Source organism: Fusarium poae, chromosome 4 (assembly GCF_019609905.1).
Source record: "Fusarium poae strain DAOMC 252244 chromosome 4, whole genome shotgun sequence".
Classification (NCBI taxonomy): Eukaryota; Fungi; Ascomycota; class Sordariomycetes; order Hypocreales; family Nectriaceae; genus Fusarium; species Fusarium poae.
This window is the reverse complement of record NC_058402.1, coordinates 3,317,852-3,857,515: the sequence shown is the minus strand read 5'-3', so window position 1 is coordinate 3,857,515 and position 539,664 is coordinate 3,317,852. Positions and strand designations below refer to the sequence as shown.

The 539,664-nt window shown below is 47.1% G+C and overlaps 181 protein-coding genes and 4 non-coding genes across 185 annotated transcripts in view; 95 read left to right on the top strand and 90 right to left on the bottom strand.

Annotated features, from left to right (window-relative positions):
- The window catches only part of FPOAC1_011307 (uncharacterized protein), a gene marked incomplete at both ends in the record, with an annotated part of 4,182 nt that extends 1,455 nt beyond the window's left edge, over positions 1-2,727 (bottom strand). Inside the window, 3 exons of the mRNA XM_044855689.1 lie at positions 1-1,563; positions 1,609-2,272; positions 2,318-2,727. The exon at positions 1-1,563 is cut by the window's left edge and continues 1,455 nt beyond it. Of these exons, the coding sequence (XP_044703002.1) occupies positions 1-1,563; positions 1,609-2,272; positions 2,318-2,727 (2,637 nt within the window). The remainder of the gene's footprint in view (positions 1,564-1,608; positions 2,273-2,317) is intronic.
- A 1,371-nt stretch (positions 2,728-4,098) lies between these two features.
- On the bottom strand, positions 4,099-4,361 carry FPOAC1_011306 (uncharacterized protein; the record flags this gene model as incomplete). The annotated part of the gene is made up of 2 exons (XM_044855688.1): positions 4,099-4,304; positions 4,352-4,361. The coding sequence occupies 2 exons, from the start codon at positions 4,359-4,361 to the stop codon at positions 4,099-4,101; spliced, it is 216 nt and encodes a 71-aa protein (XP_044703001.1).
- Positions 4,362-5,233: 872 nt separating this feature from the next.
- FPOAC1_011305 lies at positions 5,234-5,323 on the top strand. Its single transcript has one exon. It is a non-coding gene; the product is annotated as a tRNA-Glu (tRNA).
- A 520-nt stretch (positions 5,324-5,843) lies between these two features.
- Positions 5,844-6,456, top strand: FPOAC1_011304 (uncharacterized protein; the record flags this gene model as incomplete). The annotated part of the gene is made up of 3 exons (XM_044855687.1): positions 5,844-5,921; positions 5,983-6,329; positions 6,390-6,456. 3 exons carry the CDS (start codon positions 5,844-5,846, stop codon positions 6,454-6,456), a joined length of 492 nt encoding a protein of 163 aa, XP_044703000.1.
- Positions 6,457-6,884: 428 nt separating this feature from the next.
- On the bottom strand, positions 6,885-8,455 carry FPOAC1_011303 (uncharacterized protein; the record flags this gene model as incomplete). The annotated part of the gene is made up of 2 exons (XM_044855686.1): positions 6,885-7,006; positions 7,057-8,455. 2 exons carry the CDS (start codon positions 8,453-8,455, stop codon positions 6,885-6,887), a joined length of 1,521 nt encoding a protein of 506 aa, XP_044702999.1.
- Positions 8,456-9,551: 1,096 nt separating this feature from the next.
- Positions 9,552-10,126, top strand: FPOAC1_011302 (uncharacterized protein; the record flags this gene model as incomplete). The annotated part of the gene is made up of 3 exons (XM_044855685.1): positions 9,552-9,720; positions 9,777-9,830; positions 9,885-10,126. 3 exons carry the CDS (start codon positions 9,552-9,554, stop codon positions 10,124-10,126), a joined length of 465 nt encoding a protein of 154 aa, XP_044702998.1.
- A 78-nt stretch (positions 10,127-10,204) lies between these two features.
- FPOAC1_011301 (uncharacterized protein) lies at positions 10,205-11,716 on the bottom strand (the record flags this gene model as incomplete). The annotated part of the gene is made up of 1 exon (XM_044855684.1): positions 10,205-11,716. The coding sequence occupies one exon, from the start codon at positions 11,714-11,716 to the stop codon at positions 10,205-10,207; it is 1,512 nt and encodes a 503-aa protein (XP_044702997.1).
- A 1,820-nt stretch (positions 11,717-13,536) lies between these two features.
- FPOAC1_011300 (uncharacterized protein) lies at positions 13,537-14,333 on the top strand (the record flags this gene model as incomplete). The annotated part of the gene is made up of 2 exons (XM_044855683.1): positions 13,537-14,218; positions 14,275-14,333. 2 exons carry the CDS (start codon positions 13,537-13,539, stop codon positions 14,331-14,333), a joined length of 741 nt encoding a protein of 246 aa, XP_044702996.1.
- Positions 14,334-15,397: 1,064 nt separating this feature from the next.
- Positions 15,398-16,555, top strand: FPOAC1_011299 (uncharacterized protein; the record flags this gene model as incomplete). Its single annotated transcript, XM_044855682.1, has 2 exons — positions 15,398-16,155; positions 16,300-16,555. 2 exons carry the CDS (start codon positions 15,398-15,400, stop codon positions 16,553-16,555), a joined length of 1,014 nt encoding a protein of 337 aa, XP_044702995.1.
- Positions 16,556-18,018: 1,463 nt separating this feature from the next.
- On the top strand, positions 18,019-19,885 carry FPOAC1_011298 (uncharacterized protein; the record flags this gene model as incomplete). Its single annotated transcript, XM_044855681.1, has 2 exons — positions 18,019-19,800; positions 19,871-19,885. 2 exons carry the CDS (start codon positions 18,019-18,021, stop codon positions 19,883-19,885), a joined length of 1,797 nt encoding a protein of 598 aa, XP_044702994.1.
- A 221-nt stretch (positions 19,886-20,106) lies between these two features.
- Positions 20,107-21,663, bottom strand: FPOAC1_011297 (uncharacterized protein; the record flags this gene model as incomplete). Its single annotated transcript, XM_044855680.1, has 1 exon — positions 20,107-21,663. The coding sequence occupies one exon, from the start codon at positions 21,661-21,663 to the stop codon at positions 20,107-20,109; it is 1,557 nt and encodes a 518-aa protein (XP_044702993.1).
- A 1,150-nt stretch (positions 21,664-22,813) lies between these two features.
- FPOAC1_011296 (uncharacterized protein) lies at positions 22,814-23,689 on the top strand (the record flags this gene model as incomplete). The annotated part of the gene is made up of 1 exon (XM_044855679.1): positions 22,814-23,689. The coding sequence occupies one exon, from the start codon at positions 22,814-22,816 to the stop codon at positions 23,687-23,689; it is 876 nt and encodes a 291-aa protein (XP_044702992.1).
- Positions 23,690-25,480: 1,791 nt separating this feature from the next.
- On the top strand, positions 25,481-27,277 carry FPOAC1_011295 (uncharacterized protein; the record flags this gene model as incomplete). The annotated part of the gene is made up of 1 exon (XM_044855678.1): positions 25,481-27,277. One exon carries the CDS (start codon positions 25,481-25,483, stop codon positions 27,275-27,277), a length of 1,797 nt encoding a protein of 598 aa, XP_044702991.1.
- A 378-nt stretch (positions 27,278-27,655) lies between these two features.
- Positions 27,656-31,237, bottom strand: FPOAC1_011294 (uncharacterized protein; the record flags this gene model as incomplete). The annotated part of the gene is made up of 3 exons (XM_044855677.1): positions 27,656-28,069; positions 28,124-31,034; positions 31,098-31,237. The coding sequence occupies 3 exons, from the start codon at positions 31,235-31,237 to the stop codon at positions 27,656-27,658; spliced, it is 3,465 nt and encodes a 1,154-aa protein (XP_044702990.1).
- A 1,519-nt stretch (positions 31,238-32,756) lies between these two features.
- On the top strand, positions 32,757-35,470 carry FPOAC1_011293 (uncharacterized protein; the record flags this gene model as incomplete). Its single annotated transcript, XM_044855676.1, has 3 exons — positions 32,757-34,706; positions 34,768-35,238; positions 35,297-35,470. The coding sequence occupies 3 exons, from the start codon at positions 32,757-32,759 to the stop codon at positions 35,468-35,470; spliced, it is 2,595 nt and encodes an 864-aa protein (XP_044702989.1).
- Positions 35,471-35,755: 285 nt separating this feature from the next.
- On the bottom strand, positions 35,756-38,293 carry FPOAC1_011292 (uncharacterized protein; the record flags this gene model as incomplete). The annotated part of the gene is made up of 3 exons (XM_044855675.1): positions 35,756-36,871; positions 36,928-37,706; positions 38,098-38,293. The coding sequence occupies 3 exons, from the start codon at positions 38,291-38,293 to the stop codon at positions 35,756-35,758; spliced, it is 2,091 nt and encodes a 696-aa protein (XP_044702988.1).
- A 1,521-nt stretch (positions 38,294-39,814) lies between these two features.
- FPOAC1_011291 (uncharacterized protein) lies at positions 39,815-42,832 on the top strand (the record flags this gene model as incomplete). The annotated part of the gene is made up of 6 exons (XM_044855674.1): positions 39,815-39,908; positions 40,082-40,433; positions 40,490-40,955; positions 41,001-41,164; positions 41,211-41,344; positions 41,394-42,832. The coding sequence occupies 6 exons, from the start codon at positions 39,815-39,817 to the stop codon at positions 42,830-42,832; spliced, it is 2,649 nt and encodes an 882-aa protein (XP_044702987.1).
- Positions 42,833-43,189: 357 nt separating this feature from the next.
- On the bottom strand, positions 43,190-45,016 carry FPOAC1_011290 (uncharacterized protein; the record flags this gene model as incomplete). Its single annotated transcript, XM_044855673.1, has 2 exons — positions 43,190-44,552; positions 44,610-45,016. The coding sequence occupies 2 exons, from the start codon at positions 45,014-45,016 to the stop codon at positions 43,190-43,192; spliced, it is 1,770 nt and encodes a 589-aa protein (XP_044702986.1).
- A 3,601-nt stretch (positions 45,017-48,617) lies between these two features.
- On the top strand, positions 48,618-49,433 carry FPOAC1_011289 (uncharacterized protein; the record flags this gene model as incomplete). The annotated part of the gene is made up of 1 exon (XM_044855672.1): positions 48,618-49,433. One exon carries the CDS (start codon positions 48,618-48,620, stop codon positions 49,431-49,433), a length of 816 nt encoding a protein of 271 aa, XP_044702985.1.
- A 1,003-nt stretch (positions 49,434-50,436) lies between these two features.
- On the bottom strand, positions 50,437-51,765 carry JIP5 (WD repeat-containing protein jip5; the record flags this gene model as incomplete). The annotated part of the gene is made up of 2 exons (XM_044855671.1): positions 50,437-51,446; positions 51,504-51,765. 2 exons carry the CDS (start codon positions 51,763-51,765, stop codon positions 50,437-50,439), a joined length of 1,272 nt encoding a protein of 423 aa, XP_044702984.1.
- A 1,126-nt stretch (positions 51,766-52,891) lies between these two features.
- On the top strand, positions 52,892-56,724 carry FPOAC1_011287 (uncharacterized protein; the record flags this gene model as incomplete). Its single annotated transcript, XM_044855670.1, has 3 exons — positions 52,892-52,941; positions 53,011-55,998; positions 56,055-56,724. The coding sequence occupies 3 exons, from the start codon at positions 52,892-52,894 to the stop codon at positions 56,722-56,724; spliced, it is 3,708 nt and encodes a 1,235-aa protein (XP_044702983.1).
- Positions 56,725-57,137: 413 nt separating this feature from the next.
- Positions 57,138-58,423, top strand: FPOAC1_011286 (uncharacterized protein; the record flags this gene model as incomplete). Its single annotated transcript, XM_044855669.1, has 3 exons — positions 57,138-57,241; positions 57,305-57,619; positions 57,667-58,423. The coding sequence occupies 3 exons, from the start codon at positions 57,138-57,140 to the stop codon at positions 58,421-58,423; spliced, it is 1,176 nt and encodes a 391-aa protein (XP_044702982.1).
- A 740-nt stretch (positions 58,424-59,163) lies between these two features.
- On the top strand, positions 59,164-60,429 carry FPOAC1_011285 (uncharacterized protein; the record flags this gene model as incomplete). The annotated part of the gene is made up of 1 exon (XM_044855668.1): positions 59,164-60,429. One exon carries the CDS (start codon positions 59,164-59,166, stop codon positions 60,427-60,429), a length of 1,266 nt encoding a protein of 421 aa, XP_044702981.1.
- A 2,013-nt stretch (positions 60,430-62,442) lies between these two features.
- On the top strand, positions 62,443-63,985 carry FPOAC1_011284 (uncharacterized protein; the record flags this gene model as incomplete). The annotated part of the gene is made up of 6 exons (XM_044855667.1): positions 62,443-62,638; positions 62,690-62,743; positions 62,795-62,868; positions 62,921-63,297; positions 63,351-63,446; positions 63,496-63,985. The coding sequence occupies 6 exons, from the start codon at positions 62,443-62,445 to the stop codon at positions 63,983-63,985; spliced, it is 1,287 nt and encodes a 428-aa protein (XP_044702980.1).
- A 1,233-nt stretch (positions 63,986-65,218) lies between these two features.
- Positions 65,219-65,739, top strand: FPOAC1_011283 (uncharacterized protein; the record flags this gene model as incomplete). Its single annotated transcript, XM_044855666.1, has 2 exons — positions 65,219-65,297; positions 65,348-65,739. The coding sequence occupies 2 exons, from the start codon at positions 65,219-65,221 to the stop codon at positions 65,737-65,739; spliced, it is 471 nt and encodes a 156-aa protein (XP_044702979.1).
- Positions 65,740-67,508: 1,769 nt separating this feature from the next.
- Positions 67,509-70,121, top strand: FPOAC1_011282 (uncharacterized protein; the record flags this gene model as incomplete). Its single annotated transcript, XM_044855665.1, has 1 exon — positions 67,509-70,121. One exon carries the CDS (start codon positions 67,509-67,511, stop codon positions 70,119-70,121), a length of 2,613 nt encoding a protein of 870 aa, XP_044702978.1.
- Positions 70,122-71,882: 1,761 nt separating this feature from the next.
- On the top strand, positions 71,883-72,548 carry FPOAC1_011281 (uncharacterized protein; the record flags this gene model as incomplete). The annotated part of the gene is made up of 2 exons (XM_044855664.1): positions 71,883-71,936; positions 71,988-72,548. The coding sequence occupies 2 exons, from the start codon at positions 71,883-71,885 to the stop codon at positions 72,546-72,548; spliced, it is 615 nt and encodes a 204-aa protein (XP_044702977.1).
- A 676-nt stretch (positions 72,549-73,224) lies between these two features.
- Positions 73,225-74,835, bottom strand: DPH2 (Diphthamide biosynthesis protein 2; the record flags this gene model as incomplete). The annotated part of the gene is made up of 1 exon (XM_044855663.1): positions 73,225-74,835. The coding sequence occupies one exon, from the start codon at positions 74,833-74,835 to the stop codon at positions 73,225-73,227; it is 1,611 nt and encodes a 536-aa protein (XP_044702976.1).
- A 914-nt stretch (positions 74,836-75,749) lies between these two features.
- FPOAC1_011279 (uncharacterized protein) lies at positions 75,750-76,982 on the top strand (the record flags this gene model as incomplete). The annotated part of the gene is made up of 1 exon (XM_044855662.1): positions 75,750-76,982. The coding sequence occupies one exon, from the start codon at positions 75,750-75,752 to the stop codon at positions 76,980-76,982; it is 1,233 nt and encodes a 410-aa protein (XP_044702975.1).
- Positions 76,983-77,374: 392 nt separating this feature from the next.
- On the top strand, positions 77,375-79,942 carry FPOAC1_011278 (uncharacterized protein; the record flags this gene model as incomplete). Its single annotated transcript, XM_044855661.1, has 2 exons — positions 77,375-77,489; positions 77,544-79,942. 2 exons carry the CDS (start codon positions 77,375-77,377, stop codon positions 79,940-79,942), a joined length of 2,514 nt encoding a protein of 837 aa, XP_044702974.1.
- Positions 79,943-84,048: 4,106 nt separating this feature from the next.
- On the top strand, positions 84,049-87,307 carry FPOAC1_011277 (uncharacterized protein; the record flags this gene model as incomplete). Its single annotated transcript, XM_044855660.1, has 7 exons — positions 84,049-84,604; positions 84,660-84,794; positions 84,841-84,923; positions 84,975-85,078; positions 85,127-85,411; positions 85,462-85,555; positions 85,607-87,307. 7 exons carry the CDS (start codon positions 84,049-84,051, stop codon positions 87,305-87,307), a joined length of 2,958 nt encoding a protein of 985 aa, XP_044702973.1.
- A 363-nt stretch (positions 87,308-87,670) lies between these two features.
- Positions 87,671-88,803, top strand: FPOAC1_011276 (uncharacterized protein; the record flags this gene model as incomplete). The annotated part of the gene is made up of 5 exons (XM_044855659.1): positions 87,671-87,891; positions 87,945-87,984; positions 88,037-88,161; positions 88,213-88,712; positions 88,772-88,803. 5 exons carry the CDS (start codon positions 87,671-87,673, stop codon positions 88,801-88,803), a joined length of 918 nt encoding a protein of 305 aa, XP_044702972.1.
- A 473-nt stretch (positions 88,804-89,276) lies between these two features.
- RPS1 (ribosomal 40S subunit protein S1B) lies at positions 89,277-90,301 on the bottom strand (the record flags this gene model as incomplete). Its single annotated transcript, XM_044855658.1, has 5 exons — positions 89,277-89,420; positions 89,479-89,980; positions 90,056-90,081; positions 90,142-90,226; positions 90,288-90,301. The coding sequence occupies 5 exons, from the start codon at positions 90,299-90,301 to the stop codon at positions 89,277-89,279; spliced, it is 771 nt and encodes a 256-aa protein (XP_044702971.1).
- A 776-nt stretch (positions 90,302-91,077) lies between these two features.
- Positions 91,078-92,265, top strand: FPOAC1_011274 (uncharacterized protein; the record flags this gene model as incomplete). The annotated part of the gene is made up of 1 exon (XM_044855657.1): positions 91,078-92,265. One exon carries the CDS (start codon positions 91,078-91,080, stop codon positions 92,263-92,265), a length of 1,188 nt encoding a protein of 395 aa, XP_044702970.1.
- A 1,055-nt stretch (positions 92,266-93,320) lies between these two features.
- On the bottom strand, positions 93,321-93,737 carry FPOAC1_011273 (uncharacterized protein; the record flags this gene model as incomplete). Its single annotated transcript, XM_044855656.1, has 2 exons — positions 93,321-93,400; positions 93,452-93,737. The coding sequence occupies 2 exons, from the start codon at positions 93,735-93,737 to the stop codon at positions 93,321-93,323; spliced, it is 366 nt and encodes a 121-aa protein (XP_044702969.1).
- Positions 93,738-96,474: 2,737 nt separating this feature from the next.
- Positions 96,475-99,057, bottom strand: URG1 (Uracil-regulated protein 1; the record flags this gene model as incomplete). The annotated part of the gene is made up of 18 exons (XM_044855655.1): positions 96,475-96,487; positions 96,548-96,617; positions 96,678-96,763; positions 96,823-96,852; positions 96,908-97,070; positions 97,100-97,127; positions 97,186-97,341; positions 97,398-97,480; positions 97,531-97,573; positions 97,622-97,677; positions 97,733-97,772; positions 97,823-97,892; positions 97,951-97,988; positions 98,048-98,091; positions 98,142-98,281; positions 98,337-98,402; positions 98,588-98,710; positions 98,768-99,057. 18 exons carry the CDS (start codon positions 99,055-99,057, stop codon positions 96,475-96,477), a joined length of 1,539 nt encoding a protein of 512 aa, XP_044702968.1.
- Positions 99,058-100,662: 1,605 nt separating this feature from the next.
- On the top strand, positions 100,663-101,215 carry FPOAC1_011271 (uncharacterized protein; the record flags this gene model as incomplete). Its single annotated transcript, XM_044855654.1, has 4 exons — positions 100,663-100,707; positions 100,781-100,919; positions 100,984-101,031; positions 101,088-101,215. The coding sequence occupies 4 exons, from the start codon at positions 100,663-100,665 to the stop codon at positions 101,213-101,215; spliced, it is 360 nt and encodes a 119-aa protein (XP_044702967.1).
- A 117-nt stretch (positions 101,216-101,332) lies between these two features.
- FUR1 (Uracil phosphoribosyltransferase, synthesizes UMP from uracil) lies at positions 101,333-102,307 on the bottom strand (the record flags this gene model as incomplete). Its single annotated transcript, XM_044855653.1, has 5 exons — positions 101,333-101,384; positions 101,431-101,447; positions 101,506-101,660; positions 101,732-102,090; positions 102,156-102,307. The coding sequence occupies 5 exons, from the start codon at positions 102,305-102,307 to the stop codon at positions 101,333-101,335; spliced, it is 735 nt and encodes a 244-aa protein (XP_044702966.1).
- Positions 102,308-103,348: 1,041 nt separating this feature from the next.
- FPOAC1_011269 (uncharacterized protein) lies at positions 103,349-105,793 on the top strand (the record flags this gene model as incomplete). The annotated part of the gene is made up of 2 exons (XM_044855652.1): positions 103,349-105,478; positions 105,536-105,793. The coding sequence occupies 2 exons, from the start codon at positions 103,349-103,351 to the stop codon at positions 105,791-105,793; spliced, it is 2,388 nt and encodes a 795-aa protein (XP_044702965.1).
- Positions 105,794-105,954: 161 nt separating this feature from the next.
- FPOAC1_011268 (uncharacterized protein) lies at positions 105,955-106,531 on the top strand (the record flags this gene model as incomplete). Its single annotated transcript, XM_044855651.1, has 3 exons — positions 105,955-106,018; positions 106,259-106,348; positions 106,410-106,531. The coding sequence occupies 3 exons, from the start codon at positions 105,955-105,957 to the stop codon at positions 106,529-106,531; spliced, it is 276 nt and encodes a 91-aa protein (XP_044702964.1).
- Positions 106,532-106,675: 144 nt separating this feature from the next.
- RHB1 (GTP-binding protein) lies at positions 106,676-107,381 on the top strand (the record flags this gene model as incomplete). Its single annotated transcript, XM_044855650.1, has 3 exons — positions 106,676-106,727; positions 106,809-107,077; positions 107,142-107,381. The coding sequence occupies 3 exons, from the start codon at positions 106,676-106,678 to the stop codon at positions 107,379-107,381; spliced, it is 561 nt and encodes a 186-aa protein (XP_044702963.1).
- A 1,436-nt stretch (positions 107,382-108,817) lies between these two features.
- FPOAC1_011266 (uncharacterized protein) lies at positions 108,818-110,556 on the top strand (the record flags this gene model as incomplete). The annotated part of the gene is made up of 8 exons (XM_044855649.1): positions 108,818-108,886; positions 108,958-109,425; positions 109,479-109,569; positions 109,620-109,724; positions 109,789-110,000; positions 110,054-110,085; positions 110,139-110,290; positions 110,345-110,556. 8 exons carry the CDS (start codon positions 108,818-108,820, stop codon positions 110,554-110,556), a joined length of 1,341 nt encoding a protein of 446 aa, XP_044702962.1.
- A 97-nt stretch (positions 110,557-110,653) lies between these two features.
- Positions 110,654-111,417, bottom strand: FPOAC1_011265 (uncharacterized protein; the record flags this gene model as incomplete). The annotated part of the gene is made up of 5 exons (XM_044855648.1): positions 110,654-110,747; positions 110,793-110,863; positions 110,915-111,059; positions 111,111-111,184; positions 111,247-111,417. 5 exons carry the CDS (start codon positions 111,415-111,417, stop codon positions 110,654-110,656), a joined length of 555 nt encoding a protein of 184 aa, XP_044702961.1.
- Positions 111,418-111,790: 373 nt separating this feature from the next.
- FPOAC1_011264 (uncharacterized protein) lies at positions 111,791-112,487 on the bottom strand (the record flags this gene model as incomplete). Its single annotated transcript, XM_044855647.1, has 3 exons — positions 111,791-111,980; positions 112,069-112,214; positions 112,314-112,487. The coding sequence occupies 3 exons, from the start codon at positions 112,485-112,487 to the stop codon at positions 111,791-111,793; spliced, it is 510 nt and encodes a 169-aa protein (XP_044702960.1).
- Positions 112,488-112,978: 491 nt separating this feature from the next.
- On the bottom strand, positions 112,979-118,073 carry FPOAC1_011263 (uncharacterized protein; the record flags this gene model as incomplete). Its single annotated transcript, XM_044855646.1, has 7 exons — positions 112,979-113,133; positions 113,192-113,406; positions 113,455-113,528; positions 113,578-117,427; positions 117,476-117,665; positions 117,729-117,861; positions 117,939-118,073. 7 exons carry the CDS (start codon positions 118,071-118,073, stop codon positions 112,979-112,981), a joined length of 4,752 nt encoding a protein of 1,583 aa, XP_044702959.1.
- A 2,584-nt stretch (positions 118,074-120,657) lies between these two features.
- Positions 120,658-122,373, bottom strand: SER33 (D-3-phosphoglycerate dehydrogenase 2; the record flags this gene model as incomplete). The annotated part of the gene is made up of 5 exons (XM_044855645.1): positions 120,658-120,686; positions 120,742-120,925; positions 120,977-121,086; positions 121,139-121,926; positions 122,066-122,373. The coding sequence occupies 5 exons, from the start codon at positions 122,371-122,373 to the stop codon at positions 120,658-120,660; spliced, it is 1,419 nt and encodes a 472-aa protein (XP_044702958.1).
- Positions 122,374-124,399: 2,026 nt separating this feature from the next.
- FPOAC1_011261 (uncharacterized protein) lies at positions 124,400-125,941 on the bottom strand (the record flags this gene model as incomplete). Its single annotated transcript, XM_044855644.1, has 5 exons — positions 124,400-124,450; positions 124,504-124,835; positions 124,910-125,620; positions 125,717-125,796; positions 125,895-125,941. 5 exons carry the CDS (start codon positions 125,939-125,941, stop codon positions 124,400-124,402), a joined length of 1,221 nt encoding a protein of 406 aa, XP_044702957.1.
- A 2,017-nt stretch (positions 125,942-127,958) lies between these two features.
- FPOAC1_011260 (uncharacterized protein) lies at positions 127,959-132,420 on the top strand (the record flags this gene model as incomplete). The annotated part of the gene is made up of 9 exons (XM_044855643.1): positions 127,959-128,144; positions 128,219-130,369; positions 130,422-130,575; positions 130,628-130,960; positions 131,011-131,093; positions 131,149-131,283; positions 131,334-131,566; positions 131,615-132,084; positions 132,137-132,420. The coding sequence occupies 9 exons, from the start codon at positions 127,959-127,961 to the stop codon at positions 132,418-132,420; spliced, it is 4,029 nt and encodes a 1,342-aa protein (XP_044702956.1).
- A 721-nt stretch (positions 132,421-133,141) lies between these two features.
- Positions 133,142-133,488, bottom strand: FPOAC1_011259 (uncharacterized protein; the record flags this gene model as incomplete). Its single annotated transcript, XM_044855642.1, has 3 exons — positions 133,142-133,182; positions 133,250-133,274; positions 133,375-133,488. The coding sequence occupies 3 exons, from the start codon at positions 133,486-133,488 to the stop codon at positions 133,142-133,144; spliced, it is 180 nt and encodes a 59-aa protein (XP_044702955.1).
- A 719-nt stretch (positions 133,489-134,207) lies between these two features.
- On the top strand, positions 134,208-135,278 carry FPOAC1_011258 (uncharacterized protein; the record flags this gene model as incomplete). The annotated part of the gene is made up of 3 exons (XM_044855641.1): positions 134,208-134,256; positions 134,334-134,631; positions 134,690-135,278. The coding sequence occupies 3 exons, from the start codon at positions 134,208-134,210 to the stop codon at positions 135,276-135,278; spliced, it is 936 nt and encodes a 311-aa protein (XP_044702954.1).
- A 2,214-nt stretch (positions 135,279-137,492) lies between these two features.
- On the top strand, positions 137,493-139,658 carry FPOAC1_011257 (uncharacterized protein; the record flags this gene model as incomplete). Its single annotated transcript, XM_044855640.1, has 4 exons — positions 137,493-137,514; positions 137,570-138,337; positions 138,397-138,416; positions 138,609-139,658. 4 exons carry the CDS (start codon positions 137,493-137,495, stop codon positions 139,656-139,658), a joined length of 1,860 nt encoding a protein of 619 aa, XP_044702953.1.
- A 917-nt stretch (positions 139,659-140,575) lies between these two features.
- FPOAC1_011256 (uncharacterized protein) lies at positions 140,576-141,109 on the top strand (the record flags this gene model as incomplete). Its single annotated transcript, XM_044855639.1, has 1 exon — positions 140,576-141,109. The coding sequence occupies one exon, from the start codon at positions 140,576-140,578 to the stop codon at positions 141,107-141,109; it is 534 nt and encodes a 177-aa protein (XP_044702952.1).
- A 1,895-nt stretch (positions 141,110-143,004) lies between these two features.
- On the bottom strand, positions 143,005-148,928 carry FPOAC1_011255 (uncharacterized protein; the record flags this gene model as incomplete). The annotated part of the gene is made up of 2 exons (XM_044855638.1): positions 143,005-148,790; positions 148,862-148,928. 2 exons carry the CDS (start codon positions 148,926-148,928, stop codon positions 143,005-143,007), a joined length of 5,853 nt encoding a protein of 1,950 aa, XP_044702951.1.
- Positions 148,929-149,480: 552 nt separating this feature from the next.
- FPOAC1_011254 (uncharacterized protein) lies at positions 149,481-150,444 on the bottom strand (the record flags this gene model as incomplete). Its single annotated transcript, XM_044855637.1, has 2 exons — positions 149,481-150,345; positions 150,401-150,444. 2 exons carry the CDS (start codon positions 150,442-150,444, stop codon positions 149,481-149,483), a joined length of 909 nt encoding a protein of 302 aa, XP_044702950.1.
- Positions 150,445-151,026: 582 nt separating this feature from the next.
- Positions 151,027-152,102, top strand: FPOAC1_011253 (uncharacterized protein; the record flags this gene model as incomplete). The annotated part of the gene is made up of 2 exons (XM_044855636.1): positions 151,027-151,139; positions 151,190-152,102. 2 exons carry the CDS (start codon positions 151,027-151,029, stop codon positions 152,100-152,102), a joined length of 1,026 nt encoding a protein of 341 aa, XP_044702949.1.
- Positions 152,103-152,434: 332 nt separating this feature from the next.
- On the top strand, positions 152,435-153,033 carry CYN1 (Cyanate hydratase; the record flags this gene model as incomplete). The annotated part of the gene is made up of 3 exons (XM_044855635.1): positions 152,435-152,467; positions 152,520-152,959; positions 153,012-153,033. 3 exons carry the CDS (start codon positions 152,435-152,437, stop codon positions 153,031-153,033), a joined length of 495 nt encoding a protein of 164 aa, XP_044702948.1.
- Positions 153,034-153,732: 699 nt separating this feature from the next.
- On the top strand, positions 153,733-155,998 carry FPOAC1_011251 (uncharacterized protein; the record flags this gene model as incomplete). The annotated part of the gene is made up of 4 exons (XM_044855634.1): positions 153,733-153,899; positions 154,567-154,873; positions 154,927-155,632; positions 155,688-155,998. 4 exons carry the CDS (start codon positions 153,733-153,735, stop codon positions 155,996-155,998), a joined length of 1,491 nt encoding a protein of 496 aa, XP_044702947.1.
- Positions 155,999-157,084: 1,086 nt separating this feature from the next.
- FPOAC1_011250 (uncharacterized protein) lies at positions 157,085-159,058 on the bottom strand (the record flags this gene model as incomplete). The annotated part of the gene is made up of 1 exon (XM_044855633.1): positions 157,085-159,058. The coding sequence occupies one exon, from the start codon at positions 159,056-159,058 to the stop codon at positions 157,085-157,087; it is 1,974 nt and encodes a 657-aa protein (XP_044702946.1).
- A 3,638-nt stretch (positions 159,059-162,696) lies between these two features.
- On the bottom strand, positions 162,697-163,722 carry FPOAC1_011249 (uncharacterized protein; the record flags this gene model as incomplete). Its single annotated transcript, XM_044855632.1, has 1 exon — positions 162,697-163,722. One exon carries the CDS (start codon positions 163,720-163,722, stop codon positions 162,697-162,699), a length of 1,026 nt encoding a protein of 341 aa, XP_044702945.1.
- Positions 163,723-164,542: 820 nt separating this feature from the next.
- FPOAC1_011248 (uncharacterized protein) lies at positions 164,543-166,053 on the top strand (the record flags this gene model as incomplete). The annotated part of the gene is made up of 2 exons (XM_044855631.1): positions 164,543-164,896; positions 164,953-166,053. The coding sequence occupies 2 exons, from the start codon at positions 164,543-164,545 to the stop codon at positions 166,051-166,053; spliced, it is 1,455 nt and encodes a 484-aa protein (XP_044702944.1).
- Positions 166,054-166,572: 519 nt separating this feature from the next.
- FPOAC1_011247 (uncharacterized protein) lies at positions 166,573-169,441 on the bottom strand (the record flags this gene model as incomplete). Its single annotated transcript, XM_044855630.1, has 3 exons — positions 166,573-167,003; positions 167,057-169,078; positions 169,138-169,441. The coding sequence occupies 3 exons, from the start codon at positions 169,439-169,441 to the stop codon at positions 166,573-166,575; spliced, it is 2,757 nt and encodes a 918-aa protein (XP_044702943.1).
- A 962-nt stretch (positions 169,442-170,403) lies between these two features.
- Positions 170,404-173,017, top strand: SPB1 (AdoMet-dependent rRNA methyltransferase spb1; the record flags this gene model as incomplete). The annotated part of the gene is made up of 3 exons (XM_044855629.1): positions 170,404-170,421; positions 170,472-170,857; positions 170,911-173,017. The coding sequence occupies 3 exons, from the start codon at positions 170,404-170,406 to the stop codon at positions 173,015-173,017; spliced, it is 2,511 nt and encodes an 836-aa protein (XP_044702942.1).
- Positions 173,018-173,230: 213 nt separating this feature from the next.
- On the bottom strand, positions 173,231-174,342 carry FPOAC1_011245 (uncharacterized protein; the record flags this gene model as incomplete). The annotated part of the gene is made up of 4 exons (XM_044855628.1): positions 173,231-173,300; positions 173,353-173,782; positions 173,834-173,994; positions 174,059-174,342. 4 exons carry the CDS (start codon positions 174,340-174,342, stop codon positions 173,231-173,233), a joined length of 945 nt encoding a protein of 314 aa, XP_044702941.1.
- A 2,424-nt stretch (positions 174,343-176,766) lies between these two features.
- On the top strand, positions 176,767-180,291 carry FPOAC1_011244 (uncharacterized protein; the record flags this gene model as incomplete). The annotated part of the gene is made up of 3 exons (XM_044855627.1): positions 176,767-176,798; positions 176,907-179,299; positions 179,357-180,291. The coding sequence occupies 3 exons, from the start codon at positions 176,767-176,769 to the stop codon at positions 180,289-180,291; spliced, it is 3,360 nt and encodes a 1,119-aa protein (XP_044702940.1).
- Positions 180,292-183,759: 3,468 nt separating this feature from the next.
- On the top strand, positions 183,760-184,674 carry FPOAC1_011243 (uncharacterized protein; the record flags this gene model as incomplete). Its single annotated transcript, XM_044855626.1, has 1 exon — positions 183,760-184,674. The coding sequence occupies one exon, from the start codon at positions 183,760-183,762 to the stop codon at positions 184,672-184,674; it is 915 nt and encodes a 304-aa protein (XP_044702939.1).
- A 1,106-nt stretch (positions 184,675-185,780) lies between these two features.
- Positions 185,781-187,094, bottom strand: FPOAC1_011242 (uncharacterized protein; the record flags this gene model as incomplete). Its single annotated transcript, XM_044855625.1, has 1 exon — positions 185,781-187,094. The coding sequence occupies one exon, from the start codon at positions 187,092-187,094 to the stop codon at positions 185,781-185,783; it is 1,314 nt and encodes a 437-aa protein (XP_044702938.1).
- A 1,152-nt stretch (positions 187,095-188,246) lies between these two features.
- Positions 188,247-188,932, top strand: FPOAC1_011241 (uncharacterized protein; the record flags this gene model as incomplete). The annotated part of the gene is made up of 2 exons (XM_044855624.1): positions 188,247-188,467; positions 188,527-188,932. The coding sequence occupies 2 exons, from the start codon at positions 188,247-188,249 to the stop codon at positions 188,930-188,932; spliced, it is 627 nt and encodes a 208-aa protein (XP_044702937.1).
- Positions 188,933-194,165: 5,233 nt separating this feature from the next.
- Positions 194,166-194,906, top strand: FPOAC1_011240 (uncharacterized protein; the record flags this gene model as incomplete). The annotated part of the gene is made up of 2 exons (XM_044855623.1): positions 194,166-194,186; positions 194,289-194,906. 2 exons carry the CDS (start codon positions 194,166-194,168, stop codon positions 194,904-194,906), a joined length of 639 nt encoding a protein of 212 aa, XP_044702936.1.
- An 831-nt stretch (positions 194,907-195,737) lies between these two features.
- SET1 (histone methyltransferase set1) lies at positions 195,738-199,639 on the bottom strand (the record flags this gene model as incomplete). Its single annotated transcript, XM_044855622.1, has 3 exons — positions 195,738-195,841; positions 195,904-198,907; positions 198,980-199,639. 3 exons carry the CDS (start codon positions 199,637-199,639, stop codon positions 195,738-195,740), a joined length of 3,768 nt encoding a protein of 1,255 aa, XP_044702935.1.
- A 1,342-nt stretch (positions 199,640-200,981) lies between these two features.
- FPOAC1_011238 (uncharacterized protein) lies at positions 200,982-202,331 on the bottom strand (the record flags this gene model as incomplete). Its single annotated transcript, XM_044855621.1, has 2 exons — positions 200,982-202,069; positions 202,127-202,331. 2 exons carry the CDS (start codon positions 202,329-202,331, stop codon positions 200,982-200,984), a joined length of 1,293 nt encoding a protein of 430 aa, XP_044702934.1.
- Positions 202,332-202,796: 465 nt separating this feature from the next.
- FPOAC1_011237 (uncharacterized protein) lies at positions 202,797-203,502 on the top strand (the record flags this gene model as incomplete). Its single annotated transcript, XM_044855620.1, has 3 exons — positions 202,797-202,814; positions 202,935-203,239; positions 203,340-203,502. The coding sequence occupies 3 exons, from the start codon at positions 202,797-202,799 to the stop codon at positions 203,500-203,502; spliced, it is 486 nt and encodes a 161-aa protein (XP_044702933.1).
- Positions 203,503-203,774: 272 nt separating this feature from the next.
- FPOAC1_011236 (uncharacterized protein) lies at positions 203,775-204,483 on the bottom strand (the record flags this gene model as incomplete). Its single annotated transcript, XM_044855619.1, has 2 exons — positions 203,775-204,203; positions 204,271-204,483. The coding sequence occupies 2 exons, from the start codon at positions 204,481-204,483 to the stop codon at positions 203,775-203,777; spliced, it is 642 nt and encodes a 213-aa protein (XP_044702932.1).
- A 312-nt stretch (positions 204,484-204,795) lies between these two features.
- Positions 204,796-205,786, top strand: FPOAC1_011235 (uncharacterized protein; the record flags this gene model as incomplete). Its single annotated transcript, XM_044855618.1, has 4 exons — positions 204,796-204,890; positions 204,952-205,283; positions 205,335-205,595; positions 205,647-205,786. The coding sequence occupies 4 exons, from the start codon at positions 204,796-204,798 to the stop codon at positions 205,784-205,786; spliced, it is 828 nt and encodes a 275-aa protein (XP_044702931.1).
- Positions 205,787-206,133: 347 nt separating this feature from the next.
- Positions 206,134-206,591, bottom strand: RMT1_2 (type I protein arginine N-methyltransferase Rmt1; the record flags this gene model as incomplete). Its single annotated transcript, XM_044855617.1, has 2 exons — positions 206,134-206,331; positions 206,406-206,591. The coding sequence occupies 2 exons, from the start codon at positions 206,589-206,591 to the stop codon at positions 206,134-206,136; spliced, it is 384 nt and encodes a 127-aa protein (XP_044702930.1).
- Positions 206,592-206,914: 323 nt separating this feature from the next.
- CPR2 (Peptidyl-prolyl cis-trans isomerase B) lies at positions 206,915-207,895 on the bottom strand (the record flags this gene model as incomplete). The annotated part of the gene is made up of 4 exons (XM_044855616.1): positions 206,915-207,072; positions 207,179-207,330; positions 207,390-207,516; positions 207,571-207,895. 4 exons carry the CDS (start codon positions 207,893-207,895, stop codon positions 206,915-206,917), a joined length of 762 nt encoding a protein of 253 aa, XP_044702929.1.
- A 573-nt stretch (positions 207,896-208,468) lies between these two features.
- FPOAC1_011232 (uncharacterized protein) lies at positions 208,469-208,942 on the top strand (the record flags this gene model as incomplete). The annotated part of the gene is made up of 3 exons (XM_044855615.1): positions 208,469-208,471; positions 208,527-208,571; positions 208,631-208,942. 3 exons carry the CDS (start codon positions 208,469-208,471, stop codon positions 208,940-208,942), a joined length of 360 nt encoding a protein of 119 aa, XP_044702928.1.
- A 210-nt stretch (positions 208,943-209,152) lies between these two features.
- FPOAC1_011231 (uncharacterized protein) lies at positions 209,153-210,784 on the bottom strand (the record flags this gene model as incomplete). The annotated part of the gene is made up of 4 exons (XM_044855614.1): positions 209,153-209,729; positions 209,786-210,158; positions 210,210-210,422; positions 210,481-210,784. 4 exons carry the CDS (start codon positions 210,782-210,784, stop codon positions 209,153-209,155), a joined length of 1,467 nt encoding a protein of 488 aa, XP_044702927.1.
- A 1,034-nt stretch (positions 210,785-211,818) lies between these two features.
- FPOAC1_011230 (uncharacterized protein) lies at positions 211,819-213,165 on the top strand (the record flags this gene model as incomplete). Its single annotated transcript, XM_044855613.1, has 4 exons — positions 211,819-211,936; positions 211,990-212,486; positions 212,534-212,600; positions 212,657-213,165. The coding sequence occupies 4 exons, from the start codon at positions 211,819-211,821 to the stop codon at positions 213,163-213,165; spliced, it is 1,191 nt and encodes a 396-aa protein (XP_044702926.1).
- A 387-nt stretch (positions 213,166-213,552) lies between these two features.
- Positions 213,553-214,464, bottom strand: FPOAC1_011229 (uncharacterized protein; the record flags this gene model as incomplete). The annotated part of the gene is made up of 1 exon (XM_044855612.1): positions 213,553-214,464. The coding sequence occupies one exon, from the start codon at positions 214,462-214,464 to the stop codon at positions 213,553-213,555; it is 912 nt and encodes a 303-aa protein (XP_044702925.1).
- Positions 214,465-215,693: 1,229 nt separating this feature from the next.
- FPOAC1_011228 (uncharacterized protein) lies at positions 215,694-217,226 on the top strand (the record flags this gene model as incomplete). Its single annotated transcript, XM_044855611.1, has 1 exon — positions 215,694-217,226. The coding sequence occupies one exon, from the start codon at positions 215,694-215,696 to the stop codon at positions 217,224-217,226; it is 1,533 nt and encodes a 510-aa protein (XP_044702924.1).
- A 1,825-nt stretch (positions 217,227-219,051) lies between these two features.
- On the top strand, positions 219,052-221,741 carry FPOAC1_011227 (uncharacterized protein; the record flags this gene model as incomplete). Its single annotated transcript, XM_044855610.1, has 3 exons — positions 219,052-219,279; positions 219,387-220,827; positions 220,882-221,741. 3 exons carry the CDS (start codon positions 219,052-219,054, stop codon positions 221,739-221,741), a joined length of 2,529 nt encoding a protein of 842 aa, XP_044702923.1.
- Positions 221,742-222,275: 534 nt separating this feature from the next.
- FPOAC1_011226 (uncharacterized protein) lies at positions 222,276-225,587 on the bottom strand (the record flags this gene model as incomplete). The annotated part of the gene is made up of 5 exons (XM_044855609.1): positions 222,276-224,404; positions 224,452-224,677; positions 224,728-225,111; positions 225,169-225,365; positions 225,428-225,587. 5 exons carry the CDS (start codon positions 225,585-225,587, stop codon positions 222,276-222,278), a joined length of 3,096 nt encoding a protein of 1,031 aa, XP_044702922.1.
- A 610-nt stretch (positions 225,588-226,197) lies between these two features.
- FPOAC1_011225 (uncharacterized protein) lies at positions 226,198-226,839 on the top strand (the record flags this gene model as incomplete). The annotated part of the gene is made up of 1 exon (XM_044855608.1): positions 226,198-226,839. The coding sequence occupies one exon, from the start codon at positions 226,198-226,200 to the stop codon at positions 226,837-226,839; it is 642 nt and encodes a 213-aa protein (XP_044702921.1).
- Positions 226,840-227,489: 650 nt separating this feature from the next.
- On the bottom strand, positions 227,490-232,590 carry FPOAC1_011224 (uncharacterized protein; the record flags this gene model as incomplete). The annotated part of the gene is made up of 8 exons (XM_044855607.1): positions 227,490-227,505; positions 227,565-228,058; positions 228,123-230,184; positions 230,396-230,422; positions 231,064-231,096; positions 231,283-231,308; positions 231,363-231,398; positions 232,582-232,590. The coding sequence occupies 8 exons, from the start codon at positions 232,588-232,590 to the stop codon at positions 227,490-227,492; spliced, it is 2,703 nt and encodes a 900-aa protein (XP_044702920.1).
- Positions 232,591-235,148: 2,558 nt separating this feature from the next.
- On the bottom strand, positions 235,149-236,228 carry FPOAC1_011223 (uncharacterized protein; the record flags this gene model as incomplete). Its single annotated transcript, XM_044855606.1, has 3 exons — positions 235,149-235,541; positions 235,594-235,800; positions 235,851-236,228. 3 exons carry the CDS (start codon positions 236,226-236,228, stop codon positions 235,149-235,151), a joined length of 978 nt encoding a protein of 325 aa, XP_044702919.1.
- A 434-nt stretch (positions 236,229-236,662) lies between these two features.
- FPOAC1_011222 (uncharacterized protein) lies at positions 236,663-238,047 on the top strand (the record flags this gene model as incomplete). Its single annotated transcript, XM_044855605.1, has 2 exons — positions 236,663-237,020; positions 237,224-238,047. The coding sequence occupies 2 exons, from the start codon at positions 236,663-236,665 to the stop codon at positions 238,045-238,047; spliced, it is 1,182 nt and encodes a 393-aa protein (XP_044702918.1).
- Positions 238,048-238,116: 69 nt separating this feature from the next.
- On the bottom strand, positions 238,117-239,251 carry FPOAC1_011221 (uncharacterized protein; the record flags this gene model as incomplete). Its single annotated transcript, XM_044855604.1, has 6 exons — positions 238,117-238,400; positions 238,451-238,659; positions 238,717-238,899; positions 238,949-239,024; positions 239,075-239,115; positions 239,172-239,251. 6 exons carry the CDS (start codon positions 239,249-239,251, stop codon positions 238,117-238,119), a joined length of 873 nt encoding a protein of 290 aa, XP_044702917.1.
- A 1,530-nt stretch (positions 239,252-240,781) lies between these two features.
- On the top strand, positions 240,782-243,182 carry FPOAC1_011220 (uncharacterized protein; the record flags this gene model as incomplete). The annotated part of the gene is made up of 3 exons (XM_044855603.1): positions 240,782-240,812; positions 240,898-242,457; positions 242,506-243,182. 3 exons carry the CDS (start codon positions 240,782-240,784, stop codon positions 243,180-243,182), a joined length of 2,268 nt encoding a protein of 755 aa, XP_044702916.1.
- Positions 243,183-243,983: 801 nt separating this feature from the next.
- Positions 243,984-244,877, bottom strand: FPOAC1_011219 (uncharacterized protein; the record flags this gene model as incomplete). Its single annotated transcript, XM_044855602.1, has 2 exons — positions 243,984-244,336; positions 244,400-244,877. The coding sequence occupies 2 exons, from the start codon at positions 244,875-244,877 to the stop codon at positions 243,984-243,986; spliced, it is 831 nt and encodes a 276-aa protein (XP_044702915.1).
- Positions 244,878-245,987: 1,110 nt separating this feature from the next.
- On the bottom strand, positions 245,988-247,489 carry FPOAC1_011218 (uncharacterized protein; the record flags this gene model as incomplete). The annotated part of the gene is made up of 4 exons (XM_044855601.1): positions 245,988-246,734; positions 246,788-246,904; positions 246,955-247,083; positions 247,142-247,489. The coding sequence occupies 4 exons, from the start codon at positions 247,487-247,489 to the stop codon at positions 245,988-245,990; spliced, it is 1,341 nt and encodes a 446-aa protein (XP_044702914.1).
- A 1,076-nt stretch (positions 247,490-248,565) lies between these two features.
- FPOAC1_011217 (uncharacterized protein) lies at positions 248,566-249,856 on the top strand (the record flags this gene model as incomplete). The annotated part of the gene is made up of 2 exons (XM_044855600.1): positions 248,566-248,788; positions 248,838-249,856. The coding sequence occupies 2 exons, from the start codon at positions 248,566-248,568 to the stop codon at positions 249,854-249,856; spliced, it is 1,242 nt and encodes a 413-aa protein (XP_044702913.1).
- Positions 249,857-250,163: 307 nt separating this feature from the next.
- On the bottom strand, positions 250,164-252,991 carry FPOAC1_011216 (uncharacterized protein; the record flags this gene model as incomplete). Its single annotated transcript, XM_044855599.1, has 2 exons — positions 250,164-252,838; positions 252,895-252,991. 2 exons carry the CDS (start codon positions 252,989-252,991, stop codon positions 250,164-250,166), a joined length of 2,772 nt encoding a protein of 923 aa, XP_044702912.1.
- An 872-nt stretch (positions 252,992-253,863) lies between these two features.
- Positions 253,864-255,896, bottom strand: FPOAC1_011215 (uncharacterized protein; the record flags this gene model as incomplete). Its single annotated transcript, XM_044855598.1, has 6 exons — positions 253,864-253,961; positions 254,020-254,944; positions 255,146-255,473; positions 255,543-255,623; positions 255,720-255,739; positions 255,807-255,896. The coding sequence occupies 6 exons, from the start codon at positions 255,894-255,896 to the stop codon at positions 253,864-253,866; spliced, it is 1,542 nt and encodes a 513-aa protein (XP_044702911.1).
- Positions 255,897-257,676: 1,780 nt separating this feature from the next.
- On the bottom strand, positions 257,677-260,448 carry FPOAC1_011214 (uncharacterized protein; the record flags this gene model as incomplete). The annotated part of the gene is made up of 4 exons (XM_044855597.1): positions 257,677-259,186; positions 259,238-259,531; positions 259,587-260,229; positions 260,439-260,448. The coding sequence occupies 4 exons, from the start codon at positions 260,446-260,448 to the stop codon at positions 257,677-257,679; spliced, it is 2,457 nt and encodes an 818-aa protein (XP_044702910.1).
- Positions 260,449-262,393: 1,945 nt separating this feature from the next.
- On the top strand, positions 262,394-263,158 carry YOP1 (ER membrane protein DP1/Yop1; the record flags this gene model as incomplete). The annotated part of the gene is made up of 4 exons (XM_044855596.1): positions 262,394-262,444; positions 262,542-262,757; positions 262,847-262,968; positions 263,038-263,158. 4 exons carry the CDS (start codon positions 262,394-262,396, stop codon positions 263,156-263,158), a joined length of 510 nt encoding a protein of 169 aa, XP_044702909.1.
- Positions 263,159-264,218: 1,060 nt separating this feature from the next.
- On the top strand, positions 264,219-266,125 carry FPOAC1_011212 (uncharacterized protein; the record flags this gene model as incomplete). The annotated part of the gene is made up of 2 exons (XM_044855595.1): positions 264,219-265,392; positions 265,443-266,125. 2 exons carry the CDS (start codon positions 264,219-264,221, stop codon positions 266,123-266,125), a joined length of 1,857 nt encoding a protein of 618 aa, XP_044702908.1.
- Positions 266,126-266,409: 284 nt separating this feature from the next.
- On the bottom strand, positions 266,410-266,828 carry FPOAC1_011211 (uncharacterized protein; the record flags this gene model as incomplete). Its single annotated transcript, XM_044855594.1, has 3 exons — positions 266,410-266,477; positions 266,533-266,659; positions 266,709-266,828. The coding sequence occupies 3 exons, from the start codon at positions 266,826-266,828 to the stop codon at positions 266,410-266,412; spliced, it is 315 nt and encodes a 104-aa protein (XP_044702907.1).
- A 421-nt stretch (positions 266,829-267,249) lies between these two features.
- FPOAC1_011210 (uncharacterized protein) lies at positions 267,250-267,600 on the top strand (the record flags this gene model as incomplete). Its single annotated transcript, XM_044855593.1, has 3 exons — positions 267,250-267,252; positions 267,336-267,471; positions 267,536-267,600. The coding sequence occupies 3 exons, from the start codon at positions 267,250-267,252 to the stop codon at positions 267,598-267,600; spliced, it is 204 nt and encodes a 67-aa protein (XP_044702906.1).
- A 475-nt stretch (positions 267,601-268,075) lies between these two features.
- On the bottom strand, positions 268,076-269,256 carry FPOAC1_011209 (uncharacterized protein; the record flags this gene model as incomplete). Its single annotated transcript, XM_044855592.1, has 3 exons — positions 268,076-268,780; positions 268,833-269,137; positions 269,223-269,256. The coding sequence occupies 3 exons, from the start codon at positions 269,254-269,256 to the stop codon at positions 268,076-268,078; spliced, it is 1,044 nt and encodes a 347-aa protein (XP_044702905.1).
- Positions 269,257-270,368: 1,112 nt separating this feature from the next.
- Positions 270,369-271,194, bottom strand: FPOAC1_011208 (uncharacterized protein; the record flags this gene model as incomplete). The annotated part of the gene is made up of 2 exons (XM_044855591.1): positions 270,369-270,730; positions 270,783-271,194. The coding sequence occupies 2 exons, from the start codon at positions 271,192-271,194 to the stop codon at positions 270,369-270,371; spliced, it is 774 nt and encodes a 257-aa protein (XP_044702904.1).
- A 3,292-nt stretch (positions 271,195-274,486) lies between these two features.
- Positions 274,487-275,227, bottom strand: FPOAC1_011207 (uncharacterized protein; the record flags this gene model as incomplete). The annotated part of the gene is made up of 1 exon (XM_044855590.1): positions 274,487-275,227. One exon carries the CDS (start codon positions 275,225-275,227, stop codon positions 274,487-274,489), a length of 741 nt encoding a protein of 246 aa, XP_044702903.1.
- A 1,089-nt stretch (positions 275,228-276,316) lies between these two features.
- On the top strand, positions 276,317-280,258 carry FPOAC1_011206 (uncharacterized protein; the record flags this gene model as incomplete). Its single annotated transcript, XM_044855589.1, has 2 exons — positions 276,317-279,113; positions 279,168-280,258. The coding sequence occupies 2 exons, from the start codon at positions 276,317-276,319 to the stop codon at positions 280,256-280,258; spliced, it is 3,888 nt and encodes a 1,295-aa protein (XP_044702902.1).
- Positions 280,259-280,733: 475 nt separating this feature from the next.
- On the bottom strand, positions 280,734-281,651 carry FPOAC1_011205 (uncharacterized protein; the record flags this gene model as incomplete). Its single annotated transcript, XM_044855588.1, has 3 exons — positions 280,734-281,022; positions 281,075-281,520; positions 281,589-281,651. 3 exons carry the CDS (start codon positions 281,649-281,651, stop codon positions 280,734-280,736), a joined length of 798 nt encoding a protein of 265 aa, XP_044702901.1.
- A 638-nt stretch (positions 281,652-282,289) lies between these two features.
- FPOAC1_011204 (uncharacterized protein) lies at positions 282,290-283,033 on the bottom strand (the record flags this gene model as incomplete). The annotated part of the gene is made up of 1 exon (XM_044855587.1): positions 282,290-283,033. The coding sequence occupies one exon, from the start codon at positions 283,031-283,033 to the stop codon at positions 282,290-282,292; it is 744 nt and encodes a 247-aa protein (XP_044702900.1).
- Positions 283,034-284,274: 1,241 nt separating this feature from the next.
- FPOAC1_011203 (uncharacterized protein) lies at positions 284,275-285,925 on the bottom strand (the record flags this gene model as incomplete). The annotated part of the gene is made up of 2 exons (XM_044855586.1): positions 284,275-285,677; positions 285,730-285,925. 2 exons carry the CDS (start codon positions 285,923-285,925, stop codon positions 284,275-284,277), a joined length of 1,599 nt encoding a protein of 532 aa, XP_044702899.1.
- A 16,945-nt stretch (positions 285,926-302,870) lies between these two features.
- Positions 302,871-304,769, top strand: BUR1 (serine/threonine protein kinase, CMGC, CDC2/CDK sub; the record flags this gene model as incomplete). Its single annotated transcript, XM_044855585.1, has 6 exons — positions 302,871-303,016; positions 303,096-303,177; positions 303,227-303,329; positions 303,380-303,776; positions 303,830-304,021; positions 304,073-304,769. 6 exons carry the CDS (start codon positions 302,871-302,873, stop codon positions 304,767-304,769), a joined length of 1,617 nt encoding a protein of 538 aa, XP_044702898.1.
- A 378-nt stretch (positions 304,770-305,147) lies between these two features.
- FPOAC1_011201 (uncharacterized protein) lies at positions 305,148-305,857 on the bottom strand (the record flags this gene model as incomplete). The annotated part of the gene is made up of 3 exons (XM_044855584.1): positions 305,148-305,426; positions 305,479-305,493; positions 305,546-305,857. 3 exons carry the CDS (start codon positions 305,855-305,857, stop codon positions 305,148-305,150), a joined length of 606 nt encoding a protein of 201 aa, XP_044702897.1.
- Positions 305,858-306,914: 1,057 nt separating this feature from the next.
- FPOAC1_011200 (uncharacterized protein) lies at positions 306,915-308,562 on the top strand (the record flags this gene model as incomplete). Its single annotated transcript, XM_044855583.1, has 3 exons — positions 306,915-307,699; positions 307,876-308,464; positions 308,515-308,562. The coding sequence occupies 3 exons, from the start codon at positions 306,915-306,917 to the stop codon at positions 308,560-308,562; spliced, it is 1,422 nt and encodes a 473-aa protein (XP_044702896.1).
- Positions 308,563-308,895: 333 nt separating this feature from the next.
- Positions 308,896-309,936, bottom strand: KAE1 (putative tRNA threonylcarbamoyladenosine biosynthesis protein kae1; the record flags this gene model as incomplete). Its single annotated transcript, XM_044855582.1, has 1 exon — positions 308,896-309,936. The coding sequence occupies one exon, from the start codon at positions 309,934-309,936 to the stop codon at positions 308,896-308,898; it is 1,041 nt and encodes a 346-aa protein (XP_044702895.1).
- Positions 309,937-311,576: 1,640 nt separating this feature from the next.
- EPL1 (Enhancer of polycomb-like protein 1) lies at positions 311,577-313,536 on the bottom strand (the record flags this gene model as incomplete). The annotated part of the gene is made up of 3 exons (XM_044855581.1): positions 311,577-312,401; positions 312,452-313,231; positions 313,390-313,536. 3 exons carry the CDS (start codon positions 313,534-313,536, stop codon positions 311,577-311,579), a joined length of 1,752 nt encoding a protein of 583 aa, XP_044702894.1.
- A 1,115-nt stretch (positions 313,537-314,651) lies between these two features.
- Positions 314,652-315,548, top strand: CNB1 (Calcineurin subunit B; the record flags this gene model as incomplete). Its single annotated transcript, XM_044855580.1, has 5 exons — positions 314,652-314,703; positions 314,796-314,848; positions 314,965-315,038; positions 315,097-315,431; positions 315,538-315,548. 5 exons carry the CDS (start codon positions 314,652-314,654, stop codon positions 315,546-315,548), a joined length of 525 nt encoding a protein of 174 aa, XP_044702893.1.
- Positions 315,549-315,892: 344 nt separating this feature from the next.
- FPOAC1_011196 (uncharacterized protein) lies at positions 315,893-316,412 on the bottom strand (the record flags this gene model as incomplete). The annotated part of the gene is made up of 4 exons (XM_044855579.1): positions 315,893-315,994; positions 316,047-316,073; positions 316,165-316,245; positions 316,299-316,412. The coding sequence occupies 4 exons, from the start codon at positions 316,410-316,412 to the stop codon at positions 315,893-315,895; spliced, it is 324 nt and encodes a 107-aa protein (XP_044702892.1).
- Positions 316,413-323,697: 7,285 nt separating this feature from the next.
- On the bottom strand, positions 323,698-324,702 carry FPOAC1_011195 (uncharacterized protein; the record flags this gene model as incomplete). The annotated part of the gene is made up of 3 exons (XM_044855578.1): positions 323,698-323,762; positions 323,827-324,084; positions 324,159-324,702. The coding sequence occupies 3 exons, from the start codon at positions 324,700-324,702 to the stop codon at positions 323,698-323,700; spliced, it is 867 nt and encodes a 288-aa protein (XP_044702891.1).
- A 6,543-nt stretch (positions 324,703-331,245) lies between these two features.
- On the bottom strand, positions 331,246-332,256 carry FPOAC1_011194 (uncharacterized protein; the record flags this gene model as incomplete). The annotated part of the gene is made up of 2 exons (XM_044855577.1): positions 331,246-331,337; positions 331,401-332,256. 2 exons carry the CDS (start codon positions 332,254-332,256, stop codon positions 331,246-331,248), a joined length of 948 nt encoding a protein of 315 aa, XP_044702890.1.
- Positions 332,257-332,631: 375 nt separating this feature from the next.
- FPOAC1_011193 (uncharacterized protein) lies at positions 332,632-334,214 on the top strand (the record flags this gene model as incomplete). The annotated part of the gene is made up of 3 exons (XM_044855576.1): positions 332,632-332,661; positions 332,766-332,952; positions 333,166-334,214. 3 exons carry the CDS (start codon positions 332,632-332,634, stop codon positions 334,212-334,214), a joined length of 1,266 nt encoding a protein of 421 aa, XP_044702889.1.
- Positions 334,215-334,855: 641 nt separating this feature from the next.
- Positions 334,856-335,807, bottom strand: FPOAC1_011192 (uncharacterized protein; the record flags this gene model as incomplete). The annotated part of the gene is made up of 2 exons (XM_044855575.1): positions 334,856-335,609; positions 335,668-335,807. The coding sequence occupies 2 exons, from the start codon at positions 335,805-335,807 to the stop codon at positions 334,856-334,858; spliced, it is 894 nt and encodes a 297-aa protein (XP_044702888.1).
- Positions 335,808-336,246: 439 nt separating this feature from the next.
- FPOAC1_011191 (uncharacterized protein) lies at positions 336,247-337,266 on the top strand (the record flags this gene model as incomplete). Its single annotated transcript, XM_044855574.1, has 2 exons — positions 336,247-336,501; positions 336,550-337,266. 2 exons carry the CDS (start codon positions 336,247-336,249, stop codon positions 337,264-337,266), a joined length of 972 nt encoding a protein of 323 aa, XP_044702887.1.
- Positions 337,267-338,859: 1,593 nt separating this feature from the next.
- Positions 338,860-341,713, bottom strand: QNS1 (glutamine-dependent NAD(+) synthetase; the record flags this gene model as incomplete). Its single annotated transcript, XM_044855573.1, has 13 exons — positions 338,860-339,060; positions 339,114-339,242; positions 339,296-339,336; positions 339,386-339,436; positions 339,486-339,623; positions 339,682-339,825; positions 339,893-340,300; positions 340,353-340,386; positions 340,478-340,773; positions 340,826-340,962; positions 341,049-341,249; positions 341,299-341,502; positions 341,556-341,713. 13 exons carry the CDS (start codon positions 341,711-341,713, stop codon positions 338,860-338,862), a joined length of 2,142 nt encoding a protein of 713 aa, XP_044702886.1.
- Positions 341,714-342,259: 546 nt separating this feature from the next.
- FPOAC1_011189 (uncharacterized protein) lies at positions 342,260-344,416 on the bottom strand (the record flags this gene model as incomplete). The annotated part of the gene is made up of 1 exon (XM_044855572.1): positions 342,260-344,416. One exon carries the CDS (start codon positions 344,414-344,416, stop codon positions 342,260-342,262), a length of 2,157 nt encoding a protein of 718 aa, XP_044702885.1.
- A 694-nt stretch (positions 344,417-345,110) lies between these two features.
- FPOAC1_011188 (uncharacterized protein) lies at positions 345,111-346,469 on the bottom strand (the record flags this gene model as incomplete). The annotated part of the gene is made up of 1 exon (XM_044855571.1): positions 345,111-346,469. The coding sequence occupies one exon, from the start codon at positions 346,467-346,469 to the stop codon at positions 345,111-345,113; it is 1,359 nt and encodes a 452-aa protein (XP_044702884.1).
- An 851-nt stretch (positions 346,470-347,320) lies between these two features.
- On the top strand, positions 347,321-349,011 carry FPOAC1_011187 (uncharacterized protein; the record flags this gene model as incomplete). The annotated part of the gene is made up of 6 exons (XM_044855570.1): positions 347,321-347,459; positions 347,510-347,595; positions 347,656-348,091; positions 348,141-348,746; positions 348,798-348,922; positions 348,973-349,011. 6 exons carry the CDS (start codon positions 347,321-347,323, stop codon positions 349,009-349,011), a joined length of 1,431 nt encoding a protein of 476 aa, XP_044702883.1.
- A 187-nt stretch (positions 349,012-349,198) lies between these two features.
- On the bottom strand, positions 349,199-349,639 carry FPOAC1_011186 (uncharacterized protein; the record flags this gene model as incomplete). Its single annotated transcript, XM_044855569.1, has 1 exon — positions 349,199-349,639. The coding sequence occupies one exon, from the start codon at positions 349,637-349,639 to the stop codon at positions 349,199-349,201; it is 441 nt and encodes a 146-aa protein (XP_044702882.1).
- Positions 349,640-349,877: 238 nt separating this feature from the next.
- On the top strand, positions 349,878-350,369 carry SPT4 (transcription elongation factor spt4; the record flags this gene model as incomplete). Its single annotated transcript, XM_044855568.1, has 3 exons — positions 349,878-349,961; positions 350,028-350,281; positions 350,336-350,369. The coding sequence occupies 3 exons, from the start codon at positions 349,878-349,880 to the stop codon at positions 350,367-350,369; spliced, it is 372 nt and encodes a 123-aa protein (XP_044702881.1).
- Positions 350,370-350,613: 244 nt separating this feature from the next.
- On the bottom strand, positions 350,614-351,682 carry FPOAC1_011184 (uncharacterized protein; the record flags this gene model as incomplete). Its single annotated transcript, XM_044855567.1, has 2 exons — positions 350,614-351,324; positions 351,377-351,682. 2 exons carry the CDS (start codon positions 351,680-351,682, stop codon positions 350,614-350,616), a joined length of 1,017 nt encoding a protein of 338 aa, XP_044702880.1.
- Positions 351,683-352,129: 447 nt separating this feature from the next.
- FPOAC1_011183 (uncharacterized protein) lies at positions 352,130-353,033 on the top strand (the record flags this gene model as incomplete). The annotated part of the gene is made up of 3 exons (XM_044855566.1): positions 352,130-352,244; positions 352,291-352,362; positions 352,411-353,033. The coding sequence occupies 3 exons, from the start codon at positions 352,130-352,132 to the stop codon at positions 353,031-353,033; spliced, it is 810 nt and encodes a 269-aa protein (XP_044702879.1).
- Positions 353,034-353,718: 685 nt separating this feature from the next.
- Positions 353,719-353,925, bottom strand: FPOAC1_011182 (uncharacterized protein; the record flags this gene model as incomplete). Its single annotated transcript, XM_044855565.1, has 1 exon — positions 353,719-353,925. The coding sequence occupies one exon, from the start codon at positions 353,923-353,925 to the stop codon at positions 353,719-353,721; it is 207 nt and encodes a 68-aa protein (XP_044702878.1).
- Positions 353,926-359,804: 5,879 nt separating this feature from the next.
- On the top strand, positions 359,805-360,983 carry FPOAC1_011181 (uncharacterized protein; the record flags this gene model as incomplete). Its single annotated transcript, XM_044855564.1, has 1 exon — positions 359,805-360,983. The coding sequence occupies one exon, from the start codon at positions 359,805-359,807 to the stop codon at positions 360,981-360,983; it is 1,179 nt and encodes a 392-aa protein (XP_044702877.1).
- Positions 360,984-361,519: 536 nt separating this feature from the next.
- On the top strand, positions 361,520-362,592 carry FPOAC1_011180 (uncharacterized protein; the record flags this gene model as incomplete). Its single annotated transcript, XM_044855563.1, has 3 exons — positions 361,520-361,622; positions 361,678-362,084; positions 362,134-362,592. 3 exons carry the CDS (start codon positions 361,520-361,522, stop codon positions 362,590-362,592), a joined length of 969 nt encoding a protein of 322 aa, XP_044702876.1.
- Positions 362,593-363,161: 569 nt separating this feature from the next.
- On the top strand, positions 363,162-366,544 carry FPOAC1_011179 (uncharacterized protein; the record flags this gene model as incomplete). The annotated part of the gene is made up of 5 exons (XM_044855562.1): positions 363,162-363,915; positions 363,969-364,225; positions 364,273-364,848; positions 364,896-365,433; positions 365,481-366,544. 5 exons carry the CDS (start codon positions 363,162-363,164, stop codon positions 366,542-366,544), a joined length of 3,189 nt encoding a protein of 1,062 aa, XP_044702875.1.
- Positions 366,545-366,781: 237 nt separating this feature from the next.
- On the top strand, positions 366,782-366,855 carry FPOAC1_011178. Its single transcript has one exon. It is a non-coding gene; the product is annotated as a tRNA-Val (tRNA).
- Positions 366,856-367,240: 385 nt separating this feature from the next.
- Positions 367,241-367,330, bottom strand: FPOAC1_011177. The gene has a single exon. It is a non-coding gene; the product is annotated as a tRNA-Arg (tRNA).
- An 858-nt stretch (positions 367,331-368,188) lies between these two features.
- On the top strand, positions 368,189-368,548 carry FPOAC1_011176 (uncharacterized protein; the record flags this gene model as incomplete). Its single annotated transcript, XM_044855561.1, has 1 exon — positions 368,189-368,548. The coding sequence occupies one exon, from the start codon at positions 368,189-368,191 to the stop codon at positions 368,546-368,548; it is 360 nt and encodes a 119-aa protein (XP_044702874.1).
- Positions 368,549-368,675: 127 nt separating this feature from the next.
- FPOAC1_011175 (uncharacterized protein) lies at positions 368,676-369,374 on the bottom strand (the record flags this gene model as incomplete). The annotated part of the gene is made up of 1 exon (XM_044855560.1): positions 368,676-369,374. One exon carries the CDS (start codon positions 369,372-369,374, stop codon positions 368,676-368,678), a length of 699 nt encoding a protein of 232 aa, XP_044702873.1.
- Positions 369,375-369,938: 564 nt separating this feature from the next.
- FPOAC1_011174 (uncharacterized protein) lies at positions 369,939-373,139 on the bottom strand (the record flags this gene model as incomplete). Its single annotated transcript, XM_044855559.1, has 6 exons — positions 369,939-370,944; positions 371,010-371,183; positions 371,306-371,693; positions 371,757-371,789; positions 371,863-372,572; positions 372,628-373,139. The coding sequence occupies 6 exons, from the start codon at positions 373,137-373,139 to the stop codon at positions 369,939-369,941; spliced, it is 2,823 nt and encodes a 940-aa protein (XP_044702872.1).
- Positions 373,140-374,220: 1,081 nt separating this feature from the next.
- FPOAC1_011173 (uncharacterized protein) lies at positions 374,221-375,036 on the bottom strand (the record flags this gene model as incomplete). The annotated part of the gene is made up of 1 exon (XM_044855558.1): positions 374,221-375,036. The coding sequence occupies one exon, from the start codon at positions 375,034-375,036 to the stop codon at positions 374,221-374,223; it is 816 nt and encodes a 271-aa protein (XP_044702871.1).
- A 2,768-nt stretch (positions 375,037-377,804) lies between these two features.
- Positions 377,805-382,566, top strand: FPOAC1_011172 (uncharacterized protein; the record flags this gene model as incomplete). Its single annotated transcript, XM_044855557.1, has 3 exons — positions 377,805-381,932; positions 381,988-382,345; positions 382,397-382,566. The coding sequence occupies 3 exons, from the start codon at positions 377,805-377,807 to the stop codon at positions 382,564-382,566; spliced, it is 4,656 nt and encodes a 1,551-aa protein (XP_044702870.1).
- A 502-nt stretch (positions 382,567-383,068) lies between these two features.
- FPOAC1_011171 (uncharacterized protein) lies at positions 383,069-387,154 on the bottom strand (the record flags this gene model as incomplete). The annotated part of the gene is made up of 11 exons (XM_044855556.1): positions 383,069-383,178; positions 383,231-383,360; positions 383,412-383,726; positions 383,774-384,203; positions 384,253-384,395; positions 384,446-385,095; positions 385,145-386,087; positions 386,136-386,601; positions 386,667-386,814; positions 386,932-387,085; positions 387,143-387,154. 11 exons carry the CDS (start codon positions 387,152-387,154, stop codon positions 383,069-383,071), a joined length of 3,501 nt encoding a protein of 1,166 aa, XP_044702869.1.
- A 1,950-nt stretch (positions 387,155-389,104) lies between these two features.
- On the top strand, positions 389,105-390,646 carry FPOAC1_011170 (uncharacterized protein; the record flags this gene model as incomplete). Its single annotated transcript, XM_044855555.1, has 4 exons — positions 389,105-389,253; positions 389,338-389,457; positions 389,510-389,792; positions 389,843-390,646. The coding sequence occupies 4 exons, from the start codon at positions 389,105-389,107 to the stop codon at positions 390,644-390,646; spliced, it is 1,356 nt and encodes a 451-aa protein (XP_044702868.1).
- A 735-nt stretch (positions 390,647-391,381) lies between these two features.
- FPOAC1_011169 (uncharacterized protein) lies at positions 391,382-392,743 on the bottom strand (the record flags this gene model as incomplete). The annotated part of the gene is made up of 4 exons (XM_044855554.1): positions 391,382-391,960; positions 392,010-392,320; positions 392,375-392,537; positions 392,639-392,743. 4 exons carry the CDS (start codon positions 392,741-392,743, stop codon positions 391,382-391,384), a joined length of 1,158 nt encoding a protein of 385 aa, XP_044702867.1.
- Positions 392,744-393,330: 587 nt separating this feature from the next.
- On the top strand, positions 393,331-396,133 carry FPOAC1_011168 (uncharacterized protein; the record flags this gene model as incomplete). The annotated part of the gene is made up of 3 exons (XM_044855553.1): positions 393,331-393,348; positions 393,407-393,519; positions 393,580-396,133. The coding sequence occupies 3 exons, from the start codon at positions 393,331-393,333 to the stop codon at positions 396,131-396,133; spliced, it is 2,685 nt and encodes an 894-aa protein (XP_044702866.1).
- Positions 396,134-396,203: 70 nt separating this feature from the next.
- On the bottom strand, positions 396,204-397,684 carry FPOAC1_011167 (uncharacterized protein; the record flags this gene model as incomplete). Its single annotated transcript, XM_044855552.1, has 4 exons — positions 396,204-396,663; positions 396,709-397,430; positions 397,480-397,521; positions 397,571-397,684. The coding sequence occupies 4 exons, from the start codon at positions 397,682-397,684 to the stop codon at positions 396,204-396,206; spliced, it is 1,338 nt and encodes a 445-aa protein (XP_044702865.1).
- Positions 397,685-398,378: 694 nt separating this feature from the next.
- FPOAC1_011166 (uncharacterized protein) lies at positions 398,379-399,476 on the bottom strand (the record flags this gene model as incomplete). The annotated part of the gene is made up of 4 exons (XM_044855551.1): positions 398,379-398,383; positions 398,439-398,534; positions 398,587-399,312; positions 399,371-399,476. 4 exons carry the CDS (start codon positions 399,474-399,476, stop codon positions 398,379-398,381), a joined length of 933 nt encoding a protein of 310 aa, XP_044702864.1.
- Positions 399,477-400,851: 1,375 nt separating this feature from the next.
- On the top strand, positions 400,852-401,709 carry FPOAC1_011165 (uncharacterized protein; the record flags this gene model as incomplete). Its single annotated transcript, XM_044855550.1, has 1 exon — positions 400,852-401,709. The coding sequence occupies one exon, from the start codon at positions 400,852-400,854 to the stop codon at positions 401,707-401,709; it is 858 nt and encodes a 285-aa protein (XP_044702863.1).
- Positions 401,710-402,369: 660 nt separating this feature from the next.
- Positions 402,370-404,531, bottom strand: FPOAC1_011164 (uncharacterized protein; the record flags this gene model as incomplete). Its single annotated transcript, XM_044855549.1, has 5 exons — positions 402,370-402,856; positions 402,909-403,582; positions 403,632-403,710; positions 403,756-403,940; positions 403,992-404,531. 5 exons carry the CDS (start codon positions 404,529-404,531, stop codon positions 402,370-402,372), a joined length of 1,965 nt encoding a protein of 654 aa, XP_044702862.1.
- A 1,618-nt stretch (positions 404,532-406,149) lies between these two features.
- On the bottom strand, positions 406,150-407,562 carry FPOAC1_011163 (uncharacterized protein; the record flags this gene model as incomplete). The annotated part of the gene is made up of 2 exons (XM_044855548.1): positions 406,150-407,315; positions 407,364-407,562. 2 exons carry the CDS (start codon positions 407,560-407,562, stop codon positions 406,150-406,152), a joined length of 1,365 nt encoding a protein of 454 aa, XP_044702861.1.
- A 497-nt stretch (positions 407,563-408,059) lies between these two features.
- On the bottom strand, positions 408,060-408,639 carry FPOAC1_011162 (uncharacterized protein; the record flags this gene model as incomplete). Its single annotated transcript, XM_044855547.1, has 2 exons — positions 408,060-408,421; positions 408,474-408,639. 2 exons carry the CDS (start codon positions 408,637-408,639, stop codon positions 408,060-408,062), a joined length of 528 nt encoding a protein of 175 aa, XP_044702860.1.
- A 686-nt stretch (positions 408,640-409,325) lies between these two features.
- Positions 409,326-409,779, top strand: FPOAC1_011161 (uncharacterized protein; the record flags this gene model as incomplete). Its single annotated transcript, XM_044855546.1, has 2 exons — positions 409,326-409,545; positions 409,598-409,779. The coding sequence occupies 2 exons, from the start codon at positions 409,326-409,328 to the stop codon at positions 409,777-409,779; spliced, it is 402 nt and encodes a 133-aa protein (XP_044702859.1).
- Positions 409,780-410,717: 938 nt separating this feature from the next.
- FPOAC1_011160 (uncharacterized protein) lies at positions 410,718-412,697 on the top strand (the record flags this gene model as incomplete). The annotated part of the gene is made up of 1 exon (XM_044855545.1): positions 410,718-412,697. The coding sequence occupies one exon, from the start codon at positions 410,718-410,720 to the stop codon at positions 412,695-412,697; it is 1,980 nt and encodes a 659-aa protein (XP_044702858.1).
- A 411-nt stretch (positions 412,698-413,108) lies between these two features.
- On the top strand, positions 413,109-413,876 carry FPOAC1_011159 (uncharacterized protein; the record flags this gene model as incomplete). The annotated part of the gene is made up of 1 exon (XM_044855544.1): positions 413,109-413,876. The coding sequence occupies one exon, from the start codon at positions 413,109-413,111 to the stop codon at positions 413,874-413,876; it is 768 nt and encodes a 255-aa protein (XP_044702857.1).
- Positions 413,877-413,993: 117 nt separating this feature from the next.
- On the bottom strand, positions 413,994-416,722 carry FPOAC1_011158 (uncharacterized protein; the record flags this gene model as incomplete). The annotated part of the gene is made up of 2 exons (XM_044855543.1): positions 413,994-416,594; positions 416,651-416,722. The coding sequence occupies 2 exons, from the start codon at positions 416,720-416,722 to the stop codon at positions 413,994-413,996; spliced, it is 2,673 nt and encodes an 890-aa protein (XP_044702856.1).
- Positions 416,723-417,095: 373 nt separating this feature from the next.
- On the top strand, positions 417,096-418,446 carry FPOAC1_011157 (uncharacterized protein; the record flags this gene model as incomplete). Its single annotated transcript, XM_044855542.1, has 4 exons — positions 417,096-417,243; positions 417,307-417,567; positions 417,626-418,244; positions 418,290-418,446. 4 exons carry the CDS (start codon positions 417,096-417,098, stop codon positions 418,444-418,446), a joined length of 1,185 nt encoding a protein of 394 aa, XP_044702855.1.
- A 260-nt stretch (positions 418,447-418,706) lies between these two features.
- FPOAC1_011156 (uncharacterized protein) lies at positions 418,707-424,461 on the bottom strand (the record flags this gene model as incomplete). The annotated part of the gene is made up of 4 exons (XM_044855541.1): positions 418,707-419,719; positions 419,853-419,943; positions 421,748-423,470; positions 423,521-424,461. 4 exons carry the CDS (start codon positions 424,459-424,461, stop codon positions 418,707-418,709), a joined length of 3,768 nt encoding a protein of 1,255 aa, XP_044702854.1.
- A 2,368-nt stretch (positions 424,462-426,829) lies between these two features.
- Positions 426,830-427,141, top strand: FPOAC1_011155 (uncharacterized protein; the record flags this gene model as incomplete). The annotated part of the gene is made up of 1 exon (XM_044855540.1): positions 426,830-427,141. The coding sequence occupies one exon, from the start codon at positions 426,830-426,832 to the stop codon at positions 427,139-427,141; it is 312 nt and encodes a 103-aa protein (XP_044702853.1).
- Positions 427,142-436,924: 9,783 nt separating this feature from the next.
- Positions 436,925-437,741, top strand: FPOAC1_011154 (uncharacterized protein; the record flags this gene model as incomplete). The annotated part of the gene is made up of 2 exons (XM_044855539.1): positions 436,925-437,320; positions 437,370-437,741. 2 exons carry the CDS (start codon positions 436,925-436,927, stop codon positions 437,739-437,741), a joined length of 768 nt encoding a protein of 255 aa, XP_044702852.1.
- A 326-nt stretch (positions 437,742-438,067) lies between these two features.
- FPOAC1_011153 (uncharacterized protein) lies at positions 438,068-438,511 on the top strand (the record flags this gene model as incomplete). Its single annotated transcript, XM_044855538.1, has 4 exons — positions 438,068-438,094; positions 438,145-438,182; positions 438,237-438,412; positions 438,471-438,511. The coding sequence occupies 4 exons, from the start codon at positions 438,068-438,070 to the stop codon at positions 438,509-438,511; spliced, it is 282 nt and encodes a 93-aa protein (XP_044702851.1).
- Positions 438,512-440,382: 1,871 nt separating this feature from the next.
- On the top strand, positions 440,383-441,084 carry FPOAC1_011152 (uncharacterized protein; the record flags this gene model as incomplete). The annotated part of the gene is made up of 2 exons (XM_044855537.1): positions 440,383-440,623; positions 440,681-441,084. 2 exons carry the CDS (start codon positions 440,383-440,385, stop codon positions 441,082-441,084), a joined length of 645 nt encoding a protein of 214 aa, XP_044702850.1.
- A 964-nt stretch (positions 441,085-442,048) lies between these two features.
- On the bottom strand, positions 442,049-444,871 carry FPOAC1_011151 (uncharacterized protein; the record flags this gene model as incomplete). The annotated part of the gene is made up of 1 exon (XM_044855536.1): positions 442,049-444,871. The coding sequence occupies one exon, from the start codon at positions 444,869-444,871 to the stop codon at positions 442,049-442,051; it is 2,823 nt and encodes a 940-aa protein (XP_044702849.1).
- A 52-nt stretch (positions 444,872-444,923) lies between these two features.
- FPOAC1_011150 (uncharacterized protein) lies at positions 444,924-446,980 on the bottom strand (the record flags this gene model as incomplete). Its single annotated transcript, XM_044855535.1, has 4 exons — positions 444,924-445,041; positions 445,162-445,520; positions 446,861-446,922; positions 446,968-446,980. 4 exons carry the CDS (start codon positions 446,978-446,980, stop codon positions 444,924-444,926), a joined length of 552 nt encoding a protein of 183 aa, XP_044702848.1.
- Positions 446,981-451,227: 4,247 nt separating this feature from the next.
- FPOAC1_011149 (uncharacterized protein) lies at positions 451,228-451,633 on the top strand (the record flags this gene model as incomplete). Its single annotated transcript, XM_044855534.1, has 2 exons — positions 451,228-451,434; positions 451,493-451,633. The coding sequence occupies 2 exons, from the start codon at positions 451,228-451,230 to the stop codon at positions 451,631-451,633; spliced, it is 348 nt and encodes a 115-aa protein (XP_044702847.1).
- Positions 451,634-452,516: 883 nt separating this feature from the next.
- On the top strand, positions 452,517-453,649 carry FPOAC1_011148 (uncharacterized protein; the record flags this gene model as incomplete). The annotated part of the gene is made up of 2 exons (XM_044855533.1): positions 452,517-452,938; positions 452,992-453,649. The coding sequence occupies 2 exons, from the start codon at positions 452,517-452,519 to the stop codon at positions 453,647-453,649; spliced, it is 1,080 nt and encodes a 359-aa protein (XP_044702846.1).
- A 2,410-nt stretch (positions 453,650-456,059) lies between these two features.
- Positions 456,060-459,223, top strand: FPOAC1_011147 (uncharacterized protein; the record flags this gene model as incomplete). The annotated part of the gene is made up of 7 exons (XM_044855532.1): positions 456,060-456,201; positions 456,273-456,502; positions 456,554-457,124; positions 457,175-457,326; positions 457,376-457,632; positions 457,681-458,524; positions 458,576-459,223. The coding sequence occupies 7 exons, from the start codon at positions 456,060-456,062 to the stop codon at positions 459,221-459,223; spliced, it is 2,844 nt and encodes a 947-aa protein (XP_044702845.1).
- Positions 459,224-460,432: 1,209 nt separating this feature from the next.
- SDH1 (succinate dehydrogenase flavoprotein subunit) lies at positions 460,433-462,582 on the top strand (the record flags this gene model as incomplete). Its single annotated transcript, XM_044855531.1, has 5 exons — positions 460,433-460,511; positions 460,572-460,648; positions 460,708-461,036; positions 461,088-462,311; positions 462,363-462,582. The coding sequence occupies 5 exons, from the start codon at positions 460,433-460,435 to the stop codon at positions 462,580-462,582; spliced, it is 1,929 nt and encodes a 642-aa protein (XP_044702844.1).
- Positions 462,583-463,733: 1,151 nt separating this feature from the next.
- Positions 463,734-465,411, bottom strand: FPOAC1_011145 (uncharacterized protein; the record flags this gene model as incomplete). The annotated part of the gene is made up of 4 exons (XM_044855530.1): positions 463,734-463,906; positions 463,973-464,831; positions 464,886-465,098; positions 465,148-465,411. The coding sequence occupies 4 exons, from the start codon at positions 465,409-465,411 to the stop codon at positions 463,734-463,736; spliced, it is 1,509 nt and encodes a 502-aa protein (XP_044702843.1).
- Positions 465,412-466,152: 741 nt separating this feature from the next.
- FPOAC1_011144 (uncharacterized protein) lies at positions 466,153-467,511 on the bottom strand (the record flags this gene model as incomplete). Its single annotated transcript, XM_044855529.1, has 3 exons — positions 466,153-466,440; positions 466,490-467,364; positions 467,439-467,511. 3 exons carry the CDS (start codon positions 467,509-467,511, stop codon positions 466,153-466,155), a joined length of 1,236 nt encoding a protein of 411 aa, XP_044702842.1.
- A 569-nt stretch (positions 467,512-468,080) lies between these two features.
- Positions 468,081-470,522, bottom strand: FPOAC1_011143 (uncharacterized protein; the record flags this gene model as incomplete). Its single annotated transcript, XM_044855528.1, has 1 exon — positions 468,081-470,522. One exon carries the CDS (start codon positions 470,520-470,522, stop codon positions 468,081-468,083), a length of 2,442 nt encoding a protein of 813 aa, XP_044702841.1.
- A 355-nt stretch (positions 470,523-470,877) lies between these two features.
- Positions 470,878-471,000, top strand: FPOAC1_011142. Its single transcript has one exon. It is a non-coding gene; the product is annotated as a tRNA-Met (tRNA).
- Positions 471,001-471,390: 390 nt separating this feature from the next.
- FPOAC1_011141 (uncharacterized protein) lies at positions 471,391-471,843 on the top strand (the record flags this gene model as incomplete). The annotated part of the gene is made up of 1 exon (XM_044855527.1): positions 471,391-471,843. One exon carries the CDS (start codon positions 471,391-471,393, stop codon positions 471,841-471,843), a length of 453 nt encoding a protein of 150 aa, XP_044702840.1.
- Positions 471,844-472,223: 380 nt separating this feature from the next.
- FPOAC1_011140 (uncharacterized protein) lies at positions 472,224-474,679 on the bottom strand (the record flags this gene model as incomplete). The annotated part of the gene is made up of 9 exons (XM_044855526.1): positions 472,224-472,784; positions 472,837-473,062; positions 473,119-473,225; positions 473,274-473,379; positions 473,441-473,678; positions 473,730-473,796; positions 473,883-473,927; positions 473,980-474,562; positions 474,621-474,679. The coding sequence occupies 9 exons, from the start codon at positions 474,677-474,679 to the stop codon at positions 472,224-472,226; spliced, it is 1,992 nt and encodes a 663-aa protein (XP_044702839.1).
- A 4,970-nt stretch (positions 474,680-479,649) lies between these two features.
- On the bottom strand, positions 479,650-480,813 carry FPOAC1_011139 (uncharacterized protein; the record flags this gene model as incomplete). Its single annotated transcript, XM_044855525.1, has 1 exon — positions 479,650-480,813. One exon carries the CDS (start codon positions 480,811-480,813, stop codon positions 479,650-479,652), a length of 1,164 nt encoding a protein of 387 aa, XP_044702838.1.
- Positions 480,814-486,419: 5,606 nt separating this feature from the next.
- On the top strand, positions 486,420-487,226 carry FPOAC1_011138 (uncharacterized protein; the record flags this gene model as incomplete). The annotated part of the gene is made up of 1 exon (XM_044855524.1): positions 486,420-487,226. One exon carries the CDS (start codon positions 486,420-486,422, stop codon positions 487,224-487,226), a length of 807 nt encoding a protein of 268 aa, XP_044702837.1.
- A 700-nt stretch (positions 487,227-487,926) lies between these two features.
- Positions 487,927-488,267, top strand: FPOAC1_011137 (uncharacterized protein; the record flags this gene model as incomplete). The annotated part of the gene is made up of 2 exons (XM_044855523.1): positions 487,927-488,029; positions 488,080-488,267. 2 exons carry the CDS (start codon positions 487,927-487,929, stop codon positions 488,265-488,267), a joined length of 291 nt encoding a protein of 96 aa, XP_044702836.1.
- Positions 488,268-489,539: 1,272 nt separating this feature from the next.
- Positions 489,540-491,463, bottom strand: FPOAC1_011136 (uncharacterized protein; the record flags this gene model as incomplete). Its single annotated transcript, XM_044855522.1, has 2 exons — positions 489,540-491,067; positions 491,123-491,463. The coding sequence occupies 2 exons, from the start codon at positions 491,461-491,463 to the stop codon at positions 489,540-489,542; spliced, it is 1,869 nt and encodes a 622-aa protein (XP_044702835.1).
- Positions 491,464-494,704: 3,241 nt separating this feature from the next.
- Positions 494,705-495,072, top strand: FPOAC1_011135 (uncharacterized protein; the record flags this gene model as incomplete). The annotated part of the gene is made up of 2 exons (XM_044855521.1): positions 494,705-494,799; positions 494,865-495,072. The coding sequence occupies 2 exons, from the start codon at positions 494,705-494,707 to the stop codon at positions 495,070-495,072; spliced, it is 303 nt and encodes a 100-aa protein (XP_044702834.1).
- A 618-nt stretch (positions 495,073-495,690) lies between these two features.
- FPOAC1_011134 (uncharacterized protein) lies at positions 495,691-496,820 on the bottom strand (the record flags this gene model as incomplete). Its single annotated transcript, XM_044855520.1, has 3 exons — positions 495,691-496,232; positions 496,282-496,351; positions 496,401-496,820. 3 exons carry the CDS (start codon positions 496,818-496,820, stop codon positions 495,691-495,693), a joined length of 1,032 nt encoding a protein of 343 aa, XP_044702833.1.
- A 2,149-nt stretch (positions 496,821-498,969) lies between these two features.
- Positions 498,970-499,910, top strand: COX6 (Cytochrome c oxidase subunit 6; the record flags this gene model as incomplete). Its single annotated transcript, XM_044855519.1, has 4 exons — positions 498,970-499,127; positions 499,363-499,408; positions 499,498-499,615; positions 499,792-499,910. The coding sequence occupies 4 exons, from the start codon at positions 498,970-498,972 to the stop codon at positions 499,908-499,910; spliced, it is 441 nt and encodes a 146-aa protein (XP_044702832.1).
- A 566-nt stretch (positions 499,911-500,476) lies between these two features.
- Positions 500,477-505,548, bottom strand: FPOAC1_011132 (uncharacterized protein; the record flags this gene model as incomplete). The annotated part of the gene is made up of 4 exons (XM_044855518.1): positions 500,477-501,283; positions 501,331-501,525; positions 501,586-505,104; positions 505,159-505,548. 4 exons carry the CDS (start codon positions 505,546-505,548, stop codon positions 500,477-500,479), a joined length of 4,911 nt encoding a protein of 1,636 aa, XP_044702831.1.
- A 1,344-nt stretch (positions 505,549-506,892) lies between these two features.
- RAI1 (decapping endonuclease targeting mRNA) lies at positions 506,893-508,552 on the top strand (the record flags this gene model as incomplete). Its single annotated transcript, XM_044855517.1, has 10 exons — positions 506,893-506,898; positions 506,947-507,042; positions 507,121-507,363; positions 507,415-507,446; positions 507,497-507,524; positions 507,589-507,596; positions 507,647-507,747; positions 507,804-507,974; positions 508,023-508,322; positions 508,383-508,552. 10 exons carry the CDS (start codon positions 506,893-506,895, stop codon positions 508,550-508,552), a joined length of 1,155 nt encoding a protein of 384 aa, XP_044702830.1.
- A 542-nt stretch (positions 508,553-509,094) lies between these two features.
- FPOAC1_011130 (uncharacterized protein) lies at positions 509,095-511,139 on the bottom strand (the record flags this gene model as incomplete). The annotated part of the gene is made up of 4 exons (XM_044855516.1): positions 509,095-510,681; positions 510,745-510,912; positions 510,964-511,031; positions 511,088-511,139. 4 exons carry the CDS (start codon positions 511,137-511,139, stop codon positions 509,095-509,097), a joined length of 1,875 nt encoding a protein of 624 aa, XP_044702829.1.
- Positions 511,140-513,807: 2,668 nt separating this feature from the next.
- FPOAC1_011129 (uncharacterized protein) lies at positions 513,808-517,714 on the top strand (the record flags this gene model as incomplete). The annotated part of the gene is made up of 2 exons (XM_044855515.1): positions 513,808-513,882; positions 513,935-517,714. The coding sequence occupies 2 exons, from the start codon at positions 513,808-513,810 to the stop codon at positions 517,712-517,714; spliced, it is 3,855 nt and encodes a 1,284-aa protein (XP_044702828.1).
- A 782-nt stretch (positions 517,715-518,496) lies between these two features.
- On the top strand, positions 518,497-521,868 carry FPOAC1_011128 (uncharacterized protein; the record flags this gene model as incomplete). The annotated part of the gene is made up of 5 exons (XM_044855514.1): positions 518,497-520,065; positions 520,116-520,231; positions 520,281-520,835; positions 520,888-520,985; positions 521,036-521,868. The coding sequence occupies 5 exons, from the start codon at positions 518,497-518,499 to the stop codon at positions 521,866-521,868; spliced, it is 3,171 nt and encodes a 1,056-aa protein (XP_044702827.1).
- Positions 521,869-522,195: 327 nt separating this feature from the next.
- On the bottom strand, positions 522,196-523,327 carry FPOAC1_011127 (uncharacterized protein; the record flags this gene model as incomplete). The annotated part of the gene is made up of 2 exons (XM_044855513.1): positions 522,196-523,249; positions 523,308-523,327. 2 exons carry the CDS (start codon positions 523,325-523,327, stop codon positions 522,196-522,198), a joined length of 1,074 nt encoding a protein of 357 aa, XP_044702826.1.
- Positions 523,328-523,793: 466 nt separating this feature from the next.
- FPOAC1_011126 (uncharacterized protein) lies at positions 523,794-524,191 on the top strand (the record flags this gene model as incomplete). Its single annotated transcript, XM_044855512.1, has 5 exons — positions 523,794-523,820; positions 523,883-523,929; positions 523,982-524,010; positions 524,074-524,110; positions 524,170-524,191. 5 exons carry the CDS (start codon positions 523,794-523,796, stop codon positions 524,189-524,191), a joined length of 162 nt encoding a protein of 53 aa, XP_044702825.1.
- A 567-nt stretch (positions 524,192-524,758) lies between these two features.
- Positions 524,759-525,740, top strand: FPOAC1_011125 (uncharacterized protein; the record flags this gene model as incomplete). The annotated part of the gene is made up of 2 exons (XM_044855511.1): positions 524,759-524,882; positions 524,941-525,740. 2 exons carry the CDS (start codon positions 524,759-524,761, stop codon positions 525,738-525,740), a joined length of 924 nt encoding a protein of 307 aa, XP_044702824.1.
- Positions 525,741-528,899: 3,159 nt separating this feature from the next.
- On the bottom strand, positions 528,900-529,349 carry FPOAC1_011124 (uncharacterized protein; the record flags this gene model as incomplete). Its single annotated transcript, XM_044855510.1, has 1 exon — positions 528,900-529,349. The coding sequence occupies one exon, from the start codon at positions 529,347-529,349 to the stop codon at positions 528,900-528,902; it is 450 nt and encodes a 149-aa protein (XP_044702823.1).
- Positions 529,350-538,119: 8,770 nt separating this feature from the next.
- Positions 538,120-538,464, bottom strand: FPOAC1_011123 (uncharacterized protein; the record flags this gene model as incomplete). The annotated part of the gene is made up of 1 exon (XM_044855509.1): positions 538,120-538,464. One exon carries the CDS (start codon positions 538,462-538,464, stop codon positions 538,120-538,122), a length of 345 nt encoding a protein of 114 aa, XP_044702822.1.
- Between the last annotated feature and the right edge of the window lie 1,200 nt (positions 538,465-539,664).

Here is a 539,664-nt window from a genome sequence, read left to right as displayed (position 1 = left end):
AGAGTTGCGTGACCGGTCGAACCAAGACCTTGGTTGTCGAAGAATTCGTTTTAGGGCTTCCACGCGGATAGTATTGATCCATGCTTGGCCAACCATCTCGAGCAAGTAACGACCACCGCCTGTACAAACTCCATCGACCACAGCGATGACACTGAGGAAAATGGCCCATTTCTTGCCTTCTGCCAATTTGTCGCCTTGCGACCACATGGCGCCCAACAGCTGTGCAAAGCAATATGCGAATGCAGGGATAGAACCAGCACCAATCAAGCAGGTAAGTACTCCAATAATAAGGAGAAACCGATGTCCCCGGCCGATAGCTGGCCAGACAGTCTTCAAGATTGCAACCAATGACATAGGTGGAGGAAGTTCCTTAGTCTCATCATCCTTATCCTCTGCCTTGTCGGTCAACTTTGCCCTTCGAAGTCTTGTGATGCTCTTTGGGCGTTCTGCTCCACCAAAGAGATACTCTGGTTCATCGAGAGGTCCTAGGGTACACGATGTTTCAAAACCATCTAAGCTACTTCGACTTCTGAGAGCGCTATTGTGCTTTTCGTCATAAAAGTCACCCATAGGTAAGTGGGCAAGAGCGGTTGCTGGACGCTCTTCTTCAAAAAAGGTTTCCATATCCCATGCCCGAGCCGTCCGGATGCGAAAAGCCGCTGCTGCATTGGTGCCAAGAGTCATGCGTTGCGATGCACTCGCAGGGGCTGGGCTGAATGACTCCAGCTCTCCCACGAGCATTTTCGAAAGTCGAGATGCTCTCAAGGGTGGAGGGAATAATGGAGAAAGGGGCGAGATGGGGGAGACTGGAGAGTCGATGGTGATTTCAACAGGCGTTTCGGGGGTGTTCTGTGCTGTATATGCAAGCGTGGCAAATGTTTTACCACTTTGCTTGGCAAGGTCCTTCCTGAAGCCTTCTTGCACAAGAGCTGCGTTGTCCATAACGTAGACAAAGTCATTATCATCAATTTGAGCGACGTCGTGTGTTATAATGATGGTTGTCTTGCCTCGTCGCCATGCACGGATTGCGTCCATGATGAGGGTTCTGCTGACCTGATCGAGACCGCTTGTGATTTCATCAAGGATGAGTACAGGGGGATCTCGGAGTCTAGCTCTAGCAAGCGCCAGTCTCTGTTTCTGACCACCACTCAAGTTGTATCCGTCAGCGCCAACATTGGTCTCAAGTCCATCGGGAAGTGCTGCGAGCGTTGACTGGAGTAATGCTGCGTCGCAGGCACCCATAACTTCGGATCGTGTTGCTCCGTCAGGGTATTGGTGACCAAATGCTACGTTCTTGAAGAACGATTCGTTGAATAAAACACTCGACTGTTGGATCAGAGTAATGTTTTCGCGGACCCATTGTCTGTCGAGTACCTGTAAAGGTCGGCTGTCGACATGAACCTGTCCGCTCAGGGGCTCGTAGAAGCCGACGATGAGGTTACCGAGTGTACTCTTTCCAGAGCCGCTTCTTCCGACAATAAAGGTTATCTCGCCAGAAGGAAAGAAGAAGTTGGATCGTTTGAGTACTTTGACCGTCGGATTGGAAGGGTATGCAAAGCTCACCTATCGATGTCAGTACTGATCTTTGTTAGCAGGGGTATAACTCACATTCTTCAGTTCGATGTCGCCACTGCAGAACTGGGGTCGTAAAGCACCAGCCATGGGCGTAACCGGGCCACCGTTTCTCATGTTGCGAGTGATACTGGATAGAAACCCACCAGCCGACATGCCCTTTGCGAGAACCAGCCACTGCGGCATGAGAGCTTCAATGCCCTGAAAAGCTGCAAGGGTAGAATAGAAAGTTGTGAGGACACTTCCAGCAGCAAGACCATCGTTGTTGACAAGTACCACGCCGTACCAGAATCCCAGGACAAACATGGCCACAACCCAGAAAGCGACATAGCCCATCTGGAGAGCATTACACTGGGCTTGGACAAGGTACTGCTTTGCTGCGGCTTTTACGGATGGATAGTACTGCCAAACTTCCTGGTCGTATCCGTTAAAGACCTTGACGAGATCAATGGCGGTTATAGATGCGACGGCGAACTTTGAGGCCACGGCCAGTTCACGTTTCTGGGTTTGGATTGCAGGCTCCAAGCGCTTTGTGGCAAGTGATAGAACGATGGCTGAAATTGGAAGAGTAGCGAGAAGGACGAGTGTGAGTTTCCAGGAGTAATAGAGCGCGATGCCCAGAGATGCGAAGGAAGTGATGATGTCGCCAACGAGAAGGCCGAGAACCTGAGAAGATGCGAGCTGTAGTTCACGAGTTTGCCTGTGAAGAGTTAGTAAGGGATTGAACAATGGATGAGGTACTCACGTCTGTATTCTGATAAGAAGACTTGATATACCTTCGGATTGGGCATCGAACCAGGCCATGTCTTTGGAGAGAAGACTTGTAAATATTTCCCGTCTGACGCTGCACGCCTGCAATTCTCCAAATATGACCCAAAGACATAGAAAGGCTGTACTGGCAATCCAATTTCCAATTCCCATTCCTAGAAGGACAAAAGCCCAGTCAGAAACCAGGCTCAGTGCTTCATCCCCGTCGTATGTGCCATTGCCAAAGCCGGCGATGATATCAAAGATTTTCCCAAGGATGACTGCGAGGATGGTTTTGAAAGCTGCTGAGAAGGCTGCGGCTATCAAAGCAGCTATCAGAGCTCCCGTGTGTGATTTTTTTGTAAAGGCGAAGAGTTGCCTCCACGATGATTTTGCGTCTTGTTCCATTGCGAATGAAGTTGAAGATTAACGAAAGTGGCGATTCAATCTGGATTAAGGAAGAAGAAACACATAAAAAGGCAAACGATTTGGAGATATTGAGGAGAATACATGGTTTTTGATGGCGACAAGGTAAAAACGAGGCAGAGCGTTTGTGGTGACAAAGAACAATATGAAAGGCGAGTGGTGATGGTGCACAGACGAGGCTGAGTGAGGCCAGGGGCCTTAGTATTGTTCTCACTGATATTGTCCATTAACTTGGTAAACTAACTGCAACCCCGCACGCAAATTATTGGCAAAAATGCAAGATAAATTGATTGCATCTAACCGACCTTTTTGATAGCCTTTTCAGTCGGGATTCTAAAGGCGACCGAGATGCCGATAGTGTTGCCACTGCCAAATGCCGCCCAACTTGACGACATGGTATTCCATGAGTGGTGCATTAAACGAGAAGATTCTTTCCAACTGTTGGTTAATCTGAGTTGTTCTTCATCTCGATGAATCATTTCCCGCTTTCTTTTACTGCCCAAGTCACCTGCCTAGTCCCGTCTTCCGCTTTGAAGCCATCGGTGGGCTGGCTTTGTCTTGGGATTTGAACAGTGGGCAAGTAAATCAGCATCTCTGACACCAAGGCCTTTAAAACAGCCTAGATGATGTCCTCTTAGTGCCGCTGGTTCCGAACTCTTGTCATGATGTTGCTTTTTTATTCCCCCCTGTCTAATCTCGAGGCATGCGTCCCATTTGATGGGTTATTCAAAGCAGTGCGTGCAAGTGGTTGCCGGTGGTGGTCATGATGGTGGTGGTCATTATATTTGGCTCAAATTAAACTCGCCACTGGTTTCCAAAGATAGACTGAGCAGTAACATGTAGAAGTATCATTCAATTCTTGGCTTGCCAGTTGTACACATGTATCATATCACTGTGCTGTTTCGGGGTCAGATTCCCCTCATACACTCATAAACATTGACTAATGCACTCCACCGGATATTCTTATTTTAATGTTGATTTTATTTTGCTATAATACATATAGATAGTATTGATCCCATTAGGACATGTTCCATATGCGTTTTGTGACAGACCAACACACATTTAAATTATATCATGAGGCTAATCACTACTAGAGTTTAAATAACTGACCTCAATGAAGCACTCTAATGGAAGTCTTGTCGTATTATCCCCGGATACATGCTCAGAGCCCTTAATTCAAGCTGGTACCATCTGATTTTCCCTCGTGGGATATGCGTCCAAATACATGACCCAAGCCTTGCAACTTCAGCTATGCTTTGGTCATCGCTAAGTAACATTTAAGCAGAGTATACAATCAAAGCCTTTATCCAACGTACCTATCAGTCGAGTCTGTCTGGATCTGACGGGCAAGACCTATTCCGAAGCACCTCTTTGTGCAGGCTGATGACTGACGACTTCCTGCACTAGAAGACGACGCTGATGGAGAAGAACAAGCAACAAAGGGCCGCAAGACCAAATTATTTGGCAGTCATTTATAGGGACCATAGTGTCGACAGTGTTAGGCTCTGCGGGAGTAACACTACTGTTGCGAGCCACTCCGGCCAGAATGTCAAGTGCATCTGCAGAGGTTAGCTGTGGAGAATACCAGTTTATGGTGGACATGTACATACTGACATATTGAGATTCGATGTCGAAGTTGCTTCTTTCGGATTCATCATGTCTCTGAGATGAAGAATTTGTTGACCAAGTGTGCTGGCGGCAGGGCTGTGTGGCTGTGGGGGCTTCTTTTATATACTTTAGGCATGACTGTTTTTCGAAGACCAGACAAAGGGGGTGACAGATGGCTACTAGATCACGGTTGTGAAACCAGGCGATCGGCCGTTACAATATACGTAGCGACAGAAGTGAACTTGGAATGAATGATCCGCTGTATGGCGGTTGACATCCTCGAGGTAATGCTCAAAGGTTCCTATCGTTAGGTCACTGCATACGAGCCAACCAAGAGTCTAAAGGCTTGATGATATCTGCCTTGTCTTTAACTTATATACAGTCCAAAACTGAAAATGGTGAGGAACTGAAAATGTGTCTCAGGGGAGAGTATGGTCATTTATACTTGTCTGGCAGCAGTTTCGGTCTTGAGAGTTGCGTGGAGCTATGCCCACGAAATTGTTTGCAATATCAGGCATCAATCTTCTCTTAGGCTCTATATAAATGTGAGTGAAAGGCATACAAGTCTGCTTGATCAGATGTCCGTTAAGCAAACGGCTGCTAGAGTTTAACAGAGATAAGTAACAAATCAACGAACAATTCAGATGCAAGGTTTGCCCTTTAGATTCTGCTTACAAGGTTTATACCCCAACCTGGTGCTTGCGCCATGAGAATTCGGCCGGTACATCTCAAGAGTCGCAAACAACAACGACAAATAGGGGTACCTCTAGGCACAAACAGACTCTAGTGATAGCAGACAGCTTATATGTTGTACGCTTTATGTTGTACGCTCTATGTTGATTAATAGAGAATCTCCCGTTAACAATCACCAATCTCATCATCCGGTATGGTGTAGTGGCTAACATTTCGCGCTCTCATAACCTGAGAGATCAGAACCGCGGAGCCCAGGGTTCGATTCCCTGTACCGGAGTTAGCAATTATATTCTTTTGCCAGTCGTGGTGAATCATTTTTATCATTTGTATAACGAGAAATGATGTTTATTTGCCACAATGTGTACGATGTGACGGATATACCGATTAGAGTTGTCACACTGTGCAACTTGTAAAGAATATCTTTAATATTCTAGCAAGCGCTAGAAGCATCTTTAACACAAATAGATAGGTAGGTTTTAAACTTTGTCTCTTTTCTGACGGAAACGGTATATAGAGAATAAAACTAAGGACCAGGTGGTCGATATGATATGACTATTCTAAGTATATAAAGTCAGCTTCTATCCATACAACAAGCATATCCATCCACCAAGATCTAAATTTACAGTGCTAATAAGCGCAAACACTATACGCTGATATCATTTGTGGCTCTGTGCCCCTCCATCATCATTGCCCCACGTTCAAGGTTTTTGCCCAACGACAACCTCAAACACAGCTTCAGTACACCAAACACCACCAAAATCCCCTACATCAACATCGCAACCAATTAATCATTCATTATGGATCCCCTCGATAACATGGCCGGGGCCCCCGTGCCCAAGAACTTTGACGCCGAGAATGCCCAGAACAACGAGGACGTGCGTCAACCTTAACCCCCGGATACAGTCTAAGACCCAGTCACTAACCAACAGCCCACAGATCGAGAAGCAATTCGCCGTCAAGGTCGTCCAGCACATGCAGACCTACTGGTCCATCCTCGAGCGCGTCAAGGGCTCTTCTCTTCGCCTCACCAAGATCGACGACGAGATCATGGAGCACCTTAAGGAGGCCTTCCCCGAGTTCGACCCCGCCGCCAAGGTTAACGAGGACGAGATGAAGAGCAAGGACGGAAAGAACAGGTGGCGCGACTTCATGATGAAGTACGAGAAGAAGGTCGACGACTACAATTTTGGTACCATGGTTCGCGACAGCCCCAAGGTCGAGTACGAGGAGAACACCACCATCTTTGTTCCCCGCATGCAGTTTTACGCTTTCGAGATTGCACGGTAAGTGAATGACTGTATCTCTGAAAGTGCGAACTACAGGAAGCTGACCAGTGATTATAGAAACCGTGCGGGTCTCAACGACTGGATTTACGAGCAGGCTCAGGCTGAGAAGGCCAAGTCCAAATAAACGGAAACTGCGATTAAAACCAAAAAATAACACAAAAGCGAATTTACCATATCGAGCCCTGTGCACACAGCGTCGGGCCTTGAGCCCACGCGAGTCCAGTTGCCAGTTGTGTCCTCAACGGAGGATACTGAATGCAACTTCGATGACCTCATGAGATGAATGTTATGTTTTTTTTTGCCAGGCAGGTGGAATTTGGGAATTATTTTCACATGGGTTTTATGTACTGGATCATTCCGTGATACCCTTAGAAATATATGGCATTGACATCTGGCTGCATCATGATATTCTCTTTACTCGTTTACAGGACCCTAAACCAAGGATATCAACCTACTAAAGATATTGACCCAAACCAGAAGTATTATTAATCACTTCATGATGGGCGAAGTGGTATACTCAATATAATTACACAATCTCCCAAGCCTCTCCCCTTATACCTTGAGAAACTCATCGATGTTTACCCTCTGGAAATAGCTCACATGGCCAAATTCAACCCAGTGCTGCGCTATGCGATCATGACTGACAAGAATAAGATTGCTTTTAACAAACCTGTCTGTTACCTTGTTAGCTTAAGCCTCTTTGCCAATTTCTGTTCGTACTTACCCGATATGAAGCCTGTATCTGCAATATGGCCTTGGCTGTGAACCGTTTTCATACCTTGGAAGCGAGGGTCTGCCGGAGGGCCATCAACAAGGTCGCTCAAGTCTTTAGCTAAAAAGGTAATCTCTCCTCGCGGAACGTTGGGATCACCCGTCAGCTTAATAGCCTCGAGCCGCCCTTGATATGTGCGCCCTTCATCGCGTCTCGCTACCCAAGCATCTTCGGTTTCCGCTTCTCCGCGTATAAGCCCGAGTTCTTCGTCCGTCGCCGGCGGTTCGTCATCGGGCTGGTGAACAAGTAGGAATTCGCACCCGTGGGTGCTGTAATCGCCAACCCAGATGCCTCTCCAGGGCTTCGACGGTGTTGGAGTGTACAATTTTGGATCGAGAGTTGAGTAGGTGATTAGTTCCTCGCCGACGTGGACGCCAGGAAGGCCACCGGCCGCTGCGGGACGAGACAATCTTAGCATGTTAAATATCCCAGTCATACCGGCAGCCATACCAATACGAGCTAAACCACCCGCCATTTCCATCCATTGACGAACTCGGAAGAACTTCTCCGAGACATCCCTGCGTCGTCGGGGCCGCGTCGCCGGCGTGTTGACAAAGATACCCTCCTCTGTGATCTGCGTGCTACCGCCCGAGACATGGTGATCCGAAGGCACAGAAGGCGGTGGCCATATGTTGCCATACGGGAACGAACCCTTGAGGTTATCCTGGGCTTCCTCTTGGTCGAGCTCACATGTTAACATGAAGTTGCTGAAAAGAGCATCGATCCGATCATCAAGCGTGACAGGCATCTCATCGGCAAACCGATTGGCACCAGGCCGCGTTGTGAATTCAACAGGAGGTTCCTCCCCAACCCGGAACTGCAGAATAGGCTTATCGAGATGGAGCCTGACTTTTGGATCAAACTCTTGGATCAAGACATCGCCTTGGCCAAGCCAACTCTGATGAAGTGGTCGACCTCTGCTTGCAAGAAGTTGGTAGCCTTCGATACAACCTCGACGTGGGTCGTAACGGACAAGTATGAGTCTGCCGGTTAGATCTCGATCGCAGAACCAGATCTTTTGCCGGGGCAGGAACCAGAGGCGGTCATGCGAGGCGTAAAGTTCATGGTAGCTACCGCAAGGGTGAGGACTGGTGAGAGTCATGCCGGGAACATTCTCTTGGACGAGAGGTTGCCAGAGAATGTCGGAGAGGGCATGCTTGCGTAGATCTCGGCATGTAGCGGATATAGCTGACAGATCATAGGGTGAGAGATGAGAAAGAATGTTATCGATGAGCTCAGGAGGGAGGTCTAGAAGTAATGAGGTATCTGATGGTATCTGTAACTGATAGTCTGTTGATGACGACAATGGCCCCGATAGCGGTGACTCGGGCTCTTGACTCGAGATGGACATTGTTTCTGTAATAGAAGGAGAAAATATTGAGTGAGACCCTATATAATGAAGATGAGGACAGTTAAAAAGCTCATAGACTGGCCGAGTACCTTGAATTAGTTTATATCATTTGCTTTGGGCAGGGGTGGCGAGCTAGATATTGATCCAGACGGTCTCGACTGGGGAGCTGAGATGGGAGCTTCAGTTACCAAGTTAGCCATGACCCCCAAATGATGCAGCTAAGCGGAGTTCAGCCGTTATGAGATGCCGACCCTGGAGAGGGCGTAAAGACAGGAATGTACGGATACTGACTTGAATTACTGCTTTCAATCGAGGTACTCAAATTATCTGATTTGTGTAGTAGATCAATTGGGTTTCATTTGTTTTAGACATGAAAGCATTATTTATTTATCTGTCACATTTTGGAGGATCCATTGCCGATAACTGCCGGGGGAAAGTGGAGAGAGGATCGTCGTCGTCACCACTAAGTGCTGGCATCTCTATCTTAGATGATTGATACATACCTATGATAAACGTGTACACAGACTACTAAGGCAGAGGAGAATACTGTATTGGAGAATTTGAGAGCAGACCCTGCCTGCCTGCATCAGTCGTACACAGTTGTTCAACCCCAGTCCCCATCGACCTTGCATTATCAATCTAATCAAATGTACTTTATCAGCCGTGATCCCTTTAGGCCTATTAAGGGTACTGTAGCGAAGCTGTGCCGCCGCTAAGACTAACAACGGTGGTTGGTAGGAATCTAGTCTAGGCCCCCGGTCTGGGTAAGTCCAGGTTCTTTTGAGGCCTGATGCTTCATCTCTCAACACCAAATCACAAAGTCACGCGCTTGTTTCCGTCACCGAAACTGCATATCTGTACTACTGTGGCTACCTCTTTATCTTTTTTTCCCATTTGCTTCGTTGGCGGATCGTACACCACCCGTTTATTAGCGTAGCGACGTCATCTAACTAATCCTTGGGAATACCTTCACATTTTGCCTCTCACGTCACGCACCGACATTTGCTTTATTATACTTAAACAACTATATTCTGTCTTTATTCCATACCACCCCAACCATTTTATCGCATTTCATTCTTATCAACTTTAATTTGCAATGATGAGCACCTTTTTACCCATCCTCTCGGAGATTCTTCCGATGATAATGCCTGCATCTGCCAACATCACCAAAGCTGAACAGCTCGAGCCGACTCATCCAACTGTCGAGGGTCCCGTCATCGAACGTCCCGCCGTCGTGGGCAAGTGTGACAATATGTGTGTCTCTGGTGAGTAAATTGTCTCAGATACAAACCCCCGGCTCTGCGTTACTGACACAATCAAGTCATCACAACCCGACCACACTGCAAATCTACGATTAGACACAACAGCGAGCAAGGTTAGTTACGACCCTCTGCAACATCATAAAAACCAATCTCACATTCATGTCTAGATACCATAATCTATGCCGTCTCTGGAAACGGTACTCTCATTGTCAGCGAGGCCGTCAATTCTGAACTCAAGCATCACGAACTGGCTCCTGGAGACTTTGCCTTTGTGCCTGCATGGATCGAACATCAAATCAAAAATGACTCGGACGAGGACTTCCAGTTACTCATGATCCAGAACGGACCGGCTCCTATTAAAGCAGACTTGACTGAATGGGGTGGCGATGTCGTCAAAACAAAGAATTAAAGCGAACAAGGACCTTTCTTTTGTCACTGTCTACCTCGACCTTTGTCTATTTTTGGATTACCCTCCAGATGCTACCCACTAGCTTTCGCATCTTGATCTAATCATCTGAATCACCGAATCTCTACTTGACCGGTCGTCAAATACTTGCGCATGGTCCAACTTGGGAAACATGACCACCTCCACACCGTTGTGTGATTCCGCTACCAGTCTACGGGTTGGCGACTCCAGATCAACCCCCAGATATTCGGCAACGGCCGCAGTATCGACTATGAGGTCACAACCGGCCAGCGTCACTGCGGCATGTCTCGTATGTCTACCGTCATCCTGGGTCCCCAGCAGATCCTCCTTCCAAAGAATATTCTCGCGCCAGAAGAAATACCTGCCTAGACAAAGCGCAACACCTGGATCAGTGCTGGCAAAATACCATAGCTGCCATTCGTTAGCTCGCTTGGGCTTCCGGCGTGTAAAGTTGTACGCCACGTTGGGAAGATGGAGCATGATGGTAACAGGATCGATGAGGACAACTGATGGTACACGATGTTTGAGACTGGAGTCATGGAGCATGTGTGTTGTCAAGACAGAGCCGTAAGAGTGTGACACCAGCGCAAATTTGTCCCAATGATGGTGTTCCAGGATGGCTGTCATTTGAGTCAAGAACTCTCTCTTATCGGGAATGGCTGGGGTGAGGCGGAATGAGATGGGCAGAATTTCGACGGCAATTACACCGATGCTCCCCCTCCCCTCGCCAGTTTCACCGAGCTTAGCCAAGAAAGGAATGTATGTCGACAATCCAACTCCAATACCATGGAAGAAAACCACGGGAAGCTTGTCTTGGGCTGTATGTGGGCGGTGCCAGTAACTTAATTGTGAAGAGGGGGATTGTCGGCCTGGAAACAGCTCCTGTGGACGCGGGGGGAATACACGAAGCGCAGAGGAGCGAGGTCGTCGATAAAACTCAAATCCGTGCCAGAGGAAAGCCAAGTGGGTGAACTGGTCGACAAAGAAGACGATAATGTACCAGAGAAAACTGCGATATGTCGTTGTGATACCATCGAGGGTTAGACGAAGGCTCTTCACATTTCCCCGGCCATTTTCAAACGGTCGTCCGAGTCGTCTCTCAAGAAGAGCCATATAGTGTTCAACCTCACTCTCCACTGTTTCTTCATCTTCTACCGACAGATCTTTCCCATCGGGCTTTTCAAAGAAAGCCCACAAGAGAAACTCTCTCACGTTGTCCCGCCGAATTTCATTCGGATCCGCATCCAGAAACCACCACCTCAGGTAAATCTCTGGCGACGAGACATTGCCGAAACATCGCTCAAACAGCGCTTCTCTATCTTGTCGCGTGAGTGCCGGTGGGTAAACAGCATCTCGTTTGAGCCGTCCAAGAAACGGTCTGTAAATGAACAGGTAGAAGACACATTCTGCCAGCAACGCTGCTAGGAATACACACACAGCTGGGAACACCACAGAAACGGGCTGCACAAGAGGCAAGGCAAAGATGAGGAATATGTAAATTAATGGCGTGTAGCGAAAGAAGGCGATGGATAGGCGGATAAAGACCCATTCACCGAAAGATGTACCGATCATGCGATGATGTTGCGCCCGTGAACCGGACTTGGTATTTTGATTCTTTGCACAGATGAAAGGGTGAAGATGATTAAATGAGGATTTTTTTTTTCTTGTTGGTAAAGAAAACCTTTGGTGACGTGTTTGTTGAACGGACCCTTCTGTCGTTTCGTTGGGGCGTACCACTTGGAATCATCGTCAGCAGGCCTGGATGATAGGCATTGATCGACTTGGGTTTACAAGGGTCTCAGGCACTGATGGATTGTGGCTTGTGGCTGATCGACCGTGGGTAGCCACATCTTATCTGACTGATGCGGAAACAGTCACATCTCAGTTCAGTAGGTACTCCACGAATAGTTCTGGGTTTTGTCAACCTGTCATGTAACGTCCCTCAACCGTTACATGTCGTTAACAGTGTATGACAAGTTCCTCCAGAATTTCAACTCGTGTTCGAGTTTTGGTTTTATAAAGAAGTGATTCGATCCCAAGGTATGACACATCTATAATTGGTAGATAGGAAACTGTCGCGGAAGAGTAGATATGCGAGCCGAGCCAAAGATGCCGCTCAGGGACTCCAGATCTACTGAAATACGCTCATGCAGTACAGAAACCAATTTGACCAAGATACTGTGAAACTCCACATAGGGAAGTTTTTACATAGAGTGTCGTTGAGCGCCACATGCATAGATGAATCAGATGCACAATGCGACACTGTTTATTCACCAAATCCGGAACCTCGATCTATTAATTTGACCAAGGACATGTGGCTAGCCAAGATATGTAGATTAAGTGCCACACTCCGTATTCGTAAAATACATCTGCCTTGAAAATGTTTATACCGGTCGCCATCACCTATGTCAGATAGGGGGGAGGAGATAAGTATCTCTACTTTATTTTATACGCATTTATCAACGTCAAGTCATGTTAGTCTTACATAGGTACATGTCGACTCCAACACTCCCGATATTTTCCCACGCAACTTCTTATTGGTCCATTGAGACTACTAATAAGTCCCGAACTACAAATGACTTCAATTCTAGGACACAAGAGAATTTGTTCGTTTCAACCGTCCCCCATAGCCCCAAGCCAGTGTATAATTAGGAACACAAGATCTCGGGTAATGCAGTAGATGTACGTGGCCCGGGATGTATATTTCATTACGAATCGGTCGACCAGCATAGGTCCAGTAACCAAAACGACAGGACACAGCGGCCCTGTGTATCAGGGCCACCTTCCACAGAACAGTATTTACCTGAGCGTTGCACAATATCCCGAGACTTGCACGGAATCAACAACGACGGTATCGGCACACTTGTCATACGGCATAAATGACAGGCACATCAACAACCCAAGGTTCAGAAGAGTAGACAAACAGACAAGTACACAACACCAAGAGGACTCTCGTGAGTTACCCAATGTGTATGTAGGATCAAGCAATAGAAGGAATAAGTTGGTAGTGCTTGTAATAAAGTGTGTGTGATGAGGAGTGCTGGGATGAGGTTGTGTGAGGTTGAGATGCTGTCTTCTGATTGGTTTGTGCGGGGGTCTGTCGTCCTTGGGCCTCCCGACTTAAAGTCCTCCTCCCCCCCTCGATTCTTTTCTCTTACACTCTCTCTTCTTTATACCTTTTCTTCATATCCATCAAAAATCATCCTCAAACCACTTCAAACCCACCATTGCTTCAGAATTTCATCACTTGATAACTCTCAAGAGTTCGATGAGTCTCAGTAGGACTGCTTTCATACTCCTATCTACACTGCCTTGCTGTCGCCGTCACTTGAGGCCCATATATTGCATCACACCTCTGTACAAGCAAGACATAATTTCCTTTTCACAATAAGATGACTTCCCATCGTGCTTTCCCCATGTCTGCCCCTTCTACACCAACGTACGAACTCAGGCGAGTCAACGGCCAAGCCTCTGTGCCAAATCACTACAAGACCAGTGAGAGGCAACGGCTGTCAGCAAGTCCCAGAGATCTGGCTCATCCTCTCCACTTGGACGAGGTATCTAGTTATGGGCAGCGAGTCAGAGATGCTGATGCTCGAATGCGAAGGCAGGTGCCACGATCACGTGGCTTGCATCAGCTGTCAAACCAGGACTTGTGCGCATACACCAGTCCTCCATCTCCCTCCAAACTAGAACCAGAATATGAGCTGTATCCGACTTCACCTCGAAAGCGTCTTCGGGTCTCACTTGAGAATACTCTGGTTCCCTCAGACAGACATGGCCAATCTTCACACCTCGTATATGACAGAAGTCTTGCCCACACTGGATCCTGGTGTCACGCGACTCCTATTGATCCCAGCGAAGGGCAGCTGGAGATAAATGGCTCCGATCAGGACGTTTTGAGTGAAGATTGGTATCCAAGAACACCAATCGATACCCGACTGTCCACGCCAGACCTCCCTCCGCTGTCCACAGACTATGAGTTCTGCCCATGTCATCGCCCAGGCGAGCACAGGCAGGACAGGATTAACGAAGACTTTTACTTGGCCACAAGATCCAAAATGGACATGCAGAGTATGTTGAACCACTCCTCGCCAAGAGTAGTATTGCACAATTGCTAATGAAGGCAGTGATTGATGCGCTGGCGCACATCGTCCAGAACAGATCAAGTCCTGGGCCAGGCCGATAACTGTCGTTGAGGTAGCATACTGCAACAATGGGATTCGTACATAGTAGATTTAAAAAGAACTGGCGTTCATGGCAGGCGCTTGACGATTGGATATGGATATGCTGATAACAGTTGCTTCAGCGGCGTTTCCGATAGAGCAGAGAATTGTCGAAGTCCAATGGCTTTTTGCGTTGATGCGGGTAGGTAGGTGTAATCATTACAACGGATGTATCTCATCTCACCACCTCCTGTTGAATTACCATTTCGAACCAGTTGGACTGGTGCATATCTTGATAGTAGTGAAGATTGCTTATCCGTAGAAAGATATATATATAAAAGAGGTCTGCAAGAATATGCGAGTATATATTTTGCTTTATTTTCAATAAAACCGTACTGCGAATATTTCTTAGTGTTCGATGAGTGAGTGACTCGATTGAAACGACTTGAAGTTGAAGGATGTGGGGAATTGGGGAGGGAAAGAGGGAAGGATGGAAGACGCAGGCAGCAACGTTATTTGTGCCTCAGGCATTACTCAGGCATTCCATCTCCAAGGTACTTGCTTACCTGACTCCATAGCACGTCAACAGCATGATATGCACTTGTTGTTCGATAAGGATAGATTTCATTACTTTAAACTTATTCTTGATGTCTCAAATGTATATCTTAGCTTGGTGGCCAGATGATACCGCAGCGGTTTTGCGGTGGAAAAGTAGGTAATAATGTCCATGTACTAAGATCAACTACTATCTAGGTACGCGGGATGTTACCAATCTAGTGACGGAAACTTGAACGGGCATTTAAGTAGAGATTAAAAAACACTCACGTCATAATGGCAAGGCTACTTGCTATCAACGCCACTATCAAAGATGTTGTCAATAAATAGACGACCGCGTTGCTTTGCTTCAACTTCTTCATCATTTGTTTCTTGTAACGACTGTAGGTTAGGTTTTTTGTTAATTGCAGGAAGAGCTTAGCGACACACTCAGTTACGTCATTCAACTTCCCTTCTAAACTACGTAATAGAGCAAACGTTCTAGACACAAACAAAAACCTCAAAAAGAGAAAGGCCTGAATAGAAAGACGAAATGGCCGAGAATTATATCCTGCGCATCACAGCTGGTCCTGATTATGACCCAAGTCAACAGGTCGAGGTTCCAGTCAATACTGCCAAGCCCATCACCATCAAGAGCGACCGCGCCGATATTGAACTCAACGTCCGCATCAATGACTACAAGGGTCTGCCAAGAAACTCACCTTCAACATCTCCCTACTTTTCAACAGAGCCTCACGCCTATAACCGAGATCAATACAGCATTTCATTCCGTTTCACACCAAAGAAACCCTCCGCCAGTGACAGTGATGACGCCTCCGGAATCAAGGCCACCGATCTACAATTCGGCAATGACTTCGACCACCCTATTCGAGACCGCCTACCACCGGGTTTCAACACTGCCATGGGCATAGTTCGATGGTGGATTGATCCTGGTCTGGATGGTGATGCTTACGCCGACAAACCCTACTTGTATGGCCCAGCATTGAGCTCCTTCAACACTATCCACGTTGGCAAGGGTGATTTCGATGAAGAAAAGGGTGGACTTTGGTTTGAGGAAGGTGGTGACGAGGATGGTCTCGAGGCCCGTGAAGAAGTTGGCGCCCCTCTCACCAACAAGGCTCGAATGAAGTGGGCTCTCAGAGCGGATAGCAAAGAGAAATGGGTATTTGAGTATGGCCAAACATACGGTTTCGATTTTTTCAACCCCTATCTGAACTTTTCGGATCTTGCTCTGAATCTACCCGGCTTTCAGTTACCCATAATGAAGTACTGGGATGGTCAGGGTCTCCGGTAAGCATCCCCCCTTTCTTGTCGGACGAAGACCCCCTTGTTGTTATACCGCGTTACCTCAATGATGGACAAGCGATCTCTTCATCAAGCCCTCTTCGTTTACACTTGTTACAGGCCCGGCCCAAAACGCTCACATCAGCTCAGATATGTCCTGCGCAACAAAGAAACGGAAGAGCCATATCTCGTCATCTTGTTTTCGCTGTACCATAAGGATTACGTGAACGAGGATGGTTCGTTGAAAGAAGGGGCTCACGATTCGTTTAACCTGCCTGATAAAGTTGACACACAGCAAGACGACGCATTTGACGGAGAAGGAGCACTAAAGGAGGCGACGGAACAGTTGGGCCCCAAGATTGATGAGAAAGGGAATGGACAGACTAGCGCGGATGATATTGACTGAGTCAGGAGGGTTGCATTGGAGGTTGAGGCCCGACTCATATTACACCACGACGTCTCAAGTTACGAAGCAGATGCCCCGACTCTTTCAATGTTGGTTATTCCCGAACCCTTTTCTCGACCATGTTCCAAGACTGTGTTCTCGATGCGCCTAGCGCTGTACTAATTATGCCAAGTAGTACTAAGCCTTTCTGTACAAGTCAACTGCCACGGGGATGTTTGCCGGCAATTTGACGAGAACATGGGAGGATGAATTCTACAGAGTACAAAGGTAGAGATGAGAAATAGGCCGCTTTTATGGATTTTGCTGGTCCCGACTGGCAAATGGATCTTGAATTATTACGAATTGGCCCAGATACCCTTTGAGAGGAGCAACAGAACACTAGTGACCAGTGATGTGTTTGGTTACATTTACCGACTTTTGGGTGAGGGTCATTTAGACGCCGCAGAAATGGGTCCGCCAATATACGTACATACTGCGAGCTCATGCATCATCGATTTTGACAAAGGCCAGATGGCGGAGATATCGGATCTGCAAACGAGATAGCCGGGTATACAGTAATAGCAAGATATATCCTGCTATTACCGGACCCCTCCATTGTATAGGAGTGCTTGGCTCTGAGTGCCGAATAGACTCTTCGGAATTGGGGCCAATCACAGAACCAACCGGTCATTGTCGGCGGTCCGAAAGGAGCCTTTGCCGAACGGCATCTTCGAGATGGCTTTAGGCGACGTGGAGTTTCTAGACTTGGCTAAATGTTTAGCGTTCAGCTAAGATCAAACCCATGTTATTCCCGAGGCCCTGCCCGGTTTTTATACTACTAAGGCAATGTGCCCCGGCGAGAAACCCGCTTGTCACCACAAGGCGGATTGAGGGAATACAAAACAACTCCAGTATTTCTTTTCTGCAAATTCGAGTTGGCCAATGGTCAGGTAGCTCGGATCAGACTTCAAAGACCAGTTACCCAAAGGCGATGGGCATATCAAGTCGCATTCATCGAGCTGACCTCTGCTCTGGCCTCTCTCTCCAACTGTAACACCCATGACCGTGCCGCAAATGCAATCCTCCCTCTCGCCGTTGTGACCCTTCGGTCAGAATGTACTATCCCTTAGCGTTTCCTCATGGCCGAGTCACACGCAAGAACAAAGGTCCCGCAACGTTAAACAAGCGGATACCTTGCCAAGACACCATTATTCCCGTCGAGATCCCGCTTGTTGGCCCTCATCTCATCTCCTGCCCTGCAACCCCAGCCTCAATAACCCCCGGGTTTGTGCCCCGGGTATTACATTTCCTGTGGATTACTGCTTTATTGTTCTTCTTCTCGCCCTTATTGACTCCGTGTCCCCGAAAGTTCTGTCCTCGTTCTTTCACTTCTTCCTCAGACATTAATTCAAAGCGAATGTCGTTCACCCACCCAACACAGAATACCATTGCACTGATTATCAATATCTTTATATATTATTGACATGACAGAACCTGGGTTGCGTCAGACTGCAGGTACTTCCGCTCAAGACCCTGGTGATCTCGAGATAAGGCTAGAGAACACTCTCCCATCATCGACGACACAATCGAAACTTGGCAGCCAAGATCCTATATCATATTTGTATCTGACTCTTGACACTCCATTGCCAACAGTTCCTTCATACCATGGACAAAGCTCTGCTGCCAACACTGATCTGCCACAATGTCCAGATCTACGACCGTACGCATCCCCCTTTACCATGCCGCGGGCACGGAAGAACATCATGCTTGCGCTGTCGTGTATTGCCACCATGCTCACGGCATACACAGCTGGAACTTATTCACCCCCCTCCCGAGCAATGGCTAGGGATATAGGAGCAAGTCATACCGCAACACTTGTTGGAATCACAACCTTCTGCGCGGGCTTTGCCTTTGCGCCCATGGCCCTCGCCCCCATTTCCGAGATCTGGGGTCGACGACCAGTTTTTATCCTGGCTGGTTTTGTCTTTGTCATCTTCCAAGCCGTCTGCTCTGTCATGCCAAACTTGGTTGGCATGCTGATCGCTCGCTTCTTCGTTGGTGTCGGTGGTTCTGTCTTTAGTTCAGTCGTCGGCGGAGTCATCGCTGACCTCTGGGAAAAGGAAGAGAGAAACACACCCATGGCCCTGTTCAGTGGTTTTGTGCTCTTCGGTACTGGACTTGGACCCTTGGTGGCAGCTGCTTTCGTCAACGACCTGGAAGACGATACCCTGGCTTGGAAATGGTCGTTCTGGCATCAAGTCATCTTGGATGCGCTACTGTTGGTTGCTATCGTGGTGCTCTTCAAAGAGACTCGGGGCTCAGTGTTGCTGTCACGGAAGGCTAAGAAGCTAAACGAGTGGTACCAGAAACTGGAGGACGCAGGCGTTTACGGAGTCTGGGTTACTGATGCCCAGGAACACTCCAGCAACAGCTCATCTGCGTCAAGCGTCGAGACATTGGCGGAACACGATACGAAAATCGAGTACGAACAGCGAAGCAGCCTACGAAGGATTCGGTGGCTTGTGGAAGCTGACGAACAGCGACCTCCTCTTCTGCAGATGATGGCCACTTCAGTCAAGAGGCCTTTCTATCTCCTCTTCACCGAGCCCGTCGTCTTTTCCTTCTCTCTTTGGGCCGCATTCTCGTGGGCCGTCCTCTACCTGTCTTTCTCTGTCGTGCCATATTTGTACGCGGACAACTATAACATGTCTATGCGTATCTACGTGGCAATGATGATTTCGGCCATCGTTGCAACAACAGTGGGTATCCTTCAGGAGAATCTCATGAAGCACCCTCTCTGGTCTGGCCCTTATCACGAGAAAGAAGTATCTAAATTCTGGCGGTTCATGAGAAAGCACTTTCCTGCAGACTCTCCCGAGGCTCGACTGTACTTTTCGTGTATGACATCGCTTCTTCTACCCGCGGGCTTGTTCGTTGCGTTCCTGAGTCCCGCCAGTACGAGTCACTACACGCAGGCCATCGGAATTGGTTTTGCGAACTGGGGTATTTACTCTGTGTATCTTGCCACATTCAATTATCTTGCCGATACATACCACATGTATGCCTCGTCAGCACTCGCTGCACAGAGCTTCAGCCGCAATGTGCTGGGCGGGATATTCCCGGTCTTGACTGGAATAATGTTTGACAATCTTGGACTGAGAACTGCAGGATGTGTGTTGGGAGGCATTGCATCTGTTTTGACGCTTGTTCCATGGGTCCTCATGATTTTCGGAAGCAAAATTCGAGCGAGAAGCAAGTTCGCAATTGTAAGTTTGGCCCTGCACTTTTAACATTTCACGCACGAAACTTGGAGCAAATCATACTAACTCTTTATAGTCTTTGCAAAAGTAATGAGAGTTTGTGTGATGCGATAGACGAAAGGCTATAGAGTAGAGTTTAGTAAGTTATTTAGACATTTTTAGCACTAGGAAGCACAAGAACGAGTTGTGTGTGCATTGGTTATTATGACCTGATGAATCTATATACCCGGTCCATTACGTTGGGGCCCAATGAGAACATACATGAGCCATCTTTCTATCATAGCCCCTGCCCTTGGCGGTGGTGCATGTCTTTTAATACGTCGTAGCGACATCTCTCGACAATTCTCTCTTCTTCTTCCTGTGTTTTCCTTTACCGAAAGGTTCTTTGAGCCAAGCAAGTCCTTTCTTCTCTGATAGAAACCTCTTCTTCTTGACTTCATTCCGCAATTCCTCGCATGTACGCTCTGACAGGCTTGTCTCACTCCGTGGGACACTGTCCCTCAGTCTCTGCAAATCGGCTACTAGGGTAGGGAGACGAAGGTTTCCGTTTCCGTCGATATGGGGTGGCGGGAGCTGAACACAACCTTCCCACTTGCGTAAAGCATTGGGTATGTTGTCCGAGGCAGCAACCTCGTGTTCGTCCAGCGCAATGATACCTTGGCCCATGTCGAGGTAAGACTTTTGGCCGTCGAGTTTAGGCCATATCGTCGATGGCGTAACACGGTAGGCGAGACTGTTTTGATGGGAGAACATGCTTCCCATCAGTCGTGCCGTGTAGTCCTCGCTGAAGCCGCACATTCGCATAGATGAGATGCGGCCCTTGAGATGAAGTACGTTATTACAGAACACGAGGTTCGAGTCGGGACAGTATTCATCTCGAGTACGGACAACTGTTGGTCTTGGTACACCTGGGCGGTCGGTATCATGGGAGGTGGCGGGGCTCAACAATAGCTCATCTCTTGGCAGGGATTCCCACCGTTGAAGAGGCTTGCCCCTTGGACTGTATGGTTCGGGTGTTTTGACGCCTCGTGAAGGTGGCCGGCTGCTTGCGGCGCTGATTGAGGCACTGGTTGTCTCAGGCTCTATTTTCGGCGGTCGCTTCCCGTAGAACCTTCGACACAAAAGGATCAAACTTTCCATGGGGCAGGAAGAGTTGCGCTTGAGTTGCGACATGATGAAGTATTTGAAATTCAGCCCGGTTTTCTCGGAGTTGGCCAGTAGGTTTTCAGCGTCGGGGGTAGGGCCGCCGCCCAGATGCGACATTTCTAACTCTATAACGATATTACTTGCGTATGGCCCATATGTGTTGAGCCATTTCGTTGCAAGTGGGCTCACTCTAGGCCCTATGAATGGAGAGAGGACGGCGTGCAGTCTCGTTTTCTGAAGAAAGGTGACGAGAACATCTGCGCGAAAGGCAAAGGAAACCTCCAAGTATGGCGAGAGTGGACCTAGGGTAGAATAAGGCGACGTGAAGTCTTGTGAGCGCCAGACATCTCGGTTGAATGGATACTTGTTTAAGCGCAAAGGCTTATCGTTGTCAGGAAGTAGGTACAGGCAGATTTGAAACCGCACCGAGTCGGGAAGACGGAAGTATCCAAATGACGACTTTCTTCGGCCATGATCCTTGAAGAAGGCCAGAAGCACATTCTCAAAGCTTGCTTTTTCGTCGACTGTGCTATGACAGACAGCATCATAAGCGCGATCCCATGCAGGAAGGTTTTGACGGGGAAGATTCGCTGGAGGACGCAACTTGGGAAAATTGGGCGATATTGGCGTGTTGGGTGTAACAGGCGTCACAGGCTGAGAGCGGTTCTTGAAAGGATTAGAAGTGCTTCTGTCGCGCCCTCTGGCATTGGCTTGAAAAGGCATTTTAAAGTCAGCCTTGGAGTGTTGATGTGACGAGAGCAAGCATAAGCATAAGCAGAAGCAGAAGCAGGAGTGAAGGTACAGGGGACGCACTCATCCTCAGAGATCCCAAACGCTCGGAAAGGTCATTTTTGGTCCTGAAGGAGCTGACGCGACGGAGAAGGGAGGAGGTTGAGGCCGAAGGCGATGGGATGTTGATATTGGAGTGGTCATTTTGCTGGTGTCACTTGCGTGGCACTGTTACAGTGACAGGCACCTTTTCGGCGGTAACCATTTCTTCACACACAAAAGAGAAAGAAAAAAAAAGAGTATCAAATGATAGGCACCAACGTAAATAAGAAACAGGCACCCAATTAAACAGATATTCACAATGCTTTGAGGGATTATTAAACACAGTTTATTCGAGTGTTGTTAGATCGGGAAGCTACAACCCAAATGTCCTGATTCAGCGACACCTAGTTTTTTAGGTCCTTCCTATTTATACTTTGACAGACAAAAGTGACGTGGAAGTCTAAAATGGAAATGGTCTCACTAAACATGGAACTTCAAAGTCACAGACCTTGCACTTTCATAACCGACTTACACAAGGTACCTACTATGAACGAGGGCCTTTTGATCGACTTCGGGAGTATGTTCTATTGTACTTCATCATCACAGGGCGCCCAACACCTCATCAAAAGTTGCCGAGAGAGCTTAAAACACACAATGGCTCTTGACCTCCAATAAGGACAAATATAGTTATCGTGCTGGCCCTCTCTTATTCGAGGTTGCCCAGGTGTGGCCTTGATGGCTGAGATATCAAAACGAAGGCATGTCCGATTCGTTGGACATGTACGGAACGTCTGTTCAGGGCCCGATTCCCCTGAGCAATGATGACCTTGAGTCGCGTCAACGTCTTCGGCCCTGGCGGTAGTCTGGACCCAAGATTGCTGAAGTTTCACAGTCGATAAAGTCCCTCGAAGTACTGATGCTTCTTTAATTTCTCTCACTTTTAAGTTTGTAAATCTTTAAAGGAACGTCCTCTTCCCCTCTCAATTGTTCTCCTTCCCTTACCTTCTATTACTTCCCACCCAATGCTCAACTCCAACTTTCAGACGACTATCACACTGTCTCTGTGGAAGCTCATCCATTTTCATCCTTCTACTGCAATCATATGAATACAATGACACCGCCACTGATACCTCCCACTCAGTCTACAATGGCCAACAAGACTCACCTTGAGTTTACAGACCCTTGGTCTCTGCACGAGGATCGCCAAGCTGGCATCTTCGCCTGGGTCATTTTGGGTCTGATGTTTGGCTTCTTTATCGGCATTGTTGTGCGGGACATGGTGAAAAAGTCACGCACCAGAGAGCTCCAAGATGAGTGGTCAACCTTTACCAAACTCCTCAACCACTTGGTCCACCTGCCTTGTATTCTCTGCACCAAGGACAACTACATACCCGTGTGGTACTCCTTCACCAACATCTTCCGGTCCCCAGAGAACCAACGCCACTGGAAGACAAAGGAAGAAGAAGAAAAGGAGGTAGCCAGAGGTCCGTTCGACAGCCGAGCTGTTATCGCACGGCTAGGCGGCGGCTGGCCCCCCAAGAAGTCCAGTTCAGACCTTGAAAGCGGCAGCCAGGACACAGAGATTGAGTTGCTGTATCTCCCTAAGGTCACCGATCTCCCCGCGGCAGGTACTGGACTTCCCAAGATCGAAAAGCTTTCTGTCGTCTTTGAGGTTCCTGAGATCTTGCCATCAAACACGGACCAAAAAGACGACGGTTTTCAACCTGATTCTATCCACGGTTCTGGTTCGGGTCCGGATAGTCTCTCTAAGCTGACGGCAACCTTCAACTTCCAACCCACAAAGGACCAGAACAAGAGTCCAACTGTCGCCGAAAAGGGCAAGGAGAGGTTGACTGAGGGTCAGAAGGACATGGATGAGACTGGCAAGAAGGGGACCGACGGAGAGGACGAAACAAGTCACAAGGATCACGGAGACTCGAGCACCAGGAAGTCTGGTGAATCTAGTCGCCAAACATGATGTATTGGATTCCCTTCTGCTGAGCATAATTATCCCGAGTGAAGTCTTTGAAAGCCGGGTTGGGAGCATGGGACTATAGGTTTCTCAGTTGATTATATACATGAACATGTTGGACATATTTGTATTTGAGTTAGACTCTAGAGGTTTCATGTCGGTCTAGTATCTCAAGATTGGACTGGAAGAGATAGATCACGTTGATAGAACGAATCAAAATCCATCAGGGACAAGCCATATCCGGATTTTACGAATCATGGATCCCTCTTAATGTGTGCTTACACCCAAGGTGGTGGTTTCCTCACGTCGACACAATCGAGCTCAGATGTTGCATATCACGACTATGATGGTATATAAGATGAATATGTGACTTATTCTCGTACATACGACCATACCTACCAGAAAATACGGGATCCCGTCCGCTCTCCCATAGTCAAGCTGGTAAGGGGCGGATTAGTAGTTGGGTCGGTGACGACCAGCGAATCCCCGCTGTTGTATGTTTTTGTCTTTTTTGTTCTTTGGGTCTTTCTTCCTTTTCTGTTTTCTTCATAGTCAATTCAAGAGATTGAAGGAGTACAAGATACTGGACTTTGGATGCTTTTGTTGAATTGCTCTCCCAAAGTGGCCAAGTTGTTCTGCAGTTCCGAGATTCTATTCACACCGAGAACTCAAGCTGTTAACCTATACATTGTGCATGAAGGAATATCGCCTTCGTATAGTAGCATAATTCGCGGAGTATTTTTCGGGGTCTGGTTTCAGTTTTGCTTTCTTTCAGTGATACACCGAAATCAAATGGCACGGGCTTGATGCATACATGTGTTATAAACATTGCATTGTTAGTGTTAGATAAAGGTACTGTCAGTATGTATCTACCCGCCTACAGTCAATGCATACCTAGATTATTGTTTAACATAAACGTGGGGCTTTGGAAATATGACAAGTGCTACGGTCTCCCCAGAAGAGACCGGTGAGTGAGATACGTGGTGGTTCTATCTGGGGAAGTAATCGTAGAATTTGTTGTCGTCGGCAGTTGAATCCAAGTGACTAACATTTAAACGACCAACGTGGCGGCACATCCATCCATGCCACCGTATCAATCAATAAACAGTGGCTGCAGATGCATACAGGGGCTTCTTCACTGGGTTCTCAGTGCATCCATGGCTCTTCCAGGGGGTGACACCTCCCATTCGGGGTTCATACCGGTGAGCCAGCCAATGGTGTTCAAGTCTATATGTGGAGTGACGTAAAATAAATAGAAGCAGTGCATGAATCGGCGAATGTTCAGTACCTGGTCGCCGATCCAATCTTGCCAAACATGGCCCAATATCAAACTGTACGACTACCAAAGGTCACGATGTGTCTCTGGAATTGTCTCGGCATCGCCAACTCTGCGCTCTGACTCGTTCCTAGCTTCCGAATTGATTCACGTGTTCATCCCCTGAGCTCACCGCTGGCTGGCTTATCAGTACAAACTCAGTCATGATGAATTATATATAAAGTGAGGTGAGATTCTTCATCTCAGGGTCTTTGTACCGTACCTAACCTCCGAAAGATTCCCCGACGTCATCTTTGTTTGAGAAGGGATCCATCAACTTTTTAAGGGTACCTACCTACTAGTCCACAGTGGCGCCTGTCTACTCCAGTTTTACCTACTGATATCACGAAATCAATTACAACAGCACGCATATCGCCCCAAGAGGCAGTTTATTGGCGATGCATTATTTCCTATCATTGTCGCAGTAATCTCTCTTCTTAACCTGGAATCTCCGAGCCATGTTATCGCGATCAACACAACGTATGGTCAGCCGACTACGGCCCCTACGATCATTACCTACTGTCTCACAAGCTCCTGCGAGAGTACAATCTCGTTGTTTTATTGCAACTCGATTAAGGCCATCACCCGCAAAGCCTTCTACTTCTGTTAAAGCAGCGCCTGCACCGAGATACCCAAGTGCTTCCATCGCAGTGCTCCTCGCTGGAGCAGCTTCCTTTTGTGTCGCATACCAGTTGTCGCAGCAATCTCCTACAAGATGCGATTTCCACTCTGAAGCCGAAAGTGTTTCTGACCTACAAGGAGCCTCTCTGCCTTGTTATCGCATTGATGAAGTGCGCAAACACGACGCTCGCTCCGATCATCCTTGGGTCATCCACCGTGATAAAGTGTACGACATCACAGAATGGATAGGCGCGCATCCTGGCGGCGATGTTATCCTTCGCGCTGCGGGAGGTTCTATTGATCGGTACTGGGATATCTTTTCCATTCACAAGAACGACTACGTCTACGATATTCTAAATCAGTACTTGATCGGTTATGTCGACCCAGAAGATCTGGTTAACGGACGTCCGTCCCAAGATGAGATTGAAGACCCCTTCTCCGATGATCCAGCTCGACATCCAGCTCTGGTAACCATGACAGAAAAGCCCAGGAACGCAGAGACTCCCGCAAATGCTATGACGAACGAATTTCTTACCCCCAACGACCTATTCTACGTACGCAACCACATGTGGGTGCCAAAAATCGCCGAGGACGGCAAAAATCACAATCTCACGATAGAGCTTCCTGATGGCACCATAAAAGAATATACCCTTGGTGATCTCAAATCGCGTTTCAAACCCCACAAAGTTACTGCTGCCCTTCAATGTTCTGGCAACCGTCGCCGACACATGAATGAAGGATCGGGAAGAAAGACCAACGGCCTCCCATGGACTACTGGAGCCATCTCTAACGCTTGCTGGGAAGGCGTACTACTTTCCGACGTGCTGGCAGATGCAGGTTTTGACTTGCAGTCTGGATTGGCAGGAGAATCAGAAGCCAAGCACGTTCAATTCTCTGGCTTGGAAGCCTACGGTGCATCAATCCCTATCAAAAAAGCCATTGACCCCCAAGGCGATGTGATACTCGCCTATGGAATGAACGGCCAGGCACTTCCGCGCGATCACGGATTCCCACTACGCGCGATTGTTCCAGGACATGTTGCTGCGCGGTCTGTGAAATGGCTGAACCATGTCACGCTCAGCGATGAAGAGAGCACATCCCAATGGCAGCGACGCGATTATAAATGCTTTGGACCAAACCAGACACAAGTAGACTGGGATACCGCACCATCTATCCAGGAAATGCCTGTCCAAAGTGCTATAACGACTTGCAAACTTGGTGACTGGACGAAGAGCAATGATACTTATACCAAACCCGCTTCATTGACCGGCTATGCATATTCGGGCGGCGGCCGTGCCATTGTCCGCGTTGATGTCTCTGCAGACAACGGCAAGACTTGGTCACAGGCTTCCATCGTTCCCGACTGCTCGACGAAAGAAGGTGAACAATCTCCCTGTTTTGGTCACGCCGCCTGGGCTTGGCGAAGATGGAAGTTCGACGGACCTGTACCGCTGAGTGCTTTCGAGACATCAGAGTCAGGGAAGCGATACGCTACCTTTGTTGTGAAAGCCACCGATGAAGCATATAATACGCAGCCAGAGAGTTATGCTGCAACATGGAATATTCGTGGAAACCTTGCCACGGCGTGGCATCGCGTCAAGGTTTGTGATGAAAGCTCTATCGAGGATGGTCGCGGACAGATTGATTCTCGAGAGTAAATGGCATGGGTAATTAATCAGGTTTTGGGCAGGCGAATGGGGTCATTGATATTGAGCGAGCGATGAATGGCACGGATTCACATAGGCCAACGACAAAGTACGATTAATTTATAGATTTATTGTTGTAGCACTTGAAGTTTGAGTTGGAACCCAAACACGGTATCACGTATATCAATATGTTGACTTCTATTCTCCATTATACAGGTATGCCTTAGGATGTGACACATCCTAAGCTTCGCCCAACGCTGCTCTATCTTGATTGGTCAAAATCTCTAAGTATACATGCAATCCAGCCGGAAGGACCCCCTTTGTTCAACGATCCTCCCGACGTGCATCTATAAAAGGCTATCTTAGCTTAGCCGTCCGCCGAAACTTAATTTACTCGTCGTCGTCTTCGTCATCCTCGGCATCTGTGAAGTACTCGAACTCGCCAGGTGTCTTAGCCTCTTCGTCGTCAGAGTCCTCGTCAACAGCGGTCAAAATACCAGCTGCTGCTGCAGCACCTGATGCATTACCACCAGGAGTTTGGGGGTCGGCATCAAGAAGACCGAATGGCGACCGGCCTGAGTTGCGCAACAGCTGTCCGAGCATAGCACTGTTGGCTCCTCCCCGCTGGGATTCGGCGATACCATCAAGCAAAGATCGTCCTTGGCCGCCGGGTCGCCCACCCCTGGCGTTTTGCTGACCTGCGACAGGAGCTCGCTCTGTTGTAACCTTCTTCAGCTTTTCCTCCAACAACGTCTTTCGCGACTCAGGGTCGTTATCAATGAGCAGCAGGGGACCACCAGTTGGCTTTAACAAGTTAGCGTCCACATTCTTGAATTTTCTGTCAGTAGAATTACTTACCTTCTTCACAGGCCTGTAGCGGTCAGCAGAGAAGCTGATGTACTTGAGTTGGCCGGGGAGGACTCGGGTCATGTTCTCAATCTCGTAGCCAACCTTCTCCTTCTCAGGCTTCTTCTTCGTCTCTGTAGAAGTAGCAGAATCCTTCTCTTGCTCCTCCTTCTTGTCATTGGTTTCATCGGCCTTCTTGTCCTCGTCGACGTCCATTTTGTCACCACTAGGCTTGGTGGGGGCACTGTCGATATCCATACTCTCTCGTCGTTGGGCGCGCTCCTTCTTTTGAGCTCGTCGCTTTGCCTGCGCCGTCGTCGACAAGATGGCAGTAGCGATCAGCGCGGGTCCCTCCTCAGTCTTGACTTCTTGTTCGGGAGGATAGTCAAAGAGGCTTGGTCGGGTGGCACAGTGGAACTTTATATCAGGAATCTCAAGGTCGTGGTCCAGTCCAATAATGGAGGTGGGAGAGAAGCTGAGCGACAGGAAGTGGGTGAAGGGGAACCAGTACCAATATTGAGTAAAGACAGCCATGCCAACAATACCGGCCATGTTCAGGTTGCCGGTTTGGGTCTGAAGACCAATGGTGCAGTTGCGACCACCGGCATCAATGATGCCCAGCGCTAAGGCAGCACCAAACTTGGTCATGGCATCTTCATGGCGGTCACCGACTACTTTCTTGAGAGTCTTGCGGATTGATGTGACCTTGGGGTTCATGACTTCATTCTGCTGAACGAGGATCATAGCAAGTGAGATCAAAGCACCCTGTCGCACAAAGTCTGTAGGGTCCTTCATCATAGGCTCGAGCAAATCGATAGCCTCATCAAGGCCAGTACCGGCACACGAGATACCAAGGGCCATGGCGGAACCATATCGAACATGAGGGTTGTAAGACTCAGATAGAAGCTCAACCATTCGAGGTACACTGCCAGGCTTACGGAAAAGGATGAAACCGAGACTCATCACGGCAATGCGACGAACATCATCGTTGACGTCGCTAACTGCAGTGTGAAGGAGCTTTCGGATGGCCTTGTTGCTGCCAGTACCGCAGTAGGCAAGAGCAACAGTCATAATACCACCGTATCGGAGAGTAGGATCAGGGTCGTTGAGGAGACCCTCAATCAGAACATCGGCTCCTTCTTGGCGACCAAACATGATGAGAGCCATACCAATCGAGAGACCACGGAGGATCTTCTCGTGGGTAGTCTCGTGTGCGTATGTGATCATGTCCTCCAGGGCCCTAGCGTTACCCGTACCAAGCATGACGAGACCCATGGCTAAGCCGACAGCTTCACCATTAAGGGCAGAATCCTGGAAGAGAACCTCCCGAAGCTTTTCATAGATACCGGCATCACCAGTGGCCATTCCTGCGATACCGAGGCCAAGAGCGCCACCATGTTGAACAACTTCCTCCTCAGCTTGACTGAATTGCTCCTTCAAGTAGTCCAAGGCCTCTGTTCCATGGTTGGCATGGATTAGTCCATAGGCGTAGAGGGCACCGCCCTGGCTGAAGATAGAGCCACTGCTAAGGCCACCTTGCCTAGGGAGATAAGGCTCGAGAAGCTTCCTGGACTGTGAAAGGTTTCCACGATGAATGACACCAAGCGCGGCAGTAGCAGTAAATTTGGACCAGTTGACCGCCTTGCCTAACCATTCCAAATTATCGCGGAAGAATTTATCGTTTGTGGTTCCCTGGTTCATGAAAGCGTTACAGAATGTAACAGCAGTGTGGAAAATGGAATTGCGACCTTCAAGACTATCGCGGACCTTGTTGAGAATGCTCAAGTCGGTTCGGTTGTTGCGGTAGAGGAACTCGAGGTTCAAGCGGATAGTCTTACTACCGTCAAGGATAGCTCGAATATTTTTATAAGCCTTGAGTACAGGCCCAGGGAGCTCATCCTCAGCGGAATCTTGCTGATTCTGGAGGAGAGGCTCGTTCTCGTTGGGCTGTCCAACATTTTCGTCGAGTCTGCCCTTGGTAGGCTCACCGGTAGGTAGCGAATCCAAAACCTTGGCCAGGAACTCTTGTGTACCGTTGTCGTAAAGGTCGAAAGCGATTTGGTACGCAATGGCGATGGAAGATCGGTCAGCCTTCCTAACGAGCTCTTGAAGCATGCGAGAGGCATCTTCATCGAGGTTAAGATAGACTACACATTTGGCGATAGCAAAATAGTCAGGGTTGGGAATTTGACTTAGGAGCCCAAGGATGAGCTTCAGGATCTCGGTTCGGAAACCTCTCTCCTGAACAATATCCATGCAAATACCTAGCGTATATTCAATCAAGTCCTCAGCCGGGCCAGGGGAGCTTTCGAGGGGGTTTGATACGGCCTTCTTCTCATCATCGCTCGCTCGCTTAATGACGCTTCGAAGAACATCTAGATTTTTAGCCTCGACGGCAATACCAACTACCTGTCGATACTGGCCTTCCTCCAAGCAGCTCTCAAAGAGCCTGTCGATGACCCTCTGTAAAGAGTCGGTGGCCTGTTCAGGAAGTTCAGCAATGGAGCCAGACCGGAACTGCTTGAACGAGGGCTGGAAGGTAGCCTCAAGCATAGTGTTGTCGATCGAATCACGAGAGAGCAAAGATTTGGGAGGCAAAGTCGTTCGCGAAAAGGGAGTGGTAGGAGACATGACAGCTCCCTCAGCGCCACTGGCGAAAGTGGTAGCTAGCTCCGGAAGATCGTTATTCTCGGAAGCCGGAGGGGGCGCCTTCTTTGCAGCAGTGACGGCAATGTACTGATCTACACATTTGGAGATGATGGTCTCCTCAAACTCTCCGGGGGAGTCGAGCTTGAAGAGATCACCAGCGGCGAGTGCAAACACCATACTGTCGTTGTAGGCCTGAAGGTGGTAGTAGACCTTTGCGAGAACAAGCGCGGCAAGCTGGCGTTCGGGGAAAGATTCATCTTCGTAAAGCGCTTCGCTTGAGTAGACTGTTAGTAAACACAACTCAATTCATCGGAATAGCAACGCGAGCATGACGTACATCTGGGTCAGCACAGCAGCAACTTCGGTCCAGACAGTATCTATGTCGTCGTTGAGAGTCTGCAAAGCAAAAACCTTCAGCTCAGGCTCCTCATCGGTGAGGAAGGCGAGAACGCCGGTCGCCGAGACGATACCAGGCATCTTGAGGGGCTGCGAAAGATCGGGGGCGAAGAACGTTAACAGCGAGCGGTACGGAGGTAGCAATGGTCGAATTGTTTGGTAGAAACTATCTCGGGACAAGTCTAAGGGCGTATGTAGAGCCCTGAGACAGATTAAGCCGTGAATATACGGAAAGAAAGAAGTCAACAAGATAATGGAGAGAGATGGATGCGATGTAGCGGTTGGTGTTTTGCTCCAGAAGGGTAACTCGAAGATAGTCCACGTCAGGCACAGCTCTGCCTTGCAGCGAGTGCACGGACCAACCAAGCTCCAGGCAGGTTGCATAAGCCATGTATGTGCACGTGACTGGCTACAAGCTGTTTGCATCAGAGAACGTATTGAGTTTGTGAAGTTTTACTATCATTTATTAGCTGTCGACTTGGCTACAATAGACAAGTTTTTACAATGTTGCAATAGGACAACATTCTAGACTACCTAGTATCCAAACCACTCTGGTCGGAAACTTGCACTCTACAAAAGTAGACAGATGCACGATTGATTAGTAGCTAAAGCACAGGAACTTGGGAGTCCAATTGACCATTGAACGATGACGTCGCATAGAAGTTAATGCTAGATATCCTTGTACATGTAACTCGTTGAAAAGATGGATATTGAATTGTCTGCAAATGCACAATTCATAAGGCTGATGTGCAAAGTTGCGCCCCTGGTTGCGAAATGCTTGACCTATTATCTAGGTATGTATCCCTGATCTTTTGATATTTCAGGCATATGAAGTTGACAAGTAGCGTGTACAATCTGAAACAGCTTGTCTGATTTGAGATTAGGCACTGCTAAGCCTCATGAGGATTCCAGGGTCGGTACTTGAACAGCCATAACTTTCAGGGCACAAGACATGTACCGACTGGCGACTGGACTTGGCTGCCAAAAAAAGGACAGGGAAGGGTTTGCAAACAAAATTTTGTCCCGCGTCATGTACATCGGTACATGTACGTACATAGCAATCCCACATCCCTGGAAAATGACCTCTAGCGTCAGGCTGTCGCCTATCCCATCTTTGTTTGTCGCCAGAAAACGATGACAGGACACCATCACCAAATGATCAAATCGACTGTAATCTTTTGGTATCGCGAATAACGCTCAGCGCAAACCATCTATCGACTACGCCGTACGTCCGAGAAACATATCGCCCCGTCGACCAAGACCCCAACGCGAAGTTAATTCGCCAATCGATAATCGTCAATTCGACAGCGTGGCAGCCTCGCCATGGCGGCGTAGAAACATCCAACCCAGTCATCCATGTCCACTTGCGCTTTCCCCCTCGCGCGACGACGACCGTCCTCCATCGCTTCAACGGCATTCAATATCCAGTTCCATTGAGGACGACGCTCGTCACCATTTGTCCGCGCTTTATTCGCGTTTGTAATTTGGTTTCAAACGAGTGATTGGCGTCTAAATTGATTTGTGTCTCTTCTCGCGCCGGATTCCCAGGGTATCGTCTTGTCGCAAAATCTTCATCCTCTGTCACTTTAATATCATCACCATGGATCTTCGATCCGTTCTAAACACGTCGGAAGGTGGCGACCGCGCTCCTGTCAAATCCGCGCCGAAGCCGCAACCGCCGCCGCATGTTCAGCAGCAGCAGCCTCACCCACAGCAGCAGATACAACGACCATCGCAGAGTCCGGCCCAAGCACCCGCTTCACGCCCCTATTATCACGAATACAACCGCCAACAACCACCTCCCCATCCCTCGCCCGGAAAGCCTATACCACAGGAATACATTCCGCATGTTAATCATCCCCATCATCCTCAGTCGCGGCCACCGTCGCATCATCAGCCATCTCCCCATCAACCGCCGCCTGGTGCGTACCCACCACAATCTCCGTACCAGGCACCCGGGCCCTATCCAGGACGTCCAGTGCCGCCTCCGCTACAACCAGCAGGTTCTTTTCACGATGCGCGGTCCCCAAGCGGCCCAACTCCAGGTCAATCCCCTTATCGAGCTTCAACAACACCTTCTGCTGCATCTGCATCTGCTGGTTATCCCTTTCCCCATACCCAGTCCCCTGCGGAAGTAGCGAGCCCCGTCCAACGACACCAACATTCACCTGCTCAATACCCTCCTCGGGAAAGCTTCTCACAGGGTCCACAAGTCGTACCCCCCGGTCATGTACACGGCCACTACCCTCCAACTCAGCAACAGCAACAACACCATCAAAGCTCTATTCCGCAGACACCTCCTGTCGGCGCTGTAGTTAATCAGCAATACCTGAACCAACGCCCTCCCTCTGCTTCACGCTCCACACATTCTACTCCAACTCCAACATCTGCTCATCCTCAACACCCCTACGGATTCGTTCAAAATAGTAGTCCTGTTGTCGCTTCGCGCCCACCTCCTGGGGAATACGGTCATAGTCGCCAACCATCTCAACCCGCTACGCCCGTCGCTCCGCCTTTGTCTTCTGGGTCAAGACAAACATCTGGCCCTGGAGTGTTCGCACAGCCTTCGAGTCCATACCAACAAAGACTTTCATACACAGCAGCTACTCCAGTAGCGCAAGCACAGACACAGGCACAAGCACAAGTAAAAAGTTCACCACCTCCACCTCCTCCGCCTGCCAAACGTATATCTAGCAGTTACGGCTCGCCGGCCCCAGACATACATCGACGATCTCAATCGCACAGTGAACGCGCTCCAAGCCCATCCGTCAGTCCCAAGTCTCGAGTCCCTTCGCTTCACAGCAATCCCGATCCGCTTGCTGCGCTAGCGGCAGCAGACGCCAAAAATAAACAGTCGCAACCGCTTTCTCTTCCACAACCGATGGCTATAGATACTGAGCGCGCGACAACCCCTGCTAAGCGCAAGCTGGAGGACCGCGTCGACAGCAGTCCTAAGCAAGAGCCGGAGGAGAAGCGAATAAAGTCAAGCCAGACAAATGGTGACCAGATGCCTATCAAGCGGGAATCGGAGCCAGGTATGCCCTCCGCACATTTGAACAAAAAGCGAAGACGCTATCCGCAACCACCCATATGGGCACAAGACTCCCGAAGAATGGGCGCGATGCCATCGAACGCCAACTTCGTTCTGCAAAAGAGACTTCATTCACACATCAATGGGAAACCAGAACAAAACACTCGTCCCAGTCGCCATGCCTCGCCCGAGACCAACAGAGCAGTTCCTGCTGCTCATGCTGCGCCACCTGCCGAACCAGGTCCACAAGAGATTCTCGGTCCATGGGAACCCAGCATCACAGGAGTCAAACCCTTCGAGGACATCAGTAGAAAGGTGGCGGATTTCTTGTTCCTCAACGTGCTCAACGCACCTGATTTGATGGAAATCTCCAGTAAAGGTATTCAGTTTGAAGTGGAAGCAAAACTCGGCACTTTGATCGACAAGGACACTGGTCATCGTCGAGTTGAGCGGGGTGTAGCCTCTGAATGCATTCTGATGGATAGCAGTCGCGTCGCTTTTGAAAGCAGCATGACCGAGGTAAGCATTCTCTGCTATTTGTGCCTCTCGCTGGTCCATGATCAATTGCTAACAAGTTTAGGCCGCCCACAAGAAGAATAATGACTTTCTCAACGAAATAGTCAAGTCTACACATCCTCGTGGTCCCGGAGGTGCCAGTCATCGCGTTCCTGTTGTTTATAAGCATCGAAGAGAAACAGACAGTTTCTTCGATTTACCCGCAGACCTACAGGACAGAATCCCTGGCTGCGTGAGAAACCGTCTAGGAAAAGGAAAACGCATCCGCGTACGAGTGACCCACGATCAGAAAACACAGGAGGTTCTGGGCAAAATAATCAAAGCTCGTGTCGCCGATCTCGACATTCATTTTCCACTACTGCCTATGGACTGCCGCATTAGTATCAACCTTGAGATGGATTGGGATGGCACATTGGAAGAGCTGGAGCAGATACCAAATCCCGGAGATAATCCTGATCGCAAAAAGGACAGACTGAGCTATACGCAAGGCCCATATCAGATTGACCTCACGCAGGTCACTCACGATGGCCTAGGGGTACGTTCCCATTCATTGCTATCCATCCATCCATCCTTGCTAATTAATTGTGCCATAGGGTCGCCAAGAAAGGAAGCATGAACTCGAAATCGAAATCGATCCGAAATTACTCATCGACCAAGGCCGGAAAGCTGCCAATGGTGAGGCGCATCGTTATCCAGAACTGGTGGAAGGTCTCGTCGATAATATACGGGTTCTCACTCGTAAGGCACGGGACTTTGAACAGCAATAATAAAGGATTAGTTTGTGAATTGGCGTTGTGAAAAGGGCTATTATGAATACCATTGGTTTATCGAGTCGTGCTGTGGAAAATTCCTAGCAGAGTATGAATTGAGTCATACAGTAGACGTTTTTTTATGTCATCCTCAACAGACAAAGTTGGTTGTTGGACAAAACTTGAAACAACCTACCAATATTTGCCACAGAGTGAATGTGTCCCGTCCCGTTCAGCAGACATTGAAGAGAATTAATGTTCGGTGTTTTGGTTAACTATATTTACTGGATTCGGCATTTCTGCTCATGGCCGATATTCTGAGTAGTACGCTTTTGCTGGTGCAGCAACACGCTCTTCCTGATAGAAGGCTTCAAAATCAGTCCCGGCATACCGATTTACTGGAGCAGAAGACATTGCATCTGGACGATCCTGAAACCCAGTCGTTCCCGATCCTTTTGAATCATGAATCTCTCCCGCAATCCAACTCAAATAGACTGTCTCATGCACAAGCACATATCCGCCTGTCCTCCCATCTGAGTCGTCAGGCCCATCAGCGCTCTCAAACTCGGGCTTCTTCTCAGCCACAAAGATCTCGTTTCTCTTGTGCTTCCTGCGCATTGCAAAAGCAATAAAACCGAGAAACCAGAATACGCTGCCACCGATAACAGACCATGTGATAGTGGGTACAAGCCACCATGTGAGTCTTTGTTCTTCGGCTTTTCCGGGTCTTTGTTCGGGTTCATTGGGTTTGATCCAAATGGTAACGATGGGCCACAAACCACCAATGATATAAATAACAGCGCATATAACGCTTAGTGTGGGGTTTATGTGCTTTCCTGTCATTTGGCGCCAAGTCTGAGGAGGCGCTGCTGGGCTTTGTATTTCATCTTTGTCAGTCTTGGGAGGTCCTTTGAAGCGCAGGATAAGGATTCCCAATCCTAGGAAGGTGCCGAAAAAAGCGTTGATGACATATGCACTCAAGCTCGTGAGCAATGTGTAAGAGCTTTTCGGGTCCATAGTCCAAGTCGCAAAGATCAGAACAAAACAAGAAACGAGGTGCAGAACAAAGGCTCCCACAGGGGTTCTCTCCATATGGTCCTCAGGCGAGAGCCAACGTGTACTCAGAAGTGAACTGAACATCCCTCTCTTCTTGAACCAATTCAGAAGGCGTCCCAATGAGATATCGCCATCCTGTGCAAAGAACTTGGCATAAGGAATGATACCCTCCTTTGCAATTTCTTGCTTGACACGAGCAGCAGTGTAAGTCATAACAATAATGTTTCCCATACTAGATATAGCCAAAAAGGCATGAAATATGCGCTTTCCAGTCCCGCTGTTATTCAGACTGCCGAGGGTGAGCTCAAAGAACCTCTGTGCTACGTTGTCGTATATTTGGTCGTCGCTAGGAACCACCACCATCTATATAGGTATCAGGAAAAGGATCCTCAAACCAGATTGGAAGCATTGGGACTTACATAGGAAATATTCACAGCCATATAAAGCAAGATAGCAGTACCGACACCAAGAAGCATAGCGACCGGATGCTTCCGTTTTGGTCGGCTGATCTCACCCATGACATAGTTTGGCTGCTCAAAGCCCGAGAAACTGAAGATGATGGCAAGAAAGGCATGTGCATATCCATTGGCATCGCCAGACTCGGCGAAAGCACTGGATGGTCGAGTGTTGTTTTCAATCTCCTTTTGCACTGGGTTGCCATCAGCATCTTTTAGGCCTCCAGCTCCGACAACAATAGCTGTCACGATGATGAGGAGAAGCATCATAACTTTGATCATAGCCAGCATGTTGTTGAGAAGAATGCCCCCTCTTCGAGAGAATGTGTGAATGAAGCAAGTGAGGATCGCGATACCAATGGCGATACCCCTAACGGCACCAGAAGACGGGTTATCATCTCCCGCCGCCGAAAGCACCATAGTAGCGAAGTTGATGCAGTTGCCTGCCATGTTGCCGAGTGCTATAAAGCAGAAGCCGAACATGCAGGTACTCAAGAGTACGGTTCCTTTCCTATATGCAGGCTTTCGGTAGACATATTGAAGGTAATTGAGATCTCCGCCACTGCGCGGGACACTCTGCTCAACTCCGTTAATAGTGTAACGAGGAACATTTAGGCCGTACTCGATGTAGACGTGAACACCTGATAGACAGTAAACTACTCCAGCAAGCCAGAGAAGAAGTGTTGCACCGGTTGAACGAGTCCCTTGCATTACTCTTTGGGGCGAGTTGAAGATGCCAGTTCCTATTCAACAGGATCAGCAACTGGACAGTTGAATATATTTGTTTGTATCAAGCTGTGAGCCATTCATCTCGTCTTGATTGAGATGGGACAAGATGAAATGAGGTCGTAAATTCGAACCTCAAAGTTGGATGAAAGAGCACCTTCCAAAATGGAAATTCAGGGTTCTTCTGACACATAAAAATCCAACCAAGCTTGGGTCAGGGAAGGAGCGATCCATCGATCTTGATCCTGACGAGGAGATACCCGTCTACTTCCCCACTTCGAGGGGGCCGTCCCATCTCTTGCAACTCAACTTAAATCCAACCTCAACACAACATCATGATAATAAAGCAGGAAAACTATTCTCTCAAAACGAAATATAAAACAACTTTGTGAAAAGTTAAAGGCTTACCAATCATTCGATTAAGTACCAGACACATGACATCGAAATATCCAAGCTTGAACGCCTCTTTAGGCGCTGATGTGTACACCCGGCCTGGGTTATCGTCCTCAAAAATGGAATCAAGGTCGCTATCAGCAGCTCGAATATCGTGCTGTGGCGGTTCGGCTTGACGATTTTGGTTCCGGTATGCTGCAAAGTCGTCCATGATTGCGTTTTCAGAGCTCAGTAGCCCTTCGAGATGGACTTACAAGGCTTGACTTGGTTAACCTGGAGGCAGCTTGAGCGATAAGATAATCCTGAGCCAGTCCTGACATCTAGATGTAGTCAAGTCGAAGGAGTCTTGTACTCTATGTGCGCAAAGGCAAATAGCCAGATCCAGCTGGGTTACTTAACATGGCTGTCTGGGATCCATGGGTGTTAAGTAACGTCCTCAACACTCTATGCACAATGCATGGCGATCACACCAAAGCCGGGCGTTCAGCTCTTGGTCCAGGATGGCTGACCGACCAAGCAGACAACGCGTTCCAAGCCTCATCACCATCGTGTGACCTTTTCAATTCCCTTGTCACTTTAGGCAGACTTTCCCCTCATTTTGGAAACACGACAGCCTTGTTATCTACCATCTACCAAAAACGCCTTGCACATATCTTTCAAGAGAACCATGAACGCTAGCCGTTGCGATTCTAGCGTCTTAATGACACGCAGGTAGATAACTCAAACAACCAATCCATCGCCCTTGCATCACACAGCCCCAATGATCTCAAACATAGGCTAATGGGATACTTACAGAAATGCCAAGATGAGCTGAAAAGACGCCCAGTTTTTAATCTCATTCTTGAGAAATCATGTCTGGATTGTAGCTTACAAATGGTGTACACGGCCTGGAAACAAGAAATCTGTCGTGCCATATTTTTGATCCCTGTCTCGGGTGCCAACAAGAGGCAGGGGAGAAACCATTTATCTCAACGACCAGAGTCTCGGAAACCCCATGCAAGTGCTTTTTGATAAGAAGTTTCCAAGCTATTACCCCCAGTCCTTCTTCTCTTTACCCCGCTGCCAGGCTAGTGGGTAGCAGAAAAGTTGGCCTCCTTGGTCTTTAGGTACAGAAATAAGGAGCCTAAGAGCCATGGTCTAAGTAACACAAACTGGCCTACTAATTTCGTCTCTTATACTTTTAGCGGCCAACTTTCCTGACACCCTGAGGCCAGGTACGGATAGTTCTCGCGCAGGTCACCCGCCTGGGTAACCAACATTACATAGTATGATTTGAATCGGCCGCTCATCCGTGTAAATCTGCCTAGCTGCCTGTGGAAGCTGCTCGCTCTACTTTGTCACAGAGTCAGACCCTTCACTTTGAGTCACTTGCTGCCAGCCACGCTGAATATGTACGTGCCTTGCGGATGCAGGACTTACGCATCCGCCTCTTATCTTGTTTTGCTAGGCCTCATTTAGCCCTTGCATCTTTCACCCTCAGGTCGATTTGGGGGTGTCATTCATGCCAATCAAACTGGTCAGATTCGGATTTTGTTTCGCCTTTCTTCCTTCACATTTCAAGGAACAACCCCGTTGAGAAGACTTCTTTATGGTGCTGCTGCCCCTAACGTATCTTCAACACTAGAGGCTCCATCGACGGTTGCATTTACCCAAGTGATCGTCTTCCGCTTCCTGTTACAGAATCGTATTGTTTAAATTTATTTCGCGTGTGAAATAGTTAAAGCAGCGTCCGATGGCAGGCCCTTTACAGGTTGGAGACATCCTCAACCTGGGGCGCCTAGCCTGGGATATTTATCGTTATGGCTGGAAAGAAGATTACAATGCGAGTAAGTGCAGAGCCCAGTGCCTGAGCTTTCCATACATATGTTATGCCTTGCAAGGCTTTCCCTATCCGCGCCGAACGATCAGCGGCAAATCACGCAAATGAGACAAGCATATGCGTCTTTTGATCGTCCGTGAATTCGTCCCGTGTGGTTCTCATTATCTGACTGTCTCCTAGCACGTCAATACTCGGAGTTTGGAAGAGATGTCAGAGGCTTGGCCGAAAACCTCGATATTCTTAGCAGAGTGATTACATGGGCAGATGACTCCCTTCAAAGCCAACGGAGACCAGGAGTGCCAGCAAGGTTACGATGGGACCGAAATTCACTCATCGAAATTATAGGAGACTATGAGATCACACTACGAGAATGTCATCAACTTCTCGTATCCAACGATCGGTATGGGAAGGGGAGCAAACCTCTACGCAACATCGAATGGAACGTACTCGTCCAGCCTTTGGCCGATCAACTACGCCAGAGAATTATGCTGCACAACTCCAAAATTCTTCATGTTCTGAAACCGTTAGAGGTGTAAGTGCAAGCTATCAAAGTTGTTGTTTTATAATCCAGCAAACTAACCAGGAAAGTGACCTTCTTCTTCGTGTGCGACAAGACATTGAGCTCATGCATCGAGATCTCGCAGAACGGATCACTGTCGTACACCATGATATTCGCCGTCTGATGGGAGTTCTTATTCCAGACCTCGACGAAGCACTGGACCAACGGACTCAGCGAAGCGTCGTTCTCTTGGAAGTCCCCATTGACTTGGACGATCAGTTTCGCTTTGCCGCTCTTACTGGCCACCCGAGATACCGTGTTGAGGACGATTTTGAGCTGGGTGAACTGTCGGATGCATTCATACTCAACTTTCACAGGAGTACTATCAATTTCCAATCAGGAATTTTGGTCGAGGATCGCGTCCCAGCTGTCGACCAGTATCTCAACCTCTTAAAGTGCGTGTGGATTTTCAAACGAATGCAGGCGTCGCCCACCCTCAAAGCAGCAAACAAAGATACATCACACTGGCCTTCGTATACTCGGCAACTAGAAGATGTAAGAGCATGGCTGCATATAAACACATAATGCTAACTGTGTTAGGATCTTTCTTCGCAATGTTCTCGTTTTGGCCCAGAGCTGGTGACGCCCAGAATCGTCACTTCAACGCTCAAGAGAGACATGTTTACTATCTGGCCCGAGAAGGATCCTGCTCCTCTTGTCGACGTGGTAACCAGAGACGAGATGATGGAGCAGCTCCTTGAGGTGTAAGTCGTCTGTGTTCCTCCTTTTCACTGCCGCTAATTTCTTCAGGCCATTACGAAGCTATAGCGCAGGTATTGAAAAGAAAGCCCAGCTGCTTCGTAGGCTAGATACCGATGGGCGACGCTTCAGAGTCATCATGTCAGGCTCAGAACAAGCGGCGAGTGGAAGACCGAGACAAGAAGGTAATCGATTTGTGACCTTTACATGATATACAAGTTCTGACTCCGATAGCTGAAACTATTGATTTCGACATCACCTCCATGGTGTTTAACCCCCAATACGCCTTGCCTATCGGTACTCACATGACGCAAGAAATCATCATGCGACAGAACGAGAGAATAGCAAGGCTAGACTTCCTCGATGGGGGTGATATACTAAAATTTCAGCAAGCAGTGACAGGCTTTAAACCGTGGGACTCTTACACGCAATACGACTGTCAAGTCATCTTTGTCCTTGATGGGGTCGAGAATATTATGGAGAACGCCTCACTTCAACTCTGGATACCTAAACAAACCGCAGGTTCGCTTATCACAAATAGCGACGCCGCTGCCAATACGACCAACGACCCAGTGGCTAGCCGACAGAATTCCATATCGACACTTGCTTCAGCTACCACTCGGGACTCGTCAATTAGAGTGGGTGAAAGCTTTCCTGCGTCGAGTCCAATGCTTCAACTCAACACGTCACTTGCTTCAGCTTCGATTCGGAGCTCGCCCCCTGGAGTGAGCAGTGGGAACAACAGGGACAGATTCCCAACAAGTCCTTCCGGGCGTCATCCAAGTCTCGCGACAATCCCACAAAGACAACCTGTTGGCTTTGATCCCTATGAGTCTTGGCCAACAAGAAGCTCCCCGGAGCCTATCGGATCGCCACTTATTCAAAGGCAGAACTTCTTTCCACCACAAGGACCACCGCGCGAGTCGCCCCCTCGAAAACCTGTCGGGTCATCTGCATCGCCCGCTCGATCCGCGTCTCTTACTGCGGCTCGGTCCAACAGTACAACTACAACTACGGTTAGGAATGGGCGCTCTTTCAGTATTTTTAGTGGCACGTCAAACAACAGCAATTCCTCCAGCAGCGACGTTGGTAGTGTGAGCATTTCAACCGGAACCAACTCCACGGGCCTCCTCCACAAGCGTCCAGTAAAGCCAATGCTTGTTCTTTTTACGCAAAGTCGTCAAGGTGACAAGTTCTCGTTCGTAACGGTTCAAGTCGATGACGAAACGAGTATGAATCCTGAACGCTGCGATTGCCGTAAATCGGGAAGAGATGGTGCATCTTGCGAAATCGCGGCCATCGAGAAGAAGAAAGGGCACTCGACTGTTGCAGCCCGGAGGTATGAGCAGTCGAGTTCGGATGGCGAGATGGACTGGAATTTAGCCCGGTTGGCACTCAACAATCCAGCTTCGACGAGCAGCAGTGCCAATTGGTCAAATCTCAAACGACTCAGTATCAAGTTCCCTAATCCTCGTGCCAGAGCTTACTTTTGTGGCACGCCCAATGTCTGTCACTGCAAGGTCAAAACGGAGGCCGATGCGCGTGAATGTATACGAAAAGGACATCGTGGTCTATGGGGCGAGGTGCAACAGAGCTACAGGAAGCAGATGAACAACTTCCACAAGCAGCGTTATGAGGGTAGATCACAAGTTGTGTATGGAGTGACGAATTAACTCAGCACGGGTGGTTGTCAATCGACAAAATTCAAACTTAACTTGAATGAGCGTATGGGTTAATGTTATATGATGAATGAATGGTCTGGATGGGCGTGGAGTTTTGGGGGGGGTCGTTTTTTGACAACCTCTTGATAGTTACGGTGTTGAATGATTGTTATTTCAAGCAGGTGTTCATCTCGGTAAGGGAGTCATTGAAGAATGGAAACGCCTCAGTTTTTCTAAATAGAACTCGTTTAATCCAATTTTGAGCAATACATGTGTTTCATGGCATCCGTCTTTTCATAATCATTTATATAAATACAAGAACCGTGTTAATTTTTGTATGCAGAGCATAATTGCTTTTCATTCCCACCATCAACCCTCCTTTTTCGGATCAATGCTGTGGTCTCGGCTTGATCCCGCAATGGCCTTGTTCTGCTCTGTCTCCTCGTGCATCGTAATGTTGGTCGTCGATCGTGCAGCATCAATATCATCTCCCAGCTCTTCAGGGAGTGTGAGATTCAATACCACGCAAACTATGGCGGCAATCGCAAATCCGGTCTCCATAATAAGGGTTATGGCGTCCAAGAAGCCCTGCAAGGAGCGATTGTCTCCCTTGTATATAAAGACGTTGTCAAAGTAGTTTGGAACCAGTGTAGCGCCGTATCCCAAAGCAAAGCCAGCAGTAAGAATGAAGCGGTTGCGCCGAGTAAATGGCACACCACGGACGATGATTGACATTCCAGAGACAGCAACAGCGCTGAAGAGGAAGGTAGTCATGCCGCCAAGAACAGCTGACGGGATGGCGATAAGAGCTGCAGCAAATTTTGCGAAAATGCCCATAATAACCAAGAACATTGCACAGGCAAGACCAGCTTTACGGTTAGCACAGCGGGTGAGAACGATGACGCCGTTGTTCTGAGCAAAAACGGACATGGGGGTCATTGTCATTAGAGCGCCAATGCAACCTGCAATACCATCAGACAAGATGCCACCCTGAATACGAGACTCATAAGTCTTTCCAGTAACCTCGAGTTTCGAAACATCGCAAGTAGCTGTGACATCGCCGATGGCTTCAGTGGCGCAAACAAGGTAAACTGCGATGAGAGGAAGGACGAGCGGTCCATAAACTGAGAGTGGGAAGGTGTGCACCCACGCGAATGATGCAACAGGGGCTGCGTCGATGCCGGATCGGTCAAAGTAACCACATCCAGCAGCAATCGTGCACCCAACCAGCAATCCAATGACGACTGACGTGGATTTCATAATAGGTGAACCAAATCGTTCACACAAGATGATGGCAGCAAATACTGAGAATCCCAAGCCCAAGAATTCTGCAGATCCCCAGGGCAGAGGATGGGGAGCGTTGATATTAGGGCACAGAGCAAACAATCCATCAGTGGCTGTCATGCAGCCTCCGCTGCCTCCCATCCAGTTGGAAAACCCTGACTTGATGAGCTTAATGCCAATAAGCATTACTGTAGGGCCGGTAACGATGGGTGGTAGTACTCGCAACAGGAACTTGGCAGGGATAAAAGAAACTAGAATGTTGACAAGAGCACATACGGCCGAGGTGCCCAGAATGGCTCCATATCCCTCAGGGCAAGGCAAAGGGTTTCCGTCAGAGTCGAAGGGACAAAAGCCATTCGCGTACATCTGGGCAAGGCTCCCTTGCGCCACTGGAATAACGCTGAAGCTGACACCCACGACTGATAGTACTCCAGTACCGAGGTAATATCTGTAACATAATTATTAGCATGGTATTCAATAAGGCTGTCTGAACTACCAGACTTACTGTGTGCCAAAAAGCCTGAATCGAGTAATCTGAACAGCGGAAAAGATGCCTGAGACAATGAGGGCAGTTGAGACGAGGTATTGTTGTTGTTCAGGTAATAGATTGGCGCTACCGCTGATGATAATGGGTGGTGTAATGACTCCTGCTAACATGGCTAGTGCATGTTGGAACCCCAGGAGTAAACCAAGAAGAACTGGCATCTTGTCGTTGAGTCCAAAGAAAGGGCTTGGGTTAACGCTCTTCTTCATGAAAGGCAGGTTTGGTCGAAAGAGGAAGCCATAGTCGTAATCGCCGATCAGACCATGTCTAGTTGTGAACGCTTTAACGAGGCCATTACAACGCTGAGCAATTGTCTTGGACGGCGCATGCTCAGGTGCAATGGATTGCGGTCCTTGATCCTCATCCATTGTTGAAGTGGTGAATTGAAGTTGTGTGAAGAATTCCGAAACGGGCAGCCGTTGGAGCGGTTTTGACTTGTTAACGGTTGTCTGGGATGTCGATCATTGACAACCGAAGCTAATAAGGTATATTGATGCCGATCAATTTCAAGTCAGATGGCCTTGTGCTGAAGTATCAGACAAAGATAAACAGGGAGTTTGAGTGTGGTCAATTGTTGGTTATAAATTCCGAATTGATCTGTCTCTAAAGACAAAGCTCGACTGGCAACCAGACGAGGCCGTTGTCGGTTGCGGTTAGAGGTATTTTTCGTGTTAGTGATTCAAGATGTGTAATTGATAACTCGTGGATCCCAGAGATAGCTTAGATAGCTTATCAGCACTTCCTGTTCCCCGGATGCTTGCTGAATGGTTGGAGAGGAACAAAGTGGGCAGTTGCGGGCCCAAGCTTATAGATTAAAGAAACCCAAGTGAGGCGAGACGGATATCAACCGACGGGATCAGTTAACAAAACATGTGATGATAATCTGAGAGTGCTTCTCTGGATTTTGAGGGTGCACCATTGCTTCCTTTTAATGGTTGAGAAAAGTCCCATGATGGACAAGCTAGAACTGTTATCAACACAGGCAAGTATCACTGGACATTGTACCAAGCGTGGGGGAGAGACGAAGGCATGCAGCCTGTCACAAATAGTTAGACTATCGGGCTGGGGTCGGATCGAGGGGAGGAGATAGCGCATCGGCGCTTCGTCTGGGGTCATCGCATCGCCCGTCGCCGCGGATTCGGATCGGGTTGCAGTATTGTAATTTGAACCCATTGTCATACTTCAATTGAACAGGTATCGTCTCCAAACAGTGTCTTAAACACCGCATTCCAGACCCTTTAGCCCACGAACTCAGTGCAGCCAGTCGAAGAAATCAAAATACTTTCAGAAGGACACAAGGCTGGCTTGGTCTTGACGAAACGGGAAAGTTGTTGTCGTCCATTTTGATTCTGTCTATCTCCAGCACACACTATGCAGGCATGTGAACGCCACACTGGTTGAGGGAGCACACCTTTTCCTTGTACCCAGTTTGGGCCGTCGGCCAGCTCAGAGCTTATCAGATATGATAAATGCCAGGGGTTCCCGGCTGTCGGCAGCGTCCGGCAGTGATATATTCCTTTATTTGCTTGGGAACGGGATCGGGCGACTGCGCTGCTTTTGATGATGAAGTTGATTGACAGAGAGAGATGCTCAGGATCGCACGGTGTCGTCCGTAAATGTTATTGTTATCGGAGCTACAAGATAGAAGAAACCGACGGGAAGAAAAGCAAAGTCATCAATTGTAGTAAGAACAACCAAGTGCTTTGAATGACTGAAACATAATACGATGGGAAGATGATGAGGAAGGAAAAGACAAAGATAGCAAGGGAAAGGACTGTGAGAGGCAGGAGCTAAGGGCTGGAGGCACTGGGAACTGCCGCAGCTATGTAATCCACGTCTACAAAGGTGTTAGGTACTTGATGGAAATACAACTAAATCCGCTGCTGAGTACTATTTTGAAGAGTTGGTATATAATCAGAACGAATAGTTATAGTATATCGTGTTGACATGAATTGAACTATCACTAGTTACAAAGAACGCAAACACTCTGCGACCTGTCGCAATCAGCATACCCTAGACACTAAAATGGCTAGCAGAGCGAACAACTCAGAGCTCACTTACAACACAGACGGTCTTAACAGATAATATAAAAGATACATGGAATTGCTACAAATGTAGCTGTTCTGGTTAGGATGTGTATGATCCTTGTTTTTTATTACACGTTGCATCCAACACCAATGCCTTGAAGGTATGAAGTTTACATGCAAATCACAAACAAAAGTCTTAGGTCATAGAACATCGACTTATATAGGACACTACATGTCGTCCAATGTCTAACAAACAATTACAAGTAAATCATTGATGTGGTTGTTCCTGGAAGTTTAATACAAATAAATCATAATATTAAAGCTCGGGGAAAAAAGACGCCACAGAATTGACTGCTGACATGTGTCTGGCAACAAAAGGCGTTGAGTTTTAACTATACCTCAGGGTATCAGAAAAATTAACCACTGGAAACACAAGAAACGAAATTAGTAGATAACTTTATACTACGTAGAGTATAGTTCTTAGACTAATTGTTTTTATAATCTAAGATTTCAGAGGCCATGTCCTCTGCTACTCCGAAGCAATGCGCCTAGGACTGATTCACGATGGTTCCGCAATAGTATGAATGGTGGAGATGCATGGGCATCACATCACGGACCACAATCTCTGGGGTAAAATCATTTTTAGTCTGTTCCCCAGTTGTTTGTGCTTGGCGGACCCAGCCATGCAGAATCAGTTGCTTTATTACAGCAAATATGCTCAAGCAGTCAAGGCATGAAGAAGTGCTGTTTCGAAACACATTTTCAAACCTGCATGTCTTCTGACCACTAGTATTAACTGTCGGATGAATTTCAGTACTAACTCATGGGCCTTGTGTGTAAGAGGAGTGAGCGTGTTTATGCCTACCTACTAATACCTATTAGAATGAAAAGCTTAGCTCCTGGTCCTCGCAGCTCAGTTAACCCAACCTGGCTGGTGGCGTGGAGAAAGTGACCAATAGTAAATTCATGGACATTCAATAACTGAACATCTCATTAGAGATCAACTCTTACAATCAAGAATTCACGTCGAAAAGGGAGAAGATTTTTGATATTCTCTATGAATCTCCTTGCCACAGAAACAGAGGGATGATCAAACTTGGATCTCTCATTGGCGGACCGACTCCGAGCCCGATGAGATCATGTCCCGATCGTGCTCCACATTCGGAAGTCATGCTCCGCTTCGGCGGCGGAAAAACCACCTCCAATGTTAGTTTCTAAGAATTTGAGGGTGAACTCCATCCCCGTCCGTTGCACATTTGATGTCTTTGTTACAGCATTATATCGTCGCCCCCCCCCCTTGAAGTATCATTTTCCCAGGGTCTCCCTCTCACGCAGGGTCCAGCGACAAAGCAAAGAAACACACAAAATCCCATCTCGTCGATAGTTGCCACTGTAACTGCCATTACCGCACCGACACCCGTTATTTTCTGGTCATTGGACACATTTTTTTTTGCGCTGTTACTACTGTATTAGGAGAAAGCAAAGCAAATTTCCCTGCGTCTGTGTCCTCTGCAGTACCAGGCAAGCGAGCAGACGAAGTGACCAAGCGTGGCGTCTTTTTACGTGGCGAAAAAAATCACAGCAAAGGGTCGCTTCCAACAGGTGCTGCTACTGCTACTGCTACCGTGTCTGTGTCGTTGTTTGGTACAACGGAAAAGGGATTTTCACTCAAAAGGTCTTGTCTCCAGGTAGCCCAGCCAGGTCACGCCAATCTTGCTTGCCCATAATTAATGGATGTGCCCTAGCTTACCTCGCCGTGCTATGTTTCTGACTTGTGAATCTTTGATCTTTCATCAAATCTCTTTGCGATTTTTTCTCTTTTTTTGCAACAAACGTCTTCAACCATTTCCTGTCATTTTGGGCACTTGATTGATGTTGCACACGTTGGACTCTGCTCTTCCTCCCTCGACTATCCGGACTGGACTGCCGGCGTCGGCCCTTCATGCAACGCTCCACCAGCGCCATACATCGTCTCTCGCCGCGAAAAGTCACAGACCCAGATCTTATCGCCATACGTGCGAAGTTATTTGATGCTTTAACTGTCAAGGCGTCCGCTCTTGTGACGCCGCCAGCTACCAACTTGTCTCCTCCGTACTCTCACGCCGGTCCGCATCCGGGTCCGAATCAGGGTCCGGGTCCGTCCGGCACTACACAGCGCTCTCGCTCTCGCTCACGATCATCTCGACATCGACGAACACACCGTCATTCTAAACCGCGAATAGTTGTTGGTCCCGATACCATTCACCGACTGCCATCGGAGCTGGCTCGATTGCATTTGTCGTCGCCCCTCATAATCACAAGCCCTTCACGATCAAATCTCGCCCTCAAAATACAGGCCATCATCCCGAACCTCGATAGTCAGATTCTAAGCTCAGCTGTCACTGCCGTGCCCTCCCGTGTCCCCAGAAAAGACTGCGTCGTCAGTGTTGGAGGTGGCTCTGCTGTTACTCTGGCTCGAGTCATTAGCCTACGAAAAGGCATTCCTCACATTTGCATCCCCACGACGTACGGCGGAAGTGAACTACACGCCGGTGCCAGGCCCGGTGATTCTCTAATCGAAGAGGAAGCTAGGGAACTTACAAGCGGAGCCAAGACACTTCCTGCCGTTATTATTTATGACGACAACCTCACCATGAGCTCTCCCACCCGATTCTCCGCACCCAGCGATGAGAAAGTCATGGAGGACTTTGCTCGAGCCGATGAATCGCCCAAGTCTGAAGATGCCTGCTGGAGCTATCTCCACATTCCCGGAGTTTAAACCACCACCAGTTTGTCATATATGACAATTTCATACTCACCATTCTCTCCACCAAACCGTCATAATCTTAGAGGAGTCTTTAACCTCCTTTTCTCATTCCACATCCCATTTTCCGCCTACCGATTTCTCGGTTTCAGAGGCATGATGATTTATGCGATATTCACACAGACGCACGCCGCCGATCGCCTCAGCGTTCCCTTAAGCGTTGAGGGATCACAGGGAACGAACGACACCCACCCTCAGCCCACAGAGCTCTGTCTACCAAGGCCACAGGACGTTGGGCACTTCTCTGCAAGACGCCGACCAACGGCTGAATCTTCTAGGATTCTCTGTTGTAGAGTAATCCCGGGGAGGATGCTGCTTCAAGTCCTTTATCTAGTCACCGGTTCAGATGCGAACCTTGTCGCCATGCCGTGGCTGGCGAGGTATCTGTTTCCTCATTGTGACAGAAAAAGTGCACTTGCATTCCGAAGCCACTGGGCTTCGAGAAGACTCATTATAAGGGGCTACTGGGTCCCGAGTCAACATGAGGCCACTGGGCCCCAATGAAGTGTCGTTCTTGGTCGTGTAGCATCGACCGAGGACGTTGCTTACTCCCGACTCAAACACGAATGGGTTCTTGTTGGTTATTTCACAATGTGATCATGCTTCGTTTCGGAAGACTACCAACTGTACATGAGTCGTTGGATGTCCACCTCCTAGGGTGGACTTCTTCAAAAGAAAAAGACATAGATAGCCAGATTTTTAAACATGAAAGGTTGTCAACATTAAACCCGTTCCTTGAAGGCACATTTGTAGTTTTCGTCCAAAGACATACACCCTTAGTCTTGCTCCTAATGTGGTTCAGCCAAAGACCAAAGGTATCAGAAAGGTTGGCCGATTGAAGCATGAGGGACAAACTAAGTTTAGTAGTTGACTTGGGCCATTTAGTCTATAGGGATATTTATTTTGTACCGTGTTGCTTGGTTATCCTTTCTGCCACTCATTATCTAAATAGTTGGGTTCAGTCCAAGCCCTCAAGCCCTATCACACCATGGTGTCCCCATTGTCCAAGCTTGGACTTCTTCTGGGTCTCCTTGCGTCTCTTGGCCCGTTGTTTCATCTCTGCGATATGGTCTACCTCGCTGTCTTCGTCACTGTCGCTCTCTGCAGGCCGTTTCCCATTGCCGTCCTCCTCTTCGTCATCGTCGTCGTCGTCGTCATCATCATCGCTACCATCGCCTTGAAGAGCAGAAAGCTCTTCCCAAAGCTTGACGGTCTTTCCACCGGCACTGATAAGTCGGTTCGTAGAATCGAAGCCTAGTGATACGACGCTCTCCATATGATCGTGACGCAGATTGGCCGCAAAGTCAACCTCCCTACGGACGACATCGACAACACGTAGGTTTCCGTCACCAAGACCGCAAATGACCTTCTTTCCAAGTCCCATTTCTTGTGGGATCAAGACCGTGGCATCAATACTCTCACCACCCCTCCTGTCGCCATCGACGATGATTCGTTCCTGCTGATCATCCCAGGCTCCCTTGTCCCACAGAGTCAGCACTCCAGAACTTGAACCGCACGCGAGAACACCATTTTCGCGGTGTCCCTTGGGGCCCATGCCCGTGATATAACACGAAGATAACAACTCGTCCTCCTGATCATCGCTACGGACCATCACTCCTCTCCTGAAATCAGTCACAGCTAGGGTAGTACCACCAGTACTGATAAACTGCTTAGGAAATCCACTAGTGCTCATCTGCGTCGGCGGCAGAGGTGTAACCGAAGAGATATAATCGGAATGAGGACGGTGCGATGAGACAGGCTTCTTGTTTGGGGTACCATCTCGAATGTCAAAGATATGAAGGGCGCCAGAGTCGGTCGCTAGAAGAAGGCACTGGGGATTCAGAACGTGAAGCAGAGTTGGTGCATCATCCACATCTCTTCGTTTCGGGACGGCAAACTTGGAAACAACTTGTCCAGTCGTAGGCTCGAAGTGCTTAACCAGGCAATCGGTTCCGGCAGAGTAGACAGCTATAGCGCGTTAGTAAACATCTGTAGCAGGTATGAATAAAGGTCGATAAACCTTACCTGAGCCGTCCATAGCGTAGACCAAAGATCTGCAGCTCCCCTTGTGACGTCGAGTGCGCCAAACCGAATCTATCATGCCTTTTCCATCGCTCAATACACTGGTGTCTCCATCGGCGCTTTCGTCTGAGGAAGAGCCAGGCGGCAACCGGAAAGTTTCGACATGACCGCTTGAGAGGCCAACCGTGAGAAGGGGTTCAGAAGGGTGTAGAGCGGTCGTAAATACATCCGCCGAAAGAGGTAAGGTACAGGTATTCTCGAACATGATGAAGTCTTATTGTATGCAGTTGGTTGATGAGAGGTAGTGTAGACGATGTCTAGCAAGTAACAGAAAAGTTAGCCTCTAAGCTTTCAGGTACAAAAATAAATAACACAAGGATTTAGTGCAGATATCATAAACTGTCTTACTAACTTTGTTTCTTGTGTCTAACTTTTTTTATGCCTTGAGGCCGGGTATCGTTTATATGCGAATAGTTTGTTTAACAGAATGGATAAAAGCCAACAATTAGAAGTAAGTTAACCAGAAGGTTGATTGAAGAAAGGCTGGGAAAGAAATGGCAATCTGTACGTGCAGGAGAATGCAAGTGCTCAGATTCCTGTTTTTTCGCAAGCACCTGCTATTGAAGAAAAAAAGAAGTCGCGACAAGACACCATCCGTGCGCGTCTTATCGATAACACTGTAATGTACTGTGCCGACCCAAACCTGTGCCTTTGCTCGTGGAGGTTTTATGCAAAACATCGTGCTGGAAGGTCCGCAGCGGTCTCGACCCTAATTTTTAATCACATATCATACCTACCTAGGAAGGTACCTTAGTACCTACGTACTGAGATATAGTGGTTAGTAGCTGTCACAAAACTCTGGTTCCATCAGAATTGGTCGCTGTCAAATGTTGCAAACATTGGTAGCCGATACGTGCAATGTGTAGATTAGAAAGAATACTTTTTTTTTTTCACAAACTAATAATTCTCTACAGCCATACAAATCCACTGCCTGACTCAGTAAAAAGCCCATGCAGCGAGAATGGAGTTTTAGATAAAGTCCATCGATCGATCTCCCGTCCTTTACGTGGTAGATCCCCTTGCTAGGCACGGAAAGCTCCACTATAACATGCTTTTTAGTCTCTCACAGGCTGAGCAGGGCGGGGTGGCAACAGGTAGCTCCGGAACATATCCATACGGGTGGGAGCCTGTAGGTAGACTCGATCTAATCCGTCCATCCTTAAGTAGCCCAGCCTGGCCCAGACCAGTCCTTCTGATCCAAGGTTGGTCTGGTCTGGTTGAGGAATTCTACCAGGCCACTGTTTCCAACGGCCTTGTTCCTGAACACAACTAAACTAAACGTTGACAAGACATTCGTGCATGCATGCGCACGTACAAGCTCAGTGTCCATCATGACCGGTAGCAAGGTGTCCGAGGCGACTCGAGAGCGGGAGACATTCAAGTACGTACGCATCACTGACTTTGTCGAGCTCTCTCTTCTCGTGGCCTGTAACGTCTGACCAGCTTTCAGATACGACTCGGTCCTTGTCGCTAACTCGGTGCGCAATGATGTAACTAACCTCATTCCTCCCTCTTCATTGCGGCCATGCTCGGATCCTGCCATGACAGCTTTAGCACAAGTCGCACTTTTGAGGCTTGGTGCCACTCGTGCCATGATATCCTTGTTCGATTGCCAGAATCAGCATGTCATCGCAGAGGCTACTCCGGCAATGCCCATATCAGCTCACAGCACCCTCCCGGTTTCAGGTCCCGATAGTCTTTGGCTTTGTGGAACCTCAATACCTCGTGGTTACGGTGTTTGTGATGTTGTGTTGGGTCCCTTTGAGCTTGACGACATATCACATTCAGAATATCCCATCAGATTTGTAAGCGACCTTGCTACAAGTGAAGAGTTCCGACACACATGGTATTATCAATCACGACCTGAACACCGTTTCTATGCAGGTGTTCCTATCACAACACCTCGAGGGATCAATATCGGTGTATTCTGCATTTTAGACAACAAACCACGAGAGTCATTCGATGAAGCATCAATTCAGATCATGCGAGACATCTCAGCATCCATCCTGGGCCAGCTGGAACTAACTCGGTCTGGAGACGGGCGGCGGCCTGGGGAGCGTATGGTACGTGGCCTGGGAAGTTACGTCGAAGGAAAGGCCACCATGACTGGTTGGCGGTCTAGTTTCACTCACGCGTTTGACACAGATGCCGGCACAGAAGAAGGGGCACTCAATCAGACTCAACAAAACTTACAGAATCGACGTGAGCATGCTTCATCTGTTGGAAGCTCAGAACAAATGGCGACACCAGACACTTTTATTCTTGAAAGTCCGATGGAAAAGAGGTCCTCAAGCCCCCCTCGTCCTACAGAAGGGCAACCCCACTCAGACGCTTCGGGAGAGGAATCGCAGCAGAGCCAGTTAAAACACATATTCTCAAAAGCTGCCAACATCATCAGAGAGTCGATAGAGGTCGAAGGGGTTCTGTTTTTGGATGCAAGTGTAGGTACTTTCGCTGGCAGGGTTCGGTCCGGCTCGGTCCGCCACGAACCCCAGACTCATGAACGCTCTTCGTCTTCGTCATCCTCTTCATCTACAAGTCGAGGTCATATTTCTGTCTCATCACCCAGAGGTTCCGGCGACCCCCAAACAAAGGGAGCCACGTGCCTTATTCTAGGCTTCTCGACTTCTATGTCATCAAGCATCAATGGAGAAGTGCCAGCAGGGCGCAGTCAACAAGTCCCCGAACGACAGCTTCAGAGACTACTCCGCAGATATCCAAAGGGTAAGATATTCAATTTTGATAGTCAAGGTGTGATGGCCTCAAGCGATCCAACCAGCGAGGATTCTGTAATGGCAGCTTTCAAAGAGTACAAAGTTCGAGATCTGCAAGAAGACCCAACCGGAGAGAACAAAAAGACTCGAAACGTAAGAGATCCATTTTCGCGAAGGAATGAAGGCAAGGCTATTCGTGATCTTTTTCCCGGGGCACGAAGCGTCGCCTTTGTACCTCTCTGGGACTCGAACCGTCAGCGATGGTTTTCAGGGTGCTTTGTTTACACCAAGACACCGACTCGCATTTTCACAGTTCAAGGGGAGCTGAGCTATCTCACAGCATTCAACACGGTCATCATGGCTGATGTTATCATGATGGAGAGCGCGTTTGTATCGATCGCCACCACCTCTTTGCTCAGTTCATTATCTCACGAGCTTCGTTCCCCACTGCACGGAATTGTGCTGTGCGCGGAGCTTTTGCGTGATACTTCGCTGGATGTTTTCCAAGGAGATGTCCTACGCTCGCTTGAGGTTTGCGGACGGACTCTATTGGACACGATTAATCACTTGCTCGATTGGACGAGGATCAACAACTTTGTCAGGATGCCTAACGAGCAACCGCTTAGTCTCGGTATGACTCCAAGGCGTGGAACGCAGTCTAACAAGACGAGTTCACCGACGGATGGTATGATGCGAATTTCCTCGAATCTTGACGTTGATATGCTGGTGGAAGAAGTTGTGGAATGTATCCACGCAGGCCACACCTATCAGCAACAATCTGTCTCACTACTGGGTGATCATAGCTCCGACGAAGAGCTCCGCGGCGGTCCTTATGCCCGCCTCGATGGCATGGACTTGGTAGAAAGCAGCGAGGCAGAGACCCAAAGGTCCAGCAATGGAGTCGGCTTCAACAAGGTGCTCGTGATCTTGGACATTGATCCGACTGTAGACTGGGCCTTTCACGTTGAATCCGGTGCTATGCGGCGAATAATACTTAACCTTTGCGGCAACGCTCTCAAGTACACCGCTCATGGTTTCGTTAAAGTCAAGGCATATCAAGACCCCCCAGGCCAGGGCAGACCGAGAGACAGAGTTGTTCACATCGAAATCATGGATACGGGGAGTGGCATCGGAAAAGATTACCTCAAGCACCGCATATTCTCTCCATTTTCCCAAGAAAACATCCACTCTTCGGGTGCCGGACTTGGGCTCAGTCTTGTGCGAAAGTTTGTGAGATCGCTTGGCGGCTCGATACACGTTCAAAGCAAAGTAGGCTTCGGAACCCGTGTCGCCGTGAAGCTTCCGCTACAAATTGCTAGCCCTGAATCTACTGAGACAGCTGCTGAGCGCGATGAATTCAAATCCCAGATCATCGAACTGTCCCGCCTACGCGTCTCTATTAATGGCTTTTCGTCGCCTCGCGGGGGTCCGGAGAGTCAACAATGGGGCTTTGGGGAGTTTGACGAGTACAACTTGTTGGAGAAGCTGTGTCAAAACTGGCTGCAGATGGATGTTGTTGGGTCCCTAGGAAACGAAAGCTTTTATCCCGACCTGATCTTATGCGACGAGTCTCACCTGGAGCTGATAGCGAACCAGCCCCGAGGCGAACTTTCGTCCCCAGTAGTCGTGGTGTGTCGAAGCGCCGCAATTGCTCGCCAGCTCGACCATTTCCACAGGTCACATCGCAGGTTAAATTGGGGGCTATTCAGTTTCATATCTCGCCCGTAAGTCTATATGTTACCATTTCTCTGGCTTATCACTGACATGGCGGTTGCTATAGTGTAGGACCAAGGAAACTGGCAAAGGCCTTTGTGCTTTGCTTCAGGCGGTGGACTAAGCTGCAATCAACAGCCGCTGACCGTGCCAGCGTTTCGACAGTACTTGATGAGCCGCCAACTGTACCGGCAGAACTAGGCTCATCTGAAGATGGAGCTGATAACAAGAACGCTGGGTACTTTGACTTTGCTCCCAAGCTTTCACCGCAGAAGAAACGGGCACGGACGGATGACGACGAGTCCCAGACCCCGCTACCATCGACGCCAGCCATACGACCGGCCCCTGCACAACCAGAACTCCGATTCCTGCTAGTGGAAGACAACGCCATTAACATGAAGATACTTCAGACGTATATGAAAAAGTTGGGCGTAGTGTATGACTGTGCATCAAACGGGCAGCAAGCAGTGGAGTCATACAAAGCCAAGGGGGGGACGTACAAATGTGTCCTAATGGACATTTCGATGCCAGTAATGGACGGCTTCGAGGCAACACGACTAATTCGATTGTTTGAGAAAGAGGGAAGTCTACCACGCAGGCAGGTAGTGGCCATCTCTGGTCTCGCCTCGAAGGATGCGCAGGAGGACGCATATGCTAACGGACTGGACTTGTTTCTTGCCAAGCCAGTGCAGTTAAAGGAACTCAGTCAAATTCTTAAGAGCCGGGAGCTTATTTGATTCGAAAACTTGGATGATGAACATGAGGCGAACACGATACCACGAAGACATTGTTACTTGTTTAAACAATTGGGAGGCCTAGCGTTTGATGCAGTTTTAGCTGCTGTAGAGTGTAGATTACCTATGAATGGGGGCGTCTTTCGGTATATGTTATTAGACAGGATGGATACAAAGACGGCGCAATGGCTTGGTAAGTCATCCAAGAGATGACAATCAAATATACATTAATTCGCGAGCAATTGAATCCAACAAGGTTTGCAGTGCCTTGGTTAGTACCTACCTGTTGTTTTGGAAGGCGGCGGCGGGCCGTTGCAGTTATCGACCCGCAGATGCAGGTGCGAGGTAACTTAAAATCACTGCTCCATCCAACAACTGTCAACGTCAACTTTTCAACATCATCCAAGTAACCCAAAATGCATTTCTTGAAGAATTCTATCGCTTGGCTTCTTGCTCTTTTGGTAATGGCAACTGCGGCGTCCAGCGCGGAGCCATTTCGTTGTATCATGTACCTTACTGGGTATGTCTATGCTTATATCAAGACTTGAAGATCACCACCACTGACCATATGGCGACACTCTAGTCAACACGATGTCCTTCCAACCAAACAAAATTTCGAAGATGCTTCTCACGTCGTCATTGCTTTTATGCGTTCCGAATTTTTCAACGTTGACGAGCAGCCTGGTGACTACCCAATGTTTACCTCAGTCTCAGATGTCCGCGCCCGCGTTCCCCAGCACGCCAAAGTAATGATAGCTATTGGAGGATGGGGTGATACCAAAGGCTTTGAAGAAGCTGCCAGGACCGATTTTTCCAGAAAGCGTTGGGCAGGTCAAGTCGCAGCTATGTTAGCAGTGACAGAGGCTGATGGAATCGACATTGATTGGGAATACCCAGGGTGAGCAAATCTGATAATACTACTGAAGATGTACTGAATGAGAACAGCGGAAATCGTGACGATTACAAAGAGATCCCTAATTCTGAGCGCGAATGGGAGATCGAGGCTTTTGTTTCCCTCCTACAAGAGCTTCGTGCTGCCCTTGGCCCTGAGAAGATCCTATCTGCTGCTGTCCCGGGCAAGGAGCCCGATTTGATCGCCTTTACGTCCGATACTGTCCCTAGAATCATGAAAGAGGTCAACTTTCTCAACATCATGTCGTACGAGATGATGAACCGCCGAGACAACGCCACAATGCACCACAGTGGTGTTGAAAACTCTCAGGAAGCCCTTCAACGATATATAGACCGCGGTGCGTCGCCTAGCCGCGTTAATTTAGGCCTCGGGTACTATGTCAAATGGTACATGACGGAGAAGTGTGATCCAGCGAAGCCTGTTGGCTGCCCGACTCCCATCCTCGAGGATCCGGAGACTGGGGCTGACTTGGGCAAAACCGGTGGCTTCAGCTGGCACGACGAGGTTCCTGAGGATGTAGCGCAATCGTTCAGTCGAGCGCGGTCTGATGGCAAGTACGACGTTGATGGAAGTTACTATTACTGGGATGAGCAGGAGCTTCGATGGTGGTCGTTTGATACGAAGAGAAGCATTCAGACCAAGTTCGAGCATATCGTGCCACAGCTCAAACTTGGAGGTGTCTTTGCTTGGGGCATTGGAGAAGATGCGCCTGATTTTGAGCACTTTCTGGCTACAGCCGAGGAAGTCCGCAAGATTCGGGAAGGTGATGGAGTCAAGGACGAGCTTTGATTGCAACGTTTACGGGTCACAAAGCAACTATTATGGTGCACTGGGTTATCCATGCAAACACATGCATAGAATGCAGTCTTTCAATTGAACCATTGATTTCAATACCGTCACCAAGTTCTTGAGTTCGTTAAGGAATCCCTCATACATGGATGTGGACAAGGGTTCGATTAAGCTTGGTTCGGCAAATCATAAGCTGTGGACTAAACACGCTTTGAACTAGCTGAACCCTCGAGTGCAACGCTACCAAGCCATATCCTTAGCTTACACCTCCAACGACACCCACATCTCCTCCACACGTGCTTGTCAAGACGGTTGTATTGCATGGGTTATCCATTCACCGACGCCTAAACCCCCGTGCTAATGCAGAGGCTGGTCTGCAAGTGCTGTGATCGACGATGTGATTTCTCAATTTGGGATTCGTAGTCCGATGAACAACACCAACGAGTTGACAAACGACTGCATTTTGGAGCTGCACCTACTAGAATGAGTTTGTTCCTGGGGATCCCAGACGTCATGCTGGTAGCTCGCCCAGATAGGCTTATCGAGTCGGGGATCGCTGTGAAGCCGTCCATTCATAAAGCCTGCTAAGTCCCCAGGTGTCGTCGTGAAGTCTCTCGTCCCTGGTCCAGCCTTGAAGTCAATTGCGGTCGTTATTCCTTGATTCTTGCCAAGTCTCGTGGCGTCTCTCTCGCTTTACGCTTGCTTCCATCGTGTCAATTGATCAACTTGTCCTGCCCACGATGCGTTTCTCAACTCCTCTCGTTGCAGGCCTTGCGGTTGTGAACCCTGTCGCAGCCGCACCCAAGCCCAGCTATGGCGATAAGGAATTGTTCAAGACTGTGAAGCCCATCAAACAGATTGAGCTCGGTCCTCGACCTTACTACCTCGTCAACGACATGGACGAAGGTTCTCTAAAGAAGAAGCTCCAGTCGTGCTCCGAGAAGCCCCAGAAGTCTTCAGAATGGTCAATTGCTCACCGTGGTGGTGCTACTCTTCAGATCCCCGAACACTCTCTCGAATCCAACCTAGCTGGAGCTCGTATGGGTGCCGGAATCCTAGAGTGCGACGTTGCTTTCACCAAGGACCGCGAGTTAGTCTGCCGACACTCTCAGTGCGATCTTCACTACACGACCAACATCGTCACGATCCCCGAGCTCAACAAGAAGTGCACTCAGCCCTTCAAGCCTGCCAAGGATGGCAAGCCTGCGTCCGCAAAGTGCTGCACTAGCGACATTACCTTGAAAGAGTACAAGACCCTGTGCGCCAAGATGGAGGGCTTCAATGCCACTGCCACCAACGCAGCCGACTTCCTCAAGGGCACACCTGGCTGGCGAACTGACCTTTACTCTACCTGTGGCACTGTCCTGAGCCACAAGGAGCATCTTCAACTTGTTAAGCGACTCGGCTTGAAGCATACTCCCGAGCTCAAGACACCCGAGGTCAAAATGCCATTTGATGGTGACTACACGCAGAAGAAGTACGCACAGCAGCTCATCGACGAGCACAAAGAGGCCGGGGTCAAACCAAGCGACGTCTACCTCCAGAGCTTCTTGTACGATGACCTCCTGTACTGGCTCGAGGCTGAGCCAGAATTTGCTCGGCAGGCCATGTACCTTGACGAGACGGGCGACACACCCGAGACTTTCAAGACAGCTGTTGCCAACCTCACTCGCTATGCCAATGATGGAGTGCGCTACATCGCACCTCCTCTGCCTTATCTTGTCCAGCCTGGAAAGGGAGGCAAGATTGTGCCCAGCGCGTATGCGAAGAAGGCCAAGGAGCTGGGGCTCAAGATTGTCACCTGGAGTCTGGAGCGATCCCCTCCCTTAAAGAACGCTGCTACCAACGGTGACTACTACTACTCGACCATTGCCAAGATCGTGAACAACGACGGTGACATTTTCAAGTTGCTGGATGTATTTCGTGAGATTGGCGTTGTTGGAGTTTTCTCGGATTGGAGTGCGACAGTCACGTATTACGCCAACTGTTTCGGTCTCAAGCTGTAGGATTGAAGTAGAAAGAATAAGGTGAGAATTTATGAAAAGGCGTTCAGTTTGAGTTTCAGCCGCCTTTGTGGCGGTTTGATGCCATGACGTTGGGAATTTGAGTTGATAAGCCGATCAACGGTTTGGCATGCCACAATAAAGGAACGGTCATACGTCAACTATTGCATGTTCTAGAAAAACTATATAAGAATCAATATTGATGTATCATCAGTTCTTGGAGAAATGGGGAACATTAAACACTTTAATGCAACAACCCTCAACTGTGCCTTTCTTTGCACAATGTGATATCAATAATCGTATTTACAATCCTTAGGGTCCTTTCTATCACTTTTCAGTATGGTTACCCTATACCGTTGAATGGCTTCTCGGCTACTTTCGCTTTGTGAAAGACTTATCATTGTGTGTGGCAGCTGTTGCACAAATCGAATAGGATATCGAACTCGTCATCTACTCTATCAACCTTTGAAGCTATACATGCAGATACGGGTATCCGGGTATAGTTTCCCCATGAAACTTGTTTGCGAAATTGGTACATGTTTCGCAGAGTCGTGGAGCATCAAAGAGTTCTGGGGGAGGAATGACTTTAGTGAGGTTAGATAGAATTCGCAACGGAGCCGACATTACGAGAAACGCTTTTCCGAAAATAGTATGCATTAAGTATGAACAAGTCTTGTAATTACTTGACTTACTTGACTCGTAGAGGGAATTAAGGATAAACAACGAAGAAAGGAAGAAGAAGAAAGCACGCGCCATCTTGATCTTAAAACATAGCATCTCCACATCACAGGATGAACAACTCCCATCCGCGCTTCTCGCTAAATTAAAATGATCTACCAATCGCATCAAAGGTTCATGACTAGATACTCCATATGTTGGTTCGAAGTTCAGCTGAGCCAATCGCGTTTGTTGTAAAAGGCAAGATAGATTTACATTGCATTACGGGAGACTCTAGTTGAAACGACGACAGTTGGAGATATGAATAACTAAGCTGTAGAGAACTGAGCACTAGAGTAGAGTAGACTAGGTGTCCCCGCTAGAACTTCTTCAGCCCTGCGCTACTGATTAGTTAGTCTGTCGGCTTTTATAGGGCAGTTTTCGAAGAATGGATTAAGTTACTTGCTATGATACTGTCAATATCATCAGTCTGTCATGAGTGACCACTCAACTGTGACTATTTCAAATACTTCTACTACCGTGATGCAGTGCAGTAACAACTCGATATCTGCTATGTTCTATCACAGGGGTAACCAGCATCTTCTCCTATTAACCAGACTCCGGCAGGCACATCAAAAATAGTCTGTGCCTTAGTTTGTTTCTCAAGTCTACTTCCGGACAGACCATCCGAACCGTGGATCGTTCTTCTGTGGATCTAATGGTTTGCTTGATCTGGCCTAGTCGCCTAGTTATTCTGTTTTAAACACTGAGTTCAGTTGCCCATTCAGTACCGCAGGTTTTCGGCAGCAGAATCCCAGATCACCAGGTGGCCCGAGTCTGCAAATCTCCGGGTGTTTGGGGGGAGCGAAAGTAAGGTAAACGGTTTGACCGAACCGAAGCCATTGTTTCAAAGGGAAACTGGTCGGAGCGTTAGATGGGTTGTGCTGGTTTGAGCTACATGTTTAAAGGCCTAAATGTCGCATATTGTGTCTTCACTTTCCTCCATTTCTTCGTCATTGACTGACTGGGCTTGGCTTGTATATCTCTTTCTTTTTAATTCTTCCATTCTGTTATTATTCTTTTTGAGCGTATTGTTTGCGCCTGGCCAATCTTTTTTGTGATACCATTTCATTGCTTTATTTTTGATACAACCCGATCTGAGATCGAGGCACAGAGTACATTCTTTTATCTCAACTATCCATCTACTTGACACTTTTTTCCCAATCAGAACGGGCCGGACCTAGGGCATACTTACGTATAAATTTCCTTCCATTCTTTCCAAGAACACACCAAAGATTTGCGATTTCTCCGACCTTGAAACATAATACCCCTGACTGCCTCGCTGGCCACCGAAGCGTCATGCCGGTAATCAACGGCGTTCCGGTCGCTATACCGCCTCCGGAGGGCTATGTAGTCAACTTTGAACACCCCCAGAGACGGCACGAAATAGAAGCATATGTGGCTTCGAGTGTCGGCATGGGCGTTGCTTTCTTTTTCGTTCTGCAATATCTATACGTAAAAGTATGGATATTACGCAAACTAGAGTTGGAGACTGGTAAGGACTTTATCTATTCTCATGAGTGTATCGCGTGCTGAGACAAAGCAGCATGTCTTTTGATAGGGTGGATTTTTTCCATCGGTGTGCAAGTCGTCTCACTTCGTAAGTTGTCACCAAAAGTTCAACTTTGCAACTTATACTGACTATGGGTAGTGGGATTCTTCCTTGGAATAACAGGCGTGCATACATGGGAGATTCCTCTCACCAAGTTCAACACCGGAAACCTGGTAAGGGACACTCATTCACCCTTCTTTGACTTTGCTGACACAAATATTCAAGCTCTCCTTCATCGTTCCGATCCTGTATGCAGTATGCACCGCCTTCTCCAAGATGGCGCTGGCGCTATTTTACCAGAAGCTTTCACCACAGCGATGGTGGCGATGGAGCGTATACGTCGTCCTCTTTCTTGTTGTAGGCTACAACCTGGCCATCACGCTCGTTATCCTTTTCGGTTGTGTCCCGTTTGAGAAAAGCTGGAACCACACGATGCTTGAGGGGAAATGCGTGAACCGACCGGCGGTATATATTTGTACAGCAGGTCTTGGAATTTTGTCAGACCTTATCCTCCTGATAATGCCCTTGCCTATGGTTCTGCGCTCGCAGATACCTCGGCGACAAAAGGCTGGCCTTGTTGTACTGTTTGCCATCGGTTCTGCGTAAGTGAAGCTGGGGTAAGCATGATAGAATATGTGCTGACAACTTGGCATAGAACACTAGTTACTTCAGTAATACGACTAGTACTCCTGGTTCCAATCTTTGGCGCTGTCGACGTCAGTTGGATTATTTCCGGCGCGATAGTCTGGGTGTAAGTGTACTCGGACTCTTGGAAGAGCAGTTGCTGACTCTAGAAACAGTTTCATCGAAGCGAATCTTTTGATTATCTGCGCATCGCTGACGACTCTCCGATGCTTTTTCTATCGCGTCGCACCAATACTTATTGGCGAACGAGGACCATGTGGCGATATCGAGAGTAGCAAAGGGACGAGAAAACACCCCTTCCAGGCGATAGAAACTGTTGGCACGAAATCGAGAAGAGGAAAGCTCGATAGTCCGACTGTGGATTCCGGATTTGATCTCAAAACCATTGCCAGAGCGCAGCCTGTGAGGACAGAAGTCACGGTATATACTCCGGATGAGGAGAGAGATGAAACAATCAGGCAACTGCGGAGACAAGAGTCGATCAAGAAGTTCGGCAGTTCAGCAGTGGAGACTCGAACCTGGGATGTATGCAAGGACGGCAGTGACGATGAGGAGCTGGCGATTGTGCAGACGACGACTGTGACAGTGGTATACGGACCCCGAGAAAGCTACATGCCCCCTAAGAAAGTCGAGGACATGGCTTGATTGGAGGACATATTTAGAATATATGACAAATTTGCGGGTTAATAATGATAATGGATGATTTTTTGTTGTTATCCTTGTCGGACTTCATGGTTGACGGATGAGGATAATGCTGGGCCAATGATTTGGGCGTCAACTTGGCGATTTGAAACGGAGTTGCCAAGGCCGAAACATGTCTGGGCGTCTCTCTGGGGCCTCCAAGTCGAGTCAAACCAAATCAATTGCTGGGCCAAGAATGGTTTGCGTAATGGTTTTCTGAGACTGTTTGTCGAGACATGATGAGTTCGGTAGACATAGACAGTGAATGCGTGAATGAATGAGATTGTCTTAGGATCCGGGTTTCAGTTGCCGAACCAAGGTCTAGTCAGAATAGTTAGTTCTGGGCATAGCATCAGCCAAGGATAAAGTGGTAGCGTAGATCAGAGGAATACTTGTGGTGATCACTGATCGGTAGTGATTCGGATGGGACCGAAAAACGACGAGATTGCTAGTCAATGCTGGACTAGACTAGAGTGGACTACTGATAGAGTCACGTCATGAAGATATATTCATCTTTTGGTGGGTGTACTTGTAAGTAAGTGTCTGAGGCGCTGAGGTGAGGGAGAGAAAAAGAAGGAATGCTTGGTGTTCGTATTCGGGAGATACAAGTGGCTGTGTTGGTGAGGTTGAGCCACAAAATGACATCACCCAACACTCATCATTCAAACATCAGATGTTTTGGGGCCTCGACCACGTCATTCGTGCGACGCCCTCTAAACGCCCTCGAGCACTGAAAGCAGGAAATCGTCAGCCACTCAAAGACGTCGTCAGCGCAGATCTCGAGACACTAATTCTTCTTGATTGGCTTTGACCACTGGGTTATTCCTCGCTTGGGGAAAGCTTCGCGCTTGGCTCGAGTCTTGGAGGGTCTTGGAGTTGATCGACTGCCGAATAACTGACGTAGTCCCCATTAACTGGCCTCGATTATTCTCCGTAGACGTTCCCCGATGGGCTGAGCCACATGACTGACGCTGTCCCGTCATTGTTCTTAGAGACAAGAAAAGACAAGACAAAAAGTCACTGTCATCATCTTTTCCGAAGCTGCCGTGATTTATTTAAATTTAATATCTGCCTATATCTTTCCCCTGCTGGACCCTTTTTCTCTCTTTCTGTTCAACGACCCAGATCTTTCTCTCTCCTCTACCTTGGACAAAACTTGATACCCACACTACCACATTCAATAACATCATCATCATCATGTCTATGGGAATCATAACCATCGTACATGCCGTTCTGGCTGTCTTTCTCATTATTGAGTTAGGCCTCACAGCTTACAGTAAGTCGTGACGCTCTCTGCTCTTCACCAATATACTAACAAATCTTTAGTGGTTGATTTCACCGACCACTGGTGGACCGACTCGCCTGCTTCCTTCGCCTTCTTACTCTTCTGTTCCGTCTGGTCCATCCTCATGCTTCTCTACCTCGCCTTGGCGCCTCTCTTTGCCCCCCGCATCTACCACAACATGATCGCTCTCGGTATTCTCGCCCTTACCTCGCTCTTCTGGTTTGCAGGCGCTACCGCTGTTGCTGCTCACATCGGCGTCCCTAAGTGCCGTGGAGACACCCGCTGCCAAGCCACTCAGGCTGCCGTCGCATTTGGTTACTTCATCTGGGCCATCTTTACTGGCTTGACCATCATGGAGGCTCTTGCTTTCATGCGAGGACGTGGCCACACTGCTCACGCTGACACCAAGCCCGGCCACACCTACGGTGCCTAAATCAGACGATTCGTTGGAGACGTGATGGAGTAATGTCGACCTGAGGAAGAAAAGAAATGGCGACGGAGTTTTGTTTATTGGTTGACTTTCCTTTTAACCGTCAATGTCATGTCACGTCATGGAAACGGCCGCAAGATACCCTTCTGTCAGAAGTGCCCGTTACAGGTCTACCTTTTTTGTATTATACGTTGTATTAATGTTATGTTGGTTCCGACAAAAATGTGACCCCACAATCCTGTTGCATCATTCATTCTTATTACCGGATGTATGCTGGCTTCCATTGCCGAGAACAGCTCAACACCACAAAGATTGTCTCAGCCAATTAAAGTACACCCAACCTTAAATCAGTGCAGCCGTGACTTGTGGTCTGGCTGGCACCAATACTTTGAAATGGTTGCAGGCCATGATGGTAAAGTAAGCCACCATTTCTTGGCTTCACGTCATTCTTTCTAAAGGCCGGGTGCGTCGAAATCGTCATTATATATGTACCCAGGTATTTGGGTTATCCAATCTTCTAGCATATGTATTTAACATTGTAGTATTCGGTATAGTGCATCATCTGTCATCTGATGAATAAAGATTAAAGGTCCTTGCTAACGCGGGGGAAACAATGTGAATCAATTAATGGACCCTCGATGATCTGTTTGTCGGACCCATTACAAACATTAATTGATGGTTTAGTTAATAAAGAGCTGGCTGACGCTTTGGTTGGCTTATCTTCTTATCAAGCTGAACGATGGAAGTAGTCAAGAAACCTACAAAAAGCAAAGAATACCTACATAATGATCGCCTCTGTCACCACTTCCCCCGTACAAGCGATGTGACTTTCCTCTTATAAGTAGGCGTATTAAACCCAATAAAGGAGCCCAGAGCTTACTTAGCAGCACATGGACCGAACTGGGCGAGTAAGCTTACAGCGTTGGGGTTTATCTCCAACTAACTAATATATTTCTTATCAGCCATATGGTCAGTTGTACTGGGATTAACTGGCATGGATGCTTATCAGTTGCACAGACCTGCCAAGGAGGCCATGGGATAGGATGAATCGACACGGAATTCAAGCCGTTATGAGAGTTGTAAATGCTTTTTAAATGATAGATCAAGGATGAATGAATCGTTTTATTTCGTGGCGTTTAATCAATTTGTTTACATGTGGATATGGTGAATATAGCTATGCCTTCAACCATCAACCCTCCCTTTTCACATCACAACTTGTAACTCATGAGTAAAACATTTATCAACCTTTCTTCATTCTGGCTCCGGATACCAGGTACCGAGACGGGTAAAGCCCCCCATTAAACTGCCTTTGCGCTAGACAAGCCTGAGCACATCAGCCCTAGCTAAACTCCAAGACTTGCGGGCGTTATCAGTCAATTCGCAGCATTGTACCGCGGCTCTGCGGCCGTCCCTTGTAAGAGAGGGACGTGAGTCTCGCCTCTACGGGTTTAATGCTGTTTTCGTGCTCATCAACTTGATTCTTCTCCGGGAGCGTACCGTTAGTCCGACTGTCATTGCTTAGTCTGCGCCTCCTTGTCGTTTTGTCATCTGGCAGCTCATATATTCTATTTCAACTGCACTGCTTGCCACGCAGTAGCTTCCTGCAAGTCTGCACACCATCAAATTCAGTACTTTCTCCTTTTATTACATATCATCTCTCTGAACGCCACTCGATTCATTATAGGAACACTTGGACCATTGTCTTTCATCTATCCCGATCGTATTTTATACTCCACAGCTACTCACTTACAACCATATCCATCCTATAAACCATGTCGGCACGAAGCGCATATGCGCGCAAAAAAACGACACAGGCAAAGAGTAAAGACCCAGTCAAGCATGGAAGAGCTCAATCTATAGCCGCTACGTCTTCAAGTGGTGAAAGCATATATGTCGATACTTCGTACCCACCGACTAGCCCATTCACATCGTCTCCTCGATATCCCCCACCAATACCACAATATGCTGCCATGCCAATGGGAAATAGGGGCCCGGCACCAGATTGGAATAGGGATGCATATATGAGTAATCAACTTGCTTCGCCAACAGAGGACTGGGTTCATGGACGAACAAGGAGAGCGACCATGCCAGAAGAATACAGCACCATTGAGAAAAGTGGACTGCGATCAATAATCGACAAACGAAGCGACGATGTGAGGAAGACTATAGCAAAGACTTTTACCTTTCGCAAAAAGGAAAAGGACGAGGAACCATTGGACGAAGATGATGAATCCAGCCGACCAAGTGCTGATACTATACAACCCAGAATCATCCCTAGCCCTGGTCTCAGTCCTACTGAGAGCCGCGGTTGGGATATACAATCTACAGCGCCAACAGAATCACGTTTACCATCGGTATCTTCATCGACACCTTCTCAGTATCTTCTTTCACCGTCGCCAAGATCTCAAATCTCTTGCAACATACCACTTGCCGGTCCACCACCAACTGGCAAGTTGCCGCCAATACCTCAGACAACTCCCGTGTCAGCACCGCAAATGAAGCGTTGGTGTGGAGGAGGAAAACCCATAACCAAGTGGAACAAAATGCGAAAAGACCCGGAGCTATGGGATCCCAACGGAGACGTCTTGATCTATCTCGGACGCAATGGCCAAAGCTTGCCCACGATGCGTATCTCTTCTTATGTCATCGAGGCAACCAACAGTCGATATTTGACTTCGCTTCTGAATCAAGGTTCACTCGAAGGACATGCGAATCCGCCGCCTTCGCCTCGAGGTGAATACTATGAGGCAAAGCTGGGGCAAGACCTTCGAGATGGTATACTAACACCTCCTACATCGGGACGTACCAGCATAGGGGATATGGGAGGACAAGTCTTGTACAAAATGCATTTTCCGCCTCCGCAAAACGCCAAGAGCATCGACCAGTTGCGTCACCAGATCACTACGCGCAACTTCTTTGCACTACTGTTGAACGCTTCGCTCGTAGGCCTGTCTTTGCACGAATCTTTATCTGACCTTCACGTCCGGCTCGACAGTTATATGCCTCCAAACAACGACAATGTCAGTCAAATAGTGCGCTATATATATAACCGCGATCTCGACGATGTTCGAAACAGCCCTTCAATGGCAATGTCACTGCTTTTGTGGGCTGAAGAGCCCGACGTCAGGTGGGAAGAAGGTTGGAGAGAATGCTTCACACATTGTGTGGGTATGTACGATCTTGTGCAAAGGTGCAAGGACTTTAAGCGCATCTCCCCGAGAACGAGGCAATTGATGGACAGGGCGAGCAAAGAGATGTCAGACCGCGTACAGGCTGCTGAGGACCGTCTTGCTGGCTTCAGGTTCCAGGACATATACATATTCACCCCAGAAACTGTCTCGGAGATGAGGGCAATTGGTAGACTGAAGGACATGTTTCTTCAGCATTTCGAGCGTGAGTATGGATCTTGGCCTCCTGCGTCGTCGGCGCAACAAGACGGCCGATCAGTCAATACTGCTGAGAATGACAGATGGTTGACCCGGACACTGGCGATGAAGCTTCAAAAAGACTTTGGTGCGCTGTATGATTGCCTGGTGGACCGAGACATTGTCTGGGGTGTCTTGGAACTGCGATCAAGAAATATGTTGACGCTGGTGTCTAAAAAAACCAACAGGCCTATCACATCGGATACGGACTACTTGCCGATAGCAGATATGATGATTGAGTTCGACAAGAAATATCGCTTCCCGCATATTCCGCACCCATATCCTTTATTGCCTGAGTCGACAGGTTCATCTCGAAGAAACGACGCGAAGACACGAGCCGATCACATCAATGCTTTGGAAAGGAGGATACGACTCGCCTACATGGAAAGCTACAACGAAAATGAGATGGACAGCGGGTTCGTTACCAACAGTCTTGTTCAAGCATTCGAGCGGTTTGAAAAGACGGATGATATCGAGAACATGAGTCCAGGGACGGCACGACGCAGCCGCTGGATTCTCATCTACGGTATCCTTCAATCACTGGCGTCTATATCCGTAGATGATGGGAGGGTTCAGTACAGCGACAAGGTTGAATATCACTTGAGTCCAAGGCTCGAAGGGGTAAAGTTGCCACCGTGGAAACGGGGACCGATCGAAAACATTGGAGAGGAAGCGCACGAAAGGTCTTATTGCTGGACAGAAGAGACGGAAAGAACAGAAGAGGGAGATGATGATGATGAGGTTGATTTGAGTCTCATTAATGATCTTGATCTACCAATACAGATGAACACGGAGGGAGCGGTCGGAGGTCGGAGCACGGGGCCGGCGATGAGTGGATCTAACAGCACGGACACAGACACGGGCATGAACAGAAGTTTTCGTCCAGGGTTCAAAGAGAAGAGAATCCGGAGAGACCGAGAGAACGAGAGTCCTGTAGTGACGGATTATCTGTATACTTGATTCTACGGATAGCTTGGACGATAATAGTTAATAACGGATACGGATCGATGGTACCTGTTGATCTTTGTTTAACTTGAACCCCCAGCCACCGCTTAAAGAATAATGGATACTATCCATAAACAAGGCTCCATTGATGTGCTGTTGCGATGCGGATCTGCCGAAATGGGAAGATTTATAGGCGAATACTACTGTATTATTCAGGTCTGAAACATGTAACTAGTCCAACCGCATTTATGCAAGTTTGGATCATGTTCCTGAGTAAAGATGGATCTTGCTTGTTTGTGCATGCATCTGCATCAGTTTACCAGCCACCGACGAAAGCGCTGTAGATATCTACTAAGTTACGGAAGACTATTTAGCCAGGGGTAGTTTTATTCAAGGGTCTAGTTAACGACTTTTGGTGAATCATTTAGCGGGGCCGCTTCGTTTTAAATACTATGGTTACAGGCAAAAGTAGTCACACCTCCTCTACGATTTTGACCCCACTTATTTGTCACTCTACTGTACAGATCCCCTATAAATATAGTGAGCTTACAGGGCCTCCCTGGGCTTCTTGATATCTGAGATAAGAAATAAGCCAATTAAAGCTACCGATAAGAGCAAAAATGGGTCTGTAAGGCTAATCAGTCAGCTAAACGATCCAATCAGAAACAGCCTGTCATTTCCTTATAGTGCGTAACTCGCTATAACTACAGTGCAGCTACACTGAAGAGACCCAATTTTCGTAAAGGTGGTGTTACTACTTATGCCGGTAACCATAGTATCGTCTTCTTTTTCTTTCTTTCTGTCTGTCTCCCAGCCAGCTTGTTTTGTGAGTGTTTTTACCTCTTTTGGAGGGTCTGTGAGCTACTTTGCTGACCAACCTCTTGAATTCTTGTGACGTTGTATCCAAGGGTCTAGAATGATGGTCTTGGCCTTATAATGAATGGCCTTTATGGCTAAATAGAGAAGAAAAAAGGTGCCTTGATTTGTGATTCAATTGCCTCAAATAATGTTAGTTGTCTGACATGTTGATTGATGATTTGGCTGGCTGTAAGTGCTTGCATTACTAGTGCAAGTCGACGTCATGTTGCCAATTTCGGCATCACCGTCCAGGAAGAACGTTGCAGAGGTAAAACTCTGTAGTAATAAAATCTGGGGAAATCGTATATCAATATAATTCAATTTGCATGCGATAACCGATGCATAACCTCTCATCTCCAGTTTCAAGCTCGACATTTCACAACATGAACATGCATAAACCCAACAAGATGAGCCCAAGGCCCTAAAAAAGTAGAGCCCAACCACTAGCTTAACACACTGAAGCTACAGGGGTGTATAGGTGGTTTCTACAAGGGTTATCCCACCTCCCCCCGTAGTCCTGCGCCATCTATTTCCAAGCACCAACCACCTCATTCGAATCGAATGCATTGCATCTTGCAGTAGTTCAAGACTTGTTCAAATCATGTCGAAACCAAGGAAATCTTGACACCAAGTTTTGAATAGTTGAACGAACCGTTTTTTGCTACAAAACCAGGCCTTTCTTCCCACACACCCTCAGCTTTTCTTTCTCTCACCTCTTGATCCCTTCTTTTTTCCTCGTCATCATCACTCATTTTTAGTCACTGACTAAGTATAACAGCATCACTTACCCTCTTATAAGTCACTGCGCACATTCATCGTTATCACTTTGACCGACGCAACATAAACAGCTATATACCAGACATCGATTTTTGTGCGACATACAACATTTGTCGAGCTGCAAGGCTGTAAACCGCAAAGATGCTCTTCGCAATGTTTTTCGTCTTTTTCCGGGTTCTTCAGATCATCACTCTGGTAAGCAAAACACCACTATTTTGGGAATATCCAAATTAACTCATCAATTAGATCCCGTGTATGGGCATGCTCGCCTGGTTCGTTGATGGATTCGTCAAGCAAAACGCCTTAACACCCGACTCCATTCTCATCCTCTTCATCGTCTCGGTTCTCGCTCTCGCCTGGGCAATCTTTACCCTCTTCAGCTACCACCGCTCCTCGACAAACGCCCACTTTGTCGCCTTTGTTGATGCCCTCTTCTTCGGTGCCTTCATCGCTGCCGTCTACTACCTCCGCTACGTCCAAAACACCGACTGCGTCAGCATCCGCCGTTCAGACGATTGGGATGTCTCTGCTGGCAATGTTCGTGTCATTGGCCCCAGCTACGACCTCGTCAACAACAAGCCCTGCTCCATGCTCAAGGCTTGCTGGGCCTTTGGCATCATGAACGTCATCTTTTTCGCCATCACCTCAGTCGTCGCTTTCTTGCACGGTGGACATATGAGCGCCTACAACCGTAGCCACACTCGCCGATCCTACCACTCCAGCCGTCACAGCCACCGAAGCCACTCTCGCTCTGGCTCTCGTCACAGCAGCCGTAGCCGCCCTCACTCTCGCCGAGTCTACGTCTAAGCTGGAGCATGGCTGCCGCTGCGCTTGACTCGAGTGCCAGCAAGCACGGACCAGAACAACAGCACATCAGAGGATACCGCCTTTTCGGGCGTCTACCGCCTCTCCACTTACATACATGCCCAAATACTACAATACCCCAGCCCAATGACCGCCAGATGGTAGTTTCGCAAGCTCTCTTGGCAGCTTGTCCCCTGAAGGGTGCCTGAATACAACACATCACGACGCGCGCCAGGGACCCCAGTCCTCATCAACACGCCAAGGACACAAGCTGCCAAACATCCTGACGAATGCCGCAAGGAAAGCGGCTTAATGCATTACGAAATCTCCTAGAACATATTTTCCATTTTATGCGAGAATCTATACGGACTTATGAACAAAACATGATTCAATGTTGATATGTCTTTGCCTCTCGAGGAGGATAAAAGAAGATGAAAGTGAAAGAACCTTTGAGCTAAATAATGATGTTGCCGTAGCTCATGCCCTGGAGGCTGCTCCGGTTGATGATTCTATTGTATATAGCACCATGACTACACATTTAAAAGAGTCAATGAAAAATAAAAAGAGCTATGAACCTGTTATAACAATAAATGTGTCTTGACCCATTCAATATTCGCCTATTTTTGTCTATATCCCAACGCCTTATGATGCTAAAATGGTATCACTTTTCGGTTTGTACTTAATGTCGACCTGATTCACCGACTTGATATCCTCTCGCGACGCCGCTTCTACCTTCTTCAACCAACGTGCTGGCCTCATTGTCAAAGTCAGTACCTAAGCCTTGCCATGTTCGACCGGAACGAAGAAATTCAGCTCCTGGACTTGCCACGCCGTTGACGCTTGCCAGTTCACCAACACTGCGCTTGATGAGAGAATCGTTCTGCTGGGCTGAACTGGATTGACCATCGCCGTTCGCCTCGGCAGTGTCTGACGCAGCAGGATTCTTGCGGACTGGGAGTCGCATAGGACGACTCGACGAGATCAACTTTCCAGTACGCATGTCAAACTCAGGAGGCGCAGACTCCTCTCCTTCGACGCCGCCAGCGACATCGTCGAATTCCTCCTCTTCCTCTACACCAGCATCCTTAGATTCTTTAGTTGCATCCTCAGGCTTGTCGTTGAGCCCAAGCTTCTCGATACCTCCCCACCACTCGCCGCCCCAGACACGCTCATCTTCGCTCATCAGCGCGACCTCGAGCTCAAAGGGTGTGATAACTGGTCTCCAGTATCCAGCATCATCTTCAATCAAGCCACTCTCCCAGCACCCCACGACAACCCAGCCCTCAATTTCGGCAAAGTTGGCCAGCTTGGCTGGGTTCAGTTTGCCCACGACAATGGTGTAACTCTTCTTGCCCGCACGCGCAATCCTCTCACGGAGGGTGTTGACGGAACTCAAGTAATTCGCAACTGACAATGTGTTGACCAGAATACCAATAACACCTGCGGAAGCAAGTGATAGCACTTTGGCGAATCGTCGACGAAGAAGACCTGCCGTACGCATTGTGGGATTTTCGAGGGCTGGAGAGGGTGTAGAGAGGACGTGCAGTGAGGCAAAACGCGTGTAAAGAGCGAGTAGGAGCGCCGAGGGAGGATCGGATATGTGAATGATCGAGTAGTCCTTCCAGTGTTGGTCGTCATGGGTCTCGTCTGAAAGGATCTTGCGGTTGGGAATCAAAGCGGCAGGGTCGCGAGTCACTGCTGTAGAGAAGGTGTCGTTGTAACCCTGTTCCTTCAGTAGGGAAACGACCTTTTCGACATGATTCTGATATGTCAAGTCGGCCATGATAACCAACTTGACAGTATTATCGCTAAACTCTTTCTTGATTTCGTTGATTGTCAACTCGTAATCTAGATCGTGGGTGGTGTAGACATATATCGCAGGAAGATGGCTTGTAGGGCTGAGACAGGTTCGACCATAGTGGACTACAACATCTGCCGAGACGTGCTCTGCAGCAATTTCGTCGACACAGCAGGCGCTGTAACTGCTATCGGCGAGAACGTATATCCTCCTCTCCGGTTTGGCGTCCTCTTGGGCATCATGGGTGCTGATCTCCTTGGACAAAGCTTCTACTACGCGCGGGGCGTCGACGAGCATAAAGTCGGGGAACTGTAAACCGATCCGCTTCCATCCTCCGGCGCGGATCTCATCGGCGGTGCGAACGATCTCGTATGTTGTGCGAAGGGCATCGTCAGAGAGGGTCGAGGTGGGGATAGAGTCTGCGGCAGGGACCTCGAGAATATGGTCGTCCGGTGTCGATAGCACGGGAGCAGCCGAGAGTTCGGACGCCATGGCGATAGAAATTAGAAGTGAAGTTTTTCTTTTTGGAAAGTTGGGAGAATAATGAATATTTTGGTGGGGTTTGGAGGTTTGATGGAGGGGAGAGGGTGTCAATGCGGGGTGATGGTGCGAATTTGCATTCAGCATTAACAAGGACTATCAACACCACATGGTTCTTATTATTCTAGTGTTTTTTATACAGGGACATTTCTAAGACGTTAGATAGATTCATGTACAATGTTTGTCAATTACATCAATGATCGTATATCCAACGGACCAACAGGTAGGTAGCTTTTCGGTGTAAGACCAATCAGATAGCCATGATTAGTTATCATGTAAAGCCATGTTAGCCATGTTAGCCATTGTATGGATGGTACAGCTGGTAAACACTACCTAGGGACCTTGGAGTATACGAGATGCCTATTCGGTCGAAATCAATAGCCGCCAAATTAATCGGTGCCTATCCGTAACCTGAGACGGAACAACGAGGTGACATGGTAAAGACTGTTTCCCCTACAAGATACGAGGGTGTTCTTCTCGGTAGTAGTACCTATACCTTCTCGAAGTCTCTCGTAGTATATTATTGGTGTGAATAGCTGGAAAATGCCGGGTGTGTTTCATGTCCTCGGTCGACTTGGGCTTTTTTACTTGTGGTCCAATGTCAAGATGCCGAACCACCCCCTGTCAACCCTCGATTAGGCAATCCGTATACACCAAAGAGGAAATCAGTGTATGCATCACTGCCGGGAAACGACTTACACGACTTTTGTCTAGCAATATCCATCACTAAGAGAACTTTTCTTTCTTCGACTGTCACAGACGAATTGCTTATCTGGTCGAAATCATGTGAGGCTGGACCTTGGTCGCGAGTATTTAAGCTTGTCTGCCGATCGTGACGGAATTTGTTCCTTCAACACATCAAAAATATGGATTCAGAACAACACTTTCTGGAAGGCAAGACCATTATTGTCGCTGGTGCAGGTGTCGCAGGATCAGCCTTTGTTATTGCTCTGCGCAAACTCTGGGATCCTCGACTGAAAGAGCCGACCGTCATCCTCTACGACCGCGATTCTCCTGATGTGAGCGCTCAACGAGAAGGCTACACGGTATCGTTAGCTGGCTACGACACTTCAGGTGGCCTTCTCGCCCTTAAAAAACTAGGTCTCCTTGAAGAGGTACTGGAAAATGCTGTTTCTGGTCTGAATGATGATGGTGCTTTCAAGATATGGGGACCGGCTTGGAATGAGTACGCAAGCTTTCGACACAAGCCCATCGATGGATTACCCTCATCTAGTGTCCGCATAGCAAGAAAAGATCTTCGCCAAGTCCTCCACAATAACCTCCGGCCAAACGATTCGGTGCAGTGGGACTCACGCTGCCTTTCAGCCCATCGGCTCGAAGACGGCAGAGTGTGCGTTCAAGTAGCAAGAGGGCCTAACGAAAACGAAGTGGTCTCGGAGGAAACCTGCGACATCCTCATCGCAGCTGATGGAGCAAACAGCAAGCTACGGACAAACCTGCGACCCGAAGATAGCCTCGAGTTTGCCGGCGCCATCTTGCGTGGGGGTATCTCTCGATTCGAGGGTCCTCCTCCCGCCCCCATCAACAAAGATTGGGGTTTTATGCTCTCCGGAACTGGCGTGTCGTGCTTCTTCTCCCCAGTCGACAAGCACAGCGTGGTATGGGGTGTTGGCAACCTCGAGGCGGATCAGGTCCCGAGACTAGACCTAAACGACGAGGAAAAGGTGCAACAAGTTATTGAGACAGGTCTTCAACTTGGCAAAGAGCTTCAAGAGCCGTTCGGAACGATTGTACACTACACAGATCCAAAGACCGTCTTTGCAATCAACGCCCATGACAAAGAGCCTTTCCATCACGAGGAGATAGACTCCATTCCTGTCGTGTTTATAGGTGACAGCAATCATGCTGTTAGCCCGTTTGCCGGTTTTGGAGCCAACCTAGCACTTTGCGATGGATGGGATTTGGCACAACAGTTATGGAATGGCCGATCAGTGGAGGAAAGTGTAATGGCTTATGATGATTTGGCAGTATCTCGAGCGCTTCCTATTTTGCAGCGATCAAGGGAAAGACTAATATCAGGTCATAGGAGTGGTGGCATAGCAACACGCAGGGGAGAGAGACAAACCAAGCTCGCGTGAGGATGAGAGCGGAGACTTGAACCCTGCCTTTCTTTGTATTATACCCATTTTCTTATCAATTTGAATTTCATTTCATCAAGTACATGTTAAATCGAGCTCGACAAGAGATGGCTACTTGATTTACCTATACATTAATAAGGCCCTGCAGCTCTAGCCCCTCTTAGGTAGCCCCGGGGAAGCGGATGTAGCATGGTGGGGTCCTTCCTTCCAATGCTCCATCCATAGGTAGGTTGCATTCATCGTACTAGTTTGGGATTTTTAGTAATAGCCCATCATCTCTCTCTCTCTACTCTCTACTCTCTACTCTCTACCTTTACACTTACTCCTGTTTCGCAACAAGAGCAATAAGTCTCATCGATTGTCAATCACTAAAGAATCAATCATATGGTATCATGAAGCGCAGTCATTATGCTTGCGACCAATGCCGAAAGTCGAAGCGAGGATGCGATGCGCCACCCCTTCTCGGCCCTGGCTCATCAGCACGTAATCCCAACCGCGACGGGTTCGGTAAGTCAATAGATGGACGCTTCTAACTTCTTGATACATGATAACTGATAGCAGTCTCTTTGTTGAAATCAGTGTCTGAAAGTGGTCACAAGTCTTGTTCCTATTGCGCAAAAACAAACAAGACGTGCACCATGAACTGGGCTTGGTCGCAGATACAAGCTGCATCTATCTTGAGTGCTGTAGCTGCTGCTCCTCCACCACCCCCACCTCCCCAGCAAGCGTTTGGCGAGAGTGAAAATGTCCGGGTGAAGCGGGAGAGGCCTGAAATAGCACAACCTTTTGATGATAAGAGCTCATTGCCAGCATCAAGGCAAACAGATACTGCAGCACCATATGCCTTCCAACAGTCCAATGCATCAGGCTCAAGGCCTGGGTTTACTGGCCTTCATGCAATAACACATTCTCCTATGACGGCCACTCCTTCTACATCAACGTTGATCCAGGCAACATATAATCCAGGCAATGCGCTTCCTACCCACCATCATGGTCGCTTAGTGGATCATTTGCCAGTATCTACATACACAATGCAAGAGTCGCGAATGCTCAACCAGTATAACAACTCCTTGCCTGGACCACAACCAGGAACAAGAGACTCCCGGTCTCCTTCCGACGATACTTGGGGTAGAAATGAGTCGACAAGAATAAAACGACAGCGCACATCATCAACATGGACCGATCGACGCACAAACTCGTTGTCGCCGTTTTCAATTGACCAGACCATGATGACAAGTTCCAACAACCAATTCATTTCCACCAATCTCCTACAAATCTATCATGATGTACTCGAGCACAATCTCTCCTGTTGGTTGACTGAAGTAACATGCCCTTACAGAGCACCTGGTTATACTGCGGGTGGCAGTTATGCTCCTACTGAATGGGGGTCTTCGTGGTCAAATCGCATCTACCGCCGCACTATCAATCTTGACCATGCGATTTCAACATCCAAGCTTACTCAGCTAACTCATTCCGAAAACCAAGCTTCTGCCAAAGCGCTCCAGCTCGCAATCATGGCCTTTGCTACGCAGTGGGCCCAGGGCAGTCGCCGTCAACGGCAAAGCTTTCCGGCTGATGACGAGACACCAGAGTATATACTTGACGATATCGCCGAGGAGTTTGACCGCAATATTCAACGTAATATCTGGGAGCAGGCCAAACGAGCACTACAAGATGTCACTGATGTTGAATCGTATCGAGTGGCTACGGCGGAATTGATATTTGGGTTGACACAAAAGCCGTGGACTCGTAACGATGAACCTAGTCGCGCGACCAGAAATCCTAACCTACTATCAACCCCACGGCCCGAGGTTGACATGAAGTCATTGAATGCAGAACTTGGCGATATCATCTCGCGAGATGGCTTGCCAGTCTTTATAGAAAGAGCCGCACGCAAAATGCATGCTCTCAAGTTCCGATTTGATTCGGGACGACGTGGTGTCACCGGGCCTTTCACAAGCCCCAAGAACAGTGACGCCTTGTCCATGATGAATCCGGAGGACCGTGGCACTGTTGGGTTGTTGTACTGGCTTGCCGTTATGCTGGATACTGTTTCCTCGTCCATGAGTGAACGCCCAGTTGTTGTGGCCGATGCGGACAGTCAACATGATGATGCAGATGATGATCTCGACGCGACTACAAATGGGCGATGGAACGTACCACTGTTCATCCAGGATAGCCTAGAGCAACCGCATATGTATCATGCCGTACATTGGCCTTGCTCATATGAATCGGCTGCTGAGGCTGTCACAAAGTCGGCACCTGTCAAGGTCCTTCTGTTTCGGCATATCTCGTACCTTCAAAATATCCTGAGAAGAGGTGGCCGTGGGAACAAAGTTGAAGAAACCATCGCAAACACTACCTCATTGTACCGATACTGGAACATGACACATGGCGCATTCTTTAAAGAGCTGCTCCGCGACTATGAATCAGTTCCAGGCCGTCTCCAAAGCTGGTTCATCTGCATCTCGGCTCACTGGAACCTCGGCGCCCTCATGCTCGCCGATCTTATCGAGTATGTAGATGAGAACGAGATAGGAGAGACAAATGCGTCTCACGCCCGGCTATCCAGCAAAACGGTTACGAAAATGCGTGAATCGAGCGCCAAAGAGCTGTCTGAGTTGGCCAAGGTATCAACGCCCAGCCAAAATTTTACCAGTTTAACAACACCTCAAATGTCACATTTCCATCATGCAGTGAACGAAGCAACAATCCTTACCGAACCATGGACTATACTTCTTATCAGAGCCTTTGCTAAGGCAACTATGGTCTTCTTACAAGAAGCGAAGGATTATTTAGATTACAGCTCGACAGCATCAGCAAACCCCATTGACTTCCAAGAGAGCATGCGTCGAGCGCAAGACTGTATAAAGGGACTATGGATCCTAGGTAAGAAGTCTGACATGGCGAGGAAATCGGCAGATACCCTTACGGCAGCTATGAGGAAACTCAGATTGTGATTTAATTATATAATAAGCAGGCATTGGTTCCATATACCCTATAAAAACATTTTCATAATGGAGAGATATTCTCTTATAAAATACGAATTCCATTGGAAGCGCAGATTATTGCTCTTCCAGACATTGGCACATTGACAAACAATGGTCTTTATACGAGTCAAACAGTCACAATCCGGAAGAGAGGCTAGATATTTCAACACCCTGGACAGGAGCGGTTTCCACAACTACTTCAACTGGGCCACGGCAATGCTAGTAGAACCGTGGGAAACGATGAATTTATATACTCCAAGTTATGCCATCACCCTCATTATCAAGTCAAAAAAAAAAAAAACACAAATGTTATGATGCAGGGTAACTGGTATGCGTGTGGAAAAACTAATGACCAGTTACATACTTGTAGAAAGACATTCATTCAGGTACCAATTCACGAGTGCATGCAAAGTTACCAACTGTAGAAGATATGAGACTGTCTCATATTTTGGTTGAGCTGAGAAATGTCTTGAGTTTCTTTCTTTGCTTTGACTGATCGGCTAAAACCATCATCTCAAGCCACAATTTGCTTTTTACACCCTCTCACGTATGTACATCAATCGCATCCTTGAACAGTGCATCCTTGCCGTAAATCTTGCTCGGAAAGTCTCAGATCCTGCACTCTGTGAATCAGTATCGGTACGGTACAACTGACACCTCTAGCCTGGCATGGCTTCGATAGCTCGTCGACTTGACAGGGTATATCACATCCCTCGGCAGAAGGCCCTGGTGATTTGTACCTTGCTCATACGCAGATCCCTCGCCCTTGTTGTGTATAATCCTGGTATGTGCAGCGCCGATGTAAATCATGAACCCGTAACCGTGGTACTGGCTGGGTGACAGACATGACAGGCAAGACATGGGCGACTATCATATTGACAAGTGACGAAAGGGAGAATGGAAATCAATCATGAGCAGTGGAATGATCAAATGGTCCCGGCGTTCAGGTCGTCAACTGAGACCACATAAATAGGATGTGGGGACCTGACTGAGACTCAGAGCTCCCTAGCCTGATATTGCTTATTCCTGTTCTGCCTGCGGAAAGGAAATCTTCATACTCATGCGCGAAATTCGTCATGTGCCCCATAACAGATATGGATGGACCTTCAGGGCAAGACAAACGTGGGCTGCGGTGCGAGGACGGATAAGTCGCCAAACTATGACTGCTCAAAAGAGGGTTGAGAAAAGAAGCCACTCAATCCTTTGGGAGCGGAAATATCCATCCATTACTTGGCGTAGTTTACGTGCCTTCCAAGGTATGCTTGTAGCCCATGCAGAGCTGAACGTGGATATCAAATCTAAGATCAAAGACCTCAAGCTTACGACAACTCGACATGCCACGGCTTTGTAAAAGCAAGCCTACATCTCGATGTTGAGCCATTCCGGACAGGATGATCATTGTCATGACAATGATATGATATTAATGGGAAATCGGACCATCTGCTAGCGATTAGCCCACGACAACTCAAAAGTTCCTGAACAAACTTGATCTGCTCCATCGTGCATGTCTCTAGAGGTGAAAAAGATCCCATCATCTGTTCTTGTTTCTTTGAACGCATGCGTAGCGTAGTCACCTCTCCCAAGATAACAGCGTTCCATTCATCACTTCTGTTTCTAGAAAGATAGCATCGAGCCTGAGACAAGATCTACTCATTCCTAAACGCCAGAAAGCCTCGGCGCGTGGCAAAGAAAGGCCGAAAAGTGACGGATTTCGAAGCCCTTTTCTGTTCTGTGCGGCCCTGTAGTCACTTTCACATTGTTGCCGCTCTACCTATCAGCTTGGCAACTACCTTGCCATACACCATCAGGGCTCTGCGGAGGACGGTCCGCCAAACACCAACACAATCTTTGTCTCACTGGACCTGGTACGGAGCACTGGGCAGTCATCCGATAGGGTGGTCTGGCAAACGAGAATAGAAGGGATGTATTGTTTAGACTTTGATTCGTATGAACCCGTTGAGAACGACGCGGAACTGGAAGCTGATAGCCATATGTTGGTATGCATCATGTTGAGTAATCGATATCGGTAAAATATTGGCCAAGAAAATGCAAAGCAAAGAGCACTTGTTGATCCTTGGTATGATTCAGTTTGTCGATCTTGAATATAATATGTCTCCATTGGAGAAATGCTTCAACACTTGTTGCTTTTCCCAAGACGTCAAGAATTAGCTCTTTCGAATTCATCGTCATAGCTCCAACAAGCAGCTGTATGCAATTAGCCAACAACAAGGAAAAGAAGAGTGAAGAGAAGGGAGGTAAGACTAGCATGGCAAAGGACCTCGGCATATAGCCTCCTCGTATAGCAATTGTCCCTCCAAACCGCAAGCGGCGCAGCTCTATCGATAGTCTCCTCCAATACTCACCTATCCTTGAACATGTCGCAGACCAACCCGCAACACGAAGATTCCTCTGTTCAAAATTGGCATGCGCAGTATACGTTTTTTAGCCAACCGAGGGAGTCTGTCTTGAAGGCATGCAGTACATTATGCATGCACTTACCTCCCACAAGAGCTTAATCAAATACTTGTGAGGCAAACGTGAACCGTTGAATGCCTCCCGCTCTGGGGTTGAAACCAAGATTCATATCTGGGGTAAAGCCAACACGTGGCGATGCACAGAGAAGGTCGCAGTTCTGAATTTAAGATTTTCTGTAAACTGACCTGATCCTTGAGTGAGGGTTCACCATCTTCTTCATTCTGGCCCTATGCTATCACAGCCAGCCGATTACAATCCCTGCCGCAAGACTCAAAGAGAGATGCTGCCGGACCGTCTGCTAGATCCAACAAGAACTTCTGAATCACTGCCATACCATGCCATGAATACTGCACACGGCGACTTTATCATGTTGCTTGTGTGTTCATAACCCGCATTGGTTCAATATCGAGAATCGTTAGAAGGCGCCGAGAACACGTGGATTTAAACTCAACTGATCCTCAAAGTAACGGCCGCATCTTGTCGCAAAAATGATTTTAGACCATTGACTCAGCCGAGGCTCGAGAAAGGGTTTCAAGCAACTCGGTAGGCATTTCTTTAGGAAGTGCTTTTTACTCCACGAATGGGCAGCGCAGTCCCTACAACATCTCTACAATACTTGAGCAGCCGACAGTGATGAGGCCGGTTTCTGTCATGAAAGAAGCGTCACATACAGCAAGGGCGAGCCAACTGTAAGCCATATCCACAGAGTGGAAGATCAATGCAGGCAACGATAGGCGAGTCAGTGTGGCCTGATGAGGTTCTTCGTAAAATCCAAAAGGACGCGCCATCAGTATATTGAGTTGAGGTCAGTCGGTAGCAGAATCATCAGAGACACCCTTGACTCCATCAAGAAGCCACATGATGTGGGTACTTGTCGTTATCTTCACACGCCCTGAATTGCAGGGCGAGGATTGATCTCCAAGACAAGGCCCGTCATAATCGATGGCTTCAAACAAGGGTCCACTGCCACTTTAGGTTGACGGATTCCGGTTTCCAGGGTGCAGTAGAGCCTTGGAGAAGATCCATCCTATCGGATTTCCAAGGTCACATCGAGGAAATACCCCAGAAGCCCTTCCTAGGAAAAAGCTGATCTATCCGTCGATAGTTAGTAGCGGTCCCTTGGCCCGAGTCCCCCTGGTTTGAAATCATGTCTCATCGCTGTCACATTCCTTTGTGATTGACGAGGCTACGGTGCTCCGTCCACATTCTCCGTACGCCGGGGCCGGCTCCGTATAATCAGAACCCCCGGGCGGGTGTGTGAGGAATGCAGAAGCAATTATGACAAGTTAGTATCCGCAGTAAACTCGAGCCGAAGTTGCTGGGGAAATCAGGGCAGTCTTCATATCTCCCAACGTAGTCAATCCGTCGAGACAGTCCCAAAAGGAAAAACGCTCAATTGGCAAGAGACCGGTTGTAATGAGTCGATATTGCAATAGACAGGATGAAACATCTTTCTCAGGGCGGATTGCCACTGCCGTTACGCCAGGTAAGACTATATAAGCTGTTCCTGCTATCTCAGGGTTAACTTAACGGTCAACTTCAAACAATCCCCATTGTCCTTTTCTTACCTTTTCCTCACTCTTTGGACGGTTCTCTTCATTATGGATATATTGAACTCGGCACAGGATCATATCCTGTACGACTCTATTCTCGAACTTGGTCAGGGCGATTGCATAGATGCTCCATTCTCAACAGTAACTTCTGCGTTCTATCACCATGCGAGGAGCCATCCAGACGCCACAGCTCTCCGCGATCTCACGGATGCCCCGAAGGAGTTGACATATAAAGAACTCGCCAACAGGGCACAAAATTTGGCTGCACATCTCATTGCTCAAGGTGTCTGCCCTGGTTCGCGAGTTCCCCTTGTTGCTAAGAGGGGAAGTGATATGGTAATCGGTATATTGGCGATCCTTTCATGTGGCGCCCAATACGTTCCCCTCGATGGCGGTGTCGTTCCTGATGAAACTATTCGTCGCGTGTTGGAGGAGTCACACGGTGGTGTAGTTCTTTGTTTGACTTCGACAAAGCACCGCGTTGTATCCCACCTCAGCCATACTGTGATTCCTATTGATCAAGTAGCGACTCTCTCCCTTGAAGAGAACACCCACATCGATCTTGCATCACCAGAGAGCGGCTGCTACGTGATATACACGTCCGGTGAGTTAGAATTCCAGCTTGAGGTATCAGATGGAATCTCCTAACAGTATTGTAGGAACAACAGGAGACCCAAAAGGAGTCGATATCACTCACAAGAATGTCACCAACCTCGTGTGCTTGTCTCCCGGAAATCTGGGTGTGGCAGTTGGCACTTGTGTTGGCTCGGTCCTCAACATCAGCTTTGACATGGGTAAGTTCCTTTGATGCATTTCATTGTCAATTCTGACCCGAAACAGCAGCGTGGGAGATCTTTGTCTGTCTCTGTAACGGAGGCACACTAGTCCTTCGAGGCTCCAATTGGGACTCAACCCTTGAACAGGTTTGTGCGTCCCATCACTTGATACATGGACAGGGGCTTACACCAGAATAGATCGACGTGCTCATCTGCACGCCTACAATTCTTTCCATATACCATCCAACACAATTTCCTAGAATAAAGACTGTTGCCACTGCCGGGGAGCCTACCACAAAAAGGTACCTATCCTTCCAAGCCATGGTTTTGTTCGTTACTGATTGTTGCAGACTTGCCGATTTGTGGGCAGAGCATGGGACATATTGGAACTGTTGCGGACCAACCGAAACGACCATCGTCAACACCATGCACAAGCACACCGTTGGACAGAAACTATCAATCGGTCGACCGACTCCAAATAACAGAGTATATGTCCTTGATGGCGAGGGCAAGCCGGCACCTATGGGCACCGTTGGGGTAATGTGGGCTGGCGGGCTTGGAGTATCTCGAGGCTATATTGGTCTCGCTGACAAGACAGCAGAGAGATACAAGCCAGATCCATTTGCCAAAGATGGGTGAGTAAACTCCTCCATCCTCGTCGCGCAAGTGCTGACACACAAATCAGATCAGTAATTTACAACACCGGAGATCTTGGCCGCTGGCAACCCGATGGCTCAATCGAGATTCTCGGCCGGGTTGACGATCAAGTCAAAGTCAAGGTACGTCTAAAGATCAAAGTATACCCTTGTCCAAATCTAACATTAGTCAAGGGTTTTCGTGTGGAGTTGGACGGCGTAACCGCATCTCTGGCATCGGCGCCTGGCGTGTCTCAGGCGACTGCTCTATTGATCGATGGAGAGATCCATGGATTCACCACCCCACGAAACTGCGATGTAACCACGACGATTAAGCATATGCGCCAATACCAGCCCTATTATGCTGTACCGACACACCTCCACCCCCTGGACGAGCTCCCCTCAACGCCTAATGGCAAGATCGACAAGAACAAACTCAGGATATTAGCCTTGGCCGAGCAGAGTACTACCACACAAGTATGCGAGAGTGAGAAGGTCCAAGAACCTCACGTTGAGCTCAAAATACAACCCTCCATGTCCACTTTGGCAACTCTTACAGACAAGTTGGACCTTGAACGCGGCATTCCTGACAAGACAATGGCCCGACCGCTTAGAGGTCTAAGACGCAGGATCTTCATTGTCTATCGTACACTGTTCAGTTTGATCGGATTACTGAACTTGGCGGCGTTAATCTGTGTGATCGCTCTTCGCCTTGATTCCGAGTGGTTGGGTATCATCACTGCTATTAACCTCGCAGTTGCAGTGCTCGTACGACAGGAGACTGTGATCAACATCCTGTACACTGTCTTCTGCTCAGTGCCAAAGAGTTTACCACTCTGGGTCAGGGTTCGCTGTGCCAAGATTTATCACCTGGGTGGTTTACACTCCGGTGCGGGTGTTTGTGCCACTGCATGGCTAGTCATCTCAACAGTCCGTGGGACAATCTGCAATGCAGGTTTCTGCGAAGGTCATGCGACTGTTTCCTTGGCGACACAGGTCGTATCGTGGATTCTATGTGGGCTTCTGTGTTCCATGGTTGCCACTGCATGGCCTTCGTTTCGTAAGCAGTACCACAACGTCTTTGAGCGTTTCCACCGTTTTGCGGGCTGGACATCGTTGGGTCTGTTTTGGGCCCGCACGATCCTGACTATCAATGATTCTCGACCTCGAGACCAAGATCTTGGGCTCACCGCTGTTAAAAGTCCAGACTTCTGGCTTTTGATCGTGGCAACTTTGAGTATTGCCTCTTCATGGTTCTTCCTGCGTAAGGTTCCCGTCGAGACCGAGGTGCTTTCCGATCATGCAGTCCGACTGCATTTTGATTATACCGTTCCCGTAAACGGTAGTTTCACACGCATTTCTAAACGCCCGTTGATGGAGTGGCACTCTTTTGCAACCATCCCCAACCCAGAGGCCAATCGTCACGCCAAGGGGTATTCTCTGGTAGTCTCTAATGCTGGCGACTGGACACGTTCCTGTATCCAAAATCCACCGAGTTCAATTTGGGTTCGTGGCGTGCCGACTTGTGGGGTGATGCGCATCTCGACTCTCTTTAACCGTGTCGTGGTTGTTGCCACAGGCTCCGGGATTGGACCGCTACTGGGACATATAGTCAAACAGCCTTGTCCCACGCAGCTGATCTGGTCCACGACACGACCTGAAAATACATTCGGCAAAGAGCTTGTCGGTCAAGTCCGAGATGCCATCCCAGACGCGATTATCTGGGATACGAAAGCACAGGGTCGACCAGATCTTGTGCGAATGGGCTATAACGTAGCCAAGAGTTTCGATGCTGAAGCTGTGATAATCATAGCAAACGAAAAAATCACCAAAAAGGTCGTGTACGGTCTCGAGACACGCGGCATGCCGGCTTTTGGAGCCATTTGGGATAGTTAAGCTGTCCCGTCCCGTGGTACATTGTCTGTTGTTTCTCTGTACACCTTTCAAGCTTGACTTGACAGATTTGTTATTGGCGTTCTTTTGGCTGTTTCTTTCTGTCTCTTTTTTATTTATCCTTGATTTTCTTTTGTTTTCCTTTATTGCCTGAACAGATTGCTAAACGCGATTGAAATTGTTCACCAGAATTGTTTGTCTTTTGGAAGCTCAAAAGTTGGAGTGACATCATGGTGCTTAGAGATTAGATATGCAAGTATGCAGTAAACCGATGCGAATCGGCGAGACCTTACCCGAAATGGCAATTTTGAGATATACACAATTGGCTTTGCTCAACGTCTTCAAATATCTACTGTGATAAGAAATATGCTTTCTTTGCGACGAGTAGTTACTACTGCGGTCCCCTCGGTTGGGCGCCAGGCTCTTCGGGCTGTACCTGCAAGCACTAGGCTGTACTCTCAGTCCATTGGTCCTTTGGTGTATGACTTACATGAGCCTGCCCAACCAAAGACAGACAAGAAGAACTCGCCCATCCTCTTCCTTCACGGTCTGTTTGGATCAAAGAAGAACAACAGAGCTATCAGCAAGTAAGTTAGTTTTTTTTACAGTTCTGTATACTAAAAAACTAATGCAAAAATAGAGCTCTGGCTCGCGACTTGGGACGATATGTATACGCACTCGTATGTACCAAACTCAACAATTAGAGTAGACAAAACTAAAATCAACTTATAGGATCTCAGGAATCATGGCGAATCTCCTCATGACACTCGACATGACTACAGTGCCATGGCTGAAGATGTAGCTCAGTTCATTGAGGGCCACGGTCTCAAGGACACAACTCTCATCGGTCACTCAATGTAAGGCACCATCACTTGATAGTGTTTGATGAAGGAGCTAACATGGTCCAGGGGAGCCAAAACTTCCATGGCTCTGGCACTTCGCTCACCGGACCTTGTGTCTGACATTGTCGCTGTCGACAATGCCCCCGTGGATGTCTCACTCAGCAGGGATTTCCCCAAGTACGTCCGCGCCATGAAGAAGATCCAGGAAGCCGGTGTCACACGCCAATCCGAGGCCGACAAGATCCTCAGCGAGGTTGAAGAGTCTCTGCCTATCCGACAGTTTCTCCTTGGCAACATGTACTTGCCTGAAGGTGAGAAGGTACGCAAGTTCCGCATCCCTCTTCACACTCTTGGCAAGGCGTTGGACAACCTTGGGGATTTCCCATACAAGAACCCCAACGAGATTCGTTTTGAGAAACCCGCCCTGTTCGTTCGAGGCACACAAAGCAAATATGTACCCGATGACGTGCTGCCTCTGATTGGACAATTCTTCCCCAAGTTCCGACTCGTAGATGTCGATGCTGGTCACTGGCTCATCTCGGAACAGCCTGAAGCGTTTAGACAAGGTGAGTAATATGCGAAATGTGCAGAGGATTTGAACCACATACTGACAGACATTCCACAGCTGTGGTTGAGTTTCTTCAGAAGCCTGAGTGACGCAAATGAGCTGGATATCATGGGTCATGTCCCACTAATTGAGGCGAGTTCTAGACAAGATTTTCAGTCGCCTCTGCAGACTTGCCCTACTTGTAATGTGTGTGTAGATAGATAGATATACCAAATTACCATTTGTGAATGCGAGTTCAACTACATGGTGGGAATAGAATAAATCAGCGTTGTGTAACGGGGGTATCAAAGTGAATTTCTTCTACGGCTCTCATCTCATACCGCCCGTCACGACCAGCGTCAGATCATCACTAATCCCAAATCATAACGAGTCACATGTCATAAATCATTCGGTGTGTTGACTGAACGTTTGTTTTTACCATTCAAAGGAACATGAACCAATCCCCGAGCTCCCTTTTGTGATGCTACGCCATTTGGACGACCGAAAAAATTTGGTAGGGATGAGTTTATTCGCCGCGAGGCCCCTATTGCCTACCCCGCGCCAACCTGCCAAAATAATCCTTTTAAACCTCCTCAAGGACACGCTCCTTGAACTCCCGCTCAACCTTCTGGCCTTGGTCGTCGGTACCTGACTCGCCGTGCAGAGCCATCAAGGCACCAAGGTCGAACTTGGGGGCCTTGAGAAGCTTGACCTTTCGGATGTGGACCTGTGATTGGTATGTTAGTATAGAGGATCCGACATGGCATACAAAAGCATCTACTCACGTTCTGGAGAGGGTAGATGCCCTGGGTGGACTTCTCAATCTCGCGGCCAATGACCTCGGGAATGAGCTTGGAGGTAAGCTGGGTGAGAGTGCAGCTTGAAGCCTCACGCTGAATGATGTCGGTCATCTTGCGTCGGATGGCTCGGATCTGAGAAGAGGCGGCGTATGTGGTCTTCTTGACCTGGTTTCCTCGTCGCTTGGTGAAACCAATGGCAAAGAGGCGGATGAGGTAGTCGTCGGTAGTCTTGACAGTGACGTTGGCCTCAATCAGAGTTTGCCACTTGCGGACGAGAGATCGGAGCTTGTCGGAGGTGAAGTCGAGACCGTGGAAAGCAGTCAAGCAGTTCTTGCCCTGGACCTCGTCGACACGGAGGCGGACCTTGCGGAAGGAGTGGTCCTCATCCTTCTGGAGATCGGCCAGAGAGACCTCGAGGATACGGCCCTTGAGAGCGTCGTTGGCGTTCTTGAGACCGGTGGTTCGGTTCACGAGGGTCTTGCCGACACTGTGAATTGGTTAATCACCATATCCCACACAAAAGTTGACAATTTTCAAAATCGGGTTCGTGGTCGCAACTCACTCTCGAACGTTGAAAGGGTTAGGAGCCTGGAAGATTTCGAGTTAGCCATGATGAATCACTGGGCGTCGAAATTCGAGATGACCAACCTTGATCGAGTACCAGTCCTTTCGGGAGAAGGGGTCGACCGTCTTCTTCTTGAGGCCCTTCTTGCCCTTGGAGAGTCTCTTGTTCCTGAAATATCGCGTAAGCCCATTATATTCATCGCTGCTCGTCGTAGGTAGGTGATACTCACTTTCCAACCGCCATGTTTGCTGGCTTGTGTGTGAACTGTTGGAGAGATGGTACTGATGAAAGAGTGGTGGAGGGGCGAAATAATTTTCAATTTGTGAGCAGGAATAATCAGTCAGGGCTGTGGTGGAGAAACTTGATTGGATCGGCGGAAGGTTTTAGCGATATCACGTGATATTTTCACGTCGTACTTTTGTATGTTGAATCGTGCATTCACTTCCATTATGGTGAAATGTTTTACTTGCGTGGGTGTTCCTCGAAGTCTAATATCGAAAAAGGCAGCCTCGTCAGCACAAATGTTTTATAAGAAATCACAGAGCGAAAATATAGAGTAAAAAAAATATTTTCGGCATCTTGTGCCCCCAGGCCCCAGACAAATGTTAATACATAGAGAAGACGAGTGCGCAGACTAATAAAGTCAATTCGCTTTGATAAGTATAGTAACTTTACTTATAATTAATAAAGAGGTTACTATTTCTACTAATATCTATGAGTTATTACCCTTGATTTAATAATTCAATATTTGAATATACCATTTCCAAGTACTGTCTTTATATCGTCAGTTTTTTCGTCTTCAGCTACGCCACATATTGATGCAAAGCCACAGTTCAATGTGCCCCGTTACCCCATCTACGTCAGCAGCTATCGGTTTATCGTGTGTTCTTATGGTACGATGCAAGTAAAGCTAGAGCTTATTGCAGGGAGCTACTGGTCAGCGCATATTTTAGATATCTAGTTACGGCTCAAATCAGATTTCAAATTCAACTCAACTCTTTGGAGAAACAAACCTCATCATGGCGCCCTCACTTCTTCTACTGCCTTCACCTCCGCAACCTTCATTACCATCCACTCTCTCCGCTGCCTACAGCGCCCCTCTAACATCTGTCCTACAAAAGCTCAAGTTGGCATCTTCTCCTCAAACTCTTGTCGTTGGACTTGCTCTCCCTATTCTTAACGGACCATCAGGCAACTCAAAGCAAATCGCATGGTCAACCGCTCAATCTCTCCTCGCCAGTCTTTACACTCTCACATCAGTTATATGTGCAAAGGAAGACATTCCTGTTGATGTTGGCGCTGGAAGTGGAAGTGTGGATGTAAGAGTTGTTCTCATCGACCACGAGAAGGGACGACGCTATGAACCCAACTTCGAGGGCCAGTATGAGGCGAATTGCACGGCTGTGTTAGACTTGGCTGCGTTTGCGACCAAAGTTAGATCATGGGACATGGTCTATCATCCCAGCTGTGAAGAGGGATATGAGTTGCTATCCGCGTTTCTTCAACTTGCGGAGAGAAAGCAGACATTCACACAAAACCAGCTCGTTGCTGTCGAGGGCGGGATCAGCTTGACAACAGAGCAAAAGCTTGATACTGGAGAGCTACAAAAAGGCTTCAACACTGTCTGTCTAGGAGGCACCTTTGACCATCTTCATCCCGGCCACAAACTTCTACTTCACACGAGCGCTATTCTTCTCAACATTCCTCCAAAGGATTCTGACAAGACGTGCACACTTGTTGTGGGTATATCAAGCGACGAGCTTCTTGCCAAAAAGAAATACGCAGAAGAGCTTCAGCCGTGGACAGAGCGCACTCAGGCTGTTCTATCGTTTCTATCGACGCTACTCGAGTATGACACAACAGCTACATCGCTTGCGACACAGTCTACAACTGATGAGACTATTGCCACTCTTCGTGATGGAAGAATCAAGGTGCGATGTATAGTACTTCGCGATCCCTTTGGCCCACCCATTCACGAGGAAGATGCCGATGCAATTGTTGTCTCTGCCGAGACTCGCGGCGGCGGCAAGGCTATCAATGATCGCAGAACAGAAAAGGGCTGGAAGCCGCTTGAGGTGTTTGAGATCGACGTACTCGATGCTGAGGAAGTTGATGGGGAGGCGGTCAGTAAGACGGACGATTTCGCAACCAAGATCAGCAGTACGGCAATCAGACAGAAGCGAGCCGAGGCAAAGAGACTATCGTAAGGTGGATAACCAGTGATAGAACATCTTTTAATGAATGACGTTGAAAGGATCATGAAACATTGTCCGAGCGAATGTGACTAACTAAAGACAAGATGAGTGTTTGGTATTAAACGCTGTGGTTGACACAGACCACCTGAGAATAATTGCATAAAATGCGATCATTTTTGACTCTGTGAGTGCGTTTCAGAGAAGTTCAGTTTATGCGTTATGACATACGAGTTCGATCGATGCTTAGTACCTACCTAGTCTGCTAGTCTGTTCTATCTTGATGAGACATGGCACGGAAACAAGAATTGCCGCTTACGACGTCGTCACTCATCACTCTCAGTTTTGTGTAAGAATTCCTTCAAGTTGGGTATGTCATATGCTATTTCTATATCTGAGTAACTAGGATTTATATAGATAATGAGATTGTACTGATGAGTTTCCATGCTATACACACGATTTGTCTGTTTCTTTTTTCTTCTTTTTTTTTTCCTTCCTGTTTTTCCTGATTCTGTTTCCTTCTTTTTTTCTGTTTTTTGTAGGCTTTGTCCAGATGGATCTAAAGCGTCCTGTTTTTTGTAGTCAATGGATTTTTAAGCTTCACCCAGACTATTGTTGGTTTCCTTTCACTCCACCTTTTGAGGGGGAGTGTAGTGCAGCTATTCCTCATTCATCGTGTATAGCTTGGCTTCAAACGTCGTCGTCGCTTCTCTTCTACCGAGGAGCCCTTTTTCGCCGTGAATCCAGACCCACCCAACAATAAACCTAATTCCAGAGCGCATTCAGCCCGCCACAATCTCATTCTCAGCTCATCTCAATTCTTGGTAAGAGTTTGGCGTTGATGGTGTTGGTAGGCGATGCATTTGCTGCTTTCATCGGGGTTTTTGTGGCTTTCGCTGTCACTGACTCTTCTTTGAGCCATCAGGGAAAAACCAGTAAATGCTATCTCGTTATGAGTTTAGCGGTGTTGGGTGGTTGATTAATGTTGTTGTTGGAGTGATGTTGTCGTGTGCGTTTTTCGGTTTGAGGTCTTGTTGGTCGATCCCCTCACCATCTAGTTCCGGCACCGCTCAATCATCATTGTCCTTGGTGATGTCGTCCTGGTTGTCCCTGTTCCACTCCTCAAAGCTGGGAAAGCTAAAGTAGTAACCTTGATTGATATTAGTTTGGGTTGGACCCGAAATCGAAGCATGAGGCATACCAGAAGGAGAGTCGGACATGACGGCGGATTGGCTTCCAGGGCTGCTGGAAGGAGAGTGCTCGCGGTGATCACGGCAGATAGACATGGGTCTAGCATGGCGTGGGATTGCCGCTGGGGTGGAGGCTTGCTCGGGAGACGGAGAATAGACGGCAACACGGTTGAGAAGATCAGTTGCTCTGTGTGGCGACTCGGGACCAGCGAATGAGTTTCCAGTAGCATTGGAGACAGTGATTGAAGGCTCAGTTGCACTTGAGCGTAGAAGGCGTGGTCTTGAGCGGTTTGACATTGTGTGTGAAGATGAGGATGATGACGAGTCTCGTCGCTGAGCTCTCACCGCACTTCGGCTGTGTGTATAAGAGGCCATTGTTGATGTTGTGTGGAAGTTGAAGTGGTTGTTGATGATGGTGGTAGTTGTGAGGATGAGTGACTGAGTTGTTGGGTGAATGAAGAGGGATGAATTCACATTTGAATAAGAATGACAATAGAAGCGAGAAAAGGTTTGGACCAGGTCGGAAGTGCTGGCAGTAGGTTCAATACATATTCCCAAAGTAGAGTCTGGCCGGCTCCAATATCAAGGCATCCACATCAACCTCCTCGTGGTGCCAGAGCTAAGCTACCACGGCTACGGTTAGTCCACAGCGGGTAAGCTAAGTAAGGTAAAGTAAAGACGAGCAGGGCATGGCATGGCAATGGACAAGGGTTGGGGTGAGGTGGTGGCATTGCCTTGCATACGTGTGTGGTGCACCGCAAGTCTTGTAAAATCATCATTGATCAAGCCTTGGGACCGAGCATAGTAAGCAGGGGGTAGGCCTACGACCACGTTTACAGCGAGCACAGGCAGAGAGTAGGAATCATGTATATTAAAAGCATGTCTGCCCAGTGTCTGCAGTTGTTGGCATCTGATTGCCACTTGTCGTCGGCTTATGGCTGCATTTGAGTGAACGAGTGTGCGTGTGCCCTTTCTGCGCTGTGCGATGCGGTGCGTTGTCTCGAGGTGTATGGCTTTGTGCCCCACCCAGTCCAGCATCCTGGGCCTCTGACTCTCTGCCCCTGGGCCCTTTTTTAGGCTTGCGCGGGCCCCGGGGACCGCAGGCGGGTTTCCCGTAGGTGCAGTTTGTAAGCCTGTAAAGCCAGTGGTGACTCGCCCTGATGAGGCACTCGTTAACTTTCGGACCCAGCGGAGGTCACAGAAACGTCTGGCGGTAAGGCAATACTATGGGAATCGTGGTCAAGCTACTGTCGCATTGCTACCCAACAGGTCGTCAATGTGCATACCGCTTAAAGGGTAGCGACGTTGAATGTTTGTTTTTTTGGTTTTTTTCCTTGGAAAAGAAAACAAACCTGGCACCTATTGGAATCCTTCTGTTGTGATCGCACCGATGGACGCGCACAATCGAATGTCAGTGTCGACTAGCCAAAACCTTGCTTTGAGGAGAAAAAGGGTGAGAAAAGAGGGAAAATGGAATGGTCAGCAAACCTAACGGTTAGGCCAAGTCCCTCTAGCGTTTATTGGCTCTGTAAATTGGTGGTGTAGGGGCTAGATGACCAAAAAAACACACACAAAAAAAGCAGCATGATGGGTGGGTGATGCGATGATAATTCAAAGTGGAAACAATCGACTTGATTTTTAGGTGCCTGTCCAGGATGATGGATTGAGTGTCAGACAATGTACTAGACAAATCATTACATTGCATTCATATCGCTAGAAGGCCTCATTCTTCTCGTACCTGATGAGCACGATGGATTACCATGTACATACACACATGCCCAATCAATCAATCCACGTAATAAATTATCCGACGCAGTCAATTAATAAATTAATTAATTGATATCCCCAATTTATCAACAGACCCAGTCTGACATTGCACTGCATAGCATCGCATGCCAACATGGACAGACGTGGTGGTTATTGTCATTGTGATGATTCGGCCATCATTCTGTATGTACCTAGGTACATACAGTCAAGACAAGACAAAGACAGGCCAGGGTTGACAACCCAACCTTCGGAGTATTTCCCTCAGAGTAATAGTGACGGTTAATAATAGACTCTGTGACCTGACAGTCGGTGCCAGTTCAATTTAAAACACAAGACAAGGCTGTCTGGTCTAGATGTAATTAATTCACTAACTAGTGCTAATTAATTCTTCAATAAAGAATCAATTTACTTCTTCCGCCTCGTCTATTTGGTTCCCCTTGGTCCATGCTCTTGCTAATTAATGTACTCCATACTCATCCAACTGTCATACATGATCATGCCCGTGACCGAAAAAGACAGGCCTTACACGTGTACTGTACATCACATACAGAGTACCATGGGTCATCCATGGACCATACCTAGATATGGATGCCTTAGATTAGGCACTTGTACAAGAGTGCCTTATCATGGAAGCCATGCCCTTGTAGTCGGCAAATCAATTCATCTTGAGGTTGGGTGTAATTACTACAGACAAGTGTAGGTTTCCTTCCGACTCCGTCCATCCTGTACAGCTCACCCATTTCGTGTCCTGTGACCGCCTCACCGGTTAAGAATAACGGGCCTCTCAATACTACTAAAAAGGTGTCGCGGCCCATAAATTTATTCGGTGCTAACTCTGTTGGAACAATCATCTCGTTTCGCAGGCTTCCATCCCGAGTTCCACTTCCACCCTCTACAAGTTACACTGCAACGTCCATCTTCAAATCTCGCAACCTCTACAGACTGACGCCTAAGACGGTGGTGGTTCAAAATATGGTCTCTGCAATCCTCCGATTTGCCCTGCACCACCAAACGCCTTGACCGGGTACCTCGTTCGGGACACTCGACCCCAACACCACGGATGGGATGCCACTGTCGCATCGCATCACCGTATGGCTTTGGAGCAATCAAGATGCTTCCCCCACGCAAAACGGCTCAGACCGACCTGCAGAAGTATGCAAACTTGGGAACAAGCTGACGGACGCAACCCCGCCACGTCTCTCCTGTTTTGTCCAACTGTCCGCCCGTATCTATCCGGTCGGTCGCCTTGGCTTTGATTTGATATCCTTTAATGGTCGAAGCTGCCACAGTCGTCAGTCATTATGTTACTGTTGCTCCAGATGGCATGAGATAACACTCACTCTTCCCATATTCTTCCTTGGACCGCCTGCAGCTCTTCGGTTGTCATACGTTTACCAGTGGTGAAGTAGCCTTGGATCTCCGTTAGTTTCCACCTTGTTTGCTCGTAGGCCTTTGGGTCCGTTCACTCACCTGCTGTAATCTTGGCGTCAATCTCGACTCGAGAATCGGCTGGAATAAGCTCTTCAGGGAGCTCGACTCGCTCGTGAATCGGGATTCTGTGCACCATATTAGATAATCTCGCATCGACAATGACTCGACCGATTCATCAGCTTACCCTTGTCCGACAATCGCATCATGCTTCATGCTAAGATATAGTCAGCCGTCTGTTTTCTCGACGTGTTGGATTGTCAGTAACTCACTTGCTCATACTAAGCATCCTATCAATCTTCTTGATGCCCAGCCAGTGCAGAATGTCTGGCATGAGAGCCTGGAATCGCATGTCTTTGACACCAGCAATGTTCTCGGTCCTCTTGAAGTAGTCGGATGCGCGATCAGCTCCTCGTTTACGGGCGTTGTAGACCACTGCCCCAGAATTAGTACCCCAGATCTACATGCACGTCGCATTTTATCCTTACAATACTGCCGACATGGTTAGATCCACTCTCTTTTAGTGAAGTACGGTTTTCAGCAAACTTACCTTGGTGACCTCTCCCAAGGCTCGTCCTTCCTTTCTGAAGTAGATGACAACACCGCTGCCACCATTCTGTGCCTCTTTAACGGCCTCCTCGATACCAAAGATGAGGTACGGTCGGCAGGTGCAAATATCGGATCCGAATACGTCGCTACCGTTGCACTAGGTGCTAGTCAGCGGGCTTGGACTTGCCATTATATCTAAAGCTGACAACATACCTCGTCGTGGATTCGCAGAGACAATCGAACCGACTCGTCCGACATCTTTGCAGGGTCTCCGAAACAGTACACAGTGAGACCACCTAAAATCATGTTAGCACAGTCCATTGATATGGTCTGGAACAAGACGTACCGATAGGTGGGAGGAAGACTTTAATGTCTCCACGAGTAATGAGCTTGGACAGGTCAGTATACGTATTTTCTGCATGCAAAGTTCAATTTACCTCTGGGTAACTTCCGCCAGTGTGTTCGAACAGCGAACGCCGAAGAGTGGCCTCATCTATGCGATATCAGCAGCTGTATGAGACGAAACCAAATCACTATTGTGCACTTACCGATACCAAATCGTTCCGCCACACCAGGCAGATACCAGACCTATTGTGACATTAGCTTTGTACTGCTCTATTTCCTCCTGGAAGACATACCGGCTCGACCGCAAACTTGGTGACAGCCAATTCACCCTGATCGTTCAGGCACACTTTGCCATCGGGCACCCTATAAAACATATTGTCAGTTTGTTGGCGCAAGACAGTGAGTTCCAGTTCAGACTCACAGTCGCCCAGCCTTGACACTCTCAGCAAGTTCTGGCAGCTATTGGCACACTCTGTCAGCATGCTTCCTGGACATCCAACAGTTCTCCCATCACCAACCTTCATATGAGCCTTAGTGATGGCAATGGTGGGTCGAATGTCAACTAAAAGCCCTGTCAGTGCGTCTCTTCTTGCCCGTTGTTGTGGCTCATACCATTGTCCTTCTCAATTGTGTCCTTGAATAGCCATGGAGCTAGATGTCCCCAAGGGTCCATCGCGACAATCTTCTTGTGGTCTCCCCATTGAGGAAAGGGGCCAATGTTGGCAGCCGGCTCGGTGTTGGTGAAGTCGGGTCTGTTGGCGATATCATCAGTAACTTATATCTTATATAGTTGAGCAAAAGACAAACCGATGATCGCTGTCCAGTTCCTTGCTGGCGACTGCAAGCGCATAGTAGATAGAGTAAGAACCACCACTGCAATTATGTTTAGTCCGGTTTCGCTCTAAGCAACGTAACGTAGAAACTCACTGGGCTAAATAACGCGGTTAACGAAAGACCTAGTTAGTAAAATGGGATGTATAACGAACCTCCAACAGCTAAACACAAATTACGGATGTCAGTAACACGCACTCACACATGCATTACAGGCACGGACAAACGAACCATTACGACGTCGGATAGTAGTAGCAGCCCTTGAAACTACGATTGGGCCACGCTTAACAGGGTCTGAGTTGCCCCAGTCCATAGGCAAAGGGTTAATTCCAATCTGTTTTGGGTAAGTCCTGATTACCTTTGTGAGCGAGCCGTATTAGTCAAGTTTGTGTTGAGGAAATCCTCACGTTAAGATGATGCGCGAAGTGAAACCTTGCTGGCGCTGAACAGCGGTAGGGGTCGCGGGAGCTTTCAATTTGTCTCCTGAAGCAATAGGAACTTCTACTGAAGGTGTTTCACCCTCATTGGCATCCTCGCTAGAACCCATATCGAGAACGTTGTTCTTGGCATGATCTTCAGTAGCTTCGTCGATCGATCTACCAGAGAGTGACTCGACGGCATTCACGAGCAGGGCTTGAGTGCGCTGAATCTCTTGCAGCGCTTCCAGCATGTCGGATTGCTGATCGTTGGCCGCCATGATGACGGGCTTAGGCTTGGGAAGTGTTGGTATAAGTGTCGTGGGGTACGTGTCTCTAGGGTAATCGGGATTCAGTGCATACAATTGTGAACAACTGAATGCAGAGAAAAGACAAGAATGAAAAGAAACAAATGTAAAAAAGAAAGAAAGGAGAAGAGAGAGTTTATTGTTGAACAAGAAAAGAGAAAGGGGAAACTGGAGCGCGGAACAACAGGAAGAGCGGTCGGCGGAAGACGTGGTGACACGAGCTCTTCAACAACCGTCATCTGCAGGGGAGCTATAGCATGCCTAACCTCCAAAAGCTTCAGATAATACATAATTTGTAGATACCAAGATAATGCCGTCCAAGCTGTACTACCCTAGCCTCATCTGTCACCTCCAAGGTCAGCAGGTCAGCGGGAAAGGCCCCTATAAGATCATAACTTTTGTTTAACGGGACGCCGTAATCGGGCTAGCATGGATCATAAAGACATGGAGAAGTCATGATAGGCACAGTCAGTCGCATACAGTGTCCGCGTGTAATCTAACTCGACATGCAATTGACAGTTGACGATTCGCTGATAAGAGGCCACATGATAAGGAAGGATGCAGGTTCAAAGCAATGGATGTCCTCTCCTCCTCAAGCCTCACCTCGATAGGTCCCCACTACTAAACCAACAGTAGAGCTACCTACGCTACCCCGCCATATGAGAAGGGAAACTCCCCTGCATCAAGGCACTGGTGCCCAAGTGAGACTGACCTAGGATGGCCATGATAGGTCTTGTCGAGTCGGATTCAAGCCTAAGACGACAGGTGTTGTTGATTGTTTGACTTCTCTCACCGTCTAAAGCCTTGTAAAGCATGACTCTTGTCATGTTTTATACTGTATGTGAATGTACTTGATGTTTGTGATAGAAACAAAGGATCTGTTGTGTCCAAACATAGTATGCATAGCAATCTGAGATACATGCTCTACTATCTTGTTCCCTTTTACTTTACTTCACGGAAACCGGCGTCCAAAGTGTTGACCTCCGGAGGTCGCCGGGAGGCGGGGGCGGGGCAGTTGGTTCCTTTGCCGTGCTAAAGGGCGACAGAAAAGCTGGCCTCCAAATTTGAGTGTTCAAAAATAAACGATCTAGCAGACGATTGTTGTCAGTATACACTGATCTTCTAATTTCGTTCCTTTTACATTGATGGGCGGCTTTTCCAACGCCCCAAGACCGCTCAATGCCCGCCTAGTTCCCCTGCAGTACACACACCACATCGCCTATAGACACACCTACCGTCCAAACTGCCGCGCGCTTGTGCACTAACAAAGATGTTTTCGAGAGTACCTAAGGTAAGAAAGAGCACGTGCAAATGGACAAACCCCAAATGCAATAGTCACCGTGAATTGCGCTGAACTGATAAGATAAGACATTATCATCCCTGAACAGACTTGAACTGGCGCCGTCTTGTCCCAAGTTACCTTAGTACCTAAAGCTTGACATCAGCAAATTCGATCCACTGCCAGCATCATTTGGCATTCCATCGCTTTGTTCCGTCACGTCACGTTTCGTTTCGTTCCGTTTCGTTTTTTTGTTCCACTCTCCAGTCGTGCACGAATCGCGAAATACACATCACATCATGGGCAAGCGCAAGTCTTCAAGCAAGCCTATGGGGCCCAAAAAGGTTCGTCGCATTCTTCCTATGCCTCTTCCTATTCTCCCATCCAAAGAACTTTTGGCGCTCACACTAATTCCAGAAAGATCCCCTTCCCACTACTTTCGCATGCCTCTTCTGCAACCATGAAAACTCAGTCTCGGTCAAGCTCGATAAGAAAGCTGGTGTCGGTCAACTAGACTGCCGTGTTTGTGGTCAAAAATTCCAGTGCGCAGTCAACTGTACGGACCCAGCAACCCCAACATCTTTTATGCCAGGCGCATCTTTTTACTAACGTTGCGATAGATCTATCCGCTGCGGTTGATGTTTATGGTGAATGGGTTGATGCGGCCGGTACGTCTACAACATTCTACACACGAGTCCACCAACAACGACTGATTTTTTACCAGATGCCGTTGCCAAGGAAGATAACGCGGAGCCTGGCTACGGTGGCACATCTCGAGGAGGATCTGGACGAGGCAACCGAACGGCGGTCGAAGAGGACTATGACGACCAATACGGCGATGATGATTATTAAACGTTTCTTTTACGCGCCCTGTAACAATACCAGTATTTGCTACGTCCTTTGCTCGACAAGACCATTCCTTCCGCTCGCGACTCGACATGATATATGACCGCCACCATGATTCTGTCCTTAGATGGTGTAGAATCTGTCTCCAAAGTCTCCCAGTCCAGGAACGATATAACTGTTGAATGGTCAGCATGTGTATAACGTGAAATGAATTTCCATACTTCTTCTCGTCGAGGCCCTGGAGAAAATCGGTTAGTCAAAGGTCCGCAACAATACAGGCAGGCAAGGCAACAAACCTCGTCGATGAAAGCCGTTACGACCCTCAAGCGAGGGAACTTGGCAGAAAAGTTCTTGACGCCTTCGGGGCTTGCAATCAAGTTGAGGAACAGAATATGCTCCTCAGGCACACCTCGGGCCTTGAGAACTTGGACAGCCATGGTTGCGGAGCCACCTGTACGATTGCGTTAAACGAATTGGTTGCGACACGTGCAGTTTGTGTAACAAGACGGGATGTTGTCATACCAGTAGCAAACATGGGATCCAAGAGAAGCACCCATCGGTCAGCAATATCCTCGGGCAACTTATCGTAGAAAAGCTTAGGCTGGGCCGTCTCCTCGTCACGCTGGATCAAGATCTTTCCAATACGAACAGAGCGGCAGCAGTCACGGAGACCCTGCTCCATAGCCTCACCAGCTCTCATGATAGACACACCGCAAATCTTGCCCTGGAACATGAGACCATTGTAGGTACGACCAATAGGCGTAGTGACAGTGTGCTCAATGACGGGCAGATGGTTAAGGCCTTCCTCGACAAGTAGACGAATAATTCGGTTGGAGTAGAAAATAAAGTCTGCTCGCTCCGTCTCTTTGCTACGGATCATCCTGGACATTCTCAGCTCCACGACACAACTTAAGGTGCAGGCGCCCGATTAGGGAAGTGGACATACGACAGTAGGGCAATGAGCTGAGGGGTCTGGGGCAGAACATGAACATTGTCTAGGTTGACGTCGACAGAGACGGTAGCACTGGGCTTCTGCTGTTGAGTACGGTATGAAGGGCCGACAGGTGTCGTGTGAGAGTCTTGGGTCTTATCCGCCATGTTTGCTAGCTGTAAGGTTTGTTATGTTGTTTAGAGGGAAGGGTTCTGGTGATGGACTGATTGATTGATGGCGGGGGAGTTCAAGTTTGGGTTGCTGCACAGATCAAATATTTATGAGTGGGCAAGCGGAGCACAATCAAATCAAAGTAAAGCTGTAGCTGGCAGTTGGACCCGATACGAAAGAGTCGAGTACAAGATTGAATGTGTAAGAGAGGATCTTAGTTTTCTAGGTACCTATCAATAAGAAGCCCCAAGGATAAGAGAATCCGTAGCTTTACCCAAGGTAGTAGGTCCCTTTAACGAAGCCACATGCATATATGTATGCGCAAAACGGGGAAGTTAATCGGCCAGCAGCGGGGAAGAAGACCCTACCCTACAAGCATGAACAATATCGGAGGAGACCGCCAGTATTTGCAAGGGTTGATTTTAAAGGTTTAGTTTAGTAGTAGAGCGTAGTAAATCCATACTTTGATAACAGTGGAGATAAAGCAAGAGAACAATTGCTGCAATGTCGTTACTTTTCGGAGGGGGAATAGAATTGAATACTGCTGTGTAACTGGAGTTCAACCAATTAACCTTTGTTGTTCTATTTATTCCGTTTCAGATGTAGCTCTCTTTCAGCATCTTCTTTGTTACTAGGTGCCTCGAGCTCTCTGCCCGCTAAATACTAAGGTAAAGAGACCAAGGCATGGAAAGGTTACACTAAACCTGCCCGCATTAGAAATGTGCAACGCTCCTGGCTGTGAATCACTAACAAGACCCTGAATTTATAACGATTCATCCTCTTGTGTTATTCAGGTCTCCTCTATCCTTTCATCTCTTTCTTTACATGTACTTGCGCCTGTAGCAACGTGCTGCATGCCTACCTCCAAATACTGAAGGACGGTTCACGCAACTAACCGTCGACCTTGTACTGTCATAGGTCCTTCCTTCGTCATCATACATTGACCTATCGCCTATCATAGGCTTGTCAGATAACCTGACACAATCCAAACATAAACTCATTCGCGTTCTCCTCACACGCTCCAAATCAAGCCCGCTATGGCATCGCGCAATGGATCAGCTGCGCCCATCCCGCGAAAGATTGTGACGTATGGCAAACCCTCGCGCAGGCGCTTTATGCGCGACGCGATGCCCCTCCGAACCGCCGAATCGTTCTCTACGTCAACTGCAACAGAATCTGCTACAAAGCCGTTGAAACCATCTTTACCGAGATCAGTATCAGATCCATCAACCCAATCACTTGCCGACACTCGATCCGATGAACCGAAACGTACAAGACCTGGAGAAGAGTGTAAAGGAAAGACACGCGATGCGACGGACACGAGAAAACGGAAACGCCCACAAGCTGCGCTTTCCGAAACAATCGACGAGGAATCATCTATCATTCAGAAACAAATGAATCCCACGACTACGCTGCCGCGACGGCCGTTAGGAGGAACCTCGGAGAAGGATGGGAAAGCTGCCGCACCCACCCGCCGCTCGCCGATCACAAAAAAGAGCCCAAAAGACAAGATTGCACGATCTCGCCCTCTGTCACGAAGCAAATCTGACGTTTCAACGATTGAGGTCAGCTCAAAAATTGCGCCGCCTGCATTCAAGGATCGCGACGATGAACCGCCCAGACCAAAGAAGCGGCGTCCACGATTGATCGATGCTTTGGCGGCTCAACGAGCAGACACCGAGTCGGAAGATTCGGATCAGGAAATAGAGGAAGCCAGACCTCTCTCACGTTCGAACAGCGGTACAGGCACCGAAGTCGAAACACCTTCCCAACAATCGCAATCACAGTCGCAGTCGCAATCGCAGTCGCAAAACTCTCAAAACCATTCACAAGATTCCGCCACGTGGCAGAGAAATCGTCCCGCAGTAGCACTCAAAGGGCGACGAGTCAAGTATACATACGGCCAGTCACGGTCGATTCTGAGCGAGTCGTCTTCAAAACTCAGCGAGCCCAGCCAGGGGATTGGGATGACCACTACAGAAGAGGAGCTCGATGCGCTCTTGGCCACACCCCCAGAGCCAATCAACCCTGATCCTTTCGCCATGGACGACGACGAAATGGATGATGACATTATTCGACCTGCCATTAAGAGCGTGCATGAGCTACGGCGAGCTGGGGCCAACAACCGCTTCGCCGATGAAATGGAGGACCTGCTTGCTCGGATAGGAACCCCTAGCAGCACTCCATCTTCCCTAAGGAGGACCGCGTTGTTGGAGCTTTCCCAGAAGCTGCAGCGCAAAGAATTCATCAGCCAATTTCGGGACCACGCAACGCGCGATAAAGTCGCCGCCAATATCGGACAAGAAAAGGATGTGATAAGCGGGTTCGCTCTGTCTGCCGTTCTCGTCACATTTCTCAACTTCAGCCCTGCAGCCCACTTACTACAGCAGCTCGTCAGTGATGGGCTTGGGGAGCTTCTCAGTGTACTTCTGCGGGTGCCCGAAGATATTGACGAGATTGCTGCCGGCAAGATGAGGCTTTCCAAGACAACTAGAAACTCACTCCACGAGGTGAAAGAGAACCTTACAAAGTTAAACATTTGGTATGGGCGGCGCCCTGACAAACTCTCACCACAAACGCTTGCGCTGCAATTATTGAACATTGTATGTCAACAAATCGATGCGATGCATTCATCAGTGGTTGTCAAAGACATCGAAAACGATCTTGATATTATCATTGGAAACTGTGCGAGCGCAAATCCAAGAACCGACGCGACTTTGGCTCTTGTGGTATCGGTTTTGGCATCACAGTCGGGACTGACAATGAATGATGAAAATGAGATCTCCTGGGTTGCGCAGCAGACGCACAGTGTGGCGCGCATTCTGGGAAACAGTTTACAGCAATGGCCAGAGAAGCCTGGTGATGTCGAGACGGCAACCCTCAAATTGTCAATCAACATGTCCAACACAACACATGGGGCAGCAGCCTTTAGCGACAAGGTTCTGTTATCGAGTGTTTCTAAAGCTATCCTCTCAGGATTTACTTCAGCCATGGACACCATGAGCAACCAACGTCTAAAGGAAGAAACATATGATGGACTTTTGCTTGTACTTGGTGTGGGCATCAACGTACTAGAACGCTGTGCACCTGCACGAGAGAATATAGCCAGCGAGGAACTGGATGGCCTGGTGGCAGTATATCTGCAGAACCAGGTCCTGGTGCAAAAGGTAAAACTACACAGCCCAACATTTTTGATGGATGTACCGCTGACATGTGTGATCAAGGCTGCTTCAGAAGAAAACTTGAAGCCAAGTGTAGCAAAGCTCGGCGTGGCATTTGGATATCTTTCCATCTTACTGGGCTACCTGTCTCTGGTAGACGCAGCCCGGCAACGATTTGCAGAGCAGGCAGGAAGCCAAGGGCTTACGAGCCTTATTGGGTCGATAAAAGAGTTTATCGATGTGTACAGAGAGGTGGATAACAGGGTGACTGAACTCGAAGGACTTGTCAATGACTTACAGCAACGACGGCAACGACATTAATGGACTAGACGGATAAGGGATGGGGATGAGGATGAAGACTTGGGGACTATGTTCTGAATACGATTCTTTTAGCTTATATCACAGGATATGGCTGGGCCAATGCTGGTATAGCAGGATGGACCACTACCTACTCGGACAATTCTTAGACAAGAGAGGCTTAAATGCAATCAAAATCGCTATCTACACAAGACTCAGGCAGGGTTGCAGTATTGATCCTGATATCATGTATGTATCAAGATTCGGGGAAACTATAACCGTACATCCGGAGGCACGGGTATAGCTTCCCCGAATGCATATGTAGTTATGATTTTATGCATTGTAACAGTGAAGAGGGCGTCACACCTAAAAAAGGTATGATGTAAAAGGGAGGGGGAGGGGCTCATGTTTGGACTTTGGAGGGGGGGAGGGAGCAGATCCGGTGGGGGGTGTTGCGTCGTGTCTTGCTATTGGATTGGATCCCTCTAGGTAGGCTCTGGCTGGCTCATCAGGAATGGATGACTTTCAGCAAGTTCCGTCACTCTTCAGGCCTGCCCAGCCTTGGTATGGCTTTTATTAGTACAGTACCTAAGTTACTTACCTACAGTACTAAGTTACTAATTGCTAGCTTGCCTTGTAGTTGCATTCGACTTTAACGTGCACCCAAAGTTCCAGGTCTTTCTTCTACCTGGAAGTTACAACAACATCATACACTCGCATTCTCTTTCCACATCGTCATCAAAGGCACTCGTTTTCTACTAATTCATCTTGTCTTCTTTTTTTGTCACTCGGCTAAAGTCTGTACGCCCCCAACGCCCGTATCATCACACGACGTTTAACAATCAAAGACAGCAGTTTAAGCTTTGTTTCACTCCTCCTTCAACTACAACTTGACGCTGTTGCACCATGCCTTCTCCCAAGCAAAGAAAGGTCGCTATTGTCGGCAGCCGCTCCGTCGGTGAGTAATTTGACCTATTGATGGATTTGCATCATGACCTTTTCTATAATGGTTCAATTCACTGACGGGATGAATCAATAGGCAAGTCGTCTCTAGCGGTACGATTCGTTGACGGCCACTTTGTTGACAGCTACTATCCCACGATCGAGAACACTTTCAGCAAAATGATCAAGTACAAGGGACAGGACTACTCGACCGAAATCGTCGACACAGCAGGTCAGGACGAGTACAGTATTCTTAACTCCAAGCACTTTATCGGTATCCATGGCTACATGCTCGTCTACTCAGTGTCATCACTGCCCTCTTTCGAAATGGTCCAGGTCATCCGTGAAAAGATTCTTAACCACTTGGTGAGTGCTTTCGCTTATGCGAGCAAGGTACCCAAACAAGCTAACCACAAACCTCGTCGTCTAGGGCACTGACTCCGTTCCCATTTGCATTGTCGGCAACAAGAGCGATTTGCGACCCGAGCAAAGACAGGTCACCCCCGAAGATGGACAGAAGCTCTCCGAAAAGATACAATGTGGTTGGACCGAGGCGAGCGCGCGATACAATGAGAATGTTGGCAAGGCCTTTGAGCTCTTGATCGGACAGATCGAAAAGTCGCAGAACCCTGGCGAGGCACCAGCCAAGAGCAACTGCATTCTGATGTAAAGAGGGACCGTAAATGCTTTACCAGATGCACACATTCTGCCAGATTATCACGATCACAATGGCCAACTTGATTTGGGACCGCGGGGCGGTCCACATGTCAAGTCCAGTTCATCAGTCCAATCCAGCCAGCGCCGGACAAAGACTGAGAACTCATCGTTCCACGAGGTTACAGGGGCACAAGGTGATTTGGGTCGGGGATAAGGCAGATACAGACAGGATACGACAGGACAGGACAGGACAGGACACGGGCTATGCTATGCCATGTGCGAATGAGCACCCTCTTTTGGTTAAATTCTCCGTTGCAAGTGGCACTCACGGTACAGTACTATGTACAGCTTGGATCCTTGCTTTGCTTTACTTTGCTTTCGCGTTTTGCTTGCCTTTGCAACTTAGAGTATATATGGTTCAAATCAACGGGTCAGGGTTTTGGGTTTACTCTTAGAAAATTTCTGTCTCTCTCTCTCTTTCTCTTGGACTCTTTCTCTTTCTTGTCGGTTGTCTGACTCGTGCTATGGTGCGTGTACTGATTCATGACCAGGCTCGAATGACTGACTGACATGCAAAATGGTACTTGCAAGGATGCAGAGACGTGCAACTACCGATACGTACCTGGGCATGGTTTCTAGAATGAATCTAGAGGCACCAACCTCTCGGTGCCATCCCAATCCCAGGCCGGGTCAGCCCAAATCCGATTTGACAGCTCGCTAGGCGGTTGGTTCCCAACAATTTGCGATACCTTGTTTTTTGAGATTGCTAATAAGTCTTCTTTCTCCATGAGCGGTCTGCACTTGGCTGCGTCACTAAAAAAAACATTGGTCCATCATGTGAAAGTGAATGCACGATCCAAAGAGAAAATGCTCTTGACTCTATTCGGATGGCCCCGCTATCGGAGATGCGTTAGTTGACCCAGGGTAGCATCCGGGAGGGACAGGGACAATTGTACCTCTCAGTTGTCTAGACATAGTCTACTAAGCACTAGGTAACATAGGTAGTTAGATTCTCGTTGAGCCATGTGCTTTTGTCACTTGGCGGTGATGAATGTAATGGAATAGTGAAGGTATGAGGTTAATAGTTCTAAACAAGTCAGCGTGTGTTCATTGTCCGAGGAATTTGTATCTCTCCTGTTTGTAGGTACTTGGTCCAGGTCTTGTAAGGCGTTAATAGAGAACGTGTGTACGTGTGTGCCACCATTCACAGCCTCAACTTTGACATCTCACCGCGCTCAAGCCTAAGCAGCACTTTTCTTTGTTCTTTGTTCTTCATTGAACACACAAAGACTACGACAACAATTGCACATACATAAAATTGTAGACACGGAACGGAATATTTCGTCTTTTGAATTCTCTGTTTCTGCTTTCGCTCCTTTACACAAGTCGTCAGTCTTTTTTTAATCTATCAATATCCATTCGACCTGGATACGAGAGTCAGTCCTCTCAATGCCCAAACCAGATCCTTGCCCCTTCTGTGGCTTCGTGCCCGAACAAGGAGGAAATGAAATTATTTCAGTGTGTCCTCGCCGATCCTCTCACAGCCTATTTCCTTGGAGTTGAGACTAAGACATGTCCCCCTTGACTAGCAGCATATCGAGAGACATCACCCAGACGGTGAACAGCAGCCTTCCACCGACACTGACGCCCCTTTCACGTGCCCTGAAGACGGTTGCGGTGAGATCCTCCAACCTGATGAGCTAGCTTTTCACCTGGAGCTCCATGAGCTTGAAGCGCAGGGTGCAACACCCGAGCCCGAGCCGAAGCCTGAGCCTGAGTCTGTCGCAGATCAGGCTCCGGCTGTACCTCGAAAACTGGCTACGCCAACTAGGGGAAGTTCTCGCAAGAACAAGAAGGCTAGCACTATCCAGGCATGGAAAGATTTGTTCATAGGAAACAACAGTAGATCGAGCCACAGCCGTGATAGTAGCAGCAGCAGTAGTCGCACTCGCCACAAAACCAAGAGGGAAGATGCTGGCATAAGTAAGAGTCCTGACAGAGGCTCTTCATCCCAGACTAGGAATGGAGAACGACGTAGAAGGCCTGGTCAGCTGGGGGTATGTGAATTCGTTACAGTTGCTTTGACGTCAGTGAACTAACTCTGATATAGAAATCTGAGCTCGGCAGATTCGCGCACGAGAAAAAAATGCCTCTATGGCTCATAGATCTCCTTCGTGATGAGGGTCAGGTTGTTAACAATGGTGAGTATACCTCAGTGTGGCTGGAGAACAACATCTGACAAGGACGATAGACGTCTTGCCTGTTCTAAGTCAACTCCTCGAACAGAGCCCTTCAACCCAATATGCCTACCTCTGTCAATCTGCTGTACAGCATGTTTCCAAATTAAGGCAAGAAGGTGAGCTTCTACCGTCCATGACTCTGTGCATAATTATAGTGTCAGGGGTATCTAACAAGCCCAGGCGGTTTCTGTGGTTATCGAAACATTCAGATGCTCACATCCCACATCATCTCTGCTAAATCCGAAGGTTCAAACCACTTTGGCAACAGCTTTCCTAGCATATTCCAGATTCAGGATCTAATCGAGAATGCTTGGGACAACGGTATTAATGCTCAGGGTCGAGCCGAAACAGGAGGTGTCAAAGGGACACGAAAATACATTGGCACACCAGAGGTATGTATCACACATCAATACATTTAAAGATGCGATTGACTTACAAAGAACAGGCACAGGCTGTATTCCTCAACCTAAAGATACCGTGAGTCGTAACCATACTCCATCTGATATTGCAATATAGCTAATCATAAACAGTTGCTCAGTTCAAGCATTTAAGGATCCAGAACGCGGCAAGTCCAAGCAGTACCTCTTTGAGGCTATTGAGCGATACTTTCAAGGAGGCATCACTAGCGTAGAGGACCGCATTCATTGCACCAGCCTGCCACCGATCTATCTTCAGCATCCAGGTAAGATGTTCAGGGCCGTCCACAAGGAAGGGAGGTGCTAAGAAGTTGAAACAGGACATTCTTTAACCATCGTCGGGTTTGAGAAGCAGATGGATGGACACACAAACCTCTTGGTATTCGACCCCAGCTTTCACGATTCTACCAAGATCAGAAACCTCGTTGGGAAAACAGTTCGACTGAAATCATCTTCCGTCGACGGACTTCTGAAACCATATCGTCGCGGTTCGCACTACTTCCGTAAATACAATGAATACGAAGTGCTCTAGTAAGTTGCCTCGTCCTTGTATCTATCTCATAATTCATACTTATGTGTACAGTCTCACAAGATATGCTTCTGTGGCATAGTGTATCTGTAAGACCGGTTTACTGCTGGTCCTTGAACCAAGCCTGAAGCTTGGTCAGCGCACGACCACGGTGAGAGATCTTGTTCTTCTCCGCCTTTTCCATTTCGGCAAATCTGTAAAAGTCAGCGGAGAACAAAACCTCTTGCGGTTCTACTCACGTTTGACCCTCGTACTCAAAGACGGCATCCCACCCGAAAGCAGGTGGTCCTCGGGGAGGCACAATCTTGCCCTACAAAAATTGTCAGCGTAGCCATAGAAGCAGAACTTGAAGACATCATACAGGGCATCGACCCTGGAAAAGGATGACCTTCTCACCGGGTCCAGCACAGTAACCGAATGTGCAGACAGCTTCAGCGGACTTGTCAGTGTAAGCAGCCAGCAGGTTGTTCAAGCCCTGGTGACCGATCGAAGTCATGAACCACTTGCTTTTTTTGGCCATTAGCATTTCGATTTTTCAAACAGCGAATTTATCTTACATGTAGACTCCAGGAAGACCACTGAGAGCATTGTAGCATAGGGCTGTATCCTCAACCAGTACTGGGCCTTTCACCTGTACATAGTTATTAGCCATGTATTCATTTTCTAGCGATCGTAAAATAAACATGTCCATACCAGTTCAGCTGCTCTACGGCACTTTGACTCTGTGACCTCCTCAAGCGTGCCCTGCATCTCCTCGAGATCAATGGGCTGGCTGAGGACCTCAATCTCAGGCTCAAGGATGGCCTTGACCTCGGTCAACTTGTTAGCGTTGCCGGTGATGAAGTTGACTTTGTGCGCCGCCATTTTTGAGTGTTTTAGCACTGACAAATAGTCTAGAATTGGAGGTGAATGTTATAACAATTTTTGCTGATTTAAGCAAGAGAAAAGGCACAATAGTCAGAAAGAGATAGCGATTGAAGCTGAGAGCCACCAAGCTGAACAATGGGCCACACACCCCACTGTGTGATAAAATATGCACTTGTCCGGTATGAATCTTCTTAAACGATTCATGTCAATTCATAACGTAGCCTGCCCTAGGCTTGTATCAAAAAATCTATTTTCACCAACCCATGTTCATCCATGCCGTAACCGTAGTCCAGGCCTCAACGTAGTTATAAACAAACTCCTGAAGCGAATATGTTTCTCCCAAAATTTGTCTTTGGCAGGACTTTCTTTACTAGTTGTTGTCCTTCTTCCATTGATCGAGCCAGCCGACTATGCGATCAACGTTTGTGTCCATCTCATCGGAATTGTTGCTTGTCAACTCGATGACAATCTCCTGATCGAATGCTTCATGTGCTTCCTGAAGAAGAACCTCCATAATTTCAGAGTCAAGGTTCTCTTGAAGCTTAGAATCAGGATAGTTTCTGTAAGCAAAAAAAAAAATGCGGTTAGCCAATGGCTCGTTCCAATTTCAAGCCCATGGAAAGAGCTTTCATGATGATCAACACGTACCTTGCTGTGAGACGGTCATAGAGTGTCGAAGAATCAACTCGTAGAACCACGACTAGATCTATCCAGCTCTGGGGGAAAAGATCACATGCGTGCCAGTCAATGATGCATCCACCAGCCTTGACATCGTCCTCAATAGCATCAAGTAGCTGCGATGATGTTAGTCTGTGTTTTAATAGTGACTCACAAATCCCCCAAGTCTGTTAAAAGCAGCAGAAAAACAAACGACTTGCCTTGTCTTCATCCACGATCCAGCTGTGGAATTCATCACTCCATCCCTCATGGCACTCCTTGTCCTTCACAACCTGGTTGACTGAGAGGTGACGCAGGCCAGTTCGTTCAGCAAGACTCTCGCAATGAGTCGTCTTTCCGACACCAGGCGTGCCCGTGATAATGATATTAGGCGATTTTCGAGATGTCATTTTCGTAAACTTTTGTTTATGTCGTTTATTGATGCAGAGATTGACGGGACGCACTGTACAATTTGGGTGTATTTCCAAATTGCAGCTACGCAGACTGTGCATGCGACTAAAGGGGCTAAAAGTCTCGATAGTTGCATCAGAGCCATCTTCCTCAACTTTGTCAAACAATCACAAGAACAGACAGAAGACAAGACTAAGTAAGTGAACAAATAACCACGACATCGCTTCATACTATCGTCTCTCCAATACAGCCGTATCTCGTTTTATAAAGATAGAGCCGAGCCCAAACGCCCTCATCGACTTGCGGAGAAGGGGGAGCCAAGGTCCCGCTCTATATACATGATGCCTTTCAGATACAACGAGAATGATCTCAGATCTGTTTTCAGTTACACTACACGCCGCCATTAGAAAATTCGACATCAAACACCCTGAAAATGCGGCTTCTATCCCTTATGTGCGTTCGAAATGCCTAAACCTGCTTCATTATCTCTTTACTGCTCTACTTCCACCTCATCAACACCCTCGAGCTCATGCTGATGACCGTTCTCGTACTCTTCGCCATCTGTGTAGTCCAGCTTCTCCTGCTGTGCGATGGCTTGTGCTGAGACGATCTCGGCCAGCCTCTTCAGGCGAGGGGTTTGGAGCCCTGGGAAGGTGTTAGTTTCAAATTACACGTAGAGTGACTCATCCAAGAAGCGACTTACAAGAAGGTGTGTAAGTCTCGAGCGCAGTAATGACTCGAGGCTCGGCGATCTCGTAAGGACCACTGTCGTCCATATCGACGGCTTGAAGGAGAAGAACGTCGCTCTTCTCAGTTACACGTGAGGCAACTGCCTTCATGATCTCGCCGTTGATGGGCTGCTCGTAATCGGCAACCAGGTATTGGTTGAGCAGCTTCTGGATCTGGTTTGGTGAAAGCCTGTGATTGTCAATACCAATTATAGGACAAATATCTCGGAGTACTTACATCCAGCAAATGTCCTGAATGATTTCTATGTCATTCAGGGTGGCCTTCTTGAGTTGAAGAAGCTTGGTTGCTTGCTGTATAATGGTTAGCACAGTTCTTAAAACACTTCGCAGGGTGACTTACCATCAGATGCTCCAGCTGGAGCGTGCCCTCGGGCATGTCGTGGCTCTTGCACCATTCCTCAATACGAGTGATGTTGTAGTTAATCTGAAGGCCACGCTTCCAGGAGAGGAAGTTTCTTCGCATCAGCAAGTCGTTGAACGCTGTCACGCCAACCAACTTGAGGAGCTCAGTGATGGTCTGCGTAATGATGGAGTCCTCCAGGTAGTAGGCCTTCATCGCGCGGAAGACGCTGTTAAGCAGGCTGAGCAGGTTGTCCATGCTGTAAGCGGGGGTCGAGTTCGACTGAAGAAGCTTGCCCAAGAATCGGCTGCTTTCGTTGGTAACGAAACCAGGGAGAGACTGGGACTCGATGATGGCAGGGATGATCATCTTCTGCAATTTCTTCTTCAACACCTTCATCCAAGTGTGGTAGATGTTGAACTCCAAGCTCTCAAGATCGTGCTTGACAATCTCCAAAAGTCGGTCGTACTCATAGTTGTCCGACTTTTGAGCTTCGTACCAATCCTCAGCAAGGAATACGAAGGACAGCATCTCGTGCACGTTTGACAGCCAGAAGGCGCCAGGGTTGATAGCCTCGTCACCATCGTGTTGCATAACCTCCTGCTGGATGGACTGCATCACGTTGGCCAAGAAGCGCTCGGACTCCTTCACGAAGCCATTGTTCCACATCTCTGATGTAACCAAATTAATGAGGTATGAAGGGAACAACACTTCCTTGTCTGAAGGAGGCGGTGTAGTGCTGGGGGAGGGGATCTTGAGGTTTCGGATGAGTCCCATTGTCACCTCCTCGTTAAGGCCATCCTCGTCTGCGAGAAGCGTCTCGAGTTCCATTTCGATATTATCGACGCCAGGTAGGAAGGTCGAGCCAGAAAGGTTCTGACGATGGGCTGTGCCAGTAACAGCCATGGAAACTGGCCGAGGGTTGTAGGTGCCACTGAAACGATCAAGCTCTCGTGGTTCTGCGCCTGCGCTGCGACGCTTAGGCTTCTTGGAGGCGACAAGGTTGATGAGGCCAGAAGGCACTGTGGCCCCAGGTGTTGTCCCGTTGGCAAGTTCCCCATTGATGGGCGCATTCCTTCGAGCCAGCTCGAGGGCGTCTCTGAGAGACTCCAACTCCTGCCTCAGACTCATGTTGTCCTTCTCGTGTTGAGTACTTGACCTCTTCGCTGTCTCCAATTCTGTGTTGGTTAACCTGAGAGACTCTCGGAGCTCTCTCTCCTCCTCTTGCATCCTCTTGATATTGGCAGTCGACTCATCGAAGGCGACCTGAAGTTTCTTCATCTCATCCTCCATCGCTTGTAGTCGAGCGACGGCGATACCAGCCTGGTTGGCCTCTGTTTGGAGCTCTTTTGTTCGTGCCTCAAGGTCATTGTGTCTCTTCTTCCATGACTTGATTTGTCCTTCGTAGTTCTCAACCTGTGATGCAAGACCCTTGTTCCTTTCCTTCATAGAACCGAGGGACTGCGTCAGCTCAACAACCTTGTTTTCGAGCTTGTAAGAGATCTGCTTCAAGTCACGAGCCTCTTCTCGAATTGTCTTATATTCCTTTCGAGCCTTTCTTCCGCGCCACAGGCTCTGGATAAGGACGACCTTCTTACGGTATTGCCTCCACTCCTTCAACTGCCTCCTTGATCGCCAAGAACGTTGGATCTTGAGTGCAGCATTGCCAAGACGCTCCTCCAAGATGGTCTTTCGTCGTAGGTATCCCTTGGCAATAGACTCGAACAAGACCATATCCCTTCGGAATCCAAGGTAGAACTTGCGCTGCTTGTATCCCCTCCATACGCGCTGGATGGTAATAGCAGCCTTAACGGTGCGAAGCTCGTTAGCCTGCTTCCTGGCCTTCCATGACCTGATTGCAGACTGGGTAAGGATGATGGCTTCACGAGCCTCGAGGTAACGTTGTCGGTAGTACTTGGCTCTGAGGTTCTTCTGAATCATGATAGCACATTCATTAAGCCTGGTTGTACGCAGATTCTCCAAAAAGGCAAGCATACCAGCCCGGAAGAAAATCTTGGTAAGACCAAGCTGGTATTTGTCCAGTCCCTTGCCGGTACTTGTTCCGAGAGCCTTCTTAAGGATAGCATCTGCCATCTCACGGATTTCTGAAGTCCATCCGTCAGACCTCACCAACATGTAGTAACGAAGAGCAAACTCTTCATATGTCCAACGAGTAGGATAACCAGCGCAACTAATACGGACAGTCTCGAGCACACCACAAGCACGCAGCTGGCTGAGAACCATGGGTCCCTCGAACTTCCAAGCCTCCTTAGCCTCGTTAGGCTTGATACATCTGATGTAGTGAACATCGGTGTTGTTGATTGTGCTCATAAGCTCGATGAGCGATGATCGGAAAATACCTCCCAGTGTGGGTTTTCTGTTGACAGCCACGCCGATCTTCCTACCAGCAGCGGGCTTAACAGCGTTGGAGCTGGAAGATGCGGCATCCTTCTCTCGTACAGCGGTTGCAGCGTCCAAAACGGTCTTGAGGAACTCGTTGCTTGAGGCGCGCAGGACAGCCATGTGCTCATCAGGAACAGTATCTCGGTTCTTCTCGATAAAGCCCTCGGACTCGTAGGTGACGTCGATGGCATAATGGCAGACAGTGAAAGCTGACTTTCCGAACCTAGGCTTCTTGTAAAACTTGGACTTGTCGGGAGTGAAGTTGTGGTGGAGCTTGGTGACAAATTGCTCATCGGATCCCATGGGAAGTCGAGACTCCTCATCAAGCAGAGACAGGATACCTAGCTTGCCCTCGATCAAATCGATACAGGGCTGGTTATCGGAGAAGTCAATGAATGTCCAGTCAATCTGTTCCCGGAGATATTCTTCCTGCTCCAGCTTGAAGACGTGCTGGTTGAACTCTTGCTGCAGCTTCTCGTTGGCGTAGTTGATACAGAACTGCTCAAAAGAGTTCTTGGCGAAATGTTCAAAACCATAAATATCCAAAACACCAATGAAGGATGTCACTCGACTCAACACATCTTCAGAAGCCAGACTAGTGTTGATAATATCAACAAGCCAGTCGAACATACTCGAGTAAATGAATTTAGCAACGGAATCTCGGACGACAATAGCCTGTGCTTGACTCAGATTCGAGGTGATCTTTTCGCCACGAGTAATGAGTTGCTTCTTGACAATCCATCTTGAGAACTCTTCAGCCTTAACACCGAGAATGTCACAAGCCTTCTCCAAAGAAGGTTCATTAGGAGCCAATACACTGTCATTGCGCGAGGCAGTGATCTTGACGTTTCCAAGGTGTAGAAGACCGGCCAACAATTTAAATATGTCTGCCTGCTGCTCGTTCGTCACACCAATAGTTGACAGCGACTTTTGGGTTGCCTCAAATTCGGCTTTGTCGTCCACACCATCGATTGTCGGACAGTTTCCTTGGTTCAGGTATTCAAACTCCTCAATGGGTAGAAGACCAAGCTCCTCTCGCTGCTGGTCGGACGCACCAGCAATGAGCTGGTAGAAGATATGGTAGTTACGCTCCTTGAGGGGCTGGAAAACCAATCGAGAACGCTCCAAAAGGTATGTTCTAATCTTTGCGCCAATAATATTCGTCTCCTCGTCGAACATGATCTCAATGTACTTTCCGAATCGTGAGGAATTGTCGTTTCGAGTCGTCTTAGCGTTACCGAACGCTTCCATGATAGGGTTGGTCGCAAGGATCTGCTCTTCTGTCTCGCTCATAGACTCTGAACCTCGCTTGGATCGCCCGCCAGGGTTGTCAGGAGACTCTCTGGTAGCAAAGTATCGCATGATGTACTTGGCGCTGACAGTTTTACCAGCACCAGACTCTCCGGAAACGACAACTGTCTGGTTTTTCTTGTCGCGAATCATGTCGCTAGAGCAAGTTAATAGAGGAAGCTGGACGGCGGAAGCGCAATCTTACATGAAGGCCTCCTCAGCAATAGCAAACAAATGGGGCGCTTGTGTCGCTCGCTGTCTTCCAGCATAGACCTGAACCATGCCAGGGACATAGAGAGAATCGACTCGCGCAAACGGGTTCGTAGCAATAAGGACGATACCACTGTAAGTGTAGATTTCCTTTTGCAAGTATCGTAGCTTGATTGCCTGCAGAACTGGACGGTGTTAGCATCAGCTGTGGTGATTTCTGGCAGATCACGGTTCAGTGAGGGACATACCAGCAGGCTCATTAAGATGGGACAAATTTGTGAGATCGTCGCTGGCTTCGAGCATTGTCGGGTTCATCAAGGGTGGCAGAGATGGGTCGCTTCCGCTCTGGAGTGCCTCTGCAGACACCTCGATATCTTTGGTCTGACGGGGAGATACAGTCAGTATACATGTTGTAACGAGATACCTAGTACCACCAAAGGAAGCCAATGCAAACTCACATCGCCATTTTCGAGCTGGAAGGTCAGCTTGACCTTGGAGCCATCAACGGTCTTGTTGACGAGCTCTGAAGCCACCCAACCTTCAGCAGTGTCTGGCTGCCATGCCCTTGTGCCAACCTCGTAGGCCGATGCCATGATGGCGGTATTACCGAGCGCAAGGCCGGCGTGTATTAAGGTAAAAGATAAAGGCGACTATGTCGAAGCGGTATCGGCGTAACTGGTACCAAGGGGCTGAATGGCGGTGGGATGCATATATTCGCCAACAGTGGTGCAGAGAGACACGGCCTGCCGGAGAGGGATATAGTCGTTGGAAACGTCGCTTCTAATAAACGTAAAGGGGCGTTAATCAATGCAAACAACCGGCACGCTCGTTGCAGTGTGCGGTCGAATGGCTGTTGGATGCTTTGCGCAAGTCGCTGGATGGATATGAGCTTTTGGGTACGGTACACCGGTGCCCCGTAATCCAAGCAGCTGGAAGTATTTATTGGACGGAAAGGACCCTGTAGTAAGGTAGGCAGTCCAAGGCAAGGGCGAAAGAAATATGCTTTTCTTCCCACACAAGACAAAAAACACTCGCCGACAAAGAGGTCGAACAAGATTGAAAAGGTTAAAGGCAAAACGAAAGACCTTGAAGAAAGTCAAAAGTTATGGATGCGGTGATGCCAGCACGCGTTTCTCTCTCTCCTGGATTTGATTCAAAGGGCCGGACAGATACTGGAGACTGCAGCCGCACGGGGCACGTTGGAGAACAGGGGGGCGGGGCACTGACTGTTAGACCGATCGAGTACCTAGGGGTTCATTCACGCCTACTTTTTGCCGGTGCTTCACCGCATAAGGTACATCCAACCCTACGACAGTCATCCAGCCTCAGTTCCTAGACACTCCTGAACGATTAGGGGTTCTCTAGGCTCTCTACCTGGATGATCCCGCGAACCAATGAGGGGCCGACCCGTCCGCAACTTTGGCCTTGTCCTGTCCTTGCTCGATCTGGGGTGAGGGCAAGCGAGACCGACAAATCCTCTCGATTTTGAGTCGACACTGTGTTATGCTGACCGATTCAACATTCTCAAGGCTCGAGAGGATTTGACAATTGTCTTTGTCAATTTGCCGGATCCGCGGTGCAAAGACAAAGAGGCATCTTTTCGGGGATCTGTTGGAGCTGACGTGCCATCAAAAAGCACTTTGCCGTAGGCCCCCTTTATTAATTAGTATTGGCGATCAAACACTCCAAGATCGAAATCGCACTGTCTGATACAGCTTCACATCTGATATAGTTACAGTGTCAGAGTGTAGAGGAGCTCAAGCATGAATTCAGGTGAGTAAAACGGGTCTTTGCAGAATTAATAGGATAAAGCACTATCAACATAGTTTAGATGGAACGGGCATTGGTTAAGCAGCATAAAGATCACTGCAGTATGCGTTACACGGTCTAAGAATCGCATTGTTGGTATTGACCAGTCATTATGTGAGCCGATCTAGTGTGCCAACAGCTAACTGGACCCATTACGAGGATACAGGAAACAGATGAGCACAGGTTTAATCTAAAAAACAGGTCTCTGATGAATAAGTATACGTATGTTTTGTCTTCTGTATTACGCTGTATCTACAGTCAATTTCTCTAAATCCCGAAACCAGTGTTCTTTCAGTCAAGTGTTACTACGTAGCAAGCCGGCGAGGTAGCAGGGCCCAAAGCTTGAAACACGCCACTAACACTGATTTGCAAGATTCCTCCTACAGAAAGGAGATGCCAATTCTAAAATACTGGGGAACGGTTGAACCCTAGTACGCCAAGTAGGCGATTAATCGATCTCCACCACAACCCCAATAGATATTACCAGCCTCAGGTCCAGTCCATCAAAGGAGAGTCGTCAGTCAAGAACTGGTTAACCGAGTACCAGCCTCCCAGATAGTATCCTATCCGTACCTGGCTCGGCGAATTGTTCTCAGCAGGTACCACAACCTTCAGTCCGAGCACAAAGGTTGGCTACCAACCATGCATCGATCAGAGCAGCATTCCACAGTCAACTATCTATGCAAGATGCGGCTCATGTCCCCAACATTTAATAGACAAGCCATGATTTGACGTCAAGGCAGTATCCAGCTTACGCCAGCCACCAACAGTAACCCTATCAATGCTTATCTTCATCCCCGTGGGCGGGCCGAGGAACCGCAGTTTGTTCTTCTGTACATACATAGGTACTTCGAGAAGCCAACAGAGTGAGTGATATGGGTCATCCTGGACCCTCCACCAATTCGTACCGGATTGGTCCCATTCCGTTATTCCAAGTCAAGTTGTGTTGAAGCTCAATTGTTTCTGTCCGTTGAATTCATCCATGCCATAATACTCCATACAGTGTTACCGACTCAACCAGTAATTATTCAAAACACCAGCCGCAAAATCCAGCCCCCTTTTGATCCTCGCTCAGGCATGGGTTTGTGTACCTGACAATTCCATCTCTTTGCAGAACCTCCTCCAGCCACGACCGTCGAGGTCGTGCCATTGGGTTACGAACTGCATATGTTTTCATCCAACAGAGTGTAATGCATCAATGCGTAAAATATCTGGGGATCTGGGCCCGATAAAAAAACGAACGGGCCGCCCCCTTTATTTCTTCCTCCATAGTCATGTCCTGTGCTTTGGTCGCATCGCATTTTTCTTCACCAGCTCCAGGTTAAGGGTTTGAGACTCATGGTCACTGAATGGCCCATGCATCGTCACTTAGTACAAGATACGGGTCATGACGCGAGCTGTGTAAACCGTCAGTATTGCGATTATGGATGTGCGTATATTGTTTTGACTTACCGCTGAGGCCCTCAAGGCTGTCGTAGATATCCTTAATTTGCTCATACTTGATGTTGCTAATATCAGCCATAAGGTAGGCGTTGTCGCCTCTGCTGTCAGAAATCTGCTTGTCGACGTTGTGGTCTCCAAGAATCTCGTTGACCTTTCGGAGCACACCGGGGACGTTTCGGTGAATGAAAATGACCTGGCGCCAAAATTAGCATGCATAATCGACTTGCTTTCGAATTAGACTTACACGAGCGGTGTCAGGCTCGTCCGAAGTCAGCGAGCGCAGCTGGACCTCGGGAATGTTGACACTACCCAGAGTGATACCCTGGTTGATGTAGCGGACCAAAGCCTCGCTGACTATATGGATGTTAGTGTTGGGTTGCATATGATACCTCGTATATTGACTTACCCTCAATACCAATAGCACGTTGGGCCTCCTCAGTGCTGCCACCAATGTGGGGAGTCAGAATAAGGTTCTTCAAGCTTCGCAGGTCCTCGCCCCAGACGTTGAGATCGTTGGTGAAGTAGTCACCGTTAGCCGCGGGCTCGGAGGGGAAGACATCGAGAGCGGCACCAGCGACCTTGCCGGAGCGGCTAGCCTTGATGAGAGCAGGAATATCAACAACGCTGCCACGGCTGGCGTTGATAAGGTAAGAGCCAGTCTTCATCTGCTCGAACTCAGTGGTAGAGATCATGTTGCGAGTCTCGGGAAGATCGGGAACGTGCAGGGTGACAAAGTCGGCCTCGCCCAGGAGCTTCTCAAGAGTAGGGACCTGGTTGGCAGTACCCAGAGCCATCAAAGTAACAACATCGTAGTAGATGACGTTCATGCCCATAGCCTCAGCGAGGACAGACAACTGAGAACCAATGTGACCGTAGCCGACAATACCCAGAGTCTTGCCTCGAATCTCCCAGCACTTGGAGCTGACCTTGTTCCAGGTACCACGGTGCATCTCGTTGGATCGATCGCCGAGTTGACGGGCAAGGGTGATGATCTCGGCAATGACGAGCTCAGCGACACTGCGCGAGTTGGCGAAGGGGGAGTTGAAGACGGCGATACCATTCTTGGCAGCAAACTCGAGGTCAACCTGGTTGGTACCAATACAGAAGCAGCCAATGACGAGGAGGTTTGTGGCCTCACGCAGGACCTTCTCAGTGAGCTTTGTCTTGGAACGGATACCAATGACTTGTACGTCGCTGTCGAGAGTAATTTGTTAGCATATGTAGCGGGGTACGTATAGCTCATGAACGAGGGGCATCCGTGAAGTCAACGATGGAGGGGCACCGTTTCGTAGAAAAAAAGTTCGAACAATGGCGGGGTATTTCGCAAACATACCGAATCTTCTCAATGAGCTGGTCCTCGGGAAGAGAGGTCTTGAGAGCCTCGACTTGGTAGCCCTGAGCCTTCAGGATCTCTTGTCCAGTCACATTGACATTCTCGAGAAGCAGAATCTTGATGTCCTTGGTGTTGAAGGGTTTCAGGTTCTTGGGCGCGCCACGGTTAGGGAGGGCAGCGCTGAGGCTAGGGGGAGACTGGAAAGAGGCGAGCGGTGAAGTGGCCGCGTTTTGGTCCCAGCTGTGAGAGACTTCGCGATGAGAGCCAGCAGAGAGGCCACCGGCGATGTTTTGAGGAGCAGGCGTCATGATGGCAATGTGGTGATGGTCGGTCGGTGTGGTGTTGGAGTAAGGTGGAGGGGTCGTAAACAGCGGGTGGTCGATAGAATTGGGAAGCTTATAAGTCCGTTAGAGGAGAATAGACAAGATGGTAGAGAATGAGATGCCAGCTATTCAAAGATAGGCAATTATAGTATATTCAATGGTGGCGGGTGTGTAGAAATGTAAGAAGCAGGCTTGAGGTTATGGAGGGGGTGTCAATTGGTTTTATGATGCGATCAAAATCTACAAAGAACCTACTAAAGTTAGGTACTTAAGCTATGATGAGATGACTCCATAGTCCACAGCGCATCCATCGAAAGCTGACACTCCGCGACGAGCCGAATCCAGCATAAGAACCTACATAATCAGGCTCAATAAAGGTCTCTACCGACTTCCGGGTCCTGACTCATCCATGGTCTATGCTATTGCCGCCGAATCAGAGGGCATCTACAGGTTAATATGGAATCAGGGTACCCTTGCGGCTCCGTCATGATTTGGTGAAGCTACCTTGCCATCTTTAGCCAAAGAGTAAAACTTTTTACGTACGATAGTCCGCTCTCGGCCATCAATGGCATGGATCTCAATCATTCGAGTATTAAGAGCAACAAACCAACGAATTAATCACTACAAGCCCGCATATAACCAGTAGCCAAGCTCGGCGTTTTGGACGACTTTGCCGCTAACAAAACTATGACAGCCCTGAAAAGGGGCCACTTAAAAAAAAAAAAAAGTTGCGACAGTGGTTGTTTGCTCATTTGGCCCTTGACCGAGACCGGCAATGCCACCATGCCGTCACACAATGGCGTCAATTTCTGCGTCTACCGGCGGCCGGTCGCTGGGTTCTGTGTTATACCGTTTCAAGCAGTCCCGCTGGCGGCGATGCTGAAATCAATATGCGGCATGGTCGGAGCATATGCAGCCCGGCAGCGGAGCTGAGCGGCGGTTGGATGGATTCTACTTGAACGTGCATCTTGTTTCTAAGACTATTGGTTTTTCATACATGAGATATGTTCCCTCAGCACGAATTCAGACAAGTTTATTTCATAATTCAATTGTCTGATTTAGCATAAATGACAGAATTTTTTTTTTTTGTATATGCTCAACATTGAACAACACAAGTCTGTGGTGTCGAGATGACCTTACCCTATACACGTTATCTTGAATTCAAACCCAATACCGAATAGTCAACCGGTATTTCAATTTGATACCTAGGTTAATAGGTGTATCTGGCTGCCTATTACATATGTCACTGACGTACTGAAACACCCCGGATTCTGTGTGTACATACTGACGACGTGGCGGTGACTTGACACATGTCTTGCATATTATTCTCGCTGTAGATTTCTCATTTCACCGCATTTCGCGGCTTGCTACCAACGACATCCTTTCAGGTAGGCCACTAGTTCGAAATACACACAACAAAACCACGCCATCCAAAGATAATTTGCATCGCGAAAACAGTATAAGTGTCACGGTAACGGTGACAATTGCATTACGACAAAATCTCATTCTCTATATATTATGCACCTTGAATCCCCTTACACCATTGTAAGAAATTATCCGTCAGTCACTACCTTACATCCATGCCAGGAATCAAATCAACGTAGTTGTAACAGAACAGCAAAGACAAAGAACCCCAAAAACGAAGTTAGAGAAAAAGGCTGCAAAAAAAACGAGGGCAACATAATATCGCGGGCCGACTTTTACCCTCTGGCTGTGTCTATCAATGAAGGTTTCCAGTCCCAGAGCTTGCGGCAAAACCAAAGATCTGGTCTGTGCAAACGATGCCTATCAAATGACGATGCTACCTTGGTGTTCTGAAAAACGGCACCGGCTGATTCGCCGACCTACTTCGACCGCTTCCCGTTTTTTGTAGCCTTTTTCTTCCCGTCGTTCACCGCCTCTCCTTTTTTCCGAGGAAGGCTGGTGGCTCAGATAAAATCCTCAAACCCGATAAAAGCCAATCATGTCATGAGAGTGTAAATGTGCGTTACGTCGCGCTCTATCGCTTCGCTCAGCTCTGTTTGCACTCGGCAGCTTCCTGCTTGGGCTTGCCGGAATCATCCTGGGTAATGATGTTAGTTTTGTTCTCAAATCAAATAAGAAAGGAATGCATACATCGTCGTCGGACTCCTCCTCGTCATCGTTCTCCTCACTCAAGTCATCCTCGTCCTCATCATCGTCATCGTCGAAGTCGGCACCGTCAAGGTCATCGTCCGAGAGCTCCTCGAAAGCGAGAGCCTCACCGGTGAACCAGTCGATGGCGCGGGGAATGAGCTTCTCCTTGATGTCCTCACCGAGCTGGTAGTCGAGTTCAAGACGCTCCTCGATGTCGGACTCGACATCCTCGTCATCGTCATCATCATCGGTGGGAGCCTTGGGTGGTGAGAAGAAGTTGAAGAAAGACTCAGTAGGAACGGTCTTCTTGACAATTCGAGTTTGCTTGGTGTCTGGATCCTAAGTTAGTCATCGGGCCACAAAAAAAAACAAAGAGAAGACATCTTGGAAAAAAGTCATCACATACTCTTGTTTCGCTGCTTCTTGCTCTCGACACGGACAGTCAGGTCCTTGTTAGGTGACCAATCAATCTTGTCACCCTCAGCGTGGTCGTAGATGAAGTCACCACCGTAGCCGCTCTCGTTCTGGTAGTAGTATGTCTTGGTGATGGTAGTGTTGCTGAAGAAGTCGTTGGGAGCGAACTCGAAGATGAGGCGGAAACCGGGCTTGTCAAGGTACTCCATGCGGATATCAGTGAGGTGCTTGAGGGCAGCCTCGTCACGGTCAGTGATCATCTCGGCGAGAGAGATCTGGTTCTTCATGGCAGAAAGCCAGAACTCGGGGATACCGGAAACATTGTCGGGAACATCGGACTTTGTCTCAGACTTGGGGGCATCCTCAGTCTCGGGCTCATCGTCCTCCTCGCCGGCCTTAATCTCGTCCTCAGTGGGCTCGGACTTTCCGTTGACGATGGCGGAACGCTTCTCGTAGAGAGGGGAGAACTTGGCGAAGTACTTCTTCTCAAGCTGGAGAACCTCCTCCTGGAACTCGGCCTCGAGCTTGGAGTGATCCTTCTGGATACCCTTGAGACCAGCGACACGTCGGCGGACAGGGGCGGGAAGGGACTCGATGTAGCCCGAAGATTGACCCACGAGGGAGCCGAGGCGACCCTGAATCATCTGGATAAGCTTGGGGTTTTGGGCGAAAACAGAGGCCGCGGCAGCACGGTCAAGATCCTCTACAGCGGGGTTAGATTACGGTTCCAAGACTTCTGGATTGATTCATGATGGGTTTCTTTTAGAAGAAAAAAAAAAGAACCAGATCAAATACATACCCTCCTTGATGCTAGCGACACCAGGCTGCTGGGCGTGAGAAGAGATAGGAGCAGCGGTTGCGGGAGTGTTCTGAGGCGTACTGATCGAAGGTGGGGTAGTTAGCATCGTGGATCGTGAAGCGGCGGGCAATACAAAGAAAGATCAAAGTTGATATCGAAATGTGAGGAAATGACTTACGGAGCCACAGCATCCTGAGCACGCTTTCCACGAATAGGCTCGGCCATAGTGTCTGATATGAAAAGAATGCGAAGAGGCGCTTGGAATAAACGTCTTTGGGGAGGAAAGAGGTGAGGTTGGGAGGAGAGGGATGAAAGGAAGTTGAGAAAGCAGCAGTGGCTGTTGACGTTTGCTAAATTCTGGTGGGGGGCGATAAGTTGAAAAAAATTCGGGCACTGGGCCTGGGCTTGTAACCACCTTAGCAGCGAGCACCAGCAAAGCAACAACAAGACTCCTCGCTCGTTCGCTCGCTCTGACTTTTTTGAACTTGTTGGGCCGCCCACCAAGCACCAAGCTCAACTGGTCGATCGCCTAAAAAAACCTAGACTGTGTGAGAGGATCCTCTGATGCCTTAGTAGCTTGGAGTGTGGAGGCGCTGTGGGAGAGCGGAGAAGTGAGACAACAGAAAGGGAGTGGAGGAACCAGCCACAGAAGCACAGTGCATCTCCGAGTGAGTTCACACATCACCACACAAATGTACGATAGAGGTCTATTGACTTTGTGTTTCTAGGTACCTACAGTACCTAAGATAGGAAGGAAAGACCGGGCGATTGGACAAAAAGAGGCAAAACCAATGAGTTACCTGTTTATGCCTTGAAAAGTCTATCTACCTGCACTCTATTTTTGACCCCCCAAAAACCTCAATCAAACTTTTTGATATTCCTTACCTAGTATGTGCATTTGTGGCACTGCCATGCGTGATTCTCTCCGAGTCGCCCATTCGCAGTGCACAGAAGCACTCGCCACACTCTAGATGGATTCCAGAACACAACACTGCTGGATCCCCTTGTCATGCATATTCCTCGTCGGGCCATGCCATGGCCATACCCCATTGTAGAGCGCACCGACTGTACACTGTAGCCCCTAGAGTCCTCCAACTGTTAGTTCTTTTGATTCAGTCATTGATGTTCTGGAATGGTGGCGTCTCTTGGGTAATCAGGAACAAAAACCCGTCCTTGACGGTTGCGCGTCTTTGTTTTGTTGACTGGAGATAGCCGGCCTCGCCCGAGGAGAAACTCGGAACTGATACTGTCTGTAGGTAGTAGGTAGGTAGGTGCCTAAAAGACTGGCTCACAATCTCGGGGAACTGCGTTACATCGAAAGAGCATGAATCAAGCGAGGTTGAGCCCATAAATATGTACTATGCAACTACTCATGATTTGCGTGTTGTTGTTGAAGTAGTATTACCATGTAACCAGCCAACCGTGAGCAAAAGGGCAAGAAGTCATTGATCCAACAGCCGAGACCTGACACAACATGCAGAACCTCTTTGGTTCGGATGGAAGGGTTGAAGATAAAGCATATCCAACAACTCAACTCAACTTAACTCATCGTATCTCACTCGATGTGATGAAATGCGGCTCGCACGCACTGTGATGGGACCCTGCACGATTGGCTGCATCTTGATGGTTGACCGATACCAACAAAGTCAAGGGATGCGTCACGAATCGCGCCCTTGTATCGTCCGAGTGGGCAGGTAATGCAGCTTCTTATTCGTCCAGCAGCTTTGTCTGTTGACAACAAAAAGATAAATAAATGAAATTGTGGTTGGCAACCCCATAGTCCACTCCAGTCCCCCATCTAACTAAGAGGTAGTAAACGGGACTTGTTGACCGACCAGGACATCTGGGAGCTTCTGATCATGAAGTAACTTAGTGCACCCCATAAGACATGCTAAGCTTATTCTTAGGTAGCAATGTACAAGTCTTGGATGATAGCATTATATAGGTAAATTACAGCAAACTTTACCAACATCATGACACGCATTGTCTCCTATCCTCGAGTCAAGTGATTCCTATCACAGCCTTGCTTTGGTACCTGATTAGATAGGCAGGTACAGGCCAATGATTGCTGCCGGGACTAGCTCGGTATGCCGCTATGGGCTCCGTATTCCAGCCTTGGCCAGGGCACGACTGCTCAGCCAACGACGTAATCGGGGCGCGACTTACAACTTGCACGCAAAATTCTATCCAAACCTTAAGAATTTGCGTATACCATGCCAAACATCTCTTCCTGAATTAATTGATGGATGAAGACGGTCGTCGAAGCCCGGATACGGGCCAGGGTCATGGCCATCATGACCGCCGTGGTCATCGTGGATCCAATTCCAATCCCAATGGGAATGGCAATGCGCGCCGCTCGCTCTATCGCATGAGCTCTAACCAGAGCAGATCGAGCATTTTCGAAGATGTGGAAATGGCGCAAGAAGAGGTAACGATGAACTATGCGCTTGAATAGATGCGCATTACATCCGACAGTCAATGCTAATTGTAATTCTCAACTAGCTTTTCTCCGGACCTGTCGCCGAAAGTCTTCCCACCAGTGTATCAGCCTTCTCTCACCGAAGACCTCGCGCCGATTCGACCGCCAGCTTCACCTATTTTGATGACGAAAACCAAGGATTTCCGGATGATGACGATGCTGAGAGTGTTGCTGTACAAAGTATTGCTGGCGATTACATCCGAAGAAGTGTCTCAGATATTGGAGACTTGGAGTTTGGTGTGGACGATACCGAAGAATACGACGAATCTCCGGAACGCGACTACCGCATCTCTGAAGACGATTATGTTCTGCGAAGACACTCCTCAGTATACTCTCGCCATTCAGTGAATGCACATCTTTTACGACGAGATAGTACCGCTACTCATGGGAGCTTCCGCCGCCACGGACGTACTAGCCAAAAGGTTTACCTGGTCAATGAGGATCTCACAATCGTCATTGCAGGTTTTAAAACCAGCAAAATAGGGTCCGCGATATATACCTCATTGTGCATACTTACCTGCGGCCTCGCCTACCTTCTATTCCGATGGTTGCCTCGGTGGTATGTTGGCCTTTTGGGACAACCAACACCCCTAGGAGAGTGTGAATGGGTTGTCATAGAGAACCAGTGGGGAGAACTCATCACCATGTCTGTTCGCTCTCAGCTATATGGTAGACCGCTATCGACAATCTTTGGCTTGCCCGAAAAGCTCTACTCCGATGCACTAGATGAGGACGTTGACCCGATCGTTGATGACCTCCGGACTCTAGACTATCGTTATATTCGACTATGCTTTCATCCACTCAAGGACAAGTTTATGCTCTTCAGTGGTTGGAAGGATCCCAACTGGACCGATGTGGGACTCACGCGCGTTGGACTGGATACCGATGAAAAGGGTGTCCGTGAAGTCGTCTTTGGCAGCAACCTCATCGATATCGAGCAAAAGTCAACCGGTCAGCTCTTAGTGGACGAGGTTCTCCATCCTTTCTACGTTTTTCAGATTGCAAGTCTGTTCCTTTGGTCAATGGATAGTTATTACTATTATGCAGTGGCCATTTTCCTCATGTCAGTTGGCAGTATCGCTGCCACACTTATCGAAACCCGGGCTACTATGAAGCGATTGCGCGAGATCTCGCGATTCGAATGCGATGTAAGAGTCCTACGAAACGGCTTCTGGCGATTCATCAGCTCGAGCGATCTGGTTCCTGGAGACGTTTACGAACTCAGCGACCCCAGCTTGACTCAATTACCCAGCGATAGTCTTTTACTCACCGGTGACTGCATAGTCAACGAAAGCATGCTTACAGGCGAGTCTGTCCCTGTTTCGAAGCTGCCAGCAACAGACGAGACCTTGCGCAACATGGATTTGGCTGCGTCGTCTGTAACCCCTGAGACTGCGCGGCATTTCCTCTTCTGTGGTACTAAAATCATCCGCGCCAGAAGGCCCCAGGAGGACCAAGGGGACGATGCCGTTGCGCTCGCTCTCGTTGTCCGGACTGGTTTCAATACCACAAAGGGTTCTCTGGTACGATCCATGTTGTTCCCCAAGCCATCCGGGTTCAAGTTCTACCGCGATTCGTTTCGTTACATCAGTGTCATGGCCATCGTTGCAGCTATTGGTTTCCTCGCATCGCTTGTGAATTTCGTCAGACTTGGCCTTGCATGGCACCTCATCATTGTTCGAGCCCTCGATCTCATCACCATCGTTGTGCCCCCTGCTTTGCCTGCAACACTAACCATCGGAACCAATTTTGCTTTGAATCGTCTGAAGAAGAAGCAGATTTTCTGTATCAGCCCCCAGCGAGTCAATGTTGGTGGAAAGATTGATATCATGTGTTTCGACAAGACAGGAACATTGACAGAAGAAGGATTAGACGTTCTTGGTGTCCGCGTCGTTGACCGCGACTCCAACAAGTTCAGCGAGATTGTGACCGAGCCCCAGATGCTTCTGGCTGAAGCCACGCGACAGAACGCACAGGATACTTATCGAGCAGCACTGCACACTATGGCCACCTGCCACTCTCTTCGATCTGTGGACGATGAGCTGGTTGGTGACCCGCTGGACCTTAAGATGTTTGAATTCACTCGTTGGTCATATGAAGAGGGTAAACAAAACACTTCTGAAGAAGACGAAGAACAAGGAAGTCTGGCGCCGTCTATTGCGCGACCCCCTAACGTAAGAAATGTTCGCGATACCTGTTTTGAGAACAAGACTGATACTCTGATAGGGCACCATTGAACTCGGCGTACAGAAAATCTTTGAGTTTGTTTCCAATCTTCGACGCGCTAGTGTGATTGTTCGTCCCTTTGGTCAAAAGAGTGGCGACATCTTTGTAAAGGGAGCCCCTGAGGCGATGAAGGAAATCTGCCGTCCTGAAAGCTGTAAGTGTCTGCAGCAAACTGCCATGTTACCTGACTAATTGAAAATTTACAGTCCCTGAAGATTACGACGAATTACTCTCGTGGTATACTCATAAAGGTTATCGTGTCATTGGTGTTGCCAGCCGTCATCTCAAGAAGCTTAGCTGGGTCAAGGCTCAGAAGATGACTCGAGCTGAAGTCGAAAGTGACCTCGACTTTGTTGGTTTTATCGTTTTCGAGAACAAGCTCAAGCCCACAACTGCAGCTGTTTTGGAAGAACTATTGGCTTCCAACATTGGCGCAGTCATGGTGACGGGTGACAACATCTTAACAGCCATTAGTGTTGCACGAGAGTGTGGTCTTATGGATCGAAAGGCACATTGTTTTGTCCCGCGATTCATTGAAGGTATGTACCTGGTCCCTTGCTTATGCAGAAGTGTACTGATTAAGAAACAGGCGATTTCCGCGACGCGGAAGCCAGGATCGAATGGGAGAGTATCGACAACAGCCTGTATCATCTCAACGAAAAGACCTTGCTAGTAAGCTCTTTTTGCCACACTATAAACTTGACCAGATCAGACTAACACCCACCAGCCTTTACCACCACCTCCCGAGGCAGATGCTTCGCTGCCATTTGATATTGCCAACCTTCGTAATTACACCTTAGCTGTCAGTGGTGATGTTTTCCGATGGATGGTCGACTATGGCTCGCCACAAGCACTTCAACGGGTCAGTATTTGCACTCTGATTGTTCATTTTAGTCGCTAATCTATATGTAGATGCTCATTAATGGCAAAGTTTTTGCCAGAATGTCTCCTGATGAGAAACATGAGTTGGTCGAGAAGCTACAGAGTATCGATTACACATGCGGCTTCTGTGGTGACGGAGCAAATGATTGCGGTGCTCTCAAGGCTGCAGACGTCGGAATTTCTTTGTCTGAGGCAGAGGCCTCCGTGGCAGCTCCATTCACTTCCAGGGTATTCGACATTCGCTGTGTATTGGAAGTCATCAAGTAAGTTGGAACAAGCTTCGAACCTGGACTAAACTAACCATCCATCAGGGAGGGTCGTGCCGCTTTGACAACAAGTTTCAGTTGCTTCAAGTACATGAGTCTGTACTCGGCGATCCAGTTCACATCAGTGACGTTTCTTTATGCCCGAGCGTCTAACTTGGGAGACTTCCAGTTCCTCTTTATCGACCTTGCTCTTATTCTCCCTATTGCTATCTTCATGGGCTGGGCAGGGCCGGCACCTAGACTCTGCCGCAAGCGTCCCACCGCGGATTTGGTGTCGCGCAAGGTCCTTACGCCTCTCTTAGGATTTATGCTTATCTGTATTGCTTTCCAGGCTGTGACTTATGTCACTGTGAAGGAGCAGTCTTGGTATATCCCTCCAGTGGTGCACAAGGACGAGCCTAGCATTGAGAACTCCCAAAACACCGCTCTCTTCCTGTTCTCCTGCTTTGAATATATCTTGTCAGGTGTCATCATGAATGCAGGACGTCCGTTCCGACAGAAAACCACACAGAACTGTAAGTCATCACCATTGTCCGAGCTTATGAGCATAACTAACGCTTGCCCTAGGGCCTTTCGCGACAACTATCTTCATTGCTCTCTTGATAACTGTTTACATGATTTTGACGCCTGCTAAGTGGGTTACGGATCTAATGCAGTTGACAGAGATGAGCTGGGACTATGAGCTGTTCCTGATTGCGCTGGGCGCTTCCTATTTTGTGGTTGCTTGGGCATTTGAGCACTTCCTCGCCCTGAAGCTGGCTCGACTTATTGGGTCAATCCAGCAGTCAGTGACAGGAAAGGGCAAAAAGCGGAAGGAGTACAAGGTGATTGCCGAGGCATCTCGGATCTAGAATGTTGAAACAATGTATGTTGCATAGCTGTGAACGAAGGATTGTTTACGGACACATCAATGGGGATTGCTAGAATAGAATGGCCAATACCGCCAGGTACCATGGGCTTTTTCAGGAAGGATTAAAAGCAAAATGAGCGTTGGATAGCACGCCAACGTCCGAAATTGAATTAGAAGTACTTTTTCCTACCCCTTTATCGAACTGCCCAGTGAGGAATATCGTCAAAGACCAATCACGGTACACCTCATCAGCCTAATTACCCAAATTTCATGGTGAAAGCCAGAAGTCTGGGATCTTCAAATTGCATGTAAGCCATTTGATCACTGTACTGTCATCTATATGGCATTTCTGCCACTACTGCAGACTTTTCGGTCCTCATAACGCCTGGCAAACTGCAGAAAAGGGTCCTACTGAGCCAAGATGATGAGAAAATAGTCGAAGCGCGCACAAGCATTGATCGCAGACAGGTTGCAACCCCCTGTATCGCACAACGTGCGATATCAAAGTGTGAAACATTGAACGGTTGACATCAATGCTCGATCATACCCAGAAAACATGAAGATCACAATAGTAACCGCAATTAAAGATTTCGTATCAATTCTAGAGCCTCTTTTGCTCTATATACACCGCATCTAACCCACGTATCCTTTGATTTCGGCGATCGATGCCTTCCATGTTGTAACTATTGCGGAAAAAAGAAGTAATCGTTGATGGTGTTCGTTTAGTGGTCCCAAGGGTGCTTGAGGCCGAGGAGAACGGCACCTGGAGATTGTTAGTCATTGCGCCTTGAGGGACCAATATTTTGCATGATAGGTTGTATGTTACATACCGTCCTTCTTTGCCCGGTACATGAGCTACATCATAACTCGTCAGCAATTCGTTCATGTTGATCATAAGTCTCGCCTCGATGTTTCATATCCAAGCTCAAGCTCGCCGTCTGTGAGTGCGACTTACGAAGAACCACATGCCAGCGCCTAGAGCTGTTGCGGTGAATCGGTAAATACGGGGGACGTGAGCCACAGGGGGCTTAGGAGGGCCGTTAAAGCTGTGGTGACCGTGACCAGCCATGATGGAGTTGTTGGAGATGTCGCTCGGTGGTTCGGACTGCAGGTGGTGGTAATGTTAGCGGATATTGAATGTCGGGTTTAGATTGAAGTCGGCGGTATGACGGGATTGACGTACGTAGAGACCGAATTGGGAGCCGTGGACGAGGCGACGAGAATGGTGATGATACGGCAATCGTCAGTCTTGATGGAGTTGTGAACCGAGCCAATTCGGCGATTGATTTGGTTAGGTAAGGGTAGCTTATGATTGGGCGAACCCGTTATATCGTTCGATGAGCTTTGGTGCATGGGTATGTATATAAGGCGTATAATGTCATAAAAGAGTCTTGCGTGCATCATCGGTGGGGCTCCCGTTCTAGTTCGAGTTGGACCCGACTCCGAGGCAGCCCAGACCAGACAAGACCAGATCTTAGTTGAGATACCATCTGGCATTCATTTATCAAGAGTTTGGAAACAACCTAGACTAAGCTGACCCCTTATTATTTTATTTGTAACGCCTTTTACACAATTACCTTCAATCTGTTGGATAAGGCCGTACTTTTGATATCATATCAGTGCCTGTGGTTGCTTCGTATTTAGCTCCCATTCAACAGCTCCCCCACATTCGTCAAGCGATGCTCCTCTGAGCTACCTCTCTCCAAACATCACGAATATCATTCACAGAAACCTACGCCTCGCTGAATAGTGACTGCGCGATAGCTCGAGTGGACGAATACGTTCGTCATGGCGACTCCAAAGTTTAGCTCCAAGTCACCTACGATTCGACGTATACGTACGTGTCACAACTCTGTTTCATCTATTAGATGCTATCCATTCTGTGATGAACCTCATAGCTGATGAAGCCTTTAGTTCGCGAAGCAGCTGAAATATCCAATTCACCATCCGCCGATTACACAGCCGAGCCTCTCGAGTCCGACCTCTTCGAATGGCACTTTACACTCCGAGGGCCTCCCAACTCGGTTTACAGTAATGGAATCTACCATGGCCGTATAGTTCTACCTCCTACTTATCCCCTTCGACCGCCTTCTTTCCGTTTCATGACTCCAAGTGGTCGTTTCGAGGCCAACCGTGAAATTTGCTTGAGTATCAGTGGCCATCATGAGGAGACGTGGCAACCCGCGTGGGGAGTTAGGACAGCTCTAGTGGCGTATGTTTGACCTTTGAGATATCAGTGGTACGTCACAAAGACTAACATGTACGGGTAGACTTCGAAGCTTCATGGAAACAGACGCCCGCGGTCAACTAGGCGGCCTTGAGACAACCGATGCTGTGCGCCAACGGCTTGCCAACGAGTCATCAGCATTTAAGTGTTCAGCATGCGGCAAGACAAACAGTGAAATCATTCAGGAATGCGAAGAGCGAGCAAAGGAAGCATCGTCCAGCGCCCAAGAAGTTGAAGTGCCCAAAGAGCTGAACATGGGATGGCGAGATGAAATAGGCGCCAAGAAAGAAGGTGAAAACAAAACTGAACAAACCAATGATGATGCCGAGACAGCTCAACTTGCAGAAGGGTTTGTCCAAACTGCACCGGATGTTGGTTCTACTGGTGATAACACTCCGGCCCCTCAACCACAATTTGACAACCGGAACCCCACTCCAACCCGAACAATCCCCCTCCCGGCCCCGGCCCCGGCCCCGGCGGCCCAAGCACCGGTCCATGCGCCGATTGCAGCACAGGCTCAACAAGCACGAAGGGCGTCTGACGATGGTGTTCCTTTGTGGCTAGATCGTGCCATTGTTGTGTTGGTTGTGCTTCTAGTGGCCCTTGTGCTCAAGATTATCTTTGCTGTGTGAACATCCTATGCGTAGGCACTGAGCGTTTGCGTTTGTTTCGGAGTGGCGTACGGTGTATTTATAGGGCTTCAGTGAACTCAGAGAGCGAATTAGATATCCAGTTGAATTGAGCACCCCATTGAGTTGAGTATCACCAGAGTATTATATTAGAAACCCTGTCGCATCGTACAAAGATAGAATTGCAAGTTATAGGCTATGGCTAGAATTATGTAAAGTCGCAGAGAGTTAACTTTGTTGAACCTTGTTGAAAAGCACGGCCTTGTGGCCCTATGATATTGTTTTATTACTGAAGTTTACTGTTCTTGAGCATCTCATTTCTTCATGAAATGATTGAAATCTCAGTCACGCATAATGTAAAGTCGCAGGAACACAAGTGTTGAGGTCTCATCCAACCCCGAAAACCAGTTCTTTATTGCTGAAGATTTGTTGGAAATGACACACACTTACAGAACACACAACTAGTAGTAACAACGTTACGTACATTCAACTCGTTCCAGAGAAAGATACTACGGATTTAATTTCGTTAGTATCTATAGTTGTTTAGTGATTTAAGTAAACAACTTGGTATTGGTTATTTTAATTTATTTTAAAGTAGCCATATTTACAAACTAGGTTCTTCTGAAGCCCAAAGTTATTCGCAGGAATTAATAAAGTAGAGCCGCGAGCTTTCGCATAGTGCTACCCTTGGCGGCTGGGCTTTGTAGAGTTGGTAAAGAAAATAAGGTAGTAAATGAAAATATTCAATAGGATACATATTACAGATACGGACAAGAGAATAGAGTAGAGTAGAATGGAGAGAACCTGCGAAGTGAAAAGGGGCCTGGAGATGTTATTAGTCTTTGGAATAGTAACACAATGGCATCCAGCCTCGGGAATGAGATAGGCACCTTACACCTCTACTTCTGTACTGAAATACCCTGATCTGAATAAATGAGAGAACAGTAAATGGATTATGAGCCTAGAAATGACTATCGTGGAATCTGTCCTTGAGAATGCCAAGTTTAAACTCAGTCTCTTCATCCAGATTGACCCCTATTCGCATATTCATGAGACCAGTAGCCCCTGTGATGATAGCATCTCATAGAGAGTGATAGCAGAGGCCTAGATGTCATTTTAAAAGAGCTTTTAAACTACGTAGATCACAAACTGACAAGAGTGTCCTCGGCATTGGGTGTTTCTTGGTGTTAGTACGGCCACTATCCCTTTCTTCTTGGCCATGAGAGAAAAAACATAAGCTATGTATTAGTACTCTGAACCATAGATAAACGTCGTATAGAATCTACTTAGCATAAGATGATCGATGAGTCTTGACTCCCTCTCAACGTTATAAGGGATGGTTGGCAGTGACTGGCAGCTGGCAGTTGGCGCAGTTGGCAGTCACTGTCAGCCAGTTCCGCGAAAGCCTTCATACCTAGTCACTGAATCATAAATTTAGATGAGAATTGGAACTTGACGAGTTTTCATCATCTTTCTCTTTAATTTATTTCTACTTTCTTACGTTCTATCTATCGTCTTTTCAAACTCGTGAACCATGGCAACCGCGGTAAGATCCTACTGATGTGATACGTTGGGTACCTACTTACTAACGATATAATGTAACTAGGTATTTCGATGTCCTGTGAAGAGATTAAGAGGCCTGGACGCATGTGCGGAGACGTTCGTGTCCGAGCAAGAGGCCTCTATACACCGAATACTCGAACATCGGAGAGAACCAGTCCATATGAGACAGGATGGAAAACTCCTTTGTCACTATTCCCAGAATTTTGGAGAATCCGGCTGCAAGGAAATCTTTGACACATTAAACGATGTATTAGCACATTTAAAGTCTACACACGTCGACGAGAAAGGCACGATGGACTGCCCCATATCAGGGGATTGTGTGATCAACTGCCGCACTCACCTAAGTCTCAGACAACACGTCGAACAACACCATCGTGTAAATGCACACAAATGCCCACATTGTCATACGATTTTGAGATCAAGGGGCAGTCTACAACATCATATAAAAGTTGAACACGATGAGACCGACCATCGCCACCCATGCCCAGAACAAGGGTGTGACAGTAAATACAATAACCCGCAAGACCTTCGACATCATGTGGACTCGGCCCATAAGAAGATAAAACATAAGTGTCCAGAATGTTCCGAGACATTTACGGCAAAGAGAGGTGTCGATGCACACGTAAAGCGCGCCCATCGTGGTGAGAGATTCCCATGCCCATTTCCGAGCTGCGATGTGAGCTGTGTTACGCGGTCATCAATTTCAAGACATATTAAAAGAAAACATAAAGGCGAATTGTTACAGTGCCAGAAGGAAGGTTGTACCGAGGGCTTTCCGACCTTGGCTGCCCTGAAGAAGCACACAGAGACGGGCCATTCAAACAAATTCTCATGTCCGGATGACGGTTGTACCAAATTGTTCAAAACACAGGCCGAGGCGGACCAACATTGGGATTCGGACCACAACGGACAAGCATTCGACTGTGGAATTTGTGGACTTGTTCTGTCGACACTCCAGGCCAGACGAAGACACGAGCTGCAACATACACACCCTTTCGTGTGTCCTCGACCAGGATGCTTTCGACGGTTCGAGACTTTTGGAGAGTCCCTTCAACACGGTCTAGCAGAAGAAGACCATGACTATCTTCTAACACCGTTATTCAGATGCCAGATACCGAAATGTCGAGTCGCTATGACAGCGAGACCCATGGCCAAACACGAACTGAATAAACACTGGCGCGCTCACATCGCCAATGGTCAGGTCGAACCCGAAACTGATCTTATACCTATTCCAGCGGAGCCTTGGAAGTTCCGCACTCTACCTCTTTTTGAGAAAATCCTCGAGCATAACGCCAGTCTGGCTGCTGGTGATGTGAGCTCCGTACAAAACATGGAAGAATCAGAGCATGTGGGCGAGGATGGAAAGGACGGACACACAGATGAAGATCCCTCTCTTCAATTCGAAGACACAGACGCCGATAACATAATTGAGGACAGGGGGGATCTGTTTTCAGAACGCCATCGTGGAATACTTTTGGAACAGAACGAAGCATACTGGGGTATGTGATACTCATTGGCATGCTTCTCCTGACTTTTTAACTGACTGTTGATATTATAGAAGGCCGCAAACACCTGAAGGTAAGCTTTGTTGGGAGAGGGCTCATCTGTACTGGTCCTGGTGTCAGAACCGGATATTGGATAATTGAACCATGTCCCTATGAAACAAAGATCGACCTGGACACGTCAAGACTCCGGGAAAGAGGAAAAAGCCAGGAAACACCAATTCTAAGTCTCGATGCTTCTTGCGCTGCTTGTCAACCAATAAAGCAGTCGCGTCTGATTATGGAACACTGGGAGGGCAGAGATATGGATTTCAATTTTGCCACACTCAGAAAGGTCTTTATGGCTACGGCGGAGACACAATGGACTGTCGGACATAATTACGACAGGATCATACAGAGAACCAGAGAGATTGAAGATCACAAACGCCAAGGAACGAGTCTCATTGTTCTTGACACAGAATACTCCATCGCTAGCCGACAGGTAATGGAAGTGGCGGCTGTGGAACGAATCTCTGGCAACAAAGTCCTCAACACTCTTGTCACGCACGAGAAGGGGATCTCTCACATTTCTTCGACTGGAGAAACCACCGGCAACGAAATTCTTATGAGTCGCATTCACGCGGCAGGTGTCTACGCCCCAGGCCGAATCATTGATCGGATGAACGTGCACGAATTTGCCAAAAGCATCGTTGAGTCAGGTATTACACCTGACACGATCATGCTCGTGTGGCACCTCTATGACCGGGACCTAAAGGTCATAAGGGATTATTTAGCATCGGCCAAGAGGGGGTATGAGAAATATCTGCCACCTCAAAGCAACTGCATTCCCTTGATTCAGTTCTTTCGCCCAATGCTTCGTGAATACCCGGTTCCCCCGCGCGGCAAAAAGAGATTCCCATTAAAACTGGAAATCCTTTTCCCATTAATGTTTCCAAGAAGTGGGCTGGTAGGACGAAACCACCAAGCGCTCGTTGATTCACAGCAGACACGCTTGGTTATGGTTGGCTTTGACTGGCTTTGTAAGTCAGTCAAACAGCGAGGCACTACTTGGCGATCTGAGAACTTCGACATGCCGAGTCATCGGTCTATTGAAGAATTCTTTGTTCCGGATGCCCAAATTCAAGGCACCGCTGAATCTACTGGGAAGCCTCAGATTAGAGAATCGTCGAAAGACTCAAGATCTTCGCCAAAGGCTGACCTATCCCCTACCCCGCCGGCTGGCAATGGCAATGGCAAGAGAAAGCCCAGTATGAATGCCAGTTTAGAAGACTACTTTTCTCGTCGTCCTAAGCAGATCAAGCCGTCGAACGAACAGTGAAGACACTTTGTGAAGGGTGTAAGAACCACGGTTTAAGGGCCTGTAATTCTATCATGAGTACCTGGGAGTTTGGAGGGTGATTGGTGTGTTATGTACGATGTACCATGGAGATAAATAGAAGCAGCCCGTGAGTGATGCATAATTTGGGAATAGATTTCTCCACTTGAGTTTTCTTTTGATTGTAGCCTTTTTGAAAATCAAATCGTATTGTTTGTACAAACAACAAAGAAAGATACCCACACTTTCCTGGTATCTAAAGTGAGATTATCCGTACGGAAATGTTGACAGACAACTAAGCAAACAGGATAGATTTGTCCAATTAACAGAAGCAAGTAGACAAAGTGTAGATACCTACAGCAGGTATGTTGTATGTGAATTGATGAATTTCCCGTATCTAGAGGAGGAGAATTCCGTCTCGAGGATGACTCCTTCTTCCTTGGATATCTAGCTAATGTTAGCCTTTACACTTTGTTGTCCTACTCTACGACTCACCACTTTAGACTTTGATACATGAAATATACTATTCCAGGTAAACCACTGTCGGGAGGAAATCTCAAACTTGACAAGTCCAAGAAAGCACAGCCAAACAGGCCACGCAACCCAGTTCTGTGCGGCGACAAAGAGTGTACAAAGCTGTTGACAAAGCTACTATTTTGATAAACGAAATGGCAAGGAACTAGACTGTAGATTCTACGGGGAGGGTTTCGGCAGACTTCAGATCTGGGACATCTACGAGAAACCACACATTCATCGATCTATTTGCCCAGGATGGCATAGTCGGAGATTTGGAACATGGGACGAGACCTTAGAGATGGAGCACTATTTCACGGAAGGTTTGCTATACAATTACCTCTTGAAGAATCACAAGATCTCATTTAACAAATAGATCAATGACAAAGTCTGCTATAAAAGTCCATATGAACAACCATGTAGCCCCGGACATGGAGCTTCAGGGGGTTCTCGCCGAGCTCTCACCCTTCAAGTCATTTCCCCTGCTCAAAAAAACCCACGAGTATAATACAAGAATAATTCTGGGATTTAATGCCACATCAGATCGGCCCATGGGTGCACCCACTGAGGGTCCTCACTCTCCTGAAGAAGATGAGGCTGATGATGATGGTTTGAAGGAAGAGAATCTGGTCAACCTTGGAGAGGACAGCGGTACAAGTTGCATGAAAGAAGGTTGCAGTGAAATGTTCTCCAAGGAACACCGCTGCCTTGTTCTATCGCAGAAAAAAGCTGCTGGGGTACTTGACAAAGTCCAGATGTTTATCGAGGCTCCTTGGCTAACTGTTGATACTACAGAGATGGGAGACATTGGGGAGTACCTATCACCTCCAAGTAACTGCAAACAACTCACCCAATTTTTTCGCCTAACAGTCGACGTTCGAATTGGAAAAGAGTTGAGGTTGTTCTGGCCAGCGGGTAACAGAAACGTTTCTGAGCTTTAGAGTACAGCAATAAATAGCCTAAAAGTCTGATCTAAACAACCTAAGCGCCTTTCCTAAATGAAAAACCCAAAACTTTAGTCTAACATGAACTGGTTTACAATTTTCGTCTTGTTTTTTTCGGCGGCTAACGTTTCTAATAACTAAAGACAGATCAACTTTCTAAGACATGGCCTGGTCGGACATGACTGCCAGAAGCCTATTAATGTAATGTACAGGATCTAATGGCCATGCAAGAACTAGCTATACCAGAATTACCAAGCTTCTCAAGATTCTCTGGTTGGATTGCGCCTTGGCACATGACAGTATAAGTACTGACTAATTGTTGGTCTGCGCGGACAGATTAACCTATGTTGAAAACCTTGAGGAAATTGAGAAGGCCTGGGCGAAAACTTAAGAGATCATAAAAAACAAATAAGTACTGACTCCAGCCTCAGAGCTCGGAAGTAATAAAAGTTTAGACTAGGCCCAAAGACCAAAAGAACTACTTCTCGGAATTTGGGATACCACTATCCTGAGTTAAGTCACGAGTAGGTAGGTGGCCTACCAGGGGGAATTGTGCATGGTGTTATATAGGTGGTGAAAACACCAAAAATACATACAACAGCGGGGATTCGCTGGTCGTCACCGACCCAACTACTAATCCGCCCCTTACCAGCTTGACTATGGGAGAGCGGACGGGATCCCGTATTTTCTGGTAGGTATGGTCGTATGTGAAAGACAGTGCTCATAATGTAGCCTATATCGATCGTGTTTACAACCTTGCATACCTAGAGAAATGAAAGTCGTACTGACGCGCAGTGATTGCCAGCGCCAATAGATTAAACACAATGGCATAAAGAAAGATACGAGTTAGTTTTATTCAAGTAGTTCACTTGAATAATACTTTTATTTCATTATTATAGAGCATGATGCATTTGTAGATATGTAGTTGTAAGAACGTAGTTCCATTGTCTTAGATAAAAGGGGTTTGTTATCACCCCTGTCCTAGCCATTTGTTACAGCCTGTACTGATATATCCATCTCTCTTAGATAGGTATCGCGATTGTCTGAGCGAGCCATCTTGTTGCACGTATCCAAGTCCTCATATCTGATGTGGAAAACTTCCGTTTTCGAATCGAGGTCCTTATCCATATTCACACTTGTTGTTCACGTGTTGAACTTTGACTCAACTTATTTAACTTGACATGACTGGTTTTGATATGTACCCCGCATGATCAGAGATTTGTTGTGGTGCTTATACAGTGTAGGTGCTGCTCGAAGAGAAACGGGGCATTGAGGAATACATGGTAGTGCTGAGATAGATAGAATTATTCTGGTTGATAACCAACCAACTGCATGCCTACCTATAAGACACGAAGTGCTCTCAACCCTATAAGATATACTTGCATAGGATAGCAGAGCTTGGCAACATCCCGTGTTTTATGATATGGATGGCTGTGTTGTTTAAAAGGGCTGCGTCGTCAGACTGCATTGTTGGCCAACGGTACAGTGTCAATCTACATGTTCGTCTCCTATCACTCAAGCACATCCCACTTTCTTTTTGTCATGAGCTTCTGTAGTCAGCACAGCATTATATCTCCTAATTCATTCAGAGGGGGATGATAACAATTAGGTGGCATCGTATTTCTACCCCTCGTATTAGATCGCCTCCCGACAAAGAATCCATGACTTACGAGCGGGGTTATATTATTGAGCAACAAACAACTTGTAACATGAGTCAGGGTCGCAATCATTGTGTTTGTTGTTATCTTTGATTAATAGGTTATAAATCTCTAAACTTGCAGCTCGCAAACTATTTCTTGATCAAACGAACTTGTGGCGAGTTGTTGCCTGATCTTGTGACTCCAGATTATGCCACACTAATGTCAATCCTGACATCAGAACCTCTGTACGTCCTAATCCATACTCTCATTGTAGCCTGTGTGCTTAAACTGTCGCCCCCATTGCCAAGGGACAGCCAGCCACCACCACTCTCCTACCATGAGTCCCAGACCTTCTTCTGAGTACTTGAGCACGCCTGTTTTTACACCCCAATCCATGATGAGCTTAGCCTCGAACTCCTCGAGAACTGGCTTCAGGGCATTGCATACACCTTCGATCGTCAATAGACCTCTGTTCGCGTACACAAAGCAGAAAGCACCCAGTACATCCATCCACCGTTCCCCTTCCCGGCGTCCAAAGAAGTCAACCCATTGCGGAAGCACGCTATTTTTGTCTTTGCCTGCGGCTGGAGGTCCTTCGAAGACGGTCTTGCGGAGCACATCGATCTCTTCGTCATACTTGTACAAGTCCGTGGGGACCGCTTCAAGATCGTGAGAATAGAGTGATTTCTCCAGCTTGCGCATCTCGTACTGGCCAGGCTTAAAACCCAAGGGAATGTGAGGTACGTTGACCGGAACCAGCCTGATCCTTTCACTCGCATTGAGATTTATCAACGCCATTACCGACCCGTCATTGAGTGTGAAAGGGATTCGATAGGCCTCACCACGACGGAAAGTGGCATCCAGCTGCGTTTTGAAATCAGCTGCGTCCTTGTACTTGGTTCGTTGCGCAAGCTTCGAAAGCACATGCCCAAATTGCTCGTTAAGTCTAAAAGGTCTCCCAGAAAGCGGCGGCCTTTTGCTTTTACAGATGATGCGTTGCTGTGTCAGAGCGTCGATGGCCTCCTTCAGTAATAAGTTGATCTTATCCTGGTCACCACCTGCTAAGGTAGAGAATTTATGCTTGATCTGCTCCACTGTGTAACGGCTCTCATCTGTGCAGCACAAGGATCGTACCCAAGACCTTGCAATGTCATTTTCAGTGATTTCGATGTGCTCAACATTGGGTCCACTGAGCATCTTTTCAACAGCAACAACAGTTGGAGTAGCGATAGCCTCAAAGCGAGCGAAAACAGATGTTTGGGGATTGTAGAATTTCTCCCGAGGGTCTTCTTCATCGTGAGGAGTGACGTCCTGAAAGGTAAAGTCATTTTCCAGAGCAACCCTCGTTGCTGGAAGATCAATGCCTCTTCGTCTGGGGAGCTCGAGTGTCCAGTCAATCAAACTGTACCAGTCATAGTCCATGGGGTCCTCAAAGTCGATTTCCGGCAGCTCGTTCTTAGAGTAAGCAATTATGAATCGATCCTGGAAATCCTTGGTAAGCTTTCTGGTATATGCACCCTGATCTCTGCGAGCGTCAACCCAAAATCGACGCATGTCTTTAATAGAGAGATCGGGGAAAAGCTTGAGCAAGAGACCCCAATCAATAGATTTGTCGGCTCCGCCTAGCAACACGCGTACAGCAACCAATGCAGCGAGGAGACGCTCTGCCTCCTCTCCACGGATTAAAGGCGCGGGATCGATTTGACTTGGTGGTTGGTCCGTATTCTCGGGAAGGGACATCAAAGCTCGTGTAACGAGGCGCACACGTTTGACTCTCGGTTGCTGTGGCGTTTGTCGAGCGGATGCTCGCAGTCGGCTACCGGAACCTCGAGGTCGACCACCTCGGCCTCTGCGGCGAGCTCGAGAAATTCTGTATCCTGGTTTTTGTAAAAACGCGGGGAAACTTGGCCATTCGGAACTGTCGTCGTCCTCATCCTCCTCCTCGTCAGAGGCGTCCACAAGCAAAGCACGGTCCGGAACGTTTTCGGAGAACGACTTCGGCGTAAGCTGCCATACTGAAGGCCAGGAAACTGTGGGAGTCTCGATAGTTTCGTCGCCAGCCTCACTAAAGAATGAGACGAAAATGTTATAAGGGCCTGCCGCTCCAGGTGGTGCGTGAATGAAAGAATCTGACCATGCACGCTCAAGGTCAGTGCAGATATATGTTCGCGCCACAAAAGACTGATACTGGCTGAGTCTGCCGTCCCGTTGGAGGCTCTGGCGATTGAGCGAGTGCGCTTTCCGGTCTATCATATCTATCATTGACGACCAAGCGAACCAGTTGCTATCGGGCATCCACCCCTTCAAGGTGTAGCTGGCACCCTGCATCTCAAAATCCTGAGGGGTAATATACGGCCAAATACCATCGTAGCCAGATACTATAATCGGTTTATCAAAAACAATCTCGCTAGACGGATGAGCTGAGAACCCTTGTTGCCACGCAGTGCCAAACCTGTTGCTAAAGTAATGCTCTGATCCCTCAACATCATCTTCATCCAGAAACGTGTTAGGGTCAAGAAACTGAAGGGCCTCAGGAGCGCCTTGGGAGGACTCAAAGTGTTCATAACGCATTGGCTCTCCCATTTCGTTTTGATATGCTCTCGATTTCGAAGGGCGCCCTTCTGGAAACATACTCTTGCGTTTTCGACCTCGTTTTTGGGGCGGCGGAAAATCATCACCGTCGTCGTCATACTCGTCCTGGGCGGCCCGCTTCTGAGCAGCCCGTGCAACATAGACAGGGGCATCGAGCATCTCAACCTCTTCTGGAAGATCTCGGCGACCACGTTTTAGCAAGTCGCTGTCAACTTGAGCATCAAATGGAGGGGGAAGATATGGGTCTGGGTGGGCATCTTTGATCTTTTCCACCACCTTTTCAGCTTCTGGGGAAAATGGATCGATTTCAGGTCGGACAATGATATGACACTTCTCGGTCACGCCCTTCTTGCTGCGAAAAGTGAGCCAATGCTCAGCTGCGCTCTTGTTCTTCAGCAATTCTCGGACAGCAGCCTGATATGTACGGATTTGCGGCGCTACTTCCGAGTAGGATTCTGTCCATCGAAGAGTAATAGCCGTCCACAAGGATTTGCCACCCGGGAAGACACCTTGTTGCTCCTCCAAAATGCCTTGAACGATCTGGGAGATGCGGCTGTTCATAACAGCCTTGGAGAGCGGGGTGCCAACGGTTGTTGGTGTTTTGGCCTTGGCCACAGAGCCAGATTTGCTAGGTGTTTCATTAGTCCCAGGCTGCGAAGACTTGGGTTGTTCTTGGTAAGAAGTTGTGGGCAGCTGGGATCCATTTCTTTCAGATTTGAGGCCGTGTGTTTTCTGGGAACCTCCAGGCAGATTGAACCGATTTAAAGACCCTAGAATCGGTCGTAGTTGACTGTTCTCGCCTTGAACAAGGGCCCCATTGGTTCCGTTCAAAAGGGAAGATTGCCTCGGCGAATTGAACATGGTAACTGGAGGTCGACGAAGTTCTGTGTTCGAGTGCACTTTGAAGCTGACTGTTGGTCTTGAGGACCATGTTGGGCGAGCAGCAACAGGGCCACGCATTGTTGATACTCGTTTCGGTGTTGGCTCATCCTCACGTACGAGGCTAGATTCTTTGTCTTGCTGTTTCTTTTCCATGTGCTTGTCCGAGCCTGTCTCTTGATCGTTGTCTTCCTCGTTGGGAGGTTCTGTGTTGTCCTCCGCAGTGACCTCTTCTTCTTCCTCTCCTTCCTCGTCTTGCGGTTTGTCGGTGATAGGGGTTGCGTTGGTCTGTTCCTCTACTTCCATTTCTGGAGCAGCTCTCTTCCTCCCACGCTGGGCTGGCGTCACGACAGGTTCCTCAAATGATGGATTGCACGCCGTCCGGGATTTGGTAAGATGATACAGTAGTCCATTATCATTCTTCCATGCCTTCCCACATTTTTCACATACCCAAGATTTTGAAGGGGTCGGGATCCCATCAGGCTGTTCTTCGTTTCTCTTCTTTCTCACTTCACCCTTCTTTGGACGGCCGCGTTTCCTCCCACTTACTAGCTGCTCGTTCGAGCAATCCTCCTTCGGCTCACTACTGATGCTTTCCTGCGTTTGCGACTCCTCATTTTCGGCAGTTGTTTCCGTGAATTCTGTTTCGGGTTTCTTAGCTGAAGACCTTGTTGACCTAGTTCGGGTCGGCCGCATAGGGGTTATTAGAGCTGCCTGTGGTGCTTCTGGGGGTTCTTTGAGGACATATGGGGGCACTTTGAGTGTCACCATAAGCTCGTCGACCTTTTCTGGCTCGAGTGCTGCATTCTGCTGTTTTGTGCCGTCATTTTCTGTTTGAGTAGCTTCAACATGTTTCGGAATCTCTTGAGGGGGGTTTTCTGGTTCTTTAGCCGTTTTTTCTTGTGCCTGTGTGGGGGCAGCTTCTCGAGGCGTAACGGCTTCTTGAGAGACAACAATCTCTTGAGGAACAGCGACTTCCTGAGGCTTCCTAGCCTCTACAGCAACGTCAGATTGTGTGTGGATTTCCGACGTCTCTTCACGGCGTTTCCGGCCTGCCTTTTTCTTTGGAGCAGGCACAGGCTTTTCCTTTTTAGCCTTGGGCTTTTTAGGACGACCTTTGGTTGTACGGCGGGCCATGCCCATATTGCACAGTTCAGCCAGTGTCGGTGAAGCTTCAGATGATGATACTGTAGGCTGAACAGGAGGGAAACCGTAACTATCAGTAACTGATGGCTGATCTGTGGTGTCCATCATTGTCGGAGGGTCCGGTAGGTCATTTGGTGCAAAGTATCGATAGGATGCTACTTTTCCGGATCTTGTGTGCTCGCTATAGATCTGAAAGTGGGCTAGATGAGGCGGCTGCAATTCAGGCACGGATAATGCAGTAGTCATTGAGGAGAGGTGTCGACTGTATGAAGGACCCAGCGTCAAGGCATATACATCAGGGTTCGTAAGCCCAGTATCGCCTAGTTGTTTCGCCATTTCCGCAATTATAACAGGAACCGGTTTGTCCAGAGACCACGGCGGTGCTTTCGATATCTCGGGAACGTTGGAAGCCTGCCCTATGAGTTGTTTGTTTCCGTCAAGACCATCAAGGTCTGGGTTTCGAGGGGTCTTGCTCTTTCTCTTGCCTGTCGAGAGGTACAGCGACCAATCTTCAGAATTGAGATCCCTAACGTACTTGACACAATCCTTGAAGACTTTTTCTCCTAGCTTTGCGGCGACGTACTGGATGACACCCCTCTGATTAAGAAAACGGCAGACTTTCGCCAGCACCTTCATCTGCCAGCGCATTCCTAGAACGCCAAGTTTCGACTTCATGTCTTTCATTTGAATAACTCCCCACTCTTTGACGATAGCCATGATGGTGGTGGCCAATGCGATGTAGTCGATAGACTCGCCAATCCAACGAGTGCGCCATGGAACGGGCTCGAGATCCTCGACGAGTACTTGTCGAGTCAGTGTCATGTCAGGTCGAACTTCGTCTGTGCCTTCACTGTCTTTGGGCAAAGGAGGGGCGAAGAGCTTCAGCCACATCTTGCTTGTTTTAGTTCCGCGAACAAGAGTTGTTCTCTTGACGATGTAACCTTTTTTGAGAAGGGAATCCGTCCTTTTCGGCACAGATCGTTTGTCTTGATCAGTCAGGCGCCCAAGATCTCCCTGGAGAATTCCCTGTGTGGTTGTTGAAGCTATGCCCAAAAGTAACATCCACTCGGATTTGGGAACTCGCTTGTAATCAACAGCATGGCCAGTGAGGGATTCCCACATCGTGTCTTCGGAAGCGCGCACACGAACATTGCTGGTTGATGTCGAGTTTTCTGGCTGCGATCCCGACGCCTCTGCATCTTGTCCAGGGGCACCATCAGAAGATGAAAGCGCTAGAACTTCATCTAAGGAAAGATGATTGTACTCGCGATCAGCGCCAACAGAAATATCCCGTCTTGCAACAAGCCAACTCCAGATGATAGCAGCAGTACGGTCTTGTACAGTAGAGTTGCCTTTTGGTAGTGCTTCTGTGTGAGCTGAGGGATGATGAATTGCTTTCAAAACATCTTGTACGAGACACCCTTGGACTAGTTAGTAGCTTGTTCTCTTACAATAGGAGCTAGTTAGCTGCTTCAAACGAAAAAAAGCTTACCTTCTTCTCCATAGCATGAGATATGCACCAAAAGGCTCGCGATCAAGCCTTCAAGCTCTGACGCCATTTCATCAGCGATTCCGTATGGATCATTCTTGAGTGAGAGCGACGCGTTTAAAAAATCTTCACGAAAGTCGTCTAGGGCGAATTGAACCGACGAGCCCCAGCGGAAGTTATGCTAAATGTTATTTTTCTCGGTTGCTGCACGAAGCAAGTGAAGTGGGGATGGCGGGGGTAAGCTGAGTGGAGAGAGAAGGAGCCGCATGCACGTCTCCATGATGACATAATCATGTATAACTGAGCATTAAATATGCACAAGATCTTATGCATTATCACTGGAACTTTACTACCTAGTATGTATAATACAATTCATAGAAGTTATTTGATAGGATCGTCCTGAAAGTATGATATTCTTTAGGTGCAGCTTGGTCACGAGGTAGGGCCTATGAAGCAACCTTAACGAAATACTGGTAATGCTCTTCTTCTGGTCGACCTCTATGAGACAGTATACAGGGCCACCGTGGGCTTTTTTCACCATACAGAATCAAAAGTTAAATACTAGTATGATCTCATGCAATTCTAAATTCCGCAAACTTAAATTCGCTCATGTTGGGTATCCTCAATGGCCTGCCCGCAGCAACTTGGCCTGTTCGTGCTCTCGAATCTTCCTGTACGCCTCCAGAACATCCGCTCGGGCCTCTTGCAGCTCTTCTCTTCGCTTCAGACTGCCCGCAGCCTTGGGAATGTCGGCAACATTTGCAGTGGCACCTTTGATCTTGATCTGTTTGGACATGTTCTTGTTGAGCTCAGGTGGTGCTTGTGCTTGGTCGTGCACAGCGATCTTGGTTTCTGCTCTTTTCTTCTTCAACTCTTCCCAGGGGTCGTCGACCTTAGCTCCCTTTCGTCGCGCCTTCTTGCCTGTCGCTTCATTGAGTGTTGCTCGAGCAATGGCTACGGCGCCCGTAGGATCCTCGTCAAGTTCCTGTCCGATCGCTTCGTCTGCCTCTTCCTCCTTCTGCTCCTGGATCTTTCGCTCCTCCTCTCGCCATTGAGCGTAAAGTTTATGCATATTTCTCTCCTTTCGTGTGCGGTAGACTTTGAATCCCTGCTCATCCTTTCCATCTTTGATTGTTGTCTTTTTAGTGAGGCCCGCGACCGGTAGCGATGCATCTACTCGCTGAGCAAAGGCCCTAAGATCTTCGCCTGGTCGGATCTTAAGCTCTTCTGATTTCTGTTTTGTCGTCTTTGTGTCTTCGCCATCGTCGAGTCCAGATCTAACTTTCTTACCCTGTGCGACAGACATGAGTCGCCTAAAGGCTCGTGGAGCGTCATTCTCTTTGCGCGCCTTCTTACTCTTCTTGACCTTTGCATCTGTGAGGGCGTCCTTGGTTATTTTTGAATTTTTCCCTGCTCCAGGCTTCACTGTCGCATTCTTCTTGCCAACTTGTAGAGATCGTGCTTTTTGAGAAGGAGGGAGGTTGAACCTAAAGAAACAAGTCAGGTGTGTAGAGAGCAAGAGGGTGCAGTAGGTCGACTTACTCCGACTCGTCGTCTCCTCTCTTTCTCTTATGCTTGTGAGGCATGATTTATGATTGAAAACAGTAGCAGGGGTATCGCGGCTGTCAATTGAAGGGAAAACGGTGACCCTTGCGTGTCAATAGGGATTTTGATGCGATCGTAATATTGCAGACAAACTTGAAGATGGAAACTTTGGGAAGGCCCCAAAAATTCTCTTATCAGGGCTTATCGCAATCAAGGCCCGCAGACCCTGTATGTAGTTGGATACATCCACCATACTTCATGCACTACGGCTTTTGAAGCCACTATATTGAGGATGCTAATTGAAGACGGGTATCTTCTTCGCATCACAACACCTTCATTGAGGCTTCGCTGACCATCATGCCCGGTACATGGTTCCGAGATTGAATCTATGATTCTTCTATCATTAATTTTGTTTTTCTTGTATTACACAATGAAATGGCCCCTGGGAAGACAAGAGTGTGGGGCTAATTCTCATTCATGGCGTACCAAAATAACTTCTCCGGACTTTCCATTCCACTACTCATTGAAGGAAACTCGAGACTAGCATCTGATGACATATAAGTCAAAGCATGTTCCAAAGCCAAGTTATACTTCATTTTATCACTAGAATTTCCATCCAAATCATGCCTTCTCCAAGCGCTGTGCCCCTCAATGGGATCAGCAAAGGAACAACGCGATCAACGACCAAGACTAGCCCCTATGTCTTTGCCTTTGGTGTAGTAGGAGCAGCCATAAGGTCAGTCTCAACTATCATTTCTCTTATGGATATATTCTTATCACAAGCAGTTCCATGATCGTCATGTTTTCTATCATCATTACCAGCACATCCTTCATCTGGCCTTATGTGTCCGAATTACATACCAACAATAATACAGTCAAATCTAGTCCAGAAATCAACTCGATACTTCCTGCGCCATGCCATTCACATAACGACTATTGGAGACTCATGCCTTTCCAATCAGCTGTATATGCCGGTTGTATCGGTGTAGAAGCTGATGTCTGGGCTGTCCAGAGTGAGCTCTATGTCGGCCATGACCTGGGCGGTCTGTCCACTGACCGAACTCTATCATCAATGTATATCCAACCGCTGATGGAGCTACTCCAGTCTCAAAATCTAGACACTGATTCAAATCTGCCGCCTCGAGGTATATATGGTCGTAAACCCGATCAGACAGTGGTGTTACTGGTAGACTTGAAGTCAAATCCCAACACATCATGGCCATTATTGCTCGAAAGACTTGCGCCTCTTCGCCAAAAGGGATGGTTGAGTCATGTCCATGACGGCAAGTTCGTCTCGAGGCCCATCACGGTGGTAGGAACTGGTGAGACCGAGCTGCATCTGGTGAACGAGGCCACCCCTTTTCGGGACGTCTTCCTAGACGCACCGCTTGATCAACTGGATGGGGGTCTTTATAACGACCTGAACTCGTACTACACGAGCGTATCATTTGAAAAGTCGATCGGAAAAGTCGGCTCAAAGGGTCTCAAGCCAGAGCAACTAGCAAAGTTACGCGATCAAATCTCTCAAGCTCATAGCCGAGGACTCAAAGTGCGGTACTGGGGCATGCCATATTGGCCACTTCATGTGCGAAATCGGCTCCGAGAAGTGTTGATTGACGAGGGCGTGGATGTCCTCAACGCGGACGATCTGTGGGAGGCAAGGGAACTTTTCTCTAAGAGAGGGTACATGATTGAGTGAATTATGCATTTGTCGTATCAACCCCAACCGATGTAGTCGACCCACTACTCTGGATATCACAGCACAAATATCTATCATTATGTCAAAGAACCGCCAGACATCCATACCAAATAAGCAAATTGCCGAGTCTCCGGTATATCACCGAGTACAATCTTGATCTCACCTAGTGCGACTGTAACCCATTGACACGTCATGGAGCCTGTAACCCCGCAAGTTGATAACAGAATGGGAAGCATCTCCGTCATGACTTGATATCCTCCAAGCGCGTGAGTGAATGAAAGTCCTCTCTTACATCCACAAACCAACATATCATATTGTCATCAACCGTCACAATGGCAAACGAAGGGCGTATCGCTACTCTGGATGTAAGACTGATTAATCATAACTGTATAACGACACCATGCTCATATAATACAGTCAACCATCGCCGATAGGCTTCCTGCCTTCTCAAAGACACTCTTTGACGGGAAGGCCGCCAAGGACTTGAGCTTTGAGGCAATTGCAAAGCATTTGGGCCGTAGCGAGGTTGCAGTAGCAGCATTGTTCTACGGACAGGCCACCGCCTCGTCTGAGGATGTTGAGAAACTATCAGAGATCCTTGACCTTCCCAAAGAGGCGTTGGCTGCTCAACTAACAGGCTTCCCTAACCGTGGCCAGGCTGGACCCATGCCCCCAACTGAGCCTCTCATCTACCGCTTATATGAGATCGTTCAGAACTATGGCTATGCTTACAAGGCCATCCTCAATGAGAAGTTTGGAGATGGGATCATGAGTGCCATTTGTTTCTCGACCACGGTGGACAAGGAGGTGGACGAGGCAGGCTCACCATGGGTTGTTATCACATTGAAGGGCAAATGGCAAGTCACATACTATCCCTAGCACAAATTTATGGCTAACCAACATGTTCAGGCTTCCTTTCAGTCGCTTTTAGGCATTGTTATTTTGCTGTAATTGGTTGATGGCTCTAAGTAGATCACGCTACATGCCATGTCATTCATATGAATGATTACTCAAAGAGCATTTACACGACGGAGATTGCAAATTGGAGCATCTTTGGGGTCACACAAGCCTAGTTACATGTAGCTCGAGTAAACCGTACTGGGCAGGATGTGGCAATGCGCTTGAAGACAATATGAAGCGAGAGAACAATACTAAGCAATTTACAAAGAAATATCAATATCCAATCCAAGCGTTTCGACGTCCGTGTTCCACATGACAACACAGCTCGGTGTATTTCCAAACCCCGAAAGTTCCTCATGCTTAACTGTAAAAGAAGGTAGGCCAAGCAATCTAGAAGCCTTGCAACAAGTTGGTGGCTGCACTAGCGGCGGGTATTCTTTTGTCTGACAGCAACACCATCTCGAGAACAATATTAAGCGGTTTTGCACGGATCATGGGCTTCACGACCAACACCGCAACTCAGTGAGAGGTACGTGTTATACTGGCCAAAATTGAGAGCCTCTTGATTCTGGCAAGCTAGCCAGGTTCGAGTATAAAGATGATGGCTTCTTCCTCTCAAATCTAATTCTCATCAACCACAACAATCACTCACTTCACACAACACTCTTTCACCATTCTCAACACAGAATACTCTCCGACTTTTCTAAGTCTTTCAACCCCAACTTTCAAAATGCCTTCCACCAAGACCACCTCTTCCCAGAAGCCCGGCTACCCTCTTAGCTGCACTGTCATGGCTAAGCCCACTGCCGCCGACCAGAAGCCCGGTTACCCTCTCAGCTGCAGCGTCATGAAGCAGCCCGCTCAGAAGCCCGGCTACCCTCTCAGCTGCACTGTCATGTAGAGCAGTTTTGCTTTCCCGATCACTTCTGGACTTTCTTTTTGAGAGCGACTTGACAACCAACAACGCACAACCAGCTATCGACAACACACGGCGAAGCGTTCGCTCTCAAACCACAAATTGGAGGAAAATGGAGATGATATGGCAAGGAGAGGATTCATTGGCTTGTTTACTTTTGTTTTTACCTGGCTCTGAGTGACGGGACGCCGGCATGAGGACGCCATTTTACACTGGCTGTTCACTCTCATTCCACTTGGTATGAGAGAAGGACGCCTTATTAGGAGATTGGGGACGATTTTGTAACTTTCTTGAATACAGGCCTTTGGATTGAAATCTTTTGCGCTCTTGAATGTGAACTTGTGAACTATATGTCTGGATTGTGTAAGACATCGCCCGAAATAACAGAACTCCTTGTAGCATGTAGACGCTCCTTGGTAATGAAAATTTTCAGCTTTAAATGGGCATACTCACATTGAAGGACGTACATAGTATGGTAACCAGTATGTTCAGTGTTCATGAACTCTCATGCTGTGATAACACGAGCTGGTAGGTGATTCCCTAAAGTCAAAGTGGGTACTGAAGGCGCGAAAAAATCTAGCTCCACTAAAAAAAAGTCAAGGCGGTGAATTTGGTCCCGCGGCAGAATTTGGAGATTTTTCCTATTAGCACCAGTAACATTTGCCCAGCAGCTTGCGCCGACACAAGATCACTACAAAGTCGCATCAACAAAATAACCGCAAAAATGGTCACAAAAAGCAAGCTAAAGATGGCTCTTGCCGCCGAAAAGGGCACAGATTTCAAGAAGCTTAAGCTCCAGAAGAAACAGAAGGAGGCTACTAAGCGCAACGCCGCCGCTCGTGGAACAGACGACAAGGACTCGGACGAAGAGAAGGAGGAGAAGACGATCCAAATTGAGGCTGATTTTGAGGATGAAGACGACGAGGAAGAGGATGAGGAGGACGACGAGCCCCAGGTTTGTACTAGTCTCACCATATGCTCACAACTTGTATTGACAAATATCACCAGTACGACCTACAAGGCATCAACGATAGCGACGACTCAGACTCTTCAATCGAGCTTGAGGAGAAGATTATTCGCAAGCCAAAGAGAGATACACTCAAGAAGACCGAGCTTGCACAGTTGGCAGCTGAGAAGGCAGCCGCAGCCGCAGCTGAAGAGGACGACGAGGAGGAGGATCCCGAGGCAGACGATATCCCCATGTCCGACCTTGAGGATCTCGACGAAGAAGATAAGGAGGACATTATCCCACACCAGCGCCTCACCATTAACAACACAACCGCCCTCCTCGCCGCCTTGAACCGCATTTCTGTTCCCACAGACAAGTCTGTTCCTTTCGCGACACACCAGTCCCTCGTCTCCAGCAGCGCCACAGCCGAATCTATTCCCGATGTCCAGGACGATCTCCAGCGCGAGCTCGCCTTCTACACCCAGAGTCTCGAGGCCACTCGCACGGCCCGCAAGCTCCTTCGACAGGAGGGTGTCCCCTTCTCTCGCCCCAAGGATTATTTCGCCGAGATGATCAAGGAGGATGCCCATATGGAGAAGGTCAAGGCCAAGCTTGTCGAGGAGGCATCCAACAAGAAGGCTGCCCAGGAGGCTCGCAAGATGCGCGACCTCAAGAAGTTCGGAAAGCAGGTCCAAGTCGCCAAGCTCCAAGAGCGACATAAGGAGAAGCGCGAGACTCTCGACAAGATCAAGAACCTCAAGCGAAGTAAGTACTCTTACAGTCAAGCCATACGTATTAAGTTGCTAACACCCACTCTCAGAGCGCTCAGAAACCGGCGGCGCTGGTCTCGACACCAAGGAAGCCGATATCTTCGACGTTGGTGTCGAGAAGGAGATGAAGAGCCACAACCCTCGCTCAGGCGCTGGCCGCGGTGCCGGAGCCGGCAACCCCAAGCGAGCCAAGAAGAACGAGAAGTACGGCTTCGGTGGCAAGAAGCGTCACGCCAAGTCGGGCGACGCCATGAGCTCCGGCGATCTCAGCGGCTTCGACCCCAAGAAGATGAAGGCTGGCGGCAGAGTATCAAAGTCGCGGCCTGGCAAGGCGAGAAGAAAGTCAATGGGTTCTCGGTAGAGGGGGTGACTAGAGCGGTGTTAATGCCTGTTGTTGACGAGGTTGGCCTGTGTGATGTATTGTTGTTGAAAGAAAAGGCTAGAGATGAAGTACAAGGGCTGGCGTTTCGGGTCCTCTTGCATGTAAATCGAAACAATTTGGTCAATATTCATATTTCCTATCACCAAAATATTTTCTGCACACAAGTTTTTACAAAGTAATGCGCTTGCTATGCCTGGACGAAAGAAACGCAACAGTGTTGTCGCGGTAGGCTCACGCACATCTGGAGACTATCATTTATCCGCACTTTCGATATTCACCAAGGGACCGTTGTTTATTTTATTGTTTTTTGGTCATTTCGTCTATACCCAAAGGACTAAGTAGCAGATTCTGGTCACAACTGCATATGAGCTCTTGCAGTCCTAATACCTGTTGTGATGATGCCCTTTTCGAGGCACAATCACCAAGCAAGAGGCCGCATTTAACTCTGTTGAATATGCACATCAGTATCCACTGATCCAACTTTTGCGGTCGACTGTGCTCAATCTGTCTGTCGCGAAGCTTCTTCGCGGGTCTCCATCGTTGTTCCACCGTCATCAATCATATCCAGATGTCCATGCACCCGAAGTGGCGGCATCCGAGAGCCTCCAGCAGTTAGAGGTATCTATATACATAAAGGAGCATTGTTTTCGTCTGCTATATAGCCGCCCCTTGTGAAAAACGCCTGCACTCAAAGGAGAGGGGTCTCTGAGCGATTGCCAGCCGCAACAATAAGAAATGATTAAAAAAGAAAACCTGCAAGGCTGTGAGAAGTGCTGTAGAGGATAAAGAATATAAAAAGAAAACATTGGAAGTGCAATGACATGTGATATGCACCCAAAAAGTCAGTGACCGTAATGCCCAACCCGAAGACGCCCATGAAAAGAGAAAGCAAAACCAGTGGTATCGAGAAGAAACGCCATGCGCTCATGACACGCTTTGCTGTGCAATGCATTCGCAACCCTTAAAGAAGAATGTGTATGAATCAAGCATTGATGCCGCAGAATTCGCCGAGAAGATGCTGTTGTGAATTGGTTGTCGTATAAATCGTTGTGTCAAACCACCAGCTTACTGGGTGGCCGCTACGCACCAGTGGCGATGGAAAGCCCATGCGCTCTTCTGACACTCCTTACTACAGTATTTGGTGCGTCGGCATCGGCGGCATTTCGCAAACTGGCGGGTGTACTCTTCCCATTTACCGCATTGGTAGTAGGCACACTGGCGAATGCCGCCACGAGTGTCATCCTTGCGGCAGAGATTTCTCATGACAACGCCGGCCCAGTACTGCATATCAGTACTGTGATAGCGCACTGTGAACTTCTCAACAAGAGGGAAGAGGTTGAAATCATTGGAAAGCAGATACTCTTCGTCGTCGGCATCTTCATCGTAAACCTCAGGAACATCCTCTTCCTCATCCATGGCAGTAATATCCTTATCGATGGCAGCAAGCTCTTTACCGATCTTGAGACGCGGGACAAGGTGACTCTTTTGGAAATAAGAGCGAAGGCCACAGTACTTGGAGACATATGCAAGAAGCTGCAGAGACATGAGCACGTCTTCCTCCCGAGGCATAGCGGCGACCATTTGAGGGTTGGGGACGAAATTACGGTCCAGGAGATATCGAGGGACGGTGGTAGCAGCCAGAGGAGGTTGCGGAGGAGTGGTCATCGCAGGACGGTTAGGTGAGAGTCCAATCGCTGGGACCGGTGTCGTGGCGTTGTTGTTGGTAAGGCTGCCATCCATGGGGCTACGGTGGTTGATATTGAAGGTGCTGGCTTCCTGATGGGTCTCGGAGACTGTTGGCGTAGCCAAGTCGAGAGCTGTACCACCAAGCATGGTGTCGCCGTCCTCCATGGTAATATCCTGAATACCGACAGCTGATTGCAGGTTGTCGGTACCTGTCATTTCTGTCTCGGGTGACTCGTCTGAAGGCATGCTATCACCGTTAATGTCATCGGCATCGGCAGTCGAGTTCTGGTGACGGATGGATGGGCGTCGGCGAGATCGACCAGATGGGCCAAGGGCGGATGCTGGGCGGACAGTGGGCGACCGCATCTGAGGAGGTGGCAGAGGCGTCGTTGGCGATGTCGGTTGGGAAACCAAATCTGTGGAGCCAAATGGGGCCATTGAAGCAAGGCGATCAATATCACGAACAGGTCTCACAAACCCCTCGACAGTATCGGTGGTCGATACTGCAGTTGCAAGGGGCTGCATGGTCTGACGAGGGGCTGAAGTCGTGGCGTGACGGTCTTCAAGTCCTCTCACTCTCAGGGGCTGGTGACGAGCTGAACCCCATGATGTAGAGCGTTCTGAAGCGGACTGAGGCCATTGGGAACTACCCATAGCAGTGTCTAGAGACTGTTGCTGAGGGTGGGTTTGAGGAGCGGCAGTAGATGGTCCTGCGTAGGAGGCTGAAACATCGATGGAAGGCGGCGGACCGTGACGGCGAGATCGCTGTTCGGTGGTGTCGACACGAGAGCCAGATCGATGGCCAAATGCAGAAGTACCCACAGCTGCCGATGATGAAGATGATGCAGAAGCAGTGGCCGATGCTGAATTGGATGAAGAAGGCTTCGGGTTTTGGCGATACTCGTGGCCTCGGTGACGATGGTTATCGTAGTTCTGCTTTTGTTTGGCTTCTTCAGCCTTCTCGCGGCATTTGTCAACAGCCTTGGTATAGTTATCGAGAATTGTAGCGATAACAGGGACCATGTCAGCCTCGACAACACGAGTGCGGACGTTTTCCGTGCCTCGAACACCAATATTGACGACACACTGGAAAGCAAGGTTCCATTTCCACATTCCCATCATGTCCTTACTACGGCCTTGTTTCAGAATGCAGACAAGACGCTCAATACCTCCATCGACAGTGAGGATGTCGCGGATACGAGCAGAAGATGTGGTGAGATAGGCGAGATGGTTGAGCGAGTTGATGAGGGGGAGTGTCGAGGTGCAATCGAGCGCACGGCGATCATATAGGGCGGTGGTAATACCGACGGACGCCTTGTTGACGTTTGGGATACTAAAGTTGACTTCCCTCATGATTGCGGTTGATGGCGATGGCCAAGGATCGAGGAGGTTTTTCGAGATGGTATGGTACGGGAGGGATTATTCAGGGTCCCAAATTGTCGAGGTGGTGTGGCGACCTGAAGCCTGATTACAGAGAGTCTGGCCAGATTCGCAATGTAATGACACAAAAGGATGCGAAGTTCAATGATGATGAGGACAAACCCCTCGATGGGGGACTGGCCAAGGAAAAGCGAGTCGGGCAGAGTTTTGAGGTTATCGTTACGGTTCGTGACGCGGTGGAGCGGATTGATGCAGGATTACTCGTGAGTGCCTTTGGACAGGGGAACGGTTTCCAACGGCCAAAGACAAGATTTAGAAGGTATAAGGACAAAGAGTTTTGTACAGCAACAGTAATGGAGAAAAACAGGAAGGTGAAATGGAGGATATGCTGAAGATGGCTTTGGAGCGGTTGAAGAGGTGACGGGAGGTGAGTTTGAGTCGATGAATAAGATGGGATAGATGGGAGACAAGACAGACGGACGGGAGAAAAGACGGGAGTGAAGTGGAGAGTCGATTGAGGGAGTGAGTGATGTTAGGTGAAGAGGCTGGGCTGGTTTGGTTTTAGGCGGGTTTTCGAAACCCAGGCATTCGGCCGATGGCAGCCCAGTAGCCCACCTACAGAGCACCCTCTGGCACTGTACAGTAGGGGAGACCGAATTAGGCGGGCGCACCAGGGGGGAGATGCTCTCTTTGGCGGGTCTTGGGGCCTAGAAGTGGAAGAAATGGGGGAGGTCTGTGGGTGTGAGGTCTGTGGCGGTGGAGGGACCCGACACCTGATGAGCTGCAGCAAGGAACTTGACTGTATTAAGGGTGCTGCTTTGAGAGATGATGTTGAGTTGAGATGCCAGGCGGTATTTGATTTGCAGAGTAATCAATCGTCCAATATCAAAGTTTGATAAAAATGAAATAGTCGTTGGAAATGTTTATAAAATAGGAACAAGAAAAGTTCGAAGGACAGGAAGTAAGATGTCCACTACTAACATACGTAGGTACTTAGGTTCATTGCCTTGTTGCTGTTACAGCGCGTACAGCTAGCTACCTAATACTAAGTGTTATGTAAGCTTGGAGTCGTCGGTCAAATGTCAGATCCCCCTCCAGTTAATAATTGATCCCCTTGTCCAAATCATTTTTCCGTTCTCGTACTGAGTGATTATTGTTCGCCTCTTCCATCACAAAGGCCTAGAATCTGCTGCAGGAGGATGGGTACCGGATCGCATGCGAGATTATATGAATGGATGGCTAAAATGAACGGAAACAGATGGGGAAAAGAAAATAAAAACGCAATTGAAGCTCGGCGACAGCGAGGCTACAATAAAAGCGAAGCTGATGAGTGAGCCTCTGCCTGGGTGACTAAACTAAAGTGACTCAAGCTCAAGCAAGCTGAGAAAGCTCGTGCGCTCAAATGGTCCAATACATGACAGCTGAAATGAAGGAAATACGCAATGCCTTGGATCCTGCTTAATATTTCAGCAGGCTGGCATTGCCATTTGGTGAGGTTGGGGGCTTTGATTTTGATTACATATGGCCACTGGTGGAATTGTTTCAGGCGTAACTGGAGATGACAGGGGCATGCATCTTCTCCCTTGCACACCATTCCCAATTATTGCTCATTTTTATCTCTTCCTCCCAGCAATATTAAAATATAACAATCCTCGGCTCCGGTTTCTGGGAATGCTCTAGGGCATGGTTCTTTGTTGAGGGGTTCATCATAGCTTTGATCCAGAGTCAGACAGGCTATGGAACAAAGGATTGATGGCATGGCAGGCCGCTATTTTGGCTGACGCCAAGTCTGGCAATGACTGATATGAGGATCAGTGGACGGCATGAATCCATCCCACTACGCATAATCAATAAATAACCTTGACGGATACCTGTGTGGACAAACAATCGAGCAGTGACCGACAGTATGATATTGTGCCACTCTTTGAGACGAGCCAAGCTTGTCAAATAAGCTCTTGCATGACGATTGAGTTCCATAGAATAACCAACATGACCATTTTTGATGCAGCGGGTGGCTTGCTTTGTATGCGGGTGAAACACACAACGTTGTAGCATGGCAAAGTGAATAATGGCCAGACAGTCTCCGCATCTCTTCTGAGTCAATATTCAGAATGTCGACTTGCTAAATACTGGCTACTGGCTAGTCTAGCATTCCGAGTCATCTCTCTATGGAAAACCATCACGAGACCGCTATCTCATATCATGTCCATGACTATGACCTTGTCCACGAGATGAGCTTGCGTCGGGCCGTCAGCCAAGGAAGCTAATTACCTTGAAAGCGGTTGCGCTTGGAGCATTTCGGTTCGGCTTTGAACCCCCACGTACCGCATTTCCATCGATTTGTTAGTAATTGGGGGTTATCATATCGCCATTGGCGGCTATCACAAAGTATACAAATATTTTTATCGATTTTCCAGAAGTACGGTCTGCTGCAAAACTTAAACAGTATGTATGACTAGATGAGCGGTGATAATTCCTAATACATTATCAACATGCTAACTATCATGAAGGATCACACTGAGCCAAGAACCATACAAGCGGAGACGGCGAGTTCTCGACTTCCTCAGGCACGACGTATTCGGATGATAAACTGCCGATCCTCTCATGCAAATCAACGGTTTTGTCGCTCAAACTGAATCAGGCAATGATTGATACTCTCGGGAAATTTTCCACCATGTCAATCACAAAAATCGCCGCCATCTACCTTACCCTAGACCCTGGAGAGGATCGCATTCTGACAAGGGAAGCACATTTTATATCAATGTCCCCTCATATCAGATACTGCTTCATATATCCTACAGTCACTTGATGTAATTTTCTGTCAATTCTTGTATCCCCCTTTGTATCTACCTGCTGACAGAGGACCAAAGCCGTTGCTTAGGTAGTATTCATTGAGGTGGGACAACGAACAAACAATGTCACCCAACAGAAACTTGGGCTTGTTTTCGTTGTAAAGCCAACATCACCGTAGACACAACAAATTGTTTTTTTTAATATAATTTACTGCAGACCTGAACTTTGTTGAGTCGCTTCTATTGAGCCTCCTCGTCATTCCCGCGCTAGAGGCTTGCACAGACCCCGCTGAGACTGCCACGATCCCATGTCCCAAATATTGATCAGGATCAAGCCCGACATGATTGGTTGTCGTGGCGTATGTTGCCGCTGTATCGGCGCTTAACTTTTGTAAGCACCAACAAGACATCCTTTGACAACGAATTGGAAGTGAACAGCAGTCAATGATCGTCGAGGCTGCATTCACTGAGCATTTGATTTAAAGGATCTAGCTAGATTGGGACAGAGTTGCAGTATGTAAATGAATTTCACCAACATCCCAACCCAATCTAGAGGGTAGTGAAAAAGTTGATCTTTGAGCTTTAGGCTACAAAAATAAATAGCCCAAGAAGTATGATCTATCTAAGTAGCATACACTGGCCAAATAATTTCGTCTCTTATGCTTCTGGCGCCTAATTTTTCTGGTACCAATACAGGAGCCGTCTTGAAGAACATATCAATAAATCCTCATTAATAATCATTAATAGTATCAAGTTCGAGTAGATAGTGTCAGAACTTAATTCAAGCTCAAAGCCAGAAACATCCAACCAACGCATGATCTAGTCACCACTGATTTTAGCATGCCGGAAGTACTTCATCCCAACCCAAGCTACAACAACCCATACCCACGCCATTACGCCCGTGAGAATGATTAACGCAGGGTAGTACCCTACGATTGGCAGAGTATCATCATCTTCGAACTCTGGCGGCGCATATGGAGTCTTGCCCACGTCCCACGCCCAGCTCCAGAGATCAAAACAAGAACCCATTCCAACGACAAACACAAACCATGTCACGCACAGAACAACCCATCCCCACCATTCCGTGTCTGCATAGTCCCAGTCTTCATGTGCCGGCAATGTGTTGGATGACAAACCACTGAACGACAATGGGGACTTTGCTCTGTTTGTGAGCCGTCTGCGTTGTGATGATGTTGATTTCACACTGTTGAAGTAAGAGTCTGGTCCTGGTGATATTGACAGGCTCTGCCTAATTGTCGATGAGCTACCGGGTATCTGGAGCATATCTTCCTCATCTGTAGATGTATAAGATGCTCCATCTTGATCCGTCAGTGCTGTTGAACGAGCTGTGGTATGCAATGATGCCACTTTCGTAGGAAGTACAGGCGCCGTGCCGAGTCCTCCAGGTAAAGGTGCAAACCCATCGACATGTGTACGCTGCGACGCATTTAGATCCAAGGATTCTATCGGCGACGGACTCTGGGTCTGCACGGCCGTAGGATCGAGTCCATATGTAGAAGCATGGGAAGTGTCGATAACCAGGGACCTGCTTTCTCTGCGCTCGCGTTGTGCTCCTCGACCAAGCAGGGCAGCTTTCCTAAGAGATCCCCGGCGTCTTCGTGTTCGTTGATATTGTATCACGCTCGCAGATGGTCGAGCAGCAGGCCGAGGGGTTGTCGCATGGGCATCGTCGTCGATCGCATTTTCGGTCTGTTCACGTCGCTTTTCTGGTGATGTCCTCAAAAAGGGGAACTTGGACAAGATGCTCGAATTCGAGGAGTTTCGTCGATGAGATGGAGAGGGTGCAGGTAAAGTGCCCTGTTTGTTTTCTGAATTGCCCTCCATGGCGAGGTTTTAAGTGGGAGCGCCAAGCAAAGTGGTTACTTATATTCGCTTTTCCGAATGTCGAGGGAAGAACCAAGAAGTTGGGGCCAGCATTCGGTAGGTAGTGGGAGCAAAATCATTCACGGTCACAAGCATGTGCCGCGAACTATTATTATTATTGATGTGAAGGGAATAGCTGCATGGCTTTCGTAGCCTTTGTATGATGTGAACTGTCGCAGACGTAGAGGCTGCAAGAACTACCTACTGAAGCCAGGTAGAGGACATGAAGCTAATGACGATATCTTTGAGGCGTCTAGAGGCTACCTGTGGGTAGCAGGAAAAATGACCTCCCAAGTTATAGGATATAAAAATAAGTAGTCTAAGAACCATAGTCTAAGGAGCATAAAGTGTTCCACTAATTTCGTCCTTTATGTTTCCAGCGGTCAATTTTCTTACCTATACCCTGAGAGGCCAGCCACAAAGAAGCCCTGGTCGGGCCCAGGGATTCCATGATCCGCTAGAACAGACATGGATGATGTGGCTTGGGCGCTTGTGTAGCCCCCTGCATCCTCCAGAGTACCCCTGAAAAACCCCCCATCGGTCCGTCCGCCTCCACAGTGGACATGGAACCTAATGGTTATCGATCGCGACGTCAACCTACGCATTCCATTTTGTCTTCCGTTTCGTCTCGGCTTGCGCTATCGACGAAACCAGTTTGCGCCCAAAACCTTGAACATTCATGTCACGGCTTCCAAGTTTCTAAAACGGGGTTCCTGGAATCAATCGATCGGGTTATCGATCTAACTGAATAAAGAAGCGCGTTATCCGAAAGCAGCAGCATATGTCGGACTATCCAGGTGCTTGTCCTCCTCAGAAACTCCGTCCGCCAAGTCTGGTTTTCCAGGGCGATAGCGACGACGATTTTGACATAACGAACCTCGAAAAGTTTACAGACGGTGGTGTTGATAAGAACAACGGCTCTATCGGTATCAATCGCCAACTTAACCATAACGCCGTCGCTCAGAATTCGGCTGCGAATCTACTGATACCCTCTACGACAACTACGTCCTCTTCCTCCTTATCGCTCCCGACAATGAACGCAGAAGACGAGACAGCGGACTCTCCTTTGTCCCCTGGGTTTAAGAACCCTTTCAACTTCCAGACGCAGGTGATCTCCGCAGGTCCTGTCAAGTCGGTGTGTAGCCTTTCTTTTCATGTCTCAAACAATACGCTGATATATCTTTTTCGCAGAACATTGGACAACGCCGTGGACACAGATACAAACACAGTAGTATCTCATCTCAACATCAAATCTTCAAAGAGCCACCGCAGAGACCCCCACCTGTCCTTCCCGCTTCTCTCCCTATCCCGACCGCTCGCGAGGCATGGAAAAGCATGACAAAGGACCAACGTATTCACTGTTACTGGAGCATGTGCCACCTTACTGTGGCTACTTATATCTTCTTCCGATCAGAGGGCTCTCTCGCCACTACGGCCCTCTCGCATCTTGTATTCTTCGATGCCGGCAGTGCTGCTGTCTGTGTTATGGTTGATGTCCTTGGTAATTTTGAGGTTTGGAGACGCAGCAGTATCCGGCACCCCTTTGGTCTCGAGAGAGCCGAGGTCCTTGCTGGATTCGCCATGTCTGTTTTCCTTCTCTTTGGAGGGTTTGACTTGGTGTCACACACACTCAAGCATTTTCTCGAGTCTCTTGGTAGCCACGAGGCTCATCATGAGCACGGCCATGACAGTCCAGATGGTTCTATTGACCTTGTGTCTGCTGCTGCTATGGTGAGCACCCTAGTTTCGGCATATGGTCTTCGGAACCATGCTCGTATTGCCAAACTTCTGCGTGTCTCGTACCTTGCTGCTTTGCCAAGTGTATTGTCGAACCCCTTCCACTTCCTCACACTCTCATTCTCCGCCGTTATTGCTCTTCTCCCACTTCTCTCTATCTCACTCTACACATGGCTCGACCGTCTTATCTGTGTTGTTATCGCATTTGCCATGTTTGCCCTTGGTATGCGGTTAGCCGTCGCACAGGGTCTTATGTTACTCATGTCCTATGGTGGCAGTGATGGCAACAACGGCGTCAGTGCCGTCCTTCGAGAGATTGAGACTGAACCAAGCGTTGTTGCTATTGATGATGCGCAATTCTGGCAGGTCCACTATGGTCTTTGCATGGCCAACCTCAAGTTAAGTGTGGTCAAAGGTTATGATGAGATGTCCATAAGTAAGCTACGACAGCGTGTTTCGGGCTTAATCCAGAACAGACTAGGCGAAGGATATGGCCATGGTGGAAGTATCAGATGGGAGGTGACGCTGCAAATGAGTACAGAGGGCAGTACATAAAGGGCACAACATCATTTCAAGGCAGGATAGTGGACGCGTATACTTACCTTCGATTTCGCACATATATCAATACCACTACATAATATCCGTAAAGCACCCTTACCCATGTTCTCTGTCATCATTTGCCCTCCGGATGTGAGTAGAAAAGTAGCCTCTGAGCTTTAGAATACAAAAATAAACAGCCTAAGAAGCCCTGATCCAAATAGCATAAACCCTTTTGTCTCTCATGTGTTTCCTTAGGTTGTGATTGAAGAACTGGGCTGTTTAGCAGTGCCTTTATATTGTGTTGAGAATAATGCTGCTTTGAGCCCTACCCCTGATCCAAGTAGCATAAAGTCACATATCAATTTCGTCTCTTATTCAAGCCTCTTCACCGGCTCATCTATTTACCTAAGAAAGTGGTGATAATCTAATTTCAACAATTCAATCAATCATACAACTCCTTCAACTCCCTCCCATTGAAGATCATGTGTCTCATTTTAACAAGAGACCTGCTCAGAACAGGTCCCGTTGGTCTGCTTAGAATAAGCCCCATCGACCTTGCTGACGGTCTCTTCTGGCGTTAGCGTGTGTTCGTTCGCGGCCGTCGAGCTGCCGGAGGCTCTCCATTTTCTCGAGAACCAGCTCAAGCAATTCCTTCCGGCGAATGACCTCCAGATGCCGACGGATTTTAGGATCTTCCTTGGCGAATTTCTCGATCTCGTCGTCAGATAGGTGCTGACGACCAAGGCGGCGATCCAGCTCCCGAGGAAAGCTATAATAAAATTCCGTGAGGAGCTCCACGTTCAGGAAAAGGACAGCAGTGGACGCCATCTTGGTAGCAGCAGCATCAAGGAAAACCTCGGGGCAGTAGTACTTGTTCTTGGGGTCAGCACACTGCTTGGATTTGACTGCAAGCAGCCGCATCTTGATAATGTCCGCTCTGTCACGCAGGAAAACAGCCTCCCGCCCTGTATACATGTTAGCCCCCGAGGAAATATATTTTCATATGTGTTGAACTTACCCTTGCTCAGAAGAGCAGCGCTAAAACCACCGGCGCCGCTACGGTTATCGCCTTCAACAACAACTTCGCCCTTGCGGGCCTTATCAACGTAGGTCATAACGTCTTTGATCTTTCGTTTTCCACCGACACTATCCTCGAGGGTTTTCAAAGCTCTCTCACAATCCTGAAGCTCCTTCTTAAGCACGCCACCGACGTGATCACGCCCCTTAGTCCACTCCTGGTTCTCGAGTTCGATCTCGAATTTATAGGGTTTGATACAATTTTCCACTTGGTCGCTGGTGCTGTAGAACTTATCGCTAAGAATGCTCGAGGCGGCTTCCAGAATAGCCTGACGGGTGGTGGGGTTGCTGGAGAAGCTTGAGTTGCTGATAAGGGAGTCGATGTGAGCCTGGATAGAATTTTTAACCGCAGTGGTGGCTAGACGCCCAACACCGAGCTTCGTAAGCGCGGATGTAGAAGCATCCAACTGTCGATGCCAGTAGAGAGAATCGGCAGGAGCTTTGGGGAGATCTGCTAGACTATCCAAGTCGGGGTTCACTGGCGAGAGATCTTCGATGGGCTTGTTCCAATACCTGGCCGCGAGCAAGTCAAGGACCTTCTGGTCCAGTTCCTGCTTCAGGAGCTCGTGCATCTGAGGACGTCCGAACTCCTCAGCAAACTGCTTGAAAGAGTGCTTGAAGGCATCCAAGCTCTCTGCAAGATATGATTCGGCCGAAAGAGGTCGGTCGTTATATTGAACCTTGAACTCATATGTGGCCTCCTCAAGCTCTTGTCGAATAGCATCACTGGTGCTTTGTAGGCTTCCAGACATTGTCTGTTCTAGGACATGCATAAGCTTCTTGCGGAGCGTCTTGGTTCCAACATTGACTTCAGCCCCCGGACCGAATTCCCTAGGATGAGCGTCAAAGAAAGTCTTCTCTTGTTTGTTAATCTGGGCAAGTCGGTTAGTGTTGCCCATCTTGAATAATCCTTGGTTTTGAGGCGCCTTGGAAATCACGCCCACATATCCCAGTCTCAAGGGGTACTGTTGATCATTCAAGATGTTTGCTCCACGGACAGGATCGACCAAGTCCATCTTGGTAACCACACCGATTGTTCGCTCACCCCTAGGGTCAACCCTGCGAGACGCGCGGAGGGCAGTCGAGTTTGCTAAATCCACATCGGCAGCGGAGATGGCAAGGATGACATTGGGAGGCTGAATATACTTGTCACAAAGCTCGGAAATTTTTTGCTTTAGTTCCAGGGGCTGGTTTTGTCCTACGACCTGAATGTACCCGGGAAGATCGATAAGTGACAGGTCGGGCACGTTCGGGGAGTAGACGGTTAGATGAATTGGGTCATCGGAGACACACTGACTATCGGGGACGGCAAGGTTGAGTTCGGTCAGAGTCCGCTGAATTGACGAGAAGTCGGTGATATGTCTCAGTCCAAGGTCGGGAAACTCGCCATACTCCTCCTTAGCAGATGGCGTGTTGACGAGAGTCAGCTCAATTGGCCTCCTTGTAACCATGTTGGAACCCTTTGGAAGAAATTCGTGACCAACAATAGCCTCCAAGACGGAGCTCTTTCCAGAGGACTGGGATCCTATAACCACGATGGAGGGAAGGGTCAAGGTGCTAGACTGTCCGACCTTCTGGAGAATGGTTCGAATCTCGATCATTTTCTTAGTTAGAAGCATCATCTGGTCGTCCTTAGCCACCTGTTCGACATTTCGAGGGTCCTCATCGTCAGACTGGTCGTAGCCATAAGCAGCAGCTGTAGCACCAACAGCAGCTGCGGCGCCAACCTTGCTCTGCTTTGGCTCGCCACCGCCTGAACCGCCTGAACCACCTGTACCAACATCTTCCTGAAGTTTTAGGATTTGTTTGACCCAGTCGGGCAGTTCGGCCTTTTCTTTCGTAGATTCCCATCCTCGATTTACTTGATCAGCTATGTCCTTGGCACCGCCAAATAAGCTCGAAGCTGCGCCCGAAATGGTATCTGTGGTTGTGTTGAATAGGTTCACCGCGAATGTGCCGGCCTCTGTAACAGTTAGCAATATGTTTGATATATATATGTACGGGATTAAGTTTGTGACATACGAGCTGCTTGGTATTGGACCCAGGCAAAAGCACCGATGGCCACACCGCCAAACATTGCCGGTACTCTTAGAAACTTGACCATAAGTTTAGGTAAGAATCTAGCAAAGGAGGCATTCCTTGTAGTGACGGCATTGTGAAAAGCATTGTTTCCGCCTTGCCACATTCGTTTTCGTGTCGCTCGAATCGCAGCATCAGCTTGGAGGAGGCCACCTGTGGATTGACGATGTAGATGCAGATGTCTGACGGGAAGGACCGTAGCCCTGCGTGGGAGAGGCCGTAACCCAGCGGCGAGTAGTCCACTCATGCTGGCCTTAAGTCTGTGATGCAAGATTAAGGTCCCGATGATAAGGGCCGACAGCTCGCCCAAGTTGATGGTAAAAGTGGCCGGTATGGGCGTAGCATTCGATGGAGGTTGTGTTGAGCCGCTTTTTAGGTACTAAGTTAGGTACATATCCTGAGCACAAGGCGGGGCATGAGACACTAAGCCTGGTTAGGTCACTTACATCTCAACTTTCAATGATATATATCTTCAGCAATGAACTTCTTGGGTAAGGCTAGACAAAATTTACCTAGAAACATACTCTAAGATACACTAAAATTCCATAAGAAATCACGCCAGATTATGACCAGAAACATTCATCGAAAGTATCTGCTTACAATAACACAAGACAAAAAGGCTTCCGTCAGAGACCACCGAGATCACAGGCCCGATTGGTCAAAGATACTCTTTCCAATCAAAGCAATCGTAAGATCCCCCACGAAAGCCTCTTTCGACATCTAGATAGAATAGACTCCTCATCAAAATGAGAGAGGAATCTTTCAGTTTTGTGCACAGCTTATGTAAAGACGTAGTGTGTTAACTGTCAAGCTGCATCAGCCTTTGGTCCTATTGTGTCTACAATGTGTTGGCTTTGCATGGCCCACCTGGCCAATTATCGAATTACAACAACCCTGATGCAGACCACACGGTATCAGAAAAATTGACTGCTACAGCATAAGAGACGAAATTAATAGGCCACTTTATCCTCCTTAGACTACAATTCTTAAACTCTTTATTTTTATACCCTAAGGCTTAGGAGGATGACTTTTCTGCTACCCACTCAGCCACTTTAGAGGTAGTGACCCACTCGCCTTTAGGTACTGTCAAGCTTATCGCCACGTGACTGCTTATCCGTCGCAAAATTTCTAGAGGGGCGCATATCGAGGAAGTTCTCAAGTATCAATTTTCCCGTGTCAACATCAAATCTTTGCGCCAACGCCGACACAATGGCGATCACCAAAGAAGTAAGCCAGCAGAGAACTGGGTGGATTATAAAAGCTAATAGTTCCTACAGAAAGCGAAGGGACGTCTTGATAAGTGGTACCGACTGGCGAAAGAGAAAGGTTATCGTGCTCGAGCCGCCTTCAAGCTTATCCAGCTCAACAAGAAGTATGGCTTTCTGGAGAAGAGCAGAATCGTTCTGGATCTCTGTGCTGCACCTGGTTCATGGCTTCAAGTAGCGGCCGAGGTGATGCCCCAAGGCAGTTTGATCATCGGTTGTGATTTGAGTCCTATCAAACCAATTCCTCGAGTCACATCCTTCCAATCAGATATTACTTCTGAAGACTGCCGAGCAACCCTCAGACGTCTACTGCACTCCTATAAAACAGACTTGGTTTTGCACGATGGGGCCCCCAATGTCGGTACTGCTTGGACTCAGGACGCTTTTGACCAGAATGCGTGAGTAGGACTCTTTCTTTGTTACCAATGCTTGTGCTAATTGTTGTAACTAGGCTTGTTTTACAGTCTCTGAAGCTTGCAACAGAGTTTTTGAAACCGGACGGTACATTCGTAACCAAAGTCTTCAGATCCAAAGACTACAACTCCCTCCTATGGGTTTTCAAGCAACTCTTCAACAAGGTGGAAGCAACTAAACCAACTTCCAGCAGAAACGTGTCATCCGAGATCTTTGTTGTATGTCGTGGATACAAGGCGCCAAAGAAGATGGATCCTCGATTCTTGGATCCCACTTATGTCTTTGCCGAACTCGCTGGCCCAACGCCCAACAACGAGGCCAAGGTCTACAACCCCGAAGTCAAGAAGCGCAAGCGAGATGGTTACGAGGAAGGGGACTTTCTTCAGTTCAAGGAAATGCCCGCCAGCGAGTTCATCCAAACTACCGATCCTATTGCTGTTCTGGGCTCTTACAACAAACTCAGTTTTCAGCAACCACGCAACGGAGATGTGGCATTGGCAGCGCTTGACAAACTCCCTGAAACAACAGACGAAATCCGGAACAGCTGTTCTGATCTTCGTGTGCTGGGAAGGAAGGATTTCAAACTGCTCTTGAGATGGAGATTGAAAGTTCGAGAGATTTTTGGCTTTGAAACAAAGAAGGCCCTTAACATTGAGGAAACTGAGGAGGTTGCCGAAGTTGAGTCAATGGACGAGGAACTCAAGATTCAACAGGAGCTTGAAGACATGAAGGACCGAGAAAACTCCAAAAGGAGGCGAGAAAAGCGAAGAGAGAACGAACGCAAACAACGCGAGATTGTGCGTATGCAACTCAACATGACCGCCCCTATGGATATCGGAATGGAAGAAGCCGGCCCCATTGGAGAAGGCGCAATGTTCTCGCTCAAGAAGGTTGACAAGACAGACGCCATGCGGAAACTGAATCGCGGCAAGATGATTGTCCCTTCTCAGGCGCCTCAGAAGCAAGTAGACAGTGGTCTTGGCTCATCTGGAGAGACAGATGATGAGAGCGACCCTGAAGAGGATCGTTTGGAACGAGAGCTCGATTCCATGTACGACCATTACAAGGAGCGCAAGTCTGAGATTGACGCAAAATACCGAGCAAAGAAAGCCCGGAAGGAGCACGGTGATGATGAGTGGGAAGGCCTGTCTGGCGAAGAAGCCGATGAAAAGAATGACTCTTCTGATCTTGAAGAAGATGATTCTTCCGATGACGATGAAGGTGAAACCCCCGCACAAGGACTCATTCGTGATCTGGATTCCTCAAAGGGAGCCAACGGATTATCTAAGCGGGCGACAAATTTCTTCAACCAGGATGTCTTCCAAGGTATCACAGGCATCGTACCCGAAGAGGAGTCTGCTGAAGACAGCGCGGATGAAGAGATCAACCGAGATGTAGCCGCTGTTGTCGCTCAGCAATCCAAGGCTCGCAAGGTCGAAACACCCGCTGCCAAGTCCGTTGAAATTAAGGAGAATACTCTTGACTCTGACTCTGATATGGAAGATAACGACAACGGCTTCGAGGTCGTGAAACGTAATGAAGAGGACGATTGGGACAAGGATCAACGAAGAGCGGATGGCAGACTTGACATTGATATCATTACCGCAGAGGCCATGACCCTTGCACATCAACTCGCTACAGGACAGAAAACAACCCATGATGCTATTGACGACGGATTCAACAAGTATGCCTTCCGCGACCGTGACGGCCTACCAGACTGGTTTGTCGAGGATGAATCAAGACACGACAAGCTTCAGAAGCCCATCTCCAAGGCTGCGGCGCAAGCGATCAAGGAGAAGATGCGAGCCTTCAATGCCCGTCCCATCAAAAAGGTGCGAGAGGCGAAGGCTCGCAAGAAGTTCAAGGCTGCGCAGCAGCTAGAGAAGCTCAAGAAGAAGTCCGACATGCTCAACAACGACGAGAACATGACAGAGAAGGAAAAGGCAGACAGCATTGGGCGACTCATGGCCAGGGCACAGAAGAAGAAACCGACAAAGCAGGCAGCCAAACTTGTTGTGGCTCGTGGTCTCAACCGTGGTATCAAGGGACGTCCCAAGGGTGTCAAGGGCCGCTACAGAATTGTCGATCCTCGTATGAAGAAGGAGCTGCGAGCGCAGAAGAGGATTGCCAAGAAGAAGAAATAATAGCTTGTTTCGGGTTAGGGCATGGAAATAGACATTGCATCTTGATTTTATTTTTTGCGTGGAGTTGGTCTAGTCTGTATATTGTTTCTCAGGCCTACGTCACGAACAAATGTCGATGTGGGATATAGGGGGCCTGTGAAATCCAAGTCGTACCTGTGGGAGGATTTATTATCAGCATCACACGGAAAAGTAAAAGAGATTCTTGAGTTTTTATTACCAGTAATTGACAGCGAGGACGAATCCTTCGTCCTCTTCAGCGCATGATTGCAGAACTTTATGATACCTTGGAAATGTGAACATGTTGAACATCAACACAAGAGTGAGACTGGACTTACCACATAGCTGGAAGATATAGCATGTCTCCGGGGTTAAGTGTTACCCGCATAGGTCGAGCAAGATGTGAAAATTTGGTAACGTTCTGCTCAGGCCTATCCGGGTCCCAGATAGCAAAGGGGACAGTCTCGGCATCAGAGTCCATTTTAAGCTGCATGCCATTTCCTCCCCGTTCGTATGTTGCGGGCTTGAGAGGCTGCTCATTGACACAGGGATGGCAGAGCGAAGGCAACAGAACGAAGTGTTTTCTTCCCAATACTTGGACGTAGATGTTTTCGTAGTTGTCCTTGTGCATAGCTGTCACTGACTTGGAGTTACCGATCCAAAGGTTAACAGCATCGGGGTCTTTGGCGAGTGCTATTCTCGCAAAAGGAACATCTTTCTGTACATCGGAGAATATACTTATGTATTCTTCGCGAAGGTTGTCATTCTCTGTGACATTGATTAGTACCCTATTACCGTAGTGAATGTGGTTGAGCTTACGAGTTTGTGCATACCGGACTTCAGCATCAGCAGGAAAATCAGGGTCCGTCTCCTGTCGAGCGACATACTCCAGCAATTCTTCGAAAGGCTGGTCCTCGTAGTGAGGTTTGGCAAAAACCAGTGACTCTTCGCCAGGGGGAACGGTAGGCATGTCAGCATTACTATTACGAGTTAGTGACGACAGTTTCATCATATCTCGATGTTTCAAAGAATAGTAAGACATACCCATGTGGCGTGACAGCAACGTTGACATATTGACCCTTCAAGGCAGAGAGGAGATAGGCAGAATTCCACTCCCGACATGCTTTCCACGAAGAAGCTCCACCTCTTACGACAAAAGGTGTGTTGCGAGCGACATATCGCATGAACTCGAGCGGGCTTGGCTCATCCTGAAACTCATCGATTGCGTTGCTGTTGAGCTCGTTGAAGGTGGATATGAGATTCTCAATCGCTTTGTCTGCAGAGAAGGCTACGTCTTCAGGAGAGTTTCCTGATTCTGTGCCAGACATTTTGTGTTGCATAGCAAGTTGCTTTGCCCAATTAATGTGTGTTGGTATTTGATTGAAGTTGGGATTGGGCGTTTTGATAGTGGAGTGAGGCGATACCTAATAGTGAGTGGACAGAAAATTGTTCATAGATTAATGGCCTAAATCCATCGAAACAGAAGACAGACTACAATAGGAGTTTCAACATGTTGTTTCGCAATGTAGTTTTAGAATTAAAACGATGTAGAGTAACAAGAGACTAAATCTTGCATATATCTCGAAGACGTTTTTATCATTTTTAAAGTGCCTTGCTTATGCTCACACGATCCAATGTTGAAGACTCAGCTTTCTCTTCAGCTCTGGAAAATGTCAATTGACGAACACCATTTATTTGCACTACGGACGCTTCAACTGGAGGAATCTACAATGAGCTACGACAGAAGTTAGCAAAGCACTAGCCAGTCGGCCATTCGTGTTAAACACACAACTTGGTAAACACTATCCACAGAGCGCGTGTTCTCCAAGTACCTATGGTAGTGCACTGAGCTACAATGTAAGACACAATGACTGCTGAGGCTGAATAAATAAACGCCATGTCTTGCGCTCGGAACTAATCATGAGCAGTGGTACTTGCAGCTTTCAACCCTTGTCGACCATGGCTGGAAGAGCTGGAACATGTGGAATGGGAACCACATGGCAACGGCATGGCTGAACGAGAAGTTGGAAGACACGATGGTCAGTAATTCAGTGATTTATAGACCAATGGCATGTGGGATTGAAACAAATTGAGGCGTTTATGATGAAGACTTGCTTTTGTGAGCTTCGCAGCTTAGTCGAATAGCAAGGACATGGGTTTGAAGTGGTTTCCAGAACAGGACGAAAGGGTGGCAGCGGGTGCAGCTCCTTGCTTCAAGGGGTCACAAACGCAGTTAGTAAAATATTCGAGATGGATACGAACGTTCAGTCGTTGAGTGACCAATGCTAAGCTCTCTCATCTCTGCACTGCAAGGTAAGACTGGTTGACGCTCAAATTGATATTGTGCAACCATCAAGTATCACAGGCTAAATTGGGAGGAAGTGAGACGGGAGCCGATCTGAGATGGGACGGATGTACAGTGGAGCTGCAGCTAACCCTTCAGGGGGGAGGACTCGGGGGAGACGGAAGAAACTGCAAACCCGGTTCAGTGCCAGGTTCCTGGGCCGTGTTTTCTTTTGATCATTCCAGTGACAAAAGAAAGGGCTGATAATTTCACCCACTACCGATGCATATGCAGTAACTTTCTGCGAGTAATATTTTCGGGTAATATATGTTTAAGTGTTTGCTGTACCAATTAATGCCCAAGTGACAGGTAGATAAAACGTAAGAGACATATGTTCTTGTTCTTGTTCGTATACGGGCCTCTCTTGTCAATGGAAACGGCAAGAGGTACGTAACTATCTATGTCTAGAGGCAGCCCTTAGCGGCTTGGTTGATCTCCCTTCTACTTTCCATTCCCGGAGTACTTGTTCCATCCCATCCCCAAATCTGTCGGGACATTCATTACCAATTCCCAATTGAGTGTCTGTTCTCGTTGCTTTTGTCTTGCCAGAGGCTTTCTTTCTTTGACAGGAACCTATCTACAGTACAATCCCTCAAACCCCCACATTCAGGTAGCCCAAGTCGGATCTTTTGACTTTAAACTTTGACTTTAACCTGGATTTGGACTTGAGATCCAGGGCAGCTACTTGGTAAACTAGAATCGCGCCTTGTTGTCATAGCTTCGATTTTAGGTAGGTAGGTACAGGTATAGTTGGTTAGCTGGTTTTACCTGGTTTTACATCCCATTATTTCCCACTTTCCGTAGCGTCGGTTCTTTTTTCCACGTCCTCCATCAACCCCAACATTCATCATCCCCCTCCTACATATTATTTCCTCGTCTGTATTGTATTTGCCTCTTTCATTGTACAAAGTACGAGCCAACATTTGAAAGCCATACCATTGGTTCCGATCCCGGTTTTTGACCTTGTCCTCCCAACTTCAAGCGCCCAGCTTGGTCAAAGTCTCGTGACCTGATCTGCGTTGCATCTGATCTGGCCAGGTCTAACCTATCTGATCCGATCTGACGACAATATACGCTTGTGGGAATTCTAACACGAGCCTCAACGCGCCCTGATCGCTGCTAAAATCCTGGCTGCACTTCGACCTCGCTTGCTCTGTTGAGCATCGTCTGTTCCTCTCGGGCGGCGCTGCCCGCCTTGGTCGAACCACTCACTACCAGTAATATCCATACTTCGAAAGCCATTCTAGTCCATGTCACGCCAGTCAAAGTCAAGTCAAGTCAAGTCATTCTAAAGCTTAAGCTCACTCTCTTGCTTCACCTCGGCCTTCAACCAACTCACTCCTTCACTTTCGCTCTTACATATTCGCATATGGGACAATAAGCGACTCAAAGCTCACCATCCGTCCTCATGATTTGGTACTTCCTGTACCCACTCCGAGGGTCAGTCTTATTTGCCCCAACTCATACCGTCCCCGTCCCCGTCCTTCCGTCCCGCTCTCCGCTCCGCTTCCCGCCCCGTCTTCCGTCTTAACTCACATCGCATCGCAGAACAACGGAAGCTCCGGTCCTAGCACCTACTCACCCTGTTCGTCGTGCTCTGTATCGATATGGATCATATGCTGCCAGCCATGTCGTCGCGACTCTTCTTGTCTCGGTAGTCGTGGCTACTATACTGATCTACCCCATCCCCTACCTGTTCACAAGTGACTACGTCAATGGCGCTTCCAATCTACCGCACCATGCATGGACTGTTGCTCAGCCGCTGCCTTACGGCACAACCATTCTCCCCGATGTCATGATGCGCTCTATTTGGGTTCACGGTAGTTACATGCAGGCACTGAAACAAGATTTACTTGTCTCTGCTCTGGAGTTGCAGAATGAGCTACTAGGAAGCACCGAGAACTTTAGTCCCATCCGGGCCCGAAATGTTGCTCGCTCTTTGCCTGAGCCTGGCACCGATCTTTCAACAAGTCAACGAGATGCCTTCCATGCCATCAATGGTTTGAACAATCAGTCCTGGTTCTTTCACTCGCCACTTCAGTACTGGGATTGCATGGAGGAGAATATCCTGGCCGATCCTGCTATTCTGACAACCGTCAACGACAAAAAGACTCAGTCCACCTCGGTCAATGTCACTCTTAGGCATTCCATCGTTTTCAGCGGGAAAAGGTTCGAAGAAAGGCGTCTCGTTGCCGCGGATGCTCTTGTTATCACATTGATCTACCTACGGGACTCGCCCGTGGGGAAACAATGGGAGAGAAAAGCCGCTTTGCTTCCGGACAAGGTGGCTAACAAATGGGACATCTATCCGCCTGATGGTCGATCTACCGTGAGCCAACTCTACGAATTTCAGTTTCGTCCTATATCGAGCCAAGATACGGTCATTCTAGCTGTCGCCTATGGGTTGACCGCCATCTATTTCCTCATGAGTTTGTCCAAATTGCGAGCCTTCAAGTCCAAGTTTGGTCTCATCATCACTGTCATATCCCAGATCGCTTTCTCCGTCATGTCCAGCTTTACCGTCTGCGCCATCTTCAGACTGGATTTGTCGCGGATTCCCAGAGCAGCTTATCCATTAGTCGTCCTCTCCATGAGTCTTGAGAACATTTTCAGACTCATCAACGCCGTTATCATTGCTCCTGCCGAAGACTCAACAAGCAATCGTATTGGCCAGGCTTTTGGAGAGACTGCTCATACAGCTATCACTAGCTCACTGCAAAATGTCTTTCTTTTGCTGCTTCTCTCTCGCTGGGTATCCCCCGGTGTTTCCGCTTTCTGCATGTTTGTAGCCGTTGCGATTGGCTTTGACCTTTTTTACCTCTCAACCTTCTTCTTGTCCGTCCTCAGCGTTGACGTCCGACGCACAGAGCTTAGTGATGCGCTTGCAAAAGCTTCAATACGCCATTACCGTGGAGAATCCGATTTCAAGCCCCGAGGAACATGGGACCTTGTCCTCCAAGGCAAAGCGACTCTGTCAACACGAATAGCAGGTACTATTATCATGCTTGGCTTCATATTTATCGCCCAGTGGCACTTCTTTGAAGCTATCGCGATTGTCAACTTCTTCAAGCACTTATATCAAGGCCATGGTGCGTTGGAGAATAGCAGCTCGCCACAAACCTCGCTAGACTTAATTCACCAAGCGAGAAGCCCGAAATCCTGGCTGAAACTACAAGATCATGAGACAGCCCAGGAGATTATCAGCATCATCAAACCTACAGCCCATAGCTACGTTGCGAGGGTCTATGAGCCCGTTGTATTCGTCATGAAGGGCTCGGATCGTATGCTTCACTACAAGGAACCAACTCTACTCCCAGCACTTTACGACTTTATCAATCACCAACTCACCCGATTCGTCGTGATTATTCTGGTAGTCATTGCCGGTCTTCGATTATTGACAAGCTTTCTTTTGTGGGAGGACGAAGCTGACGACGATGATCGACACTCTGATACTGATCCTACATTGGACGTCAAGTCTTTCCATGGAGGTCATACCCTTGATATAGCGATGCTGACAGCTGCACCTGATGGTCGAATTGTCTCAGTTGGCCTGGACCGTGCAATTCGGGTCTGGGACGCCAAATCTGCCAGTCTGCACTACACAATCGCCAAAGGTGAGGCGTCGGAGGATGCCTCGTTTCCAGTTCTTGCCATGACCATCGATGACAACTCGAAGTGGTTGGCCATATTGTCTCGTTACAAAATAGCCTTATGGAATCTCAAAGAGAATGCCTGGGGACCTTCGCTGTCTGTTAACCTTGAGGGCCAGAAAACAGAAGCCTTCTTCTTTGGCTCTTCCGATCCAAAACGCGATATTCCTAGGCTAATGTTGGTGCGTCGCAATGGAACATTGACCGAATACATTCCGGACGCGGGTGAAGGAGCCGATTATGGCATATGTCGAAGCCCATTGACCTGCGTGCGGCCCTTGATAGGGAAGCGTAAGGATTACCTACGATTGAATCTTGACCGCAATACTGATCCCATGACTGTAATAGGAAGCAGGCAGGCATCTCCATTACTCGCCATCATTACCGCATCTCGACGAGGCTGTGTTCATGCAGCAACCAAGGAAACGCTGTCTTGGAACTCTCGAAGTGTTGAATTGGAAGGAATTGAACATGACGAAGTTCATCAAGTGGTTCCTCTCGCTTCATTGGGTCTCTTCCTGATCGCTGGGGCCGTCCGGGTCCATCTTGTCAGCATGGAAGATTACAGTCTCGTACATACATTTTCGACCGAGCGGATGACTCCGCGTTCCTTACAGAGTGCGTTCTTTAGTCGCTCGTCGTCACAGCTAGGAACTGAGGGGCTCGCCTGGATCACTTTGTGTTATACTAGTGCAGAGACAGGGGATTGTGTAGTGCAGACATTTGCCCCTCTCGATGATCACAACATGATCTATTACCAAAATTCCGCGACGCCATCCAGTAGCGGATGGTGTGCCTGGGAATCTGCCAAGGAGACGAAGAAGCATGTACAGAACCCCGGCTCTTGGAGTGTTTTGTCTGATGGCAGCGTCGTGGGCATACGGCAAAAGTCAAGTAGGGCTCTCGACAACCATACTAACGGGCGACGGAAAACAGAAGGTCTTCGGCACCGATCGCCACGCAAAGAACCAGGACGAGACCTCTTTGGACGCTGGGAGATATGGAGCGCTCCACAGAGTGGTCTTTTGAGAACTGATGAGACACGACCACTATTCCAGGCCAATGAAAGGGCAGGACATTTGATCGTGACAGAACTCGGCCCTGTGGTTCGAGTAGGCCAGCGATCAATCGCCTTCAGTTTTGGTAACGTGGTGAAACTAGTTACTGTCGGCGGACACGAGCGTTTCGACAGCAGTGCGACAGACAACAATTCCGAGCACTTGAACGTTGGAAGCAGACGTCGAAAGCCAGGGGCATTAGTGCGACCTAGGGCTTGGAGCTAATTTACTGGACGAGGAAACGTCATGGTCTGGGATTTTTGGCGCTTGGTTCGATGTAATGATATAGGTTCTGGATGCATCTTGACGGATTTTGGGTGGAGGCGCAAACCGGTGTCTTTTTTTGTATACCTATATCAGGGGTTCTCGACTGGAAGCACATTTAAAGGGAGTGAATGGCATCGGTATAGAAACAGGCCGGCGTTGACAGCATAGATAATTGGAAATCTATTTGTTTGTTCCGAAATGTATATTGATACAATACGGGCTTATAGGAAGATGCGGGTTGGGGAGGGGATATGATGATAGCATGAGTACTTTAGTCCGGGCATGCTACGGTTTCATATTCTCCCACAGGAGCATCACTGATACAGTCGTTTCAAACCAGCTTCCCATTTCAATACAGGCCTTGAGACGAAAATGCATTGCAATACGTAATGATCCCACAGACTCTGGTGGGCTAAAGAGGGAGAGTGACCCGGGAATCTGGAAGCACCAACCAAGAAGCTCACCGCCGATCCGACGCATCTGCCTTGGTCAAGCTGCTCGGGGCGGGGCGGAAAGAGAGAGGCAAAGGAGTGACGTGAAGTAGGTTACCGCCAAAACTGAAGAGGTTGGGGCTTCAGGTGAGCATAGATAGTATGGGGCACATTGCGTGTAAGTCAAGTCTCAATATTCAGGGCTGAACGAAGACACACTAGGATGAGGTACGAATGGGTAGAACCATTGGATCATGTGGAAGCTACGTGTTCAAGAGGGCGGTCGCATGAACAGAGGCCAACCGCGATGTTGGACAGATGATGATTGAGTGGAAGATACGAGGTCGAGGGTTGAAGGAAAGATAATCCAGGAGGCTGGGAAGTAGACAGACTACAGGGTAAACGACGACTGGGATCAGACACTATCACAAACTTGTCTAGGACCTTGAACTGCAGCAATCGGATGATGGCCAATGTTGAATTTAGTGTCTGACTTAACTAGACATCTGTGAATGGATGCTTTTTTAATTTTAACAAGTACGCAGTCAGAGATCTGGCTGTCTTGCATATTGGGCAGTAGCCACGAGAGTTTTTGCAATGCGTTGAAGCCTGACAAAAAGGTTGCGTAGAGACTATAGTAAAGCAAGTTATGAGAGGGTCGCATTACCTCATAGTTGCAAGCTGTCAAAGTAAAAAGCTTGTGGATAATATGCATGAAATCATTCTAGGCGGATTCGACAAGTGACGGAACGCTGACAGTTAAATCTGCGGGTCTGGTCTCGGGAAAGTCTCCATCCAGATAGATGTGTAGGGACAGACTAACTAAAGTGTGTCTGTCTCACTACTAATTCAATTTATATACGTGTGCACCTGTTCATTCGTCGTTGAGCATGCTCCTTCGATTTGGGCTGACCGTTGATGCCCGTTAGGCATTACACAGTTCAACTGGAGGGACGTTTTAAAATGTAATCAAGTTTATTAACAAATGTCAACGTTCGCCTTGAATTATGACTTGTAAGCGATAGTAAATGAAGCGAATGTTGCGCAAGCACCTAGGTATAGGTAACGAGAATTCGCAATGGAAAGACCTGATTAGGAAATATATCCCAGGTATGGAAATGTCAAGTTGAAAAGACAAAAAAAGGAAGAAGGTCTGCCATGAAAAAGAGCCCAACTCATTTCCACCTGACGTTGTCATGCTTGCTTGATATTTCTTTTTCCCTTTGACCTTCTTTTCTTCTTCCTCACCCTTTAGATTACCTACCAACCTCCTCGAAATCCCTGCCCCGCCGCCTCTTTACACCTTTTCCCATTTCGATTATTCTATTGATCTGTTGGTTGGGCCCGAGTTGTTTTTTTCCCATCTTTTTAGATTTGCCTACGATCAAGGTCGAGCTTCCCGGAACGTACTCGCGTTGTGCCGCGTCGATTAATCCTCGTGAGTCGCGTATTTCTTATTCTTCAATTTTTTATGTGGTCTCACCTCGAGACTTGAATTCATTAATCTTTGGTCGTGCTACAACGGACTGGACTCGACTTATGTTTATATCCTGATTTGATATTAAGCAAACATTCTTTCGGCGACTTCCATCTTGAAGGACAAAAATAGCACTGCGATATCTTGGGGTTAACCGACTTGGCGCAAGTGAGCTCTGTTTACCCCTGCAACGCAACAAACCGTCACGATCGAGTCAATTGGACCGGACCAGTCACCAAAACACCGACTACATTGTTTAACTACTATCTAGTTACTCTGTAGTTAATCTGCACTGCAAATACCCGTCAGTCATCTCTCTCATCTCATCACCATCTTCAAACAAGCTTCCCCCCGATCAGACTAGATCCCCTACCCTGGTCAACTCCAGTGGTGCACTGTTAGACTGTCAATAGTGGTGTCTGATTTGGGTTCAGGGTCCCCTGGTCTAGCTTGGTAGGCCATCTCACAGACCTGCTCTTGAAGAGAACCCTAGTCGATAGCCTGCCCAGCCCACTGACCGTCTTGTCTTGTTAGACCTCTCCGCTCACCGCCTGCCCTTGTCATTCGCTGAACCTGGAAGCGCATCAGCTTCTCTCCCGTCCCATATTCGACAGCGCGCGCGACTGGCCGGCCGTATAACAACTTTCAGACGAGCCTGCCATCCTGTCGTTTCTCCGTCATGCTCTTTGGTGTTGCCAGCATTGCGTCTGTTTCCTGCTGCTAGTCTTTCGTTTGCTACCTATTGAGCGTTCTGCCTGTAGTCTTGCGGTCCTTGGCACTAAATCGCAATTTCGCGTTTCTTCCTCTGCACGCTGAAGCATCCGCAGTTGATCAACGCTGGGTTCTTGGTCGTTCATGCGCATGCGCCTTCGTTTGTTGTTCGCCTCTCAACTCGAAATAAGTCAATTGGTTGCAAACAGTTTCCTTGGTCGGTGCTGCAACCTTTCCACCGTCATTTGTCACTCGTTCCTGTCCCAGCGCCGTCCTTCTGGATCTTTCAAATCTCATCTCATCGTTACCATCCGAATCGGCCATCACCAACACGCATCGGACCCAATCACAGCCTGCCAGCTGTCGCGCGCGCATTCACTTTGACTCGCCGGCCCCGTAGAGTCGCACCTTTGCAGACCAAGCGATAGGCCCTCGCCTTACGGTTCCTGGTTTACTCTGGCTGCCTCTCATCATTCTGCATCGTGCGAGCTGCTGCAACAATTTGCGCTTGCAGCTGTGGAGCTCAGTAACGGTTAGTTCAACCAACCTCCTTCTACTTGCCTCCATAATCTCTTACCTTCCTCCCTGCTTCTCTTTCGTCTCATGTCTTGCCTTGGTCTATGACGCCTGTCACCCGTGCTCACATTCATATGCGAGTCCATTTCCTTTCCCTTCCATGGCCCCTCTGCTGCCCTAGTTGGTAAACCGCATCGAAACTAAAGCAAAGTTCCTAGTCTCACTCGTGGGTCATTCTGCGTCTTGCTCATCTGAATCTCAGCCCTACTTTGGAAGTAGCAGTCGGGCTGCATGGCGTCCTCCGAGGTTGACCAAAAGTTTCTCGGCAAGCTGGCCAAAGCTGTCGAGAATGACAATCCTCTGCTGGCCAACATGCTCTTCAAGATTTTAGGCTTGTCTCTGAATCTTGCCGAACAACTTGTTGCTGCAAAGAAGCAACGTCGACCTGATTATGAGCCATCGCCCAACGCCATACGGCGTGTACTACGAATCATATGGCTCTCCCGAGAAGGCAAGGTGATGCTTGAGCAATATGTCTTGCCAATGGTTGGCAACTATGTCGAGCTCAAGGTCCTTGCTTACAAGCTCCGTGCTTCTTTTTCTCACATCTTTGCTCTCTTTGGCAACCTGCCCTCAGTCTCGCACCTCGGCAGGCAGACGCCGGATGTAACGGCTGCATTGGCATCGCGCATGGACAAGGGAAAGGGACGCGCCGCCGACATGGAAGGTGACTCAAGACCTTCCTCGGTTCAACCAACTCACCCCCTAGAAGGAGGCCCCGTGTTACCTCCTCCAGGCTTCGAGAATATTCCGCTATCACCAAACTTCCTCATTCCGGCTAAAGACTATCTGCCCGAAGCCAAGCAACACTTTCAAGAGGCCATACAGCTAGCTGATTCGATGCTGTGGGGATCCCATTCTCTTCGCCTGTCAGTCAAGACCGAATATGCGGCGTTCTTGTATGAATGCGCCCACGACGCTGAGGGCAGTCGGAAAGTCGCCAAAGATACCATAGCGGAGGTATATGAAGCTACGGAGGGGATGGACGACGACATGTTTGGCGATGCTTGTGAACTGGTCACTGTACTGGGAAAGATGATGAAGCGTGGCCTCGGTACCAATGGCACTACACGCAAGGGCCCAACTATGAACCAGAACTCGGTACCTAGAGCTGTACCTCCTCCTGGGATGGAGAACCCAATATGATGAGGCTCGACCATCTCTGCATAAAAATTAATTGTCATTTGCAAAACTGGTAATACCGATGGCAACGCTAAGAAGTTGTGGGCGCTTGGAGTTTGATTTTGAACGACCTTGGCGGCGTTGTCCTCATAATAAGCAGAAACAGGCTGTTTTCCCCGAATCGCGAAAGACACTAAGAAAGGTCTGGGCACACTCATACCTGACGGCCCGTTCCGTACCGCGCCGCGTTACATCCCATCCCATTCCTGGTGGGATCTTAGATATCGACAAGAACGTCACATCTTTGGTCTGGCTTCCTCCAACATGAGCCACATTGTCGACAGGGGCATCGGCGCTATCTATCAATGGATTTACTAAAGAACGGAGAAGGATATCGGCTGGCGCCCGGTGCTTAAGCTTTTCCCAGATTTGTCGATCCGCTTCGTGTCTTGGTCAGATCCGTCGCATCCCGGCCAAGACTGGCTGAGGGCGTATTTCGTCATTTCACTTCTGCCCTGTTATTTGATACCCCATTGTTGTTCTTGGATTCTTGCCTGCATATGCACCGGGCTCTTTATTCGGCCTTTTATCATCTGCCTTTTACATAAAGAACACTGACTTTTATGGTTGTGCTCGTCTAATTTGCATTCGGCTGACGGTTGGGAAAAAAATAGAAGGGAGTTTGATGTTAAGAAACCTGTTGCATTTACCGGGTCGCGCCTAATAGATGTATCAGTATCACTCAGGTAGCATGGTGCCCTTTTCTTAACAATTATACAGGATGATTTCCCTGTTCATTGATTTCTATTTGCCCCGTTTCGCAATATTCTATAGTCAAGTGACTACCTATTTGGATTTGATGCCTGTCTAAGTTATCAAAACGAAATTCAGCCACGGTCTATCCATCCCGCATCTTGTTTACCTCCCCAAAATGTCAAAAGAAAAGAAAGAGAAAGAGAAAGAAAAAACTAGCGAAGACACATGTCGAACGACTTCCTTGACTAAACCCAGTTGTCTCGTATTGAGACTCGGAAACAAGTTGAGTCTTACCCCCTTTGATTCGGTCAAAGAAAATCCATGTAACAAAACCTTATCGTGGCATGATATGCTCAACCTCTCGTTTGATTTGATCACTCTTCGTCAACCTGATCTTCCATCCAGTTTTCGACTTTCTTGATGCGTCTCTGGAGCTTCCGAGCCTCGGAGCGTGCTTCCTTCTCGGCCTCTGCACGCTCGCATCTGTCCCGAATTGCCTCAAGGGGCACCATCCGACCGGTGACATTATAAAAATTAGCTTGCATTTCAAGCCAACGAGATTGCTTGTACTTGCTATCAATGGTTGACAGCAGAGCACAATCACGTTCGTTCAGATATGCATCTGGCTGAGGGTGAATGTCTGCGGGGTACATCTCATGATATATCTCTTCATGGAGATACTTCATCTGTTCTTGCTTTTCAGGATCGACATAGGCGAGTTGTGGGGATGCTTCGGATGAGTTGTCAGAGGCTTCCTGGCCTGACTCCACGGGCGATTCATCGTTGTCTTGGGCCTTCGCTTTGGCGCGGGCCTTTGCCCACTTGTTCTCGATGGCAACCTTGGGGTTGCGAGTGCCTCGATGCCACTTGTTGTTGACGATAGTCTTGGCGTGAGTCTTGCCCTTTGAGTTTGGGGCAAAGTTAGAGTCTTCTTCGGTGTCTTTGATTCGACCATCAGCCTCGTCGTTGTCTCCATTCTCGTCCTCATTCTCGTCCTCATCCTCGCTAGACTCCTCGGACTCTTCATCAGGGTCACTGGTCTTGACGTCGGAGGTGGTTTCGTGACCGCTGGCTACCTCGGTGGCACGAACGGATTCGGTAGAACCTTGGCCAGTCTCGGGGTCAGTGGTGGCTTCACCAGTTTCAGGCTCAGTGGTAGTAGCCTCTCCGGTCTCGGGCTCAGAAGCGGCCTTTGAAGCAACAGTCTGGCTCTGCAGAATCTTCCAACGAGCTCGAACATCATTCTTCGGTTTGCAAAGAGAATCTGCGATGAATTTCCAGGTCTCGCCCGCCTCCTTCATACCTCGGAGACGATAATCTTCAGAGATCGACCAGTTAGGGTCTGCAACAGAAGGTTTGGTGTACTTGACCGCGGTCTCGAGGTCGGTAGAGGCGATGTCAGTGGTGTCATCCTCAACTGACTTGGCAGCCTCTGCATTTTCGGAGGATTCAACTTCGCTGGACGTGACGATCTTGACACGGCGATCTTTAGCCTTGGCTTTGCCTTTGCAACACGCCTTGGTGCATTTAAGGCTACGGTTTTTGTTACAAGTGTTCTCGAAAGAAGACGTGCCAGACTCGTATCCAGACGAGGTATTGCCAGCTGATGAGGTAGAGGTGTCGTTGGCGGGCGCGGGAGCGTTAGTAGGCACTTGGGCCCGGCCAGGGGCAGCAGAATTGTGACCCATGATGACGTTTTGGATGGATCTGTGAAAACTATCTGGGGAGAGGGGAGTAACCATGACAAGAGTACGATACTGTGATGAAGTGGTTACTCGAGGGTGACGATGGTTCTGTCGATACTACAACGACACGTTAATCTTTGATTCTCAGTCAGCGTTGATAAGGCTCTGACATACGCTTGGGGGGATCGGTGAAGAAAACAAGAAGCAATATGCGATAGCTCAAGAGTGATAAGGCTACCGCACTGGTCTGATGCGTGATATCAGACCAAAGGAAGACAAGAGGAAGGAGAGGGGGGAAAAGTAAGGAAGATAGAAGGCAGATACGTTATGTTACTGCTATGCAAGATGATCTAAGTTTCGGTGTTGGAAACCTTGAAGGCTAGGGGAAAGGGAAACTGCACGAGGTGCTTGTAGGAGGAGGAAAAGGAAAGGAAAGCAGAGGAAAGCAGAGGAGGGGAGAGGTTAAGCTTAGCGTTTGCTCAAAAATGCGGGCGGGCTTGAGTATTCACAGAGTTGCACCGTTGGCATGGAATCCGTGTATGCTGTTGGCACTGCCAGTGCCAGTGCCAGTGCCAGTGCAGGTGACGGATATCCTCGTCTACAGTCAGGGGGATATGGTTTGTTCTGGGAGGAAGAGTTTAGAGGGAGCAAACAGTGGTATATATTATACTGCAACTTGAGTGAAGCAGTGGACCTATGTTGACCAATTCAGTGTATAGAAGAATCTAACATTGGTTATCTGATGCTTTTCGTGCATCAGGATGAACAATATCACTGTGATATAGAACAATATCTGAGTACAATCTTTGTCCACAATTGTTCACTAGCACTCGGAACAATACTGAAACTTGTACCAATAGCAAAATCAGAGTGCAATATCCAAAAAGAACGCATCTGATCACTAGTTGTTGATCTCCATTGCTGTCTCTGTATCATGATATTAGAATCGTCCACGGAGGTTCTTCAGTTCAGATCCAATGGGACCATTGACAATCCTGCTGACTCATCGCACAACCCATTCGAGACTTAGCATCGAACCATGGCCTTTGTCGTTACTCTCTACTACCTATATCATTGTTGACTCGCAGTTTTTCAGAAGATTATCTATCGACATTTCGACTACTGGATAACTCGAGTTACCGTATACGATACACAATGGCTGATATTCTACCTACTCTCCCAGCGGAGTACGCCCACGGCCTTGAGCTTATTGACGCTGCTCATGCCCAAGACTCCAGAACAGCTGAGGGTCCTGATGGAAAGACAATTCCTTATGAGCTCAAATACGCCCAGAAGATGACCAAATGGCTCGTCCGTCTGTGCCCTGAAGCAAGTCCTGTTCTCCAACTCGCTTGCCGAGCACAGCACTTTCGAAGGTAACCAGCCATCTCCATTCCTACTCGTGGCCAGCTCTTAACCTACGCAACTTTCACAGGTGGGAGATTCCTCGGAGTAGCTACCCCATGACTCGCCCAGGCTATTTGACTTGGCGAGCAAAGCTCAAAGCCCAAGCCGCCTCTCAAGTTGCAGAGCTCCTGGCTTCTCCAGAGATTCAACCACCAATCCCTGAGGAGGCCCGGTCCCGTATAGCTGCTTTGATTCGCAAGGAGAATCTCAAGGCAGACGAGGAGACCCAAGTTCTCGAGGACGCGGCATGTCTGGTCTTCCTCGATGACCAGTTCGATGACTTTGAGAGCAAGTCAGACCTTGACGAGGCAAAGATGATAGGAATTCTTCAAAAGACATGGGGTAAGATGGGTGAAAAGGGGCGACAGTTGGCTCTCGAGATGAACCACAGCGACCGTGCCAAGGAATTGATAGGAAAGGCACTTGCGGGTTGAGCGAGTACATACGTATCTAATATGGAAGGGAACTATGCACGTATTTCCACCGAACAATTTAACATGCACCAATAGATCTTGTATGGTGTGTAGCGTGTCGAAACAAAGACTTTTGCCAAGACGAACATGTGCTCAGGGGATCACAAGAAATCCAGATTCATGTCAAGATCCTGCACGAAAGAGATCGAGCAGGCATACGCAACCCCAACTGTGGTTCGCCAAGGGTGAAGAGCCTCGGTGGATTTACGCGCCCTGCGTCTTGGATAGGTGTTCACGCAATTTGAAGAGACACTGGGCGTGTCCGCGATTCTTCGGCCCCGGATCCGATACCGATTTGAGACATTGTGATAGTGGCAGATCATCTTAACAGGGGCGCAGAATATCTTGGCCAGAAACAGGCGTTTGTGACACAGAAAAGGGTCACCGTTGTGGCGTTGGCTGCGACAGAGACCAGTCTACCGTCATGTTTGCCAGCCACGAAGAGAAACAGCATCCCTGCAGCCACCCACCAACACAACACAAACCAGTCCAGTCCAGTCCAGTCCAGTCCAGTACAGTACAGTACAGTACAGCCTTACAATGGACAGATTGGTTTCCGTTCTGTCATTATGTTCCGCCGAGATCTCACGTTAGTTCGTGTCACTCGAGTGTCTTAGATTACCTCGACTTGTGGTGTTGGGTGGTAGCACATGAGATCCTGCGTGCTCCCGATCCAGCACGTCGTGAGATATCACAAACGTGATGCTTTTATCAGATTCCGATGCCCTGGAACCACAACCTTATTCCGCCTCATTTATTCTATCCTCATGTTCGACTCGCCAGCCAACAAATGCGAGTCTCGGAAGGGATTTCGTCCGCGGTATGCTGTTCTTGGTGACAGTTGATTACTGATATTCGCTATTCTGGTCCATGGACTATTGTTACAACGACATTGTGATATTGGCGTGTTCACCTCAACCCAATGGACCGAGGCCAAGACGTACTCGTTGATCAACGAGGAAGCTTCTCTGGGTCTCAACTCTTGTCAGTATGTGCCATGTCTATGTCGTTTCTTGTGCTCTCTTACGATCATAGTAATAGAGGCTTGCCACAGTGTAGTTGACAGACGTTTGCCTCTTCTATCAAGGTGTGGTACCATGCATGACAGTGGTTTGACACGCCATTGAAATCTTCTCAATTATTCTATATGTATTTCTGCTGCCGTTAATGGAACTCCCTGGTCTTGTCAGCCTCCTGTAGCCGCCGCATTTTCAACTGCTCAAATGACACTGTCAGGTTATCTTGGCACTATGCAAGGGAGGATGCCAAACCCTTTTTTCGGTAGTTTGACAAATTATATCCGACTCCCACCCCCAATTAGGCATGTCGGCTAAAAGGTTGGCCAAAAACCTACTCACAGTGCAGCTCTGGTACCAACTGTTTGCATTGGAACGCTGCCCTGTCTGCGACTTTTCAGCTGGTATTGTGCTCAGGCAAGCACCGCATCATGAGCTGCTGTGAAGATCATGTGGATACAAGTACGTGGCCTAGACGGTGCAAGTACATATGATTTGGTAGGATTTCGACCCAACACAAGGGATACATCGTGTCGGCGACTGACCAAGATCCAATGGAGCTGAAAAGCGCGTTGATGGGGATGCTCTTTTTGTCCAAATCCGAAGGGGTAGTAATTGGACTACCAGATGGCTGTAGATCCCATCTTCAACTTTCCGCACAGACATTGATGAGCGTTATCACTAATCAATGATATCGGGTGGCTTATTGTTTGTATATTCTTTCCCCGGCTCAAGCTGCTCTATGTTTGGTGTTTGGGATATCTCCTTGTCGCGCGAACCGCCCAGAAACCAGGATCTTGCAAACTTGTAACTACTTGGTCAATAGGGCAGGCGATAATCGTGTTTTGAGTATTTGAACCACAGTTGCAGCATGCCAAGACTGATTTGTCTTGCGGCTCTCAGGCCTGGGACCTCTCAAATTCATGAATCAAGCGAACTGCCTTGTAGGTAACCAATTAATGTCAATGGAGGTCTGAAACCTGACAATAAATCAAGAGTACTATTCTAGATAGTATGGCCGGAGGAGCTGAACTGGGTCCACTGGGTGTTCCTCGCTGAGATCATGTGGGCCTACCATTATGTCTAACATCATGGCGATCCTTGAATTTGATGGCTGTGCAAGTTACCGGCAAATTGTATTTTCAGCTGGCTTGGTTTAATCTCAATACCAGTCATGGCAAATAAGAGATTCCTTTGAAATATATGTGCCATCATCTGTGGAGTACGGACTTTTCAACGGAGTGATACCTGATTGTATGGATGAATGTTATATCGTCGTGCTACGTCCATTAGACCAATTGAAGCATACTGAACAAGGCACAATGGAGTGTTGTGGGAGCTCAAGGTCCTAACTAGAACATTGTTAACAGGTTCACATTAATCTAGGAAGAGATTGAAAAATGAGAATTGATCAACCGTATTGTCGGATTCAGGAATGTAGAATACCCCTGTTGCACGCATCTCAGCTTGGGAGGGGGAGACCCATAACGAATATGCTTCTTTCCGAATATCCGTCGAATGTCTTGGAATTTGGTAGAGTCGCACCCAACGATGACCTCGAGGAAGAGAACTAAATGCTAGGCCATAATCAGGGCTGGTCGTTACAGTATAGGCATTACTCAGCTGTGAGCCACGAGGCCACCGCAACCCTCCGCTGTTGTAGATTATGGATTAATAAGTCTATGTTGCTTCTTTAGCGCAGTTGATGGAGGCTGAACAAGACGGAATAATGGCCCGACTGGGCAACATTGATGTTCAAGCGCACCGAACGGTAACGCCGTCAAATCTGGCTAAGTCAAAGACGGAAAAGATTGACCTTTTTGATGACACGCAGTTGGCAGAAGACAGGTCTTTCAAGGGTGCGCCATCATGAGTGGGCGCCAGTCTCTCGAGCACGGGAGACGATCGACCGGGATGTGAGGACCTGGGACCTGGGTGAAAGTCTGCGGCAGCCGAGACCAAAATATGCATACGATGCGGTACTACTGCATGCATGACGAGTGCTTTGATGGGTTCTTGGGAAAGCATGCACAGGATGGAGCTATGTATGTAGGTGTGTCGCGTGTGACAGACAGGACGAGGCTGGCTCCTGGTGGGTGGTTTCTAATTGTAGACTAAATGAGATATGTGGCTTCACAAGTTCTCTTGCCATGATGGCCAGAAGAGAATGAAGGGTTGTACTTTGTGCTATCAACTGTATATTCTGAATTTTGAACTGTAGGTAGGCTTGCATTATCTGTACATTTACATACCTATACAGTAGATAGATACTAACTACGGTAGTGTCATAACTACTGTAGAGCTAAGGTGCTCTAGTCCAGTACTGCAGACTAGATAGATAGAACGAACGTGGGTTGGCCCCAGAGCAAGGGTATCGAATCGGTGGTTTTGATGGCGATGAGTTTTATTGTGTATACCGTTGTGCGGTATTGCACGGTACGGTACGGTACGGCACGGCACGGGTGCCAGGCGAGACGAGGCGAGTTGAATGAATGGATGACGGATATTTTGAATACCCTCCATTGTCTAGATAGATGTTGTTGTTGACGAAGGACATAAGAAGTACTAAGTCTTGGTTGTCGGTATACTAACTGTGTAGGGCATCAGGGCATCTAGGGAAGTTGAGACAATGACAGGGGTGCGCTCCAGGGTCCTCGCTTAGCAGTATTACTTGTCACCTTCAATTCTACACACCCTAGGGAGTTGTGTTTTGGCTTGGCTGGGCGCAGACAAAATGGACAAGAAGAAAGAGGAAGAAGAGACGAAAGGTGTCCATTCTTTTACCGACACAAAAACATCACTTCACGAGGATATGGATATTGAGGCAGGTACCTACAGTACCTACCTACCTACTACCTGCCTCTCAGACAGGGTAGTGGAGGGGAGGCAGCTGGTACCATGGAAGGTAGGGAAGGTACTACTGGGTACAGACTTTAAATTGAGTTCAGCGTGCTCATGGAAACATAGAAGGAGCGACAAATCAAAGGCACCGCCTTCCTTTCTTCTTCACCTCACCTTGCATCACCTCAACTCAACTCGACCCAACTCACCTCCTTCTTTCTACCCACTACATTGGTAGAGTACCTGACAACTTACATTTTCGCCTCAGCCTTGACCTATGACTTCCTTCCCCTTTATTGCTTCTTTCAGGAAATCACCACGCCCTAGACACATTTCTTTCCTTGTATTCCTCCCCCAATATATGATACCGCTTAAACCCCAACTCCTCCATACCTTCTTGACTTGACCTCTTTCAGTATATCGTATCTACTTATAGTTTCATTGATATCAACACCAAACCAAACCTGACTGTCTGCTTATCGTCAGGGTCAGAATCCCATTCTTCTGATTCCATCTCTTGCCTGATCTACTTCCAATATCCTACTCCAACCTCTCGCTCGACCTTCAGACGTCTTGTTCCACCGAGTCACAAAATTATACAAAACATAGCACATATCGTTCGCAAGACAGTCGGTGATGCTCACATCACTGTTGATTACCTAAAAGCTGTCCCCTCGAGTCAGAATCCGCTCTATGCCTAGCTTGTTCTGACTATATATACTTTGGGTCTACAACTACGTTTATCCTGACGTATTACACTACAGTGCTCATCTGTCTCGTCCTCCGGTACATCTACAGCCGTTTCACAGCTTGACTTACACCAAGCTCCATCTACCACCCACTCAACTTTGAGCCGGTTGTTTGTCTCAACCAATCACTAGCCTTGGAGCTTCAATCCATTGTTTACTCTTCACCTACCTACACTATAGTGTTAGCCCCATTGATTCCACAGCTGGAACCATCTCTGGTAGCTCCTAGACCAGGCCTATACAAAACTTGACGCTCGCTCCCCATCGACCCTCTCGTCACCGGCCGCGGCTGTTTCAACTCAACGGTCTGGTACCAAGTGAGCTGAGGTACCCGCCATCCGACTTATCCTTTCCCTACCTTGACTTCCAGTTCTTGTCAGGGCTGGAAACTGGGGCTTGACAACATACCATACCTACCTAGGTACTTATGCCGGGCTGAGGCAGCCAGTTCATGAGAGTCACTCGTTCTCCTCTTTTAACGTATCTCTTTTGCAACCACTCCTGACACAAGCTTGTTGAACGCCCTCGGTCTTGGGAATCTACGGCACAACGAGTACATTAACCCAAAACACTTATCAAATAACCGTCATGTCTTTTCAATTTCAGAGTGTACGTCTTTTCCCATCAACCCCGCTTGATGGCCTCTTGGCCTGAATCTGGCTTATCAACCCTGTCAAACTTGTTTAGTATTAGACTAATACATTAGTACAGCCATTTCAACAAGAACAGTTCGATATATTCGAATGGCATCCCAAGTTTCTGTCATGTCTTCGATATTTTATCGATCATGCTCAATATAGCCCTGCAGTCCAAACTGTAGCTGCTTGTGTGAATATTCACCTCCCTTTTCAGAAAGGCAGTTCACTACCAGTAACGCCCACACGCAATGGTCCTTCACCTTCTTCGTCATCCTCTCGAGCGTCCGGGTCTGGTCACCTTCACTTGAGTGCCCCTGCAGCTTCTTCAGTCACTCTAATTCCCTACATTCGCCGTCTGATAGTCACCGGGTTCGATACGCCCGCTGTTCTTCACGGTTTCTTTGGAGACGACTGGATACAAGGTATTGGGCGCATACATGAAAGTGAACGCAGGAATTACTTGTTTGCTGCGAAGAGCGACACCTGGCTGAGGGTCAAGACTCAGTATGACATGGATGACGGACAGACAGTGCCATTCCTCAGGCCGCTACAAAATGTCACTGAAGATGAGATACAAGCTGCTGAATCAAATTGGAGCGAGTGGCTAGCTATGCAAGATTGGATGCTTGGTCCGAGAGCTCCGGACGACCCTAATGATCGCTTTGTGAGGATCAAGAAGGAACAGGATTGATACAACAAGCGACTTCGGAAGGAAATGGGTATAACTATGCTTTGCTGATGGAAGATGGCAAGACTTTGACACATAAAGCAAGAGGTTCGAATACGAGTTGGTGTAATAACATATGGACTGGATCCTGGAAATGGATAAAAGAGAACAATGGTTGGATCTAGTAGGGGGAAAGCAGGGAACCAGCCCTTGCACTTGGACCTTCTTCAGCGTAGCGTTGCCTATTCACTTAGTAGTTTGGACACTTATGCCAATCTTCCGACATCCACTGTCAGATTTTATTCCTTGCGCCAGTGTCGCCATCAAGTCCCTAGCTATAGCCCGTGTCTATCTGTGTGTGAGGTTGTTTCAATATATACAGAGGTGTTCCTCGACCCGACCGATCTTGAGGCAGAGGAGGCAAAAGGGCGTAAAGCGCTGGCCGGTTGAACGTCCCTTCAAAGCTAAAATGCCCACGCCTTCTCCTTAATCCCATGCAGTGAAACAGAAAAAACAAAAGCCTAGCCGCCATTTTCAGCCGACTCCATAGGTCAAACTAGACCACCTGATGAGTCCCGCCGAGAATGTACTCTCTTCCTGCTCCAGCTTCTTCATTCCCGAATCTTCTCTGGGTTGACCAAATAAACCTCCTAAGCCGCAATTCACATCCTCTTTTCTTTCCCCAACGCCTTGATGAGTATTACGACGACCGTTCCCAAACCATATTCTTTCCACTTCTCTTACGAAATAAATGCTGACTATGCCCAAAGACCGCGGTAATAGTACTAGGTTGATGCTCGAGTCGAAAAGAAGAGGGAGGAGAGATATAAAGGAAAATGCTGTATTATAGTAGTATCAGTTGAGGAAGCCCTTGCAAGCCGCAGTGCCGCAGAGACAGGGAATACGGTCGGTGCTGCCGATTTCACGCTCAAATTTGTAGTCGTACGTCAACTCTTCGTCTATGTTGTTTGTTAGTTAGTGGTGTGTACTTGGATTGAGGTCAAGACAGAGGGTAACGTACTCAGGGCAATATCGCGCAACGCGTAGATGACAATGCGCTTGCTTCCCTCAACTTTAATGATCTTGGCGGTACAGTTGGGCATACAACTATGGTTGATGAATCGCGCAATGCCACCCTTCTTGGTTGCGTCGATGACGGTGTTGTCGTCAATACGGAACAGATAACTGCTTCCAATACCACTCTTGAGATATCGGTTCTCGCGGATTTCGGATATCTGCTGTCGAACTTGCTCGCCGACATACTCAATAATCATGTCGTCCTTTGCAATGTTCTCCATAGCGTATAGACCCCAATTGTGGATAGCCGAACGAGCAAACTTGACGGGCTTCTTGCGCTTCTTGAGCTGGTTGAATTTGAAGACATCAGAGTCCTGGCCGAGAGTCTTCTTCTGGTCGTTGAGGTCAGCAACGTAGCGACGGTTGGTAGCGCGGTTCGCTCGTGAATTTCCCTTGGCGACCAGCTTCTCGGCTGCGATTCTGGCGGCATCCGCAGCATCTGCAGCGGCGTCCCTGCCCAACTTGTTGCGGGCTTCCCGTTCTTGTCTTGCCCTCTGCACCTTGATATGGTGAGGGAGGTACTTCGACTTTTCGGAGTTAAGAATCTTCTTGACACCCTCCGTGCGGGCACAGCCAGTAGGGTTGGGCACATAATATCCTCCAATAGTAACAGGAGAGTCCAACGTGCGTCTTGCAGAGTTGAGCTCCCTGATGCGGTTGCGAGTCCACAGCCACAACTCCGCATTCCCTATGTCCTTAGTATTAAACCTCCTGGCAAGTTTGGCCAGGTCAGGTATATCCTGGATGTTGACTGTCAAGCCCTGGAATATTGGTAAGTCGGGCTTAACGCCGTCTGGTAACTCAAGGGCAGGCGTCAAGGGCTCTGTGGCAAAGAACTTGTCGTCGAACTTCTCCGGTGTCAGTTCTTCCATAGACGACTTCTCTGTCTTCTGTTGCTCAGCCTTGGAAGGTTCGATAGCTTCATCGTCGCGCTGTGACTCTGTCTCTGGTTGGGGCTTCGAGGTTTCGGGCTCTTCAAACGACGTTTTCTTCGTCTTTTTCACCTTCCCAGGCCGTTTCTTTAGAGGTTTTCCAATGGCCGAGGCCGGGGTCTCGGAACGGGAGACTCTACTTTCCACGTCGTCGCCCGTCTCTGGCTCAGGAATAATGTCGACAGAGTCTTCACGGCCCTTGAATTCTGAATCAAGTGTTTCAAGGTTGACACCGAACAGTTCCTCGTCCGATTTCTTCTGGCGCTTAAAGACCGATTCAAGTGAGGCGACTAGCTTTCGTTTTCTAGAGCTTGCTGTATCTGCTATGGCGAAACTGGCCTCGGTCATTGAATCGTCCTCACCTTGTTCCCAGGGTACGAAATCGTCCTTCGAAGCTTCATCATCGGTGCTCATTCGGCTGCGCGGGCGAGATTCGGCCTCTTCCGTCTCTCGAGCCAATAGTGCACGAGTATCCGTGTCATCATCGGATTCAGCATCACTATCGAGGCTTCTCAAGCGGTGGTGGAGCGAACGGAAGGCGTTTCGGGCAACAGGTGGACGCTTTCTGGCAAACGGATCAACAAAGGCACTCTTTTGCGCCTGGCCCTTAACCTTGGTCTTGCGAATCCTTGGAAGAGCCTTCGGTTCGAGGCGACCAGTTCGGCGCTCAATTGGGTCAGCGCGAGAGTTGGGCGTTCCCACACGAGAGCTGTCATTGCCGTCCTCGATACTGGGTATCTCTTGTATGTCGTCGGGATGCTCAATGTTCAGCTTTCGTCGCTTGGCAGCATGATTGGCAGGATCCAGAAAATCGGAGAGAGCAGGCGCTGCGACCTTGGTACGGATATGTCGTATAAGATGTTCCATCATCTCACGTCTGACAACTTCCACCGCCTCGATCACAGGATCAAAGTTCTTAGCTCTCTGCTTTTTCTCCTCTTCAAGATCTGCTTCTTCCTCTCGCCGTTTTCTATCCTTTTCGTCACGATACCGTGGTTCGGCGTGTGTCTGTCGGTCGGGGCTCGCACTAGATCGCTGGCGACCGGAGGCATCACCTCGACGAGGACGAGGTAAGCAAAGCTGCATGGTCATATCATAATTGAAGAATTCGGTATGGTTAACGGCACGGAAACATCGTTCAGCTTCGGAGCTACCAGTAAACGAATTGCGAAAAACAATAAAATAACCCGATTTGTCGACGCGAATCTCTTCGAAGCCGTAACTCTTAAGTCGTTTCTTCATATGTGGGAGGATACTAGGTAAGACCGGGACGCTATCACCTGTAACATAAATGTATGGATCGTCCGCGAGTCTTTGTGCAAGGTTCGAAGGTTCTAGGTTGAGCGCTTTGACTTGCGTGCCAAGCAAAGGTATTTGTGGTGTACCAGGTGGTATAGGTTGTCGCTGAGCCGATGGGCCTTTCGGAGCGGTTGGGGGAGGCCTCGTAAATCCTGGGACTGTTCCAGATTTTGGACCGGTCGGTGGTGCCTTGGCTGCAAGAGCAAGTCTTTCCTGCTCGATTTTCTCAAACTTTTCCTTCTCCCTCTTGAGATGTTCTTCCAACATTCGCCGGCTCCTACGACCTTCAGGGTCGTAATTTACATGAACAATGTCGGCGTCGACCTTGATTCCACGGGCTCGCACCGCTCGGCGGGCTGCATCGATAGCAGAGACAGGTGGACGATCAGGTCGCTTAGAATCTCGATATCGGATTGTTGCAAATCCAAGATAGCTACCTGTCTCTGGATGCATCTTGTTACTGCTCTCTGCTATTTCACCGAAACTGGCAAATATAGCCGTCACTTTGCTAAAGGGAATGAGCGGATTGTATCTTGTGACGACAATCTGCGTGGGTGGACCAGGGCCAATGGACGTCTTGGGGTCGTAGGGATAGGGCTTGATATTCTCAGGCGCTGTTCGTAGTCGTGATTTAGGCAGATAGTAGTCGGTGTTGATATAACCGAGGCGACCATCCGACCTGGCCAGTCTGGGGTCTTTAGGGGGGGCGTCATCTTCCTAATCAATTTATTAGCCATGTTCACCACAGATGACGCCCCCCCTAGGGAGGGATGTTATAGTTATACGTACTCGACCGAACTCTTTATATGTTGGTTTGGCGCTTTTGCTAACGCTCTTATTGTGTACTCGATCGAGGAGCGGATCATAGGTGCACTTGAGGCCCTTGACGGAGGGTAACGGATCTCGAGCCGGAATGCGCTCATTGGAGGGAAGTCCATTTGATATCGAGACATTGGGACCAGAGGCCGGTGAGTTTCGAGAGGACTGTCTCGCGGCCCGATCGGGGGTCTGGTGCGTAGACATGTCTGGCTTTGTGGCGGTTAGGGCCGAGTTGGGAGAATCTTTGAAAGCGCTTGGGGTGAGGCTCGAGGTGGGAAGACGGGACGAAGCTGTAGTCGCCGCGGCACCGTGGCGGGTGGATGTGCTGAATATCGATGAAGCCGCGCTGCTATATGAGCTGGCCGAGTCGACGGTATTGGGTATATCTGTGAATGGGGATTCGGTGTCGTCAGGTTGTGTTGGCATAGTATCCGACGCTGAAACAATGCCGTTGGGGCCGATATTCGCGTCGGCTTCTAGCACAGCTGTGCCTGTTGTGGAGTCGGTAGTCGATGCTGTTTTAAAGCGATCGCGGTCCCTGACCTGGTCTGCGCGAGTCTGAGCCTGAGCTTTTACCTTGGGAGCAGTGGGGAAGAACTCCGCGAAGCTCGCGCCTGGCGGGCGAGTCATCGTGACGATGCGCTCTTCCTACTTCCTCCCCCGTGCTCCTACCATGATATACTTGCGTTGAAGCGTCGAAAACACACTGATCAGTGAAAATCCTGACCAGGCGGCGATTTCAGGCGTATTGTGGAGATTGAGATAGCGGCTCTGTGGGCGGAATTGAGGTATTGAAACAGGCTTCACGCGACAGAGCGAATGTGAAGTTGAATGTGGCAGAGGGGCGTCATTCGCCAACTCTGGGCGCAGTAAAGGAGTAGAAAAAGGATCGTCGACGGCGAAACTAGTAGCCTTGACCAAATTATTGATGCGCGCGACAAAGGTGGAGGCGATAAGTGATAACGATCCCCAAACGTTGGAATGTAATGAAGGGGGGAATTGGTGTGAGAAGAGAAAAAATGGCTGACGACCAAGGAAGTTGACGATTGATCTGGCGTCCAGTTTGGTTTGGTTTGCTTTGACTTTTGGTTCAGGGATGAATAGCGTTAACTTTTAGCGGTAAGGCCTGGTCAAAATGAAAGAAACGACGAGCCACAGTATGGGTGGCTTGGAGGATAAATAGTGCTGTGATTGGCAGTGAAGTTTGGTGTCAATACACGGTTGACGGGGTATCGTTGGTTGCCAATTAACGCGTCCCACTCAAGAGGTAAGGTTCTTGTCTTGGGACTGACAGTACAACCACCATCAAATCCGTTCGGGTGACAAGATATATTCGAGGTTTGTTCATCTCTTTGCCTGCAAATACCCTAGCGTCCAATAGACTTCTTATTCTATTGAAAATACATGTGGTGCATGTCTTGTCCCTTTCTTTAGAACCACTCGCCTGTTAAATGCCTTACTCGGCAAACATGTCGATGTCATCATGCATGAAAGCAGGGCTTTGTTCAAAACTCGCAGTTGTCACGAGACAACAAAGACAGAAAGTTTGACCTGTTCGAATTAAGAGATACTATCAGTGCAACCTCTCTCCTTGCCCTGTATCCCTCTGAATAGAATTAATACCCAAAGGAGAGTGTGTTTGTTAACAAACGTTTGGGGGGAGGGGGCACTCCTCCTAACCTATAGCGCATGGCGGATAAAGAAAACATAAAACAGACGCTCAGTCCGAGTCCATCTAAACAATCAAACTTCAGATGACAAGTTTGTACAAAGAAAATTCTTTCATTTACGAGATGTGGCGGAGGCAACTAGTACTCGACAATTAAAAATATCCGATTAGCATACAGTCTTGGAATCATAGCCTCTGTGACCCTGTGCCAATCCTCAAAAAAAACTCCATCTCATCGACTCGAAAACATGATGTTGAACATTCCCAAACGCCAACCGTTTTTAACAATACAATACACGAAGCTTAAAAGTCCAATTTGAGCACAAAATCCTCATCTTCATCATCGGATATGTGGAGTGGCTGGCTCAGTGGTGGAAGGTCATCATCATCACCATCCTCATCAAAGATTGACATGAATTGAGGCTGAAGTTTGGTTTCTTGGTCTTTCTGGACGGCTTGACCAAGACGGGATGGTGTAATAGTGAGATCTGACTGGGCAGGGCTCACCGTACCCGAAGGCTTGACTTGACGCTGTGTTACCTCACGGGCGTCAGTTCCACGACGTCGAGTGCTGACCAGAGATGATGCTGACCGGCCACGGTTGTAGCCAATAGTGGTTCGTGACGCAGCCTCGCCAGTAGCGCTCTCCGCATGTGATCTCTTCACGGGGATAATATTTCGAGCAGCAGGCTTCCTACCCTGATACAAGGAAGACAGAGGCCTTCGAGTGTCTGTTGTTCGAACCACTGTAGGGCCCTTGCTGTTGCTACTGGTATCCGAGTGAATAGACAAAGCAGAGGCAGCACGCCTTGAAGAGAGGCTGGAAGGCTGCTTGGTTCGGACGCCGTTGGCCTTGCGTCCCGAAGCGTCTAGAAGACTGGTCTTAGGTGCAGGCTTCTTGACCTGTTCTTCGTTGTCTGATAAATCGTTGATGTTGAAAGTCAATGCGTCCGTGTCTCGTTTATTCTTCTCCTCGGCCCTAGCTGCCACCTTCTTCAATGTCTCTGCGAACTCTCTATCCTGTCGAGAAATACCGTCGTCGTCGACTGGGTTGTAAAAGTGCTGGTAGTATCCCTTGAGAAGATTGCCCTTCTTCAATCCGTCCAGCGTCAACAGATCTTTGGGGAAGCAGTCTGATTCATATGGGAGATTCTTTGGTTTTGGCGGGGCATATTCAGGCTCCTCTTCCTGCGGTTCGATGTTCTTATGCTCTTCTTTAAGTCGGATCTCGAGAGGTGCAAGGTCCACTGGTCGTTGCTTGGGTTTCTGTATGGTTGGCTTCAGTTGCGTCTGTTCGATGTCCTTAACAAGGTTCTTAACACCACCCAACTGCCCATTCTTAGCTTTGGCATTAGTGGTTTTGTTTCCTAGAGGAGCTCGACCACGGGTTCCTGTGATGCAAAATTGTATTAGCCATTGCTCCTTGATTCTCGAGACGTCATCAATACCCATGGGAGTGACCATAGCCTGTCGAGTTCCATTGCCTTTGTTGATGGTCTTCACACCGCCTTTGCCTGTAAAGGCTGCCGGAGCATTCTCATCACGCTGAGGAAATCGAGAAGGCGTCTTTGGAAACCGTGAATTATGTCCCTGCTTCGTTGGAACCTGCTGGCTCAGAACCAAATTCTCTTGGTCACGATGCGCCGCCAACATGATGGTTGCAATAAGCGAATCAAGAGCTCAAAATATCGTTATCTTCGAGTTGGTAGGATTAGGCAGATGCTGATCTCGTCATTGGAATTTGGTTTAATCAAAGAGGTAATTACGCGTGCAAGATGAAAGGGCCCTCTGTTCATCTACCTGGACGTCAAGAGCCAGGATGTTTTGGTCGGCCTGTGCTGGCTGGCGGGGCAACAGCCACTTTTTAGTTGCTTTCCCCTGGAAAGTACCGGCATGTGAGCTTCGAGCGCCACACACCAGCGACCGCCACAAACGAATGAGGCTGGACACGACGGTGACCTCCACCGCAGTTCAATTGTGGAGGAACATCACTCCTCCCCTTTCTTGATAGGTACTTAACCGCCTCATCTTACATCCGAACAACACGACCTTGTCCCATCGCCAGTTTCCCTTCCGCTTTTTTCTTCAACCAAACGTAATCTTTCGTCGCTCATCAAAATGGATCGCATCAAGGAGGTCAGTCACCAAACAGCTCTTATACTACCTACCCCGCCATGCAACCCCAAAAGGAAGGGACCGTTGTGGAGGGGTAGACTTATCGTCGTCGACCCATGCTAACGTGGTGATGGTGGATAGAAAATGAACCAGCTTCGCCTGGAGGCCGACGAGGCCAGCTCCAAGGTTGAGGAGCTCCAGACCAAGGTCAAGGCTCTCGAGCAGGAGAACCTTTCCAAGGAGCAAGAGATCACCTCCCTGCAGCACAAGAACAACCTCCTCGAGGGTGAGGTCGAGAAGCTCGAGAACACCGTTAAGGACTTCAAGAAGGCTGCCGACGAGGGACAGCAGCATGGAACTCAGAACGAGACCCTCCAGCGAAGGCTGCAGCTCCTTGAGGAGGAGGCCGAGGACGCCGACAAGACTCTTCGTGAGGCCAACGAGAAGTACGCTCAACCCCCTTAGCGAGACCCTTTACCGCCATTTTGACAACCATCAAATTTCCGCACGATAAACGGTATATCGACTAACAACGCGATTTTATAGGCTCCGACAGACCGATGTCAAGGCTGGACACTTTGAGCGCAAGGTGCAAGCTCTTGAGAGCGAGCGTGACCAGTGGGAGTCCAAGTACGAGGAGATGTCGCAGAAGTACAACGCTCTTCAGAAGGAGCTGGAGGAGCTCCAGGCCGAGATTGGCAACATCTAATCGAACTCCGACCTTTATACACTTGCGCCGGATGCAGGATGTTTATTAGCATGTCCCTCAGCCATCAGTATACTCGTTCAGCTGTATGATGCTTTGGTTGAAGGGATCTTTGAGTGTTGGCCAGATGAGCGAATGAAGCAGTTTCCGTATATCATGTTACTTTTCTACTAGCTGATTGAAGCTGGCCTTTCTCATTTCTAAAGGGTATCTTTTGTAAATGGTGCGCCTGTTTGCATCCTTCTGTTGTCCAAATCCATCGGGCCCCAACAAATTTAGCCCGACCTTCTTGCTGCCTTTTTGGCCCTCAGCTTTCTCTCTGTGAGCTGTCTATCGAACTTGGACTCGTATCGGAACTTCTTCTTCTTCTTTTTGGGTTCCCGTCGTGCCTTTTCTTTCGTATCATCCTTCTTCTCTTCCTGTTTTTGATCCTGGCTCTTGTCTTCGTTATCGAACTGTGGTTTCTCGAATCCGTCCCTTGTTACCGAAACAGACTCGACCTTGACTGTTGTATAACGGTCCTCATCGATGTACTCTTCTTCGTGGTCGACGATGTCAAGCTCAGGCTGATCAGCAAAACCGTCCCATTCTTCGTCTTCTTCTTCGTCCGATTGCTCGACGGCACCGGCAGCTTCTGACTCTCGTAGCAATCTGTTCACGGTCTGTACATGCTCTTCAACGTCGCGCTTTCGTTCTTCTCGTATCTAGACAATACATGTTAGTTAATTTTAAAATTTGAGACTGATCAATCCATATTGCTTTGTGACGCACCTGCTTTCGCATGTCAAGCTTCTCCTGACGAGCTCTCTTTGCATTCTCCTCCTGGGCATTTTTGATACGCTGTTGTTTGCGCTTGTGGAAGCCTGTTAGGTATTCCTCTCGCGCTTCGAAGTCGAAATTGACTTCTTCAACTCCAGATGTCGCTTTCCGCTTCTTGTGTGGTAAAGGAAGAATATTCTTCTTAGGTCTTGGCTTCGCGAACATAGTTGCTTGTGCAGTCGAGATGTTTGCTGCAAGTAGAGGTAGTTTGAATTTTACAAATTTTGTCACGAGTGAACTATTTTGTCGGCTGGTATCTTTCCTTAGCATACAGAAAATCCGCTGTCGCGAAAGTTTCCCAGGGTCGCCCCACAGCGGGTACTCACCGAGGTGTGCACCAAGCGGGTTTTTGCGTCTATTAGAAGCGTTACGTAAGGTAGTTATCACTGCATAAGCTCTCTTGATGCTACCATTATCATTACAAGCTGGTTTCGACAGGCAGATCCAACGGCCAATATCCAGCAAATACTATCCGTGATGCGTCTTCAGATTTTAGCCAGCGCTCTTGCGCTCAGCGGTTCAGCTGCTGCTTTCTCCGATTCTTGGCCTCTTGTCATGTTCTCTACATCCAAGTATGACGCGCGCCCCCGTGTCCCATACTTCGAGCTCCCTGCTGAACGATGCCGATAACAGGTTCTCCGATGCGACCAGTAACAACCAAATTCAGACGCGATCTCAGGCTCTTGAGCAAGTCAAGGACCTTTTGATTTCATGTCCGACCGACAACTACGTCCTGATTGCTCAGGAAGGCGCCAACGCTGCCGACATTCGACGAACGAACGCCAAGTCCAACCTTCACCAAGCCATTTCGCGCAAGGAAATTCAGGGCAAGTTCATTGTCTCTGAGGTTATTGGCGAATCGATTGATGCGGACGCGATCCAAGATTATATTCAGACGGCGTGTTATGAGCAGGCAAAGAAGGTTGAGCCTCATTTTACCCTCGTTAAAGCAGAAGACGACAAGGGTCGGTTCCAAGAAACTCACTGTACAAGATCGAACGTTAACAACTTTGCAGAAGCTATCGAGAAGTGGACGTCGAGCGAGAAGTGGATGAAGGATTCATACACTGTCCTGTTTGTTGGCACTCCTTCCACCCAGGCCAAGACCGCCTCTACATCAAAGAAGGTCTCTGGCTCCGAGAAGACAATCTACGAGCCCGAGTTTATCGAGCCTCTGCACATGGACTTGAAGCGCGACGTTTCAGAAGGCTCAAAGGCTGGCAATGCTACTCGTGACACCCGTGGCTTGTTCGAGAAGTACCAGTTCTTCACTCCTGGTAAGCACCCATTTATTTATTAGACTTGCATGACGTACTGACAGTCTGAAGGTATTTTCATGGCCATCATCACTGCTCTCGTTTTGTTTTCCATCCTTGGTGTCGGTCTCCGGGCTCTGGCTAGTCTCGAGGTCTCCTACGGCTCCTTCGAGAAGGACATGGGGCCCGCTGCCCAGAAGAAGCAGCAGTAATCACTTGTACATGATCAATGAGCGCTGTTCATGTATCAAACTTCCATGCGGAATGATGCTTGTATATCAGATTATGGAGTTCGGGTTTCTTTGGTGTGACTTGATGGGAGGAATAGTATCGGCATACAACGTTGCGAGCATGAACTGTAGACAGATCATAGGGACGAGGACCTAACTTTATAGGTATCGATCCAAGTTTATTGAGTGCTTTTCTAGATGCGATTCGAAGCTGTAATAAAGATTCAACGCCAAACTCCGCCGTGACACCTCCAGTCATGAACACTAGATCCCTCAACTAGTGGTTATGTATCATCGCAAGGCTTTTGCATAGTAAACCTTGTTCGTCTCTACACCAAGTGGCTGGGCAGTAAGAAATTGGCGATGCCCTCCTTGACAGCATACTCATGCCCACAGCTTCCGCAAACAAGCTTGCCCTCAGACATTTGCGTCTCAAGAAGGAGATGGTGAAGATCCTTAAGAGTCTTGTCATCACCCTTGAGCTCAACTGCAGTGGGGGCCTGCTCAGGGAGTTGTGGGAAACCCAGCTGTAACATAAAAATGTCAGGAACGTGTTTCACACAGAAGTCAAGTTTCATCCAGGCCAAAGCTGAAAACTCACCTCAGAAGCTGTCGTGCGAAGAGCCTCCCAGTCTAGACGGGGCAGCACATTGATGATCATGTCTGGGTTCAGCTCAATGTCGTCCTGGACGAGTTCTGCATCCTTGGGGTGAAGGGGATATGAGTCCTTGGAAGACTTGCAGGCCTTGACGGCGCAGGTGAGGAAGTTGAGACTAAGGACCTTCATTTTGTCGGTTTGTAACAGGTGGTAACGTGTAAATGGGCAAGAGCCGTATAAGATAAGGGAAGTCTTGTTGTTGTTGTCTTGTACTTACACAACTTTTTTTTCTTCTTCTATGGCGGGGGAGCCTCTTGGAGGTGAGCCACAAGCCCCACGTGACAGGGGTCATGGTAAAGTTATACTACGAGAGCTAGAGTTTACAGGATAATTGGAGTTGGTTCATCACATTAACAGATACGAAGTGATTGACATTAAAGAATATTTGAGTTTGGAATGTCAGGTATTGTATTGTCTTGTCTTGTTCTTTATATGACCGGGTCTCGAGTGGCTTAGAATCGAGAGTGCTGTCGGGCGCTGCGGAGACCAACGAAAAGGACACCAGCAAAGATGGCGAAGAGGCCAGCCTTCTGCATTGGAGACCATCCAGTGGAGGCAACCTCTTCAGCAGCGAATTCAGATGTGCCGACAAGGCCTAACGGGACAGAGGCTACGCATCAGCAAATCCTGCCTTTTTGGAAGTTTATCAATGGTGGCGAGAACGGACTGGACAAGTGCAAAACGGATGTTGCCTCTTTAGAGCTCAACGTGAATACCTTCAGGGGGGACATCAAGCTCGCCGCTCTTGGCAATCTTGACAGCCTCGACGGGTCGGTCCGCCGCTCCAGTCTTGGTGTTCTCGATCTTCTCGATAATCTCGTAGCCCTCGAGGACTTCACCGAAGACGACGTGCTTGCCATCGAGCCAACTATGAGTGTTTGTTAGCATTATGATTGAATTGATTCGTTGGATGTGGGTTTCGCTTACGAGGTGACAATGGTGGTGATGAAGAACTGGGAGCCGTTGGTGTCGCGACCGGCGTTGGCCATGGACAGAAGACCCTTTTTGGTGTGCTTGAGCTTGAAGTTCTCATCCTTAAAGCGGTCGCCGTAGACTGAAGTTGTTGTTAGCCATTGAACTATTGGATTAAGATGAAGCCATCACATACTAGACTTGCCACCAGTGCCGTCACCCTTGGTGAAGTCACCGCCCTGGATCATAAAGTTCTTGATGACACGGTGGAAAGCAGAGCCCTCGTAACCGAAGCCCTTCTCACCAGTGGCCAGAGCGCGGAAATTCTCAGTGGTTTCGGGGACAGTCTTGCCATAGAGACCCATGACGACGCGGCCGAGAGGCTTGTCACCCTGCTCAATGTCGAAGTAGACCTTGTGTGTGATCTTGGGACCCTTGGCAGCGTCGGCCGTCTGGGCGAGGAAGAGAAGGCCGAGCCCAAGGAACAGGGCCGACGCAAAAAGGCGACGAAGGTTGAACATGATTGTTGTGTCTCTGCCAATTGATGATGGTGCAAAGAATACAGAGCAGGAACAAAGAAAGGTTGGAAAGTCGAAGCTCGGAGGAGGGGACACTTATACCATAGACCGCTGACAGGGGCCGGGGGGAGCTGCACTGGCCCGCGCAATGGATTGGGGGACCTACCTAAACTGCGTGCAGATAATCCCCCGCCATGACCGGACTGGGAGTGGAGAGCTCACCCAGCGTTCCAGCACGTTTCAGCGGCTAAAGCCACCGCTGAGGCAAGTTCGTTCATTGGTGCCCTGCTCTTTGTTGGTGGTTGAATCAACAGATAATGATAAGATGCCCGCAGCTACTTGGTGATAGAAATGTGTACTACCTTTTATGTCCGACGTCTTCTGTCTCATGCAACTCACTTCACCAATTGACCCCACTGGAGTGGACTCGCTCCTCCTTGTACCCTTCACCGAGATAGATGATAAAAGATTAACCCGAGTTTTACCGAATTGCCCATCTTTTTCCAATCGCACGTCAGGCCCGCTTGAATTCGAGATCGAGGCATGCGATTGTGATACCCACGATAATCCGTCACCATGGTACGTTTGCGCAAGTCTTCCCTTTTCTGAATTGAATGTCACTAACATAGCACAGGTCTTCATTCTTGGCGTCAACTTCGGCGAGCAGAAGCTCGTCAAGGTAAGTCCTTAACAGCCACCACTGAATGCTCTTCATATCCTCACACGATCCTCCAACAGAAAGCCCTTGAGTCCTTCTACGCTCTTGGACCCACGATATCTGCCCGAATCATGGCAAAATACTCGATTCACAAGCTCGCCAAGGTCGGGTCTCTCGCTCCCAGAACTGTCACTTCCATTACAGCCGAGTTATCACAAATGACGATCGAAACGGATGCTAGGCGCTTGGTACAAGAAAACATTCGACGACTAAAGGATATGGGGTCATACCGTGGTAGACGACACGCAATGGGTCTTCCAGTACGTGGTCAGCGAACAAGGACGCAGACAGCAACTGCCAACAGGCTCAACAGGGTCGAGCGACGAGGTTAAACGAATTATTCCAGGAATGGGCTTCTGGCTTTGTGTCTGAGGACTGGCATGGATGTCAAAATTACAATAGACTGGCATATGGAAATGCTATATCCCAAGGAGATCAAGAAAGTCTGGCTATCTCTTTGTTGTACGAGACTTGTATATACAGTGTACGATCAAATGGAAACGAACTCCAGAGCCGTGTTATTAATCGCGGTACTATAAGTTTTACATATCCTCCACTGAAGCTTGCTTTGCCTCCTCGAATTTCATCTTGGGCAGATCATCTTCCAGCGGCAGCTGTCCCTTGGCCTGCAGCCGAGTTGCAACAGTGTCTACTTCTTTCCATACTCGCAGCAAATTACCCCCGACAACCTTGGCTGCATCCACATTACTGACGCCTTGTTGAAGCAATTCTGCGATCAAATCGGGGTATTTTGTAACGTCTTCGAGACCTTTAGGTACTGATGGAATGCCGTCAAAGTCGGTGCCAATACCGACATGATCATATCCAATGAGGTTGCCAATATAGAGGATATGCTGAGCTGCGTGTGCAAGAGTGGAGTTTTGAGGGTAGAAGTCAGGAATGCCATTGTCCTTTCCAGTGTCGAAGCAAGAAATGAAGTCAGGGGCAATGTTGACCATGACAAGAGAGTCACGCTCCTTGACGAGCTGCAGGACATTGTCCTTGACGTTTCGTGGATGAGGACAGACACTGTAGGCCGAGCTGTGAGAGAAGATGATGGGGGCTTCAGAGCCGCTCCAGTCGTTTCCACCACCGAGGACGTCCAGCATAGTGTCTTCACTGTTGAGATGTATTAGAGATGTAGATATCTATATGTGTAGATGGATGCGACATACCTGACATGTGAAAGATCAACAATCATGCCAATGCGGTTCATCTCGTGAACGAGTTTGCGACCAAGAGGACTAACGCCTCCCCATAGAGGCTCAGCCTTGCGAGTTGGGTTTTCCAAAACGGCAGCATCAGCGAACTTGTTGTGGCAATTATGAGTCAGGGTAGCATAGCGAACACCAAGTTCATGGAACTTGCGAAGGTTGGCTGCTTTGTTGCCAATCTGGTGTAGTCCCTCAATGCCGAATGGCGATATCAGTTTACCCTGCTTGAAGGCCTCAAAGGCGTTGGAGCTGTCAACTTTCTCTGAGAAATGACTGGGATAAGCTGCCTGCAGCCTAGTCATGACATCGATCTGGTCCAACGTAAACTGAACACCTATGGTTTGGTTGGGAAAGCTTCCATTAACAGGGAACTGGAGAGACTAACTGGAAGCATAATTCTCATCAGAGAAGTCAGAGCCATTGGACGGGCAAGGAGCGAAGAGACTCCAGAACGCACCGCCACTCTGGCCCTTACGGAGGCGATGCAAATCTACATGCCCAGGAAGTTCACCTTGCTCAAAAGGTTGAGTAAAGTTCTCATCATAGATCTGGTTACCGTATGCGAAACGCAACACTATTGGAAAATCGACATGACCGTCTAAATGCATCTCATTAACACAAATGAGATCCTAATCAATTGAGAGATGGAGTCATACCTATCAGCGGAGTGGTTGTGAGAATATGACGTGCTCGCTCCTCAGGTGATCGGAGACCATTGCCATAACGAGGAACGCCATTGTAGCGATTGCTAACTGGCCGATGCAATAGGCTGAGTCCCAGGAGGGCAAGAAAGATGGCCAAAATAGCCCTTCGAGGTGTCAATTTAGGTGTAGACGGAGGTTCATGATACGAATTGTTATGAAGCTGTGAGAGTAGTCCTCCCTTGACTGATCGGTTTGAGCCCCTGGACCTCGAAGGACGAGTGGTGTTGTATGATAGGAGAGGTTCCTGCCGCCCCATTGTGGATGTGAATTTGACAAACGAAAGAGAAGTATGTGACAAACAAGACTGATGAGAAACGTGAGTTGGAAGTGTTGGCTACCTGAGTAAGTAGGTATGTTGAATGAAGTAAAGATAGCGACGTGACAGGGATGAGATGAGATGAGACGAGAAGTTGACGCCCTGAACCTCGGGCTGACAAATATGGTATGCTTCAGTTAAAGCTTAACTTGAGTTTTTCAAGAGAGTATTTGGAGATGGATCAAAGTTATGGGATCAAAATCCAGAGGAAGCACGTATATCTGTTAATTGGTCTGGTTCTCTATCACATTGATTCGCATCTGCCGGGTGATACGGGATGGCCTCACGCTCAGTGTTATGTACTTTGCTAACTTCCCTGCTTGGAGATGTCTGTTAAGGTCGGGTCGGCGCTAGCCCAGGAACAGCGCCACAGCTCTATAAACCGAACAGGGGTCTTGTTATGCACAAATTGTGCAGTCCATCCATACGGATACATGAACCACCGTTTTGTCACCGTTTCCATTGGAGGGGAACTCAAAGACCGTTTTCACATAGCGCCGATTTTCGGGGGAACAACGTATGCTGAGTCAGGCTCTGACGGTCTGTCAATCCAACTTTTTGGAGGGGCACTAACAATTGAAGTACTAACCTACCTACAGGTACCTACTGTAGCACGACAGGCACCCATTACGACTTCGTAAATCTATCAAGACTGGAAAGAAAACAGAACTATATAAGTTATCCTAAGTTTATGAAGTTGAAGATCAAGATCCATTTTAGTCATATATAAATACTCCAATGACGTAAAATGATAACTATATTCTTATATCTTCCTCCCGTCAGAGTAGCTCACTTAGACCAGACTTCTTAGGCTGTTTATTTTTGTACCCTAAGTAAGACCTGAAAGCTGAAGCCTCCCAATTAGGTAAGGTTCAATCCACCGAGGGGCAGAATAAGATAGGCAAGTAGCGCGGGGCATTCATATGATTCATCCTTAGATACCTTCTTTTCTCAAAATCCTCAAGACAATCGCCATGACTCTTTCAAAAGAGGAGAGACTCAGTCTCATTAAGGAGAACCTTGCAGAGGTACTCAACCCCGAGATCATTGAGGGCATCCTCGCCGAGGGCCGCAATCCCAAAATCTACTGGGGTAGGTCCAGCGCTCACGCCAACTAAGCCAGACTGCTAACATAGATACCCAAGGCACTGCGACTACCGGTCGACCTCACTGCGGTTACCTCGTCCCCGCCGTCAAGATTGCGCAGTACCTCGCTGCCGGATGCGAAGTCACCGTCCTCCTCGCCGATATTCATGGCTTCCTCGACAACCTGAAGGCCCCCATCGAGCTTGTCGAGAAGCGCGCCGAGTACTACAAGTTTGTCGTTGAGTCCATGCTCAAGTCCTGCGGAGTCTCCACCGAACAACTGCGCTTCGTCCTTGGTAGTTCTTACCAGAAGACCTCCGACTATGTCATGGACCTGTACAAACTATCTTCAGTCGTGTCGGAGCACGATGCCAAGAAGGCTGGCGCTGAGGTTGTCAAGCAAACCGGCAATGCACCTTTGAGTGGTCTCTTGTACCCTCTTCTGCAAGTATTGGATGAGCAGTACCTCGACTGCGACGTTCAATTCGGTGGTGTTGATCAGAGGAAGCTCTTCACTGCTGCCACCGAGTGGTTGCCCAAGCTCGGATACCGAAAGGTGTGTCCTCAATATCTTGCAACCATTCTGTTACTGATCTGATTCAGCGCGCTCATCTCATGAACCCCATGGTTGCCGGACTCAACGGTAACAAGATGAGCTCCAGCGATGAGAGTATGTGCATTATTTATATGCATCTGTTACGACACGCGCTAACAATTTTATCTCAGACAGCAAGATTGATCTCCTAGACTCCCCTGAGGCTGTAGCCAAGAAGATTCGCAAGGCCGAGTGTGTCCCCAAGGAGGTTGAAGGAAACGGCGTTCTGGCACTTGTAGAGTATGTCCTGCTACCTGCCTCAGGCTTGAGAAATGGAACCCGGGAGTTCAAGGTCGAGAGACGGGATGCCGAGCCTCTCATCTACAGCGACATCAAGCAGGTCCACGAGGATTACCGAAACGATGTGTTGACTCCTCAAACCCTGAAGGCTGCGGTCACGGAAGGCATCCTTGCCCTGATGAATCCCATTCAGGCTGATTATCAAGCCTCAAAGGAGTGGCAGGAGGTAACTCTCAAGGCCTACCCCCCGCCTGTGAAGAAGGAGAAGAAGGTCAAGAACCTGGGGACACGATTCCCCGGTGCTAAGGGCGGCAAGGGCGATGCGGCCGAAGTGACCAAGAAGGCCGAGGACCTCACAATCAAGGATGTGCAGGAGACCCAAGCTAACCCAACCGCATAAGATAACGACAATGTAGATCAAAGATAAAATAAAGTGAGAAATGATTATGATTAATTGAGAATAACTTCTAAAATTTCTAGGGTTTACATAAAAGCTATAAGCTCTTATGATTCTGTCATGAAGTCGCCAAGATAACTCAAATGTCTAGAATGAAATCAAAGAGACTGAGAAGCTTGAACACTTACCAACTAGATATGGAACAGAGACAATTTTGTTCTCAGAAACTAAGTTTGTAGTATATATTGAAATGAAATATGAAATTATAAATTAATACCTAAGACCCTCCACCACGCAACACCTTTACAACACAGAGTTTGTCGCTTTTTATGCCCGCCAGTATGTACCTGATTACCATATATACCTACTAACCAGTAAGAGGTGATGTGTTTATTGCTCATCCTCAAAGCAGCAAGCATCGTAGACGGAGTAGTACCATGGATCCTGACCCTCAAATCCCATGGCAGAAATGTCGGCCTTGTAGAGTTCGCACTGGCCACTTGTAGTAATACCAATGGCCTCGCACTCATCGTTTGCTTTACAATCAGCCTTGCATTCTTCGAGATCCCGGTTGTAAATAATATCGAGGAGCTTGTTGTCGCTGTTGGAGAGAAATCCTGTCTTGCCGCAGGTGAGGTTGGACTTGTTTGCACAGTTGGAAGAAGAGGCCTCGGATGTTGTGGTGGAAGCTTCAGATGTTGTGGTAGTTGGCTCGGAGGACGTAGTCGTGGGAGCAGCTGTTGTTGAAGGAACATCCTCAGCTTGTGTGGTAGTTGAGAGAAACGAAGTAGTGGTGAGAAGAGTTGAGCTGTTCTCTTGCTTGGTGGAAGGAAGAGAGGATGTAGCCTCCTGAACAGTAGTGGTAGATTCGACAGCGGATTCGGTGGTAAGAGAATTAGAAGCAACAGAGGTAGACTCTGCAGCAGGGTAACCAGTTGTAGTGGTCTCCTCATCAGTGGTGATAGGTGCGGTCTCGGTCTCTCCAGAGCTGGTGACTTGCACAGCAGTAGTAGTAGAAAGAGAATCCTCCGTCTCAGACTCACTCACAACATCGGGGTATGCGATAGAAGTCTCGGTGGTAGGATGAGCGTATGCGGTGGTAGAAAGAGAAGCCTCGGTTTCAGATTTGCTCGCAGCATCAGAGTGTACGATAGAAGTCTCAGCGGTAGGTTGAGCATATGCAGTAGTGGTCACCCGAGACTGGACAACAGAGCTTGGAGGATGGGGTCTACAAGGACCAGCTTGAGCTCCAATAGCGAGACCAGCCACGAGGGCAGTGATGATAGTGCTGACAGAAGGCATGGTGAATAGAGGAGATGTGAAGCAAAGTATAGAATAGAAGTGAACAGAATGAACGGGTGATTAATGATGATGATGATGATGATGATGAGATATCCAACAGTGAAAGAGTGAACTGGAGGCTCTCTATATAGTAATAAAGAATGAACGACTTGTTTGCACTACAACAAAAGCCAGAAACGAATTGATATCGCCCTTGAGGGGATACAGGCTCCTTTAAAAGGGAGTTTGAACTACCGCTACCACTACCGATACACAACCCTCAAGATTGAATACAACAAACGCCCTGTTTCGAAACCAAAAATCCATCAAACTTGTTCAGCTCGGTCCCTTTTTTGGTGGAAAGAGATTAAGTTCTCCATCTGAACGACCGGTCGAAGAAACCACTTACACAACTTGACTCCCTAGCGCCATGGCAGACGTCGAGAGTGGGGGACGCAGGTCCCCAAAGCTAAATATTGAAAGAAAGATGGCCAATTATTGGCTCTCAAAGAGGGAGAGGGCGCCAACAAAGGGCGCTATCTTTCAAGGGAAACTCGTCTGTCTGTCTTGGCCGAGGGTACCGGAAATAAATGGCTCTTTTGTCTTTACCATGTTGGATCGTACAGCGCTAACGTTACAAGGGCTTTATCAGAAAAGGTGGTACTACTCTGCTGTGATGGTGATCCGAAGCTGAAGATGTTGTTGGAACGTTGTCCATGTAGATCATGATCTGCAACGTTAAAATATTACAGATTACCTATGTGGTACCCGTGCAGTATAGGTAAGGCTGAGCCAAGTTGTTAATATGGAACTCGATGACATCTGGTGTTACTGTGTCTACTGTACAATAAACATGAGATTCCCCAGAGTAGCAGCTATTAAGGCCACAATTATTGATTATTTTCCTTGATAGCCGCCGGAAGAGATCAGTTCAGCTACCAAGACTTTTTGACCGACCAACATGCATGCATCAGGCGGGTGCTGTTAGTTGTTAGTCTTTGCAGATCCATTCATGTACAAAATCTCAACAAAGGCTCTCCTTCCTACATCTCATTCTTGTTTGTCTTCTTTTGATTGAAATTGGAATCTTGGCTTTCATCAAAATCGCTAAAGAAAAGTCTCTTAGACTCTTTGTCCCAGCCTTTGTTCAACCTTAGTACCTAGGTAGCCTAGGGTTCTTCGGGCAATTACACCGTCACCTACACTACCTACCTACCTACTACTAAGACGCTTCTCCACTTCACCACATCATGGGTCACTCATTCACCGACCTATCTCCAGAGCTATTTCATCAAATATTCAGCTACTTTTGTCTACACTGCTGCGGTGGAAGGAGAGACTATCTCATCGAAGACCCAGTAGACTTGGCAGAGAATTACTGTAAGGACCGTAAGGTGCTTGCGGCGCTATGTCTTGTCAACAGACGCTTTCGCGATTTTAGCCAGGACATACTCCATCATGTGTTCCTCATTGCGCCTTCAAGACCTGGCCTTGTGCGACAGCCTTCGGTGGAGACATCATTGGCTTCTTTTATAAGGACCATCGCTTCAAAGCCTCATCTTGCCACGGCGATCAAGGCAGTGATCTTCTTCCACACACTGGAGGCGCCAAACGTTCAACTACAGGACGCGCAAAATGCTTTTCAACATGTCGCTGAAGCCACAGGAGTGCAATCATCAGAGGTTTGGGACCGAAGAAAGAACCTGGCACCTTACCGCGATGATTTTCTTCAGGAACTGATACTTGGCAAAACTCACTCGCGATGCACTTCACAGGTAATAGAGTGGCATGCGAACACTCTAGCAACCGAGTTATTGTTTATTCTTATTGCTTTGTTACCCGATCTCCCACATCTGGCCCTCGATGTCTCGATCCATCAGACATTCGACCAGATAGAAGCACTCAAAGCTCTGGAAGTCTCTCACCTATCGCTGAAAACCATGGAGATCAACGGCGCTTTCTACACAGTATGGCTTTCATCACAGATCATCACCCGCTCGCCAGATCTCGAGACTTTGTGTTTGTATCATGCGACATCGCTGCCCGACATACCAAGTCTCAAGGCCCTTCATCTTCGGAGATTCCGAATGAGTGTCGACCAACTTAAATCAATGATTTCTTCCTGTACTGGTCAACTGAGAGCCTTTACGTACGAGGCTTCGGGGATAGTCGCCTTCCACGTCGATGAAAACTCCCCTTTCATGATACAAGCTTGCGATGCTGTCGAGGTTCTTGAAAAGTATAATGCAAGTCTCGAGTCGCTTCATCTCGACCTCCGTATCCGGACTCATATGAGTCGAGATACGAAGATTAGGCCAATGCCAAGTCTGGAAGGCTTCACAGCGTTACAGGAACTGTTTATCAACACCGACGCAGTATACAACACCCAAAGCCTTGAGTTACAGCTACCTGATGACGTGTCACTCACACGATTTCTCCCTCCCAACATCATGTCTCTTCATCTCGTGGAGCCCGACCTTCCCTCCTCTTTTGAACGTCTACAACAAGGACTAGTTGGTCTTGCAGATGTGAAGAGACGGGATCCGAGCCGGTTTTCCAAGCTCAAGCAACTGACATGCGATACCAAGAAGATGTTTGAAGAACACTACATTGAAAACGTGCTCTTTGAGGTAGGAATCGATCTTATTTACAAAGAGTTCCCGAGACCGGATTGGAGTTACGATCGAATTCCTTTTTCAGGTTTGCTTGATGACTACCGGCAAGAGTTTCACATACGTCATGGTATGCCCTTACCAAGCGAATTGTCTGATGATGATTTGTAGTAAGAACCTAGCTCGATATAAAGATGCAATGGTATTTCAGGTTTATAGAGGCATGTTTCGACTTTAATCAGTATTGCATCTTTTTTCTTATGTACCTACAAACCAAAGTCGTGGGTACTTGAGAGCCAAGAACTAGACTAGACCCCGAACAAGTGCTGAGGTGAGATGGATCCAGACGAGAGCCCCTGCTGGAGCCTGGAGGACTCAACTGGTGGTACTTTCGTCGACATAAAGATTTAAATTCAGGGGGCAACTTGCTTTTTGTTTATTTAGACGACAAAACAGCGGTATCAAGGATTGGAAATCTAAATGCCACCTAGGAACGGGTACTTATTGTCATGGGAGATGATTGAGATTCTAAGACCCCTGAATTAACCCAGGAATAATTTTCTGAAACGTTCAGTGCCTCTAAAATTAGGTTCCCGCCCCCACCATTTACGAGGGATAGCAACATTCCCTCAGGGGGACCAAGCCCGCTAACCCAGGTGGTTGGAAGAGACTAAAATCCACTAACAAAGGCAAGTTGCCCAGTCAGAGGCCTCTGAAACTGACACAAATACCGCTTCCGTCTGTTTCTGTCTCTGGCTGTGGCTCTAGCTAAACAGTACCTGGCTGACGACTTTCAGATTGGCGATGACAAGGGAAAGAAACTTGGTTGTTGACATTCATTTCAATATCGTGTTAAAGTATACAAGCTTGGACTCTGCATTGACTTTCATCCATGTCAAATGGGTAACTCTTGGGAAGCAAGAATGGATACGGAAATCCGCATGGACTCAATCATCGTGTTCAACGTTGTTCGTTCCATCGTTCCTTCCTAACCGTCCACTGTGGATTCGCTAAGCTCGGCTGTTGGAAGGAAAGAAAGAGAGAGACAAGATCCACCTACTCTTGTCAATTCGATCATGGTTCTGTTTATACCTAGAGGTACCTATACCTAGGTACCTAGGTATCATACAAGACTCTATCTATTCTCACCCAAGCTCTTCAACTGTGTCTTCTACTCCTTATCACCTCTTCTTCGTCCTACTGTGATATGCATACAAAAGGAGTTGATGTCTACCAAATGTCCCTTGCTCATTAGCCTCCAAACGTCACCACCACCGATACTTACAGCGGATGCCAATACCAACCAAGCGCCAAAGCCCGAGCCAGCGCCAGCCACCTTCATCAAGCTAACAAGACAAGCCATCATCCCAATTTCACCCACATAGACCCCAGTTCGCAAGATTTCGGTCCAGTCAATGCCCTGCTCGTTTCTCCCCATTCAGCCTTGCTTGTCCTTGCCAGCCGGTGTCAGTGTCAGCCCAAGCCAAGGGACAGAAAGTTCGACGAACCAAAGACCAAGTTCAAAAACACTGCACTGTACGGTGCATTTTCCCTCTATCTGTCCATACATACGCCGCAGTCTAGTTTTAGCTGTTCATGCTTACCCCCGATTCGGAATCCCTGATTATCGCACAACAATATCCAACTTCTCAACTCTACTGCCCCTGCATCGGCAGTAGCCGTCTCACGAACCTAGCCTACGCAAGACAGAGACACGCAGCGGATACGACAAACGGCGACGATCATCTGTCTGCACAACACCACACCTACGGCCACCTCCTTCGACCGACATTACCCCCTAAATACACGACGATCGCGACGGCATTCTCTGTCCCGCCCGCCTTGCCTCAACCGTCACATTGCGAATCACTCATTCGCAATTCCCCCACCGCTACAACGAAAGAGCTTAGAGCTCTGATTCTTGCTCTGACAAAAACAATAACGGGAACTGCATAACCGCCACATCAATCGAAGGGGCTGGACAAGGCAGACCATCATGCCGGGGTTTGCTGATTCCTTCTGGTCGAGCGACTATGCTGCAGGACTAGGTGTCCTGTTCACCAAGCTGCAACAAGGTGTCCATGAGAATAGACAAGTTCTGACTATCGCACGTCTACGTGCCGAGGCCGAGGAGACTTATGGCCAACGCCTTGGCGATATTGCTCCTGCTGCTGATAAGATCGCTGGTGGCTTCAGTCGCGATGATGGAGCTACAGTTCGTAAGGTGTGTGAACATATCTCACTTCTGAAGGCGCTGGTTGCGTGCGCCGCCGATCTGCCATGCGATATCAGCGTCCTTTTGGCTAAGTGACTTAACTAATGACTTTATAGGCATTTGATGGCATGCGAAATGAGATGCAAGATGCTGCTCGTAACCATCGTCGCATCGCCCAGAGCATCCGCGACCTAGTCGTCAATCCTTTCTCCCGCTGGTGCGACTCCCACGAGGCACGAATCCAAGATTCTCAGGATGAGTTGCAGGTCCGAATCAAAACCCACGACCGTCAAGCCGAGGCTGTCAAGAAGCTCCGATCCGTATATTTCAACAAGTGCCGATTAGTGGAAGATCTTGAGGAGGAGAACAAGTTGGCTTTCCAGGATCCCGAAACCAGCCCCAAAGCTGGCCAGAACATCCCTGAAATCAAGGTCCAGCCACACAAGGAGGAAGAGATCGAGGAAGAGGAGCTTTATGAGATTGGCGACGACACTTATCAGCCCGAACAAGTCAAGAAGATTATTTCCCAAATGCTCTCCAGCATCAAGATGGGCGAGACCAAGGTGCCAATTCTTGGAACGTATCTCAACACGTCTTCTGGTTCCGATATTGTCGAATACCTGCAACGAAGCATGGGCAACATTAACGTCGCTTATGCCGAGCGAATTGGCCAAGATCTTGTCAACAACGGTTTCTTGCGACTCATCGGCAACGTGGGCAGCACATTTGCCAACAGCTCTAAGATGTTCTACCAATGGCAATCCAAGGCTTTCACAATGGCTGGTGTCCCTGAAAAGAAATCTATCAACCGCACTTTCTCGCTTGCTTCCACCGGATCTGAAGGTGGTGATTCTCCCGTTGGAACAGTCAGCGAGTACCTCGCCAACTGGAAAGTTCTCAACAACTCCCACCCGAACGAGACCCCTAGCCAGCGCATGCAACGGGAAGCACGCGAAGCTGACGAGAAGTACCGCGAGGGCGTTCGTAAGCTTGATGAGTTGCGATGCGAGCTCGAGGAGGCGATCCATCTCCATCTTAAGTTCCTTGAGCGATGTGAGCTTGACCGCCTTAAGGCTGTCAAGACGGTCATCCTCGACTTTTCGGGCACTATCGGAAATGTCATCCCCAGCTTGCAGTCTACGGTGGACCAGATGATGCTCTTTCAAGAGACCATTCAACCGCAAAACGACCTGCGATACCTGCTTGAGACTTATCGCACTGGAAGCTTTGTGCCCAAGGTTGTGGTGTACGAAAACTACTACAACAAGGTGGATGAGCAAACGTTTGGTATTGATCTCGAGGCTCGTGCTAGGGCTGATAAGAAGCGAGTGCCCATGATCGTTACAACTATCTTGACCTATCTGGATCACCACTACCCCGATCTTGAAGGCGACGAAGCCAGGCGCGGCGTGTGGCTGTTGGAAGTCCCGCTGTCCCAGTCCCACCGTTTACGTGCCAAGGTCAACGACGGCAAACCTGTGTCTCCTGATGTTTTTGATGAATTTGATATCCCCACGATTGCTAGTCTGCTCAAGATCTACCTTCTGGAGCTTCCCGGTAAGAAAAACTTTCCACAAACTTGAATCGTAAAGTGGACTAACATTGTGTCAGATTCTCTGGTCTCCTCTCATGTTTACGAAATTATCCGAACGATTTACTCCACTCCCTCGACAGACGCTGACGAGTCTTCCCGTATCGCTGCTCTCCAGTCTACTCTGTCGCAACTCCGTCTTACAAACATTGCAACACTTGATGCCTGCATGAACCACTTCACTCGTCTTATCGACCTGACCTCTGCTGATGAAACCTATATTGCATCTCTTGCCAGTGCCTTGGCACCTTGTATCTTGCGGCCTCGAACCGAAACTTCTCTCACCATGGAAGAGAAACATGCGTACCGGTTGGTACGGGACCTGTTTGCCCATAAGGATGCGATCTTTAGCGCCCTCAAGCGCATGTCCATGAACCCCCACGCGTCTTCCGTAGGTAGCAACAACAGACCTCGAGCCATTAGCACCGACGAGAGCAATCGTAAGGCCCTCATGGAAGAGCGGAATAGGGCTCTGCTTGAAAAGGCCAGCGCAAGCCGAGGCCGTGATAAGAGCCCTGCCCCAGGCCCGCGCGGTCACCGTCGGGATCGTAGCACTGGTGGACCAGAGACCCGATTCCCCATCGCAAGCCCAACAGCAGCATCGGCTGTTGACCGACACCGTACCAGTCTTGGTGGGGTGATCAAGCGACAGAGTCTTGAGGTCCCCGAGCCCGATGGCGCTGCCCCCGTGAACGGCGAGGCAGAGAAGGACAAGTCTGATGCCGACTCAGACAAGCGTGATAGCCGTGATAGCACAGGACGAACACCGACCAAGTTTGTTGGCGGTAAGCGAGTTTCTGTGGTGCCATCCACTCCATCGACTCCTCCTTCAGACTCAACTCGTGGAGTGCAACTCGAGGATGCTCCGATGGAAGACTAGATGTACGCCACGGAACCGAGTTATAGCCCATGTCCGAAAGGAAATCTTTTGGTACAATCGGATGCAGATACGCCTTCGTTTTGAACGGAGTTGGGAATTGGTATATAGCGAGGCTGAAGTTATAGAATGGAGAGGGTCGGGTTTGAGGCAACGTCGAACGACTCGGCCACATGACCTACCCCGTCATGTGTATGTGTTAATGGAACATGAGTAAAAAAGAGCAGTCATTGTACTTTTTTCTTTTATCTTTGTTTTCTGGATCTGGTCTATTTTTGTATTTATGCTGCATCATGATATGACGGCGATTCCCTTAAGAGACTTGTTTCAAATACGCCTTGACATTCTACAGTACGGGACAAAACGAATACATTATGACTTGGTACGAGAAATGGAGTCAAGATATTTTGATGCTCATTATTATTCAGCTTGCTTTCCCTCCTCCCTCTCGTGTCTGAGCGTCCCTTTTATGCTATCAAATGCTTGTTCGGTCTTCTAACCGGCTTGTATCCATCTCATTTCTCTCTCAGGGTCTCCCTACTCATCTTGAATCTCAGCAGCTCGCGGGGCCTTCTTCTTCTTCTTCTTTTTGGTCACAGCCACATCGCCTCCAGATGCGGGTGATTCGACGCCGCGAGCACTACTGTCATCCCCACCTTCGTCTAGGGTCACAGCACGAGGTGTCTTCTTCTTCTTCTTTTTGGGCTTGGTTTCTTCACCCTCTGCTCCTTCGGTACCGGCGTCCTTCTTTGGCTTCTTCTTTTTCTTCTTGACAACAGTACCTTCGACGTCAACACCCTGCGCTACGTCAATACGTTCGTTTGCGCGCTGCATCTCGAGACGGAGTCGTTCGACTTCCTTCATAGCTCGTTGCATCTCGGCATCTTCGCGCTGCTGCTGCTCGTAGTCGAGGCCAGTTGATGGTTGTCCCTCCAAACTGAAAGATCCAATGCCGCTTGAGTCCACACCGAGTAAGCCCTGCTTTATCTTGGTCCTGGGCGCCTTGGACTTGGAAAGGCTGTCTGAATTGTTTTCCGAGTCATAAGATCGAAGGCCTCCACTTGCGCTTCCTTCGAGGGTTTCATCGGCTGCGATGACAACCTTTTGTCTTGGTTTCGGCTGCGGTCGCGGAGGCTGTGTAGCAGGAGTCCCGGCTCTTGATAGATCCAATTGCATGATAGGTATAGAGTCTATGTCCAAGTCGGGGCCGTTGCTGCTCTGAAGGATGTTATGGATAGGAGTCGACGTGCGGGGAGTCTCGTTACTGGGGATATAAAAGGGATCATCTCTGTTACGCTCAACACGTTCTGCCTTTCTCCGGGCAACGATATCCGCGTCTAGATAAGTCTCCTCGTCGGCTTGTTGATAGGAGCTCACGTAATCCTCTTTGGGTTCGGCTATCCTACTAATGGCCGGCGCAGATGACTCAATGCTGGTAGGCGGGGGCCTTTGGTGGTAGTATGTCTCGAATTCGTCCGACTCATCGGTAGTTAATGTTATGGAGTCGACTTCCGATAACAACTTGGCCAAGTTTGCATGAATTGGTTCATCCAGATCCAGTCCCAACGGCACTGGAACGTTTAATTGAGCATCCTTGGACACCGAGTTAAGTTCCCAGCCATTGAACAAGGATGGGATAGCTTGGGTTAGAAGTAACGGCGGGTCTTGGTCAACTTCATCTGTCGAGGCTGGTTGAGACGAAGCAGCCTCGGCTGTGAGCTTTAGTAGCTCTGTGAACTCGACCGCTCGCTCTTGAACCTCAAGACTAGGGTGCAACGCCAGGGGCTCAAAGGCATGGATGATGCGTGCCATGAGCAGTGATATCCTTGACTTCCTTTCCGCTGTCCATGGCTCACTCACATCTCCAACTATAGTCGCAAAAACCTTGGTGACAGCCTGCAGAGTTGTCGTTAAAACTTCAGGGTTGTTTGTCCGAGGAATAAGTTGCAACAAGCCATTTAGACCTTCGTCTGTAACAGCTAGTTGAGAGGCATATTCGCCCATTATCCAGGCTACTGATTTTAGCGCACCCGAGGTAATGCTATATCCTGGTGGCGTATCGGCATTGAGCTGGCCGAGAATGATCTCTGCTGCTCTCACAGCTGTCGACCTCATCACTCGCACCTTGACGGCAACGTTTCGTAGCTCATCGCCAATTTTCTCCGAGACATTAGCCCTTGCCTTATCCGTCGGGCCTGAATCATCGTCAACCTTGCGAGGTGCCGGTGCCATACGGACAAGTTGTGTAAGAACGTCGATGTACCAGTCAAAATCCAAAACGCTTGAATAGTTATCCTTTGAGCACATGCCAAGAATCCTTCCAATGACGTCGATTCGATAGTCGTCGGGCAAAGGAATTGATTCAGTCTTGGGCTTCGGGATTGGCTCTGCGAACTCATCCTCGGATTCATTAAAATCGTTAGGGGGAGTCCCCGGTTGAGACTTGTCCCGGCTGGGCATAGATAACTTGAGCTGCTTCATGAGGCGGCTGACGATGGACATCAAGTTATCGCCAGTCACCATACCCTGTACCAGGTCAAGAGCCTGGATTCGGATAGTGATGTCGGGACTGTCAATACACTCCAGAATCACATCCTCCTGCTGAGATACTAGATAAGGATGTGTCGTAACAATCTTGTTGAACGCTAGTAGAGCAACATATTTGACTAAGTATGGTTAGTTCTTGTTCCGATGTTTGTACCATTGCACTCACGGTTGGGGTCGCCATCTATCATGATCATGCCTCGCAATTTGTTGACACACAGTGTAGCGATCTCATCAGTGCCAGAATCATCAGAGTTCCCTAGAATACCACCTTGAATGATTCCATTGATACACTCGTACAGTAGAGACATGGCGGGTGTCGTCCTAATGATATTGGTCAAAGGAGGCAATAGCTTCCTCACAAGTCGCGGTTCTAAGGGCGTTAAAGTAGCGAACTGTCGAAGTCAGTAGAGTAGCGAGAAAGTAACGGCACTAAAGGACGTACGAGTTTGATGAGTTTGATGGCCATCCAGTTATTACCACCATCAACTAAAAGCTCGAAGAGCCGAGGAGCCAAGGGTAGGAAGTCATTCGGTCTTCGCCAACCAAGCTCGCAGACAACATTGACGATGGCTGCCGTGACACTAGGGTCCTCATTAGGGTCCATGAGTCGCTCCTTGATCTTGGGCCATGCCGCTCGAAGAGCTTCGGGGTATACCAAAGCGAGACGATAAAGTGTCACCAACGTTTTCTTTCGAATATTCGAATGGCTATGGCTCAGTCGCGGTAGCAAGTCTTGCAGTGTTGAGAGAGCCAAGGAGGGAGTAATGACATGGGGAAGAGTCGCGATGGGGAGAGATATAACTGTTGGTGTCGTCGTGCCAAGGTCCTGAAGAACCATGATTAGCCAAATTGACGCCGAGGGCACATTCTAATATCAACGAACCTTCTTCAGCAGATTAGTAGCCAGCATCAGAACCTCGGTGTCGGGCCTAAAACTCTGGACAGCTCCCAGATATCCCACTCGCTTTTGGTGATACTTGGGCGACGACATGACCTCAAGCACATGAAACGACGCCCACGACATGTCATGACCAACCATTTCCAAGTAGATGAGCTTCAGAAGCGCCGTCGCCTTAAGATCTAACCACCTGTTGTCAGCGACTAGCCTCATCCATGTAGCTCTACCAAGGTATCCAACGTACCCATATCCTGGCTGCGAACTTCGGCGCGGCACTCCTTGAGGCTCTTCTGGATATACTCCTTCTCATTGCCCTTGTGGTTCCGTAGCCCCCGGATGAGGTCGTAAAGTGACTTTTCAAACCTGCGCGCAACATAGTCAGCGCCTGCCCAAGATGTTGACATTCACAGCTTCGATTCGGCCTACATGTTGACAAGCTGCCCCGCGAGCGTGGGGCCGACCGTTGGAGGAAGTGCTAAGGTATTTAGGTGATAGGGACGTGGTCTCAGGAGCTTCGCAAGGGAACGATCGACCGGCGCATCTCGTATATAGTATTGTCGGTAGGAGGAGGATGCTCTGGTCAGCAGCGAAGGGGAGTGGATATCGCGTGCTGCTAAGATGCTATATTATGGGTTGTTGTTGAGTACGTATCTGTGTAGTAGCATTAACAGCAACAGCGTGTGCGCCTTTACTGCTCAAGCATGACGGAATCAATCCCCTACCGCCGACCACCCATTGCCCTTGACTAGGTCGGCAACCAGGACGGCCCGAGCTGGGGAGTCTCTACAGCAGTGTGACCCCCTAAGAGCCTAGCGGGTTATACTGAGTTAGGTGGGGTCCCGTGGAAACCTACTCTCGACTAAGTTTAACAGAGCCTCAACACCATCATAGATTCTCTACTTAACCTATTTTCCTCCTCGTCTCGACGATTCATTTTTTACTTCGGGACCATGGCCTTGATACAGCGGTGACATTTCGATACCAAGAACTCAATCAACATTATAATCTTTTCCAATGGCTCTTGGTCTCCTTCCACGACGGACGATTGTCCCCCGCTCATTGGCTTCCGTATCAAACATCACCAACCTCACTTGCGCCTCAACACATCTGCGCCGCTCTTTCATCTCTCTCCCCTCCTCAGAACCCCAAAGGCTGACTGCTCACCGCATTCTGCCATATCCTTCTGAACCTCTTTACGATCTCATCGCCGACGTCGACTCCTACTCTTCTTTTGTTCCATACTGCTCCCGCTCTCGAGTAACTCGCTGGTCTGACCCTGACCCCACCACCGGCCAGCGGTATCCTACACTCGCCGACCTACATGTTGGCTGGGGAGGATTTGATGAAGTCTTCACAAGTCGGCTGCGCTGTGTACCAGGTCAATCCGTTGAAGCCGTCAGTGGAGAGACTGTTCCGGGAGGTACAGGACCTGATGCATCGGCCGTCTTCCGGAGCTTAGTGACACGTTGGTCCGTAAGGTCAATTGCTGGATCACCTTCACCACGTACGGAAGTTCATCTCACCATCAATTTCCAGTTTACCAATCCCCTTTACGGCGCTGTAAGTGCCGCAGTATCCGACAAAATAGCAGGCATGATGATAGAGGCTTTCGAAAAGCGAGCATTTAAAAAGTTAGATTCGCAACGAAAGCTCTAGACTGTTCATTACTACTCCCCTTTTCACTTTATCTACCTCGTTATTCAGATACTTTTTAAAGTACATATGCATAACGGCTCACTCAAATATAGACATGGTAGCTGAGCAATCGCAACCCTATCACAATAACCAGGTCAAAAATCTAAAGTTAAATATCATTCTGTATACTCCAATCATTCTACATAACGCGTGTCTAGAACAGCCGTGTCTATCCAACGAGCTGGTCCACCATATTCCAATCAAACATGAAGTAAAAAAAGAGAGGCGTCATCTTTGCGCCAATACCCGAACTTTGATCACTTCGGCCCTGTTTCTGCCAGAAGAGTACCAAGTTCCTAACATTGGATCGTTCGTTCCCTTCCATAGTATCGTCTTTCGAATCGTATCATCATACTCCGATCCACATGCATATAGGACAATTTGTGACGCCTTTGCGATATGAAATGCTAATCATGTTGGGAAAGGACCAAAATTCCGCTCTCGTTTTTTCCAACTTGAAAAACAAACAAAACAAAAACAAGATCAAAAAAGAGTTTTCCAAATCAAGCCGGCAGCCGATGCCGGTGAGGTATCTGCTAACAAGTAAAAACTTTAATAAGACAAAACAAAAATGCATATTCATCTTCTCATGAAGCCGTAAGCGGTGTTCTTCATTTCCTGCTAGACCTGAACAGTGGATGTCAGTATTGTGTGTGATAAAGCAGGGGGGAAAGCCATGGACTTACCTCTTCTTCTGGGGCTTGCCAAATAAGAACCCGGCCATGCCTGAACCGTGGTCCTTGGATGGCTTCTTGGACTTGCTTGACTTGCCAGGCGCAGGGCTGACCGTGACAACATCAGGTACTGGCCCAGGACGCATGTCTCCATGTGGCCATCCCGCAGGTGGTGGAATTCCTCCTCCTGGCATTCGACCATGTGGGGGCATGTTAGGTGGTCGCATACCTGGGGGCACGCCCATACCCATGGGACGTCCAGGTGGGATAGGGATAGCATGGGGATGCTTAGGATGAGGTCCTGGCATCTTTGGTCCCAACTGAGGCAGCTTATCCATCGGCCACATCGTCATGGTAATTGACCAATCAGGCTGAACCACCTTTTCCCACACAGAGGGCAGGATGATCTCGCCATCAGGGGCGATGAGATCGTAGTGACCTTCCATAACGTGAGGACCCAAAACATCAACCTGCATAAAAGCTTGCTTGATAAGGTCTTCCATACCCTGGATAAACGTTAGCAACAAAGTTTTTTCTTTTTTGTCTTTCACCGCAGTATTCGTTGCTTACCTGCCAAGTGGCGCATAGGTGAAAAGGGAAGCTGAACTTGCGACCAACGGCATCTTTGAACCGAATTGGAGCCTTCTCCGCGGTCTTGTTGCTTTCCTCGAGTTTGGCCTTGGTCTCCTCTTCGATCTTTGCCTTGAGCTCTTCGGCAGCCTGCTTCGCAGCCGCCTCGGCGGCGGCAGCTTCTTCAGCCTTTTTCTTTTCATCTTCAATCCTCTTGAGAGTATCCGCTTCTGCCTTTGCGCGGGCGTCCTCTTCGAGTTTCTTGAGCTTTTCGGCTTCTTCTGCAGCCTTCTTTGCAGCATCTTCTTTAGCTTGCTGCTCAGCTCTCATGAGACGCTCAGCTTCCTCCTGTGCCTTCTGCGCAGCGGCGGCCTTGGCTGCCGCCTCCTCTTGTAAGGCCTTCTCGAAACGCACGCGCGCAAGCTCTTCGGCCTGTTTACGCTCTTCCTCCTCTTTGATTCTCCTCTCCTCAGCTGCCCTCAGCTCGGCTTCGAATCTCAAGCGAGCTTCTCGTTCGGCTCTGACTCGCTCTTCGGCTTCCCTCTTACCACGTTCCTCGGCTGCCTTCAATTCTGCTTCATACTTTAGGCGAGCTTCCTCTTCAGCCTTAGCTTTGGCTTCAGCCTCTGCCTTGCGCTGTTCGGCAGCCGCCTTCATCTCAGCTTCGTACTTCTCACGGGCATCCTTCTCAGCTTGTGCACGAGCCTCAGCCTCTGCTTTTCGTTGTTCTTCGGCTGCCTTTGCAGCGGCTTCAAACTTTTTCCTGGCATCTTCTTCGGCCTGAATTCGAGCCTCGGCTTCAGCCTTTCTTCGATCTTCAGCGGCCTTCATCTCGGCTTCGAACCTGAGTCGTGCCTTCTCTTCAGCCTCTGCCATGGCTCGAGCATGCTCTTGTGCACGCTTCTCCTCGGCCTTGCGCTCAGCTTCCATTCTTTCGCGAGCTGCCTTCTCTGCCTCCAGTCTAGCTTTCTCGATTTCTTTCTTGGCCTCCTCCTGAGCCAGTCTCATATCTTCCATTCTTCGATGGAAAGCTTCCTCGGCTTCTTTCCGGATTTGCGCTTCTGCCTCTTTTTGCTTCTCGGCAGCCTTGGCCTTCTCCTCCATAGCTTTGAAAGCAGCAATTTCGGCCTCCAATCGAATCTTTTCCGGGTCCTCCTTGGGAGGAGCTGGCGTGGCTGGTTTGGCGGGAGGCTCAGTGGGGGCTGGAGGCGGTGGCGGCGACCGGTGTTGTAGCTGCATCCCACCCATATGAGCCTGCAAGCTGTATGGATGAGGCTGTACAGCACCGTAGAAACCGTTTTGTGGTGGTGGCGGTTGTTGATAAGGCATCATGTCGTACATGCCTCTTCCTTCTCCACCATAGCCAGGAGCACCGTAGGGGCTGGTTGGGTCTCCATAACCACCGAATGGCACCATTTGGCCATTAGCAGGGTATCCTCCTCCCATATAAGGTGCCATTTGATTCTGGTAGCCGGGCTGCTGGCCTCTACCATACATCGAACCTGGACGGGGAGGGCGCGCCGCAGCCTGTGGATGTCCATATCCACCACGGCCAAGGGGCGCGCCATATCCATAAGGATCCTCCAGATTGGCGGTGGGCGGCGCCTGACGATCGCGCCGCTGTCGACGGTGAGGTTGTCTAGGCTCCTCTTCAGGCGAGTAAAGATCCTGGGGAGGACCTGGTTGACGAGTCTGCAACTGATGCGACTGGTGAGGCGGCGGTTGACGAGAAGGCGGTTGGTGGTGAGCTAGCTGTTGCTGCTGGTGAGGGGGGAATTGATGTTGTGGTGGGTATTGGTGGTGAGGAGGGAGTTGGTGCTGACGCTGAGCCGGTACGTGATGGCGATAATGTTGATCGTGGTCGCTAGTTGAAGCAGAGTCAGACGGGCCAAGACCGTCGTCGTCGTCGTAATCGTCTTCGTCGTCGTACAGTTCGTCAGAACTATAGTCCTGGCTACCTGTTTCTTGAGAAGAGTCGTCGCTGTAAGTGTGCGAAGAAGTAGACGTCTCAGTAGGGCGACTAGTTGAGGTTGGGGCTCTGGAGGAGGGGCGTTGTTTGAGCCTGTTCAAAACAAACGTAAGCCAAGTGACTGAGCAGAATGCGCAAGAAACGAAGTGTTGTGATGTAAGAGAGACAAGTAAATAAAACTAGAGGGGGCGCAGTTGAGACAACGAGAAGGGTGGATATGAGAGAGTGAAGAGGGGAGGGAGGGGAGGAACGCAGACGCAAAGATATGGGAAGGACGGTAGGTAATGGAGGGAGGGACACTCACATTGCAAATACTTGGGTGGGATGCCCTCTACCCACGACAATCCGTAAGAGAGAGCCGGAGCAAAGGCGCTGAAAGTAAGTAGGTAGGAAAGAACGAGGGCAACAAGCACAAGCAAGCGTTCAGCTGACAGGGCAGAAAACAATGCCGAGTAGCCCCCAAAGCAACAGAGGGAATAATGTGGGATACGGAGGACGAGGTTTGTTGTAGCCGCAGTGCACCTCAGTAGGCAGAAAAAATACACACAACGGAAAGCGTTGGTCTGGTACGAGGGGCGAGGAAGATGGACTTGCGCAACAGGCGTCGAGTGAGGGGTCAAATTTGAATTGGTGAGTGCGCCACTTAAAGATGACGAGGGCGTGACAGGCGAGAGGTCGGCTGGTCACGAAAGCAGCGTAGTGAGACGGGGAAATGCCTGCTTGTGAAGTGAAACTGGGTGCGGACTTGACAGAACAAGAATCGAGTGATGGTTGCTAATGGAGGAGGGTACCAAAGTTGTATCTAACGTAGCGAAGCAAATAAAAGTGCTGTACGGCGCACGTTAGGATCAGGCGCAAAGAGCCCAGAGTAGTGTGGGCGGGGTGATGTGGATTCAGGCGGCGGCTGCGAGCAACGGTAGGATGGAAGAGCGGCAGAAATCGATCGGCGGTGAGGGGTTCCAGATCGTTTACCTCTGGGTCACTGGACAAAACTCCAGACAATATCTGGAAGTAGGCGTTAGATAATGGATGCAGACGTTATTCCCAAATTTCGAGCGTGGAGAATGAGCTGTTGTCGGTTGTAACAAGATTCAGAGACAAAGCGATTCAACTGGAACGACGAATGACCGTTGTATCGCAACGGTGAAAGCTTGTTGAACCGGAGCTGTGGGTGTGTGTATATATACGTACCTAATTTTTGGGTGTGTCCGTACCGTCTAAGTCTTCCAAAAGAAAGCCAACTTTTGTGGTCACAGGATACCAATGTGAACTTCGCTTTGTAGGCTAGAGGAAACCGATGTCTTCGACTAAAACTCAGCAATAAGTTAGTAAAATTGGGCACGAGGTGAAACCATTGTTGAGACGAAAATCATGAACAGTCAATATCCTGACTGGCTGGGATCTCTCCCTTGCATGAGCCCCGAGCAGCATAGCGGCACAGAAATCTTTTTCTGCGAACCCAAGTCCCCATTTGGCACAGCAGTCTGGGCATAATGTTGTGTGTCTGTTCTTTGGCTTGGCCCTAAAAAGAAAAAAGGCAGCATGTAGTGGACATCGACACAGTAGTCGAATAACGGCATTTCTGTATCGTGAACCTGAACCATGTGTTTCTCAACTCGACATGCTAGGCACCCAAACCTCGTTCTTGTCTTGTCAGCCGCCCTGGACCTGGACCTGGACTAAGCTGGACTAGGGAACCCTGGTTCGTCGCCCTGTTGATGGGGTCAATGGGGACACTGCTCAAGCGTGCTGCTAGGGCTCTAGCGCTCGTTGGGCTGGAGCTGGCGGGATGCTTGGGCTAAGTTATTGCAATGGTCCATCAATTTGAGTGGTTGTGCTTGGAGCCGTTGTAGTCCTTGGCTCACCAAACTCCCGATTTATCCCAGGCTTCCGTAACCCGCCCGTGCTCATTTGTGCCTGTCAGGTCGCTATTCCCCATATCCATTCGCGCTCGTCTTTGTTGTAAGTCGGTGTTAGGGCGTTAAAATTTTGTGAAAGCGGTTGCCCAACCCTGTGTGGGGGCCAAAAAAAGACGAGCGAGCCGTCAGAGCCCAATGATATTGACGTCTATGGAAGGACTGAGAGTGGTCGCGATGTTACAATGGGTAGGTAGGTACTGGACTGGGCGTAGACGTGGCATCACCGGGAGAAAGCCAGACCGCAACGAGGTACGAAAGGCCTTAGCAGCATTGCCATTGCATTGAGTAGCGTATGCCGTAGGGTAGCGGGCATCGTCATGAATGTCATGCAGTCATTGACTTGCTCCTGTTTCTGCTAAGCTGCTGCCGGGGCATGTTTGCTTGCTTGTTGTTTTGACACAACCAGTTGTAATCACATGGGCCATTTTTTTTTGGAGTTGAACCCACCCCCAGATGCAACCTAGACGAGACAAGACAAGACAGAATATAATGGGATGGGCAGGATGTTCATGGGGAGAGATGCCATTGCTAGAAGGAGAAAGAAGACGCCAGTTAAGTTTTCGTAACGTACCGTTTCCATATGAGTATCTTGAAATGATGATGCTTGACGGATCTGATAAAAGCGTTTTGAAATCAAGAAGTTATTCCCGTCAACAAAACAAAAGAGTATGTTTTGTGTGAATCGGCCGGCAGTGGACAGTTACCAGTTTGTTTAGCGGGTATTTGGGGAAGGTGGTGGGGTGGGTTTAATCGAGTTGCCTGAAGAGAGAGTGTAAGTTGACCGTGACTTTCTGTTTACACGAATCGTTTCAACAACGGATAGAAATAAACAAACGAAATAAAAATCAAGATTAACAAGTAAGGTAGGGCAGTGAATCAGTCAGTACCTAAGCTAGGGCACAAGACGAAAGGACTTTTTTCAACAGAAAAGGTTTTCTTTCCAGTTGCACGCACAACAAACGAACAGACACTGGAAAGAAAAAGGAAGAAGGAAATCGAGCAAAATCGAAACCAACAGCCAAACAAAGACAAGTAAAGTAAACAGGCGTTTCAGTTTAGGGCCAGAACTTGCTGGTTTGGATGGACTGACTCTGACTCTTCAGCTGGGCTGAAAGGATCCATGGCGGTGCTGCAGCCCAACGTTACGCAACCTCCAGTCAAGATGCACAGATTCAGTTGCGTTGCCGTTCCTGTTGCTAGGGGAGGCGGACACTGAATTCCAGTGGAGATGTGGCTAAGCCGTTGATTCATTGCTGTCGAATGATAGACTTTTGTTGCTCTGACCGCTAGAATGATATCGATTTCTGTTAGCGCCGGAGGAGGCTTTAAGAACCGACGACAACTAAACACCACAGAGTAGTAGTCGGCAGTATCCGTCTGAAGCTGATGTCGCCTTCTAAGTTAGGAATCGGACACTTCCAAATCTTTGACAACAGTGCCATGAAAGTCGGCAAACAGGTCGCCTGCTGTCCCGCCTGAGTGACTTGGATGAATATGTGTCGTTCTGTTGGACAAAGGCTGTGCAACGGCATTGGCCAATTATCCCTCAGTCTTATCATATGTAAAACGAAGAAATCGGAACGGACCGAGGCGCAGGTGTCGCTACCCGGAGCAGTCAAATTTCCATAGGTGGTGATACTGGATACTGCTTGATGCTCAATCATTGAAGCAAACACACGGCAGATGAAAGGACGAGGAAGAAACCTGAGGCACTGGCAAACTGCAACCTCCTTATATCTCCATTTACTGTCATTTTTAGTTTTTCTTTTGCCATTCTTCCTTCCGTCAACCAGAACGAAGTGATCTCCTCGCCCTGCAACAGTCCTCTTTAACCCGCTGCCCTCCATTCTGCGACTGGCTGACAAGAGAGATTTGCGCCCCATCTTCAGTGTTGAGGCCCGATAGTAGGAACCCAAAGCCAACTCATCATGAGACAACCAAACAAGGTAGCTAGGTTGCTGTAACAGTGAACCGTTTGCAGACAGCAGTCATTGTCTTGACTCTGGAGTGAATCATAACAGGTGCAAGCTCTAACCGACGATTACAGAATGGGAGCAACATGGACTTTCCGTAAACTGTTTCTCACATTCACACATACTAGCCTAGACTTGATACCACCCAACTAAGAGTATTCGACATCAAATATCAGCACTTGCGTCTTCCCGCAGAGCCTCCGCCACCCAGAGGTGGCCAAGTGTACAGTGGCGAAGGCACGTCAAGATTCAACTACATGCTGAGTTTAATTTGACACCCTAGACCTACATCTCCGTATTTCATCATCTGCCGTCGAATATCGGTCAAACAGCCATGGTCAATTCATGTTCTTAGCAGTGATGCATGCTTTGAAATCAGTTCAGGGGCCAATCCCCTAATCAAAATCGGAAGATCTGGGGTGTATTGATCATCGTCCTCGTTTGCACCATGTCGGTTCTTCCACAAGACTCCGCTGTTCGCGGGTGATCCATAAAAAGCGGCCATCATGAGCCGCCAGGGGAACAAACATGATGCTACGCATTCAACGTGGAGACAATCCACTCTTGATTTGGAGTCTCGTTGCCGATGCTAGTACATATTAACCACTATGCAACGAATCCAACCGAGGTATCATGCTGTAGTCTTGATGTCCAATACTGGTCTAACTCGACGCCGCATAGACATCACGTATGGAGGAAAGCAAGTCGCTGATAAAGATAGGTAAATTTCTGCCTAAGCGTTCAACGAAGTCAGCAGAAGCATTGAGTAGCCCCAATACTGCAAACTCGGCCTATCCCCCCTGTGAATAAACTCGATCATGTTCCGTTTGGGACCTGGGTGGACCCCACCAGCATGTCCTTGTATGGCGCCACGTGCTGAATGCCCAGCAATGCCCAACTCGGCGTTGCTGCCTCCACCTGTAAGTCTTTAGGGGCCTCGAAAGGCCGCCATAGCCCATGTTGTGCATGCTCTGCCACTTCCACCTTTGCAGGCCTTAGACTTGTAGGAAGCGAGCTAATCGCGCACCTTGTCCGATGGGAGAAACCCTCTTGGCAGACTGGTGGTGCTTACCTTCACCTTGTGCACCCTGTTTTGGAGTCACAGCATGAGCAATGCAGCATCCTAGCCATATCATTGGGTCTAAGCCCTTGCGTACATGATCGATCACCGGACAACCTCTGAAGACGACTTGTCAAGCAACTCCCGAGCAGCAGCGATCTCATCTGCATTGTACCCCTGCCACAAAGGTTCCTGAGCTCCGTATCTGCGGACGATCTCTGCTAGCTTCTGAGTAGCCGCCTGATTCAGTTTTTGGAGAGTATCTTGATCTGGTAGGGAGAATTCGTCTTCTTCGGGTTGCTGCTTCTTGAACTTGGTGACCTCGGTCAAGATTTTGTCGGTGACCTTTTTCAGACCGTAATATCCTCGTAGGTAATCCTCGCAAAGCTCAATACTTCGGCAAAACCGCTTCACTGAGTTTGCAAGATACTTTTGAGGAGATCCATCGCTTGTCTCGTTGGCTGCCATCAACGTTACCTCGCCCAGCTTTGCGTGCAACTATGGAGCAGTGTCAGATGTGGTCGGTCATGAGAAAAGGGAAGTAACATACGTTCCACGCATTAGGTGCTAGTACAATGACCTCTTCTAGGGCATAAATAGCCTGGGAGTACAGGCCTTGTGAGAGGTAGAGATCCGAGAGCTCTGCCCAGCTTTCAGCATCAGTGGGGTTGAACTCGAGCAACGATACTAATGACGAGATCGCCTCAGGCGTCTTTCCCATAGATCTCAAAAGGGCTACTCGTCGCTTGGCGATATACTTTTGTCTGTCAGTACAACGCCTTGGTGTCTACAAAGCAACATGCTCACAATGTTTGTGCCATCCTGTTGCAGGATATCCTCGTATTCCTTTAGAACTGTCTGCAGTTCATTGTTGTTTGTTGCCTCTGCTTCTTTGATAAGACCCTTAAGTGCCATCACGCGTTCGTTCTCGTCTCCAAACCGCAGAATCAATCTTTCCAAGCATAGATGTGCTGAATCGTCATCGCCCGTCTGGAGACATGTAACAATAAGATTCTCATATATGGTCCATAGCTCTACGGTCTCAGCCGCTGAGAAGAGGGATACAAGAGGTGAGGCCGAGAACGCCTTGGGGTTGCTCTTCAGGATGGTGGGAGCTTGTTGCGCCAGATGGAGAGCTTCAGCTGGCGATAGCTGGGGCTGCGGCCGGGCGAGCAGAGTAGCCATGTTGCCGTTGTGGGATTAATTTGATCGCGCCGATATATTGTGTAAGAATTTTGATGTTATATTGTTGTATCGCTTCAATCTGGGCGTCAAGAGCGTTCGGGTTGATGATTGACTTCACAGTGACAGCTCAATTGGACACGGGAGGCTTGATGCTACGTGCACCAGCTTGGCCAGGTCATTCATGATTGGTTGCCTGTCATGGAGCTGCTGGAGTCGGAATATTATAATTTCCGGTAAAGCTCAATGCGCTCTCTCATTGGGCATTTCATAGACCCACATAAAATGTTCGAAGACAAAATCCATCTTTCCACACAATTTTTTCTTGACTTTCGAGCATCCTTCATCCTCACTTCGACAGTGCCAAATACAAGTGCTGTGACAAGCACACTACTTGCGCCTGCGAGTGCATGCTTCAAGGACATAACAAGTCCAAGATGGCGTCTTCAGCGCCAAGTGGCGAGGCTGTTGCGAGCCCGACACTCGAGTCTATTCCTGCTCCTGTTCAGGAAATGACCGCGTTGAACGTCAAGGATCCGGTCGCCGAGGCCGTCACTGAAGCCGTCGCCCCCGAGACCGAGGCTACTGAGGTGCCGCCTCACCGATCGCATGATCCCACCAACAACTTGAAGCGGAGTGATCCCTTCCAGTTTGGTAGCCGGTATCTGAGCCAAGGAGACGATGTCTTCGAGTTCAATGCCTGGGATCACGTTGAGACTGACGATGCATACAAGGAGTATGCGGAGCAGCAATACGCTAAACAGCGCCAAAACCCTGTCTCGGATTTTGAGAAGAGTAAGTCACCACCCAAGTTTTCACATCGATTTTTTTTACTCCAGGTGTTTCCTGATGATACAACACCAATGCATAGTTCATCTGAATCTACTGAAGACAAACTATACCTTCTTATTCTTTCGCTCCCATCTGACTCACACCTTCACACACTTTTTCAATTTTGCAATCTCAAAACATGAAGAGTTGCTAACATGAAAACTCAGGAAAATTTAGTCAGGACCCCGCTAGATGGTGGAACTTGTTTTACAAGAATAATGCCGCCAATTTCTTCAAGAATCGCAAATGGCTTCAGCAGGAATTCCCTGTTCTAGCCGAGGTAACCAAGGAAGATGCTGGTCCCAAGCTCGTCTTGGAGATTGGCGCAGGAGCTGGTAACACGGCTTTCCCAGTCTTGGCCGAGAATAAGAATCCACAACTGAAGATCCATGCCTGCGACTACTCAAAGACTGCCGTAGAAGTCATTCGCAAGAATGAAGCGTACAACACCGACTTCATCCAGGCTGACGTATGGGACGTCGCTAGTGATAGCTTACCACCTGGACTCGAAGAAGGTTCCGTAGATGTCGCCGTGCTGATTTTCATCTTCTCTGCTTTGTCGCCCGACCAGTGGGCCAAGGCCGTTGATAACGTTTACCGAGTTCTCAAACCTGGTGGCCTGGTCTGCTTCCGAGACTATGGAAGAGGAGACCTGGCCCAGGTTCGGTTCCGCAAGGGTCGATACCTGGATGAAAACTTTTACATTCGAGGCGATGGCACCCGTGTCTACTTCTTTGACAAGGATCAACTTTCGGATATCTGGACAGGCAAGAATGCCAATGACGAGACCCTAGCAGCCCCGGAAGGTGGTAGCGATACCCCTGAAGGAACTGATACTGTTCAAAGCACAGACGCAGAGGAAACCAAGACAGAAGAAGTATCCCGGTTTGAGGTGGAGAACCTTGCTGTTGATCGACGATTGCTCGTCAACAGAGCCTCAAAGCTCAAGATGTATAGATGCTGGTTACAGGGTCGATTTAGAAAGAAATAGAAGACAACATCCTCAGATAAATACTCAATCCCTTTCCTGTGATGACAGTCCCTGCACTGAACCTTGGCCTTAGTAAAGCAAGACATCCCGTAGCTTGGCTCGATCAGCATCACCAAATCCGATGCCATCCAGGTACGCACTGAGCCCACCATATTTGGTGTCAAGGTGTTTTTGAAGGCCAACAATCATATCATCAGCGGTGTGAAGCCATTCATCCGTCAAGCCAATTTCTTGAATCTCAATAAGACGCTGTTCTCTCTCGGGAATAAGTGCCTCATCGCTGAGACCATAGTCGTACTCGATGGCGGAGATAGGCACATCCAGAATCATGAGCACCAAAGCACAGATGAGGCCTAGGCAAAAGTTAATCCCGGTGCAAAACGAAAAGATCGCTTCCCCTTACCTGTTCGGTCCTTGCCTTGAGTACAATGAACAATGGAAGGGAGAGCTGAGGGGTCAGCATAGAGAGACAACGCCTCGTGGATCTCCTTGGTAGACTGGTCGAGCGTATCTAAACCCAGTCCTACAAGCCCACGTGGGATCATAACTTTCTCCCCGATGATATTTATGGCTTCAGTACGATAGCCACATAGAAAGAGAAAAACAACACGACTGTAGGAAGGAGTCAGTTTTTTTTTATGCCCATGGGATTATCTCTTGATCGCTTACAAGAAATCCCACCATGATAACTGACTCAGGAGAAACAGCTCGAACGGGCGGCCAGTGATTTTGACGTCTCGATAATTCAGACCAGAAATTTGGAGTGGCTCAGCAAGAGCTTCATTAGACTGAACGAGTGCAGGAATACTGGATTGCTCTTTGCGCCTCTTGGCTTGGTTGAGGTGTTCGGTTCTGCACGTGTCAGTACACAATAGTGATATGTATAACCTGAAGGTCTTACTTGGTTCTTAGGTCAATGACTGTCTTGACGCCAAGACCATCCCTGATGAGTTGTCTGTCTGGAAGGGTGGCATCGTCTCAGAGGTTCTTAGCATACGGCATGTATCCATAATGATGTTGTCCATACCTGGTCTTGCTGAACGGTAGAACAAGCCCTCACGAATTCGTCTGACATGTGTAAGTAACAGTTCCTGCAATGTATCGGGGATGTCAATGTGTGTTACCTTGTACCCAAGAAGTCATTGACCGTCTTACCGACATCGCGAAAATTTAGGACATTCTGTAGACCAGCGTGAGAAGTCATGGTAATGCCAAGAAACCTGGTCTCCCAAGACTATCAGTATGGTTGATTCAAGGGTCTCGGGAGTCAAGTAATCGTGTCGTGGCTTTCGGGCTGTGCGAATGGAGAGAAAGGAATGGACGGGAGAATTGTTAGTGTGTAACACGGGCTTGAAACCAGGGTTTTTGCAAGCCGATCAATCGAGCCAAAAGCGCCGCAAGAGATCGGAGGGTTCAAAGCAACCACTAGAGGAGGGCTAAAACAAACTAAAAGAGCGACAAGCAGCGGCGATCTCAATATCACTACCGAAAGCACCGAGGAGCCATTCCGAAACCAAGACAAATGAAAGACAAGACGCACCGGTAGTTCTCAGGTGAGAGAGGGACCAAGGTTTCAGGCACAGGCCTTTGGTCTCTTCTCCAACTCAATTGAGGTTGAAGGGGATAAGACGCCTCTTTTGTCTAAATCTTGTTCTGTTTAGGGCCTCTTCGTATCCAAGATCTGTAGTTCAATGTCTCAATTTAGTTCAGGTCAAAATAGTGCCAGTGGGAAAAAAGATGTCGCTCATGAATAGACGAGACTAAAGAAATTGATAGGCTACTCTGGTACAGATACAGTGCAGATTGATAGTACCACAATGACCATGTTATTGTCTAATGATACAAGACTTCACATTGAAACATTTAGAAACCTGGCGGAGCTGAAAATATCACAGACGAGGACTGTACATAGAGACTGGCTTTCATCGTGACAGCCATTCAGAGAGATTCCATCACCTACACCCAAAGCCGAAGACCAAATAGCTTCGTCACTGTGCGAAGCTAAGAACTAGCGTCTACACCTGAGATCAACACCAAGGTAGATGTGACGTCACAGCTAGCACTATCTGGGGTAGCGTATCGCAGGGCCGGGAAGGGAAAGAGCTACGGAAGTGACCCTGACGTATGCTTGCCTTTGAAGGAGAGGAAGGAAAGCACCGTCTCGGGGCCAACGCCATTAGAGTGAGGACTCCAGCGCCAGCGCCACGAGGGTCTCATTTCACAGCATCATCGTTTATCTTTGTAAATTGAATAAATCTTGCTTTTACCCGTATCCCTCTCTCTGTCTTGCTCCCTTTCCCCAACTCTTCCACGCTGCCTCGATTTGAAATCAACCATTCGATATACACATACATCACCACCAAATATTAAAGTATTGTATACTTAATCCTCGTGCCCATTATCGTTATTCCCTGTAAAAAAGACAACCAGGTCCACAAGTCAAGCAATTCCCACCTAAAGACGAACATCCGGCATACCCATGTATAAGACAGATCCGACGGTCAATTAAACACCAAACGACATACGACATCCAGTCAGCCAAGATTCTTGGAAATCACCCCAAAACTCTGCAACAAGGTCTCGCGGCCCTGCAAAGACTCTTTTCCCCACGCGCTGAGCGCATCGTGATCATCAGTGCGGCATCCACTCGTGCTCCAGCTCCAATACGAGCAGCTGAACAAGCACTCTTTTGAGTAGCATTACAATGCCCACAAGCACATCCCAGCAGCCAACCATGATCCATTCACAATCTGCAGCGGCTCCAGGTATGTACCCAAGTCCCTTATAGCTGACACTCGTCATCCACCTGCGGCGTGGCCCAACCCATTCTGACACTTATATGCTACATAGGAGCCAACAACTCGGGTCGTCTCAAATACGCAGAGCCCCGAGATCTTCCTAGTTATCCGTCTGCTGGTCTTCGTCCCGACGGTGCTGCTGCGAGTGCTGCCGCTTCTCTCGGATGGTCTAATCAAAAGCCCATCGAACTCTGGAAACCCGACAAGACGTCATCGGCATCCGCAGCTGCCGCTTTGGCAAAGAATTACAAGATGGCGCCATCGTGGGAACCAACATCCAACTCCGACGGCCACAAAGCCGCACTTCTAGCTGTTGGCTCAGCCAACGCTGCATTGAGCCATACACCAAGCCATCAAAAGACACATGAAGGTTGGGGAAATTCTGCTGCTACTCAAGCCGTGGGCTCTGCCACAGCTGCACTGAATCGAGCATCAAGCCAACAGAAAGCCCATGAAGGATGGGGAAACTCAGCCGCTACTCAAGCATTCAACACAAACCGAACAAACTCTATGCGACAGGCTAATCTAACGTCACCCAACACTTCACTGCAAGGGCAAAAGTCTCTTGCTGCAGCGAAAGGAGCCATGTCGACTACAAGACGACGAGCCAAATCTACACCTTCAGCTCCAGACAGCCTTACCACATCATCTCCACAGCCCAATAAACGACCCGATGCCCTCAGCGGGGCCACCCTTGCGCATAAGGCAAGCATGAAGCCCAAGTCAGCAACCGGGAACGCAGGTGCTGTGCCGGTCACTACCATGACCCGCAACATGTTCACGTCGAACCCTCCGGTCAAACCAGAGGTGGATGAACGACAGAATAATGAGCAGCTTCATGCATCGGCGGTTGCAATGGCCCGAAAGATGTACCTCTCTCAGCAAAAGATAATTGACGAGGCCAAAGAAAACCAAGGACGAGACTCCGATATAGCGCAGCCGAAACCATACGTCAATCTTCAAGATGCTGCATACAAGCAAGCCCAAGAACGATTGGCCAAACTCGAACAAGAACACCAGAAGAACCGAGACTTCCAATCTTACTATGGAAATGATTCAGCATCTCCAAAGCGGCGGTTCACGTTGACAAAGCTCCGCCGTCGATCTTCCAGTGACGGCGATATCAACGACCGTCAACAGTCCGAGAAAATCCGGCAACAAATGTCACTCTTCTCCAACAAGCTGACAGAGGTTGACCAAAAAAAGCGTCAAGATGACCGTAACGCACTGCTGGCTGCAGCGCAGCGTAACGTCAAGGCTCGACTACAGGGAATGGATGAAAAGGTGTATAATGAGACTGGTCAAGTGAATCCTACCTTAATGAGTGAGTGGGAGGTCAAGGCCCATCGGATGGCGAATGCTAGCCACGAAGCTCGCAACGAGAACAAGGGTAAAATTGACATTGGAGGTGGAAAATTCATGGATCCTCATGATGTAGACGCCATTGCAGCCAAGAGGATGCAGCCTATTTTGGACGACATCAACGAGAAGGCCGAAATTGAGCGAGAGCGCCTTGCTACGCTCAAGATGGAAGAGGAAGCCAAGAAAGCTGAACAGGAGAAGCAAAAGGCGCGTGAGCGTGAGGTCAGAGAAATCAACAAGAAGCTCAAGGGTATGTTTATTGAAAGGAGTTTATGATATCAGCTAATATATCGAATAGATCAAGAAAAGCAGGAGCACAAGGCAAAGAAGGCCGAGGAGAAGGCTGCCAGAGCGGAGGAGAGGCGCCAAGCCAAGGAAGAGAAGCCCAATGCCAAAGGTGACACAGCGATTTCTGGCGAGGAAGCGGTTGACGACGGCGAAAGCACCCGAAGCGATGATGCTGCCTCATCCCCTATTACAGCAGCAGCGCCTGGTTCGACTGAACAGGATGCACCAGCAACTATTGACACAGAGATGGGCAGCACCGAAAGGGGCCGAAGAAAGCCCAGTGATGCGACATCACCAACATCCAAGGTCAAGGGATGGATCAAGAATCGCTTCTCGCGAGGCAAGTCTCTCGGAGAGAAGGATCGCGAAAGCCAAGGCGACAAGAGAGGAAGCTTCGTCGGTGGTGCCGCTCTGAGAGAACCTGACACCAATCACAGTGCCACAAGTCTCGACAACCGGGCAACAAGCATGCGAGACGTTGCACTTGCCGGCCGTGGCACAAATGGTGAATTGAGCGACCGTGATATGTTACACGATTCACGTGGTGTGAGTCCTGTAAGTAGTGACTCGGACGATGACGAACAAGTTCCTGCCATTACTCCTCCCCCAGCGATTAAGGACCCTGTCGCACGGCAAAGTCATAGTCCCTCAAGAGACTCCAGGTTTAGAGAAAACTTGGACAATTGAGTAGACAATACGTCAAGACAAAGTTACGGATAATGAATTGTGTTGGACAGTTTGATAGGATAGTGTTTGGCGTATGAATTGGGTTTCCTGATTTCCTGTTTCTTTGAACGTTGGAACGGTTATTAGCAAAGCGTTACGGTTTACGATTGGTCACTACTATGGGTAATATATTGTACTACAAGCAAGGACTGTATTTGATATGTTGAGTTGAAAGGTCTTTTTGTTCGTTGATGTAGTTTCCTGTATTTCGTCCGAGCTATGACGCATTGCATAGCGAAATGTACTAAAATTGATGTCATATTCATGTCGTTGAAGCCGGGGCTTCCGCAAGAGACTACGACTGGTGAAGGATGTGGGAAAAGAGATGAAATTAGCAGGTCAGTTTATGCTACTCAAACCACATGGGACTACTTAATTTTATCCCCCAAGACTCAGTAGCCCATCTTTTCTGCTGCTGCGACGTCTACCAAATTTGGTACAAGTGTAGTGAATAGTTGTTACGAAAATGTTACAACAGATTGTTAATTCTTGTCTACTAAGGCAAAAGTAATAGAAACATTATGCAAGTCTCTCTTTCTAGTGATGCAAGCCACTTCCAACTTCCAATCCCAACGCCATGCAAAAGGGGGAATCATTCCAGCATAAGTCGATATAACATGAGGTGGTGTATGTAAATGAGCAAACTTGGGTGAGCTTGAGTGCTGCACAGAAACCAAGTTTGACATGCAATCGCTGATTTACGTGCGATTTCTTAGGTAGGTGGGTAAGGTATGAGATAAACATTTGCGCGTACAACTTCTATTAGAAGTCTCTGGGAGGAGGAGCGTTCTGTGCCATTTCGACGTCCCGCCCGTCGTTAATGTTGCTGCGCGATCCTTCGTAGCTTGGGTTGCTGGAATCAGCAACGGCAGAAGGCACGTACTTCTGGTGCCTGGCGTGATGTGGCTTTGTACGGATGGCAGGGTAAAGGTCGATAACAAAGGAGATGGCGTAGAAGGTGAAGATGAATGAAATAACCCATTCAAGGATGGCGGCGGCATTTCGCTGCTTGATGCGGCTAGTAACACCAAAGGCGATGATAAGGGCGACTTCGACCAAGATGAAGGTGAGCTTCACCCAGAAAGAGATGCGAAGAACGCGATGCTCCCGGTAGTCTTTTGAGTCAAATGGTCAGCGACTTGTTTTACTAGTTCAACACAAATAGACGCTGGACTTACTAATTCCGAGACGCTGATACTCCCAACAGATAAAGACAGCAGAGATCAGGTAACCTCCAATAAAGAGAGCCAAAAAGGTATGATGCAACCTGGTGTATCTGCCAGTGCGGAAGATGGACAAGCAGATGAGCCCGACAGTACCGACTGCAGCAAAAGCGATCGAGAGCCAGGTAAGGATCTTCTCCATAAGCGTCGTGTTGGGTGCAAGACGCCCCTTGTGTCTCAACCATCGTTCCGAGAGAAAAGCGGCGTCGAGGAAAATGGAAGTGAGGACGCATCCGGCGATGAAGAGCGGCCACAGACGGTCAGCGCCAACGTTTGAAATGTATGCGACGTCGGAGTGGAGAGACTGCGTAGGATAGCGACGACCATGTTGATTAATTCGCCATTCTAGTAGGAGACCAAGGAGCATGCCCAACCAGACCAGGCCCGATAGTACTGGAAACCACCAGTATGAAAAAACACCTTTTACAGCCATTTCGAGTATTTGTTGTGGTGATGTAATTCTTTGGTGTTTTGGTAAACGTTGGCTGGTATAACGAGTAACCAAGCAGTTGAGCTACGGCAGCCGACTACAAGGCAAAATAAAGTAAAAGTAAAACAAAGGTATAAAGAGGAGGGAGGGAGGTGATATTATAAAAAGGAATAAAAGCAACTGCTGTATCCGTACGTGCAAGGGTATTAATGGTGTTATAATACTTGGCAATGTTATGGGTCCCTGTTACGCAACTCGGGGACGTCCCCTAGTTAATTCCAAGCTTTTTTCCCTCCCCTTGCTTCAGCACTAGATGTTTTAGTCCCTAGTTATATGATCGTCATACATAAAACTCCACTGCATAGAGGCTGAGAGGAGAGTAGTGACATAACTGAGAGATCTCGGGTTCTCGGAGTGGTCCGCGGATGATTCCCTCTTCCAATCTCCGGGATACAAACCCGGTAACCCTTCCTCAGCCTTGCCATCATGCGTTGTACATAACGAAAAAAAGCCAAGAATGGCTGTGGTTTTGATGACTTGTTAATGGTATTACTTGGCATTCCCGCGGCGAGACATGGGTGACGCGGCAGTGAACTACTAACTTAGTACCTAAATATTAAAGATCTTGTGGCGCAGAAGAAAAGAACAAGAGACGATTATTCAAGTGCCTATAAATTCCCCATCAAGACTAGATCCTATCCTCTAGTCCAAGTCATCTCTGTCGGTAGTGACAAACAGAAAGAGGAAGAAAGACAAAAAAAAATGACATCATTTGACAGTTACATCATGAGACATCTTAACAGCCCAAACAAAATAAGCCTCAGCCAACGACGTCGACAAGTGGAGTCTTGCTACTCCGTAGGTAGTCAGCTCTTAATATTTCTAATCACTATAACTAATCCATGCACGAATCATGATTAACACACGTTACAAGGGCCTCTTGAGTCAATATCAATCATAATAAACTCGTAACATTCAAACTGTCCAACCTTGACTTGAACTCTCCAGTACCAAGTTGGGTACTATAAGAGTCAAACTGCACAAGTAGGTAGGTACCTAGGTACCTAGTTACAACAGAATTATGAATCAATTTCAAGAGTCCTCCTCAAAAACTTATTCCCAGCGACGATTGCCGTTGTAGTGGTTGTAAGGGCTGCGGTGTGGTGAATGCCACACTGGTGGTTCTGGCGCATATCCCCTGTCCCAAACAAATTCCTTCATCTGTTCTCGACGCAACCACACCAGATCCTTTGCTCTCTGCTCCTCCTCATTTTCTTTCTCTTTCCTCTCTTCCTCCTTCTGTATGCTGCGGTAGGCACCATAAGGGTTGTTGACGTAGTGATCGTTACTGGGTTCCAGTGAGTAATTGTCCTTGTCCACGAATTGCCAATCTCGGTTACGAACAGAAAGATGATTATAGTGAGGCTCATCATGCTTATACTCGTCGTTCTTGTCCTTGTCGTCATGCTTGTACTCGTCGTTCTTGTCCTTGTCGTCATGCTTGTACTCGTCATGCTTGTACTTGTGGTACACGTGGCCGTGCTTGTGTCCATGCTCGTGAGCATGAAGATGGCCATGGCCATGCTTGTGACCGTGATGGTGACCGTGGTGATGCTCGTGGTGATGCTTGAAGACCTTGACCTCCTTGTTATACTCCTTCTCCGACTTCTCCTCTCGAGGGTCGCCGTAGGAACCCTTGTTCTCAAAGTCCTCGCCGGTGATCAGAGGAGTGTAGATGAACTTGCTAAAAGCTTGCTGGACGCTGCCCTTGGTGCTGCCGTCGTTGGCACCCTGCTTCTCCATGATGATCTTGAGGGTCTTCTTGCAGCTGATGCGGCGACCAATCTCATAAGTCAGGGCCTAACAAGTCTGTAAGCGCGAATGAATAATAAGAATAAATATAAATCACTTACGTAGTTGGCAGATCGAAGACTGTTGATAGCAGTAAGGACGGGGCGATCAACCTCACCCTCAAGATGCTTGGTCTTGTGCTTGAGTACCTTGAGAAGGCGGATCAGCGCATCGGCATACTGTCAAGCTATTAGCATAATTTTCTCGACAGTCGAGAAACAAAACGTACGCCAAGGTAGCAGTCAATGATATAAGACTCCTGGCCGCAGCCGAAACACTTCTTGAGTGTAGTATAATCGATCTCCTTGTCATAGACATCAAGACGGTGCTCGAGCTTGTAGATGTGATAGACAACTCCCTATATTGTACATGTTAGGACTGCCAAAATCCTGATACAAGTAATCATTTGAACGTACACTCCAGCAAGACTCATCGTTGCCGCAATCCTTGGTCTGGGCAACGTGAATCACCTTCTCAACCTCGTCGGTGAGTTCATGGAAGTCCTTGCAAACCCTTTCCTTGGTAAGGATAGGGCAAGGCTTGATAGGATGCTTATGGTGAACGTGGTGGATATGCTCATGGGGATGAAGATGCTTGTGCTTATGCTTGTGATCCCCATGATGGTACTTGTGCACTCCATGGTAATGCTCTCCGTGGTGCTTGTCGTAGTCGCTTTTGCCAATCTCCTTTGAGCTGTCGGGGATGGCAATGCCAACAGCAGCAGGAATTGCGCAAAGCGCAACGAAAGGGAGCGAAAGTCTCATCGAAAAAAAGACTTTGGGAACAACAAATTAATGCAAAGAATGTGCAATTAGGGTCCGTGAAATGAAGGATGATGCTGATGATTTGAACTGGACCAAGATGGAGGCCCAAATGCAATCTTAAATAACCCCATCTCGTCTGTAATCATCTCCTCTTCCAATCGACCATGTATCTGGGCTGTCATCAAAGAATCATCGCCATGTGCCCATGGAGCCTCAGTGGTCAGAACTTGGTCCTTGATCAGCCTTTGCAAGGGCGATGACCTGGTGCTTTGAACAAAGTCCCGGCGGTGCCATCAATTACAACATGTACCTTTGAGTACAAGCCCATCTCCATCCAAGTATGAACAGCTTCATGGTTCGAGTTTCTACAACAACGGACATTCTGAGGCTTTCCTGCGAGTGATCCCCTCACGGCGCCTCCATGTCGAGGCTTTTTTTGAGGTGGCAATGATAAGAAAAGCGCCCGAGAAGCATCACAAAAGTATCGAGGGACAAAAGTCAGATCATATGCCCAGACTCCCCTTGTCGTAATTCGTGGAGAGCAACCTTGGCTCTATCAATGACATGAGGAAAGACTTCGAAGAGAGGCCGAAGGGGCTGTGGCATATCACCACCTGTTGCCAGGCAGAATTGTCTCTGGGTCAGAATTATACTTTAAAGCTGGACGCGACGTGAGTCCCACGTTTTCGCGATTTCAACGTTGGTGAGGTGATAATGAACAAGATGTAGGTTTGAGGTTAATTGTGTAAGTCGAGTGCTGAGGTACGTACCTGAGTCGGCAATTCGAATTCCGATGTTCCGATCTCGAATTCCCGATAAACGATAAGGCTTGGATTCAGCTCCAGAGGACTGACTGCTAAGTTAGTAAATTCAACATTAACTCGACTTAACATCACAAACATCAAACATTGAATCGCATTCACGTTTAGTGCGCATTAACGCACAGCCATCCAATCAACCTCTTGGAACTGCCCAGCGATCGGTACCCTCGAAAGGGTCTCTCCCCTACGTACTGCAGCTGGCTATTCCAGCTCATCACACCCACTTCTCAATAGTCTCTTTGTTCCTCATCCAACATGGCGGTTTCACCAGTCTTAACACATACAGCCGAAGCCGCTCAGGCGCAAACCCTCGGGCGCGCCATCTCTTCTCCTCTTAAAAACGTTACTTCGCAGACCTCTTCTTCCAATGGAACGCCCATGCCTCCTGTTACTTCTGCGCCTGCGCCAACGAGCATTCCCACCACACTCGATCTTGCTGAGCAGATGAACGACGAAGAGAAGCGCAAATATGTAAAGGGTATGGGACCTTTGGCAGCTTCGTGAAACTTGACTCTAACAGCATTCAGGTAAGAAGCTAGGTGAAGGTACCTATGCTGTTGTCTTTCTGGGCCACCTCCGCTCAAAGCCCACCACCCTCGTCGCCATTAAGAAGATCAAGGTCCAGAAAGAATACGACGAAGGCATGGCTCCCGACGCCGTCCGTGAATTAAAACACCTCCAGGAGCTCTCCCATCCAAACATCATCTCTCTCCTTTCCGTCTTCTCTTCCAAGGACCAGAACCTCAACCTCGTTCTCGAATACCTGCCTCGAGGCGACCTGGAAATGCTCATCCGCGATACCGAATCCGTTCGCTACGGTGCTGCCGATATCAAGACTTGGATGGGTATGCTCACTCGAGCTGTCTGGTTCTGCCACGAAAACTTTGTGCTCCATCGCGATATCAAGCCAAACAACTTGTTGATCGCGGATGACGGCGAGGTCAAGCTTGCTGATTTTGGTCTTGCGCGCAGCTTCGCCGATCCCCATCAGCTCATGTCCTCGCGCGTTATCACACGGTGGTACCGACCCCCGGAGCTTCTCTTTGACGCAAAGCACTACAGCGGCGCTGTTGATGTCTGGTCCGTCGGTACAGTCTTTGCCGAGCTTATCATGCGCGCCCCTTATCTTCCTGGCAATACAGACCTCGACCAAGTCCGTCTTGTTTGCGAGCTCGTTGGCACCCCGACAGACGATAATTGGCCTGGCGTCACTAAGCTTTCTGGCTATGCTGTTCCCGGCCAACACCCTGTGCGCGGAAAGGACTGGTACGAGATGCGCTTCGGCACGGTCGGCTCTGACGGTGTGGACTTGCTCATGAAGACTCTGATCCTTGACCCCAAGAAGCGCATCACCGCTCGTGGTATGCTCGAGCACCCCTGGTGGCACTCCGAGCCAAAGCCCACGCGCAAGCAAGACCTTCCCCGAAAAGGCGGGACAGGAGCTGATGACAAAATGGGTGCTGATCTTAAGCGACGTCCAGGCGTGATTGATGATGATAGAGGGTCCAAGGTTGCTCGCAAGCTTGACTTTGGCGGCATGAACTAGATACAGGTAGATTTGGCGCGGATACAATGGGTATAAGAGCATCTGGCATGAACTTTGGGGGTATTCTTTGGCGTTTGGTTTTTCACAAGTAGATGGAGAGCAATCCGCGACATCTAGTAAGAGAGCACAGTTATGATGTAAAATGGGAAATTTTTATTGCACACTCCAGGTCCGATCAATTCATACTCATAAATTGAAGACTATGGATATCCCATCCCAACCAAACGCTTCATCCTTGACATATCTTCATAATATCGACATCTTATCCTCGTAAATATATCCAGACAAACAGTATCTACCAAAACTCTTACATAAGTATGCACTCAAGCCCATACATGGCTCTTTCGACGCTCTTTCTGACCTGGTACCAATCCGCTCTCCTCTGCGCATACTCGTAGACCTCCTCGGCACGAAACACTCCGCCAAAACGGTCGCCATCCGCAATGACAGTGGCCATCTCGCGTGCGTGTCGGGGATCGATAAGGAATATTTGGCTCAACTCGCGCAGGGCGGCAAAGTAGGCGAGCAGATCTGCGTTGCGCAAAGTTCTAATGTACTCATAATAGACATTCATATCGGCAATGAGGGTAATTGCGCCCTCGGTACTGATGCGTTGACGTTTCAAATGTTTGCAGATGGCTGTAAAGAGGCGCAAGCCAACCTCACCGTTAAACACATCAAGCATTGACTTATCCGTCGTACCGACCAGCATCTTCGTATGAGATGATACAAGCTCAACGATACGTTTGGCTGTGGCTGTAGGACCAATATCAGGCTCTGCAGCGGGCGCAGCTGGTTTCTCGACAGTGCTAGAACCAACGCCAAAGCCAGATCCAAATGCAGAGGACGATGATGGGGCAGAGGGGTCAACTGGGTTGTAGTCTGTGGGGGGCTGAGTTGTGCCCTGAAGGTATTCAACCTCGTCCATCAAGACATCAATGCCCTTGTTCAAGCCAGCAGCGACACTTTCGTCGAGCATTTGTTCAAACTTCTTCTTGGCCAGGCCTGCTGGATCCAAGAAATCGTTGCGGTCAGCAATCTTGGGGGTTGCGAGCTGCTGCTCGTAGAAAACGTCAATCATCTGTGAGATCAGGTCTCCGACATTGACGAGCTCGATAAAGGTAACGAGAGGTGCCACGCCCGCCTTGTTATGGTCGCTAACCTCTCTTGGATTATAATGCGACAGGTGGTCAACAGCCATGTCAAAACCTGTCTTGACGTGTTTCTGTCCAAGAATACGGAGCAACACCACGAAAATGGTCGCGCATTGCTCTCGAGCTTCTCCTCCAGCTTGTCCACCAAGACTAATAAATACTGAGGCACGCCCAAGACTAGTTTTGGCGGCGTGCACCAGATTGAGCGCCACTTCGATACTAAACAGTGACTTGATACCCTCAAGCTTCGACGCCATGATGGCTGCCTTGGCTGCGAGCTCGTCTGTAGGCGCCTGGGCAGGCAAGGGGCTTCCTCGACCTTCGAGTCCTAAGCTGGGGGTCTCGGGGCGTGAAGGTTGAGGGCTCAGCGCGCCAGCACCATTTAACTCTTTAGAAGCCGACAGTGCTGGCTTTGCTGTGGAAGGTTTGTTTGTTGCGAAAGGGGAACCCTTAGGGAAGCTGGGGAGGACAGTAACAGGCATCATGACAACTTTCTTGAAAGAACTTAAAAAGTCCTTCTTATCGGCCGAGCGGTTGATATTTGACATGTAAAAGGACTCAATAGTCGAATCCTGTTCAGAGAGTTTCTTTTCCCAACTTGCGACTTCCGCCTCGGCATGGTTTGTGAAAAAGTCCAACTCAGCTTGAAGATATAGGTCAAGGTGAGGTTCGAAGACGCGCAATGAGAACTCCTTGGCCACCTCCTTGACATCTCGTTTTGATCCTTCAGGAGGCGTGAGGGATTGGAAGAAGAGCAATGTCTGCTCGAAGACACCAGACACGGCCTTGAGATAGGCTGCCATACTCCGCTCATGGGCTTCGTCGAATAACGGTGTCGCATACTCCATAATAATATCCTCCCTCACCTTCTCTACAAAGCTCCAAAAAACGTTTGCAGGTTCGGGAAAGATGCGTTCCATGACTGAGGCCTGCTCGTTGACCTTGGCAAGTATCATCTCGAAGAACAGCCGTGAGGGTTCGAGTATGATGCTTTCCTCTTCCGTTGCCTGATTAAGGCAGTCCATAGAGTTGACCACCAGTACTTCGTTATCGTTGAAAATGGGATGCTTATGGATAAAGAGATCTACGCCTCCTGTTGCGCCGTCAAGGGTATGCAGGACATGTGCATAGCGACGCATTCGACCATCCACGTCCCAGAATTCATAACCTTGCTCGAACTCTCGAAGGACCGCACTTTCGAAGATGCCCATCATGTTTGAGAGTTTTTCCTCTCGCTCATGGCATCCAGGAGACCAATCACTGTGAGAAAACCTCTTGAGATTGGCAAGCATTTGCGCTTGTTTCTCTGGGTCGCGAAAGGCCTGGAAGATGATGGGGTCGGCATGAGACTTGGCACGCGCGAGATCAAAGTAGAACGGTGCCAGTGCACCATAGATCTTGCCATACTCATGCCTTGCGCCGCCTCGAATACTTCGTACTTGCTTGAAGACATCCAAGTATGCCGCCGGGTCTTCAGTGGGGTCGGACGAGGCCCCCACCGCCATTGTCTCGAACCCATCACGAATATCAGCCACGGCACGATTCTTGGCCTCTTCTAATGACGCATCAAATAGTGTTGTTCCGGTGGGTTGCGCAGGGACTGCGATTCCCTTTGCCTGCTTGGCCGCAATGTTGGCAGATTCTCGTCTCCGTCGCACCGCCTCTTCGAATCGACGTCGGGCCTCGACTTCGTCCCAACAGTCCATGCTCTTTAATCTAGAAACCCATCGTGTGTCGTCGTATACCATATCTCGCATGCGGTGTGATACTCGAGCAAAGCGCATTTGATCGGCGACAGGGAGGTAGTCGAGGATGGCCACCAAGATCTCTGTCCATCATGTCAGTCGCAGGAACTTGCTTTCATCGTGACGGTGCTTTCCGTACCCGCAGGAAGACTGGCTTTTGTATCAAGCATCTCGGTCGCTTTGAGGGTGCTGAGGATGCTGCCCCGGTTGGCAGCACCCGTTTTGGACCTGTACATGGTTGGGAGAGGTGTATGCTGCAACTTTGTTTGGTCTGATGCGCGACGCCGTCAATCACGTCTCCCTGGCGCTGTTCTCCTCGTAGTCGTTTCTTTTTGGTCGCGTTTTGTTCAATGTCATGAGCCGGCATTCAATCCATTCATCCAGATGTAGTCTAGCATGTGGCAGCCGGACTCAGCGTATAAAGCGACACCGACATTGGACGACCAATCGAGCTTGAGAGTCGCTGGTGAGGAACCGTCCCCGCCGTTTGCTTACTTGGACTGATGGATCGGGCTGCAAGAACCCGAAATAATGAGTTGTTTGAAAGATAATTTGCCAGATTCAAGTTGGGTGATGTTATATGTACCAAGAGAAGCTGCAGCTCGGTCCGTGTTTCTGGCTCTGACAGGGGGTATCGCAGTCTGCGTACGTTATGCCCCGCATCAACAGCGGCACTACAGAGACAGTACTAGGTTAGTTAGTGGGTATCTACTGTCGATATTTAAACAGAATGGAACCTCGGGCTGGAAACCTCCACGTCCAAGACCCATGAGCCTACCCTGTATCGTTCCTTTTCCCGCACTCTTTACGCAAATAATGATTCAGTAGATTATTTCCTACATATTGTCATTAATTATCGTTGTTGGATAAACCATAACGCAATTTTTCCTGGATCATTCAATGTTGGAATATCATCTACCATCCGTTGATGCTATCCCTACTTGTACAACTATTTATTTATTCTAAACCTTTCCTACCAGCAAAACTCCCGAAACGCCCATAGAATGTGACAGATAATAAATAACCGCTTCAAGGGCACGGTATACAAACTCAAAAGTAACAACTCCCATGCAAATGTCAACTATTCTACACTCCTCTTATTCGACGTTTACTCAAGAAAAGTGAAAAGGTGGGTATGCAACACATTCATAGCGCGAGTAGCATCCCGGGCACTAATCACACAAGAGATGTTGATCTCACTGGCACCTGTTGAACCAGATTAGCACGTCGTTCGGAAATACACATTGTTTGAGTAGATACATACCCTGTGAGATCATCTCAAGGTTGACGTTGTGCTCACCAAGAGTAGAGAACATGCGTCCTGCAATACCAACCATGTTCTTCATCTCGGCACCAACCAAACTCAGAATTGCCATGTCGGTGAGTATACTTACATCACCGCAATCAGCAAGCTCCGCGGCGGCATTACCAAAAGCCTCGACCTGTTGGCTGCTCGCGTGAATAGCCATGGAAACGTGCACCTCAGAGGTAGAAATGAGATCGACGGAGATGGAGTAATGGTTGAGAATAGAGAAAACACGAGCGAAGAAGCCATGAGAGATCGATCGCTTATTCGAGTGCACGTTGATGACACTGATATGGTCCTTGATGGTGACGGCGGTAGGACGCTTGGGCTTTCGGTGTTCTACCTCAGCCTTGGGAGTGGGAGAACCGCGTGTAAGCTGATGGCTAGCAGAGCGCATGCGATCAGGAACAACAATGGTGCCGTTGCCACGGGGGTTCTTGACATTCTTGATACGAATGGGGATAGGAGGCTCAGCGCGGATAACTTGATCCATGGTAAGATGATGGATGACCTCTGAGCCGTAAAAAGTCAACTCAGCTGCTTCTGAGGGAGTGATAGATGAAAGGAGGCGCGCTGTGGGAACCTTGGAAGGATCGGCTGAGAAGATACCGTCGACTTCCTTCCATACTTGCAATTCCTCGGCCTTGACACCCACAGCTAGAAGAGCTGCGCAAAGATCTGTATAGCCACGACCAATGTCACCATCAATGAGACTACCGGGCACATTCCCAAAGAATCCAGTGACTACCGGGACGCGGTTTTCACAAGCAGAAATCTTGCGGGTAAAAGCCTCGGAAGCAGTACGGTAGAACTTGTCGTCGAGACGGTCTGTGGCATCATAGTGGAATGCGTCGCAGAGATCGACGTATTCAGATTCGACGCCCTGTGTTAAGTGTTAGTGTTTGAACAGTGCGCAAGTGCATGAGTGCTCTGTAAACTCTTTCTCCGACAAAACACGCATGCCAATGTCATAAAAACAAAGACAAGAAGGAAAATCCCTCGCCGCAATCGTTAAATTGTGAAGATGCATATGTTTTAGGGGGGTTGGAATTCGCGCAGCACCAAGTCGAAAGTGAGTACTCACCATATCCTGCAACAGAGCCGCCATGAATCGACAACTCAACTTCTCACCGAAGCTGATAACACGGTCCTTTGCTCTTGAGTTGATCTCGAGGTTGAATCGCTTGGCGGCCACGATATACTCAACCAGCTCCTGACACTCATCCTTGACGGTCTGGATGAGCGTCTCACGAAGAGACTGATCCTTGATGAATGATTCAGCGGCAAAGACATGGTCGTTGCAAATGTCGAGCATCAATCCGCGTGCTTGCTCAACTAATTCATTCTGCTGCTCCTCGTCAGAGCATATAGCAGCACCGACACCTCTCAGCTTGCCATAGACGGCCAGCAGGCTAATTTATGGTCAGCCCTTAACCAATTTCCATTGTTGCTGTGTGAAGGAGGATAGTATAAAGACTTACCGGCTGGTGGTGCCCTCTGCTTTCTTACCCGTGCTTCTCGCAGAGCATACTACGATGACTCTGTTCTGAGACAAGGTGGCTCTATTGGCAAAGTCAGACATGACAATTCTGAATCATCCCCCCGCAATCATTCATTCCTCTTCTCCAATTCTCATAATTCATGAGGTTATTTCATACCTGACAATGTCTTTTGCAATCTAGACCATATTTGTTAGCATCGTGAATAAACACAAGTGTGTATCAATGGGGGAGGGAATAACAAACCTTGTCCGGGAACTTGCCCACGCTGGTACCACCGAATTTCTGGACGACCCAACCAAGGTCCGGTGAATTATTGTACGAGAGGCTTCCCATGACTGCTGTGTAGTTTCAAATAAGGGTTAAACAAAGGAACTTGGGGAAATAAGTCTTTCAACGTGGATCCCGTTCAATGGCTGTTACGTTGGCTTTGCTGCTGCTGATGGTGAACTGAACGATTGGTTTGTGGTGGAGTTCGTTTTTTTCCGGCTGAGTAACAGAGCGAGCGAGGGAAAAAAAAGTTTCTCAATTGAGTGAGGCACTAATAAATTAAGGTATCAATGCCGTCTGTACCTACAGCACAGTCAGTCAGTTGAAGTACCCACGGACAAGCGCCGAGTCGCCTCCGTACTTCTCAAATGAGAACGAACCCACTGGGGAGACTGAGCCAATATGAGATGTGAGACAGGGCAGTCGATTGGATTTCGAATTGTGTTGTACAAGTTGATGTACATACAAAGCTAGCTGGTGTAGTGTTCTCTCGACTGTTCTTTTTCTTTTCCTTTTCGTTTTGTTTGTGCCTTTGGGATAAGTTCCTTTAATGAAACTCGGAAGGATTGCTGAAATAAAAGAGAAAAGGCACGTTGAATCAATTAGGTGCGTTCTTCGAGGTTATAGCACCCAATGTCGAAAGCTGGATATGAATATAGCCGTCCGGGAACGGAGCCAAGGTTTCGAAATATTTGGGTGCGTCCAACAAAGCTAAACCCTGGTGGCTTTCCCTTGAACGCCCTTTAACCGTGTATTGATAATTATAGGTTCAAAATAGAACCTATTGATGACGAGAGAGAGTATCCTTATATACAAAAGCATATGTATTGACATCTTGCTGCTTCATGTACAGTACATAGTCATCAGAAGCAAATGTCCGGCATAAGCCCCGAATAACAGCTCACTCACAAGGGTAAGCAAGCTACTGCCGTATACTTTTCTTGCTCTTTATGACTCGGTCTTGGTTCCATGTTCCGTCTTCGGCTTTGGTCTCTTTTTCCTTGGTGGGTTTGTCGACTCCATAGGCGAGTTGACTCCATTGCGCTAGTGGGTAATACACCCCCACATTATAACCCGGGCTGTCCCTGCAGTCTCTACAGGCAGACGGGCAGGTAACTTAACCTTCCATCACTGGCCTACTCAATTGATACCTACTAACCTAGGTACCTATTCTAGAAGGAAGCTTACAAGTGCCAATTATGGATGTATAGCAAGTTAAAAGGTAGTTACCTAGGTTAGTAGCTATCATCAAGGAGCGCTCCCATCCCCTCCCTATCTTGTTCGACTTGTTGGATCGTGTCAGAGTACGAGTAACACTGATCAACCAATCAAAGTCAAGACTTCGACTTGACAACTATAAAATGAGAGATTGCATGAATGAAGCATCTCGGGTCGAAACAACCATTGTTGAATTGATCAATTACTCAATATTCTTCATAATAACGGTAACATACTCCATAATTGAACAGTCAGCCCTGTCCTTTCTTGTCCAACCAATCCTAGAATTCGTCGGTTCACCTGAACGCCAATACCCAATAGTTGTTATGCTGCGACTCCCAAATCCCAAGCATTATAAAGCTGACAACAATCCAAACACGTCTTCTCCCAGGCCTGTCTTTCCAACCGAACGGAACTCGACCAGTCGCATATCTTCTTCCTCTAGACCCATCATCATGTCTTCGTTCCGTCATCCCATCGTCTCTGATTCGAGAATAAGACCTTGGCGGAACGGAACTGCTGGGCACCATTAAATCACCAAAGGGTATAAACCATCCCAGCTCCGGAACGCCAGTCTCCGCACACGCTCGACAACACACGCGATCCTGCTGGCCCTGCGTCTTAACACTCATAGTCCACCTGTAGCAAACTCCGATCCTGTCAACATGTCATGTTCCTGGTTTTCTGCACCCGTGTAGTCGAACTTGTCCAGGTTGAATTCTTCCTCGGGCGTTCTGATCCCAATACCACTGTCATCGTGCATGTCACCACCACTCATGCTCATTGAGTTTTGGTTCACCTTGTTGGAGGCGGGGGGGAACGGTGCCCGTTCTCCTTGGTTCTGAGACGCATTGTTTAGGTTGAGTTCGTCGCTACCGCTGCTGTATCGGGAAGTTTGTCGGCTTGTATCTTTCGTCGACCGTGGAGGGGTGGTTGTGTTAGTACCTGTGGTGCGGCTACTCTTCTGGTTCATGAATCCTCCCGTCTCCACCAAAAAGCATGCCATCTCGTCTAGCCATGTCTTTGTCACCCACCACGAACCAAAGCTCTTTCCGCCGCGAAGCGTGATGTCTCGCATCACTGCTGTACCAATACGCTCGATACACCACACGATTTCCGTGGCCGAAGCGTAAGGGAATCTCTGAGGCAAGCCTCTGAGAAACGCAACCCAGGCCTCAAGGACATTTTGACCTGGTGCGCCTACGTTGTCGTCATTCGATAAGCGACTGTTGCTGGAGCTGGTTTCTGAGTAGACCGTGACACCCTGTATTGTCCAATCTACCTTGGGATTGTTCAAAAGCGATCGAACATCATGAAGGAGAATTTTTACCACCTCGTCCATGCCTCGAGTGGGTACGCACTCGGCAATCTTTCGCAGTCGTATCATGGCAACCCAATCCTCGAACATCTGCGTACGATTTTCTTCGGTGGAAAGCATATTTGCGGCCGCGTGAGCTGTCAGGTTTACCCTGAGCGCACGGTCAAGGAGTCCAGCAAAAAGCGTCGCGGGGGCTTCCTTGGCTCGTACTACGTGCTGTGGCTGACCTTGGAACGACTCCCGGATGTGGGGGACAAGTCTGTCTGAAATGGTCCTGAAGGTATCCAAGACAGGCTTCGGCACAACTTGGAGCGTGAGACTCGATACTATCCTCATCATGCGTTGATAGAGGACAAAATCACATTCCTCAACCCAAGACGCCAAGGCTGGGTTCGCAAACAGTTTTTGAACGGGGGTTGTCAGTGTTCCTTGGAAAGAGGTGTACAGGTGGAAGAAGTTTTTCTCCTTGCAGTACCTGATACATTCTACGAGTGATGTGCAGTGAGCCCGGTACAGTGCCGAGAGAGATTTTGCGGCGTCGGGATCAGTTCCTTGAGGGAGGAACCGATCGATAGATGGTAGAGGAAGAGGGTCAGCGAGTGCAAAAACTTCTTCGTTGACGGGAGGGAAGGCGAGTTCGAGTTGAGTCTTTGTCGTACAGTTGAGATCTTCCAATTTCCTGACTTCATGCTCATTATACAAGCTGTGGGATCCAAAAGCGGATTGGCGTGAGTTTCCATCTGGCTTCACGTCGGTACCGATGTGAGGTGAAGGCAGTGTTCCTTGGCTCAGACTGATATTCGATGGCGCGGGGAGTTGGCTAATCTTTGTTCAGCAGACGTACACGGTATCAGATGGGGTAGTAGCATACTTGAAATTTGGGGTGAGGCTTCTAGCTTCAGTCTGAGGGCGAGCTATCTGAGCTGGGGCTTCATGTACCTCAGGTGATTCCTCATGTAATGTGAAGTTGACATAGTGGTATTTGGATTCTCCGCGGACACCTAACCGTCTTGTCTTAAGACCAGGGAACAAAACGCGAACAAGCTTGCCAAAGCTGGCAGGGTTGAGCACAGTTATCCTTTCGTTGGCACACTTCGAGGCGTAGTTGGCGTATACACGTCCTCTTGGGACTGATCCCTTACCTGCACTACAGACCGAGTTAATCCTAGCATGATCAGTCAGCACGTGCCTAACAGTATCGCGGTATGTAGAGGATGTACCAAAGCATGGCAAACACTTGTCGCGTTCGCTCCGAGTTGGGACCCCTATCATTGCCGTGCAATTCCTTTGCCACATCGTCAAGGCCACGGTGCATGTTGCTCTTATAGAGTTGCCTCATTTCAAGCTCGTTGTTCGCACTCGATCGACCTGACGTGCTTTTAGGGGCTCCGCCCATGACCATTCGGGAATCACCACCGTCGTCGTTTTCATCGCGTTCCATCAACTGACTTTCACCTTCAGTGAAACTGGCGTTGTTGCTGTATTGTTCGGCTGGAAGTGGGTGTCTTTGTGAAGGATGCCGTTGTTGGTATTGCAAGTGATGGCCCATTGGAGCACTCATGGAAGCATCCATTGGGAAATCTTGGCTACCTTGCATATGTGTCGCAGCCTGTAGCAGCATATCGTCTGTCGACATCTGAGCATTATTCATATCCTTGACATGGCCATGAGGATGCGCGTGTATATGGGCATGATCGCCGGGCAACCATTGTCCGGAGTACATGTCCGACGTGTCAGCAAAGCCTGGTGGTTCGAGGCTGTTGAGCGAGGCTGTTGAGGCTTGGGACAGAGGACGTCTGGCCGACCGGGCGGAGGAACGGGCTGATAGAGCTTGGGTTTGCCCAGAAGCTGAAATATTGTCCACTGAGGAACGCAAATTCTGTTAACAATCGCGAAGCACGAGGTAGAGATGAAGGAGGCAGTAAAGTTTTAGTCAGGGTTTGGAAAGCAAGAAGGCTTTATGTTTTTGTCAAGACCGAGTGTAATCGCGTCGTGATTGGGATGTCGAAGATTAAGTTTGTGACTTCGGAGGTCGGAGGGACGAAGGAAAAACAGGGAGAAAGTTGACTTACCCTGCTCCATAGGTAGGTAGGTACTATTAGGTACTTAGATGAGAGACGGGGACGTTGTTGATTTGGGTTGAGTCGAGAGGAATTTGTGGGCTAGCAAACAACAAACATTGGCTGGGGTTCGGATGCGCCGCTTCAACAACAATGAAACTCGAGGGAGAAAACCACAGCCACAGAGTCGCGAAACAAATAAAAAATGTAGGAATAGCTGATTTAATGAAAGCAAGTCACAATAATACCGCGCAAGGGGCTGCGCGGGCTATCTCTGGCGCGGTGCTGAAGGTAGCAGTGTGTCTTTGCTGGAACAGTTGTTGTCCCTGTGTTGTCGTTGCGAGGTCAACGAGAAATGGAGTCTCTGCTGACGAACCTATAGAAGTACGCTGCTGTATTAGATAATCGCAGTGGATACTATCCACATGTTCTATTGGTGTGTCTCACGAGAGCTTCATCGGATTGGATATCTGGTGCTCATTTCGAGACCGCAAATTAGCCGAAATTCCTGTTATCACGATATACGAGCATTGACTGGCTGCGCGTCCTGTTCTGTACGATCGTGTCTCGATCTATGTCTTTAAAACTTGGAACTGCTAGTCTACTCCAGGTCAAAAGGTACTCGCCGCAAGAATTGGATGTCTCCTTAGCTATGGAGGACATGACGGTTGCCCTGAACAAATGTTTATTGTGCATTGCAGCGTGAATGGCGATAGACAAGAACTGATTCAGCCAAGATAATGTGCTTGACAGCGGTTCAGTTGTCTAGGGGAGATGTGAGATGTCAAGAAAGCACATGCTCTGTATTATAAGACCAGCGGTCGAGTATATGATACGCTCACGAGATCAATCACAGTCACAATCCTCTTCACATGAGAAATACATAACACAAACACTGTATACAATATCCAGATGCCGTATCCGTTTTGATTTCTAAGAACAGTTATGACAGACGACATTTCGCATTTTACCACTCCCTAAAAAAAGTCATCTTACTTACTACTACTCTGTAGTGGCTGCGGTGTTGCGTCTTAGGAGTTTGCCGGGAACTTGCTACATACGGGTATGCACCTCGCTCGCCATTGCCCGCTTTTGGTGGTATATTCGGTTCCATCTAAAAATGATGTAATTGTTTTGTTTTGTTTTTCTTGCTAGTGTAGATACATGTGATGATATGTGTTAGCGCTACATCACAGCGTACCGACGAACCTTGCGTCATACATATAACGAGTATGAGCTGACCTTTTCGGTCAATTAATCAACCAGAGAGACCACCAAACCTGCAGGACTGTATAGAACCTTGTGAAAGGAGCTATACATCCATTGTGATAAATTCATAGTATCATTGAAATAAATCCCTATCTTAATACTGATAACTACATCACATGCACTCTATCACTCACCCTAAAGCGTCTTGCTGATCAACTTTAGCAACTCACAAAAAAATCCCCGAGTCTACAGGGTCACAAGCCACTGACACGCTGTTGCGTTCAACTGACTCCGCGTCAATTTTGTTCCCGTTTCGGTTCGCTACACAGGCCTCAGGGCATCAGAAACGTTGGCGGCTTGAAGCATAGGAGACGAAATTAGCAGACCAGTTGATGCTACTTAGACTATGGATCTTAGACTTTTTATTTTTGAGGAAACCCTCGTTTCTGTTACCCACTAGACGGGCTGTACCTTAGTAGGTACCTACCTACCTACCAGGTACCGATAGGTGTTTTTCATTATCTTCCCCCATCTCAGCTGGAGCTAGTGCAGTGATAAAAGGTGCTCAGGGCTGCCTTTCTATTAGTCTACTTCTTCCATTTAACCAACTGTGCTCCTCTTACGTATTGGACGCTAAGTCAGCTATTTCACACCAACCCCTCCAACGTCTTTTTTTACAACTCTACCTACCTATCTTCTTCCCACCATCATTCAACTTTTCGACATCTGCTTATTGTATTGATACATCATTATCAACAATGTCCGCTCAAGACAAGGCCCAACAATACCTTGGTCAGCTCGACCGTGAGGTAAGTTCTTGACGACGCTGCGACTTCACCTTTGCAGTCGACACAAATTGCGCAACGACTTGTTCCAGATCAAATGCTGACAACTGTCGTTATCCAGCTCTCCAAGTACCCCGCCCTCAACAACCTTGAGAAGCAGGCTGGTGTTCCCAAGGCCTACGCTGTCATTGGTGTCGGAGCTCTCTACTTCTTCCTCATCATCTTCAACCTCGGCGGTCAGCTTCTTACCAACTTTGCTGGTTTCGTCATTCCCAGCTACTACTCTCTCGGTGCTCTTTTCACCCACAATAAGGAGGATGATACTCAGTGGTTGACTGTACGTGGCCTTCTTTCCCTAACCGCCGGAGCGGATCCCGAGATTCGCCGGGTTCTACGTGGCAGCAGGGTTGCTAACTATTTGTCCAGTATTGGGTTGTTTTCGCTCTCTTTACCGTTATTGAGAGCTTTGTCCAGGTCGTCTACTGGTTCCCCTTTTACTTTGTCTTCAAGTTCATCTTCCTTCTCTGGCTCTCCCTCCCTGCCTTCCGGTAAGTTCTATGCGGGTCTGCACCTGCCCCGCTCTACGTAGTATTTTGTTCAAAAACTGACTTGGATAGGGGTGCTGATCTCGTTTTCCGATCTTTCCTGGCCCCTACCCTCGGCCGATACTTCCAGCAGTCCGGCTCTACCGCCTCAGGTCTCCGTGCCAAGGCTGACGGCCTTGACAAGACCGAGTAAACGGTCACCGCTGTGTAGCTTGGTCGCTAATCCAAATCTCGCGTATACTGCGTGACCCGGACCAAGTACTTTCGGTTATACATGAACGGAAAATTATTGCCTTTTAGGAATGGAGCAGCTTTCAAAACAATGCTGCTTGATTTGGAGGTGAATGGATGAGAAGGATCAACATCAGGATTGGGAAGTATACAAGCTAGAGAGACGCACTGGGCAGCTGTTTGAACGCGAAGGGGTGACTCTGGTCATGGCCCTGTTTGACTGATGAATGAATGCCAAAGATATTGACTAGAACTATACTGAAGACGCTCTCTTTTGAACGTCATGAGAACACGTTTCGCGATTATGTTGTTTTTTGCTTACCCCACATCGCATCACTTTGTGATCTACAACGCTGAAGAAAGTTCCCCTTGGTAATTTATCAGACATCAGCCCTTATGTGATTGTCGCGTGCCCCAATAATGGAGCTGCGACTTTGAATACATATCTCAATGTGTGGTGTATTTAGTCACTAATCGTTAATATTTTACTGGTAGTTCAACCTCAAGCTTGTACTGCCGACGATCTGATCCGATCTGGCGTGACCTTGACGTAGCGCTCAAGTTGCTAGTCCGCGGAAGGTCTTATTTTTAGCATGGCCCAAGCTTTTTGTAACCGTTCGTGGGTTCGCCCAGGCTCAAAAAAAGTCCCGACCACTTCAGCGTATCAGAAAAATTGGCTGAACCGTTTGTGGCGGTGCAACAGCACCGGCGTCCTGAATGGATGACTGCGCCTCAGTTCCCCTTGCTGTATCAAATTAGTGGTTGTCGATGTCAGCAGTAGCATCCATTCTCATCGTGGGCTGAATCGTCTACTTCGATCTGTAATTCTTGTCCAATCGTCTTTTGCCAAGCAAGACGAACTCCCTTCAAGAAACAACTTCGGGAGATCTCACAATGGTCTTTTGCATCTAATACCAAGCCTCATGCTACGAAAAAAGACTCTCGTTTCCTGATTGCGCGTCGCTAGACCGAAGCCATACTCAGCAAAAAGGCGAAGACCCCTGGAGGGAACGCCGACCATCATGATACCCAATGCATCTATACCACGACTGCCGATACCAAGAAAAACCTACATACTTACCCTAGCGCTGAGTCTATTGCTCTGCGCTTTTGGAAATGCTGATGCATCGGAGCTGTTGCACGACGCTATATTCGACACCGAAGCACTTATCGAGCGAAGCGATGCATCCAATCTCATATACGAACCTGACTTCGGTGTATTCGATCGTAGTATTCTCGGCCGTGCGACAGTAGAGCAGTCGCTTCTGACAAATAACGGCCCGGATAGTCGAAAATTGAGTCCCGGCGCAACTGTCTGCTACGTCGTGGATAAGAAGACGTTGTTCGGCAAGGATAAGAGGGACGACATTGCCCACGGAACGGGGAGCATCAAGGAAGATTCTGGCCATAAAAATTCTCGTCGAGCAGAGTCTAAGACGGTTTACATATCTGTAAATACCTGTTCGAGACCAAGCTTGAAATCCAAGGATAAGGACAACAATCCCGAAACAGCACCACAACTCAGTCTCTACACTTCAACCTCTAGCAAGATCAAGTGTCCAGACTCCTCTAACTACAACGAGACAAACTCTGCTCTGCAAAGGATACCGTTTGATGAGGGCGCGGCCATGGTTACTGTTAATGCTACTGATGCCATCTACATTAGTGTCGCTGCCCCCAACATCACAAAAAAGCACGATGGGGACTGGGAATATCAGGTCGCCATATCCTTTGACGAGTATTACCATAACTATGACGCTCAGAACGGTACCGCTCGACTACTACTGATGGATTTCGACTCAACATCAGCACTTCTTGTCACTAGCAATCTGACTGAGGACTCAAGTGAGACCCAGCAAATCATGAAGAGGCCGCCCCCTTACCAACTATTCGTTGGCGACGAAAAACTGAGATCCATTGATGGTCTGCGACATTCAGCTTGTGGCCTTGCACGGAGCGCCGAAATTTGGGCAAATGGGAATAAGACAGGGAGACACAATGATCTCGTTACCACCGGTGTCACAACACGAGGACCAGGCCAACTACCCAAACAGCAATTTTTGATTGCAGGTCTTAATCACAGTTCCTCATACTCGGGCATCCTTGTCAAGATGCCAGAAGGGAATAGCAAGAGGGCCGAAACAACAGGTGGTGGGGGTACAGTCTACCGCGCCACCTCATTTCAAACATCATCCAGTAAGTTGAAACTACCATTTTATTTGCTTCTATGAAACTGATTCCATTAGGCTCGAATTGCAAGATGGTCACTAACCTTGACTTTTGCAATGAGACTCAATACGCTGTCCCAGGCAACGACAAGAAGTTCAACAACACGGCCCTGGCAAAGCACTACGATGACTACGCCAGAAAGATGTATGCCAACTTTGAAAAAGTTCTGATGCAGATGCCCTGCGAAACACCCCCTGAGTCGCGCTACTCGCTTGTGCGGGATTGTGATCAGTGTCGCGAAGCCTACAAGCGTTGGCTCTGCACTGTTAGCATCCCTCGCTGTGAAGATGTTATGGGCGGTAGCAGGTTCAGCGTCGTCCGTAACGCTTTCCAAGCTTTCCCCAACGGGACTACACTACCTGATAATTTTCGCAAAGGACTCAGGTCATCTGCAAACAACTCTTCACGTAACGCCTGGATCGATGAAACGGTCAAGCCCGGCCCTTACAAGGAATTATTGCCATGTGAAGACATTTGTTACGACGTCGTTCAATCCTGCCCCTCGGCCATGGGGTTCACCTGCCCGCAGCCTGGATTCCCAAGTTTCAGCGTAAGCTATGGAGAAAGGAATTCCGATACTTCTAGTATCACATGCAACTACCCGGGCGAGGCAAGAACAAAGATTAGCGCGGCGAGAGTTGTTCGTCCTGGTATGTTTATGCTTAGTGCAGTGTCATTGATGATGTGGTTGGTGCTGTGAGAGATGTACTTCTTGGGTATGCGTGGAGTTTAAGATGGCGTTTACTTGAACGCCTTGGCAAAAGTACCACGATGAACTGGCATGTTATGATTGACCCATTCCGGAGGTACCTTTTTCGAGGTTTATAGACTTTATTAGTGTTACATGTAAAATAAGGTCGTTTTTAGATAGGCTTTTGTAATTCTATTCAAAGATGTGGTGTATCAATACTGCAAAGAACAGCCCTACATGGAAATTATTCGTTTGTCATCTGATGATTTAACTACATCACCATAACACAAGGTCTAAGCCTTTTCTGCCTTCGTTGCAGCATCGTACTCCTTGATCGTTGTTTCCAATTTCTCGATAGTCGCTACAAGAGCAAAGTCAGTCGGCCTGTCTTGTCGCAAGCATCATTTAAGACGAACCATCTCGTTCGGCGCGAACCTCGTCTGTCTCAAGCTTCACCCATGTCCAGTAAGCAAGCTGGTATGTGAAAACAGCGATGAGAAGTGTCTTTGCGATCGGTCGTGTGAATGTGCGATAGAACTGAGACTGCAGCGTTGTCAATACATGCTCCATTTTTATAAACTGTCATGCGTACTGTTGGGCTGGGTTGACTTTTACTCGCATACGCTCTTCTGCTGACGGAATAGAGGCCCCGGTTATAAGCGCTCTTTGGCGCAATCACAGGCCGTAGCCTTGTCAATGCCGTAGAAATCATGATGTTGATGCGCAATGAATTGAATATTGGATAATCGCAAAGCAATCGATAAGCTTCTGAAGCACAGCCACATCTGAACGGTGGCGTGATGTGTACCTTAGTAGTCTACCGAGTGGGGGCGGGGCCGGTGGGGGACGGAGACAGTCTTCAGTTTCCACCTCCCATGTCCGCTGGGCTGGCCGTAATAAGGGGAAAGGAACACATGTCCCCAAAATTGTTAGCAACCCATTTAACTTACAGGGCCTCTGAAATCTGTCCCCTAGTCGATCTCCGAACTAGTACTTGAACTTGAACACGCGCAATTTCCATATCCGAAGTAATTCATTTTCTACGACTTGTTTCCTCCTATATACCTACTCAATCTTTGTACTTTCTTCTTTTCTATTCCTTCACTCGTCAACACTTGAACTCTCCAGACACGATGGTACGTCGCTAACTCGCGGAACCCTGACTCGACAGTGTCGATCTCATGATGGAGATGGCGCTAACATGATATTCTGTTCGCAGGCGCAAACTCCTCAGCAGCGACGACGCAACGAGGCCTTTGCCAAGGGCAATGAGAACAAGATGGGCAAGGCCGAGCAACAAGTCAAGAAGCGGGTTGAGAAGGTCCAGAAGTCACCCATCTCTGTGTTCTGGCTCAGTAAGTATTCCAGCTAACAAAGCTTTGTTATGAAGCTGTTTAACTTATTAACGATATTCCTCAGGCATCCTCGGCTTCGTCATCTTCGGCGGTCTTGTCTTCGAGGCTCTCTCCCGATTCTTCGGTTAAACCTTTTCTTCGATTCAACCTCTGTACTACAAAACACAAACACCAAAAAACAAAAAACAAACGACACTCAAATACCCCAAGCAAGCTTCGCCCAAGCGATAACATTGCAATTCTTTGGAGATATAAGAGGTGTTGACGGCCTTTGCGCCGTGCGGTCTATGTATGACCGTGGGTCACCAGTCCACCATCCAAAGGAGCTCAAAAGGGGGCAGGGCCTGTACTGTATTTCACTGTTGGAGCAACTGTCTTGATATCATATGGAACTTGACTTGAGGAGAATAGGCGCAAACTGGATTTAATATAAATCAATTTCTTTTCGAAGATTAAAACAAGGGGTTTCTTTTTTTGCCTTTTTGTCTACCCGACGCCATGCCATGAATCATGCGATCAAATACCAGCCCTTGGTGTAAGGGAGTTTGCTGAAGTCTTGAGCTTCTCTTTCCAGCTTTTGGACCAGTTCCAAGTCCTGAAAGAATTAGGCGCCAAGACCACGGCGCTTACTTCCAGCCTCATTCTTCATCTTCATGCCAGCCTCGAATTGCTTTTGAATATCGGCTTCGGCCTTGGTAGAATCAGATGTGCCCTTGGTGGCAGAACTGTGAGCCGCAGGGGCGGCAGCACCCGCCTTCTTACCTCCCAAGAGTCGCAGGAACTTGGCCTGTCGAGCAGAACCGCCTTCGAGACCATCGACCTGCCACTGCTCAGTCTGAGCAGCGGATTCTTCAGAGCCCTTCTCTGCCTTGGCTTTTGCCTCGGCCTCTCGCTTGCGCTTCTTTTCGGCCTTCTTAGCCTTCTTATCAGAGATCTCGGGCTCGTCATGCTCGGGCTTAGACTTATTGGCCTCCTCCTTGACTTCCTCAGGCTCGACAACCCTCACTTTCTTTTCCTTCTTGTTCTTCTTGAAGTTTTTTGGCTCCTCTACTTCCGAAGGAACATCAGCGACGGAGATGCGGCTTCGTTCGGAACCAGCGTTACTCAATCGACGGTGCTTCATAACGATCTCGTCGGCAGGGATATCTTCAGGAACTTCGGTGGGCTCCTGGTTCACAAGAACACCACCCTTGTTCTCAGAGGCGTCAGAAGCCTCCGAGGCGTCAGACGAAGAAGTACCTGATTCGGAAGAAGAGTCGTCGTCATCGTTGTCGCTATCCTGTTCAGACCTGGACTCAGTCGCGTTCTTCTATATGGAGCTGTCAGTATGCAGGCCGACAAGCTTCAAAGGGCTACCTTACCTCGGCATCCAGCAAAGCCTGGTACTGAGCAGCAGCCTTCTTTGCCTCCTTGAACAAGGCGTCTGCCTTCTTCTGCAGCTTTTCGACACGGGTCTTGAGCTTTGCCTTTCTCTTTTCATCACTCACAACCTTCTTCTTTGCACTATACTTCTCCTTTCGAGGGTTACCGCCAACGACCTTCTTAGCCTCGGCATTAACTTTGGCTTTCGTAGCTTTTTCAGCGCGCTTCTCTGCTTTCGCTGCACGCTTCGCCTTGCGCTTCTCGAGCATGGCTGCCTTGTCTTTTCTGGGCTTCAAGGTCTTGGCTAATTGACATATGAGTTAGAGAATAGCTGAGGTAGGCAGATAGAAGTGTGACGGAAGCAAAATTCAAACGGGAAGTCCACATACCCTTGTAAGCCTTCGCCTCGGGGTGCGACGCCATGGTGCTGCTGATCTGAGAGTATGTAGGAAGATGCGTGTCGCGGGATTTGATAAGCAATCGATGCGAGGTTTTTATTCACACAGTTCTTCCCGCGAGCAAGAAACAATGGGCACAATGTATCGTAGTGAAGTCTTGTTATGATGGATGGCGCAAAGAAGAATTGACGATAGCTTCATGGAATGCGCTTTCCATGCAGAATCACTTTTTCTGCCGGGCGGTAGGAAGAAAAGTGGCAGGGGTCCAAACACCAGTGGAGGCAGGAACCACCGGCTTCCCAATTGGGCAATTGCTGGTTTACACGCCAACATCCCGTGCTTTTCCGGAAGGCAACACAAAGATTCACATGTTCCAAAATTTCATGTTGTACAAATAGTATGTGCCGTAATAGATACCTTAGTAGGTTAGTAGGTTAGTAGGTAGTAGGTAGGCACTTTTCAAGATCCGAAAAAGGATTTTCGAGTGAGTCAATTCAAATGGAAGGAACTCATATACAGACGGCAGTGGGACTCGGGTAGTTATGAGCCTGTTGCATTGGAGTCATTTGCTCGACAGCTTGTTCTCATTCACCAACGTACTTCTTGTGATCGAGTATACTTTGATTCATCAGCTTGACTATTGAGTAGCAATTCAAATGGCATATAAGCAGTTGAGGTATTATTGGGTCAAGGAATCAAGTGTTTATCTGATTGTGTGGAGTTTATCCTCCCTTCACTCCCATTCCTAACGCCAGTAATATAGTACAATAAGTAACAGTATCTTACAGAATGATCTATAAATAGAAGAGGAAAAATTAAAGAGAGAAGAAGAATCCTGTTAGTATTAAAGTTGGTTTCTCGACCTATATGGCCATCTCTGGTCGTCTTGTATTATGTCGTCTCAAGCCTCCGCCGCTTCCAATAATAGAATTTCAGCCCAAAAAATACCAAACATGTATATATAGAAGAGCGGGGTGTTTCGAAAGGAGTCCCGGAGAAGAGTGCGTATATTATTTCGTATAATGGCATTAATCATGAGACATCAATCTTTGTATGTTGGTTGCTTCGCTGTACACATTGTTAGTTGGCGTCTTTTTGAACAAACAGGGAATGACCTTACAGTAGCCTTATACCAATCTATTGCTCTGGGCTTGGGTTGTACAGGTAGTAGTCGTCATAGTACATATCATCTCCTCCATTGCTCTCGCCATAAGTTTGTTGTGTCCATTGCGTGTTGTAGGTAGGTGAAGCCCCGTATGTAGCTGTCGCAAAGCTGTCGTCTGCGCTGTGTGTTCCTTTCCTACTGCTGCTATGTCGACTCTCAGCCTCTTGACTTCTCCCTACAAAGGGACCAATGTTCATGCTGCCCCACGGAAGACCAGAGGGTTCTGAGTAGGAGCTAAAGTCACTAGCAGAAGGAATTCGATAGCTGTTGCCAGCATATTCCTGGTTTCGAGAATCTCGCTCTGTTCTCTCCTTGTTTTCTCGTGCCTTTTCTCCTAGACAGTTCCGTTAGCGTCATGAATACTCGTATACTATCAGAAATCTTACGGAATTTGCGCTGAGCGATACGGTTCTGGACTCTTCGTCTCTCTTCAGGATCTGTAATTTCTGACCAGTCGAGATCATCTACTGGAGTCGACTTTGACTTTTTGGAAGTATGTGACGATGAGCTACCCTTGTGTGAGCTATGAGAGCCGTGCGAGCTGTGTCGTGAGCTTCCACCCATCTTGCTCTTTTCAGAGGGTTGCGAGTGCTTCACTGGATACGATTTTTCCTTGTTCTTGGCCGTCGAGGGAATTGACCGTGTTTGCTGTGGTGTTGCAAGTTTTAAAGAATGGGTGTGTTTGTGGCTTGACTTCTTCTTTGTCGAAGTCTCTTGGTTTGCAACCTCAGGGGAAGGACTCTGGATGCGAATTTCTGGTGTTTGTAGATCTGATGGTGATAGCTCCGATGAGGACATCTACTCCAAGAACTTCATATAGGAGGGATAATCAAGGATCAGAGATTGAAACTGTTGACACCAGTAACAGGATAGTATCTAAAATACAGAACTTTGATGTATAAGCCAGAGTTGTTGCTCAAAGAGATTGGTGCTGTCAAGAGAGTCTATAGTCCAAAGAGTGCTGATACAGGACACACCTGATTCTTGGATCATGGGATGTTATAATGAACAATGATCAGGTAAAGAGATTATGTCTTGTCTTGTAGTCGATTCAACTTGAGGCTCTTACAATAGGACATAAACAAAAGTTGAAACTGAGGGCAAGGCCATATACATGTATCTATAAGGCAACAACATTTTTAAGAAGTCTAACTAGACTAGAGAAACACACCCTGGACAATCGTAGGCTGTACCTTAGGAACCCAGTAACTATGGCCCATGCGACAGCGGGACGGGGGAATCGGCCAGGACCGGGGGTGAGGCTTGACTGTTTCTCGAATTGGGTGTGAGGTAATGGAGGGTTAAGATGAACGGCGGAGTTAGGTAGGCGGAATTGACGTATGGAGATTACGAGTAGGGCACAAGGCAAATGCGTAGGGGAAATTTGGCCATTGGCGGACGTGAGTCTACACTTGGTCTGATAGGTAGACTACAGCAGTCGTTTGACTAACAAGGAGGATTCACATCAGCCCTGGAACACTCTACAGGGGGAGCAACTTATGCTTAGAGTATAGTACCCGGGAAAGTCTAAGCCTAGGATGGTGTTAGGTATCGAATGGGATGCGAGCAAAGGGGCGTGTGGAGGTAGAGGATGTGACAAAAAGTTGTTTGCCAAGCGATATCAGATCCGAAATCCTCCTTGGTGACTGAGGCCAGGAGGTCTCGTGGTGCACAGAATACGTATGCGTATACTATCACGGTCTACGAATCGCGGAGCTGGTTCATCTACTGTACGTCAGGTCAGGTACATGTACAGTAGATGTTTAGACCCATGACGGCGTGGGAGTCATACTCGATAAACCTTGTAATCACTCACCTGTAGTACCTGAGTTACAAACGTTCCCTGGCCTTCCCTAGACTATCCATAGTCTGGGGTCCAGCTAATTCAAGTAAGACGAATTGGGAAGCACAGTACGTATGTGCCCACGTACAACATCTGCGTCAAAGAGTTGTTTAATGAAAGAGAATACGTATGTATCTTCTGCACGCGCATCCTCTGCAAGGTCCCTTGTCTTGTGCATTCGCAACCTGTCATGCCCTGTCATGCAGGATTCACCCACCAACCTTGGCTGTCAACTCTGAGACCGGGTGACTAGTGAAGGGAAAAGCCGCGTTGCCAAGCCATTCGCCCTGAAATGGTGAAGTAAACGGGTATCATGGGCCGAGAGCGAGATACGACGGGGACGGAGGAAACAGAGGAGAGGAGCGCTGAGCCTTGTTTAGTTTCCTGCCACGAGGGAACTGAATGATAGGAATGCGCTAGAAAACGGACCCTTCTCAATTGAGAGCATGGGATGTTGTGGCTTATACGATACAAACAAGTACAACTGACTTGAGGCATATTGATTTAATTACCTTGTGACCCAATTCTGTTTTTGTGAATTGGTGAGTTCAAAACTCAATTCCAATACTAAATATTTAGGGAACTCGTTTCACTGAATCCTTGCAATTATGTCACTGTCGATCCGAAATTCCCGGATCTTACATGCTAGGGTACTCATAGACGAGAAGGACAGGGGTCAATAAGAGTCATCGCGTTAACTTAGGAACCACTGTACAACTAAAAAGTCATTAGGAACGGTCTCTGTCCCGAGAATTTGGACACGTTTATTAGTTGATATCATTCCTGCAAATACTGCACATTATCAGTATCTTGCACACCGTCTAACGAGGTGCTTCACAATGCGGCCGTTGGAATTATCGGAGAGTTCCTGAAATGGTTGCCTTGCGTAGTCCAACTCGCTGCCTTGAGGCTTCCACATTATGGCCTGTCTTATATCCATGCATAATTAGACAAGATATAAGGACACGTCGCTATCATCATTGCTAGGCAGTCATTTAGATGATGTAAAGGTTAAACCTATCTTCCAAGTCCGAGCCGAGCCCCGACACCATCTCTTTCCAGCCCTACAGGAGTAACAACCATTACAAGTTCGCATTCGCACGACATCCTTCAATGACATAACTCTGTGGAGGGTTCAACTTACTGCGTCACTAACACGAAACAAAGGTATTCAGTCTCTCAAACATAAAAAAAGAGTCATACTGTACAGTGGGAAGTGACAATGTGACTCTACTGTAGTCTAGGTACATGCATGTCTGTCCAAGGGCGTGCGTGACCCAGTGCAATATGGCGATCTGCCGTCGCTAGAAAACTCACAGGAAACGTCGGTTTATTCAGGGTTGATTATCAATCAAATGAGTGACTTTCAGCTCGTCTTAGTTTGTTCATACGTTGTATTGGTGATATTAGATGATGATTGACGTCCCTCTTCTGGCGACACAATCTTGTTGTAAGCCAAATTTAGGCAGCCTCTGCAATATTGCATCGTGTTTAACTTCACCTGAGCTTGACAATGGAGAGACGGGCTTTCCATTTGCCATCATCCGACATGTTCAGTGAGCCAAACAAAGGTTCCTCGATAGTGAAAACTCTAAGGCCATAGGTTGGGGGCCACCACCGGCGATTCGTCAACATTGGATGGAAAAGGTGGGCGGACAAGGCATTTTAAACAATTGAAAAAAGAAAGAGGGTTGTCTGATGTGCAATTCATAACTAATAAGCTACTTCGCGGTGAACGTTGATAAATTGTAGGTGGCACATTTGAGATATCTGGCTGGGTACAGGGTATGGGTAACGTACCCAGTTTCATAACCAATGACAACAACAACCACAAATTCAGGGTCACGTTAAGAAGATGTATAAACCAAGAACGTGACAGAGTAAATTTCGACTGCAAGTTAGGGATGCTGGGAATACTGGGACACAAGGGTCAGGCATGAATGTGAAATCCATGAGTTTACAATAGTAGCACCCAAGCATAATGAATATTAAAGGAGAGCCTGGATACGAGAATACGGTATTGGTTTGCCTTCAAGAAGAGGCATCAACAGCATGTAGCGTAGTGTTAAGAACATAATATCATATATCATTGCATCTTGGTCAAGTCTCGTTTCACGACATCAGATAATCCAAGAGCGATGTTTGAGTAAAACATGCTTTTGCTCAGCTGTCCATAAGCCCCAGTCATATCTGCTAAAACTACAGTAGTAAATGTACATGTCGTATCTTTTGGCCGTTGTGCAACTATTACATCTTAGCCAACATCTCAGCCTCACGCTCAGCTCTTCGCTCCGCAGACCTCTTCTTGAACCGAGTCTCGGCCCTTCTGCGCTCACCACCGTCAATCTTGCGACCCTGGCGGTCCTCCCACATCCCCTCCGTAACCTTTACAACAACTCCTGAAGCGCCAGGCAAAGGCCTGGCATAAGGTCCAGCGATCGTCTGGGCGCCCACGACCTTGTATCCGCTTGGTCGCACTAGTTGTGATACAGCCCGTGCTGCGGGCTTCTTGCTCGTCTTGAGAGAAGTTTCGGCAGATTCACCCTCCGTAGGGGCGATATCGTGAGGCACGTTAACAACCCATTTCGTGTCCTTCAAGATCGCTGATGGTGTCGCAATCCTCAGAATAGCTTCTCCATCCTTCACATGTTGGAAGTCTCCACCAGGTCCTAGAGAGCCCTTTCTGTATTTCTGCATCCAGTGTAGAAGGTAGCGGCGGTTTCTTGGTGGTTCGATGCCCAGCTCCTTGAGTTCCGGCGAGGTGAGGGAGAAGAGGGCATTCCATGAGGGGAACTTGTTGGCATATTTGTTGAGGCCGCGGCCGATTAGGGTGAGAAAAGTCGGTACATCGGGGACAAAAGGTACTGGCTTAGGGATCGGGTGCGCAGGCCGTGTCTTGTGGAGTTGTCGGATTTGTCCTGTCCTTGAGAAGGCGCCGCCGCTCTGCAGAAGCAGGCCGAATGTTGACCTGAGTCGTTCGCCCTTCATTTTGCTAGACACATGGTGTTAGAATTCGTAGACTGAGAACGAACCGGACATGGTGATCGAACTCACAGTATCCAATGGGTTGAATGACAACCAGTTCAGCCACTCTCCAGAGTCAACGTCAAAGTCTCACAAGCTGATGAACGTTGATCTCGAAATTTGACAATGGATCCCATTATGTCAGCAAGTGGCTGACAGTGCCACATTGAGGTGTGGCGCGCTCATAATTGGCGCTGTGCGGGAACACGCTAGGCTCCCACCCCTTCATTGCTCTACCCTTTGTTCTTCCTACAAACAACTTCATCAAACCAGAGTTACCATACCACCAGATTTAAGGGTAGTGTTGTTTTCCATCCAGAGCCCTTCGAGGGTAAATGCTTGGAACAAAAAATTCTAGGGATGGCTCGAGCAAAGCAAACAGCCAGGCGTCCTGCCCTACACTCTGGTGTTCACTTACATGTTGGAATCGACGGTGAGTACTTACACTTGCACATGCATACCTTCTCTTGAGTGTCGATAGTATGTGGGACATGATCATTTGGTAACCATCAATAATTTCATTTTTTTTGTTGAAATATTATCTTTCTCACCCAAATTCTGTTCAAATGTTTAAACACCTATGGGCTAATATAGCCAAGTTTTCTGTGAAACCTTCATTCTTCTTCATTCATGTTCTTGAACACTTGCTCACTTTGGTCGATAGATTTAATACCAGAATCTCTTGTGGAACGCTTGGTAAAGATTGCGACCTCTGGGAATGAACCTTCAGCGCAACCCCCCGAGCCGCCTACTAAGCGGCGCAAGCTAGATACATCTCTATTGGTCGCAAAAGCCAATTTCACTGTAACCCGACAATGCACAGCGTCTTCCCAAACATCCGTTTCCTGCAAAGAGGTTGAGAAGTTTATGAGTGTTCATTTGCGTGACAGTCGGCTGTTCTTTTATTCATCTCCGGATTGCCCAGTTGACCCTTTCCGCGCAACCATCAATCTCCGAAGATTGGAATCAGAAAACCATGTAAAAATTCTGAGCCACATATCCCAAGACTCTAACCGACCATCTCGTCCTAACGAACTATGGACTACAGTCGACATGAAACTTGAATGGCGAGAAAAGCGGGTTAAAATGTCATTTTGCTACAACTTTTACTGGAACGATTCTCCGTCATTTCAATCACACCAAAGATCAACCACGGATCGCAAGGAAAGTCAGAAGCTCATCAATTTCATATTACGCGGCTCTCCCTCAGCTGATCTACCATTCCAATCAGGATGGTCTCTCATGGACTTTTATGACGCTGCTTTTGTCCCCCCAAAGGACGATAAAGTAGCGGAAACTATTCAAATCGGCGCCATGGAGTCAACATTATTCCCGTATCAAAAAAGGTCGTTACAATGGTTGTTACAGCGCGAAGGCGTTCAGTGGTCCGAAGCAAGCGGCGGCATTGTCCCATACACAGCTAGCGATCGAGAGAAAGTATACGACTTCGAGAAATTTGCAGATCTGAATGGGCAAGAATACTACTTGAGTGAAACACTCCACACCGTCACAAGAGACCTGGCGCTATTTCGGGAAGCGGAAGCCTCAATCAAAGGCGGCATTCTGGCCGAAGAGATGGGATTAGGCAAAACCCTGGAGGTTCTCGGCTTAATCATGCTTCATACAAGACCAAGGCCCCTGGTACAGAGCACCGATGAGGCCCAAGCCAAACTTACGCCAACCGGAGCTACGTTGATTGTGACACCCCCATCACTAAGAGATCAGTGGGCATCTGAGATTAGTCGCCATGCTCCCGGTTTGAGCGTCAACGTTTATGAAGGCCGGAAGAGTATCGCAGACGAAGACGAAGAGTATGTTGTTAACGAGCTTGCTGGTCACGATGTAGTCATCACTACCTACTCAGTACTTTCTTCCGAGCTTCACTATACAACTGCGCCCTCGGAACGCTCCCGTCGACATGCCCGAGTGTACCAGCGACCGATATCTCCCCTTACCCAAATTTCATGGTGGCGTATTTGCCTAGATGAAGCACAAATGATTGAAAATGGCTACAGCCAGGCGGCCAAAGTGGCTCGTGTTATCCCTAGGGTCAACGCTTGGGGTATCACCGGTACTCCTGTGAAGAACAGTGTTCAAGACCTCCAAGGCTTACTGCTTTTCTTGCAATATGAGCCGTACTGCTCGATGAACAGCGCCTGGAATCATCTACTACATTGGAACAAGTCTGGTTTCCAGCGTCTATTTAACAAAATCACTCTCCGACACACCAAGTCAATGGTCAGAGACGAGCTGGTAATACCTCCCCAAAAACGCTATGTTATCAGTATGCCTTTCACAGCTGTCGAAGAGCAACACTATCAATCTCTTTACCGGGATATGGCAGAAGCTTGCTTATTAAGTCTCGATGGAGCACCGCTTGTGGAAGACTGGGATCCGGATGACCATACAGCTAGCATGAGAACTTGGCTGGTGCGGTTAAGACAAACTGCATTGCACCCTGAAATTGGAAGCTATAACCGCCGAACACTTGGTAACAACAAGAACCGGCCGATAAGAACTATTGATGAGGTCTTGGATGCAATGCTCGAACAGAGCGAAACCGCTATTCGAACGGACGAAAGGGCCTATTTGTCAAGTCGACTCACACGTGGCCAGCTATACGAAAATAGCCCACGAGTACAAGAGGCTTTGGAAATTTGGAAATTGGTTCGCGAAAAGACTCGAAAGCTCGTTTCTGATGCGCGAACAGAGCTTGAGACATTATTAAGAGACCGGAGACGTGAAGGTTCTGCAGTTGCCAACGCCGATGACCTTGGTATAGAGACTGATGATGATGATGATGATGGCGAAGTTGAGGGGAAGGGACAGTTGAACGAAAGCCGACGACGTCTCCGATCTGCATTGGAGATGGAACACAAAGCTGTCTTTTTCTGTGCGAATGCATACTTTCAAATTCGAGAGAACCCTGAAATGGTTGAGCCGGATTCCGAACGTTTTCATCAGATGAAGAAGTTCGAGGATGATGGATACGACGAAGCGAAAGTTATCCGCAGAGAGATTCTACGCGAATCCCACCGCAAAGCAACTCGATCGATGACCAAGTTAGCACAGAAGGCAGCCGAGCAATCTTTTGTCGAGATCCCAGACCTCACAGTCAGAGAGGAACGTGGCATCGAGAGTAGCCGCATCCTTGATGATCTGGAGACACTGTACGGCGAATTAAACAACCAAGCCAATCTGATCGACGAGTGGAGGGAACATATTGTTGGGCTACTCCTGAAACCCCTGGTTGATGAAGAAGGCGACGCTGAAACAACTGGCGAAGAATACGGCGAGTCAGCTAAGATTCAAGACGAGCTTATGGTATATGTTCAAACTCTTGGAGCCGTCATTGCTGATCGACAGGATGCTCTGACGGGACAGACGAATGAGCTGATCAAACACGAAACCAAGACATCGCTGAAACTGGCAGAAAGCGGCAACGGACCAGCCCCGGAGAAATTAATAGAGCTTATGACATTACGAGACCAGACGAAACCGAATTCAACATCAATGAGAAAGGTTATCAGCGAATTCCGGGCTTTGACTTCAAAACTCTCAAAAGATACGACACGGGGTATTCTAGAGGGTAGAATTGTAGATCGACAGCTCAGAGCGACACAGGAAACCATGAATGCACAAAGCAAGCTGGCTCTTGAAGCAGAGGTCGACAACTTCAAGACCATTATGAACCTACGCTTGGAGTATTACCGCCAGTTGCAGGTTGTTTCCGACAGCGTTCTCCCTTACGAGGGCCCTCCTGTTACCGATGCAATTGAGAAGAGGATGAAGGAGACTGAGGATAAGTTTCACCAGAAGCTTTCTGCAGCAGAAGCCAAACACAGATACCGTAAGTGATTTACAAGCCCCTCGTTCCCATCTGACTAGCTAACTTCTCTGTTAGTTCTGCATCTCAAGGAAGCAGGAAACAAGTCAAATGAGCCACGGATGTGTGTTATCTGTCAGACCTCATTCACGATCGGCGTCCTTACCGTATGTGGCCATCAGTTCTGCAAAGAATGCATGATGCTATGGTTTAAATCGCACCATAATTGCCCAGTGTGTAAAAAGATGCTGAAGTCTTCTAATTTACACGACATCATCATCAACCCCCAGCAACTTAAAATACACGGCGACAACCCCGACCAGGTATATGACGGCACCGAAAGCAGCCCGCAGCAAAAACAAAACGGACTTCAAAAAAAGACAGGGATTTACTCAGAGTTCAACACGGATAAGCTGGCCGAGATCCAAAATATTGAGTTGGACGGACCTTCGTTTACTACAAAGGTCGACACTCTTGTCAAGCATCTAATGTGGCTAAGAGAATCAGACCCCGGCGCAAAGTCGATCGTTTTCTCGCAGTACCAAGGATTTCTGAGAATTTTGCGGAATGCTTTCGCCCGATTCGGGATTGGGCACACGTCCATCGACGACTCGGGCGGCATCAAACGTTTCAAAGAAGATGCTTCGGTCGAGTGCTTTCTCCTCCATGCTAGAGCGCACTCTAGTGGCCTCAACCTCGTCAACGCAAGCCATGTCTTTCTCTGTGAGCCCCTCCTTAATACCGCGCTTGAGCTCCAAGCTATCGCACGTGTAGACCGTATTGGTCAGATGCACGAGACAACTGTGTGGCTTTATCTGGTATCCGGCACAGTTGAGGAGTCAATTTACAACCTCTCGGCACAAAGGCGAATGGAACATATGGGTCGTGTCAATAAGGGAAAATCGAAGGAGTCTACTCCAGAGTTACTCGATGCGAATATCGAGGCTGCCAACACACTCGAGCTCGAGCAAGCCTCTCTTGCACGCCTCATGAGCAAGGACAAAACAGCTGGTGAGAATGTAGAGGAGGATGATTTGTGGGAGTGCCTATTTGGGCATGTCGCTCGTAGGGGTGATGGACCTGAGAGGGATACAAGGGCACAGGAAAAGGCCGTCATGGGGTATCTGGCAGCAGAGGCAGCCGATGGAAGGAATAGTACTGCCAACTAGACACAAATTTGAGAAATGGTATGTATTGAAATTGGGGCCCAGAGGTGGGTTTAATGTACATGATGAGTTCGGAGATACTATATGCATGATATCAAGGTAGAGTAAGATTTATTTTAATTTTAATTCAACAACTATCCCATTGTGCTGATGTGAATTAATTTTGGAGACACTCCAGGTGCTGCAGGCGTTGCACAAAGTGCCGTGCAAATTGAATATTATCACTTGAGGCTTGTCATCAAACAGTGAAAAACATCATTATCATTTATTTGATGTTCCTTGTAGTACATGTAATATACAACAGATGCTTTTACCCTATACCCTGGTCTTTTTGACGCATTGGATCATCCTTGATGATACCCTCGTCCCCAGTCTACCTAGGCAAATGCGTCTCCAATCCTTGAAACTTGATACATGGCTTCGTTACACAATACACGCGCATTATAACGCGGTGGGTGAAAGAAGATAGTCCATCTCTTTAGTCAACTCGCTTGACCTTGGCGCTGGCGCCAGACTTGACACGTCGGGCAACAGGGCGGTTGATGTGGTGGTCAGGGATCCAGCTCTCGTCGTAGTCCTTGCCAGGGACGTCGGCAACGGGGACGGCCTCGGAACCGGAGAGAGGTTCAGCAACATCGACGGTCTTCTTGGCCTTCTTGTTGGTGCGGGGGCGCTTAGCCTGGGGGAAGAGGGCCTCGATCCAGGTCTTGTAGACGAAGTAGAGAGTACCGGCGAAAGCAGCAGAGAGGAAGAGGTAAAGGAAGATGCTGAAGGCGTCGTTAGCTTGCTCTTGGGACATGGCAGGAAAGGGAATCATACATCTGAGGGTCGAGGAAGCTGGTGGGGGCCTCAACGATGGAGGCAGAGCCATTATGGACCAAGACCTCGTGGAGGGCACCATTGGAGTCAGAAACGAGAGCCTGGAGCTCAATGCGAACCTCCTGAGGCTGCATGTCCTGAGCGAAAGAGAAGGGAAGCTCCTTCTTCTCGCCAGCGGGGACCTCAATGTTGTACTGGACGGCCGTCAAGTTACGGACGATGCTGGCGTAACGAGGGCTGTCCTCAGGAAGATCCTTAAGAGTGTTCAGAGAGCCCGAGACGAAGGAAACCTGGATGGGGTTGGCGTCCTGGTTGGTGACCTCAATGACAGCCTTGGTAGGGCGACCGTTGACGAGCTTTACGCCGAGAATGTCGGTTTCAGGGAAGGTAGTCTTGATCTCGGCCTTGAGGGGAGCCTTGGGAGCGGTATTGGCATCAGGAGCATCCTGGATGAGGGGAGATTGTTAGTCTTTTCTTTCTTCTGGTGCGATTGGAGCTGTCGCGCGACACGTACCTGGGCGACGGCGCCAAAGATGTGGGATGCCGCGAGGGCAAGGAGAGAAGCCTTGAAGAACATTTTGAATATAACCTATAGAGAGAGCAGACGAGGAGATGGGAGATGGAGGGGAAAGAAGGAAGAGGAGGAGGGAAAAAGAGAAGCTGGTGGAGATGATGGAATATGGGGAAATCAGGTTCCAGCTGTGGGTGTGACAATCTGGCCTCAGCATAAGGATACCTCCTAAGGACCGGATATGGGAGGCGACAGAGACATGCATGGAACAGGGGTGCTAGCTATGGCGATTGTGGAGTAATCCATTCTTACCTAGGTCGAGATTCGAATTGCTTCTTTAGTGCCAACCGAGCTAAGCTCAGTGAAGGTTTCAGCGGGGAAAGGCCCTGCAGCTGGAGCTTTCATGAATTAGGGAGCTAAGGGAAGCTTGGGTCAATCAACTAAAGAGTGGGAGTGTTTGCCGGGTCTTGAAGCTGTGATACTTGGACCGAATCATGTTTAACGGCATTTATAGATAGATATTTACTAGGCAATTGTCCAATTGATTGTTACATTTTAGGCTCTAGAGCAATAAGAGTCTAACTGTTCATTCCCCAATGACCAACGGGAAATGTGGGACATCCCCGGAGGCTCCCCTTTTCTGTCTTCCGTATCATCCGGCCCCACCCCGGCTTGATACATATCTGATGTGTATAACCTTGCGTCTAAGCTGGAGAATCTTCAACCTTCTCAACGTCACCAGTTTTTTTCATTCGTTTTTTCTCCCACCCCTCGACCGGGCGCGACTGAAAGATTTTACCGTTCAAAGTTGCCCGTATAGTCATACAAGCCACCATGATCCATAGCAAAGTCTCAACAACCGAGAATATGGTTCCAAGAACCTTGAAAAATTGCGAAGGAAGCTCTTGCGCCAAAGTCGTGGTTGAAACAGTAAAGACTCCAAGAGGGAAAGTAAGCGCCCACCAGGAAATACTGAACTTCAATTCGCGCCTGGCGATGGTGGCAAGGGCGAAGAATAACCATGAGATGGCGAACCCCCACATTATGAGGGCTGTGAGAATGCCACTAAGATAAAAGAATTGTCCTGCGATGGGCGCCACGGGGATGAAATCGTTCCTCTCAAAGATCTGTAGAGCGACTTTTCCAAGGAGTTGAATGGCTGCTGCGCCTTGGCCGAGAGGTCCGATAGCGATGAAAGATGTCACAGCAGCTTGACTTGGGAGGACATCGTGGATCATGAGTCGATTGCAGTACGTAGCCAGTATAAGAAATACCATAGGTACACTCGTTCCCCAGAGAATATAACTGGTTACAACAGTCCAGATAGCGTGTTGATCGTTGGGAAGAACATTGGCCACTATAGCCCCAGAGCCAGATGCGACAATGTCAGCAATGACTGGGAAAAGCCATGTGGGATTGGCTTGTTCGAGTGTAATCTTAGTTGTCATAGTGTCAGTAACTAGAAGTAATAAGGGGAAAAACTCAACACGTTGACTTACACCCTCGGTGTGCATGATACAATGGGGGATGTAAAGGCTGCAGGTCATAGCCGTTACAATGTCTATCCACCAAAGAGCCCAGGCAAGGTGAGCTGCTTTATCACCCCAGGCCGGCACACATACAAAGACGATCATGTTAATTATAGTAATGAGCTCAATAGGAATTGTCCCTAATCACTTGTTAGTCTAACATATCGTCAATTGAACATAGTAAACACTTGCCAAAGAAAACAGCTTGCCCGGGGTGTCACAACGTCGAAGACAACGTTTCTTTAAAATGGATATATCTCACGATAGATATGCAACTGAACAAGACAAAAAGGGTAATATTCAGACAGAATATTATAATAGATATGTAGAATAACCATTGACCTTGATAAGGTAGGTTATGCAGCAAAATAGACGTGATACCAGTTCCCATGGCCACGGTGAACCATGAAGGCCCAAAGTTGACAACAATTCTCCTCCATCCTCCTAGATTCTTATCATATTTATTGTCTTCTATTTCTTGTGGTAACGTATTGGAGCCTGAATATGTGACCTCGCTGGAGTCTATGTCTGGTAGGTTTTCCGGGGGCGTGGAGAGAGTCATGATGAGGAAGAAAGAAGGAATTGAGAAGAGTTCCGAACCCGTTGTCTCTAACAGTATGGTGTTGTTGCGTCTTCGTTACTCCAGGAAGCACAATCAATTTTATTTAAATAAACATTGTGAGAAATAGTCTCGTTATGTGACGTCGCGCAATCGGCAGTTCGGCTCAACTTTTGACCCACGACGAGTCGTCATGTTTTTCTGACTCTCAGAGGTTAAAGTCTGTTTCGACTGGGAACGTTTTGGGTGAGAGTTTATGAGGAGGCCCTGTACTTGTTAGTCAGAGAAATTCAACGTCGGTTCATGTAAACTTGGCGGAAGAGATGACTTGAGCTGTTATGTTGTTTCTTACATCAGGGTATAATATTGTACCAGAGAATTCGCAAGTCAATATACCATCTATATTCAGTCCTGAATGTCATAATTTTGAATCCAAAGCGCCGAGAGTATAACCATACTCATCAAGTGATCACCAACTGTAGGCCAAACTTCGCTTATATCGGTCCCTCCTTTTTTTTAATACTATAACCAAAAGCTCCAAACAAGCGATCCGTAACTGACAAACCGGGGAGGAAGAAGAGAAGGCATGGTCTGATATAAATTACAATTCATGCTTGCCAAAGTGACTGTACTTGGGTGTCACATAACCAGGCATCGTCTCCCTCTCTTCCACCGCCAAGTGCGCACCCGCAATGCGCAGAAGCTGTGCACAGGGCTCCTGGCCTGATTTGACAGCGACATACAGCGGCGAGAGGTTAGCCTTGTTACGTTCGTGTACACTCGCGCCCTGCTGGAGCAGCTCCAGGAGGATTTCGGTATTTCCAGCCATCGCCGCAAGATGTGCCGCAGTGTTCCCAGCATAATCAGATTGTTTGAGTAATTGTGCGCCTTCACCCTGCAGAAGCTCCTTGACAACTTTGAGTTCGCCGTTCTCGATCGCGTAACCAAGTGCCGAGAATGCTCTTTCGTTTGCCGTAAGGTGGGATGCGGCAAAGTCAAGTGAGCCCGCGGGGTGTGAGAAGCTCTGGTGGGCAATCTCTGTCATCTCACCGCGCAGCGATCGGGAGAGTTTCTCTTGAATCTCCTTGGTTGACAGGTTGGGCTGGGCGAGGAGGTATGATACTTTGGTAAGGGCTGCCTCCGCAGTAAGATCAAGACCAAAGATGACACCTGCGCGGCCAAGGACGGTGCCCGGAGCGTACACGGGCGAGACAAAGCCGTTGACACACTGGCTGACATTCACGACGACAATGCCTCGCTCAACAGCGGCTTTGATAATTTGTGTAAGGCGGCCATCAGCGCCACCAGGGATATTACCCATCCCAAATGTCTCCAGAACAAGACCACGAATATCAGGCAGGTGAAGAACAGCGTCAATCATCTCAGGCTTGATACCTGGGAAGACACGCAAACAGGCAACGTGTGTAGTGTCAAGGCCCTTTGTAACATGAAATTTCGCGATAGAGGTAGGACGAAGGACGAGAGGCCAATTGACACTAATGCCGAGGCCGTTCACCTTGGCGAGAGGTTCGCTGTTGGGACTGGCGAAAGCCTCAAATTCTGTCGCGGAGACCTTTGCGCTGCGGTTACCGCGGTAAAGACGATGGTGGAAGAAGAGGCAGACTTCGGGAATTGTAAAAGTTCCTGCGATGATGAGGGAGCCCAAGAGGTTATCGACACCATCTGATTGGAGAGCAAAGATGGGCGCCTGAGAGCCGGTGAGAATGACGGGCTTGCCAAGGTTCTCCATCATGAAAGAGAGAGCAGATGCCGTGTAAGCGAGAGAGTCTGTTCCGTGGAGAATGACAAAGCCGTCAAATAAGTGGTAGTTCTCTTCAACACAGGAAGCCATAGCGTCCCAGTCATGGGCGGAGATGGAGCTGGAGTCGAGCAGAGGGCTGAACTCGATAATACCATAGCGAACATGGCGGTTGTATGCTGTAGCCGGAGTGCGAAGACTGTCAATCTGAATCTTTGCTCCGTCACGGATAGCAGGCAGGGTGCCTATGAGATGTGAGTATGTAGAGTAAGTGAGTGAGGGTATTGTCAGAATTACCTGGGTTAGAGAAGTCATTAAATGATGGGCGAGGGGCCATGGCATTCTCTAAAAAGTTGTCGGTTGGCTGAAGACCATCGGGGCCTTGTTGCATGCAGATTGTTCCTCCAGTGCCAATAATCAGGACTCGAGACTCTGGGTAGCTGGTCTCAGGGACCGCCTTGACGGGTGCACCGGGTGAGCCTGCTCTGCTCATTTTGAGAGTATATGTATATGTATCTAGCGAAAGAGCCTCGGAAGATTGAGGCTTGGAAGTCTGCTAATTGACTGAAAGTAGCAAGGTGAGAGTGTGTCTGTTGTATCAATCAAGTTGGATAAGATGGAAGACGAGATAACGACGTCGATGTCGATCAGGACTTGCTGATAGCAATTCACAAAAGATTAATCAAGCGTTGACAAGAGATAACATGTAATTGAGGATAAAAGAAGAGAGAAATTTTGTCTACGGCACGCGCAACGTCCGGGTGATTTATTTAAAGCAAAAAACCTTGTGGACAAAGACGAACGAAGGCCATCAAGTGGATCCGTTGGAGGTTATGAAGGGGTAACAGAAACTCGATATCTCACGGGGACTGGCGAGTTAGAGATGGTGTACATTGCCAAATCTGCGATAGGCTAAAAACAATAAGACAAGGAAAACGAAGCATTGATTGGTGTGAGAAAACAAGGCAGTATAATATTTGGCCGCAAGGGCTTGTTTGCTTTAGAAGGCTACTTATGCAAATGCTGTTGTCGGTGATCAGTTTATTGTAAGTCGCTTTTGTTGATGGTGTTTTGAGGTTGGGACACAGTTTGGCAGGTGACCAGATGAGATTTTAATAAGACGGTGGACAAGATGATTCGGACGGTAAATGAAGACTTTTAATTAGTACAGTACGTAACTATAGGGCCAAAACGTATGTCCAAGGTGATACACTTGAATATAAACTATATCAACCTCTTATTCTTTACCCCATAGAAACAATCTCCAGAGACGCGGGGGAGAATGAATTCCAATCGTAATAATTACTGATTGAAAGGACGTGCGTAGGTACATACTCGCATACTTTAGACCGTGGGCAAGGCAAGGCAAGCCTGCCCGGCAAGACGGTTTTCTTCCATGGCAAAAGCCTAGAACAAAGTGGATTCCTTCGGTTTTTTTGCCTACTAATTTTGGCCTGTCAAAAGTTGCCATAGGTTGCTCTTAATGCCTCCGATTACGGGGGATGCATTCATTTACTGTACATGGTACAGTGGGCGTCAAAAAGTCCTGACCCGATAGAATTTCCCCACTAATAACCACTATCTTTAATGCTTTTTTAATAATATTTATAAAATAGCTATTAAGAAAAGGAAAAAATCTAATTAATATTTAACTTTTAAATAATTATAATAAAAATTAAAAAAATAGTCTTATCTCCTTATATAGCTATTAAAATAGGGATTATAAATCTAGATTTTCTTTTAGTATATATAACAGGGTTCGAACCCATGACCTTCAAGGGGTTCTTAGCTATACATTAGGACCTACTCTAGAGGGATTTATTTAAAAATCTTATAATCTCTTAAGGAAAAGAATAAGCTTTAGTCTTATATTAATATAAGTTTTATCTTTAAAAATCTATTTAATTATCTCTAAGTCTTATTATAATTCTAAAGCTTCTTTTAAATAGCTACTTAAGTTAAAAATAGCTTAAACTTATAATTAATTTATTTATAAGAATCTCTTAAATAATTCTATAGTCTAGAAAATTATACTTAAGAATTTATATAATAAATCTAATTTTATATATAAAAGTATACTTTATTTAATTAAAGCTAGCTTATTAGCTTTTAGCTTTTTTATAAAGAAATAAAATAATATACTTTTAATAATTTAAATTATATAGCTATAAATAATTTAACTAGAAAAATTTATAATATTATAGAAAAAAGAATAAGAATTCTTTATATTAATTAAAGAAAAAAAACCTTATAAAAAGGCATTAAGATCTTATTAAAACTTTAAGGCTTTTATTTTTAATAGTAAAAAAGAAATTTATATTTAGAATATTATTTAATTAACTTTTTTTATTATTTTTTAAAAAAGAGATATATAATTAAATAATCTAGCTTAAGCCTTTATAGATATAAAGAAATATTATTAAAAAGATTATAAGAAGATTTTTATTACTTTAAATAATATAAATATAAAAGGAAAAATAAGATAAAATTAATATCTTAATAAATTCCTTAAAAGCCTCTATAAAAATACTAAGGAAAATTAAAAAGCTTTTAAAGAATAATTATTTTTCTTAATTAAAAACTCTATTAATTATAAACCTTTATTAATAAAATAGCTAGAGTATATAAAGTAATAAAAAAATTAATTTTTTTAAGACTTTTATTAATATTTAAACTTTATTAAGAAGAATTTTTTATAGCCTTTTAAGAGATAATAAGTATTATTATTTTATATTAAACTGTTTTTATCTTTTTAAAAGTATATTTCTTTATATTCTCTTAAGATTTTAAATATTTATAAAATAATAATTATATTAATTATATACTTTTAAGACTTTATAAAAAGTAAAAATAAAAAATAATTAGAAAAATTAATATTTAATTAATTTAATAAAAATTAAAAGAGATATTAAAACTAAAGTAATTAAAAATCTTATTAATTATAAAATAACTTTAAGAATTATACTTAAAGCCCTTAAGTATTTAAGTTAATAAAGTATTAATACTCTATAAAATAGAAAAACCTTATTAATTTAAAAATAAGAAAGTAATTTATTTATTATAATTATAATAATAAGGAATATTTTACTTCTTAATACCTTAAGAAAAATAATTATTCTATTTAAAATTATTAAAGAAAAAGGAAATAGTTAATAAAATAACTTATTTATTAATTATACTTTTAAAACTTTAAATTAAAAGAGCTTTTATTACTTTATATTTAATTTATAATTAAAAGACCTTTAATATAAAGATAATCTTAGATTTAAATATAAAAGCTAATTTAATTAGTAAATAGTTTATTATTTTATAAAGACTTAAACTTATTAAGGTTAATAAGCCTTTTTTCTATATTATTAGTAATATATTACTATAAATAAAATATACCTAGCTTATACTAATTATACTAAAGGATTATAATAAGAAAGTTAAAAGGATTATTTATATATATATTAAAATTAAAAAGAACTTAAATCTTATTAAAGAATCTTTCTTATTAAAAGAGAATACTTTAAAAGATCTTAATATTATTATAAATTATTCTCTAGGTAAATAGTAATTTAAATATAAATAGTAAAAAGTAAAAATCTTTAAATTATAATAATTTAAATAAGAATATTAAAATAAAGTAAAAGTCTTTATTATTATTAATATTAAAAAAGTAATAATTATTTCTTATAATAAAGAAGATAAGCCTTAAGCTAGCCTTAAAATACTAAAAGAGCTTTAAGACTTTATTAATATCTTTTTATTAAAAAAAGTAACTATAATATTAAATTATAAACTTATTAATTATAATATTAAACTTATTCTAGGAAAATTATCTTTATATAGACCTATTTATTTATTATCTTAAATAGAATTAAATAAATTATATTAATATCTTAATAATAATCTAGCTATAAGATATATTTATCCTTTATAAAGCTTTATTAAGGCCTTAATCTTATTTATACTTAAAAAAGATAGTATTTTATATCTTTATATAGACTATAAAAGGCTTAATAAAGTATTAATAAAGAATTAATATTCTTTATCCCTAGTAATAGAGATTTTTAATAAAATCTAAAGAATAAAATACTTTTTTAAAATTAATATTAAGGATATTTACTATAAAATTAGAATTATAAAAGAAAATAAGTAGAAAATAATATTTTATACTTATTATAGCTATTTTAAATATATAGTTATACTATTTAAACTAATTAATACTTTAGCTATATTTTAATATTATATATATTAAGCTTTTTTAGGCCTAATTAATACTATTTATATTATATATTTAAATAATATATTTATTTTTTTAAAGATTTAAAAAGAATATATTAAATATATTTAATTTATACTTAAAAAAATAAAAAAAAATAAAGCTTTATATTAAACCTAGTAAGTATAGTTTCTATTAATTTAAAGTAAAATACCTAGGGTTTATACTATTTATTAAAGGTATTTTAATAGATCTTTTATAAGTAAAGACTATTTATAATTAAAAAGAATTAAAGACTTTTTATAAAATATAAATATTTCTAGAATTTTATAATTTCTATTAGTATTTTATTTATAAATATTTAAATATTATTAATTCCCTTATAGCCTTAATAAAAAAGAGTAAAAATAATAAAAAACTAAGAAATATAATTCTTAATAAAAAGGAAAAAAAAGTATTTTAATCTTTAGTTAATATATTTTAAAAAGCCTCTTTACTATATTACTTTAACCTTAAGAAAAAGATTTATATAGAAATAAATACTTTAGGTTTTATAATAGCTAGGATTCTATTTTAACTTAATAAAAATAGTAATTAATACTCTATTATATTTTAATTATATAAGTTTAAAGCTATAGAACTTAATTATAATACTTTAAATTATAAGCTATTTATTATTATAAAATCCTTTAAATATTAATAATATTACCTTAAAAAGGCCTTATATTAAATAAAGATCTTAAGTAATTACTATAACTTATAAAGGTTTATAAAGAACTTATAGTTAAATAGAAAATAAGCTAAATAATACTTATATCTTATTTTATATAACTTTATTATTAAATATTATATAAGAAAAATAAACTTTATTAATAGATCTTTAAGAAAGTCTAAATATAAAGGAAAATAACCCTAGAATTAAGAATTAATCTTTATACTATAAACTAGAATAATAAAGATTTAAATAATTACTTAATTTAAAAGTTAATAATAAGAAATACTTATAAATCTATTAATACTTAAGAAGGTATTAACTCTCTTAAGAGAAAGTATAAAAAAACTATTAAACTTAAAATATTAAAATAAATAAACTAAAGCTATTATACTTTAAATATTTATACTTAATAATTAATTACCTCTTATTAATAAATCTATTTACTAATTAATAGTATTAAAGTCTTTATTAAATATTATTATCTTTCTATAGAAAATAAATTAAAAGACTTATAAATATAAGATTATTATATTATAGAAAAATTACTTTTAAAAACTAATTAAATAGACTATAAGTATAAATAGACTTTTAAAGTATAAGAATTAAATATTTATACTTAAGAATATAGCCTTATATAATAAGCTTTTAACTATTTATTATAATAACCTCTTAGTAAATTACTTTAAAGTAAATTAAACTTTTTATTTATTATAATAAAAACTATATTAAGTAAATATAAAGAAAGATATTTATAAATATATTAAGATATATAAAGTATATTAAAAAGTAATTACCTCTGGATATAGGCCTTATAGCTATTTTAAATTACTTTTAATACCTTCTTAACTTATATTATAGCTATTAATAGACTTTATTATTAAATTACCTCTTATTATATATAAGGATAAATATATTAATATTATCCTTATAATTATAAATTAATTCTTAAAATACTATTTCTTTTTCTTTATATTATTAAAAATTAATACTTTAAAGCTAATAACTTTATTTTATAAGGAAATTAAGCTATATTATAGCTTATTAAATAGTATTATTTTTAATTAAAAAGCTATATTTATAAGTACCTTTTAATTAAATCTTTATTATAAATTATATATACTATAGAGGCTATTAATAGTATTTTACCTTTAAATTAATAAATAAATAGAATATATAAATTAAATATTTAAATACTATTTTTAATACTTTATAGCTAAAGATTAAATAAATTAAATAGCTTTACTATATATAGTTAAGTTTACTTATAATAATATAAAGAGTATTATAATAAAAATATCTTTATTTTTTATACTTTTTAAATATAATATTAATTTTTATATTTATTAAAAAGATTTAATTATAAAAAGGAAAATACTAGAAATAAATCTTAGATTAAGTAAGCTTTAAAATCTATAGGAAAAGATAAAGATTTAATAGTAAAATACTATTAAGGCTTAAAATAAATATTATAATAGAAAATATATAAAGATATTACTTAAAAAGGGATAATTAGTTAAGCTATTTATTAAGAATATTAAATTTAAAGGAAAAAAAAAGAAATTAATACTTTATTTTATTAAATTATTTTAAATCCTTAAGAAAATAAGAAAATAAATATATTAATTTATATTATTTAAAAAGTATAATAAGATTTATAATATATTTTATATTAGCCTCTTTAAATTTTAATAAAAATAAGCTAGAGATAAAGAAAATATACTTTTAATATTAAACTTAAAAAAAAATAAAAATAAATAGGAAATTAAAAGTATATTTATATAGAAAAAGATTAAAAAGATTATTTACTTTTTAATTAAATAAAAAGACTAGCTATATAAATATAATTAATAAATAAATAAAAGTAATATAATATATACTTTAAAGATTATTAAAAGCTTTTAAAAGTATTATAAGAAAAAGTAAAATAAAATAAATATAAACTTTAAGAAAGAATAAAAAGTTATTTATAAATAACTTTATAATTTAAATAAAATATACTAAAAAGTACTTTAAAAGTAAATAATATTAATATTAAAGTATAAAAAAAGCTTAAAAAGCTAAAAATATAAAATAAAAACTATTAAATTAAACTTAATTACTAAAAATAATAACTTAAATAATCCTTTAAATACTATAGAAAATATTAAGAATTTAAATAAGAATTTCCTCTAGGGTTTAAATAACCTAGTTATTATTATTAATTTAAGTATTTTTATTTAAAGTAATAGTTAAACTATTTAAATAGCCCTTAAAGGCTATTAGCTAAATAGAATATATAGAGTTAAATAGCTTTAAATAGGGAAGATTATATTAGTCTTAAATAGTAACTTTATATTATAATAAATTATTAATAAAATAGATTTAAAAATCCCTAAAGAAAGTATATTTATAAGATTAATAAAATAAAGTCTATTTTAAATAGTAAAAAGTTAATAATAGCTTAAAATATATATATAGTAATTAATATAATTAATATATTTATTATAAGTAGAACTTAATTAATATTCCTAAGTATAAGTAAAGAAATAAATATTAAAGGCCTTTTAAAGATTTAAGGTAATTTTTATTAATTTTTAATAAATATTAATAAAGAATAAATATTAAATTAAATTAAGATTTAAATTTATATTATTTATTATAATATAGAAATAATAAATATATTTATTTAAAAAGAAAAGGTTAATAGTATTTCTAGCTAAAAGAGAATATATATTATCTTTATTAAATTAATCCTTAAGTTATATAAGAAACTATATTAAGTTATTTATAGTTTATATATATATTCTTTATTAATATAGTAATTATAATATAAGAATATAAAGAAAAAGAATTTATATAGAAATAAAAAGACTTTAATAGGTTTTTAATTATAAGGTTTCTTTATAGTTTTAATTAAAGTATTTTTTATAAAATAAAAATAATATATATAAAAAATATTATTTAAAGTAAAAATAATAATATATTAGAATTATATATTAATAATATATTTATAAGTAATAATATTCTTTTTATATTATAAAGGTATTATAAAAATATTAAAGGAATATATAAAAGAAAGTAAAAAGTATTTAAAAAAGACTAATAATAATACAGAATTACAAGGGTAATATAATATTAATAGGTAAGAAAGAGGATGATTCTTTTATTATTATAAGAGCAGGTCTTAAACTAAGAGGTCTTAGAGATCTACTTATACTTATATAACTAGCTTATATAAGCATATATAATAATCTTTCCTCTTAAAATTATTATATATTATATACTAGCCTTAAAGGAAGCTAATATAGTCCTTAGTACTATATATATATCTATTATATAGGAATTAATTAATTAATTATTTCTTCTTAAGTAATTTCTTTTATTATCTATTATAATACTTTCTATTATCTTTAAATTCCTTTAAGTATTTTATATAATATTTAATAATAATACCCTTATTAATATTTAATATTTTAATCTAAGTATTATACTTAAGGCTTTAACCTTTCTATTATATTATAAATCCTTTAAATAGTATACTATTATACTTAAGGCAATATACTTAATATTTAGTTAAAAAGTTAATTTTATATTATTCTTTATTATTTAAGTCTTTTTTAATAAGGCTAGATTCTTCTTTAGTAAAGTTATTAATATATATAGATATTAAGTATTTAACTAAGATAATTAAATATATTATTTAATTAAAAGAGAGTTTAAGTTTATAGGCTAGATTATTAACTATTTACTTAATATAGAAAAGGCCTATTTATTATTATAATTACTTATATAGTAATTTCCTAGGCAGATAATAATTATTATATAGTTAAAGGTATACTTTATTATTAACTTTAAGGATAATAAGTTAATATTTTTTATTATAGACTTTCTTTCCCCTTATAGCTATAAAGTTAAATACTAATTAGGCATTTTATTAAATAGTCTTTTAAAAGAATAATAAATTAAATACTTTTTTATTATTATTAAGAAAGTTAAGGGCATTATTTAATTTAAATCTATAGAGATATTCCTAGGTAAATATACTTATATTAATATTAAGTACTTTATTTAGATTAAACTATAAATTTAATAATAAATAATTCTAATTAGCTTTAAAGTTCTTAATATAATAAAAGTATAATATAATTTTAATAGTTTAGTTTTTTTATTTTAATAATCTATTAACTTTAAAATAATAAGCTATAGTTATAATTAACTTATAATTAAATTCTTCTTATAAAGATTATTAAAAAGAACTATTAAATTACCTATTTCTATTTAAGATAATAATTTAAAGTATTCCCTAATTAGTTAATATAAAGAATCTAATTAAAGTAATTACTTAGTCTTTAGTAAAATAAGTAAAATAACTAGGAATTAATAAGTTCCTTTTATTAATTATATAAATAATTATTATTAGTTAATTAAAGAGATTAAAACTATCTATAGCCTATAGGGAGCCTTTTAAAGGAATAGGTAATAATTTAATAATAAAATCTATTATAATAGTATATATTAATTAAGTAGGTAGTTAAATAAGTATATAATTATTAATTTATTTTTATTAATTAATTTAACTTAAGTAATATATTTTATAAATATAGATATACTTTTTAATTTAATATAAAAGGTTATAAATAAATAGGCTAAATAGTTCTTAGGTTATTCTTTTAATTTTAAAATAATACTTATTATTATATATTATTATTAGGGTTTTTAGTATTATTTTATAGGGAATATAAAGTCTATATATTCCCTTATTATTATAATTATAAAGTAGTCTTTACTATAGGATAAAAGGAATCCTAGGCTTAAAAGTATTAATAATAACCTTACTATTTAAAATATTTATAGTAATAAGCTTACTATTAAATAGGATTATTTTAATTATAGGTTTATACTTATTATTATTAATATATCCTATTAAGAAGTAAGCTTTTATTTTTAATACTATTATAGCTTTAATATTAATAAGTATATTATTTAATACTAAGTAATCTAGTTTTATCTAGTTAATATTTTTATTTAATTTCTTAGCTTTTAGTTAATTTAAAGTATTAAGAATAAAGTTTTTTTTCCCTAGGATATAGAAAATATATAAATTATATTTAAATAAGTAAATAAAAGTGTTAATAAGCCTTTAGTTTATTTAATTAGCGCTAGATATCTTAAGTATTATTTTCTTAATAATAGGTTTAATTGCAAAGTAGTTAATAAAGACTATTAAAGATCTTTTAAATAATTTAATTTAAGCCTTAAGGCAATATATAGCCTAGATAAGGCAGGCTATTTTAAGCTTAATTAGTTTATATTTATATTTAGCTAATAATAAAGTATAACTTAAAAAGTATATAGATAAGATAATATTAGCTAGAATATAAATATTTTCTTTCTATATATAACTATCTTTAATATAGTAAAGAATAGTACTAAAGCCTTATTAAAGATTAATATTAATCTAAAGAAATAATTATTTAATAAAGTCTAGATAAAATATTCTTTTACTAAAGGTAATTTTAAATTAAACTGCTTTAAAGGATATTAACTCTTTAAGTATAAGGTTATAATAAGTTATTTTAGTATAAGCTATTTTCTATCTTTTATTATTATTTATAATTTTACTATTTTAATAATTTTTAGCTAGTAAAGTAACTTTTTATTATTAAAGTAATTTAATAAGTTTTATATAGTATAGAATTAAATGCTTAATATAATTAATTACTTTAATATATTATTCTAGAGCTATTAATTATATTAGGAATTTAAAGGTAGTAAATATTATTACTCTCTTGGCTATTATTAATAGACTAAGGGTATTAACTCTAAAGCTAAGAATATAAGTATTTAGATATTTAAGCTAGTTTTTCTTTAGATTAATAATAAGATTTTTAGACTTAAATAGAGTAAATAGAGTTTAAAGATATTTAAAGTATTTAATTATTAATTATAAGAAAATAATAATATTATTAATAAAGGCTTAATAGAATCTTTAGAAAGAATAAAGTAAATAATTTATATATCTCTATATATATACTAAGGAATTATAAAAACCTATTAATATAACTATTAATCTCTTAAGTCTTTAATAATTTATAATAATAAAGCAGTTATAATGTTTTAATTTAACTTTAAATTAATAGAAAAAGGTAAATATATTTATAGTAGAAATATATATTACTCTCTATAAGGCACTAATAATATCTTTTTATTTAAGTAAAGGATAGTAATTAAGTATAGTAACTTTATTAAGTACTTATAGGTTAATAATTATATATACTTTTAGTTTACTATTAACTTTTTTTTATACTATAAATACTAGGGCTATAAAGGGGGTAAGTTATTAGACCTATTTTATATATCTTTTATAATATAGTATATTAAATATTTTATTAATAAATTCTTTATTCTTTATACTATAAGTATAAGGTTATTAAAATACCTTATATTTATACTAGTTATCTATAAAGGGGATAGTTATCTTATTATTCTTATTAATATAAATAAGACCTTTATTAATTTATATAGTAGAGAATTTATATATAAGCTAGTTAGCTTATTATATAAAGGGTAATTTATTATTATAGATATAAATACTATTGCTTATAATAATCTTAAGTAAATCTAGCTATTATTATACTTAAACCTTATAGAGAAGTCTATAGAGACCTAGTAAGTTTATAGTATTAATAACTAGGTTAATATTATCTTTAATAATAGATATATTAGTAAATATATTTAATTCCTTTTCTAAGAATCTAGTAAGCGCTATTAATAGCTAGTATCTTTAATTATACTAGTTTTTCTAAGCTCTTATAATATTAGTTATAATAGTATTAAATATAGTTCTTAGCTGCTTATATATAATTAACTTTAATATTATAATTTTATATATTAAGTTTCTTATTTCTAGGTTATTAATACTAAAGGTAATAGCCTTAAAGGCAAAAAATAAAGTAAACTTAGCTAATAATAATACTTATATATCTATTTATAGACCTTAAATAGGTTCCTTTTTTAAACCTATTAAGGAGATAATTATATTAGCTATTATAAAGGCTATAAATACTAATTTCTATATAAAAGCTAGATATAATTACTATTCTTTATATTCTTTAAGATTTTTAAGCTTTTACTTTTAAGATATATAAATATTAAAATCTATATTATTAGTAATTATAATGCCTAAGGGGCTAATAATATCTATAAGACTATTAACTATAGTTATTAGTAATCTATAGAATATATAAGGATATCCTTTAGGAACTTCTTTCTAGGAAACTAGAATAAGGCAGGACTCTCTAACTAGGATTATTATAATATAAATTACTTATACTTATTATAATACCTTTTTAATAAATTATATAACTTAAAAAAGGATATAGAAATCTCCTAGTAAAATATAATTAAGGCATTATATTATATTTATAATATTAATACTATAAGGTACTATTTAACTATTTCTAAGGAAAGTAGCTAATAATAATAATAATATTCTATTCTAGACCTAAGTACTATATTTAAATTTAATTATATTAATATTATTTCTATTCTTATAAATACTATTAATATAGAAGGAAAATATAGCCTATTTATTATAAAGTTTACTTACTTTATTATTAATACCTTTAATATATATTAATTTCTTCTTCTTAATCTTATAATTTAAAGTATTTAATTAGGCCTAGCTAATAATAGGTTTCTTATAGTTAGTATTTATATAAATAGTAATAAAAAGACCTTTATATTTACTATAGACTTAGAATCTTAAGTAAATATAATTCCTATTAATTTTATATATAATAAATATAAGGAATTAAGTTATATTCTATATATTAAAAGTAATAACTTCCTAGTTCTCCTGACTTAGATTAATAATACTACTACTTATAGTATTATTAGTAGTATTAAGGTAATCTTAGGCAATAGTATTTATAATCTATTAATAATAATAACTTATACTATTATAGCTATTTTTAATATAGCAGTATAGCTTATTATAAGATAAGAAATCTTATTAATAATAAATATAATACTTAGTCTTAGTAAGAGCGTTTTTACTTAAGAGCTAGATAAGTAAAATATATATTTATACTCTTAAGTATTCCTATAGTAAAGCTCTTATAATAAATATATAGTTATATATTTTATATTTATATATTTTTAATATAAAGGTTAATAAGAAAGTATCTTCTCTTAAGATATTTAATAAATCTTATTTAGTAATTATAAAGCTAAAATAAGCTCTTTATAATAATACTAAGCTAATTAAATAATTATTATTAGACTTATATCTATTATTATAATAGTTATAGTCTAGTTATATATTAAATATATCTTTTAAAGTATTATTTTCTATAATAAGATAGTACTTCTTAAAATAAATCTTCTTTTTTTCTTAAATATAATCTTTTTTATATAATTAAATATATTAATTATCTTATTTAAACTTATCTTACTTCTTAGTTTATTTCTTATTATACTTATTATTATATTATTAATTATAACTTTACTTATCTCTTTAATAGCTACTTTAATACCTATTTAAATAGTAAAAATCTTTTTAATTATTATAGCTTTAATTATTATTTTAATACTTATTCCTATAAAAACTACTTTTATATTACTAATTATAGTTAGAGTTAAACTTAGGGAAGTCTTAGTTAGCTATTTATATAATAGTATAATAATAGTTCTTATAGGTATAATTAAAGTCTATTAATTAGATATTCTTATTAAGATATAGGAGAAAATAGTTAACTTTAGAGTTAATTATAGTAAAAATAGTAAAAAGAATAAATACTTTACTAGAGTATTCTAGCTATTTAGCTAGATTTACTTTTTATTAAGCTTATTAAGATAAGGTAATATTCTTCTTAATAAGCTAGAGAGTATATAGATTAGAATATAAAGTAGCCTAAAGCTTATTATCTAGATATTTAAAGTAATATATAAGAATTTTTATAAAGTTAAAAATTATAGAGTTTAAAACCTTTTTTCTCTTATATCTATCTATTTTAAATATTAACTAGGTATTTATTTCTCTAGTTAATATAAAGATATAGCTATTATTAAGATAATCCTTACTATAGTATTTAAATACTAATAAGTATTTATAAAATATAAATATATTAATATAAATACTCTTTTTACTAAAAGTTATAATAAATCTCTAATTATATTAATTATTAAGATATTTAGAATTAAATACTTTAAATACTTCCTTTTAAATCTTCTTAAAAAAGTTACTAATAGAAAGGGTATTAATAGCTATTTATTTTTAAATATTTAATTATTAATTATAATTCTAATCTAGGTTATAATAGTATTTATTAGTATAGTCTTATATATATTTTATAGTTTATTCTAGGATATTTAAATAATTAAGGTATTACTAATTATTAATACCTAGTAAATTAATTTATTATAATTAAATAGAAAGTCTAGCTATTTTTAATTTAAAGAGGATATTTAAATAATAAGTAGTCTTTAATAAGGCTTAGTTACCCTAGGTTATAGAGTATATTTAAAATACTTTTATAATTTCTTTTTATTACTATAAAAAGTAGATTAAGTAAGATATTTAAGTATAAAAAAGAGATAAAAGGTTATAAACTAATATATATTTATTAATATTATAAAAAATAAGTTATTAGATTTATATTATAATATTATAATCTTATATAGTTATAGTCTTTAATATTACTTTAATAAAGTATTTATTAATTAATTAATAGAATCTAATTCCTTAGGTAATTATATCTCTCTTATAGACTAAAATAAACTTAATATTATTATTTATCTAGTTTAAATTATATAGAGAAAAGCATTATTAATTATTCTTTACTATATTAATAATAAAAGGAAGGTTATTATTTCCTTTAAAATAGATAAAAGTAAATTAGGCTAGTATTTATTAAGATAATCTAGTCTATACTATAATTAATTTAATATTAAATTATTATAATACTATAGGTAATATTAAGGTAAATATATAATTATCTTTAAGATTACTTTCTATATTTATCTAGGTATTATATTCTAATTCTTATTAATCTTTTAAAAAAGTATTAAATTTTAAGTAATAAATACTTTATTATTTAATAGTAAGTATAATATATTCCTTATTAAAGTAATATAAAGAGGCTTTATTTCCTTCTTTAATTATATATTATAAGTTTAATTATAAAAGGGAATTAAGCTCTTTTAATTATATTATAAGTTTTTTATTATAAGTAGTATTTAAATATAAAGGCTTTTCTTTACTATATTATAATCTTATTATTATTATAGTAACTTTAATTAAGCCTTATAAATATTAATTATATTTAATATCTTTATTAAAAAGAGTATTAATAATTTTTTTAATTTAGCCTAAAGATTAAAGGCTATAATCCCTAGGTTTATATTTTAAAGGAGTATAAATACTAATATTAATTATAAATACTCTTTAAATACTTTTTTTTCTTTTCCTTAGAATATTAAACTATCTCTATCTAGTTAATATAAAGGTTTATGCCTTAATTATAAGTATAGTATTAAATACTTTAACTCTTTAGAGCTAAAATAAAGGCTATACTGCTAATTACTTTTATAAAGTAAAGTTAAATTAAAGGGCCTTTTCTTTTATTAAAAGTATATATTTAGAAAGATTAATCTATAAAGCTTTTTAAGATAGTTAATATATTATATTAATATAAGGATATTATATTTAAGTAGGTTTAAGTTAGTATATAGGAATATATAATAATTAATTACTTAGTAAAGCTTAGACCTTATTTTTATAAGACTAGGGTTTAAATCCTAGTAAATTAATTTTTAGTTTTTTTAATTAGATTACTAGAAAAAAGGTATACTTAATATAGATAGTTAAGTATATTAATAGCTTAAATAAAAAGGGGTCTTTATAGCTATAGTTATTACTATTTAATATAGAATTATAAGGGTAATATAATATTAGTAAGTAAGAAAAAGGATAATTTTTTTATTATTATAAGAGTAAGTTTTAAACTAAGAGGTCTTAAAGACCTACTTATACTTATATAACTAGCTTATATAAGCATATATAATAATCCTTCCTCTTAGAATTATTATATATTAAATAAGCTATTATAAATATAAAAGAAAAGCTAAAAAGTTAAATATAATAAGAAAATAAAAAAACTTAAAAAAAGAGGCCTTTTAAAAGAGATTTATTATAATTAAGAAAAATATATATTTTTATTTATTTACTTTTATAAGATTTTATTATAATTAAATATATTATTAAATTAAAAAGGTATACTTAATAGCTAATTAATATTATTAATTAATTAATAAAATAATTTAAATATTTCTTTTAATTATTAAGGTTATTAACTATAAAGAGGGATATAATTATAATAGGGTTTAAATTTATAATCTTTAAGAGGTTCTTAGCTATATATTAAGACTTACTTTAAGGGGATTTATTTAAAAATCTTATAATCCTTTAAAGAAAAAGATAAGCTTTAGTCTTATATTAATATAGGTCTTACCTTTAAGAATCTACCTAGCTACCTCTAAGTCCTATTACAGTATAAATCTAATATAAATCTAGGATAAAATTTTAACCCTTAGTTTTTATTAATTCTTATATAGCCTTATATAACCTTAAAATAGCTAATTAAAAAATTATATAGTAATTAAATACTTAACTTAACTTAATTAAAATAGTAAAAAAATATAGCTATTTTATAAGTATTATTAAAAAAGCGTTAAAGGTAGTAGTTATTAGTAAGGAAATTCTATCGGGTCGGGACTTTTTAACGGAACTGTACATAGTTACATGTAAACACTACAAGACGCTAGGTAATTACAAAAATCAATGGCTACGTCAGGTTGAATCTAATCAAACACTTGATTAGGTAGTTTTGGTTCAATACCCAAATCGTCGAAAGTACCTAGGTAGTAGTAGGTACCTAGGCATGTACACTGATAGATAGCATGCTAGAATTACCTACTCAGTACTACATGTGACGTATACACCAACACGATCGCAAATGGTCCCCTACTGCAAGAGAATCGCTAGAAAAGAGAGAGAATCTTGATAATGGCGATCAGCTAAACCTGTATTAAATGACAGGATGGATCCAGATGCGCAAGGGTTTGCAGATACGTATTCTTGAAAAGCCCATAATCTACAAACGCTAGTCCTCTTCTAACTGTTCTGCCATATGTCTCCACTCACCGCCTTGTTGCGCCTCTCTAAACTCTCGCCTTGGCTGTATTGTCAGTGCATTGACAATAGGTAGGATCAATCAACGGGGCGACAAACATCCCTACTACAAAAAAAAAACACCCTCTCTCCCTATTGAACCTCCATCAGCGCCAATTGTTCGATTCCTTACTACTTGTTAATCATAAAACGTCCGAATTTCTTCTATTTTTTACCCATGATCCACGATCGAAAAGCGATGCGAATCCTTTAACAAGCCTCCTCGCCTCACTCTCTTTGACGCGCGCATCCTTCGTCAACCTCTCGAGCCGACTTCAAATCCAACATCGCGCAGCCTCGACGAGATGGAGAAACTATCAGAAACAACACCCGATGGCACTTCGCCTCGAACTTTTGCCCTGAACCATTTGAGGCCACGATCGAGTTTCAAGGGTTGCTCGCGCATTTCCGACTATGAGCTGCTGGGCAAGTTGGGAGAAGGAACCTTTGGGTATGATTTCACCATCGCGGCATAATCCGATGTTCACGACAATAATACAACTCGATCGCTTATACTAACCATTGCCTAGTGAGGTTCATCGTGCCCGACTGCGCAGAACTGGCGCCCTTGTCGCTTTGAAGAAGATCATCATGCATCATGAGAAGGATGGTGTATGTACATGTACCACCCCACCGAGATAGCCACACTAACAAAGACAAGTTTCCTATTACCGCCCTCCGCGAGATCAAGCTTCTCAAGCTTTTGTCACACAAGAATATTCTCAGACTAGAGGATATGGCTATCGAGCACCCTACCAGGCAAAGTAAGCAGTTTTGACTGCATCTCATCGTTCCCGGCTAACCATCCCTTCAGCTGATAAGCGCAAAAAGCCTATCGTATATATGGCGACTCCCTACATGGACCACGATCTGTCCGGCCTCCTCGACAACCCTTCAGTTCAGTTCAAGGAACCTCAAATCAAATGCTACATGTTGCAGCTCCTTGAGGGTCTTCGATACCTACATGACAGTCGCATCTTGCACCGCGATATGAAGGCGGCCAATTTGCTGATCAACAACAAGGGTATCCTGCAAATTGCTGATTTTGGTCTTGCCCGACACTACGACGGAAAGACACCACAGCCCGGAGTTCCCATGGGCGAGGGCAAACGAGATTACACCGGCCTAGTTGTCACTAGATGGTACCGACCGCCTGAGCTTTTGCTCCAACTGCGACAATACACCCCCGCTATTGACGTATGGGGAGTAGGGTGAGTACCGCCTGACAGCTTTGATACCTTGTTAATTCTAACGACTTGTACAGCTGCGTTTTTGGCGAAATGCTATACGGAAAGCCCATCTTGGCGGGTGAGAGTGATGCCGCCCAACTTGATATCATCTGGGACCTCATGGGCTCTCCTACCGAAGACAACATGCCCCGATGGAAATCACTGCCTGGAGCCGAGCACTTGACTCCTCGGTCACGAACAGGGAACCTGGAGAACCGCTTCAGACAGTAAGTCGTATCAAACATCAAGATATGCCGCGTCACTAACACCGCCTTCAGATACGGCCAAGGAGCCGTCTCATTACTTAAAGAACTTCTCAAACTTGATTGGCGGACACGAATCAATGCAGTTGATGCTTTGCAACACCCATGGTTCAAGATGCAGCCTCTGCCACTTGAACCCCATGAGATCCCTACCTACGAAGAGAGTCACGAATTGGACCGTAGAAAGTTCCACGATCGCAAGGCCGCTCTACCTCCTGCTCCCAAGGGTGGAACTGTGGGCGTTGGTCCCGACGCCAACGGCGCTACAGCAGGCTTTAATAGCAATGAGCCTTATGGAAATGGTCGTAACGGAGTGAATGGAGGTAGGTATCGCAATGGGCCTGACGATCGTCGTCCCGCTTGGCAACGAGAGCGAGGTGCTGGATTACCTCCACGACCACCTCCCAACAACGACGATGCGGACTTTCGAGAGCGAGGGCCTCCTCGCCCTAGAGGACCGCCTGGGCCAAGAGGACCAGACGTCGACACTTACATCCCTGCATACAACCGAGATGACCCAGGCCGACGAAGGGACGATCGCCCACCACCACGAGATGATCGCCCGCCGCCCAGGGATGACCGTCGACGCCGCAATAGCAGAGAGGATCGTCGCTTTGACAGGGACCGTGGTACCATGAGCCGTAGCAGATCACCAAGGCACGACCGATCAAGAGACCGAGACAGGCCCGATCACAACGGGTATCGGAGATAGAATCAATCGACAACGTTCACAACGGCAGATGTTAATGGATACATACGACTCATGGATCAAGGGAGACGACAAACGCCTGGACCCCAACGGCGACAGGGTCTGCCGTATGGAGTTTCATAGAGGAGCAGGCAGATTTCTAATCAATGTCGTTTCGTGCATAGCAGGAACACGGACGGCGCAACGGAGTGAAATAAGGAGAGAACATGTTCGACAAGGCCAGCCATATATCTGGCGTTTAGGTGAAGCGACGCATCAAAGATGTACCCAAAAGGTCTTCATACTTTAACCCTTTGATTTTAAGAAACACGAGATATAAGATTATCCCTAGGCCAGGAAGCTCGTGGCTTTATTCTGGTGTACCATAGCGTTCATATGCGATCAATACTCTGAATCATCATCCTCCTCGTGAATTGTTTGTGAAAGTAAACCACTAGTTGGCCGGCGTCTCGAGCTAGATGAGTCCAGCCATTGCCACCCAAGATCCGTGTCTGAGGACAGCGAGTCTCTCCGACTGCTTGTTTCGAGCAGGCTTTCCTTAGAAGCTGATCGCTTTGGGCCGAGGTCGTCATTCTGCATTCCTAGGTAGGATGTGATGATGGATGAGAAGAGAGCTATGGCGACACCGGCCATGATGCCAACACCAGCAGCTGCACCAAACTGAAACCAAGTTAGAATAGGAAGAGATATTCGGGGAGTTGACTAGTCTTACAAATGTGTACAATGGCTACAGGATGTTAGCTCGTTATCCCATGTCTAGTTGTGCGTGGTGAACATACCTCTAAGCCAGCCAAAAAAGCCCAAATAGAACGCGCTCCAGCTACCGCATAAGAAAACAAGTATATAGCAGGAGCAAAGACAGTAAGAAGGACACTGGCAACTAAAGATAATGGAAACAGAATAAGACGGAAGGGGAAGCCAATGATAGTAAAGATGCGTAGGAAGAGGGCGGGCCAGTCGAATGAGAAGATCCAGGTGAAGACAGCGACAATAATATCAAAAGCGAGAATGAAGGGGGAGATTGTCGGTGAAGCTTGTTCAGCATGTGCCGCTGCCACGACTGTGGAGGTCGGGAGTGCGTGATCGGACATATTGTAGCTGGTGATGAAAAGTGTGTTTTTTTGTTGTCTAGTAGGTAGGTAGGTAGTAGACAAGGAGAGTTACATCATAAGCCAAGGTTGAAGATGAAATACAGTGTTTAAGCGAGGAAAGAACTGCCAAAAGTTCAATACTGAAGGTAAGAAACACGTAGAGATTAATAGGTTGTCCAGGTACAGAATATCTATGATTAGGTAGTTAGGTAGGTATGGATAATGTATGGAGGAGAGGTTAGACCGACCTCCTTGAAGCTCCCTTGAGCTGTTGTGGATGAGAGCTCATGTCTAATCGAGATTGAGTGGAGACCTCATGGGCATGAGCTTAGGATATTCTGTTAATGGTAGCTGCTGAGTGACCTTGCCAATGGGCAATACTATTAGTAGAGCAAGGTACCGCTGGATCGTCACCTATCAGGCTCCCCACCACAACTCAGACATCCCACCCGTTCTCTTCCCTTTCCCTTCCTCCATTTCATCAATCCTCTCCATCTCCACCCCCGCGACCGACGACGAACAAATTGGCGACGACCGGTTGAAATAAACGCCTCAGAACATATTGCAAAACAACATAAACAACATATTTTTCTCTTGCTATTTATCGCATCATCGCCATATAGCGAGACAACACATTCTTACTTTTGGACAGCGAAATTTATACGCCCTTCTTTGCATTAGAAATCCGAAATCTGAATCACTTATCCTCACATCACGCTACACAAAAGACCCCGTCTTGTCATCCCCGGATTCTCACACACCAACCCTGTCGTGTCAGGTCAGGCCGTTTCCTGCTCGTCCACCTCTTTTCTTGACACAAACGCCCAATTGGCGCTGGGCGCGCAACGTACAGAATTTCCCAACAAATCATTTCTTTAGTCGCCAACTTTGCTGCGTCATTCAATTCAGGCTTGATGCTTGTGTCATTGTACCGATAAGATATCGACAAACCGAACATTTCTCCAACCGTGGTTACAAATTTTAGACACAAACTCACGATCGCCCACGTTCTCAAGAGTCAAAGGATATCCCTTTGAGGGGACAGGAGGTCGCAAATATGGGTAACAACACGTCTTCGTCCTCCAAACCGACCACGCCGACTACTTCAGCTCCGGGTTCGGCCCACGGTCATCTTCATGGCCACGAATCTCCCCGCCATCATCTGCGCAAGGATGCCCGCAATATCATAACTGGACACACGCATCGCTCTGCCGCGCCGCCGGAGCCTTCTATGGCACAGGCCCAGGGCTCAACGGTGATCAATCGGCCAAAGAGTTTGCCTCCTACGGCGGTGTCTTCTCTTAGCGGCTCTCCACATAGCAACTTCACCGCGGTGCATAAGACTGCTTCTTCCTCTGATGCCAAGGCTATCGCCGAGAAACAGGGTGCCGCAACGCCCGAATCCAAATCGCACCCCCGCGACGAACCGACTAAGCCTCTCGATGTCCCTATGGAATCCTCTTCTCTACGATCACATCAATCCGCCCACGTCCACGACTCTGCGTTGATCCCAAACAGCAGTATTACAGATATGTACCTGACTCGACCTCCTCGTCTTCCTCTTCCTATCGATGAGGAGGTACACACACCAGGATCTCCAATTCTAGCACCAGAGAATGATCAGGAGGCTGATGTCGAGCCCATCGACTCCTTGGACGGAATTACCCGCAAGAGTTCTGCCCTCAGCGCCACGACAGTAGATGAAGAGGACGGTGAGGAGTTGCGGGTTGACAAGACTAGACCTGTTGTCCAGACCAAGCTGGAATGGATCAGTGGGGGCGACAAGATTTACGTGACTGGTACCATTTTTCAATGGAATCGTAAGCAACGGTTGCATCCCATGTAAGTGTCATGATGCTATTTATTGACTTCTCTGAGACATGAGGTGATCACTGCGCCATCTGTGTTTCCGTGGCTGCTTTGTGGTCTCGGGCCATCGTTGTACAAGATCGTCCCTCATGCGATTCAGGAGTTGTGAGGATGTGTTTACAAAATGCGGTCACTGACGTATTATCTAGCGAGGGTCGCCCCGGCTGTTTCTCAACGACAGTTTATGTTCTGCCAGGCACTCACCATGTCCGCTTTTTGGTGGATGGTATTATGCAGACATCTCCCGATCTACCCACCACTGTAGACTTTGGCAACAATCTCGTCAACTACATCGAAGTCAGCCCCGATGATGCCCACAAGGTTCCTGCACCCCCGGCCGCTCCGCACGCCGAAGGTCAAGCTGCTGTTGCTACTCAGGCGATCGAGCAGGCTCAGGGGGCAGTCCCTGGCGGTTCGAAGCCACCGCCCCAACCGAAGGGCAAACCCGTGCCCCCTCCAGAAGCATATCGTAGTCAAATTCCGAAATACCTTGTCGACTTTGACCAAGCTGAGGATTCGCAAGCGTACCAGTATGCAGTCAACGCAATCGAGAGACTGCCAAATCCCCCTGCTTTGCCAGGCTTCCTCAGCAAGCCGATACTAAATGCAGCGACTCTCATGAAGGATGACAACAGTGTTCTCAATATGCCAAATCACACGATATTGAACCATCTTGCCACTAGTAGCATCAAGAACAATATTCTTGCTGTTTCTGCTACTACTCGGTATAGGGATAAGGTATGTTTAGTTATGGTCAACACAAAAAGAGTGATGCTTACTCAATGTAGTATGTGACCACAATCGTCTACAAACCCACTGCTTCCGACGAAAGTTAAGTGGAGATGAACGAAACATATGTTAGAGGGCATCAAACGGATGCATGAGCTTCGGACTACTGCATGCTCAAAATACTCGCGAGGCTACGATATGATGTTGGAACGATTACTGTGTATGAAGTATATATGAGGGAATATGTTCCAGAGATAAGCTGGGACGATGCTTTGGCTTAAGCTTGTAACTGGATATAAGACAAGTGACGGAAATGCCGACAAGAGGCATGTCAAATATACTTGACACCACGATAAAGGGGATACGAGGTATTTCACAACTCAATTCCTACAAATACATTCAAGAAGAGAATGGCCATCATAATTTTGTTATTGGGAGAATCAATCTCTCCACTTGATGAAAACCTCGTCGGTCCTAAATCTCTGTGTACAAGTGCTCTCTTCCAATGACGTCCTGAATCCCGTCTCATATGCCAACAATCCAGCATGGGCAATCATTATACCGTTATCGATACAGAATCTCTCGTCAGTCGCATACACGGATCCTCCTCGCTCTCGCGCCATGTGTCCCATCATCTCCTGCAATCTCTCGTTGCAACCAACACCTCCCACAATAAGAACTTGCGAAGACCCAACGTGCGCCATAGCTCGCTCTGTGATCTCCACCAACATGGCAAATACTGTTTCTTGTAGTGAAAAACAAAGGTCTTCAGGTGTGAAGTCTGCGCCAGCTTTCATCTGGGCAGCGAGGGCATCGGCAGACGCCAGAATGCCGGAGAACGAACAGTCCATGCCCTTGACCGCGTAAGGAATATCCAATAGTTTACTTCCCTTTTTGGCAAGCTGTTCAATATTGTAACCTGGCGCAGGGTCGTTGCTGATCTCGAGCGTACGAGCAAATCGATCGAGACAATTTCCAACCGCTATATCCAGCGTCTCGCCAAATATCCTATATCGCTGCTCCGCATACGCAATAACCTGCGAGTTGCCACCCGAGACGTACAACACAACTGGGTTCTCTGCGCCGGTTATATATCTTCCCATCTCAATGTGTCCCACGCAGTGATTCACGCCCACAAGTGGTCTATCCCAGAGTAGACTCAACGCCCTGGCTGCCACAGCGACCGAATTCAACGGGGCACCCATGCCGGGTCCCTTTGTGTAGCAGATGCAGTCGACATCTGCAGGTGTGATTTTCGCTTCGGCGAGGGCTTCGCGGGCGAGACGGACGAAGTGTGCGCGATGGTGCGCAGCTGTATCTTTGGGGAGGAACCCTGTGCCTGGAGGGGAGACGAATGTGTCGCGGAGGTTAGAGAGGATCTTGGTTTCGGTTGGTGTGTGGAGGATGACGCCTATGCCGAGCTTATTGGCAGAGCCTTCGCAGCCGAGGGCGATATAGGAGGATTTGTTTGCGAATGCCATTTTTAATGTGATGAGGCGTGGTAGTGAGGTTAAAGATGGGAGGATGAAAAGGTGGGGGTTATCGAGATGATGGTGTTGACGTTGACGTTGGTGAGGGTCTACCTGCACAGGTGAGTTGCATATGCATATAGCTTTGTCATAAATCAGAAAGACAAAATGATTGAATAGAAACTACCTATACTCGATATCTTTAGAACGCTACTTGAATATCTATCTGATCTTTTTGTTAGTGATGTCAAGAATGTGATCAGACTCTCTAATCGATAGAGGGGCAGATCTACTCGTCGTCTGAAAAGGGCAGCAGTTACAAACCCCTCGCCTCGCTTAAACGTCAAATTATTCGACAGGCGTCATCAGCCACATTTCCCTTTCATCAGAGTAAAAGTGCCTAGAGGGGGCGGGAAGGTTCCGTTTTTTTCTTGAAATCTTCAGGGTCCCAGCTAAACCGTGAACGGTTGGCAACAAAGAAGAAAAAAATACATGATGGTAGATCTTTGGAATTGGTTGTGAATAACGAGACAAGACATTCTTATTCACTTAGTAGGTAGAAAGTAACGTATCCGTACAATGCATATATATTCTACTCCAAGTTGATCTGTCACTGATAGATGTACTTTCTTGAGATTAACAGTACTATATTTGAAGCACGGCTGTAATTACAAGCTACCTACCTACCTATAAAAAAATCATTATGCAGAAAATAAAAAAGATCGTTTTTTCTGTGTTTCCAGAGGTCCACTAGAAGGAGGTAGCCACAATCTGTAGGTCGGGAAAGAATGCTTTCTGCTGTGGCTGCTAATCAAGTTCGTGTAAATCCACAACGTCCGGTTCGCCGGCCACTTTTCTTTCACCCGCAGCCCACCCTCCACTTCAAAGCCTCCTCCATCACTCTCATTCTGTGCTCAGTATCTTTTTCCTGTCTAGACCTAGTCTGTGCCTTCTGATATCCCTTCCAGAAGGTACACTCTACGAATCCTGTTTCTGTAATAGACGCACTGATTCTTGTTATACGTGTCCTTCTTTCCTGCACAGCTGCAAGACCCTTGTTGGTACGATATCAGCCAGGTCCTTTCGGCCAAGCTTGATCACCTTTTACAACCTCACAATCTGACTCTTCAGCTTCAGTTTGTCCCACGCACAGCCTATCACGACCACATATCTACGTTATTCTGCTTACTAGAGTATTGTTATTCTACCAGTACCAAGAACTCGTCTTCGCTGAGTCGGCACATCCGATCCCGACCCTACAGAGCTTCCCCTCAGCCTACAGCATGACATCCACATGACCATCTCACGCTCCCACTACGACTTCTTCTACTACAGTCACGAACTAACACGTCACAAGAGATGATCATCATGGAACTGTTCTTGTTGCGGTCGTAATGATACCGTTCTCCTTTTTTTCATTTTTCTCGATCCGGGCCATCAAACAGGCTATATCCCATTTTCGAGCCCGAAAACCGACCACCCGCTCCGAAACTCCTTGCAATGCCCTCGTCAACGACTAAATAATATACACGACGAATTTGTTGACCGCCGGGTTTATCGAATTCGCCCAGCGGTCCGCCGCTCTGTTCTTAAGTAATGGGTATAAGACAAATAACCGCCATATTCATACAATCCTCCTCCCCGCCCTCCGCTTACGACACGGCTTGGGCCGCTTGCGCCTTGGCTTGGGCTTGTGCCGCCAGATGCGCTTGTGCTGCTGCTTGGGCGTGCGCTTGGGCATGGGCATGCGCTGCCGCCACTGCTGGCGATGGCAGCACTCGATTACCAGCCTGTGCTTGCGCTGCTGCCACAGATTCTGGGGGAACTGCTGGACGTCCTCTAAACATATAAGGATTCAGCGGAATTGTCGCTCTGAATTTGAGTGCTCGGGTGTCGAATGGATCCACCTCGTACACAGGCGGTTCATCATCGTCAGAGTCAGAGTCATACTTCCACCGATCCGATCTATCTTCACCAAGTTCCCGTGGTGGCGTCACCATTCCTCTTCGGTCAATCCATAATCGATTCAAGCGACCGATACGGCGACGGAAGGCAGGCTGACTACCCTTTGACTGTTCGCCTGACCCAGCGGTGAACTGGAACACCGGTGGTTCATGTTTATCCAGCTGCATGGCGTCAGGTGCAATCTCGTCTACTTCCATCTCCGAAGATGTAGACGCCGGAGGCGTCATCAAGTACTGCGTCTTGGCTTGTCGGAACTTGACTTCTGTACCCTGTTCCTTGACCGGTGACAGTGGCTCTCGAGTGAGGTCAATGTGGTTCTGGTTCCACTTTCGGTGATTCTGAACCTTCATTTCTATATCAAGTCGCAGTTCAGTCTCCTTCTCTGCTAACTTGTCCGATAGCAGAACAAGGTCAGCATCGAGAGTTCTACCATCAGACCGTACAGGTTGCCGCAAATGAGCACCAGTCGGTTGTCGCACAACGGGGGGTTCCACGGGCTTGCGTTTTTGAGGCTGCAATTTGAGTTAGGACCAAGTGGAACTGATCTGGACACGAAGCATACCTTTTGGTTGACGAGATCCTCGTCCTCGCCTTTGATCCCCAGTCGAAGCTTCATGTCTTTGAGTCTTGCCCTTTCCTCAAAGATAGCACGGTCCATAGACATGACTTCTCGTTTCACCATTTCACGTTCATACGCCAGAAGAACCAATTGCCGGCCATCCTCAAGTTCGCGGCGCAACTTCTTGAGGGTCTCTGCAATCTTGTTGTCACGAGCTCTGGTTTTTCGGGTTTGGCGAGCCTCACGTCGTCTGAAGCAGACAAAGGGGTCTGTGTCGTCAGTCTCCTGGTGCGTCTCAAACTTAAGGCTGGGGTGCAATGGCTTATTCCCAGCTTCCTGCCGCCTTGACTTCCAGTACTCGTATACGGGTTTGGCGTGCTGGAGTACATCCGTCGAAACCGATTTGTTGAGGTGAGTAAGGCCTGGCAACATCATATCATAAGCGGCAACGGTATTATCGACTGCTGCGAATGGGGTTTGTTCTGCGGCAGTATCTTCGAACACCTCCATGATATGTTCGAAGTCATCTTCGGAGAGAGCTCCCGTAGCGGGCGGTTTACTATTGTACTGCTTGAGGAACTCATCATCCTCTGTGGTCATATCATAGAGGCATGTTATGCACTCCTCGACTGTTTGTGAGAAGCGAATGTAAGTGGAGGGCTTGTGGAAAGGGACAGGATAGAGATCATCATAGTTGATGTCGCTCTCCTGGGGAGGAGGGACAGGAATTTCTTGATCATTGCTGGTTCCCGCCTCCTTGAGAATAGTCTGAAGATGGTATTCCTGTTGCAACTGTAAGTATCGAGGTTTGGGTGGAGCATGGTGGCATTTGATTGGATGATAGTACCATCCAATCAAAACAGATGGAAAGGTGAGTCAAGTCGTGTCACGTGAATATACACGTGATATCACGAAAGGTGGCATAAGGAGGAAGCACTTACGTTTTCCTCTGCCTGCTCGACACCTGTCGCGATTTGATTATCAGTTGTAAGAGCTTCGTATTCGTTGGGATCGATCTGGTCTTCGCGGAGGACTGGAAGTGTCGTTTTGACATTCAACTTCTTGACGCGAACCTTGCGTGATGACATGTTGGCAGGGGGTTAAAGGAAGGTCGGAGGAAGGGCGTGTAGGCGGCGGAAAAACCGCGAAAAAAAGCGATCAAGTCATAAAACGGGGCCTATTAAGTTGAAATCGTGCCCAAACTCGATGTAAAAGGTGCTGTTGTAGCTTTTTTTCGATGGCAGCGTAGTCGGGCTCGATGGGGTGACGTTGGGGATTTGTTTTGGCGCGCAAAGATTTTTCGCTGCACGGAGTTTTTGGTAAGGGAGAATAGGCCTTTGACTGGCAGAGCGGGACAATTGCGTTTGCTGACAGTGTGCAGCTGAGAGGAGACAAAGTCACTTTACAGCATAGGTTGGCCTACGCGGTACTTCGGGCGCTTGGACCATTGCCCTTTTATTTTTGGGGCAGGCTGGAGCTACCGTAAGATACGGCAGTCCATGGCTCGTCTTGACAGGCGGGCTCTCGTCAGTAGTCCAAGCCGCCTAGTAGGGCACGCTTTTAGTGAACACAAGCGCTGGAACCGCAGGAATGTCTGCCGCTGGCCAGGTGACAACGTATAAAACGGAATCTTGGTCGAATAGTTGATATGGGTATCCCTCGAAGTTTAATGTGATGTCGAAGTGCGCAAATGAATATTTATTTTTTATGCTTATGTGGTTTCTAAAAAGTCTAATCATCTATAAAAACTTCTGTTATCGAAAGTCTAGAAGGCGTTTGCTTTAAATTCCTCTCTATTGCCTTTGTCTGTTGACCGTATTGCCAACATCAAAACGGCACATGAACGCGTGCCTACCGTAAAATCATCGGGAGCTGACTTGAGGCCTGTTCGCTCCTCCCCCGCCCCGCTAGGCAATTACCCCTCTACCCACCTGCCCCTTTGCGCAGAAGAGCAGTCTGAGTAAAAAGATGCTAAGGTAAGTTGGTTGGTCGGTCTAGAATTACTAACCTTACCCAAACTTAGCGGCTGAAAGTGACAGTGACAGTGAGACTTGCAATACAGCCTTATCACCAAACTTTGTATTAACTCGACCCAACTGGACAACTTATTTACGTCTTCTCGGCGTCCCACAACGAAAAACACGGATTTCGGTCTAAGCAAAAGTTTCCCTCTTACCTTTCGAATTCGCTTGACGTTACCAACATGGGTAACACCACCAGCGCAGTACTGGACAACCTCGTCCAAGGATCCAACTGTGAGGAAACCCTGCCCTAGGAACCAACCTCAACACACGGTTGGGGGAGGGGTCTTGGTGTGATATCATATGCTGAGATGTGCGGTTTCTAGTCGACAGAGAAGAAGTCGATCGTCTGCGAAAGCGATTCATGAAACTGGACAAGGTGCGCAAACTTCCCGACTTCTGGGTCTATGATGGAGCTTGGTGATGGTGGCGCAAGGCTGGAGCATAGAGTGCACTCAAGAATAGGAGCCAGCTAACTCGAAATCTTTCATCTAGGATAACTCCGGTACGATCGAGCGCGATGAATTCCTCAGTCTTCCTCAGATCTCTTCCAACCCTCTGGCAACACGGTCCGTCTACTACATCCCTTTCCTAATACTCACAACAAGCTAACCCGGCTTCCTTCAGAATGATTGCCATCTTTGATGAAGATGGTGGTGGTGACGTCGATTTTCAAGAGTTCGTCACAGGTCTTTCGGCGTTCAGCAGTAAGGGAAATAAGGAACAGAAGCTCCAATTTGCCTTCAAGGTCTACGACATTGACCGCGATGGATACATCAGCAACGGAGAGCTTTTCATTGTCCTCAAGATGATGGTTGGCAGCAACCTTAAGGACCAGCAGCTGCAGCAGATCGTGGACAAGACCATCATGGAGGCCGATCTCGACAAGGATGGCAAGATTAGTTTTGAGGAGTTCACCAAGATGGTAGAATCTACCGATATTAGCATGAGCATGACTGTTGGTAAGTTATATAGAGCTGTGCCGGTTTCCAAACTCGTGTTGCCGCATGCATTACGAACGAAATCGAGGATTTTCAACGTTCAATCAAAGCTAACAACATATGACAGACCAGTTCTGAGCAAGCATGCGCAAAAGGATGCGTGGAGAGTTGTGGTATAAATGTCCAACATTATTATGGACTTGAGGTTCATGATGGCGTGTGGTCATGGAAAGTCCGATGGGGTTGGAACACCTAGCGAATCTACAAACACAATTACAATTACGATCATGAATTGACGCCTATTACGGCATTTGAGCATCTGTCTGTGTTTTCGGTTTTTGCCGTTATCTCATTCATCTATGGCGAACTATCAAGATTCGCCTATCAGTGCATGCTCATATAAGGGTGATGTTTTATCGTGTATTGTGTAGTGTTGTGAAAAAAGAAAAGGACTGGTGTCTTTCTCCTCGATTTTGTATTTATTACTTGGGGGTAGGGGCAGGGGCTAGGATATGTGCCTCAATATTGTCCATCCTGGCCTCAAGATCAGCCAGCTGCTGCTGAGTAGCAGTATCCCCTTCCTCCTACTTCTCTATCCCCTTCTTCTTCCACTCGCCCCAAAGAAAACAACTGCACTGGCTGGCCATAGACATATTTTCCACGCTATAAATATACGTCAGTATTTAATTATACGATATTTTAATTTGTGTAAAAGATACTTAGAAAAGGCGCAGAAAAGTATATATCAACTTACGTAGTCACAGCGGCCCCTGAAGCCGCCGCCGCGACCTCCGGAACCACCAAAGGGGCCATCATGGAAGTTGAAGATGACTCTCTATATATTTATTAGCATATAGTTGGGTCTGTTGGGCACTAATCTATACTTACAGGCATCCTAATTTGAATGTGTAGAATCGGCAGAGTTCTTGGAGACTTTGACGTATAGAGTAGACGGAGGTCTCGAAGCTCAGAATAAACCTGCGTGTTTGACGTGATGCTCATATACCATCTAGTTAATTCTAGACAAGAGACAGCCAAATCGAGACAGAGAATTATCATTTGGGCAGGACTTGGGCGAGGTTTTGCGTATGTAACTTCCATGCTGATGCAGAAACACCTACTTTGGGTTCCACGAGATCGAGTTCGTTGCACCAAAGTCAGATATATAAGGTGAGGCGACCTATACGATGCGATTACTAAGTCGGTGTTGTTCATTTAACATATCATATTTATATATGCAGCTCAGTTGACAAGGTAGCCGAGTGTGTAACATATGTATGGTGGTTCCATTCAAAAACAGGTTCCTGAGAGACAATATAGAAGAACATGTCTATACCTACCAAATGTCCACCAGACCGTTGAATCTTATATCTAACAATTAGAAACCATTTTAAAGCTACAATATTGACTTTTTTTATCGTGAGGTGCGCTTCGAGCCACGATCTATCTAGACGATCAAGCATTGTTTAAACACTGGGACTGTACGTTTAGAAGCTTCAAGTTTGTAGCTAGTATTCGTGAATAAAAATGCGAGCCCGACACTCCTCTGGACACAATATAAGAAGTGCCAGGCTAAGTAATTATTTTGAACTGTTCATTGTGGCCTTCACTAGAGGGAGAAACGCATATGTTGGGGGCATTCGAGCCTTGCAAGTATTGACTTCACAGCTGGGACTCTCTTCAATGCAGAATTTCATACAAATTTTGTTCTAATTTTCAAGGCCATCCGATATCTTTCTGGTGCATGTTATCCTTTGTGGATTCAGACGAAAATATTACCTTCTGTGATATGTCAACATCGCATACTGTCGACTGTTGATGGTATGTGTTTCGTTATTCCGATTGTTGTCATTCCGAACAGTTCTGGTTTTGGAATATACCGAATGATCACATAATGCTTAAGATAACCAAGGCAGTACAACATCATGTTCTTCGTCGACGAAGTTGATAGGAGGAATGTCTTTCAAATTTGCAATATCACGAGCAATTGTACTCAAAGCTTGCTTCCTAACTGGGGTCACGAACTAGTCTGTTTTACAACAAAAAAAAGGACACAAAAAAACACTGGTCTAAGTGACCAATCCGAAGTGGCATATCATTGATTTCATCCATTATCGAGTTGCATGATAAAGGGTGCTAGATCTACCTCCATGTGCGGCCATCTGGCACAACGGGTGCTGTGTTGTAGGCCATCAGGACCTCTTGGAAGGCTCTAAGCTTCAAGGTATAAAAATAAATAGTCTGAGCAGTCTTACCCAAGTCGCATAAAGTAACCTATCATCTTGTCTCTTATGCCCCTGATGGCCTGTAAGTCGGGCAGAGGTTTTGTCCTTGTTGATGAGACTACATGTCGGCAAACCGCAACATAGATATTGTCTTTTGGCTCGATCTACATCGAGGCCGACAAGATATCTATGCTTTGAGCGTTCCACATACCAGATGATCTATGCATACCTATATTATAAGGGATAGACTTAACGTTTCTAGTACTTACAGGGAGTTTACGATAATGTGATGCCGCCTCCTTCAAACTCATTTCCATCGGCTCCAGCAGGCTGCATACTCCATAGAGCACCCAAGATTCTGGGTAACTTATCAACCCATGGCTACCAAGAAACTCAAAAGACCTACAGTGGCTTCATAATAGTAAACATATGGCGAATACACTTTCCTGATTACAATGAACGTCCTACTTTGTGACTAGAATCTCGGTGATGTCACCAGATGAAAGCACAGTAACCCAACAGGTGAGAAGTATAGTTGCAGGGGTTGCGATTTTCGCACTGGACCTTGCCCATAGTGAGACAAGGCGCATGTCGTACCAAAACCCTGCCACGACTACAATGTATGTACTGTGTTGAAATCCAGGAGCCTCATTTGAGACCAAGTTAGGAGCGGGCGATGCCGGTCGATCCCCGGGCTCCGGGCCAGGTTATTGTACTGAATCAAGCGATGGCTTTTTATGTTATCTCCGACTTTCAGTGTATGTATGCCGATGACCATCGGGTCTCACTCGCAGATTTGCATGGCTTCAGAAGCATCGAGTATGCTACAAAGGGGTTGGAACGGCAACCTTGGAAGAAGCAAAGACTTAGACTTCTATGTCTTACAGCGCCACAAATTACACGGGAGGAATTGATACCGGGATGACAGTCTCCAGAGGGTCGGTAAAGTGCCACACTCGATCAAATTCGGAGTATGGAAATCCATGTTTGAAGGGCTGTCCTGACATGCATCTGCCTGCACGCAAAGAGAAGCGAGAGACATGGCAACTGGATCAAGGTTACACAAAACACCAGTTGCATGTTTCGTAGGCTGGGTCGACTTTGAACGCGCAAAGCGCACACTGCCACACAAAGTCCACGCAGTCAGCCGTTACGAAGGTGAGGCTGAAGCAACAAGATTGTTGGCCTCGCTTGTCGATCAGGATGTAACCCCATCTCTGTAGGGATGTGGACAGATGAGATCCATCTCACATATTCAAACAGGTTAGATTATTTTCTTGGGGGTGTTTTGTATTGTTTTCTCATTCCTCATCCCTTCTTTGTCTCTGGCGAATAAAGGGGGTACACCTTGTAGTGGTAGTCGAAGCGACCTGTCATATTTGAATCATGGTGTCGTAGATTTTGCGCGCCCCGGCAGTTTGGGACAGCGAACAGACGTCGTCGGTTGTGTTAGGGGGGGCTTTAACAGCCGATAGACGAATGGTTGGAGATAAATCCTGGAATTTGATTCGTGAGGGGGAGCGCGGCGTGCGACAGGTGTGTAGGTAGTTTGCCGATCTGATCTGATAGAGGGCTTGTAAGCGACGATAGGCCCGCTACACTAGGTGACATTATCAGTGGAATCGACTGGGGATCTCAGCGATGTCCTTCAACACCTTTGTGGTTCCATTCTCGGGATGGTGGACGTCGAGATTGTACATCCATCGTTCAGCCCTTCTCGAAAGGGTCATGAAGATCCAGAAATGCGGGATTGCAGGCATGAACAGCCTGCTCAATTCACCAATTGATTACTAGCATCCGCTCAGCTGGAACGCCAGACATCCACAGTAAGCGGCACAGTACGGCGTAGTCGGAACATTGCATAGGTAGCGGATATGGAGCTTTCGCTTACCAATGAATCAGCCAGCTTGAGATTGTCCATCTCGAGAAGCTTTCCTCGAGGGAGACGAGGGCGGACTGATGCCCAACGATTCAAGGGTCAGGCGTAGCAGTGAGATGTCGGTCACGCTTGAGTCCGCTATCTGAAAGCCCCGAGGTAGGGCACGGACAGACGGAATGGTTGTGATGGCTGGGAAACAAAGCAAGTACTAAGAGTTCGGTTCTGGCAAGGGAGCATTTGGAACGGACCCTTGGCCAAGCCTCGGATGGATACGTTGACAGATCAGATGACAGCGGCAAGTTGCTGCCCGATGCATAAAGGTTGGCATGTTGAACCTGGTCTGAATGATGGATGGAACTACACGCCCCCGGCTTTGATTTTGGGGCAGAAGTTCAAGGTCAATGTCAAAAGGGCGGAGTTTACAAGTCAGGCTTCGACGTAGTTGGGCTCTAATGTGACGCGTATGTGTGTCTGTGCCTCAATTCATCGTTTTTGAGAGAGCATTCTTGTAAATATGATATAGTTGATGTTTTAAGAAAGTTGCGGTATCAAAAGCGTTAGTTGCTATTCGTCAATTGTGTTTCAGCCTCGTTTGTCTGCACCACGTTGGATCGCATCAGCGAGTGGCAACGTGATCGACGATAGGGCTCCCACAGCCGTTGGACATCAAGGAACTGCAGATCTTTGTTATAATTCATAGCATGCATATTCATGATTGTGGCGAGTGCGTGAGAATTGGGAAGAATCAATTGGGCTGATATTGGGTAGGGCGACATGACAAGTCTTTGCTTTTCGGTTTGTTTCTGTCTCTTTTTGCTTTGGCGTCGGCCAAGTGAAGGAATCGATTTATGTATGTATGTATGTATGTACATAGTCCAGTACAAGTTCAGGCGGGGTACTGTACTGTGCTGTACTGGTCTGCGGATGAAGCGGCTGTCCGTGTCGTGTCGTGTCGTCCCCACGTCAATTGATCGACTAAAATTGGTCACGCTGATGGAAAAAGAAGAAAGGTTGGATGTCAAGATGAAGCCCAAGCGGGAGAGTAGAACATCACATCCCTGCCTACCTATAATACAGAAATTATAGGCAGGTAGGGCGCCCGCCTCGCTCTTTCCTCAACTAAACCAGCTGAGTTGAACAGCCACAAACCAATCACAGTCTGAGAGCCTGAGAGTAAAGAGTCGTTCACTACCTCAGTACTTTAGTGCCTAGGTACCTAAGGTCTAACAAACTTTCCTACAAAAGGAAAAAACACGTCAGTAATGAACTTATTCATATAGCTTTGCGGTCTTGAGTTTACGTATTGCTATTGTTAGCTCTGCTACATCGCTTCTATAGACTCAACTCAATCAAATACTGGTCTAGTCTGGTCTATCTATATGCTCTGCTAAAGTAAACAAACCTGACGAGCCAGTCATATGTCGTTATTTATTCTGTAACTATGTAGGTAGGTATGCTGCACAGTAAAATCCTGATTTCAAATGTATGCAAAACAAAGCCATTAGCAAAGTATCCAAATCCCGTTGCCAATCGTGCATCTCTTGCAGCCCGGAACCGAAACTTGTGTGACATCCGTGCCTCTTTTCGAAGCAAGGATATGCTTGTCAACTTCTTGGAAATCAAACTCATCAAGACAAAGACGAGGAACCCAAGCTGCTGGAAGTTTAGCTAGGTCCACCAGATTTTCCCGAATGTAACTGAGCATGATTCCATAAAGTCCCGATGATTGAGTCTTTGTTAGTCTTGTCTAATGTTGTTGTTTGTCTTTTCGTAACTATTACCCACTGTGGATAAGGCATAACCCAATCCCTGACTTGACTCGCGTATTTTCATAAGTCATACACCCCCAAGCCACACACGATTCATTGGCTCTGAGCGACCGCTTGTACCTGCATGAAAGCCACTCTGCGGGAAGTCAACCGACTCGACTCAATTGGACTCGTTTCTGTTTCTGTTTTTGTTTCTGTTTCTGCCCGCTTCTGCTACTGTTTCGGTACGTATCTTTTATCCCTCACAAAACAAAAACGAAAAAAATGAGACTTATGCACATGCAAATGCGCCTCTCTCTTGCAGTTCAGCTCAGCTTAGCAAGGCGCCCGCCGATCTTTTGGCATGTATTATCAGTTAATATGTATTTCTTTTTCCTCTTCTTAGGCAATAAACCCATTGGGGCTTGATGCATCATCATTTGTGAGGCTTTTTGTTTCGGAGACTCAAAGCAAGTTACTATTTCTGTATGGTTGATTACATGCATGCAAGAGATAGATGCATTCTGCGACTTGTCCACTGATCCTAACCAATCTCTCCTCCCAATGTGGCCCTCTTGTTTATCAACACCGCACAGGACAGTCGGTGAACTCACCAAGGTCACCGAATGTCTATCTATCGGTGTGTTGTTCACAAGCATAACGCGAGGCGAATTTAAGGCATAGATGCATTCGTGTCCTCTTCCTTCGCCTACCATGTACAGAGTGACCGCTATAATCACGGAAGCTTGAGGTTTTGGGTTGGGTATCTCGCCTGTCAACTTGGTAGCGTTCGATATACGACAGCAACCAGCCACTCCCGTCTGTATAGACAGCCGACAAACGAATCAGGCTAACTTAAAAAATAAAGAGAAAACAACTAGAGAAATGAAGAAACGAACTATAAAAACTACTTTAAATAAAAGTGTCAATAAATCTTTCGATAACCCACATACATAGTACCAAGGTTAAAGCTCAGATACTAAAACGTTCGCCTAACTCAACTTGTTTTCTTCTCATGTTGTCACTATGGGAATTCAAGTAAAGATAATCAATTACTCAGCTTTGTCGCGGGGAACAGAAAAAAGCCCGCTTTTGTTCGCAAGCAATACCCTTGGTGAGGAATAACCCGAAGGCAGCTCCCGTGAATTAATTCCCCCTTGCCCCTGGCCTGGCCTGGCCTGACACAGCTGATAATGCTGGTATCCAGGTACTGTACGTATCGACGCCCTTGTTTTTTCCACTGTCTTGGCCAAACCAGGGGTACCGTAGGCTCCTCCAACATACATGGGTCAAATCTGTGTACAATCCATGTCTTGTCGCTATCAACCGGCCGATCTGCTGTCCATCTTCGCCTTTGTTAGGCAGCCTATACCTTGGCTAACAAGTTACATTGCGGGGGAAGAAGAAGCCAAGCTCAGGTACGGACGGATACAGCACTCCAAAAGTCCTCCATATTTACGCTCAAGGCACGGAGATAGGCGAGTTTATCGGCGGTAATAATGATGATAATGATAGTACAGTTGCTTCTATGTATGGCTTCTATGTCAAATATGTGTGCCCCTGGTATTTTCTATCCAGCTGGCAAGCCCGCGAGGACTTCCATGTCCACTCTTTTCGTAGGTATACAACCTCCCAAACCCAACCCCTAATAACCATAACCCTTCTAACGCAGGGGCGGTAATAATAGTGATAATACAGTGCACCCAAATCTATGTTGGGGCCTGATAAAGGACAAGAATGGAAGAAGAAGAAGAAGAAGAAGAAAAACAGTGACCAATCCAACCCAACCCAATCCAGTTCAGTCCGATCCTGCCCAGCCCAGTCCAACCCAGCCCAGCCCAGCCAAAACCTGACTTCTGCACTCCATCTGTAGGTAAAACGCCTTGTCCCCGAAAATCATTAACCACGCGCCCAATAGTGCCTATTCCACTTCCAATCCTCTTTCTCGTGACCAACCATGTATCCATTTCCATAGCACAGAGTGGTGAATCAATCATACCCTCTTTTCCTGTGAACCCCGCCATGTAATCGTGATTGTTGTTACCGTGCCTTGATACGCTACCAGTTGGTACTGGCAGAACGCACGTCGCAGTAATGTCAATGAAAATCATAAACTAGCCCAATGGGCTTCCACCCTTCAAAGGGAAGTGGTGGTAAGCATGATGCGCGCGCAACAAAATAGTTGGTATACCGAGATGTGAAAACAGAATAGTTGCGTAATACAAGGCAACAAAGGCCTGGTACAAGATCAAAAACTCATCGGTATTTTGTTCTCTGTTGAACTGCATGGCAGTAGTCTTGCCGCTGCAGCTGCTACACAGGAAGGCGATGCTATGCAGTTGTCGAGTGACGATGCCTTTTTCTTAGAAAGGCGGTTGTCGGTGTCAGATAATATTTAGGGTGACAAAGCCCGGTAATATATTTCAGAGGGCATTTTAGCGACTAACGCTTCCACTGGCTTCTTCTGAAGCTTCGTATACATCCAGAATGTCCTCGAGAACTGTGAATTTATGTTAGCATATGTACATACACAAGCTCAACAGCGCAGCCGCATGTACTCGTACCTTCTGTTATTTGATCTTCCCACACTCCGTACTGGTAATCTACCAGACCGTGACGCTCGATACCGTCACATAATCGGATCAATTCGTTTCCCATCTTCTTAATCATGGCTTTGGATACAAGGCTCTGCGATCTTGAAAGTTGTTGGGAAGAGGTCATAAGATCAATCTGCTGTTGACCCAACCCTAGCCAGGCGTGGTTGAAGTCGTTCCACAGCTGAATACGATCAGCATGAAGGTTTGTGTCATCAAGATTGAGGCCTATATGCAATGGTTAGTTCTTTCTTCTTTCAAGTCTCCACCCTGATCTAGGGAGGGTTGTGGATAGTACATACCAAGATCAGCGACTTGAGACAAAAGCCAACTAGTGACGCTAAGTAATGTCTCAGATGCACTTTCAAGAGATCCATTTGATATGTCCTGAAATATGCTCCCTAGTTGCCGCTGGTAGCTAACCCATTTTTCTTCGAGAGCGCCTTCTGCGTAGTCGTGGTCTTCTGTCATGGAAACATCGGCGCTCGCCGTCGCTTGTGGCATGGCGTTCACGCTGGACATGTTATTGCTCGCATAGCTCATAGCATTACTTTGCTGATAAACATTTGCGGATCCGCTTGAGCTCTGTGCTGACTGATGGAGGCTCGGGCCAGCTGCGCTCCCCGTTTCCGACGCAAAGTAGGTCGAGGCAACGTCAGGTGTCATCATCTGCAGACCTGCAGGTTGCCGTGAACTAAAGTGTTGCGCATCGTAGACGGGATTTTGCGGGTTCGGTTGGGCAACGTTGTACATCATTGTAGCCGCGGTACCGTAACCGCCAAAGCCTTGCTGCTGGCGTGAGTCGTGGCCATACTCAGAGCCATAGGCAATTGCTGTTCCAGGCATGTTTGCTGTAGAGAAAGATGCACTGGGTTCCGAGTAGTAGCTGCTGTAGTTACCCGCAGTTCCTATTCCACGCCCTGACGACGAAGAAGTTGCAAGGGATGCGGGACGGTATCTGTCGTTTGAGGATCCGGGAACTGAACGGCGCTGCTGGGACGGATCGTGAAGTGAATATCTTTGGTTGGGGTTTGAATGAACTGACGGCTCATTCTGCCTCCTTAATCGGCTCGTGTCATCCATGCCCCGGAGACCTTGGATGGCATACGACCCTGCCGTCGCTCCCAGCCGATGGGTGGTCGGTAGCACTGGTGACTGTAAGGTAGCCAGTTTCAATGATCGGAAGTAGGTGTTGGATGGTAGAGGCTAGGTCGCTAAGAAAGGGTGGGAAGTCCTTTGGGTTTGATGTGCTTGTTTCGATGTATAATAGATGATACAATGGAGCTGTTGACGATGCTGGAGGGGTCACCGCGGGGTCGTTAAACAGATAAAGCCCACTTGGGGAGTCGTCGCGATGATCGATAGTCGGGGGTGTGTTGAGGCAGGGAATGGATGGCTAGTTAGATGGAATGGTAACCAAGTTGAAAGAACAAAAGTCTTTACAAGCAGGGTGCCGCCGGCCTATTATTCTCAAACAAAGCTCTGTGCTGTTTACTGATCAGGCAAGGGAGCTGATGGCTCAGCCGGGGACCTGGGTAGCAATGTAGTTTATCAAGTCAAATCCCAATCGTAAGCTAAAGCTTAGCGCGTTCATGCCCGGTAAAGAATGGATGCCGAAAAAGATGACGAAGAGCAAGGCGTTAGGCCTAAGTAGTTTGGTCTGGGGCTTTGGGTCAGGGCTGATTGCGGATGAGTTGTCAAACGGTTGTCTCGCCGTCTACAAGGAGGATCCTAGTGAAGGCCCCATGTAAGAGACCTTGAGCATGACAAGCTCGAGCCCACTGCGATCTGCTGGGGCCAATACCACGCAACAGGGTCTTGACGAGGGATCAGAATGGTGCTCTTGGGGAAAAGCTTTTCACTAAGCCGGTACGGGCGTTTGAATCCGCCTAGTCGGTGTCGTGACGAGCTTCTGGTCACGTTGAGGAATGTGCAATTGACGATAACTACTGGGGGACCAGAGTATGATATCGAAGGATCGGCTGTGGGCCGCGGGAATAGATGTGAATCGCAGATGACGAAACCTATAAATGGCAAACAATGGAGAGCCAAGGGATCTATATAGCGTCTTTGCAAAAGAAGCATACATACACTCATTGAATGTGCACTATGATATGCTAAGGGCCCACCATTAAAGACAGGGGGCTATATGACTGATGAGACTGTGGACTATGGAAGTGGATTGAGAAGGGGGTTTGTGATGCGAATAAGGAGGGGGTGTAGATGTGAAGGGTAGGCAGGGCAAGATGAGGCGTATTGTTTTAGACTATCAGCTAAAGACGCCGTGTGAATGGCGTCAGGGCACCCGACGTCCATCTTATATGACCCTTGGAGAATGTCGGCATGAGGCGAGAGTCGTGGATGCATGTGTAACTGGGCCATTGGGTTTGGATGAATGGAAAACAGAGTACGGGATATGCTTAACATGCTTGGCCAAAAAGAAGATGGTTGAGAGAGATGTGAGGCAAGGTCGAGAATGAGTTTGAGTGGCCCAAGAGACAATGAAGGGCGGTCCAGATGTGAGAGAACTGGCCTCCGTCAAGCAGAACTCCTGGCTACAGCTCTGGAGATTGTAGAAGGATCGGCGTTGTCTATCCCCATCCACCACGTAACAAACACCCCTGGCCCAAAGCCTTGGTAAGAGAAAATTAGAGGGAGACATTCATCGACGTGGCTTGCCATGGGGGTGAACCCAAAAGCTGTGGAGTGGGCGCGCCTCGGAACCTGGGGCTTCATGGGTGATTTCAACAAGTACCGGACCACAAATAGGTTTGCAGGGTGTGTGTGTAGTATACATTCTGCTCCAACACCAATTGCTTGTGCTGGGCGCTGAACAGCGTCTTCTCTGCTGTTTCCACTGGTGACTGTTCCGAGGATCGTATTCTGCTCTTTTCTTTTCTCTTTTAATAGCTGGGTATCAATGCATTAGATAAAAGATGAGCCAGCTTCTTAGGCTGCACATATATTGTTGTTATTATTGTTGTTGTTGTTTTTTCTGTGGTTGTTGTTTCTCTGTGCATCCTGAGAAGCACCGACTCTAGTAATGAACCTTGGTTTTTTGCAGTCAATTGACACTCTGAATAATGTTATAAATAACCTAAACTTTGAATATGAGTTGTAGGCCTCCATCATGGATACTGAAGGGTTGATCAGGACTTAAGTGCAGTTTTGGTTCATGTTTTGTCGAAAGCGTAAAGTGGGTTGCCGGCCGAAAAGACGAGGGAAAAATCTTGAGACAAAGACCCGCCATTGACTAGAGAGCACATTACTGAGCGAGCACTCCACGATTTGTGACCTAGTTTTACCCATAACTTTTAAACAGTTCATATTTGAATCGAAGGCTTTATATCGTCTTTCGGTTGTATTATTGTCATATATTACCTAGTGTAGACTACCACGTAGGTAGTATAGAAAACGATAAATATGTGCAAGGCAAGATGCCGAGTTGCAGTAGAGCAGGAGTGGTCAGAAGCTAAAATTCGTTATGTTAGTCTACTAAGTTAGCGGAATATTCTGTTACTTCGAGATCGTGTGAGAAATGACCAATGTAATGGTCAAAAGGCCAAGTTGTTTTAGAGCAACCCGCTTGTCAAAAACAAGCCCTGCCCCCAGTGCAACATGGGGAAGGTTGCCACTGTCAATCGAATTACTATCGATCGTGGTATTGGATTGTACCGAAGATAATCGTATTGCAGGGAACTGTCCGCAACAATTACCAGACACAGGCAAAGGTATTCCTGAATGCGCCAGCATTATCAAATGTCGGGTTCTCTTCAATTTCCGCCCTCCCGGTTCCCAATCAAGAGAGACTAGTGGATGATGTCTTTGCATGTCAGTAGTAACTCAGGGCTAAGCCTAGGAAGCATAGTGACCAGGGAGGATTTTGAGGGTGACAGGAAAAGCAATGCGATACAATGGCTCAAGTCGCAAGAAAAGAAAGGAAAGGAAAAGCAACACTGAACCATATCGAGTCATAGTGTTGGTCCCTAACCCACATATGGAGGTGGTTCCATAAGCAAGCCGAAAATAATCGCTAGCCAATGAATGGTGGAGGGCAATAGCACTCATCCTTGTTGAAGTTTTGGTGCTCGTGCTTAGATTAGAGGTACATAGTAGACTGGCTCTCGTGTCAACCGGAGAGGGCGATATTGGTAAGGGACGTGCCAGCAACAATGCTGATGAAGCTTGGCTTTCTCTTTGCTTACTCCATGGATGATTCGGGATGTTCAGCCGCAGGTACAGGACCCTCATGGTGGTATTGTGATGAGGGACAGGCGGTCAGTTCGATTGATTCTCACAACAGAGCCAATGGCAGTCGAGAGGATCTCTCAGTGGGTGAGCGTGTATACTTGATTGTTTAGGTGGTAAACAATACAACGGGCTTAGGCCGGGTATTCGATGACACATGTCGACGAGGAGTACGTGGGGCCTTGAACCTGGTTGACTTGCGTGCGTTGGAGGAGACGAGGGAAGGACGGTGTTGACAGCCAGAACGGAGCCTGCGGTCGGTCAAGGCGGTTATTCCCTAACGAGATGCATGCCTACCCTAAGAGGAAATTCTCGGTCCAGGTAGTAGGTACGCTATGGACACGCAGTACAGGTGCGAGTCAGGACAGTAGGTAATCTCTGAATTTAATACAGCGGTCAAGAGCATGTTCGCACGGAAATAGACAATTGGAGGTAACCTATGTTGGCAGATAGCTCACATAGCCAGTCAGTCACTCAACTACCTTAGTAGTATATGATCGTCTGTGGCATAATCAAGATAGTCGTGAGGCTTGCAGCCACATTTATCATCAGTGGCTCAGGACGCCGTATGGTAATGCGATGTCGATGGATGCATGCTGGGAGTATATATCTTAATGCATTAAAGAGAAGGACATCTCGCGTACATACATCAATTTAAGAACAAATGTGAACTCAATTCCAGATTATTAGTGGTCATTTTCAACACTACCTAGGTAGGGAGGTACCTTAGTAGGAGTAGGTACCCAGTCAATTCTGCAGCACGTACCTACTATGTTGTGTGTTACAGCCACTAAGAAAATGTTATTAGGGTAGGTTGCTTTCACCGCCACACCTACTTTACAACTCCACGATGCAAATCTTAAAGACAACATTCAAAAACTTGATCTATAGCAACACAACGTCATGGATTACGAAATATACAGTGCTTTAAAACAATGACCATATTTATTACAGAAACTAAATCTCATTTCATTGTCAACATCTCGGTTACAATTCAAGTTCCTATTCGTGCTTGATAATTAAACCCGAGTCCAATAACAAAAACATGACCGACTACCCTGAATCGGCCAACATCTTCAACGGCTGCAGGTGCTCTGACAAAGCCATCCGTCTCAAGGTTGGCACCAAGATCTCCCCACAGGAAGTACCGGTACCGCAAAAAACCAGGGTCACTACTGAAGCGCACTAGCTGACGCGCATATCGGATCATGTTTCACGCGTCTAGCACTGTAAAAGGCAACGCGCATAAGCTATGCAGGATACGCTGTTTCTAACCACTGGGGGCGACGATAGTGATGTCCAAGGTGGTGAACAGGACCCGATACCCAATCATTGCACTGCCCACAGCTGAGCCATTGGCCAAAGAGAAGAAGAGCTTTGCAATGGATTGTGGCCTTGTCCGCCTTGCATAGCATCCAACAACCCCAAGCGGAGCGTTCTAATGAATGTTGTGCATGAGCTGGTGCAATCCGGTTATGCTCTCGATCAACACGCATATGCACCCCATTTTCGTTAGATCGAGTCACCAAAAAAGACGACGATCAAGACGATCTAAGCCTCGTCTAAAAACCGTTGGCCGTTGAATTCTATTTTCTCCTCGCCTTGAACAAGATTGGGAAGATTCGAGATATCCGTACACCGTATGCATCTAGCACAGCGTGCCGCGATGGCGTCGGTCCTTATTTGCAGGGATCTGTGTCCACTCGTGGTTACGTCCGCCCTAAAAATTTCCGACCTCAAACCGCCGTCTGTCCATGCTCGACACTCCACCTCAGCCACTGCCAAAAGATACCTCTACCTCTACCAAAGCCTAACTTTAGCTAGTAGACCAGCGTTGGCACGGTCCAAAAGTGACACCGACGCGACGGCCTCAACGTTGAGTCCTTGGTAGCTCCGCGCGTGATGTTGACAACTATCCAGACCGACAACGTTGGTTCTCTCCGTCATCCATCGTGCTCAGGTACCTGCTATAGGAGAGAAAAGTCCCCATTACGCCACACCGTTGGATCTGAAAAGTTAGACCAACCGCTTCTTTTCCAGAGCATGCTTGGGCTGAAACACCTTCAAGCCACCCCGCTGAAACTGTTCTAGAAACCTTCTTCACTAGCGACGACAGTTCATCGGAATTACCATTATCGCGATATACAACTAATGTCGGCTTTCCCGTTGTTTCATGCCATTCAGCTGCACAAGAACATATTTCCATAATATGAAAGCACTAAATCGCTGATATCCATCGCCTAACGCGCGAACACAGGCCTCTGTACACAAGAGTATAGTACGTCGCTCGCGGGGACGCTGCTACCACCAGCGTGTAGACGCAATCGCATTGTACGAACGGACGCGAAGCTCTTCACCGCCTACTCTGCCAAAAATGATGAATTATTCAGTGTCCCGAGTGGACAGTAATGAGCTTGTCCCCCCTACCTGCCCCATCCCGATCTAATGTCGATATGTACTCCGTACATGCCGTGGCAGTCAAGGTCTGGGGTTGGTACTGATGATGGGACGAGCGGTTGACGGGAGCCGTCAACTCGGTAGCGGCTGGTTAATTACCGCAGAGGATCACTATACAGGGTTCAAGTGGCTTGTCAGTGCATTTGCTGCAATCCGGTTTGGCCGGTAAGTGTTTAACTTCTTTAGCACGTCTGAAAATGTCTTACATGGCAAGCGAGACGCTGGAAATGTACTGTTTTCAGTCCCTGGTTTGTTGTTCCAGTTCGTCACATTGACCGAGACGAACAAAGCGGGAAAAAGTTCGGCGTCCCTATCAAGGGTCCCATGTTACTCAGGAATTTCCGGACGCCCAAACAGGCAGATACTTGTGAACTGGCCATCAGATTTTGAGTCAGTGGTGGCGATATATCGGCCAGCATGGCTATAAAGGGCTATCAAGAGTCGTCGTGTTTCAATATCAACCAAGGCGCTGCCCGGGAGAATCACAAGTCAAGGTTACAGTGTTTGGCACCAACTCGGAATGCCATGAGCACTTCTAAAACTACAAAAAGTGTTGTTTGTACATGGATATCGGATAAGAATGGGAGCAGAGTCCCACCCATCATCCTTCTCATCATCATCGTCATATCCGCCGTTGCAGACTTGATCCAAAGTTCTGCAAAATCAATTATTTGTAGAAACTGCTTATCGCTTGACCCAGGCAGGCATCTTACGAGCCTTGACATGGCCGTGCTTCTTTCTCTCCACAGTTCTTGGATCTCTTGTGATACAGCCAGCTGCGAACACGAGGTTAGTTATTGCGAAACGATTGATCATGATGAATATAGCTAAACACATACCTTTTCGAAGAGCAGTCTTGAGTGCTGGCTCATGAACGATCAGAGCTTTAGCAACCGCCAACGTAAGGGCTTCGGCCTGGCCGGTTGTTCCACCACCCTCCACTAATGCCCAGACATTATACTTGTCCAATCGCTCGGTAGCCTGTAGAGCCCAAACCGCACTTTCGCGATCGTGAACGCGGCCAAATGCCTGACTCAAAGTTTTGCCATTGATCAAGACTTCTCCCGTTCCCTCTACAACCCACGCACGAGCAGTTGATTCCTTTCGCTTGCCAACACCAACAGCTCGGCCGTACCTGTCAATTGTGACCTCATGAGGCACGTTCATAAATGGGTTGATATCACGCTTGAACTCCTCAAGAGCAGATCGAACCTCTTGAGGGAAAAGTGTGGGCTCAATCTGGTTCAGACGCTTCGCGACTCGGATCACCTTGGCGTAGTGGGAGGCCTTGACCGGTTCACCAAGCTTTGAGCGCATTTCCTGTAGTTTGACCCAAGCTGTCGGAGGAACATGACTTGTTGGTACTGTTGGTAAGGCGTGGTATTTGGTGAGAAGGCGAGCGATTCGGAGATACATCTCATTGAATTGAGGCTCTCGGGAGAAGTACGAGGCCGAGAGGGGAACAGCACGGGCATGGTCGACTCCCTGGAACGGTATAGTGAATTTGGAACTGGCATCTGTTGACAAGGCGAGGCCATCGGGTTTAGGCTCGACAATTGGCGTTGACGTTTCGGTAGCAATTGTTCGAACAGCGAGGGGAAAATATGGACGTTGCCGGGCGGGCTGGGGCCATGGTGCCCGGAAAGTCTTGCCCTGGCACCGCAGCTGCCGTAGGCTTTGTGTAAATGTTGACATGATGACCAATTCGGAGGAGGGCCCCGTCGGTATCTCGTATCGGACGAGGTTCACTGTCTGTCTAGAAAAACTTCACGGGATCTCGAGATCCATCAACGGCTAGCTCCTCATGGCAGTCACGTGAAAAGTAGCATGAACAAGCTTATCGCAGCCACAAGTCTCTTATCTCAACCGCCACTTTTGAGCTTGCCCAGCCACCTCTTTTGAGATTTCGCGTTGCTCGGGCAGTAAGGCAGGACCCCACCAGCGCGGGGCAAGCAATTTCGTAATTATCGCACCTTTAAAAAAACTTTCCCCTCCTTCTTTTTCCTTCCTCATCTTCACTCGTCTCTTTGTTTGTCAACCTGTTCTCAGCTGCCGAGCAAAGCATTCAAGATGGCTTTCGGAACTCTCTTCACCCGCGAGGTACATACTCTCGAGCCCTGAATCTGAATATGCTGCATTTGCATTTTGCATTTGCGTCTGCAAAGCTTTTCTGAGCGTCGTTACTGACTGGTCTGTTCTTTCAGAACAACTGCCGCTCTACTGCCATCAAGGCTGTGGCTAAGGCGAACGACATCGAGCTCAACATCGTCGAGGCCGAGAAGGGCAACGCTACCGCTGAGCACCTCAAGGCCAACGGCCTTGGCAAGATCCCCGCCTTTGTTGGCGAGGATGGCTTCGCTCTGTCCGAGTGCATCGCCATTGCCATCTACAGTAAGTGAAGCTGCGTGTGATGCCCACCATGGTACCAATTTTTCTGTTTTTCCTCCCTTGCGAATGATGACCTAGCATTATTCTATACAGTTATCCCTGTCTGAAATGTCTCTCAAGAGTTCATTTGTGGATACCGTCTAACTTCTGACCTCGCAACACAACTCATCTTGTTTATCTTGTCAGCTTGTCGCGAGCTTCGCTAACCTGATGCAGTCACCTCTCAGAACGAGAAGACCACTCTTCTCGGCAAGACCAAGCAGGACTATGCTTCCATCCTGAAGTGGATGTCCTTCTTCAACTCTGAGGTCCTTCCCAACCTCATTGCTTGGTTCAGCCCCCTCAAGGGCGAGTCTCCTTACAACAAGAAGAACGTCGACGATGCCATCAAGGCTACCGAGAAGAACTTCGCCGTTGTCGAGGAGTACCTCCTCCACAACACCTTCCTTGTCAGCGAGCGTATCACTCTTGCCGATCTCTTCTCTGTTGCCATCGCCATCCGTGGCTTCCAGTACTTCTTTGACAAGCAATGGCGCTCTGAGCACCCTGCTGTCACCCGATGGTTCGAGACTGTCCGCAGCCAGCCTATCTTCTCTGAGGTTGCTGAGAAGGTTGATCTCCTCGATACCGTTACTCTGACCAACCCTCCCAAGAAGGCCGACCAGCCTAAGAAGGAGGCCAAGAAGGAGGCTAAGAAGGAAGCCAAGAAGGAGGCCGCTCCCGCAGCTGCCCCCGCCGCTGCCCCTGAGGCTGACGAGGCTCCTGCTGCCCCCAAGGCCAAGCACCCTCTCGAGGCTCTCGGCCGCCCCTCTTTCCCTCTCGATGAGTGGAAGCGCCAGTACTCCAACATCAAGGACCACAACGAGGCCATGAAGTACTTCTGGGATAACTTCAACTTCGAGGAGTGGTCGATCTGGAAGGTTGACTACAAGTACAACGATGAGCTTACTCTCACCTTCATGTCCAACAACCTGATTGGTGGCTTCAACAACCGTCTTGAGGGTTCCCGCAAGTACATCTTCGGATGTGCTGCCGTCTACGGCGAGAACAACGACTCCGTCATCCAGGGTGCTTTCGTTATCCGAGGCCAGGAGCACATTCCCGCTTTCGACGTCGCCCCCGATTGGGAGAGCTACAGTTTCGTCAAGCTCGACCCCTCCAAGCCTGAGGATCGACAGTTCGTCGAGGATGCCTGGGGCTGGGAGAAGGGCATTACTGTCGATGGCAAGGAGTACAAGCTTGCTGACGGTAAGGTCTTCAAGTAAACAAAACAAAACAAAAAGGAAAAGAAAACTAAGAGCGATGATGATAATGGATTATGGTTAAATGGTTGGGAGGGTAAATGAGTTTATGATATTCTATGCCTCATGAAGGCCCCGCTGGCTGGCAGATTCCCTATGGTAGTCCAAAAGAGAACAAAACATGTCTGTTATATAGACATTTCTTGCGTATGACGACATTTCGGTCTATTGTGATTCCTTTGGTGAACGAGTACTAAGCTATCGCGTCGTGCTCTTCCTGTGTTTGCTGTCAGATGAAGAAAAGATTCCAGCTATCCAACGTTTTGATCAACGTGTCACGATTTTGGTCACTAGACTTTAAAAGACCAAATCCTAGGCAAAACCATTGATTGATTGGCCTTTCCATGCCACAGGCCACAATGGGAAAAAGAGGGTTCATCCATAATTGTAGATTTCTACGTTGCTGTAAGGACGTGCAACTGGGTATCTATGAAGAAAGTCTTCTAATCCTTACTCCCATTCTATTCGTACAACGCCCAGCCTATGGGCTGTGAGAACGGCCGCTGTGACCAGTCCTCTAGTCCATGAAAAATCAAGAGTAGGTGAATATTCCTCTCTTGGCAAGAGCAAAGTTCTATAGACGTTTGGTAAACTCTTTAGTTCATTCATTCTTCCGGCAGGATATAGTTCGAATTAAGCTGAAATGGCGATCGTCGTACAAAGCGACTGATATCCACTTGATAGGATAGCTCATTAATGTAGTCGTGCACCTGGGGTAAGACGTTAGGGATCTCTCTATCCAACCCGCTGAATTCAGGAAGCGTGAGGGTGTTGAAAGGCTCGCTGCGGCCCTTCTCAAACGAGTCGTCGACGAGAATAGTATTGGTCTGGTCCCACAGACCCCCTTCAGAAGCCCGAGGATGAGCGGCCATAACTCTTGGATCAGTCCATATCTTTGTGAGACGCTTGTAGACTTGGACTTTTGTCATGTAGTCTTCTTTTGACAGATTGAAGGAATCACGCCCCCAGGTAACAAGGCATTGCTCACGCTGTTCGGGCGTCAGGAGCTTCTCTACCATCTTCTCGACGTTTTCGGGGCGGGCTGAGGACCAAATGGCAACATGAAAAGTCTCGATACAGTAGCCCAGGAAGGTCTTCGCATGAGGTCGCTCGGTGAAATCGAAGGGACGCTTCTTGTTGGGACGGTGGAGAAGCGTTCCATTCAAGTCAATGACTACAAGTATACGGCGTGGTTGACTCAGACGTTCCGGAGCGAGATTTGCTTGTGCCAGGTATTTTGGTGTGGGCTCTGGGACGCCCCCAGAACCTTTGCTGGGGACTTTTGGAGGGGATTGGGAACGGGGTTTTCGCGCCTCTGGGGCATGTCTCTTGCTCTTCCTTTTAATTCCCTTACGAGCCCTTTATACAATTATAAGTATTGATGGAGAGGCCAACGCATATGGCGGAATATACATACTTCTGTTCAGTGTTTATTTGACCGTTCTGAGGGCCCTTGGTCGCATTCGAGAAAGCGCCTGGTTGCGCCAGTGTGAGACCAGGTATATTCATCGACTTTGGCGCCGCCTTCAGGACACCCGAGGGTGCGTAGCCTGTCATTGTTGTAGCTTTGCGAACCAAAGGAGCATGTTGCGAAGGTGGTGGTGGTTGTATAGCTTGTGAGATTCTCGACACCAGAGATCGAAATGCGCGTAACATGGGAGTCTAGGCGGCAATCTTTGAGATACAAAAAATTAAAGGTTTCCAGGATGTGGTCTAAAATGGCATAAACTGACTCGGTAGACTAATGAATGTTACTGCTTGAAGCAGTGGGGACAAAATTAGCGAGTCAGTTTGTGCGATTTCGGAGCGTACTCTGAGGTCGTCTATTTTTGTACCTTGAGTAGCCTTTTTCCGAGATCCCTGATGGCGATAAGCATGTGTGGGGCTTATCGAAGCTTTGGATATGTATGTAAAAAAAAAAGTTCCCGTCGCATTACAGTGTCGCATCATAACCACTTCCAAGACTGTTTTATCTCACTTTACGCAGCATCATAATATGGCAATTAAGCGAAAACCGTCGTCCTCATTAGGACTCGAGAGAAGAGTGCGACCGAGAAGAGAAGATGAGTGGGAGGAAGAGCCTGAGAGCCAGAACTCCTCAAGTGAGGATGGTGACGACAATGAGGTTGAAGAAGAGGGTATTCGAGGAGATTCTGACGACGAAGACGAAGACGAAGACGATGAGGATGAGGATGAGGATGAGGATGACCAAGATCAAGAATCCGGAGACGGCTCAGAAGATGAGTCTGAGGTGAGGTTTCTGCTTTTGCGCTTGACAATTGTTTCTGACCAGATATAGCCTGAGCAAAAAGGACCCAAGATAGACCTCTCATCTGTCTCATTTGGTGCCCTCGCAAAAGCGCAAGCATCGCTCCCCTCAGGGCGCAAGTCAAAAACAAAGAAATCCACCGACGACGATACACCAAAGACAGAAACACCAGCACCCAGGAAACCCACCAGATCAAAGGACGACCCCAAACCCAAACGGTCATCTAAACACGCACCCCAAGAACAAACATCCAAAAAGCCCGTATCTCGTCGTCGCGAGATTATTCCCGAAAACAAACGCCAATACCGTGATCCGCGATTCGACCCCTTGGTCGGCCGTGTCGACGAAGAAAAGGCCAGCAAAGCCTACGCCTTCCTGGATGAGTACCGCGACAAGGAGATGGCCGACCTGCGCGTGCAGATCAAAAAGACCAAGAATTTTGACGAGAAGGAGAACCTCAAGCGCGAGCTGCAGTCCATGGAGTCTCGCAAGAAGGCCAACCTGCGCAGACAGGAGGAGGAGAACCTGCTCAAGGAGCACCGCAAGAAGGAGAAGGAGCTTGTAGCGCAGGGCAAGACCCCGTTCTACCTGAAGAGGAGCGAACAGAAGAAGCAGCTTCTCGTGAACAGGTACGAGGGCATGAGCAAGGGACAAGTGGACAGGGCAATTGAGAGGAAGAGGAAGAAGGTTGCCGGTAAGGAGAAGAAGGAGCTCGACTTTTTGCAGCGCCGAGGGACGAGAGAGTAGGCCTAGCATTTCAGAGGTTATAAAGCGAGTGAATCTTGACGCAGTTTTTGCAAGGAATGCCGTCTACGATGCAGTTGACGCCTACCATGAGAAACCATCTGATGCCCCTGGGAAGGATAAAGCTATATACAAGCACTGTGTTTATACTGATGAAAGTTCATATATCCAAGGCAGTATGGCAAAATACCCTTTGCAAGTCCTACTTCCAATGCACCACCCCAGGTACAGACTCAACGTATCTGGGTACTAGAAGTAAATATAGTAGAACAGCAAAAAAACCAAAAACATACAACAGCGAGGATTCGCTGGTCGTCACCGACCCAACTACTAGTTCGCCCCTTATCAGCTTATCTATGGGAGAGCGGACGGGATCCCGAGTTCTCTGATAGGTATGGTCGTATGTGATTGTGGTGTTTGCAAATGCAAATTACACGGGCTCGAAACATAAAAAAACAACACAACAACGGCCGTCAACGACCCGCATGTAATATTATAATGGCTAAAGAGAAGGTTAATACATGAAAGACTTTACATATCTATAGACTTTAAATTAAATTTCAAGTCCAAACTGGGTGCAATGGCAACACGGCCGAAGCCCAGAAACCCATTCCTGGGAATGGGTTTCTGCTTCTTAAGTTCAATTTCTACTCAAGTAAAAAGTCAATTGTGCCCATGGCGTTACCACAGATGCATTGCTCGTCAGCATCTAGGCAAATATATCCTGATGCTGCGCAATTCTGTGGGCTTCACCGGCGGCACTCTTACAGCCGGGTTGAGACGCAATATGAGAAACAAGACTGTCAGAAACTCGGCTATTCCACCCTGGGGATTTCTCCTGGGGGCTGTAAGTGAATGAACTCGCCCAATATGCCTTTTCACGGGCTGGTCGGCATGCTCAAAGTCATTGGGCGCCTCCACATCACTGTCAGAACCTGAATACCCAGGATCGTGGTAGCTGAGTATGGTTCGCAAATGCCCGGATCCCTTGTGAAGTCACGCCTGTTGAAGAGGCCTCCGTGCTAGTTCCAATACATTACTGGTAGGTTCAGCCGTTGAAATGGACTCCAGTTGAGTATGGTCAATGGTATTTCGTCCATGGAGGGCCCCGAAAGGCATGTTAGAGCCTTCACTAGATGGTTTGCCGAGTGCCCGCAGTGCTTGAAGGCCACTCGAACATGCAGAAGTTGTGGCAGTGTCTCTACGAACTTCTGGGGTATTTCAGATGCGAAGATGCAAAACAATTTCTCGAACTTATCACAGTGGACAAGTGGCACGCAGTTTTCGGCACCATCCCATGCTACCCATCATTAAGGAGTTGCCGTGGCCGAAGTATGAGGGGTGGGACCGCACACTCACTTACTACTAACAAGAGAACTTTCCCTTCTTATTCGTCCTCCGACTCTGATATGAGCCCTGAGAGAAGTATTCCGAAAAGCTGTGCACGAGGAACTGGATAACGTTAGGCCGTTTTCTGTACAAGGTCAAGTGCTAGTTGAATCAAATTGCCATGCTCGAGAGTTACTGATGTCCGGAACGTTTTTGTCAATTCACACTTATAACTCCGTGTTCTTGATCGCAACACAAAAATATGTACTATTTAGAAACCTCACCCTTTTTCTTTTTCTCGATGGCCTTCTCGATAGCCTCGACCCTCTTGTCGATCTTTTCAAAAGACCAGCTATTCCATGGTGAGGGGTAAACAAGAGGTCGAAGATCAAACCTGTGGTCATCCGGGGAGTAGTTTTCAACATGAACAGCGGGCGTTGCCACTGCTTGTTTGTGTCTGTTGATATACTTGAAGAATTGTTAGCTCATGTAACAAGGACTTTGACTAAAAGAAAACATACGTGGAAACCGTGGAATCTCTTGACTTTGGTGGCGACTTCTCGTGGTGTCATCTTGCCCTCACCACCCCATTCTTCAAGAAGCCGGAGGAACATGCCGTATGGGCCGAGCTTGCTCTCTTTTCGTAGACGCTTCGATAATTGTCAGTTTAGTTGTGATTTATCTCATGGTTATGTTTACTTACACCGAAGCGAGAGAGCTCGTCATATGTCATACCCATATCAGCTGAGATACTTGTTAGTAGATTGTTATCTCTATGATAAATATAACTTACCTTCATCACTTTGAACGTAGTCTGCGGTAATGGGTTCAAGCTCAGCCGTAGCTGTGATCTGTTAGCATGGCGTGCAAACAACATCGAAGGCTTGACCTACGAATAGCATGGATGAATTCCTCCAGGATGGGCATGTCAAAGCTCTTGGCAGACCAAGCGATGAATCTCTTCAAATCTGTTTTACTAACAGAGCCGATGGGATTCACATCAGCGGAACTGCAGTCATACTTGGTGAGATCTGGATGAGTCACGTTGTCAATCAATGGCGCGATGAAAGCATAAGGGGTACAACTTACAGCCCCGAAGGCACTCATCAACGTTACTAGACCCAAGAACAAGAAGACTTCCTCCGCCAGGACGTTGTCGTACAGTGGGAAGCATCTGGGCATAATAATAGGCAATAACCATACGGCTACGGGCTTGGATGTTTTGCAATGCCACTACCGAAATTAGTATCAATTGAAATAGAGCTTCTGGTTATGGCCGGGAAAAGGCAAATCAACATACGGTTCTCGGTCGTTGACCCTCCATGGACCTTGAATTTAGGCTCAAATCCTGTGCCTTGAGTGAGCAGGTTCTTGGTGGCATGGAAAGTATCGTCAATGTTCATGTCAGTGTGGTAGCTTCCAATACGTTTGGACAGATCCTTGGCACGTTGGCGAGTCTCCTTGCTGCTCTGTTTCTCCATACCCATGTAAACAGTGTGGAAGATCTGGTTACAGAACTCCTCAGCAGTTTCGGGTAACTTGTCTGAGTACACGGCAATTCGCTTCACATCGGCAATAACTTCCTCGTTATTTGCCTTGATGGCTGCAACAACAAGTCGACACATGCTGAAGACAATAGTGGCAGTTGCGCATGAGTCAATACCTCCAGAAAGGGGTACAAGGTAACCGGATGCCTTGCTTCGTCGCACTATTTTCAAGTTAGCTGTTGATCTTGTCAAGTTCCAACAAAGAAAACTCACGGTAGTCCCAAAGCCAGCAAGCAGGACCAAGGGCCTTAGCAGCACAAAATATTAGCACAACTCCTCGTACAGAATGTTCTTACTACTAGACAAAGCCAGGAAAGATAGAGTGGGTGAGTACATACGATTTCTTCCTCTGGAACATGGTACCTAGCTGGCCTAGGAGGCGTTGGGGCTCGTAGGAGATCAAGATCTTCCACACCCAGACTGAAATCAACCTCGATTCTTTCGTAAACAGGCGCCTGGACAGCCTGAAAGTTGCGGGAAGGGGCAAATCGGTAGGCGCGAACTTCTTCGAGGTCCACAGTTGCGGTGATAACTTCAACATCGTCCAAGCTGAATTGGGAACCTTGAGCCACGATGTTACCATTCACCATAATGAGCGATGAACCGTCGTAGAGAAGTCTGTCTCCATCAGAACCTAGGACGGTGTGAGATAAGACAAGTTGTATTAGATGGCCGGAAAAAATTACCGGACTGGTTGGCGTATAAGTAAACACCACCGCTCTTACGAGTTGCCTCAGAGATCAGGGCGAGACGCTCATTGAGCTTTCTCAAAGTGTGGTGAGAGCCGGATGAGTTGGTGAAGATTTCGACACCGTTGAGAGCCCTAGACGATAGTTAGTCCTCAAAACGCCCTTCAAGGCCGACGTTATCTCTTTATGCAGAGAGATTGGAGTTTCCAAGGGAGCATACATGTTGATGTGAGGCGCCTGAGGGGTGAAGAGCTCCTCACACGTCTCGGCAGCGACAGTTGTGTCATTGAGAGACAGGATAACATCACCGATAGGAACTTGTCGGACACCCTGGTGTTTCTGTAGAGCAGGAGGAAGGTTGTACTGCTCAACATATCTAGGTCTGTTCCAAGGAGTAAAGAACCGATTCTCTCTGAAGTTTCTAAAGAGTCGAATTAGTCAGTGTCTCTTTCGGGGCAACTATAACGTACCCGTCATTGGCAAGGTAGATCTTGGGTCGAAGACAAAGAAGCTTTCCGTCAAGGATAATAGCACGGCAGTTGTATCGACAACCCCTGTGCATGAGAGGAAGACCGACATCAATAAGGATACCGTGGAGTTCGGTGTCAGTCAAGATTGCGAGGAGTGATTCCAAGGAGTGTTCATAAACATCAGCCTCAAGGAAATGGTCAAGACTATTGAGAAATTGTCAGATTATTCTTCCATAAAGAATCGCTAGTAAGCCTACCATCCATAGCCTGTAATTTCAAGCTCAGGACCTGTTCTCAGAGTAGCTCCAGCTTCCTTGGCGAGGATGATACTCTTGCGAATTCTCCCAAGGTTTCCCGCCCAATCCAACACCCACTGGTTGAGGGAACATGTTGCCAAAGTGATTAAGTCGGCCATCTTGAAGTGAAGATGCTGTCGACAGAGAAGTTCTTTGGTGTAGCAAGTTTAAGTTGGTGACTGCAACTACATGTAGAGAGAGAGACCTGGGTGGGCCTTTGATTTATGGATGTATTCGGGGCGGGGTACAAGCTTGCGATAGCGGCATACCAGCGCCCTCCAACGCCCTATACATCAGCATTGAGGAATAGATGCAGATTGAGATACCAATCAAAATATTGCACATCTGGAGTATCCCCAGATCCAATTTGGCATACTATGGATATAGTTCAGACGATTGCCTCTGTCTTGAATACTAGGTCCCCAAGTTATGATACAAATATCTCACACTGACTGACAGGTATCGATGCCCCACCATATCTTGTCAAACCCGAATACCGATTGTCCGAAAACTCATCAACCTCATATAATTCAATCACGATAAAACACAAGCGATCTCTTCATGAAATTCGTATTCTCTATTCTACATCCACTACCATTTTAATTCTAAATAGTTTTACATGAGATTATATGTTACATGATACATTATTACAATGTCTCCGCTTCTCACCTAATGTAGCCTCCTTTGGCGAGAGCCTCTTCAAACATCGCCTTGCATGGGACCTTGCTGCCCAGCTTTGCACACAGCAGAAATGCACCACTGAGCTTACGATGCAAACTGTACGTCTCCTCGGGTGGAGGCGCCAGTCGCTCTTGAAGCATCACAGGGATGAGTGCCTTGACACGTTCTGTGATAGTCTGATCCTTGAAGTCGTAGACATCAGGTGCATTGGCAAGGAAGGGTTCAGCGAGAGTGAGAACAGACTTTGTGTGCGCCTCAACCATGGTGCGGCTTTCATGGCCTGTCAAGTAGCCAAGACTCTCAGACAACTCCTTGACAGCAGCCTTGTCGGAGCGAGAGGCCGCAGCAAGAAGCTGTACGTACTGGGTAACAAACTCATCGGGATACTCGCGAGAAGCTCCAAAGTCGAGTAACTCAAGCTTGTTGACGTCCGCGTTATAGAGGAAGTTTGTCCAGTTAGGGTCCGTCTGCATGAAACGAAACTCGGTGATCTCACGGAGACAGAGTCGGAGAAGCTGTGTGCCGATCCAGTCGCGTTGCTCCTGAGTAAAAGACTTGATTCGGGTTACGCCGATGCCGTCCATAAAGTCCATGGTGAGGACTTGCTTGCCCGATGCCTCGGGATATACGTTCGGTACCATAAAGACATCTTTCTCGCTTGAGCCCAGAAGTTCCTTGTAGCGCTGAGCGCATTGAAGCTCGCGTTCATAGTCACATTCCCAGCCGAGCTCTAGTCGCGCGTTATCAATCGTCTTATTAAGATATAAACCCCTGGGGAGAAGCTTGGTCGCTGTGAGGAGAATGCTCAGGTTATCGAGATCCGAATTGATGGAGTCGGCAACGCCAGGGAACTGAATCTTGACAGCCACCCGTTTGCCATTCTTCAAAACTGCTTTGTGCACCTGTCCAATTGAAGCCGCAGCAATAGGCGTTTCTTCAAACTCGCTGAACAGCTCTCTCCACTCAGGACCAAGGTTAGCGACGAGCACACGATCACGCTGCCAAGCGGGCATGTAGTCAGCACGGTCCTGAACGCGCTGGAGGACCTGCTGTATAGGGGCTGGCAGCATCTTGGTGTCCTGGAAACTCATCATCTGACCAAGTTTCAGAGCAGCGCCACGCATGCGTGAGAGCTTCGAAACCAGACGCTCCATGTTCCTCTCGCTCAAAAGAACAGATCCCTGGCCACCGCCGCCAAAGGCTCGGCTGAAACCTTCAGTCATGGCACCTCCCAGCATACCAGCAGCAAGACCACCGTAGTTCCATATTCGGCTAATGCGCGATGAGGGAACACTAGACTCTCTCAGAGCATGTGGGGTGTCTGACGGTGCTACTGAATCTCCAGCAATCTCTTTTGCAGCTTGGATGACATCTTCGTCGATCTTCTTCTCAGTTTCAGGAACGACCGGAGAGGCCTTTTCTGGCTCAGGCGCAGGCGTTTCCACAGGTTTCTCTTCCTGAACTTTCTCCTGTGTAATAGGGATCTCCTTTACTACGGGATTTACGGGCTCCGTAGGTTCCACATGCTTCGTGACCGGCTCCTGGGGCTTCTCGGGTTGCGCATCGAAGCTCAACTCTGGTGGTGGACGAGGGGGCCAATTCCTCATGGGATGCTCTTTCACAGGACCTCCAACCCCAGGTCTCACAGGCGCTGTACCAGGTTTGCCCTGCTTCCTTAGAGAATCCAGAACCTTGGAACCTCGTGCCGTATGGAAGATATTGACGTCGACTCCGGGTGGTAGATCTAAATCATCATCCTTGGCTGGCTCTGATGTAACCTTTTGCTTTGGGATTGGACCGGGATTCGAGATTGAACTGTTAAAAGGAACTCGGTCGGTTTTTGTGAATTCCGGCTGTATATTTTGTCTATTTTCCGATGCCTCAATAATAGGTTCCGTGTGTCGTGCAGCCTGTGCGGCCTGCTCATGAATCACATCGTCATTCGGCCTCGTAGCACCGTGTGCCGCATCTGCTGTTGGTGGGCTTTTCTGAGCGTTCCGTTTTCTTAACGCCGCAACAACGCTCGATGTCCGGCTGTAAGTGTCGATCTGGCGACCTCGAAGAGCGACATGCTTGGCTGCGATACCACGAGAGGCACCAAGCACTGCAGCGAGGTCGATGGCGAAGTCGACGAACCTCATCGAGTCGATACGGCCTCGAAGGTCCAGAAGCGCATTGAATGGAGGTGATTAATTGTGTCTGGCGTACTGGCGTAGGCTGCCAGCTTCGCAAGGTGGGTTGCTGGTTCCCAGGCTCGGAGAAAAAAGTCCATGACTTAATTGATGGGGCATGCAACTAAGGGGATTGGTTAACCACACCTCAGGGTGTCAGAAGAATTGGCCGGTAGAAGGATAAGGGACAAAATCATTAGGTCAGCTTATGCTATTTAGGCCAGACATCTTAGGCTGTTTATTTTTGTACCCTGAGACCGAGGAGGCTAACTTTTCTGTTACCCAGTAGCCACATCAACTGACGAAGTTGTCTAGGATGTAAAATCATATCAGAAATTCAGTATATCCAAAAAGAAGAAGGAAAAAATTGGTATAGTATTATATAAAAAGAGTCATTAGAGCAACGGCCCGGTTACCCAAGCGTGGACTAACCATACTAGACAAGAACTGAGGTAGATAAAAGAAAGAGGTCATAAGCTCCATGATTACAAACTGAGATTTTGAAGAAATAAACTTTCTATTTATGATGGAGAAAGCGTCTCGTTTCGTAAAGTTGTCCTAGAACGACTGCGCTCCTGTTAAACCGTAATAACAAAAAAAAAGAAGAAAAAAAGAAGAAAAAAACGCCTACGCCATGCTGCAAAGTATGTGCCAATTATTGTCTTCACTTCGATCCTGACGTTGAGGCAGGTCTCTTGACTGATCTCAAAAGAGACCCCCTAGGAGTCATGGGCTTATTGGATTGTCCAAATGAGCTCCCGCTTGATCCGCGTCCAGGTGTGCCAATTTTGCTCCACAACCTCTGCGCTGCTGGTGTCAGACCTCCAGCAGATACACGAGAGCTACTCGGGAATTTGGGAACTGGCGTTTTATCTACCCTCCCTGTAAGTCCGTTCCTCGTTGATTCCTTTTTTGATTGCGATATTCGGTCCACCATGCGCTCGTGCAGAGTCTCTCTTTCGCGTTGGTCCTGTAAGCGGAAAGGGTTTGGCGAGTCATCTCCTGGACCGAGGTTTATGATAGGTGTTGGGAGTATCAGCTCGTCCTCATCATCCTCGTCGTCAACAAATGCGTATCCATTCACCCTTGGCGTCTCTCCTCCACTGACACTCGAGTCTTGATCGCTCTTCCGGGGCCTGCCCGCGATGGCGTCTCGTATTGCAGACATGGTGGGAGATGGCGGCCGTTCTATAACGCGCGGTTCAGGCATTCTGGTGTTTGCGTAAACAATCGATTTTGGCGCCATCTTTGAAGATTCCTCAGCCTTTTGAGAGACGCTAACAACGCTATCCTCAACACCATCGGGCCTGAACATCAAGTTGTTCTTGGGATTGGCATTCCATGTATCTGGACGTGCCGGGCGGTCGTCTTTGTCTTTGATAGCAAGACGATCGCGTTTGGAACCGTCGTCAGTCAGACTTCGTGTTTGCCCGATTCGATCCTCAACTTCCTTTTGTTTGATCATTTGCTTTGATGGTAACTTGTTGCCACGCCAAAGCCAAGCATACTTTTCAGCTTTTTTCTGATTCTGCTTGTCAACAAGCTTATAAAAACTTTCATTGTCCTCGCTTGTATAAGTGTCTTGGAACTTTGATAAACTCATGTTGGTTTTGAGCCGTGGCTGGAATTCTGGAACATTTGAAATGACGGAAGCTGGCGTGTCTCCTCCATATGTCGAAGGCGTGCGGTCTCCAGGAGCGAAAGAGTTTGTTGATTTTGGAGGGAGTGTGTTCTGGCGTCCTGGTGTCATAACATGCTGAAGTCTCCGTCCTGCGCTCGATATCCAAGCGGCATCTTTTGACTCCAGGGCGTCGAGATATTCTTGTTGCGTCTCCGTCTGTAACAAACCAGGGAAAAAGTCACGGGCTATAATTTGAGACAACGTTTCTGTGTAAGTATCCTCGTCGAGTACCTTTTTTGGTCGTTTGATCTTTTTGGCTGGAGGAGGAGGGGGCATTAAAGAGGTCTCTGTCTCTGTCCGCTTGCGCACCAGCGCGTTCGATGTCCCTGATCCTGATTCCATGGTGTATGTAAGCTAGTAAGTGATTGTGAAATGTAACTTTTTGATGAGTGAGTTGAGTTATCTCGAGACTCTCGAGACAGGAACCATTAAGTGGAGCGATTTCGAGATATGCAACTAACCGATATCCCTCAGACCTTTGTGCTTACAAGTTTATACGTAATTTACTACGGTCGTGTGACCGATAGCTACCGCAACTCAAGGTTAAATTTAATAGTGTTAAAAACCATCCTCAAAGCTTTATACTAAGCTTAAAACAGAGATTCTATGTGATGACTGAATCAGGCTGCAGTTGCAAATGCATCCAAACAATGTATGGCTGGCTGTTGGTCCAGTGGCGATTGATAAAGAATTCCCCATCTTTTGCCCTTCCATGTTCAGACGCTAGGCGTTCCAGAGGCACCCGACCTAGGTCGCGATGGACGATTTACGGGCACCCAGGTAGGCAATGCTTACAGGGGCTTTAGACCTATCACAATGCCTGAAAGCCCTGGAATCCCACCCGTTAAGCCCCCGATGGAGCCGTCAGATTCGGTCCATTCCATCATGACGCGCCGGCAGCGGGGGGCAAGTCAAGTCCACCAAAAGCCGCCCGCCATCAACCTCGATCCAAAACTTCTTTGCACTTCCTCGCATTGTGGAACCGAGCCTTATTTGGAATCCGCCTCGCTTCTGCACCATTGTACGAGCTTATTCTTGACCTGCAAACTTCAAAACTAAGTCCTCTCTTTTTGCGACTGACTTGAGTGGTTGATACTGCGCTCGGCGCAAAACTGCCATACTACCCCTCCCCCTCCTTTGACCTTCAACTTGTTTCTGTGACGTCCACTCGACGAACCTATAATTTTGACAAAATGGACGCCGTTGAACTCAAGAATAAGGGCAACAAGGCCTTCCAGTCTGGTGACTACCCTGGTGCAGTCGACTTTTACACACAGGCTATCGAAAAGAACGACAAGGAGCCTACCTTTTTCACCAACCGAGCTCAGGCAAGTCATACATGCGATTCATGATTTTGTCATTCGACATTTTATTAACTTAAGTACAGGCATACATCAAGACTGAAGCATATGGTTATGCTGTCGCTGACGCTACGAAAGCTATTGAGCTTAACCCCAAACTTGTCAAGGTTCGCCACGAAACCTGCTACCGAATTGGGAATCCCAAGATCAAATTCTGACCTGGGCAGGCATATTACCGACGAGGTCTAGCCAAGACTGCGATTCTACGACCCAAGGAGGCCATCGACGACTTCAAGACATGCGTTTCCCTCGACCCCAACAACAAAGATGCCAGGCTCAAGTTGGAAGACTGCAAGAAAATCGTCCGACAGATGGCGTTTTTTGCTGCTATCGAGGTCGGCGATGAGCCCTCTGCAGCTGTTGGTCTTGACCTAGACTCAATGGCTGTTGATGCAGGATATGATGGCGTGCGACTAGGTGATGAGATGACACAAGAATTCATTGACGACATGATCGAGCGTTTCAAGAATGGCAAGAAGATCCACCGGAAATACGTCTATCAAATTATTCTTGCCGTCAAGAAGATTGTCTACGATGAGCCTACAATGGTCGAGGTGGAAATTCCTAGCGACGTCAAGCTTACTGTTTGTGGTGACACACACGGTAAGAAATGTGCCAGCCAATGTCTTGTACACCCAACTAATCCTTATAGGTCAATATTTCGATCTTATGGAGTTGTTCCGTCGCAATGGCACTCCTGATGAGAAGCACTGGTATCTTTTCAACGGTGACTTTGTGGATCGAGGTTCTTGGTCAACTGAGATCGCTCTGCTCTTGTATGCATACAAATGGCTGCGACCTAAGCAGTTCTTCCTGAACCGTGGAAACCACGAGACGGACGACATGAACCGAGTCTACGGTTTCGAAGGCGAATGCAAGGCCAAGTACAACGAACGAGTATTCAAGCTGTTCTCTGAGAGTTTCTCCGCTCTGGCTCTGGCGACACTCATTGGAAAGAAGTATCTGGTCCTTCACGGAGGTCTCTTCTCCGATGATAAGGTTACTCTTGACGATATCCGAAAACTGAACCGACACAACCAGCGACAACCCGGTCAGGCTGGCTTGATGATGGAGATGCTGTGGACTGACCCTCAGGAGGAGAACGGCCGAGGACCAAGCAAGCGTGGAGTCGGTATGCAGTTTGGTCCTGACATTACCAAGAAGTTCTGTGAGAACAACGGTCTCGAGGCTGTTATCCGAAGTCACGAGGTTCGCATGGATGGTTACGAGGTGCAGCACGATGGTCGATGTATTACCGGTGAGTTAATATGGGTATCTTATTACGATTCATCGCTAACATTTCTATCAGTCTTCTCTGCTCCACGATACTGTGACTCGACAGAGAACAGGGGTGCCTACATCAACATTGGTCCTGACTACAAGCTTCAGTACGAGCAATTCGATGCTGTGCCCCACCCTGACATTAAGCCCATGGTAAGTTGCCACACAATCATACACCCATGTCAAAGCTAACTGGATTCCAGGCATATGCGCAAAGCTCTCTCATGTCCTCTCTGATGTAGAAACGGCGGAGAAGCTCTAGAAAGCGAACTGGCGGCGATTTCAGGGTGAATTCAGGTCCCGGGCGTCTGGAAACGGTGCATTTGCAAGGGTAGGCCGATGGGCGATGTACTTTCATACATTTATACCCCATCTAGATGATAAAACGAGGTCCAGTTCAATGATGATGAATATAACAAATGCCACTCTTCAGGCGTTCCATAGTCGGTTTTGTCCGTCTGCTCCGACCATGGCGCCCAGCCAGTCTGAGCATTGTCGTAATTGAAGGCTTATTTGCTCTCCGTTATCGCTTGTGCCTCTCCATGCTGTGATGGCTGCTGCGAAGGAGCCGAGATCTGGTCTTGGAATGCGAACCCACGCATGGTTGTTTTCCACTTTGAGAATATCGATAGAAATAGCAGCACCTGTGATTCCCAGGAATTGCCGAAGAGCAGCTGTACAATGACTTTTGAGAGAAAGATCGTCAAGAGTGACAGATGATGAGTTGATGGGGGCGTCTGTGACAAGCTCTAGGTGCGCATACGAGAAGGGCGGTTCCTTGATTGTGCAGGTGAGAATATCATGGGATTTTTCAAGACCCTTCTCCTGAAAGATGTTCTTTTGACTCGACTGGCTTGGATTTTGTGTCATTTTGAATTGAAAACATTAGCAGGCTTTTCTAATGACTAGGTGGGTGTTAAGATCCATCTTCAATTAGAGATTGAAGTTTAAGGTGGATATTGCACTTGGTGCATACCTCGCTTATGTGCATGACAGCTCTTCTTCCATCGCCGCTTTGTCGGTCGCGAACCTTTGAACATCATTCTTCACGACCAACAATTCTTTCCTCTTAACAATCGTCGACGATCCCTTCTACGAAACACCGAAAATGTCATCCTCCAATTATGTCACAACAGGCCAGGCGCGAAACCTGCGCGCATGCATGATCTGCTCGATCGTCATGACCTCCCAGGTACGACCTTCTCACATTGTGAACTTCACCACGGACCCAGCTAACTGACGTTTTCTTGACATCTAGCGCTTCCAAAACGAAGGTTGCCCCAACTGCGAGGAGTTCCTGCACCTCCAGCATTCCCCGGACCAGATCGAGAGCTGTACGTCCCAAGTCTTTGAAGGTGTTATTACGCTTGCAAACCCGACCAAGTCGTGGATTGCAAAGTACCAGCGCCTCGATAGCTACGTGCCTGGCATGTATGCCATCAAAGTCTCGGGACAACTACCTGATGATGTTCGATCGACGTTGGAGGACGAGTATAGGATACAGTACATTCCGTAAGTTGAACCCTATACCACGAGTTGAAACGAGCTGACATGCTGGATTTGTAGACGTGACGGCACAGAGGCGGAGAACGATGCTTAAGATACGTGGCGCTTGACCGATGCGCAACAAGTAATTCAACTATTTCTGGCGAAACCGGCGTTAAGGGAATAGGATAGCAGTGATTATGTGCAAGAGTTCTCGTTTAAAAAGTATTGTAGTGGTATCTATGATGGACATTCAAACCAATAACGCCCCAACAATTTCCTATGCTTTATGCATTGCATCCTTACCATGATAATGTTTCCAATTGCGTAATCGTGCCGTAAAATAAAATTGAACATTTCTAATTGTTCTTCTGCTTCTTGTTAGAGCCCATGCCAAAACTAAAGCCGGCAGAGTCCCTGGACCGCTTCTTTTCCATTTCTTCCTTCATTATACGTTCGGCCTCGCTCATCTTCTTGGGCTGTTCAATTTTTGCTGGTTTCTTGGATCCCGAAGAGAGAGCATTCTTCTTGGCCTGGGCGAACACGTTCTTGGTCTGAGGCTTCCCCGCAAGCTTCATCGAGATGCCTCCAAACCCGCTTGGCTTCGCCGGTGCTGTGTCAGGCTCCTTTCCTTTTTCTGCAGTTTTCTCTTCTGCCTTTGAGAGATCTGCTTCTGTTGCAGCTGTACCTGGCGCAGTAATCTCTGACGCCTTCGTTTCAGGAGCGGCTGGCTTCGCTCCGAATGAGAGCTTGATCTTCTCGCCTTCTTGACGTTTCAATTCGCGGGCTTCGGGATCTTCTTCCTTTTCTTCGTCGTTGGTGCCGGCGGCGGCTTGCGCTCGTTTGATTTGCTCTCGGATCATGCGCTGCTCTAACTCCTCATTGCCCTGATCTTGTGCTTCCTTGCGTCTCAGTGCATCTTGTCGTCGCAGGGCCTCTGGTGATTTGTCGATCCAGGATATGTGTATGCCCTTCTCGGTTTCTTCGACTCGGCAAATACCCTCGCGACCCAGATGCTTCGCTAATTCCGTAAGAGAACCGAACTTTGTACTGTTCATATGAATGTGCTCCTGATTTTCGTTAGTAAGCTGGTAGGGTAAAGACAGGTTGCATAGAACTGACCTTGTTTGCAATATATTCTTGATAGAAACGGTTGATATGGACTTGCTTCTCTCCATGACCTGTCCTTAGAAGTAGAAGGAAGTCGCTTAGGAATTGTTTGGTATAGTCGTTGATGTACTTCTTGGGGTCTTCGCCAACGAGAAGCATTTGTCGCACATGACTTTCGCTCATTGTATGCTGCTTGAATCCGTTGGCATCTCTGCATTGTTTCTCGCATGGTTGGCAGTACCATCTCAACCGCTGAAGACCCTTGGCCTTCATGCGGTTGGCGACAAATTTCGTAGATCCGACTTCGGCTTTGCCCATGATGTATTGTGGTGGTTGTAGTGTGTAAATTGGTCAAGTTCGAGATTCAGAACGCGGGCCGCCAGACGTCAAATATTTTATGGGGCGACATGCAGGCCAGTGATGTAAGTTCACGGCGCGTATGCACGTGCTTCAGAGTAATAGGATAAAAGCATATAGTTCTCAAGTTGAATATAACTTCAAAAATTAATTTAAAGCTTCGACAATTACATTTGTGCGCAAGGTATTTTTTTCTCGTGTTTGACACTCTTTATTATAAATACCTAGGTACCTCTGCTCCAGGTTTATTAACCAGCACAAAGTAAAGCGCAAGTTTCTGATACTGAGCTGTGCTGACTAAGGCGCAATGTACTGCCCACATCCACCGCCTTAGAAGCCGGCATCATTCCGCTCCACCTCAATACCAAACTACAGCCTCGATTTCAAACTAAACACAACTCGCCCAATATGAGTGAACGCAAAGTCCTACAGAAATACTACCCCCCGGATTTCGATCCTTCAGCTCTTACCCGCAGGCGGGGAAACAAAGATGCGGGACCCAAGACACAAAAAGTTCGAATAAGTAAGTTTACCAACCCCAGAGACCATGACTTGACTAACCTCCGTAGTGGCTCCATTCTCTCTACGCTGCACACGATGCGGAACGTTCATCTATCGCGGCAGGAAGTTTAATTCCAACAGTAAGTCCTGGACCCTTCACCGTTGATGAGTTTAGCTAACAAATCAAGAGGAGATACGGCCGGATGAGAAGTACCTCAACATCCAGCTTATCAGACTGTCATTTCGCTGTACGGGGTGCTCGGGGGAGATCATCCTACGTACAGACCCCAAGAACAATGACTATACTATTTTGTCAGGGGCTGTACGAAATAACGAGCCATGGCGTAATCGCGAGACCGAGAACGAAGATGATGAACAGCGACTGAACCGACTGGAACGCGAGGAAGCAGAAGCTGCGGGCGAGGAAGAAAAGAATGCAATGGAGGAACTCGAAGCCAAGAACATGGACGCGCAGAGAGAAATGGCCGCCGCTGATGCGCTGGACGAAATCCGACACCGAAACGCACGAATCAATCGTTCCGAGAAAGAAGGTGTTGACTTTGCGGACACTATCGTACGGACAGAGGATGAGGAAAGGGAGAAACAGGAGAGGGAAGACGACGAGGCTGCTAAGAAGGCTTTCGCTGCCGCACGAGCCCGTATGGAAATGGAGACTATAGTTGAGGACGACACGCCTGTCGAGTTAGCTGAGCTGAAACCTGTAGCGCCAGCGCCAGCGCCTAGTTTCAAGAGGGTTATCAAGAAGAAGAAGGACCATTCAGCAGCTCTGGGTTTGAAGAAGAAAGTATAATTGAGGAGAACCGGACGGAATAAGGGCATGCGTTTCACAAAACTGTATATATAATGATAATGATGTTATAATTTGAGATCCCCCGCACAAAAGATCGATCGTGGTAAGGCTATGCTTCTCTCAATCAATAGTCATATTTGGCACTAGAGCATTTAATTGCGGCTGCAATTCTTGGTTCTTATTGGGTCACAAAAAATGCTCATGCCTAGAATTTTCATGATTGAGATGAAAGTGTTAAAATTGATCGTTATTGCAGTTATAGCTGAAGCTATGTCCTATTCCCTCCACTGATGCTTGTATGCCCCTGTCTCACTTGCTAATAGTACAAAAGCCACTCTCGCGACCTTGAAAAATCCCATCACCAAAAACGCCTTGCATTTCGTGTTTATAAAGAAAATAGAACTTGGTAAAAATGTCAGGCCGTAAGATCATATGAGAATGAACTTTTTTAGGCACCAGTACTCCGTAAATGTTGTTGTTTCATGAGAGTGCCTTGGTTGTATGAGGACTTGGGGCTGAGTTGATGAACTTCGCCACCATTGACGTCGCATTTGATGTCATGCCATCTCCAAGACCCATCAGCCAAGGCAGAACGACAAAAAAGAGAACAAGTCATGATGATGAAGTCTCTAATGATGAGGTGAGGTGTCGTTATTGAATTTGTTTTATCTTATGTCATGAGATTTTATGAGTAGTTGGGACTGGTGTTGCCGTTGGTCATGGATGAACGGGCACGCTGAGCAGTAGCGTTGGAAGGAGTAGGGCTAGCACCAGAAGCCTCCATCTGTCGCTTTGTGTGGTCGTGCATGAAGCGAGAGTAGCTTGAGAGGTTGGTGGGAGGAGGAGGAGACATGGACATGGAGACGGAGCCGTAGTCAGATCGAGCGGGCATGATGAAGGTGTTGTTTGTGTAGTTGTTTAATGTGTAAGTTGTTTGGATGAGTTGAATTGCAGGCAATCGACTTGTCAAGGTAAGTCGAGTAGAGATGAATTGATTGATAGGCTTGTGCTGAAACGCCGGCTTAAAGATGAAAAGGCTTGAAAGTGAGGTTGAAGAGTTATTGTTGTTGTGATTGTTGTTTGTTGTGTTGGATGATGAGAATTGATTTCGAGGGGGGATCTCAGGGTCTTATTATACCAGAAACCGTACACGCACGAGAGAATGAAGACAGAGGAGAGGAGCGGAGCGGGCAAGGTACAGGCTCGAAAGCTTGGGATTAACCTCCACCCCCAGGTCCCTTGAAAATGCAGTCAGAGTGGAGTGTTTAGTTGTGTAATGGGGGGTGCGATATTCCCTCGAGTGGGTGTGCGTGGTTCCGTAGCACATCATCGTCGTCGTGGATGGACCCTTCTTTTTCTCCCTCTCCCTCTCTCTCAGTGTGCGGGTGTCATACCCGTAGTGGCTTCAAGAAGCACGAGACAAACAACAAGTTTCCCCTCTTTTTCCTTCAGAACACTCAGAGGAGAAAGAGGAAAATCGGGGCTCAACAGCCAGTTCAAGCCAATGTTATGCCATCATGAGCGACTGATCGGCAGAGATTGTCGTCGTCTAGCGTCTGCATATAGCGTAGCTTGACGAGTCGAGACTGCTACACAGTCGGTACGTACTATGTAAGCTTCGGAGAGATCGTCGGTATATCCTTGCGCTCTGACGCTGCGTTTCTTGATTCGTTCAAATCAAACAACCCCCAGTTCTTCAGGGTCCTGCTCCATCGCCACCACTTTTTTACGTGTAAACTTTGAAGCAATGGAGCTTGTGAGAGGCGAGGCTACGCCGACAATGAGATAATTACAACAACAGTTTACTGTATTTGTGTTGTTGCTCTTGTTGATCAATAGAACCCTGCACGCAGTATCTTCTTACCTTAGATACATAACTGCAGTGGAATGGAGACTCTGGACAAACAAAGAAAGACCCTGCTGATCCGGGCCCGGCATTGAAGTCATCTCGTGCATCATTTCTTTGTTTTGGAGGTGGGCGATTGGAACTCATGTCTCGAAGCTCGAGCCAAACAACGGGGCAATGATGCATTCGGGGCCATATCAGTGTTTTGATTATATCATGCATGGTCCCAGAAGAGAATATCCTCTTACGACAATAACGGGAAGTGGAAAGTTTTTCCGGCAGGCCAGAGTCTCACGAGGAAGGCTCAATGGCAGAGTTAACCGCAGCTGCCTGTGGGCGCCCGCTAATGGCGCAAAAGTCCATTGAATGATTAATGACTTTTTTCAGCTACGAAGCCATGAGATCTGTAGGAAGGGATCAAGGGACCACGAGGGGTTACTTTCTGAGCTTTAGGGCGGGTCACGCGGCTGTTTTGAAAGCACAACGGTTCGTCGAGGTTCTGGACCTATTTGCCAAGATGCGGCCTGTAGTTAGACCCTTGAGACCTCGACGGAGAGGGGACAAGGATTATCAGAGACATTTCGATATCAAGAGGGATCATCGCTGTGGTTTCTCGGGGTGGCATTCATCCGGACCTTTAGAGTCGTTGGGGCTATTTTGGCGCCTGCGAGATTTAGTAATTTAGCCCAGAGATCAATCAAAGAGCGGGAGCGGGATTACTCCAAACCGACGAAGTTTTAGAGTGCATAATCTTTACTGAGATCTCGAGGTTGATAAGCGTTGGCGTATATCGAGAGCCACAAGTTTCAGAATTTATTGGATCTATTTGATTGGAAATGTTTCTCTTGCGGCTCAAATGTCGCATCCGCGTGGGGATGAATTCCGATATACTTTCTCGGATGGGCGCGCATCACTGGACCCATATGGTGACCGAGCCTGAAGGTGAGGTCTCGGACTTTGGGCACCCAACACCATGGGATTGTTGCAGGATTCCCATGGTCCCGAACCTAAATTCCAATCTTGGCTACTAATTTCCCATCTTTGGCTAAAGCGAAAATCCAGGATCATAGACTACTCGCTACTTTATTAACGAATCGAACTGACCTACACTAGGATAACAGTTGGAACAGTGAAGCTATTCCCACGTTCCCCATATCCATATCCTCGGTGACTGCTACACCGGATCTATTGATCTTGATATGCGATTCTCCATTGTAAAAAAAAAAGACCCTGAATGTTCAAGGATGGCAACAGATGTGCCCCAGAATGAACTCATCCCTGACGTTGAGAGCTATGTAGACAAAAAACACAAAAACAAACGCCACAGAAACGGAATTACTTACCTGCCTAATCTCGCGTAGAAACGGAGAATGGCAATTACGTCGAGTTCCCATATCACCCTCATGGCTTCACCCACCGTGATCCAATTATCCAATTCTGTGGCAGGCAAACTGAGTTGCTGTGCCGCTCAGCGAGTAAGAATTGGGAAATGGTAGTCGAGATTCAAGTGGGCCAATGACGGCATCCATGGATCTTCGTTAAGGAGCGAGAGCGCCAATGAGGTCACTTCATCCGCCACGCTAAGGGAAATCCCCACTGTTCAGTTTGCTGATGTCATCTTTTTTCAGGGGGGTTTTACAGGTGCTGTCACTGCTGGGGGGAAACGGAGGCTGGCTCTGTTTCTGTGACGGGAGAGGCAGACACAAGATGCTACCGTACACCGTCATATCTCGCCTCACACTGAGCTCTCACCACCGTTTTTTGATGCACATCAAAGGAGAAGGGGTAAGGGGGAGATGGAAAATCGTCATGGGTAGGGTATCTTGCAGACGGATACGCATCCTAACCCACAAGGCTACTGTAACTACATACAACTGTCGACATTCCCGTCTGCGTCATTGCATTGGTCAAACAAGAAGATGAATTTCTTAGACGGGGAAGCTAGCACATATCCTGTATCTCTGTTGACTATCTCTGACTCTGAGACCTCAGACTCTACTAACACTGACTCTATCCTCAGCCGTCACACGTCAAACTTACTTAGGTAGTAGAGCCTCAACCGTGCCCCACAAGGTTGTTCTTCACAAAAGTACTGGTGGTGCAAAAACGGTGTCTAGCTTGAGCGTCTAGGCGTCTCAACCAAACAGAGGCCCGTGATCTCGAGGTCTGCCCGGCATTCTCCTCATCTCAGCAGTGAACCCCTTGCAGCGCCTAGGCGGCTTGATGCTCAAAAAGGCATGATGCATCTTTGTCAAAAACTGAACCATCTCGCCTCTCAGATCAGCCGTCGTGACACGTGATGACGACACTGATCTTTCCAACTCGGTTTGTCTTTGCGAAAACCACCAATGCCACTTACGAAACAGCCTCTTCCGCAGCAGAAAGAAGCTCATGGACCTTCTGTGTCTGGCTTAAACCGTTCTAGACTCTGCCCCATCCGTGTACTTGACATTTCCCTGGTCTTTGACAGGGCCCTCTTTGTTACAAAAAATCCTCCGTTGACGCCCCATCCCGTCAACTCTATCCCTGCTTCTGATGTTTGTTTTGACGTCGTTTGGAGATATGACATAAGGTTCTCTTATTAAAAAGGCTTGACCCGATCTCACCTCACATACGCAATCGTAATAATAATCACCGATGATCTAATATCCATTCTACAGATGAGACCTGTCGACTCCAGGGGAGATTTTGCTGACCGTAACAAGCGACGGTGGAGGGTTGCCTTGCGGCAAACTTTTGCATCATATTACAGCACCGCTCAGGGATATGACGTTTGAGCCGCACCACCAACACAAGGGGCCTGTCGTACTTAACAGCCTTTCAGCCTTCTCTTTTGTGTGTTCATGACGATAAATGGATACTAGGCATGTCATTACGAGTGCATGCCGGTCTACACCCGGACACATTCTTGCTGTGGAGGTTGTCTGCGCCAGCTGAGATGAAACCGGGGTTGTCTTTTCATCATGATAACTGGACTGGGCAGTCCATCGTCACCGTAAGCGTCACCGTCTCCATCTTTATTGTGCTGGATCTCGATAACGGTTTCCTTATTAGGAATTTACGCCTAACTCTTCATCGAGATACTACGGTCTAGCACCGTATAGGTGTGACACTGCAGGGAATGGTAGGCAACGGTTCCGGATCGAGATTGACGTATATCAACGTCTAGAAACAGACTGTAGCTATGGGTGTGATAATAAATTAGAATAATCTAATGATAGGTTACTTAAGATCATCGAGCGTTGTCGTCATTCGCGATAACCTACAATCACTGATGATGGTGATGGGGGTGTACCTTGAAACGTGCGAGGACAAGATTATTGAAATTCATGATCCAGGAGCTTATGACGATGCCATACATTGTCTGTCAACGCTTTTTCCCCGTCGCCCGTTCTTATAGGAGTATAAACGTCTCTTTTGTTTAGCAAGCAAAGTGCTTGATGTTGTGGTTACTGCTGTTTCTTCGATCAAGACCACTTCGCATCTTGCTTGACTGAAAATAGTCTATCTTTCGTCAATGAAGACATAGTTTCTTAACAGCTACTTAACCACGTGAAACTGGTCAATACGATTATCCACACAATGCGTATTTATCGTACCTAGTATCCTACTCAAAATATAAAAGTTTGCTACTATTCGGAATATGTAGCTAGGTTGGTAGTCGAAGGGTTGTATCACGAATGGAGATTTGGTGTCGTATCGCTTAACCTATAGCATAGCCGAGAATTCCGACTTTTGTGAGCCAAGAAGTTATGAGATGAGATGGAGCAACTCAATTAAAGAGGAATGTCTTTGTTATCACATACAAATGTATCATTCACATTCAACGCATTCGTTCTTGCAAGTTCTCTTGAAGAGGCATGTTGAATTAAAGTCGACAACCTAAGGTGGGCCCCCAAGCCATCTTTACCCTACTCGGTAATGACTCTTCTTGGCTCAGATGTCTCTCACTCAGTCGAATGTTGTCAAAGGCTTTGAACTTCATGTTCCCTGGGCGTGTTTTTGTAAAGCTTGGCTATTAAAAATAGAAGACAACATGATTTAAACCAATTACCCACATATAGACCAGTTCTTTTCCTGCTTTTACGCGTCTCAAGCTTGTTTAGAGTTTCCTGCTTTCCCAATACCTGGTTTCTGAGAGCTAGCCAAGTACCTAGAAACAAATACATACAGGGTCCAGACTCCCGGCAGTTGAGGAATGGAATGGAGCACTCGCTACGAGGGTAACATTGCGGACCTTGGCTGCATGTGAAAACGGACTCATCAATCATCACTGCAGCCGTGACAACTTACAAATGTAACAGAAACAGCTTGAAGGGAGGGAGATATATCGGGATTCAAGGATAGGAAACACCGCAATACATCAAATGTAAGCCACATGTTTCCAATCCTCGGTTTCGCATCTAGCTCATGACCAACTCTTTACAATGTGTAATCAATGCCAGCCCTTTAAACTATAGCGGAGCGGATATCGGAGAGTCGCCTAACAAAAGTCTCCGAAACCCGCGCAAGAGGGATCCTCAGCGAGCGTCAAGCAGCATAATTGGTCAGTTTTATTCAACTATCCTCTATAGGACGCCGCTAAATCATGCCGCGCGCGGCATGGCAGCTAATCTTAATTTTGTCTCGTAAGCGGCTACAACTCAAACATGCACAAGCTGAGAAATCGCATTGCAGAGTCGCACAGCAAGCAAGACATGGAGGGATTGAAGGGTTTGTAATATGCCGAAGAAGTTTCCGTAAGTCAAATGAATTCTGTATATAGAGCTCATCGGGTCCGGCTCTGGATCAAGAATCTCTTCTCTCAACCCAACCCAACCCATATTACAACAATATCATAGTAATCAATTGCATCTTCAATTATTACAACGACAGCGATACATACTCACTTTAACCACATTGATATATCCAAAACTCTACTTAACATGTCTGGCATGAAAACCATCGTGGTCCTGGGTGCAGGCCCAGCTGCCATGCCCATCATTCGTCAAACAATGGTCAACCAAGTCCTCAAGCGTGACGACCTCAAGATTGTCGTCGTCTCTCCCAATACTCACTTCCACTGGCCTGTTGCAATGCCTCGTGTCGTTGTACCCGGCCAAGTACCAGATGACAAGGCCTTTGTTCCCCTTGAGCCTACTTTCGCAGACTATCCCTCCGACAAGTTCGAGTGGATTCAGGGTAAGGCTGTTGCTCTTGACACTTCTTCTAACCTCGTCAGCGTTGAGCTGAACGACACCCCCACTGTCCGAGAGGTCAACTACCACACTCTCATTATTGCTACTGGTTCCCGAACGCGGGACGGTATGGTTTGGAAGGGTACTGGCTCTACACAAGAAGCCAAGACCAAGTTGCACGATGTGCAGGATCAGATCAGCAAGGCCAAGACCATTGTTGTTTCTGGTGGTGGAACAACTGGCTCTGAGACAGCTGGTGAACTTGGCTTCGAGTATTCTCAACATGGAAAGAAAGAAGTCATCTTCATCTACTCGGGCACTCTACCCCTTTCTCCCCCTGCCACCGATACAGTCCGCAAGTCTATCGTCAAGGAACTCGAGAACCTTAAAGTCAAGAGCATGCCAAACACGAAGGTCATCAGCGCAACACCCACACCAGGATCCTCAGACATTGTCATCGAAGCCCGCTCTTCTGATGGCACGATCAAGAAAATCACCGCGCAGGCCTACCTTCCCGCGACAGGAATCGTTCCCAATACCGAGTTCGTCCCCAAGACGCTCCTCGACAGCAATGGCTTCATCAAGCAGACCACTCGTCTCCAGGTTGAAGGACACAAGAACGTCTTTGTCGTCGGCGACGTAGGCAACCTTGAGGCGTCACAGCTCGGAATGGCAGAGAACCAGTCGATACACCTCTTCAAGAATCTCCCTGCGTATCTCGAAGGTGGCGAAATTCCGGAGTATGTTCCTGCGAACAAGACCATGTTCGGCGTGACGCTTGGCCGAAGCAGAGCGACAGGCCAGTTCGGTACCTGGAAGTTGCCTAGTATCTTGATCTGGTTCGGCAAGGGCCGGGCCATGGGCACTGACAAGTCTGAGGCGTGGGCAGCTGGAAAGAGAACTATCATGCATACTTTTGAGAAGTAATAGGTTGTAGAGTTTGGTTTGATTTGGATGGTAGCGTAAACATTCCCTTATGATTTACGGATATTATTATAGACTATAGAATTCATTAATAGCTAATCAACTCTTTATTCTTACTATGTAGCCCAAGCTAATTATTCGATGTGACAAATATTCAGTAGGCATGCATCTCCTTGAACCTATAGACACCGGGAATATCTGGCCAGTCTGGTTTAGTCGCATGGTTCTAAAGACATGTCCGACTCACGGTATTCACCAGTGCCACTTAGTTTTCGATTGGAGCCAAAATATAGGTTTATTAATACATCGCAGTCTGCATTTTTGTAAGTCATGCTGTTAAAATTGGGTCCATGCATTGCTTACTTGGAAGAAACGAATGCCGTTTTAGTAATTAGCCTTGTCTTGTGTTGGGCCGTATCTATCCTGTCAGACAATAGTAAACAAGTCAATCTCATTCATCAACTTTCGAGCCCATATACCGGTGTTGACAATTCAAACGGATATTGGGCTTAGCTCAAGCCTGGGAGCAAGCTGTCAATATGTCGCTCTTTCTGAACATGATCCGTGACAGGTTCATCACGATACCACCACAAAAAGAAGACTGCACAGGCAAAACATTCGTTGTGACAGGAGCAAACAGCGGTAACTCTGAGCCTAATAGATCGCTCTGATAAAGAACTGATATTGTCCTCACCAGGTATCGGCCTTGAAACAGTCCGTCATCTTACAGAATTTGATGCCGCCAAGGTGATCTTGACATGTCGAAGTATGGAAAAAGGCGAGCAAGCCAAGAAGGACATTGAAGCATCGACTGGGAAGGAAAAAGTCATTCAAGTTTGGCATTTGGACCTCGCTTCATATGACAGCGTTCGGGAATTTGCTTCTCGCGTCAACAAATTGGAGCGTGTCGATGCCTTCATCAACAACGCTGGCCTTCTCGATTTTAATCGCGCGATGATTGAAGGCCATGAATCAATGTTGACTGTCAATGTAATATCTACGGCTCTGCTTTCGCTTCTTGTATTGCCCGCCCTGCGGCTGACAGCGATGAGGTTCAACATTATTCCTCACCTTGTCATTGTATCTTCCGACGCAGCTTTTGATGTACGTTACTACGAGTGTGCCTGACAGCTCATCACTGACAGCGAACTAGTGTCGTCTCCCTACAGATGAACCAAACATATTTGAGGCTCTCGATGCTCAAACCTACGTTCTGGAGCACTACAACAAATCAAAGCTCTTACAAGCCATGTTCATGTCTCGACTCTCCCAAGAAATTGACGCCTCTGGGAAGGGACACATCATTGTCAATGCAGTACACCCAGGCTTGTGCTGCACACAGCTCTTTCAACACATATCTTTCCCATTCTCCCTGTTTCTCTCTGCCCTTGTAGCGATACTTGGACGGACACCAGAGATGGGATCTCGGGCGTTGTTGGCTGGAGCTTTTGCAGGAGATGATCTACACGGAAAGTTCATGTTCAATGGCGAGGAGCACCAGCTTCCCAAATGTATGCAAGGGGACGAAGGCAATAAGTTGAATAGACGTGTGTGGGAGGAGCTCATGGATTTGCTTGAGGGGATTGAGCCTGGGGTAACGAACAATATCTAGATACCTGTACCTACCTAGACATCGAGGGTGATTATGTACGTATTGACAGAAGCTAGACTGTCTGTCTAGTGGGTAGCAGAAAACTTGGCCTTCTAATTCTTGGGGTATAAAAATGAATAAACCAAGGCTACAGTCTGAAGAGCATAAACTGATATGCTAGTTTCGTCTTTCATGCTTCTAGTGATTAAAAATAACCTGTCAGTTTATCAATGTCACTTCTTTTGCTTTAATTTATCGACGGCGGAATTAATCCGCACTCCAATGAAGGTCCCACCTTGCATCGCCCTGAATCAACATCCACCTACCTCATATATCACTTATCTAGAGTGCGCGACAGGTCTATGCGCCCAAGCTTCAATAACGAGTTTATGGTCTAATGGATCTCTTTTTTGGACATTATTAGTGTTTTCAGGTATTTATAGACGGAATTATATGACAAAAGGCCTCTTTACAAGGCCATCGTTCTATGGACGCGACTCGGAGCTTCTTTGTCCATCCTTGATTCATTTCGCGACACCGACTACCATTCTCTACCTCCCCTTGGCTGTCGATACCGAGCTTCCTTCAATATGGAGAACCCCACGGCAGCTGGAGATGCTATGCGCGCAGCAATTGAGTACTGGTGCCAATTCGTCGCTCGCTGTGTTTCCGAACGACTCGAGACAGACAAATTCGAGGCCTACGTCAAGATTGTCCACGACCAACATCCTCTACCTCCCACTCTCGTCGCCGACTTCTTTCTTCGCCCTCAGCCTTCAGACGACAGTAGCCTCGATCCTAGAATACCTCCGTATCTCCAAGTCCTCACAAAATTGGGCTATGTTGATACACCGTCAATACTAAGGGCCTTGTACAAATACTCTTCGTCACATGCACACGCACAAGCGCAAAAAGAACACTTGCAATCAAACACCGAAGAAGGAAAGGGAAAGGAGAAGGAAAAACAAAAAGAAAACAGGGATGGCAAAGAAAAGGTTGAGGAGAAGGATGATGCGCAACCCAAGAACATCACTCGGTGGAAGAGCTCCTACTGGGCCGAAGAGGTTCTCTTCTACAGACTTACTAAATCGGTAGTTGAGGGCAGAGCGATACAGGACTCGAGGACGGCTTTGGAGGTGGCCATGATCATCTCAAAATTCATGGAATTGTTCACCACTGCCTTGCCCGCAACGGCCTTCGCTGCTGATATGCTTGAGCAACAGTTCCCCACTGGCCAGCTGAGGGATGAAATGGAGTCATCGCGAGCAGCTCTAGTTGCACTACTCTTACGATTGTGCGAGAATAACATCCTCGTCAGTGCTATAGGTAAACCATTCGCGAAAAGTATGACATCCGAATACCCATACTTGGCGGCCTATTGTACTGATTGATTATAGATGCTCGAAAAGCGCTGTCCACAAGCCTAGCAAGCTTTTTACCTGCACTACAGCTTGTACCGGAGATAGCTGACAAGCTCGAACTGTTCCGCACTGAGATTCTTGCCAGCTCTGACCCTGCAGACAAGAAGAAGCAAGTCGCCAACGCCGCCATGGATGAACTTCTTGATTCTACCGTTGGCCTGGAAAACTTTGTGGTAGCACCGATTTCTGTCAGTAATACGAGAGCAGGTTTGTATATCTATCTCAATGCTGCGGTAAGTGTGTCAACTTCTTAAGTTATATCATGTGCTAACTAGCTTAGCTTATTGGACGCCCCATCTTGGACGATCATGCTCTGTTCTCCTACATGAGCAATAAGTACGGAGCTGATATCCAGTCAAGTGCTATTGATCTAATTCTGGCATCATTCGACATTCTAGCTAATGCTGTGTTCCGCAATGAGGGGCAGAAGGACGCTCACCTCTTGCGTTCATTTTTGATCAACAAACTCCCCTTGCTTCTATATCAGTTACTGCCTCCAGGCTTCTCAGGCACATCGGCTGAATTCTGCATCACAGAAGCGCTTACTCATGTGGACACCAGCCTGTTTCCCACGGCCTCGCTCATGTTTGATGAGTCCAGAAACAACAACCCCTATACCGAAAGTATTAGAGAGGAGTTCTGCGCTGCCTGTGTTCTTCACGGGCTTGTACAACGGGAGCATGTCGAGAGGATCCTGGGCGAAATTTCACTTTCATATGAGCCGTCTTTGCAGAAACATTCCAAGGACAAGCTGGTACAAGATTGTTTATCTGATACAGACAAGATTCAGGGTTTGGTTCGGGAGCTTGACAAGACGGATGGTAATGTTGGGGCTGTTTGCCAAGCCCTCGTTGAGGTACGTAGTCTTGAGTCTTTCTATTGGCAGTATCTAACAAACCATAGGTGCTGCGGCAATCGTGTCATAACAAAGAGACAATGTCTCTGAAACTGCTCTGTAGTCAGCTGGCGGCAAAGCCTCAATCACTGGATGTTATCCTCCTTTTTGAGAAACTGCCAAACATAATCGAGCCTTTGTGTCAGTTACTCGACAACTGGCGATACGAGGAAGACCAAGGCGAATATCAGCCTGTCTACGAGGAGTTCGGAGCAGTCCTACTTCTTGTATTCGCCTTTACATATCGATACAACCTCAACGCAGTGGATATTGGCATTGCAACCCCGGACTCATGGGTAGCCAAGATAATCGGCCGCGGGCATATTGGACGACAAGGTGATGAGCTTACACAGCGGGAGAATGACCATATCAACGGCTGGGTTCATGGTCTCTTTGACACAGAGGCCGGTGGTCTTGGTGACGAGTTGATGTCTTCTTGTCCGCCACAGGAATTTTATCTCATAGTGGCACCCCTTTTCCAGAGTATCGTGGTTGCTTACACATATGGTTATCTGAACGATGAAAGCCTTAAGGGAGGAATAGAGTGTAAACACCCCACCCCTGGACTAATAAGCATGTGCTAACTCGGATAGACCTCGTGGATACTTTCTTGCTGCCATCTCTTGTCCCGGCGATCCGGTTCCTATCAGATTACCTATGGATTGATCAGAAGGAACAAAAATCCATCATTAAGATACTGCAACTTATCCTACTTCCAAGTTCCATTTCTGGGGAAGCCAGCACAATGCTTTCGTCTGTTAAAAATCTTATCGCAAAGCCTTTAGAGCATGCTCTACGAACATATCAACGTCGGGATCCTAAGAACCAAGACATTGAACCTCTTCTGAGAACTCTCAAGGAGAGCGTCACTCTATCACGCCGTACAGGAGGCACAGATCTCAACGAGCTTGAATCATGGACGGCCACACCTCCGAGTGGCCTCCCCAGTGCCGTCAAGCTCACCATTCAAGGCCTCGTTCACTGGAGCATACATCCCGCTATGAACAGTATGCCAACTTCTTATACTCATCGACAAATTCTGGCTGGACTCAAGATTCTGGGCCCCAGACGACTGTTGCATGTAATCTTGGAGGAAGTAAGACAGCACACGGCAGCTGGGAGCGCTAATATTATCTACGACGTGGCTACGTCGTTGATATGCGCGCCCGACGCCGTGAAAGATGCCCCGGTAACGGGTATGCTCGATGCCAATGGCAACATGCTTCCACCAATTCAACGTCAGCGAACTCTTCGCGATATTCTCAAGGTGGAAGTCCAAGGTTGCAGAAAGCTCCAAAAGGAAGACCCTGTGCTGGCTGAGCATATGGTACGCTTGCACCGTCGAGTTGAGACGCAGATGATTATTCCTCAGCCACAAGAAATGCTTCAGCCAGCGGACATGTCACTCAACCTTGCCGACGATACTGCTGCTCTCGGGGATGCCATGGCTGCTGCGGCTTCAGGGGTTCAGGGCGATAACATGTCGGTCGACAATCTGGCTCTCGATGTCAGTATGGGAGGTGTGTCATCTGACATGGGGCTCGGGTCTGCCACTGATGGTGGGAATCTGGATCCTTCTGGCGATGCCGCTATGTTTGAAGGGTTTGACACACAGGACATGGACAATTTTAACTGGAATATCACAGATACATTCTAGTTGGGATAATACCCATCACGGTGGAAGGGTACTAAGCTGTGGGATATGCGGCGTCTGGTTGACTACGGGTTCAGGATAACCAAATACTACTTTAATAGAGGTATTACAAGGTGCCAATACTTTTATAATCGATAGATGACTGTATTGGAATACTAGGAACATCAAACCACGCTTCCATGGCTCGGCAACTTGTTCCGGCGTAGTGAGTGAGCCGTCAGCAAGTACCAAGAAGGCATCGGTTCCGTGGTCTAGTTGGTTATGGCATCTCGTTAACACCGAGAAGGTCCCCGGTTCAATCCCGGGCGGAACCACACTTTTTGCTCGTTGAGCGTCTGTTGTCTCTGTGTTGATGTTGTGTAACATTCATGACTATCCTATGGGTTGGTTCCGGGTGTTGGCGATGCCAAGTGCCAGTTGGTTGTCATGAAGGATGAGTTACGGATGTATTCAGGTGGATGTTATTCTAGAATTAAATTGGATTAATAGTCAATTGTCTATAATCATTTCATGAAACAGAATGTCGTCTATAAGAAGTAATGTTTATTAATTCGATCGTATTATACCAAGAGTTGGCAGTAGACTAGAAGACCCTGCATTATGCAGCCAGGTTTATCCCTGTATAAAAAAAAAGGATATTATCAGGTACTAAAGATTGTACTAGCACGCAAAGACAAAAAGCAAATCAGCTGTGTCAATCGACCACGCCAGGAGTCGAACCTGGAATCTCTAGAGGGATCAGTTGCTGAGGACCGAAATCTAGCGCCTTAGCCATTAGGCCACGCGGCCTGATCTTGTTGATGTAGGAGATGTCTTTGTTGCCGTTCTCATGCTCCTGCAATCTGTTGTCGAGCAACCCTCATGTTTGTTAGTTCTCTTGACAACTTCCACATGAATCGGGATTGGGATTATACAAAGTGTACGGGTACACCAAGTGAAGTCTTCATGTCATCTATGACCAATATCAGGGTGCTGCTATTGTGCATAGGTAGTGATGATTGTTTCCCGTTGAACTTGAGTATGTATCTCTCTATGTTTGCTAGCTGTATAAAAAGAGGGTGTCCGAACATAGGGCGATGCAAGGCATATTTTGCGACGATGACGAGCGCTGGAAAGAGCATCTCGTATTAGGAGGCTGAGCAATTCAGCTCATAAAGTGGGAGCAAGATACTCAGTGTTGATTTTGTGCTGGAGAAAAAAGGTATGTAATGTGGCTTACATGATATACCCTGGTGAATGAAGTTTGATGTTTGTGGACTATTTCTATCGTATAGCTCCTGTCCTCTGATAGTGGAAAGTCAACACATTAGACTGGACGCTAGTGAGCTGCTAATATAATCTATTGCCACATTTAGCTACAATGTTCGAAGAGTGTCATAAGACTGCTCGGTCCAGCCGAGTCAGCTGGAACTCGATCGCACAATGGGCACAATCCCAGGCAGCATACATTTCGCTTGATATAGACCATGAATAGATATTTGGTGGTCTTCCGTGACTACCAAAGTCTAATACCGACTGTTTACCTCGCCTTGTAGCTTTGGGTCACAAGAGGTAGGGCTAAAAGAATAACCTTATTCTCGCACGTATATAAAAGCTCAATTCACCCTCAGAGTAAAACATGTACTCTCGTCACCACTCACACACAAAATGTCTCCAAAAGACTTCTTCAGAAAGTACTTGAAATTTCAACGGAAAAAGAAACAAGAAGAAACCGACAAGTCCAAACCAGCACCAACACCACCACCTGTTAAATCCACTCGAAACAGCATACCAGATGTTGTTGAACAGCTTCAAAAGAGGCCTGTAAACAGACCCAAATCTACCCGTCCTCGGTCTACTTATACCAGTCCCCAAGCTGCCAACGACGGATGGTCTTCAGCCACTGGGGCTTACCACGGATGGCTAGGTGCAGAAAATGGGGTAGGTGGTACTCATCATGATAGCGGATGTAGCAGTGGTGATGGGGGTGGTTGCGATGGTGGAGGTGATGGCGGAGGAGATTGCTAATGGGCGTTCTGGATATTGGTCGATTCTGCTGTGGCCGATATAAGACGACTTGTTTTTGTAATCATGTATTGCAGTGTTGGTGTTGAGATTTCTGGTGTTTGAGAAAGAAGTCAAGTGTTGGAGCTATTCAATACACCTGCCCAAGTATGCCCTTCAGACGACCGACAGACGATTCCACAGAACCGCTCACATCCAATTCCCGATAAATCACCAATATATCATTATTTTCTTTGCCAGGAAGCTCGATGAGTTGGTTGCTTTTAATGATGTCGCGCAGAACAGACACGTCTGTCAATTTTGACTTGCTGCCCTCCTGACGTTCAGGAGTCGAGAGTCGCTGCTCAAGAATATCAGGATCGCAGCGCAGGTTGATCCAGTATATGGGGACGCCACTCTTGCGAGCAATATCTAAATGTTCGTCAAGGAAAGCATCATCTCTCTGGTTATCCGCGGCTAGGCATGCCGTCATCAAGATAGTGTCGCCGTCTTTTGCACGTTTACCTAGCTCCTCAAAGACAGGGGCTCGAACCAAGCGACGCAGCTCGTGGTGTCTGTCGCTTCGGTCGGGAATGACTGCAACAACCGGATCGATGAGAAGATGGTTATCAAGCAGACAGGTGGAACCATCGCCAGGGAAGTGTTTTTGAAGTTGTTTGAGAATGGTAAATTTGCCTGTACCTGGGAAACCGTTCAGAACAACGATTTTGCCAAAGCTTTTAGACTCCGCTTGAACGATGTTGAAATTTGGATCATGAGGTTGTTGCAAATCTTCAAGGTTCGGCAGTGCTGGCGGGCCATGAGATCTCGAGCATTTGTGAAGCGACATTGTGAAAGCCTTCGGTAATGGTGAAGAGAATAGGAAAAGGAAAGGAGAGCGTGTTGCCGTACATAAAGCAAGTACCTAGATAGGTACCTACGGAAGAGATGTATCACGTGTATGCATCAACTTTCCTATTGACTGCAACAAGGTGCATGGAGTATATAGATTAATCTTCGTACAATTCAGAGACGAGTGGCGCAGTGGTGTGCTTCGAACCTAATCCTTTTATAAAAAGACACGAACCTTGGACTCTCTTTTTCCAGTACTCGTTGCTTTACTGATATGATGGGTTCGAGTTAATACTGATGACCCTTGTTTAGTTATGGCATATAATTATATATGAATTATACAAGGTGGCCGAACAGACAATCATGAGTTTCAAGAGAAATGTTTAATAGGTATTTTTATTGTATCTAAAAAACCACTACCCCCTTTAAACTAACACATTCTGATATTCGACTCCTTGACAAGGTCCCCAAAACCATATTCAGCGAGTGTTCAAAGGGAGACTTCCCTATAAAAGATGGCATCGATTAGGTGTAATTAAATTACAGTGAAATCGGGGCTCCGTTAGTCCTCTGTCAAATCAATAATTTCAAGAGCCGTAGCAGCTGTACGCTTCTTTCCAACCACTGGCGACTGTGACGTGGTCGTCTGGTCCGGTCCCGGGCCAAGTCTTTCAATGCTAACATAGTTCGGACCGAGTAGCATCTTTAGATGCTCGGCTTTGAACTTCCCGAACTTTGCGGCACACTGATCCCGCCGTTCTTGCCATCGCTGCATTGCAACATCTTCAGGTCGGCATGTCTTGGTTACAACCATTGTGTTCGGATTTGTAGACCTGTCCGTCACGTGAGTGCAACCAACACCAGCGTCTTCAATATTCCTATGGAGATGATAGCGACGATTCTTGTTCATTGGGAACCTTGCTGTCATCTGGGTTGGGTGTGTAAGGAATGCGCTCAAGCGTTCGCAATCACTACACGGGCACTTCGAGCCTGCCATAGACCAATTTACAGGTCTTGGGGGCTTATCTCCAAGATAGCGTTCGAGCATGGCCAGAACGAGGGCCGAGAAGAATTTTTGATACAATGGCGTGGTAAGCAACATGCTTCCCTGCCCCATATGTTCAATACTGCACTGCAAGAAAGGTATCCACATAGTAAAGAGTTCGACTGCTGGGATTTTGTCGGCTTGCTTGATGAGCTTGGTCATGAACTGATCTGTAAGGTTGTCCATCTCCGTGCTAGTCTTAAAGAGAGAAACGAAGAATTTGACCAGAGTCTCGTGCGTGATAGCGGTTTCCAAATCACGTCGAACTCGACACAAGTCTATGCCCACTCCGCCCATCTGCCATGGATTACGCACCCTCTTCTTTTCTTGCGCACTCAAGACTCTTGCGTCACGCAGTAACGTAAAATCTTGTGAGGCAATGAACGAGCGGACCATAGTTCGATAGAGGTTCATAGATTCTGTTGAAGGGAGTGTTTCGGCAGCAGTGACAGCTATTAATTGAGATAGAACCTTGAAGCGGAACGACGGTGCTGATATCTGCTTTTCGAAAATGGGTACCGCCCTGAAATTCGATTTAGCTTGATGAACGGGAACTGCGGTACAGCTAAATGGGAGTAGAATACGTACGACTCAGTTAGGAAAAGAACAGGATCCTCAAAGTACATTGCCATGTTGATGACAGATAACCCGTCCTTGGCGGTGGCATCCCTAAGACCATGAGCGCCGAGAAACTTGCGAATCATCTGTCGAGCCCAGTCCATTATAGGCCCAGGAGTAGGGATATGATTAGAAGGCAAGTCCCTGGGAAGAGGAGTCAGGTTACTGATAGCCTCAAATTTGTGGCTTGGTCCGTCATATGATGACATGGCAAGCGATAACCTCGGAAAAGTTAGCCGGGAACACATCGGAACCTGATATCATACCCTCTCTTGACCGTGTTGAACCGCTCCAAAGTCTTCGCTTCGCCATCGTCCCTGATGAGCCATTCCCTCAGCCAGCTGTACCACTCAGGCGGTATAACACTACTAAGCTTCGCGAGAACATTCTCAACTAGCATGTGCTTCTTGTGAAGCAAGGCGGCTTTGAGCATGTTTGACACCATGGTTTTGTCTGTCGATCGGACTCCTCTACTTTCTAGATGAGGCACCGCATACTCAACGAAATCCACCAGGGTAGCAAGCAAACAGTCCTCAACATCTGGTTTTGTACAGAGCTGTGCGAGCCAATTGATTTGTGTCTGGGGTATTTTCTCCATTGGGCCGCCAGAATACTGAGACTGGCAGAGGAAATCGCTGATGGAGTCGTAAGGAACTAGTATTGCACCCTGCTTCCTGTAAATATGCTGAATAACAGCTAATGAAGTACAATACTTACACCGATATGATACCAATGGGTTGCTTGGGCACCCTGCAGGTTATAGTCAGCTAAGATCGGAATATTCAGAGATATCTGCTGTGCGGATTAAGACGAACAGTATTACCTGTGTGCCCTTCATAATCTTCCTTGGCGGCACTTATGTCATCAAAGACGGATGGCTCAAGAAGGTGATCCTCTTCAATGCACATCTTACCCGAAACGACGTTGTCGTCCAAGTCTTTGGTGATCTTGACACTGAATTCTGAATCAAAGACTTCGTCGATACAGTGGTATCCTGCATCGGAATCTTCGCCGTACTGTAAATCATAAGGATCGAAGGCAACACTACCACTCTCCATCTTTTCTACAAGTGCAATAAATATTGCAACTGGAAGACCATTACACGCTTGCCGAAGGGCCGTGACACGGGTCATGTCTGCTCCTTTTAGTGTTCTGTAGGATATGTTGGCCTCTGTGTACTCATGATCCAGTACATGGTATACGTATGGGCTCTGGCGGGAGTCTTGGTCTTGGGCGAGCCACCTCTTGATGCAGTGTCGGAGCGGCTGCAATGCAGACCGTCTAAGGGCAGCAGATGGTGCTGGTAGCGATTGATCGACGGCAAGATTATAAGTCAGAACCCAACGGTAACCTGAAGTAACCGGAAGGACTTCATGTGATACGTCCGAGTACCAACCAGCACAGGAAATGAGATACTCGGATGACTTGTAGACCATTTTCTCGCCGCAATGCTTCAAGACGACTTCGCCACCACTGTGCTTAGATGGGAGGCTAATGACGAGAGTGCCAAACATGCCAGGGATCTTTTCAGTACTGCGCCCGTGTGAGTCAACCGCCAGTTGGGATTATTATATTAAAGAATACTCACTCAGTATGTTGTTTGAACATGGCACCCTCCTCGTAGAGCAGCATCTTGTAAATTTCGGCACGAATAGGTGTGTTAATTCCCATCTGATGCGCAGCCGTGTGGCATATGCTTTCGAGATAGGCAGGCCATTCTGCCGATCCTATCGTGAATTGTGAAGGATCAAGTTCCCACGTGTCTCGGACAGAAGTGTCGACAAAGGTATCGGTCCCTTTGCCAAAGGGGGCCTGGCGCGCTTTGGTGATGATTTGACGGGCCTGCGATTCAACAAGCGGCAGGGCAACATTACCGACTTCATTCACAGATATGCTAAAGTCAGATGGGGGTTTTATTCCTGCCCCAAAGGCAAATTTCCCAGGAGGGTTTATGTTCTGAATGATTTCCAGGAGATCAGTGTGAAAGTCATCTTTGAAATCGAGAGTGCTCAAGTCACTGGTAATACTTGAACTGTCATCAAAGCCGACTGGGCCCGAGACTGATTCTGAGGCTGAGATGTTCGTCCCAACAGATGCCATTTTGGAAAATGTTAGAGGTATCACGGCCGTTGGTATCTACCGTTACTACCTGGGGGAGGAACTTTAACGGAGGAAGCTGGACGCGTCGTGTTGAGAGTTTCGATAGTGGATCTAGATATGAGCCATGGACCAATGACGTAAGAGGATTCTGGTGTAAGTGAGCTCTGACTTGCCTCTTTTTTGCTTTTTTGAAATGATTAATAAGAGACGAAATGATGACACAATATAGGATATTATTTAGCAGTTTTCAAGGTACAGACTACGACTGTTGAATGGTATCAGAAGCCCTTGTCAATATCCAGGGGTCTTTTATCCCCTTTTATATTTGGACTGTACTGTTTTCTCCACGACGTCGTTCAAAGCTTAAGTGCGCCACGCCGTCGTTGTCAATCCAACGTCTTTCTCTAGATGTCGTAATGGAAAACAACTCCTAGTTTATTTCTAGGATAAGTAAAGCTCCTTAAATATAGTCAAGAAAGCTCGGGATCTACTCTAGTGTTAGCAGTCCTCGCCACCAAAAGGGATCCTTTCAATCCCTGATGGTCATTACCACATGTTAAGGGAATGAGACTGTGCTATCTATATAATCTATTCTTGTAATTTAGTCTTATACATACGACCAAAGGTAGTGGAAAATACGGGATCCCGTCCGCTCTCCCATAGTCAAGCCACTAACCGGCGGATTAGTAGTTGGGTCGGTGACGACCAGCGAATCCCCGCTGTTGTATGTTTTTTTGCCGTTTCTCTGGACAAACATAATCAAAGAGACACTTTACAATACTTTTTATTTATCGTCATCGCTAATGGCTTTGTGTCCATATGCCCCTATTTGATATGAAATTGATCGATTTCAGTATTATTGAAGTTATATGCGTATCTATCACAAGTGTTGTCACTATACATCTGTATTACTATTACGTGGTAGTCTTTTCACATAAGGGCAAAGTTGTCAATGGCTGTTTATAAAGCAAATCATTTTGAATAAATAGATCTATGCGGTAAACAAGTATGGATATCATCAAACACCGTCAAGTCAAAAGAAAAGTCGCTAACTTCATACACCACAAGTCTGTCAAAACACTTATGATACAGCTGCAGCGGCGGCGGCGGCGGAGCTAGAAGAAGCTGAAGAAGCTGAAGCACCAGCAGTAGCGTTATCCCTCTGGACCTTCTGCCAGATAGACATGCAGCTCATGACAGCCATCAAAGCCCACATGTTGCCCAGCTCGCCGGTGGCACCACTTCCCCGAAACTGGAACTCTCCAACACCCGACATGGTCTTCCAGCAGCTGGCATTTCCCCAAACTCCTACAATTTCCTTTCCGTCGCTGGTGTAGCCCTCACCGCTGTTGCTGCTGCCCTCTGGAAAATCCTCTTCGCTAGATGAGTATTCTTCTTTGGTGTTGGTGCTACCAAGACGGACGAGCTTGTAGCCACCCCATTTGGACTGTCCGACACTCTTGACTTCAGCACCGCGCGATCTGCGCCATTCGAAGCGTTCAACACGCTGCTCTGGGCCGTCGCCGACGAGGCATCCGAACCAGAAACGACCCTTGAGTCCCTTGGGTCGGCGCAGAGTTTCTTCATGGATGCCTTTTCCTGTAGGCAACGTGATGAGGTAATCATCGTGGTATTGTTTGATTCGTGATGAGGTCGCGATGGCGGGCGACTCGGGAGTGGGACCTTTGTGAAGGACGATATCGCCGTACAAGCCCTTGGTGAAGCTAATGGTATACATGGGCTCAGCGTCGGGTGGGCCAAGACTTATGTTCATGCTTGTGAAGCAGGCATATTTCTTCCATGAGTTTTGGTATGACATGCGGATGATATTTGGGATATCTTGAAGCTCTTCAGCTGACAGCTGAGAGGTGTTGAATTTAGAGCTTGAGTTGCCCATTGTGTAAGATATGATGTGAAGTATTTGTGAGTGGTTTGTAGTTGAATGAATGAGAGAAGAATAAGATGTGATGATTATCTTGGTAGTTGTGACGTTTATTGTATTTCTCACTACTGGAGATTCCTGCTACTTATATACTTTGAAGCTGTGATACTTGATGTTAAGTTAGTACTCAATACCTATGATACTGAGTGATGTAGAGCGCTGCATTGATACTGTTTTAGGAAATGATCGGCGAATCCTTGGAGCTTTTTTGGTGCCGCTGAGGCAGAGCTGCAGTCTTAGTCCACTAAGCTCGGTGTTGGCGGCATGTTATGACGTGGGTAAGGTTGCCCTGTAAGGCTGCCTGGTCAATTCCATCCTCTTTCTGGCTTCGTTTCCCCATTCAGGGACCAACCACAGTGTTGCACAATCCAAGCCCAATAGATTGTGTTACTGATGAGGAAAATATGAGGGCTATCAATCTCTAGATCTAGAGGAAATTGCTTGTTTCTACTGCGCCATTCCATTGGGTCGATCATTGGCAGTGCGCAGCACAGCCTTGATTAGCCTTGATATAAATGTCGTAATGGTAAATAGTTAGAGGATAGAATGTTTAGTTATTCAATGGTATTCCTAACCTACTTGAGCTTGGAGTGGCCATTCTCTACATCCCAACTTTTGGCTCAAGTTTCCTGCTTCTCACCATTCTGTTTCATTGTTGTATCTATGCACATCTTCTGCCTTCGCCATTGTGCTTACTGCCAGCGCTGCAAAGGAACATATACGGATAGTGTCGTTGCTGTTTGATATCGAAAGTAACAATGCGTAACCTTCTCTCATGTGCAAACAGTCGTCATCGCAAATGTCACTGATAACGCGCCAGCCTGTTTCTTCGACGCAACTGCGGATAGCATGAAAGAACATTATCTCGTAGCTCGAGTGGCCAAGTTGATTGCTCAACATTGTGCGGAATGCTGCACGCAAGTATTCAGGAAGAAACACATTCCAAAGTTCACGTTCATTCCCAGGCACTCTGACGTGCAAATGGATTACTCGCATTTTAGTACTACATTGATGATCTACTACAACACTCGGGTTAAAGTAAGCGTTTCATCTCAGAATATTTAAGAGAAAACGACTCCTATTCTTTGAAAGATTTCCCATCTTGTATGCTTATCCTTATCCTTTCTTTGACCCAATGGCGCCAGCCTCTCAACGCTGTGGTACACGAATCATATAGGGTAAAACATCGCATAGGATTTTTCTGTGTTGCCTATCAAGTGGTACATTCTTCAAGGTACAAGAATCAACAGCCTAATAAGAAGTCTGATCTAAATAGCATACTGACCTACAAATTTCGTCTATTATGTCCCTCCCTGGCCCAGATGTAAGCCGATGTGGGTTTCAGTTACATGGATGATGATTTGAGAAGACACAAATGAGGCAGGTATTCAAGTGAATATAACGTTACTCTCATGTCTTTTCAGTTACCCAGGGGATTGGTTGATAGGCAAGTTAACCTCGAAGCTTTGGGAGATAAGAATGGATAGCGTGGGGAGTATAGAATGCTTCTAGTAGCCAAATCTTTTGATATCTATAGCCCCTGAAGACCAGCATTCGGCGGGGGGAATTAGCATGTGAATGACGTCCATCGACTTTGTAATCAACATAAGCGTCCAAAACAGACGGAGGGACTCTATTAACAACTCCGACCAACGTTGACTAGTACCTCGTGACCGATAACGTTGGAGGCTCTTTGCTTATAATATGCACAGATCAGTCTTGGCAGAACAGAAAATGTTGATTCAGTTTGGCTTACCAATACGAAACAAATTTCTCAACAACATTTCACCGAATGGCAAACTCAAAGCAAATTGCGATAACTCCTACGGGGTAAGCACCCACTATTATATGCAACTTGCTGATTGAGTGGCAATGGTGACATTGGTAGAATCTCAGGAACCTGACATTTTGGCGTAAAATAATTGGTGGTAATGGACTTGAAGGTGCTAAACTCCGACAGATTACGCTGCATGAATGGTCGCTATGTCCGACTGGTAGGGTAAGGAGGCAGGTAGCGAGGATCGGCACTGCAAGATACGAGTGCTTGAGTCTGAGAAAGCAAAAAGTACGGGGCGTTTTCTTGTTATCCGAGTCAGAATAGCCTCTCCACAAACTCCATAACGTTAGTACTTGTCTCAAGAAGAAGTTCGGAAACAAGAGCTAACTAATCTCCATTTCTCAGCAACTGAAAACGCAATGAGGGTCCACGGATGAGTGCATTAGAATCCACTCATTAACTAAGCTTCTGGAGAAGTGACAGAAAAGAATAGCTAACTTTGATACCTTTTTTTAGGGGGGGGAATGTCAACTACTTATTTTGACCCATACTCGTCTAGATCCCTTCCTTCCCCCTTTAGCGTGTAGGAGGCACCCTTTACGTCACCATGGATAACGGAAGAAAAAAAAAACAGTGCATGTGCAAAGCAAACTCATGTAGACGTTATTATAAATACAAAACATCCTCATTGTTGTTGTGGAAGCAAAACAATCACCAGTCCGTGCAACGCTCCTGCCTGCCCTGCAACCTCGGTGAAGCTTATCTTGGACCGTCTTTCCTCTTTCATAAGTCCCTTGGGCCGTCCAATTGACGGGACAATTCTAGCGATAATTGTTTTGCCTGTAAAAATAGAGGCACTGGCCTCTACAGCGCGTCTTTCACCTCATCTTCCCTACTGATTGACACTTGCCTCTTCGTCTCTTCACTTCATACAATCGTCGTCAACATGTTGGGAAATACAGTAGACGGTGATGCCCTCCGTCGTACCCAATCATCGATGTGGCAACAACAGCAGCAGCAGCCTATTTCACAACAAACCGTCGAGGGCGGACAGCACAACCCTACAAGTAGTAGCTCCTCCGACACAGGTGTCGTCCAAGAAGGCAAATGGGGAGAGCGCGGACAAGAAGATGTCACGGCGCAAGAGGCGATGCAAGAATTCGAGTCTCTGAGGCACAACCTCATGAGCTTGCACAAAACAAGAACTACAGAAACAAACGCCAGCAAAGCGAATGCAAGTAGAAGGGCAAGCAACGCTGCTCGAGTTCCTTCAGCAAAATATCGCCAGAATGTTGACGATGACGAGTCGAAAACCGATGTTGAAGCCGGTCCCGAGGAGAGTGAAGGTTTCGAACTAGGCCAATTTATGCGAGAAGGTCATTTCGAAAAACGATCCGAGGAGGACGGATCACTGAAGCGAGTCGGAGTTGTGTACGAAAACATGACTGTCAAAGGTGTTGGCAGCACGACATCTTTCGTTCGAACCGTACCCGATGCTATTCTTGGAACATTTGGCCCTGACCTTTACAAAATACTTACTCGGTATTTCCCGTCTCTCCGGTTTGGAAAAGCCCCGACCCGGACACTCATCAATGACTTCACCGGCTGTGTCAGGGATGGCGAGATGATGCTTGTCTTGGGACGACCTGGCGCTGGCTGTAGTACATTCCTCAAGGCCATCAGCAACAATCGCGAGTCGTATGCTGCCGTCCAAGGAGAAGTATCATATAGTGGCATTTCTGCAGCTGACCAGAAGAAGTACTACCGAGGCGAGGTCAACTATAACGGTGAAGACGATATCCATTTCGCTTCTCTAAGCGTCTGGAAGACTCTTGCTTTTGCTCTCATGAACAAGACCAAGGTCAAGGAGAAGACCGACATTCCTGTCATCGTGGAAGCTCTCATGAAGATGTTTGGTATCAGCCACACAAGAGGCACCGTCGTTGGTGATGAATACACTCGAGGTGTTTCTGGTGGTGAAAGAAAGCGAGTCTCTATTGCAGAGACATTGGCCTCCAAGTCTACCGTCATGGCTTGGGATAACTCTACCCGAGGACTGGACGCATCGACCGCCCTCGATTATGCGCGATCGCTTCGCATTATGACAGACATCAGCAACCGAACCACTCTTGTCACCTTATATCAGGCTGGCGAAGGCATCTATGAACTAATGGACAAGGTTTTGGTCATTGACCAGGGCCGGCAGATCTTCTCTGGACCTGCCAATAAGGCCAAGCAGTATTTTGTCGACCTCGGATTTGAGTGTCCTGAACGACAGACGACCGCCGATTTCTTGACCGCCGTCACTGATCCGACCGAACGACGCTTCCGACCTGGATTCGAGAACCGCGCTCCTCGAACGCCCGAGGAATTAGAATCAGCTTTCCGAAACTCGCCAAACTACCAGGAGCTCTTGGCCGATGTTGCAGCCTATAAGGAGTCTCTTCACCAGTCAAATTACGAAGATGCGAAGAGATTTCAGGGTGCCGTTCAGGAAGCCAAGTCGAAGCATGTCTCTGACAAGTCTTCCTATACAATCTCGTTCCCTCGACAGGTTCTTGCGTGCACCAAGCGAGAAGCTTGGCTACTATTTGGGGACACCACAACTCTCTGGACCAAGCTTTTTATCATTATCTCGAACGGTCTCATCGTCGGATCTCTATTCTACGGTCAATCAGAGGACACTGAAAGCACTTTCAGCCGCGGTGGTACCATTTTCTTTTCCATTCTCTTCCTTGGTTGGCTTCAGCTATCTGAACTTATGAAGGCTGTTTCTGGACGTGCTGTCGTTGCTCGCCATCATGACTATGCTTTCTATCGTCCATCTGCTGTCTCTCTTGCTCGCGTTCTACTCGACTTTCCTGTTATTGGCGTTCAAGTTTGCATCTTTGGCATCACCATGTACTTCATGACCGGGCTTGATGTTGACGTGTCAAAGTTCTGGATCTATCTGCTGTTTGTCTATACCACGACTATCATGGTTACGGCAATGTACCGCATGTTTGCCAGCTTGTCCCCTGAAATTGACACTGCTGTCCGATTCTCCGGAATCTCACTGAATCTACTCGTCATTTACACTGGATACGTTATCCCAAAGACTCAATTGCTGAAGGACTATATCTGGTTTGGTTGGATATACTGGATCAACCCCATCAGTTATAGTTTTGAAGCTGTCTTGACCAATGAACTGTCCGACAGGAACATGGAATGTGCCCCGTCTCAGACTGTTCCTCAGGGTCCAGGAGTTGAGCCGGGATACCAGGGATGCGCTATCAGTGGTGCGTCAGTCAACGCACGGTCTGTTTCTGGAAGCGACTATCTTGAAGCCGCCTACAACTACAGCCGCTCGAATCTTTGGCGAAACTTCGGTGTTGTCATCGCTTTTGCTATTCTCTACATCCTCGTCACAGTATTGGCAACGGAGGTAGTTAGCTTTGCCGAAGGAGGCGGCGGTGCCCTGATCTTCAAGAAAAGCCGTAGGGCTAAAGAGCAAGCGCGCGAAGCTGAGGCATCTGTTGATGATGAGAAGGCCGTTGGGAATGGTGCCAGTGCCTCATCCGGGGTTGTGTCCGATCCCAACCCGGGCAGCGAGGAAGAGGCTCTTGAGCAAATTACTGACAGCGAGTCAATCTTCACATGGCGAGATATTGAGTACACAGTTCCTTACCTTGGTGGCGAAAAGAAGCTCCTTAACAAGGTGAGCGGGTATGCTAAGCCGGGCATCATGGTTGCTCTAATGGGAGCATCGGGCGCCGGAAAGACGACACTTCTCAACATTCTCTCGCAGCGCACGAATGTTGGTGTTGTTACAGGAGAAATGCTTGTGGATGGTCGATCTCTTGGTACCGATTTCCAGAGAAACACTGGTTTCTGCCTTCAAGGCGATCTTCATGACACGACTCAAACTGTGAGAGAGGCCATCGAGTTTTCTGCCATTCTGCGACAGGATGCATCGGTTAGCCGTGCCGGCAAGCTTGCATATGTGGACAAAATCATTGACCTCCTTGAGCTCAACGATTTGCAAGACGCTGTCATCATGTGCCTTGGTGTCGAGCAGCGCAAGAGATTGACAATTGGCGTCGAACTGGCCGCCAAACCATCACTTCTTCTCTTCCTTGACGAGCCCACCTCTGGTTTAGATTCCCAATCTGCCTACTCGATCGTGCGCTTCCTTCGGAAGCTGAGTCGAGCTGGTCAGGCAATCATTTGTACTATCCACCAGCCAAGCTCTGTTCTTATTCAACAGTTTGACATGGTCCTGGCTCTGAATCCCGGAGGTAACACGTTCTACTTTGGTCCCATGGGAGAAAATGGACAGGATGTTGTCAAGTATTTCTCTGATCGTGGCGCTGTCTGTCCTCCCAACAAGAATGTTGCCGAGTTTATCCTGGAGACCGCTGCTCGACCTCACAGGCGATCAGATGGAACCAAGGTTGACTGGAACCAGGAATGGGTCGAAAGTGAGGAAGCTCAGCAGGTTCTTGAAGAGATTGACGGTCTCAAGCGAGTTCGAAGTTCTGCAACAGAAGGGACAGTTTCCGACAAGAAGGAGCACTCTGAATTCGCTGCGTCAACCTGGTTACAGACCGTTGAGTTGACCAAGCGCATGTTTAGACAACATTGGCGTGATCCTTCCTACATTTATGGCAAGTTCTTTGTTGCAGTCATATTTGGCATTTTCAACGGTTTCACATTCTGGAAACTTGGCTACACAATGCAGGACATGCAGAACCGCATGTTCACTTGTTTCTTGATCGTGACAGTTCCTCCCACTGTCGTCAACGGTGTTGTACCCAAGTTTTTCACCAACATGGCCCTTTGGCAAGCTCGTGAATATCCCTCTCGTATTTATGGCTGGGTTGCCTTTTGTACAGCAAACATTGTTTCGGATATTCCTGCCGCTGTCGTCTCAGCAGTATTATACTTTGTCTTGTGGTATTGGCCCACTGGATTGCCGACGGAGAGTTCTGTCTCTGGTTATGTATTTCTGATGACACTCCTTATGTACCTTTTTATGACAAGTTGGGGCCAGTGGATTTGTGCATTTGCCCCTAGCTTTACCGTCATCTCCAACGTAAGTCCTGTCTATGCCTTTTACTTTACAGTCTGAGCATACTGACACATATCAGGTCTTGCCATTCTTCTTTGTCATGTTTGGCCTCTTCAACGGAGTCGTTCGCCCCTATGCATCGCTCCCAGTCTTCTGGAAATATTGGATGTACTATGCAAACCCTTCAACATACTGGATTGGGGGTATTCTTGCAGCAACTTTGGATGGCGCTCCTGTGGAATGTTCATCCGAGGAGACTGCCAAGTTCGATGCACCACCAGGTCAAACTTGCCAAGAATATGCAGGAACTTTTGCAACTTCTGCCGGTGGTTACCTTCTGAACCCTAGTGATACGAGCTCTTGCGAGTATTGTCCTATGTCTTCTGGCAACGACTACCTTGCCTCGCTCAACATCAACGCGAGCGACAAGTGGAGAGGTAAGCCATTATGCAACTGGCCTCCTGTGAACACATACTAATATACACTAGATTTTGGAATATTCCTTGCATTTTGTGTATCTAATTGGATGCTCGTATACTTCTTTATCTACACAGTCCGTGTCAAGGGCTGGAGTTTCGGCCTTGGAAAAATATTTGGCGCTTTAGGCAAGCTGGTCGACATGATCAAGAAGCCATTTCAGCGAAAGAAGAAGGAATGATGTGTCAAGATTTAGCGTTAATAATCTAGACAGAATATCCAAAACCACTAGCGGCGTTTCTAAGACAAATATGAAAAATAATATATATGTTCGACGTATTTAGCCCCGCTGTAGGTAGAGATATGCTGAAGTCAAGACGTAAACATGCACATATAGAATACTCATGGGATATTAAAAAATAAAACTTTATATCGTATTCATCCATCTTGCTTGGCTTGTGCTGCCTTTCGCCTGTCTTTCCACCCATTCTTCGGTCACTAGGTAAAAGCCACACAAGTGCAGAGATTCATGCGGTCCATCCCTGCGTTTGATCCCTTTACAACTACACGTTCACCGATCAAACGATAATACCAATGCCTGGAACTTTTGATGTATGATGCTTTTGGCACCTTCGCACCATAGACAAATGTTGTATACTCGTGTCTGTCATATCGTTGACGACACGCATTGCCTTCAAACTTTACATGCTTCGAATGATAAGCCACTCCTCTGCCCGCACCTTTTATCGAAGGAATAGGTCCCCAACGCCGTTCCTCAGTGCCCTTGTTCTATCTACGTGATCAAGGCCGAGGTAGTCGTCCTCCCCCTGCACCAAAGTTGACAGCACATCATCTAGGAATTGTTAGTTATTTCCTAAATCAAAACGTCTATGTGTACCACGAACCATCATTAAGATATTGCGGCTTCGAGTAATTAGATCGTCGCACAACAGCGATCTTGATCTTTTCGAAGCTCTTGCCTTTGATTCCAGTTCGCTTTTCTAGTCTCTTCTTGGTGTCTGCAAAAGTCTCGCCCTATTTGCCTGTTAACATCTCATATATCTCTACAGTAGCGAAGCGTCTCACCTCAACAACCAAGAACTTGAAGGGCACGCCGTGAACGCGACTGACGTCGTTTTGGTAGTGGAAAACTTGGACGAATTGATTGTCGTCGGCGTTGATCTCCTCCTGGGGAACTCGTTCTGCGTAGACTCGCGCGAACTCATTCAGGTTAATAACAGGATGATCGCGAGAAGGTTCACGATAGAAACGATTTGAGCTCGTCTCATAGATGCGAATCCTTCCGCTCTCAGCTTCGCCCGGAATTTGTGCCTTCTTTATCAAAGCTTCAACCAAGTCGTCCATGGTTCCAGTCTTCGGGACGAGCAAGTCGTACGTATCCTATGTCTATTAACTCGAGTGCTCGCTTTTCCCGAAAGCTTACATACCTCCTTAGTTATACCCTCACTCAACAAAGTAACTTTAATACTCTTCTTGGTGTCGAGCTCCGTAAGACTCATCTCAAGCACCTCAAAGTAGAAAGCGTCATTCATTTGAGTAGAGTTGAGAGCAGTTGAGCCCATGGGGCTGAGGATCTGTCGCAGAGTTGGGTTCGCACCCCTTCTCACAGGCGCCTTAGGATTATGTGTCGAAAGGTTTATCGTCCAGAACCGAATATGTGTAGGCTGCACATCAAGATAAGCCCCGACACGCTCCGACAAAACATCGTATGTTATCTTAGAATTAAGCACCAGCTCAAACGGGGGGTACTGAGCTGGGTCACATCGGGTAGGATGAGGGTGGAACTTGATCGTCTTCCTGTGCTCCAAGAAGTCGTAGTATTCGCGCGCATCTTCAAAGTGTTCAGATGTATTGCTTCTAGTGTGGTGTTAGCGACAACCTTGATTGGACTAAGACAATGACGCACGATTCTTGTGAAGCCTTGTCACCGGCGCGTTTCTCAACATTGGCCTTGGTTCGCTGAAAGCAAATGATGTCGCCGTCTTGAAGCTCTGCAATCTTCAAAGACTGTTTAGGCTTTAGTGGCTCGATCATCGTAGGTTTGATCTCCTATTGCGGGTCAGATCTGCAAAACATTTCAGTACTATCAATTTGCTCACCTCCCAAAGCAATAGCTTTTCCTCAGCTGGCAACTTCTCACCCCAGCCCATCTTCTTAAGGATCATAGGAAGCAGTTCTTCAACCTTCTTCTCTTTCGAAATGTAGACATGGCCAACACCACGTAGAGTCTGGGCGTCAATGTCGAAATGCTTCAGAAGGAGGAGAATAGTGTCGTTCTTAACGATGACACCATTGGGTTGGCTCTGGTAAGACGGCCAGATGGGCTCGCCGTCAGCATTGACCTCCTCGGCGACTTCAGCCCACACCCGTAAACTAGTATCACGGTGTGCGGCAGATCGGGAATAAGTCTCGTCAACTGTAGGCTTTAGATCCATGATTGGTTGGTCGGGTCGAATCGTCTTGTTCTGTCGGTTGACCATGAGCCAGAGTCGCACTCTTCGCGCGTCCTCATTCATATCAGCTGCAACCTGCGCAACAAACTCTTCCATGGTCATCGCACGACGGACTCGATAAAATTTGGGCGCAGCCGGATCGGATTGGGGGTTTGCATCGAACTGGCACAAATCTGTCCCACCAAATTGTTGGAAAGAATAGTCAGTGATCACCTTTGCCCACATATAGAGATGCGCTTCCCGAGCCTCTTTCTTGCGAGCTTCCCGTTGAATTGTCTCCTCGTCGAATTTTTGTCCTGTAACAATCAGCAAATAATTAGATGGAAGTTGATTAGCATGGCTTACTAAGATGTAAAGGAATATTGTCCTTGGTGACTGGACAAAGGATGTCATCCAGTCGCGACTGTCGGATATAAACCAACATGTAGGCGCTGTTCTGGCGCATGATAGGGGCCTTCTTCTGCACGGTTGCACGGGGGTAGCCGTTGGCTGTCTGGTATTCTCCACCAAAGTTCTCTTCCATAACTTCGCGCATCGTTGCCTTGGTGACTTTGTCGTCGTCGTACTTGTAGAACCAGCCATCCTTCTCAGGCTTCAAGAAGGCATAATAATGTCCAGCATTCAGATCACCACTGTGAACCAAAACGCTGTGAAGCTGATAAGTCCAAGGAACAGACCTATCAGCATCCTCGGACAGATATGGCGCGGCATCGAAAAATTCGGGGAACTCGTATCGATCATTGATCTTCATCATGGTATCGCGTTGGATGTCGTACTCAAAGCGCTTCAATTGGAGATGCAGCACATCTGGGAAACTGTTAAAAATAACACCCTTGTTTGCATCTTGAAGCTTGTACTGGTCACCAGCAAAGTACTGGTTCTCTCCGTCCATTTTCTCGACCTGAACGTAGTCCTCAAAACTTTCGAGAAGATTCTTGTTTCCGCTGACGTTCAGTTGAATGTCCCAGAAATCTTCAATTCGGCTAGATTCGTAGTCGACGTTGATACATGAGATGTATGTCTTAATCTTGCCACTGAACATTTCTGGCAGGACATTCTGAGCAGGTGTTCCCTTCATCTTGTCCTCCATTCTTTCCATGAGCTTGCGCGAAAACTCTTGGACATCCTGCTGCTCAAAGATGTGTCGTGTATCCCAACCGAAAGACTTTGTGAGCTCAGTGGTTCCAACTGCCTGGTCCGAGGTTTGGAGTTGGTAAAACAGTCGCTGCAATGTGTAAGCACTATTGTCCATGCTTGGATCGGCCTCGGTAGGAATTTCATAGATGGCCTACATGAGTTAGCAAAATAGGAAAAAAAAGACAGGTACAAAGATAACCCTTGCCTTTCGGAACTTGTTTGTAAAGTAAAGCGATTGCATCAAAGAGTTCAGATAGCATGTTGCGCCTTGGTTCTTCAAGCCAACGTATCCTGTCTCCTTTTTGGAATCATAGTTGGCAAAGTTATGCCACAGTACGCCCGTCTCATCCTCGACGAGGCGTACGTAAGCGGTAATATTGGCGGTGTCGTTCTCGCAGAGGGGTCGACTGCTCCCTTCCCAGGGTACATTGAACATACGACGGTGCTCGACGAAGCGAGTAAACCCCCAATCGCCTTCTTCTTTGGTGAATCGATGATGGGCAGTGTGGTGGATATATAGGCTGGGGTCGTTCGGGTTCCAGAGGACAAGCGCAAATTGGACGCAACAGCTCCAGTTTTCGGGGACTTCATCGGCTTCGAAGCCATGTTCAAGGTAGATAGAACATTGATCAATATTGTTGCCATGCGGGAAGAGCAAAATTCGCCTGTGGAAGTAATAACATTGTCAGCAAAGAAGTGGGCAGCAGCGATAGAGTCAAATCAGACTGACCATGGGAAACCACCTGCTTGGAAGACAGGGCCGTGTTCCTTCTTATTCAAACTGCGCCAGTTCTCAACAGTCCATGTGTAATCGTAGTCTCCAAGAATCTTTGGTTCGTCGATAAGAGGGGGGAGACAAATCTCTTTCATGGCGTCATCTAAAGCATGGCACAGTTAGCCGAGGTGTCTCTTATACAAAAATGCCTTCGCGTGTATGCCAGAAGAGATATGCGACAAGCGTAGGTAGTCGAAGGAATAGTGGAAAGGATACGCACGGTCGGTGGCCAAGGGCAGGTCTTGCAACTGGTCGGCTTCGCTTTGTTCAAAACTGTCGGGGTCAATGATAGCAACCTTCTCAGGCTCGCTGGCCACGCCAATATAATCGTCCGTGTCCATGACCATGTCGTTTGGGGAGTTGATATCGTGAGTCTGTTGAGCATGGTGCATGTTAGTAAAGTGCTTTGTACTGTGAGGTAACCGGTCTACAAGGAAGGTCATGATGTCGGTATTCGGAACGACTGGGGTTAGTGCGGGTGGTGAGGGGCAGAGATGGTATGCTATTGGAGGTGATGATGATTTCGATGTCCAAAGAGATATGCGCAATGTTTCTATGCCAGAGGTAGATGCAGTAATGCCGATTCGGGTTTGTACAGTAGACACGAAAGCCAAAGCCAAAGGTGAGGGATGACGCAGCTCAGCGTGCGAGGAGCATCTACCAACTCACGGTAGGCTGCATGGACTGGAAGGTACGAGACAGAACGGGAAGGGGCAGGAACAGACGGGAACGTACCATTGCGAAGAATTCACTACCGGTACGGTAGACTCGCTAAGTTCTGGAGCAGAAAATAAAGAATCAAGTCGTCCAAATGACAGCGCTCACGATACAAATGCGCGAACGTGGAATCAGTCCCAGCAGAGCAAACAACAACCAAGATACGATTGTAGTGCTTCAGCTAACTAGAGCTCGACAGTGTCGAGTCGCGCAAACAAATAGGTGGCAGGTGATAAGAGGCCAGGATTGTGTTGCTGTGAGTAGGTAAACAAAAAGAAATATACTCCAAAAGAGAGTATCCTGGAGCGCAAGGCAGTGAATGCGATGCAATCAGATGCTGCCCGGTATGGATGCTAGCTAGGTATGACGACCACCTAGGTTTAGGCGAAAGAAAAAAGAGAGCAGAGCGGTCGGTTATGTCAGTAAGGGCGAAGGACAATGGCTGAAACCCACAACTTGAGTCCTTTGAAATAAGCCCCTCGACTTTTCGTTTCCCAGGTTTGATTTATCTAAACAAAGAGGAGAGGTTTGATAGATTTGTAAAACTGGGAGAAAGGAGTGTGAGGTGAGGGATCCAACGCCTTGCATCAACAGGCAGAGAGAGCCAGTAGTAATCAGTCGTCAAGCGGGAACAAGAGAGTTGTGCGAGACTTAAGACTGACGAAACTTGTGAGGCGATAGCTGGCAGCTGCTGCTATAGGGGTACCTGCACAATGCGGTAAACCCGGTGATGAACTTAGTATTCCCCTAACGGGAAGCAGCCACACCAGGCGTCATCAGGTCACCCCGCCAATGACGTTGTCAGTATCTCGAGGTCAAAAGTCTGTCAGAGATTCATGCTTTCCTTTTCAATGGATTCAATTGCTTTAGAACATTTTTACGGAACGGGTTTCTAACTAAGTGCGACACACGATCTGACGCAAGAAATAATCAAATTTAAAAGACTTATCGGAGTTTGGTATTGAAGAGATAGAGCCCATCGAATAGGCAGTTACTTAGTAGCTCCTGAAGATGCTATTATCAACAGGAAGTTGCTTCAAAGGCAACGTTTCTAGGATGTGTACGTCAACATGATGGCCTAGTGAAATGCCACTCAATGCCACTAGAAATACCTAACTAGGTATGCCATTACACAACTGGGACTCTATCAATAATAATAAACCCAAGCCATGACAAGCTACTAACCTAAGAGAGTAGGCGCCACACAAGTCATGAAGCTACCCTATGTAGATTGGAGCATGAGAAGCTGGAAGCAGTTATATATCATGAAGAACAAGCTCATGATAAGCAGTCATACGCCAAAAACAGTCCCATCTACAGCTTCAATTATGCTCGTTGACCCTTGGAACCAATCATTACAGGGATAAATGCAGTGGAAGTATTCTCCTTCCTGTAACTCACCGTTTTGGGTCGGCCGGTATCGCCAGAAGATGTGGGGTAAACTCCAATTCTGTCTCTGAGCAGTATCGAGTCACTCAAAGCTGCTTCCTTCCCACCGAGGCGGCACCTGCATACTACTTGTTTGACTTCCTTTATTTTGCTCTCCCTGCAGATTACACTTCCATACAGCATCGCCACATACTGAGCTTCTTGAGCACGCGAACGAGCCGAATTAAGTTAAACCGCGAGCAACGACCGTTTTGAGACAGTATACCCTCGCATGCGCCTGTGACGACATGCCATCCATCGCCCTGCGACAGAGCAGACGATGTAGATTGACGGATCCGCGTGCTTACTTGACGAATACTCCCCGATTTTCGTATACGAACATACAATCTCGCGCTGCGACGAACGCATCATGGCGTCCGGTTTCCATTCTTGACGAGTACGTCCTTTTTGTTTTTTGTTTGTTTGCTTTTTGCCTTTAAGGACCCTTGAACATGGAAAAAGCTAACCCATGATGCTTCAGCTGGGTCGCAAAAGAAGCTCGCCCCATCAGTCTTCGCCAACTTATGGTCTTTGGCCGATCTCTCACAGAATCGCGCCTGATCAGCTCTGCTAATTATGTTCGCACCGAACTACCTACGCGGTAAGCTGCGAGTAGCTTCCACAACAAAATAGATATTAACTTTTGCCTCTAGTATTGCGCATCGTATTCGAGACATGCAACGTCTACCATACGTCGTCACCACGAACAATCATATAAAAGAGGTCTATGATTTATATTATCATGCCTTCGACACATTTCGCAAAGTGAAAGAAGTCAAGACACTGGAGGATAACGACAAGTTGTGTGAACTCATCAGCCATAACCTTAAAAGCCACTTGACTGTAATACCACAGCTTGCGATGGGAATCCTGGAGTGCGGTGGTTTAATGAGTCCCATCGAGCTTGACAAATTTATGAATACCATTTTGAGATCAGTAGGTTTTCCATGCTCGACAAATTTGTTGTTGTCGCTAACGAGAAACAGCGTATTTCGAGGCGAGTCATTGCTGAGCAGCATCTCTCCCTGACAGAAACATACAACTCGCCCAATTTCTCACCCGGCGCCAAACTTTCAGAGTCAGACTTCATTGGCGAAGTGTTTATTAAATGCTACGCCAAAGATGTTGTTGAGCGTTGTTCGAAAGCCATCACTGCTCTTGCACGCACCACTAACGGTCCAGATGTTCAGATTCCTGACATCACTGTTGATGGTCATCTCGATGCCTCGTTCCCTTACATTCTGAGCCACCTTGAATACATAATTGGCGAGCTGCTACGGAATTCCGTTCAAGCCGTCATTGACCGCCATCAGAAGACGCACTCGGATCCAAACAATGTGAAGCCCCCTCCTGTCGAGATCACTATCTGCGAAAACCAACAGCATGTTATCATACGGATATGTGATCGGGGTGGCGGAATTCCCCGTGCAGAGCTACCACATCTCTGGTCTTTCAGTAAGGGACCGCAAAGCCAGAGACGTCTTGAGAACCTTGCTCAAGTTCCTAAAATGGCAGCAACCATGCAGGAGCTTCACGTAGAAGAGGAACTTGGTCGCGCAGACTTAAAGGCGCCCCCATACCAAAGCTCTCTTTCATCTCTCACAAGCCGACCGCCCAATCTGAGACTCGGCATGGGCCTGCCCTTGAGTCGCGTCTACGCTGAGTACTGGGCTGGAAACCTCGACTTACATAGTCTTGAGGGTTATGGAACGGATATGTTTCTCCAGATTTCGCGACTTGGAAACAAGAACGAACAACTGACAACTCGAGCCAGTATGGATGCCTTATAGCAATTGGAGTCCGGGGTAATGTCCTAGCTGGAAAGACAAGAGTGGGCTTGGACATGTATTAAAGTCTGAAATCACCAAAAGTCAATGGACAGGGCTTTTCTTTCTTTCGAATACGAATTATCGATTGGCAGCATGGTGTTTGGTAACTGTTTCCCTGGATCAACATTTGTACAAACAATGGGATGGTATTAGCAAAGGTCAATATGGTATTGGGTGTCTATTATTGAAGTTATACCACAAAGGATGAAAGCACAATCAGAAATCGAAGTTGGTATCATAAAATGTTGTGATTGAAATTACATCGGAACTAAAATGTGCCTAGCTGAGGGAAAGGGCTCTAGTAAAAGGTTGTAATAAAAAAAGGGCGAGACTATCAAGGCTTTCTCCATACGTCTTGTTCGCTTCGAAGACGTCTCATACTTGTAGGTGTGAGCTGCCGGTACAGCAACCAAGAACAAACACAAAATCGTGGGGAGGGAATCATAACTCCTACACAACATGCTGTGGCCATGACATCGAGTCCCAGGAAGGGCAACTCTTTCGCGACTCCAGCATGTAAAGCGAGCAGGTATACCCGGTGACTCTTTATCCCCCAACTGTCCTCTTCTTGTGGTATTTCTCGGACCTTTCATTTTTCAACTCCAAACCCCAAAATGGAGCTCCAGATAAAAGAAATTTGAAATGACTGTCCAACTGCAGCCATGCATGCACGCATTACGGTCCACTTGATGTCGCTTAGCGGCGGCCATGACTGCGGACAGCACTGCCCTGCATCTGCTCCAACTCCTGCTCGAGCTGCTTGATCTGAGCGTGGGTTTGTTCGAGATCCTTGTTGAGGCGGTCGCGCTCGGAAATGAGCTTCTGCTCCCATTGTCGGAAGCGCTGCTCCTCGATCTTGACCTGCTCGGTGAATCGCTTTCGGAGGGCCTCCTCCTCCTCCTTGAACTTGGGGTTGTCGAGCTTGCGGGGACGGGCCTCGCCGAACTTGCGGGTCTCCATCTGCTGGGCGCGGTAGGCCTCGTAATGCAGCTCCTCGGTGGTGTGAATAAGGTCGAGCATGTGTGTTCGGATCAGAATGGAGCGGAGCTTCTTGAAGTCGCAGTGGTCCTCGTTCTCAACCTCGGCGACACCCCAAGAGTATTGTCGACCCTTGACAATGCGGCCATCGCCAGTCTTGACATCCTTCTCGGAACCGATAACGGCGAAAGGCATGGCGTTCATAAGGCTGCGGGCATGCTGGGCAGCGGCCTCGTCGTCCTCCTCGACAGGGGGCTGGTAGATCTTGATGTTCTGGGCCTCGATGACAGAAACAATCTGGAAGAATTAGTACCTGCAGCAATAGGTGCGATCTCTAGCTACTCACTCGCTGCTTGAACTTGGCCAGGTCAGCAGGGCTGAGAGTATCAGCCTTGGCGATAACAGGAATCAAGTTAACGCGCGAACAGAGGCGCTTCATGACCTCAATGTCAAGAGGCTTAAGGGTGTGGCCGGTAGGGCGGATGAAGTACAGACAGGCATGGACACGGAGGTCGATCTTGTCCTGACGGCGGGGCTGCTGTTCTTGAAGCATGTAGGACTCGTGCTGGTCGTCGAGGAACTCGATGATGGGCATCCAAGAGTCGCGGTTGTTGACATAGTCGCCGAATCCGGGGGTATCGATAACGGTCAATCGGACTGGAATGGAATGTTAGCGAGTGGTCGAGTATCCTGTTCGGTGTAGAGCTATACCTTTGAAGAACTTCTCCTCAAGCTCAGCCTTGGTGATCTCAATTTCGACGGTCTTGTCAACCTGCTTCTGGTGGCGTCGCTTGTGATCGGCGTAGTTCTTAATGGTGGTGGAGAAGAGAGTGTTGATGAAGGTAGTCTTGCCCAGACCAGACTCGCCAGCAACCTAGACATTATGCGGTCAGCGTGAATCAAGGACAAGCTCATGAGATAGCTTGTGAAAGTAACACGAGCAACATGAGAAAGAGTAATTGCCTAGGGACATACCATGATAGTGAAGCCGGCGCCACGCTTCGCGACAATCTTGTGTCGCTGGTTGGGCAGATTGGCAATACCAATCGGTGAAGCGTTCTCGGCAGCTGCAGAAGCCATCTTGTCGGTTGATTACTTGGGTACAAAGGTGAAACAGTGAAGTGAAAGAGGATTAAAGACGATAAAGACGACGTTAAAAGAGACAATCAATAAGAGTCAACAACCAACTGCAATGCAATATCGCGATGAAGGTCGAACGAGTGCAAAGGTCAAGGTGGAGAGGGAGGTTTGACTTGGGGTCAGGACAGCTCGTGCTTCACTTCAGGGGAACGAATTTCCTGCCCTTTCCCCCCTAAAGCAATTCCCAGGGACACTTGCTTCTGATAGGCTAGCGTTGACACGGTCCGTGGGTGGACAGTGTCTAGTGGACACGGGGCAGCGAGATGACCTGCCAGACAAAACGGGTCTTGCAGCGCCAAGGGGTCCAGTCGAAATAAACAACCACTGTCCCTAGCAATAGATGATCCCTGAGCATTGGCTAGCGGCAGCCACAATCTCCTACCGCAGATATAGACAGCATCGGATTAACCTTGAACCCGAGCGATCGCAAAATTTGGCTCTTATCGATAAGGCGCAACGATGATTTTTTGGCTGAAGCTTTGCGATTTGATGTTTAGAAACATCATGAGTAAGATCTGTTGATAATAATGAAGACCGATTTCAAGGTAAGACTATTCGCGACTACTATACCTCAAATATTGAGGTACTGACCTCATACAATAGTTCTCGAACTTGCTGGGCACTGTTTACTGCCAGGGCAATCTGCTCTATAGCCCAGATGGCACCCATCTTTTCTCGCCAGTCGGCAACAGAGTGACTGTGTTCAACTTGGTAGAGTATGTGCTTTGTCCCTGTTCCAAACCAATATCTGTGGAATCATAACTAATAATAACCAGGAACAAATCATACACCCTACCCTTCGCTCATCGCAAAAACATTGCCCGTATCGGCCTCACACCCCGCGGCAACCTCCTCCTCTCCATTGACGAAGATGGCCATGCGATCTTGACCAATGTTCCTCGAAAGATTTCCATCTACCACTTCTCTTTCCGATCTTCTGTCACAGCGCTTTCATTTTCTCCGTCTGGGCGACATTTTGCCGTAGGACTCGGCAGAAGGATCGAGGTCTGGCATGTTCCCTCGACTCCCGATGCTTCTGCAGAGGGCGAGCTGGAATTCGCCCCCTTCGTTCGATACCACAGCCATACCGGTCATTTCGATACCGTTAGCAGTATTGAGTGGTCCGGCGACTCACGATTTTTCCTCACAACTTCCAAGGATCTTACAGCGCGGATATGGAGCTTGACCCTCGAAGAGGGTTTCACCCCAACAGTGCTTTCAGGCCACAAGCAGGCAGTCATTGGGGCTTGGTTCTCCGAGAATCAGGAGACCATCTACACTGTTAGCAAAGATGGCGCGGTATTCGATTGGCAATATGTCAAGCCCATCAACCGTATCGAAGACGAGGACAAGATGCAAGACGACGATGACGATTTGGATATGCGATGGCGCATCGTACAAAGACACTACTTCATGCAGGGAAGCGCTCATGTGCGATGCGCTGCTTTCCACCCCGAGACGAACCTCCTGGTCGCTGGTTTCTCCAATGGTCTGTTCGGCTTGTACGAGATGCCAGACTTCAACATGATCCACAAGCTCAGTATTTCTCAAAACGATATTGACTTTGTCACCATTAATAAGAGCGGCGAGTGGCTGGCGTTCGGCGCATCAAAACTCGGGCAATTGCTTGTGTGGGAGTGGCAATCTGAGTCTTATATCCTTAAGCAACAAGGCCATTTCGATGCGATGAACTCCCTTGTCTACTCTCCCGACGGCCAGCGCATTATTACCTGTGCCGACGACGGCAAGATCAAGGTCTGGGATATTCAGTCCGGCTTCTGTATTGTCACCTTCACTGAGCACACAAGTGGTGTGACTGCCTGTGAGTTTGCGAAGAAAGGAAACGTGCTCTTTACCAGCAGTTTGGACGGATCCATTCGAGCTTGGGATTTGATCCGATACCGAAATTTCCGGACGTTTACCGCACCTACAAGACTGTCATTTTCCTGCATGGCAGTTGATCCCAGTGGTGAAGTTGTAGCTGCTGGTTCTCTCGATTCCTTCGATATTCACATCTGGTCTGTCCAGACTGGCCAGCTCCTTGACCAGTTGTCAGGCCATGAAGGCCCAGTCTCGTCTTTAGCATTCACACCCAACGGCAACTCTCTAATCAGTGGTTCTTGGGATCGCACAGCCCGTATCTGGTCCATCTTCAGCAGAACACAAACGAGTGAACCCCTTCAACTCCAGGCTGACGTTCTTGATATTGCTGTTAGGCCGGACTCACTTCAGTTAGCCATTTCCACACTAGACGGACAATTGACCTTTTGGTCTGTGACAGACGCTGAGCAAACCTCTGGAGTTGATGGTCGAAGAGATGTCTCTGGTGGCCGAAAGCTCACAGATCGTCGAACAGCAGCAAACATGGCGGGAACAAAGAGCTTCAACACTATCCGATATAGCACAGACGGCAGTTGCCTGTTGGCTGGTGGTAACAGCAAGTACATCTGTCTGTACTCAGTAACCACTATGGTGCTACTGAAGAAGTTCACCGTCAGTGTGAACCTCTCGCTTTCTGGTACCCAGGAATTCCTCAACAGCAAGCTTCTGACCGAGGCTGGCCCAGCTGGAGAGCTCGATGACCAGGAGGCTTCAGATCGCGAAGACCGCGTGGATAGCACGCTGCCAGGATCAAAACGTGGCGACCCTTCAGCAAGAAAGAAGGCACCGGAAGTGCGTGTGACTGGAATTGGTTTCTCCCCTGCTGGCACTGCGTTCTGTGCTGCCTCAACAGAGGGTCTCCTAATTTACAGTCTGGACCAGGATATCCAGTTCGATCCCTTTGACTTGAATATGGAAATCACCCCGGCCTCGACCCTGGCTGTTCTCGAGACTGAGGAAGACTACCTAAAGGCTTTAGTCATGGCTTTCCGCCTCAACGAAGCCGGACTCATCAAGCGCGTCTTCCAAACTATTCCATCTCACGAAATTCCCCTTGTTGTTGCCGACCTACCCACAATCTACGTCTCTCGTCTCCTCCGATTCGTTGCCGCGCAGACCGAGGAGTCGCCGCACATCGAGTTCTGCCTCGTGTGGATCAAGGCTATCGTCGACAAACATGGAGCCTGGCTCTCTGCGAACCGCGCCAAGGCCGATATCGAGTTGAGAGTTGTCGCACGAGCTGTCGCCAAGATGAGGGACGAGATCAGGAGGCTTGCTGATGAGAACGTTTACATGGTTGATTACTTGCTGGGTCAAGCGCAGGACAAGACCGAAAAGAAGGATGTGAAGGCGTTGAATAGTGGAAAAGATGTGGATGTGAAGCTTATCGCTGTTGACGGGGATGAGGAGTCTGATGCAGGATCTGATGAATGGATTGGCTTAGAATAGACCGTAAAATACGATTGATAATACCCATACATGCCATGCCTACTATACAATCTTCTTCTTTTTGGGTATTTTACATCTTTGCTTTGGGAATCTCCTCCCACGCCTCCTCGAATCCTGCAGATCTAACCCACATCGTCCCTTCCTGGCTATCGGCTTCTTCGTTGGCATCCATCAGGACATACACTGCCTTGAGCCACTCATCATCCCTGATTCGCACCCAATTTCTATCCTGATATGGCTTTGTCACTCGCTGCGCCAGCATAAGTGCCCTCGCCAACTTGACAGTATGTCCATCATCTACGATCTTGTGGATCCTTGGGAACAAATCCTCTAGCTTGTCCACCAGTTTATCTCCGTCCTTGGGTTTATACTCCCGAAGCATGTCGCCCCGGAGAACAGGTGAGCCGCGAGCGACGTATTGTAGGAGATCCATGCGGATCTTATTCTCGAGCAAACGTGCTTTAGTGGACGCTGGAACCCAGGATTGCTTGTTGAGAGTAAGGAAGAATGGTGTAGATGTTGTGTGATGCCTGCAGGGGTTAGAAATCATCTTTGAGAGCAGAAAGCGTACTTACATAAGAATAAAGTCGAATCTGGGATGGTAAGGAGGATGGAAAGCAGCGCCCGCAACAACAAAGGCGGCGTTATGTACCATCTCCGCTGCCCTTTCATCCAACTCATTCTCATCCACTCGCACCCTCGCCGCCAAGTTAACCATCTCCTCTTTTTCCCTCGCGAGAACACCATCGAAGACGCGATTCGAATCTTCCCAATGTGAACTCTTCACAAGCGTTTCGTTCTTTACAACATCCTCATAAAGTCCAGGAATAGTCTCCATCTTTGGGGGAGCAAGATCACTTTCGGCTTTCTTAGCCGCCAAAGCCAGAAACTCATGATAGTCATCTCGATGAACAGCAGTTTGCGCAAGAGCCGCAGCGATGATCATGGGTTGCTCCCACTCCAATCCATAAAGAAGTTGGATCAGCGGATGGAGGACGCCAGCGAAGAGACGGCTCTGCATATCGCGGCCTCGCGCGTCATCTTTGAAAAGATACTCCTTGAGAGTGTCTTGCCAACCAATTCTCTCGATTTCGTCCTGGAAAAAGCGAAAGAATGTAGCGTAGTTGCGCCCTTTACCAAGATACTCAGACCAATCTGAGCCGTGCTCTAGTTTGTCGATAACGTCGGCCTTTGGTTTCATGGCCTTGAGTTGATATGTTGTGTTGGCGTCATAGGCTTTAGTTATAATGTCTGTTGTTGCGCCGGTGCCGTATAAGGTGAGGACTTGGTGAACGAGCTGAACGTTGTTAGCGAGGTATATGGCAAGGATTGGCAATGAGATCTACATGATCATGGAAACCTGACTCGTTGAAGAAAACATGGTGGTTCTGTATAGTGTTAGCCTTTGAGACCTGTAGCTGTATTGAATTGAAGTACCTCAAGATCCTTTTGAAGCAAGTCGGTCACTTTTGAAGCCTCACTTTGGCCAACTTTCAACCCCAACAGCCCTGAGTTTTGAGAATCAACCTGGATTTGGAAAGGGGTAGCCATTGTTGAATATCTGTTGACCAGACTTGTAGTTCTTGAAGTAGGTCTCACAAAGACTCTTCGAGATGCCTGCGCCCACATGAGAAGATGACTCGAATTATATAGGAAGAAATAGTGGGTGACATGAAGTAACGGCTTCTTTTGTATGACAACCAAAAGGGGCGGTGTTATGTGTCCTTTCGTGACGATGATATCACAGAGTATGGGCTGACAAATCTAGGATCTGTTGCAGTAAACCTCAACTCTCTCGGATCTCGCACTTTAGAGCTGTGCCGCTTTGGGCCGGTAAGGATGTCCGAGTTTGTAATGATGTGGAATCATTCTGAGAATGATTGAGAACTACCTGCCTACCTAGGTACCTAACTAACCTTCACTCGAAAAGGCAACAGCCACAAAGAGGACTCTCAGACGTTAAGTTACCCCGGATTTGCAAGTGCCCTGACATCATTGAAGGCTGCTGTGTCCCACTTTTCTGACTAGTAAAAAGAAAGCTCTTATTGCTGACATTTTTGATGTCTCACATGCACGTTTTCTTATCAGATCAACAATGTATGAGTTTGGTGAATTCTTTCCATTTAAAACTTTTTAAACTACCAATGATCTTATCTAATACTGATCAGGTAGACCCATCCCAATTTTCTATACCGGTATCCTTGTTGTGTCGTAGTCTTCATTTCTTCCGTAACGCATAGGTAACTTAAGCTGTAACTCAATTAGTATGCGGATACTTGGGTGTAAGGAATTAATTCAAACTTACCCTTGGCCAGAGCAGGGGCCTCGTCGTCGGAGTCATCCTCGTCCATCTCCTCAAACTCGAGGTCGCTGGGGATATCATCGGCATCCTGAGCGTTGGCTGTTGATTGTTAGAACCGGCATGTCTAATATTGGAAAACGGATATACATACTGAAGTACTTGATAGCACCGGGCCAAAGGTCCTCGGCGATGAAGACAGCGAGGTCGTCAGCAGTGGGGAAGATCTCGTACTCGTACTCATCATCATCCTCGTCGTCCTCATCCATGTCATCATCATCATCCTCGATCTTGCCAGCCTTGCGGTCGGCCTTCTTCTGCTCATCGATCTTGCGGCCCTCCTCGGACTCCTCGGGGGTGACCTTGCGGCCACGGAAACCGAACCAGGAGAAGAAGCTGACACCTCCCATGCCGGTCTCCTCCATGAGCTTAAGAAGCTTCTTGGAGTTCTCGGTCTCACCGGGCTTTTGGCCGGCGTTTTCCTCGTCGTAGACCTTCTTGGCGAGGCTGAGCATGCCGTTGGTCAGGTCCTTGCCCTCCTTCCACTTGATGTCGACGGGCTCGGAGACGAGACCAGCCCAGCCGTCCTTGTGGAAACGCCAGTAGAACTTCTTCTCGAGAACCTTGTCCTCAAACCATTCGTTCTCCTTGAACTCCCACTTGATGGAGATGGAGCGAGGGTCTCCGTTGGGGAGCTCGAAGCGCTCAACAGAGAGGCCGGTCAGGGCGTTGAGGAGGAGCTCAGAGTCGCTGGGCTGGATGTACTCGTCAACCTCGGGAGGGGACTGCTCGAAGACGAGGGGCCAGAACTGGGGGATCTTGGAGACGACCTCAGCACGTCGGACGTAGAGGTCCTTGGTGAGCTTGTCTTGCTGACGGACTGTTTTGTTTTCGTTAGTAACTGCCAATCTGGAGCATGCAACGACAGAGTAACTTACGGATCTCGAGCTCAACATCCTCGAAGTCATCCTCGATGCCCTGGAGCTTCTCGTAGGTCATGAGAGCCTCCTTGAGCTGCTCGTCTTGCATATCGCCGGCAGACATTTTGAATGAAGAACTGAAAGCTTCGGGACGCATATAATCTCAAGTGAATACTTGAGAGAGGGGTATCTTGTAGTTGAAAAAGTACACAAAAAGAAGGAAAGATTTGTTTGTATGAGGGAAGAGAGGAGGGAGGAAGAACGGTGAAGGTGAGGAGGAGAGCTTTTTTATTTGTTTACTTGGTTAACTAAAAAGGACTACCCGCACCTAATCCAGTTTTAAGAGAGAGAAAAAAAAATCTCATCTCGTCCCATCAAAAAGCTCCATGCACTTGCCTCTCAGTTTCTGGGTTTGCAGTAAAAGCTCCCTCCCCAGCGGTGAAAATCAACATTTTTTTCTTCTTTTTGGTGGGGTTCTACTGATGTCATTGGTTCGCCTTCAAGCCCCGCGCCAATGGACCCCTGCCTTTTTTTTCACCTTCATCTTTTTGCCTCTGCAGGTCCCCTAAAAACATTGCAGAAACGCGTGGCTTTAGTGGTCCAGGTATCACTCATCTCCACTATAAATGGAAGCTTTGGGATTCTTTACAGGGGGGTGGGTGATTCAATGCAGATTTTCTTAGGCGGGGTATCCTTGACAGAGAGGGACGTGTTTAATTGAATTGATTTATTGGGTTTAGAGTGGGAGAAGAAAAAAAAAAAGAAGCAACATCTCATCAGAAGGAATAGATAATAATACTCTGCAGTCTCAAGGTGCTCAATATCCACTCTGAATAGTATCATCAATAGAAGTATACATACATTGCCACCAGCTTGTTATGCATAGGTATAGTCTACATGTTACATGCACTTCCCTTTACTAAGGTACCCATGCATGTTGTAAAAGTACGAAATTGTCCGAAGGAAGCTTGGGCCAAGAAGGACAACTTCAGAAGCTCCAAGAACATCTTCACGCAATAACATAGTTGGCCTGGCAATAAGTACTAACGAATCCACTTCATCTGTGACAAAGAGATACTCGGTCGTCTCCATTCGAGAGCTACTAAATAACATGGCTAAAGCCAAACAATCTGGTTTTGGCCTCAACACCAAGAAAAGGACAACAGCAAATTAAGGGTGGTTTTCTAGCTTTATCAAAGGACTTTTAACATCCAATGAAGAGATTTAACAAATCTATTGTTTAACAACAATACAGCTTCCTTATAGATAGAAGCCTTCAACAATGGAAGTCACCACCAGTGCTTGTAACGAGCAGTGAATAAGTGTTTCATAGAATCAATCAAAATGGTCTTATCATCAGACCATAAGAAGCATATAGTAGTACCTACACTCAAATCTTGCATCCGCCTTCTTTTCCTTAAATCATCTTTTGTAAACTCCACTTCGGTAAAGCATAAGCATTACGAATTCTCTCAACTGGTGATGCCCTCAAGTTCATCATGATCAGCCCGAGACCATTGAAGATGCCCACTCAACCTGCCAAGTCCGTCCAACCCATGCCCCTAGAGGTAACAGTTTACGGCCCTTGTAATGCCCTCAAGGCCGCAAACTTTGGTGCAAAGCGTCTTCTCCTCTGCCGCAAAGACTCCGCTTGCGTGGGCGGTCTCACCCCTGAGATCGAAGAGCTCGAGTATCTGAGAGACAAGATTCATATCCCAATCAGTTGTGTCATTCGATCCCGTGGAGGTCTTGATGCTTCTCTTATCGGCGAATCGCACGACCATATCTACTCAAATGGCGAGTTCCTCGAGATGTGCGATTCCATCCTTCAACTCAAGGAGACTGGTGTAATGAATCCTCTTCGCGGCGATTCTTTCGTCTTCGGATGTCTGAAGCGATGTGATGAAGTGACAACCGGGGGCTTTAAGGAGAAAATCGTTCTCGACCGATCTCAATGTCGCTATCTCGTCAACATAGCTAAGCCGTTCGGATGTATCTTCAATCATGCCTTCGACCACTTCACCAAGAGCGGAGACTGGAGTGGTATTATCCCTCAACTCATCGGCATCGGCTTCACAGGTATCATGACAACTGGAGGACCAGGAAAGCTTAACCGTTATATCGAACTCCTCAGGGTCATGGACCAACAGCTTTGTAACATTCAGCTCATCGTTGCTGGTGGGTTCCGCTGCCCTGATATCAAGAAGCTTCGAGCATACGCGAACGAATACGGCACCAACACGGTCTGGATTAATGGGGAGTGTCTTCGTCCCGAGCGTCATGAGGATTCGGAGACCTGTGACATGAGTAGCGTCATGGGTATGATGGATCTGCTCGGCCTTCAGACGACGGATTAGATGTCCACTCGCGATATTGGCAGGCAAATATTTTACTAAAGAACTCATCCAGAAATTTACAATAAATCATCTGGTGTATGAAACCTACTACAGGATTAAACGTCCAACGGAACGAAAGGTTATGATTAATAACTTGGGGGGCTCCGGAATCATTTCAAATTTGCTACACACATTGGGGAACACAAAGGGATCACACTTGGAATGAGGATCCTATATTCGTGACCTTCTTGGGTTAAAATTACATACAATAATGCATAAAATCATGCCCCTGTAGCTAAGCAGGAACCTGACAGATAGGAATGGTACATCCACTCTAACTACTATCACAATGAAATCTACTATCGTAAATCTCTGTTACTATCTGGCCCAGTTGCTTTAATGAGCTAGACCTATCTCAATGGTAAGTGACGACAGGACGAGGAATGCTCGCGAGCTAGGGCGTTATGTTCAAGTGGGATATCGAGTGTTGTAATCCTTCAAGGTCAAGATAGAAAGTTGAAAGCAAAAGATGAACATGGAATAGAAGCATACACAGCCATGTTGACTCATTGTTGCATAATTGTTACTTTTTATTCAACCACACAGAGCTTTCTTTACCTTTTACTATAAGTACACGCTCATTCATCTCGTCATAAATGCACCACACTGCTCATCAAACTTTTAGTAGCCATGCTTCTGGCTTTGAGCAAGACCAAGGCAGTTGGCAATCTTGTAAAAGACGTCAATGTTGCTGTATGTGCCGCCAAAGGTATCTTGACAAGGACCAAGAGCGTAAACAGGAACGTCAGTTAGCGAGTGGACACCCTGGCTGTTATCAGTACTGATGGTGCCGTTGATAACAAAGCCATCGGGAGCGTCCTCGGGGTTGACGTAGTAGTCGCCGTCTTTGAGCTCGACGGCGGCCTCGCGAGGACTCTTGTGGACCTTGTAGTTCTCGCGGCGGTCGGGGGCAGCACCAACTCCACCAGCGATAGCATAACGGGGCTCCCAGTTGGTAGGGAAGTTGGCGCCGGTGCCGTAGTTGATACCCTTGGCCTTCTTAGTGTACTGAGACTGGCCAGACTTCTCGTAGGTACCGATGGCACGGCGCTTGGCACGATCGTCCTCCTGCTCAGAGAGGTACTCGGTGTCGGCAGAGCCCCAAACACTGTAATTGTTAGCATTCGAAGATCATGGGCGTTGCCAGGTTATAAGCTTACTCGAAACCGTGACCGTGATCAGCAGAGACAATGACGAGGGTCTCATCGAGGATGTCAAGTTTCTTGAGCTTCTCAATAGTAGCGCGAACAGTGTCGTCGAGCTCGAGAAGGTCACCAAGAGCACGATCGTAGTCGAGAGCGTGCATCTGCTTGTCGATCGAGGCAGCCTCGGACATGAGGAAGAAACCCTTATCCTTACCACGAGTGCTAAGGACATCAATGGCCTTGAGGGTCATGTCCTTAAGACCGGGCAGGTCAGTAGCATCAGCCTCCTTGCCAGTGGGGTCATTATCGAGACCCTCGAGATTGTCAGTGAAGACATTGCGGTCGAGCCAGACAGGAAGGTTGCTCTGGCAGAAGACACCGAGAGCACGCTTGCTCTTGTCGGCCTTGAGGAGAGAGGTCTTGTTATGGGAAACAGTGTAACCCTTCTTCTGGAACTCCTTGTAGTAATCCTTACCCTTGTAGGAGCCCTTTCCAGCAATGAAGTTCTCGGCACCACCGCCGAAGAAAACATCGGGACCCTCGTGCTTGGTCCAGCTGTAATTGCTGTTTCCGTTAAGAGCCTGGTCGATCAGAGGACCGTACTGGCCTCGAAGACGGGTGTGGCCAGTGAGAGCAATGGGGGTAGCGTCGGCAAGGTAAGCGGTAGAAACAGCACCCCAGGCACCGCCCTGGTAAAGTTAGAATAAGAGTTGAAACTCAATTGAGATCACAACTTACCCAAACACGCTTGAAGATCTCGACAATGGTCTCAACCTTGGGGTCGTCAAAGGGGTCGGGAGAAGAGTCGGCATAGACGCTGCATTTGTTAGCTCGAATTCGTAATTTTCAGAAGTTTCCCTACCCCATAGCGTTGACGGTGCTTTTGTGACCACTGTACAGAGCGGAAGCAGAGTTGGCAGAGTCGGTGATGTAGCTGTCGATCGAGTGGGTCATTTGGTGACCGAGCACGGGGAACTCGTCCAGCTTCATCAGAGTCTGGTACTTTCCGTTGATGCTCTTGTGTCCCAATAGACGAGCAGCGGTGATCTGTTAGGCCAATTAGCTTCCACGAGTCTTACTCTTTGCAAACAAACTTACCATGTTGGTGGTCATGCCGTCGCCAATGAAGAAGATGACATTCTTGGCCTTTCGCTTAGGCTGAAGATCGCGAACAGTCCACTCGGCAGTGGTCTTCTCGCCGTTGTAGTAGTGCAGAGTAACGGTGTACTTGCCGGGCTCGCTAAGGGAGATCTTGCGGTAGATCTTTGAAGCAACGTTGACAATGCTTGGCTTGTCCTCGTCCTCGGCAAAGAGGTCCTCGTACCAGTCAAACTTCCATGTCTCGACCTTGGGCTCCTTGAGGCCAAACGCCTTTGCAAAGTCCTTGGCCTTCTCGCCCTCTTTGGCAATGGTCACCTTGAACTTCTGGTCGGGCTTGCCATCGTGAGCAGCCTCGGAGCCATTGACAGGAGCGTGAACCTCGACACGGAAATCAAAGAATTGGCCGGGGAGGAAGTCACTCTGATCTGGTGGAAGAACGCAGCCAAGCGTAGGACATGTGCCTAGACGCTGGTAAGTCTGCGCCGAGACAGCGGCAATTGAGGCCGCAAAGGCGGCAATAGCATTGAGCTTGACCATTGCGACGAAGCTCTGCTCAGTTTCCAAGAATTTAGGCGGAAGCTGATGGTTGGCGTAAAAGAGGCGAGCTGGTGCAGCTTGAGGGGAGCTCAACAACTTAAACTTTCGGCGAGGGTAGCATCATTTATAACCATAACTCATCTCGGTGCGACAATCCCACGTGGACTGTTGCCTTTCGGAAGACAATTCCTCCTCCGAGAAGCAATGCCATGTCATGGATGAACAGCCCGCCTTCCTCAGTAAGCCAAGCTGAGGAGACTGATGATGAACTGATCTTGGCCTAACGGCGCGTTGCATCGAGCCAATTGAGTTCCGGAGACGATAAGTACAACGTCCAAGGCTGGTTTAGATCGACAGCAACATGCTGCCTGTCCCATTATGTTGGGATGAAAAAAGTGCATCCGTACCGTTGCATTACTGAAGCGATGAGCGCCTCATGATGGCGGATGATAGCACGTGTGTAAGTGTGCCAGGGCCGTTCCCTGCAAAAGGACCCTGCAACTCGTTCCGATGCTTGCTAACCTTGGTCTGCTTGTCATGGGCCGGCAGCGGGGATGTTGTCCCCATGGCGTAGGTGCTAGTGGAAACAGGTCAATCATACCTCATCGTCCAGCCCAGGTGCCATGATATCCATGATATTCATTGTCCCTGGTTCATGGCCAGTCCTTGGCTTACATGCCTAGCATGCATCTCTTCCAAAGTGGTTGACCGAATATGAACGCCAACCGGTTCATAATATCCCAGTCAGCCGAGACCACCAAGAGCTTCTCGCTCGCCCACTTACAGTTATAATCCAATCCAATGGAGACAAGGACCTCCGGCTCGGCTGCGGCTTCACGAGTAGCTCAAATGCCGCTCGTGGGCAGATTGAATCTTCCTATTGGTTGTGTAACCCCTGCTCCCGTAACTCCACAGATCTCCAGATAGAAGAGCTTAGATCATAGCTTCTTTTTTTGGGTCCAACTTTATAGTCAAGCTTGTTTTCTTCTCTTTTCCACTCAACTCGATCGGGGCTTGTCGGCCGTTTTCTCTACTTGATTTTGAGTCGCATTCTCAACGACTGCTTGTCTTCGAAGGTGTACGCCATCTCCACCACAAATGACTTTTATTGTCAGCCATAGCGGATCTGTTGATAACTCCATTTTCGCCAGAAGAGACCTTCTGCCCAATATTTGTCCGACAGGCAAACAGTTCGCCAATCGTCCTTGGCCGGCGAAATTCCCCCGGTTTCGACCATTATATTCAGCTTCAGCACCTATAGAATAAATCACTCAGAGGGGGGGAAGTCGAAAGAATTGGCTTTTATTTGGTGCATCAGATGATCCTGCTCATATATTTCGATGAACGTTAATACAAACGCGATAATCGTGTCAGTGATAGATATAATGCAATAAACGATGAGCCCAACAGTGGCGTGATCACATATCACAGTGATTCGTTGAAATTCAGGCACACATCCCAGAAGCTGATCGCAATTTGGCTTTTCAGTTCCAGTCCAAAGCTGCATTTGATCAACATGCAGTCAAAGATGGTCCGAGCCAGATCGTCGGAAAGGTCTCTTGAAAGGAACCGTACCTGACATGACATGAACGGACGGGTACATTAGCCCTGTCGCTTTTCAGAGCTCCGGTGCAACCCCATCAATTGGCAATGTACCCTCTACAGCTGCAAGAGGTTCGGCAATGGCCTCAGGGTGGGGACTGACATTGACCGAATCATATGACTGCCAGCTAGGTTCGTTAATCTTAGTCTGGCCGGCGATGCTCTTGAAATGGTAACCCCTGGCCCGTGGCCTCTCTCCAGTTCCGATGGGGATCTCTGGCTCATATACAGCCAAGAACTTCTTGTAAAGCTCCTCAAACTTCTCGGTGCTCTCGCTAAGGGCTACCCTAATACCAGCGAAGAACGCACTAAGAACGGCGTGATTGTGAATTTGAAGAAGGCTCCAACCCAGCATCTCCTTGGCATTCAACAAGTGCTTGATGAACGCTCGGTGGTGCTTGGTGCAAGTGTAGCATTGGCAGCCATCCACTAGAGGCTGCAGGGATGTCGTGTGCTCCTCGGACCACATGTCAATACCCAGCGGTTGCAGATCGGATGACTCAGGGGGCGCGAATGTGAATGATAGGGCGATGCCTGCATCGGATGCGGTGTTGGTGAAGGGTACCGTGCATACGTCGATGCCGAGAGCAACCTGACGCAACAGATCTTGGGGGCTTCTGGCAGGGCCAAAGGACAGTCGTGGTAGATCTCCGAGGGAGGGGTAATTGACCAGTTCAGGCACAAGGTTGACATCATACACAGCGAGACCGGATAGGGAGTCTCGAACGTCTTCTGCAAGATATCGCAGGTAGTCCCATTGTATAGGGTACTCAACAGGAAGTACAGGAGCAAAGACAGAGACTCCCATGTCTTTGAGACGGCCCTTGGGGTCAAGAATATGGAAGAATTTGCCTACCCATTCTTCTGTCCTCTCAACCATACGAATCTGTCGTTTAGATGAAGGGGTGTTGCTTGAATGGAACAAGTCAGCTGGAGGGATGGCGATATCTGGTTGAGTGAGCTCAATAGTCTTGGCAAATTCGGGGATTGTGAGTTTCCGGAAACCAGTAGAGGTAAAGATGCTGACGTGATGATCAGTATTTCCAACGGGTGTCACCACAGCAGGGAACCGTCTTGGGCCGAGGACCAAGGCTCGGTCTGATGGGAACGCTGTGAAGCTTTGGAGATTTCTCGGTTTCTCGGATGGTAGTTGCAGCACAGGGGGTTGTGATTTCTCAAGAACTGTATTCAGTCAGAACATTCCACTATATCAATGTTTACATGTCATACAATCTTCTATCGCTAGGTAAGATGCATCAAAGGTCGTGTGCTTTGTGACATTGTCCGGTGTGAGGTGAGGAACGACTCCTCGTGACGCAACAGCGATATAGTTTGGCGTCCGCATCGTTCTACGTCCACCAGCAAAAGCTAGACGCCCCAATCGAGCAACTCCAGCTTCACCAGCAGCGGGTTTTAGTAGCTCAAACATTGTGAGTGTCGGTTCTTGTGATGTAGGTTGGGTCATCTTGACATGACAAAATTTAGAAGAAGATGTAGAAGTAAGAAAAGATGACGACCAGCAAATGCTACAAGGTATAGCGTCAATCTTACAGTGAGATATAAAGCCTTTGGTGTAGGAAATGAGAGGTCTTTGGAAGAGACGGTGTCAGTTCTCTTTATACAACCAGTGAAACTCTTTTGAGTAGGTAGGTATTTGCAACAAGGATTAGTTAGTTCGATGTGGGAAGCACGTGTGGGTGCGTACCTTCCATACTAATTGTGTTGTCCTTTCCGAGGATAAGCCGATGTAAGTCGTTGATGCTTCAACAACACGACCTAGACCTCAGAATGATTGGGCCAGTACTTTTTACTGGAAAATTTTAAAATTGCTTCTTAATCATTCTCGAGATCTGTTTACTTGCTCCTTCTATGGTATATAATAGTCTTGTTTGCTAATTCTATCCAATCAATGATCCACCAGAGTGATTATAACACTCCAGGGTAAATGGTCATCAATGTCTCGAGATCAGGCACCCAAGATCGGCCGTCTCCAAGTAAAAGAGTGGCCTTCACTACAGGCCTCTTTGAACTTGGCTTGGGCGTATTATTTCTGGCGACCGTATTTCGACGAGCCCCTCTGATTTCTTGCTTTTCTGCTAGGTCCTTCGCTACTGTGTCTTTTGCTTCAAGTACACTTTTCCCGAGAAAACCAGGCAAAGGAATATCCTCCTTTTGTGAAGTTTCCAAATCCGAGTCATCCGACAGAAGGCCCAAGATTCGTCCTATAATGCCGATTACTGAAAAAAGAACCAGCCCGTAGCATAACACACGAAGGTTTGCATCATCAGCTACGAAAGTGTTAGTACAGTATGAGCTAACATATAAAACGCTACTACTCACATGAACTTCTTATGTGGTGATTTTCTCTTTCGAGGTTCATACAATCGGAAAGATTCTTCTGTATCTCGCGATATAGATTGTATGACGTAGACTGGCGAGTCCATCTAGTGGTATGCTTCGTTCGAATTTGGCGTTGGTAGATGGGAGGAAGTAATGGATGTTGCATTGGGGCGCGCCCAAAGCCCGGAAGTATAGAATGGGAAGCACAAGATTTTCGGCTTTGATGCATAATTCTAGAGCTCTGCGATATAGTAATGGAATGTTTTACAGACTGCGCGACTCGAGAGAGTCTGGGCGATAGGGGGTTCATGATGAGCTTGTCGTTGAAAGCGTGTAGATAGACGTAATGAACCAAGTTGAGAAGATTTAGCGTGATCAAAAGCGAGAACCTTTGGGTTTTATAAGTTAGGTATTAAGAAGGTTCTGGTGGGTTTCGATGTGCAAGAACACTTTTTGAATGCTGTTTCTTTAGACTTTTATATGGTCAATAGTTAAGCCTAATGTTCCTCCTACTTCCAACCAACAGAGACCTATCCGGATATAGATATACTCAAACAATAAAAATATAGAGTGTGAGTTTTGATGTGAATATTTGAGTATATCAGCAAGTCCTTATAAGTGGCATTACAATAAGGAGTGCGGGCTACTAGGACACTCTCGGATCACAATAGCCTTTCGGAATGCAAGTGATTGGGGCTTTGAAAGCTTTGAAGTTTTTCCTAAGTAACCTACTTCTTCTCAGTTCATTTTGGAAGAAAACTTGCTTTAGAATGACTCACTCATGTTGTTTCAACTCGACTGCAACTTCACCACTACCACCATTACAAAATCGACAAGACAATCCATTCCAACATGGCATCAATGACCTCCAAGGTCCCCCGAGCTTTTGCTAGAAGACCGGTTGCACTTTTTAATTCATGCGGAACCGTAACCTTTACGCGCTTTTCGTTGAAACGGCCAATCCTCTCTCGGGCCTCCCCTGTGCAGCATCAGATTCGGAGTGTTGGAGGAAACTCTCATTGCCAGCTAGTCCCTGACAAGAAGAACGAACTATGTTTAGATGAACGAGGCGGTAGGTACTAAGTAACAATTCTCTGTACATACGGCGCTAATATCTCAATAAGGAAAGTACACCAAGTATGCAGCCGGAGCGTTATTCTTCCTCGTTGTTTTTTGGGTGTCGAATAAGATAAAATATCGGGTTCCTGAGTCAGAATATGCGGAGGACTTCGACATTCCCCACACAGAGGAAACACCTCGTCTCTCAGATTTGATTTGCCTGGATACAACACCTGACCACTGGTGATAGCTTCATGGCATGTCACTCGTTCCCAAAGTTCTCCATTCGGGAGCCAATACTCTGTTATCTACAACCCAAGTCTACGAGCATGCATAATTAGCCTTAGTACACGAATCGCCCCTCGATATCAATAGGAACCTTATAGGATTTTCATAACTCTTTCCAAATATTGAGCCACGGTTGCTCGTCGTCTTCTATGATAGACCGAAACGTAAGCCAAGCATTCCAACATACCAAAGATGCTTTCTTCAATTGATAGATAGGTACGCACCATTAATGATTAATCTTCACTTGAGACTCTAGATGTTTACTGTGCTCGTTGCTCAAGAAGTAAGCAACAAAGAGCAGTGATGTTTCTCTGGGTTGATGGAAAGTGTCTCTGACACCCTGCAATTGGTTCAAGACCTGTCCATTGCAATGGATGTATCCGTACCTGCTTCTTAGCGTCTCTAGGCACTTCTGACGGGAACCATTTCCGGGCCGCAGGGCTGATGCTCAACCAATCAATTCTGTAACCATTCAGTCGAAGTCCAGCGTCTTATTGTGTCGCATCGAGGCAATAAACAATCAGATCTAATGGCCGCCGATAACCCACTCGTGATACGTCCTGGTTATATATCACCTATCATTCTTCCCCATTACAAGATCCGACAACTCTAAGTGCGACACAAAATCATCCTTGCGAAACACGAATCCATTCACTCCGTCCGACAAGGTGTTGGTTCTTGCATCCTTCTTCTCCACTTTACTGCACTCCTCCACCGGGTCTTCCGGCACCCCCAGGCAAGGCAAATCCGCCGAGCCACCAGAGCAGTCGATACGCAATTGATTGATTTTCTTACATACCTAACGTCTTCTTCTTCTTCTTCTTCTTCGCCTTCCCCTCTTCCACCTTTTATCCTCTGATAATGGTGAGCCATGAAGAAGAAGAATCTCAACCTCTAATGGCAGGCTCCGATCCTATAGACGTCAACGTTGTGCCCGTCAGTGGCAGCAACAGTAACAGCGACACTGAGCACGACAGAAGTAATACGAACCACCCAGATGCGCCTCTCGAGTCCAATTCTCGCTTAGAAGTCGACGATAGCGACCCTCCAACCCCACGCTTCATACAGGACGAGAGCTCGTGGAAGCGATGGAAATGGGTTCCCTACCCTGTTCGACGAAGCGTCAACTGGATCGCCAAATGGTCCCATGGGCCTACAAATCCCCAGCCCTATCGCATAAAGCCACTCTTCCCCATCGTACAAGAATACCCCGTTTTTCTCGTCGAGCGCTTTCTACCTAGACGAAAACATCGCCTTTGGCTTGTGTTTTTCTATCTGTCCATCTGGATCGTCACTTTTGCCCTCGTTAAGCGCCGAGACTCAGTCGCGAGTGAGATTGAAGGATGGGGTATGCCTCAGACCATCGGGTGCGGCGTTTCATACTGGGGTAGAGGCAACACATGCGGTTTGGATGGGACCGATTGCCGTCCTTTCAACGGCAGCGGATTTCCGTTCAGATGCAGGGCCAATTGTGAGAGCTACCATGTTCTCAACCCTCGAGCGGTTGGGAATCAAGAAGTCATCTATGCGCCCATGGTCGTAGGTGGTCCTGGAACCAACGGATCTGACGAGCCGGTTTATCGCGGGGATTCGTTCGTATGTGCGGCTGCTATTCATGCTGGCGTTATTTCTAACGAGAACGGTGGTTGTGGTGTGGTTGAGTTGATCGGTCGCGATCAAGAATACACTGCCTCTAAGCATCATGGAATCTCAAGCGTGGGGTTCGACTCATACTTTCCCTTGTCCTTCCGCTTCGCGCCCGATGTAACTTGTTCCTCTAGCGACTCGCGATGGGAACTTTTGGCTGTCTCGACCGTCTTCACGGGAGTTCTATCTCTCTTTACCAATTCGCCAGCCTTGTTCTTTTTCTCTGTCTTTACGGGCATTTTCTGGACTGTGGGCATGGCGCTTGATCCGCCCCCACATGCTTCAGTTGCGGCATTGTTCTCCAACTTGATCGGCAAATTTCTACCTGCCATGTTTTGTGCATGGGTCATGTATGACAAGATGGGTGTCCGTCGTACCCTTCGTGGTCTCACGGCCCAGATCGAAAAGACCATCTTGTGGTTGGGCGGTTGCTGGGTTGGGGGTATGGAGAACTATACCCTCAGTTTCATTCCCATCCAGCGACTGAACAAGCACGATCTGGACCAGCAGCCAGGCGCTAGGGCTGCTCTGGCTATCATTATAATTTTGCTGGCAGCGATTATTACCTCACAAGTGTGGTTTTTTAGGCAAGAAGGACGCCTGATCAAGTACCTCAAGCTCTACGCGCTTTTCGTGGGGGCCATTGTTATCTCACTTACCATTCCAGGGCTCAGTCTGCGGATACACCATTATATCATTGCTCTCCTGCTTCTCCCTGGAACGGGCATGCAGACACGACCATCCTTGCTATACCAAGGAATCCTCGTTGGTCTTTTTATCAGTGGTATTGCTCGATGGGGATTTGATCCAGTACTACAAACATCTGCAGCCTTACAGGGGGACGCTCAAAAAGGCTCCCGACTGCCCACGATTCCAACTCCGGTAATCAATCTCGGCATTGGAACTGACGCCGTATCAAACATCACTTTCAACTGGAACGAGCCGCCGGCCCAGTTGTACGACGGCATTAGCATCCTTGTCAACGATGTGGAGCGTTTTCGCACGTATTTCGGCGATGTAGACGCCAAGCGTGAATTTGTCTGGAGTAGAAACAGCAGCTTGAACCTGCCAGAATATTTCCGTTTTGCATACATGGATGGAAGTGATAGCGGAGATTATACAAAGGCTGGTATCTGGACGCCGGACGGCGAGTGGACCAAGATGAAGCCCGGTCCGTCGCGGGTCAAAGCCCGGAGTTTAGATAAGGATGGTTTGGTTCAGCGAACATGATTTGATGTGCATGGGTATATGCAAAAGAACCACGGTTGATGTGCTTCTTGATACTGTCATTTTCGATATTAGCGGTCTAGATGTAGATATTCCAAGACATGATTCGAGTCGATTGAATCGGCTCCGATGGCCCCCACTTTCTTCCGATCCCGCGCCGTGACTTGTACGTCTGCCGTGATTCGGTTCTTTGTCAGGTACAGTCCCAGAGTGTTGGGTGGTATTGTGAATCAGACAGGCATTCATTTGTTCTATATGTTGCACTGTCGAGTGTTTCAGAGCAATTCCATGTGACGCTTCCCCAGATCAACAGTCAAGCCCCGCTCTTATATCATCAACAATTCTCAACCTCATCAACTCAGCCTCTACATCATCACGACCACATATCACCACTCTCACGAAACTCACAAAAAAATGCCTCCTAGAGTCCCCACAGAAGAAGACTTCTCCCCCCTCTCATCCACCCTCCCTCATACCCTCCATTTCCCCGATCCTCCAGAGTCAACAACTACATTCCTCATTCTCTTTCACGGCCTCGGCGACCATGATGTCCCCTATGCAGGCTTCGCAAAGAACCTCAACCTTCCCGGTGTCCTCGGCATTTCTGTCCGCGGCACTTCTGTCCTCCCTGCCGCACTGATGGGCGCCGATGTCCCCGGTTACCATTGGGGGGATGATCTCACTATTGACCCCAACACGGGAGATATCGCCGATGATTCTGGTTTCGAGAAGGCGCGCAAGTTGGTCATGGAGAAGTTGATCACTGAGGTTCTCATCGAAAAGTGTGGCTGGGAAATGAGAGATATCATGTTCTTTGGTTTCGGACAAGGTGGCTCGCTTGCCCTTGGTCTCGCGGCCGCTCTTGACACTACATCTCGTGTCACAGACGTCACAGAAGGCGAAAACACTACAACTGCAGGCAACAAGACCTTCAAAGGTCTCATCTCCCTCGGTGGCCCTTTGCCGCAATCGATGGTGTCCACTGTTACTAACCGTCGCAAGAGCCGCACAAGCGTGCTGGTGTGCCAGCTGGACGAAGACGCCGTCGACGCTGTGAAGCAGGAGTTTGACGACGTCAAGGTGGTGCAGTGGAAGAGACGCCATTTGAGCATGCCGATGGACAGAGATGAGGTTCTACCTCTGATGCAGTTCTTTGCTGATAAGCTTAGAAACGAATTTTAAATTAATTGAAGACCATTCTACTAAGCACATACGGTGTCAAGCATCAAATCAGGATGTAGAAAGGATGGTTGGTTCATAAGGGGTATCATATTATGTTTATATCCAAAATAGAGATGCTTAAGCAAACCCTGCGTTTTTGTCTCGGCAACCTGTTTGCAACATCTCAGCTAGGATGTCCCATTTTGCTGATTGCACGTCGCTTGTAGCTCTGGCGACGCTACGCAGACCGCCGCATGCAAACCGTAGGTGTCTATCAAAATCAGACTTGATCTCCTTCAGTACAGTCATAAACGGTTTTCCCATCTTCAAAGTTTTCGACTCATGCATGGCCTCATCCTCTTCATCGCTACTATCGACAACGTATCTCGATTTCAGCCCAGGTGTTCCAGGTGTGGGCGAGAGGTTCCTAGTTGAGAGACGAGAGACATGCTGTATACGCTCTGACTCTTTTGTTACGTTGACAGTTTGTGCTTGTTCGAGCCTGATAGCCAAATCAAGCATGTCGAGGAAGCATTCTCTTATGGGGGTTAGTCTACTACCAAGGCATGCCTCGTCAACGACCTGTTTTAAAAATGCAGCATGAACAGATATCATGGCATCCACATCGTGCGCTTCGTGCATATTCTGTCTCATCTTAGCGCAGTTGGGCGACAGTACTAGCGTAGCAAAATAAGTCTGAAGCGTGGTGCAGAACCAGAGGAGATTGTTTCTCAACCAATAGTAGAGTGCTCGTTCGTGCCAGTTTTCGTTATCAGCCCATTTATTGTCAAGAATCTTTCGTTTCTGTAAGATGTACAAGGCTCTTTTTAGCTGCAGGAGCAATACGAAGATGGTATCGTATTGTGCGTTGCTGTCTTCGGATATAATCATGCGAATTGGCCAGGCCAACCGATAGTTGACTCTTGTGCTTGGCAGAGCCACCTTTACAGAATCTCGCGCTGCGAGAACCGGTATTCGAAGACCTGTAGGCTTGATGAATATGGAGACTCTTGTCGTATCAACAAGGGACGTGAATGCTTCTTGTGCCACACTAGTAAGGGTGTAACGATTATGCCAGTTAGTATCCAGCGTGTCCAGCTTTCCAAAAAGGCTGCTGGTCCAGGCTTCCGTTGCGGCTCCATCGGACATGAAGTACAAACACTCCATGGCTTCGAGGGCAGACCAGAGCCCGCATTCTTCAAAAAGAGTGTTTCTCAGCGTAGTTGAAGTTGTATTGTACTTGGTCTGTAACCATCCGTCAAAGGCAGTGCCAAAGAGCTCTGAAAAGGGTGCAAGCTCTAATCCCTTGGGACAAAGAGTCTCGTAATTGAGTGGAGGTTCCTGCACCGCCCACTCCGAGCCCGAAGAGACCCAGCGACCTAGCCGTTTGAGAATGACGATATTCTTGCCAGCGTTGAAAATCTTGGCAGCTGCTGGCTGTAGGAAGTTAGGAGCATGTAGCCTCCCATCAGTCGTCCGACGAAGTCTGAACTGTTCACGCCAAATCTTGCTGGGAGACACTTGACTCGGTGCTTCTGAAACGAAAAATATTTTGTCACTGGGGATAAGCTTGCCCTCCTCCATCCACAAGCGAATAGGCCGAAGGTAGACGTTGAAACATTCAACGAAAATGCGTGCTAGGAACTCATAAATATCTAGCTTGCCAGATAGCTGAGCCATGCTAGCATCGTCAAACAAAAGCTCGAGGTACCGAAAGGTTCCTTGGTTCGGGATATTCTGTACCTGCGCGATAATATTGGAAAGGGAGTACAGTGGTTCAAGCGAGGTAGCTAATTCTCCTTTGGCGGACAGCAAGCTCACTACCACATTGTTCTCAGGTGTAACAAGCCGCGACTCTATTGCTGTTGTTTTCTTTTCGAATTCGGCAAGGCGCTTAGCCACTGTATCCTGGAATACTTGGAGATGTGAAGCCCGCTGTGGCCTGTTGACGAAGCTGCGTAGGATAGCCAGTTGACGGCCGGCCTCGGAAAAGTAGCTAAGGAGAGCTCTGTGGGTATCCCATTTCAGATGTGCTATTTGAAATGCGGGATCGACAACTCCATTGGGTCCAAAAAGAGTTGTTTCAAGTCCTTGTAACATAAACAAGACTTCGCGCACGATGTGGAACTCTGTGACTGGCACTTTTCGGGCATGTCCCGATGCATCTGTAGGTTTTTCTATCCGCCATTCTTGCGCCTCCCGAATTTCGTTGAGCTGTTCGACATCCTCAGGGTGGATAATAAGATCTTCGGCTGTTCGTCCAAGTGCTGGTACTTCTGATGGGTCAGTACTAGCCTCTGATTCACTCTTGGATCCCTCTTGGTACAGCTCATCGTCTGAACTATCGGTGTATTTGATCGTCTTCCATATTGCAGCTTCATCGTCATCATCCTCCCATCCATCTTCTTTTGCGATATCCTCCCAGCGCAGCTCAAGTTCCGAGTCTTTGGGTCCTGTTCTGAGTGCATCTAGATCACTTAGTTTCGCGTAGTAGGTCGGCTGATCTGAGAGCTCTAGTATCAAGTAAAGTATCTCGGGATGGAATTTATCAGGTTTTTCGAGAAGCTGCTCCCGACGTTCGGCAAGGGCATCAGCGAGGGCTTCCCGGCCATTGACACGGAATCGCTCTTCAAGACCATTTAGTTGGTGCTCAACTTCGAATTGATTCGTTCGTAGATATGGGTGCGATTTCAGTCTTTGTAAGCTGGAGTTATACAGGGTCTTGTATCGAGGGTTCGTCTAAATGTCATCATGAGTTGAGCGTTCTAGAGTCGCTGAGTAACATGCATATATACCTGGGCTGATGAGCCAGTCACCGCCTCAACGAGCTCTCCAGTGAGAGAACCCAACCTTGCAGCAAACGCCATGATCTTGTCTCATGTCTTGCGCATTATCATGCCAAATGGCGGTTGTATCATGACTTGATTAGATGATTTGGCGGGGTTTCAGTGGTTGATGGCGCGTCAGTCGCGTCGAGGTCCACTACAAGCGAAAGCTAGACTAGCTCTTATCGATTGGCTTATCTGCTGTGACATCAACTTCAATCATTTGAAACCCCTTTCATCATACTCAAGACTCGATCGATTCTTCCAATTTAGAGACGATTCGCCGTATGAGGGCTAATTGCATCATTTAGTCTCTCATATAGTTAATTTTCGTCTATCTCATGGATAATTGAGCCCCATTTTCCCGTTTTCTTGGGCTTCACAGCGATCCTGGTATTTTTCTTGAATTCAAAACATGACGGTTGCGCGGCCTGTCCGGGCGTTGATCGCCGGAGGATGTATCATCTGGTGTTTCTTTATGTGGCAGATATTTGCTCCTTCGTGGGGTCTAACAGGTCCCGGCGATCGATACTCCAATTTTGAACGAGATCCTATGTTAGATCGTGAGTCGCAAAGTGTATAGAGTCAGTCGGTTTGTTCCATGGCTAACCACAGGGAACCTGTAGCTACCGACGAACCAGAAGGAACATTGCACCGCACGAGTCCGAACTATGCCCATGATGCGAAAAATACTGAGCGTATAGATGCTACGCTGTTGGCCCTTGTAAGGAACGAGGAGGTGGATGCTATGGTTGCGTCGATGCGTGATCTTGAAAGGACATGGAACTCCAAGTTTAACTATCCCTGGACATTTTTCAACGACAAGCCTTTTACGGAAGAGTTCAAGAGGAAGACGAGGGCGGCGACGAAAGCAAAAATCAACTACGGTAGGATGTTTGCCACGAAATGGAGATATGTATATATATATACTGATTCTATGACCAGAAATCATTCCCGACGAACATTGGAAGATGCCTTCCTGGATTGACGAACAAATATTCGAAGAGTCAGCCAAGATCCTGGAGAAGAACGGCGTTCAATACGCAAGCAAGCTCTCATACCACCAAATGTGTCGATGGAATAGCGGTCTCTTCTATAAGCATCCAGCCCTCAAGGATATCCGCTACTACTGGCGTGTGGAGCCAAATGTGCACTTCTTCTGCGACGTGGACTACGATGTGTTCCGCTACATGCACGACAACAACAAGACATACGGATTCACAATCAACCTGTACGACGACCCCAAAACTCTTCCTTCATTATGGCCTGAGACGGTCAAGTTTCTTGCCGAGCACCCAGGTTACATTCATCAGAACAGTGCTGTTGGCTGGGTCACTGATGACATTCGCCGACCGCAATCCAACAGAAAGGCTCAAGGGTACTCGACGTGCCATTTCTGGAGCAATTTCGAGATTGGAGACATGGAATTTTGGCGGAGTAAGACTTACGAAGACTACTTCAACCATCTTGATCGTGCTGGTGGCTTCTTTTATGAAAGATGGGGCGATGCTCCTGTTCACAGTATTGCTCTCGGTCTGTTTGAAGATCAGAGCAAGATCCACTGGTCAGTCTCGCCATTTTCTGATATCTACATAACTAACGAAACCAGGTTCCGTGATATTGGATATCAGCATATTCCCTTCTTTAACTGTCCCAACTCTCCAAAGTGCAAGGGCTGCGTCACTGGTCGTCTTACAGACGGTGAAGCCTGGCTGCATCGAGAAGATTGTCGGCCCAACTGGTTCAAGTATGTCGGTATGGGTTGAGGAAGAAACACACGATCGTGTACGGAAGCATGAAAAGGGGCACAGCGTTTTGAATCCTGGCAGTTTGAGTCACGGTTCCGGCGCTGGTGGGAAGCGATTAATGTTCGAGCAATATGTATGGAGTCTCATGATGGACAATATCTTGTCTATGTACGAATCTGAAAACGCCCTTGATGATGATGTAACTTTCATTCCGACTGTAAATGAAGCCATATGCACAACTCGACAACGTTGTTCAAAGTGACGGGTATAACTGATGTTTACAATGCTCCATAGACCGTTACCACGCCTGATGTCCCACCCACGCAGAACTGGTCTCCCCAACCATGTTCCCTCCATGCCATACAGCTCACGACGTTGCTCCTTATCTTTTCTTTTCCGTCGCGACCAACAGCTTTCTTCTTAAGTTCAAAGCCCTGTGGGCCCCAGGGAACAGTCACTTTGGCAGCCAGTTTTCCTGTCAATAAATCCCAAGCCCAGATCCTTCCTTGACCATTGGGTGCAGCTTCACCAGCCATAGCATCGCCGACCATGACGTACTTCTCCTTACCGCCCAGAAGCGCTTGTAATTTGACGTCCTCATTCTTCCACGCTGGGTCAGTGTATGCCCTTAGACAAGAGCCGTTGTCGCGATCCATGAGACGCAGCTTGTTGTCCAGACTGCCCACTAGCATGGCACGTCCATCACGTGTGAGACTGAGACTGGTGACAGAGGCACCGATAACATCTGTAGTTACCTGTCCCATGCGAATATCGTAGCTGCGAACGCGACCATCGACACTTCCTGCGATGACTTCGGGTCCTCGAACCGCAAGACAAGTTATGGCATCACTCGCCTCGTCAAAAACTTGTATAGGCTTGAAGCTGTTGCTCTTGGTATCCCACAGCCTGACACTCGTATCAAATCCACCACTCACAATGATGGAATCACCTTCGCCCGCAAAACTCACACAGTTAATCCGAGCAGTATGGCCATGAGCGTTGCCACCAAAGCGCTTGGTAGTCACAGCTGTACTCACATCCCAGAGGAAGACGCTGCGGTCGCCGCCGGCCGATACAAAGCGCTCATTGTCAGCCGCAACTGAAAGGCTCAGAACCTCATAGCCGTGTGCAGCGTAGTTTTGGATGAGGCGACCCTGAGGTATGCTGTGGCGGTCCTCGCCTGGGGCGGATGTGCTGGGAAATGGGTTGTAGAGGCGGATGGTTCGGTCCGCTGAACCGGCGAGGATGTAGGTGCCTGGTGAAGCGGAGTATGCAAGGGCATGGACCGGGCCTTTGAGTTTTTATTTGTTAGTTAAGTTGTTGGTCATGTCAGACAAGTAAGTATTGGGCATCAGCGCGGGATATGCCTCGAGTTGGTAGGTGAATAGCGTGGCATGGTATGACATGATGTGATGTGATGTTACTGAGAGCAAGACGCCACGCCTGAAGGTGAAGCTGAAGCTGAAAGCTGGAAGCTGGGACGACGAGGGTGCGAGTGAGGGTGAGAATATGGGACTGAGAGTGAGAGTGAGAGTGAGACGGAGACGGAGAGACGGAGAGGCGGAGAAAAGATAAACAATAGAGAAAGGGGTGAAACGTTACCATTAGCGCCCAAAAGATGAGCAGAAGGTTTATCGGGAAAACCCATATCGACAAGTTGTCATGTCCATTCTCTCAGTTACACTTCACTTCAACTCAAACTGTGGGTGGATATCCATTCAAGTGTCATGAGAGACCAAACAAAGGAGACAGAAGCTCTGACGTTTTCTGCAGCAAAACTGTTTCCAGGATATTACCTAATTGGGTTAGTTGCATATCCCGTATAAGACTCTTTGCAGCCAAGAATCATGAGGGATTGACTACCTACTAAGCACACTCCCCCTCCATCATCTCAAGTCCCTTGCCCAGCCGTTTGTGTTTAAAAAAAGGTCTCTGCAGTGTAACCATCCATATCCAGAGCTGCAGATGCACAGTCATGATGTACATTGAAATTCTGCAAGGTTATTTGGGGAAAGCAAAAGGAAAAAAAGGATAAAAATGCAGGCAAATGCCGAGAAACGAAGCAATTTGGTGGCGGGTGACATCCAATTGGTAGGAACCCTGTTTGGTGGAATAAGCTGCATGCAACAAAATAGGGTCTTTGTTTGTTGGTGGTAGAAAGGTTTGAATCAATTTTTGTTCACGAATCAAGTAAAAGCCAGCAAATGATGCTCATGTTTAGAGTCTATTCAAGATTCAGGCCATAGCCAGAGTCGAGCAACCAAGTATCACGGATCTCCAGAAGTCATGTAATCAAGTAACGAAATGCTCCTGCGAAGCCATCAATACCAACACTTACTTATACCACCTACCAGTCTTCAACAATAACCCTTTCCCTTCAGACCAACAGCGTAGTTCTTGCGAATCCTTCCATGCTCTCCCACACTCTTAGCCTATCATTCCAGCCGACCCTCCATCAGGCCACGCTCACCGGCTACACCTTTTCATCTAATGGCTAATACAGTCCTCTCGTTCCCATCTGACAATCGCTTGTCGTTGAGGCTGTGGCATGTTTAATAAATAGATGCGTATGCGAATGATGTAACGGCATTGGAACGAGACACTGTTAGCCAAAACCTGTGGGAGCGTCAAACGAATCCAAGTTTGCCTGTGGCATAGCAGAGCGAAATGCCATGGGATCATTATTGCGCCGCAGACTAGACAAGGTATCTGAACCTACAGGAACATCACTTGCCGACTTCAATACGTGCTATAATGTATGGCCGAAACTGCAGTACTTGAAGTGGTAAACCAGCATTCACGTTTAATCACAAATCATTTGAATTTAGCTCATCTTGTCTTTAAGCCCTACAAAATGCAGGGCATCAATATATTTCAACAGACTTTGGTGTGGCCCAGATGCCTCGTATGCTGGTCATCATCGTGTGCCTGCCTGGCTTCAGAACACTAAAAAAGTTAAGCCCTGTCAAAGGCAAGACCTTGACCTTGGGCAAAACGCCGAAACTCCTCCATGTATGTGCAGATAGGTATAGATATAGATATCATACAATGTGAACAGGATAAAAACAATAGATGCACCGCTGTCCCCAACAAACAAAAGACAGGCCTTCCGGTCTGCCACATATAGATATGCTATGGTAACTCCAGATGCTCCGATGCTGATGCCAAATCACCATGCCTGCAGCGCCGAGGGATGCAATGAATGAAAATCAACCCAATGTCCTTCAAATACAAGCAAATGTCATATGGTCAGTGCCATTCCATGCGATGCAATGTGATGCAATACGCTAAAAATCGATCAAAAAAGTGTTGAGTATACGGTATCCATATCCCTGGGATACAACTTCTCCATCGGGTTGTTGATTTGCCAGCGAAGAACCTTTTCATCCTCGCGTCCTTCAGAACTGTAGAAGACGCGGTAGCCTTCAACTGGACTGACTGGTTGGCTGCCACGGTCTCGAATGCGGTGCAGCATTCCAATACGGCCATCAATCACCTCCTGTGCGCTACGCACATTGTCCCAGATGGCGAACATGGCCTGAACAACACCCTGGACCATGTGCACGTTCTCAATGATATCGTTTACATGAGATAAACGGCCGCTCGCGGTGAAGACATCGACAGCTTCAGTCAATACCATTGCAAGAACTGGTGCCGGAGCGCTCAAGACGGTCTGACCCCCACGGTGGAGTCGCACAAGTGCCTTGGCCATGTCCAAGACCTGTGTTGCGTGTTCGTAGCATGTCTGGATGTGAAGCGAAGCGGTCTGGGGTGAACAACGTCCAGCCGCAGTAGTGTGCCGGTTAAGTTTGATGATGGCGTGGTTGTATAAGAGATGCATGGTCAGGAAAGGGCCGAGTTCTCCCGCCAGAGCCGCAGACTCGAGGTTTGATGCGGTAAAAGCCAGGCGAGAAGGCAAGGCATTGCGCCATTCTTGTATACGCTTCAGAATTCTTTGAGATGAATTCGGGTCTGTTTCCGCCGAGTTGGCACGGCGGGCCATCCTGTAAATCAGACACACATCACTGGACCATAAATGGACCATCTCAATCAAGTAAGCCGAAATACCCAACTCACGATCATGCGCTGTCGTGAAGCTCGAGACGTAAGGGTTGAAGATCGGGGCGTATCCATCCAATTCACGCTCAAAGCTGTGAGAGTCTGCAGGTAAGCGAGTATAGATGTCTTCAGCATTGATCATGGCAAAGCGTTCAGGGAAGTGGCCATCAAGTCGCTCTAACATGTAAAGAGACCAGAAAGTTCGCCTCCTAGCTTCACAGTACCCTGCCTTGTTCATGCCGAAAGGGAATGTCACGAGACTGGCTTCCCTCGACTCCTCAATCTCGACATGGAGCTTAAGGCAAGCGGCTGTCGCGACAGCTGCAGAGATCATCTCACCAGCCTCAGCAGAGCGGGAGATGGATATGTAGTAGAGGGCGAGCAGAATTCTCGTCTGGACCAGCTGGATGCAGCTGGATGTTGTCGACTTTTGTGCATAGTTAGCAACAGAAGCATATTCGAAAGCAATAGCCTTAGGTCCTCCGGATAGAGCAACTCCCACAGCGAGAATACTGTATAGAATCATCAAGTCCTCGGGAGACTTTCGAATTCCCGGGTTCATAACCCAGTTCTTAAAAACGTTCTCGGGAATGAAGCGTACAATCATGGTGCTATCAAGATGAACAAAGAAGTGCGAGATGACTGAACGGATAGACTGTGGGTCGGACAGGCAGGGGTCAGTTCGCCAAGCTTGGTTAAGGACTTCTTCGGAGATTCGAGGCAACTCGATAGCTGGGGGTGGTATAGGCATTTGAGGTCTGGGAGGTTCAGCAGAAGGAATTGCGTGCACCGGCTCCCCCATAGCAACATAATTATCGTATCCCACTCGAAGCCTCTTATGTGAGCCAGTGTCGGGTGAAGATGGTCGCAGAGTGGTGCGTGGGGATACTGGCGAGCTATTCTCGCTCTGGGTAGGTCTCGATGGCCCATCATCGAGCTCTGCTGGTGGTGTTGAGGGAGATGTATTGTGCCCTCCTCGAGGTCTAGAAAGAGTGAGCAAAGATGTAATCGAACATTATCCATCGGTACTTACGCATTTTTGAATTTGCATATTCTGCCAAACTTCTCACACTGGACACAGCGGGGATAGTCAGGGTCGCACTTGATCTTCTTTTCGCGGCAGGTTACACAAGCAATAGCGAGTCGCTTCCTGGGCTTGCCAGCCTTGGTGACACCCCAATGGGCATTTACTGCTTCTCCATCGATCACTGTTTTACAGTGACTACCATCATCGTAGAAATAGCACATCCCCTCTCCAGGCACCTCAGTAGCCCTCACAAATCGGGGTAGAAAGTGTGTTCCAGTCCAGATCTTAGGGCCCAGCCCATCCTTTGACGGAAGACCCTCAGTCGCTGTAGTGCTCGGTGTTGGCGGAGGGATTAGAGACCCTTGAGGTGAACGTTGGCCGTTGTAAGTGGGGACCACACGTTCCTTGTTGTCAGGGAACTGGAGTCGAAACTGATCCTGGGGTGGTCTAAAAGATCCATCTCGAGATCCCAAAGAGTACTCAGTTCGGTTCTCCGGTTGCACTGGCCATCTGCCAGACTGTCCTTCAACGACTGACTCGCGACGAGAATGCTCTCCATCACGATACCTAGGAGATGCTGAGCCAGAGTAAGATCGAGGGAGAGCATGGATTGGCTGTCGGTCTGTTTCGAACTTGTTGTCGTATGTGCTTCGAGGCTGTGATACGGAAGGCGACACTGTCTGAGGAAAGTAAGACACCGAATGGTTCCTGTCACCAGATGGTGCATGGGTACGCTCTCGGGGGGTTGATGTAGAGTAAGAGTTGTTATGTTCGGAAAGAGGTGAGTGTGCTGGTCGACCAGTAGCTGGTGGTCCAAAGATACTGCTTAACGAAGGAAGCTGTTGTTGCCGAGGAGCAGTTTGAGTGGCCGACTTTGGCCTTGTCTGCTCTCCACTCATCTTTTGATCTCCAGGCTCTGTCGTCAGAGACTTATCATAGTTGTTCATTGAAGGTGAAGTAGGCGCAGGCGAGATCCAAGGTCGATCCGCGGATGAGTTTGAGTTAGTACAGTAGGACGATGCGCCTGGGCTTTCCAGTTCTGGAGGGGTATTTGGGAAAACCAAACGGGGACGAGAATCTATGCTAGGTAAGACACCCATTGAAAGAACTACTCGATATGGCTCGAGTGGCAGCAAATAAGCATAACTAAGGTTGAAGAAATATTGTTGTAGAACAAAGCAAGAGGTCGATCGAGGCAAACCACACCCAACGGCCGGTGGGGGAGTCAGCAATTATCTATCCTTCTCGAGTCGGATACAATAATTACATACACCAGCGGCGCGGCTCTTTTTGGGCCAATGCTGCTAAGACAGGCCACCGTAAAAGACGCGGCGGTACCCTAAAACGGATAGACCAGGACCAGGAACAAGCTGGACCAAGAAGGGGAAAGGAGGGGATGTACCAATCCTAACATGACCCAAACTGTCGGGAAGGTTGTGCGTTAGGGGGTGTCGTTGTGTACAGTACGGTGCTGCAATGGGATGATAAGGCTCGGAGACGAAGAACAATAATAACAACGCGCACGTCTGATTTGCAAGGCTTAAAAAGTTCCCATCCAAGAGCTGGTAAGACTGACAGGTTCGAATAAGAGAAACGCAGTAAAACAAGTAAATTTCGTCGGAGACTTTTTGACGATGCACTGAGTGACGAGCTTTCATGGCTGGTGATGGTCGTGGACCGCTTTACCAACGACCGAAACGCCTCTGTCGAGGAATGGGCGTGGAAATAACTCATGGGCGTGTGGCAGTGGCTCATTTGCGAACAGGACGGATCAAAGAACGTCCAACGGAGTTATGCATCCCCGGTCCCAGTAACAATCCTAGTTCCCCCAATCCCGCTTCGCAGAGTGCGAGTCCCAGCGCTTCTTTAGAGTGCCGTCACCCGCACGTGTGGCGTGTGGAACAATTTTGGCCTTGCTATCTGCATGGGACACGATGAGCCTGTCTGGGCTGCTGTATGACTTGCGGATACTAGTGCAGATATTGAGCGATCCCAGGCCACTGGCCATCGAGACCAAACGGCATTGCGGGTACGGTACAGTGCAGGATAGTGCTGGAGCCAAGGCAGCGGGCTCTTGTTGTGCCTGCACACATGTACCTTTACAGAGTGATGCTCCGTACGGTCGAGTCCGGTCCGGTACAGCCTACGTTGCAGCACCAGTGCTTGATGATGATCCTCTATGCAGAACTCTGGACTCTCGCAGGGCTCAGGGATGAGATGGGGGCGTGGATTGCCGGGCACCGGGGGACGGGGCCGGGTGGGTGTGAATGCGAAAGTGAAAGTGAAAGCCAAGCATCTGGGGTGTATGTGGCTGAGTGATGTAGGGTGGATTACTGACGGCTGATGGCTCCCCACAACCCAGGATCCATACTCTAGATGCCAGGCGCCGGCGTTACGGCAGGCGACCGACGGGTTGTGGGATGAAAGCTCCAGAAAGCCGCGCGCGATAAACAAGATAATCTTCAAAAAATGGGGGCACTGTCATGATATCGACAAAAGGCTCCACGGCAAGAGTCAGGTAGCCAGGACCAGCATCAACATTTAATCATGCAATTGTCAACGTCAGATAAGACCATCATGGTACCCAGACCAACACTGCTTTGACATGTTCCTCCCTTGATAGAATATAATTAATAAGAATATAATAAAAATAAATAAAAATGTACCAGGAAGCATATGCAGGCGGCCGCCATTGCTAAGAGCCTCACTTAAACGCCTAAAACGCTTTCTCGAACAAGACAAAGTATTGAACTTTGCAAGCCATGGTGAAGGACCGTTGGCTTGGCATCATGAGGAATGCCCCTCCATCTCCAACTTGGGTGGCGTTTGTGTAAAGCCTTTAATTACTGGGATGCTGTGGCGCTCTCGGCAGAAGTGTTGGAGCATGTCACACAGAGAACATGCCTCCTGTCAGCAAATGGCTGCTTCATCTCCAACAGGCATGTGCCGGCAGGCAATAAATATGTCGGTAGAGGTATATGTGATATCAACAGACGAAACCTTCGCCCAAGTTTTGAGCTCAGGCTCGTTACAAGATAAGATTAGGATACGCAAAGAGGCTGGGAAGAATCGACTTCGCAGATCAGGGCAATAATCTAGTCCAGACGACCTTGCTAGGCAGTTGGTCATCAATCTCTCAGCATATGGACCCATACTAAAATGGATCAGTTGATAGACATGTGGTAGTCACTATCAAGAATAGAACGAGGGTCTATTATCAAAGTAGAAATGCTTGCGATCTGGGCGTTTTTGGAAAGGGGAAGTACCGCGGACATGACGCTTAGTTTAATAAGCTCGACGGCAGAGGCGTTTTCAATGCCACTTTTGTCGCTTACGCCCAGGCTGGCTGGCTATGCCAAGCGAGACGGCATGGACGCAATGGCTACTGTTGTCTCTACCTGCTCGAGGCACTCTCAGCTGAGGGCAGTCCTCGACTCGGATTCGGTTAACAAACGGCGGCGCATGGACCCCTCGCACTCTACTTCAACTCAATATACAGGCCATATCGTTGATAATCTAAACGCGCATTACTCGGGTGGCTTCATCCGAACTGACGTGCCTGCAGACCAGGCTAACTTACCAGAGGTTTCAGCAATCCTCCAACGTCGCTTAACTCCAAAAGCGTGACTGGTGATAGCACAGTGAGCGCTCAATTAATGATGTTAGAATCCATGTAAATGCAGAGTTATTTACCAATGGTGCTGTATGTGGACTGCAAACGGTTGGCCTTTCCTGTTGATTAAACCTCTTGGTGTTGGCTCAGTCGAGACACAAAGAATATGTGCGAGGGTTCTTGACGGACTTATACCTCTGACAAACCTAAAGGTTTATAATTGATTTGCAGGCGAAATCCTGTGTTATCTCCTGCATCATCCGTTGTGGCAGGATGATCTAGACTATAACTATCCGTACTGCGTGTGTCCTGAAGAGTGCAATTTCCTGGCCCACAGACGATCTGCTGCCCCAGATTCACAGGGCTGGAGGGCCAAGCTTGCTACCTATAAGTTTGAAATTGGGTGTTTGTTGTCATTCAGAGGGAAATCCCGCGCTTGCGGAGACCTTCGGCATACCCAATCGAGGGTGGTTCCATTGTGAAATAATGCTAGAAAACATGACTGCCAAGCATTTGCAATACGGGGTGCCCCTACGGTTCTTGACTCTTGACACTGCCAAATTTGGCGAGCTGCATGGTCGCCTACTAAGTTGGAAAACGGTGTGTAGAAGTTGGAATCTCCGGGACATAACCTACGGCCTTATTAGTTGGGGACATAGTCTCCCATATGCTGGTCAACCGTTGGCAGTGACATACAGTAAGCAAGATGTCTTGGCAGGCGGACGATCACGCCTGGTCTAAACTCCGTCTGGATACGGGAAATAACAGTTGACTTTTATTTGGTTTTTGTTCGAAAGCTGGTCACTTTGCGCCCACCCCTTATCTGGGTTTATTTTCCTTAGAAGGCTATCACAGCTCACGTAGATCTTCAGGGCGGGACGATAAACTTTGTGCGGACAGTAGCACCTAGTGGGTTGGCAGAGCCTCTACACTACCATGTCGCCGTGGTCCTTCCTATTGAGAAGGTGCCGGGGGAGATTTGCTTTTCACGCAGTGCCGACTAAATATGGCTGACCCTAGATCGTTGGTCCCCGGATCCACGGTATGACGTCTTGGCTGCGTGCGGCACATTGTTCCAAAAAGGGAGTGGCATGTCGCGGCAGTCGTACGATCTTTTGACGCTAACTGTTGACCGACGCCTCGCGTTTCGCCATCATTTCAGTCGATGGTGGAGTAGGTTCGGGAAAAGGTAGGCGTCCTTTTTCATAGCCATAGCGTGCAATGAAGCCGGAAATTTCAAGGAAGATCTCTGATATTGCCGGTAGCCTTGCCGTAGTGACAGTGAGGAGAGTTTTGATCTACGTAGCGCGCTGTTAGCTCAAAGACCTAAACGCGTTGTTCGCCGAAGCACGATGGGTGACGAGATAGGGGAAACATGAGTCAGCAATGACGAACCGGACCCGAGAGGACGGATCGCATCGCTCCACTCCGATAGTACCCCTTGGCGGAAATACAAGTCGTGTTTGGGGAAATAAGGAGACCATATCCGTATCCACTCTCCACAGATTATTCACCTGCCCAGTCTCGACAACGGTTGGACAATGAGCGAAACATACCTAACAAGCTTGGATAACGATGAATATGTACAACATGTGTGGTTTCAAGTCTTGGTGGACGCCACCAACTCATCTCCCTTCCACAATCTGCAGGTGCGAAGGAGAATTGAAAGTTGAATATGTATCCGTATCCGTACACAGGCAGGTGATGTGGGTATCTGGTTATTAGCAGTTGCCCTCTTCGTCCCTAGGAAGAAAGAAAGCCACAATGACAAGTAAATGGCAGGTACCTACTTACTAGGCAAGGATAGGTAGGTAGGCAGGCAGGCAGGTAGTCTTTTCGGTACCTTCCACATTGACATTTGCTCTGCCGACAGACATGATGAGATTCGGGGCACGTGTCACAGCGCGGTCTCGTTTAAACTCCCGTCAAGCGGAGATTAAGCATGGAAGGACGGATGCCGGCCTGCAAACCTTTCCCGAACTCCGCAGATTAGGAAAATACGATTTCTTTCTTTCTTTCTTTTTTTTACTTTTGCTTTTTTTTACAGGTAATTTATTCGGAGCTCGGCCAGAGTGGAATTGACTAATTTACAGTACAATGCCAATGTCGTAATGCACTTTACTGACCAGGTACAGTTGAATTGACCTCACACCGAAGTGGATTCAATTCACCAAGTCTTGATGCATTACATCAACTAGAAACACAGCTCAAGTACCTAAGCGGCACATGCATGCCGTTACCTGCTGTACCTATTAGGCTGAGGAATTGCCAGACATGGATCTGATTCAACTTCAGAAACTGTCTGGGAATGAGTTGACCCCTCGGGCGGCCAAGAACCGTCAACACCCACACCATAAGCCGACTGTCACGCACCGTCCACAATGCTAACGAGACAGGCAGACAGGGAACAGCCTCCTGACGGCCGCTGGCGTCGGCCGCTGGCGTCGTTCGCTGGAGACTGCCTTCAGTGAGAGCACGGGCGTGACAGGGAACAATATGGCCTCGGTAATCTGCCTACCTATGCTACAAAAGCATGCCCATTGCCATCTCGGCTACTGGCGAATACCCTGCAAGAACGAGCTGTCAGATCACTCTGATCACTCATCAAAAAATCAAAGCCTGCTGCTTCCCTGAGGCTTCTACCCCGGATCCACTACCGCGTCGCGGATCTCACATGGTGCTGACAGGGTTTTGATCCTTCGTTTCCTATTTCGGCTTCATCTCCGGGCCGCTATCTGTGAGAACCACTAGCAAGCCCCTTCCTGTTCCTTTCTCCACTCGCTCGGCCGAGTCTCCAGAGGACACCTTGTTATCGACCGCTGGGTATCAATGTGAATGGCCTTGTTCGGTTGAATCGTTTCAGCTGCAGGTGGTAGAGGCAGTCTGTGGAAGAGATCAGCAACGTTCTGACCGATTTTATCATCGCCCGCGAATATTCGGCGTTGCAGGGTCCTTCTGAGAGTAACTGGTTGGCTGTTGGCTCTCACCACCACCGTCCCATTCACGAGACAGCGGCTTGGCTCAGATGCCACAGATGCTGTAATGCGGTGTTTAAGATCAACCACCCCCTTGACTCGAGGTTACGATGTTCTAGCTTGGGACGCTTGGCGTCAGAATAATAGGTGCTTACAATCATAACTTTCCTGAGCATGATGCCCATATTCTAAAACTGAATCGTGTGCGTTTCAAAGCAATTCTACCAGTCAGTAATAAGGATCAGGGACACAACCCTCTTTCGACTTACACCACCAGCCCCATCGGCTTTGCAAGGGCAACTGCCGCTAGGGAGGGATGACTGCCAAGTGCTCACCAGGATATTCGGACCAACGTAACGTGGGCGCTGGGTTTGAGGGGTGCGCCAAGCTTCAAAAGTAACGGTTCCTCAACAAGCCACCAAAGGGTGTGGGAACAATAGCAAGATTGTCTTGCACCCCACACCGTTGAGCCCGGCTGTTATTTCTTTCTCTCGGTCCCGACGGGAGCGAAAGGAACCTGCCTTGACTCGGCATTTCGCAGCCACACCAATCGTATTCCACGTTCGTCTGGTTATTCGGCCGAAATCAGTTAGATCAAACTCAATGTCCCAACGAAGTATTACCATGGACTAACACTCACAGAGTAAGAAGCGGCTTACGTTCTTCAGGCCATAACTCATCAGCGATGAAAGAATAAGGCAAGTTCTCAGTCCATTACCGCCAACCAACCCAAAGCACGTCATGAAACCCGAGTTCTTCCCTGTGTTAGCCGGCTGTGGTATACACAGCCTCTAATCACGTCTTTTACGACATGGTCTCATTGTTTCCCTGTCATAATGCCCCACCAACACGTCGTTCTTGAGGGGCACCGATCAAGTCAAGGATATTCGTCCGAGTTAATCAAACTCTCGTACGGCCACAGTACTGCATAAACCAGAACAAGTACGGCTACAATAGACCCGCAAAATATACACAAACGTTAAATAGCATATGCACACACGGCATTGCGTTCCGCATCGCCATCTCGATGCATCATAATACGTTGTTGCAAGTACAACTTGGTATACATGGGAGATTTGTGTGTATCAATATCGAGACACAACCCAGAACTATCAGCGCCAGAAATAAATCTCAATGGCAGAACATAAGTGCGAAAGACTATAGGTACAATTGATGAGATCATGGGCAACTGATAGGCACTTTGAGGCCTTTCTGCATTTTTTCTCCAAGCTGAAAAAATTACTATCTTTCGCAACGAACGCGCAATAAAGCCGCTATGTTCAAGACCCCTGGAGAGCCTAAATAGAACTCGCTTACACTTACTTTATATGGACTAGATCCAAAGGTAAACCGGCAATTGTTCGATGGCGCGGACCTGAATTAGACGGATGTGCCGCGGACGGCAAATGTCGATCTTCGGTTCGGGGACTAGAGCCCCAAGTCCGGAATTAACACTCCGTTGAAGACAGCCGGGTATATCTGTGCTTGGAGCAGGGCTGCGCTTGAAACGATCAAATTCCAATTCTAGCAAGGGATTCGAGATGAGTACATCAAACCTATGCAGATCATGATTCGAAGCGACATCATCATCGGCATTGATAAACAGGTGGATGCTATAGGCAGAGTCGTTACTTTGACATGTCGCACGACATTCAACGGTGCTGTACATGTATCCTGACACACGCCCAGCCGCGGAATAAACCACAGGCGCGCGAAAGTCACTCCGTTTTCCAGATTGGTCATCATTGGATATTTAGTTGGTACATGGGGAATCTAGTACGTCCTAATAACGGGCTGAGTTGATATTAGACGGATTTCCGTTTTGGTCGTCAAATTGAGGGTTGTTTCTGTAGAAATTGGAGCACATCGATATCCCAGGACTCTGGGCGCTGATGCGAAACCTTCGCTTCTTGCATTGCCGTTACACAAGGCGCTGAAGATAGACTTCTTGGGAGATGGATGCGACTGCAGGGTAGCATGCCGATAATATTCGGTCATTACCCTTTCTGTCAGGAGCAGGGTTTTCTTACGGAGATTCGTGGGTAGGTATGCCATGCTTGTGGGCATGTAACTACATAATGCGCTTCTGTTGCTTGGTACTGTACCCTGGATATCCATACAGGACAGGCACTCATGCAGCCGAAACCGCGGAAACACATCTCATTCCTCCAAAGTCCTCAGCATCAGACCACAATCCTACGCTAGAGGGGGCTCCAGGGGTTGGCCCACAGTCATTCAGAGAGGAAGGTGAGGTGAGCACCCTATGACTTAGCGTTCAAGTCAGCTTGTCTCCTAAAGGGGATCGTCTTTTGTTTTCGAATAGTAAATACTCGAAAACACTAAAGAGAATGCGTCGACATGGCTAACTTCTGGTCTATGCACACGAGTCAACTGCCGGCAACTGGGCTTCTCGAAAAGAAACCCCGGAATCCCATACCTAAAGGACAACAACGCCTTGTATTGGTCTGCCGAATTGTTACCCGAATTGAGACAATTCATACGAGTGTCTACCGGAAAGCAGGGACACTGCTGACATCTGATGCAAATCTTGATTGGAGGACAAAGTGATACCCTAACTATGTACTTCGATCCTTCAGTTCGGCACTCTGAGCCTAATAGTATGAGTAAGGGTAATTCCAGCTAGGGGGTGCACTGACAACCAGGAAGCAGTCATGGCAGTTGGTCGTTTCGTGGGTGTATATCTCTTTTGGCCAATTATATATGATTCGGAGCTATACCGAGTATTGGCAAGGGGTCGCGGCTCAAGAGCGATATGCGCTTGTTATATTGCGAAAATCGCTTACGTCTTCCCCGCTGTCACTCGTGATCTTATCCCTGGTTCGGAGATTGATGGCCTTAAATCCTTCTTGATACGGTCATCCCTTCAAGACAGAGGTTGCCATACCTGGTTTAGGCCGCTCGGTAGTCACTTCTCCACTAGACACGACTGTTCCGAATCAGTAATGCGAATGGAAATTCAGAGACACAGTCGTTACTCAGATTTGTTTTACTCTACAATCTGCCGGGTTCGAGAAAGCGATACCTAAGAGCCTCTGTGTCTGCAGCTGTGACAATAACTTCAACAACACCACGGAAGTACGGATACATCTTTAGAGTTCACTAGAACTGAAAGCTCTGTCGATCAACAACTATGACCCTGTATTACGGGCTTCTAGCGTGCCATCGTCTATGAGTGAGGCTTCACCTACATACAGAGTACTCGACACACCAAGCTAGAGAAGAATCTAAGCATAGATGCACATGTGATAGCCTGCTCTATCCTGGATCATTTACGACAGATTCAAGTCTAGCGCCGGCTCTTTCACCCGATCTGGATCAACGACAAAGTACCGGCGTTCTAATACAACGACGGTCCACGGCCGTCCAGACCCCTCCATGGATAATCCACTATTAAACGGGTCGCAATTCCTTTGGTTTTCTATCTCTGACGGTCGTTTGGATAACCCTAAGGCTGGCTGAGTCATTGACAGTCGTGCTTGGATACGCGCATTGACTCGGCGAATGTTTGTCGGCATATCGCTCAACTTACACACACGGCATTATGTAGCAGGCTAGGCCTAGCGTTAGGAAGAAACAAGTTGGAGATTCGAGGTTGATACATGTCAATCTTGTGTTGTAGCGGCTCTCGGCTGGGGGCAAAATACTGACAAACAGGCGGGCGCACCTCTATATAGTATCTATTTGACGTGCCTCGCTGGCCAGGTAAGACGCAATATCACTCTGACACGGCCGAGAATGACGCCGGGGAGTGCAGGTTATGATCTCACTGTTAGAATACCTATCCTGGGGTCTTGGCCACGACGTACATACTGCAATGGTGATACCTACTGGGTCTTCCAACAGGTTTGAGTGACGGTCAAATGTTGATTGCACTGCTATGGTGATAGAACTGATCAGCGCAACAAGAGATGGCAATCATTTTAGTTTCTACGTCTCAAAACATCAAAACCCTTATTATGCGGCTCGCCCGGGAGATATTTCCGCTCTTCCTGCATCTTTGATGATGTTAAGCGAGCAACAAGGTTTTTGGAACGTCTGGGGTCGGGCGGCCGCAATCACGTACAATACGTAAAGCTGGGTCAGGTACCGTATGTATGTACCGAAGAGAGATCTGTGGCGCAGGTGTGTACGCTCTGAGACAAAGTGATGAATGATACTGTACTGACTCTTTGTCTCAGCTACCGACAAAGCCACAAGGACTGGACTGGACTGTCAAAAGCATTGAGGTGCCGGACCCAAGATCTTAACTATATTAGTGCGCGTCTGTGCGCGCGCTACTCGGCATTTCGTGAAAGTCCGCAACGTCGGGTAACTGTATCCAAGATGAACAACGGATAGAGCAGATCAGAGTAGAGCAGATCAGATCAGATCAGAGAGTAACTACCGTAGTATGTACATATGTACATAGTAAAAACAATGAAGTAGACAAGAAAGAAGCTTGTTCGAGTCAGCCAGTCTGGCTGGAGTCTGACCGAACCCTGTCTGTGCCGTTCTGACAGCGAGCGGAGCTCCGACGCTGTGTCTTGTGCAACATTAACATAAATACGGAGTACAACACGACATTACGCTTGACTTCTTGGCACAAGTCGCTAACTGGTGCTGCCACTGTCTCATTGCACCTCAGCGACCCGGGAAACCTTTTCCGCATCATCTGTACAGTGTCAGTACAAACCGAATTCCTGTCATAGAACTGTACTGGAATCCTTCACCAACTGATCATCGCTGGTTCGACGGTATACGGTTCAGCCCCACCGGCACTTCTCACACCAAACCTATTGTTGCTGTGATTCCGACGTTCTGGATCCTGGCAATGCAATAGATATATACCCTGCATACGGGCCACAACCGCGGTCACCCAACTGTTGAAACCGGTAGTATGGTATCAGACGAGAGGAGGCCGGCCTACGAACAGGTATCCCAAATTGTCAACCAGAGAAGAGACATGTGGCGAGAAACCTCGCCTCAATTTGTAGTTGTCAAGGTAAGGCGTCCCTGGAAACCCGGATTGGAGATGTGAATGAGGACCAGCTAGCCTATCACTTGGACAAAACACAGTCCTAGTCACCTATCAACCACTCAGGGGAGGGGATAGCATCATTGCTAATATAACAAACATACTTGTTAGTGAAAATGATCTTGACCTACGAGGGACCTCTAGTACATGCCAATGCAACAGTGTCATGCTATGTAAGTATTTGTGAGTTCTAACTGACTACCTGGTTGTAGGGATCATTATGATGTAGGTTAGGTGAGTTGGTGGATTGTGTTTATGTTCTCCTGTGATTTTCTCCTTGTTGAATTCTGGAGACGAGATTGTGTTGATGCAAGATGACAATACGTGCTGATTCCTAGGTTATCTAGAGGTTTGTTATACCAGTGAAGCCTCAATTGGTACATGTTGAGCTGGTGATAAGAGCGTTTGTGCTTGAGTTACTGGGTCTTTTAACACAGTACACACGATATTTATGATACGTTAAAGAGTTGCCCATCTGTGCCAGCTATTCAATGATAGAGGACCCTGAAGATGTTGCTTGATATGGGGTTTGTATCGTGCTATGTGTACTTGAGTGAACGATAAAGGAGTATCTGTGAAGGTATGCCCCTGACTGGACAATAGACTGGACTACCATTTATCAAATGCCCCTATATAAGGGTTAAACCGAAACCTAACTCGTAGAAATCATAAGACCAGACACCATGAATTTGCGTGTTGATCCAGTGTTTATGTGTTAAGGCCAGTTTGCTGCTCATTACGGTACCCCATGAGGAGACTGGATAGGAGAGTAGCCTTGAGACGAGACTCAATCAGTTGACAGCAAAACTAGAAGGTACCTCGGCAAGCATTGTATTGACCGCAATGGATTTAGCTTCCAAATAATCTCCCCTTTCTTTGCAAGTTTATTGCGGCTAATGGTTCTGGGACCAAAACTCACAACGGTTGGAGGACTTCGGGCTGGTAACTGGTGTTACGTCTCGGGGCATAGATCATGTAGTCTCGCAAGTAGCCAACAAGAGTCTTAGGAGACCGTTAGGAGTTGTCTAATATAAGTTAGGAGAGGGCTAAGCACTGATTGTCACTTTGCTTGACATCTGATCTAAGTGTGAAGGACAGTCGATAACACTCAATGATTTCTCTCCCACACTTCCTTTTCTCAATATACTGTTACTTGAGCAAGTTATACGGTATTCTCTATAGTATAATACTATACTTTGGGCTAAAATGATATAAAACTTGACGTGGGACAATGAATCTCCTGCGTTCATGATGCAGTAGAACTTAGCAACGTCAACATAACCACCACTCTGTGCCTTGTCTGCCAGATTCAGAACTACACAAGGTGTTTATAGCATACTGACAATTAATTCAAAGTATCGAAGGGATTAGGGGAAACCCTTATAATCGTTTGTCTACATACTTGATGTTAACTTACATACTCAGGTAGAGATAGGTATAAGTGATGACTGGAACTGTTTGTTGTAACGCTGAAGTCGGGTGCTTTTTTTTTTTAACTAGAACTCACACTATTACTCCAATCCAAAGAGAGTATGGGATTTTCATTCAACGCGGGTGAAATCGCTCACGCTGAAATAAAGTCGTACGAGTTTCTGCAACTCGATAACCAACAACACAATTAATTGGCTCAGTGATAATGGATCAGATGACGGATTCTACGCGGGGTATAAAATGAATCAGTATAAGTCTGAGATAATTAACATTATTAGTGTTAGATTTCGTCAAGTATAAGTATATTTGACATTGCATTTATATACCCCATATCGTCCCAACCTTTTGCAATCAACATGACAACTCAACTCACTACTCTTACCAAGTTCTTCCGGGACCTTCCGCCACGAAACCAACTCATTGTAGTTGCAGTTGCAAGTGCCGCCCTCGGTATCCCAGTATTGCGCATCGCCGTCGAAGACTATCGTGGTTATATTGCTCTCGGGCCTGGTGGGCCGCCTCACAATGTTGTCGGATGGTTCGGACAGATTCTTTTGAAACCGTTCAAGAAAGAGCCTTTCCACACAAGTTGTTATGATGAGAAATCGTTTCGAAAGGCAGGTCCCAATGGGAACGTTGCCTTCTTGAAGGAGGAGGATGTTCCTGTTCGAGAAGCGCCAAGACCAACAATTGGAAGCTGGACAGCTCCGAGTCGACAGTTGACGGATCTGGCGAGTAAGGACATAATTGATGTATGCCATGCAATCAAACTATATACAAGAGGTCATCTGACGATTATAGCGCTATCAATCCTTCCTCTCCTCACTCGCGTCAAAATCACCGTCCAAGCTGAAAATCGCAACATCTGTCGTCGAGCGACACGGTCAAGCTCTCTTTGTAGCGTCAGAGAACCCAACTCACCCCGTTGCGAAGAGTATGTATAGAGAAATCGGACATATGCATGGCAGCGACGGCTCGATGCATCTCAACTTGGCGCCTCGGGATGCCAAGTTGGTGTTGGAGAAGGGCTGGGGCCAACGACATCCTCTGGGCGGTACTATTCTGTACTTGGGAGATGTTATGGTCTACGCTCCCAGGAATGAGGAGGAGCTTGAGGTTGTCAAGAAGATTACGAGGGCGGCTGCTAAGTTTATGCTTGGGGAAGAGTCTTGATATAGGAAGTAGTAATTCGAGTGTAAGTGTTTAACGTACTTTGGGGTTGCATTTATAGTTAGCACTTCCTTTTAAGCAGATTGATCCTTTTGCATATTCCAAATGACCCACGTAAAAACATTGCGTCCTGAATACTAAGTAACGATTGAGTGATGATTTGAGAGTCTCTCAATTGAGGGTGTTGATATTTAGTTAATGCATTTCAACAAAGAGACAGTGGCATATCGGAGGCAAAAAGAACCCCCCCTTTTTTCAAACTTGATAACGAACAAACACTATTACTGAAATACCATTTAGTTGGGCTAACTGTCCCTGTTGAGGTTGTCATGTCACCCATCACCTTATGCCATAGGGTAGGTGAGTTTTGGTGAGCCCTATATAAATTCAAATTTGTGAACTACAGTCACCAACAAAAAAGCAGCTTGGCGCAGTGGAAGCGCGGTATGTTTAAACAACTACTCTTCAAGAAATGCACAAATGACTAACATGTCACAGCCGGGCTCATAACCCGGAGGTCACTGGATCGAAACCAGTAGCTGCTATGGTTACAATTTTTTTGCGGTTCCTTTCACTTTTCATCAGTCACCTTTTCACAGAGAGTGGAGGCTCATATACCCTAACCGAGAGACTGTTTGCCACCACAGAAAGCAGCTTGGCGCAGTGGAAGCGCGGTAAGTTACTTTGTAACATTCAACGAATGGTTAGATTCAATATTCTAACTCTTCATAGCCGGGCTCATAACCCGGAGGTCACTGGATCGAAACCAGTAGCTGCTACGTTACATACTTTTTTGCGTCTTTCTATTCTATTTTTATTATGCTGGACTGAAGACGTTGTGGCTACGAGTCATGGAAGTAGTGAATATAGAGACATATGATTAGAATGAATTATACTCAATTCAGCCTAGCACTATTTTTTTGCTCCCTACAATACGGGGACCATGTGTAGATAGTTGTTCAAGGTCACATCTAACATACTCTGGTGATTTGTTGAATACCGTCCAAGCATGCAAAACTCCTCATCAGCTTACGAGTATTTCTTTAACGGCTCGCATCGTGCAGATACCCGTGCTCGCTAACTAATTCTTCATGCCAGAGATCAAATTTGGAAGAAGCAGAATAAACTCGCTTGGCTCATGGTCTGCCTGTTGTTCTTAGCATCCCAAGATCATGAAGTGGTAGGTCAGTTATATATGCAATACCTCGCTTGTGGGTATCATCCAGGAAGCCCTCCGGGATATAGATTAAACGTGGCACTAAACAAGTGATCGTTGCAGGGTTTTTGTTTCTACGCATAATACCACTTTCTTAAAGTAAACATACAAGCTCTGGCGGTGTAAGGTTGAAGCCGTTTCTTTCGGCAAAAGGGCCCGGAGCTTGTTTCTGAAAACGATCGTGCTCCTTTTTCCTACAACGTGGGCCACAGTGGGACGGACGGGCCGGGACGGTTAAAAAGGTCAAGGAAAAGAGGTTCCATATTGACTTTTTCAGCCCTACGGGTCATGTTGAAACGTTGAGATAGCAACGAGGATGTACTGGGCCACTCAGGCTGGGTTAATGGAAAACTCTTCATAAATAGCGAATAAGATGTTGATGTGGCAAGTTGAGTCATGGATATTCCATGTAAATTGGGCTTTCGGATGGAGATTGGTCATTGAAGAGTTACAGAAAGTTGTGTGTAACTGGGCATCAATGAATGAAAAGTTTTATATAAGTGGTTCTGCATAGGGATAGAAAGGTCTGGACTCTTGATGTATTGCTGATCAGATCTCGACTTATACAAAGAGGATGGATGGATAGATAGATAGATAGATAGATAGATGCAAGGATTCTTGGATCTTCTTTTCTTTTTCTTGTCGACAATATAAATAAGCTCATTCACATCATCAAGCTCGTCAACTATACTGAACCGTGCTGTTTCAAGCGAGTCGCATATCTGGCCATCATCCTTTCCGCGTGTCCACCATCAAGAATAACCCCTGTCAATCTTCACTTTCAGTTCATGCTTTCAAGAGCCGCCAGATGCGCATACATGGCTACGCATGCACATGCACCAAATAGGGATCAACATTCAGGGGCGAACCACTTCTTTTCTTTTCTCTTCTGCAACCTGCCTGCTTGGGCTTACCCAACAGAATCAAAAGACTCTAATAGAGACTAGTCTCGAGAGTCAGAAACAAACATCAAGCAATCAAGGAACAAGGATCCCCGCGCGTTAGGGCCAAAAGGACAGGATATTCAAAGTGCAGGTGGAGAGAAGACCCTTGGAACCAGCCACTCGAATTACGGTGAGCGACTCTGCTACTGCAAGACTTGCAGTTCCGCGTGTTCCCCTTCCTCCACTTTCACTTCAGTACCTCCAATTCCATAGGCTCGATATGACAAGACAATTGCTAGGTACCGTATCAAATCACTCTACAGTACAGCAGTAGCTCACTTTCTGACTTGCATCTGCAATTGTTGTTCGCATATCGCCCTTGACTCGTTTTGCTTTATTCTCCATCTTCTTTCCTCGATTTTCCATCTTCTCACACTCAACAATAATTAATCCTCGGAAATCAATCAATCAACGTGTCTTGCAAATGCGCACACATCATCAAGTCTAATTAAAAAAAAAAAAAAAAGGGACACAAGCTTTCAATATGGGCTTCCTCGATTGGAACGATGGTGCCTCTGTCCTGTCAACCCGAACTTCATCTCGTCGACACAAGTCTTCTCGCTCTCACAAGAAGCGCTCACGATCAAACTCGAGTGAGCGTGGACGCGGCTTCGCAGAGTCCATCTTTGGTGGCGGCGACCGTTATGGGAAGCACAATGCTTCTCGCGCTTCCTTCTTTGGACTCGGAGGCGGCAACAGCAGCCGCTCCAGCTTTTTTGGAAATAGTATGTTCTTCCGCTGGTAAACGCGTTGAGTTACTAACCAGCTTGGCTACTCACTAGGTCGCTCCTCTTACTACAAACGTTCCCCTCGTCAGGGCTTCGTTCAAAAGACCTACAAGCAGCTCAAGCGTCTCCTCCGCGATCTGGTTCATTGGGCCAAGCGCCACCCATGGAAGGTTTTCTTCATGGTCATCATGCCCCTCGTCACCGGCGGAGCTCTGACTGCCCTCCTCGCTCGCTTCGGCTTGCGCATCCCACCCGCCATTGAGCGCATGCTCGGCGTAGCCTCCAAGGCTGCCACGGGCGACTCGTCCGGTCTTGTGGGCGAAGCTGTCCGCATGGCCAGTGGTTTTGGCGGCAACACTTCTGTTCGCGTGGAGCGCGATACGCACTCATTCAGCAGCGGTGGTGGTGGCGACTCATGGGGTGGTGGTCTTGCTGATATGGCCAGAAAGTGGATGTGATGTGCCTTTTTTTTTAAGCGAGCGAAGCGAGATGGCGCCGTTGCTTTGGGCTGGACTGGATTGGACAGGTACGGGATATTGACTGACATAATTTGATGAGACGCGTTTTGGGTTATCGGCTCCAGGCGTTCCAGGAACCAGATTCTTTTTTTCTATTTATTCTACTTGGGAGGATTGTTGTGCTCACATTGCCATTCCTACTTGTTTGGTCATGATTCCACATAGATACACTACATACGTGCCAGCATTCTTGAATACACTCACGACTTAATGACCCCTGATACTTGCAAGATCTGTATGGTGTGCCTGTCTCAAGAACGTGATCGTCAACACTAGAATGCTACACCAGCATTCTTCAACATCGTCAAATTAGGGTTACACAGCATACCTCGCGAATTAGTCCTCAGTTTGAAGAATTTCAGCACTATGTTCATTACTAGTTCTGTCCATTTCTCACTAACCTCCGCAATATACCAAGCTACCTCTCAAATCCCACTGCTTCCATTTGTCGGCGGCGGCACCAAGAATGCCAACCAGAAGCATATTTCCCCTTCTTCTATCGGGAGTCCAAGTAGCTAGCTTCTTGACCCGACTCAACCAGAGATGTGTTGACTCGGGAGCAACGTGGGCCAATCCCAGATACCAATGCTAATCATGCAATCATTAACCTCTGCGCCCGTACCCATCCATAATCCAAAATCCTGATAAATCAATCGATCCAAGGCCTTTTTCTTCTTCATTGCGAATGTTTGTACCCTGTTTGTTGATCGATGTAGTTGTTGTTAAGTTTGACATTACTCGGTGCAATAATGGCAGATAATGATTGCCCAGCCGCCGAGATTCAGTTACTCGGTGACCAATGCCAGAAAATAAGTATTGTACACATGCTCGCGTGCAAATGCAGCGATGCAGTCATAGAACGCCAACGCTTCTAGAGTGTCTTCGAGTCGGATCTCCCTCATCATTATTTAGTATCGTTTTCTTTCTCCTTGATGGGCTCCTTCTCCTTGGTGGGCTTCCAGAACTGCATCATGCGGCCCAGCTTCTTTGTTCGGCTGCTCTTTGTCTTCTTGTTCTCGTCGCTATCCAGTGTGACTTCCATCGACAGCTTGCTCCGTTCACCATGTGAGCTGCTGATGAGACGGCTGAGACTAGCCAGGCTTGATCTTCGACGCCCAAAGGCAGACGACACGGATACGGGGCGAGGCTCTCGAAGCGTGGGTTGTGATTGGCGCTGACCTGGGAGAAACATACTTTCTCGCGTCATCGTAGAGTTGCTCGATGTCAGTGAAGGAATATCGTAATCCACCGAAACGCGAACCTCGGGACCAGGCTCTCCCATCAACAGCAGAGACCGGAAGTTGTTCTCATCAGCTACCGACGAGGGAGCTGTTGAAATTCGCTGCACATCAACAGACATGGGTGACCTTGGCGACGGGAACGAGGACGAGTAGCTGATGGCGTAAGGACTATTTGGTACGTTGGCTGGCGCTGGAAGGTGCAACGGACTGACTTCGCCGGGGGAAAGGTCGTTGTGGGCAGAGAACCTTTTGAGTGACGAGTGAGCCGAATCAGCAGTGTCGCATCGTTCCGCAGGCATGAATGGCGAACGAAATATTACGCTTGGAAACTCCTCAGCGATGACACTTTCGTGGAGGGACGACCTTGAGCGTTCGCCTCGGACCGTGCTGCTGAAAACTTGATCTTTGTCACTCAGACTGGAGGTAGTTCGTTTCATGCTGTGTACTAATAACTTGTCCTGGGAATTACGAAGAGTATCCCGAACAGCACCAGCCGGAGGCGTAGCGTCACTGTCGGAGTCAGTCTCTTCTTCGGAGGAGTCATCTGTTGTTCCAGATCTAGCATTATCGTCATCATCCTCCTCGTCCTCTTCAAACACATCAGCCATGGTGGAGCTGCTGTTGTAACGGTGCATACCAGCACGACCGGGGTCAAAAGGAGGCAGATCGGGAGCGGATTCCGCACGACGGTGATAATGCATCCCAGGGCCGCTGAAGCCCTTCATACCCTGTGCACTGTGAAGTCGTCGCTTTCCAGCGCCGCCAGCTGCGCGCTGGGCGGCCTCCCATTCAGGATTCAGAGGCAATGGTGTGTTGAAGGGACCTAGAGCTGCATCCAAATCAATCATGGGATACGCTGATTCATCTACTGATCGTTTTGGTACCGCGTCCTCCTGAGGAGGATCGGGAGACTCCGTGACCATGAGTGTAGGAGTTGAAATCTGCAATAGCTCTGGCTCTCCATACATCTGATCCTCGCCCTCATATCGGGCAACGGTGGGCACTGGGGCAGATGGAGTGCAACCGCCTTCTGATTTCGAGCGTTTGTTGTGTGACTTGGGTTTGCGCGGCAGAATAGCGCCAGCCCACCCTTTGACCTTCTTCTTCTTCTTCTTACTCTTTTTGCTGCTCTTGGGCTTGACTGGCGTCGCATCAAGGGTTTCGTTAGTGGCGTCAAATCTATTACTGGATGCAGGCGCCATCTTTGTCAATAGATCAAGTGAGCCAGCGCTCTGCGGTCGTGCCTTGCCGGGAGATGTGTTGCCACTCGAGTGCTCTCTAGCAAAAAACGACCAACGTTTTCTAGTTGGACTGGGTTCAGGGTCTTCGGCCTTGGGAACATCGGCGAAATTGAGGAGAGTTGGAATTGAATTTCGGCGCTTCGGTGAGCAGGCTGCGTTGGTCAAATCGTGAGTATTCTCAAGTACAGCACCTGCTGTGCTTGGTCGGGAATCTGATATCTCGCGAGTTGGTGTTTGAGATAAGGGTGATGGACTATCACGACCACTAGGCGAGTTCGCTGATACGATGGATGAAATACTGCCAGATAAAGAATGCCCAGGTCGCGCTGTTACAGTGCTAGATGTCTCGTTCGATACAAGAGACAATGGTCGTGGTATGAACTCGAGTGTGTCAGAGAATCCAACGCGAGCTTTGGAGTTCTTGGGACTGCTGTCAGGCGAGGATTTTACGACCGGGTCCGTAATTTGTTTCGAAGCCTCCGGTTTAGGCACTGGTTCAGGATCAAGCGTAATTTGTTCGTCGAGTTTAAGAGGTCCTTGGTTGTTTGGTCGCTCATAGTCAGTCGGGCTTGTCGGTGCACTGTTCCCACGACCGGCAGAATCGAAAACGGGTGGTTGGAGGATAGGCAGATCATTTGTCGAGATGGCGCCTGAAATACCTCTTCGGTGACCTCTCCTCGGCGGGGGTTGAAATGTTGGCGACACAAGTCCATTCTCGGACTTTGTTGGACTAGTGCTCATAATGGCAATTGAATTGCCCTCACGAAGGCGGCCTCCGACAAATTCGCTACCGCCCCTCCGATGACCATGACCGCCGGGTCTCTGTTGTGATGCACCATTCCTGGGAGAATGAGGGGAAATGGGAGGAGTCAAGAGAAAGTTGTTCTCACGGTCTGGGGAAAGCATTGCACCAGGGTTGAAGCTGAAATCTGGTAATGCTGACCGAGCATGTCTCTCCGCATTCTCAGCGGAAAATCCAAAACTGAAGTTGGGAGTCTCGATAGCCGACATAGGACGACGTCCTGTCGCTCTTGAAAAGGATGAAGGTGCGGATGCTGAGCCGGGCGGTTGAGCTGGAAAGACGAATGGAGGGTTTGGAGGCGGTTCATCAGGTTGGGCGCTGCAGTCGAGTGACTGAGATCCATTTAGTGAATTCATCGAAGCAGCAAATCGGTCGGCAGGGCTGTCGAATGCTGGACCAGAAGATGGGCCTGATAGCCGCTCGGGGCCAAATGCGGTTGCCATCTTCTCCTCAGCCGCGCAGCGGCAATCGAAGCGATGGACAACGGTGGGTGAATTAATAGTTCATAGGACAAGCGGATATTCGTTCCGGGACCGCCAGACTCGCTTGGTCGTTCAATTCGAGCGGTTGAATAGCAATGATATGTTGGCGGCTTCGAGGAGATTTGTCGCGTCTGAGACGTCACAGGCAACGATCAGTCTAAAGATCTTGAAATGGAACGAAACTGGCAAGGCAGATATGTCGGCCTCGAAAAACAAATTGCTACAATTTGCAATGATGCTGGGCAACGGACCGGATAGAAGCGGCAGCAACGGGCTTGAAAATTGTCGAGATGAATCGCAGAGAATTGGCAGATATGACGAGCAGCTCGAATGGTGAGTGTAAAACTAAGTAAGATATGTAACGTATAGAAAAAGGAGTGGACGGACAAGACCAGCGCAACTCTGCAAAAAAACAAGAGAGCAACTGGAATCGCACCAAGAAAGAGGAGGTCGGGAAGAGGAAGAACAAGATTCTTCGCTCGCAAAAGGCGGCGTTGTTGTTGAAGTGAGGCCGGAGAGTTGAAGAAGAGAAGACGGGACGGGACGGGGGGAGAAACGCGATTTCGTGATCAAGCGAAAGGTAGTGGAGTCTAAAGAGAGGGAAGGCCAACTGGACTTGTGTTCAGCCACGTCTAGCAAGTGCAAGTGCAAGGGGTCCACTGTGATTAGAGTACATCAAGGCAGGTACCGCTGCAACCAACACGGAGGCAGACAGACCGCCGGAAATGGCGAAGGAGGACCTGCATCTCTAGTACCTCGACACTTCCTTCCAAGTTTGGTCAGGCCCCAGGCCCTGACCCCCTTGGTCCTGAGTCTTTAGGTTGGCTTAGCTCCTTGTAACTAATCCCTAGTCCTTACTGGAGTTGGATTCCCTAGTCCAGGTACCTGGCCGGGACAATCTGGCTGACCTGTCTACTAGCCAGAGACATAGACGAAGACTTGATCAAGGGGCGCCACTTTGGGACTCTAGTTAACATCCTGCGGTGTGTGATGTTGTTGTTGTTATTGTGCTCTGCTGTGCTTTGTGCCAAGGTTGGAGTGGATGCCAATGGATGGCCGTTCATGAATCGAGGAATCAGGGTGGCCCAATACAGAAGCCGCAGAACCCCAATGAGGACGTATTTGATGAACCATGCTTCTTTTTGATAACAGATACGATCTGGTGTGTTGCATTGAACTGTAGGTACAGAGTATCCAGGGCAGAAACATTCAGTTGAACGACAGGTATCAGGCAAGTGAGAGAATAACTCGGACAGCGCCTACATCGGTTGCCCCCCCGGGCTTTCTTCCCTTCACTTCCATCCATCATGGATTCCCTTCTCCAGTATTGTAGGTACCTGGAGCCAGGGGCGGCCGGGCCTCCTCCACTCCGCTTGGCGGTGGGTCTATCCCCAAGCATGAAAGACCCGCACTGTGTTGTCCTTTGCTGGGGCAAATTGCATCAAGGCGGTCATTCTCGTTACTGACTTCTTCACTGGCTGATGATAATCACAGCGCGAATTACCATGTTATGCTGCTGAAAACCATCAATTAATTCCCTTCTGTTAATCATGCCAATGGGACAAGAACATGGATTGACCGGTGATCAAAGTTTATTCCAAGAGATGAACAAACGCTCTGAGTCCTCACCTAATCTTACTGAAACAGTACAGCAATACCATCGTGGAGATTGATCTTCACTGGCAGCCGTTACACACACAATCTGTTCATGGCGGTCACCATTTCATGATAGGTACTGTCAACATCGGCACATGATACTCCATGCCTGCCCACATCTGCACTGTGACCTCGCAGCTTGATACATCCCTGCCTGGTCCTTTGTTCTCCCAGCACTACGCACCACAGGTAGAGTGCCTGCAAAGACTCTCGAAGTGCTGCTCTGTTTAGGCGGGCCTTCTAAAATGTCGACTACTAACGTACAGTGTTGTACCTGCGCCAACATAAACAAACCAGGCCACGACGGGAATGTAAGCGAACAACCCTAAGCAAGTGAGTGACATTAAGCGCAAATCCTAAGTCTGTTAGAAGACGGAATGACATGGTAAGATGTTCCTTACTGTTGAAGATCATTGATTCTTCGCCAGCCGCTTTTGCCAGGATGATGACCTCCAGGGAGAGCGGGGGAGGCGAACGAGAAGTGGAGGAGAGTAACGGTTGCAGCGGGCGGCACGATGTCTTGCTTGATGGTCGTGACAATCCAACGGCCTTGGCGGTTGCGCAGACAGCTCAAAATCAAGTACGGGAAGTTTTGGCTCACGGCCGGTCACTATAAACTTCTTGCCATATCATAATGGCGTATCCTATTAGCCCATCAGCATTGAGGGCTCTGGAGCTGGTCTTTTCCTACGAAGGTTCGTCGAGAACAATGAGATCCTAGTCAATTCACGACCGGACAAGTTGCAATGAGTATTGCTACTGCAGGCTGGTCAGCGCCAGGTACGGATTCGGATAACAACCACCTGACGACTGTTGGTATACAAACAACAATGCAGGACACCGAGTCAGCTTCACGCATAAAAAGAAGTGCTTTTTTGTTTGAGCCGACGAAACACCCACACGAAAGCATACAGTCGACTAGGCGAAACCAAAACTTCTCTCTCATATCGAGAGAAAAGTCTGTCCTGATAAGCGGATTTCCTGTGCGCCATCGGCTTGAGGGTTATTGCAAGACACATCAGCTTTGTGCACGCCATCCCCATCGTTTCCCAATTTGAAGCGGGTTTTGCAACCCATACGCAAATGTCCCTCGATCTCGTGTAAGTTGAAGACCAATCATATCCACCAAGAGACCAGTGGGCTGCTGTAGCAGGCAGCCACTAAGATAACAGACAGATCGATCTTCAGAAAGGGGGGTCTGGATCAGCAACAGTAAGCATTATTAAAACATCACATCAAAAAACTAGCAAGTTAAAAAGATACGATAGTTCCCGCATGGCAACTATGGTCTTCAGATGATGATATCGCCGGGCTTTCCGCCCAATGGACGGGCATTGTGGAAAACAAAGCAAATTTATCTCTCGAAATCGATATTTAGCTACCTACGTACGGACTCGCGTACTGCACTGTGCTTCTCTGCCCACTCCCTCACGACTTGGCACCAGCCGTCAAACCATCGTACAGTCGAGACATGGCTGCATGATGAATCGGGGCTAGAGCCAGTCTTTAACCGCTATGCAAGAGTCCAGAGTATACAATACCATAACATGGTCTGGATGTATGTACATACAGAATGGTACAGCATTCTCGCAGTATACTTGCTTTTGCAAGCTTTGTTGGGGTTGGTCAGGTCCTCTACCATTTCTTTCTGAGATCTGTCCGGGATAAATTGACCCATCCTGACCAAATAACATATTACGAGGTACTATGGTAGGCCACGCACAACAAAGCAAACCCCAGACTAGTCTCCATGATCTATCGACCAGGCCTTGAAGATTACGTACCGCCCTGGTCCTTTGTCAGAGCGCTCTGATAGCAAGGCTAGAAGCGTCCGGTTTTAGATATGGGTCATCACTGACACTTTAAACAGTTATTGTATACAGAGTAGATGTGAGAATCATTTTGCCAGATATCATAGCAAAATCATGGGTTTGTTTTGGTTTCTGCGCCTTTATCAAGCCGTGGTAAATCCTACTCGTTATAGCTCTCCCTCGCTCAACGTCTCATTCGCTACGCACGGGGTCAGGAACAGCCGCAAGTCCCCTTGTTTGTTCCCACCCTGGTACACGTACCTGAAAGTCTTGCCTTGATTTGGTTCTTCAAAAACATGGCAGTTGATGACGGATGCACTTGAGGCTTGGACTTTCGTTGATCTAGCTTCACAAGGCGTGTGTGAAAACGGATTGCCTTGTTCGTCCGAGAAATGAGATTCACCAAGGCAACGATATCAGTATATGTACTCTCATTGGCTCTTGGCTTACATTGCTTTTCAATAAACAACATGTCAGACATTGTAACGGGATGAACAGGGACCCAACTTTATCACGGTTCGTTTCAATACATTATAACCGGATATTGACAAATACCATGATCGAGATTATAGGCAGCGCTCCCTAGACTATAAAAGTGACATTATTTACCGGTATTTAATTGCAGCGACGAAATAATGTCCCCAGAACCTACACAGTAATGCAGAGTATCCAAGAACGAATTGATCAATTATCAGCGCTTAACAAGCAGATCTACAACAATATCCGACAGCACCCACAGAAAATGCACAGACAGAACTCATGGTAAGGCGCTTGGCGTATCGGAAATTTAACCAAACATGGTATAAAGCACATAGCTGTCTGAACACTCAACGTCTTAAAATAAGCAGGCCCTGGCAGTTGCGCAAAGAACAAGACGGCTGCGTCTGTTTGATCTGCGGTTGTCGTGACAATTGTGTGTTGGCAAACAAACTACAGCGTCAATTGCATGATATCTAGGTAGTTTTCCAAGCTGCATGCATGTAATGCCTGCATTACCTGTGTCACTCGTACCGGTCAACATCCCGTGTGTTCCTTTTTTCCATCCCTCTTGTCTCACCAAAACTTGGTGGTTCATGGCCAGTCTCTCCCATGGGGCCTGGTCCACCAGCTAAGCCACCATCAACAGGGATTCTCCTTCTTTCAAGTTCCCCTGTACATCTCGTCATGCTCCACAGAGTACTTGCGGACCGCCAATTTCACAATCATGAAAAAAGGGCTGGCGAGATCGCATCTCAGGTCAGCCTGCCGCTACTCAGCTTGTCCGCGAATAACCTCGCGGGATCGTTGAGGTGAAATGAAGGCTTTGTTCTCTGTGCATGAGCAATCTCGCCAACTATCTCAACAGAAAGCCATGCAATGCCATTTGACACGCGGTCATTCCTATTATTATCATGACCGTTATAAGCCAATTTGCCCAGCTAATTACGATTTCTTTTCCATTCCGTCATGAACTCCATCTCCCTGCGTTGCGGTGAAGGAGGCCTCGGTGTAATATTGACAGATAGTCACTACTAGGCTCCCATCCCAACAAAGAAAAACATCGTACGTATGCTGTATTGATGGGGCTAAGAAATACCATACCCGGATTTAGCACACGCTGGTTCATCGTCATTTCGTGGACGGGCCGGGCTTTGATCTTGATTATGGGTCCTATGGCATGTCATCCATCTCGAGGTAGGATTCGGCCGCTATACCGAAGTAACAAGGCCTAATCTGGTTTACAAACCCGCATTAGGCATGTCCCACTATGACATTGTCATGTTATTTACGACGAGTTGAACGACTCAATGCTTATAGGCGCTCATTTATAGACGTTCATGCTAGCCTTCGTCCAAGTGTTGCTTAGCAAAGTCATTCTCCATTGTTAGAGGTTGTCTCTCCACACATGGCAACTGGATTGAATGTCTCTCTATTGTCCAATGTCTCTACACATTGATGCATGATAATTTGCACGGTGAAATTCGCAAATGACGGTAATTAACCAGACATGAAAACACGTAGACTGGTTGCTGGCTTCTCGTCAGTAATAGGCTCTTGACAATTCTGCCTCGGCCAGGCTATCTCCCTTGATGCATATGTGCTATACTTAAATAGGCCGTTATGATCTATACGTAAACGAACTCACATCATAATTCCTGCAATACGAATTGCACTTAATTCTGCTCCAATAACATCACTTGATCAGCGTATCGACTCTGAGCTTCCATGCGTCGAACTCAAAGCCACGTTAAGATCCTGCAAGTTGAGAAACCCAGTCACTGCACAAGAGGGATAAATGGATGGACGGATAGATTTGAGGCTTACCAGTTCGCAGCTGAAGATTTAGCCAATAGCGTATAACTCTCCCTAGACTGAAAGCCAAGTGGGACGAGAGGGAAGATTATTGAAGAAATCGTCAGCTCCAACAACCAAGACATGCCAACTATAGGGTGTTGACGGGTCACAGAAAAGCCGAAGCCATGGTATTAAAGACTCCATTTGAAGGGGGCCAGCAGTCACCAGGTAATGTATCAGAAGCCCGAAGCGACGCAACAAGATCTACCCCTTAGTAGGTATGTGCCTACCCCTTACTGAAAGTGTGGGGGTAACCATCCCATCTGGACCCTGAATTTAAGCCACAGTTTGAGGAGCACAGCCACATATACTTTATCTGATCACTCACCGCCTGAAAGATAATGCCCCGCTGCAACTTTTTTTGACTGGCAGAAAATTTGGTGAAGACGCGCGAAGATTGCTGAAACGACACGCCTCATTATCAAGAAAAGACAAGCATCAACAAAATGTCTGATATAGAAAGCACAAACCTGACCCCCGCTCCGGCGGCCGAGAAGAACTTGGGCATGCGAAAGAATGGTGCGACTATTGCCCGGCTATATGCGCGACAAAGTTTCACAAGCTAATCACCCTACAGGCAAGCAATGGCATGCTCCCAAGAAGGCTTTCCGACCTACTGCTGGCCTGAGATCTTATGAGAAGCGATCGCAAGAGCGGGCACAGATGGCGCAGGTCAAGGCCAAGGAAAAGGAGATGAAGGAAGAGAAGGAGGAAGAGCGACAGGTAAGCTCAAGAGACCATGCAAACAAGCATGAGAATCGTGATCTAACCGCAGAAACAGCGCAAGGTCCAGGCTATCAAGGAAAAGCGAGCCAAGAAGGAGGAGAAGGAGAGATACGAGAAGATGGCCGAGAAGATGCACAAGAAGCGAGTCGAGCGACTAAAGCGCAAGGAGAAGCGCAACAAGCTGATCAACTCTTAAACGGGATAATGCGACTTTCCGAGTTGAGCTGATTGGGTGATGGGATCGAAGGGGAAAACATACACATAATACCGACAACATTATGATTTTTTACGATGCGGCATACCTTAGACTACAACTTGCAACGAAAAGTATAGGTTAGGGACCTTGGAAGCAGCAAAATATACCTCGGCGTTGGAATATGCGACTAGTATGAATATCGAGCAGAAGATGAGCCATTATTCTTGGGACTGTCTTGCCGGAGACTAATTGCATGTGCTCTCGCTTGTAATTTGAGACTGCTCTTGTTGTTGATCAGAACTTGGTTCAATCTCGGCTACTGCAACTCGAAGTAGAGGCCTCCGTTCTGAATCCATCTGCTACAGTTGAACAAGCTCTTGCCAGCTGACCATCATTGTGAAGTAATCATGACACCATGAAGTGTCAAAGGTGGCAGGGTATGCTGAAAGATTTCAGTAACATCAACACAGTAGCTCGTACGGAGTATATACCGATACTTCTATCTTTAGTGTCTATCAAAAAACGTATTCGTGTGCTAATATCAAGCTCGACCTTGTGTGGAGATGGCATCTCTCCGTGCGGTAATGACATGTGAAACTACCAGTCTATGGATCCACTAAACCATCTCCGAACTTGACCATTCGACGATCGCCTAATGTAACCACGCAAACAAAGTCACAAAATCAACTGCCAGAAGCCCTCTTTTTCTTGGCCTAGGAAACCCACCCATGTATCGCAGGGTCCAGGCGTAAACTTTTTCCATTATCGACTGACCGTCGCTGTGCTGCACGCATCTGCACGCAAGAACGAATCGGGATCAGCCACACGGCAACCCAACCCAACCCAACACAGCATTGACAAATAACGCTCTTTTACTCACGCCATGGCCTCCGCAGGCCTTACGAGTCCCAGAGACTCTGTCAACTCTGTCTCAAGCATACGCTCAGGCAGTCGTCATCAGCTTAAGCGATCCATTACCGAGCTCGCGTCACCTGTCAAGCTCAACCGTAGAAAGGAGAAGGAACGCGATCGATATAATGAGGACCGCGCTTCGCATGCACACCATATCTCTATCTCTCATCCTCTATCTCCGAATTCGCTATACCAGGGCAGAGCATCAGTAGACATCATGCCGCGATCGGAAGGCGTAACACCTTATATGAGCCCCGACCAGAGTCGAAGGCCAAGCTTGATGTTGTCGAGGGAAGAAGAGAATAAGGTTACTAGTGTCCCTGCGCAGGTGGAAACGAAGGCGAGCAAAGAGAAGATCCAGGCAGAGAAGATCAAGACATCCTTGCAGGTCGAGTAAGATGCCGTCCACTTTTTGGCATGTCGTGTCATCGCTGACATATCCACAGGGGCTTGAAGCAGTCACTGGTTGAACTAGGCACTTTCTCAACATCAACGGCACGACGGCTCGACGAGACATACTATGCCGTGCTTGAAAAGATGACCGCCCTCCAATCGACCGTTTCCGCGTTAAGGGAATTGGCCGAGGAATCTCAGAGCATACATGGGAACTTTGAGAAAGATGCCGGTGAGATTGAAAACGACATCACGTCGCAAATCGAAGCAATGGGGCAGTTCAAAGAGCACCAGGAGAACATTGAATCACTCACAACTCGCGTTCAGGACGGTCGCGCAAGGATTCGCGCATTAAGCGATCGAGTCGATATTGTCCGAGAGCAAGTCGAACTCTGGGAACGCCACGACAAGGAATCGCAGGATAAGACGCGGCTGAGGCTGAGGGCCATAATGATCTGCATCACAGCCGTATTCTTGGCAGTGGTGGTTCTGTTCTTTGGCGCGCACTATGTATCGCTAAACAGCACGGGATCGGATAGCTCAGACACCCCTCGACTTGCTGAGTCTATTATCGAGTCGCATAAAGAAGCAGGACACACTGCACTACCTCGCCATCGACATGAGAGAGGCGAGTCTCCATATTTGAAGAGAAAGCCGGCACATACGCCGAAGCATAGAGGTGATGAGCTTCATGCTTTTGATGAGCTCTGATATTGGTACTCATCATTACTTGCTTTTTTTCGATACCCCATGAATTATGACATACAGTAGCGCGCACACCAACTTATTTCATTTGTCTGTTTATATGTAGATTGGATATCACATTCAAGAAGAAAGGTAACTGATAAAAGGAACGAAAGGAGGAAAGGCTAACACCACGACAGTGCTATCTTTATTGCATGGATATTTCAGCAGAGTACAAATCAACGGGACCATCAGACTGCATCTGGTCAGGAGTGTTGTGATCTTGTTCACTTTTCCTAATGCATGTTATGACATTGTTGACCTTCTCTATTGGCGTTTTGTATGCAGTAGTTGGTGTCGTAGTCCTTTTACCTTTTCATCTTCCTATAATGCCTAATAATATATAATGTTGGGCTCACAGTATTATCTGGTTCGTGATTAACAATGTCGACAAGTTAGTCTTCCAAATTTCAGCATCCTTACATCGGACTATTGTATATCGTATAAACGGCATGACCCTTGACTATGGTCACGGACAGGCCGTTAAGCCAGTTGAGACAGACTTATCATGTTTGTAGCTTGCTATAGTATTGCCTCTACCTACAACTTACCAAGACCATGGTCGAGGTTTCAATGACCTGTCGGGGTGACGCATTGTTGAGAAGAAGATTATGGCGACCATACCTTGACAAAACATTGCAGTGCCTTGAGGATATATGCAGTTATGTATTTGCTGCCACCATTACTCTGCACATCTGGCAGAGACTTACGCAATGAGACCTAATGGCCATTGCCAACTCATGCATGTAATGCGTGAGGCAGATTGGCAAGCAACTACTCATGCGCCGAGCCGCAGCCGGCGCCACACTTCGGAGGCTCCGTGTCACACATCTCCACTGCCGAGCCGTGTCCCGGAGCTCGTCTCAAAATTGTTTGGCTCAGCTTTGCTTTGGCTAAGACCGCCAAGGAGCGAATGCTCGTTCTGGCCAGGCTCGGAGAGCCTGTGAAGGCAAGGCCGAATGTTTTCCGTGAACTGTGCTTTAGATGAAGCACCCTAGAATGCAGCTTACTTGGTCTTAAGGAATACCTTATTTCTCGAAACAGGGTTACCCTGAGTTGTCCATTATTGCCAAAAAGACAAACAGAAAAGCTTGACCTCTGAAAGTTTGCCTGACAATCGTAAATATGCCGGTCAGCACATACCATAGCAAATTCTCAGATACTAACCCAACTTATCCTAAACAATAAAGCACAGACAAGACGTTGCGTAACTCAACGTGGCGGGGCTCAAGGCATGATTACCTAGGTATATTTGTATCCGTATTTTCTTCTTTCTCTAGAGCATACTCATTGATTGGCTCACTCGTAATATCCGGACAGCCTGGATACGAAATTCAAACTGTCTTGTCATTTCTTTTGCGGCTTTGCTTGGTCCAAGTTGCTCAGCAGCCACGATGCAGATGCAAGGATGATCGGGAGATGATATATAGTAGACTTTGGGCTGTAATTGTGTGTGATATTTGGATCAACAAGGAGGATCAGCCGCTTGTGTCGGAATCAAAGCGAGTCAATTTGGCGAAAGATGTTGTAACGATAGGTACTTTGACCAAACGCCAAACCGTGTAGAGCTGGGTCTACAGTAAGTTTCCGAAAGATCAATAAGGCTTGGCAGTAACTAACAAGACGGTAGAATGTTGAGAAGCCTCTTTGTGTTGCTGTCATCGATCATTTAACGTACCATGTACTCAGCCTTACGTTATTAGCTACCTACCTTGAGCTAGACATTTATAATCATAGAATTGATATGGGTTTTCCTCGAAGTTTAATTATAATCATAGAATGACAACCTTTGTTGTGTTAGTACTAAGTCGTGGACATTTTCGAGTCCCATGCCGCGCATCCATAGCACGGCAAAAAGGACCCGAAAAGCAGGGTTGTGAGAGTCTGGGCGAGTGGCTTGGTGCTTGGCGACACACGTCATGCCCCTCGATTTTGGCGCTTGACACACGCAAGTGTACAGAGCGACAAATACCTTATAAGGTTGACAAGACTGGAAAGAAGTGAAGCGTCATCATCTCTGATTAATTGTTCATCTGAGCGAGACCCAAAGACTGTCTTGTATGTTCGTGATACCCCTAGAGCAATCATTACGTAGTTGCGCCCCTTTAGTTTACCACTAACTTAGACGAAGCTGACTGACTGCAGCTTTGCCCCGCCATAAGGTCGTCAACCAGACCGAACCCCATCAAAGCAACAATCAATCAGGCGGAAATAATATACCCTAAATCCCAAGACCAACGACTTGGACGGTCCATCCTACCTATATCCTACAATTCTGTAGAGACGACCGACCTCTTCCACCTCGACCTTTCCCTATTTCACACCAAATCCTATAATACCTACATCACAGAACACGACACGCTTCCGCAACTCGGCCATGGCTGCTGAGACCGGAGATACGCCCGCAGTTGTCGAGGGCGCTGCTGCTCCAGCTCCGCCTACCATCGACTTACCCGTCCGCACGAAACAAGATGCCGCGCTACCTACCGGTCAGGCACTGACCGGAAAGCAAGAGCACTGTGAGTTGTGATGCGCTTTGCTATATGAATCCATATGACCTGGCGAATAAAGCTAACTGTTTTTATCCCAGACCTCAAAAGAGAGCTTATATCTGAGCAGGTAAAGTGGGAGATCAACGAACTCAATTCTACAACGGCGCTGCAACGATTCGGCGCACCATTTCGATCCGACCAAGGCGAAGTCCCCCCTGAAGAGTCCGAACTACCTATCCTGCGATACATCTTCGTCCATCATGTTCGCGACTTTCCTTTCCTAGACAAGGCGCGAGAGAAGGAGTTCTGGCAGGACAAACTCCAGGTGGTGAGTGATGTATATGCATAGGAACAAACGGTTGACGCTAACATGATTTAGTTCCTCGAGTCCTTCGCAGGAAAGCAAATTTCGTCTTCGGAAGATCGCTTGGAGGAGACAAAGAGACGAAAGCTTGCCATCAAGGCCAGGAAACTTGTTGAGCTTATGATGGTCTCCGGAATTGGAACATCGTCAGGATTCGAAGAGCGCATTCGATTCTCCGAGATTGAGATTGTGGACAGCAATGCCATCGATACGGGTGTGATGCATACGATGCCCGAGGGAAACTATATCAATGGCTGGGATGTCAACGTCGCCGGCGTGAGAGTCACCCAGGTCAAGCACACCATCCGAAAGCACAAACATGCTGAGTTTATCTTGCGTATCAAGAAGAAGGGAGAACTGGAACATTTTGTTGGACGAAGGTACAGCGACTTTGCAAAACTCCACAGCCGACTGCGTACAGAACTTCCCGGTCGTGTGATACCCGAAATGCCCAAGAAGAATAAGTCCGACACAACGACAACAATCGCATTCACATCCATGTTTAGCAATGGAAATGATTCGGATGCTTCCTCCATCTCATCTGTCTCGACGAGGCCAAACGGTTATACCTCCATGTTGTCACCAGGTATGATCCATCTCATTTCCTATTACCTTGGCTGTGCTAACATTTGATAGGCCACCGTAAGACAGACTCTTCTGCCTCATTCCGATCAAATCGATCAAAAGGACTCAACTCTCCAAGGCTTCCATCTCCTCGGGTGTCAACTGAGGGGGGGAGATTGAGTCCTGCTATCCGACAGGACTCCGATAAATCAGATCAGTCAGATGTGAGTGACGCATACCACTATTGCTTTGTGTCCAAACTAACAGCAACAGCAACCCGTCGTCTTGTGGCGTGAGAATCAGAGAATCTCACTGAGGGCGTTTCTGCGATCTCTGCTACACAACCCCCAGTTTGCCAACACCAATGCCATGCAAGAATTCCTGAGCGGCGAGCCCATTACTCCAACGGACGATGATGTCGAGGATATCCTTCGTAGGAAGGCTCTGGATGAGAAGCGCATGCAAGAGCAAAAGCAATTCTATGAAATTGCGAGGAAGCGAGCTGCCGAACTTGACGAGTACATGGAACAGTGAGTCTTGTCACGTACCATAGTTGAATTTGAGCTAAAACATTACAGGTTCCGCCGCGACATCGTGGAGCGCAACGGACTTACTATGCTGTTCCAAGAAATAAAGGAAAAGGAGACTATTCAGGATCTCAGCATCCAGTATCGAAAGTTTGCCGAGTGGCTTCGTATCGAGATTGCCGCCGTCATCTATCATCTTTTCCTCGCCGAAGATAACTCCCCTGAGCTTTTCGCCCAGGCAAGACGCATTCACTCTCTTATCCCATACTCTGTCATCAAGAACGTTATTAGGATCGCAAATCCGGCGGCCGTTATGTCAGGCGTTCTTGATATCTTCTTGGCTCAACCATTTGGTACACGGTCATTGATGCAGAGAATCTTCTCACTGACCCTAAACGATGGAATAAAGAGCTTCCAAAAATCGATCGATATTCTCGCCACCAAGATCGACGACCCTGTATTCTCACAAAAGCTTTACAAGTACACACACGCGGAGGAGCATATCAAGATTGCCATTCGCGAGGAGGCCGAGGCTGACGACGTGGACATTATTGTGGCTGTTATGAGGTCTGATCTCATTGAGCCAGGACTCACAGGGGAGCAAATCCAACGACTCTACAATGCATATGTTGCTTTCAACAACGCGGTGGAGAATGTTGATGAAGAGCTACGCCAGGGAGCCCAGCTATTCTCGTACATGAAGCAGTACCTGAAGCTATGCACAAGGCAGCGCGATAAGGAGATGATGCTGCAGTTGATTGAAGAGCCAGTAACTCTGCAGCTCTTCCGCGACCTGTTCACGATCTTCTATGAGCCGCTTGTGCGAGTTTACAAGTCCGCAAACGTGTATAACAGCGTTACAGACTTTGCCGTGTTTATCGATGACATGATTCAGGTAAGAAGCACAGCTTTCTCGAGATGGATACATGAACTAATATGAGTATAGGTCGTCGACAAGTGCAGAGAGCAGGATGCTTCAGCAGACCCTAATCAGACAGTACAGGCCTTTATTGATCTGTGCCAGCGCCATGAACACAACTTTTACAAGTTTGTACACGAAGTTCACACACATGATAATGGCCTCTTTACACAGCTCATGGGCTGGATTGAGGGTATCCTCGAGTTCTTGCGCAAGGGTCCAAAGAATGGAACCCTCAATGTCAATGCGTTGTTCGAGGGTGGCGTTAGTGCTGGACTTTTAGATAAGGAGAAGGCGATGGCAGAGATCAACTCGCTCATTGCATGGCAAGAAGCTAGAAAGAAGTGGCACAACGATAAAACACGGCAAAAGATGGCAGCAGAGGGACATGCTGGAAACGACTTGATGCCAGCAGGTATTAATTTCAACTCTGCCGACTTTGGGTTGGACAGCGAAGATCTTGAAGACATGGCATACGACGACGGATCCGATGACGAGGCAGAGGCACAGGAGGAAGACGAGATGGATCCTATCGAGGCTGAAAGGCGACGCAGGGCGAAGCGACAGGATCGCTTGCGTCGAAGCGCCGGAGAACCAGCCAAGCCTCCTGTGGGAGAAGTGCACAAGTTGACCGAAAACTTCTTGATTATGCTGCGGCAAGTTCTGTCTAATTAGTTTTAGCAAGATATCCTTTGTGTTGTTTGTTGTACATGGGTTTGGAGGTTTAGTATTGGCTTATGATGGACGAGAAGGACTGGTTTAATGTGGGTGCTGTCAAGGTAGAAACCGAATGGACTAGAAAATGGGACATAAGAATGGTTGATTCGGAATAGAAGTTGATACCAGAGGTTAAAGCTGAAGTAGCTTTACATATTATATACATGGAGTTTTGGACTACCTATTCATGAAGATTGTATTAACTGCTGTGATGATTGGAATACACGAAAACCGGACATTGAAGACCGGGCCCGAAACCTACTTGACCTCTTCCGGGCCGGCCATGATCCAACAACCCAGTCCAGGTCAGCCCAGATCGTTGGTTTGCCTCCTCTGACCCGTCAGCACATGCCGCCCCCTCTAATTTATCGGAATTGGTGTTGGAAGAGGAGCCGAAGGCAAAACGTACATCCGCTTCGGCACGTGATGAGTTTAACTGTCAGGTATTGGCGTCATGGATTTGGATTTCTTGTAGGCGACTTCTCCCGATCCATTGAACATTGCAATGGGATAAAGATCGAGAATGGAATTATTAAGTAAATTGTAATCATAGAGTCATGGGGATAGCAAAAAAAGTAGCCTCCAATTGGATATTTGGCCACGCATTTCGGTCCCAAGGAATATTGATAGCTTGTAACACATTCATGGTAATGGACTTCCGCTCACTATATCTTCAGTGGTCTACAGTGTAGAGAGTGTCCGATGTCCCCGGAGGTAGTGAGCAACAAATAAATGTGCTGCTAATAAGCCATCGCTGATTGGTTAGGTCAACCGAGAAGCCGAGAGAATCCGTCCCGGTAGAGCCTCGCGAAGAGCAAGAGACCCAAAAAAACATCAAGAGGAATAACTCGATTGGCTGAGCCCTCGATACGGTGATCCCTTCTATTTCTCCAAAACCAACCAAACCAAACCATATCCAACAAAAGTCCTACTCCTCCGCCACCCGAGGATATCGTTAAATCCCACCCTTCGATTCTCCCCGCGGATGCAGTTTGGTCTTGGTCATTGTGACTTTAGTTGATGATGGCTTCTTCTATGGCAATGAGGAAGTTGGCCCTCGGCCCTGCCGTGAGTTGTCCCCAGCCTGGCCTTTTGCGATGGCTTCATGGAAAGCTTTGGCTGGATTGACTTTGTGCTACCGCCGCGAGAAGCTTCAAAGCCTCTTCAATGCGCTCTGCTAACTTTGTACAGTTCACAAGGGCCGCCAGGTTCCCTACCCGAGCTTTTTCTACAACCCGACCTGTTTGTACGCTTTTCTCCACGATCAACCCGCGCGCGACTTGAGACACTAACGGATTGTCTGCAGCCCGAGTTATTACTGGAAACGGTCCTCTACGAGCCAAGGAGGCCTCTCCTTTCGTGAGCAACAAATACGCCGTCATCGTACGTCTATCCGATCATCATCTGCGAATCAAAGATATAGTCAATTGACGCTTTTGCAGGACCACGAGTATGATGCTCTCGTTGTTGGTGCTGGTGGTGCCGGTCTGCGAGCTGCCTTCGGTCTCGCTGAGGCTGGTTTCAACACTGCCTGTATCTCCAAGCTCTTCCCGACCCGATCTCACACCGTCGCCGCCCAGGGTGGTATCAACGCTGCTCTAGGTAACATGCACGAGGACGATTGGCGATGGCACATGTACGATACCGTCAAGGGTTCCGACTGGCTGGGTGATCAAGACGCTATTCACTATATGACCCGAGAGGCTCCCGCTTCTATTATCGAGCTTGAGAATTACGGTTGCCCCTTCTCGCGAACTGAGGACGGCAAGATGTAAGTCTGGATTTTGGAATCCGCCTCAATGCGGCTACTGACCTTGAATAGTTACCAGCGAGCTTTCGGTGGTCAGTCCAAGGAGTTCGGAAAGGGTGGCCAGGCCTACCGATGCTGTGCTGCCGCTGACCGAACCGGCCACGCCCTTCTTCACACCCTCTACGGCCAGTCTCTCCGCCACAAGACCAACTACTTCATTGAGTACTTCGCCCTCGACCTGATTATGCAGGATGGCGAGTGCCGCGGTGTCCTCGCCTACAACCAGGAGGACGGCACTCTGCATCGATTCCTCGCCAACCATACCGTTCTTGCCACTGGTGGTTACGGCCGAGCTTACTTCTCCTGCACATCTGCCCACACCTGTACTGGTGATGGTATGGCCATGGTTGCCCGTGCCGGTCTCCCCAACCAGGATCTCGAGTTCGTCCAGTTCCACCCTACCGGTATTTATGGAGCTGGTTGCCTGATCACTGAGGGTTCTCGTGGTGAGGGTGGTTACCTCCTCAACTCTGAGGGTGAGCGATTCATGGAGCGATATGCACCTACCGCTAAGGATCTTGCTTCTCGTGATGTCGTTTCCCGATCCATGACCATGGAGATCCGTGAGGGCCGTGGTGTTGGTGCCGAGAAAGATCACATCTACCTCCAGCTCAGCCATCTCCCTGCTGAGATTCTCGCTGAGCGTCTGCCTGGTATCTCTGAGACCGCTGGTATTTTTGCTGGTGTCGATGTCCGCAAGCAGCCCATCCCCGTTCTTCCCACCGTCCACTACAACATGGGTGGTATTCCTACACGATACACTGGTGAGGTCCTTACTGTCGATGAGAAGGGTGAGGACAAGGTTGTCCCTGGCCTGTACGCTTGCGGTGAGGCCGCTTGTGTGTCTGTTCACGGTGCTAACCGTCTGGGTGCCAACTCTCTTCTGGATCTTGTTGTCTTTGGTCGTGCCGTTTCGCACACCATTCGTGACAAGTTCAACCCCGGTGATGCTCTGAAGCCCACTGCTGCCGACGCTGCTTCTGAGCACATCGAGACCCTCGACAAGGTCCGAACCGCCGATGGTCCCAAGAGCACTGCCGAGATCCGACTTGCCATGCAGAAGGCCATGCAGACTGAGGTCAGCGTGTTCCGAACTCAGGAGAGTCTGGACGAGGGTGTCCGCAAGATGAAGGAGATTGATGCCATGTACAGCCAGGTTGGCATGAAGGATCGCAGCATGATCTGGAACTCTGACCTCGTTGAGACTCTTGAGCTCCGAAACCTGCTGACTTGCGCGTAAGTTTCAACCTTTTGAAGATAAACGAAGCGACACTGACATGAAGATAGTATCCAAACCGCCGAGTCTGCTGCTAACCGAAAGGAGTCTCGTGGTGCCCACGCCCGTGAGGACTACCCCGACCGAGACGACGAGAACTGGATGAAGCACACGCTCTCTTTCCAGAAGGAGCCTCACGGCAAGGTCGACCTGTCTTACCGAAAGGTCATCGGCACCACCCTGGACGAGGCCGAGTGCAAGCCCGTGCCACCTTTCAAGCGTACATACTAAGCTAAGCGTTTACGGACACGAGGATGAGTACGAGAACTGGGAAGGAGTTTTTGTTAGTTGGGAAACTTGGCATGCATGATTCTACGCAGGGCAGCGTCTCCTTTGTAGCAAGAGTTGCGATATATATCCTTTGGGAAGAGAAGGTGACATAAGTAGCGAGAGGTTGGCCTCGGTGGAGCTTTAGCATAGAAGGCTCCATGAGGGGCGTGTATTTGTCGACTTTGTAGTTAAAAAGAAGTTAAGAGACTTAAAACGAAGATTTACTATGTACTTTGTTTTTCAACGATATACTCTTGTGCACGTGTAACTGTAGCTTCCAATTTGAGATTTGGTCTTTTGTTAAGAATGTTTTCTTTGAGAAACTTATAAATGATCATGTTCGTGTATTATGTAGTGGTCCTTTGTGCTGAGTAAACGTCGAACAACACCAGGACAATATTATAGACCCGAGAACAACGTTGATATAACAACAAAGACATTGTATGTATCAGGCCGTATTCAGAGGCTCATCAAGTATAAAACCCAGCTCATTGCCAGTGGAATGAGCCCTATCTTAACCAACATCTCATTCTTATCACATTCAGAATTAGAAGACTCATCACCAAACTCAACATTTCAGCGGATCGTAACAAACCAAATTCGCCCATCATGTGCATCCAAATCACTCGCATTGCTGTTTGCTGGCAATGCCATACTGCGCTGGAGGCCTTTGGTAATATCCGATACTGTGGTGATATTGTGGACGAAGGGGGGTGCTACGTGCTTAAACAAGCAGATGTCTTTGGCCCTCCGGACCTACTCTGTCGTCTGTGCTTGGACAAACATGAGGGGAAGAACAAACTGAACGAGAGGCAGACGATAGTGCACAAGCAAAAAGATTCGAGTGGTTGAGTTTTGAACGCACTGCAAGCTTGGTAAAGGCTGGACCTTGAGATGAGATGGGCCTGGAGCTCAAAGTAGGTAAGCTAGGTAAGAAAGAAAGAAATAATTATTTCGTATTCCGGCTTATGAAAGAATAGCGACTATCTATTTTAAGCAGACATTTGGTTGCTTATCGTGTGCTCATTATAAATGTTCAAAGTTCATTCGTGTATCAGCCGAGTGCCCTCAATGCTTTGTTGCTGTGTAGTCAGATATAAACTATAATTCATTCACTTTTGCTCCTTATCCTGTAACTCGCTACCTCTTTCTTCATCATCTGTCGGCGTTGGCGGTGCCACAGCCTTCTCTCTTTGAGGATGCCAACCTCCTTTCCAACCAATCCAACCATCTTCCCTGGGACCTCTTGCAAGAGAGATTAATAAGGACAGTACTACGAATGCAACTAAAAATCAAAGTTAGTATTCGACTGCAAGAACCGATTGGATAATTGTATAACAGATAGACTCACTGCTTAAACCACCACTTCTCTTCCAGCCTCCACTGGCATATAATCTGTTACCCGCCGCTGTGCCGGTCAATTGGCCAGCAAAAGCCAGTGCCATATAGGCCGTGTTGACTCGATTGCGTGCTTTGGGGTTGATGCCAAAGATAGCTGAGCGATTGGACACCTGAGCGGTTTGCATACCAACATCTATACCTATAGCTTGGAGGACGGGACCCGCGACAGTAAAGTTACCAATGAATGTTCCTATGATAGCTCCTGTCAACGCCAGGATCTGGCCACCGATGGTTGGCAGCAGAGGAACATAGCGATCAATCAGCCTTCCGATCAGTGGAATGGACATTATGGTCGCAAGTGCCGTTAGAGAAAAGAGGCCGATCTGAAGAGATGTATAGTCGAATGGCGGAGAAGCGAGCAAAAACGTCAAGGTTGTCCAAAACGATGTGAACACGGCTGACAAGGTAAATGCGATAAGACAGGCCTGTATAAGCACAGGTTCTGTAACCATCATGTAAGGAATCGAAGACAGTGCACGGAAATAATTGAGACCATCAGGATTTGTGGATGGATAGTCGGGCATGAAGCAGAAGAGCACAACGCCCATGAGATACTGCAGCCCGCAAGCTACCCAATAGATGTTACGCCAACTGGTGAAGTTGGTCACAACTCCGGATAATAGTCTGGCCATGAGAAGACCAAGCATAAGTCCCGACGTGACGATGGCTAAAAGAGACGCCTTTCGATGCACAGGCGCAAAGTCTCCGACAAGAGGGACCATCAGCTGCGGAGTTACAGTGGTGGCACCGCAGAGGAAGGACAAGGCTCGGAAGACAGTGAAGTCACTCGTGACACAGAGTCCTATCCACTGCATTCGTGTTCTGTCAGCAACTGAATACGATCAGGTAAATAACGTGCTCACCATTGTTGCAGTGGCAAAGACTAGGCTGATGATAAACGGTCGTCTCTCGAGAATATCTCCGAGCGGAAGAACAAAGATTAGTCCAGCTGCGTATCCTGATTGTAGCAATGTCGCAACTTGAGAGGATTCTTCATATGAGACATTGAATGTTGCGGCTATCTTGTTGAGAATTGGTTGGTTGTAGTAGAGATTTGCTACTGTGATACCCGAGGCCTACCATTGTTAGAAGAAAACAACTTGCATTGCGGGATGATCAACTCACCATGGCATATAGAAGACATTGACCAATGGACAAGGCTGGTGGCGACTCATCATCCCATCGACAATTCCTCGGTGTCAATATCCTACGAATCCGACTGGACTCGTACTTTGAAGACTGAAGGACCACATCGTTGGAGCCCGTCTCTTCAGTTGAGGCAGCTAAACTCTGGACTTTAGTATCTTCAGTAGAATCTTCGACGGGAATTGTCTCCCTGATGCTATCATCAGTAACAGTTGACCCCTTGGGCCTGTTCGAGGACGTCATCGTAGATTGGTAGTCGCCAATGACAAGATATGACAATCAAGCGACAACTATAAAATGATGAGCATACTTAATTGACAATACAAAATGTTCGTGGGAGCAGAGGTAGTTATATAGAGGTTGCCATGATGGAGAAAATTAGACTAAGTCAGTCAAAGTGGGATTTAATTAACCGACGATCTCCTTAATGGAGTTTCGGAGTTGATATGGGTATCCCTCGAAGTCTAATGCGAAATCGTAAAAGTTGAAGGAGTTTCGGAGTAGTCAACTAGTATCACGCAAGCTACAGCACCGGGGTTAAGGCTCTTGCATCCCTTTTCCCTACCTGTTTAATCCATGATGGGTTAATGCTGTGTTGGCAGAAAGTGCAGTGTAGTTGGTCGGATATAAGAGTCCGTAATACCCGACTTTGAGATGATCAATGATGCAGCTAAGTTGGGTAGGATGAAGTATAGTACTATTGCAGTCTTCTAGGACCGATCTCGGAGTCTACTAATTAAATGGAGCTTTTATCATATCTTATTTATCACCAATGTTGATTCTCATTGTACTTCCTTGGGATAAATAGTTCAATTCCCAAAAATGGTCCTTTTCATGATGGCATCTACTATGGTATGACTGGCATAAGATTCTTGACCATCTCGTTTTATTTTTCAACAAAATACACCATCCTCAATTTCCACCAACTCCACATCAAGCTAGGTCTCACACTCCTTTTTTTGTTTCATAAACTAAGCAAGGAGTTTACCTCTTCTTACCCTTGCGCTTGTTGGCCTTGCCCTGCGAAGCGCCAGATGCTTTGGCCTTGCTGAGCGAATCAGTACTCTTGTCAAGAAGCTCGAAGTCCTCGCCGGCAGAGTCAGTGCTGGGAGTAGGTTGGGGAACGTCAGAGTCTTCCTCATCGCCTGAAAGCTCTAGTTCAAGGTCGGAGGACTTCTTGGAGAGGAAGCGGCCAGCGGTGATGTTAAAAAGGAAGATTGGGGCACGGAAGACAGCAGTGTCCTTGATGGTAGGCTTAGCAAGCTCGTTGGGCTGTTGTATGTTAGTTTTCTGGCGTCTTGATAGGTAATAGATTACTTACGTCAAGGAGGTACTCGTGAACCTCTCCCTCCTCATCCTCTCCCTCGAGATACACATCACCAAGGGAGTCAACAACGAGAATCTTGCCGTTCTCAGCAACAACACGCTTTCGAGCGCCAGTAGGACCAGCAGTGGGAGTAGGAGTAGCAGTTCCGGATCCAGAAGGAACCTGGGCTCGGCGGGTCTTCTTGACAGGCTTGCCACCGTCACGCTTCTGTGCTTTTTCATACATGCGGCGCTCTCGTCGGTTCTGGGGCAGAGGAGGAGCCTCTTCCTCCTCGCTCTCGGGCGCAGCGGGAGCAGGGGCGGGTGCAGCAGCCTCGACGCCGGGGATGTTGAGACCACCACCCCAAGCAGTTTCCCTGGCAAACTTGATGTAGCGGTCGACAAACTCGGTCTGACGCTTCCAGCTCATGTAGAGGGTGAGGTAGTGAATACCACCACCGACAACGAGGAACAGACCAACGATGACCGTGCCCAGGCCGGGTCGGTATCGGTTGTAGTAGTAATCGGTGCCCTTCCAGAGAGGGAAGCCATTGGAGAGGAAATGGTCGTAACGGTCACGCTCGGGGCCACGGAGGATGTTGGCAATGAGGGAGAGACGGGCCTGGGCCTCGCCAGCCTTCTTGACAGCGGTCCTGATCTCAGCATTGGTGGGAGGCTTGACCTTTGCGCCCGACTTCTTGTCCTTTTCAGCTTTGGATCGCATTGACTGTCTGACCTTGTCAGGATGCAAGTTTCGGGTCTGCTTGCGATAGGCCTTTGTAATGTCGTCAAGCGAAGCAGAGTTGGGCACGCCGAGAATATCGTAAAAGTTGGCGGCCGGGTCGGTCTCGTACTTTGAGATTTCATCTCTGATGCGGAAGATTTCTCGATCTAAAGAGTAGAACAAAAGGTTAAGACATGTTTAGATGGACAGAGAGAGAGAGACATGGCAGTCTAAAACATACCTTCTTTGCTCCAAGCAGCAGCCAAGGGGCTAAAGAGGGCGAGTAGCCCAACGGACAAGTACGAGATCTTCATCTTCGACTTGTACTCCGAGTAAGGAGCAGGTTGAAGAAGAGGAAGAGAAAATGAAGTGTGTAAAGAAAGAGAGAGAATATGGGGTAAAGAAAAAATAGAAGAAGTAGAAAGAGAAGGGGAAAAGCCAGGGGGTGTATAAATGTAATGGACGGTTCCTGGCTAAAGCTGGAGCCGGTAGCTAAAGTTAAGTTAGATCTGGACTTATCTTATCCCTACCTCTGGGTACTTTTTTTTTAGTGGAGGAGGGGACCTATTGCAGAAGGCCAGCTGTCCACTCCAATACTCAATTGCTTGTTCTGCTATTGCTCTACCGATTGGGACAAAAAGCAAAGCGCCTCCAGTTGAGAGGTTGCCTAACAAAGGCAATTCAATCCAATATTTCCCAATTGAATAAGTACTCGACAACTAATCAATTGTTTGGTTGATGTTTGTTTGTAGTGGGTAGTAGCTTAGGAGCTGTTTGACAAAGACCCTTTATGTTGCACTAAAAACTACCTGGAGCTATCAAACAAGGATTCAACGGCAGTATGTAATTCAAACTCAATTACAAGTTCTAATTCTCCAGGTCTTCAGTCTTGAGCAGAATCATCATACAAATCTACTCGAAATGATGATTGTTGTTGCAAATTCCGCTTAAAGAACTCACTTTGACGAGCAAGACCATACTTCCCACCACCACTACAATGCTCACCCCCAGGAATCAATAGAAACTCATAATTCTTACCTGCCTTGTTCAAAGCATTCACCATCTGAAACGTTGAGGATGGATCAACGTTTTTGTCAACGTCTCCAACAATCAACATCAGCGGACCTTTAAGCTTGGAAGCGTGCGTAATGTTGGACGACTTCTCATATGCTTCATCGACTGGGTATCCCATCCACAGCTCATTCCACCATATCTTGTCCATGCGATTATCATGACACCCTGAGTCTGCGATGCCTGCTTTAAAGAAGTCACTATGATGAAGCATTGCTGCCACGGCATTCTGACCCCCTGCTGAGCCGCCCATGATCCCTACACGAGATAAATCCATCCATGGCCGAGTTGATGCTGCACTCTTTGACCAGGCAATATGGTCTGGAAGACCTGAGTCGTGGAGATTCTTGTAGCAGACATCATGGAATCTTTTGCTACGCCGGTCTGTGCCCATTCCGTCGATCTCTACTACGATATAGCCTTTATCGGCCCATAGTCGTTCACGCGATAGAGATGTGAAGGCTTTGGGGACGTGAAAGTCATGCGGTCCGGCGTATATATCGTTGAGAATGGGGTACTTCTTGGTGCTGTCAAAATCGGCTGGGCGGACGATGATTCCGTAAATGAGAGTCTCGCCATCACGGCCAGGAGCAACAAATCTTTCTGGCAATGAACATCCTTTGTCTTCCAAGTCTTTCCGGTCCCCCTTCTCAAGCTCCATTATCTGCTCTCCCGACTTACCGTCACGAAGGACTGTTGCAGGTGGAGAGTCAACCCTTGACCAGGTGTCTATCAAGTATCGCCTGTCAGGGGATAATGTCCAGGAATGGGTTCCATCGCCCTCTGTGAGAATCTTAAAGTCTGATCCGTCAAAGTTGACTCGGGCCAAATGCCCATGGTACGGGTCCTCACTATCCTTCAGTCCATAAGCCTGGAACCATATTCGGCGCGCATCTCTATCCACAGACTCTATGACATTGACCATCCAGGATCCCTTTGTTATTTGGGTTTTGATAGTGCCAGTGGTTATGTCAATGAGATAGAGGTGGTTGTATCCATCCCGTTCACTCGTCCATAGAAGTTCATCCGACTCACTGAGGAATTTGTAGTATGACTTTGTATAGTCGACGAAAGTGTCGCTTGCCTCCTCGATGATTGTCCTGACGTTTCCATCGGTGCTGATTCCTATGACTCTGACAGTCCGATGGCCGCGTTCATTAAAGTAGAAGAGATACTCTGTGCTGTTCTCCTCCCATTTGAGATGATTTAGCTTGTAGGGGTGCTTGAAAAGCGTGTCGTCTGTTGGAACTTCGCTTCGGCTCCTGAGATCAAAAAGACGAGGTCTATCTATTCTTACACGATCGCCCGGCTTGAGGTACTTTTTTGTGTGGAGTTTCGGCTCGATCTGATCTTCTGGAGACGATTCCACTAGGTGGATTTTGTGATCTTGTGCTGGGGTATACTGCCACGCAACTGCATATTTCCCATCTGGCGACGGATATATGCGAATCTTGTCAAACTGATTCTCTTCAGTGCCATCCTTGGACAGTTGAACGTCTTGGCCATCGTCGTCCTTATACCAAAGGTTGAACTCTTTGACATGGCAGGCACCATTCTCGACTTCGACAGGGTCCTCATCAGCCTCAGACTTTTCATCATCACTAGACGGTGATGCTTCCGGAATGGAGTCACTAAGATCCTCAATGATAGCGGCATGAGTGCCTGTGTCAGGTGCCGCATAGACTGCCCGGAACTTCTCATCTGAGACGTCTACGAGTCGCCAAATGTGGCCCACGTAGGTAAGCTGACGCTTCGTCTGACCGTTCTTGATTGTCCTGTAGTATACAGGCTTCCCATCCCAGTTGATCCAAGACACCTTGAGCGTCTTTCCAGTCCGGTTTACGAAATCAACCGTGACGTCGGTGTGACTATGCGAGGAAGGGACTTCTTTCTGGAGTAGGCCCTCTGGCTCTGTTGTAAAGTCACCATCCCACTCTTCAAGTTTGTCGTCTGGCCCGAATTGCCATTTACGATTACCAAAACGGAATCGAATGCATGATTCCTCGGGTACAGGTTCAACAAAGGCAAATGGCAGGGCCAGGTCGTTGACCTCCTCGTTTGTTTTTTGTCGTAGAACCTCGGCGAGCAACTTGTGGTCAAATGCAAGCTCTCGGCTTTTTTTAATAATATTGACAAGGAAGAACTGATGTTTGCCTGGCTCGTAGCTCTGCTTGTACCAGAATGCATTTCCGCTTGGCAGCCAGTGAGGCGTAACGTTTGTTGAACTGATACATGCTTCTACTACCTTCTCCATGGTTCATGTGTTTAATTAGATGAAAAATAATAAGAAGAAGAATCGCGGTGCATAAGATTAGCCATCATAGCACTTTGTGATGCTGATGCCTAATGTGATACAATGTTCTGTCATCAATCAGCTGAGGCGCGAGTGTATGCAACTATCCCAATTAGTAGCCAATACACGAGGACATAAGAAGAAGACAAATGAGTCATAATATGTGAGAGCAAAAGACAATCCAGTCATTCGAAGAGTGATGACAGACTGATTACCAGGCATTCGAGGGTCTTGAAGATGTAAGTTATACAGGTGGAAGTGGGGGGCGGGGTAGGGTCTATAACATAAAACTATAACCATTACTCCCACCAAGGAAAGCAGCTTGGCGCAGTGGAAGCGCGGTATGTTTACTCAACTCACACGAATTCAAAATTCGTACTAACTCTCCTCAGCCGGGCTCATAACCCGGAGGTCACTGGATCGAAACCAGTAGCTGCTATGTTACAATCTTTTTTTGGTGTTTGTTCCCTCTTTTTTGACCAATATAACTCCTTTTAGCTGCCTTGCTCAAGAAGACGTGTTGGTTTACAACATTGCTCATATAGGTATTTCTTGTGATATTTATTGAACTTGACTATTCATACTTCCACATAATACCAAATTTCTGCCTGTGGTGCCCACATCAAAGGCAAATGCCACTAGGCAACATGTTGTCGACTTCACAAATCATGCAGGCCGGCCAGCAAAGATGATCTGATGCGCTTAACGAGAAGAAATCATACCGCCTCTTACAAGTTAGTGTTTCTACTTTGTTCATCCTGACTTCAGTCTCAACGAACTTGATACGCGTCGTCTTCGGCATGATATACAAGAAGGGTATGGTGACCCTATGCGATATGGGATTTTTTGCATCACAGGGGATAGTCATGTCGAGTGTGCTCAACATTACCGCGAGGTGCTCGAGTCTTGTGTCGACGACTTCGAGCAAATCCAAAAGGCTAAGAGAGCTAGAAAAGATCCCAAATATGCAGCTATGCAAGAGTCTCTAGGCAAACTTCCTTGCCTACCTGCATCTCAGAGATACCTAGGGAATATGTCCTATCACCACTTCGTCTGCGTGTACAAGGGTCCGACTTGGAACCACGATAACGACGAAATGGAAGTCGATGTTGTCGAGTTCGATCCAGCACTGACGGATGAGGATTACGAGCCTAGCGAAAGGATATGCCCGCAGGGCCCCATGGTAACAACACGAGTATCAGCTAAGTATAGAAAGGAGGACCAGAAGTCTAAAGACCAGGATCTGTGGGAGTGGTTTCTGAACAGTAGATCTCCTGATTGATACCATCCAACCGTGTCACCAACTTTTACTGCTTGGAAATTAGGATGGACGTCGTGGTATGCAAGTTAACTTTTCTGTGCCTAAGTAATCAATTGGTCTTCACAATGCCCATGCCTGCGTAACAGCTTGGAGAGCCATGTTAAACTACTCGCAAGGGAGGTTGTAAGCAATTTCTTGTATAGTTGTCATCTTATATGATAACAGTAGCTAGATAGATGCTGAATGACATGGTTTTAGCTTCGGTACTCTCCTTTTGTGAGCAATAGTGACCTCCTGATTTCAACCCAAGCTCGCCTATCTTGGCCCCCTGAGCTTCCAAAATTTACTCGTCATGCGTGATACGACGATGTGTGTAGGCCCATCAACCATAGAAAGAACAATCATTCGCTAAAACCATCATCCGGGCTGTTATATCTTCCCCGAACGATCGAGGAACGGTCGCCTATGCTGCTTTCATCTTCAGGGTCTGGACAATCCACGTATTCATCATCTGTATCCTCTTCTATTTCGATGACGGAAGGTGGTCTGCTGGCCGTTCCATGTGGCTCCCTCATCTCAGTATCGCTATCGGCATCGCCGCCATTATTCACTTCTTCCTTTTTCATCTGTGTAGATTGAAAGTCGACGTATTTCGATGCAAGACATTGATCCTTATGCCAGACGGCGAATTCCAGGGAGGACCCGTCACTGATCATGCGAAGGTCGTAGCCGATGCGGCGAAAGGTATTTCCATCTGCGCTGATTTCTTTTCGTAGTTTGTCATATATCTGGGGATCTAAGGCCACTTTGATGACGCATAGCGTCTTGACCGATTCGTCTTTTCTGGCAGGAGGCTCGGCAGAATCGGAGATGACAATCTCTATCTGAAGGCCCTGTTCAGGGCTTACGAGGGCCTGGTAGCAAGAGAAAGACGCTGGCTTATAGGTAGATACTGCATCGCCCTGAAAACCCGGTTAGTACATGAGGAAAGGGGCTTAGTTGAGGCTGACTCACAATTCCGATGTACCACTCCGTTTGATCAACCGCAATCCAGCTCTTGTCATAAGGACAATATTCACGGTCCCGAACGTCATGCTTTTGTTTGTCAAATGGGGAGTCGTTGAATACGGTGCCATAGTTGTGTCTCGAGATCCGAGAGTCGACGACAGCAGTGATTGAATCAGCGAACCCGGTGCGCGATAGCCCATGAAGAACGGCACCGTGAAGGACAGCAGACCAGCTGGAGAAGGGTCAGGGTGTGAACCAATCAACAGTAGTGTTCATTAATATACTCACGGATCAGTCCCTCTCTTCTGGATAATTTGTGATTTTTTTCCAAATGTCTCATCGAGGCATTCGTATAAGTACTTGGACCTCCCAAAGCCTCCAACTAGGAACACCAACTAAACTGTTAGCCCAACGAAAAGGTTCATATTGGTGGACAGTCTTACCTTGGGAGTCTTCTGATATCCCTCCTCGACCTGTCTGATCTGGGTCGTGATCAATTCTTTGATTTCTTCAATCACGGGCTTGTACACCTGTTCGCGGATAACGTCTCTAGAGAGTCCATTAGCGTCATACTGTAGATCACACTCGGAAGATAGTTTATGAGACTCACGCCTGAATTGAAAATGAAGGGGGGAAGAACTGGGGATCGACTGGTCCATTGTAGACAAGATTTATGTCGTATTGGCTACTTGACTTGCAAATTGCAGTCTTGATACCGGACTCCCAATCATCCTTTATGATTCTGTGGCCAGCCTCACTTGCAAGCCTTCTTGTGGTGTCTTTGGGGATCGTTCGTCTGAGCAGCTGGAGAAACTTTTGGTCGAGAAAGATGCCACCGCACAAGCCACCTTGAGTTATTAATTAGCACGGTACTTGACGAAGATTGTGGGTATTTTTACCATCTCCTTTGACGCTTTCGCTGACTACAAAAGGGGTAAGCTTCTCGATTTTGTAGGTGATGATGTCCTGAGATTTTGTGAGTAGGTAGAGCATGAGCAAGGAGAAGAGAAGAGGGAAGAAAGGTAGAGGGCTGAGTAGTAGTAAAGACTTACAACAGTGCCGCCGCCTGCATCACAGACAATGAACTGATCACCGACCTACACAAGATGAGTCAGTAAATATTAGACAGGAAGGGGATGGTCATCTTACTTTAAGAGTGCATCGGCCTGCATTTTGCCTGAGGCACGTCAAGGCAGCTGCCTCGGGCTCAGAGATGAAGCCATACGTCGTGTTTCCCTCCTTTGCCACTTCAAAAAGGCCAGCGATCTTCATGGCCTCGAGCATACGCGACCGAACATAATGGGGCCAAATCGCAGGCAGAGTGACAACGAAATGGATACGGTAGATACTCGCCCATCCCTTCTCCTCAGAGGCCTCGATTCTCTCGCGACTGTACTCCCAGAGATATCGAAGATAGTCACTAAAGACTTGCACGGGCGTCTTGTTGAGCTTCTGCATCAGTTCTCGTGCAGTTTTTAGGTGTTCGCAATCTCGCACATTTGTGGGGAGGTCTCTTTCGTTGACAAGCAAGAGTTTGAACCAACGCAGGATGCCATCTCCGAAGCGTGTCATGTATCCCCATGCGGGATCTTTGTTGATGTTGTCGCCGTAGAATATGGCCGATGGGGCCTTTGGGGAATCGACACGGTAGTTTCTAAAGGTCGTCCAGTCTGTGACGGTCTGGATCGAGTCCAGCTCTCTGTCACCAAATTTCCAAGCGATGCCCGAATATCTGAGTGAAATCAATATCGATGAAAGAACAAAGAGGCAAGTCTTGATAAAGCACTTACGTGGTGCCAAAGTCGATCGCTATGACCAAGGTTGGTGGTCCTTCAGTCTTGGGAGCCATTTACGATTCACTGGCGGGTAAAGGAAACACCGGCCACGTAACTGATGCGAATAATATAGACGGCCTAAGATATCTAGTTTAATTCGAGGTAGAACATATAAGTAAGTACCTAGGGAAGGGGTGAGCCTCAAGTGAAAAGTGAGAAGCCACGAGGTTTTGGCTGTGTGGCATTGAAGTGTTTTCTTTCGCTGCTGGAGGAGAGGGGGTGGTGAGCAAGTTGATTCAGATCTAGGCAACAGTGTAATAAATTTTGATAATTGTTTATCTTTCAAATTCCTGCCTATTGTTGAGGCAGGCGATTAAACCCTCATATATTCACCAGTACTTCACAACTGTCACTGAGCCCAAATGAATACCTGGAGTTAACAAGATGCACAAGGCTATTGAATCAAATGTACTATTTGTATTATGTTATAACGTGTTGCTAGATTTTTGCTGAAGACAATAGTGATGAAGATGAGTCTCATTTTGGCCACCCCTTTTCTGTAATCACAACAAGGGATTTGATGGTAACATATCGGCTTTCGGCCTGGCTGCTTACTGACAGTGTGAATATTTAATTAGATGTTACTCTATTTTACTGTTTAGTTGTTCCTATTGTAGGGGTGCCTTGATATCATCAGCTGGCTGCCAGTGCTTGCTAGATACTGGCAAAGCAGATGCTAACAAACACTGCAAACCAGCAGCAACGAGGGTTACTTTTGGACTAATCAACAACGGTTTTGTTTCACGGTTTAAATTGTTATAAAATTCCCCCAGATGAACATAACTTCAATGCAATATTTTACACATCTCTCGGTGGTCTTTGGTTAATGTTGATCAGACCATCGAGGAGTATCAACGCCAACCCCAACTCTTTCGGCCCGCATCGCCTCTCGCAGTATATCACAGTGCAGCTTCCTTTTTCGCCTCGATATGCTACCACCACGTCGGTATGGCCGTGTATTAGCTGGCTTGTCTAACAGAAAACGCATAACATTCTTTCATTACAGGCCCGTACTCACAACCTCGCAATACAAGGTAAGCGATCATACTCTACACTCGTCGCCCGTTGATCTCGATGAAAACTGAGCTTGACACAGACATCCCATATTCAGCGCATTGTCGTCACCTAACGGACACTACTTGGCTAAATTTGCATCCAATGAGTTACTGCAATCATCTGAACTATCCTACATAGAGATGACAGGACTTGGCAGAGAGGTCATCTCTGCTTAATAGTTCAACTACCGGTCATCCGGGCTTCCACTAACAACCTACAAAAAAGCTCTTTCACAAGCATCAACCAAGGAGCAAACATGAAGCATCGCCACAATCCACCAACCACCTGTTACAAAGTCCGAGCTTTACTCGTGTTGGTGTACAAATCCAACAGCTAAAACCTGAAACTCGATCGCGCTATCTAACCCAATGCCTATTTTTGTGCTCCTGCGAGGGCACTGATATGTTAACTAGGTAGCCCTCTGAAGAAGAGACAGGATCCAAGTTCCAACACAGTTTCTTCTTTACTTTCTGTTTCACGATTCAAGTCTGGCGCTCAGACTCGCTCGCGATTGTCCGAAGGATGAAACTTGTCTGTTGTCGGGATATCGCTGTCACGAGGATGAAAGTACTCTGAGATTCAACTTACTGTGCCACGCACGTCCACGCCTACGACACCGTGCCGTATCAATCCGTAACGGCAGCGTTGACAAGCTTGAGCACGTGCCACGATGAGGTGAGAGAGGGAAATGTTGGAAATAGCTTCTAACTGCGAGTCAGGACCTTGTGGAGCTGGTCAAACAGAATTGCTCGGCAGACATGATGTCAGGACTCAGACAGAACCCCGGATCCTGGTGTTTATCATCCTTTGGGATCTTGCAGGTCTTTATCTTCCTGGTAAAACACGTACATCTTAATATATCTTCAGCAACGAACCGCTCCACCCATTACCAACAGCCACCGCAAGTACCAGCTCGTAGATGTTTTAGCACAAGAGACTAAGAGATTCAACAGGGCAATTCGGATCGCCGATCGTTCAACGCAAGAGGCCGAAACTTGACGGGTTTAATTTCCCCCAGACGAGGATCACCAGCTTACTGTAGAAACCATTACTCGACAAGCACGCTACAGAGAAGATCTGGCACGAGTATCTCACAGTGCAGCGCTTGCATGATGATCAGAGAAGTTATGTTTCAGGGTCCAAGTACACGCCAAGATCTGCGGGCAAAGTCCACGATGGTAATATTATCAGCGCCAATCTCTATTCCCAGTGCAACTCTCTTTTAGCACCAGCGTTTGAAAACGGTTGCATCGGAGAGGTCAGCAGTGCGATGACGAAAAATGGTGGATGGACTGGACTATTGGTTTTTTGACCGCTTCTTGTAGTTGTTTCTTTTTCTTCTTCTTAGTAAGTAATGTTTCGTTTCTAGAGCTGTCAGTTCGTGCAAAGTCAAACGCCTCGGCCGTCTATAGCCCCAACGTTGAATAGATGTCCCCTGGCTTTGTTGGTCTTGGTTTATTTTGGCTCATTCCCAGCCACATTTCCATCAGTTCCAGTACCTCGACATCATGCGAAGCGCCCTCAAGAGGTCCAAGCCCAAAAGGAAATTGAGCCCAAAGCGAAGCGAAGAACAGAACGTGCGTTTTTTTAGCCTCTCTCCACAAGCAAGGATCTTATCACATCACGCAAGAGAAAGAAACAAGTTAGTTAGTGTAACTGTACAACCGTACATCACAATTCCTGTCTTTTGTGTCTTGGAAAGGCCTGAGACACTGACGCTGTTTGACACGAGATGTGTCTGTCTGTCACAGAGTGATTTACTTTTCAGCTGTTAGTCGAAGCTAGCTAGTATCGCAGCTAGAAACAATTAAATTAGTCTAGCAGACGAGGCTAGACATTGAATAGAGTCCACTTTTGAAAAGACGGTCAATTGATGTCTACATAGGTATAGTAGGATGAGTGACTACTCAGTGGTAGTCATTGTCATTTCTCACAACGTCTAATAAAAGCGAAACATTGGAGAAATAATCGTGCCATATGTACGTATGCAAGTATGTGATAAAGGATATGCAAACCCGTTTAATTCTCCATATCGTTCGTTGCTTTTTCGCACGTGCATCCAAACATGCCGGAGCAAAAAGAAACAAAAGGTTGCATTAAACATAGGCCCATTCAGTGAAAAGCAAAGTAAGACATCATACCGTTACATTCAAAACCCCGTACAGTATCTCAAAGCCAAGCCGAGATGCGGATACTTTTCGACCAGTCCCAGTCTAAGTCGCCTTCACGATCCACAGCTAATCCTAAGCCCGTCTTGGTGGAGTTTTCTTCGGTTCCCCTGAGTGTAGCAGAGCTATGTACCTTCTGTTGGTTGTGCATTTTCTAAATAAGAGGTAATAAACTTGACTCAGGAGATGGCGGAAATAGAATTAATTCTTGACAAATACGACTAGTCTATAATAAATGACAGCAGCACAGTATTGTACGAGACCCAAGGTACATACGCGTACATACAGACCCCAAAATCCTTCAATTGATCCTCTCATATATTCTGTGCCGTCCGTAACTTCACTAATAAGCTGAGCTGGACCTGGGGGTGATTACATTTCAAGGGGTAGATCTCAATAAAAAAAGATGAATTTCCCTACCTACCTATCGAGTTGGACTAACAACAACAGGGGGGGATCATCAATCACCCCACGTGCTCAGGGGATTATCTTTTCCACTGTCTGTCTGTAACTATGTACTGTACCTTGACGGACTATCTCGTGTAGTTAAATGTTCAACGAATGTTCAAGTCCGTAGTCTATAAGCGAGCCGAAATAATGACGAGACCATCATTATACGTCAATGCATTCATTCTTTTGTCCTTCTAGAACTTACCAAGTATAATTAATACCAGCCTCACTCAAATCTTGAGTGACATCCCGAGATTAGGTACAGAGTACCTTGAGAAGCTACTGCTATTAAATGTCCGTGGACTTTGTCGATTCAATTTCCCACCTACCGAATGCGGCAAGTACATCTCGTCTACTTTGGATCTGCCCGCCTTCCTACGTCAGTATCATGTACTTCCCCAGTATCTTTCACTTATACCCTGTCTGTGATCTGACTTGTACGGTTCCTCTTCCTCATCACCGCAACAACAGAAGCAAAGAGGAACAGGGGAAACTACCCACCATTCAAGTTAGTCGAATCGATAGTCGTTCATACACTTTGTTGCCCAAGAATTATACACACAAACTACAGTTATTCCAAATCCGGTGCTTCTCTGGAAGAATCGGCATGTAAAGCATAAACCTATAGACGAAAACAGTTATAGAGCACAATAGTTAGCACTCATCAATACCCTTAGTTTTAGCCCTACAAGCCTCCATTATGCTTGATGTTGTCGGTGGCTGCAGAGTTAAACCCCAGATTCAGGTACTTGCACCGGTCGCGCCGAGCTAAAGCAACCACTTCACCGCATCTGTTAGCGCAACCTCCAACACGATGCATGTAAACCATTTTCAGACCCAACGTAGTAGTATTCACAGAATAGACCAATTGAAAGTTTTGTAGGTATTGTTTGTTATATTCATTCGTGGTATTGTTATTGATGCATTCCCTTTTTTGCCGTCTTTTTGCGGCTGGGTTCATCTTCCACCTATCCTATCTGACAATAGACCTGTCCAAGGTCGTCCACGCTTGCAAAGCGCATATCTGTGTATATGTGTATCGATATGTCTAAATCCCAAAGAACGCCGCTTGCTCAGTTTCGAGTGGTGAGTTAATACAATACAACGCCGGCTTCTTTTCTTGTCCAGCAGAAGATATCCCATGAGTACGCCTGGTGCCCTTTGCCCTAAGACCCTTTTGGGTCGGATACAGAAAATAGTAAGACAAAGGAAAATATTAGAGGCGTCTTGCACCCGCTATCCGTTTAGTTGCCCAGTCATAATTCGTAAATGTACAAAAAAGCCAAGTGTTTGTGTTGAGTATGTGCCGCTTAAACCTTGACGCTTCGTCGTCGCGCGGCTGCTGCCAGTCCCTGCCTTAAGCGGCTGCGGGTGCTGTTGGGTGTCATTGGCGATCCGGGTTCAGACATAGGTGACATGGGCGACATTGGGGCTGATGACATCCTTCTTTGGGCAAACTCATGGTAGGTAGGTGCCTTTTGGAGGATGGGCTTAGGAGCCCTGTCCTCCGAGTCGGCACCTGACTCTTCCTGAACCTGCTCCATATGTAGCGTAGGTGTGTAGAGTGAAAGGTTATCCCTGGACTGGCTGGCGAAGTTTGTGTTGAGAGAAGGTCGACTTCGCTTCTTAACTAAGCTCAATGTGCGCTTGAATACACCAGGAGACTTTGGTGTTTTGGGTCTCTCACTTGACTCTTCTTTGGTTTCAGGCTCAGCCTTGGTCGCAAAAGGGTCAATGCTGAGAAAGTCTGGCTTTTGCTTCTCGAGGCGGCCAGTGCCCATACTGCTAGTTCGCGGAGGGTGTAGAATAGATCCAGAAGAGGTAGTGCAGAAAGACATGCGGCGGTCGAGAACGGGGAGTGTGACTGGGAGAGTTGATGTTCTGCGAAGGCAGCTGGCAGGTCGAGATAGAGTCGACATTCTTGACGAAGGTCGGGAAGAAGCTTCACTGATAAGACTAGGAGACACTGATCGTCGAGGAAGGTCAATCACTGAAGGCTTTCCAGCGTAAACAACCGAGACCATCTTGGCGGTGTCCTCGCGGCTGCCTCTTCGATCTGAAGCGAGAGACTCATCGCTACCAGAGTCTGTCTCAAAATCTGAAAAGTCGTCGGCAGAAGAGGAAGCATCCTCTTCAGAGGAAAGGTATACATCATGAGGAGCAGAGAAAGCAGCTTGACTTTGGGTTGTCAGCTTGTGAGTGAGGAGACCGTCCAAGCATCTTGAAGCTCGGAGGGCACTCTTTGCGGGAAGAGCAGGAGCAGAAGCGAGTTGTCGTTGTGTGGGAACCATGGTTGTGGGAGTGTTTTCGCGAGAAGATTCGTCGGCGTCGGCGGAGGGAGAATAGATTGGGGGCTCGACGGATAATGATTCTATTTGAGTTCGAGGCTGTGAATGTCGCTGTGCGAGAGAAGTATCAAGTTTTGGTGCATCAAGCTCCCTTTGCGGTAGTTGTTGCGTCACTGTGAGAGACATTGTCGATATATGGTTGTGACGATACTATTGAATTCCCAATTCGAGCCCTTTGGAAAGAGGGCGGGGTATAGAAGGAGAGGCCTTGGGAAAGATAATGTCGTCAGGTGTTGATTATCGTGGACGTGGAGTGGCCGGTGAGACAATGGATCCAAGACACAAAGGAACAAAAAGAGACGAAAGCGGAAAAAATGTCTTTTCTTGTCGACAAGGGATCAAATGACCAAAAGGTATGGAAGAATCAATCAATAATTGAGGTTTGTAGTATTGCAGAGGGAGGAGGAACATTTCAATAAGAGGCTGGGGGGAGTGGTAGGATTAATATCAGTCTCGAGAGAATGACTGAAAGTAGGATGGGCACTCACACTCCAAAGCGCAGCACAAGGTTGAGCCCAAGCCAAGGTCCCTTCCCAGAGTGAGATCCACCGGGAGCCACCTTCTGGTACGAGAATGACCGTGTGAAGACTGTTCGGGTGTCACACTGTATACTTGACGAGGCAGGGGCGCTTATTGTGGCAGGGGTCTTGGGAGGAATACTACCTATGTAGGTAGCGCAGGGCATCAGGTCTTGGCCTCTCCATAAAATGATGGATTCTTTAGTCCGTACTCTCTTTCTCTGTTGGAAAAAGTCGTTGAAGAGAAAGAGGCCATAGCATTTTGATGGGATTTAAGCGATGGAACAAAACTTTACGCGATAGAACGAGTTATTAATAATGGCTACAGAGTTGGATTCTACTTGAACCAAGTCTTTACTCTGGCGTTAGGATTTCAGGTACAGAAACAAAACTGCCACGAGACTCGACTCTCTGCTACGTGACCATCACAAAATCAACCACTCACAGACAAACAAGACAGTAGGAGGAGACGCCACTTGCAACCTCCACCACGAGATGAACAGTCAAGAAACCTGAACCAGCCTTGGCGTGGTCACTCATAACGAGAGCCGTTTCAAAGTCCAACAGCAGTGACACAATAAAAAGAAAAAAGATCGCTAATCAGTTTTGTTTTGCCAGAGACAAAACTTCGGCAACTTTAGATCCCGATTAATATGTTTCCGGAACCGTTTACATTCTCTTGCAACTCGTGTTTGCGGATACAATAGGCTATGACGAATTAATTGTAGCCGAGATAGCGGATAATGGATGAACAAACAATTCATGTTCCATAATTAGTTTTGTCAATTCTCTTTTACTGTGTGTTGAAATGACTATCAGAGGTATGATGCATGCGATCATCAACCCAGCCTCTGGCTTTCCTCGTGGTCGTTACCTCTGACTGGATCATTGACAATTGGCGTCGTCACCAGACAACGTGGACATATTGAATGACCAGCCTCTCTAAGTGTATATCATTTCCACCAGGGTAGACATTCTCACAAAATTATGAGATCCATCGTTGACAAAAGCCAAGCACGATCAAAGTCAAGCAAGGTCGGGCTTCCATAGTGAACGATAACCTTCTTGACATCATGCCCCTGTCTCGTCAAAGTGGTGAGGCTTGCAGGATACAGGTTAGTTGGAAAGAGATGGGCTGGCAGAACCTGCATACTGCGTGCTTCTACTGCTGCATGCTGCAATAACCAGACTAGACTAGATGCCATGATTGGGCATCTTTTGGGTTTACGAGCAGTAGAAAGAGATGTAGATGCAGATGCTAGCCAAGCTACTGTAAAGAGTCATTCGCTTGAGAGAAAAGCTCCGAAAACTCCCTTGACACCGCTTTCTTTTGTCTGTCTGCACGATTTCCAAGGCTACTAACATAAGCCGTCTTTTTTTTTTGTGCGTACATCTTGATGATCTGCACAAGTGAGTAAGAAACCTTGAGCATCTACCCTGTTCGGAGGCAAAGTCTGTATCTGGTGCCACATCAAACACGACACCAGAAAACGAATCTCGGATGAGGGAGATTTGACAGCCCAGGGTTCTTGACCTTGACCATGTTGTGTGTATGTGTGTCAGATTTGACTTGGGTTTTGCCGCCCGTTGAACCATGTTTGAGGAATGGCTGCTTTAAGGGTCGCCCTAGCAGCTGATTATTCTTGTAATAGTAAACGCTGTGATTTTGGTGGTGATACTTTTATGGTGTTTTTTTTCTTTCAGCTACACATTCAAAAAGTGTATCAAGTTTGGTGTGTGATGGGTGGGAGGATGAAATGGAATGGTGAGATGTGATAGGTGAAGATGAGGTCGCAGAGTTAAAGACCATCACATCCAAAGACAGCGTCAAACCAGTACATAGCAAGTCTCCACACCCATTCAGAGTCGAGTCCGAGACACATTACTACCGGTTATAATCTCTGTATCAAAGTCTAGGACAGTGCAGACAGTTTTTATCAATCGTGAAATACTCAGGCTGAACGGGTCCTAGACGCCAGCCTGTTGATGGTATTCTCTAGTCTTGATCTCAACCCTTTCATGGTATGGACCGTCCCTGTTTAGACTGCGCTAGAAAAAGACGATGCGATATGCTGCACTGCATGCCATGTCAAGGCGAGGCCAACTCAGCAAGCGGATCTCTCATACTGCAGGCACAAAGATTCATGATGCCAACATGTACCTGTACCTACCCTAATGCCTCAAGTTCAGGTACTGTAGTTACTCTTCTGTACTGTAGTTATGTATGCGGTCCATTTCCTTATCTCTTTTGGTTAGATGCAGGAACTTGACAACACACAAACCAGTACATGACCCGAGATTGGATAGAGTCTCTCCTTGTTGAAGCGCCCTCGTCCAGCTCAAAGGCGAGTCTCTCTGCCACAACTGGTCCCCATAGTCCCGCTAAAAATCGGTGATCGCCTTTTGTCCATCGAACCAGTTGGACAAGTGTTGACCAATCACGTCTTATACTTGTGAACCCTTCCAGACACCCACCCACTTTCAGTCGCCTCTTTTTTTTTTCCCTATTGCCAGACCGACATTTGAGGTTAATACTCAGTCTTGGGACGAACATTAATCATCATCGGCCATGTTTCTTTCTTTTCTCGAATCATGTTCGCAATCCCTTGACCATGTCAACGAACCGTGTGCGCCATTTGACGAACTTTGAAATCATACTCTGTAATACATACATACCTAACCTAAGCTAATAAACTCCCTTGTCGACCCCCTCGACATGACATGGGAATCTACAAGACACAGCCGTTCCTATTTTGCCCTTTTACCCTTTATCACGCTTCACCATTTACAGCACTTTTCCCATCAGGTCTCGAACCCCTCGATTTCGATTTTGCCCCCTCTCCCCTTCTCCCCCCTTGCCATTTGAGTCTCAGGTTGGCCGGCAAAGACGCCAAGCAAGCCAGGGTCCCCAAATCTCAGGGCAGGGTTCAAACGGACGCCGAGCTCTGATTGGTGAATTATCGTGTCGCAGGTTGGGCTGGACACGGAGAATCTCGTTCCAGTATCAAATTCTGCACCTGATAGAGATGCGTAGAAAATTGTAGGAGCATCTTCATGATAAGGCTAGCTAGGTGAGACCTCGACACAGTGAGCGTATGTGCCGTGCTACATGGACGGAATCGTACTGGTTCGACCGGATCCGATGATAACATAACGTCAAACAGTGACATTTCCGTCCGAGATGAGATGAGATGGTCGCTCTTAAAGCCTCGTATCACATCATTTCATAACTAACTATGTATCTACGAGCGCGGCTTTGAGTTGCCAAGAGACGGGATCTACAGAGCAATATTGACATATTGAAACCCTTGAGTATTGGCCTGACTACTGAATGCGGCGGTTGTCTGTTGTGAATGGAATGTCTTGGTGGAAAAGTCTAACCAAGTCAAGCCAGACTAACAATTGTCTACCCTTGATCCAATTCTAATAAATGTTGATGGGATTATCTTAGCTAATAAGACAAGGTTAAACTGATAAGATCATTCCCATCAGAGACTAAAATTGAACCCTTAATCGTTGGCGTTGATGATTTTCGTATAGGTAATATAGACATGGATTAATCATTGGTCGAGTCTCAATGACGCCATGGCTTTGACCTTGCAGAAGCGAAGTGAACCAAAGCAAAGCACCCGACCTAAGCTTCCCCAGGTCCACCAGCCACACGCACCGCCATAACCACATCTTCATCAGAACCCACATGAGCTACAGTATGAGCTTCTCCTTCTGCAACGTCACAGTGGAGTGCACGAGCTGAGTCCAACAGCCACGGGCTTCTACATTCATTCGATCCAACTAACCATTACAGGATTAGCATCATCCCATGTTGGACTCTAAATTTGGCTCTACTCTAAGCAGCCAGTCATCCTTTTTTAGAACTATAATTCTGCACTAAAAGTCCACCCTCTTTGGATGTGGACTTGTCAAATGTCGAGAGAAAATACTGTGAGTACAAGGCTAAGCACAGCCATAGCAGAATCCTTAGAAGGACTCAAATACGAACTAGATTCTCAAAATATCCGCTTCCTTGCGGAGCTGACTGATTTGTTAGTGGCTGTAAACCTCCTCTTCACCTCGGAGAGTGCCTGGTACTTGGTATTGCAACAGCCAACCAGACTGGAAACATACAACTCAATAGTCAATCAACTAAACAACTATGTAAACTATTCCTCCACGTTCCAGCCCTGCCCGGCCCGAAGGAGTGAAACTAGACCCGACGAAAAAAATCCATTCCGATGGGCATCAATAAAATTCCTCCCTGATCAGCCCCAGCTATAGACTACTGATGTTGCATCTGTTACTTGCTGGCTCCCTTGCAATATATCAAAAGACCCCGCAAAATCTGTTTCTCGGAAAGTTTCACCCTTGCTTCGGTCATTCTTGGACTCTGTTTCATGGCTGACAGAGGGAGAGATGCCCCACGTCAATATCATCCCTCACATAATACTTAACTACAGCCCCAAGGCCTCTGTTTTCTGTTTCCGTTCAAAACAGATACTCGCTAAGAGGTACCCGTAGGAACAGAAACGAAATTCACTTTCAGACTGTGTAGGTACCCCCCAAACAAATGAGGCAGTGAATCTTGACACACATCCGGTAAGACGATTTCGACCTTCTTGGCGTGCGTATTTCGAGACGCGGGACTTGTCGAAGCCGATGTCAGATACAATCTTTGTTCTTATAAAAATGTCTCCCCAACAATTTTATAAACAGACTCAAATTTACTAAGCTGAGGCTGAGTTGGAAAGCAAAAAAGGGTTGTAGAGCTTGCAGTCAAACCTAGATTAGAACCAAGGACTGACTAAACTCGTCAGTCCATTTACATAATAACCATACGAATTTCATGTTTTTTGTCATAATTCTTTCAAGTTTTCTCTCGTGAATCCGTATTGTCTCGGAATATCTGGGGACTTCAGTTTTGTGCTCATCTTGTGCGCTGTCAAGCACGCAGTCCTATGATCCACCGATGGAAAGACAAACAGTCTTTGCAAGAAAATAACTCTTTTCGAGCCTTTCTCTTACGCATATTGAGTTTTGCAGAATGAGTTGCACAGACTTAAAAAGTTTGCTATGACCGGACAGAACACGTACGTAAATTCTTAAGTTTTCGGGAGCCTATATATTAAGAGGCCACGTCTCTCCAAAATGTAACTGAACGACCGAACTTCGTCTCCTCTCTCGATCAGGATAATCCATTCCTCAGTCATTCAAGCAAAGATGCGTCCCCTACCTCCGCCTTCTTGGATGCCTCGTGGCTATTATGGCAAAATACCCAGAATCATCACCAGCATTCGAGAGCTCCCTTCAGGAGTAGCCCCAACCCTCGACAACATTCCGGAGATCAATCACACCATGATAGGAACTGAACCCTTATCAAGCCTCATTTGGGGCATGCAAGAGACTGACTTCAAGCGATGGGGATTTGTCATATTCCGTACTGTGTATACGGAGGAGTCTCAACCTCTATGGGAAAGCTACATTGAATTTTTAAAAGTGTCAGTGGAGGAATACCTTGAGTCCAAAGAGTTATCGACGCTTTTGAATCCGCTTCTCGAATGGGTCATCATCGAAGATCAACAAACTCTCAACAATGCGCCAAAGCAGCACGTGCGCGAAAGGTTCTCGGCATGGGTGTCCCAACACTTTGTCGAGAGAGACGGACCTGAGGTCCCGGATGCATTTCGGCGGCAGCAATTTCCTAGGTTCCGTTACTGCATCTACGTTGATCAGAAGTGCCTTGATACCGTTGCCCAGTATGAGGCTTGGGCCAAAGCAGGCGCCGAGGGTGTCGGTAAGCAAGTCGTTTGTGTCGTTCTCGACAAGAATTGTCACCGAAAAGGAGAAGGAAAAGGCCGATTTCCTCGCATTGAAGGCTGCAGCAGGGAATACACAGGCTGGCAATATATCAGTGTGCATTGTCTTGCTGGTCTGTATGACAAGCTGTCTAAGCAGGAGCTTTCAGGGTATGACTACACGAGACCACCTATGGTATTCCCATCCGACGGGCCCATGCCTATCGACTGAAGTTGTAGTGGAATTGAATCCAACCGAGGCGAGGGAATTTAAAATATCTTAAGTTGAATTGGATTGTATTGTTTAGTCTCATCAGTCCGATGTGGTTCAGACTGTCTATCAATATATGTAAAGGTTTTATTTGTACCAAACCGATCAGGGCCCTAACTAAGAAGGCAGGCAATAAAAGCAATTATACAAAACTGCACATAAACGATGTAACATAAACGAAATTCCAAGTACCATTCGGCTTTGAATTTCCATTGTAAGGGAGGCAAGCCAACTGCAGACCCCTTCGGGGATAGTTCTCGGATTTTCTGAGAAGACCAAAGAAAAGGCCCTTCTCCCCCGCCCAAGGGATCAAGTAAGGGAACTGATGCAAGAAAGAGAAGAGGCAAAAGAAGAAGACTTGCGCCTGGGCCGGGACTTCACTATTGAGGGGGACACGTCTATGCCTACAAGCACCTCTGTTGTCTTGACATGCCACCACAAACCACTCATAACCTTTCAAACTAAAGCACTCCCTGAGTTTCAGCCCATATCCTGGCTTCTCAAGTCAACATAATAACCAATCTCCTTGATCATTCTTGTGGTAGATGTAGTCGAGGTACAACTAAGTAGTCGTCGTGGTCACCTGAGCCCGAGCAATCAGTGGACTTTGTTTTGTACTGCGTGAGTGTTGCATATCCGTATCCAGTAGCACTGCAACTCGATGTTAAGAAACGGAACTCGTCTGCGTCGTCTTGGTCATAACCTATGGGCGCTTGCAACTGCACCCTCTGTGGACCAAGCAGACAGTCCTCGCACCGAAAGTGGTATGTCTGAATTTCTGTGATTTCGCCATTCTGCCAGCTGAAATTTGAAGGCCACGGCATCCATCTAACTATTGCATGCAGACACGATCTTGGGCCGAAACTCCTTCAGACTGGTATAGCAGCTTTCATGGCAGACCTCGCCCAAGGTTTCACTATCCAGAATATCATACACGATTTCACTATTGATGTAGTCAGTCATGATGTATTTCTCTGTGTGTTCTCTCTACTTATGGAATAGGAGCATTCTTCATCAATGCAGGCGAGCATTCTGGAATGGTAGTGCTCAACACCGACAGGCATTTGCCACTCAGCACCATAGAGTCATAAGGGTATAACCAGCCCAACTGCTGACTGAAGGCTGTCTGGAGGAAAGGAGCCGCTACAGATATAGCCAAGAGATGTTTCATCATAATTGAGTAGGGTATGGTCAGATTGAGAAGATAATGCAAATGCAAAAAAAAAAAAAAAAAGGAGGACAGCCTGGGTTTATAAGGAAAGGACACCGCGTAGCTCTAAAATCCAAAACTTACCTTTGTTTGCATAGACACGTAAGTCTGGCACTTTCGATCGGCATAATGGGAGTGCCATACTGGAGAGGTCAGACTGTTCCAGTCGAAGCGCGGTGGTGTTGCTCATGTCTAGAGGTAGGGTTAAGTTCGGCTCATTCTTTGGACTAACAGGGGTGTGTATGCCTTACCATGCATAATAGCGTCATAAACTCTGCACGCAGTTTATGAAACTTGAGAATTAAAGAATAATCGACGTATTGTGCTACAAGGTTAGAAATCCCACGTCACGAATCTTGCTTGTTCCCCATGAACCATGATGCGTGTGTGTGATGTAACTGCCAACTGGCAAGTGACTTTACACAGTATCTTGCAACTCCCGAGTTGAGTTGGATGTACATACATGTTGTGATGATGTAAAGGACCCTTGGTTCCACTCATATTCTCAATGCATTAGGATGTTTAGATCAGACTTCTTAGGCTAATCATTAACTGACCTACTAATTATGTCTCTTGCATTTCTAGCAGTCAGTTATTCTGATACCTTGAGGCCAAGGCATCACACTCCTCGCAGGAGTAGTTATGTCATTGTTAATCAATGAATCCTGAATAAGCCACCTCATCTCACAGATACAAGCTAAAACAATACAAGAATTGTATCACTGAAACGCGTTGTGCTCTTCACAAAAGTCTGTTCTTCTAGATCTAGGTAAAGTATGATAGATCTGCCAGTTGATCTAGAGCAACAAATTCCATCTACCAGTGATATGAGCAACTTGAATAATTTGTACAACTGCTGGGGTATTTTGCATAACAACCAATCCGGCGGATATCAATCTCACTGCCTTTCATCCACTATAACCTCGTAATCCAGCCACTCGCCACTATCTCCTACCAAAAAGTACAGGATAAAGAAAATATTATCAGTCAAGACATCCCAGATAGACGAGATTCCTACTGAGATAACCGTAAACTTGCCTGCAAGTCTGAGCGACGTACATTCATCACCATAGTTCTCGACTGCGGCGAGGCGAACCACCGCTGCTTTGAGGTCGCCATGGATCAGAGCTCCCGCCGAATGCATCACCATCGCCCCCTTGGCCGGGCACAGCTAAAAACACACCAGTCCCGTTGCCAACCATAACACTACGTCGAGCATCTCCTCGATCCCAACCAGACCCTGTCACGTCGGCCGCCAGCCCGTAGCTGCTCATCGGTCGTCGAGACGTCGATGCAGATTTAAACATCGGATCAACTGACACAAAGTTCCACTTGCCAAATTCGTCGCTCTTGGTAAAGACTTCGAGTGTGTGTGTAGGACCTGCGGAGGTCGGCATGCGAGGTGCAAAAGGATTGTTCGAGCTGAACCGTTTGCTTGGTGGTTGGACGTGTGACACTGGCCTCCTGGGCATGGGGAGGTTTGCCGAGGCTGGTAATAAGTTCGAGGAGGGCGAGAAGCCAAACCCAGGGTTCGACTTTGCGGACGAGTTAGAACCAGAGCGTGTATGACCTCCAGCGAATGCAGCGTTAGGGGGCGGAAGCCCTTGAAGCTGGTCGGGGAAACTCTCATCATGAACGTAAAGTTGCCTCAACTTTGGTAAGCCACCACCAAGGATAGATGAAGCGAGGTGGGTATAGTAGCCCATCGTTACACTATCAAAGGGGCCTGTTGATGCTGGGGAAATCTCATACCTTAAAGTTTCCAGAGACAGTGATGTGAATGGCCGAGTAACGATTGAGCTCGGGAACTGCTCTGTAACCTTAGACTGGATTGCAAACGTCTTGAGCGACGAAGCCATGGTGAAGATCTCTTGCAAGCTTGCTGGATGGACACCGGTATCCTTGAGCGTAAGCACTGTCAAGGCTTCCTGAGTTTCCTGCCATGCCAGATACGCAATAAGACCCCTCAAGGTCACACCGGGCGTATCCTTAAGTACGAGTTCCTTAATAGGGGGCAATGTAGCCATTCCATCTGATGATGATAAGACCTCATCTGAAAGGCCCGGTGTGTTCGACACCTTCAGCGCCTGTAGATTGCCGAGGCTGCCGAGAACTGCTCTAATTACTGTAGGATCGACATTGAGGTCGTTCAATTCCAACACTTCCAGGTTCGGCCACACTTGCCCTGAAGCTAGCATGGCTAAACTACGCTCTGAGCCACCAACGTAGGTCATTTTTCGAAGATTTGGGCATCGGGCTTGTACTTCGAGTCGGAGGGTCGAATAATGAGGATCATCGCAGAACATGCCCTCTGGCAAATCGACATATTTGAGGTTTGGGAGAACAGCGATGGTCTGTGCAAGCTCGACTTGGGAAGACTCGCGCAACATGTACGGAAGCTTTAGGTACTGGACGTACTTTCCAATTCGCGTCGGGTCATCGCGAACGGTTCGCCGAAGAAGGCGTAGGCGAGCCTGGGCCGGGTCCTCAGGTATGCCATTACGGTCGAAGCGGGAGGTCTTTTTTCGTCTTTCGGCAAGCCATTCTTCTAGGCGGCAATAGTGGACTGGATCGATGCGAACGCTGTGATATCTGGTAGACATGGGTTAGCGACTATATGTCACCGGGCCACCACAACACGACTTACAAGACTTTGACCGCGCTTGGACGCCATGCGCGACAGACTTGAACACAGTGAGCGACGTCGCGCAAGTCACATAGCATACATACGCTATCGCTTGAACTGGCACTGCCCTCACAAGTTTCATAACTCTCGTCAAGGGCATGCGGGCAAACGAAAGCAAAGATGCGCTCAAGAACTTTTGGCGGTAGATGAGCAAGCAAATATGCTGAGTTTCGAGTTGGAGGATATAAAGGTGGACAGCCAGCTCCCTGAGGGCGGAACTCGAAAGGAACAACAAAGTCAGAGCTCTGGCCGCCACTGCCGGCCTTGTCCTTCTTGTTCCGACGTCGGAAGGGGTTTCGCATCTTGGCGTGGTGGTTTGGTCGTGGTTCTGGTTGAAGTGACAGCTGGATAGAGACAGGGGGGGTTAAGGTTTAGGGCGCGAACAAAAAGAGAGAGGGAGAGAGAGAGAAAGAGAAAGGCGTGCTGTATATAGAAGATAAGGGACAAAAAGTGCACCACAGAAATTATTAAACAATGAGCAAACTTCAAAGGTTCAGGCTCGGAGTGAGTGAAGAGAGATCGACAACAGGTGAGAGGGAGAGGGAGGAAGCGAAGGAGGGGATGTTATTAAGAGAGACGTTCGGTCGATCCTGATCCTCAAATTCAAGTCGTCGATTCAATTGGGTTTGATTTCTGGGGAACCGATTAATAGTAAAAAGATTGAAAGGTAATTACAGGGGTATCATCAACGTTCCCTAGGGTAGTACCTGCCTTTTCCGACCGGGGGTAGAAAGCACGTGCCAATTAGATCGTAGGTCCGAATTGCATTGGAGAAGGAACAAAGAAAGACCCAAACGCGTGCCTAGACTACCTCGTCTGTCTGTCTGACAGACCAAACGAAGTATCGCAACGTTTGAATCTCTACTTGGCATAGACTGGATGAACGACAAGCTTCCAATGTTTCACCAGACAAACGCTATTTCCAAACAACATACAGCCTTAGCCTTACCCCGCCAGCCCGCATTCCTCAGGCGCTGAGTGAGTGGCGTTTGAAAGCGCGCCATCTATCTTTGGCTTTTGGATCAGGCGCTTTGATAATGGTTACAGCAGAGATCAGCACCAAGATTGGACCTCCTTGCTCCTTGTTCACGGGCAGATCAACAGGGGGGAGGCAGAAACGAGGAAAAAAGTCTTGGCTACCAGGAATGGAATAAAGACAAAGACGAAGAGAAAGATGGTTGCCTCCTCGTTCAATGTCAAACTTGTCCTGCGTATCACAAACCAGCAAACACCACATATATTGCATTGCATTACGTTGAATGTTCACCTATCCATCCCCCTTACATGTACCTAAACAACATGTCATTCAGTCAGCAACATTTGGGGAAAAGGGGGGAATAGTCAGTAAGCCATCATCTAATAGTTACGTGTCATTCATTGGTGTAAGCGCTTCTGTTTCTAGTGAGAAACTCAGCCCAAATCAAAAGCCTGAGCGTGTCTCTTTCTCTGTGATCGTCGTGCTGGAGGATCTTTCGCAAACGCAACCAATAAAGTAGCCCAAAGTTTACAAGGGTTATCCTTCAAACATCCATGTCTTGGGGCATATTGAAGAAACAAACGCTGCTGCGTCGCTATGGTTTGTAATTAATCTTAGCAGTTGTTTCTGATTGTTTTGCTTTTGGTTAATATCAACGTTTGGACCCTTGACATGACGTCAATTCGCTGCTTCATCCTATATGAACTGAAGATGCTGGTCGAGAGCTGAAAGAGTAACAGTAGACAGCACGCAAACACCAAAATCACAGATTGCCCGATGAACTTAACATACCTTTGCCAATTGATGCCAGATGTCTGACTGTTTTTCTTGGTTGGAGCTTGGGCACTCATACACGCTAAGAGATAAATTAATATGTTTTGGCAAGGTAGATTAATTGCTACCGCCCAAAATTTCGGAACAGAACAAGCTGGCAAAACACGTTAATATGATCAAAACAACAACATGCGTCTCGATTAAAAATGACACGGTCTTTATTAATCATGCGCCGCTTCTTACAAAGTCCCTTGCTTTTCCAACTAGCCAAATGGCGAAATTGCTCTAGAAATTCGATATGCCGGAGATATTCCTCAGTCTTTGCAAACCTCTCAACCCAGGAACATCTCAAATTCGACTACTAAAGATCTTTCAAGACGACTCGTTGCTGCATCACCCGACGACGAACCAAGATATGCAGCACTGTCATACCTCTGGGGCAAACTCGAGCACTATGGCCAAATCACAATCGGGGGTGACACTTTCAAGATCCCAGACAACTTGGCCTTGCATTCCTCCGTATTTTGAGCGACGAGCCTTTTCGCTCGCAACCTTATTTGCAATACACCTAAACTAATACAATATGCATCAATCAGAATGACCATGAGGAGATCTCATCAAGTTCAACTCATGCGTCGTATCCCTCAACTTGCCCTCGTTACTTTCGCATGGGTTGGACCGAAGGACTACTCTCTTTCTTTCGATACCATCAACACAATAGACAAGGTAATAGATAAAAACATCACCCAAAGGAGCATTTCATCCAACGCCCTCTTCGATGTTGAGTGGTTACGGGGTCATTCGAAACTTTGTCTCGAAGGGGACCTGACTTTCCCAACAATCATCTCGACGATCCCTGGTCTGTTGTGGCCGACTTTCCACAACATCAGTATTGCAAAAGGGCATGTGTATTGCAAAAGGTCGTCTTTGTCGACCGACTGGTTTTCATCAGCCCAGGAGAAGCCAACTTGACTTGGTCCACCCTCCATGATATTCACCAAGGCACAGACATCATCGCACGCACGCGGGATGACACGAAACGGCTGGACTTCCTGTTAAATACAGCATGGGATCTCCTAAGCAGCCCACTTCCCTGGGGCTTGATATGCTGGTTGTTTCTTGCTCAGACACGTACCAAGATACCCCACCCAGATGGATTCAAAGGCTGGATTGTCTCTACTTTCACAACCAATCTAGAAGCCACTGATCATCGGGATCATATTCATGGTCTTCTTGGAGTGTCCGATATCCCGATCAGCCCAAACTACAGTACTGAGAACAACGCCTCGCATGTGTGCACCAAGTATATTGCTGGGTGGTTGAAAGCTGCACGCTCCCAAAAAAACAAAAAGATTCACGTACACACTCCGCTCGCCTTTCCGTCCCTAGCGGGAGTAGGAGACTTTGGCGAATCCGATCTGCCAAGTTGGGTACCGAATTATCCAAAAAGAAGGACGTGATTACCCCATGGTGCTAAAGGGCGGCTATCAACTTTGAATAGTTGGCTCAAGGCATGCTGTCTTCACTGCCAGCGAACGTTGGGACCTATCCGTTTGTCATCGAGGAGACGCAAGCCTATACGCTTGGGGTGTTGATATGGGGTCAGTCACTTTGACAACAGAGTACCAGAGAGATACTCAAGATGCCGCTCTTGTATCGTTCATGTCATTGGCAAGCTCTTTACGGCGCGCAATTCACTTCACGTATCTGGTATTCCAGCAGCGCAGGCTATTATTCGGTTACTACGCATCGACTCACTTCAACACACTACTCGGGGCATGATAGATACTGCTATGAATCTGGCTATGCTAATCACTAACTTCAAGCAAATGCTATCCTGGACTGTTTGGAAGACCTGGGACAATGACTGGAACGAAGGCATTCTCAAGTGACCTATCCAACAATAGATGTGACCCAACCTGGAATCAATTCAGATATCCTCACAGAACTCAGCGCCTGGATTAGACAGCGACGCAAAGACGTCAACATCGCTACTACCCGTTTGCTCTACATTTACCAGGTTTTCGAGACAAGTGAGGGATATCTTGGCGCAGTTGACTATCAAGTTGTCGAAGGTGACCATCTTTATGCCCTCGCAGGCTACAACAAGCCAGTCATCTTGAGACATAATACAAATATATCTTACGCTTTCGTGGAGTGAACATCTGTGAGATATGGATGTTGATCATGTTCTACAAACCCGATAGGCTCGAAGTATATTGCTGGAACTGCAATAAAGTCACAATAGGCAATTTAGTCCAGCCTTAGAGAATATTATCTAGTCAAACACAAGAGTATGCAATGGGTAATATAGCAATGTCATTCATTCCCAGACTTTACTCTGGAATCAATAATTCTATCATACATAGCTGCGAAATGATTACAAGGGTTCTAGATAGATCGTCGTAGCCTGGGACCGAACTGAGTCAGCCGAGACTTTGGTCCCAAAAACCGCCCGCCCCCCCATGTTCGCCTAGTAAAACAAAACCCGTGAGAAGCATCGTCAACACCCTCCGTCATTATTGCTGCCCACATAAGGACTATTATTCATATATCTCAGCTATGAAACCAGCTGAGCTCAACCGTTTTTGAATAGCAAATCTCCAAACTGTTCTTTATATACGTTTGAAGCCGCCAAGATCAATCCACATCCAACTCCAACGCGATGATAGCCGAGATGCTCGCGTAGCATTATGCAGTCGTTACCAATGTAACACATTGAGATAGGTCAATTTATTGGTTACAATATATTGTCCTTCTCAACAGCGTGGCCAGCCACTTAAGCCTTACGGGATCGAGTAGAGGCACTGTTGGTCTTGGCTCCAGTGGTGGTGGCACCGTTGGACTTCTTGACAGGAGTGGTCTGGACCAGGTGAGGGTCGGGAAGAGGGGCCTGAGACATGCGGCGGAGGCTCTGTCGGCCGGTAGGGGCCTTTCCTTGCTTCTTGTAGGTGGCGAAGTAGAAGGAGATGAAGAGGACGAGGTAAGAGCTGATGGTGATGATACCAGAGAAAGCAGCAAACTCCTCGCCAGAGCACTTGCCAGCGTTGGGCATCCATTGGAAGTAGGTCGAGGTGAAGTAGGTGTAAGAGGCGAAGTAGATGAATCCGAGATCGATGACGAACTGGATGATCTGGAGACGGGTAACCCACTCCTTCCACCAAACACGGACACCACGAGCGCTCTGGAAGTAGTACCAGTACATGACGACGTGAACGAGGAGGTTCAGGACGATGGGAACCCAAGAGACGGAAGTGGAACCGATGAGCTGAGTGTAGCAGAGAAAAGCGGTAGCACCATGGTGGTAGCAGTGGAGGAAGGCTGTAGACGTTAGTTTGCAGTTCTTTTGTAGATTAATCAGAAGACATACTCAAAGGCTTCTTCTTGAGGAAAAGGAAGACGGTGTCGAGGAGCTCGAGGTACTTGGTGAGGTAGTTGAGCTGCTCAAATGTTAGCTAGAGCGCATGTGATAAATTGCTGGCTACTCACGTAGTACAGAACGACAAGGGGCTGGGTCCAGCCGCCCTCAGCATGGCAGATGGCGTGGAAGATGCCGCCACGAACAACAGTGGGCAGAAGCTGCTCAATGAAGAGAGCCAGGAGAGCACCACTGATCAGAGTCAGGTAGAGGTTGTGGATCAAGAAGAGACCCTTGAGCTTGAAAGGCTCGCGGTTGCGCATCCACTCGCGACCACCAAAGATGATGCAGTAGTAAATGACAATGAAGATCGATGTCGACTTGAGGGTGGACATGGGAGTCTCGAAAGGCACAAACTTGAAGTCATTGGCGGAGTAGCCGACAACAGCAGTGAAAGCCTTGTCGAAGATGGGCCACAGGTGAATACCAAAGGGACGGTCGATGGTAGGCAGCGGCAGCTGCTCGTAAAAGGTAGCGGGAGTCGCAGACATGATGGGCGAGTTAATTGATCGTTGGGAGCGACACAATTTGAGACCACGAGACCCTTTATTAGGTAGGTTGAAGAGGTAGAACGGGTTACGTATTCGACGTGGCTTTCTTCTCCAAGACGCGACGACGGGAGGACACGTGAAGGCAACTCAGGTAAAGAGTGACAATGAATGACTAGAAGAAGAAGTTCTCCGGAGAGATGAGAAGTTTAAAGAAGAAGCCAGGTAAAAGGCGATTGTGGGAATGCGTAGAATTAAAAAGGAGAATAAAAAGGGGAGGAGGAGAGTAGAGTTTTAATTGAGGGAGGAAGGACGGATAGATCCAAAAAGGGGAAATTTCCTTCCACACCGCGACCGCGACCGCTTTACCACTCATTACCACTGCCTTCACCTGTCCATCTGCACCTGCGCCTGCACCTGCGCCTGCACCTGCGCCTGCACCTGCGCCTGCACCTACTGGATCTCCGGTGCCCGCGGGCACTAAGTACTAAGTGGACTCTTGGACAACAAGCAGCAAAGCAAAGTGAAAGTGGCACCTTGCAACGCATTTCCTTCCATTGAGGTGCCACTAGTACATCTTTGTAAGGGGCATCTCGAGACTTGGCCCAATCTCCATGCATTCATGTTATTTCATGGGCAAAACCCACCCCGGACAACCAAGAATTGACCCGGCTCGTGCACTGTTGGCTATCTTCCTTTAGGGAATCATGACACGCGCTCGCAGGAAAAAGGACCACACGTGTAAGCAAGCCCCGAGATGAGATTATTTCAATTGGGATTTATTCTAGTTCAATTGCATGTGATACTAACTATGCCCGGGTTATCCGAGTACCTACTACATAACAGACAACTACAGATATATACACGTGATTTACAATACGCATAGATTTATTGCAGAGACCAAACAAATATGCGGTGACGCTAGGCCTCGAGATCCCCTGAGCTTGCCCATGCTTAGTAGGCAGGCTTGTCTTGTACCTGACCGTTAGGTTTGCTTATTTATCTGGCTCTGACCTCTGCCTCCATCTGTCGTGCCTGTTAGCTTGGGCCTGTGGTCCCGAGGCTTACTAGACGCCAAGACTGCGGCCATGACCGGGAGGTGGTACCCAATTGCTTGCCAGGTACTCATTGGTTGTGCTAAACTCGGGATAAAAGCCTTTAGACAATTGTCATTTAATATCCGTACTTCGTATCACGATGATAGAACAGCCACACGTAAGCGGCAGTCCCGAGACCGATCCGAAGAGATCAGGACGGAAAGCAGAAACTTTTCATCGGAGAAGTGCAGGCCATGTTCTGTAACCTTTAAAAGGGTTGATTGCTCTTCGCCTGCGATATGTATGGTGATCCTTTGCTCATTGACAATTTAATCTCACGGTCAAACTCAACGCAACAATATCGGTAATTACCCCATACCGAAATCGATCCGCAACCATCGGTAGACTCGACGTGATTCTTCTAGCCTACCAAGGAACACTGAATCAAGATTTCGCTTAGCAAATGTCAGGTCAACCTAAATTCTTCTTTGTAGTGCAGTGCATTGTCAAAGCATGAACCACAAGCGGCTGTGTGGCCGTGCTTGTGTCATGGTGTGGCTGTTCTATCCCGTCATGCAGATGTCAACCGAGTGAGTGGGTGGGTGCTGTAATCATTTTAATGACAGCTCAACGATTGGTCGCTCTCAATTTCTATCGATTTTCTGTTACATGCCATGCCAATTGATGAATTAGCTGAAGCTGAATAAACGCAAGTACTGAATCTTGTATCGATTTAGTTCTTAATTATATAGAACCCGATCTTGGAACTGCCATTGAGCCCAAGTTCTTCTGCAATTAACTGTCGATTAGCAATGACGAATGAAGTGAATAAGAGTAAGCTCTTAAAATACAGTATCATCACTGTGTTTCCCATACTAAAGCACCATGCTTCAACCGTCTGCCGTACAATTCGCACTTGTCCCCACGTCTACAAAATCAGGTATAGCCTTACCTTAGTCATCAACTCAGCCCATCCTGTGGCCCAAACAAGTCTGCAGTCATCACCCGAGCCCGGAAAAAGCCAGCCCACTACTACCTCTACCACCGATACACGACCTCTCCTCCGACCATATACAATCACCACTCTTTGTATATCTCCTCCGTCCACGTCCAGAATGTCCGCCTTCATCCGTGTCGCTCGTGGCGTCCGCGCTGCTCCTATCCGACCTGCCATGCAGCCCCTTGTGGCCCGCTCGGCTGTCGCCCACTTCACCACTTCGATGCCCCGACGAAGCGAGCATGCTGAAGAGACCTTTGAGGAATTCTCCGCTAGGTAGGACAGCATCCCGAGACTCAATGGCCTGAATTCTGCCTTGGAAGTCAATTTTTTGGGGAGAAAATGGGAATATTTAGATTGGCATCTTTGCGTGGTTGTCTTGCGGCTGGGGAAAAAGATGCCGCAAAGCCCGCTTAGAGCTCTATCCCCACGCGATTTCCCCCGAACAACTTTCAATGCAGCCGCACAGGCTCTCCGCGACACTCAATGGCTAAAATTCGACTTCCCGCAGGTTCGAGAAGGAGTTCGACGGTGTTCAGGATGTTTTCGAGCTTCAGGTATGTTTGCCCCACGGGGTAGAGCTCGCTGCTCTCCGGCTGGCTCCCGAAAATGTCGTATGATTTTTTGGCTTATCAACAACCCATAGCGCAACCTCAACAACGCCTTCGCTTACGATCTTGTCCCTGCTCCCTCGGTGATTGCTGCCGCCCTCAAGGCTGCCCGAAGGGTCAACGACTTCGGTACTGCCGTCCGCATCTTCGAAGGTACGAATTTTATCGACTCGAGCTCGCTAGCCGTTTGCCCAACCGATTAATGACTGGCACAATTATCTGCAAGATTTGGCAGATCAATGACCTGCCTGGACATTGGCTCGCTTCACCACTATCGACGATTTACAAGCATACGCGATCCTGGTCCAATTGCTAACTTGCTACTTCAGGTATCAAGACCAAGGTCGAGAACAAGGGCCAGTACGAGCAGTACCTTGAGGAGCTCAAGCCCCTCCGAGAAGAGCTTGGTGTGCCTCTGAAGGAGGAACTTTACCCCGAGGAGAAGTAAATGGTGTCATAGTCTCAATATTTTGAGCCTTGTGTATACTGGATGTTGGCCGAGACGGAAGGGAATCAGACCAAGAGGTAGACGCGGGAGTTTGATTGCGACAGCCCCAAATCGATTGTGTTTAGTCCCAGGCGACTTGGCAATTCCTGCTTTGTGTTGATTCCCAAAGTCGAAATGCTTTGTATATTCGACGTACAATTTATTCATCACCAGGTGATTCGTTATGTTCTCAAAACACGTTTACTCACGACTATAGATCACTTGCCAGTTAACGGGGGCACACAAGGGATTCCGATGACCACGAATACGCTGTGTTCCGCAGTTTCCGGTTAATCAGTCGCTTTGTGCAGCCATAAATAAATAACAATGCATTATACAATAAACAATTCACATCGTATATCAACGGATTCTAGCTCATCAGTAGTTGGTATTCGATCGAGGCCATGACTATCCGATGCGCTGTACGTAACATTAAATGGCCTCAAAACATAGATATATCATGACGGTTGCTTCCTTCTTTTCCTCCTCCCAACGATTCTTATGTCTTCTGGCAATCATAACTCCTCTCACTGAAGAGGATTCCACCTGGTATTTTGAGCCTGTTGGCTCATGAACTGTGTACCAGGCCCGGAAGGACTTGTTCCTCTACTAGCAGAACCAGGATACGCCCGACTGGGCCGTGGACTCACTCCACTTGGAACGCGGGGGCTGCGAGGCATGCTGCCTCCTCGTGTGTTCCGCCCATTCACAAAACTACTAAGTTTCTGATGCGCTGCAATCAGTTCTGCGTCCTTTTGCTGGAGTTGCGCTTGTAGATTCGCAATCTGTTGCTGCATAACCTGTCTCTCCCCAGAAGCCTGCTGTGCATGGATAGCCAACAGGTTCGCTGAAGCTTTCCGTTCCAGATCTTCGTTCTGTACCTTCAGTGCATTGACCTCGTTGGACAACCGGGCTGCTGTAGAATCGACATCCTGATACCGGCTTCTCATGAAATCTACATCTGTCAAGGCGATCTTCAGCTTGTCTTCCGCGGTCCGTATCTTTTTTTGCGCTGCAGCCAGTGCGTCTTCCCTTTCGGCAGCTCCGGGTGTCTCCCTTAGACGACTGATCGTAGATTCGAGCTCGGCTATCCTCTGCTTGTACTTCTCGTCCTCTTTCTGCATAGCTGCTTTTGCGGCTTGCAAGTCCGCCTCGGCTTTGAACTTTTCCTTCTCAAAGACTGTTCGATCTTGGATAGCGGCGCGATTTGACAGCCCAATCTTAGTTGCTGTCTTTCGATAGTCCTTGAGTTCCTTGTCAAGACGGTTAATTTGTTTCTTCAGTTCAGTCTCGACCTCGCTCGCTAATAAAACCTTGCGCTCGTACTCGTCCGCCTGAACACTTTAGTATATCTCCACACTGCATGCATAGATTGTCTGACCTGCTCCCTGAGTGAGTCTAGGACTGCCACGCGCACAGAAGTAGTCGCCTCCCTATCGTTGGCCTCTCCTCGAAGCAATGCACCGTCAAGCCATCGCCGTGTTGCGAGAGGCATAGGAGGGTTGTTGGAACCAACTGGCGGGTCCCGAAGAGGAAGTGTCCGCGTCCGTTTGGCATCAGCAGCCTCGCCGTCGCTCTGTAGACAGGTCAGTTCTCAAGCCGCTGCGAATGAACACTCCCATATTTCAACACTTACAAACTTTCGTTTATGGCCATTCCCATGCAACTCGTCCACTGCAATAAGAAGTTGGTTTTGGGACATAGGGCCCTCGAAAATATCAAGGACATCTTCCGGTATTTCCTGATGCTCCCAGTTCAATGTACCAGTAATGCCATTCAGGTAACGCGCGAATATTTCAGCAATTTCATGCGGTTCACCATAGCCACGTTCAGGGTCTTTAAGATATTGCCCTGCATGGACGGTGCACGCAAGCATTGCGTTCGTTTCCTCGAGCTCAGACGCATTGCTCAAAGTGTGCAAGCTGACGTGCTCAACGGAATAGGTTGTCACCATCAAAAGTACGACCGGTGACTTCCGGCCTGTCCCAGATGCTAATTGCATAGCAATCCCCGAACGAATATAACGATAGTCAAATCCGATAACGACGTCAAAATTGAAAGGATTGAAATCCTCATTCCATAGAGCAAGAGTGATCCTTATAGCTGACGGAAAGTTTGTGCGCCGATTGATGCCCTCAGCCGAGCATTCAATCTCCGCAACTTCAGTAAGGGCGAAGACAAGCCGCATGAGTTCTCGATTGCGAACCACGATTAGAATCTCCTTTTCCTTTTTATCCAGAGCAGTCATTAGCTCAAACAAGAAACTGAACTTCGGATTGGAATCACAGCAGAATTTGGCAATATCAGCGCTGGGCTCCGACTCAAGCGCCGTTCCTACAACATTGGGTGGATAATCGCAAATGTCGAATAACCTGTCAAAAAGATCTCGGATCTTTTGCACAAGAGACTTGCTGGGCTGTTCGCCAGACTCGCCAGTGAACGAAGCGCTGAAAGCCTCGATTTCGACTTTGTAATCTTTTATTATCTCTCCATAATACGGCCGTTTACTTGCCTGCATCGGAAGAGTGATGACATGCTGCGTATGGCCATCTTCTTGTTGAGACGATTGAGACGAGATATCAGAGTCTTGTTCGTCAGGAATCTGACCCATCGTGATCGAGGGACCAGGGCTGTCCATCTCAGAGGGTATTGTGCCTCTGTTTGTCAAGTTTAAGGTGTGAGTCGTCTCTAGAGGGTCAATGACCCTGCTAATGGCTGCTGGAGAGACAGTATTGGGTGACGTTCTATCATGAGGTTCCTGGCTCAAGAGAGAACGGGCGATGGATTCCCTTGAATTGCTGTACGCCCGATCGATCATCTCTCTCAAACTGTCGGCTGTTGATCTATGAGGGTTTGCCATAATGGATGCCGGCGAAATTGAAGGCGCAGGGGCATCTGGCGTAGTTCCTAAAGCCTCTGGTTTCCAAGGGTCGACTGAATAAACTGGCTGCGATTGTATGATAGCTTCAGAAGAACTGGCGGCAATATCCAGACCAGCTGTGCCGGCACTGAGTATGGGTTCTTGCTCATTTGAGATTCCGTAAGATGTCGCATCTAGGCTTTCCCCATCACCGCCTTGACCCAATACTGAATCAGTACCAAAATCAACAAAGCTTTTGAGCTCATCGGCGGCTAGGCTCCGTGGCTGAGAATATGAGCGCTCCATTTTTCGAGTTTCTAGAGGTGGTCCGGGTAACTCAGAAGGTGGATTAGATGCACTATAGGTCTGAGACTGCGACTGGGCTGCCTGCAGCTCGTTGATGTCTCTATGTTGGATCTTGCGGGGCACGCCAGTCGATTTGGAAGACGAATCCGGATCCAATGAAGCCTGCACACCCTGGTTAGTTCCGAGTCTTGGCAAAGAACTCGAGATAACAGGAGAGTCGTGTATTCCTTGGGGCTGGGTAAAAAAGACTGGTGTATTCTGGGTGTTATTGAGGCTAGAAAATTCTTGAATTGGGGCTGCTGGTGCACGATGATCAGTTGGTGGGAAACTGTCAAATGTGTCTCCCCTTCCCAATGAAGGTAGGCGTGGCTGATCTGGTTGATGAGAGGGGATATCTGAATCAGTTGTTGCCGAGTCTGGAACAAGCTCGACTTGAGAAGCAAAAGGGGTGATCTGGACCCTGTTCGACGCCGTCAGGCTCTGGGGCGCCTTGGGATGTAACTCTGCAGTTAAGTTTGAATACTGCGAGTCTGGAATAATGCGAGAGATGTCGTTACTTGAGGACAGTTGTGGTTCAAGTTGTGCAGTTTCTTCTAGGGGGGAACCTAATCTATGAGAAACTTTGGAACTGAGCGTGCCGAAGTGGCCCTGGGGGGAGGGCTGGGAAGAGAAATCGATATCAGGTTGTTGTGACTGACTAGTGTCGATATGCAGATCATCCACAGAGTCACGATGACTTGAGGAACTCCTCTCAAAACCAATCCTCGGGGCACTGTCCGCGTCTTGATTAGAAAGAGGGCTATCAATGGCTCCAGGGGCGCGAAGTTCTGCCACTCTCTGTCCGTTCCCTAAGAACTCGTTGGTTAAGGTATTGTCTTGAGTCTGTTGATCTGAAGGGATGTAAGAGTCTGTATTGCTCAAGGGTTCTTGGGCAGCTCCAGAGTTGGCAGTATCGAAACTTTGATTTATACTGTACTCGCTCTCTTCTGAAAGGTGTCGATCGTAATCTGTATCGTTGAGGTGAAATTTTTGGTTGTCTTCGAGTAGTTGATTGCGAATAGAATCTCCTATCTCACTGCTATCGACTTCAAAATCCTGTTCGGCTTGGTTACCATCGATCTCCCGATTTTCGTCGTCAGAGTGGTTGTTAACGCCAATGTCACCTCCGTTAACGTAGTATGACTGTCCGTTCTCAAAACAGGCCTCTTCTTGACCAGGTGCTGGGGATGATGCGTCGAGTTCTACTGAACGATCGATGGATTGAGGTAATTCGGTTTCCCGGTCGGCTATAGCTTGGACAGGGTTGTGGATTTCTGGACTGCGAGTGCCTCTCCCTTGATCACCTTTTTCTAGATGACCCAAATCTACTGATAGTTGACCAGCAGGAATTCCAGGGGTGTCTGGTTCCTGTACACCAGCTTGACTCCCGAGGTTTCTAGGATCCCAACGACCAGATAAATCTTGAGAATCAGGGATAGTGTCTTGGCTCAGCTGTGATGTGAACGCTAGACGTTGATCATTGTCTTCAAGATCTGAGATTTTTTGAGAGCCGCTGTGAACGCTTTGGTACTCAGAAGGGTCAAAATTGTCGGGTTTACGCAACACAATGGCAAAATTTCGAATAGGCCGAGCAGGAGATTCAGGCGACCTTACAGATTCGACATCAAAAGATGACGCTGAAACGATTGATGGAACTGGTTCCTCTGAGAACGCGGACTCTTGCTCAAGTCTGGGACGGTCTCTCGCTCGCACGCCTTGGTTAATAGAGTTGGACCGAGAGCGGTTTTGGTGTGATGCATCAAAAGTCTCAAGCTGTTGTCTCACATTAAACGCAGCTGGCTCAGCTGAAGCAGTACGAGGTGTGAGGCTCCGAAGCCCTCGTCGGCTTCTTGTATTTTGGCGATCGGCTTCACGTCGTAGCTTCTGGCGCTCCCGCTTGTCCTTTTTCTTTTCCCAATCTCTCAATGCCTCTGCATTCAAGTTTTCGGCCTGTGGAAAGCGTCAGCAAGATTCCCACTTCAATAATGCTACGGAGCAACGGACCAGTTCCCAGGTTGGCTGATATGTTTCTTGGGAGCTTGGTACCCAATCGACAAGGTACTCGTGTTTAGTTTCGCCGTCTGAAATCTCAAACCGTTCATCAATGACTGCGCGAACAAGATACCAGCCTCCCTTTAAGACAGTGTCTTCTTGTTCGTCTGAGTCTCCTGAACTTTCTTTTTCGGCCTCTTCGCTGTCTTGGTCTGGATACTCGACTTGAGCATGCGACTGTGAACTACGCTGGGGGATGCCCGATTTCCTGCGCTTACGAGCAGACGGCGGCTCAACGTCCGACTCACTATCTTGGTCTCTTTTTCTCTTTGATTTGCGATTCAATGAAGTCCTTTGTTTTCGTGTTTGATTAGAAGCGGTGGTTTTGCGCGTTTTGACCATGAGTACGACAGTCGATAGACGTGCACGCACAAGAGTAGAAGGGAGCGAGGATCGCTACCGTTGGTTAGAGTCGTGACCCTGGCCTTGAGCTACGACACGATTAGACCTTGCGACGACCTGCTACAGCGGTCTACGCTTGGTATAAGTCAAAGACTATGCGCGCGCGGCGATAACGGCAAGGCTCGGCTGATGGGTTGGGGAACGTCGTAAGTTCCACTAAATTGCACGTGATTGTTGCTCAAAGGTTGAGAGAGGAATGGGTGATCAGGGTCCAAGCTAGGTAGGTAATGGACAGTTAGTACCTAAGGGGGTCTGTCACCTGTACCAAGCCTGTGGCCTGTAATAGGTCGGTATGCGGGTGTAGCAATGTAAGTGACACAAGAACAGTGTTTTAACGAAAAAAGAAGAAGAAAAGTTTATAGGACGAGGAGATAGAAAAGTTAAAGTATTACCTAGGTACCTGTATAGAAAGATAAAGAAAGAGAGTGCTGAAATGGGTAGGCAATTGATACCTGGTACCGGTGGTAAAGTGAGAAGGTGCTCCTAAGTCAGGTGCCCGGGCTTTATTGTTGGATTGAAAGGTTTAAACACCTCGGCGCGTAAATAAAAAACAATCCAAGAATCTGTATAGAATACCTAGATAGCATAAATCATTAGACTTACGAGTGGATCCGTTATTTGGAGAGGCACCTACCTACCTACCTACCTACTAAAGTATGTTAGTAGGCAAGACAAAGAGTACGCTCAGCATCAATAGGTAGTAGTAATGTATAGGTTCGCAGCCTGTGCATCCATGGTTTATCTAATGAGTTTTGCAATAGAGTAGGCCTGGCGCTTAGGTATTATGAATGATGGATAGAGGGAATAGATATTCATGTGAGGACAGCAGATTGCATACTTACTCGGGCCCTCTCACAAACAGACGTGGCATAAGCTGCAAATGATGTTTGCTATTGTTCCATTTGCATTTCACGGGCATGCTGCTAGCCGTCAACTATAAGCGCAGCTGAAACGATGCTGTTTGCTTTTTGTTACTGTCCGTGCTTTCTAACCTAGTATTTTCTGCTATTTCCTTTTCTTTTTAACAAAGCCAAATCATCGCATCAGTTCGCTTCCAAACACGTTTGTTTGGTTGATAAGACCATGGCGCGTTGAGGTACTGAATCTGCACGGTTCCCGGTAGAAGCCTGGCACTAGGTGCCTCCACAGGACGATCGGACCGCCTGTAGGTAGCCTACCTCGTTCCAACTTGTTCTAGGTAACTTGAACAGCCCGATTTGACATCACATTTGGCTACTAGACTACTTGGTTCCACCACAAATCAACTTCCATCGAGAGGCGCATATGCCGGTACGCGTATCAATTGGCACATAAAACTGACATAGTACAGTCTACGAGAATATTTCTTTGTTCTCCAAGATCATGGCGGCGCGCTTTGCTATTCAGCCCATTGGCCGATTTGCTGGTGCAAGCCAACCTGTCAAGAGACCCAAGGTATGAAATCCAAAGTGTGCAAGCTATGGCGAGCTACCATGTTCCATTCATCTTCCCCTGTGCTCACATAGTCTACAGGAGTTTGCATGCTTCTCTTATGACGACAACCATGAGTTTCGCCTGGATGACTCTTCTCTCAAATACTACTACACCCCACAGTTAGGCGCAGACCTCTCCAAGGGATTCGAAACTTTTCAGAAGCTGGATGACACCGGAGATGACCATCTCGATAGCCTTCTCAAGACCATCGCTGCTCATGAGCAAGAGACAGGCAAAAAGATAGACGCCAATGTTGTTACATGGAGAGGCATGATGACCAAGGTGGGTTAACACAGCCTGTGAGCGAACATGTTGTCTAAGTATCATTCACAGATTATGGCCACCCCCTTTGATAATATGGATGGGTGAGTCTTACCAGTGCCCTCTGTTGTTCTTTTTGGCTCATTGCGGATAGCTTCGAAATGAATGCCACACTTTATCAAGTATGCCCAAGATGACGGATCCCTTGTACTATCGCAACACCACTAACATTTCTGTTTCTCAAAGGATTGCATGTAAGCGCACCTTCGAATTTTTATATTTGTAGCTATGTTGACTTTGGAAGCTTCGTTGAGGAGAACAATGCCTACAAGATGGCCTCCAGGTCCAACGAGGGCAACAACAAGCGCAGGAGAGGGCCACCTCTAGAAGTCATGCAGTTCTGGGGTATGTCTATTTTCTTTCTAATGTATTTGGCCGGCACCTGCTGATGTTCATTGAAGGGTACAAGTTCGAGACACTGTCAACCCTTCCAGCGCCATGGGCAGAAACCCCGCGTGAGTTTATTGAAAACCGTGAGAATGAAGTCGTCAACAACAAAGCACAGTACTGCTCTGTCGTTCGTACAGGCATCGGTAAATCCGTTCTCTGCCTCGGCGGTGAGGTCGATGCTAGTAAGCTATCCCTCAATTTCTCGTCTTCTCATAGCTGACGACCAATAGTCTGGGACTCCAAGCCCGAAGAAAAGGGAAGCCCTATCAACTGGGTAGAGCTCAAAACGTCCGCCGAGATTCGCAATGCGGGGGATATGGAAAGTTTTAACCGTAAACTGATGAAGTACTGGATTCAGTCATTTCTTCTTGGCGTGCCGCGTATCGTTGTCGGATTTCGCACGCGTGACGGTATTCTAGTCGAGGCAAAGGACATTGAGACGCATCGCATTCCTGAGACAGTCAACTCTTACCCGAACCCAAAATGGAACGCCGATATGTGCGTCAACTTTGCCGCTACTTTTCTAGAATGTAAGTTTACCGCATTTGACCAGAAGAATTAGGATTGGGTCTCTAACAAATGTCTGACAGGGCTATCGGAGAATATCACCGATGAGGGCGTTTGGAGAATAAAGCGCGAGCCTCAGTCGCCCACTATCGAGCTTTTCAAAGTAGAAGAGACGGGACACGGTGATATCCTGTCCGACGAGTTCAAGAATTGGAGAATCAAGTTGGCCCTTGGACCTAGTAACGAAAGTTGATACTAGCTGAGCTGTTGTATTTCTGTCCCAGGCCGAGAGGGATTTTCTTGGAACAAGGCACGTTGAATAGGGGATCTGAATATATTTTTATCATGCGTTTGACCCGTCCAAACTATTTACTTATCCGCTCCGAAATGAAATGTAATGCAATGCATTAAACAGTTAATCAAGAGTTGCCTCCGTACCTCCCATGCTCTTCGAAATAATATGCCTCGTAACGCCTTGCGCACTCACAGAACTAACGAAAAAAAGGGAAGAAAAACAACAGACCATGCCGATGAGATCATCACTAAGATATCATCACATCGTAAGCATAGCCTAGGGTCATTAAATGCTGATGGAAATGCGATCACCAACTGTATCATCCTGCGTCTCGCCTTTATCTTCTATGTGATAGAAAGAAGAAATGAATGCAAAACATATTAGTACAAGAAACTCTCGCACACGAACCGAACTGAACAGTAGATTATTGCAAGAAGCCATCATCGCTCAAATTGCGCCATAGTGACAGGGCATCGATTGTCGCTGATAGGGTTCGTAAATCAGACAGCAGGCCATCGAATGCGAAGGCCATCAGACCACCGCGAGTAGAGCACATCGGAGAGCTGCTTACTGTGCTCCATGCCGGACCTGGCTTCCTGGCCAGGGTACTTGTTCTCGATAGCCAACTTCTCTTGGTTGAAATCTTTCTCGTACATGGTAGGGGTGTCGGCATGTCGACGCCGGTGGCTGCGAAGATGGGGATTGCTGGAAGCCATGACGAGTTTTGCTGGGCTGGCCGCAGGAGTGGTGCTCTTGACAATCACAGTACCCTGAGGAGTTCCGTCGTCTGGAATCTTCTGGACGGGCTGTCGTAGGATTGATGCGCTGAGCTTATTGTCTTGGGCCATGGAGGATACCATGCTAGTCATGAGATGGTAAGCTCCTTCGGGATCAACTGCATCCAAGGCTGCGAAGGCGTCTGATAGTTTTGCCAGCGCCTCTCGCTTCTGCATCGCAGAGGTTTGAGCATGCAACTCGGCTAGAGAAGGCTCGACGGCCTTTGTATAAAGTCGACGTCCAAGTACGGCCTCCTTCCCATATGGCTCAACGGGAGTTGTTATGGAAGAATGTGAATTCTCGTCACAAAAGACATCGTCTGACGAAGTTGGCCGACTGCCCTGACTTGAGCTGTCAGAAGGTACTCTTCGGAAAAGGCGCATAGTCGATCCCGAGTTCCCAAATGACATATCCGTCTGGAGGGGTCTCTTGGGCGGGATGGAGCCTCGGGGAGAGCCACTAGATCGCATGGATGTAGTGCTTTGAGCAAGAGATGATCGGCGGACAGTCGACTTTCGAACAGTGCCAGGCGCAGGAGAGGTCCCACCGAGAGGGCCATCCTTGACATCTAACTTCTTCATCGCCTCTTCAGCGTTGAAGATGGATGGATTTCGGTGCTGCTTGACTGTTGGCCTCTTGGGCGGCGGCGCGACCGACTTTACTGTATCAAAGACCCATTCTTGCTGCTCGTCCTTAGGAGTCATTGACTGTAGGGTCTCTTGGTAATAAATCGGATGCTTCTGTCTATTCTGGTTGGCATCCCACATTTGTCGACGGGCAATAAGCTCCTGCAGTGCCTCGACCTTGCCGGCGTTACGAATGAAACGGTGGCGCAGGAGGTCCTTTGCAGTTGGACGACGGTCGTAGTCTTTAGTAAGACATTGGGCGATGAAGTCCTTGAAGTCCTTGCTGAAGTTGCCTTCCAGACGAGGGGGAGAGTTCTTGGGGATATGGAAAAGAACCTTCATTGGGTGGATATGACACAGAGGAGGCTCTCCGTTGGCCATCTCCATGGCTGTGATGCCCAGTGACCAGATATCAGCCTTGAAACTATATCCATCTTGCTGAATGACCTCGGGAGCCATCCAGAAAGGGGTTCCGACGAAGGTGTTTCGCTGAGACTTGATGTTGGTCAATTGGGCGGCGACTCCAAAATCTGCAAGCTTGACTTTGCCGGTCTCGGAGAGGAGAACATTAGCAGCCTTGATATCTCTGTGAATCTTTCCTTCATTGTGCAGGTACTGGATACCCATTAGCAGTTCGCGACAAACAATGGCGATGTGTGTTTCGCTGAAGTTGGCGGGTTTCAGCTATTGCCGGTTAGTAATCGCGTATCTATATCGTGAGATTTCATCTCATGGTGCGAGACTTACCAGATCCAAGCAAGATCCACCGCCTAGGAATTCCATGACAATCCATAGCTTGTGGCCTCGCAGAAAAGATCCTTTGTATTGAGTAACATAGGAACTGGCACATGTGCTCAGCACAGCAATTTCTGCTTGGATATCTTGAATATCATCGTCGTTGGACTCGAGGTCGATCTGTTGATTGTGAGCTGGTGGACCGGGCAACCGAAGTGGTTTTGGACTTACATGTTTTATAGCGACAGTTTCGCCGGTTGTTTTCTCAATGCCTTTGTACACAATGCCAAAGCTTCCACCTAGAGACAAAAGGTCAATCAGTTTGTCTAGTTAATGTCAATGTATTCAAACTCACGGCCAAGCTCTTCGAGAACCTGATAATGCTCAGCAACGCCTTCGTCAGCCATTGTAACTTGACGTCATGCAATGTCGAGATGTTGTTTGGATTTTGCGCTGCTCAAGCAAAGGAGACGACAGAGACAGATTCGCTAGCGTAATGCTAGAAGGCAAGGAATTGCGATGCGGTAGAGATAGTCAAGATCAATATGTGTGTGTATGTCTGCTGAAGGAAACTGAAATTGTGAGTTGGAGTCGGAGTGTATTAAAAGTCGTGCGGATGAATGTCACGGTGTAGTCCTGACCTGACCTGACCTTACCGTTGTCTGGGAAGCGGACCCTGTCGAAAAGCTGCAGCCAGCCCCTGGCTTTGTTTACTTTGAGCTTGATTTTTTGCACAGCTACCAGCGCTATAAAAACGGTCAGCCCGACAGTGACGTAAAGATTAGGACGGGCAATTAAGAAAAAATAGTAAAGATTTCTCAATTGGGATACAGAAAGATTCCAGATACCCCTGAGAGACGTTCTAGTTTATGATAGTGCACCAACACTCAAGTCAGTAGTACCAGTAGAGAAAGAGCAGCTTCGTGGAGTCGTTTGCCAGGTGGTCGCATCCATACCAACTGCTTGTTACAAGGTCTCTCATGACTTAGTAGACCTAGGGCGGGTACCTTAGTAGGTACTATGTAGCTGTGCCGCACTCAGTGGAGGGCTGCGGGCACCCGTCCCAGTCACTTCTTAGCTTGTTATTCCCTGTAAGCCACCCCTGGCGCCTGTCCTAGTGTTCATGTTGTTTGATGCTTTGATGCTAGACAGAAAAGGACTGGCTGAATGAAATCTATGATGCACTTGAATGGCGGGACGATGGTTACTCATGAGCACTTATTTATGTCTACTCTCATCATGGCTTGTATTTCTTACTCTCATTGTAACACACTAAGGCAAGGTACCGGTCGGATTGAGTGGATGGAGCAACGAAAGACTCTGTTTCCAGGCACAGGAAAGCACGTCACGGAATCGGACAAGGCTGTTGTCGAGTTCTCAATGACTTACTGCTCGTAACGGCCGAGACTGTCGATAGCCGTTACGGTCTTTATGAGGAAAGGCTGCGTCTCAGGCGTTGCTTTGGTTAGAAAGACGCACACAGTCACACGACTTGATGAGTCAACTGAGATCGATCATCTCATCACAAATCATGACGTTCAAGATTCTGTAATATTGGAAAAAGTAAATTGATGCTTGATGATCGTTCATCTGGTCTACATGAGGATTCGTATCTCATGTGAACGGCTTCGCATATGTAGAGATAATGTGTAAAGAAGCTAGAAACTCATGGCTGTCTGCGACATTCCACTTCTTCACAAAAATACTTTCTCAAAGCATACGACAGAAATCAACGAATATAAGCTCACATCTTGATGCGGCCAAATAATAAGCCAAAGCATGGGTGGTTCTTGGTGACAAAGATGCATGTTTAGGAGCAGATTGTAATTACCATGGCATAAGTGAACAGTGCGCCGGTTTGACAAACAAATCCATAGCTGGATCTCCATACCCCATCAAGAGCCTTGTTTGTTATAATAAGCTCTGATCTTCACGATCATGCAACGCAACAAGCCCCCCCTGACGGAGGGAAATGGAGACCTGACGGGAAGTACGTAGCAAAAGTGTGGGCAGCCTCACTTCGACTTCTAGACTGGGCAAGTGTTGAGCATGGTCAATGCACCGGACTTTTTGATATAGGTAGTTCAGCTGCTTGGAGCATTGCGCTGCACCTAGGTCTATTCCAAACTCGGTAACGCTGTCTTTAAGCATTGATCTAGATTCAAGACGACAGGGAGCCTCAAAGTAGTAGTAGTATCAACAACAGGTAGGCAGGCATTCATTCATTCCTCTAGCAACAAGAGTTTTTATGTTCTGATTTTGGTTTAGCTACTCCCGTAGTTGATGTTGGTTGTCAGTGACACAACTGATGCAGAGTGCCTTTCTTTTTCCGATAGACGTAGACTAAATTCCGATAAAGCACAATTCGAAAAAGAAATGCTTGCAGAATAAGCGTATTCACCACGAATCATAATCGAGATCAACACTGACTTTGTCTAACTACCCTACCCAATTGTTTCTGTTTTACTTGGGTTCAAGGCTGCTTTTCTTTCCCTTGCATGGTCCTAGCTCAGATGGGCGGTGGGACAACTCAACAACCCCCGCTGATCTCGTGTTACCGTAGCAACCTCGACATCTCTCAGCTTTCGTGACGCCAGACGCTCAAACACCGCGGCTGTCCTACCGCTTTTTTGACAGGCGGAGCTTCATACTACCTACCTACCTTAGTACCTACCTACCTAGGTATCCTCCATTACTTACTTCTTTCTTATTCAAACCGTTTCTTACGTTCTTCTTTTTATCAGAGCGTTGCATCTCAAGATTCACTTTCTATCTTGATACTAAGTAAATTTAATTCCACGTTTTGTGGTAATTATCTTTATTGCTCGCTCCCTCGCCAGCTCATTCATTCATTTCCATACCATTGCGGGACATCATTTTGGTCTACCTTGCGTCACTTGTTCTTGGTGTTTCGACAACCTAGCTGATCTCGACAAAATTGTGTTTGATATGTGTTTGTCTACAGTCCGATAAAACCTTCCTGCGACGCCTCTCGATTTTGTTCGAGTTCAAATCTTCCTACTTGGAGCCTTGTTTAGTCTCTGCTCGAGTTGTCCGCATTACATATCTACAACAATGCCACCCGCAGCTCCACCACTTCCCTCGCGGTTCCCATGTTGGTGTAGAGCTGTGTACTCATGGGGAGGAGAGGTTTGTTCAAAGTCATTGATATCTGCTACAATATACTAATTAGCAATAACAGTCAAAGCGAGATCTGGGATTCATTGAAGGGGATTTGATAGAATGTCTGAATGCTGGCGATGGCTCATGGTGGGTGGGCAGACTGTACCGAGATCGACGAACTGTGGGATCTTTTCCTTCCAACTTTGTTGAACTTCTTCCGTCTCAATTCCGCCCAACAACCAAATCCGTTCCTACTCCAGCATCAAACAACCCATCCAATGCACCGTCAAAATCGAGAACGTTCCGAAAGCCTTTTGAAGCATACGCCAAGGCTCCTCATTACACCAGCGCTAAACAGCCCGAGGTCTTCAAAGAGACACCGAAGCCCAAAGAACGACAAAACTCGGGTGCTTCATTCGCCCCTAGTACTCATGAGAACGAACGAGGTCCATCACCTGCACCTCCGAGACACGACCACCGAGCTCCTTCACCAGCGCCTTCTCATAGCTATGGTTCACGAGCTCCCTCCCCGGCACCACCCATGCAAGGCTATCATTCCAGGGCTCCCTCGCCAGCACCACCTATGCACAATTACCAATCGAGGGCTCCTTCACCAGCACCACCCATGCATAGCTACCAGTCGAGAGGCCCTTCACCAGCACCACCTATGCACAACTACCAGTCGAGAGGCCCTTCACCGGCACCGGCTCATAGCTATGGCGCAAGAGGGGCTTCTCCTGCTCCTCTGATGCACCATGCTCAAGATTACGGTGGGAGAGGCCCATCACCTGCCCCTTCGTTCAACCGTGCAATGGTGCCCTACCGAGGTGGACAACAGAGAGGTGACTCTCCACCACCCCCACCCCCGCCTCCTCACAGACAAATAGCGAGAGGATCGATCGATTTACATAGGAGCTCTTTTGACATCTCACGCCACGGATCTAATGCCTCGTTCAATCCCTTGTCTCCCTCGAGGCAAAATTCCGGCAACTCCTACCGGCCATCACAACCACCCAACCCACCTCAAGCACATGCCAGGCATGGATCCTTCGACGATAGATCTTATACACCATACACACCGGGCAAATCTACTCCTGTTCCACCATCTCCTGCTGGGGGTATGACGCCCTCGCCCTTGAGAGAAGCAATGGATGGTGTTATGGAGCAATTGGACGTTTTAGGTGGCGGTTTAAATCGAGCAGCCCATGCCCCTTCGCCTGCACCACCTGCCGACCCCTGGTCACCGGAATCTTTTGATATGTTATCTCATGGATCTAATAGGAGGGTTCCGGATCGAAGCAGACCCAAAAGCTCAATTGGAATTGCACCAAAGGATGAGGGCTACGAGACGTGGAGCGGCGAATCTTCCCAAGAAGTGTCTTATCAGAATGGTGGACGAGACGATAAACTTAGCAGTTATGTCGATCGCATGGAGAAGCGTTTCCAGCAGATGCATCGACACAACTCGAGATCTGGCGAGCAAGATGATGATCAACCCCCTCCTCCGCCTCCTAAGAATATGCCATACGAGAGGCCGAAGTCATCCATGAGCCGTTCTGCTGAGCCTGAACGTAAGCTGCGAGCTCGCAAATCAGCCTATGAGATTGGAAGAGGGGTTGCACGTACCCTTACAACGAAAACCACCTCAACAAATTCGTCGTCGGGCAAAGAGAGCAATATCAGTGCATCAACTCAAAGCACTTCCAGAACGTTGTGGAGTGGAACTTCAGCAGGTGCTTTCAGTACTACTAGTGCTGGAAGTCTTGCTCGCCTGGGCAATCGTGGTCGTGCTCAAAGTGCTATTGGTGCTAGGGACCTAGAGATTGACAGACCAGATTCGCCTTTCACAGGAGTCACCTATCACAGCAGCCATGCGAGTGACTCTCCAGCTCAGCAACAGCGGCCACAAACACAAGTCGGCTTCCACGAGGATCCGTCCTTAGAATTGGGAGGCTTGGTGCAACCAAAACCCCCAAAGCGAAACATATTCCGTAAGATTTTCGACACTGCTAAGACGGGTGTGGCAAGCAGTCGAGGCGGGGTTGTGGGCGGAGGCATGGACTCTTCCAGGTCGCCTTTTGCTCGTTCCATGCCCCCTGGAGCGTCGCCCTTATCTGGTATGGGCAGTACGCCTTCCGGCAGAGACACTGCTACAGAAATGGGTCTTGGTGCTGGTGTGGATTGGGTTCAAGTGCGCCGTGACGTGAATCGTTCTAACTCGCTCAGTTCAATAGAATTGACTGAGCGTCGTGAGCGATGTCAAATGATGGACCATCCCGCCCTGAACCCTGTCGATGAGCTTTATGACGGCGTCGAAGGAGATGAAGGCGCTGACGGAGAGCCGGTCCCCGAACCTGTCGACTATCAGGCGATCAACTTATCTCAAGTGGACAAGAATTCACGATTCATTAGTGGCCTCCCTCCTGCCATCACTGCTATTCAGCTCGCCACCACATACGTGTGCCGACCGTATAGAAGTGACGTTCAGCGACTGCGAGCTATCTTCACATGGGTTTCCGAGAAGATCGTCTGGGAGGAAGATTTTGAAGGAGAGATCGACACGACACGAGTTATTCAGTCTAAAAGAGCCTGCGCTGAAGAATATGCTGTGCTGGTGATGGAAATGTGTGCTTCTATTGGCATACACTGCGATATCGTACGAGGTTATCTTAAGACTCCTGGCGAGGTCTCGGAAATCAACATTATGCCCCGTCCCAACCACTGGTGGAATACTGTGTTAATCGACAACGAATGGCGCATGATTGATTGCTGCCTTGCCAGCCCCTCGTACCCTCGGCGCGGTCTATATTCGAACGCAAACAATGTCGCCGATACCTGGTGGTTTTTGACGCGGCCACTGGAAATTTGTTGGACACATATTCCCGAACACCACAGCCAACAGCATATCGTCCCTCCCGTGGCGCATGAAACTCTTCTGAATTTGCCTTGCGCTTGTGCGCCCTTCTTCCGCAATGGCTTTGAGATGGTGGACTACAACACTGCTTCGACCAGGATAGAAGACTTGGAGATGGTTCATATCAAATTCAGTGTCCCATCCGACGTGGAGATCGCTGCAGAAGTCGAGGTTCGAGGCTACTCGCGAGACTCGGATGGGGATGTGTTTGAAAGTGGCGAGATAGTCAAGAAGAGAGCACTGGCTCAAGCAGAATGGTTTAACGGCATCAAACGGTACACCGTCAAGGCGCTGTTACCCGGCGACGAAGGACAGGGCACCTTGAAGATTTACGCGGGCAAGCGAGGACTTATGCACAGCATCAAGGACATTCCACATCCTCTTGCTTTTGCGCTGCCGATTGTCCACACTGGCGAAAACCCTCCTTACGAGTTCGTCACGAGGCATCCCACTCCTCACGCACAGCGGCACGACATCTACGTGGTTCAGCCGCAATGTCAGCGATTAGCTCTAAACAACACCTTTGTCTTCGCCATCAGACAACATCCCAGTTCGCTAACAGGCGCGTCAGCCCTCACACCATCATCCAATCCAGGGGCTACAAGTCCCATACCATTTGTCCGTCCTAGTTCGGCGCTGAGTATGGGTGCGTCAAGTGTTAGTGGCTCGACCCCAAGCTCAGCTACGGGCACTGTTGCTGGGAAGAAGCCTGCCAAGTTGGCCATTCAAACGCCTGGAGGCAAGATCCTCCGTCTTATGAGGAAGGAGGACCGTAAGGGCATTCATGTTGGTGGCAGAAGTCTCTCGGGCAGTGATACCGCTAGTGACGGTGGAACATGGGAGACGATCATCAAGTGTTCAGAGAAAGGTGTGTGGAGAGGCCTTGTGCTAGCAGATCGCACAGCGCGGTGGTGTGTCTTTGCCGAATGGGTTTGTATGGGATAAACGTGCTGGATGATTTTGAAACGGGCAGACGTCGTTGGAGTTTGCGTGCATATCTTTTTTTTTTCCTTCTAATACCCAAGGACGATCTTGCATGCCCTGCCGCTTAGCAGGTACTATAGAGATGAGCGAGCGTTGGGCTTGGATTTCTTTTGACTTGGTCGGATTGATCTGTTACATTGGGTTGAAAAGTACGATAACAAAGACATGGTCCAAACATATCACATAGTGTAAGATAATAATATCCATGTCATGAGCAATGACGACAGCGAATGATGGACAAACAAATTTACTTTATAATTCACCTACCGACTTTTAAAGATGTATGCATTTTCCATTGTGAAGTAGACAAAAACCAAACTTAGATCAATGAAATTTACTAATAAGTTTATTTATACTCTTATGAGTTTCACTGTGTTGGTCTTATATTAGTGGCAGTTCCGCAATTACTAGTCCCAAATCATCCAATCACGTTTCTCTGCGACACGATGATTAGGATCCTGTCGCACCGTGTTTCTCATCCTTTCACGATTTAGACCCTACACAACTGACAACCCGAGTATTGACGATAAAACGACCGACGCCGAGACGATTTTGGGTAGTTGAACTATAAAGGCTTGTCTGCCCGGACGACGCGACACGAGCCATCGTGAATGGGAAACTCGACAATCGAACGAAATAGACCATGAAGCGCAATCGCGTTTGTTGCGCCGAGTGACGACAAACCAACTCGAATGTTGAGGTCGAACCGATAGGCCAACCAAAACTGAAGGGATCAAGAGACCATGAGTTACAGGCCTTTTCATGGCCAGGGGCAGGGCGGGCAGGGCTCGCAACAGCCGGTGCCAGTACCCGGGATGAATCCGCCTTCATCATATTTGCCAAACGGCTATCAACAATTTACAAGCCCTCAACAGCAACAACAACAGCAACAGCAGCAATACTACTCAATGTCTCAGCAACAAGGACAGCAGCAGCAGCAACAGGCGTACCTTCAGCAGCAACAGATGGCGCAGTATGGGGGCATACAGACGGCTTACCAGGGATATGATACAACGGGGCAAGCATATGGGAATCATCACCTGCAGCAAGCTGCAGCGCAATACGTGCCCCCATCGAATGTATGGCAACATCAACAGTCACCGGGCGGGCAGAATATGATGTATCAACAGCAGTTCCAGCAACAGCAGCAGCCGCAGATGTATCAACGGCACGTCGCGTCACCACAGCAGCAGGTCCAACAAAGACGGCCTAGCCAACATATGCCTTCTCCGCAGCAAATAACACCATCCATATCCCAGAACCAAGGCTACAGGCTTCCGCAGACCCAGGCACAAGCACAGCAGCAAATCCAGCACCCTCAGTATTCACAACCTCCGCCCCAGCAACAATATCAACAACGCCCTCAGGTCCAACAGCAGCCACAAACGACGGTCCTTCAACCTTCGCCCCAGCCCGTTCAAAAGCAAATTCCCTCGCCAGCTCCACCACAGGTGCTACGAGAAACGCAACATAATCAACAGCCCCGCCAAGACTTTCATCAACAGCCACAACAAACAGTTCAGCACACTGCGCAGAAGCCGATCGAAGAATTTGTTGCTGAGATTAAAGCTGAAACTAATACTGAGCCGGCGCAATATGAGCCTATCCAAGCTGAGCCGGAGCAGATGCATTTTGTGAACTTGCAGGACATCCAGAAACTACCCTCACTTCCTCCAGTTGTCATGGGGCAGAAACAAAGCACTGTTGCGCCTCCCTCGCAACCTGAACAGACCAGGAACTGGCCTTCCCAGAATGATGCCAACACCATCAATCCATCCGATATTATGCTGAGCAGCCCCCAAGCTCAACCTCATCCACCACCACATCCTCAACCACAACCCCGACGGCAATCTACACCTCAACAGTACCCACAACAGCAACAGCCAGCGCAAGTGCAACCGCAAATGACAACTCCTAGGATAAAGCCGAGCCCGCTTTCTTCTGTCGCTAACTCTCCTGCGATCAGCGCTCGCTCTCCGAGTATCACCAAAAAGTCACCGGCTACTACCCCTAAAGCTCGGCCTGTAGACACCGTGCATGTCATGGTCGCAGTAGCGGAAGAGTGCTTCGATAAAGCTCGTAGTTCTGTCCACGATGTTGCCATGTCCATGAACACTACACGCATAGACGAGTATCAAAAATTGATCTCGACAGGCCTAGCATGTTTAGAGGCGTGTCTGCAAAGTAACCGGCTGTCTCCCCGTCAAGAAGCCAAGATGCGCTTGAGATATGCTACTATTCTACTAGAAGAGACAGAAAATTCCATGGAAGCTGAGACTGCCATTACGAAAGGCATTTCACTTTGCGAAAAAGTAAGCAAGCACCGGTCAACTTTTTCATGTGGCACGACTGACTGATTTAGAATGGTTTGGACGACCTCAAATACTGCATGCACTATATCAGGTTGAAGCTTTTGTTTCAGCGGAACCACAAAGCCGCTTTGAATGCAGCTGATAGACAGATTGCTGACTGTGAAACGTAAGTCTGTTACTCATCTGAAGTCGTGCACTCACTGAACATATTTTAGCTATAAGCATCCTGATTGGGTATATGCGTTCAGGCTACTCAAGGCCAATTTCTATATGGAGCTTGGCCGGACAGCTGATACCAGTGCTCTTGAGAACATTCGCTCCGTCCAAGTCACTGCAAGCAACCGCGGCGACAACGCTGTGAGCGTATTTGCCTCCATTCTCGAAGGCCTCACTCTCCTGAAGGCTTCCAAAGATGGCAACCTCGAAAAGGTTCAGGCTTGCATTGCGCAGGTGGCCAAATTTCAGTTCGACGAATCAGTTCATGTTATGCAGCTTGATGTACTTACTCTACTCCTGGACCTGGTTTCGAGTATCAATCACTCTAGTCTGGAGTTGACGTTGCAAAAACTCAAGATGTTACAAGACCGTATGGATGGGTGTGAGAATTGGCACACTGTCAAGTCCGATTTCCTGATCCCCGTCAAGAAGCAACCTTCTACAGGACATACAATTAGCAGCGACACAGCCGGTATTATTCGAAGCGGAGGGGACGCACCAGTGAACTATTTGGTTATGTCATTCATGACCAAGATGGAACTAACCTCGCTCATGTAAGTTGACGCTCTTCTCACCATTGCATTATCACAACTGACCAGGCGATAGCTTCACTTTTACGGGCTTGGTAAATATGCACAAATCAAGTGCGCATGGTCGCCGGACAGCGGAATTTTGGCAAGAAGGTGTCAGAGTTCTCGATACTTGTATGTGGCATTTCATCCTTGCTTAAACAGCAACTACTAACATTACTTAGGGGATAACACAACTGCTGGGATCCCGTATGGACCATCGACCTCATTGCAGGACGCCATTTCGCAACGCGAATGGCGATTAGAGGCTCAGTGCTATCTTACCGCTCTTCTCGGTCTTTACGCAGCCAGTCACTGTCAATGGGAATCGGTGAAGCAATCTATGCAGAAACTTGAGAGTCTTTTAATGCCATCTACACAGGGTATCTTGCGATTACTCGCTCTCTATCTATCCGGTGTCTATCAGCAGGCTATAGGAGACTTCCGGTCGGCTATGGAGCTTTTCCAAAGACCCCAATTCGACCTCGACCAGCGTGGAACTGGCGTTAAGGCTGCACATCGCGAATTGGCTATGCTAGCTGGTCTCAACAGACTTTGGATCATGCAGCATTCTTCAGAGAGAAACGACTCGGAAACACTCGATTTGATAGATCGACTACACCCGCTGTGCGCCAACCATCACAACGTCGATTTGCGGACAGCTTGGCACAATGTCATGGCCGCTGTCGTCACGGAGCCTCCTCAACAGCTCAACCACCAGAAACAGCATATACAGGCTGCCATGGCCGGCTCCAAATCCACTAACAATGTTTTGGGGGCCGCTGTCACGCTCGCTATCATGCGCAGTCGACTGTTTGAGAACGTTATCGGCGAGCAAGCGCTTAAATCTGCCATGGCAGCAGCGAAGCAGGCACAACGCAGTGGAAACGTTCTGTGGCAGAGTGTCGCAGACGGCATGCTGGCTCAATCGTACGAGGTACAAGGCCATCACCAGCAAGCAGCGCATGAATTGGCTAAGGCCACAAGGGAAGCGCAGGAGGCATTCCCTGGACCCTGAAAGAAGAAGAAAGTGGTGTGGGAGTAGAGCTTGCAAATCCGGCGTTCGAGGCAAGGAGTTTGCCCGCATTTAAAAAAAAAGGAATTATTTTCATGTTTTGTATACCATATTCGAAGAGGTTTGTGGAAGCCTGTTTGATACCTGACCATACATATTTGTGGTCTCATCTTGATGTAAGGGGTAGGGGTAATTAGATACGCGACCAAGGTCGTCTTTTTAAGCCGCAATAACGGCGTCAATTCATAACTTGGACTCTATCGAGTCTTGAGCTTACTTGGGGAAATCTTTTGCATAAATAACACGTTGTGATGTTTGTGAAGATGGCGATCACCGACGGAATCCAGGAGGTGGCTGGAAGCCCGGAGGGGGCATGAAACCAGGTGGAGGGGGTCCGGGAGCACCTGGAGCAGCTTGAGGAGGCGCAGGGAAACCGGGCGGAGGAGCAACCGGATAACCTTGTGCAGGAGATCCTGATGGTGGTCGGAAGCTGCCCGGGTGAAAATCGGCCGGGTTAGTGTATCCGGCCTGTGATTGCGGCGGTCGCGCGGGAAGACCAGATGGTGCTGGTGGTAGAGGGACAGCACCTCGGGGAGGCATTCCGGGGGGTGGAACACCAGCATTGTATGGTGAAGGACCTCGTCCAGGAGGTGCGAAACCACCAGGTGCGACCTGGGGAGGCGCGCCAACAGGCATCCTTCCCATGGCTGAGGGATCGAACCCAGCTGGAGGTGCAGCGGCAGCGGGTGGTGGTTGAAGGAATGCTTGAGGAACAGGCTGCGCCTCGGGGACGATATTACGCTTCTTGGCTTCAGCAGCGAGTGCTCTCTCGGCTTGGTCGCCGTGCCTCTCTCCCTTTCCGTCCTTCTTGAAAGCATACTGGACTGAGACCTCTTTACTCAAAATATACTGGCCGTGCAGCGTATCAATGGCAGCATCACTGCTCTCAAAGTCGGCAAAGCTAACAAAACCAAAGCCCTTGCTGGCTCCAGACTCCTCCCTCGCGACCTTTGGCAGACTGAGTAGTGGACCAAAGCGACTGAACGTATCGTAGAGGATCTTCTCGTCGACCATAGAATCGAGGTTTCCGATGAACAGCTCGGCACCAACTTCGGCGGCTCGCTGTTTGTCTGCGCTGGCTTTGTTAACGCGCAGTGATTTTCCGTATAGCTTGATGCCGTTCATGACGTTGGCTGCGTACTCGGCGTCGGTGGGCGTGCGGAACTCGACGAAACCGAAGCCCTGGTGTGTCTGCGTAACGCGGTCGCGAGGCATGTGGATGTTGTGGATAGGGCCCATCTGAAGCATAATCTCGTATACCATGGCTGATGTCGCGCGCTCGTCAATGTTTCCTATGTAGACGGTTGCCTCCTTGTCTTGTTCCCTGCGGTGTGTTAGCTTGTCTTTTGCTTGTCGCGTTGCGTTGCGACGGAGAGCTTTACCAGTGTCTATTTTGCGCCATGACGACGAATTGTGAGGAGACTAATGTCCCTCGAAGCTCTTACAGTGCGTAAATTGACGAGGAAGTGACAAATTGACCGGAAATTCAGGTTATGGTGAAGAGAGGAAGCTGACTATCACCTTTGTATGGAGCTTCTGGAAATTTTGGCTGATGTTGAATAGAAAGACGCAACGCAACGCCTTGGCCTTGTCGCATGCGCCACATTTACATGCAGATGAGTGAGAAGCAGATTGTGGCGTCGACCGAGGTTCTTCCGCTTCGTCCGCGATTCGGAGGTGGAATTTCCAGGCCCCGGCAGCTTAGTCCGAAATTTTTGGACAGACGTCAACGCTTTGCTCTGGTTTGCCTTGCGCTCAATAGACCATCTGCCTTGAGCTTTAAAATACCTCGGTCGAGCTACGTCGTGTCGTTGTGTACTTCATTTCGAGTTATTTCTAATTACAAAACTTGACCTACCTAATTCGAGATGTTTGCCCTTTCCGAAGAGTCCAAGGTGCGCTATAGCTTAACATTACCATTGGTTTCTCGATACAGCTTCTCTAACTGATATCACAGGAGCGCATTGCCAAGCTCATTGACGTTTCCCGCGTCGCTATTCACTAGTATGTTGATGCATATATATATTTACAAAATATTGACTAACAACTATTGCAGTGGCTACCTTCCTTTGATCCTCTACCTCGGTACGAATCACTCGAATAACGACGATCTGCAGTCGCGATGACAATACTGACTATATATTCTAGGCTACACTCGCAGCGAGCCCCGACCTTCCGTCATCCGGTATGTCTCAAGCTTTAAGGAATAAATGTATCGCAGTAACTCTAACATGTCTTGTCTAGTCTTCTCTCTCCCCTCTCCTAAACGAAGACCAATTTTGTAATGAGACGAAATCAATGGAACAGTGTACGATATCTTGTAAAAAGATGCTTTACGACGATGCGGGGGGAGGCAACGGCCACCAGCAGCATTCATGGCATTAATGACGACAAGCTGGGAGAATCTTGGGAAGATTGGTGGTTCTGTACGAAGTGAAGGGTTTCACAAATATCACCGTGTATCATTTTGCAACACTAGGATCAAGGACTAGGAAAGCCCAGAAGAAAAAAACAGGGAAATCCACTCATAATTAGAAACTCGTGAACCAAACTCTGTCTCCGTAGGTATTTTTTGCAATCGGGATATCTATAAAGTGCTGCCGGTTTCATGCGGCAAAAGACCTGTATATTTGCGCTGGTGACGTCGAACCCTCGGTTGAACTAAGTACTAACTTAGTACTTAGTAGATAAGTTGCCCGTTTTGAGCTCCGCTGAAATATCTATCAACAAATTAGTAATTATGTCAATAACAAACCCAACTTCAAACAACTTCACTTCATATCTATAAAATGTGACAGGCGATATTCTGGCATAATAAGATCAATTTTTCTATATGCCAGACTTTAACAATGCGGGACTCTCGCCCGCGACCATTGAGTCTATCGCTGGTCTCAGTGCTGGAACTGTCTCAACTTTGACGGTGCATCCTCTTGATGTAGTCAAGACTCGAATGCAAAGTAATACTCCAACTAGTCCCGTCTTATTCGGTAACCGCGATATCTGACACAGGCATAGTCTATCGCAGCACAGCTCCTGGTGCGGTCCGTCCAACGACGGTGTCTATCCTTCGCGCACTGACATCTACACCTCATCCCATCGCCTCTCTCTACCGCGGTCTGACGCCAAACCTTGCTGGAAACGCCTCCAGTTGGGCTTCTTTCTTCTTCTTCAAGTCACGCTTTGAAAACGCTATCGCTGCTTGGCAAAGCCGACCGGATGGACGCCCAACACCGGGTGACTACTTCGTCGCGAGCGCTCTGGCAGGCGCTTCGACGACGACACTGACCAATCCTATCTGGGTTCTCAAAGTCCGTATGGTATCTTCTGATCGTGGTTCTCAGGGTGCTTACCCTTCCATGCTCGCCGGTGCGCGCTCTATTCTTCAAACCGAAGGCATCCGAGGCTTTTATCGCGGTTTGGGAATCTCTTTGGTAGGCGTATCTCACGGCGCTGTGCAGTTCGCTGTGTATGATCCCATGAAACGATTGTACCATGCCCGCCGTCGTGAAAAGTATGGCCTCGAGAGAGATCATATGACGACCGAAGCGACTATCGGGCTGTCGAGTTTGGCCAAGTTTGTTGCCGGTGCTGTTACTTATCCCTATCAGGTTCTGAGAAGCAGACTGCAGAACTACGAGGCTGACAAGCGGTTCGGACGGGGTATCAGAGGCGCTGTGGTTAGGATATGGACAGAGGACGGACTTCGAGGGTTCTATCGTGGGTTGGTACCGGGTGTGGTGAGAGTCATGCCTGCGACGTGGGTGACCTTCTTGGTGTACGAGAACGTCAAGTATTATATTCCTTACTGGGTTTGATCAATACTCGCATAGCCCGGCGTTGGCATTTGGATTAGCACGGTTGAAAAAGGAAAAAAGGCAGATATGGACATCGAACGTTCATTCAAGGAAGGCTCATAGCCTGTTCCGCAACTCATAATTCGTTTATTCATATCACATAATGGCGTCAATGATATACACTCCATCAATTCCGGGCTTCTTCTCACACCTTGTTTGCGCTACTTTCACTCCTCTTCCGCTTCCTGGCCTTGGCTTCCTCCTCTTTCCTCTTCTCTTCGCAAGTCTCGCATTGACTGGCCGGAAGATAGTGGGTGATGAAGTCGATCGTCGTCGTGCAAGTGCCTGCGTCCGCTTCTGAGCACAAGAGCTTCTGCTCAGTGGCCCGGATACGGCGCTGGCACTTTGTGCAGTCGTACTTTATGCATTCGTCGATACACATGGCTACAGTGTTCTCTCGTCGTTCTTCTCGATGAGTTGTTTCGTTGCTGTGGAAGCTAGTGTTTTATAGCCGTTCTATGATATAGGTCTCTTGTTGCTATGGATGGAGTAGGAGTACTCGTCCGTAGTTGAGTTCTCCAGCTATATATATATACAATGTGGTTTCAGTGATTCTGGCACGTTCATTCTAATGGCTGGATTAATTGCCAGCAACATCAACCTAGACATTTGCTTGTGTGTTTCTTCTTGGTCGTGATGCCGTGAAACAAACCACGAGCCTCTGTTTGCCAATCGCGAAAAGCATGGCATAGACTTTGTACCATTTAACAGACGATAATCTGGGCCATCAGAGACAATCCCCTGTGTCCTTCATTGTGCACGCTTTGAAGCAATTTCTGTCAACGATTCAGCAACTTTATGTATGTCAGACCTCTTGAATGGCAATATGCTACATGTCAACACTTGCCATCAACACTATAATTGATATTAACATTTCATTCAATAGTGGTTTGTTGTCAATGACTCAAATGTTTGAACAGTCGTGACCAATCAGTCACTAGGTCTGTGAATACTGAGTAACAAACATGATTGCGCCAGCAGCCATCAAACACGACCAAAACTGACGCTAACGAGACAAACCGCTCCTTCAAATTATCCAAACGTATGTAACTGCGAGCCTTCAGTTCCATTTTGAACTTAGCAGTGACCAAGTCGCCCGCAGAGTGATACATAAGTGGCACGATGGCTTCATATCCTTTCGAACTTCGGATACCCTATACCTTGATATCCCTTCGTTAAAACTACTGATACTTATAATTATAAAAGATTATAGTAATTATATAATATAATAAAAGGTTAAATATATAATTAAATTTAATTATTTATAATATTAATAAAGCTTTTATTTTAGCTTTTTAATTTTATATTAAATTTTTAATTATATATATAAATTTTTTTATTTAATAATAAATTTTAATTTAAATAAAGTTTTTTATTATTTAAAATATTTATATTTATTTTTAATAATTTAAATAAAAATCTTTAATTTTATAAATTATAATATATATTAATTTATTATATTTTAAAAAGTAATTTATTTTTTTATAAAATTAATTTTATTTTTAATATAATAATATATTATATTAAATTATTATATTTTTTATTAAATTTATTATAAATCTTTTTAAAAAATAAAAAAATTAAAAAATTATAAAATTTTATAATTAAATATAATTAATATTATATTATTTTTAATTAATAATAATTATTTTATAAAAATATATTTTAATTTTTTTATTATAAAAATATATAAATTTTAAAATTAAATTAAAATTATATATAAAGCTTTAATAATTTAATTATAAATATATTAAAAATATTATATATATTATTTAATTATTAAATTATTATTTTTTAATTAAATTATAAAATAATATATAATTAATATTATAATTATAATTTAAATTAATTTAATATATTATATATTAAAATAAAATAATTTATATTTTTTTTTAATAATTTTATTAAATAAAAAAAAATATATATAATATTATTATAATTTTAATAAAATTTTTATTTTTTAATATAAAATTAATTTTATTAAATTTTATTAAAAAATATAGCTTTATAGCCTTATAATATTATTTTATTATTAAAATTTATTATTCTTAAGTATCTTATTTTTTTATAAAATAATTAAAATCTTAATTATATATAATACCTTAATATCTACTATTACCATAAGCATACTTAAATAAAATCCTTAAACCGGAAACACTAAGAACTCTCACCGATAATCGTTTGAACCTCCGCCTCCTGAGCTCGTAGCTAGACTCAATTGAAAGTACTCGTCTAAGGACTCGAGTCCTCATATTCCCGATGCCCAGTCAGAGTCACACCACAAGTTGCGTGAGTGTCCCCGAACTTCTCCGCAGCCACTCTCAACTGCCTCAAAGTCGGCCTGACCACACAAAATCAACATCTATCGTCCAACCAAAAGAGGACCTGTTTATATTCGGGGTTCCTTTTTAGTCTTTGTGAAAACTCTTCACGGCCTAAAGCGGATGCGAACTATCCTCGTCGAACCAGGGTTCGATCAAAGCAGCGAAACCAGTCGAAAGATAGAAGGAAGAAATACGCCTCGTCCATAAACCAACAAAGGAACAGATTTACGATCAGACGGTGCGTCGATGGCCCAGACCGACAAGCATCACGACTCATCACTCACATACTGATGACACGGAAATGACAGCGTGCTTCGCTCCCGTCTACATAGATCAGTGTGGATTCTCGTTTTCTGCCCAATACAATCACCTCTGAGAGATAATGAATCGATCGTGACTCCTTGACCAGGCATCTCTCGTAAATAACGAGGGTTCAGTGGTTCAAGAAGCTTAGCGCTCATCAAGATCCAAATCCATGCAGCAAGAACTTTCTTGCGGTTCCCATGCGAACGACACTTCTCAGATGATGTGGTTTGTTGTACCCGTACCAGTGCTGGCCAAGCTAAAGCATTCTCATTCGATATGTGAGAAGCATGCATGCATTGCCTTACTGCGACATTGAGGCAGGGCACAGTAGCATCGCCTAGTATAGACTCACCAGCCTAAACGTTGTGAGTATTGTCTTGCGAGATAGTAGTATTAGAAAATGTTGTCATGGTCGCTAAGAGAGGTCCACAAGATACCTGGAATATTCGCGATAGTTGCCTCAACAGGTATATCAGGCGGGTTATAGTCCCTACAGTCTCATGATGATATTGTCAATTGTGACAGGTAAAGAATTCGATAGGAGCTTTAGCATTATCGAGACACTCCATGCGAGGGCGAATGGTGGGATTTTCAGAATGGCGTCGTATCGTCTCATAGCCGACGACAGGAGAGTTGGAGGATGGAGTTGCATACAGATGATACCCCGTACCCAAGAATATCTGTCAAATCCCATGATACTACTGTCGTCGGATTTGGAGACCCGAATAGGAAGAGATCCCGTTCCATATACGGCGAAACTTGCGAATTTTACGGGACGAGCCGAAATGCTGGGAGACAGGCCCTTCGGTTGATTGATCGCTTGTCCACCTCCCGGATCCCGAATACTTGGGATGACAGAACGCTTGCTCTTGTCCCCTGTTATCTCCCGGTCTGCCCGAGATTTCCAAGGAGCACAAAGATGTTGATTATTTATTTGCATGTTTCGAAGCAGGGATTTCATGTATTCTTTCCTACCACCGCCTCTGTGAGCATAATATCTTGGTGTTTATAAACATCGACGATCAGCAACACCTTGTCATTTTCACCCTCAACAGGATCTCTGATCTAACGAGACAAAGGGATCATGACCAGGGTGCGCGAAGATCGCTCCTTGGAATGATGCGATAAAGACATGGGCACGTTGAGTTGTATTGCTGGTGAAGTTTGCGAAGGTCATCCACCTTGGAAGTTACAGAAAACAGGGTGCGGATGACCTCGACAGTTAGAGGCTGGGACTCGAAGAGGATACTCCCCACGAAACTCAAGGTATGCGCGATGTCACCTCGACACCTTTGTTGACCCTGGTCGGCTCCGCACGACGTCTCCCACAAGCTCCAACCAGAGCCTCCAAGATCGAATCTTGCATAGATTAATTACCCTCAGCTGAACTTGTTTACCCGCGAGACGTCACGCTAGGAGAGATGACATCCCTATTTTGTCCTTGGTGTTCAGCCACGAATCTTAGACACCACAGTCTCGGGACAGGAGACAAGAGACAAGTCAATTTGGCCATCCAGATGGTGACCATGAGGGAATATCTTGCATATGCAATTAACCTCGAAAGAGACAAACAGCTTGGAATCCTGTATGGGAGCCTCTCGTGGTTTGTTTGCTGTTTCAGTATAAGCTATACACACTACGCATGACCAATTCAGGCCCCGATGACGAAGTGTCCCTTGCGTCGCGCAATTATAGCCGCATCAAAACCGATACTACCAAGCCTCCCATCTTGCATAACCTTGATGCAGATTTGAAGTTGTCTCCGAAACAAGAGTCGATCAAGCAGGGTACTCATACTCGATCGGACCCGTGATGGAGGGCACCGAGGAATTTCGGGCACTCCCTTTCGGGGCCTCTATGCAGAATGCGACTCGGTTTCTCATCGAATCTTCTCTCGTCGGATATCACAAAATGGCGACAACAGTTATGGATCGTAGAACACTTTGGAACGTTAGCTACATAGCAGCAACTTGTCGCTCTAGTTCGTTCGGATAGCTGAGGACCCGGGAAATTGAAGGAGATCAGTGGTTATACAGACTCGAAGTTGCGCGATGCCGTTTCTGAGCGCCGTTTGTTCCCCGAGGAATTGTTACAAAGCCACTGGACCGCAAGACAACATCGCCACAGTTTGGTGAGGCTACTGTTTCGTTTTTTTATTATTTTTTGCCTCATTGCCTTGCCTTTTGACACGTTCGCCTTACTGAAGATCATGGCGTTTTTCATGCAAAGTGAGGCTTGAAACCACTTTGCGATGTTGTCTTGAGCAATTGGTCCCCGGTGTTATCGATACCGACGGGCTGGAAGTGACGCCAGGATCGAGAGATGACCAACTGTGCAGGATAGAGGCGCAGAAGCCACGATCTCACAACTTGCATCCCAGATGCCTCCTTCCGAATTTACTCATATGTGGCGTCGATTTCTTGGGGTCCCTGACATGGAAATTTGTCTGGGCAGAGGCGCCCCCTTCAAGAGAAAAAAACGTAATTCACCAACGAAAAATGATATGTGATGGACTTCAGCAGGTCGTCGGCGTACTATGTAGGCAGGTAGGGTAATCTAGCGGCAGGGTTAGTTGCGAGGTTAGAGGGGTCCTAGGTTGGAGCCTGATATGCTCCAACAAGATGGGGAGTTGGCGAGAAAAGAGACAACAAGATTTTATCCATCGTCATTGGCCCTTCGCTTCTTTCTAGAGACGCCGTAACCAGGACTAGGGTATTAATTGCTTAAGTTGTGACTCGACTGATGAACCTCTCGTTTATATGGTGGTGTAGGCGAAGTGCAAGGTTATGGCTTGTTGTGTTTGTTTGACGGACAATGCCGTGCGTCAATATGAAGACATGTCTGAGGTTGATTACTGTTGGTTTGATCGATTGTTTGGTCGATAGATTGAGATTGCTTGCTTAATGCGCACGTGTAGTATCTGCACCTCACCACCACCACATATAGTTTCTGATTAATAGTTTTTTTCTTATTCCTGCGGTCTTGACGATTCGATTACAGTGGCTGTATCTAGACTTTGTTGACTCGTCATTCTTTTGTATTGCCGTTTAGGTATTGCTTGCGACTTTTGGTGGGTAGAAATCCGGGATCGTCGATGGCATCCGGTGCGGGGCATGTCGACTTGCCTTTCTTGCTTGGCTCGAGGTCGTTTGAGCAGGGGAAGAGACGAGATCTTGCAGCAAAAGTGACGGGGTTCAGCAAGATCCATGGCATCGATCCTGGGATGGATGGCTTCCCCTGGTCTCCAAGTATGGGTGGGAGTTGTGTTGTAGTTCAGTTGAGACTGAGGCTGCGGGGCGGCGCGTTGCCGGGATCGTTCACGACATTCTCTCAGCTCGCTGGGTAGGTATTACGAGACGTTTGTCTATCTCGATGGAGTCGTTATTGTTCTTTCGCTTCCGCCCTTTGGAATGCGGCGCGGCGTCGGTCAGTCAGAGCGAAATCAGATATATCATCTTTCACCTACATGACGTGGCACGCCCTCTCTGCTACGTTCTCCGCTCTTCATGCCCAGCTGATGAGATGATGAGATGAAGAGGAGATAATTCACATGTAGATGTAACATTAGTCCGACAGATATTACCTATCCATCAGATATCGTGTATCACCATGTTAGTGAAGTGCAGTATCTTGTGTGGCGTTGTACAGAAAAATAAGTAGTACCTGTCGATATTTTAATTTGGTACTAAGATGGTGGCTGCTGGGCGGGCGATCAGATCGGGCTTGCTTCTGCCCCGACAGTTCGGACGCCAGACAGCCCGGACAATGTGGCGGGAGTGGCAGCGGGTAAACTGTTTTGCGGCAGCTACCTAAACTACAGCTGCCCGGCCTCCCATGTGTTCAGAGGGCGCCGTGCACCGTTCTCGGGCACATTTGGCCAGATGGACAGGATGGGACGAGATGAACGGGCTCTGGTGGCGCAGTGCTCAGTGCTGAGGCTCGGGCAGGCACTGCACTGTACCTACCTAGGTACATACCTACTAATCTGCAGCCCGTGCTCACTGGAGTCAGGTTCATGGTTTTAGCGGTTACAGCCTTATCAGGGGAAACCTAAATTTTCAGGCTCTCGTTCGTATTAAACCCATGTTGTTAATCAGTGTCCGTGTGTCGAAATTTTGCCCAATTAGGAAGACAATAAAAAGGAAATACTATCTAACTCCGTCCCGGGCCGGGTGAGTTAAGGGCATTGCTAGGGACCAAATTTAGTTAGTAGCTTCCATGGGTACCTGGATTTCACGCCCAAAGTTGACTTGCTAGTTGACCTTGCCTTAGTATTGCGCGCTCAGACTGGCGTAATCCATCCAGCTGGAAACCACCCATTTGCCGCATGGCTTTGACTGCCTTGGCCTGTTTTTTCTTTCTTTCTTTTTTTTCTTTTCTTTTCTTTTCTTTTTCTTTAAACATTTCTTCCATCGAAAAATAATGGTACGATGTCTCGAATCTGTAACAAGATTCGATCTTGCGATTCGACACGGCATTCAACAGTCATCTCTCCAGGTTTATGCAGGTCATATATTGGAATCAGATCGTGATGCTATTCGTTAGGAATGGCTACCTCCTGAGACAACAAGTCCGTTCCAGTCCACTGAACCACTTCCGCGGGTCAAGATCCGCAGAATGAGTGTAGTTCTGACGGCAGTTATGGTCCAATCAATGGGTTGTGGTTTTGCTGTGCCGTAGGTTAGAGTTCGGAAACTGAAGCTATCTATGTACCGATGCACACATAGGCGGGGACAATCGCATACTATTAAGGAGACGAATACAGCACGTATCCTTGCAGAGAGGGTAGTTAGACGAGAATGACGTTATTAGTCCGAAGATCTCTCACATAGTATCTACGTGCGTATAGCGCTCATCTCTAGAACAGGTTGTGTGGTACCAAGTCTTGGCCTGTCCAGTCTCCGTGCAATCCCTCGATATGGGGTTTTTGTCCTGTCGTCACAGAAAGTCGAAGCCATGACCTCGCTGTATGACACTATATGACATACAGCAACTTGGTAGAAGCCATGCATATACACGACGAGGCGACAGATACAGTTCAGTGGGTAGAGTAGAACCGTGCACCAGCGCTGCCACAGCCGCGACTCATTCATCCCTCATGCTGCGCCGTTCAGGTACAGGTCCTGTTACGTTCGGTTGCAAATCAGTGGATGCGTGCCATACATATTATTGACCGCCAGGTACAGCGTTCGATCAGTTATTGATACGTGACGATTCTGAGAGGAAGGATCGTCACGCACGCTTACGTGAGCTAGTCATGTGAGCGTGAGTGGGTCTCTGAGACCTCTTGGTTCGAGACCCGCTCCCACAATAATAAAAGAATCATCCTCTTTCTTACCTACTAATATCGTATCACCCTTGTGATTCTGTATCAGTTATCCAGTATAAACGGAGAAACCGTAGTTTAAACCTCTATATCTAGTATTATATATAACTAAGATTTTAATTATTTTATAAAGAAATAAGATATTTAAAAATAATAAACTTTAATAATAAAATAATATTATAAGGCTATAAGGTTATACTTTTTAATAAGATTTAATAAAATTAACTTTATATTAAAGAATAAAAGCTTTATTAAAATTATAATAATATTATATATATATATATTTTTTTATTTAATAAAATTATTAAAAAAAAAATATAAATTATTTTATTTTAATTATTTATATAATATATTAAATTAATTTAAATTATAATTATAATATTAATTATATATTATTTTATAATTTAATTAAAAAATAATAATTTAATAATTAAATAATATATATAATATTTTTAATATATTTATAATTAAATTATTAAAGCTTTATATATAATTTTAATTTAATTTTAAAATTTATATATTTTTATAATAAAAAAATTAAAATATATTTTTATAAAATAATTATTATTAATTAAAAATAATATAATATTAATTATATTTAATTATAAAATTTTATAATTTTTTAATTTTTTTATTTTTTAAAAAGATTTATAATAAATTTAATAAAAAATATAATAATTTAATATAATATATTATTATATTAAAAATAAAATTAATTTTATAAAAAAATAAATTACTTTTTAAAATATAATAAATTAATATATATTATAATTTATAAAATTAAAGATTTTTATTTAAATTATTAAAAATAAATATAAATATTTTAAATAATAAAAAACTTTATTTAAATTAAAATCTATAAATAAAGAAATTTATATATATAATTAAAAATTTAATATAAAATTAAAAAGTTAAAATAAAAATTAATTTTATTAATATTATAAATAATTAAATTTAATTATATATTTAACCTTTTATTATATTATATAATTACTATAATCTTTTATAATTATAAGTATTAGTAGTTTTAATAAAGCTATATCTGGTATATTGCACGAATTCTGTGGTTCTTTCTATTTCCGTTCTACAGATTGTTTCAACTCTGATATAAAGGCATAAAGCAAAAAAAGCAAGGCTGAAATAGCACGCACGTAGTAGTGATACCATGACGGCGAAGCCCCAGATTTAGCCGCCCGTTTCTTCTGATCAAGGCCTCCGGTCAAGGCCAAAGAGGATGGCCATGACCAGATTCGAACTTTGTTGATATCTAAATTGGTAATAAAAAGTAAAGGGTCAGCCCACAAGATAGATCTCATCGGTTCGGATTCCCCGACCATGGGTATCCCAGTTGGTAATGCTTGCGAGTTTGCAATGTAGACAGATTGATGGGACGATCAAACTGTAACATGGGTGGGCTTGACCTGGAGGCGCGAAACATAGATCTACCAAAAGAAAAGAGTGAAAGGAAGGGGGAAAATAAATAAAAAGGAGGATCCACCCAATATCTATGTTTATTGCTGTCAACGTTGCAATGCTCAGTTCCAGCTCGCAAGCTGACGCTCTTCTCGGAATCAGGGTTACAACGCGTCTCTCGTCATGCAGAAGCTAACTGTCGATCTTGGAGGCCAATACAACCTAACCTGACGTCTGCCTCGCCTGAGATTCTCACCCTGGCTCATTCCGAGGTTCAATGTTACATATGGTCCCAATACAGTGGGCCGTGAATGGAAATGCCGTTGCGGTGAGAGCTGAGAACACTCTATTGAAAGTACATACAGTTGCGGATACGAACGAAGGGTTATTATCTGTCCGCAAGGGGAGGAGAGGAGAGGATAGTAAAATGAGATGAACGGGCTGGTCGGTCATGTTTGAGGGAAATGTGATTTATCAACTGGGGCAGCCAGCAGTCACAGTTGCTGGTGTCTATGAGTCTTGCTTGACCCTGCATTGTCCTGACAAGGACGAGGACTAGTTGATGTTCGTCATCTGCCATTCGCTTATGTTGTTTTGATTACCAGTATTAAAATATACTCTCGCCTAATCAACACTACCAGCCGTCGGACCAAACGGCACTCGAACCGGATCTCTTGGTCTGAGACATGTATGCCAGCCAGCATGGCCATAGTTATCCCTTGCAGCAGGTATCTACCAGATTTCGTACTCAGTGATGCTGGTAAAAACTCCCTTGCTTTTATTGCGACAGCATCATTGTTACCCTACACTGGCGACAAAATCAAGTGGGGGGCCTCAGCGTCAGATTTCTGTTGCATTCCTTTTTCATTTTTCCTGCTGAAGACTACATACATCCTGTTCTGCAAGGTACGACTGCAACCTTGGAGGCTTGGCCGCCCTTGTGGTAACAGCCACACCCCCCTGATGGGAATCCGCTTCTTCGCTTGCTCAGCCAATTGCCGTAGAGTTGCATCTCGCGCAGTACCTATTTTGGAATACCGACCAAGGATCTGAGATTCACCGGGAAAAATGACATATCGTAAGAATCCAGCTGCTCGGGGACTGGGCTTAGCGGACACAGGCTGTTGTTGCTACGTTGGTCTTGTTGTATAGTAATCAACTAGCTGACGGCAGCTCAGCGACATGATGGCTTGGTAGAAGGCGAAACACTGCGCTTGAAGTGAGATGATGGAGAACTATGGGTTGAACAGCACAACCCACAGACGTTTCTCAAGCAAGTAAAGAGAACAAGCACGCTTTAGACCACCAAGTGAAAGTTCACATTTGGAAACGTGTTGAAGTTGGTGTGCCAAACTAACAGCTGCAACGCCCAGGGTCACTGACAAACTCTGCAGCATTAGCTAACTGATAGAGTGCCCCCTTCCACGAGGAAGATTTGTGCTGAGTCAGAGTCCCTGAATCTGTTGCCGTCTCCACGGATGGATGGACATGATCCGCCGTGTCTCCCCGCTTCCACTTTGGCTTGACAATTTCTACCTAAAGTTATCTTTTCCATTTCAAGTAATTCAGGGCAGGCACAAAGATGATCAAGGATGGGCGTCGCGTAACAGGGGGTCCCCTGTTAGTTGGACCCGACGCTGTGGTGGGGGAACACTGACCTGATGGCGGCACCAACTTTCATCTCACCATAAACCAGACACATCCGACGCCTCCCGTAGACGTAGATGACGCCTAGGTCAGCACTTAGTGGTTGTCAACTAAAACCAACACCTCCCATCCCGCTGTCAAGGCTCAAGCCCGAGCACAAAATATTGAGCTAAAATCAACGCTGTGAATAGCCAACGGTCCTTGTTCGTTTGCGTAGACGAAATATCAGTTGAATGTCTCAAACTTGATCAAGATAACCGCTGTGCACAGCGCACCAAGAGTATAAAGTCCCGCAGTCCAGTCAGTGACTGAGACCCGGAGGGCTGAATCTAACATTTCGGGAGCAGCCGTCCTCGTTGGTGCACCAATCAATGGTGAGTGAACGGTCCTTCTCCGATCTCTCCGGGCCTTCACTGCCGAACAATCGGAGGATGATCGGTCCACCGCCCGAAAACATTGATTCATTTTGTTTTTCCCATAAACACCAGTATCACCAGCCCGACCCAGCTACTCCACGACCGTAAAATTAATCCCTTTCTCCTGTGTCCGTATAGTAAAATCATGCTCATTAAAACAGAACGGCCCTTGCCGGGATGAGGGCACGGAGCACATGCAGGTTGGCTCTTCAGCGTTTGCTCCAGAGCAAACATCTTTGGCGTTTGAGGATTGAATGACCCTAACCAGGTGAGCGATTGACAAAAGCATGGCATGTGAGACAACCCGATCTTGACACTGCGTGTGCTGTAGAAAAGAAGATGAGAGAAGGGAAAAGGAACGAAAAAGAAACGGTACAGCATCTTGATAAATGAAACTTGAGTTTTGTGTTGGCTCGGAAAGTTGTTTCGACTGGCCCGACTCCTACTTGTCAAGTACTAATACAGTACGTTATTATACATGGGTCACATGGATTCTTTCCCCCCCGTCACCAGGTACAGTACTGGTAACGAGTATTAGATCTTGTTCAACATGAAGCGAGGCCAGCAAACAGGCGTTTTCACTCATTTCTTCTTCCCCCTGCATGTACTACGTCCCTGCATGATAAAGCATATGAAGAAAGCACAGCCAAGCACTGGGACTGGGTCGTATGTGTTCCCAAGGAGACACAAGCTGTAGAGAGTGACCGCGGTGTCGGCGAAGAAAAAGAAAGCAAATGAAAAGGAAAACAAAAGACGAAACAGCCTGTAAAAATAGGAATGAGGGAACCTCTAAAACTGATAACTGATTGCGTTTTGTATTGTGCTGTGCATACATGCATACATACTATAAATTGTGCATGCATGAGACTAGCTCCAGAGTCGATCGCTGCGAGAACAAGGGATCAAGCCTACAATAATTGCCTGCAGACCTGCTCACACTTGGGTAGGGTACTGTAAAGATATTTGTTGCAGCCATGTCCAGTTTCGTGCATCTCAGCTGGTGTGGGTGTCCACGAGTCTTGGCAACAAGGGTCCTTCATGGAGCTTCGTCCGCCAGGAACCACCATCATAACTTGTCCAACATCGTACTTAGTCTCCCATTGGCTAACTGCACAATTGTGATTCGAGACATTGATGCGCATGAGAGCCGTTGAGAAGTGATCATGATCCAATCTTCCTTCCTTTTCGACGAGAAGGAATCTTCTCTTGATCAGTCCTGGATTGTCAGAGCTGAATGATCCTTTGACCCTCATCACCCTATTCGGATCACGGCCATATCCGCTGACCCATTCACCATCATGCCTAATTGTTCGAGAGTTACAGGTACAGATGACACTAGCCTACACTCTCTATCACCAACGTCCTGCTCAAAACAAGTAATCTTCAACTGTTCTGGGTGTGGATGCTTTGATCCTCGCCCAGACGGTAAGTTATATAAGCGGTTGAAATAAGGTGCTCTGCACGACTTTGCTAAACTCGATCCGTTTTGGATCATTTTCTGTGCAACAACCAGCGTCCCTAGAGCATACTTCTAAACTCTTATCACTGTTGATAAATATCAAGGTCCATCGCTTTACGAAAAAGCGGTGCGCGACCAGTGAATGACTGATCAATCTCGCCGTGCGATGTAACGGGGATAAGGCGGCCGCTGTATAGTTAAAGAAACAAATGTTTACCCTCCATGGGTCTCCCGGGCTTGATGGCGCAAAACGGACCCGCCATCCGTCATCCATCGCCATTGCCAGCCTCATCGTCCTTAGAACTGCCAGTACATACGCGTATCTGAACCCATAGAGACCCTTGTAAAGGAAATACCCTGTCTGGCACTCGCCTGGCCTCCTAGACTACATCTTGCCTCAGCCTTTCAGCCTCTACGTATGTTCTGCGCTTCAACGATTGCGCATGAGTAGTGTTTGACATAAACGAGAGATTCGGTATTTGATGCCGCCAGCCTTCCACCTATCAAACTGATCGACTCCAGTAATGGTAGGGTAGGGAATCGTGGTCTCCGTGTGTAACAAGCACTCACTCTCTTGCAAACAGAGAGTCAATTAGCCACGAGAGGCCATTCTTTTTACTTCAAGAGTATCGATGAACCGTTGCACGAACTTACAACCCGGGCGACGGACTGTTTCTACCCAATAATGAGCTCAATTGTCCTCGTACCAGCACTGTCAGGCCCGGGGGGGAATGTACGTGATAATCATTGGTACATGACAACTGAGAAGATATTGACTGATGATTTCTAATGTTGGTGCAGTCGAAATTGCAGGGACATGGCTTCGAGAAGCTGCCAACGAACGGCCTCGTCTCAAGTTGCGACTCAAAAGACTGGATAACCATGCCAAGTTTTGTGCATTAGTGAGTCGTCTCGACTCGCGGCAGTCAGAGGTTGAGAGGCGCCTAACTTAGCACCGCACTTCGGCCTTGCGACCCCGCTAACTATGTCGCTA